Below are 538,601 nucleotides of genomic sequence, written 5' to 3' on the forward strand. Positions count from 1 at the left end.
ACAAATTCAGTCCCATTATCAGTAACTAAAGTAATTACTTTACTTTTCATTTTTCTCTCAGCAAACCTTAGCTAGTTAAAGAAATGTTGGAATGTTTCTGTTTTGTTTTTCATGAGATAGCAGAAACCGTACCTTGAGCAATGGTCCATAATACTCAAAACATAACAGGCACTTCTCAAACTGGGTTTCTTAGGACCAATTATGTCAGCAAACACAACCTCTAAAGGTTCTTTGGTCTTAAACCCATTCAGTCTGTTTGCTGGAGTAACCTTGCTTTTCTCCTGGCTACAGGCATTACAGTTTAAGTACTTACTACAGGGTTTTAATTTTACTCCTTCTGACAATTCAACAGTTTGTTTCAACATTTTGAAATTAATGTGCCCCAGACGTCTATGCAGTAAATGTATATATTCATCATGTGGCTTAATATTGTTATAAACCGAGTTAGCCATCTGCAACTGGTCATCATGTATAACATATAAATCATTCTCTAAAGTAGCAGTAACACTTTTACCCTCTTTCTCTATTATACAGTTATCTCCCCTAAAGGTTACTACATAACCAATATTAAGGTTACTACATAACCAATATTACTGATAAAAAATTAAATTTCAGTTTAGGTACATATAACATAGATAAATGCTCATTTATACATGAACAATATGCAGTACCTTCACCAGACTCTTTCATCTTCCATCCGTTTGCCAATTATACATGTTTCTTACTCATAGACATCTTTATAAACCTTTTTCTATCTTTAGTAATGCATTGTGATGCTCCACTATCAACAACCCACAAATCATGGTTTACAGTTGAATTGCTAGACATAGTTAAACTAAAATTCTTCTTAGCCTTCTGGTGATTACCAGAATTCTGTCGTTTTTCCCTTCTTACAGAATTTAGCTATATGTCCCCTAGCCCCACAAGAAAAACATTTCCTAACAGTATAGGCAGTTGAACACAAATCCTCTTCTTGTGGTTGTTCCTTCCTCAGTTGGTCCCTATCCAGCTGTCTTCTTGCCTCTTCTAACAATCTTCTGGTTATGTCAGTCAATGTCAGTTCATCTCTGGTCAGGACTTCTAGTGAAGATATGTAATCATCATAACTCTCATCCAATGAGAAAAGAATGACGTAAACTTGATGCAGCTCTGAAAATATCAGTTCCTTTTCATGTAGCTCTTGAAAAGTTCTTTTCATGAAGTTCAAATGAGCTAACATATCTCCACCTTTCAGAAGATGTGCTCTAAATAGTTTACGTGTCAGATGTATGTGTGCACCTACACTGTCACGAACATAAATCCTCTTCAAATTCTCCCAACACCTAGCAGCAGACTCTTCTCCACAAATATGGACTAGCTGCCGGTCACTCAGTGTTAGTCCAATTATACAAAGAGCTCGTACGTTGTTCCGTTTAAAGTCAGCTAGCTTTTTGGCATCATCCTCATCATCTGGATCCCAAGCATTTACATCTGGTGGATCTTGAACTGCATTCCATAACCCTTCTTTACACAGAAGTAGACTGCACTTCATAGACCAGGAAACATAGTTTGTTCCATCCAACCGGGTTATCAGTGATAGACTTGTTGACGGGTCTTGTGCCATCTTTACCAGGACAGTAACCCACAATTAAACAGTAAACAGCTTTCTGTGTACGGTAATGTGTATTCACACTAACTCTAGGTTATCTGAGCCTGGTATGGCCTGGGCCCATAACCAGTGTTGAGTTAATTTCCTGTTAGGAGAATGAGTGCACACAGGGAGATGTAGTGAGAGTGGTGAGAAATAACACACAACCAGCACACAGATACACTGTATAGTAAAATGTAGGTTTTAGTTCCAGTAAATGGTTAACGAAGTCCAACAAACAGTCCAAGTCATACACAGTTAAGGCAGTCAGTATTCAGTCCAGGGATAATCCAAATAGCAAGAAGCAAGAAGACGGCTGGATAGGGACCAACTGAGGAAGGAACAACCACAAGAAAAGGATATATCTTCAACTGCCTATACTGTTAGGAAATGTTTTTCTTGTGGGGCTAGAGGACATATAGCTAAATTCTGTAAGAAGGAAAAACAACAGAATACTAGTAAACACCAGAAGGCTAAGAAGAATGTTAGTTTAGCTATGTCTAGCAATTCAACTTTAAACCATGATTTGTGGGTTGTTGATAGTGGAGTATCACAATGCATTACTAAAGATAGAAAAAGGTTTATAAAGATGTCTATGAGTAAGAAACATGTATCATTGGCAAATGGATGGAAGATTAACGCATCAGGTGAAGGTACTGCATATTGTTCTTGTATAAATGAACATTTAACTATGTTATATGTACCTAAACTGAAATTTAGTTTGCTATCAGCAAGGGCTGTTAGTTAATCTTGGTTATGTAGTAACCTTTAGGGGAGATAACTGTATAATAGAGAAAGAGGGTAAAAGGGTTATTCTACATTAGAGCATGATTTATATGTGATACATGATGACCAGTTGCAGGTGGCTAACTCAGTTTATAACAATGTTAAGCCACATGATGAATGTATACATTTACTGCATAGATGTCTAGGGCACATTAATTTCAAAATGCTCAAACAAACTGTTGAATTGTCAGAGGGAGTAAAATTGAAACCCTGTGGCAAGTATTTACACTGTAATGCTTGTAGTCAAGAGAAGAGTAAGGTTACTCCAGCAAACAGACTGAATGGGTTTAAGACTAAAGAACCTTTAGAGGTTGTGTTTGCTGACATAATTGGTCCTAAGAAACCAAGTTTAGGAGGTGCCTGCTGTATTTTGAGTATTTTGGACCATTACTCAAGGTACGGTTTCTGCTATCTCATGAAAAACAAAACAGAAACATTCCAACATTTCTTTAACTGGCTAAGGTTTGCTGAGAGAAAAATGAAAAGTAAAGTAATTACTTTAGTTACTGATAATGGGACTGAGTTTGTTAACAAAAGATTCCAAACTATGTTGAAATTGGCTGGTGTTGAGCATAAACAGACCACAACGTAACTCGTTTGTAGAACGAAGAGGGCAAACATTACAAGCCATGGCTCGCACTATGTTATCTGATTCAGGTTTACCTGAAACACTGTGGGGTGAGGCCATAATGTGTAGTAATCATGTTTTGAACAATGTAGTTAACACAACAACTGGTGAATTGCCATTCACTCTTTGGCAAGGCAGAAAACCAAATTTAAGTTACCTACACACATTCAAAGCTCCAGCATGGGTGAATATTCCCTCACAAATAAGACTGAAAGGGCAACATAGAGCTAAGAAGTTATTTTTTGTGGGTAATGAGGCCAACCATAGATCGTTTAGATTCTGGGATCAAGGCACAGCTCATGTTTATTGTAGTGCTAGTGCAAAATTTCTCGAGCATGTTGGGTGGAATAAACTGGAACAGGCATCCAGCAATGATATTATTATTGACACTGAAATAGTCCCTAAAGATAAAATCAGTAAACCCCAAATAACCATTAAAGAGGAAGCACAGGAGGAAGTAGGAGAAGTAGGCACAGGAGGAGATAGAAGAACAGGAGCAGGTGGAACAGGTGAGTCCACCAGTTAGCTCTGTATTACCTAGACGTTCAACCCGAGTAACACGACCACCTGATAGATATCAGGCTAGTGTTGTATGCCAAGTGAATACAGTTCCAAGTAATTATAGTGAACTAAAACTGTATCCTACTAAGGATCAGGCTGCTTGGCAGAAAGCAATGGATAAGGAACTAGAATCATTAAAAAGACTGGAGGTATATGAAAACGTTAAGTTACCACCAGGTAAACATGCCATAGGATGTAAATGGACATATAAACTGAAGACAGGTGTAGATGGGACTGTTACCCATAAAGCCAGGTTAGTAGCACAAGGGTTCAATCAGACAGCAAATGACTATGATGAGGTGTTTGCACCTAGTCTGAAGGCTACTACATTAAGAGCGGCATTAGTGTGGGCAGCTAAGAAGAAATACATTGTAAATCATTTGGATGTAGAGACGGCATATCTGCATGCATCGTTGCCACACACTATATATTTAAAGAAAGCTTTAGGTCTCAAAAGTGATAATACAACTGATTATTGGAAATTGAAAAAGAGTCTTTATGGTTTGAAGCAATCAGGATATGAGTGGAACCAATGTATAGTTAAAGAATGAAATAAAATAGGTTTTGTAGCTGGCATGGCTGATCCATGTTTGTTTAAAAAAGAAAGTAATGGTGGAGTTTAATTATTGCTATTATTTACTGATGACATAGCATTAATCACCAAAACTGAACAAGAAGCTACTAAAATAATGTCACTGTTAGAGAAGAAATTTAAGCTAAAGCAGTTAGGAGAAATCAAACAATATCTTGGTTTAAAGATAGATAGAACTAGAGGAGGATACAAGATCTCACAGGCAGATAAAATTAACCAATTACTAAAAAGTTTTAAAATGGAACTTTGTAAGCCGGCTAAAACACCAATGAGCCAGGAGTTTAGCAATAGTGATGTTCAAATCCTATTTTTGATAAGAACATTTATCAGTCCTTGATTGGTAGTTTATTGTATCTCAGTAATTGGTCAAGGCCAGATATCGCATACAGTGTTAACCAATTAGCGAGATTTAATGCTGAGCCAACTGAAGGGCACTGGCAAGCTGCTAAACATGTGTTAAGATATCTGAAACAAACAATGCACTATGCATTGTATTTGGAGCCAAAAGATGAACTGAATTTAACTGCATATGCTGGTGCAAGTTTTGCTACAAAGATAAATACACAAAAATCTACATCGAGTACTGCTGTATTATTGGGAAAGGCATTGTTTGGATGGAGATCTATTAGAGAGAAACATCTAAGTTTGTCAACAATGGAGGCTGAATTCTCATGCTTATCTTTATTATGTACAGATTAAATTTTGTATAAGCAATTAATTGATATGGGAATTAATGTAACAGATTCTATTGTTGTTTATGAAGATAACCAATCATCAGTACTGATGGCTTCCAATATTGCTGTTAAAACAAGAACAAAACACACAGATTTAAGATATTTAAATGAGAGACAATGTGTCCAAAGTAAGATGATTAAGCTGGAATACTGTATGTCAGAAAACAATACAGCAGATCATTTTACAAAGGCCCAGGGCTCTATAAAGCATAAGGCTACCTGTGAGGATTATGGAATTAGAATGTAAGGTTGTATATATTGTCCTACCCAAAAGGGGAGAATGTTAGGAATGTAAGTCACCTAACAGCTGTTTGGGTTGGAAATTTTTTAACCAGGATAGACATTTTAATACTGTATCTTTAAGAAAATGCAAAATTGGGGATTTCCGGTTTGTCGGCTTTGCGAGCGGTAGGGATTCGCGAAGCTGCACGATCCCTGCCGCGCTAGCCGCTTTTGGGGCTCCGATCCAAAAGGGTGCGGAGCAAGGCTGCCCTGCAGGGGCAGCTGAAGGTAGGGGGGATCCGGAAAAGGGTTTGGGGGTGTTGCAGACCCCCTCCCTGGCCGGCAGAACCTCCTTTTACCAAGATGGCATAGCGGCGGTCCGTAATGGCCGCCACAAAGAAGCCGGCAGCTGGGCAAGTATGCGCAGGAGGAAGAGGAGAAAGTTTTTAAAAGTGAAAGTCTTCTTGGTCGATCCAGGACTCTGAGATATATTTAATTTAATTCCTGGAAGTGATGGCTTTTTGGATGATTCTTTCCACAAGAGAAAGTAAGCGGCAATTCTGAGGTGCTGAAAGGAAAGTTTACTCTCCCTCCCGACGGAATTAACAAACGGATATTGAGAAACCTGTGTTTTTTTTTCAGGTAAAACTAGCTTTATGGGATAAGTCAGAAGGGAGAGGACAAAAAATATATTTATCTGGCTGGATTTTGTTGGAGGAGATGCCTTAAGGATTTGGAGACAGAAATAAAATTTTAATAAGGCTTCAAAACACAGATTTGGATTTTCTTTTTTCCTTTGTCTGATACTACCCCTGGAAGAGAAAGTGGGAATTTTGGCTTGGCTTGGATTGATTGAGGATTGTGGACTTTGGGATTGTCTTACTTTTCTTTTGGAATATTTTGGTTGGAGTAAGAAGAAAGAGGGAAAAAAGAAAAGAAAAGATTTATAATGGCTTTCTCCCTTGAGGAACTGAGGGATGAATATGAGCAAACAAAAGCAGCCTGTAAAGATGGTATGGAAAAAGCTTTTCTATTTTTAGAAATGGCGCTGGTTAACTATGAACAGACAATGCGACAGATGGAACAACAACAAGATGAAGACGAAGACACCATCTTTAATGAATCCCAAAATTTACCTAAGGAAGAAGGAAGGAAGAAAGCGAGGAAAATGAAGGACTTAAGATCTAAAAAAACATTTAAGAAAGAGAAAAATATGATGCAAAATAAATACAATGATAGCAAACAAGACAAAAAGGGAATACAACAGAGAAGGGATGCCAGCAAGACAGAGGTTAGAAGAAGGGGGGGTAGGAAGATCGGGTGGGGGAAGAAAGAAAGGGGAAAGGCGGAGAAAAGCCACAAAGTTTTAAAATTGGATGGGAAAAGAGGAATCTTTTTCAGGGATAAAGGGTAAAGTATAAATTTTCTTAAAAAAGATTTTGCAAGGTACATAAGACGGTATTGTAATATTTGTATTAGAAATAGAAAATTAGAATGGCTTAAGAGTTAATAAGAAATTAAAATGTTGAAATGTTTAATAATGATTGATTTTTAAAATGTAATAAAATATTGAAGGGAAAGGCAATGAGTGTTATAAGATTTATTATTTAGATTTATTATTTAACTACGTATTTAGGAGGATACTATGTATTTAAACATTTCCGATTTATTACTCTGTTTTTATTGTTATTAAAAGTAAAAATTAATAGATAGAATGTACCAAGCAGAATCAGATTGGTTATTAGGTGTCATTTTAAATGTTAATCTAATATTTAGGGAGAGGATAGAAAGGCATCATACTCTGATTAGAGATTTCAGGAGAAATTCTTTTTTTTTTTTCATTATAAGGAATGAGATAGAGTGATAATAAAGGATGGGCAAAAGATACAAATATAATGATTTAAATTAAGATGGATTGAATAGGATAGAATTGTGAAGAGTGAAATGTGTGGAGAAGTATATATAGAAGATATAGAATGGTAAATAAAATAGGTAATGATCTGTAAGATGATAAGGTGAAACCTTTTAGAAACACAGAAAGAGAATGATGATAATCAAGTCAGAAAGAAATAGAGGACAAGAGATGTTTTTATGTTCATTTAGAAATGGTTTAAAATAGAATTGTATTGTATAAGATAAGGTTTTATCTGACTTGTAAAATTTATAATGGAAAAAGGTTCAAATATGTAATGGTTGATGATGATTTGTTTGTTTTTGAAATTAATAAAACTTGTTTAAAAAAAAAAGAAAATGCAAAATTGTAATTGGGTGTGGTTTCTCAAACGGCCATAAGATGGAGCCAGAAACCTGGGTTGTCTTAAGTCTGTCTCAGAAGAAGTCTCAGTGAGTCTCTCTTTCTCCTGTTGGAGAATATTGCCGTTCCTTCTAATTGACTGCTATTCCTAGATTTGATGTAAGTCTGATACTGAACTGTTTTTGACACTGGAATTTGTTATTGGATTATCCCTGGACTAAAAACTGACTGATCATACCTGTGAATGACTTTGGACTGCCTATTTTGAACTTTGCTTAAACTTTCTGGCAGTAAAAACCTACATTTACTGTACAGTGTATCTGTGTGCTGTGTGTGTACTATTCAAACACTACTCTCAAATACGTCTCCCTGTACGCACTCATTCTCCTTACGGGGAATTACCTCAACAGCATGGGAGGCTGTAGGGAAGGCAGACAAATGGGCTGGGCTGTGGGCTCTGCATGGGAGGCCACAGGGAAGGCAGGCAAGCTGGTTAGGCCATGGGAGCCATGTGGCAGGCTGCAGGAAAGGCAGGCAAGAGGGCTGAGCTGCTGGCATCACATGGACGTCATGGGAAAGGCAGGCAAGTGGGCTAGGCCATGAAGGCTGTGTGGGAGGCAGCTGGGTGAGAAGCAAAGGAAGGCTCATCAGGCATAGTTCAGCTGGCCGCGTGGTCGAGGCAAGCAAGGGAACCAGAGAGCAGCAGCAGCTATGTTATGGGCGTGACTCTGAGCACCAGCCAAGATGGTGAGGTGAGATAAGAAGTGACTGGGAGGAGTGGGGCGTGGCAGAACAGGGATGGGTGGGGCCATCCACTGGTGAGATCGCAAAAAGTTAACAACCAATTCATCTGAATTGGTCTGAACCAGCTGAATCCCACTTCTGTGTCTATCTGAGTAGAATGTACATTGATTTTTCTCTGAGTTCACTTTTCTTCATATGTCTTCAAATGATAATTCTTCTGTCATTTTAAAGAAAATCCTAGGTAGAGTTTTTTGTGCCTTTTTACCTATTTTCCTACTTCTATAGTCCAATTTTCATCCACAATTGTATTTAAATCTCCTAGTACACAAATATTTTCATAGTCCATTTCAATTATTTTGGTATGGAGTTTTTTGTAAAATTCTGGTTTGTTGTTTGGTGCATATATTGTTATCAGCAGTATTTGTTTTTGATTTATTATTACCTCCACCATCAATATTCTCCCTTCTATAATATCTTTTTTTAAAGAAGTTTTCACTAATATATCTATCCCTTAAAAGGTATTTACTTCCTAGGAAGTAAAAAAAATATGGTAGCATTTGGCATTTGAGTTTAATGTTTTGAGTTTTTTAATTAAGCAAAATAAATAAAAAAAATCCATTATTTTTTTTTGGACATTAACTTTCACAAACTAGAGGGTTTACAGTGATTATTTAAGATGCTACAATATGCAATGTTGTTTATTTAATGTATCTGATCTTTAGAATAAGAAGCTACCATGGAATTATTCTAGACCATTGTATAGGTGAATGGAATGGGCTCCCCCAAACCTGTTGGGTCCTTGGGATACTCTGAGCTTGGTTGCTTTTCCTGCAGATGTTTCATTATCAAGTTAGATAAATGTTGTTGGAAGAAATATCCACCTGATTCAGTTCCAAGCTAGGAGAAAGACACTGGAAACTTGGAGGCTGATTGGAAAGATGGTTTAATGATGAAGCAGAAATACATGGATGGTTCTGAGCAGCTGACCACATGGAGTTGAGAGTGAGGGGTTTTTATACCTTCTCTTGGGTTTTGCACTTGAACTTCCTGTTCCTGTGCAAGAACATGTATTATATTGGCTGTTGTCAGACTCCCATGGGGCCATGTACAAATCCTAGCAGTTGCCTAAGCTAAGTTTGGTTGAAGTTTCTGAGGGTGATGCAATGAAGGGGCGTTGGGCAATTCCTATTGTGATTGAGAGCTAATCCTACCTTTATTGGACCTTGGGTGAGGGTATTTGCTTATGAATAGAACTAGCTATCTCTTTATCTCTTAAATGTTGACATTTGCTGAGGGCTATTAAGAAAGGTGGGGGCTGCTTTCCAAGAGCATTGTTAAGTTCTGGTGAAGAATGGAGATAAGGCCAGAGTAATTTCCAACAGCTCTTTATTCAATACTGCCTGTGAGGCAGCTGAGCTCCCTGGCTGACACAGCTCCTTTTTATATGAAACTGATCAGCCAAACAACTAATCAGGAGAGAGTATTTTCCCACTCAAATGGAGGACCAGAATGAGAACTTCAACTGACAACTATACACTATATACAATACATAACATCCTCCCCACCAAGACAGAACATTATGGTGATCAAAATAACAATTTAACATATGTAGTCTTTTTGGTAGGCAGGGCATTGATGTGTCCATCCCGACCTACGAGGTTCTGTCTCCAGACAAGTAGCTTCAGAGCCTTAACTAGGTGGCGTGTCTGATGCTGCTTCAGGTGCAGCTTGTGGCAGCAGCAAGGTCTCGGTCATCTAACATAAGAGGAACCAAGTCAGCAGGCATCTGTGACTCACCATAGTCCCTTGTCGGTACCATTGTTTGTGGTGGCTGAGAATGACCACAGCTGGCTGGTTGAGTCTGCAGGGACCTCTGAGGAGTAGTCTGGGTGCAGCCGGTCAAAGTAAATCTGCAGGCAGCGACCCATTAGGAGTTCGGGTGGACTCCTGTTGGTAGTTCAGCTTGTGTAATGTGCTGGACCAGAAGGTACTTGGCTATCCATGTTTGCCAGTCCTCCGGGCCCAACCTTGCCAGTGCTTCCTTTTCTGATCAGACCATCCGCTCAGCCTGTCCGTTGCTAGCAGTATAAAATGGTGCAATTAGGCCTGATGAATGCCATGACTCACTAGGAGCAGCTCAAACTGGCTTGATGTGAGCTGTGGCCCGTTGTCTGAAATGAGGACATCTGGCAGTCTGTGGATTGCAAACAGCCTTTTAAAGGCCTTGATCATGGCATCGATGTCATGAGTACCACCATTTTGAGTAGGCATCCACAACCACCCTAAAAGTCTGTCCATGTAAAGTCAATATGCATCTTTGACCAAGGTGTCCTGGGTGCTTCCCACTTGTGTGCTGGAGAGAATGGCGGGGGTGGGCTGGCCTTGACTCTTGGCAAGGCTGACAAGTTGTGATCCAATCAGCAATGGGCTTGTCTAAGTTGGGCCACCAGACATAACTACAGACAAGTGCCTTCATCTGCACAATGCCTGGGTGGCCTACATGAAGAGCTTCCAAAACTGGCCGTTGCAGCCTCTGGGATACCATCACATGATTCCCCCAGAGTAGCCAGCCCCATTGAGCAGACAGCTCTTGTTGCCAGAAGGAACTCTGTGCTGACTGGCCCTTTCACCCACCCGCTCCACACTCAGTTGAACACTTGGGCAATGACATGGTCCTTTGTGGAGTGTTCAGCAATCTCTGACGCCAGACAGCAGGTCTTCAATTAATAAAACAGATGGTGCTGGAGCCAGATCCTCCACAACAGTTGGGAGCAGGTATCAGCTGAGGGCATCAGCATGGCTAGGTGTCTTACCTGGCTGATGCAGGAGGAAGTAGCTGTATACAGCTAGGAACGCAGTCCAGTGCAACATGCCTGGGGACAAAACTTGTTGCGTTTGGCAGTCCGTGACATGCAGGCCCAGTAGTGGCTTGTGATCAGTCACAAGGTCAAATGGTTTGCCATAGAGGTATTCATGGAAGCGTTTGACTCCTGCAACCGCAGCCAAAACTGGCTGTAGTTTTGTTTAGCCAATGACAAGGTCCGTGAGAAGAAAGCAACCGGGGCCTCTCTTCCATCTGGGAATCAGTGGCTTAAAATGGCACTGACGCCAAATGGAGAGGTGTTGTAGGTGAGAACCAAGGGAAGATTCTCGTTGTACTGCACCAGGACTCTGTTTGAAGATAGTTAGCTTCCTGACAGTAGAGAAGGCAGCAGCTTCTTTCGACCCCAGGACCAAGACATCTTCTTGTCGAGCAAGTGATGGAGAGGCTCAGCTACGGAAGCTTTGTGTGGCAAGAAGATGCTGTAGAAATTTAGGAGTCCCAAGAATGCCTGGAGTTCAGTCTTTGTTCTTGGGTGTGAGAGCTTCCTGGATGGCTTGGACCTTTGCCTGTGCAGGGTGTAACCCAGAGGCATCAATAAAGTAGCCTAAGGAACTCTACCTGTGGAACTTGCTTGGTGATCACGTGACCAGCTGGGCATGGCCAACTCAACACCACTTCTTTGGCCTAATGACTTTAAGTATTAAAAAAGATATACCAAAACAAAAGGTGGTTTATTATTTTATGTCTTTAATGCTTAAATAATAAAAAGATACACAAAACTAGATTTTGTTACAACAAAGTTTTAAAATATTAATCAAAAACGATTACATAATATTTTACAAAAAACAACGAAACTGTTAAAGTATTGCCAAATTGCTTTTTTATTGACGTCCTCACTTGCAGTTTTCTTTTGTTTTACATGAGCATCATAAACTGTATGATGTGCCCGTAACCATTTCTTTACTATAGGAACAGGGTCTGCATTCTTGCAGAGGTAAGCCAATTAGATTGATTGTCAGCAGATTTGTTATATTGGAAACTATTAGGTGACTTCTGCCCTCTGAACATATTATGTCATCTGTGAAAAATGTTCACCTTTCCGCCTCTGCTGAGCTGACTGCAATAGTCCTAACAATATCTCTAGCCTTTTTAATGCTGCAAGGAATTGTATATTTTTCTGAACCTTTTAATACATTTTCTATGAAATCACAATAATCATTAATATCGATTTCATAATTGAAAATTTCACCAAATGCAACCAATTGTTCTTCAGCTGCTCTCCATGGAACCATCACTTCTTCAATGTTCCAATAATCTGGCTCCAAATAATTTAGAAATTTTAATTTATTAGTGTCTTTAAATTGGCAGCCTGTTTTTAAATGTTTGCAATCCATCAATCTTTTCTTCAAATTAGTTACAATGCTTTCTATAAGTCTTTCACGAGGAAGTCCCACAAATCGATGATTTTATATTTTTATATTTATATTTTTAAAGGTTTCTGAAGTAATTAATCCATCAACCTTTTTTCATATGCACCCTTTTCCTTTATAAGGATTTCAAATGATTTAATTGATCTTACCACAAGTTTTTCAGCTTTTATAATATCTATGTTTCTTGCTTGCAATGCATTAGAAAGAAGAGATATTTCAGTTAGGACATCAGTCATCAAGGCCAAATCTGTGAGAAAATATGTGTTTTCAAGACGGGCAGCCATATTTTTTATTTGAACAGAAAAACTGATGCAGCACTGGATAAGCACGCCATACAGCTAGGGTTGATCTTAAACTACAGGCAGCCCATCTTGGTCCAAAAACTCTACCACTTTTTATAATTTCAATCTCGAGTTGTTCGGAAATTTTGTTAAGTTCAATTAGGTTCTTATTCGATTGATGGAAAATAGAATATATTTTATCCATAAAGATTTGAAAATTATTTACTTGCTTAATTTCCCTAATAGAATCATCTAAAACAAGTTGCAGATGATGGTTTAAGCAGTGCCACATTATAATGTTTGGAAAGTCTTTGGCTATCCTAGTGCTTACCCCAGATTTTCTCCCAAGCACAATACTGGCATCATGAGAGCAAAATCCAATTAAATATTTCTCTAGATCAGGGGTGGGCAAACTACGGCCCACGGGCCACATCCAGCCCGTTGGTCTGTCCAATGCGGCCCGCCCCTGAAAAAAAATTGCTGCCATTGGTCTGTCCAATCTGGCCCGCCCCTGAAAAAAATCGCTGGGCATGGCGCATTGCCCTGTGCCGCATGGCCCCCAAAGCTGTAAAACAGTGCGGAGTGATCTAGGGGTAGGAAAGAAAAGAAATTTGCAAAGGCCTCGGCTGGGAGTTCGAAATCACCTTCGAGTGCGACCTCTCCGAAGGGGAGTCCCCGCCGATCCCCCTTTTTTTTCCAGGGCTTCCAGGCTTAAACTTTGCAAAAGCAAAGCTTGCAGGCTGGAGCGTCTTCCCGCCGAGGAGCGGGAAGGGTTCCACCCGGTGGGCGGGGCGGGCTGCTTGGAGCCACCTAAAGCTAGGCCACTGCTGGTGGAGCCTTGCCCTGCCTTGGTGCCCCGTTTCCCGGCTCGGCGGTCCTGCTCGGGTGGCACTTTAAAAGCCTGCTCCCAGCACCCGAGCAACTTCCCAGCAACTTTCCGCTTCGTTTTAACTCGCGGGCGCTCATGCCTGGCCCCGAATCGCGCGGCAGAGGGGAAGCCTGGTGGGCGGGCAGGCTGCTTGGAGGCGACCCGGCGGTGCTCCGGCAGCAGCAACAGGCAGTTTCGTCCGGGCTCCGCTCAGGTGTCCGGCTGGGGTTGTCAGGAGTTGCTACCGCCGGCGCAGCTCCAGTCCCGCGTTGCCTTGGGAAGGAAAAGGCAAAACCAGGAGCCGCTGAGCCTGAGCCTCCGGTGCCGCTGCTCCTGTTGCAAAGCACCGCCACGGCTCTTCCTTTTTGCCTTTCCCTTCCCGAGGCAACGCGGGACTGGAGCCGCGCGGAGCCGCGCCGGCGGTAGCAACTCCTGACTCAGGGGGCCTCCGAGGGGAGGGGAGCCTCCGAGGGGAGGGGAAGGAGGAGAAGAGGGGGGGAAGGGGGGGCGATTCCCAAAAAATCTTGTGCTGACCCGGCCCGTCTGTCAAATTTTAAAAGTCAATGCGGCCCCCGAGCCAAAAAGTTTGCCCACCCCTGCTCTAGATAGTTCTTATTAAACCCAACTTTATTCAGACTTTCCATAACTGAACAACATAATGTCTCTGCATCTTGTTTTTCCAATTCTACTAGTTCAAGGAAAATTGTTGGTGAGAAAACTGGAACCTCAACTTTTAAGTACAGTATAAGAACTGGTTTGGAAGATATCGTTGAGGCTTCATCAACGATTAAACAGATTTTGTGAGTTTTTTCAATAATTTTGCTAAATAAATGTTTCCTAATATCTTTTGCAATGAAATCTACTATTGCAACTGCAGTTTTGCATGAATGCAACACTATTCCCAAATCTAAATCATTTTTAATTTGCAATTCAATCAGATCTTCTATATATGAAAATGGTCTTGCACATTTGTGCCAGACTGTACACTGTAGTAAACACTCTACATGTACTACCCAAATATTTCTGAGTTATCTTATCCTTTGCTTATCACATCCTGCTCACATTGCTTCAACTTCTCTGTACAAATGAGAAATGTTCCGAGAGGGTGGAGCTGGCGTCGCGGTGGTTGGACGGGCAATCGGACGGGCGATCTTGATCCTCCAAGATCACATCGATATCTCAGCTGCTGGTCGGTCCCCACGGACCTAAACCATCCTGTAGAGACAGTGATTGACAAGGGCATGTCCTGTTGATCCCAGGGACATTGCAAAGTCCCTGGTTGATCCAGGGAAAGCCCTTTTTGTCGGTGGTGGAGAGGCAGTCTTCCAAGCTGCTGAAGCTGAAACAGCTCTGGAATGGAAGAGATTGGAAGAAAGTGTGTCAGTTTGGTGAGATGAACTTTTACTTATTATTTCTTGGAGAGAACACCCTGAAAAAATTAAAGTGGACTAAAAATGAAGAGGAAAGAGTTTAAGTGGCATGATTAATTGTCAAAGTGAACATTTTTTTTCTTTTTTCCCCTTTTTATTGGAATTTTGAATTTGGAAAAGCTGTTTAACTTTAAGCTGGACTGGTATTTTTTAATCTTTTTATTTCTGTTTGTATTTCTTTCTCCTTTTTTAACAATCCTTTTGAAAATTCTTTTTTGATTAAGACTCTTCTGCTTGATTTAAGATTTATTTTTCTCCCTTTAAAAAAAGGGGGGGAGGAGATTTTACTTTTTTTTCCTTTTAGTTCCTGGCTGTAGATTGAGAGGAGGAAGTGAAAGTGAAGGAAAGTAAGTAGCACTGCCGCCCAGAGGCTTGGATACATTGTTTCTTTTTTCTTTCACTAGTTTGTTAAAATCAAGGACTCTGAGCTGTGTATTGGAAAAGATAGAGATGACCATGGCAGTTTGTTTATTCAGGTGCTCATTTCTGAACAGAAAGCGGGAGTCTGGAGTTGAAGTTGAAAGAAAGAAGATTGAAGTGACCTTGAAAAACTCTGAGCTGATTTATCAAAGAGCCTTGGATATTTGGCGGCAAAGGCTTGTTTTATATTAGAATTGCTTTTTACCTTTTGCCTCATTTTCTACCCCCCCTCCCACTAGTTGGGCTTTTCTTTCTCTTTAATTGGATTTTGACTTTTTAAACCAGGAACCAGAATGTAAATCTTTTATTTTTGTTTTCTTTTTGTTTATTAAGAGGAACATATAGAATATTTCTCTTTCTCTTTTTCCCCTTTTTATCATTGATTTTTTACTTTTTACATTTACCATTGTAACTAATTGGATTAAGGTATACAAGTGCCTGAATACTTTCTTTTTCCTTTTTTCCTTTGGAGTGGCAACTGTTTGCCTTTGTCTCCCCCCCCCCTTTTTTTCTTTTCCCTCTTTTTTCTTTTTTTCTCTCTTTCTTTACAGATAAGCATTATAAGATGAGTAGAAAGACAACAGCTCCAGCTTCTTCGATACCAATCCCCTCACCATCTGGAGGACCACAATCTATACAGACAATATTACAACAGGAAAAAGAGAAAAAGAAGGAAGTGACATTACAGATGATTACGCAAGGAATCCAGAAGATTGAGCAAAAAATAGAAAAGACAAATGAGAAAGTGGAAAATATTCAACAGATGATGATGAAATATGAAGACAGATTTTAAAAAATTGAAGGAGAAGATATACAAAGAGATAAGAAAATTGGAGACATTGATATTCGATTGATTGATGTCGAGAAGGGCAGATGTGAACCATTAGGATGGGAAATAGAGAAATCAGAATTTTATCTAGGATTTCAAAATATAGAAGAAGGAAAAGGTGAAAACCTTGCTGAAATAATAGCAGAAATATTGGCAGAAGCACTGGAAATAACCAAAGAAAAGATGATGGATGGGATGGATGAAGTGTTTCTGTCTATACAAGATATGCAACAAGGAATAGACTACCAAGAGAAGTTCACATTAGATTTACTAAGAAGATTATTAAGACACAGATACTCCAGGTGGTGAGAGAGAAAACACTAAAATATAAAGACAAAGAAATTGTGGTGCTGAAACAGATACCAAGAAGAGTAAGAGAGATGACAAGAGAATATTTATTCTTGACTAAAGAGTTATTTAAAAGAGGAGTAAACTACAGATGGTTGATGCCAGAAGGCCTCTTGTTCACTTGGTAGGAACAAAGACATAGAATTGACACAGTTGAAAAAGCTGAGCTATTCTACTTAGAATACTTTAGAGGAAAGGAGGAAGAAGAAAGGAAGAGACACTGATTGAATTTCAAGAGGAGTGTATAGCAGTAATTGAAAAAGAAAAAGAAGGTGCAGTAGGCGGTGAACCCAGAGAACAAAGAGAATTGAGATCTACTAGAGCAATAAAACCCTCTTATAAAGCTTAACATGTATGAAAGAAAATTGATTTTGATTAACATAAATGGACTTAATTTGGCTACTAAAAGAAGGAAAGTATTTCACAAATTAGAAAAATTAAAATTTGACATAGTCTGCTTACAAGAGGTACATATTAAAAAACAACATGAATATATACTAAAACAAGGAAAACTAGGGAAATTATTTACATCGCTGGCACAATCCAAAAAAAGAGGTGTGGTATTATATGTTAAAGAAACAATTTTGGCAGAACTAACCTACACAGATGATGTTGGAAGGATTCTGATTCTGGAAATAATGGATAACAGCATTAAAACACTTCTAATTGCAATTTATGCCCCGAATGATAAACAAGAAGAATTCTACAAAAAATTACACACAAAAATAATTGAATTGAACTATGTTAATATTTGTATGATGGGAGATTTTAATGGAATAATTAATGACCGGTTGGATTATAAAACACAGAAAACAACAAAGAAAGTTAGAAGGATACTACCAAAATCCTTCCTTCGAATAATAGAAGAATTTAACTTAAAAGATGCATGGAGAGAGAGAAATGGGGAAATTAAGTAATATACTTTTTATTCAAACAGGCATACATCCTGGTCTAGAATAGATATGATATGGATGTCAGCAGAATTATTGACTAATGTATAACAGATTGAAATAGGAACAAGCACTTGGGCAGATCATAATCCAGTGTCAGTTATTTGGAAAGGATACAAGAGGAGATCTAGATGGACTTTAAATAATATGATATTAAAAGAAAAAGACTTTAAACAGAAAGTAGAGAAAGAACTTGTTTTCTTCTTCAAAGAAAATAGAAAAGAGGATACATCTTTACAGAATCTCTGGTACATGATGAAGGCCTACACAAGAGGCTTGATAATACTAGGAGAAGAAACATAAAAGAGAAAAAGACATTTAAGACATTAGAGGATGACTATAAAAGATTGGAAAAAGACTTACAGAAGTCCCCACAAAAAAGATATTAAAAATAAAATGGATATAATTAAACATAAAATGGGACTAATGGAAAAAGAATTAGCACAAAAAATTTAAAATGCCAAACAGCATGGCAAGAAGCAAGAAGGATTAGTCAATTAATAAATAAAGGACAGGTTTGCTATGGAAATGAGAAGAAAAAAATTATACAAGACTATTATGGAAAACTGTACTTTCAAGGAGAAAAAATTAAGCAATATCTACAGAAAGCGAACCTACCTCAGATACCTAAAAATATTGAAACAATGTTAGAAGGAAATATAACAATGATGGAATTAACAGAAGCCTTAAAAAAACAGAATGACGGAAAGCACCAGGTCCAGATGGTTTGCCAGCGGAATTATATATATATATATATATATATATATATATATATATATATATATATATATATATATATATATATATATATATATATATATATATACACACACACATATATATATTATTTTTAAAGCAAACAAACACAAACAAAACATAAAAAACACAAAACCATCTTCCAGTTAAATACGTACAGTGTGTCAGTCGGTTACAAATCTTTTGTGCTATCCTTTCATAGTCCTCTTACAATTTGTATAGATTCTCACATTATCAGTCCAACATATATTTATACATTATCAGTTATTAATCATTCATTTGACTAAACTATTATTCCATCAGTTTATACAAAATATTCTAAATTTTATATGAATTTATATTATGCATTCATCCAATGGTTATGTATTTTTATATTATATTCTATATCATTCTACTAGTCTTATATTATGAAATTTCCTAATATATTTCATTACCATGTCTTATTGTCTAACCATTGATAAAATAAATCCCATATCTCAAAATACATTTCTTTTTTTCTTTTTTTTTTGATAAAAGTTTTATTGATTTTAACAACAAACAAAAACACATAAAACATAACATAAAAACATCATCATTCTTCATAAATTTACAGACAGTGTATCGGTTGGTTTACCACTCCTTTTTGTGCATCCATTTCATAGTCATCATAATAATTATGTTACATAATAACTCATATTATCAATCAACAATTATATATCCATTAGGCATTAGAAGGACATGATTTATTATTGGGTTGGCATGCTTTTTTATGGTATAAGGGAACTAAATCACAGGGTTACTTTAGAAGGCATTACATATGGGAATCGTTATGGTTGAATTGGGAGAAAATTAAGAAACAATGTTATTTGAAAATCCCAGTTTGGTTATCAACTATTGAAGCTTTTTCTTATCCTATAACCTATAAGAAGGAACAAACAGTTAGATATGGGGAATTACTAGATGAAAAGGGCGAACTTAAAACGATGCAAAATTTAGAAGAACAAGGCATAAAGATGAATTGGTTTTCATATGCGCAAATACATTCAAGGTATCTTAAAGATTCTAAAATGGAAGGGTTTTATGATAAATTGACTGATTTAGATAGGATTTTGACAGGTACTGATGAAAAAGTGATCAAAATATTATATAATTATTTGTTGGAAATTAAATTAGAGGAAGAACAAGTTAAAGAAACAATGATTGCTTGGGGGAAGAATTTTGGATATGGGATTGATTTAGAGAAATGGCAAAAATTGTGGTCTCAAAATTATAAAATGACAATGTCAACAGCATATAAAGAAAATTTGTATAAGATGTTTTATAGGTGGCACTTTCCCCCGACAAGAATTGCAAGAATGTTCAAGAACAAATCTGAAAAATGCTGGAAATGTCATCAGATTCCTGGCTCATATTACCATATGTGGTGGACTTGTGAGGAGGCCAGGAAATACTGGATTAGAATTCGCATATGGTTGGAAAAAATGACAAAAATTGGAAGAGTGAGAAAATACCATTAGAGGAAGAAATTATTAAGAAAATACTGGAATGTGCTGAAATGAGTAGATTGACATTTGAAATTAGAGAACAAGAAGATAAACAATTTTATGAAGTTTGGGATCTTTTGTACCAATGATTAGATAATACAATATAATAATAGAATATTTAGAAACCTAGGAAATAACGAATATACATTTTTTTTGGTTTTGATAACATCTTTAGAATGTTTTATTAAGATAGACTTGGTATGATTTTACGATCTGTTATAAAATAAATTAACTAAATTATAGTTATCTCGCTTAAGTATGAATTAGTAAAATTATAGTCAAATGCCAGCGGAATTTTACAAGACTTTTCAGGAAATATTGAATCTTCATCTTTTAGAAGTTATGAATGAAATTATGTTGAAGCAAAGAATACCAAAAAAAAAAAAAAATGGTGAGAAGCATACATTACACTTATACCGAAGGAATGTACAGACCTACAGCAAGTTAAAAATTACAGACCTATATCTCTATTGAACTCAGACTATAAAATATTTGCTTCTATTTTGGCAGAAAGACTAAAAAGATACTTAAATAATTTTATTCATACTGATCAAAATGGATTTCTGCCAAAGAGACAAATCAAAGACAATGTGAGAATTATTTTGGATACTCTGGAATATTATGAAGCACACACTGAGAAGCAAATGGCCTTGATGTTTCTAGTTGTACAAAAAGCCTTTGACAATGTGAGTTGGCGATTTATTTTACTGCAATTTGTACAAATGGGCTTTGGTAAAAATTTTATCCAAGCCATTGAAACAATATACCATGAACAAACTGCAAAGGTGATGGAGAATGGAGAATTAACAGAATCTATAGATATAAGAAAAGGGACAAGGCAAAGCTGTCCATTGTTGCCTCTGCTGTTTGTGTTAACATTGGAAGTGTTGAACAGGAATATTAGAGAAGAAAGAGAAATAAAAGGAATGAAAATTAAAAAGGAGGACTATAAATTGCAAGCTTTTGCAGACAACCTGGTATTTATATTAGAAGACCCATTGGAAACAGCACCCAAATTAATAGAAAAAAATAGAAGAATATGGAAAAGTAGCAGGTTTGAGAATAAATAAAGACAAAACAAGGATATTAACAAAGAATATGTTAGCAAGACAAAAGAAAGAGTTGGAAGAAATTTTAAAAATACAGGTCACGAACAAGGTTAAATATTTAGCGATGCATATTACAACAGGATGTAGTACACTGAAGGAAGATAACTATGTTAAACTCAAACAGCAGATTGCAACAGATTTGATAAAATGGGAAAAACTGCAACTATCATTGATTGGGAGAATATCTACAATTAAGATGAATACATCGGATAAATGCTGGTAATGTCATCAGATACCTGGTTCATATTACCATATGTGGTGGACATGTTCGGACGCAAAGAAATATTGGACTAAAATCCACACATGGTTGGAAAAAATGATAAAACAACATATAGACTTTAAACCAGAGATCTTTTTATTGGGAGTCATACCGGACATATACAATAAAGAATTGAAATATTTGATTGTAAATGTTTTAATAGCCGCTAAAATTGTATTTGCGAAGAACTGGAAAAATGACAAAATACCTATGCAGGAGAAAGTTATTTAAAAAATATGGACTGTGCTGAAATGAGTAAACTGACATTTGAAATTAGAGAAGAAGAAGAAGAAGACAAGCAATTTTATATGATATGGGATTTGTTTTATCAATGGTTGGATAAAAAGACATGGTAAGGTAACAGAATAGATAATTTTGTTATAGAAGTTTAATAGACTGATACACAATATAATGTAGACATATATAACCATTGGATGACAGCATAATATAATATTGATGGAATAAATAGCAGGATAATTAATAATTGATAAATAGATAAGCATATGTTAGTTTGACAATGTAAGACTGATATAAATTGTGAACAATGATTATGAAAGTATCGCACAAAAGATTCTAAACCAACTGACACACTGTATGTACAAAATGGAAGATGGTTTTTTTTTTTTTTAATGTATTGTCTGTGTATGTTTGTCTTAAAATAATTTTTTTTTATAAAAAAACAAAAAAAAAACAAAAAAAAAAACAAATGAGAAATGTTCCTTCAATTTTTTTCTGAGAGAAGCTTGCTGTACTTCTTTACTCTTTCCAGGTGGTGCAATTTGGAAATTCTTCCATTCCTTTGCTGCATGGACACTTTTTTCTTTGGTCGCAATTTCAAATCTTCTGCAATGCTTGCAACCTAACTTTTTCTGGGAAACTTCCAGTCCATCATATATTTCCATCATATTAATTTTTAATAATTTTTAGTATAGGTTTTGTTTTTATTAATCATAAAAACAGTAGAGATACTGAAAACATGAATAAATACATAAAATGATTTTTTGTTACACTATTGTTATTGTTACATATTGACACTTACGTTTTATAAACAGAAGTATCAACATGTAACAATAATAGTAAAATAATTTTTATTTATGTATTTGTTTTTTTAGTATCTAGCCAGCTACGCCGGGGTCCTCCTAGGTCGGGACTAGTCTTCTTGGAGCTTGCTGCAGTGAGGATAGCTGGGTGGCCAGCCCGAGAGTCGGCATGACCGGGGCTAGTGGCGGCAGTGGCAGAAGAAGGTAAGCTTGCTGCTTTTGCCTCCTCACTCACCAATCGGTGGTGGAAGGCCAGGCAGCAACAATGGTGCGGTGGGTCATGGGCGGGAGAAGATGGTGGCTGAGCAAAGATGGTGTCCAGCCAAAGATAGCAGCTGCCGGCTGGGCGAGGCAGGTAACAAGGGCAGCTGGGTGGCCCAGGACTCAAACAGGGTTGGTGGCGGCAGTGGCAGGAGGAGGTAGGTGACTGGCAGGCTTGCTGCTTGCCTCCTCACTCACCAATGGGTGGTGGAAGGCCAGGCAGCAACAATGGTGGGCTGCAGGCAGAGGTCGGTGAGGGTGGCTTGGCAGTCCGAGAGTCATCAATGGGACTCAACTGGGGCTGGTGGTGGCAGCAGGTAGGTGACCGGGTTTTGCTTGGAGTTCTCACTCACCGATCAGCGTCTTTAGTAACGGCAGCCAGGGGAAGCAGGCAGGCCTAGGGAGGCAGGCTGGGTGTAGCATGCAGGCCGGGCAAGGCAGGCCTGGGACGCAGGCCAGGCAAAGCAGTCCGGGCAAGGCAGGCAGGCCTGGGGAGGCAGTCTGGGCAAGGCAGTCTGGGTGGGTAAGGCTGGGCGGGTGAGGGCGGCTAGTGGAGGTGGTGACTGGGGCTTGTCCTCACTCACCCAGATCAGGCAGGATGGCAGAAGGCAGGCAGTGATGGCTGGCTGGCTGGCTGGCTGCTGCTGCTGCTGCTGCTGGAAATGATGGCGGCAGGAGGGAAAATGTGGGAAGCGTAGCGCACATGCACTATAAGTAGTGACTGGGCATGGCAGGGTGGGGTAGGTGGGGGGAGAATGCTGTCAGCAATTGTCGTGCATGCGCATAATGTCGCGCATGCGCAATAATGACTGACTGGGTAGGGAATGGAGGAGCAGGCGGAGATGGGCAGGGCCAGCTAGGGGCCTGTTTCATCAGTTGTCTGAACTACCAGGAACAGTAACAACCAGTTCTACCAAACTGGTGGTCCCCGGCCCACTGGTTGGCAACCACTGTTTTAGCAGATGGGTGGGTGCTAACATTCTACAATACCATCAGTGCAAGGCAGACTGGTTCATATTGTTCCTTGCCCTATCAGTCTTGGTTGAAACATGATGTCTTCCTTGATAGCTTATTCATTGTTTCTTCCCTGACAAAGACTTATGTGTACCAACAAGGAACCTGCAAAAATATATTAACAATAAAGCTTGGTTCACAGCTAAGCTTAAGCAGCTACATCGTTCCAAAGAGGAAGCCTACAGAAAAGGTGACAGAATGCTATACAATCAGGCCAAAAACATATTAACAAGAGAGATCAGAGCAGCAAAAAGAAGCTACTCTGAAAAATTAAGGAATCAGTTCTCAACAAATGAACCAGTAAACATGTGGAAAACTCTTAAAAACATCACTGGCTACAGCAAACCTCCTTCCTAGGCAGAAAGAAATCAACAACTAGCAGATGACCTGAATGTGTTTTACTGCAGGTTTGAAAGGAAACTACAGCCATCTATCTCCACAACCCCCATCTCCAATACAACAACAACAGCCAAGCCTCCTACAACTGGCCCCAACCCATTGGGTTCACAACTTCTGGTGATCCCTGAAAAAGAAGTGCAAGATCTATTTCACAGATAAAAGCCAGGAAAAGCACCAGGGCCAGAGAAGATAACTCCTTCTTGCTTAAGTCTGTGCTGACCAATTGGCCCCTATCTTCACCCAAATCTTCAATAAATCACTAGAAATGTGCTATGTTTCTTCCTGCTTCAAACATTCTACCATCATCCCAGTGCCAAAGAAGCCCTCCATCAAGGAACTGAATGACTACAGACCAATTGCTACAGACCAGAACATTGGTAGTTATGAAAATCTTTGAAAGGCTAGGGCTGCCCCACCTGAAAACCATCACAGATCCGCTGTTAGATCTCATGCAGTTTGCATACCGAGCAAATAGATCGACAGATGATTCTGTTAATATAGCTCTGTATTACATCCTACAACATCTTGAATCTCCAAATACCTATGCAAGGGTCCTCTTGGTAGACTTCAGTTCAGCATTCAATACCATCATTCCAGACATTCTTCTAACTAAATTAAACCAACTAGCGGTACCTGAACACACTTGTAATTGGATCATATGCTTCCTAACAGACAGGAAGCAGCAGGTGAAGCTAGGCAGAATCATATCAGATACCTGTACAATTAAGCACAGCCTCCCCCAAGGCTGTGTGCTTTCTCTACTTCTCTTCTCCCTATATACCAATGATTGCATCTCAAATGATCCATCTGTTAAAATACTGAAGTTTGCAGATGACACAACAGTGATTGGTCTCATTCGAGACAATGATGAATCCGCAAACAGACAGGAGGTTGTACAACTTGCCTTGTGGTGTAACCGGAACAATCTGGAACTGAATACACTCAAAACCTTAGAAATGGTGGTAGACTTTACAAGAAACCCTCCCATACTACCACCTCTTACAATACTAGACAACACAGTATCAACAGTAGAGACCTTCAAATGTCTATCATATCACATGACCTAAATGGACACCTAACATCAAAAACGTCATCAAAAAAGCACAACAAAGAATGTTCTTTTTGTGCCAACTCAGAAAGCTCAAACTGCCCAAGGAGCTGCTAATACAGTTCTACAGAGGAATTACTGAGTCTATCATTTGCACCTCTATAACTGTCTGGTTTGGTTCTGCAACTCAACAGGACAGACTCAGACTTCAGAGGATAATTAGGACTGCAGAAAAACAATTACTACCAACCTGCCTTCAATCAAGGACCTGTATACTGCACGAGTCAAAAAGAGGGCTGTGAAAATATTTACAGACCCCTCACATCCTAGACATAAACTGTTTCAACTCTTACCCTCAAAACAATGCTATAGAGCACTGCACACCAGAACAACTAGACACAAGAAGAGTTTTGTCCCAAAAGCTGAACAAATAACTCTGCTAAACAAATAATTCCCTCAACACTGTTCAACTATTACAAAGTCTGCATTACTATTACTGTTAATCTTCTCATCACTCCTTATCACCCATCCCCTCCCATATGACTGTAACTTTGTTGCTTGTATCCTTACGATTTATATTGACTGTTTTCTAGTCTGATTTGATTGCTTATTGTACTCTATATGACTATTATTAAGTGTTGTACCTGATGATTCTTGACTCTTGATGAATATATTTTTTCTTTAATGTACACTGAGAGCATATGCACCAAGACAAATTCCTTGTGTGTCCAATCTCACTTGGCCAATAAAGAATTCTATCTAATGGCTATCTGTCTATGTGTGTGGATTTTGGAAATAGGAACGAATTTTGGATGGAGGAGGCAATGGCGTTCGTTTGGTAAAAGCAAGATTTTACAGAAAATATTACAAATGAAAGACGCAGGAATGAGGGGACGTAATTATACAAAGGGAGATAATTTATTTTATTTATTTATTTGATTTGTCAATCGCTTACAAGACAACAGGTATAAGTATAAACATAGTTATGAATACATGAGATTGATACATATAAGAAAAATAAAAAGAAACAATAGGACAAGGATGGTAGGCATGGTTGGTGCGCTTATGCCCGCCCCCTACAGGCCTCTTAGAAAAGGGGTGAGGTCAATAGTAGACAGTCTAAGGTTAAAGTTGTTGGGGTTTGGGGAAGAAACCACAGAGTCAGGTAAAGTATTCCAAACATTGACCACTCTGTTGCTGAAGTCGTATTTTCTGCAATCAAGTTTGGTGCAGTTAACCTTGAGTTTGTATCTATTGTGTGCTCTTGTATTGTTATGGTTGAAGCTGAAGTATTCATTTACAGGTAGGACATTGCAATGTATGATTTTATATACTATATTTAGATTGGACTGAAGGCAGCATAGTTCTAGATTTTCTAGGTCTAGAGTTTCAAGTCTGGTGGCCTAAGGCAGTGGTCCCCAACCTTTTTGTACCAGGGACCAGTTTCACGTAGAAACACTTTTTCAAGGACCGGGGGAGAGGAGTCTGAGTTTGGTGGTTTGCTTGCAAACCACGTTTCATTACCTGACTAGGTAACATCTGATGTTGTTACCTAGTCGGGTAATAAAACGTCTGCCAGCAAACCACCAAGTTCAGGGAGCGCCAATGCCTCCTCATTGCAACCCTGAGCGACAGATATTCTCTTCTATTGGGACATTTAAAACGGAGGGTTTCAGCTGCAGATTCAGGAACTGTGCCTGGCTGAGGAGCGCCTTCAAAACTGAGCGCTGGGCGGCGGCGGCCCACGGCTGTCTCTGCGGCTCAGGACAAGTCCCTGCAGGACGGCTGAGAAGCCCCGCCTCTCGGCCCTGCCTCCCTCAGCCCCATCCCTCAGGTGTCTCCCTCCCTCCCACAGCCTCATCCCTCAGGTGTCTGCTTCGTTCCTCTCTCAGTCGCTCTCTCGCTCCTCCACCAGCCCAGGAAGAAACTGCTTCAAAGAAGCCGGCAGGGTGGCTTTTCCTGTCGGCGCAGCTCTTCCGAGCGCCCGTTCACCCCACCCGCCGCCCACGGTTCAATCCAGTGCTCCGTTCTGCCTGCCTGCCTGCCTGCCTTCCTTTCTGGTTGTTTCGGAGCAGCTTCGGCTGAGTAAAAGAGGCGAATAGTTATTATTCTCAGCCAAAGCTGCTCTGAAACAACCAGAAACGAAGGCAGGCGGGCAGAACGGAGCACTGGATTGAACCTGGATTGATTGGTGGCGGGGTGGGGGTGAATGGGCGCTTCGGGGGAGCTGCGCCGACAGGAAAAGCCACCCTGCCAGCTTCTTTGAAGCAGCTTCTTCCTGGGCTGATGGAGAAGCGAGAGAGCGACTGAGAGAGGAATGAGGCGGGAGGAAACCGAAGCCAGAGAGTAGGACAGGCTTTGGTTGCTTCCTCCCTCCCCTTCTTTCATTTGTGTCCTTGATCCCTGATCCCAGCAGCATTCACCGAAGGCGAAGAAAGCCGCCATTTTTATTTTATTTTTTATTTTTATTTTCTTTGCGGCCCGGTGCAAAGTGATCCACGGACCCGGACCGGTCTGCGGTCCGGTGGTTGGGGACCCCCGGCCTAAGGTATTCTGCAATGAGTAGAGGAGCGGAGAATTCTTCTTGTGAAATATTTCTGGACTTTCTCAACTGTGTTAATATCAGATACATGATATGGGTTCCAGACTGATGAGCTGTACTCAAGTATAGGTCTAGCAAATGTTTTGTATGCTCTAGTTAGTAGTGTGATATCACCAGAGAAAAAGCTACGTAAGATTAGGTTAACAACTCTTAATGACTTTTTGGCTATGTAGTTACAATGGGCTCTAGCACTTAGCTCATTAGAGATGAGTACTCCAAGATCCTTGACAGAGTTTGGATCCTCAACAAGGTCTTGACTATTCAGCCTGTATTGTATTTTCTGATTTTTTTGGCCAATATGTAAGGCAGAGCATTTATTTGTTGAGATTTGAAGTTGCCATTTGTTTGACCATTCTGATACATAGTCAAGGTCTTTTTGAAGGATAGCAGTATTGTCTGTGGTGTTGAATAGCTTTACATCATCAGCCAAGAGAATGCAGTTGCTCTTAATATGATCACAGAGATCATTTATGTAAAGTATATAGAGAGTTGGTCCTAGAACACTGCCTTGCATGACACCACTGTTGACAGGTACAGGATTTGATAGGGTGTTCCCTATTCTGACAATTTGTTGCCTGTTTGACAGGAATGCATTTATCCAGTTATGCAGGTGTCCAGAGATGCCATAAGATTTTAGTTTTAGGAGTAGCTTGTCACGTACCACTGAATCAAAGGCTTTACAGAAGTCTATGTAAATAGCATCAATTGCTTTGCCCTGATCAAGTTGTGTAGTCCATATGTTTTTGCAGTGTAGGAGTTGCAGATTACAGGATAATTTTTTTCTGAAACCAAATTGTTTGTTAGAGAGTAGGTTGTTTGTCTCTAAGTGGAGGATAATGGATTGGTTAATAATTGATTCCATGACTTTACAGGTGATGCAACATAAAGATATTGGTTTGTAATTTTCAACCAACTGCCAAGCATCTGAATTCTGATCACATGATGCTTCAAAGATGTGAAAAACAGTCATAAGTTATATTTTTCAGTGCCGTTGTAACTTCGGTCACTAAATGAACTATTGTAAGTCAAGGACTATCATCAGCGAAGAGAACACAGTTGCTCTTAATATGATCACAAAGGTCATTTATGTAGAGTATGAAGAGAGTTGGTCCTAGAACACTGCCTTGGGGGACACCACTGTTGACAGTGTTGAAAGGTGTCAAAATGCCTTTCTTTCGAGGATTCGATTTTCCCGCTGGGAGAGCTCCGGCGCAAGGATACGGACAACTGCTTGAAAGCTGGATCTTTTTATTTTTCAGGAAGGCGGGGGACAGCGAGAAGTCTGCGTTCCTGGGCTAGCTAACTTCTTATGGTAAGTCCCTGGTTTTTTATACCCTTTTCTCGCTTTGTAAGTTGATTTTGTGTGAATGTTTGTATTTGTGCTTAATGTTTCAAATCCTGTTTGAGTTTGTCTTTATTCCCGCCGGAGGGCAAACTCCGCAGAGTGCGGAAGGCAAACTCTGCGGTGTGGCCAGATTGTATTATTGGTTTTCTGTAATCTCTTTTAGCTTTAAGATAGTTTTTCATATTTGTTCTGTGGCAATCTCCTGTCTGTCCCTTTTGTAATTTATATTATGTGTCTTTTGTCTGTTTGTTTTGCTTATTTGGTATGTCCTGTGTTTGTAAGGGTTTTCTGAATTATCTTTTGTTTCCTTTTTTTATTTGTCTAGTTTTCTTAATTACTTAGGCTTTTGTGTATAGGGATTCTTTAATACCTTTTATTTGATTTCTTTTCCTATGCAAGTTTGTTTTATGGCTGGCTTGATGTTCCCTTTGGGCTTTTCCTGTTTTTGTGACACTATTGTCTTCATGAAGTTCCCTTTCCACAATCCTTCATATATTTTTTTAGAGGGCGATCTCTGATTGAGTGTCTGGGTATACTTGGTATTCATGATCTATCTGGATCATCATCATGGCCGCCTGTCTCCCCTTCGATTTTCTCTTCTGAGAGGGGATACAGGCCTTTAGGCAGCTAAGGCAGGGTGGTATGCATCGACAGAGGCAACACATGAGGGCTTCAAAGACACAAATGGTGACTGTGGTTGTTATAAGGATGTTGAGCCAATGGAAATCTGGTATCCATGAGAAAAGCCATGAAAAGTCTAGGAATGATTGCTCCTGACCAATATTCTGAGATAGCTCTTTCAGGTGGTGGATGTCCCTCCCTACGAGTTCTGAGGTTTCGTCCAGATTGAAGCAACACATCCCTTGGAATGTTTCGCAGCCATAATTATGCTTCAAGAGAAGGAAGTCTATTGCTGCCCTATTCTCCAAGGTGGCTTCTCTGACCTCCCTCAGTTCTCTGTTAAGGGTATCCAGGGCATGGGAGATCGAATTCAAGCTTTTTTTTTTTGCCAGGGTACATGCTAGTCTATTCAAATTTTTAGAATTTCGCACTGCCAATCCAGGTACCCCTACCAGGGATATTGCCAATGAGACATATTCTGTTTTGGTGGGAAGGGAGACTTTGGAGTCACAGTCTGAGTCTAGGGTTTGGAAGGCTCTCCTGTGCCGTCTCTGTAAGGATGGCATAAGCATGATTAACCTTCCCAAGGTGCAAGGGCCATTGGTGGCATTTGCAGGAAGGTATGAGTAGGCTTTTAAGCCACAAAGGAAAAAAACCACCCTGGTGGGAGCTTCAGGTAACTATATGAGAATGATATGGTCTCTGTGTAGTTGCATTTTAGTTCTGTGTTGCTAAGACTAGTGCATTCTGTGACCCTAGGTGTGCTGCATCCAGTGACATTAAAGCATTTCTCAGAGGTGGTTACTGCAGCGATGTGTAGGGTGTACATGTGTGGTCCTTGATTTTTGTAGAGTGGCCCCAGCTAAAAAATCTTTCGTAGGAGTCAGGAAGGTTTCTAAATGTGGTGTAGTTAATGATGTTATGTGGCCTAGTTGCTACTCCCATTAGGCATGTGGTTAAGATGTCCTTGACTGATTTCCCTCCTGCTAAGCAAAAGTTAGTGGTGTTGAGTATTTCTCTTGCTAAATATTCCCATATGTTTCCTTTCTCTGGGATAAGCTTTGGTTCCAGGAACGCAATTGCTTGTGTTATGATACAATTGTTACAGATAATAATACATAGTATATATTGCATTTCATGTTCCCCATTGCTAGATTCCTTTTCTTCCCTTCCTCCCCCCCCCTTTTTAAATAGCAATGTAAAAAAATGTAAAAGGTCAAATATCAAAAATTATGAGAAAGGTATGGTTAAAGTCCTTTTTGTTAAAAAAATACGATGAAAAAAGGTTAAAAAAAGAGAAAAAAATGGAGAAGGTGAAAGAAAAAATAAAAAAAATAGTTTATAAATCAGCACCTGGGAGTCCAGTTTTGTGTAATGCAGCGGTTGCACTTGGTTCCTCACAGTGGTGTGGTTCAACGGTATTGAAGAATGCTGCAAGCGTCCATTGATCTGTGTCCCGATCTTTCTTGAGTTTGATGGGTGGGATTGATTGTGGTGGAGTTTGGCTATGGTCTATGACTGCTGGCTTTGCATGTGTCCAATGTATCCAAGAGTCTCGTTCTGCAACCTTTATGGTGGTGTGTGTAGTCAGTAAGACTTGGTAGGGTCCTTTCCACTTGGGTTGTAGAGGGGAGGTTCTGGTGAAGAACTTGATCCACACCCAATCTCCTGGCTCATATGGATGCAGGGCTTCTTCCAGGGGTAAAGTCTGTGTCAGCGCACTCTGGGTCCTGAGGGTCTGTAGTCTCTTTTGCAGGGCTGTAAGATAAGAAGAGAGAACCCTATCCTCCCTATCTAAGCAAAGGGAATGAGGATCTAGGCCTTGTAGGGTATGGGGTGTGTGTGACCAAAAAGGATCTCAAAGGGGGAAATACCTATATCTTGTCTTGGTCCGGTTCTGATATAAAAGAGGGCAATTGGGAGCACTTGTGGCCAGGAGAGGTGTGTCTCCTGACAGAGTTTGCCCAGTAGGGTCTTCATCTCTTTGTTTGCTCTCTCCATGGCTCCTTTAAGTAGTCCCACTTCTGATGCATCCCAGCCCTATAAGGAGGGTGGCAGGCTTTTTAAATCTTCATGAAGCTCTGTGTTGCTGGTTATCAGCATGATTGTCTTGTGTGTGCCTTTTCCTGGGATTTCCAATTGCAGCCCGTTTGCCACATGTTATGGTAGCTCCCATTTTACATAGGAGATCCCTTCCTAGTAGAGACAGTGGGGACTGGGGGCAAATAGTAAATGCATGGTCTACTGTGAAAGGTCCTAGTTCTACTAATACGTTGTGGGTAAATTTTACAGGGATTATTTCCCCCCACCACTCCCATTATGCTATCCCGAGCCCCTTCAACCACTGAAGCTTTATATGGTGGTTCAGTAATTAATGAGGAGGTGGCTCCAGTATCAACTAAGCAATTGTATTTCTTTCCTCCTATAAGAATGGTGACAATGGGTTCCCCTTCTGGGCCATTTTCTAGGGGGATAGCCAGCCCGTTAAAGGTAACCATGAATTCAGTGCTTTCATTGTCATGTTCTAGTCAGGAAAGGGGTAAATCATGTTCTCTTCTTTGCTCCCATTGATATCTATTATTATTTATTGGAGGAAAGGGAGCGCTGGGTGGTGCCTGGTGACTGAAACTTTGTTGCTCAGTGTAATGGACTGGATTATTGGCTGGCCTCATGTTCCTAGGTGGTGGGTGATATTGGTTGCGGGAGGGGTGTTGCCTACATTGCCTGCTGAAATGACCTTCCTGTCCGCACCTATAACAATGCTGACATTTGCCTTACGACCATCCTGCTTTATCGCAATGCCAGCATTTCTTTGAATTATAGGGGGTTTTACCTGGCGTTTGTCTGGCATCATGTTTCATTACAGCAAACATTTTTAAAGTCTTCCTGTCTTTCTATTCGTCTCTTTCTATCTTTCTCTTCCTCTTTCAGCTTGTCTCTTTGATCATAGACAAAGTTAGAGATCCTGCGCAACTCTGCTATGTCTAAGGTTGGCCAGTTAGAGACGAAGCGGTGGAAATGTTGTTTGATATCCATAGTAGACTGGTCCACGAAGGCTGAAGCTAAAATCCTTTGGTCCTTCAGGCAGCTAAGGTCTAGGTGGGCATATGCCCACCTAAGGTCTAGGTGGGCATATGCTGCTTCTGACAGGCGGACCCAAAAGGCATCAGGGTTTTCCTTTTCCCTTTGTGTTGTTTTTTGAAATTCGGACCAGTTTAAAGGGTTTTTTTCCCTATTTCCTCTAGTGCTTCTACTAAGTTATCTTTTACTCTAGTGTATTCGTCCCAATGATTGGTATCATTATAGTCCCAGTCAGGGCGATGTACTGGCCATGTGATGCAGGCTGGGGCTGCCTGTCCAGGGATAGTTGGTAGTTTGGCTATTTGGTCTGTTTTTTCAAACAGTTTTTAATAGTTCGTCTTTCGTTAGAAAGACTTGTAACAGCTGAGTCATGTCACCCCAGGATGGATTATGGCTGTCTATGATAGATTTCAGGGTTTTAATAACTGTTTGAGGATCAGCTCTGAAAGCTGGGGTATCCTTTTTCCAGATGACTAGGTCAGAGGCAGAGAAGGGAGTGTGGGTAAAAACATATTCTAGTTGTCCCCTATTTCTGCCTGGCACTGGCTTGCTTAAAAGGGGAGCCATAATCCGTGCCTCAGTATTCCCTTCCCTGAAATGGGTTTCAGGCTTTTCCTTATTATTTTTTCCCCCTCGGTTAGGTCTTTGGTCCTAGCCATTTCAGCCCAGCAGTACCAATAGGGTATTTGGCTGGGCTTAATGCGTGTTCTAAGTGCTTTCAGGGTTTTATAATCTAAAGTACCGCTATCAGGCCAAATTTGTCTACCCGTGTCATCTCGCAATAAAGCCCACTTTTTGCAAATCCTTTTCACTTCTTTTTTTATTCATTCCAGTTAGGACAGGCACTTGCCTTTTGTCCCAAGCCTCAAGTAATTTATCCAAGGGGGTCTCTTCCATTGCCCTCGAGCTACAACTTTCCATATTCCCTACCTGATGTGGGGATTACTTTGGTTTAGCCGGGCTACCACCATCAGTTTTCAGACAAAAAAGGTCTGGAAAGGACTCCGGTTTCCCTACACACGGAGTACGGGCCCCTTTCTCTTAGGGAAACTCCACCGTCAGTTTTAAGACCCCCCCCCTAAAAACAGGGATCTTGGAGGACCATCTGCCCCCTAGCAGCACCGGCACGGGCCCCTTCCAACACTCAGCCGTCAGTTTTCAGATCTCCCTTAAAGGTGGGGATCTGGAAGGACCTTTGCTGCTTTTTTTAGGCAAACTATTTCCAATTTTGTTTGCCAGCAGCCGGTACGGGCCCCTTCTAAATGCACACGGCTTTGCTTGAGGGATGCACCGGGACTATTTTTTCTGCTTTCTATTTATTTCCCAACACCAGTTCCTTTCTCAGCCCACTCGGTTTTTCTTACATCCTTCAGAAGGACTCACACTCTGTGATCACCCCTTGCGTTCCCAAATCCAGCCGGTCACGGCTCGTGTTTGAGCTAGCAGCTGGCTGGGGTGCGGCTGGCAATCACGGAGGAGGTGAGGTCTCGCTGTTTCCGCAGAGAAAACCCACAATCACACACCTGGTACACTCACGCTTCCACTCCCCTCACTAGTAAGATTATAAATTTGAAGCGGTACTCACCTGCTTTCAAGCAGCTGTTGAGCAGAAAAGCCCAAGGACTCCCTTTACTACCCTTATGCCTTCCGGGCTGGGTCCGTGGATGTTGTCCCTGGACAAAGAAGGTCCATGCCGGCTGGGTTTGGATCCGCGGGCCCGGTCCGGTGGCAGGGTTGGCTGGAAAACCTTCATGGTCGCCAATTGTTGTAAGGCTGTCAAAATGCCTTTCTTCTGAGGATTCGATTTTTCCGCTGGGAGAGCTCTGGTGCAAGGATTCAGACAACTGCTTGAAAGCTGGATCTTTTTATTTTTCAGGAAGGCGAGAGATAGCAAGAAGTCTGCGTTTCTGGGCTAGCTACCTTTGTATGGTAAGTCCCTGATTTTTATACCTTTTTCTCATTTTGTGTGTGTGTGCTTGTGTTTGTATTTCTTAATGTTTTAAATCCTGTCAGGGGTTGTCTTCATTTCCGCTGGAGGGTAAACTCCGTGGGGTGCAGAAGGCAAACTTTGTGGGGTGGTTTGATTGGATTATCGGTTTTGTCCTAATCCTTTTTTTTTTTGCTTAATGGTTTCTTATATTTGTTTTGTGGCAATCTCCTGTCTGTCTCCTTTGCAATATATTTTGTGTCTTTTGTCTGTTTGTTTTGCTGATTTGGCATGTCTTGTGTTTGTAAGGGTTTTCTTTTCTTGTTTCCTTAGTTTTCTTAATTATTTGGGCTTTTGTCTAAGGAGCTTCTTTAATACCTTTTATTTGATTTCTTTTCCTATGCAAGTTTGTTTTATGGCTGGCTTGATGTTCCCTTTGGGCTTTTCCTGCTTGGGTGACACCACTGTCCTTGTGAAGTTTCCTTTCCACACTCCTATAAGAATGGTGACAATGGGTTCCCCTTGAGGGCCGTTGTTTTTTTTTTTTTTTTAGGGGAATAGCCAGCCCATTAAAGGTAGCCATGAATTCAGTGTCTACACTACTGTCTTCTGAAGTTCCCTTTCCACAACAGGTACAGAATTTAATAGGACACTCCCAATTTTGACCATTTGTTGTCTGATTGACAGGAATGCTTCTATCCAGTTATGTAGGTGTCCAGAGATATCATAAGATTCTAGTTTTAGTAGTAGTTTGTCGTGTAATCTTACAATGGTTTCGTGACAGCTTGAAGTAAATCTGTGTATCTCGATCTAATATGCTCACTTCTGCTTGTTCAGAATCTAGACTTACCTAACTGCACTACTAGCCATAATTATCTACATTCTACAGGCATGTATTTGAACGTGCACGACGGCGCCTCCCCTCTCTCGAGTCATGTTTATGGAGTTTATTTATTAACTTAAGAAGCCCGGCTCCTCATACGTTTAAACTGGGCCTCGAGCCTTAGATATTCCTACGTGGTGGACAAGGAGGCCAAGGGGAGGATGGTGCTTTATTATGGTGCCCACCACTTACGCTCTATGCAGCCTTACGAGTACTCTATGGTAGAGCTGGGTTTCGTTGCTAATGGCAGGAGATTTGTTTACTTCCGGGCTCGGGGCAGCTTGTTGGGTCCATCTACCAGCCTGGCACCGCCTCCTCCCACCTCCTGTCCGTCATGGGGGAGTCCGAGCAGCAGGTACCCGGTGAGTACTCACTTCGGGAAGTTTAGCTGATTGGTGCCGGCAGCCCCTTTTCGCTTCTGGCGCCGTCTCAGGGCTTTGCCGAGCGAGGCGGTGCGGGTGCCCCGTTGCTTCTAATCTCTTTTCCGCTCTCGTTGTTCCTCTGCTTGCTGCTTGAGGCTCAACCCTATTGTAATGGGACCTCGTTTCCTCGGAAGGCGTCCTTGAAGGTTTTAGTCCGTGAGCCCGCCGCTGCAAAGTATGGAGGCGGGGTGTATTTCAGTCATGGCTTTTGCCTTCTTACAATATGGGAGTCTTCTGAGTATCTCCTTTTTCAGCTTGTGGAGTAAAAGCATAAAGTTTGGTCTGCATTCTGCCTCAAATAACCTTAATTTTCATAGGTTGCCGACTTTGCGGCATATATAACTGAACTGATGAAGGAGGCTTGAGGTTTCAGGTTTCTAGTTAGGATTCTTGTACGGCAATTTGATTTGCTTCTTTCTAAAAACCTGGGGAGAGCTAAAGTTCTAGCATAAGGCCTTTCATGACTGTTGAAATCTTTAACTCTGCTGACATTGAACTACAGAATACACACAGTATGTGCTTTGTAATATATGTGTTGAAAATAATGTAGAAAAACGTGAATATAATAGGATGTTCTGTTGCCTTTTTCTTCTTTTTTGAATAATTATTTTGGTGTACTCGGGAAATTTTGGGGAGTTGCTGTACTTCATAGTGTGAGCACAGCATCCTCTGGTTATGTTTCCTATTGCACCCTTATTAATTAATGAACCAGTAGATTTTTGTGCTGCCAATAGAAGCTGTATAAGATGGTAGAGAGAATGCATCTCTGTAAAAGACTAAGGAAAAGCAATCCACTAGGTTCAGTGCTGTTTGGCTTATTGCAACTTTAATGATCAGTTATATTGTATTTTCATCCTACTTGTATTCTGAATGTAAAGGAGAAACATATATCAACCAGCCAGTATTTTATGTGATACTATTTGTTAGTTATTGGGATGTAAGTAGTAGTTAATTATGGAATAAATGTCTGTATCTATATGGGCAAAATTAAGACTTTGAAAAAGAAAGGTATACATTGCCACTATTTTGACGTTAGGTGGCAAAATTAGTTGTTAGTAGAATTATATAAAATTAATTTCAGACTAATATTTATGTGTTTTCTTTTTAGAATCAGGTGCTATATTCACATTTGGGAAAAGCAAATTTGCAGAAAATGTGCCTAGCAAGTTTTGGTTTAAAAATGATAAGCCTTTATACATATCATGTGGAGATGAACATACATCGGTTGTTACAGGTTAGTGTAACAAGATTTTAGAACCATGTGTTTCAATGTTCTGATTTTTTAAGTGAAGATTGTATTGATAGTAATATTATATGAAAATTAACATTTTCAGAAATGGACACTTTTATTGTAAAATGAACTAGATAAAATAGGCTTTCCTAATCATCAAGCCCAGTTCTAAAGTTAACCTTGACTAGCCAAATTGTATTAGCCAAAAAAGCTAAAACAATCCTTGGTTGTATAAACAGAGGCACAGAATCAAGATCATGTGAAGTATTAGTGCTGCTTTATAAAGCCTTAGAAAGGCCACACTTAGAATACTGCATCCAGTTTTGGTCACCGTATTACAAAAAAAGATGTTAAGTCTTTGGAAAAGTGCAGAGAAGAGCAACTAAAGTGATTTAAAAGGTCTGGAGACTAAAACCTATGAAAAACAGCTGCAGGATTTGGGTTTGGCTAGTCTAGAGAAAAGAAGGACTAGCGGGGACATGATAGCAGGATTCCAGTATTTCAGAAGCAGTCAGAAAGAGGAGGGGTCAATTTATTTTCCAAAGCAGCAGAGGGCAGGACAAGAAACAGTGGATGGAAACTAATCAAGGATAGAAGCAACCTGGAATTAATGAGAAACTTCCTAATAATGAGGACAATTAACCAGTGGAACAGCTTGCCTTCAGAAGTTGTGGGTGCTTCATTACTGGAGGTTTTTAAGAAGAGACTGGACAGTCATTTGTAATTGTAAATAGGATCCAGAAAATACTCTTGTCCATATATCAGTTTATATGTCATAGGAATATAATTTAAAAGAATAACAAGAATTTTGTATTTACAACAAGAAAACAAGGTCCATTCTTATTTTTATTAAACATTTTGTTAAATAATTTTAAACTTAATAATCACTCGCATCAACTATTTTAGTATAAAATAGTATAATTTAAGCTAACTCAGTATAGTCCTCAATTTATAGCTATTCGTTTAGTGACTTGAAAGTTACAACCCCACTGAAAAAAGTGACATGACCATTTTTCAAAGAACCATTGCAGTATCCTATGGTCATGTGATCGGAATTTGGATGCTTGGCAACTTGCTCATATTTATGACAGTTGCAACATCCCTGGATTACATGATCATCTTTTGTGACCTTATGACAAGCAAAATCAATGTGGAAGCCAGATTCCTTTAACAAACTTGTTACTAACAATTGCAGTGATTCACTTAACTACTGTGGCAAGAATGGTCATAAAATGGGGCCAAACTCACTTAATAACTGTTGCTTAGGAACAGAAATTTTGGGTTCAATTGTCATAATTCAAGTACAATCTATTCTATATTATCACATGCTACCTGATAAATCTCTATATAAATAGGTTTATAAAACATAAACAATTGTAAAATGTTAATAATGCACAGTAAAGAATCTAGTAAGATTCTTTGAAGAATATAAGAATATTTTGCACTAAAGCCCAAAGGAGATCTAAAAGCACTTTCTTTCCTACAGTGGACTTCAACATAATTCCCAAGAGTAATACTTAGAAATCATATCATCTGCATTTCATTTTTGATACCATTTTGTTAAGAATTTTAATTATAATAGTAAAATCTAACACATTTAAACTTATAGAAAAGAAAAAGAATAAAAAGTGCAAGGAAAAAGAAGAAACTGAGAATATAATAGAGAAAAAGAACAGATAAAGAAGAGTCTTCCCATCTTTATCCAATCTTCATCAAAACAAGTACGAACACATTTAGTGACTGTTCACCCACTCTAAGACGTTACAATTTTCCATTGCATATCCTATCCTTTATTTTTAAACAACACCATAAAGCATTATCTTTTCAGTCCTGAAGCCAGCAGAAAGGATTGTCAGAAATAACAATATCTTTTGCTTTAACCTTGATCAAATAAGCCAATTAACTATTCCTTCCTTTTATTTCTAGCAGTCTTAATCTTTAGTTCATTAAAATACTATCATAGGATTTTATTTCTTTTCTTGGTTGTCCCATTCCATAGGGTTCTTCAAGACTTTAAGAAGCCTCTTTTGTAAACTTTTGTAAAAATTCTTTTGTAAAAATTCTCCAGGTCACTTTGTTGATTTATCATTTGTATTTCTCTTTTAAATTTTAAAACATCAACCAATTTCTCATGTAAATCCAGTGAAATCCTTTTCCAAATCATTCTCTTGACCTATCAAAATACTCCCTTTTGGATTGCAAGGAGCCCCTGCCCTATTTATGCAACTAATTAACGAGGTGCTACATGAACATTTGTACAAAGGGGTCTTAGTTTATCTTGTTGACATTTTAATTTACACCGAAACAAAAGAAGAGTACATAAAATTAGTCTGAGCAGTTCTCATGAAACTCCAAGCCGCCAAACTAAATTCAAAACTCTCTAAATGAGAGTTCCATCAAGACAAAATTGACTCCCTGGGATACAGAATATCCCATGAGGGAATAGAGATGAACCCACAAAAAGTAAATGCTGTTATCGATTGGGGGCCGCCCCAAACCTGTAAACAACTACAAAGTTTCTGGGTTTTGCAAACAGTTCATTCCAGCTTTTGTGAATATCACCCTCCCCATTACGAGCTTGTTAGAAATGAAAATGGGGGGGAACCAAAGCCAAGGCAACCCCTTAATTGACGGTTGAATGCCAAGTGGCATTTGAAAAACTTAAAAAACTATTCTGTCAAATCCTAAAACAGACCCAGAGCAACCATTTGTCATCCAAGCTGATGCCAGTGACTTAGCAGTAGGAGCAGCCCTACTCCAAAGGAATGAACATGGACAATTGCAACCATGTGCTTATACTTCCAAGAAATTTACAGAAATCGAGCAAAGATGGACCATATCAGTGGTGGGATTCAATTTTTTTTACTACTGGTTCTGTGGGCGTGGCTTGGTGCTCATATGACCGGGTGGTGTGGCTTGGTGGTCATGTGACTGGGTGTGCTTGGTGGTCATGTGACTGGGTGGGCATGGCCAACTCTGTCACTCACATCAAGGGGTGCCTCACCTGGCCCCTCCCCTCCCAGCCATTCCTTGTCACTCAGCCTCAACTTATCTATCGTTCTGTAAAAATGTTGTTCACCTTTTTTGACTTTATTATCTGCATACTATAGATGTACTTTCATGGACCACTGAAAGGAGGAAATGGCTCACATACTTTACCCAAGAGTGTGATAGGCAACAGGCTTTTAAGGGGCTGTCACAAAGAAAGGGGGACAATGTATTTTCCAAAGAAGCAGAATGCAAACAAGAAGCAATGGGTGGAAACTGAACAGAGAGAAGCAACCTAAAACTAAGGAGAAACTTCCTGACAGTTCAATTTAATTCCTGACAATTAACCAGTGGAACTGCTTGTCTCCAGAAGTTCTGGGTGCTCAATCACTAGAAGTTTTTAAAAAAAGACTGGACAGCCATTTCTCTGAAATGGTATAGGGTTCACCCCAAGGTCCTTTCTAAGTGTTATTCTGTTATTCTGACACCTTTCCCAGGATCTCAACTCAGAGTTTGGCATCCTCAGTTTTCTTGCCTGAAATGGGGGTTGGACTAGAAGACCTCAAAAGTCCCTTTCAATTCTTGTTAAACACATGTGTATTTTATGCTCTGGACTATTGACATTGAATGCATGTAAATCCTGAAAAATATGTGGTAGCCCTGGGCAAAAGAAAGGCAGAAAATTCACTCTAGGTGTAGGGACAGGGTAAAATATTAACACATGATAAATAATGGAACAATTAAAAATAATAGCACAGAGTTCTCTCTCTCTCTCTCTCTCTCTCTTCCTATTTTTTTCTTTTTCTCCCTCTTTCTCCCTCTTTCTCCCTCTTTCTTTCTTTTTCTTTCTCTTTCTCTTTCTCTTTCTCTTTCTCTTTCTCTTTCTCTCTCTCTCTTCTCTCTTCTCTCTCTCTCATATATACACACACACACACACACGGAGCACTTTTGTAGCTTAACAGACATGCATTTTGAAGCAGCTTCTTTAAATTTCTCCAAGACTGGAGTGGATTCCCCCACCCCCTCTGTCAGACTGCACTCCTTCTCACTCCAGGCACTTTAACTAATAAGGGGAAAGCGATACTTGCAGCATCCATGCCTTTCTTTCCCCCCAGGGAGAAAGAGGATGTGGGGAACAGAAAGGTAGGAGAGCGATCGGGGCAAGTGAGCGACCAGGAGACCAGGTTGGGAGTGTGGCCAGCCAGGGGTCACCACCGGTTCGGTGACCCACGCCAAATAACCGCTACCGGTTCACCCAAATAGTTGCAAACTGGTTGAATACCACCTCTGGGCCATATGGAAGAAAGAGGCATATGCAGTGTGATGGGCCCTCCCCACATGGGGGCAAAATCCCCTTCGAAGTCTGGACTGATCATAAAAATTTAGAAGCCCTGAAAACATGGAAACTCTCCCCCAAACACGTATGTTGGGCGCAATATTTTAAATGATATAATTTCACTCTCAAGTATCTCCCAGGAGGGTAAAACTTCTTGGCCAATGCCCTGTCCAGGAAACCCCAGTACAACAGCAAAAAGACTGAAATTATTAAACCCATACTCCAACCAATCCAATTAGCCGCCAAAGTAATCACCTGAGCACAAGGAAAAAAAGAACCACTTGCAGACAACACAATGGCTTCAAAATTTAAGGATGCACTACTTAAGGATGACTGGTTTCAAGCTCAGAAAAATATTTGCTTACTTAAAGATGGTCTAGCCTGGGTAGAGAACAAACTTTACATCACTGCCAGCCAGAAACTGGACCTCATGAAATGATGCCACGACTCCAAAATAGCTGGGAATTTTGGATTTGTAAAAACACTGCACCTCATCAAAAGACAATTCTGGTGGCCATCCTTTAAAAAAGACATTGAGAGCTAGGTTGCTAGCTGCCCCACCTGCGCAGCTGCAAAAAATGACAAGGAAAATCCCCAGGACTTCTACAGACTGTAGCAGAACCTTCAGCACCCTGAAGAGAGATTTCTATGGATTTTATAGTGGAGCTGCCTGAAAGTGCAGGAAACACAGTCATTTGGGTTGTAATGGACCTTTTTTCAAAACAGGTCCATTTTATACCCGGCCAGAAGATCCCAACAGCCAAGGCATAAGCAAAAATGTTTTTAGTACAAATTTATCGCCTCCATGGAGCTCCCCAATGGATTATCTCAGACGGGGTGTACAATTCACTTCCAAATTTTTGTGGTTTTTTTTTTTAAATCTATTAGGCTCCACCCAGGGGTTTCCTCTTCATATCACCTCCAGACAAATGGGGTGACATAGAGAACCAATGGGATATTAGAACAATTGGACTGACCTTTTGCTGAGGTAGTTTACAATAACTTGGTACACAGTAGCATTGGTTTCACCTCATTCCAGGTAGCCACAGGACACGAATTTAACCCCATGCCAGAGCTACCCACCAAGGAACCTGACATCCCCTCCCTTAAGGAGTGGATGAACAATCTACAAACCACTTAGCTAGTGGTCAGACTAGCCCTACAAGAGGCTAGAGCAGCTTTTAAAGCTCAAACTGACAACGTAGTGAACCCAACCGTTCAAGGTTGGGGACTGCATATATTTATCTACAAAGTTCCTACAATCATTACAACCTTCTAAGAAACTGGGACCAAAATTCATTGGCCCATTTCCCATCTCCAGAATCATCAACCCTGTCACTGTAGAACTCCTACTCCCTAAGACACTTAGACAGGTTCATCCAGTATTTCACTGCAGCCTACTCAAAGCAGAAATCACTTCAAAGATCAGACCACCTTTTCCCACATCTCCAACCACCTTTATGATGGAAGGGAAACAACATTTTGAAATTAAAGATATCCTTGACTCACCCACTCACCATGGCTCCACACAATACTTAGTAGCATGGAAACATCTACCCTCCTCCCAAAACAAATGGGTAGCCAAAAAACATGTAAAAAAACCCATTGTAAAAAACAATGTTTATGGAAATTCCACCTGAAATACACTCGCAAACCATCCTAATTCTTAATGTAATATATGCTTTATGTCTTCCAGGTGGATTTTCCATTTTTTTGAGGAGGGCAGTATGTCAGATCTGTGTATCTGCTATTCTTTGATGGAAGAAAGGGTGGTTTGGATTTGATACATTTAATTCTTTTCCTCTCTATGTATCCTAAATATCCTATTTCTTACATTGTCTTTTGTATAACCTTTAACACGATTTATAAACGTTGCCTGGCACCCCAGATGCTTGGAAAATTCTCACCTCTTGGGGAGATGCAAGGGAAGAAGAGGGGTGGATTGCAGCACCAGAAGATAGTTCTGGGAAACTTTCCTTATCTGCTTTCTCAGAGTTACTGGTATAATAATATCTTCTCACCTGTGGATTAGTGAAATCCACACCGGATTGTTGGGAGGGGTCTCTAATTCCCTTTATCCTAGTTGCATGCCCTGAGGGATCTCAGATCCTGCTTTGAATTTTGATTTGCTTTTACCTGCCTTCAGTAAAAACATTCCTTTTGAAATACAAAGTTTTCAAGAGTCTATACTTATTTTTTGAAGAGCGGAGAGGCCGGTCTTTACGCTCTATACATTTTTTAAAATATGAATGTACATATTTTCAGAATGATTTACTCATTTATTCTACGAACACTTATTTTTCTATGTATATTTGCAAATTAATATTTGTATTCTAAGACCAAAAATAATGAAATGTACACAGTGCATAGAAATAGAAAAAAGATGTTTATTTAAGCACAACCTTTGATAGTGATATATATAACATTTTGCAGACGTAGTCTTTATTACATGGTTATTATGTCTCTTTCTACAGTTGTGTCTAATAAATTGGAAAATATTGGGTATATCTTAACACAAATGCATTGGCAATCACTTATTTTCTTTAATATCTGTATTCTTCAGAAAATGGTAAACTATACATGTTTGGAAGCAACAACTGGGGACAACTAGGCCTTGGAACAAAGAATACTGTCAGGAAGCCAACTTGTGTGAAAGGTTTGTCTTTAACTTATGTGTCAGGTTTTAGAATAGATGTGATCTTTCTAGTTTTCCAACATAACAAATACTTTTAGATATCATATGACATTAAGACTTCAAGTCTCCCTATTTAGTATTGTTTTTAGGAATTCTGTGTAGTTATGGAGAAATAGGTTGTGCTGTATTCAGTAATTTGCAGGTAAATGTTTAGAGGATTGCAGTTTTACTAAATTATTTTTATGATTCGGACTTCAATAGAAAATCCAGCTTACTCATGATGTGCTATGAAATGCTGGGATAAATAATGATTGGAAAATTAATCTCCAATAAATTTGGACACTTAGCAGATTTCAACAACAATTCATTTTATAATTATTAAAACAAAAATAATAATAATAACCTTTTGTGTCCTTAATCCATAGTTCTAAAACCTGAAAAAGTGAAACTAGTTGCTTGTGGGAGAAATCATACTTTGATCTATACAGGTATGTAAATTATTTGTTTATATGCCAAAGAAGAAGTTTTCCTGTAGCAGCTTTCTGCTTCGGTGGACAGTAACTCAATAATAATAATATTAATAATATTAATAATATTAATAATATTAATATTAATAATAATATTAATAATAATAATAATAATAATAATAATAATAATAATAATAATAATAATAATATAAATAATAAATAATAATAATATAATTTCAAAATACATTGCATGAGATTATAAAGCTGTTTTATATTGAATCTAATGGTCCATCTGTCTGGTAGCAACTTCTTGATATAGTACTTTATATGCCGGCGTATAAGACGACCCGGCGTATAAGACGACCCCCCAAACATTTCCACTCAAAATATAGTTTGTTATATACTCGCCCCTCTTCCGCACGCCTTCCACTTTTGCACTTTTTTTTTTTTTTGAGGCACTTTTGTCTACCGTGGAAGCGAATCCCGTGAAGCTGAAAGGAGCAGCCAGCCTTCTCCCAGCTCCCAAGGAAACGAGGCTCGCACCGCCCGGGCTCCGCTGAGGTATCCGGCTGGGGCTGTCAGGAGTTGTTACCGCTGGCGCGGCTCGCGCAGCTCCAGTCCCGCGTGCCTCGGGAAGGGAAAGGCAAAAAGGAAGAGCCGCGGCGGCGCTTTGCAATGGCAGCAGCGGCTCCTGGTTTTGCCTTTCCCTTCCCGAGGCAACGCGGACTGGCAGCGCGAGCCGCGCCAGCGGTAACAACTCCTGACAGCCCCAGCCGGATACCTCAGCGGAGCTCGGCGGTGCGAGCCTCGCTTCCTTGGGAGCTGGGAGAAGGCTGGCTGCTCCTTTCGGCTTCACGGGATTCGCTTCCACGGTGCGCAAAAGTGCCTCAGCCGCGGCAGCCGCAGTGCTTCCCAATTACTATTTGCCGGCGTATAAGACGACTCGGCATATAAGACGACCCCCCCAATTGGAGGCATCTTTTTCAGGGCAAAAAAGTCATCTTATACGCCGGCAAATACGGTATATATTGGACTTAGGCAGAGGCATTCTTTGATAACAGCATCAAAAACCTGGAATTTCCATCCAAGAGAAGCTTGTCTTACCTCTATTCTAATATCCTTGTTAAGATAATAAAAGCCTTCATGTTGAGAGAGTTTTCTGAACTGTATATGAATTTGGCCACTTTTTTCTTATAATTATATTGTAAGACTATTATTTTGTTCTACAAAATTATGATTTATCAGAATGTTAGTTACCCGAAGAAAAAACAGATTATGACCTTAATTTGATAAACTGAGGCCTTTCTCAGCCTTACATCAATGGGAAACTGGGCCTGAATGTGGGCTTTATACAAGCAATAGCTGCTAATAACTATGCAATGAGCTATATTTGGAAGAGAAATGGTGATTTGGACTGTGTGTGGGTGTAAAGTTGCTTCTTGAACAAATTGCCAACAAATGCATGCCTATGCAGATTCCAAATAATCTTTTCTCCCAGTAATCCAATTTATTGCAGTCCTTAATTTCTGTAATTAAATAATGGGCCATAAAAGTCACTGAATCATTTGCCAAGTACATTTTGCCCAGATTTTTTTTAGGATTTGATAATGAATGAATTTTTAATAGGATTTTGCTTGCAGTAACCAACATGTGAATCAAAATATAAATAATTTGCTGGAGATTTAGGAATTCAGTTTATTCTTTTAAAAAAAAGTTATATGTCCAAATTGTAGGTTTTCATCTTCCTGAAAAATGGAACTCATTTTTAACAGAAGCATTCCTAATCAATGCTTTTAATAAAGACAAATTTGAGAAATTTGAAAGTTTTAAGCAGTTTGTAAAATCAATATTTCTGAATATTATAGAATTATTATGTACCATGTTCAATTTGGCATTTGATATAAATTTATGAGATTGAGAGAATCAAGTTGCACATGAGAAAGATATTTTCTGGTCAATTAATTTCATGGCCATCATTAACATTCATAGATTAATATTTGAACACATTTATGGATAATTAAGTGTAGTTTTAATTTTAATGCTAATTAGCTCTAAATACTAATAAGCTGTTACATCTCTGACATATTTTCATACATTGTAACTTAAATGAAGTATTTGTACCTTCAATTTATACCCTAAGTACTGATACATAGGTGGAAATAAAAGTCCATGTGTCATTTTATAGAATTGCAACTTGTATTTATGATGCAAAAATATGAATAAAATGTCCACAAGGATATGAAATGCATGTTTTAAAATAGTCATCTTCAATTGGAAAGGAAAGGAGAGTGAAGAAGGGCATATACCATATTTTTCGCACTATCAGGCACACAGGAACATAAGACGCACCTAGGTTTAGAGGAGGAAAATAAGAAAAAAAATACTCTGAACCAAATGGTGTAGTAATATATTTAATAAAATATAGCAGAGTAATATTTCAGCTATGTAAAGTCAACAGCGGTATTAAGAACCATCATCACTGTCATTAACAAATGAGGAGAGTCTTTAAGGTTCAAGCACTCTTCTAATTTTCTGGAAACCCCAAGAACTCATCATCGCTAGTGTCAGAATTTAGGAAGCTCAGTTGCTTACACTCACTGATATCACTTTCTTCGCTATCTTAGTATATGATACTATCCTTCCTTTCACCCATCTCCTCCACTTATGACTGTATGACTGTAACCTTGTTGCTTGTATCCTAACAATTTTTACTGTTTCCTAGTATGATTAGATTGCTTATTGTATCCTTTGACTATTATTAAGTGTTATACTTTATGATTGTTGACTCTTGATGAATGTATCTTTTCTTTTATGTACACTGAGAGCATATGCACCAAGACAAATTCCTTGTGTGTCCAATCACACTTGGCCAATAAAGAATAAAGTATTCTATCTTCAGTTCCATCTAAGGCATTGCTAATGTCACATTTTTTGAATGACTGTGCAACAATTTTGTCCTTCACTGAGTGCATGATGTTTTAACCCAGTGGTTCCCAAACTTTTTCAGTCCACCATCCCCTTGGTGCTACAAACTCATCCTCAGTGCCCCCCACCCAGGGTTGGGATTCAAAATTCTTAACTGGTTCTGTGAGCTGGCCTAATTTGTGGGCGTGGCTTGGTGGTCAAGTGACTGGGTGAACGTGGCTTGCTGGGTGGGTGTGTTTTGGTGATCACGTGACTGGATGGGCGTGGTTTGGTGGTCATGTGACTGGGTGGGCATGGCTAGGTGGCCATGTGACTGGCAAACCAAATACGTATAAGTGGTCCTCACTTAATGGCCAGTTGCTTAGTAACTGTTCTAATTTATGACTGACCTCCCCAGAGCTTCTTGACCTATTTTTGGAGTTTTGACAGCCATGCACGCGCGCGCACACACACACACACACACTCCCTTCTAACCCTGCTGAAGCAGGTGGTCAGATTAGATATCTCATTCATTTTCCCCTCCCTCCCTCTCTCTCTCTCTCTTTCTTTCTTTTTTCTTTCTTTCTTTCTTTCTTTCTTTCTTTCTTTCTTTCTTTCTTTCTTTCTTTCTTTCTTTCTTTCTTTCTTTCTTTCTTTCTCATTGCCTCTCTCTTTCTCTCTCTTTCTCTCTTTTCCTCTTTCTCTCCCTCCCTACCTCCATATCCCATTCACTTTCTCCTCTTTCCTTCTTTCTTTCTTTCTTTCTTTCTTTCTTTCTTTCTTTCTTTCTTTCTTTCTTTCTTTCTTTCTTTCTTTCTTTCTCATTCCCTCTCTTTCTCTCTCTTCTCTCTCTCTCTTTCTTTCTGTCCCTTCCTTCCATTGCCCCTCTTTCTTTGTCTATCCCTTTTCTTCCTTTCTCTTCCTTTCTCTCTTCCTTTTTCTTTCTTTACTTTCTTATCTGTTCTTTCTCTCTTCTCTCTTTCTCTCTCTCTCTCTTTCCCTCTCTCTTTCCCCGTCTCTCTCTTTTCTCTCTTTTCTTCTTTCTCTCTTTCCCTCTCTCTCTTTTCCTCTCTCTCTATCCCTTCCTTAACCTATGCACCTATTTTCTGCCCAGGCAGGTGTGGCCTAATCTGTCAAAGGCCTGGGCTAATCCTGCATCACCCCGTTTCCCCTTTCAGAGGCCCCGGCCCTTAATCTCCTCATTTCCTCCCCCACAACCACCTCTTTGGTTGTCCCACGGCCATGACTTTACTTTCTTCCCGTGGCTGGCTGCCAGGGAACGCAAGCCAGGGCTGAGCCATTGTTGTCACTGGGCTCCCCGCCAGCCCACATCGCCCTTGTCGCGAATGCCTGCAGCAGCCATGTGTTTTTTTCGGTGCGGCTGGACTGCAGCCGCACCGAAAAAAACATGCAGGATCTGGAGTTTTTTTTGCAGAGAAAATTACCAACCTCCGGCTTTGCTCTGCTTCTCCAATGTGCTGCTGTGGCCGCATTCTAGGCACCGGCCCCACAGGTCCACCCCATTGAGCCCACTGCACCAGAGTGACTTGCCCAAGCAAGTCTGAGCGGAGTGGTGCAGCAGTTAATGGGGTGAGTGTGCATGGCTGGTGCCTAGAACACAGTGGTGGTGGTGCATTGGAGAAGCAGAGCAAAGCTGGAGGTCAGTAATTTTCACTGCAAACAAACTCCAGATGCCACGTGTTTTTTCTAGTACGGCTGGACTCCAGCTGCACCAAAAAAAACACGACGTCTGGATGCTTTATGCAGAAAAAATTACTGACCTCCGGCTTTGCTTGCTCGGCTTCTCCAGTGCGCCACTGTGGCTGTCAGCGATTGTTGTGCATGTGCGCGATGTTGTGCATGCGCAATAAGGACTGACTGGGCAGGGAACGGAGGAGCAGGGCCAGCCAGGGGCCCATTTTACCAGTTCTCCAAACTACTGGGAACGGCAATGAACCAGTAGAATCTCACCCCTGAATTGCGCCCTGTGAGGGGCCCACCTCCAGTGCCCCCCTGCCACCTCTTAGCAACCCCTGCCAGCCCCCTTGCCTCTTAGTGCCCCCCTAAGGCATCCTACCGCCCCCCAGGGGGCAGTACCACCCACTTTGGGAACTACTGTTTTAACCTATTCACAAACTTGAGTGATAGTGGGCCGTTTCATTCGTCCAGTAGGTGTCAGATTATGATTATCAACAGCCATCCATTTGTTCCACTCTTCTCCATAAAGACTTTAAATGGTTTGTTGATGGAAACATCAAGAGGTTGCAACTGGCTGGTAAGACCCCCAGGAATTACAGCTAGATGAGTCCTCACTTCTTTAAATCTCTTTTTTGTAGTTTTACTAATATGTGCTCTAAACTGGTTGAGCACTAATAAAGCAGTTTTTTCAGAAGTCCTCCAGGATGTTGGACCACACTTTTTCAACCCATACTCTCATTCCATTTTCGTCCATCCATCCTTTCTCATGAACATGCACAACAACTCCTTGTGGAATCTCTTATTTTGGAAAGGTTTTCCTTTTGAAAATTTACATCAGTGGCAATTGGGTGCCATCTGCACAGTAGGACAACACACCATGTAATATGTTTTCTCATGTCCTGAGATTTTCACGGTTATGGTTTTGGCACCTTTCAGATCAACAGTCAACAGTCTTATTAGATGGCACTGTCATGCCCTTGTTGGAGTCTGATTCTGAGGGGGAGATTGAGCAGCTGACAGGGAGTGGGAGTGTGGCTCCGGTGGCTGTAGAAGAAATGGGGGAAGGGCACAGTCGAGCTGGGCATTCAGAGGAAGATCCAGGGCAACCCCTCTTCATCCTAGGCCACGCAGGGAGGAACGGAGAAGGGAGCAATGTGGCTTATGGGAGAGAAAAAGGCCCTGATCCCTTTCATTAGTTGCAGCTGGGAGAACAGGATATAAGAAGGGTGTTTGCCCACGGCACCATCTGGAAGCAAAGCGTGCATTATTTTTGTAAAGGCTTATCTGGGTTTTGGCGTCCTCCCAACTCAGTGTGCTTCGTTATCTTTTGAAAGTCTGCAATTTATTATCCTGGCCTGTCGTGTTAATTACTCTAGCATGGTTTATATTGGTTTTTTTTATTTCTAATTTATCTGTTCTTTGGGCTCGGACTGCATTTCTTCCATTTATAGACTGTTTTTGGAAGAGTTTGATCTCCAGCCGAGGATAACTGGACATTGGGGGCCAAGTTAGAGGTATTAAAGGGAGTTTACCTATTTTTGTGACTTTGTTGCTTTTGTGCCATGCCCCGGGTCATCACAGGCACATCAAAGGTTAGCGGGACTTCATCCATATTCCCAATCTGGCTAATTTCAAAATCATTTTTCTACCTAGATTAAATTACAAATTATGAAAAGACAGAATCTTAGATTCATATTCTTTTGGCATTTTTTGTGCAATTTTGGTGCGCATAGCAAGGCCACATCTCATAAATCTGTAGTTCCGCGATGGTGATCAAGTAAAATCCTGAATGCCTTTCTCTACAGTAATGCATTTGGCTTCATATATTATTTTTGTAGAAACTGAGAAGGCATTATTACGGTGATGTGTGATCCATTCTTTCATATCCATCTCTTAACTGTGGCCACTTTGCAGCATGCCCATGAAAAATGTGCTTACTTTTACTTTTTACAGCTTTTCTTTTACTTTTTACAGCTGATCTACCTGTTTCCTCCACTCTCATCATTTTTTCAGTTGGAGGTGGCCCAAAATATCTTTCTGCTGCTCTGTTTTCATGTTCCTCAGCATATTTTACTATTACCAGTTTAAAATAAATTTTATATGCTTGTCTTTTCTGCTTTGACATCCTTATATTAGGAGGTACCCTAATATATTTCTGCAAGAAAATACCATATAGTAGTGAAAGAACTGTCAGTAATGTGCCCTTTATTGTTATGAGAGCACCGTAGCTGAGAACATCAAGGAATGATACACTATTATAGAGGATCTGCTGCAGACATAGTGTTATGCTGCTTGGTGGCAAAGGCTCCAGCATTCCCTGGCTGAGACAGCAATGCAGAGGTGGGATTCAGACACTTCGGCTGTTATTAATTTTGTGTGCAGTTCGGAGAACCAGCTGATCCCACCTGAGTGAGGCTGCCCTCCTGGGCGCGCTCTATGTCTGCCTGCATGAGTTCATCAAGCAGTTCATCGAGGATGCCCTGCTGCTACCCACCACAAACCCCAGCCCACAAAAGAGAATATAATGCTCATCCGGCCCTCAAAGAAATCCAGTTTGACACCCCTGCTGTATACAATGATTGGTATAATATTTGTAAGCAAAGTGTCCTATAATTAGAAACATGTAATATTATTAATATAGGATATAGAATTGCAATGAAATTAAAATGAAATCAAAATTTTAAACATTACTCTTCATGAATTAGGTAACTCTATTTTTTTTAAAAACCTTCATTGTCATGCAAAAAAATAGAGTGTATTTTAGGGCAGGGATCCCCAACCTCCGGGCCGTGGACCGGTCCCGGTCCGTGGAGCGCTCTGTACCGGGCCACAAAGAAAAAAAAATGAAAAAAAAATGGCGGCTTTCTTCGCCTTCGGTGAATGCTGCTGGGATCAGGGATCAAGGACACAAATGAAAGAAGGGGAGGGATGAAGCAACCAAAGCCTGTCCTGCTCTCCGGCTCAGCGGCTTCGGTTTCCTCCCGCCTCGTTCCTCTCTCAGTCGCTCTCTCGCTCCTCCACCAGCCCAGGAAGAAACTGCTTCAAAGAAGCCGGGGTGGGGGGGTGGCTTTTCCTGTCGCCGCAGCTCCTCCGAGTGCCCGTTCACCCCACCGCCCGCCCGCGCGTCAATCCAGTGCTCCGTTCTGCCTGCCTGCCTGCCTTCGTTTCTGGTTGATTCGGAGAAGCTTTGGCTGATAAAAAGAGGCGAATAGTTATTATTCTCAGCCGAGCTGCTCCCAAACAACCAGAAACCAAGGCAGGCAGGCAGGCAGGCAGAACGGAGCACTGGATTGAACCGCGGGCGGGCGGGTGGGGTGGGGGTGAACGGGCGCTTCGGAGGAGGTGCGGCAACAGGAAAAGCCACACACACACCCCCGGCTTCTTTGAAGCAGTTTCTTCCTGGGCTGGATATTAGAGGTCCATCGTAGCTCTGAATGATCCCTAAACAAGGACTACAGGAGCTTCCTAGGGAAAACACACTGACTAAATGCTCCTCATTCAATTCCTGTTTTCACCAAACAGAGATAAGAGAAACATCTGCATGAAATTTTGTAGATACACAGCTGGGCAAGACCTAGAACTAGAGAGACTGCAGTCAGGTGTCTAATGCTAGTTGTAGGGTAAACATAAAGGTTTGGGAATGGAAAATAGAATCTCCCCCCCCCCCCCCCGCCGGTCCTTGAAAAAGTGTTTATGCTTGAAACTGGTCCCTGGTACAAAAAAGGTTGGGGACCACTGTTTTAGGGTACAGACTTTTTATGACCCTTAAAATGAAATAAGGCAATAAGTGAAGCCTAAGCCATGCTTTACCACATCCACCAGGGAAAAAAAGATGAAAAGCAGTCTCTGGTATGAATAATAGATGATGACAGGAAAGAAATTCTTTCATTTCTCTAAGTTTGTTGTTAGTATAGTGAACTGAGCCAGAGGGAGGGCCATATAATCTTTAAAAATCTTAGCCCTGAATTCTTAGGCTAATCATAGCTAACCCTAACTCCTATATACCTCATTTCTGATTTTAGATAACATATATTCATAGTCATATTTACTTTATTTCATGTATATACATGAAACAATTATTTATTGAATCCTAATGTTTTAAGCTTTTTAAAATTCCAAACATATTCCCTTTCCCCACCTCCCAATTGGGAATGAAGGAAATGCAATGAATGAAATCACTTCTGTTTTAAAAATCTAGGTTCCAGACATGAGAAAAGTCTTTTAACTGATGCATGATCCAGAGGAATAATAGGCTCCCATTTTGAATGGGTTCAATGGTTAGACAGTCACTTTATAATTCTTAGCCTTTAGACAGCCTTTTTCTGGAATATTTTTATTTGGGTTTTGAACTGAGTTGAGGGCTGAGCCTGTGGCTTAAATGTTCCCTTCTGATTCTGTGATCCTAGTTTGCATAATCGAATTCCATTATGTAGTCAGTAATTCTTTAAAAAGAGTTAAACTTTAGACTTCTGTAGGTAATCATGAAACAGTTGTGATTAGTCTTAAAGACAACATGAGACTGGGTAATATGTTCTTTATTTGAATTGTTTTTTCCTGGTGCTTCAAGTGAAGTGTGCTTATTTTGGTTGTGATTTTTTTCTGCACAGAGAAAGGAAACCTGTATGCCACTGGGGGTAACAGTGAAGGACAACTGGGATTAGGAGGCACAGAAGAAAGAAGTGCATTTCATCTAGTTAATTATTTTACCAGTCAGCACAAGATCAAACAGTTAGCAGCTGGATCCTACACATCAGCGGCATTAACTGGTGAGCCCTGTAGTGACTTATATGAAAGTTATGCTGAAGAAGAAGTTAGTTGAAAGTTTAAGTACTTTCCATTAGGTCTTTATGGAAACCAAACATCAAAAATATTTAGTCTATCAAAGAACTTCCCTCCCCCCCGTCCCGTCCCCCAAAATAGGGTGTGAAATGTAGACAGTAAGTGCAGAACGTAGCATTTTATAAGCTTCCTTAAACTTATAAAGTCCTTAAAAGGGCTACTGTTAGATGATATTGATAAGCCTATAACTTGAATTTGAGCACTAAAACATAAACAATGACCAAATAAAGAAGTTCCAAAAAAATGTAATTTGGATAAGCAAACAATTCATTTTCCTCCCAGCTTGGACAGAAGTGAGACCATTGCAGGTTATCAAGGGCATATTGTAGTGGAGTCTAAAGCATCCTTATAGTTTTGTAAGTAATGTCCATAAATACATAGAAACATAGAAAACTGACAGCAGAAAAAGACCTAATGGTCTATTGTGTCTGCACTTTGAGTTTTTTCCCTTGTTTTTCCTTTGTTGTTAATTTGTTTTAATTTTTTGTTGGATGATGGAAGCATATTTAAACTCAGTTACTGATGATTGACCCACTACTTCTGCTGGAAATTGGTTCTAAGCTTCCACTACTCTTTTTAGGAAACAACACTTTATAATATTACTTTTGAACCTCCTGTCAGTTTGAAGTTATGCCCCCATGTTATTGAAAATACTGACTTCTAGAACTTATTCAAACCCTTAACATATTTAAAGGCTTTAATCATCCTCTCCCCACTTTCCCTTCTGTCCTCCAGGCCAGTGGTTCCCAACCTTTCCAGCTTTGCAGATCGGCGGGGGGTGGGGGGAGAAGATGGCTCCACATGAGCACCGGGTGAGTGCACTCACACATGCAGCTCCATTTGCAGCTTGTGTAAGTGGAGCTGCGGCATGCACTTACCCTCTGCTTGCATGGTCTGGTTCCAAACAGCCCATAGCCTGGTCCTTAGCCGTGACCAAGGGGTTGGAGACCCCTGCTCCAGGCTGTACATATTCAGTTCCTCCAGTCTCTCCTGATACATTTTGTCCCTCAAATCTTACACCATTTTTGTTGCCCATCTCTGGACTTATCAAAATCTTTTTTTAAGTGAATCTCCAGAACTGACAAGAGAAATCTAAATGGGGTTTGACTTAAGTCCTTTATAGTGGGATTCAAACTTTCTTCTTCCTGCTGGTGAATCCTTTTAGTGATACATCCCAGAATTTTGTTTGCCTTCACAGCTGCCTGGACACACTATTTACTTATTTTGCAGTTATTGCAATTAGCACATCTAAATATTTTTCTTCTGTGGTTCTGTGTGACACTATCCCCAATATAGTGCTGTATATGCACTCTGCCATAATATAGAAGATGTCACTGAATTATGCATGTGAAGCAACAATGTTAGCACAATTTGTGTATGCTAACAGAGTTATCTCTGCTTTAAGTGTTGACCTGGCTTTTAACATGCAAATAATAATAATCCCAAACTCATTAAAAAAAAAATTCCAACCTGAATGAACTCTTTTTCCAGATACACATAGAGTAGTATGAGTATGTTCATACTACTATGTAGTATATGGTAGGATATCCACATGATTATAAGTACTTAATGTAGTGACCACCCCAGTGTCTAATTATAAGATAAATGCTTCTAAACATTGTATCTTTTTTCGTAAAATTCATTTAAGTTTTGACTGATGTAAGAGAGAAATGATTTCAGAGAGGGAAAACTCACAATTTGTAATTATATTTCAAATGTAAATCACCGACTATGAGATAATACATAAACTGGGAACTTTTATTGTTTCTTAACCTTTTCTCTCCTTCTATATTACAAGTCTCTTCTCTGGTCTCCATAGCTTTAAACCTCATTTCCTTAGCTTCTTTAAATAATTTGGAGGTTTTTTTTTACAACAATCTTTTTTATTTTTAAGAGGATGGACAACTTTTTATGTGGGGAGACAACTCTGAAGGCCAAATAGGCTTGGGTAATGAAGCTAATGCATGTGTTCCTCATCAAGTGGATGTTGGGAAACCTGTTTTCTGGATCTCTTGTGGATATTATCATTCTGCCTTAATAACATGTAAGTATAAAATTACTTATGTATGTTCAAAGTTCAATACTGTGGCTTAAAATTCTGTATTTGTCATGTTATATGGTGCTGATCAAGTGGTATATATCAATCACTTTTAGAGCAGTCTTAAATGGGCTAAGAGGGTGGAGTAAAACTGATAATCTTCTACCATTTACAAAGTCCTAATAGTTTGTGACAGTCAAGACCAAAAAGCAGTCTTTTTTGCATCTCTGCTACCTAGATTTTTTTTTCAATATCCTCTCTAGTTTCACAGATAGTGGATTATTAATGCAAACTCTAGAGCAGGGGTCCCCAACCACCGGTCCGCGGACCAATACTGGTCCGTGGAACAAGTCCTACCGGGCCGATGGTTTGCTGGGCGCCGCCATCTTTTTTTGATGAAAAAGTTCTTCCGGTGAGCTTTTCCGGGTAGAAGCTCACCGGAAGCACTTTTTCATCAAAAGATGGCGGCGCTTAGATCGAGCTTTTCCGGTAGAAAGCCATTTCTACCTGGAAAAGCTCACCGAGCTTGCCGCTTATCTTTTGATGAAAAAGTGCTTCCGGTGAGGTCACTGGAAGCACTTTTTCATCAAAAGATGGCGGCGCCCAGCTAATGCCGGTACCGGGCCGCGCCATAAAAAAGGTTGGGGATACCGGGCCGCGGCATAAGAAAGGTTGGGGATCACTGCTCTAGAGGATAATATGACATTTGATTTTGACCTTATTCTACATTCCCACCCCACCCCTCAATGATATTCTGCTTCAGAATTTGACAGTAGCTGTTAGAAGAATCACATTCACAGTTTCCGGCTTCCGGTTTGAGCTTCTTCGGTGACAGACTGAAACCTCGTCTCTGCGAGGCTTCGATCCGTGCTCGCCACTGGAGCTCCCCAAGCCGGCTGGTTTCGGGGCTAAGCCACCCCATAGAGGTGGTGAAGAAGGGGCAGACTGCCTGCAGGGTTGAGGAGAGCCACATCTCTCCTCCCCAGCTGGCCATTACTCCCTTTCCTGAAGGTGGTTGTAGCGATGGCCAGAAATGGCCACCTCAAAGAAGAACTTGACTGGAAAAGAATGTGCAGGAGAAAGATAAGAAGAGAAAGTTTTGGTTGACCGGGTCAAACAGCAAAAGCAACAAATAAGGTACCCTAGAATTTAAATTTAATAACATTGTTCCCAAAGAAGATTTTGAAGCTGCGAAGGAGAGAGAGAAGGGAAAGGATTAGGTTTTATTTTCTTCCCTTCCTTATACTGACAGCTAAGAGACTTAAGCAAGAAATTGAAAAAAATCCACTTTGACATTAATAGGCATCTAAGCTGAAAATAAAAGTCAAAGGGATAATAAAGATTTCTGGATATTTAAAAGTTTTTAAAAGCAGGAAAGGAGGAAAAAAAAGAATAAAAGGGCAGGATCTGGAAAAATGGAGGAGACTGCCTGGAACTAAGGAATGGAACTGTAACTAAAAGAAACTTACAGTGAAATTTCAACAAGATTCCTCAAAGATACACCTTAATTGAAACTTGGTAACAAAATAATAGAACTCCAGGAAGAGAAAGTGGAAAAAAGAAGCAGAAAGAAACAGCCTTGGATTATTTGGATTACTTGGTGATTTTTGGTTTTTGCATCTGGATGACTAAAATTAACCGGGTGGTTGTTTAAAAGTCTTTAAAATGGTATCACTCTTAGAAGAACTGAAAATGGAACTTAAAAAATGGAAAGAAGATGCACAAGAAGGGAGAGGTTCTTTTGGCTTTGTATTTCAGTTCTTAGAAATGGAGATCTGGAACTATGAGAAACAACAAGAAACGCTTGCAGAACAAGAAGATCGGGAGAAAGACAAAGCCATCTTTAATGATCAAATAATTTTAAGTGGGGGGAAAAAAGAAAAGGGGGGAAAGAGTGTGAAAGGTTTAAGACTAGAAAAAACAACCAAAAAGAAGAAGAATAATTTGAAAGATAAGTATAATATTAGAAAGCAACAGAAGAGGAGATTACAGATGAGAGAGTTAGAAGTAGAGAGACGAGGGGGTAAAAAGGGGAGGGAGAAGAAGAGAGGGAAGAAAGAAAGGAAAAGAAGTTGTAAAAGTCTTTATCGAAGAACCAATAGACAGGGGACTAAAATTGATGAGTGAATTAGAGAAATTTGGAGCAGTAGCAGGACTCAAAATAAATAGGAAAAAAACCAAATTAATGACTAAAAATTTAACAGAAAAACAGAAAATAGAATTAGAAGAAACAATGCATATACAAGTGACAAAGAAAGTGAAATATTTAGGAATTTGGCTAACACCACACTGTAAGACACTTTAAGAAAATAATTATGATAAATTGATACATCAGGTAAAGAAAGATTTAGAATCATGGGGTAAACTTCAAATATCACTACTAGGTCGGATCGCCACCATTAAAATGAACATTCTCCCCAAATTTTTGTACCTATTCCAAACGATCCCAATTAAATTACACAAAAAGTTTTTTGAAGAACTCAATAGAATAACCATTAAATTTATTTGGCAAGGGAAAAAACCCAGAATAAATGTAAAAACAATGCAGGATATGAAGAGCAGGGGAGGGTTAGCATTTCCAAACTGGGAGTTATACCATATGGCCACCTCGTTAGTTTGGCTGAAGGATTGGGTGAACTTAACCAACAAAAGAATATTATTCCTAGAAGGCCACGATTTACAAAGGGGGTGGCATGCTTTTTTATGGGATGTAGGGAAAACCAGTCAAAAATATTTCCATAGACATTTAATTAGAGACGCACTATTAACAAATTGGAGGAAAATACAGAAAAAACATTACACAAAAGTACCAATATGGATTTCAACAATGGAGGCGATGATTCACCCAAACAATCTGGAGATTACTAAAATGATTAAATACAAAGACTTATTGGACCCACAAGGAAATTTGAAACCGAGGCAGGAACTTCAGGAGCAAGGACAAAAAATTGATCAATGGGTTTACCTTCAGATTCAAAGTAGATACAAACAAGACAAGAAAGAATTTGGAATTAACAATAAACTTCAACAATTAGATAAAATTTTATTAGGATCAGATAAAAAAACATAACAAAATTTTATAATTATTTATTAGAAACAGAATTAGAAGAAGAAATCGTAAAAGGAAATATGATCGATTGGAGTAGGAACGTAGGACGCAGCATTACATTAGCGGAATGGGAGAAAGTTTGGGGCAGAAATAATAAGATCACCAAATCGGTAGCATACAAGGAAAATCTTTATAAAATGTTGTATAGATGGCACCACCCCCCTTCGAGGTTAGCGAAGATGCACCCTAACATGAGTCCGTATTGCTGGAAGTGTAGGAAAAAAGAAGGAACCTTTTTCCATATGTGGTGGTCTTGTACAGAAACCCAAAATTACTGGAAGAAAATCAAAACTTGGTTGGAAGAAATTACAAAAGAGCAAATCGAATACAAACCAGAGTCCTTCCTGTTAGGGATTTTTGATAAACAAATTTCCAAAAAAGCTAAATACATAACAATACACATCCTAACAGCAGCCAGATTAGCCTTCGCTCAACATTGGAAACAACATCAAATTCCATCAGATGAAATGATTATCGAAAAAATTTCAAAATGTGCAGAAATGGATAAACTGACTTTGGCGCTAAAAAACAAAGACACTTCACTATATTATGATAGCTGGAATTGTTGGTATAATTGGATTGATCAAAGATAAATTATATATCATAAGGCATAAAAGAAAAGTATTAATCTATAATAATGATATAGCGATATATGTAAAGAACATGTATATGACATAAATCAAGGTTATGAAAAAAGATCTTGCAAACTAAAAATAAGAATGCTTTTAACTTTCCTTTTTTTTCTCTTTTTTCTCTAAATTTTCCTTTCTTTTCTTTTCTTCTTTTCTTTTCTTTCGTTTATTTGTGTATGTATTGTTGGTTGGTTTTAATTGTAAAAACTAATAAACTATATTTAAAAAAAAAAGAAGTTGTAAAAGACAGAAACAAGAAATGGAGAAACAGGGAATAGATATAAGGATTGTACCCATAAGCTTGTTTAGAGATAATGGGTGAAAATTTAATTGCAAAAGGGATTCTGCAAAGGTACATAAGATAGCATTGTTATATTATAAACAGAAATAATTTTAGAAAATATGATTAAAATGATGGATAAAATATTTACTGTAATGTAATTGAATGTTTGGTAATAAATAAATGAATTAAAATGATTGAGAGAATTAAATGGGAACATTTTTAATTATTAGTAATGATTTATAAAATTATAAGTGAGAAATATGGAAAAAAAAGAATTAACTATGGAAAGTTTATAAGTGTTCCCAAGGAAGTATGATATTTAATTGAAAAGAAATGTTAAAGATGTTAAGATTTTAATGAATATTAATGATAGAATTGAATTGGAATGGAATGTGTGCTTTATTTACATATATATATATATATATATATATATATATAATTTTTTCTTTTTAAGAATATAGTGTGTATTTTAAGAATGTACCAAGCAGAATTCGATTGGAAGTTATGTATTATATTGAATACTATAATCTTAAAAGTATACATTGAAGCTTAAATAAGAGTTTGAATGGATAAAATTAAAAGATATAAAGGTGTCATACTCCAATTGGTAACTACAGGGAAAAATTTGTTTAATAAGAAAAGATAATATGAAATTGAAACAGGACAGACAAAAGTATAAATATAATGATTTGATTGAGATGAGATAATTAAAATAAAGTTGAGAAAATTAAAAGGGGAAAAACTATGTAGAAAATATAAAACAGTAATAAGATATGGAATAGAATATAAAAATGAGCATGAAATTGAGTTTGGTGTTTGTATGAAGAAGTGATAACCTGGGACCATGCTATTTTCAAAAAAGATATTTTATTTGTATTTTGTTTTTGTGAAAACCCAAATAAAACTTTCAAAAAAAAAAGAATCACATTCACAGTTTCCAGGTATTTCCATATAGTGTCATGGCTTCTTTCTGTTGGTAAATTTCTGTCTGTTGATCTCCCTAATGAAGAAATTCTTCTTGATCTCTCCAGAAAGCGTCTGTGATGCTTAGCATTACATGGTTTATTTTTTAAAAAGTCAAAGTTAGCATAGCTGAAAAAGCTTCTTGCATGAGAAGAGAAACGTCTTCAAAGAAAAACCAGAAAAACCAGTTGCCTCTTGAAAAAAGCACCTTTGAGACAATCATGACCTGGATGACTGAGAATCTCCACAGACATTTAAGTTAGCATAGTTCAGAAGAAACAAGTATAACAAAGAAAGTCTGCATAAAGTATTCCACAAATGAATATATTTTCTCCTTGTGTCATGAATCTTAATGTTCCCACTTTGTTTCCTACAGGTGATGGAGAACTTTATACTTTTGGGGAGTCTGACAATGGGAAACTAGGTTTGTCACTTGAACAACTGAAAAACAATAGAGTCCCACAGCTTGTTTCTGGAATTCCAAGAAGAGTTAATAAGGTTGCCTGTGGAGGAGGACATACAGTAGCACTGGCAGGTATATATGCTTCAGTACTTTTCTGTTGCTTTCTAGTATATAATTGGTGGTCAGTCACCACTCTGAACAAATTATGATACAAGTAGTCTTCAACTTATAATCACAATTGGGACTGGAATTTTCATTGCTAAGTAAGGTGGCTGTTAAGTGATTTGTGCTCAATTTTACATCTTTTTTTGCCATAGTTAAATGAATCACTGTGGTTGTTAAGTGAATCATATGGTTGTTAAGTGACTCCAGCTTCCTCTTTGCTTGTCAGATGGGAAGGTTGCAAAGTTATTTATTTTTCACCTTTTAAACCACCCATCTCCCTCACAGAGAGATTCTGACTGTGTATAATAAATGGTGATCATGTGATCCCAGGACTGCAACTGTCATAACTATATGCTGGTTGCAGAGCGCCCAACTTTTCAGGTGACCATGGGGGAATGCTGTGACAGTTGTGGGTGCAAGGACAGGTTGTAAGTCACTTTTTCAATGCCATTGTAATTTTGAACAGTCATTAAACAAATGATTGTAAGGTAGGGACTATCTGTACTTGCATATCTCTTAACACATTTTAAGCTGAACATCAAAGAGAGACTTTTAAATGGGAAGGGTAAGACTTGATTCTCCAGGTGTTGTTGTTGGACTGCAAATTCCATCATACCTCATAAGAGTTGTATTGATTAAAACAGATGAGAATTAGAGCAACAACATGTGAAGATCTAAAATTATCTACCCCTGCTTTAGGTGCTATAGATACTTTCTTCACTTAACCATCACAATCAGTTCCTAGAAGTGAAATCATGACGGAGGGAGGGAGAGAGAGTGAGAGGTACCCCTTTTTTCACTGCCTGATAGGGTGTATAGATTGCTTAAATAATCTCTTTCTGAGTGTTCTCCACAGCTCAGTGCTTCCCTAAAAAGTGCTAACTCAAAGTTACAATGCCTGAGTTTTGTGGCCTTAATTATTATTAGTAGCACCCTCTGACCACCTCTGCTGATGTCTTAAACTGACCAGAGCTTAATCAGTTTCATCCTGAAGACTTTTGCTGCTGTAGTATAGATAGTCCTTGACTTACAACAGTCCATTTGGTGACAATTCAAAGTTACAAAGGCACTGAAATGTCACTTATGACCAGTGGTGGGATTCAAATAATTTAAAAATCAGTTCTCTGCCCTAATGACTGGCTAGGTAGGCATGGCTGGGGGGGCATGTGACTGGATGGGCATGACCAGCTTGATATCACGTCAAGGGGCGCTTCCCCTTGCCCCTCCCCTCCCCCAGCCACTCCTTGCCCAACCTTTCCTCTCCTGGCCTTTGAAATAAGCACAACAGGTACTTCGCCACTCTTTGGGCTCTTCCCCCTCAGCCTTAATTAGGGATGAGGATGGCAAGAATTGCGACCAGACTCCTGGCAGCAATACCCCCTTCTGCTTGACAGAGTCCAGGCATCTTCCTTCTCACTTCTGCTGGAAGCCTCTCATAAGAGAAAGGCCAAGGTTGAAGCCTAGAAAACCTACAAGGCACTTTGCTGCCCCACCTGCCGCTGTGAGGAAAGAGGTCTCTGAGCAGCCCATGCAAAGTGGCCCAGCACCAAAGCTCTTCCTGCTTACCCCTTGGGCTACTGTTTATATCCAAACCCTCTGCGGTTCTTTACTATGAATCCGGAACCCAGTTGCCTTTTCCCAAGGTGAGGCACTCCCACACTCCACCCTGACTGGGTGGGTGGATGGTGGACAGCCAGCCAGTGGAGGGACGATGCAGGTACCACAGCCTCACAGCCCCTTACTGCCTCTCACCTGCTGGCAGCCATGGCAGGCAAGATCCAACAGCTGTGGAGAGTCCGAGCAGGGGTGAGATGCGGGCTGGGAGAGGGTGCTGAATGGCAGCAGGTCAGCCCTAGCTCGCCTTCCTCTCTGCCACCAGCTCTGAGAGGAAGGGAAGGACAAGTGGGGATTGGGGGTCACAGCCAGCCGGGAAAGCTGAACCGCTGCCCAGAGCTGCTGATGGGGTAGGCGAGGTGGAGGCTGCACGGTCTGCCTGGCTTGAAGTTTCCAGTCTTTTTTTGTAAATCTGCACAAAAGAGGGAGGGGAGCAAGCCCCCCACCTGGTCCCTTTGTTGGACATGGAGTCCTCGCCGACCAACTTGCCTGCCAGCCTCTCTGGGGCCAGTGCTAGGCTCGCTGGCTCACGAGGCGGCAGCGGTTGGGATCGGCACTTGAGGGATGCAGCCAGGCCTGGATGTGGCAGCTGCCCTCGCCTGGGTGCTCCAAAGTGCAGAAAGTGGTGGGAGGTGGCAGAAGGTCCCCGCCAGTGGCAGAGAAGAGACATTGGGACTTGCAAAACTGCAGTTCTCCCCTCATCACTCCAGCTTGGATTTCACTTCATGTGATCAGCTTTTGTGACATTCTGACAAGCAAAGTCACTGGGAAAGCCGGTGTATTACTGTAATACCTGTATTACTAACATAAAAGCTGCAATGATTCACTTAACAACTGTGGCAAGAAAGGTTGTAAAATGGGACAAAACTCCCTTAACAAATGTTATGTATAACTCCTTGAGTTATTTTTAAAAATAATAAGAGGCAGAATAAAAGGAATCTGGAAAATAAATTGGTTGTAAATGTATTCATTAGTCAGATTTTTTTTTTGAAAACTTGCCATTATATTTGCAAATATTCACAAAACAATAGCTGCTAAACAAGGAGTTGCTATACAAATAGAAAATGACAGTTGTGACTAGAATATTACTTTCATGTGCATTTTTCAGGAGGAGAGGTCTTTACCTTTGGCCTAGGCCAATATGGGCAACTTGGACTTGGCACATTTATCTTTGAAACTTCTGAACCAAAGATGGTAGATCATCTGGGAAAGCAAAAAATATGTAACATTGCAAGTGGAGAAAACCACACAGCTTTAATAACAGGTACCTGTAATGTTAACTCTGATGCTACATTTTCAGTGTATCTAAGTGTTTTATGATATTAAAGGTCAATAGATCTTCATAGTCCTAAATAGATTTCAAAGCAATTCGTTAATTGTTAAGTTAAACAATTTTAAAAAATGGTGATTAAGTTCACATGTAATTGTTAATCAATGGGTTTGTATTGGGATTAATTGCATTGGAATTAATCAGTGTTAAAACTGCTTTCTCATGTTCAGATTTTCCCATATGTTTCGTTATACTGAAAATCACAAATTGGCATTAAATGTGAATATGGCAAATTATGATTTCTCTCCAAATCAGAAATGGAGGGTGTACATATGATAATCATATTATTGCTAAAATGTATTAACTTTTATTGAAAATGAAAACAGAGGATGAACAAGGTAAAGACTGTATGAAAGATAAGCAAAAAATATTGGATATAATATATCAATGGGGAAATATGTGGAAGAAAGAGTTGAATTTCATGTCGAATTATACTATTAAAAAGAATTTTAAAAAAATGATACATCACTTATATTTGACAACATAATTTTTTTCAAACATATATAATGGAATTTCAAATATTTGTTGGAACTGTAATCAATTTGAAGGTATTTTTTTGGCTTTGGTGGACATGCAAGAAAACTAGAAAATATTGGTACCAAACATGTAGCTTAATTCAGAAGATCTTAATGGCAACTCTAAACCTACCATAGAAATACAGCCTGAATCTATTAGGGCTTGGAAAGTCCCCTTATTCCCTGTTATTGGGGCTGTAGGTCATATTGGGAAGACAAAAGGGGGAATCGGTCCACTCACTATTTGGTCATTTTCCCCCTTGTCTTCGCTGTCATAAGAATCCGGCAACTGGTTATCATTGTCTGGAGTTCCTCCCATTTCAGCTTGATGGAGAGGGACCTCTGCAGCCTGAAGGGCCTTCTGGGATAAATTTACAATTGGAACCAGAGATTTTTCTTTAGTGATTAATGGACAAATTGAAAAATCTCATTAAACTTCATTTTTATATATGATAACAGTGGTGATATTCCTACATGCACAAAGGTGGAAGGTCTTACTTACATTGGAAGAATGTTAAAACAAATAGAATTGGTGGAGATGGCAAAACTGACAACTTTGATTAAACAACAGAGTTTTTGTTTCTACTTGCAAGCTACCTTTGGACTTTTTGCAAAAAACTAAGAGAAATTAAAATTTGATTTTGGGATTTAATGACTAGAGTTATATGGGATTATAGAAGTAATGTAGACCATTGTTAATTTTAGAGCAAGAATTGGATATATTTTTTATCTATATCTGTACCCAAGAAAATCGGAAGCCATTCTTTTTCTTTTTTCCTTCTTTTCTTTGCACTTTTATCTTACTTTTTGTCTGATTCTTTTTTTTGTACTTTCTTTTTTTCCCCATGTTTACATTTTATTTATGTTTTTGAGATTTAATAAAATCATATTTTTTAAAAAAATGGGAGGCAACAATTTATAACAGGCCTACTTGTGCATATGTGCAGTCTTGTTATTGGATCTTTAAAATTTCAGTGGCCCTGATTCTATACACCTAATGAAAAGCTTATTTTACATGTTGAAATTCTAAAGTATAAAATTGCTGCTAGAATAACAGTTTTGTCTTCAGGCTGAGGTATTAACATGTTTCTTTATACTTAGAGAATGGTCTTATGTATACTTTTGGTGATGGACGGCATGGCAAATTAGGACTTGGGAAAGAAAAGTACACTAATCAGTTTGTACCTACATTATGTTCTAATTTTTTGAGGTTTACTGTCCATTTGGTAAGTCTTCATTATTTAAGTTTGCAATAAGTATTGTCTGGCATTTAAAACATCTGAAACTAGTATGTTTCATTTATTTTTTAAATTTTAGATGTGTTCTAAAGTCATTAAATATTATTACTATAATTAATATTATTATTCATCACTCCACCTTTACATTTTAGCCTACATTTTATTTACATTAGCAAAAAATTGATTTAATGTTATCCAAATAAAAGACACATTATAGTGTGCAATGATAATAAGAAAAAGAAGAAACAAAATGGCATGAGAAATATTTCATTTCCATACAAACTTTTCATTCAGTTAGATTATTTGAAAAATATTTTCAAAGTATTATGAAAGAATGAGATATTTCCCAATATTTTCCTTTAGTCAAGGGTGTCAAACACAATTTCATTGAGGGCCGCATCAGGGTTGTGGTTGACCTTGGAGGGCCAGGTGGGCATGGGCATGGTAGGTGTGGCCGTGGTGAATGTCGATGTCACTCGTGGGGGGACAACTGTGATGTACTGGGTGGGGCTGGGGAGAAACTTCCTTCCTTTCTTTCCCTTTTCCCTTTTCTTCTTTTTCCTTCCCTCTCCTTTCTTTTTTCTTCCCCTTTTTCCCTCTTTTTCATTCCTTCCCCTATTTCCTTCTTTTTCTTTTCTCTTTCCCTTTCTCCTTTCCTGTCCCTTCTTGGATGCTCAAATACAAAAAGGGAAACATTTCTCAATGCTTCCTTGCCTTGTGATCAAATACCACTTTTGCTAGTAGTTTGTGGCCACTTAAAAGACTGAGAACAAACCAGGCTCAGTTTATCCCATGCATGCATTTAGTGGGGGTGTCCACAGACAACAATACAGCAAAACTGTCAAAATGATGGCTGTGATAGTTGATCAGGGCTCCTGTCATGCCCCTAGTGGACACCCCATTTCTGGGGTGGAAATGGACCTGGAAAAAATACAATTGTTGCAGGCGTGGGAACCTCCACAGTGGGTTAAGGATGTGCAACGACTGTTGCGGTTTGTGAACTACTACTGCACATTTATTCCCCACTTTGCTGCCTTGACTGCTCCCCTTTCTAATCTGCTCAAGAAGGGGGAGAAGTTCCGTTGGGGTGCTGAGGAGCAGGCAGCTTTCGAGGCATTGAAAGTCGCCTTTGATTCCGAGCCTATCCTCAAACACCCTGATCCAGGCCAGCCATTTGTGGTGGAAACAGATGCTTCCGATGTGGCTGTTGGTGCAGTGCTCCTCCAGGCCTATGCTCCCGCAGGCACCTTGTTCCTGTGCGCTTATTATTCCCGGAAGTTGTCAGCTCCAGAGCGCAAGTATACGATTTGGGACAAGGAGCTATTGGCGGTTAAGGTCGCTTTTGAGACATGGCGGCACCACCTGGAAGGGGCTCGTCACCAAATTGAGGTTCGGACGGATCATCGCAATTTGGAACACCTTTGTACAGCTCGGACATTGAACCAGCGTCAGGTGAGATGGTCCTTATTCTTTGCTCGATTTGATTTCCCGGTGACATGTTCCGAGTGGAGGGAATCAACGTGCCGACGCCCTATCTCGGAAGCCCGAGTATACCCGAAGGGAGGATAAAATCTTGCCCCGGACAGTGATTCCATTGGAGCGGTTTGCGGCCACCGAGGAACCTGTGGACCTCCGAGTGAGGATTCAGGAGGCGCAGTGGCAGGACCCATTTGTGGCAGCTCGACGTCGAGAATTGGATGAGAATGGGAGACGAGACTCCTTGGGCGTATACTGGGGACCTGTTGCGGTTCCATGATCGCATTTACGTGCCTGGAGGTCCTCTTTGTGGCCTTATCCTACGTCAATGTCATGATAGTCCGGCGGCAGGACACTTTGGGGTGTTCAAAACACTGCACCTCATCTCTAGGACATTTTGGTGGCTGAGACTTAAACATGATGTGTCGGGATATGTGGCGTCCTGTGGGATTTGTCACCAAGCCAAGTATGCTCCTGGTGCGCCCCCTCGTCTCTTGCAGCCCTTGCCCACGCCAGAATGACCGTGGGGGGCAGTTTCATTGGATTTCATCGTTGAGTTACCACCATCGAATGGTGCCATAACCATTTTGGTAGTGGTGGATATGTTGACTAAAATGGCCCACTTTATTCTGTGTGCGGGTCTTCCATCGGCCAAGATAACGGCTCAATTGTTTATCTCCCATGTTTTCTGGTTGCATGGGTTAGACAATTGGGTGAAAGTGCTGCCGGTGGCATAATTCACTGAAAACAATGCTCAACATGCATCCACCCGTGTGTCCCCTTTCTTTGCTAACTATGGGTTTCATCCACGACTTTTCCCTTTAGCCCTGTCTGATTCCCCAGTTCCGGCAGTTGGATAAGTTCTTGCAGGAGTTAAAAGCCGTGCACCACATGGTCCATGATCAACTAGAGAGAGCCAAGGAAGACTATAAATGGTTTGCAGACTGACATTATCGTGATGTTCCGCCTTTAACGGTAGGCAATCGGGTTTGGCTCTCTACTCGATACTTACCAATGACGCGACCATCGAAAAACTCGATCACTGTTACTTGGGACCTTTTCTGGTTGAGACAGTGATCAATCCTCTGGCTTATCGTCTCTCCCTGCCACGGACCATGCGTATCCATCCTGTTTTTTCATCGTTCCCTGTTAGTCCCTGCCTCGGCCGACAGTCCGCATAGACCGGCTCCATCACAGCCGGCCCCAGTAGCCCCTCTGGGAGAGGAGGAGTACGAAGTGGATAGCATGCAAGATTCACACCAGTTGCGGGACCGATTTCAGTATTTGGTGGCATGGAAAGTTTATGGACCAGAGGACTTCACTTGGGTCGATGCCACTGATGTTCATGCTCCTCATTTGGTCCAGGACTTTCACGCTCGGTTTCCTCAATGTCCTCATCCGCCTGGTCCTGAGGGAGGGGCCCTCTGGGGGGGATAGTGTCATGCCCCTGGTGGAGTCTGACTCTGAGGAAGAGGAGGAACAGCCAACAGGGAGTGGGAGTGTGCCTCCAGAGGTGGTGGAGGAGGCTGGGGAAGAGCAGAGGCCGGCTGAGCAGTCAGAGGAGGATCCAGGCCCATCCCCTATCCATCCTAGGTCACGCAGGGAGGAGAGGATCAGGGAAAAGCGAGGTCTACTCAAAAGGAGATTACCATGATCCTCCTCGTGGCTTGCAGCTGGGAGCTATGTATATAAGTTTGTAACTGCGCAGTCAGAATTGCTGGAGTCAAAGTTTAGTGTTTACTTTGAAAGAGGTTTATCTTTGCTGGTGTTCTTCCCATGGACTCTCCTCGGTTATTTTCCTGGAGTTTATGATTAGTTATCTTGGCTTGCTTCGTAACTCTCGTCAGTGTGGTTTGTTTTGGTTTTCTTTAAAGTCACTTTTGTGACTTTAAACTGTGCCTAATAAAACAGTGAAGTTAAGTTGAAGGCCTTACCAGACTTTAATGTATGTTTTGGGGTTTGGGTTATTTTAAGAGACTACGAGTCATCACAGCTCCTCTGTTTTTTATGTGAAACAGCTTTAGCATTTAGGAACAGAGGTAAGTTAGTTGCTTTTCTATTAATACATAATTCTTAAAAGGACTCTCCTGTAGGGATCCTGCATGGCCAAAAAGGAGTTCCAACCTTTTTAGCACAAGGGACTGGTTTCATGGAAGACAGTTTTTTCATGGACCAGTGTGTATGTGTGTGAGAGAGAGAGGGAGAGAGAGTTTGACTGAGACAAGTGTACACTTTGGGAAAGAGGCACAGACAGAAGTGGTAAATTGAATAGTGGGTGGGCCACGCACAAACTAAAATAACTGTGGGATTCTTACTTAAGGCCTGCCACTAGATGATTTTACTGCAGAGAAAAATCAGAATAAACACACAGAGAGGACTTCACTGGGAAGGGCTTTCTTTTTCTTCAGGGAAAAGCAGAATATAAAGATATGGAAAAACCTTCACAAGAAGAGGCTTTTTTGTTCTGCTCTGGAAGAAAATTAGAAGACACAGATAAATCTTCACTGGAAGAGGCTCTTTGCTTCTGCTCCAGAAGAAACCTCCAATCAAAGACCCAGTGAAGCAGAAAGAAGGTGAAAGAGAGGGAGGGGAGAGAGTGAGAGTGAAGGATATATATATGTCCTCCCCTACATAAGAGGTACTACAGACAAAATCAGTAAGATACTACACAGGCATCACGTCAAGACTGCCTTCAAAACAGACAGAAATATAGCAGCCATCCTAAGAAACCCCAAAGATAAAATTGACCTGGAAAACCAAGCCATAGAGATTGAAAAAAGACCTGAAAGCATGAATAGAAGAGATGACTCCACCAGACTGTGAATTATCTGGAAGCCTGCACTCTCAAACAAAAAAATCTCCACACCACAAGCCAGGCAAACACCTGGGCACAAACAGACCCCTCCTGATACTTCCAGCTCAAACACACCCCAACCAGGCACCCAGATGAAACCTAGCTTTCTAATAAATGATAGCCGTCCATTTACTCGGAGCCAAGCTGCACTAAAAGCCTCCAATACAGGAAACACAATTTTGCCAGCCAATCAAGACAAAAAAAGCTACAAAACAGACAGAAGATATTAGAAACACCAATCAAGCAGAACACAGGAAACTCCAAGACCAATAAACACAGACCAAGACTCCCAACCAATCAGGATGAAGAAAAAACGATTCTAACACAGCAGTAGGCTAGCACCAAATTTAAAACAGAAATGGCTATGAAAGCCTGACTCAAAGACGAACACAATACACAAGCCTGATGATGGCAGATGAGATTCTTCTGAAATGTTGCTACAACTTTAAAATCACAACTATAATGACATGGGAAAATACCCGAACAAAGCTGAATATACATATACATACATACATACATGCATACATACATACATACATATATTCGTAGATTTTCACGGGTACAGGTATGCAGGTCTTGGCATGTTCGGGTCTTTTCCCGTGTAAGATTGAGAGTATCTAGGCAACGTTTCGATGAAGTCTCATTCATCATCTTCAGGCTTGTGTCTTCGGCTCTGTGCTTCTCAGAGTAATGTGAGCTTGCAGCTGCTTCTTCCTTTTAACTGCTAGTGGGGGTGTGACTTGATTGGGTGGGGGCTTGGATGCGTTCTGATTGGGTGGGGGTGTGTTCTCATTGGTTGGGGGTTTGGCTGTGTTCTGATTGGTTGGGGGGGTTGGCCGTGTTCTGATTGGCTGGAGGTGTGTTCTGTTCAGGTGGGGGCTTGGTTGTGCTCAGGTTAGTCTTTGTTGCTGGGGGATTTGAGCTGGTGAGCTGTGATCCTGCTGTATGGCTTCGCGTTCGTGGTCGTGCCGCATCTTCATGGTGGGTGTCAGTTCGCTTCGTGTATGGCTCAGAGGGGTTTGAAGTAGTGATGCAGCTGCAGTGCAGCTTCTGGTCCATGGTCGTGTCTCATCTTCTGTGTGGGTGTGAGGCTGCTTTCTACATGGAAGTGTGGTGGTAGTATCTTGTGTGGCCCGCGGGGGTGTGGGTCTGGTGTCATTCTTCATGTTAGGTACTCGTCTGTTCGTGAGGGCGGGTTTCCAAATGGCTGGTAGGCGGGAGGTGTCATCTCGTTTATTCATGCTGTGTGGGCATTTTTCTATCTCTATGGCTTCTCTGATTATTCTGTTGTTGAAGTGTTCGGTTTTGGCGATAGTTCTGGTATTTTTAAAGTCAATCTCATGTCCTGTGGCTTTGAGGTGTTGGACCAGGGAAGAGGTCGGTTCTTCTTTTTTGATTGAGTTCTTATGTTCTTCAATGCGTGCACTTATTCTTCTGTTAGTTTGTCCTATGTATGTGGTGGGGCAGGCGGTGCAAGGGATTTCGTATACTCCTTGGTTTTCTAACTTGATTTTGTCTTTAGGGTTTCTTAGGATGGTGGATATTTTTCTGTTTGTGCAGAATGCTGTTTTAATGTTGTGTTTTTGGAGGATCTTGCTGATTTTGTCTGTAGTGCCTTTTATATATGGGAGGATTGCCATTCTCTTCTTCTCTGCCTTGGATTTTGGTTGGGGTTTCTTTTTGGATTAGGTGGGTAATCTTCTTTCTTTGGAATCCATTGGCTGTTAGTACATTAGTGAGAGTGTGTAGTTCGGTTTTTAGGTGTTGTTCGTCGGCTAAGCATTTTGTTCTGGAGATGAGTGTCTTGGCTACGGAATTGATCTGTGCTGGGTGGTGGTGTGAGAGTGTGTGTAGATAGCGGTTTGTATGTGTTTTCTTCTGGTAGATGGTGTGTCCTAGGGAGCCATTGGATTTTTTGTATACCAAGACATCTAGGAAGGGAAGTTGATTGTTAGCTTCTGTTTCCATGGTGAATTGTATTTTGGGGTGTAGGCTGTTGAGGTGTGTGAGGAAGTTGTTCAGTTTTTCTTTCCCATGTGGCCAGATTATGAAGGTGTCATCTACGTATCTGAGCCAGAGTTTGGGTTTGTGATCATATTTTTCTAGAGCTTGTGTTTCAAAGTGTTCCATGTAGAGGTTTGCGATGACAGGTGAGAGGGGTGATCCCATGGGTGCTCCTTCTATTTGTATTTTTGTCCGTTGTAGGTGAAGTATGTATTGGATAGGCAGTGGTTGGTCAGATCTAGGATGTGCTTGGGGGGGTTGTATTTGTTTTGGATGGCTGTCAAGGCTTCTTTTATTGGCACTTGGGGTGAAGAGGGATATGACATTGAAGCTCACTAGTAGGTCGCTGGGTTGTAAGTTTTGTTTCTTTATGATCTCGATGAACTGGAATGAGTTTCTTACGTGTGAGTTGATGGATTCTGCATAGGGCTGTAGTTGTTTGGCGAGAAATTTGGCTAGGTTTTGTAGAGGTGAGGCTATGGAGCTGACTATTGGTCTAAGTGGGGTTCCTTCTTTGTGTATCTTGGGGAGACCATAAAGCTTAGGGCAGTGGTCCCCAACCTTTTTTGTACCAGGGACCAGTTTCACGCAGAAACACTTTTTCAAGGACCGGGGGGGGGGGAAAGGAGTCCGAGTTTGGTGGTTTGCTTGCAGACAGTTCATTACCTGACTAGATAACATCTGATGTTGTTACCTAGTCGGGTAATAAAACATCTGCCAGCAAACCACCAAGTCAGGGAGTGCCAATGCCTCCTCATTGCAACCCTGAGCGACAGATATTCTCTTCTATTGGGACATTTAAAACGGAGGGTTTCAGCTGCAGATTCAGCAACTGCGCCGGGCTGAGGAGCGCCTTCAAAACTGAGCGCTGGGCAGTGGCGGCCCACGGCTCAGGACAAGTCCCTGCAGGACGGCTGAGAAGCCCCGCCTCTCGGCCCTGCCTCCCTCAGCCTCATCCCTCAGGTGTCTGCCTCGTTCCTCTCTCAGTTGCTCTCTTGCTCCTCCACCAGCCCAGGAAGAAACTGCTTCAAAGAAGCCGGCAGGGTGGCTTTTCCTGTCGGCGCAGCTCCTCCGAAGCGCCCGTTCACCCCCACCCAGCCCCCCGCGGTTCAATCCAGTGCTCCGTTCTGCCTGCCTGCCTTCGTTTCTGGTGATTTCGGAGCGCAGCTCCTCCGAAGCGCCCGTTCACCCCCACCCCGCCGCCCGCGGTTCAATCCAGCACTCCGTTCTGCCTGCCTGCCTTCGTTTCTGGTGGTTTCGGAGCAGCTTCGGCTGAGAATAATAACTATTCGCCTCTTTTTCTCAGAAGCTGCTCGTTCAAACCGCCAGAAACGAAGGCAGGCAGGCAGAACGGAGCACTGGATTGAACTGCTGCGGCTGGGTGGGGGTGAGCGGGCGCTCGAGGAGCTGCACCGACAGGAAAAAGCTACCCTGCCGGCTTCTTTGAAGCAGTTTCTTCCTGGGCTGGTGGAGGAGCGAGAGAGCGACTGAGAGAGGAACGAGGCGGGAGGAAACCGAAGCCACTGAGCCAGAGAGTAGGACAGGCTTTGGTTGCTTCCTCCCTCCCCTTCTTTCATTTGTGTCCTTGATTCCTGATCCCAGCAGCATTCACCGAAGGTGAAGAAAGCTGCCATTTTTATTTTATTTTTTATTTTTATTTTCTTTGCGGCCCGGTACAAAATGATCCATGGACCGGTACCGGTCCGCAGCCCGGTGGTTGAGCACCCCTGGCTTAGGGCATCTGGATGATTTCTCTCTGGGTATGATTCTTTGCTGGATTTCTTCACTGATGGGGGAGGCTTTTATTTTGGATCTGGTGTTTTTTTCTAGGTAGGTGGTGGGGTCTGTCTTTAGGGGTTTGTATGTGGCGTTTTGGAGTAGGTTGGTTAACTTGGTTTGGTAGTCAGATGTGTTCATAACCACTGTCGCGTTGCCTTTGTCTGCTGGTAGGATTATTATGCTGGTGTCTTCTTTCAGGTTACGTAGTGCAGTTTGTTCTTCTTTGGATAAGTTGCTTTTGGGTGGTTTGCTAGTGCAGAGGATGTTGGTGATTTCGAGTCTGATTCTATTAGCATCATCAGGGTTGGTTTTGGTCAGGCTGGTTTCAACTCCGCATATGATGGTTTCTGTGGGCATGTGTTTGGGAGCGACAGCAAAGTTGAATCCTAACATGAGTACCTAACATGAAGAATGACACCAGACCCACACCCACGAGGGCCACACAAGATACTACCACCACACTTCCACGTAGAAAGCAGCCTCACACCCACACAAAAGATGAGATACAATCATGGACCAGAAGCTGCACTGCAGCTGCATCACTACCCGCTTCAAACCCCTCCGAGCCATACATGAAGCGAACTGACACCCACCATGAAGATGCGACACGACCACGAACGCGAAGCCATACAGCAGCATCACAGCTCACCAGCTCAAATCCCCCAGCAACGAAGACTAACCTGAGCACAACCAAGCCTCCACCTGAACAGAACACACCTCCAGCCAATCAGAACATGGCCAACCCCCCAACCAATCAGAACACAGCCAAACCCCCAACCAATGAGAACACACTCCCACCCAATGAGAACACAGCCAAGCCCCCACCCAATCAAGTCACCCCCCCCACTAGCAGTTAAAAGGAAGAAGCAGCTGCAAGCTCATATTACTCTGAGAAGCACAAAGCCTGAAGATGATGAATGAGACTTCATCGAAACGTCGCCTAGATACTTCCAATTTTAGGCGGGAGAAAACCCGAATAACCAAAGATCCACATACAAATACCCGCGAGAACCTCAGAAAATTATATATATATATATATATATATATATATATATATATATATATATATATATATATATATATATATATAATTATACACACACGCACACACACACATTTAATTATAACAAAAACATAAATACTTAATGATAACAAAATAAAACGTTCTGGGCTGCACCTTCCAAAGAGATAGAAGAGCCTTTCAGATGCCAGGTGGAGGATTGAGAGAGCTCACATTTGCAGCCGAGGAAAAGCTGGGGGAGGTGGCTCTTCCAGCCTCACCTGGAGACAGGCAAGGAAAGGTGTCCCTGGGGGCACTTCACTCGCTTTTTTTTTAAGCATTTCACTGCCAAACCCAGGCACAGCCAGTGATTATTTGGAGGAGGGGGAGGGGGGAGAGAGAAAGCATCTCTCGCATTACCAAGGGAGGAAAGGAGGTGAAATAAAACTCACTCTTTCTCCGAGACCTACAAAACACCAATCTATCCCGTTCCAGGAGATCTTAAAAACCACCAAATGCAGTTCCTGCGCCTCCCGGCTCAGGTTCCTGAGATGCACGCTTCCACACACACGGCAGCGGCAACAACAGTCCTCTCTCCCAGCACCTGCTGTCAGCTTTCCCCATTAGTTCTCTAGCTTTGAATTGCTCCTGGCTCTCTCTCTTTCCTCCCCCTCCCACACCCACGTGCAGGCAGGAAAGTAAAGGGAGATGGAGCCATTTGCAGCTCTCCGCTTTTCCAGCCCTCATTGCCTCTCCCAACATCAAAGCCTCGGAAACACAGGTAAAGCCCTGAGTTGCTTGTTTCTCCATTACTGCTGCCGCCTCCTCCTCCAGCACCTCCTTCTCTGGGTAGGGTGATTCTTAACTAACCAAGCATGCTAAGGCAACTCAGGACGCTACTGCTGTGGCGGCTTTGCCTGCATCTCCGAGGCTTTGATGTTGGGAGAGGCAGTGAGGGCTGGAAAAGTAGAGAACTGCACATGGCTCCATCTCCCTTTCCTTGCCTGCCTGCATGTGCAGGGGAGGTGGAAGGAAAGAGAGGCAGGAGCAATTCAAAGCTAGAGAACTAATGGGAAGAGCTAACAGTGGGCGCTGGGGGTGGGGATTGTTGTTGCCGCCACCGCCACTGTGTATGGGAGCTGGTTGGTGTGTGCATCTCAGGGACCTGACTCCGGGGTCCCTCGAAGACCCAGGAGGTGAGAGAACTGCGCAGCCCAGATTAATTGCTTTTCGGGGCCATTTCTTCTGCGGCCCACCAAAATTTTTCCATGGCCCACCAATTGGCGACCGCTGATTTACAGTATTAATCCCCCTCAATGCATTATGCCAGTTAATCTCTTCTTAACTATTAAACAATATTTTTATTAAATATTTTCCTATATATATTACATTGTCAAGTGTGTATATAGATACAGTGAGAATTATTTTAATTTTCTCTTAAGTCACTGTTTCTTAAAACATTGACAGCAGTTAGAGGGGACAGTTAAGAAGTAGGAACATGTTAGGTAAAAGCGACAGTAGAGTATATTAAGAAGCTTAGGATTCAAGTCTGCAGTTTTTGCTATATTTCCTGGTGATTTTTCTTCAGCTAAAGATAAATTAAAGATTTGCAGAAAATGATCCTGGTGAAAATGAACATTAAACAAAATAATAGGGTTTTTCCATCAAGAAATCAGCTTGATTTAAAAATCAATAAATCAAACATTATATGATAATGTAGTTTTTCCTATTTAATTTTGTTTGGTATATCATCTTGGCTCAAAATTCTGTGGAAAAAATATTTTTAAAATAAAGTTTATTAAATTTTCATCTTTAAAAAACAAATTCTATATACATTTTTGCAGTTATTTGTGACATTAGTTATACCATTTTTCTATAGTTACACACACACACACACACACATATGTATGTGTATGTATGTATATATATATATATGTATATGTATATATGTATATATAAATATATATATATAAATACATTATTTAAAATTACACTTTAAAGCTTCTACTTTTGCATTATATTTTCTTTCTATTTTCTTTTTTTTAAATACTTTATTAAACAAATTTATACAAATACAATAAAACCAAACATTCCGCTTATCGCAATGTAAGCAAAACAGTGTTCACTCAATCTGACATCTCTCAAATTATATAGAATAATCAATCACACTTATTACATTAATATATAACACAAAGTTTCATCTAATTATCATATCTTTTTATTTGACTTTGTTTTATTCCTTTCATGTCTACCTTCCAACCAACTGTACCAAGAATTCCAGATCTCATAGTACTCTGACTCCTCTTTGTTTTTAAGTTCCATTGACAACCTGTCCATTTCTGCACATTCCAAAGTTTTCTTTATAATCATGAAATTGAAGGGAATATTTTCACATTTCCAATTTTGGGCAAAGGCAAGCCTTGCTGCTGTTAATATATGGAGTATAATATATAATAATTAATAAGTATAATATATAATAATCCTTTACTTTAAAGTCCAAGAATCTATATTATTATATATTCTATATTGTAATCATTAGTCTTAACTGTATTATTTACTTTATTTAGAGTTAAGTAAATAATACATAGTTAAGACTAATGAATACAATATAGAAGATATAATAATATAGATTCTTGGACTTTAAAGTAAAGGATTATTATATATTATACTTATTAATTATTATATATTATACTCCATATATTAACAGCAGCAAGGCTTGCCTTTGCCCAAAATTGGAAATGTGAAAATATTATTTAATTATATATCGGTAATTGATTTATACTAAGTACTTTATCCCAATGATATAGTCAATATCCTAATTATCTACAATAGCCAATATAATTACAGTACAATTAGTACCAAAAATCAGTAAGTCAATAATATTAATATTAATATATATATATATATATATATATATATATATATATATATATATATATATATATATTATATATTATAATATATATATTATATAAAGACAAAATCGAGTTAGAAAACCAAGGAGTATACGAAATCCCTTGCACCGCCTACCCCACCACATACATCAGACAAACTAACAGAAGAATAAGTGCACGCATTGAAGAACATAAGAACTCAATCAAAAAAGAAGAACCGACCTCTTCCCTGGTCCGACACCTCAAAGCCACAGAACATGAGATTGACTTTAAAAATACCAGAACCATCGCCAAAACCGAACACTTCAACAACAGAATAATCAGAGAAGCCATAGAGATAGAAAAACGCCCACACAGCATGAATAAACGAGATGACACCTCCCGCCTACCAGCCATTTGGAAACCCGCCCTCATGAACAGACGAGTGCCTATCATGAAGAATGACACCAGACCCACACCCACGAGGGCCACACAAGATGCTACCACCACACTTCCATGTAGAAAGCAGCCTCACACCCACACAGAAGATGAGACACGGACCAGAAGCCGCACTGCAGCTGCATCACTACCCACTTCAAACCCCTCCGAGCCATACATGAAGCGAACTGACACCCACCATGAAAATGCGGCACGACCACGAACGCGAAGCCAAAGAGCAGGATCACAGCTCACCAGCTCAAATCCCCCAGCAACGAAGACTAACCTGAGCACAACCAAGCCCCCACCTGAACAGAATACACCTCCAGCCAATCAGAACTCGGCCAACCCCCCAACCAATCAGAACACAGCCAAACCCCCAACCAATCAGAACACACCCCCACTCAATCAGAACGCAGCCAAGCCCCCACCCAATCGTCACACCCCCACTAGCAGTTAAAAGGAAGAAGCAGCTGCAAGCTCACATTACTCTGAGAAGCACAGAGCCGAAGACACAAGCCTGAAGATGATGAATGAGACTTCATCGAAACGTTGCCTAGATACTTCCAATCTTATGCGGGAGAAAACCCGAATAACCAAAGATCCACATACAAATACCCGCGAGAACCCCAGAAAACAAATATATGTATATATGTTTGTATGTATGTATGTATGTATGTATATGTTTTCTTAAGTTTTCGCGGGTACTTACATGTATGGTATTCAGCTTTGTTCCAGATGCCCCAAACTATACAGCTTCCCAAAAATACACAAAGAAGGCATACCTCTCAGACCCATAGTCAGCTCCAGAGGAGCACCACTACAAAACCTAGCTAAACACTTAGCAAAACAGCTACAGCCCCATGCTGAAACAGCAGCTTCACATGTACAAAACTCATACCACTTCTAAAAGATCTACACGTGGAGCAAGAAGATCTGCTTGTAAGTTTCGACGTGGTTTCACTATTCACTCAAGTCCCGATAAAAGAGACCCTTGAAATCATAAAAAATAAATACCAACCAGCTAAACACCTCATGGAACTAACAGAACACTGCTTAACCAACACATATTTCATATACAAAGGACAAAGATACAAACAAATAGAAGTAGCCCCCATGGGATGACCACTGTCACCTGTCCTTGCAAACCTGTTCATGGAAGAATTCGAATCCAGAGCCCTGGCCAATGCCATCCACAAACCCAAACTATGGTTAAGATACATCGATGACACATTCGTGATTTGGCCCCATAGAAAAGAAAACCTAAACAACTTCCTAACACACCTAAACAGCACACACCCCAAAATCAAGTTCACCATGGAAACGGAAACAAACAAACAACTACCATTCCTAGATGTACTAATCTACAAAAAAACAGATGGCACACTAGGACATACCATATACCAGAAGAAAACACACACCAACCGCTACCTCAACGTCCAATCCCACCACCACCCAGCACAGATAAACTCCGTGGCTAAAACACTAATTGCTAGAACCAAACGCCTGGCAGACAAGACACACATTAAGACTGAACTATGCACCCTGACCAAAGTATTGACAGCCAACGGCTTCCACAAAAGCAAAATCACCGGCTTGATCCACAAAAACACACTGAGACATAATAGAGACCCAGAAGATGAACAGACCTGTGGAACAGCTGTCCTGCCCTACATAAGAGGCACTACAGACAAAATTAGTAAGATACTACACAGACACCACATCAAGACTGCCTTCAAAACAGACAGAAAAATAGCAGCCATCCTCAGAAACCCCAAAGATAAAATTGACCTGGAAAACCAAGGCATATATGAAGTCCCCTGTGCATCATGCCCGGCCACATACACTGGACAGACCAATAGAAGAATAAGTACCCGCCTGGATGAACACAAAAATGCAGTCAAAAAGCTGGAACACACTTCCTCACTAGTCCAACACATGGAAGCCACAGGTCATAGCATCAACTTCAATGGCACCAAAACCCTAGCCACTATAGAAAACCCCAGCCACAGAGTCATCAGAGAAGCCATAGAGATTGAAAAAGACCAGAAAGCATGAACAGAAGAGATGATTCCACCAGACTGTCAATCATTTGGAAGCCTGCACTCACAAACAAAAAATCTCCACACCACAAGCCAGGCAAACACCTGGGCACAAACAGATCCCCCTGATACCTCCAGCTCAAACACACCCCAACCAGGCACCCAGATGAAACCTAGCTTCCTAACTAATGATAGCTGTCCATTTACCCGGAGCCAAGCTGCACTAAAGGCCTCCAATAAAGTAACACAATGTTGCCAGCCAATCAAGATACAAAAAGAGCCAAAAAAAACCAGACAGAAGATATTAGAAACACCAATCAAGCAGAACACAGCAAACTCCAAGACCAATAAACACAGACCAAGACTCTCAACCAATCAGGATGAAGAAAAAACCATTCTGGCACAGCAATAGGCTGCCCCAAATTCAAATCTGAAACCACTGTAAAAGCCTGACTCACAGATGAACACTATACCAAAGCCTGATGATGGCAGATGAGATTCTGCCGAAACGTCGCTACAACTTTAAAAGCACAACTACAATGACGTGGGAAAATACCCAAGCAAAGCTGAATGCCATACATATCTATCTCTATCTCTATCTCTATCTCTATCTCTATCTCTATCTCTATCTATCTATCTATCTATCTATCTATCTATCTATCTATCTATCTATCTATCTATATATGTATATACCGTATATATATACAGTATGTATATACATTAAGAATATATGTATCAAACAGAGAAAGAAGAACTGGCGCAAAAAATTAGAAGTGCTAAACAGAACTATTTTGAGGATGCAAACAGGCCAGGTAGATGGTTAGCATACAAACTGAGAAAAGAGAAAGAATCAAGGAGAATACCACAGTTAATGGATGAACAGGGTCTAGTCTGTCATGGTAATAAGGAGAAAAAGAGAATTATTCGAGATTTTTATGCAATTATATAAGCAGGAGGATTTTGATGAGGGAAAATTAAACAGTATTTACAAAATGCCAACCTACCCAAGATATCTGATGAAACTGGGAAAATGTTGGAAAATCCTATAACAATGATGGAATTAACTGAAGCACTTAATAGACAGAATAACGGGAAAGCACCAGGACCAGATGGTTTCCGGCAGAATTTTATAAAACATTACAAGAATCACTGAGCATTTCAATGTTAGAAATTATGAATGAAGTTATGATAAATAAGAAAATACCTAAAACATGGTCAGAAGCTTATATTACGCTTATTCCAAAAGAAGGGACTGACCCATCACAAATTAAGAATTATAGACCTATTTCTTTATTGAATGCAGATTATAAAATCTTTGCTTCAATTTTGGCAGAAAGGCTTAAAAATACTTAAATAATTTTATTCATTCTGATCAGAATGGATTTCTACCAAAGAGACAAATTAAAGACAACATGAGAGTAATTTTGGACACTTTGGAATATTATGAGGCACACCCTGAAAAGCAAATGGCTTTGATATTTTTAGATGCTCAAAAGGCATTTGATAACGTGAATTGGAGATTTATGTTATTATTATTGGAACAGATGGGTTTTGCTAGAAAATTTATTCAAGCAATAGAAGCTATATATTATAAGCAAACAGCAAAGTGATGATAGATGGAGAATTTACAGACTCTATCAATATTAAAAAGGCACAAGACAAGGATGTCCACTATCCCCTTTGTTATTTGTATTGACTTTGGAAGTATTAAATAGAAATATTAGAGAGGATACAAATATAAAAGGAATGAAAGTTAAAAAGGAGGAATTTAAATTGCAAGCCTTTGCGGACGATTTGGTCTTTATTCTGGAAGATCCTCTAGAGACAGCTTTAAAACTACTGGAAAAGATAGAGACGTATGGTGAGATGGCTGGCTTGAAAATAAATAAAGACAAAACAAAGATTCTGACAAAAATATGTTATTAAGGCAAAGAGAAGAGTTGGCAGACTTATTGAAAATTCAAGTTACGAATAAAGTTAAATACTTGGGGATAATTTTGACGTCAAGATGTACTACACTGAAAGAGAATAATTATATTAAACTTAAACAGCAGATAGCATCTGACTTGAAAAAATGGGGAAATCTACAATTATCTTTGATAGGTAGAATCTCAACAATTAAAATGAATATTTTACCCAGAATTTTATATTTGTTTCAAACAATACCAATTAGGCTTGGTAAAGACTATTTTGATGAATTAAATGAAATGGTGTTGAAGTATATATGACAGGGTAAGAAAGCGAGAATAAAACTAGAGCTTTTACAGGATGCTAGAATTGGAGGAGGATTTGGCCTTCCTAGTTGGGAGTTGTATTATCAAGCTGCAAATTTAATGTGGGTTAAAGAATGGATAACGTTAAGAAAGTCTAGATTACTGGCACTGGAAGGACATGATTTATTATTGGGTTGGCATGCTTTTTATGGTATAAGGGAACTAAATCGCAGGGTTATTTCAGAAGGCACTATATACGGGAATCGTTATGGTTGAATTGGGAGAAAATTAAGAAACAATGTTATTTGAAAATTCCAGTTTGGTTATCAACTATTGAAGCTTTTTCCTATCCCATAATTTATAAGAAGGAACAAACAGTTAGATATGGGGAAATACTGGATGAAAAGGGTGAACTTAAAACGATGCAAAAGCTAGAAGAACAAGATATAAAGATGAATTGGTTTTCATATGCGCAAATACACTCAAGGTATCTTAAAGATTCTAAAACAGAAGGATTCTATGATAAATTGACTGATTTAGATGGGATTTTGACAGGTGCTGATGAAAAAGTGATTAAAAAACTATATAGTTATTTGTTGGAAATTAAATTAGAGGAAGAACAAGTCAAAGAAACAATGATTGTTTGGGGAAGAACTTTGGATATGGGATTGATTTAGAAAAATGGCAAAAATTGTGGTCTCAAAATTATAAAATGACAATGTCAGTAGCATATAAAGAAAATTTGTATAAGATGTTTTACAGGTGGCATTTTCCCCGACAAGAATAGCAAGAATGTTCAAGAATAAATCCGAAAAGTGTTGGAAATGTCATCAGATCCCTGGCTCATATTACCATATGTGGTGGACTTGCGAGGAGGCCAGGAAATACTGGACTAGAATTCGCATATGGTTGGAAGAAATGACAAAAAAACATATAGATTTGAAACCAGAGATTTTTCTATTGGGAATCTTACCTGATACATTTAATAAAAACTTAAAGTATTTGATTGTAAATGTGTTAACAGCGGCTAGGATTGTATTTGCTAGAAATTGGAAGAGTGAGAAAATACCATTAGAGGAAGAAATTATTAAGAAAATATTGGAATGTGCTGAAATGAGTAGATTGACATTTGAAATTAGAGAACAAGAAGATAAACAATTCTATGAAGTTTGGGATCTTTTTTATCAATGGTTAGATAAAACAATATAATAATAGAATATATATATATTTTGGTTTTGATAATATTTTTAGAATATTATATTAAGATAGATTTGGTATGATTTTACGATTTGTTATAAATTAACTAAATTATAGTTATCTCGCTTAAGCATGAATTAGTTAAATTATAGTCAAATGATTGTTTAATAAGGATATTAGGATATATAATTATTGATTGATAATATGAGCTATTATGTAATATAATTATTATGATGACTATGAAATAGATGCACAAAAAGAAGTGATAAACCAACCGATACACTGTCTGTAAATTTATGAAGAATGATGATGTTCTTATGTTATGTTTTGTGTTTTATGTGTTTTTATTTGTTGTTAAAATCAATAAAACTTTTTTAAAAAAAAAAAAAAAAAGAATATATGTATGTATGTATGTATGTATGTATGTATGTATGTATAAATAATTTGTGGTTTGTAATGAATAAGTATAGAGAATACCAGTTAATTAGTAATTAATATCTATAAGTAAATATAATATAATTTATAAACTTTATGGAATTATAATAAATAATATCAGCACAGTTTCCGATAATAGGTAATAACCTTGTTCCCAATCTTATTGTAATTAATCTAATTAATTCAATAATATAAGTTTATAAGTTCATATAGAAAAAAGATAAAGCAAAAAATAATTATCAATTTATCAATCAATATATATCATACATTGTAAATATCAATTTTACAATACCTCTTATTTCTTTTTACCCTGTAGTTGTATAGTCAGATCTTACACAATTATTCTTTCTTTTCAAAGTTTTTATATTTATTCTTTTAATTTGAGAAGCCCAAATGTCCTTAGAAAAATTTGAAGCACTTAATGTTCTTTATACTTTTACCATCAGCTCTTCTTGTTACAAACTGTCCTCTACCTTCTAATATGTACAGTCACTGCACAGTCACTATACTAGCCGAATTTCTTTAACTCTCCTTTAGCACTTTTTGTCCATTCTCTTTATAAATCGTCTCCTTTCGATCTGTTTAAACAGGCCTCGCCAGTCTCCTCAAAATAGTCAGTCAAATAATCAAATTGTTTATCTTAGGTAGTTTTAAAGTAATTCCAAGCTCAAGCTTAGTCTCTAGTCACTTCTCTCACTCTGGCAGACATTCGCTGTGGTTGGTCGTCAATCTTCCACTCCCACCACAAGATCACCAAATTCCCCTCACCGGAAACTCATTTGTCAGCCGCTCTCTCCAGGTCGTTTAATCTCTGAGGATTAGTTTTCTCTCTCCGTCAATTCTCACTGTTTGCCTCTGTTGCCTCACTCTTTATTTCCTTCACCATTTCTTGGGCTGTCACGCCTCCAGATCCGACCGTAGGGCTGGTCTCTTCCATGCCATTTTCAAGGGGTTTCTCTTATAGGAACAGGGGATCGTGCCTCCACCTGCTACACCCGGAGCTTCCCCTCTCTATCACAGACCTCTCCAGGGTCTTCTGTCGCTTCATCGGGCATCCGGATATGGAAAAATTGGACATTCAGAGTGGAGCCGCCATTCCTATGTCTGAGACATCATGACGTCACCCCGGAAGTCTATTTTCTTTCTATTTTCTAACCAGACATACCATTTTTCTCAGACCATATAGAATTCTTTATCCTCCCTCTCCCGCAATTCCATTGTGAATTTGTTCATTTCTGTGCAATCCATTACTTTTTTTATAATCATATTGTCTGTGGGTGTACTATCTAATTTCCAAATTTGAGCATATAATATCCTAGCCACTGTTAAGATATGTATCATTAGGCATTCATTCTCTTTTGTATTCTCTTTCATTTGGTTATCCCTAATAAAAATATTTCAGGTTGAGGTACTATCTTTAGACTTGTTATTTCCTGTAGCCAGAAAAAATATTTTTGGTAATTTTGCATTATGTGTTTTTGAGATATTAAAAAGTCTGAATTATTAGATTATTATTTAATAATAATCTAAACTCAGGAAAATATTTTCTGTTCAGGGTTATCTACCTGCATGTACCACTTCTAATAATACAGTCTACTATGTTCATATTATAGGCTGCTTGTGGTGGCTGTCATATGCTGGTTTTTGCCACCCCAAGGCCTAAAATATCTGATAACATTCATGAGCTAGAAGAAAATGAGCACAGTTTATCAGTTAAAGTCACTGAAATGGGAGGAGATGCAGACACCTTTCAGCAAACATTTTCAGCACGTGTGCGACGGAGAGAGAAGGTACACTATAACTGTTCCAAGCTGCCTATTAAAAATTCTGTTTGAAAAAGATTTAAAAGTTTAAGAGATTTCTTTAATTTTTGGAACTTTTTTCTTGAAATGTTTTATCTTCATGATGAATTTTTTATTGTAATTTTTGGAATTGGAGGAAAGAATAAGTCTGTAATACTTTCAAGGAATGTATATAAAATATGAGATAGGAAACCATAATTGAAATTAATGAAAGGAAGTGGGATATTTATTTGTTTATTAAATTTATATGCTACCCATCTCTCTGATAGGGCAGTCCTGGGCAGTATAAAAGTAAATCAATGACTTTCAAATGATTTTCTTTTTGTCTTTCTCTAAATAAATAAAGGTTACATTATTTCTAATTTATAAGTTTGAATTTGTACTCCAGCATACTATGAACTTGTTAAGTTAAGGTTTAATTAAGTAAATTAATTCTGGCTCAGATAATTTAAAATTTTCAACCAAAATTCTAAGAGAATTAAATAGTTTTGATTCACAGAGCCTGTTCCAAAATCTGAAATGTGGATAGTATCTTTAATTTAATATATTCTGTATATTATTCTTTAAAAATCTAATATAAATGCTGATTTGCTTTCTTCTAACTCTTTCAGAAGGAAAAATCGCCAGAACAATGCAGTCGATTGGTGCGAATGCTTCCCCCATTGGGGAAAACTTCCTTAAAACTTGCATCAAGTGACATCAGCAGTACTCTTCCGCTTGGCAGAACTGATAGTAATAAAGAATCTGAATCTATTATGGATCATGAAACAGGTAAACTATGTTTTGTTTACATGTACTCCTTGGCTTACAACCTTTCGTTCAAAATTACAACAGCCCTGAAAAAAATGACTTATGACTGTTTTTCACACTTATGAGACAGGGGTGGGATTCAAAAATTCCACCAACCGGTTCTCTGCTCGGTTGCTGGGTGGGCGTGGCCATGGTGGGTGTAGCCTATCAGAACTTTCGGGAGGGCCATTTTTCATCTTTCCCAGAGTCTGGAGGCTTCCCTTGGGCCTCTGGGAGAGCGAAAGTGGCCTCCCCTGGGCTCCGGAGGGCCTCCAAAAGTCAGAAACAGGCCCATTTCTGGACTTCCAGAACTTCCAGTTCGGCCCATATTTTGCCCTCCAGAGCCTCCGTGCAGAACCTGCACTTACCTGCATCCAAAATGGGCTGCGTGGGGATTCCTGGGAGGGGTGGGAGAGGTCAGCTGGTCGGTTCAACTACCAGTTCGGTGAACCAGATATAAATTTAACATCCAGTTCAGCTGAACAGGGCTGAACTGATTGAATCCCACCCCTGCTTATGACCATTGCAGCTTCCCCATGGTCACGTGATCCAAACTTAAGATGCTTCGAAATGGCATGTATTTATGATAGTTGCAATGTCCCATAGTCATGTGATCATGTTCTATGACCCTCTGACAGGCAAAGACAATGAAGAAGCCAGATTCACTTAACAACTGTATTACTAATTTAACAACTGCACTAATTCATTTAATAACTCTGGCAAGAAAAGTTGTCAAATAAAACAGAACTGACTTATGAACTAATGTGTCAGATTCTTTGTGGGACAACCTCTACCAAAGCATCATTAGGTCAGAAAGAATGAGCACTTCAAGTCACCATATTGACATCTGGTGCGACCTTGGAGGCATTCCTTCTCCATAGCTTCCCCTGGCCCTTAGAACTGGAGGGCCCCTATTCTTATGACATTCTTGAAGACCAGGGAGACCTGATTCCCCAGGTTAAGATGGGAGTGAGTCTAGCAAATGTGTCTAGCGAGAGAATATCGATCTCGGATTTATATTGTTTGCATGATAGTAGTAATTTCTACTACCACATCAAAGTTTATGAAAGTAAGTTTCATTGTATTTTATTTTTGTATTTGTCTCTCTTCATTTGCGTATTGAGACAAAAAGTTTCTCCCATTATATTAACTTTAAGAGGGCAAACTATTTTTCTCCCCAAAGAGTCAAAGTGTATTATATATTTTGTTTTAAAGGAGATAAGAAAGAGAAGAACAGTGATACAGAGGACAACTCAACAGACAATGATTCAGATGAAAATGAAGAAAGAACCCTTGGTGATACTACAGATGTCCTAAATATGGTAATATATTTAATAGTGAATGGTTGAAGAGGTCTGCAGGAAAACCTGGAGATACACAAAATAGGAAAATGTATTATTTGAATTGTAACAGAACCATTGTCTGCCAGATTTTCTGTCTAACTATACTGGGTTAACTACAGTTCAACAGAAAAGAAAAACAACCAGAATGCTTTAACAGTTCCAAATACTGAATAACACAAAACCTGACCAAAGTAATTTAAAATTAAATTTAAAATTAATTTAATTTTTTTAAATAAATAAAAAATTAGGATCTGGCACATGTGACACCGATAGATATTCTTACAAATTGAAAATAGAAGGCATTGTAATGCTTCATTAGGTGTGCCTACTTTTCCAGGAAAAAAGTATAAAGCTGGAGTGGAAAAATAATCAGAAATGGGATTTCTGTAGGAGTTCAGGCAAGTAACAGGTTTACCACTTACCGTATTTATCGGCGTATAACACGCACTTTTTCCCCCCTGAAAATAGGGGGCAAATGATGTATGCGTGTTATACGCCGATATAATGTTAAGAAGCCTTCGGTGAATGCTGCTGGGATCGGGGATCAAGGACACAAATGAAAGAAGGGGAGGGAGGAAGCAACCGAAGCCTGTCCTTCTCTCTGGGTCAGCTCTCTCAGTCGCTCTCTCGCTCCTCCACCAGCACAGGAAGAAACTGCTTCAAAGAAGCGGGGGCTTTTCCTGTCGCCGCAGCTTCCCTGAAGCGCCCGTTTCTCCCCACCCCCATCCCGTCCGCCCGCCCGCCCGCCCGCAGTGCTCCGTTCTGCCTGCCTGCCTGCCTTCGTTAATGGTTGAATCGGAACAGCTTCGGCTGAGTAAAAGAGGCGAATAGTTATTATTCTCAGCCGAAGCTGCTCCCAAACAACCAGAAACTAAGGCAGGCAGGCAGAATTTGTTTTAATTTTTTTTCCTGAAATTTCCCTCTTAAAATGAAGATGCGTGTTATACGCCTGTGCGTGTTATACGCCGATAAATACGGTAATTCAAAAGACTTCGTAACTGATTGTGCCTGATAATTATAGTTACAAAATTCAAGATATGTACATCTGAACTAAAAATATAGCTGGTATCTGACCTAGATTGGTAACAATGTTTATTTTATACCGGAAAAATATTTTTAAAAAGAGATGTGAAAATTTACTGCTTAAAATTCAGAATTTTCTTAGATAAGATTTTGTTAAAAATGTATTTCAGGAACTAAGTACATTTAATATTTAGAACTAGGAAAGCAATGAGTGATATACCTTTCAAAGCTACAGAAAAATTAGGCCTTGTTTGAGAGGCATAGACTACTCATATTTTCCAGTTTTAATAATAATTTATTAAATTTATATGCAGGGGTAGGGGAATTGTAGATATGTGAGGTTACATAATAAATTTAAAAAATTATCCTGGTTTCCAATCACTCTTAGAAAAATTATATTTTGTGGAGGTAAACCAATCAGTCAAAATAACCAGGACTGAACTAAAACAAAAATAGTCTGGCATTTAGTGGAACTTTTACCTGCATTTCTCTAATTCTATTTATTTTCTGATTGTTCAGAAACTGATCTCAGATGTTCCAGTAAAAAAGCAGTTTTCGTGTCTGAAAACATTAATTGCTTGTTTTTATTACTACTGAGATAAAAAAAAAATTCAGACCCATGTTAAAAATGTTTTTCAGACCCATGTGATGAGACTAAATCCAAATGACCAATTGGTAGAATTAGCACCAGTTCAAAAACAAAAGGTATTGTTGAATTGTTTATATAATTCATGTTGTTTACTTTTCATGCTTTTTTTACCAGTAATGAAACCTGGGGAACTACTGGCCTGCAGGTTGAATGCACTCTCAAAAGTTTTAACAACTTGCCCATGACATTTCAGGTGCAATCCATCTTTCCCATGATCCCTCTCTCCATCTTGCCTTTCTCCATCTTTCCCATCTTTTATCAAGTGTTCAGGAGAAAGGTAGAGAGTGATGGTTTCCCATCTTCTTTGACAAATAAGAGAACTAATCCATTCTTCCCTGTGTGCAAAAAATGCTTTAAATGACTATCTTTTTCCTCCCTGTATGTGTAAGCAATATTTTTATCCATATGATGGATTTACAGGAGATAGGATTTCAGCAGAGGGATCCTACCAACCCCAAAGTTGTGTTCCTTGATTACACAGGTTTGAAATGAATAATTGTTATACAAAACAAATTATGCACAATTTTGAGTGGCCTCAGAATATTTTTTCTGCATTAAAACCTTCAGATTATGTAAATCTTTATTTTCAAAAAGCAGTTTGAACCACCTGCCTAATCAGTTGAAATGTTAAAAACAGTTCTTTTTTGGAAAATGTATATTATAGGACATGATAGTATATTTTTTAATTTTTTCCTGCTTACCAGAAATTACAATAATAATTTAAGATTATATAACTTGGCAATAATGTGAGAAAACAAATATTGCGATATTCCTTTGCATTGTTTTATCAGCTGAAAATTACTTTCTTGCTTACCCTCAACCAAGAGGTTAACACAAGTCAGTTGCTAGAAGAGATAGAATGCGATTTGCATGCATTTACGGAAAAAAACCTCAAGTCAGAGAACCCTGATACGTCAATGAAAGGGTTTACATGCTATGTCTCCAGTTAGTACTGTTAAAACTTTAAATGGCCTTGTTCTCAAAAGTATTATTTTACTTAGTTTCATAATGGAAAGTACCTTTGTATAGGGCAGAGGATGGGGAGAAGAGTATACACACTAATAACTTTTTAATGTATCTTAACTCCTAAATCCTAGATCAGTGTCGTAATCTAATTGATTATCTTACAAACATGGAATTCTCCCACTATTGGAAGCCACCTTGCTGAATTTACATGCTTTACATTCAATAAAAATATTTGCATTCTTTACATGCAATAAAATAAAGTTCTTTTGTGCAGAAACTGTATATATGCATGCTAGAGCAATGCAGCTGACAAATAAGACAAGTATATTTTAAAACTGAAAATCAGAATTGGCAATTGTATCATGTTAATGTAAATGTAATCTGAAAAATAAGCAAGCAGATTGGAATGTTTTATAATCCTGAATTTTACAACTATTTTGTAGATTAATGAAAACTATTTAAAGAAGTGTGGAACATACTTACAAGTAGTTCTCCAGTTTTGACTGTTTGTTTTAACAGCTATTACAAATTATGATTAAAAAGTGCTTCACAGCCCATAAAGTACTTCTGGCTATCATAAAATATCATATATATACCCACACAAACACACATCCTGCAGACAGGAAAGGTTGCAAGCTGCTGCTACCTGCTATGGAAAATGAGGCTCCATGCTGGCAAGCAGTTCTGAAGGCAAAAGGGCTACTACCAAGGGGACTTCCATACTTCCACTGTTAGGTTGCAGAAACAGAAGTCAAATCCTAAAGACCTGAGCTCCATTTTGACAGCCCTTCAAAGGAGTTCTCCACATAAGAAGGGAGATAAACTTCTGCAGTGGGCTGTAGGGAGAGAGCTAGGATCTTCAGTATCTGAATGGTTTCTCCACCCTGCAGGAGTTTGTTTCTCCTCTGTGCATGGAAGAGATCTGGTGGACTGCCTACCAAAACAATTCTCTTCCATCCATGGAGGGGAGACGAACTCTAGCAGGGGTGAGAAATGGAACTCATGTCCTGAACATCCCAGCTGGCAGCCCACCAGAGCAATTTCCTTCTGTGTACGGATGAGAGCTGAGCTTAGCAGGCAACTGTTTTAACTCCATTTAATGACTCAGAAGTTCAAGTGTGCCAGTTTGCAGTCATTCATGAAGCAGTCAGGTGGGCGACTTGTTTAACAACCATTTTGCTCAACAGCTGAGCTTCCAGTCCCAATTTTGGTTATTAATTGAGGACCATCTGTAATATGACATGAGGATTATAATGATAAAACTAAAGGTATTTGGTGAAAATATATTTCTGTTTGCACAAAAGCACTTATCTTGCCTCCAGGACAGGTCAAATGCTTCATTCCATTATAATTTCTATAACTTGATTTACCCTGTTATGTTGATTCTGTTAACATGCAAAAGCCTATTATTGTATAAAACATAGAAACCTGAAGCAGAGAAAAGAGTGTAAGGGTGTCTAAAGTGGTTCGTGCTTTTTTAGATGTTAGTGTTACTGTTTTAATTTTTTGCTTTTGCTATATTTAAGTCTGTTCTTCATTCTTTTATTGTCTGCAATTTTCATCTTCTGGTGCCTTTTTATTTGCCCTTACTTTGTTCTTAATTCTCTTCTTTTTTTTCTTTTTTTCTTGCTTCTCACATGGATTAGAAGAAAAGTAAGAATATGAAACTGAAAATTTATGGTAAGGGTGGGTTGAAAAAATCCGATCGTACCCAGTTTCAGGACAGCTTAGAGTCTGGAAAATCATCTTCTCATTTGGAGTCTTTGGCTTCAAAAAGTTTTGAAAAAGATTCCTGTACTAAAAAAAATAGCTACAATGCTTTTGTGCAGAAAGTTAAGCCTTATAAAAAGTGTTCAGGAAATAAATCTGAAGAGCTTTCTATTATTGCATTAAATTATGATACTCAACAAACTGTAAAAGAAGCATTTAAAGTGACAAAAAAGAAAAATATTGACAAAATAAATTCTGGGCCAACTCAGCAAGAAGTGCTGTGCAGCCATTCTAGTAACGATCAGCTGGAAAAACAACATGAAGATCATCAGAAAAATAAAGTAGAAGCTAAACCTGATCAATATATTATGCAAGGTAATAACAATAGTGAAAAACAAAAAGAATATAATCACAAAGAAAGAATTACAGAACAATTAGTAGTAAGAATGCCATCTTTCTTAAGTCAGGAAATGATAAAGAAGTCAGCAATGTATATTTTTGAGATAAACCAATTTAATTTTGAAAATGTGACAACTACTGAAACACGTATAGAAGACAGAAATAATAAATGGGAAAGCAATCAAGCTGATTATAAAGAAAAGAGAAATTTAAATGTTAACAATATGCAAAATGAAAAGAAAAATATGGATGATACATCAGAGAAGGATACCCCGGAAGAAAATCCAGAAAATGACCAAGGCAATAAAGAAGATGAAGTAAGTGTGGAAGAGACTGAAAGAAAAGATGGCGCACAAGAAAAAGACAGTGACAGCGAAGAAAAATCTGAAGAACAGGAAGTTGAAAATGAAGCAGGTGAATGCATGGTGGATGTTATGATAGACATCAAATGTGATGAAGGAGAAAGCGAAAATGATGAATTACAACCTGAAACAGAAAATGAGCAGAATCTGGAGGAAGAGGATAACTTTCAGATAAGACAAAAGAAAGATGACTCAGATAATAAACTGCAAGAGTTAGAGGAAAGAGACATATATGAGCCAGAAAAGGGGAAAAAACCTAACATCAAGAATGACCAAATTAAGGACAAAATGAAAAAAATAGAGAAGGAAAAGGATAATGAAGATGTGGAAGATGAGAAAGAAAATAGAAAAGAGGGAGAAGTAGAAAAGGACAATCAGCAAAATTATGAGGAATTTGAAGATGGAGAGGAAAGTGGTGAAACTATGGTGATGAAGAACAGCACAAAGGAAGAGGAACTTGAAGAACAGGATCAGGAAGAGACTGAAAGAGAGGAAGAAGGACAAGAAAAGCAAGAGGGAGAAATTGAAAGAGAAGTAGATGAAGGAAGTGTGGGATGCGGAGAAGAGAAAGAAGATGAGGAAGAGGGAGACAATGAAGTAGGAAATGACCCAAAAATTTACGAAGGGAAAGAAGAACAAAGTGAGAAGGAGGGGGAGGAGGAGGAGAAAGAAGAAGAAGAAGAGGAGAAAGAAGAGGAAAAAGAAGGTGAGGAGGAGGAGAAAGAAGAAGAGAAGGAGGAGAAAGAAGAAGAGGACAAGAATGAGGAGTTGGAGGACAAAGAGGAGGAGGAGGAGGAAGAGAAAAAAGAGGAGGAGGAAGAAGAAGAGGAGGAGGAGGAAGAAGAGGACGAGAATGAGGAGTTGGAAGACAAAGAAGAGGAGGAGGAGGAAAAAGAAGAGGAGAAAGAAATTGTTGAGTGTGGAAAGGAAGAAAAAGTAGGCAAAAGCCCCAAAGATCAAAAACATAAAGAAAATAATAAAAGGAAAAATCAAAATACAAGCAGCAAAATAAAAAACATTAAAGAAAAAAGACCACTGAAACAAGCCGTGAATGGATTTCAAAACATACACGAGTTTTGGAACAATGTTTTACCACATTACTTGACGCTAAAGTAATCCTGGAGACTAGAAATAATTTTTCAGAAAGCTATAGTATAATGTCTGTATACAATACCTGCTTTAATGAGTGTGTGTGTTCACTGTGTGACACACCCACAGACACCCACAGTGTGTGTGTGTGTGTGTGTGTGTGTGTGTGTGTGTGTGTGTGTGTGTGTGTGTATATATATATATATATATATATATATATATATATATATATATATATATATAAAATTGATTAAAAAAAAACCCTCATCCCTTGAATCTACTCTTAAACATCTAAAATGTGAGTTTCTTTCCATCTATGTAGGATAAATCTCACCAAATGTCCTTGGTCATTAGAACGAGAATTCTTCATAAAATATAACATTCCCTATTTTGAAGTATAATTCCATATCATATTAATTAATTTTTAAACCTGACCTGTCATATATATTAACATGTCTAGAATAAACTTGTAAATTATGGCTTCCTACCTCCATTTCATCATAAAATAGATGATGTAGTGCAGTTAGTTAGTAACCGGTCTATATAGAACCAGATCCCTTGGTGCTCTTTCTAATGTGTCCTCGCTGTATAATTCCCTGAAACATTTGACCAACTACATTCATTGCCACAATGCCCTAAACGCAGCCTTCCCAAGTTGATGCCTCCAAATGTTTTAGACTCAGCAGTGTGAGGAACAAGACTTGCACAGGAGTAGCATAAATATTGCTAGTTAATCTACATAATTCACATCCAATTCTAATTCAATATACTCTTGATTGATGGGAGTTGTTTTAGTAACCAAATACACTGGAGAGCACCAAGTTGAGGGTATCCTTCAGAGTTGGGTTACCATTTAATATTATTTAGACACCTTTTATATTTGCATTCAGTAAACATATAGATTGTTAAAAATCAGTGTAAAATAATCCAAATAATACACGATTATTAGAAAATAGAACAGCATAGTCAATGTACATGATGTGCCTTATGGCAATTATGATATGCTTTAATAATTGTTATTATATGCATACATGGCTGTAATGAATTTCATTTTGGTTTTACCCGAGAATTTATAATAAAAAAAAGTCTGCTAAGGATTTAACTGTCAACCTGCAAAATGACTTCAGCTGAAGCCATGCTTACCTCTGCTTCATTTCTTGGTTACCATTCAAGGGGCACAAGGGAGAGCATGGGGGAGGGGGACTCAGGAATGTTGTGCCTTAACTGGCTAGCCATAATATTTACCGGCCAGTGTGTGAACCAAGGTCATTTCAACGGACACTTGTTGGAGTTGAGCGGGAACCTGCATCTGGACTGATTGGCCTGAGAGACAAAGGGGTGGGGGTGGGGATGTCTCATTCTTTTAACTATCCCTCAGTGCAGGAATAATTTAGAGTTAGCTTCACCTTTCTAAGTGTCGATATGATGTACTCAATAAAGGATATCTTGAACCTGAACAAAGTGTCAGAATCCTGACTTCCTGGAGTTCATTACTTGGAACGATGACATCAAGCTAGCTCTGTTCAATCTACCAAAATTCACCTGGGACCCTTAAGACCCGGCCAACCACCCGATATTGACCGTGAAGGTTGGAAAACCACAGGGGGTGATGACAGAAGGCATCTCGAGGGGAGCTGAGACTGGTGAACCTGAGGTGATCCCAGTGATGGCGTTGGTGACCATGCTAGCGACAGGGGAAGCCCAGCAGCTGGACATCCACCCAAAAATTCTGGTGGAGCTGACGCACCGGCAGCCTGCAGTGAGCCGGTGGGACTGAGAGCCCTCATCTGACAAGCTGAAGGATGGTGGCAATGGCCTTTGAAACCAAAGCCCCAGCGGTGTGACAGCTGATTTAATGTATCTGAAAGAGTGTCATGTAGACAACCTTTACATAATGTAGGATAAGAAACAATAGATTTAAATTATAAGAAAGTAAATTTTAGTTAGGCATCAAGAAAAACTCTGTAACAGCAAACACTGTTTGGCAAAGGAATGGGGTGGGAATGGATCTTCTCTTTCAATTAAGGTATTTAAACGGAGTCTGGAGAGTCATCTGTTGGTCATGATGCAGTAATGGAATCCTGTTCTGGGCAGTGGTTAAAAGATAATTTCCATAGTTCTTTCCAAACTTTGCGTTCTGTGATTCTAAACAATAAAGCTACACTACAAGTTGCCCTTAACTTATAACTGTTTATTTAACAATGGCTTTGAATTAACAACAGCCTATGAAAAAGTCTGTTATGGCCTGAATTCGAATGTATGACTTCCACCTTCTTCCTGTGGTCACATGACCACAATTTGGACACTTAATAGCCAGCTCCTATTTATAACCATTTGCAGCACCCATTGTCATGTGATCATGATTTGCCATTGGTTAAGCTAGCTTTGCACTTATGACTTAATTATGACCATGGTGACTTGACTTATGATTGTGGTAAAAATGGTTGGACATACTTTGTGAGCTTACTGGATTTTTTATTGTGTAGCACATGGGAACATTAGAAATGATATGGTAGCTTTGTAGCTGTTTATCCTACTCATGTGGAAAGAGAGTGAGACCCTACTTTTTATAGATATCTACCTTCCACTGGATAATCTGATACTAAAAATAAAAGGATCAGAAGTCAGAAAATACAGTAGGTAGAAGACTAGATTGTTTTCCCTCCCTTGCATTGTACATACTATGCAATCAGAAAAGACATAAAATGTACAGGTAGATTGCACAAGTATACTTTGGGCTATTATTGAAATGGCACTTTCATTTTTGCATATACTCAGTTTCAAATTGAGGCTATGTTTTAATAAATGCGTCAATTTACCAATACAAATGTTATTTTATAAAATACAGCTTTGGCAATTATGAGTTTACGTGGCCAAACTGCTACTAAGGTAAGTCACTTTATGATACATTACTTCAGTAACTTATAAATTGCTGGGTATTTTTAAATAATTGGAAGAGGTCCAAACAAAGTAATATATCTGTATTTCAGTCTTATGAATATTGGATTATAAACTGAAATTACTGTAAACCAAACAAGTTGTATCTCTCTTTTGTTTTTATTAGTATTCTTAGAAAATGTTCAGTTTACTATATCTTAATGTAATTAGAAGTATTTCCAAGTCATACGCCATTTTATGTTTATAGTTTTTCTATCTTTGTAATATAGAGTTTTGCATAGATTGCAGCACTTTTTGCATTATAGTTGATGATGTCATAAAAATATCAATAGGAAACAGACAGCAACACAAACAAAAATTCTTACTTTAAGATCAGAGGTTGATTGTTTCTAATAATTTGGCACATGAACTGAATAGATATAAAAGATACAATAGCAGTAATACACTTACATTAATAAGCCATTGCAATGGGGTCCAATGACACATAGCAGGTCCTGTAAGGACTGCCATAAATCAAAGGGCCCCGAGCTGATCTCCAACCCTATCCTTTATACTTTTCTTCTAACCACATACACACTTCACAACTTCACTGTCACTTTCCTTAAACACCTATGTACATTACTTTCAGTTCCTCATTTCCAACAGTTTCATTCTTCCTGTTTTAAACTTATCCATCCAAGTTCATAGTTTGCAAAAATATGTTTTCACAGTTAGCAACAGCTCAGCAGGATTACAAATAGTTCTGGTATATTTTGAAACCTTCCTGGCTGAAAACTTTGGTTCATGTCTCTTTCTTCTGGGGCCTGCTATCATCCATAGGCTTATTGAATCTAATAGATCAATAAGCTATATCTTTGATTCTCACAATCGTCACTTCTTGTTCATAAGAACAACACAAAATGAAACATACAAAGCAATATCTGCACATAAGCTACGTTATCTCAATTATGGAAGTAAGTGAAATAAACCAAAATCCTTCATTTGAGATGAAGGAGGACACCTACATTGATTAAAAGGAATTTTAGCAAGGCAAATATATAAAGGGGATAGACAGGCTGAACCATTTGAATGGTGGGACATGCAACCCTAAATACAGCATGGTACTGAAGAGGAGGAATGCAGCAATGGTCTAGACTGCAGGCTGTTTCTTGCAGTCATCACTGGGCTGCCATGAAGCTGGTCTTTTGTAACTTGATGCTGGCGTGGATTTGGGTGAAGTTTGCATGGAGAGCGGGAGCAGAGGTTACTAGCACTTGTCTCCCTGTTGGGCAAAGCTTCAGTCCTTGCCTTGTAGCACTCAGGTGACCTGAGCTGAGTGGCTTCCTTGTCTGGGGCTGGTACCTTCTTACAGTGCAAAGCATGCACCCAGGAGGCTAGATGTTGACAGCAGTATTGGTGGTCAAGATGATCTGGAATGGAATGGACCCTTCCAACGAGGAGCCAGGCAATTCCTTCATTGAAATACCTTCACCAGTCCCAATTGCCAGGTGGCAACGTGTGGCAAGGATGTAGAGTCTCTTTGGGGAGTGCAGCGGCAACCTGTGAATGACACATCTTTAAGGTTGTGACAAAGACATGGCAATAGTCTAACATGATACTGTCCAAGGCTTGTATGTCAGCCAGGTTCACCACAGATGGAGGAGACCCGAGGGTACAGGTAGAGCAAAAATGTTTAGCCAGAACATGAAATCCAGGAGCAAACCGTTTTTATGTTTAGCAGAAGACACTCCCTCCTGGCCAACATGGGCAGGGCCATGTTGGAGACGAACAAGATAGGACAAAAGAGAGCCTGTGCAAATAGGGTGGCTGTCTAGATGATGCCACACCCCTGTAGAATCAACAGTACAGTCAGAGTTGCACCATACATGGTGTTCAGAGGCAGGAGCAGAGGCCTGTGCATCTGTGAGATGACCAAGAGAAGCAGGAACAGAAGATGGACGAGGCATTTCACAACAGCAACTTGAGAGGGCAGGTGCAGTGCATCCAACAGATCTTTAACATACTCAGCATTCTTTATTGGAGATCCTTGATTTAATTTTCATCCAGGTCCTGCATTTGATAAACACTCTCCACCTTTCCCATCAACCTCATTGCATGTACACCATATGCCACTATCCTCTATGCCTATTTTATCCTGATTAAATGCACTTTTTCATGGAACAGAAGCATAATAGCATCTGGAACAGAGGACACTGATATTATTTGGTTTAGGCACTCCTTAACATTACTTATAATGGTGTTAAATCATTTCTGCCCAAATCTCCAAACCAAGGATGTAATACAGTCAGTGGAAAGGCAATAGCAATTGTTTTTCAAGGAAAAGAAATGAGAAAAGTTCTATGGGCGTGAGAGAAATTCATGGTAAAATGCAGTGATTTACTGACAAGAGAAATAGAGACAGCTATTTTGTTGTTGTGAAGTGAAAAGCCAAGGTAAAGTTATAATTGGGGGAGGGAAAGAAATCAGGAAAGAAATCAGATTAAAGATTACATTGCTAAATTGTTCCTCCCTCATCACTGAACACGCCTAAAAAATTACAAATTACATAATGAATTCTATAATCCAAATGGGTAAAAAGATTGCATCATTTCTTTATGCATGTCCCCCCCACCCTTTTTTTAAAAAAAGCCCAGATTCCTTTAGTCATAATTTACACAGTTTAAATTTGCAACTGCTGTTTTTTCCCTAACTTTATCCAAACACACACACACACAAGACTTCCTCTTTGAATGGAGTCACATTCACAGTAAAGTCTATTAGTATAGCTCACAATGATAGTGGGCTCACAGCTTACAAATAAACTAGAAAGCAATTAAATTTTTTCATGTCTACAGATTTTACACTGAAAGATCCAAAAGTTGGGCAAAAGTTTACATGGTGACCAAATCATAGATATAACCATCCTAGACCGAGAGCCATCACAAAGCAAGAACATCCAACAGAAAATGAGATGGGGAGGGGAGATGAGAAAAGGGCAACACACATTAACTATATGAATAATAAATGTAATTCTAGACAACAGGCCAATGGAAAAAGGCCTTATCTACGAAAAAGTGGTCTGGCTCAGATGCTTGTGATTACATTGATGCTCAGCATCTCCTTCATACACTGATCACACTCTGCTTGCACCCTAATGGCAACACATTGATGCAAACAAACTTGATCTCATTGTATTTCTATTAGTATTTGCTTGCCGATCTAAGGGCAGGTACTTTACATTGGGTTTCCTTTCTTTTTCTGGTTTTTTTTCTTCCTCCCCTAAGACAGCCCAGGGAACCAGCCATCTCAGGGAAATGGAAGGGAATTGAACCCTGCCAACATAGGCAGTCCTTATGTTATGGAAAAGATCAATTCCTTCCCAAAGAAAAATTAAGGAGAAAGACATGCTACCTTGGCAAGAGAGCCAACCCTTATCTACGGGAAAGGTAGCAGGCATAGGAAATAAAACAATGCACCCTTTCAGCAAACAAGCTGACTCTTATCTACAGGAAAAAGGGGCGACATGGCAGGAAGTAATTAAGTTGGGATATAGACACATATAAAAGCAAACTAAAAGACACTAATAATAATTTGATAGCAAGTAAGGACAGAAAAAAGAAAAAAAAAGTCAGGTAAAGAAAAATCATAGTGCCAAAGGAAAAAGCACCCAGGATTAAAAATAGCAATTCTGACAAAAGAAGGAATGGAAAACTCAATCCTAGCAGCAAGGTTAAGCTTCCTCCAATTAACTTAGGCAGTATCATAAAGAATACTAAATGACAATAAGGAAGAGAAAAATAAGCCAACATAACAAATTGAGCATAGTGTAAAGACGTAAACAATTTGAAATAAAGAAGTCAATAGATGATAGATGAGAAGGCAAAAAGAACTCTGACAGAGGCATGCTCCAGTTACATTGAGGCATAACCTTTATCAAGAGAAAAGTTGAAGCAGTAACAAAATAATCAAGAGGCATATGTTCAGAAATCTCATCACAGGAGCCATTAAAAACAAAAAAACAAAGCATGATCAGTGTGACAATCACAAAACCTACACATGACCACCTAGGGGAAAAAAGGCAGGGTGAATAATAACCCACCCAGCCCATACAATAAGGCTGTGGGAAAGATCTGGTCAAAGGGATTCAAGAAACACTTCACAATATCAATGCAAACACATGTATACAGTGTCTAAAAAAAACCAACAAAAAGGCAGTGATAGTAGCAACATCAGGAAAAAACATACAATCACAGAAAATAGACATATCAATTAAATGCATAAAATATCAAAAAAAGATTAAACTTTACCACAAATTGTCAATGAAGGGGAAGCATGAAATAGAAAGGCAAAGTATAGTAAAACACACTGGGGCACGACCCCAACCACAACTACCAATACAAGGAAGGGATCAGCTCCCAGGAGGATAAGCTCCTCCCAGGGTCCCAGCCACAGGACCAGCCCTGACTGTTTTGCCCGAAGAGGCATGACAGGTAATGGAGAAAGAAAGAGAAACCTGTCTTTAAAGCAAGTCTGGTTGTGACCCTTCCCTTGCAGCCACATTGTGAGACAGGCTTTAACTAGCTAACTAAACCACAGCAACTTTCCTAACTAACTACTCTATTTCCCCAAAGAGGAACTTCCAGCTTACCACTGATCGAAAGTAGATTGTGGGTACTCAGAAGGAGTGAGCTGGTTATCTGGATGTCAAAAGCCAGGAAGTTGTAAAAATCCCAGATGGACACCAGATCTCTTCCAGCAACCGTCCTTCCCAGCCAACGCACCTGTCAGGCTACAGAACTTTTTCCCATTCAATTAACAAGAATGAACTTCTGAACACCAAACGTATTGAAAGGAATCCTTTATTGAGATGAGACAATTCATGTAGGAGTTCAAAGCAGTGTCTGAGGTCCCTCAGGCATAAAGGGATAGATAAGGGAGTTTAGAAACCCCTCCCCTTATCTCGATTTGTATTTGGTGAAACAAAAGCCAGTATGTTAATTCCCCCCTCCATCCCTTCTGTAGAAACGATCTTTTTCACAGTTTCCCAGGGCACACCTAATTTCCCCCCACCCCCTTTTTAGAATGAACTTTTCCAGAGATTCCCAGGACACATCTCACTGGAATTTTTATGATCTTCTCATCTCCTGGCTGTGCCCCTCAGAGGTGATAGGTTCCGGTCATCTGCCTTTTTTCCCTCCATTGTATCATGTATGGGTTATACAAATTCGATATAAGATTAAATATATTCAGGTTACATCAAGAAAGGATTTCTTTATTAGTCTCCCACCCCCCTTTCCTTCTTCCACTGAAGAAATGACAGATACACGGATCTGACATCCTGCCCTCCTTAAAAAACAGATAGGTCTACCTGGGAAAAACAAAAAATCATGCATTATATTTGCAATTCAGGATGGTTTATCAGGGTATTTTAGGTGGAACTTTCGTAGTAATGTGGGTGCTTTTACGTGTCGTTTGGCTACCCACTCATTTTCTGAGGAACGAAGGTGTTTCCAAGCTACTAAATATTGTGGTGTGTGAATCAAGGATATCTTTAATTTCAAAATGTTGTTCCCCATGTTCCATGATGGGGGTTGGAGGTGTGTGTGGGGGTGTCTGAGGTTTGAAGTGATCGCTGGTTTGAGCAAGCTACAGTGAAATACTGGAAGAATCTGTGTAAGTGTTTTTGGAAGTCGAAGCTCTACTGTCACGGGGTTAATAATTTTGGAGATGGGAAAAGGGCCAATGAATTTTGGTGCTAATTTCTTAGAGGGTTGTAATGATTTTAAGAATTTTGTGGACAAATGTACACGGTCCCCAATCTTGAAAGGTTTAGGTTCGCAACGTTTTTTGTCTGCTTGAGTTTTGAAAACTGCTCTAGCTTCCTGTAAAGATAATCTTACCACTGGCCACATGGCTTGTAAGTTATCCATCCACTCCTTAAGGGAGGGGATTTCAGGATCTTTGGTGGGTAGTTCCGGCATGGGGTTGAATTCTTGGCCCGTGGCTACCTGGAATGGGGTGAACCCCGTGCTACTATGGACTGAGTTATTGTATGCTACCTCTGCAAACAGAAGAAGGTCAGTCCAATTATCCTGTTGGTGACTAATAAAACATCTTAAATATTGTTCTAATATGCTATTCACTCTCTCCGTTGAGCCATCCATTTCAGGGTGACTTGATGATGACAACCCTTGGGTGGAGCCTAATAGGTTTAAAAACGCTCACCAAAATTTGGATGTGAACTGAACACCCCATCTGAGATAATCCGTTGGTGAGCTCCATGAAGGCGATAAATGTGTATTAGGAACATCTTTGTCAATGCCTTGGCAGTTGGAATCTTTTGGCATGGAATAAAGTGAACCTGTTTGGAAAAAAGAGCAGTTACAACCCAAATGACAGTATTTCCAGCACTTTGGGGTTTTCTGGACAGTGCATCTGCTAAGAAGTTCTTTCCCCCAGGAAAATATTTGAGAGTGAAATTAAATTGTTTAAAGTATTGAGCCCACCTTGCTTGTTTTTCAGAGAGTTTCCGTGGATTTCTCAGGGCTTCCAGATTTTTGTGATCAGTCCATACTTCAAAGGGAATTTGGTTTCTTTCCAGGAAATGTCTCTATGTGAGCATTGCCCACCGCACAGCATATGCCTCTTTCTCCCATACAGCCCATCTTTGCTCAGTTTCCATCAGTTTCTTAAATGTATAAGCGCATGGTTGTAATTGTCCACTTCCATTCTTTTGGAGGAGGACTGCTCCAACTGCAACATCACTAGCGTCTGCTTGGATGACAAAAGGTTGTTTGGGATCTGGGTGCTTAAGGACCGGTTCTGCTGAGAATAGACGTTTGAGTTTCTCAAATGCCGCTTGGCATTCCATTGTCCAGATAAGGAGTTGCCTTGGTTTGGGTCCCCCTCCCCTCATTTTTAGCAAGTTCATGATAGGGAGGGCGATGTTTGCAAAAGCTGGAATGAATTGGCGATAAAAGTTCGCAAACCCCAGGAAGCTTTGCAGTTGCTTGCGTGTATGAGGTGGGTCCCAGTCCATGACTGCTTTTACTTTCTGTACTTTCCATCTCTATTCCCTTGTGGGATATTCTATACCCCAAGTAGTCAATTTTTTCTTGGTGAAATTCGCATTTAGAGAGTTTTGCATATAGTTTAGCATCTAAGAGTTTTGTGAGGACTGCACAGAGTAGCTTGATGTGTTTTTCCATCATTTCCGTGTAGATTAAAATATCATCAAGATACACTAGAACCCCTTTATATAAAAATTCATGAAGGGTTTCATTGATCAATTGCATAAACATGGCAGGCGCTCCTTGCAGTCCAAAGGGGAGCACTTTAAATTGGTAGCATCCCAATGGTGTGTTAAAAGCTGTCTTCCACTCATCCCCTTCTCCTTTATTCCCCCCTTCCTTTATTCTTATGCGGTAATATGCTTCTCGTAGGTCTAACTTTTAAAACATTTTTCCTTTCGAGTGGTAGACTAACATGTCCTTCATGAGGGGGAGTGGATACATATTCTCTATGCAAATTGTGTTTAATTTTTGGTAATTCACTCACAGACGCATGGAGCCATCTTTCTTTTCGCGGAATAACACTGGGGCAGCTATTTTTGGTCGGGCGGGTTCGATGAAACCCCCTTTTTAAATTTTTGTCAATAAATGCTCTGAGTTCTTTTAGTTCTCTGGGAGACATGCAGTACATGTGTGGTTTTGGGAATTTAGCCCCTGGTAGAATTTCAATAGCGCAGTCTGTGGCTCGATGGGGTGGGAGTTCATCACAAGCTTCCTTGCTAAATACTTGGGCCAGATCCTGGTACTCATTGGAGATGTTAATGGGCTCAACCGACTGTCCAGTCATGGCTGACTCTCTGTTCTCTGTTCCTTTCTTTATGCTTTTCTCTGAGCTATTTCCAAATACTATGTCTCTCTGGAATTGTACGGTTCCTCTCCTCCAATTTATTTTTGGATTCCATTTCTGCAGCCATGTGAGACCTAGGACTAGCGGCTCTTCCATTCCTGGGGCTACAATGAATGTGAGCATCTCACTATGGTTCCCTAATCTTATTTTCAATGGTTCTGTGGTAAACCTAGCTGGCTCCCCCCCCCCCCACCGCTATAGTTCCATCTAATTGGCAGAAAGCGATGGGATTTTCCATTTCTTTCAGTTGGATCCCCAATTTTTCTGCAAGGGAGGGATTTATTAGGCATCGGGTGCATCCCGAATCCAGCAACGCTGGAACTTCCTCCCCCTTCCCTCGGCTGGGGATAAACACTTAGGGGTACAGTGATTGGTTCAATTGGGTTGCTTACCAGCGGGTCGTCTTCCGGATCGCTTTTGGACTGGCTCAGGTCCCCTTGGAGCATTGGCGATTCTTCCTCTGGATTGGGGGGGATCGGAATCCCACAGCTACTCAGTGTCTCAGGCCAGTCTCCTTTCCTTGAGGGCTGGATGTTCCAGGTTTCCCCCCTGATGGGTGGTCTGGCTTTCTGGCAGGGGTTTTTGAACGGCATTCTGCTGCGTGGTGTCCCTCCTTTTCATACTTAAAGCACCCAGAAGTTCTTGGAGTCATGGTGGTTTAGGGTTTGAAAATTTCCCGTTTCCCCAGGGATGGGGATCTTTTACAAAACTTGCCACTGCAGTACCGGTTACGAGTCATGTCTATCTCTGCCTCCTCTGCTATGATGTACCATTCATGCAGGAGTTTGGGGGCCCCACGGGCCAGGCAGGCAGCATATAGGTCGTCATTTAGTCCATCTTTGAACCAATAGACTAGGATATCCTCTGGCCAGTCAACTCGGCCAGCCAGGTCACGAAATTCCTCGGTATATTCAGCTACCGGGCGACGGCCTTGCTTTACAACTCTGATGCGGTCTCAGGCTTTTCTATCGGCGAGAGGGTCTTTGAAGTGGTGGCATAGGGCCGGCATGAAGCGGACGAGGTTCCTTAATTCTGGAGCGTTGACATTGTGGAGCGTCACCATCCATCTGGCTACTGCCCCTTTAAGGGCCAGGGTGACGATTCGTACTCGGGATCCCTGGGTTTGGAAATTCTGCCCATATTCTTGCATGTAGGTGAGGACTGGTGCCAGGAAAAATCCCAGTTTCTGGGGGTCCCCATCGAATTTTACTCCCAGGGTTGGGACCTTCTTCTGCAATTGTATGTCTCTGGGTTGGCCAGGGTTAATCCCCTGTTTTGGGGCGTTTAGGGGTCGGGTACCTGGTATGGCTGCTGGTTCTTCAGCTTGTCCTGCTGCCCGATCATTCTCAGCTGAATCCGGGGTGGCGGCTTGGGTTCTCTCATTTTCTGGTTCCCTCGCTCTCCTGCGTTGGCATCCTGGTGCATTCCTCACCTCAGGGTTCTCCAGGGCTTCCTTCATGAGGTGATGTATGTACCATCTCAGTCGGTCATCGGCCAGTGGCTCCTCACCCCATCCTTCCTGATCCAATAGGGCCTCCAGCTCCAATTTCCATATGGGTTTACGATTGCCCCGGGTGAGGGTTACTTCCCTGGTTCTTCTGTCCCAGCTGTCTCTCTTTCCGACACCTACAGACCACTGGGGCTTTGTGGAGGTTTTGTAGGCAGCTTCGCTATCTTTGATGGGGTGCACCGAGTCAGTATCTGGCTGGGTAACTCGATGTTTCTCCCCAGCATTCGGCTTCCCCTTGGTCCTTGCTGTACTCAGACATTTTCCTTTTTTGCAGGGTCCCCTCGGTAGAGTGAAGGTTTTTTTTTTTTTTTAATTCCTCTCCGGGCTGATCTCTATTGTAGACACTGCTTTATGTCAGGCTACAGAACTTTTTCCCATTCAATTAACAAGAATAAACTTCTGAACACCAAATGTATCAAAAGGAATCCTTTATTGAGATGAAACAATTCATGTAGGAGTTCAAAGCAGCGTCTGAGGTCCCTCAGGCATACAGGGATAGATAAGGGAGTTTAGAAACCCCACCCCTTATCTCAATGTGTATTTGGTGAAACAAAAGCCAGTATGTTAATTCCCCCCTCCACCCCTTCTGTAGAAACGATCTTTTTCACAGTTTCCCAGGGCATACCTAATTTCCCCCCACCCCCTTTTTAAAACAAACTTTTCCAGAGATTTCCAGGACACATCTCACTGTGGAATTTTTATGATCTTTTCATCTCCTGGCTGTGCCTCTCAGAGGTGATAGGTTCCGGCCATCTGGCTTTTTCCCTTCCATTGTATCATGTGTGGGTTATACAAATTCGATATAAGATTAAATATATTCAGGTTACATCAAGAAAGGATTTCTTTATCAGTCTCCCCCCTGCCTTTTCTTCTTCCAGTGAAGAAATGACAGATACACGGATGATTTGGCCACAGTGATTTATTCCTCCATTTTCTCAATGTTTTGTAAGAATTGCTAATAATAAAATAGCAAAGAAAGCTCTAATCTGTATTCAAACTAGGGTCTCTTCTGCATAAAATAAATCATTACATCTTCAAATAACTTTTGAATTTCAGCTGATGCATAAGGCATAGTATGAGCAATCAGTAGGCCTCAAATTTTTGTTTGTTAGTACAGTAAATAAAAGTGAAACTATTACATTTAAGATACTATCATATTAGTATTCATGTCTATTTAAATTACCCTTCTGTTTGTTATAATAATATATTATCTTGCCTTTTGTCATTTGGCAAAATGGAAATCAAATCAAGTAAATTGAATAAGATTTCATACAAATCACCTGTTGTGAGGAACAGAAAACTATCCTGAGATGTTGAAAATGTTTGAATGGGCAGGAGAGATTTTGAGTTTATGCTTGAATTAAAGAAATGTTCTAGGGAAGATCATTACCTGCATCATTAATGGATCAACTTGAGATGTTTGCTGTGGGAAAAATTGAGACTTCTCTCCAGTTGCTGGCATGCCAGCAGGTAACTAAGTTCCTCTCATCCAAGAATGTGAAGTATGTATATTTTCCCACATCCTTCTTTTATCTTTTATCAAATATTCTATCCTCTCCTTTTTGGAAAAAAAATCTAATTCAGTATAATTTGATTTAAATTGTTCAATAACAAAAGGGAAATTGAAATAGTTGATTAGTTTAGGTACTCATTCTTATGTATATAATGAGCATTTTTCTAATTTTCCAGGACTATGGAATCTGGAAATATAACTAAAATTTGAGAAGATTATAAAAAAAAACTAAAAAGAGGCCTTTTACAATTAATTGAGGACAAAGATTTGATGCTTACCAGGAGTGGGGATGTGTGAAGATACAACGTCCATTGACTTAGAACTTTTGATTGATAATTGTTATTTTGTCATTCTCTAGCAGATAAACAACTGGGATAATTTTTCTTTGTATAATAGAAATTGCAATTGAGCTGCACTTGTTTTGCAACAGTTACTTATCAATTAAAATATTTCTTCAGTTAATTAATGTCATTGTCTTTAGTAAAATACTGGAAAAAAATGACACAATAACTGATTTGGGAAAATAGGTGTATTCAGAAGTAGAATCAATCTTATTGGCAAGTTTATAAAAGATTGGAAAAATGCCATATAATAATTGTATATATCAAACACCACTATTTTAGTTTACTCAGTGTAAAATAAACTGTTTAAATAATTAATACAGCATTTAATCTCAGTAAAACACAAATTTTAAATCAACATAATATCAACATTCTATTTCCAATTAAATCCATGGTATTTTCTACTGCTCCTGCTTTGGACTTATTTTCTACAGAACTGTTATGAATACAAGACAGTTTTATTAATATAAAGTTTGTTGGACTTTTTATAATTTTAAGATTTCTCTTCATAGAGAAGTCTTTAAAACTATTTCAATAAGTTTGTTCAGACTGAAGTCATATCATATCATATACAGTATTGGTAATTGAAAGTATTTATTATTTATTTATTTATTTAATTGAAAGTATTTATTATTTATTTATTTATTTATTTGATTTATATTGCCACCTATTCGCCCATGGCAACACGAGGCGGCTTACACAATGTAAAATCATATTTAAAACAAAAAATAAAAACAAAAACAATAAGAACTAACAAAAAGAATCAAATAAATTGGTAAAGTACAATAGAACAAAATTTGGGAAAACAAAAAACAAAACAAAAAAAACAAAAAACAAAAACCAACTCTCACCCCCCACCCCGACGACAGCGGATCACACTAGCCATCTGATGGGTTCCATCCCTTTCTGGGTTTCCCGGGCCCGCTGGCAAAACCAGGTCTTCAGTGCCTTTCGGAATAGTATTAATGAGGGGGCTATTCTAATCTCTGGGGGAGTGATGTTCCAGAGAGATGGAGCCACCACAGAGAAGGCCCTTCTTCTAGGTCCCACCAGGTGTATCTCCCTCAGGGGTGGGACCCGCAGCATTCCCTGCCTCCTCGCTCTAATGGGTCGGGTAGATGTCACTGGCAAGAGATGTTTCCTCAGATAACCCGGACCCAAGCCATGAAGGGCTTTAAAGGTGACAACCAGAACCTTGAATTGCACACAGAAGCAAATTGTCAACCAATGCAGCTCCTGCAGGAGAGGTGATACATGTGCACACTGGGGTCTGCATAAAACCATGTGGGCTGCTGCATTTTGCACAAACTGGAGCTTCCGGATGCTCTTCAAGGGCAGCCCCATGTAGAGCACATTGCAATAATCAAGACAGGAAGTCACCAGGGCATGAGTGACTGTGAGTAGGGACTGCAGATCCAGGAAAGGGCGTAACTGGTACACAACTCGCAGTTGCGCAAAGGCCCTCTTGGCCATGACCACCACCTGCTTTTCGAACAGGATTTGTGAGTCCAGGAAAATGCCTAGATTATGTACAGGGTCTGTTTGGGGTAGTGCCACCCCATCCAAGACTAAAGGTGGTAATTCTCCCTGAACCAATGAACCCCAGACCCAGAGCCACTCGGTCTTGCAAGGGTTTAGTTTCAACCCATTGCTCCGCATCCAGCCCCTAACAGCCTCCAGGCACTGCGAGAGGGAGGACACAGCAACACTCAACTCACCACGGGCCAAGACATACAGCTGAGTATCATCAGCATATTGGTGATACCTCAGTCCATGGTGATGGATGATCTCACCCAGCAGCTTCATATAAATGTTGAACAGGAGCGGAGAGAGTACCGAGCCCTGCAGAACCCCGTAAGGCAGTGGGCAAGAGGGTTGGATCTCTCCCCTCCTATCAACACTGACTGAGAGCGGCCGCAGAGGAAGGAAGTGAACCAAGACAGCACAAGGCCTCCCACTCCCATCCTCCAAAGCCCCCCAGGAGAATCCCATGATCAACGGTATCAAAAGCCTCTGAGAGGTCAAGTGGAGCAAGGATGGATGCACTACCCCCATCCCACTCCCACCAGAGATCAACTAAAAGTGCAACCAATGTTGTTTCTGTCCCAAATCCAGGCCTGAATCCTGACTGGTGGGGGTCAAGATAATTCGTTTCATCCTGAAACCTCTGGAGCTGCTGCGCGACCACCTTCTCAACAACCTTCCCCAAAAAGGGAAGATTGGAGACAGGTCGGAAATTATCCAACCAGGTGGAGTCCAGTGATGGCTTCTTAAGAAGAGGGCTGACCACAGCCTCCTTAAAGTGCTGGGGCATCGTCTCCTCCTGTAGAGAAGCATTAATCACTGCCAGAGTCCACCCGCCTGTCACGTCCTGGGAAGCTTTCACAAGCCAAGAGGAACATGGGTCTAAAATGCAGGTGCTCGAGCGCATACTCCCTAGGATCCTGTCTACTTCCTCAGAAGCAACAGGGTCAAACCGTTCCCAGATAACAGGGCAAGAACCTGCCTCAGAAGCTTCCAATATAATTATGATTATAGTTCCCACTAAGTTTTGTGTGAAATTAGTTTAATTGAATTATCCTTCTCCCTGTCCCCTCCCTCCCTCCTTCCCTTGCCCTCTTCCTTCTTCCACTTCTTCTCCCCTGGCCCACCTTGCAGCCCTTGCTTATTTTTCCACCATTAGTCACCTCGTTCTCATGGTGAAACTTCAGTAAATGAGGAGAAGAGTGCTTTTGTTTATCAACTGATTTATTGCAGGACCTGATGCTGATAACACAGAGAAATGTTGAGTAGCCCAAGAACCTCATTCCTAGTCCAGCAACTTAACCACTATATCATGCCAGCTTCCAAATAAGTTTAATTTATGATTTGCATAATTTAAAAATAGAATGTTTAAATATTTACTGTATTTTCAACATTTTAATGAAGTTGCAAAATGAGATACTTAGAAGGAATTTACATTCTGTGCCAGAATTAATTTACTTTCTTTGAAGTCATTGGTTTTGCCAGCTTTCAGTTCAACTGTTCAGAATTTCACAGAATTTCTTTATAAACAAAACTGTTCTGGTCTTTAAATATCTTTAAATCACAACATGTAAATTACATTATTTGACCTGCAATATTGCAATGCAACTATATTGACAGAAAGTTTTGTTCTTTTTGATGTATACCTAATGTCTATCTTAAAAACATTACAGTTTCAACAGTCATCTGATGAGGAAGATAGAAGTGATAGTTATAATACCGAAGAACAAGTAGAACAAGAACAAAAAGGGAAACATCAAGAAAAACAATTTAATACTGCTCAGGTTCCTAAAGAGGAAAAGAGCAATACATATTTTGAGAATGGAGAAAATAATCATATGGCTGTAGAAACCATAGAGGTAAACTCTTCATTTTTAGTTAAGTTTTTGGAAAATGAAATGCTATCTATCTCATTACACACTGTAATGTTTGTTACATTGTCAAATTGCCAATCTTCCCCGTCTTTTTTTTTTGGGGGGGAGAGAAATGAAGCTCTTATCTCTTTCTAAAAATTCTTTAAATGGCAAAATTCTATTTTGCAGTGTCTGGCCAATGTGAAATTTTGATGTGGAGATAAGAAGCTTTGATTCATAAACTTAGCAATAAAATGTCTGTCTTCTTATCAAAGGATCAAAATATGTCTGATGAGGAAGCAACTTGTATTAGCAGTGATGATGACAATGAAAAAGTCCATGATGAAAACAAAGATTGTGAAAAAGAAGAGAAAGAACCAGATGCAGCAGAATATTATGAAGATCAAGCTCTTAATGAAGAGGAACTAAGCAGTCTATTATGTGAAAATGAAGAAAAGAATCTTATAAATATGGAAACAACAGAGGTAAATATTTTGTTCATTTTCAGTACTGAATTTTTTTGGAATTATAACAGCTACTTCTTGGAGGAATAATATAGATCACAGTGCAAGATATTTTTATCCTTTTACTACATGAGAAGATTCATTATTCAAAAGTTGTAATTTGTCTTTAAACAAAATTGCTAATTCTTATTTCTAAATCTTCTCACTGTAATTATTTACTTAGTTGCCTATATTTGAACTTCTATAAACTTCATCATGAATCCAATTCTTAAGGATTTCTTATCTACAGTCTTATGGGCTTCTATGAATGAATTTGTTCTCTTTTTCTCTTCCCCCTTTTATAGGTAGGCTTAAATTTCCAACATTGTATAAATTACTAGGGTTAGCTATCCCCACTTTTGACAGTTTGATTATGGAGACACTCTTCAACCTGAGTTCTAGCCATCCTTCAGCCAATGTTTAGCCTAGATTTTACAGGATATGATTTTCAATAAATTTAGCATAAATGTTTATGAAAAGGAGCATGCAACTGTTGTGATAATATTAAAAGTGGTAAGAGTGTAGTGTAAAATGATATAACTGAAAAAATGCTAAAATACATATTTGACTTCCTCATAGAGTACTGTGCAATTTGCTTAATGTGTAAAAATTGTATCTTTGTCTGAAGGTTGAAAGAATGCTGTTATTATTTTCATTTACAAAGGAATAGGTAGCTAAAGTGAATGTACCCAAGAAGTAGTTAATTATGTCTGTACCTTAACAGATATCTGTGTGAAAGTTAAAAAATGTTATAATTGGCAAAACTAGCAAGTGCAATGCAGCTTTAAACTGAGTAGGGAATAGTGTGATGGATGTGTTTATGTACTTATATATAATTAAAAAATAAGTTTACAAATTCTTGAAGGTGTTTTGCTTGTTTCTTTCTTTTAGAAAGATAAACCTATTCCAGATAATAGCCCAGTTAAACAAGGTAAGAAATAATTCAGTTTTCTCTTTTAAACTTTTAAACTGTTCAAAGGAGATTGTTTATAGAAGCATTCTGCTCAAAATGTCGGTTTCTAGAAAATATTCATAGCTCTTCCCAGGTTGATAATGGTTATGTCAGCCTCTTCTGTGAAGCTTTCTGCTGTTCCAATTTAATAGCACAGCTTTCACCATTTTCTGATACACTCACAGCAATTGCACTCAGATGAGAAAGTTTGATGTCTACTGTTAAATAGTTCAGGAAAGGCTATTTGTAGTATTTGTTCTGTATTCTGTACAGTGGTAGATTTGTCTTCTGTACAGATGCAGATAGATAAATTCCACAAAACATCCATAACAAAATACTTTTATTGGTTCATCAGGTATCCTCATAACTCACATTTGTGACAAAGTTCTTCATTAATGACCAATCCTTTGCGTATCTGTCTTGTAGGTAAAAAGATGATTATCTGCTATCCTTTTTCTCTCATCTCGTAGCGGTAGAAATAGAACAGTTACCATGAATCCGTGAGTTCAGCCAAGAGTGAGGAAACCTCCTCCAACCCATCGAGGGTCAATTTAGTGACCAATCAGGATTACAGATGTGGTCACGTGATATAGACTTCATTTCCCAGGATACCTTAACTACATTTACCATGATGCATTCGCTTAAGGGGACAGCTCACAACTGCTACCTAACTATCCAATTCCCATACACTGGCTGGACAGCACACTCCCCGCCTGGAATTGTAAATTCCACTATTAAAATAAGAAGAGAGAAAAAAATAACTATAAACTAAGATAAGCAGTAGACAGTAATACTATCTGTATAGCAGATAACTATATAACCAAGATAAACAGTAAGCTATATAACTAAGAGAAACAGTGAACATTAATAAAGCATCAAACAAAGCAAAGCATGCAAAGCTTGAGGTTCAATCTTCAAGTTCAGCCTCTTGGTGCAAGTCTGCTGGTCACCTCTGGCGGCCTTTTAGGGTTGACAGGTACTCTTGGTGTCAATGATGAAAGTCTGGTGGTCTCTTCTGGCAGCCTTTTAGGGTTGGAACAGTACTCTTGCTTCCACGGTGTCGAAGGGCATTGGGAAGCTGTTGGAAAGGGTGTTGCGGAGGCATATGCCCGTGTAAAGCGTCTTAGTGGATGTCTGGTGGTTGCTGGTGGCTGTTTAGGGTGTTCTAGCGAAAGTATACTGATCCCCAGCGGCCTTTTAGTCTGGAACGTCATTCTTGTTTTTGATGGTGCTAAAGGGCGTTGGAAGGCTGTTGGAATGGATGGTGCTAAGGCATTTGCCTGGGTTGAGGCCTGCACCCGATCGACACTGACAATTCCTGAGATTCCCCAACCCAGGTCTGTCTTGAAGGCAAAGGATGAGTATCTCGGGCCTCTGACTACTTCATTTTGCGCTAAGGCATCAGGGACATCGAATCCCAGCAAGAGCAAAATCTTGGCTTCAGGATCAAGGGCGGGAAACAGATGAGCCATATTTTTCAGGTGAGGTATGCTGCTAGCTACCTCTGGTGTTGCAATGTGGCTGCGGTCATCTGGTATCCCGTTCCATTCCAGCACAGACGGCAGTAGAAACTGGGAACTTCCATCTAATGACTCTATACAGAGTCCAGTAGCTTCTCTCCCCACTGTGCATCTCGGTGTGGTGCACGTCAATATCTTGAAGTGCACTTCCTCTTTCTGAACATCAAAGAGGTCGAAGAATTCGGACTCGGCTAGTGAGCGATCGCTCTGAGGGTCCAGTATTACATACATCTTCACTGCTTCTTCTGGGTGTCCATCTGGGTAGACTTTGGCTAAGCAGATCTGACGGCATGCGTGAGGGGCTGGTGTGCCATTGCACACTTTTGTGCAATTGACACTCACCACTGACTCTGGGTGTGCTTCTGTAGCACGTTGAGGCTCCTTGTTCAAAGGAGGGCTATGAGATGTCTGCAGTGGTGGATCGGCGGCTGGATGAAGTGCGGTCGGTGCTGGTTACTATTGCATAAGTAGCAATGCACCTTGGCTGTGCAGTACTTGGACGGGTGTCTGGATTTGCAACACTTGTAGCAGTATTGGTACTCCCTTATCAACTCCTTTTGTTGGGTCAGTGATTTCGCTGCAAACCCAGTGCACCTGTTCAGCAAGTGACAAGTGTAGTGCATAGGACAAAACTGGTTTCTCTTTGGAGTAGGAGATCTAAATTGGGTTGGATGGGATGAGTTAGCTGAGGAGTGTGCCTCTGTCTTATGGACAGCCATGAAGGGACTTTCCTTTGCAGTGTGCATAGGGCCTGTGTATGGTCGCTGTTGTATCATTTTTCATTGGGAGGACTAACAGCTCTGAGTGCGTGGGCCCAGGAGGAGTTGCACACTATTGCCTGGTGGGCCAGAAATTCTTTGAGAATGGTAAAGGGTATAAAGTTGTGGCGACCCTTGGCCATGGAGGCATCGGACATCTGGAGCCATTGTTCAATTAGCACCTGCGGGAGTTTTCGAACGATCTTGTTTTGCATGTCGCCTTGGTCAAGACAAGCAAGTCCCGGTAACTTGGGATCCCGTTGTGCCGCTTTCAGTTGTATGAGTATATTAGAGAGTTCCATGATCAGGTGAGGCTTGCCGATAGGAATTTTAGGAAATCTGTGTAGGCTATCCAGGAGCATTGTACATCTGAGGCAGCACCGTATAGATTGTCGAGTCTTTGCCATGACAACCGTAGGGCAGCGTCTGGGTTGTCTATGTGGGAGGCATAAAGTGCCTTTGTATCTCTGGCAGACTGTGGCCCTAGCCACGCCATCAAGTGTACAAGTACTTCATCGGATTTCAGGCGTGCAGCCTGAATGGGGTGCAGGAAAACTTTCTTCCATAGGAGATATTCGCCGCCTGGCTTGTTAGAGAATTTGTATACACCGTTAGCAGCCAAATCTAGCTTTCCTCTGCTTACTGCCCACACTCTCCAGTAGTCAGCATCGTCTGTAGAGTTGCGTTGAGACATTGACATAGAGGGGTCTTCCCTTGGATTCTTGTAGGGTAGGTTCGAGTTGTATGTCAACGATGGGTTGTAGCCTTCCTCCCAGTGCTTACGGAGGATATCGTTCTGCCATTCCAGAGGCGATGGTGGAGCTTCACGCTGCTGTGTAGGCTGGCCATGGTTATCTTGTTCCTGTGAGTTCGGGTAGTGTGGAGGTTGTGGCTGGAATGGTACTGCTTGTGGATTGAGTGTGGCAAGTGTCATTGGTGGCATGTCTACTTGTGGAGAAGTCGTCATGATTACTGGTGGGCTAATTTGCTCACCTGGCAGGCCATGAGACGTTGGAGTAGGGTTGCTGGTGCTGGGAAGAGAATCTCGGACCTTAGTACATACAACATCAGTTGGGGAAGATTTGCTGTTGGTGGGAAGTGAATCTCGTACTTTAGGTCGTACATCAGTTGCGTAAATGACATGTAGAGTCTGTGGGTGAGATTCATCCCTGTGCTTCCCTGGTTGTAGGAGACTGCTAGGCAACTGAGGCGGTTCCATCTGCTTGTTTTGTAACAAGTGCTGCTCATTCACGTAGGCTATACAAGGGGGCACTAGAGGTTGCGTAGCGAAGTCTGAAGACTTGAGGGCTAAACACAGAAATATGCCTGTTAGTGTTGCTTGCTCCACAAGGTGGCAGTAGAGGTTGCATAGCAAAGTCAGAAGACTTGAGGGCTAAATGCAGAAGTATGCATAGCGAAGTCTGATGACTTGAGGGCTAAACGCAGAAATATGCCTGTTAGTGTCGCTTGCTCCACAAGATGGCAGTAGAGGTTGTGTAGCGAAGTCAGAAGACTTGAGGGCTAAACGCAGAAATATGTGTAGCGAGTCTGAAGACTTGGAGGCTAAACGCAGAAATATGCCTGGAAGACGCTGTTGCAACGCCTATGTTAGGTTGCAGCTAATCTTGGAACCTTGAATTAAATTGATTAAATTGTCCACAATAGTTGCAAAAAGGGATTATCATTGCAAGTACGTATTGGAAAACTCTGCGAAATTTCTCCTTGACCACCAGATGGTGCTGTGGGCTGCTTTGCTTGAGTCTGTGGGGGGGGGTGAACCCCAGAGGAATTTATTGTTTTCTTGCTGGAAGAAAAACCAATCAATTGAATACAACACTCCAAAGGTTTGCTTGCAGTGTTATATGTTTTTTTTTATTGTTTAATAAAGATAGGGGAACATGAAGAAATTTAAATGTTTTGAGCAGAAAGAGAAATTGTTCCTTTTTAAAACATTGCTTGGATTAGCCTTGTGTCTTGGGATGGGGGAAATGGGCTTCTTTGCTTTGAAGATGGTCTGTCAGTAATGAATTATGATCCCCAATAAAATGGCCAGAGTAGTTGTAAAAATAGCTGGAGAGGCTTCTCTTATTGCCTCTGAGCTGGAAAAATGCAAAGTCTTTCAGCTGGAATGAGCAGGGCAAAGTTAGTTTTCCTTTCTAGAAATGCCAGCAAGATTTCTGAAACTTTCTCATTGTGTTTGGAAAGGGTTTGTAATTGGATGAATACAGGGATGGATGAGAGATACTTGGCCCCTCCCTTTGTTTCACAAATTGGTTCTTTCTGAGTTAGGAGTTGTAATTTGAGACACAGCACTTCTTTCACTGAAGAGAAAAGGGGGGTGAATTTGCCCCTTCCTGCAACTACGATGTGTCTTTATCAGGTTGTAAATTGGCTGGAGAGGGTCTATTTTATGGCTTTGTCTCCCATCCAGATGAGCAGAGCAGAATCAGCTTTTGTTTCCATTTAAGAATACAAACAAGATTTCTCAAACTTTCCTACTGCGTTTGTAAAGGGTTTTAAGACAAAGTTTGGTTTCTGGCTCTCCTTGTCATACAAATTGAGTCTTTGTGATAGCAGGAAGACAAATTGAGCAGAGAAGGGGGGGGGGCGAGTTACTGGTTTTCAACTCTGCGGTTCAGAAAGAGTTCTCTTTGTTTCTAGCATGTAGGGGAATTCCAGCCCCTCCCACCATCCAAACAGCATGTAAAGGGTTCCGTTGCTGAGAGAGAGAGAGAGAGAGAGAATGAGAAAATGCAGGCTTAGATTAACATTGCATATTCACTCCTGGCTTCAATATTACTTTGCTTTATCACAAATCCAAATTAACTGTCTTTATACTGATGGGCTTCAGGACTTCAAATTAACCAACTTTTTACTGTTCTGTATTCTGTACAGTGGTAGATTTGTCTTCTGTACAGATGCAGATAGATAAACTCCACAAAACATCCATAACAAAGTACTTTTATTGGTTCATCAGGTATCCTCATAACTCACATTTGTGACGAAATTCTTCTTTAATGACCAATCCTTTGCATATCTGTCTTGTAGGTAAAAAGATGATTATCTGCTATCCTTTTTCTCTCATCTCGTAGCGGTAGAAATAGAACAGTTACCACGAGTCTGTGAGTTCAGCCAAGAGTGAGGAAACCTCCTCCAACCCATCGAGGGTCAATTTAGTGACCAATCAGGATTACAGATGTGGTCACGTGATATGGACTAAATTTCCCAGGATACCTTAACTACATTTACCATGATGCATTCCCTTAAGGGGATAGCTCACAATTGCTACCTAACTATCCATTTCCCAGACACTGGCTGGATAGCACAGTATTCTTCCTTTTTTGTAGGTATTCCCTGTCATCTGTTGCTTCTAAGCTTTTAAGCAAATATTTGACATGCCTGCTCAATATAAAACCCATATAAAACTCCTTGGCCATAAGCTAATTATACATTATACTAATATACATAATATATATATATATATATATAATATAATGGACATAATAAGATGTCCAAGTGAAAAGCAAATCAAAACTAATAAACTAAAATCTGTTAAATAAAATAAAAATTCTTGAGCTTGGATATACAATTTGGGCTTTACTAAATACCTAATTAGCTAAATAGTTCACCATTTGAAAATTGTGACTGAAGCAACTTGAACATATTTTAAAATGGTGGCTGATTTATTGTATTATTTTTAGCATGTGAAAATGCTGAGATTCATACAGAGAATAATTTTTCTCAAGCAACTACAGACAATCAAGACAGAACATCTGGAAGACTGCTAGATAAAGCAAAAAGGGTAAAACTAAAATATCATTTGCAACAATATCAAAAAGAAAAAATATTCCATATTTGACATGCATATCTAGAGCAGTATAATGGCCTACGTGTCCCATTTCATTTATATTTTTCATATAATTAAATGCTTTTGGGGTTATGATCTAGATTTATATTAATTTCAGTAGATTTTTGCTAATTGTTTAGTATGCTCATTTGTATTTGAGCACAGTGTTCTTAAATATGGTTGGTTACTCTCCTTGCTATTTTTAATGAACCTAGAATCATTTCAGGTAATGCAGAAATAAAATCCATTTAAGGTGTTAACTATAGGACCTAGAATGCTCCAATTAGGTCCAGCACTGTCACTTCATTAGCATCACTATGTTAACTGCTACTTCTTAGAGTTTCAACTGAAATGCCTGCAAAAATGAAACCAAATGACTTCTGTGTGAGGACCCTGATAATGTAGGGTCCTAAGTGATGAAGAAGCTAATGTACATTCAAGTAGATACATGAGATCTATAAACGAATACAGCAATGGCCTTAAAGAAAATAGCTATCAGTGATTAATAAAACATGATTTTATCCTGAGAAAACAGGAAAGCATAAGAAGAAAATTCAAGATTGAATCATCTAAACCAGGGGTGTCAAACTCAATTTCATTGAGGGCCGCATCAGGGTTGTGTTTGACCTTGGGGAGCCAGGATAGGCATGGCCAGGGTGGGCATGACCACTTTGACGTCCCTCATGTCGGGGGCATCTGTGGTGGCCCAAGTGCTCTGCCAGTGAAAACAGGCTCACAAACTCCATTTTTAGCCACGATGGCCTCCTGCCACCCTCTGCCAGCAAAAACAGAGCTCAGGTGAGCCACGCGCAGCCTGCTTCCCTCTGCCAGCGAAAATAGCTCATAGCACGCACGCCTCCAAGCTCCATTTTGCTGGCAGTGGCACCATGGGCCAGTCCACTGTTTCCAGGACGGTTCACGGGCCATACCTAAGCATCCCATGGGCCAGATCTGGTCTGCGGGCCTTGAGTTTGACACTCCTGATCTAGACCCTCTTTGGCATAATAGGGAAGCAAAGAAAAATTACTGTGCTACTTTTGCAATACTATTTATTTTAAATTGCACGGGTTGGAAGAGCTATATATTTAAGTTAGAATGTTCTCCTCTGATTTTTGCTTCCATCAGCAGAAGCATAAAGGTTAATTTTACCCAAATATTTTACCCTAGTTTTTTTTTATAATGTTCTGATTATCCAATAAATACATTGACATTGAAATATGCAGTTTCCATAATACAATATGACAAATGTATGCTGTGTTCATGCATGTTTGAAAAAAAATAAATGAACAATATGACCTGGTTATATCATATGAATTTCTAAGATACTTGGGCATTTCACAAACTTTTACAAAGTGTTCAAGATTTCCATAGCCAAATTATTTCCTAACTTGGGCATTTTGAATGGAAGGAAATTAAGAATTTAACCAAATTAGAAAACAATTAATAATTTAAGAGTTGAAAGAGCTACAAGAAAAAGCAAAATGAAAGCAAAGTAAGCTGCTGTGACATAATTCTGTTTATGTTAGCAAAATACTTTGCACTCTATTTGAATGTTGTAAACAAAATATGTTACCAATTATAATGTGGTTGCATAACAGTTTGTTATAATAATTCATTGGGAACTTTAGTCATTTATCCTACATCTGCTGGCTTTAGTAGTTAAATGGGTAAAATCTGAAATATAGTGCAAGTTTATTTGGAAATAAATCCTTGGAATTCAATGGAATGTTCTTTAGAATATATGATCCAATTTGCAGATATGATATATTCTTAATTCATACTATTTCAAAATAATATGGATAAAGTCTTCAGGCTGCCTTTTTAACTATTTTATATAGTGTTTATGTTATTCATTTGTTCAGGATTGTTTATTATTATATGCTTTGTTGATTTCTTTTTGTGTTTTAGTTTTCTTTTTTTAAAAGAAGGTCTATGAAGCAGAAAAATGCACATAGTTGGGATGAAAGAAAATTGGAAAACCTACCTCAAAGTGAACAGGATACAGGAAATCAAGCCAGTGTATCTGCTGAAACAAGTAAAGATGAAAACCAGAACCATACTCAGAAAAATCAAAGGGGATCACCATCAATATATCAAAACAGAAAGTCCTCCTCTACATGTATAATTCTATAGTAATGAAAGTATAAGGCTTGTATATATGTGAGGTCTTACAAGCAGATATTGCAGTTTATACATGGAAATAATGGCATCTATGTAATGATTACATTTTTTTTGTAAAATTTAGCATTTGGGGACTGATCTACATTAACTTGGACCAACTTCCAATATTTATTTGTATTCATAATTTTACCATTGCAAAAAATGGGAAATACAGTCTTATTGATTTGTTGTGGCCTTAACTTTCAGTGATTTTAATAAAATATATTTTTGTACATCAGAAGTTGGAATAAAGACTGTGGCTTTTTTTCGTAAAATGGTACATGTGTATATTGTATTTACTCTTTTGGTTAGAAATAGGCAGAGGAATAACTAATGAAAGTGTTTATTCTTTGTAGTCTTACCTTTAGAAGGAAATGTTTGCAAACAATAAAACCTTAAGATAATTTAGCATATTCTTACTAAAATATTGGATAATAAAGTAATGTGTAAGTAATGGTCCAATGAACGTATTTCAACTCTTGAAATCATATTAACATGATGGAGCTCTGTTCCATCATGAATTACTGTACAAAGACACTGGTTTAGTTGTCTCTGTAATCTGGAAATTTAAAACAGAATACTGGTACATGCCTTTAAAGGCAATAGTCAAAAGCACAGGATTCCCTTATCATACAGTCTTAGTGAATGAATGATGACTGGTTCCAAAGGGATAGGACAACCCTCTTCTTCACCTCAACTAGCCTGCAAAGGCAAATAAATTGGATCTGTCTGTAGAGATTCTCAGCCATCCAGGTCATAACTGTCTCAAAGGTGATTATTTAAAGGCAACTGGACTTTTTTATGGTGGATTGACATTTGAAATGAGACACAGAGAACTGTCTCTGAGAAAATGCCAACCCTGAGAGAACTCAGGTAGCAGTATTTATTGAGAAAAAACACAAGCAAAATACAGTATGCATATTCAGAAAACAATGACCTCAACAGGAGATTACTTCACCAGCATGAGAACACACAATCTTGGAAAGTCCCAGATGTTACCTTGCTAGGATGAGATCATACAGCCACAGAAAGTCTCATGGGAAAGTTTGGAAAGTCCCATGAGAAAGCACAACTGTGTACCTTGAACTTTCACCCATTTTCCTGTCCTTCTAAACTGGCAGAATCAAAACAGGATGAGGCACTCTGAGCAAAGATACTCCTACCCCCACCAAGAATGCCCACATCTCCCTAGACTTACTGCTAGTATTCAAAGGCCTTACAGAAAATGATAAAATGATTAATAAAATATATTACCACATTCCCTCCTTTTTTATTTATTCAAAGATAGGGGGTGTTTTAGTGGCATAGTACACAGTTCCCTCATGACCTGATCCCACACGCCGGAAGACTGAGGTACACATTTGTAATAGATTAGGAATACATTGAATAAAACAACATAATAAGATACATATAGCAATAATAATAACAACCCCTTGCAATAAGGAGCGAAACCATGATCCATCAGGAAGCCAGGACCACAGACTGTCCCAGAATGATGCATTAAACCCATCGGCTCCAGATTGATGCTGAGCAATACGATCTTCCATGTCCTGAACAGTCTTTGTAATGTTTGGCTCATAATTATGTATAAAAACACAACAATGTGAATGAATTAAAGCACAAACTCCTCCTTGGGCAGCTAACATAATATCTAAAGCATATCGATTTTGCAAAGTAACTGTACGAATTTCAGACATTTCTACATTAATCATCTTAATATTCTTTATAGTATCATTAAACATAGCAACAGTAAAATTATTTAAAATATGAATATCCCTATAGTTCATAGCAATTCCCAAAGGCGGGATGAGACCTCGAGAAATTTGTGTCCATAGATTACCTCCCATGGTTAGACCCGAATCCAATTCCCGACGATTTCGGATCCGAACATCAGGAGGTAATGTATCTAACTTATAGATAACCGGAATGACAAACCCCAAAGTACATGTCCCTGACCAATTTGCAGGGATTTGTCGATATGCCCACAGTCCGCATAAAAACCAAAACCCTTCCAGCTGTACATAACCTTGTTGACTTGCCGCTTGCATCAGCTGTTTCATGTCTAGATATTGATACTGGCCAAATGCGTCAGACTCATTTTTCCCATTTATCCAAGTTATATTGTTCTCTGAACCATTTGTCCACTTAATAGTGTAATTGCAGACACTATGATTCCCCAAGAATTGCGAGTTTGTAATGTTTTGGAAACATAAATGTGCTGGAGACTGCAGTGCAGTCTTCACCTTGACCGTGAAGTTCATGGCATATGAAATGTTATGCTTTCCGGTCTGCAAAGTAGACCGATTAAATGGAACTCCATGTAGAGTCAGTCCTTCTCCCACTCTCCCAGGAAGGTGCATACACAACCAACAATTGGTGATGTTCAAGTTTTTTGGCAGTTGTGCGCAAATCTTTAATGTAATTATTATCTGTCCACAAATCATCGCCCAAATCTCCGGCACGCTGAACATGCTGTCGCTGCTCTCTCCGCACCCGAGCAGCCCAGGACAGATTAGGCAGAATCAGCAGGATCAGGAACCACAGATGCGCCATCCTGCTGTTCCGAAACTTCCTTCACAGGTGCCTGCGAATGATCAGGCCGAACGCACCGACCAGGAACCCAACGAATTTGACCAAGATGTTCAACTGCTGCATAACCACGTCCCCACGTTATCAGCTCAGCAGGAACCCATGCCGGATCCGGAAGGAACCGCACCAACACCCGAGGTCTCACCGCATCTGTAGAAGGAGAAGAAAAATGCCTGCTGGCCGCGCCGAGGGGTTACCAGACAAATTTAAAAAATTTAAAGTATACAAAGCTAGATTTAATTGATCTTGAATCGCCGGAAGCCCCAGGAGCTTCCCTCCTTTTTTATTTAATTTCACCAACATGGTCTTGAGCGTGGCATTTGAGCAACAAAACACACATTCACACGCTGCTCCAAACATCCTTGTAACAGCAAAAGCAATCTTAAAATATCAGGTGATATTCCAGGAGACAAATAAGAACCTGCTACAAAGGGTAACAAATTATACACATACAATGAATCCACTATTAAATTAAAATCCTGATTGTGAAAATTTTGAAAAGCCAAAACTACAGCAGCAAGTTCTGCCTGCTGGGCAGACTTCTGCTCTGAAGTCACTTTTGTATGCCAAATTCCAGATTTATCTTTCCAAACACAAGCACCAAAAACTTTCCCTCCATCAGTAAAAACTGTAGGAGCATCTGATATGCCCAATGGTATCCTTTCTTACATTTTGGGCACACTGATTTAGGACCGAACACCCTGTCCCATTGATCTCTTATTTTGCTGACTTTGACCCCCTCCAGGAGCCCGACATTGTGCTTTAAAATGTCCAGGCTTCCCACAATTGAAACAATTCCCCTTTTGAGCATGTCCTGTTTGTAAAGCCAGAGCTAAAGTTTCCATGTTAAAAGACTGACTCCCTACCTTTCTACATGCATTAATCAAATCCGCGATTTCTCGCTCTCCACTTGCTACAAGTGGATTTAAAATCTTTTTGCAATCTGTGTTAGCTTGTTCTACTGCTAACTTAAAAAGCAACTCTTTCTGGGCGAATTGATTATCAATTTGTCTTTCAATAGCCAATTTCAGTCTGCTAATGAAATTTTCATAGGGTTCATTGTTCCCTTGTTTGATGTTAGTAAAGGTCTTCTCACCACCTTCGCCGTCAGGGAGAGACCCTATGGCTTGAAAAATTATTTGTGGGAGAAGAATGAACCCTTCCTCAGGCATACCATCTCTCTGTTGTTCCACTGTTGTAAAATTACCAGCTCCATAAAGCTGATCTGGGGTAACATTTGCTGTTCCCCTCTGGACTGCCAGCTGTCTCCATTTCTGATCTAACACCAAATATTGAGCTGGAGTTAAAATCATATTTAACAGAGCTTTCCAGTCAGCTGGAATCATTTTATTTCCATAACCAACTGCTTCTAACAATGCCTGAGTATATGGCGATCTAACACCATATTCTTTTGCTGCTTGCTTAACTTCCCTCAAAATCCTGAGCTGTAAAGGCTTCCACTCCCGCTGCGGATTTAATGCAGCATCCATGACAATTTCCACTGGATTAAGTTGAACTTCTACTCCAAACTCCACCAAATCATCTCCTGATAGTTCCCCTCTATTCTTTGCTTCTTGAATAGCTGCAGTAACTGCATCCACCTGAACCCTTAAAGGTAAACTCTTATCCTCTGACAAAGTATTTCTAGTGCCAGACAGTTCCCCAGATTTATCTGGAGGTGCCGTCGGCGGCAACAAACGTACCGCATGGTAAAGCGGCAAACCTTCTTCGGGGGGTGCTAGGAGCGGTTGTTCATAAGTAGCTAACGCATCCATAATCACCCTCCAGGTTAACAAAATTGAAGAAGGGGCACGAGGTTCCTCGTGCAAAAATTTCCCTATCTTTTTCCAGGACTCCACTTTAATACTACCTCCCTCCGGATATGACTTAATATTTTCCAAACATACTGTAGTAAGTCCTCAATTTCTTTCTTTCCTACAGCACAACCCCTACTGCCAATTCCAAATCCAAAACTATTCCCAATGATCCCTCTCAATTCCCTGATGTGCTCTTTCTGAGCCTTCAAGAGATCTCCCCCCATACTCACGAAAAGAATCTATCTTCGTCCAGCGAAGAAGATGAGGGCCCAGTCGACGTCCGCGACGATGAGTATAGGATGCGGGAAACGTATAGCCTTCCAAGCTATCACGTCGGGGTCACCATTTATGGTGGATTGACATTTGAAATGAGACACAGAGAACTGTCTCTGAGAAAATGCCAACCCTGAGAGAACTCAGGTAGCAGTATTTATTGAGAAAAAACACAAGCAAAATACAGTATGCATATTCAGAAAACAATGACCTCAACAGGAGATTACTTCACCAGCATGAGAACACACAATCTTGGAAAGTCCCAGATGTTACCTTGCTAGGATGAGATCATACAGCCACAGAAAGTCTCATGGGAAAGTTTGGAAAGTCCCATGAGAAAGCACAACTGTGTACCTTGAACTTTCACCCATTTTCCTGTTCCTTCTAAACTGGCAGAATCAAAACAGGATGAGGCACTCTGAGCAAAGATACTCCTACCCCCACCAAGAATGCCCACATCTCCCTAGACTTACTGCTAGTATTCAAAGGCCTTACAGAAAATGATAAAATGATTAATAAAATATATTACCACACTTTTTTTCCTTGATAAATAAGAAAATGTTTTGCTTTTCATTCAAGAAGTTTCATCAGTTCTTGAAGTAAAATATTATCTTTCCAGTCGTCCCGTTTCCCCCCCGTCCCCCCAATCCTGGCAGAACTAATCCTTCCATTGTCCCTACTATCCTGGCAGAATTGGTGAAGCTTCTTGGATGGGAAGTTTTTTTCAATGAAAAAACAATCCAGTTGCCTTTTTAAAAAAGCACCTTTGAGAGAACTGGATCTGATTTTTCTCCCTTGGGTTATCTAATCAATGCCCTCTTTTTCACAATAGTTACTTAGATACTCTGGAGGTTAAAAGTATGCTTCCAGTGTTGTTCCCCAGTAAAGGTGCCAGAGAGAAGCAAACTGAAAGGTTGTTCTTATGAACATTTTAGATGTGCTCTGTTCTTTACAGCCACAGCTCTGGAATGTGCACCTTACTGGAAGGACAATAGAGAGAAATTTAAAAATAAACATTCTGCAGTGGTCCCAAGCCCGTCAAAGCAGACAGAGCTAAAAAGAAAACTACAGAAGGGAAAATTAGAGAGAGAAGGGTATTAAAAAAAGGATGAGAAAAAGGGGAAGATTGAAAGGGAAAGAACTTATGAGGGACAAAAACAGGAAATAAAGAAAAAGGGGAAACGTACTAGGATTAAAGGTATTTGCTCAGCTAGAAAACACAGAGACAATGGTTAAGTTAAAAGTGAGGATTCTGCAAAGGTACAAAAGCAGGCATGATATTCTTCCGATTAAAATCGGAATTCCGATTTTTTTGGGAATCCCCCCCCCTTTCCCCCCACCCCTTCTTCTCCTCCTTCCCCTCCCCTCGGAGGCCCCGAGTCAGGAGTTGCTGGCGCGGCTCCGCGCAGCTCCAGTCCCACGTTGCCTCAGGAAGGGAAAGGCAAAAGGAAGAGCCGCGGCGGCGCTTTGCAACGGCAGCAGCGGCTCCTGGTTTTGCCTTTCCCTTCCCGAGGCAACGCGGGACTGGGCCGCGTGAGCTGCGCCGGCGGTAGCAACTCCTGACAGCCCCAGCCAGATACCTGAGCAGAGCCCGGGCGGTGCGAGCGGAGGCCGCTGAGCGGCAGGAAAAGGGAGCTGGGCCAGCCACAGACCAGCCTCCGTGCAACACGCGCCGCCCGGCCCTGGCGAGGAAAGCAGCGGGCGCTCCCGGGCGCACGGCGGGGGTCTCTTTTGGCCGGCCCCGATTTTTTTTTCAGAGCAGAATATCATGCCTGAAAAGATAGTGTTGTGACAGTAGAATACTGTAATGAGTTAGAAATGAAATAAGTAAATCTATGAGATAAAACTATTGTTATGTAATGGTATGTTTATAATTAATGCAATAATAAAGAAGAGAGGGAAACATTGTAATTGTTTCTAAAGATTGATAAAATATTGAAAAGAAATGTGAAAGATTTATAAGGAAATTTATACCAGTTATTAGAATGAATTTGAATAATTATTTTGCTTATTAATAGTAAATAATTTATAAGATAAAACTGTATGACTATCCAATGGTATGCTTATTAACAGTTAAGTAATAATGAAGAAGGGAGGAAACATTTCAGTTGTTCTCAAAGATTAATAGATATTGAAAAGAAACATGAAAGATTTACAAGGTTCATACCAGTACTAGAATGATTTTGAATAACTATTTTGTTTACTAATGTTTATTTATATATATATATATATATATATATATATATATATATATATATATATATATATATATATATATATATATATATATATATATATATATATATATATATATATATATTTTTTTTGCTGTTTTTAGAATTTTTCTTTTTACATTTTCAAGAGGAAGTACCAAGCAGAGTCTGAATGATGAGATTTACATGATATAAAATAGATATTAGAAATTTGAATGTTATAATTTTAGAATGCACAAATTCAATGTTTAATGAGATTTCATATGATAACAAGATTTAAAGGTGTTGCACTTCGATTGGCAATCATAGGGGGAATTTTGCTTCTTAAGAATGTTAGAAGAGAACATATGAAATTGTAAACAAGACAGACGAAAGTATAAGTACAATGAATAAAAAGATATAGAAATTTAGGTAAAAGAAATACAATTGAATAAGAAGAAAAGGAGATAACCATAAAAGAAAATTAAGAGAAGTAAAGGGAGAAATAGTGAGAAGTTGGAAAAAGAGTAATAAGATATGAAGTTGAATACATAAGATGAATATGCATATGAAATTGTGTCTGTATGGAAATGTGATAACCCGGAACCATGCTGTACTCAAATAAGATGTTTTATTTGTTTTGTTAAAACTCAATAAAACTTTATTTAAAAAAAAAAAAAAAAAAAGCAGACAGAGCTGGAGTTTGCAGTCTCTGTTGTGTGACCAGGCTGTAACCTTGGAAGGCTGGAAGAGTTGCCGCGGGAGGAGCCCCGAGGCAGACTGCTCAGGCTGCTTTGGGTAGGGGCAGAAGAAGCTTCAGTTTCCTATCAACTTCATGGAGGTCTCCAGCTTTTTCTAAACATTTCTTCTACAACCCCTCTTCGGAAATTAGAGTCAGCAAAAGAAAGGAGAAAAAAGTGTATTTGGAACTGCGTGGTGAAGATTTTATTAAACTTTTGTGTGAGATCATAAAAACACCGACACTCAACGTGCGAACAGGCGCTACCCCCCCCTCCCGGGACAACGACCTGGAAGCGAGTTGCTTGTACCCTCGGAAGGCACCGACGGCGTCTCTCTTCAATCTCCCTGCAACTATCCTGGGGTGTTGAGGGAGCGAAAAGGGACGATTCAGTGCGCTTCGCCGGCGGGAAGAGGACGCAGGGGTGGAGTTTCCACAGAGCGCCCCAAGGTTTGCTTGGCGAATGGTTCTGTTCCTCCCCCGCCCTACCGCTCCCGCCTTTCACTTCGGCAAGCCTTGGAGCAGCGGGGACCCAACTTCTCGACCGCCGAGGATCATGGCGGAGACTTCGGTATGCTTGGCAGTTCTGCTGGTGGTGGGCTCGCGCTTCAGCCTCACGTACCAAGGTAGGAGTGTGCTTGGGGACTGCAGGGTAGGAGAGGAGGCTCCCGCGATTCGACAAGGAGCTCTCGAGACGGCGAAATAGTTACCCGCGCTTCGACCGCGGCCAGTTCTGGAATGTGGAAGCTTGCTTGGAATTGTGTGGCGTCTGCTCGGAAAAAAAATGCACCCATCGTGGGATTGTCACATTCTAGCATTGGGACTATCTGATATTTCCGGAGTGAAAGAAGGCATCATTCGTGCTTGGAAGCGTTCTAAATGCCTGGAAGGAATTTCTATAAATACAAATGCTGCTGGTCAACTATCGAGCCAAATTGGCATTAGCTCAACGCGAGCATTGCAAGCGCTGGCTCTTGTCAGTGGTCAGTACGACTGGGATGCCAGACCTGCTAAACCATATGCAAATACAGTTGGCCAACAAGGCTCTTGTTCGATGAATGAGACATAGGTTAGGTACCTTTTCTCCAGCGGCATTCACATCTCTGCCTATAAGAGACACAGTGTTAAAATATTGACACTCAGGAATAGAATAGAATTATTTTTGGCCAAGTGTGATTGGACACAGAAGGAATTTGTCTTGGTGCAAATGCTACATTAAAGAAAAGATACATTCGTCAAGAATCATAAGGGACAACACTTAATAATAGTCATAGGGTACAATAAGCAATCAAATCATACTAGGAAACAGTCAATATAAATTGTAAGGATACAAGTGACAAAGTTACAGTCATACAATCACAAATGGGAGGGGATGGGCGATAAGGAGTGATGAGAAGATTAATAATAGTAATGCAGACTTTGTAAATAGTTGGACAGTGTTGAGGGAATTATTTGTTTACAAGAGTGATGGTGTTTGGGAAAAACTGTCCTTGTGTCTATTGTTCTGGTGTGCAGTGCTCTATAGCATCATTTTGAGGGAAGGAGTTGAAACAGTTTATGTCAGGGATGTGAGGGGTCTGTAAATATTTTCACAGGCCTCTTTTTGACTCATGTCAAAAAGGTCTTCAAATTAAAGGCAGGTTGTAATTGTTTTTTCTGCAGTCCGAATTACTCTCTGGAGTCTGTGTCTGTCTTGTTAGGTTGCAGAACCAAACCAGACAGTTATAGAGGTGCAGATGACAGACTCAATAATTCCTCTGTAGAACTGTATCAGCAGCTCCTTGGGCAGCTTGAGCTTTCTGAGTTGGCACAGAAAGAGCATTCTTTGTTGTGCTTTTTTGATGACGTTTTTGTTTCTGTCCATTTTAGGTCGTGATATGATAGAACCTAGAAATTTGAAGGTCTCTACTGTTGATACTGTGTTGTCTAGTATTGTAAGAGGTAGTAATATGGGAGGGTTTCTCAAGTCTACCACCATTTCTACTGCATTGAGGCAGTACTTGCTGCAAAAGGGGCCCAAACCAAGTACTGAGTACATATGCATGCTTATACTTTTCAGAGGTCCGATATTGTTCTATGTACAATCCTTGTTTTATTGATTGCATGTAATCTAATTTTCTGAGGTTGTGGATTTGGGGTTTTCATGAACTATAAACCATAATCATCTCAATTATGACAAATCACGGCCTGAACTATCTTTCTTTGCATGTAATGGGTCTATCTCATATATCAGTTTCACCTTTTAAGTTGCATTACTGAAATAAATGAACTTTTGCACGATATACTAATTTTTTGAGTTTCACCTGTATGTATGCCGCTACTTCTACAATACAGGCAATAAAAATAAATTTCCCTCCCACCAGACAGAAGTCCAAGGTGTTTAGAACTTGCTGTGCTAACACTCCCAAATGCCATTCCTCCATAATCCATTTAACTAATCAGTTACAATATGAATGAAGCAAAGAAAGAAAACTTTACAATGAATTTCTACCCTTCCCCATAGTATTTCCAGCTGTCTTCTGGGGATTGAAAAGAGTCTTTAGTCTCTACTTGTCCTTCTCCAGGTCATCTCTTTCATGTCTGTTGGGTGGCATTAGGCTTGACTTGGTGGTAAGGTTGGTCAGTCAGGCTTGGAAAGTCTGCTCCAGTCTGGTTGCTGTAATGACTTTCTTATGGATGGATGGATCCAAACCCAATTTCCTGGCTCAAATGGATGGAAAGTCTCCTCTGGAGGCAACATCTGCACCAGTGTGCTCTGCTTCCACAGGGTGCAGAGTCATCTATGCAGGGCTGAAATACATGAGAACAGGGGTGGGTGATCCTCCCAGGAAAGACATTGTTGGTGGATTAGAGATGGGGAGGTGGAGTGGGGGAGGATAGATAGTTTGCAGGCAGAATTTGAGGGGGGAAACCATCAGTACTACAGTTATTGAAGTCAACAAAATGGGCACACTATAGATGAGAAAAATAAGCTGGATTCACGTGCTTCAGTAAAAAGATGGACAGATAAAATCCCACATACAGTAAATGCCAGAATGAAACTTTTTCTGTAAATGAATTTAAAACATTCTCTCATAACCTTGGGCTGTTCTTAAAGGTACAGAGACAGAAGGAAAAATTTAATACAGTTTTCTCTCCACCCTATTCTGCTGGCCAGATAAAATAGGGTGAAGGCATTTTCTTTCATTACTTTTAACTTTTTTTTTCCCTAGCAATTTAAAAATCTTGTCTTTTTTGGATTAGAGGCATTTAACAGTTGCAATTACTTCGAGGGCACACAAAGACACAAAGACAAGGAAAAGAAAAAAGAAAAGGAAAACACAGCTCTCAGGTTTACACATAAATCTCAGTTAAATTAGGGAAGGCATAAATCTTAAATGTATCGTATGGTTGCATGGAAGACAGAGTGGAAGAGAGAGAAAAACAAACAAACAAAAGCTCCAACATTCCTATTTATATATTTCCCTTTTTTTAAAAAGTACCTTTATTTAACCAAATTGGTTTTCCAACTTTGTCCCTAAGCAAAGCCCCAATTCTTTACATAATTTCCTTGCTCATATCTTCTTCTTAGCAGCCAGGACAGGCATCTGCCATTCATCCCAGCCTAAGCAAGTCTCTTAGTGGGGAGCCTGGTTTGACCCTCGAACTTTGTGGGCCAACCAGCTTGCCTGCCTTCACTGCCATGGCTGCATCCCATGCAACGCTTTCCCCGCAGCCCAGCTGAGCAGCCCTGATCTGCCTCTGTGAGCCTTAATAAATAACCTCACATTCTAATTACTTTCAGAAATTGCCTGTTGAGGATTTTAAAGCTATTAAAGCTGACAAGTGTGGAAAGGGAACTTCACGAAGACAGTAGTGTCACAAAAACAGGAAAAGCCCAAGGGGAACATCAGGTCAGCCATAAAATAAACTTACATAGGAAAAGGAATCAAATAAAAAGTATTAAAGAATCCCTATAGACAAAAGACTAAGTAATTAAGAAAACTAGACAAATAAGAAAAGGAAACAAAAAGATAATTTAGAAAACCCTTACAAACACAGGACATACCAAATAAGCAAAACAAACAGACAAAAGACACAAAAAATATAAATTACAAAAGAGACAGACAGGAGATTGCCACAAAACAAATATGAAAAAAACCATTATAAAGCTAAAAGAGATTAGGAAAAACCGATAATACAATCTAACCACCTCGCGGAGTTTGCCTTCCGCACCCCGCGGAGTTTGCCCTCCGGCGGGAATAAAGACAAACTCAAACAGGATTTGAAACATTAAGCACAAATACAAACATTCACACGAAATCAACTCACAAAGGGAGAAAAGGGTATAAAAACCAGGGACTTACTATAAGAAGCCAGCCAGCCCAGGAATGCAGACTTCTCGCTGTCCCCCGCCTTCCTGAAAAATAAAAAGACCCAGCTTTCAAGCAGTTGTCCGTATCCTTGCGCCGGAGCTCTCCCAGCGGGAAAATAAATCCTCAGAAGAAAGGCATTTTGACACCTTTCAACACAAGTATGACAGGTTTGAAGAGTCTTCAATGGGTGAATTTATCTTCAACTCTGAACAAATTAATTAAAAGCTTAAGAACCTAAAGAATTTGAAATAAACAACAAAAAGCTAAATAGGTTTTTGGTCTAAAAAGGTTATAATCTCTCTCTCTCTCTCTCTCTCTCTCCCTCTCCCTCTCCCTCTCCCTCTCCCTTCCTCCCTCCCCCTCCCCTTCCCCTTCCCCCTCTTTCTTTTCCTTTAGGTACAAGATAACCAAACTAATTTCTAATGCAAACTTTCTTTAGTTAATTAACTGGAAAGATACTACTAGACGTTGGAAATTAACAAAAACTTTATAGTTCATATACATTGCTTCATTTTCCCCCCAACACCTCATTCATTGTACAATTGATCTGGGTATGGTTCAGTCCTTGTGGGATGATGGATGGTTAAGCATGAGTTGGCATTTGCCTGTCTGTCTCCTCTCTAACTTACCACAAAGGGCAACTTTTCTGAAAACTGGGACAAGCTGGCAATTCTAAGAAGATGTCTATCCATCTTTATGCAGTTGATGCCACAGTTTTGATGAGAAATGGACTTCAATCCTTATGTCAGAATCTAGTCTGAAATCTTCCTTCCTTCCTTCCTTCCTTCCTTCCTTCCTTCCTTCCTCCCTCCCTCCCTCCCTCCCTCCCTCTACATTATTTTGCACATAAACACCTTATCTTGTTTTTGTTCCATACTGTGCCATATCTGTATTTTCTTGTTTATATATTACAGTACAAGATTTATTTCAACATTGTTTTCTAGTTTATGAATATTGAATAAATAAATGAAACATTAAGATTGTTTGAATATTCATGTGTTTTACTTGCAAACAAATAGAAAAACATTTAAATCAAATACTTTTAAAAGGAAAAAGTTGGAAAAGAAATACCAGATTTTATTTTTACATTTTATTTATAGCATGTTGTCATAACTGAAAACACATGTTGAGGTTTACACTCAATTGACTTACAAAGACCTCACATGGATTTAAATAAACAACAACAGAAACTTACTTTAGTATTTTTAATCTTCATAAATATATGAAAATGTTTTATCTGCTGTTGGCATTATGTTGTGCAGTCTTTCACAATACCACATTTTTCATCCAAGACCCAGACTTTTCATTGGCTTTTTAATTGTCCCAATTAAAGTAATTTGGAATACATTCTCTATGCTTTTTAGTTTTAGGAGCTAAGGTCTTAGTTATTAGTTGAGAATCTGATTTAGGACTATAGAAAAGATAGTTTAGCATTCAGTGGCATATTGAATAACGGTTAATAAGCTTTCTTTTAAAATATCTTTGCACTTTTAAATAGGCAGTAGATATCTGAGCCAAGTTATGGAGCAGCTCTAGAAGTACCATAATTTGAAGATTTTTTTTTTTTAAAATTTAATTTTATTTTTAATACAAACAATCCAGTGTGTTGTCTGGGTACAAATATCTTGTGCAATAACAATTAAAGTTTCCAGCCATTATCATTTACATTAGTATTCTCTACTCTTAACTTATTACTGATATACATAATATATCTAATTATTATAACAATCCTCATCTTGGCGGGGGTGGGTGGGTGGGAAGCAAGAATTAATTTTAAAATGTTACAGGATACAAGAACTAGAGGAGGTTTTGGACTACCAAATTGGAAACTAAATTTTCCCATTTCGCCAAATCTAGCACTATCTGCTACTTGAGTTTAATATAGTTATTCTTTTAATGTACTACATCTTGCTGTCAAATGTATCCCCAAGTACTGGATCTTATTCGTGACCTGGATTTTCAAAACATCCGCCAGTTCTTCCTTTTGTCTTGATAACATATTCTTTGTCAAAATCTTTATTTTGTCTTTATTTATTTTCAAACCAGCCACCTTCCCATATACCTCTATCTTTTGTATCAATTTTAATGCTGTTTCTAGTGGGTCTTCTAAGATGAAAACCAGATCATCTGCAAATGCTTGCAATTTAAATTCTTCTTTTTTAATTTTCATCCCTTTTATGTCCTTTTCTTCTCTAATATTTCTGTTTAGCACTTCCAAGGTTAACAAAAACAACAAAGGTGACAGTGGGCACCCTTGTCTTGTTCCTTTTCTTATATCAATAGAGTCCGCTAATTCTCCCTCTATCATTACCTTTGCTGTTTGTTTATGATATATAGCTTCTATTGCTTGGATGAATTTTTTACCAAAACCCATCTGTTCCAGCTGTAATAACATGAATCGCCAATTCACATTGTCAAATGCCTTCTGTGCATCTAAGAACATCAAAGCCATTTGTTTTTCAGGGTGTGCCTCGTAGTATTCCAAAGTGTCCAAAATTACTCTCATATTGTCTTTAATTTGTCTCTTTGGCAGAAATCCATTTTGGTCAGAGTGAATAAAATTATTTTGGTATTTTTTAAGTCTTTCTGCCAATACTGAACCAAAAATTTTATAATCTGCATTTAGTAGGGAAATAGGTCTGTAATTCTTTATTTGTAATGGGTCGGCCTCCTCTTTTGGGATAAGTGTAATATAAGCTTCTCCTCAGAGCTGCTCAGAGCATCCAGTAGTGGGAGGTGCTTCAGTCTCTGCATTCATAGGCTCTGCTTGAATTGAGGAACACTCCTCCTCCTCCTCCACGTGACTCCTCCATAGCGTTCCCCAGTTTATGCTCAGCCTCGTGCAAGACAGGCAGTGCATTGACAAGCTCCTTGGTCGAATCAGGAATTCTCTACTCAGTTTCAAATTCGTTCTTTTACAGGTTGTATTTGTTCTCTCTTTCTCTTAGCCCTGCGCAATTGTTAATCCGGACTTCTATTTACCCCAGGGAAGTGCTTTTTGTGCCCCCAGAGGGTGGCACAGGGGAGGCTATCAGTGCATTCGCACTACCTCCCATAGCCAAGACTCTTTACCCTGCCATTTCTCCTTTGCCGCTTCATTTCGCTCCGTTTTCTTTGCCAGCGGCTTGATTTTCCTTTGTTGAATCGTTCCGTTTATCCCCCCCCCCCGCCGAACGCCATTTTAGCAGGGAAGAGCCCATCTCTTCCTCCCTGCCCCTCTCGCTGTTTAAAGCCTTAGTTTTGTCCTTGGAGGGAGCAAATCCACTGCTGAGAAGCCCGAAAATCCCTCGCATCGTAGGCGGCCGCCATATTTGAGACGCCACAAGGCACTGGAAAAAGAGATTGACAGACGCACCAGAGAGTCACTTGCAGGGCCTCCGGTTCTCCCACTTTCTACTCCCTCTACCTCTGCTCACCCCCTCCTCCTCTAGATTGTTCCTCCTTATCCAGGCGCAGCTCGCCCTCACAGGGTCAACAGGCTCCGGTTCCTGGAACACCAGCTAGACGGGCACCTGAAGCCACCTTCACCCCTACAGCCACTGGCCTACGCCAAGAGGACTCACTCATAGACAAGGTTCCAGAGAAAGTGAGATCCTGGATGGAGTTGGCTATCCACCAAGGGATCATGGAAGGACTCCAGCAGATAACCAGGCCCGGTCTCTACCTGATGGCCCCTGACCACGAATCTCAATCTGTCAGATCCTTGCCCAGATTGGAACAACCCCATGGTCAGGTACACTTGAAGAGGGACATCCCCCTTACAGAACGGGAGGAGGAGGAGGAGGAAGGGGGTCTGGATCAATTCAGGGAAGATGAAGATTTCGATTTGGGGACTATGCAGTACAGCGAGCCCCTATCGGAGGCGGAGCCATTGGAAGGGGAGATGTCCGAGGACGAGGGTCTCACCCCCGATCAGCCTGCCTTCGTGGGTTTATTCAAGCCACACTTATATAAGTCCCTACTATTCAAGGCCAAGAATATCTCAGGACTAAATACGCAGTCACCCTCTGACCCCTCTCCTGCAGTCCCGGAGGGACCAGATGACTCTATCTTTAAACAGCCCGTGGTGGAGGCCGAGGTCATCCCAACCCCACCCATTTTCTCTGATCTGGTGTCAAAACAGCTGGCCTCTGCAGGGGCGCCTCCAGCCCCGTCTGGCCATGATAAGAGATTTTTCAATTTAGACCCAGAATTCTCTAAACTACTGAGTACCCCTGAGGTTGACGAGCCCATAGTGGGCCTAGCCTCCTCCTCAACCCCGAGTGACGCACTGGAGGCCCTGAAACCAGAGGACAAGCGGGCCGAGCTGGCCTTGCGCCGGGCACACCAATCTGATGCCTGAGCCATTAGATCGGCTACAGCTGCATCTTTCTTTACAAGGTCATCGATTCGATGGCTCCGCCAGCTCAAACAACACATCCCTGCATCCAATGTCAGGGCACATCAGGATATTGCCAAGCTCACGGCTGCAGCAGAGTTCTCGGCCGACGCCACTTACCATTCAGTCAAATTCTCCTCCAGAGCAATCACATCACATGTCACAGCCCGTCGTCTGCTCTGGCTAAGACATTGGCAGGCAGACGTTAAGAACAAGGTCAAATTGGCTTCCGCTCCCATTGCCGGAGGCAAATTATTCGGCCCGGCTCTAGACCCCTTACTGATTGAGAGCCGGAGTAAGAAAAAATTTCTCCCCTCCCTCATGTGGAGATCAGAATCCAGAACCTCACAGCCCTTTCGGAGGGGGTCCTTTCGGCCCTTCTACCAGACTCCTTTCGCACCCAGGTACCAAAGACCCCCATCCTTTAGGTCGGCCCAACCCCAGGATCGTGCCGATTTGGGTGACAGGAACAGAAGGGGCGGCAGTTACAAAAGGCCCTTTCGGGGTTCAGGAAGCAGACCCTTCAGGCGCCCAAGATAGGTCACGTCACTCCCTTCCCATTGGCGGGCATCTTAAATTTTTTGCCAGCCAATGGGACTCCTCTACCTCTGACGTCTGGGTCAGAGACACCATTAGATTCGGTCTTGCCCTTGAGTTTCACCACCACCACCCCGACTTCTTTATGGCATCCCCTCTTTCCAGAAACCACACCAAGCGTAATCTAATGGATTCCGCTATCCAGCATCTCCTTGACATAAAAGACATTCAACCCGTCCCGATCGCACAACGGAGGACGGGGCTTTTACTCTCACCTGTTTGTGGTCCCAAAACATTCGGGGGGGTGGGTGGAGAGTGATATTAGATTTAAAAAGACTCAATCACTACCTGATCCACCGCAAATTTAAGATGCATACGTTACAATCCATTCTCCTGGGAACCAGACAAGGGGACTGGCTCACGTCCATAGATTTGTCAGAGGCATACTTACACATCGCAATTCGGCCTTCCCATTACAAATTCCTAAGATTTTGCTATAATAAGCATCACTTTCAATATGTGGCCCTTCCCTTTGGATTGGCTTCTGCCCCCAGGTAAAGGTCCTCGCAGCGCCAGCGGCCCACCTCAGGAACCTCCCTGTGCGTCTTCATTGCTATCTGGACGACATTCTTATCCTGTCCCCCTCTAAACATCAAGCAGAGTGGGACACCCGAATTACCCTAGCTGCTCTCCAAGAGCATGGGTTTCTTATAAACTGGAAAAAGAGCCAATTATCTCCATCTACCCGTATAACCCACCTGGGGACGGTGATTGACAAGGTGAAAGGGATGGTTTTTCTATCCTCGGAAAGACTACTCAGTATCCAAAAATCCGTTAGAGAGATCAGGCGATCTAAAAGGGTGTCTCTACTAGATTTGTCAAAGTTACTAGGAAAATTGGTGTCATGCATTTCTATTATTCCCTGGGCCCGTTTACACACCAGATCCCTACAGTGGTTCCTGCTTCCGTACCAGAGATCCGGCAGAAGCAACTCAAAACACATAGTCAGGGTACCCCCAAGGGTCCTCATGTCCCTCCTCTGGTGGGCCAAACCGGCTATCAACAAAGGCCCCAAGGAGCCCCAAAGGCTCACTCTCACCACAGACGCCAGTCTATTCGAATGGGGCGCTCACGTTCAATCACTCACATCCCAGGGCAGATGGTCAGCAACAGAGCAATTATGCAGCATAAACTGGCTGGAACTTCACGCTGTACACCTGGCACTTCGCAGCTTCCTCCCCCAGGTACGCGGATGACACATTCTGGTCTTAACAGACAATGTGACGGCCAAAGCACACATAAACAGGCAAGGGGGCACACAATCAATACGATTAATGAGGGAGGCCGAGCGCCTCTGCCGTTGGGCGGAGATCAATCTCCTTTCCATCAGGGTGGAATATATTTCAGGGGTATCAAATACCCAAGCAGACTGGTTAAGCAGGGCCACCATAGACCAGTCAGAGTGGCGCCTCCACCCATCACTGTTCAGGGAGGCAGCAACAATCTTTGGGCAACCGGTAGTGGACCTTTTTGCATCCCCTCTCAATGCTCAGCTCCCGAGATTCTTCTCAAGGTACCCATCCCAAGGGGCGGAGAATCACAACGCGTTACGCTGCCCCTGGCCCACAGGGCTCCTGTACGCATTCCCCCCCACTAGCACTAGTGCCCAGGGTTATCCAGAAGTTGCTACACGAGAAAGCGGAGCTACTTCTGGTGACCCCTTACTGGCCCAGACGGCCGTGGTTTGCGGACCTTTGCAACCTCTCAGTAGCCCCTCCCTGGAGGATCCCGCCAGACAGAATCTCACTGCATCCGGATCCTCAATGGCTCCAATTAGCCATCTGGAGGTTGAGCGGGACCGCTTGAAGAGAGAAAATTTCTTTAGCCAGGTCATTGACACTATTTTAGCTGCCAGACGACCCTCAACCATTCGAATTTACAACGCCACATGGTCCATTTTCTGTAAATGGTGCCACAAGTCCCAAATTAATCCACTCTCTCCTTCTGTGGCTCAAATCTTGGACTTCCTTCAGGAGGGGCTCAGTAAAGGGCTATCCCCTAATACCTTGAAACGACAGGTTGCAGCATTAACAACTGTTATTTCCTGTGAAGGTGTAGGCTCCCTTTCCCATCACCCCTGTATTCGGGCCTTTCTTAGAGGAGCCACTAATTTATACCCCCCAACTGTACACCGGTACCCAACTTGGGACCTTAACAAAGTTCTTATTTCGCTCACTAAACACCCCTTCGAACCCTTAAGGGAGTCAACCCTTCAGTTTTTGACACTCAAGGTAGTATTTCTTGTAGCCATTACGTCCGCCCGTCAGATATCGGAAATCGCAGCCTTGTCCATTAGAAAGGACCTTTGCATATTTCATGCTGATAGGGTGGTTCTCCGACCCGACCCCACCTTTTTGCCCAAAGTCAATTCGGCCTTCCACAGAGCACAGGAACTCATCCTTCCAAACTTTTGTCCCAGGCCCTCGCGGGAAAGGGAAAGACAATGGCACAAACTTGATGTGAGATGCGCTTTGCGAATTTACATCAAGCGCACACAGCCCTTTAGGAAATCGGAGGCCTTATTCCTTTCCTTTCAGCCCAAGACACTGGGTCACAAAGTGTCACCGTCCACAATAGGCCATTGGATCAGAGCAGCAATAATTAGGTCATACCTGTCACAAGCCCTGCAAGTGCCCAGTGGTATAACGGCTCATTCCACCAGGAGTGCGGCTACTTCGGCAGCTTGGGCCACTCAGGCACCAATAACCGAAATCTGCCGGGCGACGACCTGGGCATTCCCGTCACCTTTTATCAGACACTATAAAATTGATGTGCTTGCCTCGGCGGAGGCCTCCTTTGGTAGACGGGTCCTACAGCGGTTTCTCAGAGACCTCGAGGAGATTCCGGACCAGACGGAGTCCCTCCCGTAGGACAGGCCAAGCTTTGGTATGTCCCACTACTGGATGCTCTGAGCAGCTCTGAGGAGAAAGGGCGTTGGTTCTTACCTGATACGCCCGTTCTCTTTGAGCTGCGAAGAGCATCCAGCCCCACCCAAATTTCACCATCTGGTTGGGGTCCTGTTTCGGCCAATGAACCATTAAGTAGTTAGGATGAGAACACGGTTTTTTTCCTCTCGTCTTCGCAAAACTGGGGAACACTATGGAGGAGTCACGTGGAGGAGGAGGAGCATTCCTCAATTCAAGCTCAGCCTATGAATGGAGAGACTGAAGCACCTCCCACTACTGGATGCTCTTCACAGCTCAAAGAGAACGGGCATATCAGGTAAGAACCAACGCCCTTTCTGACAATGATTTAGGTATATTCTTCTTTAACATAACTTCATTCATAACTTCTAGCAATGGAAAATTCAACGATTCTTGTAGTGTTTTATAAAATTCTGCCGGAAGTCTGCCTTTCCATTGTTTTGCTTTTTAAATGCTTCAGTTAACTCCATCATCATTATATTACTTTCTAACCTTATTTCAATCTCTTTAGGTATCTGGGGTAGGTTAGCATTCTGTAAGTACTGTGTAACTCTTTCATCATCAATATTCTCTTGTGTATATAGTTTCCCGTAATAGTCTCGTATAATTTCCTTCTTCTCTTTACTTCCATAGCAAACTTGGCCTTGGTCATCTATTAATTGCAATATTTTCCTTGATTCTTTCTCCTTTCTCAGTTTATATGCTAACCATCTACCTGGTTTATTTGCATATTCAAAATAGTTCTGTTTCGTGCCTCTGATTTACTGTGCTAATTCTTCTTTTTCCATTAATCCCATTTTATGTTTAATTATATCCATTTTTAATTTAATGTCCTTGTTTTGTGGCATTTTCTGTAATTCTTTTTCAAGTCCTTTATACTCATCCTCTAATGTCTTAGAGGCTAGTCCTTTCGTGATATTTCTTTTCCTTGTATAGTCTATTATCAAGCCTCTGGCATATGCCTTTATTGTATCCCATACATTCTGCGTTGATGTGTCTTCTTTTTTATTTTCTTTAAAGAAAAAAGCCAGTTCTTTCTCCATCCACTGTATGAAGTCATTTTCTTTTAATATAGTATTGTTTAACGTCCATCTAGATCTTCTTTTTCCTTTCCATTTAATTGTCATTGGATTATGATCTGCCCCTAATACTTGTTTCAATATTTATTTCTTGCATATTGGCTAACAATTCTGTTGACATCCATATCATATCTATTCTGGACCATGGTTCTATTCAACCATGTTTGAATAAGAAAGTGTATTGTTTAGTCTTAGCATTTCTTTCTCTCCATGCATCTTTTAGGTTTATTTCATCTGTCATTTTAAAAAAGGATTGAGGAAGAGTCTTTCTGTTTTGCTTTGTTGTTTTCTGTGTTGTATAGTCCAATTTATTATCTACAATTCCATTGAAGTCTCCCTTCATAACGATAGTATAGTCCAGTTCAATTATTTTCATATGTAGTTTTCTATAAAATTCTTCTTGATTGTCATTCGGGGCATAGATTGCAATCAGGAGTGTTTTCATATTATTGTCCATTATTTCCACCATTAGTAATCTTCCATCTTCATCGGTATAGATCAATTTCGCTGGGATAATATCTTTAATGGATAAAACCACTCCTCTTTTCTTGCATTGTGTCAAAGAAGTAAATATTTTCCCTAATTTTGGCTGTGTCAGCAATTGTTCATGTTGCTTTTTAATTTGTACTTTTTGTAGGCAGATTATATCTTGTAGGCAGATTATATGTATTTCTTGTAGGCAGATTATATCAAATTTTAATTTCTCTAATTTATGGAAAGTTTTCCTTCTTTTAGCAGCTGAATTAAGTCCGTTTATGTTAATTGTAATCAGCTTTTTCTCTTCCATGTTTATACGTTATAATTAGGTTTAGCAGCTCTTTTAGATCTTGGTCACGTTATTCCTTAACTTCCACCTTTCCGACTACTGCACCTTCTTCTTTTTCAGTTGCTATTTGGCAATCCTCTTGGAATTCAATTAGTGACATTTCTTTTTCTGTCTCCTCCTCTCTCCCTCCAAAGTATTCAATATAAAACAATTCAGCTTTCTCAATTGAGTCAATTCTGTGTCTCTGTTCTTGCCACGTGAACATTAAACCTTCTGGAATCAGCCATCTATAATTCACCTCTTTTTAAAGTAGGATTTTAGTCAGGAATCGGTATTCTCTTCTCATTTCTCTCACTCTTTTAGGCACTTGTTTCAGGACGACAATCTCCTTTTCTTTATATTCAATGTTTTCTCTCTTGCCACCTGTAATATTTGTGTTTTAATGGCTTTCTTTGTAAATCTGATGTGAACTTCTCTTGGTAAGCTATTTCTCATTGCATATCTTGTGAAGACTCGAAAAACCTAGTCTATTCCATCCATCATCTTCTCTTTGGTTATTTCCAGAACTTCAGCCAAGATTTCTATCATTATCTCAGCTAGGTTTTGTCCCTTTTCATCCTCTATGTTTTGAAATCTAAGATAAAATTCTGATCTGTCCATCTCCCATCTCAGCATCCCACTTTTATCTTGTTCAACCACTGTTAATCTGTAATCAATATCTCCAATCTTCTTATGTCTTTGTTTATCTTCTTCAGTTTTTTTGAATTTCTCATCATACTTCATCATCATTTATTGAGTATTCTACATCTTTTCATCAGTTTTTTCTATTCGCCTTTCAATATTCTCTGTTCTTGCTTGTATACTTCGAATTCCTTGCATTATCATCTGCAATGTCACCTTTTCCTGTTCTTTTTCTTGCTGTAACATCGTCTCTATTGAGCGCTGTCCTCCAGATGGTGAAGAGGAAGAAGTAGGAATTGAAGAACCAGCCGCTGTTAATTTCCTGCTCATTTCGGACAATTCAAAATCTTCAGGTTCTTCTAAACCTTAATCCACTCATGAAATAGCCAATTGTAAATCCAAGTAAAAATAGTGGGAAAAGAAGCAAGATAGAAAAAAAAAAGATTTCTTCAGATTCTTGTATACCTTAATCCAATCAATTAGTTAAATTGCAGTAAAAGCTCAAAAAAGGAAGAGAAAAAAAAAACCCATAAACAGAGAGAGGAAAAAATTGTTAACTCTTGTAGAAGGCAGAAAAATAAAAAGTAAAAAAGTTTTTAAAAAAGGAATTTCTTCAGGTTCTTCAACACCTTAATCCAATTAGAAAGTCTCAGGTATGAAAAGGTGTTGTGACTGAAAGGATCGATCCTGCTGTGAGTTTTGATTCTGATGACTCTGAGGATGAAAGGCTGGAGCCTGCTGAGAATTTGGAGTCTGAATTGTTAGAAGACACAGATGTGAGCCAGGGGGATGAGAGGTTATCACACAGACATTCTTCACCTGAACCCTCGACCTCATTCATGCCTGCAATTGAGCCACAAAATGAGTCAGAAGAGTCGAGCGAAGAAGCTGACAGATCGTGGCTTGATGCCAGAACAAGAAGGAGGCTGAAAGGTCAAGCTGTGGGGAGACATCAGGCCAGACGTTGATTTAGGGAGATTGACACGCCCATCTAGGTGGTTTACGGAGGCAAACTCAGTTAGAAGGGAGGGCGAGTCAGTAATTAGCATGTTGCCTCAAAGTGTATAAAAGAACACAGCTGTGTGGGGGAAGATTGTCAGGAACAAAGTGACTGATTACGTGTAGAGGTTTTCAGCAGAGGCTCGGAGCTTTGAGAATTTGTGCCAGGACTGTTTTGATAAACAGGGCGTGTAGAATATAATCTTGTAGAACTCCTTTCTGTTGGATTTAAGTTTTGGAACGGCTGCTTTTGGTTTTGTGTTGTTTGAACTCTGAAGGGGGAGCCATAACATTTTTGTTCCTGACCACAAACAAACCATCTTTGAAGCAAGATGGATTCAAATCAACTGCAGCGTTTGGTAGAGCAACAACAAGAACAAATAACTCAGCTTTTGCAAAGTAATGTGACACTTCAAAATCAGGTAACACAATTGCTGAATTATGTTTCCAGCTTACCAAGCACTGCTGCTGCTTCCCCTGCCCCTCCTGTGAGGAAAAGCCCGGTATCCATGCCAGAGAAATTTTCTGGGCAAATGGACAGGTTCCCGGCATTTATGGGTCAATGCCAATTGTTTATCTCTCTGAGACCTGAAGACTTTCCAACCGACCGGGCTAAAGTAGGCTTTATGATTAGTTTATTAACTGGGCAGGCTGCCAATTGGGCTACTCCCTTGTTAGTTCAAGATAGCCCGTTATTGAACAATTTCCAGGGTTTCCTCCAACAAATGAGGGTGATGTTTGAGGATCCCATTAAGGTACAAACTGTGGACAGACGGCTAATGGATATTAAGCAGGGGAAAAGTTCACTACAGGAATACGTGGCAGAATTTCGTTTGTTCTGCATGGACTCTAACTGGAACGAACCGGCTCATATGGCTGCATTCCAGGAAGGCTTGTCTGATGCCATCAAGGATGAGCTAGTCCATGCAGAGCGAGCTTTAACTTTGGATGCATTGATAGTTCAGTGCTTATGTATTGAAGCTCGTTTACAACAACGTGGGAGCAAACGGCCCGTTGTGGAATCACCTGTGTTTTCTCACGCACGCATCCCGCCACCGAGAGTTTTCCAACCCACGGTTCAGGCTGAGGAGCCGATGGAGATAGGCGCACTCCACCCTCGCTTAACGGCACGAGAACGTTTGAGAAGGTTCCAGAAAGGCTTGTGCCTTTACTGCGGGGATCCGGGACATTTTGCAAATTCCTGCACTCGGAGAGGGATTCGCAGACCTGTGCCCGAAACCACGCCTGGCCCGTCGGGAAACGGGGTAGGCCCGACCTTCGGGGAAACCCTAGGTCGGGCACGTTCTACAACCTCACCCCAAATTGCCGAAGTAAATCCTGGCCCTCCTCGGCATTTACTTTTGGACACTCGTATATTTCTGCAGTCCCAGAAGTAGGGAATTCCTGCCGTTGCCCTGGTGGATTCAGGGGCTACAATCAGCTTTATGGACTGTGCTTTTGTTGAACATTTTGGAATTCCTTTGATTCCTGTGAATCCCCCCATTAAGGTGGAAACTGTAGATGGGCGAGAACTCAAGTCGGGACCCATTCGCTTAGCAACTCAGCCAGTGCGTATGGTCATTGGGGATCATGAGGAGGCGATCAGTTTTTATGTCACCTCGAACCTCCATCTCCCTTTGGTGCTCGGAGTATCCTGGCTACGTTTGCACGATCCGTTGGTGGCTTGGGCGCAGAACGCCATTTCGTTTCCAAGCCTACAATGTGTGGACCACCTGAGGCATGTCTGCGCCGGCCAAGATATCGCCGCTCCTGCTGTCTCCATTCCTTCAGAGCTGTCGGATTCTTCCGATGTTTTCAGCGAACAAGAGGCAGACCGATTACCGCCACATCGTACCTATGATTGTCCTGCGGACCTGATACCGGGTGCTCCATTGCCCAAGGGGAGGTTATATTCTATGTCGGAGCCCGAGTTGGTTGCACTCCGAGAGTTCTTAGATAAAAACTTAGCTCGGGGATTTATTCGACCCTCCTCGTCCCCTCTTTCGGCTCCCGTTCTTTTTGTTAAGAAGAAGTCGGGAGAACTTCGTCTCTGTTGTGACTATCGACGCCTGAACTCTATCACCGTGAGGAATAGCTATCCCTTGCCGCTCATTCCGGAATTGATGGAGCGGTTGCGGGAGGCTACTATCTTCACTAAACTAGACCTGCGTGGGGCCTACAACCTGGTTCGGATACGCAAAGGGGACGAGTGGAAGACAGCGTTTGGCACTCGATATGGTCATTTCGAGTACACCGTCATGCCATTTGGTCTGACCAAGGCTCCTGCTGTATTCCAGCACCTAATGAACGATATTTTCCGGGACATGCTGGATAGGTTTGTTGTGGTGTATTTGGACGACATTTTAATTTACTCCCGGTCCAGAGATCACCAGCTTCAGCAGGTTCATCAAGTGCTTCAGCGTCTTCGGGAGCATAAACTCTACGCAAAACTGGAGAAGTGTTTCTTTTTTCAGTCGTCGATAGAGTTTTTAGGGCACATCATTTCTCCCGAGGGCATTGCTATGGACCCTAAAAAGGTTGAAGCATTATGTAGTTGGGAAGCCCCTCGTCGAGTCAAGGACGTAAAACGTCTGTTGGGATTCGCCAACTACTATCGGACTTTTATCCCGGACTTTGCTAAAGTAATGGACCCCATAACTCAGCTTCTCCGTAAGAAGGTCCTGTTTGTGTGGGGCCCCCCCGCAACAACAGGCTTTTGACATTTTAAAGAAAGCGTTTGTAGCTGAGCCGATATTGAGGCATCCTGATCCGAATCGTCCATTTGTGGTCGAGACCGATGCCTCTAATGTCGCTATCGGAGCGGTACTGTTATGAGCTTCGAAAGATGGCGCGCCCCTTTTCCCATGCGCATACTATTCTAGGAAGCTCACAGCTTCAGAGCGCACCTACACCATCTGGGAAAAGGAGTTGTTGGCCATTAAGGCTGCCTTTGAGACCCGGAGACATCATTTAGAGGGGGCTCGGCACAAGGTAGAGGTTCGGACGGATCATCGAAACTTGGAACATTTGACCACAGCTAAGAAATTGAACCAACGCCAGATTCGGTGGTCGTTGTTTTTTGCCAGGTTCAATTTCTCCGTTACTTATGTTCCAAGTGGACAGAATCGGAGAGCCGACGCGTTGTCTCAGAAGCCCGAGTATATCGGTCCTGAGGATCCTCTTCCTCTACGAACTGTGTTACCAACAGAATCCTTGGCCGTACTGCAAGATCCTGTAGACTTGCGGGCTCGCATACGAGAGGCGCAACGATTAGACCCGTGGACGCAGCAGAGAAAGGAAGAAGTTGGACCTGATTCCCCATGGTCCTTTGAAGAGGGTTTGTTACGACATCGAGACTTGTTGTATGTACCCAACAGGACACTTAGAGCCCTCATCATGACACAATGTCATGACAATCCAGCTGCTGGTCATTTTGGTTTTCACAAAACCCTGCACTTGGTCACCCGGACTTTTTGGTGGCCTCGGGTTCGACACGATGTGTCTTCTTATGTCGCTTCTTGTATACAGTGTCGACAAGCGAAAGCGGCATCGGGTGCGCCTCCTGGACTTCTTCAACCACTGCCGACTCCGAGTATACCATGGGGAGCGATCTCCATGGACTTTCTAACGCACTTACCCCTTTCGTCGGGTTGTACGACAGTGCTAGTGGTGGTTGACATGCTCACTAAGATGGCCCATTTCATCCAGTGTAGAAGATTACCCTCAGCTCATGTTACTGCCCGGCTTTTCATACAACACGTATTCCGTTTACATGGCTTATCGGATAGAGTTGTTTCGGATCGCGGTGTTCAGTTCACCGCTCAATTCTGGAAAAGCCTAATGAACGCTCTACGAGTACAAGTATGTTTAGCATCGGCACATCATCCGGAAACCGATGGCGGGACTGAGAAGGTCATTGGCATCCTCGCCCAATACCTCAGATGTTTTGTCAATCAACGACAAAATGACTGGGTGACCTATCTTCCATTGGCAGAGTTTGCCTTTAATAATTCTTGGCACACCTCCACCTACATGACACCTTTTTATGCCAATGTGGGTTATCATCCGAGGTTTTTCCCCCATCCATCGCGGATTCTCCAGTTCCGGAGGCATGAGATTTTTTGTCGGAGTTATATGCAGTGCATCAATTAATTTCCAGACAATTAGAACGAGCGAAAGCTGATTATAAGCGTTTTGCCGATCGTTCGCGTCGGGCGACGCCTCCATTGGCTGTGGGAGACAAGGTGTGGTTGTCAACGAAACATCTTCGAGTCGATCGTCCGATTAGGAAATTGGATCATCGTTTTATTGGTCCCTTCCCTATCAAGGCAGTTATTAACCCGGTGACTTATCGACTTACTTTACCGCGCTCCATGCGCATTCACCCTGTTTTTCATTGCTCCCTGTTAATACCTGACACTCCATCGTGTAATCTTCGTTCTCCAGAAGATGCCGGTTCTCCATCCAGGCTCAGCACTGAACCTATTACGGATACTACAGTGATCGGAATTTATGATTCCAGATGGTTAAAGGGACGATTCCAGTACTTTGTGGGAAAACTGGACAATGAAACAGAAATTCACTCTTGGCAGGATGTATCCAAGGTGCATGCCCCAGATCTTATTCGTACATATCACGCACAATTTCCGTCAAAACCACATCCTGATTGTCAGACTCGGGGGAAGGGCCCTGCGGTGAGGGATAGTGTTGTGACTGAAAGGATCGATCCTGCTGTGAGTTTTGATTCTGATGACTCTGAGGATGAAAGGCTGGAGCCTGCTGAGAATTTGGAGTCTGAATTGTTAGAAGACACAGATGTGAGCCAGGGGGATGAGAGGTTATCACACAGACATTCTTCGCCTGAACCCTCGACCTCATTCATGCCTGCAATTGAGCCACAAAATGAGTCAGAAGAGTCGAGCGAAGAAGCTGACAGATCGTGGCTTGATGCCAGAACAAGAAGGAGGCTGAAAGGTCAAGCTGTGGGGAGACATCAGGCCAGACGTTGATTTAGGGAGATTGACACGCTCATCTAGGTGGTTTACGGAGGCAAACTCAGTTAGAAGGGAGGGCGAGTCAGTAATTAGCACGTTGCCTCAAAGTGTATAAAAGAACACAGCTGTGTGGGGGAAGATTGTCAGGAACAAAGTGACTGATTACATGTAGAGGTTTTCAGCAGAGGCTCGGAGCTTTGAGAATTTGTGCCAGGACTGTTTTGATAAACAGGGCGTGTGGAATATAATCTTGTAGAACTCCTTTCTATTGGATTTAAGTTTTGGAACGGCTGCTTTTGGTTTTGTGTTGTTTGAACTCTGAAGGGGGAGCCATAACAAAAAGGTATAAAAAAAAAGGAAGCCACAGAAAAAACCCAATATGGAGGGTAGATAAAAGATGTAGGAGAGGGAGAGGGAGAAAAAGAAAAAGCCTACTCCCTTAAAAAAAAAAAGGAAAACATTAATAAAAGGCTTTTCCTTTAAAATAAAATGCAAAAATAAAAATTAGGCTCCAAAAGCAAAAAGAAAGACAAAAGCAGGTTCCAAGAGTCCAGAGATCCAAATAACTATTACAAATAATAAGATGATAAGGAGTGGGTGTGAGGAATAGCCCAATTTAAAAAAGAGAAAATGAACGCACTGCACCTATTTAGTTATCCAAGGCTTTCGTTAATTTTTATAGCTCTCTTGTCTAGAATCTTATCAACTTTTTTCTGTATACTTCAACACCAGACTCCAGCTACTGATAGAAGCCCAGAAGAGCACCTGCAATAACACTCTCCCATGCTCTTCCCTCTATCTTATCAGACAGGCTCAACGTCCTTGAAAAGAAGTCTGAATTCTTTCTCAGCTTTGTCTGGTTGAAAGAGAAAAAAAGAGAAACAATATTTCTAAGCCTCTAGTTGGCAGTGTTACAAAGTTTCCTCCGTTTTCACTTTCCCCCTCCTTTTCCAAACAAATTATTATAAAAAAGTTAATTAAAATGTAAAAAGGGTTTCAAAAAAAAGAAAGGCTAAAAGGGGATCTCTAGCCTAAAATATTGTAAAGACAAAAAGGAGAAGAAACAAAAAGGAAAAATAAGATAGAATAAAAGACCAGTCCAGTTCAAAGTAAAAGATCGTATAGAAAGAGTCCAGCACAAAAAAAGAAAAAATTAATTTGACTTCCCGTTTGAAATTGCCGCTTAATTACTTCTGTCTGAGATTTTACAGATTCTTTCTTTTCCTTAGGGTGTCCTTTGAAATCTTAAAATAAAGAAAAACTTCTTAACAAACCGGCACACTTTCTCTTTCTATCCTCTTCCGTTTTGGAGCTGTCCCAACTTCAGCAACTTTAATGGCTGCCTCTTTGCCACTGGCAAAAAGAGCTTCTCCTGGATCTACCTGGGATCGACAGGACGCGCTCTTTACCTTCACCGTCTCTTCGGGATGGTTTAGATCTGTTTGGACTGTCCAGGAGCAAAGATATTGGCAGCGATCTCAGACCTCCAAGATCGCATGCCGTATCGTTGAGACGCCAGCTCTGCCCCTGGTCTATAGTTTTTTTTTATCCATTGCAAGTTTGAGTCTTCTTTTGGTAATATATGCTTCCATCCAAGAATTTGGTACTTTCGCCTCTAACATTTGTTGATTGGATATTTCCAACATTGAATTGCTTAAAGAGTTTTGTAAATTTTGCATAATTCTACTGGTAACCTGTCCAGACCTGGTATTTTGCCATTCTTTTGTCTTTTAATTGCTTCTGTTAATTCCATCATTGTTATTCTTTCTTCTAATGCTACTTTAACTGTGTCTAGTACTGTAGGTAATTTTGCTTTTTCTAGATATTGTTTTATTTTAACTTCTGAGATTGTCTCTTGTTCATATAGTTTTTCATAATAATTTTGAATTATTTTCTTTTTGTCATCATTCCAATAATAAAGAGTCCCATTGTCATCGATTTGCTGATAGATCAATTTCTTTTCTTTTTCCTTTTTCAGTCTATATGCTAACCATCTTCCAGGCTTATTTGCATTTTCAAAAAAGTTTTGTTTAGCTCCTTTTATCTTTTGTGCTAGTTCTTCTTTATTTATTAAGCTCAACTTATGTTTTTTAAGTCCATTTGATTATTTATGTTCTTTTTGTGTGTGTGTTTTTGTAATTTCATATCTAACTTCTTGTATTCCTCTTCCAATTTCTTTTGAGTTTGTCTCTTCTTTTTATTTCTCTTTCCCATATATGTTATTGTTAATCCTCTAATATACACTGTTATGTATTGTAAATAATTGTTAGTTGAAAGTTTTATAATGGTTAGCTGTGGGAGTGGGAAATGCTCTCTCCTGATTGACTGTTGGCTGATTAGTTCCCATAAAAGGACATATGTCAGTCATGGAGTTTTAAGTTGCCACACAGGTAGTATTTGAGTAAAGAACTGTAGAATTTTACTCTGGCATCATCTCCATTCTTCGCCCAGAACTTAACGTACGCCTTTGCTGTATCCCATACATTTTGTAAGGAAGTTTCTTCTTTTCTATTTAAAGGTTAATTCAGTTTGGTATATGCTTGGGATGCAGTATTGCATTTCATGGCAGTCCATTGATTATTCACAAATGGTTGTAAATGTACATTTATAAATGTTATAAATAAATAAATAAGCATTGCTGGTGGAGATACTGTATTTAGTATCATAACATCTTTCTGATATGGTAAGTTGTATGCCATGCATTTTTGAGTTTTGTTTATCAGAATGACTGATATAGAAATGTTTCAGATGATATGATTGAGCTCTCTGTCATACAAAAGACTGCCATTTTATAATGCTTATCCCATTCTTGCAGATTTGGGTTGTTTCCTGATATTCTTTGTCATATTGTTTGTAGTTGGACCTTATTTTTCAGAATCTCCTGAATTGCCTCCATCCCTATCACACACACCCCCCAAAGATTTCTATCCATGGAATCTTTCTTACTTTTTCCCTTAGCTTTTTGAAACCAGCTTATTTGAAAACTAGAACACTAATCCCCGACTGCCTTCAATTCTTTCTGCCTGAAGTATGTTGAATTCCAGGATGCCACAGTCACTGTCTCCCAAAGTTCCTATAAGTTCCTCCAGTGAACAAGCTTTCCTGTACTTTCATTCTCAATCTTTTGGACAATGAAGTTATCTGCTAGGCATATGAGTGCCAGTGCTCCCTGCAGAGTTTGATTCACAATTGATGTAGTTGAAATTTCCCATTATCAAGGAAATCTATTGAATGCAAAATAAATTATGTCACAGAAACAGTGAGTTTTGAAGACTGTTCTGACATAGCATATGACTTATTTGCAGCCTGCAGCAATTCTCCTCAAAATGAATTTGTTTCTTCTTTGCTTCACATAAACAATTACACCTGCATGAACTGCAAATAACTTTTAGCATATGGCTTGGAGGCTGAGCATCTGTGCTCAGATTTCTTCTGGTTGTTTTGTATGTCATGAATTAAGTGGATTAAAGGTTTGAGCACATATTTTTTTAATAAATGCTTTAAAAGAAATAAAAATAGAATGCATCACTTTGGTACCTATTTGCAAGCAGATGTCCCAAGGACCAGCTCTTCCATTTCTATGAAGGGCATTCTGGAGGAGGCCTACAACGTGTGTGAAACAGTGCTGAGATTTTGCAGAGGCAGAAAGGCAGATGTCGACATTATTTATTGTGAATGCTTCAAGAGTAGGGCAAATTCCTTGCCTTTCCAGACCTTTGCATACCACAAAGCTTTAAAGGGCTGTTTTATTTAAAATACCGTATTTGCCGGCGTATAAGACGACTGGGCGTATAAGACGAGCCCCCAACATTTCCACTCAAAATATAGTTTTTGTTATATACTCGCAGTATAAGACGACCCCCCACTTGGAGGCATGCTTTTCAAGGCAAAAAAGTCGTCTCATACGCCGGCAAATACGGTAAGTTGTAACACTTGGGGTATTCTGGATATAATTCTTGATTGACACCCCCAACCCCTTTCCCCCAAACTTACAAAGCCACCAAAATGCTTTAGAGAGGCAGCTTCGCCTTTCTCAGGCTGGCACTCAATTCCTCTCCCTTTCTTTGTGACAGCCCCCACGTGCGTGCCATTGGGACTCCAAGGGTGGGGGATGGACAGCTGCCAACTCTCTCTCTCTCTCTCTCTGTGTGTGTGTGTGTGTGTGTGTGGTGTGGAGGGTAATTCCGGCTATCTCTGGCCTCCGCCGGTTTTAAAGTCGCTTGGCCGGTTCCCAAGTGCAAGCCGCGCTGGCCGGGAGACGCGGCGCCGGGTGGAAGCTCGGTGCAGGGGAGGCAGATCTTTCTCTCTTAAGCGGGAGGGGAGGAGGGGACAAGAGGAGGGACGGGACGGGACAGGGGCGGGAGGAGGGCGCCGCCTTCTTCCACCGCCCACCGGACCCTTTTCTTCCCAAGGGGACCCTGGAAAGCAGCTCGGGAGCCGGGTGGCCCTGCCCAGCGGGGTCCCATCAGGAACTTCCTGAGGACACCCCCCGCCCCAAGCACAGCCCTCCCAGTCTTTCAAAGAGGGAGGGAGAAGCGGGAGGAGCAAATTGCCGCCCCGCCCGCTGCCCAGAAGGAGGGGCGCCACAGTCCACCACCACCACCTTCTCCCCCCACTCCCGGGCCATTACGTGGCTCGGGGCTGGCTGGGCGAGCGGCCCGCCAGAGACCCTCCCGCTCCACCCCCACCCCACCTCCAGATTGGCCTCCAGCGCCCGAGCCGGGCGGAGGGTGGGTGGGTGGGTGGGAGGAGGAGGAGGAAGAGAGACTTCGGCTGGGCTTGAAGGGGCTTCGCAAGTTGCGGAGCTCCGCCCCCGTCGCTCTTGCACCGAGTGACAATGTATTTACCGGCGTATAAGACGACCCCCCCACTTGGAGGCATGTTTTTTAGGGCAAAAAAGTCGTCTTATACGCCGGCAAATACGGTAAATGCTTTCAGGCTAGCTGTGTTGACATGAAATGTGATTTCCTTAATAGTGTCTAAAAAAGTATGCCCTGCTGATGAACCCAGCCTTATGAATTACTAAATTGGAAATAAGGACAATGTATTGGATACAGTCCTTTTGTGTCCTATTGAATAGTTTTATTTTATATACAAGTGCATTTTTCTTGTTATAAATGTGTATATAAATATATAGGTATCCAGTGTCTTCATAGATATAGTTATTAACTATATATTAAAAGATATAAATAGATATAGTACTGTTACAAGGTGCATAGTTTAATTTGAGGAGTCAAAGTGATGGGCATGGGTTGTTAAAAGTACTTCCATGGGAATTATACTTTGAATGAAGACAGTATGATAGGATGGTTCATGCTTTGTGAATGATTTTAAAAAATGCTTTGTAATTTATATTAACATGTCTATCCTTCATTAAAGTGAATTTCCATACTAATCTGGAAAAAAAGATGTGGATTTGTTCATAAATTAACTCATTAATGCAGTTGCAGTGTTAGTATTACTTTAATGTGCACAATGCATTTCACTGCTTCTTAATGTGCATGCCGTGGTTAAATAAGTTAAGAAATACCATACTTGAGTCAAATCATTTGCAAAGGTATAATCTTCATATAGATTATACCTGTGCTGCTACTTTATCTGTCGTTGTTGATCACTCAATTCCCAGGCTCAGTGATTTGGATTTTGTAGAGTAAGCCTTCATATGCTAGGAGAGTGGAAAAGGAAAGTGCATTAATACCATAAAAATGGTACAGGTCTCTGCTTTTAGATTGTCCAATACCATTGAAAAGCAGCTATGTTATCTTGATAAGAAAACAAATCTCACCTGTGCACCAAGCCATTATTGAAAACTACATGCTCATTAACACACATCAATTTTTTCTCAGTTTTATTGTAGATTTTAGTAGTTTGGTTTCCCTCGTTACTGCCCATGTTAGGAATAGATAATAATAATAAATGAAAAGATGGTGATCTCACTTGTAAGCTAAAAATGATGTTGATGTATTAAATGTATATATTTTAATACATAACTCAAGAGCACTCTTCAATTTAGATACATAATATCATGCTATGTTCAAACATGTTTCTCTTACAGAATCTACTGATTTATCTGCTGAGAAACCTGGAAGCTCCCAGGAGCCATTCAGTTCATTTTCAATTTTCTATTAACCCAGCCATAAGAAGTAATTGTCAGCGTTCCAGCAATCCTCCATTCCAATCAGTAACTCCGAGACAAACATATCTCAAAAGTACCTTTATTGGGATAGTAACTGGCACATCTGTGGAATCCTGAATCTGAAAGTTTCCAGGCTTCCCACAATTTCCCAAACTACAAATCCATCCCCACTTGGCCATCATCACATCACATGGCCCAATCACGATCCGTCCAAAAGTAAGATCCTCATTTCATCCTGCGCCATACTCAATGACATTGAACTAACAAAAGAATTTTATTTTGTCTACTTAGCTACTCAGTTGAATCCACTCCTCCCACTTTCTCAAGCTTGTAGCAGCATGGAAGCATTGAATATCAATATGGCTTCCAAAGCTGACAGTAATTGGAATTTGAACAAAGCTTTTCTTTTCTTATCCCCCATTCTCCCAGGCCACAAGAATAAGGGAACTATTGTCTTACTGTTCCCTGCTACTGTATTAGTCCTTCTACTATATCTATTACTTCTCCCTTTGTATCTATTACTATATACTACCCAATAAATATAAACTGTACGATATGAATTTATCACACATATATTATGTATTTGCAATAAACATCATTTTGTATGTAATATACAATTTTACAATTACATTGTAAATATATTATGTATTGTATATATTTTGCAAGTATTAATTTGTATTTTATAATATAAATAAAAACTATAATTATTTTATAATATACTGTATAAAACAGTATATAATATATTCTACCCAATATACTTATTATTATGCCCTACTACTATGACTTACGTACTGCTCCCAACTTTGCAGAAGTACATACATACACAGGGACTTTTACTTCAACAAGAAAATATTTACATTACTTTTAATAATACTGAGGCACTGAGACAGTATTTTAACAAAACAATTTTTTTAACATTCCTTCCATTTTGTTGAGATTTTCATTTATTTAAGCATTAAGAAATTGCTTGATTGGTTTTTTTTGGGGGGGGGGCAGGAGAGAGAGGTAGGCACTGCCACTTCATCTGGTTTGCAAAATCATATTATAGATGTGCCATGCAATTATTTTAGCCTGACGTCTAGGCACCTGTACAATTTTTTTTTTTAAAACTGTGTTGCTCTTTCCTGGATATTTTTTGGGGGGTGGGCTGCAAATCTATTGACAGGGTCAGGCTTGACTTTCTTTTTTTTTTTTTAATAAAAATTTTATTTGGGCTTTCACAAAACATAATACAAGTAAAATTTCTTTTTTTGAGAATAGCATGGTCCCGAGTTATCACTTCTCCATACAGACACAAATTCAATTTCATATTCATCTTTGTGTTCTATTCCATATCTTATTACTATTTTAACATCTTGTTAAAGTTTCACTGTTAATTCCTTTCACTTCCAGGTGGTCTCCTCCATTTTTCCAGATCCCACCCTTTTGTTTTTTTTCTTCTTTTAAAAGTTTTTGAGAATCCAGAAATCTTTATTATCCCTTTGACATTTTATTTTCAGCTTAAATATCTGTTAATATCAAAGTGGATTTTTGCCGATTTCTTGCTTAAATCTCTTAGTTGTCAATATCAGGAAGAAAAGAAAAAAAATCAAATCCTTTCCCTTCCCTCTCTCATTTGCCGCTTCAAAGTCTTCTTTGGGACCAATGCTATTCTTTATAATTCAAATTCCAGGGTACCTTATATTGTTGCTTTTTCAGTTCGACCCAGTCAGCCAAAACTTTCTCTTATCTTCCTCCTGCAATTCTTTTCTGTCGAGTTCTTCTTTGAGGTGGCCATTTCTGACCACCGCTGCAACCGCCTTCGGGAAAGGGAGTAATGGCCAGCTGGGGAGGAGAGATGCGACTCTCCTCGACCCTGATGGCAGTCTCCCCCATCTTCACCACCTCTACGGGGTGGCTTAGCCCCGAAACCGGACAACTCAGGGCACTCCAGCGGCAAGCACATATCAAAACCACCCACGATCATGGATTTCAGTCTGTCACCGAAGAAAGCTTGACTTTCTTAAAGGGTGAGGATTGTTTTAAGCTTTTTACACTGCTTTACTGGTTCCTGGCACTGTCCTTTGGGGGTGTACTGTCTGGTTTTTCTCTCCTCTGTGCAACAGGTGCTTTAGATTTTGAGAGCCCTCCAACCTGTTTTTTTCCCAAAGGAGTGCTGCTATATGAAGCACCTGTCCATTTATTCCTTTGGTTCCCAGACAGTCCAACAGAAGAGGGCTTTTCCTGCCTGTTGAATACAATGGTCCTCATCATGAGGAAAAAGGCTTTGGAGCATCCACCCACTTTCTGGAGAGCTTAAATGAACTCTCTGCTAAGGGGTTTCACTTTATCAGCAAGAGTTGGCTGCTGATAGTTATCATTGCATTTTAACTATTTTAATTCTTCAAGGTGCTCTGGCACCATGCCTGATTTGTTAACTTTAGGTTGCAGGTATTGCTGATGAAAAGGAAGGTATTCAGACAGAACGGTTTAGGTTTCCATGATGGCTGTGATTGTCATTTTTTTTAAAAAAAAATTTATTGGTTTTTAAGACAAGCATAGACAAACAAAACATAAAAACATCAAGCCATCTTCCATATATATACATACAGTGTGTAGGTTGGTTTACAAATTGTTTTGTGCTTCCATTTCATAGTCTTCAATTAAAATTACATTGTATATATTCTCATATTTTCAATCAAATATTAAATACATTAATATCATTGTTAATCAATCATTTGACTATACTTTTATTCATTCATGTTTTACGAAATAATCCATATTTTACTTAATTTGTTTTATGACAGTTCATATTATCATCTCAAATCTATCCTAGAATCATTTTGTAGATATAATAAGAAAACAATACATCTTTATATATTTATTATTTTCTAAGAATCTACATAATTCATTACCATGTTTTATTGTCTAACCATTGATAGAATAGATCCCAAATTTTATAAAATTGTTTATCATCTTGTTCTCTGATTTCAAATGTCAATCTACTCATTTCAGCACATTCCAATATTTTCTTAATGATTTCCTCCTGTAATGGTATTTTCTCATTTTTCCAGTTTTTGGCAAATACAATCCTAGCCGCTGTTAATACATTTACAATCAGGTATTTCAATTCTTTACCATATATTTCAGGTAAAATTCCCAATAAGAGTATCTCTGGTTTCAAGTCTATATGCTTTTTTGTCATTTTTTCCAACCACGTGTGGATTTTAGTCCAATATTTTTTGGCATCCACACAAGTCCACCACATATGAAGAACCTGAAGAACTTTTCTTTTCTCTTCTGTAGTTTTTTATTTTCTATTTTTCTGCCTTTTCCAGGATTTAACAATTTTTTCTTTTTGTGTGTGTGTTTATGGTCTTTTCTTCCATTTTTGAGTTTTTACTGCTATCTAACCAATTGATTGGATTAAGGGATACAAGAACCTGAAGAATTTTTTATTATTATTATTATTGTTATTATTTGGCTTCTTTTCCCCCCACTATTTTTACTTGGAATTACAATTGATTATTTCACAAGTGGATTAAGGGATACAAGAACCTGAAGATTTTGAATTGTCTGAAATGAGCAGGAAACTAACAGCCCCTGGTTCCTCAACTTCTACTTCTTCCTCTTCACCATCTGGAGGACAACGCTCAATACAGATGATGTTATAGCAAGAAAAAGAACAGGAAAAAGTGATGCTGCAGATGATTATGCAAGGAATTCAAAATATACAAATAAGAACAGAGAATATTGAAAATAGAACAGAGAACATTGAACAAAGAACAGGAAAAACTGATGAAAAGGTGGAGAACATTCAACAAATGATGATGAAGTATGATGAGAGATTCCAAAAAATTGAAGAAGAAGATAAACAAAGAGATAAGAAGATTGGAGATATTGATAGCAGATTAACTGTGGTTGAACAAGATAAAAGTGGGATGTTGAGATGGGAGATGGACAGATCAGAATTTTATCTCAGATTCCAAAACATAGAGGAAGAAAAGGGACAAAACCTAGCTGAGATAATAATAGAAATTTTGGCTGAAGCTCTGGAAATAACTAAAGAGAAGATGATGGATGGAATAGATGAGGTTTTTTGAGTCTTCACAAGATATGCAATGAGAAATAGCTTACCAAGAGAAGTTCACATCAGATTTACAAAGAAAGCCATTAAAATGCAAATATTGCAAGTGGCAAGAGAGAAAACATTGAAATATAAAGACAAGGAGATTGTGGTCCTGAAACAAGTACCCAGAAGAGTGAGAGAGATGAGAAGAGAATACCAATTTCTGACTAAAATCCTACTTAAAAAAGAGGTGAATTATAGATGGCTGATTCCAGGAGGTTTAATGTTCACATGGCAAAAACAGAGACACAGAATTGACTCAATTGAGAAAGCTGAATTATTTTATACAGAATATTTTGGAGGGAAAGAGGAGGAGGCAGAAAAAGAAATGTCACTAATTGAATTCCAAGAGGACTGCCAAATAGCGACTGAAAAAGAAGAAGGTGCAGTAGGCAGAAAGGTGGAAGTCAAAGAACAACGTGAACCAAGATCTACGAAAGCTGATAAACCTAACTACAAAATATAACCATGGAAAAGAAAAAACTGATTACAATTAACATAAATGGACTTAACTCAGCTGTTAAAAGAAGGAAAACTTTCCATAAATTAGAGAAATTAAAATTTGATATAATCTGCCTACAAGAAGTACATATTAAAAAGCAACATGAACAATTGCTGATACAGCCAAAATTAGGGAAAATATTTACTTCTTTGACACAATGCAAGAAAAGAGGAGTGGTTTTATACATTAAAGATATTATCCCAGCGAAATTGATCTATACCGATGACAATAGAAGATTACTAATGGTGGAAATAATGGACAATAACATGAAAACACTCCTGATTGCAATCTATGCCCCGAATGACAATCAAGAAGAATTTTATAGAAAATTATATATGAAAATAAATGAACTGGAATATGCTAATATAGTTATGATGGGAGACTTTAATGGAATTGTAGATAATAAATTGGACTATACAGCACAGAAAACAACAAAGCAAAACAGAAAGACTCTCCCTAAATCTTTTTTTTTAATGATAGATGAAATAAATTTAAAAGATACATGGAGAGAAAGAAATGCTAAGACTAAACAATACACCTTCTATTCAAACAGACATTTATCATGGTCCAGAATAGATATGATATGGATGTCAACAGAATTGTTAGGTAATATTCAAGAAATAAATATTGAAACAAGTATTTGGGCAGATCACAATCCAATGACAATTAAATGTAAAGGACAAAGAAGAAGATCTAGATGGACATTAAATAATACTATATTAAAGGAAAAAGACTTCATACAGTGGATGGAGAAAGAATTGGCTTTCTTCTTTAGAGAAAACAAAAAAGAAGATACATCAATGCAGAACGTATGGGATACAATGAAGGCATATGCCAGAGGCTTGATAATATCACGAAAAGACTAGCCTCTAAGACATTAGAGGATGAGTATAAAGGACTTGAAAAAGAATTACAGAAAATGCCACAGAAGAAGGACGTTAAGTTAAAAATGGATATAATTAAACATAAAATGCGACTAATGGAAAAAGAACTAGCACAGTAAATCAGAAGCATGAAACTATTTTGAATATGCAAATAAACCAGGTAGATGGTTAGCATATAAATTGAGAAAGGAGAAAGAATCAAGGAAAATATTGCAATTAATAGATGACCAAGGCCAAGTTTGCTATGGTAGTAAAGAGAAGAAGGAAATTATATGAAACTATTATGGGAAACTATACACACAAGAGAATATTGATGAGGAAAGAGTTAAACCCTACTTACAGAATGCTAATCTACCCCAGATACCTAAAGAGATTGAAACAATGTTAGAAAGCAATGTAACGATGATGGAGTTAACTGAACCACTTAAGAAGCAAAACAATGGAAAGGCACCAGGCCCAGATGGACTTCCGGCAGAATTTTATAAAACACTACAAGAATCGTTGAACCTTCCATTGCTAGAAGTTATGAATGAAGTTATGTTAAAGAAGAAGATACCCAAATCATGGTCAGAAGCTTATATTACACTTGTCCCAAAAGAGGAGGCCGATCCATTACAAATCAAGACCTATAGACCTATTTCCTTACTAAACACAGATTATAAAATTTTTGCTTCAATATTGGCAGAAAGACTTAAAAAATACTTAAACAATTTTATCCATCCTGATCAAAATGGATTTCTGCCAAAGAGACAAAGACAATATGAGAGTAATCTTGGACACTTTGGAGTACTACGAGGCACACCCTGAAAAACAAATGGCTTTGATATTTTTAGATGCACAGAAGGCATTTGATAATGTGAATTGGCGATTCATGTTATTACAGCTGGAACATATGGCCTTTGGTAAAAAATTTATTCAAGCAATAGAAGCTATATACTATAAGCAAACGGCAAAGGTAATGATAGAGGGAGAACTGACAGACTCTATTGATATAAGAAAAGGAACAAGGCAAGGGTGCCCACTATCACCTTTTTTGTTAAACAGAAATATTAGAGAAGAAAAGGATATAAAAGGGATGAAAATTAAAAAGGAAGAATTTAAGTTGCAAGCATTCGCAGATGATCTGGTTTTCATTTTAGAAGATCCACTAGAAACAGCATCAAAATTGATAGAAAAGATAGAGGTATATGGAAAGGTGGCTGGTTTGAAAATAAATAAAGATAAAACAAAGATCTTGACAAAGAATATGCTATCAAGACAAAAGGAAGAACTGGCGGATGTATTGAAAATTCAGGTCACGAATAAGATCAAGTACTTGGGGATACATTTGACAGCAAGATTTAGTACACTAAAAGAGAATAATTATATCAAACTTAAGCAGCAGATAGCGCTAGATTTGGCGAAATGGGAAAATTTACAACTATCATTAATAGGGAGAATATCAACAATCAAGATGAATATACTACCCAGAATTTTATATTTGTTCCAAACAATTCCAGTTAGGCTTGGATAAGATTATTTTGAAGATTTAAATAAAGTTGTGTTGAAATATATATGGCAAGGTAAGAAAGCGAAAATAAAGTTAAAACTTTTGCAAGATGCCAGAATAAGAGGAGGATTTGGTTTGCCTAATTGGGAGTTGTATTACCAAGCTACAAATTTGATGTGGGTTAAGGAATGGATAACATTAAGAAATGCTAGATTGTTGACATTAGAAGGATATGATCTGTTGTTGGGGTGGAATGCTTTTTTATGGTATAAAGCAGTGGTCCCCAACCTTTTTTGTGCCAGGGACCAGTTTCACTCAGAAACACTTTTTCAAGGACCGGGGTGTGTGTGTGTCCGAGTTTGGTGGTTTGCTTGCAGACGTTTCATTATCTGACTAGGTAACATCTGATGTTGTTACCTAGTCGGGTAATAAAACGTCTGCCAGCAAACCACCAAGTTCAGGGAACGCCAATGCCTCCTCATTGCAACCCTGAGCGACAGATAGTCCCTGCAGGACGGCTGAGAAGCCTCGCCTCTCGGCCCTGCCTTCATCAGCCCCATCCCTCAGGTGTCTCCCTCCCTCCCTCAGCCTCATCCCTCAGGTGTCTGCCTCGTTCCTCTCTCAGTCGCTCTCTCACTCCTCCACCAGCCCAGGAAGAAACTGCTTCAAAGAAGCCGGCAGGGTGGCTTTTCCTGTCGGCGCAGCTTCCCCAAAGCGCCCGTTCACCCCCACCCCGCCGCCCACGGTTCAATCCTCCGTTCTGCCTGCCTGCCTTCGTTTCTGGTGGTTTCGGAGCGCAGCTTCTCCGAAGCGCCCGTTCACCCCCGCCCCGCCCCGCCCCGCCGCCCGCGGTTCAATCCAGTGTTCCGTTCTGCCTGCCTGCCTTCGTTTCTGGTGGTTTCGGATCCTCCGAGCGCCCGTTCACCCCCGCCCGCCGCCTGCGGTTCAATCCAGTGCTCCGTTCTGCCTGCCTGCCTGCCTGCCTTGGTTTCTGGTAGTTTCGGAGCAGCTTCGGCTGAGAAAAAGAGGCGAATAGTTATTATTCTCAGCCGAAGCTGCTCCGAAACTACCAGAAACGAAGGCAGGCAGTCAGGCAGAACGGAGCACTGGATTGAACCTGGATTGATTGGCGGCGGGGTGGGGGTGAAACGGGCGCTTCGGAGGAACTGCGCCGACAGGAAAAGCCACCCCCGGCTTCTTTGAAGCAGTTTCTTCCTGGGCTGGTGGAGGAGCGAGAGAGCGACTGAGAGAGGAATGAGGCGGGAGGAAACCGAAGCCACTGAGCCAGAGAGCAGGACAGGCTTCAGTTGCTTCCTCCCTCCCCTTCTCTCATTTGTGTCCTTGATCCCCGATCCCAGCAACATTCACCGAAGGCGAAGAAAGCCGCCATTTTTTTTAATTTTTTTTCCTTTGCGGCCCGGTACAGAGTGCTCCACGGACCGGTCCCGGTCCGCGGCCCGGTGGTTGGGGACCCCTGGTATAAACGAACTAAAACACAGGGGTATTTTAGAAGACATTATATACGGGAGTCTCTGTGGTTAAACTGGGAGAAGACTAAAAGGCAATGTTATTTGAAAATTCCAGTCTGGCTATCGACTATTGAAGCATTTTCTTATCCTATAATATATAAAAAGGAACAAATATGGTGAAATATTGAATGAAAAGTGAACTTAAATCTATGCAAAAATTAGAGGAACAAGATATAAAGATGAATTGGTTTTCATATGCGCAAATACATTCAAGGTATGACAAAGATTCTAAAACAGAAGATTTCTATGATAAACTGACTGACTTAGATAAGATTTTGACAGGTACTGATGAAAAGGTGATTAAAAAATTTTATGGATATTTATTAGAAATTAAAGTAGAAGAAGAACAAGTTAAAGAAACTATGATTGCTGGGGGGAAGAATTTTGGATATGGGATTGATCTAGAGAAATGGCAAAAATTGTGGTCTCAAAATTATAAAATGACAATGTCAACAGCATATAAAGAAAATTTGTATAAGATGATTTACAGGTGGCATCCCCCCCCCCCGAAAAGAATAGCAAGAATGTTCAAGAACAAATCTGAAAAATGTTGGAAATGTCATCAGATACCTGGCTGTGATTGTCATTGATCTTCAGTGTGTATACCCCCATTTCTAATCTAATGATTGGTATTTAGGGCAGCTTTTTGCAAGCAAAGAAGCTTTTTGTATTTTTATACTGGTAATTCTTGACTTACAATAGTTCATTTAGTGACCATTCAAAGTTACAATGGCACTGAAAAAAGTGACTTATGACCGTTTCTCCTGAGAGCCGTTCGGATCATCCAGAGAGTGGGAGGTGCTTCAGTCTACGTCGTTGATGGCTGAGCTCAATCACTGAGGAACGCTCCGCCCTCCATCACGTGGCTCTCTTGCGTTCCCCAGTTTGCGCTCAGCCGTCGTCAAGTTAGGCTGTGCATTTCTCACTCCTTGACCGATCCAAGACTGCTCTCAGGTTTGAATCTATTTATAGAAAAAAACAAGTTATTCTCCTGAGAGCTGTTCGGATCATCCAGAGAGTGGGAGGTGCTTCAGTCTACGTCGTTGATGGCTGAGCTCAATCACTGAGGAACGCTCCGCCCTCCATCACGTGGCTCTCTTGCGTTCCCCAGTTTGCGCTCAGCCATCGTCAAGTTAGGCTGTGCATTTCTCACTCCTTGGCCGATCCAAGACTGCTCTCAGGTTTGAATCTATTTATAGAAAAAAACAAGTTATTTTCCTTAGCCTTCTGGCGCAGGACTGGGGATTTAAGGGGAGCGCGTTTCTTTCGCCCCCAGGGGTTGTAGAACGGGCGACTTTCGCGCTCGGCGCTAATTTCCCCAATTTGATCTCTTGCCTGCCGTTTCTCTCGCTGCGCTTGCAGCAGCTTTACTGATCGCACTGATAAGTGCTGCTGGTATTCCCCCACCGCAACGCCGCCGCCCTAAGAAGGGGCGAAAACTTACTGCTTGGCTTCCTCGGCCTCTTTAAGGCCGGAGAAGTAAAAAACTTCATTGCCCTGAGCAGCCCGGGACTTTAGAAACGTGGGCGATCGCCTCTAGGCGCCCCCACGTGGCGGGCGCCATCTTTAAAAATAAATAAATAAATAAAGTGATTGAGGCCTCATAGCGCTGCGAAGTAACCGGCCCTAGCACAGGCCTCTCAGCCTGTAGGGCCTTTGCTAATTGGTACAATTTAGTAATTGTTGGCTTCCCGCAGCACGCTCAGGGCAAGTGATTGCAGCCTATCCCTCCCAGTTGTTGCCTGGGAGCTCCAGCTGCCAGAGGCCTCTCTTCCAGCCTCAGGCGTTTAATTCGGATAATTGGCAATCTTTCATTAATAGAGTAATAATAATAATATTAATAATTACAATAATAATTATAATAATAATAATATTAATAATAATAATCATATATTACTAATAATAATATTAGAACAAGAATATTAACAATAGTTCTAATTCTAATAGACATTGGAATATCTGCCTGTATGCAGGTCTAGATATTTCCTCATATATAGGTTTATATTTATACTCACATATAGATAGACCTGAGTGAGTTTATTCCTGTAATTTTTTTCTTATTGATATTGTACCTTAGCATTCCAAGTCTCATTGGATTGTTATCCTGCTTGTGCAGATAAGTATTAAGAATTATTTCAACATCTATATTACAGAATTTATACATCTAAATTCCAAAAGGGGGTGTGGGCCAGCTGAAAGGACACCCGACCTTTGTTGTAGGTCGAACCCTTGGCGAGCCAACCGCCTTTAACTGTATTACTGTCCTTTCTTGTACAATGGCAGATGACATTCCCACCAAAGGCCCTTCTTTGAAGGCCAAATCCAAATCCTACCACCTGCGCAAACAGGCTAAGGAAACTCCTAAGGAAACACCTAAAGAGACCTCTAAGGCTTCTCAGAGAGACGCCCTATGACGTCACAGGGCTCTCGAGAGGGAATTTGACAGGCGGTCCAGAGAGACACAACCGGTACTTCCAGCACCCTCCGCTCCTTCTACCTCCAGACACCCCCCTCCTCCAGATTGTTTTTCCGTCTCCAGGTGCAGCCCATCCCAGGGACACCAGGCTCCCGGCCCATCAACCAGACAACCTCCTGAAGCTACTTTCACGCCCACGGCCGCTGGTCTTCGCCAGGAGGAGGCCCCCTCATCCGAGATCCCTGCGCACATACAGGCATTGATGGAACGGGCCATTCGCCAGGGGATAGCAGAGGGCCTTCAACAGATGTCCAGGTCTACTCCCCCCTCACTGGCGCCCGAACACGACCCACCATCAATGAGGTCCTCGCCTAGATCGGACCCTACTCGTGGTCAGGTACCTTCTCAAGGGGGCAGTCCTCTCCCAGAAAGGGACCCGGAGGAGGATATAGAGTATCTAGACCAATTTGGGGGAAGAGGAAATGGAATGGGGTCTATGCAACAAGAGGAGCCCCTATCGGAGGTAGATCCTATGGAGGGGGACATGTCCGAGGATGAGGGTCTCACCCCGGACCAACCCACTGTTGCGGGCCTGTTCAAGCCCCACATGTTTAAATCCCTTTTATTCAAAGCCAGGAACATCTCTGGCCTGTCGGTGCAAACCTCCTCAGCTCTCCCCTCCCCGGCAGAAGGTCAGGAGGACGCCATCTTTAGTCAACCCGTGGTGGAGGCGGAGGTAATCCCGGCTCCACCCCTATTTCATGACCTGGTCTCAAATCAACTGAATTCTACTAGGGCCCCTCCCGCCCCATCCAGCCTGGACAGGAGGTTCTTTAACCTCGAGTCGAGTTTCTGTGACTTACTCAACACCCCCGAGGTGGATGAGCCCATTGTTGGGTTGGCCTCCTCGTCCTCCCCAGTGACCCCCTAGAGGCTCTGAAACCCGAGGACAAGAGGTCCGAGCTCGCCCTACGTAGAGCTCACCAAGCGGACTCCTGGGCCATTAGATCAGCCACTGCGGCTTCTTTCTTCACCAGATCCTCGATCCGGTGGCTTCGGCAACTGAAGCAACATGTTCCCCCCTCCAACACAAGGGCTCACCAGGACATAGCAAAATTGACGGCCGCAGCGGAATTTTCTGCTGACGCCACCTTCCATGCGGTCAAGTTCTCCGCCCGGGCAATAACGTCCCATGTCACTGCTCGCCGCCTGCTCTGGCTTAAACACTGGCAGGCGGACGTTAAAAACAAAGTTAAGCTGGCTACTGCCCCCATAAAAGGGGACAAACTATTTGGCACGGCTCTGGACCCTTGCTATCTGAAACCCGGAGCAAGAGAAAATTTCTCCCTCCTCTGTTTCAGAGGTCAGAGTCTAGAGGCCCCCAGCCATTTCGGAGAGGCTCCTCCCGCCCTTTCTACCAGTCTCCCTTCCCGCCAAGGTACTCGAGACCCCCTCCTCCCGACCGTTCCAGCCCCAGGATCGAACCGATCCGGCCGATAGGAACAGGAGGGGCAGCGGCTACAGGCGCCCTTTCAGGGGCTCAGGAGGGAGGCCCTTCCGGCGTAGATAGATCCCGTCCCTCCCCTCCCATCGGCGGACGCCTCAAGCACTTTGCCGACCGATGGGACTCTTCCACCTCTGATACCTGGGTCCGTGATACCATCAGACTCGGCCTCACGCTCGAATTCAAGAGCGCCCCCCTGACTTCTTTCTGGCGTCCCCCCCCTCAAGGGACCCCATCAAACGCAACCTAATGGATTCAGCAATCCATCATCTTCTCCAAATACAGGCCATTCAACCCGTCCCACCCTCCCAGCGGGGCAGGGGTTCTACTCCCACCTTTTTGTAGTCCCCAAATCCTCCGGAGGATGGAGGGCCATCTTGGACCTTAAATGCCTTAACCGTTATCTGGTCTATCGCAGGTTCAAGATGCACACCCTGCAGTCCATCCTCCTCAGCATCCGCCAAGGGGACTGGCTATCCTCCATAGACCTCTCCGAGGCCTACCTCCACATTCCAATCCGACCCTCCCATTTCAAATTCCTCAGGTTCTGCTACAACCACCGCCACTTCCAATATGTCGCCCTTCCCTTTGGGCTAGCCTCTGCCCCGAGGACCTTCACTAAGGTCCTCGCGGCCCTGGCGGCTCATCTCAGGAATCTCCCGGTCCGCCTCCATTGCTACCTGGATGACATCCTCATCCTCTCTCCCTCCAGACCCCAAGCAGAGAGGGACATCAGGGTTACTATCTCGGCCCTCCAAGACCATGGTTTCCTAGTTAATTGGCAAAAGAGCCAACTATCCCCATCTACAAGGATCTCCCACTTGGGGGCTGTCATTGACTCAGTGCAGGGTAAGGTGTTCCTCTCCCGAGAGATTCCTTAGTATCCAGGAAGCCGTCAGGCATATCAGACGCTCCAGGAAGGTTACAATTTTAGAATTGTCCAAATTACTGGGTAAAGTGGTTTCTTGTATCTCCATTGTTCCATGGGCCCGTTTACACGCTAGACCCTTACAATGGTTCCTGCTCCCATTCCAGCGGACCGGCAGAAGCAACTCAAAGGCCACAGTCAAGGTACCTCCAAAAGTCCTTACATCTCTCCTCTGGTGGACCAGCCCCACCATCAACAAGGGTCACTTCATCAAGGAGCCCCACCGCCTCACCCTTACCACAGATGCCAGCCTGTCCGGATGGGGCGCTCACATCCTCTCGCTCTCAACTCAGGGCACATGGTCTCAGGTAGAACGGGGGTGCAGTATAAACTGGCTGGAGCTCCACGCCATCTTCCTGGCCCTGCGCAGTTTCCTCCCCCAAGTACGCGGGCGGCATGTGTTAGGGTTTGGGAATTAACCCCTAGCAGAGTATTGCAGCAGTAGTCAAGCCAGGCAGCCAAAGGAGAGCGGAAGGGCCCCAGAGTATACACACACTGAACACAAACACTGTTTGTAGTTTAAATAGTTTTTAATCCAGTTAGAGTTTAAGCATTGTCATTCAGTCCATTAAGTCATTCACAGTATTTCCATCCAATAAGACTCACTAGTATAGTCCAAGTTAAGAGTCCTTGCAATATCTTTATCAGCCGATAAAGATATCTTCTCCTCCTCCGGTTTCACTCTCCAGAGAAACAAACGCTGGATATTCAGCAAACAGTAGCAAACAATAACAGTTCAGTCACAGGCACTCACAGTCAGTAATCTCAGTTAGTCGCAGCAAGACACAGTTACAGTAGCACACAGTTACAGCCAGACACAGACAGTAAGCTTTCCAGCTTCTAATGCTTCCTTATATTGTAACTTCTAACCGCACCCTTAATCGGCTAATTGCCTGCTGCATTTTGCTTAAAGTGATAAGCACTTAAACCATGATATCTAAGTTTTATATATTTATTCACCCAAACCATATTTGGTATCAATGTTATACCTAACATACTCCCCTTTTGGGTGAAATAAATATATAATACCTTTACAATCTTATCCCATATTTTTCACAACTCTCCTGGTGCTTTCTGGCACCTTGGGCTTTAGTAAAATTATCAGCTAAATTGTCCTCCGACATACAGTACTCTAGCTGAATCATCTTACTTCTTACAGATTGTCTCACGTTTAGGTATCTTAGATCTGTATGCTTGCTCCTTGTTTTTACTCCAATATTTGTGGCCATTTGAATTGCTGCCTGATTATCTTCATGTATAATTATAGGATAATCTACAGTTATACCTATATCAATTAACATTTGTTTATACATTATTAATTCTGTACATAACAATGATAAACAGGAGAATTCTGCCTCCATAGTAGACAAACTTATATGCTGTTGTCTTATTGACTTCCAGCCTATTAATGTATTACCCAGCATTATGGCTGTTCCTGAAGTCGACTTTCTAGTGTCTCTTTCTGATGCAAAGCTAGCATCTGCATAAGCACTCAAAATTAAATCACCCTTTGGTTCTAAATACAATGAATAATTCATTGTCTTTTTAAGATATCTTAATATCCTCTTAGCTGCATTCCAGTGTCTTTCACATGGTGCAGAATTGAATCTAGCCAACTGATTCACACAGTACGATATATCTGGTCTAGACCAATTACTAATATAACTCAAACTACCAATTAAAGATTGATAAATCACCTTATCAAACTCAGGGCTTTGTACATCAGTGTTGCTAAACTCCTGACTCATTGGAGTCTTAGCCGGCTTACAAAGCTCCATCTTGTAATCTTTTAGCAATTTGCTTATCTTATCTTCCTGAGATATCTTAAAACCTTTCCGTGTTTTCTTTATATTCAAACCGAGATACTTCTTTATCTCCCCTAATTGCTTGATCTTTATTCTCTTTCCTAATGATGCTATTATTTTATTTGCTTCATCATTAGTTTCAGTTATCAAAGCAATGTCATCTGTGAATAGTAATAATAATGATACTTTCCCATTTGTCTCCCTCTTAAACAGACATGGATCGGCTAAACCAGCTTTAAATCCTATATTGTCTAGTTCCTTTACAATATACTGGTTCCATTCATAGCCTGATTGTTTAAGACCATAGAGGCTTTTCTTTAACAACCAACAATCATTATTATCCTTATTTTCACTTTTAATACCATCAGGTTTTTTCATATAAATAATATGTTTTAATGGGGCGTGCAAGTAAGCAGTTTCCACATCTAGATGGTTAACTATATAGTTATTACTAGCTGCCCACACTAAAGCTGCCCTCAAGGTTGCTGCCTTAAGACTAGGTGCAAACACCTCATCATAGTCATTAGCATTCTGCCTAAAACCTTGGGCTACTAACCTTGCCTTATGGATAAAATTACCATCTTTATCTATTTTTACCTTAAATATCCATTTGCAGCCAATGGATTTCTTTCCTACAGGTAATTTGGCATTCTCATACACCTTCATATCATTTAATGAATTCAGTTCCTTATTCATTGCTGCATACCATTTTTCTTTTTCCTTATTAGGATACTTTTTAATTTCTTCTACAGAATTAGGAACTTGATTAATCTGGCACACTGTGTTAGCCTGGTACCTATCAGGCGGTCTAGATATACGTGTAGTTCTTCTGGGAATTACAGGGCTTACAGGAGGACTTTGTCGAACTACTACCTGTTCATCTTCCTCATCCTGTTCAGCTATTGAATCTGTTTCTTCCTTTATGGGCACTATTTCATCCTGTATTTGTCTCTTTACTTTATTTTTAAAGTTACAGGGATAACTAATGGGATTTCTATAGGATTCAATAATTACATCTTTATTGGCATCCTGTTCTAATTTCTCCCATCCTTCATGTTCTAGAAATTGGGCACTAGCACTACATAACACTTTAGATGTGCCTTTCTCCCAAAATCTATATGCCCTATGGTTTGCCTGATAACCAACGAAGAAAAATCTTTTAGCTCTATGTTGCCCTTTTTTTCTGAGTTGTGCAGGAATATGCACCCATGCTGGTGCACCAAATGTGTGCAGGTAACTTAGATCAGGTTTCCTGCCATGCCATCTGGTAAATGGTATTTCACCTGTTGTTGTATTAACAACGTTGTTCAATATGTTATTAGCACACATTGTAGCCTCCCCCCACAAAGAATCAGGTAACCCAGAATCATTTAACATTGTTCTAACCATTGCCTGTAGTGTTTGGCCTCTTCTTTCAATAAAAGCGTTATGTTCTGGCCTGTATGGAGCAGACTTCTTATGCTCTATTCCAGCTACTTTAAGTCTGTTCTGGAATTTGTTATTAATAAATTCCGTGCCATTATCTGTCACCAGGGTTATCAGTTGTCGTTTAGACTTTCTTTCAGCAAACCTAAGCCAATTGAAAAAATGTTGATATGTTTCAGTTTTGCTTTTCATTAAATAGCAAAACCCATATCTAGAATAATGGTCCATAATGCTCAGTATATATCTAGCACCCCCCATACTGGGTTTCTTTGGACCTATTATGTCTGCAAATACTACTTCTAAAGGTTCTTTTGTTTTGAAACCATTTAGCCTATTTTGCAGGCAATACCTTGCTCTTATCTTCACAGCAAACATTACAACGCAAATATTTATCACAAGGTTTTAACCTTATTCCTTCAGATAACTCAACTGTACGTTTTAGCATTTTAAAATTTACATGCCCCAAACGCCTATGCAATAAATGGATACATTCATCATGAGGCTTTATATTATTAAATACAGTTTGAGCCTCCCCTTTCTTACTATTATCTAATTCATATAATGTTCCATTTAAAGCTGCAGTTACCCTTTTGTTATCTTTTTCAATTATGCAATTATTATCCTTAAAAGTAATTACATAACCTAATTTATCTAATACCCTTACTGAAAGCAAATTAAACTTTAGTTGCGGTACATACAACATTTTTATATCCTGGTTTATGTACGGACAACGTGCAAAACCTTGACCTTTCGCTTTCAGTTTCCAGCCATTGGCAAGAGATATATGTTGAGAGCTTGTAGACATTTTTATAAATTTTGTCTTATCTCTTGTGATGCAGTGGGATGCGCCACTGTCAACCACCCATAAATTATTCTTCACTTCAGAGTTGCTAAATGTGGCTAGTTCAAATGCTTTCTTTGGCTTTTTTACATTCTGGCTTTTTCTCTTTTTGCAGAACCTTGCCAAATGTCCTCTGCCTCCACAATTAAAACACTTTTTAATTGTGTATGCCGTTGAAGATAAATTCTCTTCTTCCAGGTGCTGTACTTTGCTTTGCTGGTTTCTTACAAGCTTTGAAGATAATTTCTCTTCTTTCTTATCTTCTCTCAGCTCGTCACGCTCACGCCTTCTTCTGGCTTCTTCTAGTAGCCTGCCTGTAATCTCGGTTAATGAGAGTCTTTCTTTTGGCAATACCTCTAACGAAGTCACATAGTCATCATAGCTTTGATCTAATGAAGATAATATTATGTAGACTTGTTGCAGTTCATTAAATATAAGCTCTTTTTCTTGCAAATCTTGAAAAATGCTCTTCATACAGTTTAAATGAACTAACATATCTCCATTCCTCTGAAGATGCGTTCGAAAAAGCTTCCGTGTAAGATTTATATGTGCTCCTACACTGTCCCGAACATAAATCTTCCTGAGGTTCTCCCAGCAGTTTGCAGCATTTTCTTCTCCACCGAATATGGACAAGCTGCTGATCACAGAGAGTCAGTCCTATGATGCATAAAGCCTGCTCATTCTTCAGTTTAAAGTCTTGTAACTTTTCTTTATCATCATCATTAGCAGGATCCCAGCTACTCACATCTGGTGGGTTTGCTATAATGTCCCACAAACCTTCTCTGCGTAGAAGTAAACTACATTTCATTGACCATGAAACATAGTTTGTTCCATCCAGCCTGGATATCATGGACAGTTGTGACAAATTTACTTGTGCCATTACTCTTCAGATATTTTGACTATTTTAAACTAATTAAAACAGTTTGTTTTTACAGTAATGTGCAACTCACACCAACTCTCTCTGCTATATCCTGGTTAGTTAGACTATGCTGCTGGGCCCATAACCAATGTTAGGGTTTGGGAATTAACCCCTAGCAGAGTATTGCAGCAGTAGTCAAGCCAGGCAGCCAAAGGAGAGCGGAAGGGCCCCAGAGTATACACACACTGAACACAAACACTGTTTGTAGTTTAAATAGTTTTTAATCCAGTTAGAGTTTAAGCATTGTCATTCAGTCCATTAAGTCATTCACAGTATTTCCATCCAATAAGACTCACTAGTATAGTCCAAGTTAAGAGTCCTTGCAATATCTTTATCAGCCGATAAAGATATCTTCTCCTCCTCCGGTTTCACTCTCCAGAGAAACAAACGCTGGATATTCAGCAAACAGTAGCAAACAATAACAGTTCAGTCACAGGCACTCACAGTCAGTAATCTCAGTTAGTCGCAGCAAGACACAGTTACAGTAGCACACAGTTACAGCCAGACACAGACAGTAAGCTTTCAGCTTCTAATGCTTCCTTATATTGTAACTTCTAACCGCACCCTTAATCGGCTAATTGCCTGCTGCATTTTGCTTAAAGTGATAAGCACTTAAACCATGATATCTAAGTTTTATATATTTATTCACCCAAACCATATTTGGTATCAATGTTATACCTAACAGCATGTCCTCATACTCACGGACAACGTCACCGCCAAGGCTCACGTCAACCGTCAGGGGGGCACACAGTCCATCCGCTTGATGAGGGAGGCCGAACGCCTCTGCCGTTGGGCAGAGCGCAATCTCCTCTCCCTCAGAGCCGAACACATCTCAGGGGACTCAAACACCCAAGCGGATTGGCTAAGCAGGGCCACGGTGGACCAGTCCGAATGGCGCATCCACCCGTCACTATTCAGGGAAGCGACCAGAATGTTCGGTCTCCCGTTAGTAGACCTCTTCGCCTCTCCACTCAACACGCAACTCCCCAGGTTTTTCTCCAGGTACCCCTCCCACGGGGCCGAGAATCACGACGCCCTCCGTTGCCCCTGGCCCACAGGGCTCCTCTATGCCTTCCCGCCTCTAGCCCTGGTTCCCAGAGTTCTCCAGAAGCTCATCTCCGAGAGGGCAGAGCTGATTCTAGTAGCACCCTTCTGGCCCAGGCGCCCCTGGTTTGCGGACCTCCGCAACTTATCGGTGGCCCCTCCCTGGAGAATCCCCCCGACCAGGATATCCCTCTCCCAGGGGCCCCTTCAACACCCAGACCCTCAGTGGCTCCAGTTAGCCGTTTGGAGGTTGAGCGGGAACGCTTAAGGAAAGAACGGTTTTCCGACCAAGTTATTGAGACCATTTTAGCCGCCAGGCGGCCTTCAACAACCCGCATATACAACGCCACTTGGAAGGGATTCTGCGAGTGGTGTCATGGTCTCCAGATCAACCTGCTGTCACCTTCCATAGCTCAGGTCTTGGAGTTCCTCCAAGAGGGCCCGAGGAAAGGGCTTTCCCCCAACACCCTAAGGCGTCAGGTCGCGCTATCCACAGTCATTGACTGTGATAACCTGGGTTCCCTTTCCCACCACCCCCGTATTCGGGCATTCCTCAGGGGGGCCACCAACCTGTGTCCCCCATCCATACACCGATACCCTACCTGGGACCTTAACAAGGTCCTGGTGTCTCTGACTAAGCAACCCTTTGAGCCTCTCAGGGAAGCCTCTCTCCAATTCCTCACATTCAAAGTGGTATTCCTGGTAGCTATTACTTTGGCCCGCCGCATATCGGAGTTAGCAGCCTTGTCGGTAAGGAAGGACCTTTGCATATTTCATGCCGATAGGGTGGTCCTCCGACCGGACCCTACCTTCCTGCCCAAGGTTAACTCGACCTTTCACAGGGCTCAAGAACTCATACTCCCGAACTTCTGTCCCAATCCCTCACGGGAAAGGGAGAAGCTTTGGCACTCACTGGATGTAAGACGGGCCCTACGCATTTACATTAAGCGTACCCAACCCTTCCGGAGGTCAGAATCTCTCTTCCTTTCCTTCCAGCCCAAATCCTTAGGCCACAAAGTGTCCCCGTCAACCATCGGCCGCTGGATTAGGGCTACCATTTCCAAGGCTTATTTGTCCCAGGCACTGCCGGTACCCAGGGGATCACAGCACACTCCACCAGAAGTGCAGCCAACTCGGCGGCTTGGGCCACCCAGGCTCCAATTTCTGATATTTGTCGGGCAGCCACTTGGGCATCCCCTCTCCTTTCATTAGACACTATAAGATTGACACCTTTGCCTCGGCGGAGGCTTCGTTTGGTAGGCGAGTCCTCCAGCGAGTCTTCAGGGAACCTCGGAGATTGCAGGACCAGACGGGGTCCCTCCCGTAGGACAGCCAAGCTTTGGTATGTCCCACTCTCTGGATGATCCGAACGGCTCTCAGGAGAATGGGCGTTGGTTCTTACCTGACACGCCATTTCTCTGGAGCCGTGAGGATCATCCACCCCACCCTTTAATTGCCGTCTGGTGGGGCCTTGTTTCGCCAATGACCTATTTAGCATAGGGAGAGCAGAGCAACGTCCTTCTCTTCACCTTCGTCTTCACGCAAACTGGGGAACGCAAGAGAGCCACGTGATGGAGGGCGGAGCGTTCCTCAGTGATTGAGCTCAGCCATCAACGACGTAGACTGAAGCACCTCCCACTCTCTGGATGATCCTCACGGCTCCAGAGAAATGGCGTGTCAGGTAAGAACCAACGCCCATTTTCCTTAGCCTTCTGGCGCAGGACTGGGGATTTAAGGGGAGCGTGTTTCTTTCGCCCCCAGGGGGGTTGTAGAACGGGCGACTTTCGCGCTTCGCCGCTAATCCCCCCCCCCCCCAATTTGATCTCTTGCCTGCCGTTTCTCTTGCTGCGCTTGCAGCAGCTTTACTGATCGCACTGATAAGTGCTGCTGGTATTCTCCCCCACCGCAAACGCCGCTCGCCCTAAGAAGGGGCGAAAACTTACTGCTTGGCTTCCTCGGCCTCTTTTAAGGCCGGAGAAGTAAAAAACTTCATTGCCCTGAGCAGTCCGGGACTTTAGAAACGTGGGCGATCGCCTCTAGGGCGCCCCCACGTGGCGGGCGCCATCTTTAAAAAAATAAAATAAAAAGATTGAGGCCTCATAGCGCTGCAAAGTAACCGGCCCTAGCACAGGCCTCTCAGCCTGTAGGGCCTTTGCTAATTGGTACAATTTAGTAATTGTTGGCTTCCCGCAGCACGCTCAGGGCAAGTGATTGCAGCCTATCCCTCCCGGTTGTTGCCTGGGAGCTCCAGCTGCCAGAGGCCTCTCTTCCAGCCTCAGGCGTTTAATTCGGATAATTGGCAATCTCTCATTAATAGAGTAATAATAATAATATTAATAATTACAATAATAATAATTATAATAATAATCATATTAATAATAATCATATATTACTAATAATAATATTAGAACAAGAATATTAACAATAGTTCTAATTCTAATAGACATTGGAATATCTGCCTGTATGCAGGTCTAGATATTTCCTCATATATAGGTTTATATTTATACTCACATATAGATAGACCTGAGTGAGTTTATTCCTGTAATTTTTTTTCTTATTGATATTGTACCTTAGCATTCCAAGTCTCATTGGATTGTTATCCTGCTTGTGCAGATAAGTATTAAGAATTATTTCAACATCTATATTACAGAATTTATACATCTAAATTCCAAAAGGGGGTGTGGGCCAGCTGAAAGGACACCCGACCTTTGTTGTAGGTCGAACCCTTGGCGAGCCAACCGCCTTTAACTGTATTACTGTCCTTTCTTGTACAATGGCAGATGACATTCCCACCAAAGGCCCTTCTTTGAAGGCCAAATCCAAATCCTACCACCTGCGCAAACAGGCTAAGGAAACTCCTAAGGAAACACCTAAAGAGACCTCTAAGGCTTCTCAGAGAGACGCCCTATGACGTCACAGGGCTCTCGAGAGGGAATTTGACAGGCGGTCCAGAGAGACACAACCGGTACTTCCAGCACCCTCCGCTCCTTCTACCTCCAGACACCCCCCCCTCCTCCAGATTGTTTTTCCGTCTCCAGGCGCAGCCCATCCCAGGGACACCAGGCTCCCGGCCCATCAACCAGACAACCTCCTGAAGCTACTTTCACGCCCATGGCCGCTGGTCTTCGCCAGGAGGAGGCCCCCTCATCCGAGATCCCTGCGCACATACAGGCATTGATGGAACGGGCCATTCGCCAGGGGATAGCAGAGGGCCTTCAACAGATGTCCAGGTCTACTCCCCCCTCACTGGCGCCCGAACACGACCCACCATCAATGAGGTCCTCGCCTAGATCGGACCCTACTCGTGGTCAGGTACCTTCTCAAGGGGGCAGTCCTCTCCCAGAAAGGGACCCAGAGGAGGATATAGAGTATCTAGACCAATTTGGGGGGGAAGAGGAAATGGAATGGGGGTCTATGCAACAAGAGGAGCCCCTATCGGAGGTAGATCCTATGGAGGGGGACATGTCCGAGGATGAGGGTCTCACCCCGGACCAACCCACTGTTGCGGGCCTGTTCAAGCCCCACATGTTTAAATCCCTTTTATTCAAAGCCAGGAACATCTCTGGCCTGTCGGTGCAAACCTCCTCAGCTCTCCCCTCCCGGCAGAAGGTCAGGAGGACGCCATCTTTAGTCAACCCGTGGTGGAGGCGGAGGTAATCCCGGCTCCACCCCTATTTCATGACCTGGTCTCAAATCAACTGAATTCTACTAGGGCCCCTCCCACCCCATCCAGCCTGGACAGGAGGTTCTTTAACCTCGAGTCGAGTTTCTGTGACTTACTCAACACCCCCGAGGTGGATGAGCCCATTGTTGGGTTGGCCTCCTCGTCCTCCCCCAGTGACCCCCTAGAGGCTCTGAAACCCGAGGACAAGAGGTCCGAGCTCGCCCTACGTAGAGCTCACCAAGCGGACTCCTGGGCCATTAGATCAGCCACTGCGGCTTCTTTCTTCACCAGATCCTCGATCCGGTGGCTTCGGCAACTGAAGCAACATGTTCCCCCCTCCAACACAAGGGCTCACCAGGACATAGCAAAATTGACGGCCGCGGCGGAATTTTCCGCTGACGCCACCTTCCATGCGGTCAAGTTCTCCGCCCGGGCAATAACGTCCCATGTCACTGCTCGCCGCCTGCTCTGGCTTAAACACTGGCAGGCGGACATTAAAAACAAAGTTAAGCTGGCTACTGCCCCCATAAAAGGGGACAAACTATTTGGCACGGCTCTGGACCCCTTGCTATCTGAAACCCGGAGCAAGAGAAAATTTCTCCCTCCTCTGTTTCGGAGGTCAGAGTCTAGAGGCCCCCAGCCATTTCGGAGAGGCTCCTCCCGCCCTTTCTACCAGTCTCCCTTCCCGCCAAGGTACTCGAGACCCCCCCTCCTCCCGACCGTTCCAGCCCCAGGATCGAACCGATCCGGCCGATAGGAACAGGAGGGGCAGCGGCTACAGGCGCCCTTTCAGGGGCTCAGGAGGGAGGCCCTTCCGGCGTAGATAGATCCCGTCCCTCCCCTCCCATCGGCGGACGCCTCAAGCACTTTGCCGACCGATGGGACTCTTCCACCTCTGATACCTGGGTCCGTGATACCATCAGACTCGGCCTCACGCTCGAATTCAAGAGCGCCCCCCCTGACTTCTTTCTGGCGTCCCCCCCTCAAGGGACCCCATCAAACGCAACCTAATGGATTCAGCAATCCATCATCTTCTCCAAATACAGGCCATTCAACCCGTCCCACCCTCCCAGCGGGGGCAGGGGTTCTACTCCCACCTTTTTGTAGTCCCCAAATCCTCCGGAGGATGGAGGGCCATCTTGGACCTTAAACGCCTTAACCGTTATCTGGTCTATCGCAGGTTCAAGATGCACACCCTGCAGTCCATCCTCCTCAGCATCCGCCAAGGGGACTGGCTATCCTCCATAGACCTCTCCGAGGCCTACCTCCACATTCCAATCCGACCCTCCCATTTCAAATTCCTCAGGTTCTGCTACAACCACCGCCACTTCCAATATGTCGCCCTTCCCTTTGGGCTAGCCTCTGCCCCGAGGACCTTCACTAAGGTCCTCGCGGCCCTGGCAGCTCATCTCAGGAATCTCCCGGTCCGCCTCCATTGCTACCTGGATGACATCCTCATCCTCTCTCCCTCCAGACCCCAAGTAGAGAGGGACATCAGGGTTACTATCTCGGCCCTCCAAGACCATGGTTTCCTAGTTAATTGGCAAAAGAGCCAACTATCCCCATCTACAAGGATCTCCCACTTGGGGGCTGTCATTGACTCAGTGCAGGGTAAGGTGTTCCTCTCCCCCGAGAGATTCCTTAGTATCCAGGAAGCCGTCAGGCATATCAGACGCTCCAGGAAGGTTACAATTTTAGAATTGTCCAAATTACTGGGTAAAGTGGTTTCTTGTATCTCCATTGTTCCATGGGCCCGTTTACACGCTAGACCCCTACAATGGTTCCTGCTCCCATTCCAGCGGACCGGCAGAAGCAACTCAAAGGCCACAGTCAAGGTACCTCCAAGAGTCCTTACATCTCTCCTCTGGTGGACCAGCCCCACCATCAACAAGGGTCACTTCATCAAGGAGCCCCACCGCCTCACCCTTACCACAGATGCCAGCCTGTCCGGATGGGGCGCTCACATCCTCTCGCTCTCAACTCAGGGCACATGGTCTCAGGTAGAACGGGGGTGCAGTATAAACTGGCTGGAGCTCCACGCCATCTTCCTGGCCCTGCGCAGTTTCCTCCCCCAAGTACGCGGGCGGCATGTCCTCATACTCACGGACAACGTCACCGCCAAGGCTCACGTCAACCGTCAGGGGGGCACACAGTCCATCCGCTTGATGAGGGAGGCCGAACGCCTCTGCCGTTGGGCAGAGCGCAATCTCCTCTCCCTCAGAGCCGAACACATCTCAGGGGACTCAAACACCCAAGCGGATTGGCTAAGCAGGACCACGGTGGACCAGTCCGAATGGCGCATCCACCCGTCACTATTCAGGGAAGCGACCAGAATGTTCGGTCTCCCGTTAGTAGACCTCTTCGCCTCCCCACTCAACACGCAACTCCCCAGGTTTTTCTCCAGGTACCCCTCCCACGGGGCCGAGAATCACGACGCCCTCCGTTGCCCCTGGCCCACAGGGCTCCTCTATGCCTTCCCGCCTCTAGCCCTGGTTCCCAGAGTTCTCCAGAAGCTCATCTCCGAGAGGGCAGAGCTGATTCTAGTAGCACCCTTCTGGCCCAGGCGCCCCTGGTTTGCGGACCTCCGCAACTTATCGGTGGCCCCTCCCTGGAGAATCCCCCCGACCAGGATATCCCTCTCCCAGGGGCCCCTTCAACACCCAGACCCTCAGTGGCTCCAGTTAGCCGTTTGGAGGTTGAGCGGGAACGCTTAAGGAAAGAACGGTTTTCCGACCAAGTTATTGAGACCATTTTAGCCGCCAGGCGGCCTTCAACAACCCGCATATACAACGCCACTTGGAAGGGATTCTGCGAGTGGTGTCATGGTCTCCAGATCAACCCGCTGTCACCTTCCATAGCTCAGGTCTTGGAGTTCCTCCAAGAGGGCCTGAGGAAAGGGCTTTCCCCCAACACCCTAAGGCGTCAGGTCGCAGCGCTATCCACAGTCATTGACTGTGATAACCTGGGTTCCCTTTCCCACCACCCCCGTATTCGGGCATTCCTCAGGGGGGCCACCAACCTGTGTCCCCCATCCATACACCGATACCCTACCTGGGACCTTAACAAGGTCCTGGTGTCTCTGACTAAGCAACCCTTTGAGCCTCTCAGGGAAGCCTCTCTCCAATTCCTCACATTCAAAGTGGTATTCCTGGTAGCTATTACTTCGCCCGCCGCATATCGGAGTTAGCAGCCTTGTCGGTAAGGAAGGACCTTTGCATATTTCATGCCGATAGGGTGGTCCTCCGACCGGACCCTACCTTCCTGCCCAAGGTTAACTCGACCTTTCACAGGGCTCAAGAACTCATACTCCCGAACTTCTGTCCCAATCCCTCACGGGAAAGGGAGAAGCTTTGGCACTCACTGCACATAAGACGGGCCCTACGCATTTACATTAAGCGTACCCAACCCTTCCGGAGGTCAGAATCTCTCTTCCTTTCCTTCCAGCCCAAATCCTTAGGCCACAAAGTGTCCCCGTCAACCATCGGCCGCTGGATTAGGGCTACCATTTCCAAGGCTTATTTGTCCCAGGCACTGCCGGTACCCAGGGGGATCACAGCACACTCCACCAGAAGTGCAGCCACCTCGGCGGCTTGGGCCACCCAGGCTCCAATTTCTGATATTTGTCGGGCAGCCACTTGGGCATCCCCCTCTCCTTTCATTAGACACTATAAGATTGACACCTTTGCCTCGGCGGAGGCTTCGTTTGGTAGGCGAGTCCTCCAGCGAGTCTTCAGGGAACCTCGGAGATTGCAGGACCAGACGGAGTCCCTCCCGTAGGACAGCCAAGCTTTGGTATGTCCCACTCTCTGGATGATCCGAACGGCTCTCAGGAGAATGGGCGTTGGTTCTTACCTGACACGCCATTTCTCTGGAGCCGTGAGGATCATCCAGCCCCACCCTTTAATTGCCGTCTGGTGGGGCCTTGTTTCGGCCAATGACCTATTTAGCATAGGGAGAGCAGAGCAACGTCCTTCTCTTTACCTTCGTCTTCACGCAAACTGGGGAACGCAAGAGAGCCACGTGATGGAGGGCGGAGCGTTCCTCAGTGATTGAGCTCAGCCATCAACGACATAGACTGAAGCACCTCCCACTCTCTGGATGATCCTCACGGCTCCAGAGAAATGGCGTGTCAGGTAAGAACCAACGCCCATTTTCACACTTACAACTGTTGCAGAATCCCCACAATCATGAGAGGCTGGGTGAGACAAAGCACCCCTCAACGTGAGTAATATTGAATTGGCCACGCCCGCTCAGTCACATGACCACCCAGCAATGCTTATCCAGCCAGTCATTAGGGCAGATGGTTAAATTATTTGAATCCCACCACCGGCAGTAACTCTTAAAAGCAAGTTTTTGCACAAGAAATTCCCCACATCCATATTTGTCAACCAAAATATTTGTCCCCACATCAAGATTTTTCAACCAGGCTATTTGTCCTTGTCAAGCAAGGGATTACATCTTTTAAAATGTATAGCACAGATCTGCTCTTTAGGGATTTATTTGCCTGGGCTAATCTATCAAGGATGTACATCTTGAATAGTGGGCATGGGAACTATGACTGTGTACTTGCCAAATAATGGAAGGAATTATTTTAACAGATGAAGACACAAAGTGAAATCTCATATTCCATTACCTTGTACTGAGTACCTATATTAAAAAATACTATATACAGGTTTAATGAGATATGGCAATATATTCTATATTCATTTTCCATTCAGGTCAGTAATTTATTATTTATTTTATTTTATACTGTTAATGCTTTGATTGGCTGGAATAGCTTCAGGTGTATGTAATCATAACTTTATCTTCATAACTAAGTCTTGTACATATAAATGAATGTAGAGTGATAGTTACATCTGCATGACATCTGCAATTGTTAGGATGGCAGATGTATATCTTTGTATCTTTAAAATGTCTTATAATGAAACCTTAAAGATATTGATTTGTGATGTAAGACTACAGCTGCATGAATTTTAGCTGTTTCTGATTTAAAATTGAGAACAATTTAATTATCAATTTTGACATCATAAATCAATAGTTTTATGTGTTTCACTCTAAACAGACATTGCTATACATGGAAGCTTATGCAATTTGCCTGGGTGTTTGTTACATGGTAAATCTTCCTTTGCTTACCTTTGCAAGAACTTAACAGATACATTTAAAATGCATTATATTTTCCTTCTTGCTGCATTGTTTTTTCTCTTTTGTGTTGTAGGATCAGGATATTCACCAATAGAAGATGATGAAGATGTGTATGCACACAATACATATAAAGGTGAATGCTTTGGTTATATACTAATGAGGATCATCTCTTGCCAAGGGAGCTTTTTTCTTTTCCTGCTTGGCGCATGAAAACTTAGGTCTGCACCAGCCAATTTTTGTACAATTTGCTTTATGATATGTTGTGAACAGGTTATTCAAATGTCATAGTAATTTCATAGGTCCATCAGAATTTTAATTTTTGCCCTACATCATTGTTACTTAGTTTTAATCCATATTTCTCCACTATTGTCTGCTTTTCAACTTTTGCAAGCATTATGGACTTCTTAAGGGAGCTGAGTCTTGCATAGGTGGAACTAAAATAAGGTTATTTGAACCTGCTCATTAGTACTATAAAGGAACATTCTGCTATGAATTTTCTACATTCCAGTTGTTTATTTTCCAGTCTATACATGATATCTTCAAGAATCTTCTCCATGACCAAAGTTGAGAATCACTACAGAGTGTCATATGAATAATGTGCTCAGTAATCTAAGGTTTACAACAATGAAGCCTGTTCATACATGGATACAAAAGTTTCTAGTGAGTTAAAAATGAAGAAAATCTAATTGTATAAAGCATAGCACTGTACGTTCATTTCTGTAAATATATTCACAGTTTTGAAGTTGAGTGCCCAGGCCTTTTTTTTTAATACTTAATATGATAACTCCTCATTTTTACTATATTACCATTGAATTGGTAAACCATGTGGACTACTTGACCTACATTAAGTGATACAATAGCATTGGCATTATCTATCAGCATATCAGACTCACAAATTAGAACATAGTTTATACACTAGAGTGCACCATTTAATTATTTATGCTCTTGCACCAGCAACATTGGCAAAAATATATCCAAACATGAGTCCAGAATGCATAAACGGGGTACCTTCTTTCATATGTGGTGGTCATGCCCTGAAGCAAAAAAATATTGGACAAAAATAAGGAACTGGTTGCAGGAAATTATTGGTCTCCAAATTAAGCTTAAACCTGAATTGTTTCTATTAGGAATAATTAGAGGAGAATTTAATAAAGAAACGAAACACATCATTGTACATATTCTGACTGCGGCAAGAATTTGCTTACGCACAGAGTTGGAAACTAAATAGTAACCCTTCTGAAAGTATAATAATAAAGTGTTGGATTGTGCAGAAATGGTTAAACTCACATTGGAACTGCAAGATAGAGAAGATATGAAATATACGATCTGGGATAAGTGGTATAACAGGTTAGACAGTAGAAATAAAAATTAATGTATTTATGTATGTTGACCTAAATGGAAATGTCGATGTCACCATGTTGCAAAGATTGTATATGAGTTTTTAAATGCAGAAAAGTACAATAAAAATAATATTTAATAATTATTTATGCTCTTATCTCCATCAAATTCTAATGTGACTGATGCAATCATTTATATATTTTGCAGAGCTTCCTATACTCCATCTAAGACTGTCATCTGATGCAGAAATGAGTAGTAATATTTTTCTTCTTATCTTAAAAACTTGAATCTTGCTATTATTTTGTAAACTTTCAATTGTCTTTTTAAAAAGACTTTCACTTTATAGGAATCTTTGCTCTACATCCAAAACCTAAATTGTCAATAGAAGGATTGAGCTCTCTTTCCAATGATCATGAAAGAAGAGAAGACATCCTTGAGGCTCAGCCTTTAGGTAGAGAAATAGTTGGTTAAGCCAGAAAAGAGCAGGATGCGTTGCTCACAAGCCAAATAAATGGAAGATACTTTGGGTAAGGAATTTTCTTAACAGCAATATCAGTGAACATATCTAGAAAGCTTAGTGCCCTCTAATTCCAATTATATTAGCTGGGCCTGAAGGAAGCTAAAAGCCAAAATATTTATATTCCATACCTCTTTATTAACCCATGTACAGGTGATGACATCAATGATTAATTGGATTTATGTGCTCTTTTCCCACCTCACTTAAGGCAGCATAACTCCCCCCTTCCACTTTTATCCCACCTTCAAAGATAAATAGATTGAGATAAACTAAAATGAGAGATGGCAAGTAGTCCAAAGTGATCCAGTCACATTCTATGACTGTTGGTGGATCTGAATCAGTCAGACATTTAATGAAAAAAAAACCGGTTAAGATGATGAAACTTAAATTACGGATATGGCACTGTCTTGCTTTCTGTTAGGTACACATTTTCTGTGACAGTCCTAATATGGAATTTGCTCAGTGGTGGGATTGAAATTTTTTTACTACTGGTTCTGTGGGCATGGCTATGTGGTCATGTGACTGGGTGGGCGTGGCTAGGTGCAAGGTCATAAGTGCGACTGGTCATAAGTGCGAGGATCGGTCATAATTCACTTTTTTCAGCCCTCTGAATACTCCCTATGTATAGGGAAATAAAACTCATCTAGTCCTTGACTCATGACCAAAACTGAGCCCAAAATTTTTGTTACTAAAGTGAGACATTTGTTCAAAGTGAGTTTTGCCCCTAGGTTTTACAACCTATCTTGTCACCGTAGTGAAGTGAAGGACCACAGTTGTGAAATGAGTTACACGGTTGCTAAGAATGCTGCGATGGTCATAAATATGAGGACCTGTCATAAATGTGAGGACCGGTCATAAGTGCGAGGACCAGTCATAATTCACTTTTTTTAGCCCTCTGAATAGTCCCGATGAAGTCGGGTTGTGTCCAGCCGGATGTTCTGAAACACCCCAAAACAACAGCTGAACTTTATTTGGGAAGAGAAAAAATATCTGAATTTTAGCTATTTTAAAATAATCCAGGCAGCTTTTCTTCCCCGGATCAATTTCCACCTGTCAAGTGGACTCTGTCTGAAGGGGTGGATCATGGGGGTGGGTGGGAGAGGCCCAGCTGTCCTGACATCAGGTCAGCCTGTATAGGCTTCAGTTTCCTCCCCTTTCCTTATTTTAACAGATTAACAAACGGACCTTGTAGGTCACCTACTCCAAACCCCACCCCGCCTAACCCTACACCATTTCTGACCGATGACAGTCCAATCTCTTCTTGAAAGCCTCCAGTGAGGAAGCTCCCACAACTTCTGAAGGCAACTTCTGTTCTATGCGTTGATTGGTCTCGCTGTCAGAGCATGGGGGAGGGGGTGTCACACAGTCCCTGGACAGACCAACTTACCAAAAATTAAGTGAGTGGTGAAGACTGGAAAGCGAAGAAAGAGCCTTCTGAATAGGGCTCGGAGCAGAGATCAGTAATATTCAGTTACTTTTAAGAGTGTCTGACACTATAGTTAGCATTTAAAAGATGTTATGGAAGAGGAACAAGTTTCACCAGACAAGACAGACTGAGCTGAAGGTGGATTTGACAATGACAGTCTGTAAAAAAGTTGTTACACTGTATATATAAAAGAATGGCTGATATTTTCATAATTACAATTCATTAATTGAAAAATAAATACTTAAAAGGGAAATACAATTAACAAACCAAGGGAATTTGTTATTTTGTGCCAGTATTGCTCTAAACGCCACAGCAGCATGGGGAGAAGGGGAAGCAACGGTGGCAGAAGGTCTCCTGATATGAAGTGCCCCACCAACGTCAAAGTCAACGCAGGCAGCACCATATCCGGGTATGCAACAAAAGTACTTCCTAATGGCAAGACCCCCCACCATCCCCCCCCCATTTTGCATGTTTAATATAGGCCTTAATTTGGGGGGAGGGGCTTAATTTGATTTTTTGCCGATAAAACGTGCTGGGCCTTCCTATTGGTGGAGGCCGTATTGTTGGAAAAACACGGTAGTATTGAACTACCATTCCTAGATGTACTAATCTACAAAAAAACAGATGGCACACTAGGACACACCATATACCAGAAGAAAACACACACCAACCGCTACCTCAACGCCCAATCCCACCACCACCCAGCACAGATAAACTCTGTTGCAAAACATTAATTGCCAGAACCAAACGGCTGGCAGAGAAGACACACATAAAAGACTGAACTATGCACCCTGACTAAAGTATTGACAGCCAACAGCTTCCACAAAAGCAAAATCACAGGCCTGATCCACAAAAACACACTGAGACATAATGGAGACCTAGAAGATGAACAGACCTATGGAACAGCTGTCCTGCCCTACATAAGAGATACTACAGACAAAATCAGTAAGATACTACACAGGCATCACATCAAGACTGCCTTCAAAACAGGCAGAAATATAGCAGCCATCCTAAGAAACCCCAAAGATAAAATTGACCTGGAAAACCAAGGCATATATGAAGTCCCCTGCGCATCATGCCCTGCCACATACATTGGACAGACCAATAGAAGAATAAGTACCCATCTGGATTTCCGGTCTGCATCGGAGCAGGCAGGAATCCGCGACTGCGCGGTTTCTGCCTGTGTTCACTGCCTGAGTGCCCCGAGCCATTTGGCTTCGGGGCTAAGCCACCTCCGTAGAAGGTGGTGAAGACAGGGGGGGGTCTGGCAGGTTCGAGAGATATCGCACCTCTCTTCCCTAGCCAGCGAAACCCCCTTTTCCAAAGGCAGCTGAGCGGCAGTCAGCACTGGCCACCACATAGAAGAGCTCAGCCGGAAAAAGAAAGTGCAGGAGGAGCTGTAAAGAACTGAAAGTGATCTTTGCTGACCGGGACAAGTAACAGTGAAAGTACCCTGGAATTTGATACTTGCTAAAGAAACATCGTTTCCAGAATGTGTCAAGCAGCGAATGTAAATTAAAGGAAAAGCTTTTTTTTTCTTCTTTTCACTCTCCTTCCGAACGTGACAGCGATTGAACCTTAAGAGAAATCGGAAAACCCGCATTGGAGGTATGGATTTCTGAACATTTAAAGGAAAATTATTGCTGTAAGTGGGAAGGGAGAGGAAAAAAAATTGGAGCAGAATTTGAAAAGGAGGAGATTGCCTAGAATTTTAAAGAGCTTTGAATATTAATACGGCTTCTAAAAGATATATTCTAATTGGAACTCTTTGATCAAACAACAACCCCAGAAAGAGAAATGGAAGAAGGAAAAAAGTATTAAAAGAAATAGTTTATTTGGATTCTTTGGTGACTTTGGAACTTTTGGGAATTATTCTTGATTGAAAACACTTGGGTGGTTGTTTTGGAAAAAAAAATTCTCTTCACGATGGCATCGCTTGTGGATGAACTAAAAATTGAATATCAAAAATATAAAAAAGAAGAACAAGATGGGAAAGATACTTTGGGCACTCTTTTTCAATTTCTAGAAATGGCGGTATGCACTTATGAAAAATTGACTGCGCAGCAGGACGACTGGGACAAAGAAGAAGCCATCTTTGATGAACAAATGGTTCTATTTGGGGAGGAGGAGAAAGAGGAAAAGAAAAAGGGGATTCTAAGGCTTGAAAAAACAACCAAAAAAGAGAAAAATGAGGTGAAAGGTGGATACAAGGTTAGAAAACAACAGAAAGGGGGAAAGCAGAAGAAAAGGGAGGAGGAGAGACAAAGGGGTAAAAAGGGCAAGGAGAAGAATAAGCAAGAGAGAAAAGAGGGGATGAGAAGCCTCAATGGTGGGAAGCAAGATTTAAAGAAACAAAACTCATTTAGAGACAATGGGTAAATTTAATTGAAAAAAGGGATTCTGTAAGGTACATAAGATTGTGTTTTTATATGTGTATTTAGAATAAAATGCTTAAGATATAAATGAGTATTAATATGTATGATTAGTTTCTTAATGGCATTGATAGTGGTCTTATATGCTTTTTCTTTGTTATTGTTGTGTTTTTTCCTTTTTCATAAAATTCAATGTGTAATTTTAGAATGTACTAAACAGAATCCCAATATAAGTTAAGTGTTATATTAAGTATTATTAAGCTAGGGGAAAGAGTTAAAGGCGTCATACTCCAATCAGTGTACAGGAGAAGTTTGTTTAAAGAGAAAAGATGAATGGATAGCTGGAAATAGAACAGACAAAGAATGATAAGTATTATGAATTGAACTGAGATGAGATAAATAAAATAAAACTAAGAAATAAAAGAGGGAAGAAGCTATATAGAAAATTGAAAATGGTAATAAGATATGGAATGGTATATAAAGTGAATATGATTTTTGAATTTGTGTCTGTGCGAAGAGTTTTAACCCGGGATCAAGCAACTTTCAGAAAAGATGTTTTATTTTTTATGTTCTATGTTTTGTTTGTTTGTGTATTGTTTTTGAAAAGCAATAAAATTTTAATTAGCAAGAAATATAATTTGGATAATAGAATGAAAAGGAGAAGTTGGGATAAGATACGAAGCTGAACAGATAACGTAAATATATATATTATAATTTGGAATTATTTTGTATGTTCTATTAGTTTTTTCAGAAAAGATCTTTTATGTTATTATGCCTTGTTTGTTTGTGTATTGTTTTGTAAAACTAATAAAATTTGTTTTTGTTTTTTTTAAAAAGAAGAATAAGTACCCACCTGGATGAACACAAAAATGCAGTAAAAAAGCTGGAACACACTTCCTCCCTAGTCCAACACATGAAAGCCACAGGTCATAGCATCGACTTCAATGGCACCAAAACCCTAGCCACTATGGAAAACCCCAGCTACAGAATTATTAGAGAAGCCATAGAGATTGAAAAAAGACCTGAAAGCATGAATAGAAGAGACTGTCCAGACTGTCAATTATCTGGAAGCCTGCACTCACAAACAAAAAAATCTCCACACCACAAGCCAAGCTAACACCTGGGCACAAACAGCCCCCCCCATACCTCCAGCTCAAACACACCCCAACCAGGCACCCAGATGAAACCTAGCTTCCTAATAAATGATAGCCATCCATTTACTCAAAGCCAAGCCGCACTAAAAGCAGGAAACACAATGTTGCCAGCCAATGAAGACAAAAAAAACCCACTACAAAACAGACAGAAGATATTAGAAACACCAATCAAGCAGAACACAGCAAACTCCAAGACCAATGGACACAGACCAAGACTCCCAACCAATCAGGGTGAAGAAAAAACCATTCTAACACAGCAGTAGGCTAGCACCAAATTTAAAACAGAAATGGCTGTGAAAGCCTGACTCACAGACGAACGCAATACAGAAGCCTGATGATGGCAGATGAGATTCTGCCAGAACGTTGCTACAACTTTAAAAGCACAACTATAATGACGTGGGAAAATACCCGAACAAAGCCGAATACCATACATGTACCCGCGAAAACGTAAGAAAACAAATATATATATATATACATACATACATACACACACACACACACACACACACACACACATACATATACATATACATATACATATATGTAGGTCTAGATGTGTTCGGGTCTTTTCCCATGTAAGATTAAGACTATCTTGGTGACGTTTTGGTGAGGTCCCACTCGCCATCCTCAGGCTGGTGCTTTCGGCTTCGTGTCAGTGCAAACAGTGTGTGATCGGACATGCCATGTCTCTATAAATACTGGTGGGGGGGCTGGTGTGCTGGGCTGATTGGCTGGGCTGCTGCCTCTTGATTGGTTGATGGAGATGATGTTGGTATAATGGGCTGTGTGATGGCCTTGTGAGTTTTGTTGTGGAGATATCCTGGATCTTGTGCTTTAATCTCCTGGGTTGTTTGTGTTTTGATCTCTTTTCCATTAGCCTCCTGTGTTGTAATGGCTTGGGTAATGGGTTGTGTGGTGACCTTGTGAGTTTTATTGCTGTGGTATCCTTGGTCTTGTGCTGTGATTTCCTGGGTCGTTTGCTGTGTTGCAACTTCTTGAGTTCTTGTGTAATTTCCTGAGTTTTCTGATGTGATATCCTGAGCAGGTGGCTGTGATGTAGCATTCTGGGTTTTGGTCTGACTTCAAGTTTGTGGTCTGGGTCTGTGTTCTTGGCATGTGTCAGGTTGTTTGGTTTTGGGGTCGGGGGGGTGCGACAGCTGGCGAAGCAGCCGTGGTCTGGTTTCTGGATGGTGGTTGTCCTTCATTTATAGGATGGGTTTGGGCCTGGGTCTGATGAGAGGGATTGGCGGTGGTGTCCCGTGTTGTTTTGGGTCTGGTGCTGGTTTTCGTGGTTGGGACTCGTTTGTTGGTGAGGGCATTGTTCCAGATGTCTGGTAGGCGGGAGGTATCATCCCGTTTATTCATGTTATGGGGGTGTTTCTCTATTTCCCTGATTATTCTCTTGCTGGAGTGTTCAGTTTTGGATATTAATTTGGTTCCTTCAAAATTAATTTCATGTCCTGTGGCTTTAAGGTGCTGGAAGAAGGAGGAAGTATTTTCTTCTTTTCTGACTGCGTTTTTGTGTTCTGTGACGCGTGCATTTATTCTGTTGGCTTGTCCAATGTATGTGGCTGGGCAATTGTTGCATGGTATTTCATAAACTCCTTGGTTTTCTAGCTGGATCTTGTCTTTGGGGTTTCTTAGGATGTTGGCTATTTTCCTAAGAAACCCTATACAGAAGCCTGATGATGGCAGATGAGATTCTGCCGAAACGTTGCTACAACTTTAAAAGCACAACTATAATGACGTGGGAAAATACCCAAACAAAGCTGAATACCATACATATAAATACCCTCGAAAACTTAAGAAAACACACACACACACACATACATATATATATTCGCACAAGGATCAATTGTATAGAGGGTTTAAGATAAGGCTGAAAATAAGGTCCCACAAACTGTTGAGGACGAAAGTGTTTTTAACTGTTTTCTGATCTTTTTTTCATTTTTTGTTCTCTCTTTCACATTTATGTATGTGTTATTTGTCTGTTTTAATTGTAAAATTAATAAAGTTTATTCTTTTAAAAATGCCCAACTGCCCAGATACTATACAAGGTTTTTCTCCCAGGGTGCGGAAGGCACTAATGCCTTGCGTTGCAGCTGGCCTTTGGGGCTCCTCTATGTCTTTTCGCCATTGCCATTCATGCCAGCTGTGATTCATAAGCTCCTGTTGGAACTGGCCAAGATTATATTGGTGGCTCCCTATGGGCCCCATAGGCATTGGTTTGCCGACTTGATGGGCCTTTCAGTGAAACCCCCTTGGAGTATTCCGGAGGAAGATGTCCCTCTTCTCCAGGGGTCCTTGTATCACCCGGAGCCCCAGTGGTTGCAACTGGCAGTGTGGAGATTGTGTGGGGCATCTTAAATAGTGCCCACCTTTCCAACAAGGTTATCCTAATGATTCAGGCTCCTGGTGCCTGTCAACAATTCACATTTATGAAGCTACTTGGCAACCTTTTTCAGGTTGGTGTGCCAAGTCCAACATCTTACCTTGACAAGCTTCGGTGGCTGCAGTCTTGAAATTTTTACGGGCGGGTCTGGACAAAGGTCTTTCTCCCTATACCCTCCGATGGTAGGTGGCAGCCATTTCGTCGGTCTTGTCGTGTTGGAAACTGGAAACTTTGGCTCAGCATCCTACGGTTCATAGGTTCCTCAGGGGGACTTCCAACTTTGCCCTCCTATGGTTCATAGGTACCACTCCTGGGACCTGCCCAAAGTATTACAGTCCCTCACCAGGTCTCTGTTTGAGTCACTTTGACAAGCCAGTCTTCATCTACTTACTCAGAGGGTAGTTTTCCTGGTGGCAATCACCTCTGCGAGGGGGGTCTCGGAATTGGTTGCACTCTCGGGTCGTCCTGACCTCTGCATTTTCCATCCTCATCAGGTGGTTTTAAGATTGGATCCAGTCTTCATTCCGAAGGTCAACACATCTTTTCACAGAGCTCAGGAGCTGGTGCTTCCAGATTTCTGTCCTCATCTGGTACATGAGCTGGAAAAGACTTGGCACACTCTGGATGGGCGCAGAGTTTTAAAGCTTTACATTAAATGTGTGGCTGTCTTCAGATGGACAGAGTCTTTGTTTCTCCTGAGAGCCGTTCGGATCATCCAGTGTGTGGGAGGTGCTTCAGTCTGCGTCGTTGTAGGCTGAGCTTAATTACTGAGGAACGCTCCGCCCTCTGTCACGTGGCTCCCTTGCGTTCCCCAGTTTGCGCTCAGCCTACGTGAGATTAGGCTGTGTAATTCACTCTCTCTGGCCGATTCAAGCTCTTAGCTTTTCAGGTTTGATTTCTTGATTTCAAAGGGACAATCCTTCCTTCCTTAGCCTGCTTCGTATAGGGGATACAAGGGGAGCACGTTTTTTTCGCCCCCTGGGAGGTTGTAGAACAGGCGGCTTTCGCGCTTCGGCGCCAATCCCCCCCCCAATTCGGACATTTCCCTGCCGTTCTTCTAGCTGCGATCGCAGCGGCTTGTTTAAATGCGCCAGATAGCGCTGCTGGCATTCCCCCCCCACCGCTAACGCTGCTTACAGCAAGTAGGGGAACAGCTTTAACTACCTTCTCTCGGTATTCTAGGTGCCAGAGAGGTCCCTACTCGGCCCTGAGCAGCCCGTAATTACAGGAGCGTGGGCGGCCGCCAATTTGGGCACCGCCACGTGTCGGGCGCCATTTTTGAGGCCTCGTTGTGCTGCGAAGTGTGCTGAGCCAGAGGCCTCGTTGTGCTGCTTTTACATACAGGCCCTCAGCCAGAGGACCGGTTGATTAATCTGTGAATTTGGGCAATATTGTTGGCCTTCCGCAGCAGGCTCAGGGCAGAATTTAGCAGCCTATCCCTCCCGGTTGTTGCCTGGGAGCTCCAGCTGCCAGAGGCCTCATTACAGCCTCAGGCGTTCTAATTCGAAACATTGATGTTAGTTAGCAGAAGAATCATATAACAATAATAATTATAATATTATTTTAATAATATTAATATTAATAATAATAATATTAATATTAGTAATAATATTACTATTGATTCACAGCTGTATAACTGCATCTTTGCAGGTCTAGATTCATATATATATATATATTATATATATATATATATATATATATATATATATATATATATATATATATATATATATATATATATATATATATATACACACACACACACATATATAGACTTATTGTGAATTCCTACATAGCATTCTTCATCTTATCGATATTGACTCTTAACATCCCTGCACCTATTGGATTCCAACCTAGGGTGCATAGAACCTTAATAATTATACCAACTGCTATATTATAGAATTTATACATCTAAATTCCAAAGGGGGGGTGTGGACCAGCTGAAAGGACACCCGGCCTTTGTTGTATGTCGAACCCTTGGCGAGCCAACCGCCCTTAAAATTGTATTGCAGTCCTTTCTCTAATGGCAGACGACAACTCTAACAAGCGCCCTTCTTTGAAGGCCAAATCTAAATCCTATCACCTGCGCAAACAGGCTAAGGAAGCACCTAAGGAAGCCCCCAAGGAGACCTCCAAGGCTTCTCAGAGACGCCCTACGATGTCATAGGGCTCTAGAGAAGGAATTTGACAGGCGATCTAGAGAGGCACAACCGGTTCTTCCAACCCTCCTGCCCTCAGCTCCTTCTACCTCCAGACACCCCACCCTCCCCCAGTTTGTTCTTCCCTCTCCAGGCACAGCCCATCCCAGGGACAACAGGTTCCCGGTCCATCGACCAGATGGACTCCTGAAGCTACATTTACGCCCACGGCCGCTGGCCTGCGCCCGGAGGAGGCTGTCACATCAGAGATTCCTGCACACGTGCAGGCATGGATGGAACGGGCCATTCGCCAGGGGATAGCAGAGGGCCTTCAGCAGAGGTCCAGGTCCGGTCCCCCCTCATTGGCTCCCGAACACGATCCGCCATCTGTCAGGTCCTCACCCAGATCGGATCTCTTTCATGGTCAGGTACCTTTACAGGGGGGCAGCCCTCTTCCAGAAAGAGATCTGGAGGAGGCCATGGAAGATCAGTTTGGGGTGGAGGAGGAATTGGAATGGGGGTCTATGCACCAAGAGGAGCTCCTATTGGAGGTAGACCCTATGGAGGGGGATATGTCCGAGGACGAGGGCCTTACCCCGGACCAACCCACAGTTACGGGACTGTTCAAACCACACATGTTCAAGTCGCTGTTATTCAAAGCCAGGAATATTTCTGGCCTGTCCGTGCAGCCCTCCTTGACTCTCTCCTCCCCGGCAGAAGACCAGGAGGATGCCATTTTTAGACAGCCCATGGTGGAGGCGGAGGTAATCCCGGCCCCACCCTTATTTCACGACCTAGTCTCTAACCAGCTGAATTCCACGAGGGCCCCCCCCGCCCCATCCAGCCTGGACAAGAGGTTCTTCAACCTCGAGTGAAGCTTCTGCGACTTACTTATCACCCCCGAGGTAGATGACCCCATCGTTGGCCTGGCCTCTTCGTCGTCCCCCAGTGATCCTCTAGAGGCCCTAAAACCCGAGGACAAGAGGTCTGAGCTCGCCCTCCGTAGGGCTCATCAAGCGGATACCTGGGCCATTAGATCGGCCACTGCCGCCTCCTTCTTCACCAGATCTTCTATCCGGTGGCTTCGTCAACTGAAGCAGCACGTCTCCCCCTCCAACACTAGGGCTCACCAAGACATAGCAAAATTGATGGCCGCGGCAGAGTTCTCCGCCGACGCCACCTACCATGCGGTCAAGTTTTCCGCACGAGCAATAACATCCCACGTCACAGCTCACCGCCTGCTCTGGCTCAAGCACTGGCAGGCGGACATAAAAAACAAGGTTAAGCTGGCCATGGCCCCCATAAAGGGGGACCAACTATTTGATACTGCTCTGGACCCCTTGCTCTCTGAAACCCGAAGCAAGAAAAAATTTCTCCCTCCTCTCTTTCGGAGGTCAGAATCTAGAGCCCCTCAGCCATTTCAGAGAGGCTCCTCCCGTCCCTTCTACCAGTCTCCCTTCCCGCCCAGGTACCCTAGGCCCCCCTCCTTCCGGCCATTCCAGCCCCAGGGCCGAACCGATCCGGGCGACAGGAACAGGAGGGGCAGCGGCTACAGGCGCCCCTTCAGGGGTTCAGGAGGGAAGCCCTTCAGGCGTAGATAGATCCCGTCCCTCCCTTCCCATCGGCGGCCGCCTTAGGCACTTCGCCGACCGATGGGACTCCTCCACTTCTGATGCCTGGGTCCGTGATACCGTCAGACTTGGTCTCGCGCTTGAGTTCCTGCGCGCCCCTCCTGACTTCTTCATGGCATCCCCCCCCTCAAGGGACCCCTCCAAACGCAACCTAATGGATTCAGCAATCCGTCATCTCCTCACCATACGGGCCATTCAACCCGTCCCACCATCCCAGCGAGGACAGGGGTTCTATTCCCACCTCTTCATGGTCCCTAAATCCTCTGGTGGATGGAGGGCCATTCTGGACCTGAAACACCTTAACCGTTATTTGGTTTATCGCAGGTTCAAGATGCACACCCTACAGTCCATCCTACTCAGCATCCGACAGGGGGATTGGCTATCCTCCATAGACCTTTCCGAGGCATACCTTCACATCCCTATCCGGCCCTCCCATTTCAAATTCCTCAGGTTCTGCTACAACCATCGCCACTTCCAATATGTGGCCCTTCCCTTTGGGCTGGCCTCGGCCCCGAGAACCTTCACCAAGGTCCTCGCGGCCCTGGCGGCTCATCTCAGGAACCTCCCGGTCCGCCTCCATTGTTACCTGGATGACATCCTCATCCTCTCTCCCTCCAAAACCCACGCAGAGAGGGATATTAGAGCTACTCTCTCGGCCCTCCAAGACCATGGCTTCCTAGTTAATTGGCAAAAGAGCCAACTGTCACCATCTACACGGATCACCCACTTGGGGGGCGTCATTGACTCAGTTCAGGGTAAAGTTTTCCTTTCCTCAGAGAGATTCCTTAGCATCCAGGAAGCCATCAAACATATCAGGCGATCAAGGAAGGTAACAATTTTAGAATTGTCTAAATTACTGGGTAAAATGGTCTCTTGTATTTCCATTGTTCCATGGGCCCGTTTGCACACTAGATCCCTACAGTGGTTCCTGCTCCCGTTCCAGCGGACCGGCAGAAGCAATTCAAAGGCCTCAGGCGCCCTTGGTTTGCGGACCTCCGCAACTTGTCGGTGGCCCCTCCCTGGAAAATTCCCTCCAACAGGATATCCCTCTCCCAGGGGCCCCTCCAACACCCGGACCCTCAGTGGCTCCAGTTAGCCGTTTGGAGGTTGAGCGGGAACGCTTAAAAAACGAACACTTCTCTGACCAGGTTATTACTACCATTTTAGCTGCCAGGCGGCCTTCAACAACCCGTATATACGACACCACTTGGAATAGCTTCTGCAAGTGGTGCCATAGTCTCCAGGTCAACCCGCTTTCACCTTCCATCGTTCAAGTCTTGGAGTTCCTCCAAGAGGGCTTGAGGAAAGGTCTTTCTCCAAACACCTTACGGCGTCAGGTCGCAGCTCTCTCAACAGTCATTACCTGTGATAATCTGGGTTTTCTCTCCCACCACCCTCGTATTCGGGCATTCCTCAGAGGAGCCACCAACTTGTGTCCCCCAACCATACATCGATATCCTACCTGGGATCTTAATAAGGTCCTGGTGTCCCTCACTAAACACCCCTTTGAGACCCTCAGGGAAGCCTCACTCCAATTCTTAACGTTCAAAGTCGTGTTCCTGGTGGCTATTACTTCGGCCCGCCGAATATCAGAGCTTACAGCCTTGTCGGTAAGGAAGGACCTTTGCATCTTCCATGCCGACCGGGTGGTCCTCCGACTGGATCCCACCTTCCTGCCCAAGGTCAACTCGGCCTTCCATAGGGCCCAGGAACTCACACTCCCGAACTTCTGCCCCAATCCCTCATGGGAAAGGGAGCAGCTTTGGCACACCCTGGACGTTAGGCGGGCCCTACGCGTTTACATTAAACATACCCAGCCCTTCCGGAGATCAGAATCCTTATTTCTTTCCTTCCAGCCCAAATCACTAGGCCATAAGGTGTCCCTGTCAACCATCGGCCGCTGGATTAGGGCTACTATTGCCAAGGCCTATTCGTCCCAGGCTCTGCTGGTACCCAGGGAGATCACAGCGCACTCCACCAGAAGTGCAGCCACCTCGGCAGCTTGGGCCACTCAGGCTCCAATTTCCGATATTTGTAGGGCAGCCACTTGGGCGTCCCCATCTCCTTTCATTAGATCATTAGATATAGGATAGACACGTTTGCCTCGGCGGAGGCTTCGTTTGGTAGACGAGTCCTTCAGCAAGTCTTTAGGGAACCTCAGAGGTTGCAGGGCCAGACGGAGTCCCCCCCGTAGGACAGCCAAGCTTTGGTATGTTCCACACACTGGATGATCCGAACGGCTCTCAGGAGAATGGGCGTTGGTTCTTACCTGACACGCCATTTCTCTGGAGCCGTGAGGATCATCCAGCCCCACCCTTTAGATTTACCGTCTGGTGGGACCTTGTTTCGGCCACTGAACTCTTTAGCATAGGAGGATGAGAGAACGACCTTTCTTCACTCTCGTCTTCGCGCAAACTGGGGAACGCAAGGGAGCCACGTGACAGAGGGTGGAGCGTTCCTCAGTAATTAAGCTCAGCCTACAACGACGCAGACTGAAGCACCTCCCACACACTGGATGATCCTCACGGCTCCAGAGAAATGGCGTGTCAGGTAAGAACCAACGCCCATTTTGTTCTTTCCAGTCTTCCTCATTGGGGGGGGGGGGGGGCAAGGTCACTCCATCTATGGTGAGCAGATGGATCAAAGCATGTATAGCTAGGGCCTACTCCAGTGGGGATCTGCTAGTTCCAAGGGGCATTATGGCCCATTCCACCCATAGTGTGGCTACAACTGCAGCATGGGCTACACAGGTGTCAGTGGAGGAGATCTGTAGGGTGGCTACATGGACCTCACCTTCGCCTTTCATCTGTCATTGTCGTCTGGTTGCCTTTGCATCAGCAGATGCGGCATTTGGTAGACGGGTCCTCCAACAGATCGTTTCGGAACATGCCAGTCAGGACCAGTCTTAACCCTCCCGAGGACAACCCTGCTTTGGTATGTCCCATCCTGACCTGTCAATGCCTTACAAGGGAAAATAGGCATTGTTTACCTGAACACCACTTTTTCTTGTAGGTGAGACAGGTCAGCCCCACCCTTAGACTCGTTCCCTTCTTGGGACCTTGGGGAGCCTCTACTGACTTCTTGTTCTTTTTCCTTCATTAGAGGCAACCCAGTCTATTGCACAGTCTTTGCATAAACTAGGGAGGAGTCACCCGGAGTGGGCGGAGCTAGGCTAATAAGCCTTTTGCACAGACTTAGTCCTAAGCAGACAAGGAAGAGTACTACCCATTCTGACCTGTCTCACCTACAAGGAAAAGTGGTGTTCAGGTAAACAACGCCCATTCTGTGGGCATGGTCTAATTTGTGGGTGTGGCTTGGTGGTCATGTGACAGGTGGTCATGGCTAGGTGGCCATGTGACTGGCAAACCAAATATAAGTGGTCCTCACTTAATGGCCAGTTGCTTAGCAAGTGTTCTAATTTATGACTGACCTCTCCAGAGCTACTTGACCTGTTTTTGGTGTTTTGACAGCCATGCTCACACACACACACACACACACACACACACACACACACACACACACACACACACACACACACACACTTATGACCAATTGCAACATCCCACATGGTCTTGTGACTGAGATTTAGTGTTTTTTGCCAGTTTCCAACAATTCCGTTTGGTTTCCAGTTAAAAATGCCCATTGGGGAAAATGGAATTGTTTAACAACCACAGTGTTCACTTAATGACCATGGTGTTTACCTAACCCAGGGTCATTGCAGACCTTAAACACTCAAAGAGCCATTTTTCTATTTTCTTTTAAACAGGTATCTCTCTCTCTGTATCTCTTCCTTTTTTTCTCATCTCTCTCTTTCATCTTTTTCTCTCTCAACTCTCTCTTTTTCTTTCTTTCTCTCTTTCTCATCTCTCTTTCTCTCATCTATAAGTGCTAAGATTGGAAGCTGTTTTTTATAATCCTATTTCTTTGCAGTTTTTTTCATACACATTAGTGCATATGTATCCAATACTCTTTCTTCCTTTCCTCTATGTATTCAAAATGGACAATGATTAGTGTGTATATAGCATGTGTATATGTGTGTTATGTATGGGTATGGGTATGTATATATATATTTTACTTTTAATGTGTTCCAGTGTACCCTAACCCTAACCCTAACCCATTCCTCCCCACACCCTATTTTGTGTTGGCTTCCCAGTCAAGTAGTTACCAGGTCTGATCCTGTTTAGCTTTCTAAAATCAGCCTACTGAAATAAATACCAAACTAAACTGCCAATAATTTACCTACCATCACTATCTTGCACCTGATTTCAGTGTAAACAGCCAATCTGCAGTATTACTAAATTTTGCTAGGCATCTGCTCCATGTTATTCTCTCTTCCTTGATAATCTAGTCTTAGCTAGGCAAAACATATTACACATTTGGAGTCACTGGCGAAAGCAGCTCAGTGCAGAGAAGTCAGGTGTCTCCCCATATTCCTCTGCGAGCAGCCTCATCCCCTCCTCCTCATTTGTGAAGCATTCTAAGTTTAAAGGTTCTGTAAGAGCCTGCTCGTGGAGAAAGAAATATGGGGAGATGCACAACTTTTCTCCACGCCAAGAGGGCTGCTCTCTCTCTCTCTCTCTCTTAACTCCACTCTTGGTGTGGAGAAAAGTCGGTGGGAGCAGCAGTTGAGGCGGTCAGTCTCCCCGCCTGGAGCTCATGATCACCATACTTGTAGGGGGTGGGGATGCAGTGGCAGCAAGGCGGCAATAGCAATGGTGGCAAGGAAGGCAATGGTGATTCTGGTGGCATCGGGGCTTCTGGGACCAGTTCCCCCCTGCCACCCATCAGCTGTTCCTGCGGCCACACACGTGGTGCATCAGGGCTTCCAGGCTCTGCTCCCCGCAGCCACTGTCAGCTGTCCCGGACTTGATCAAGGGGTACCTTGCTGAAGCTCTCTCACTCTTCCAGCTAGAACAGCAGGGGAGAGAAGTAGCCGCTGACCCGTCCGGAGCTGACACAACCCTCTCCACATGTTCTGCTGCTGCTGTCAGGATTCCAGCAATCGCTTTAATTAAATCATGATTCTCGAGCCAAACTTCAAAAAACTTCAAAGGATATATTAGAGGCAACATACTGGCTCTGCCCTGTATGAAGCCAACTTTGGCATATGTAATTTACAGTCACCTGTGATCCTGTTTACCCCCTCCCCCCCAGGTGTCTCATAAACCAAATTCTCCAAATGAGCACATTCACGGGCTGGGTGTCATCATTCATGTTCTCCATATTCGCAGGCAAAAACTCTGGTATTTTAATTGCAATCTTTTAAAGGTATGTACTTTCACTTTGCTGCACTGCTCTTCCAGATTTCTTTCCTTCCCCCCTTTTTAATGACAACTACTAAAACAGGCATGGGAATATTTTATGAGTTGACATTCGGCTCCTCTCACTTCTTGAAGGTGACCTGTATAAAGCAAAAACAAATTGAGTGCAGATATAGAATTTAGGGTTGCGAACCCCCAGTAGGCTTGGTTGGATTTTCTCAATGGAATCTTGCTCTAAGGCGATCGACCTGGACGTTCCTACTCTTTACCCAAGATGCCTCTGATAATGGGTAGCCCTCCCACTTGATTAAGTATTGGAATTGTCTCCTGTGCCACCTCGAATCAAGGATTCGCTGCATCTCATAATGGGTTTGGCCTCCTATGACCACGGGGACTGGGGGCTCATGAGGTAGGGGCCTCAGAGTTGATCCGACCACAGGTTTTAAGAGGCTACTGTCAGCTATGGAATTCATCGCTGCCACAATGGAGAAAATGGGAGGGGGTGATGTTAATTGAGTAGCTCTTAGTGGACAAAATATTTTATGTTGATAGTTCAAGGTTACAGAGTATGGCACAGCAAGAATTAGAACTTACTTTGGGATTGGTGCATGTGATGTAGTGATGAGGGAGTAGGGGATGGTTTGTAGGTTGGGACTTTGTGGAGAAGCCGGGAAGATTTAGTTCTGGATTTCCACAGTAAGTGCCAGATGCTGTTCTAATAAAAGTACTTTGGGATGACGAGTTACAGACAGGAATGGATTTTCTGACACAAATAACACTAATCTGGAAACATAACTTTCAGCTCTCCCAAGAGGGGAGCTATCAGGGGTTGCTGAACCCCAGGATTTATTCCATCAATGGAGCGATCTGAAGCATCAGCCAACACGGGAGGTGAGACAGAAGGGCATTGGGAGGGCTCACTGGAAGATTAATTGGATCCCCCAGCCCCTCTTTGGAGGAGTTAAGGCATGCGGAAGAGAGACAAGATTTAGGAGCCCGGCCCGAAGGAACAGATTCCTGGGGAAGTTGTCAGACGGGACCAGAGAAAAAGCTGCTGGAGAATCCATTCCCTCCAACCCTTTGCAAAGGAGGCAGATGGGAGGTGTGGAGCTCCAATTACATCGGAAGGCCAACAGGATCGAATTTCAAGGGAGAGATGAGAGACGCAGACTACAACAGGTATGTTGCAACCTCCAAGTCCTCCCCCCCCACACCCAGAAAGAAATTTACCCCCTGAAGAAAGTATCCCTCCAGGCTGGGGATTTTATCCTGGTCAAGGGTGGATCCAGTACCAGTGGATGCCAGCCCCAGCAATGCCCTGACCCCAGAGAGCATCATTGATCCCTTCCCAACAAAGGGATCTGTACAGGCAGCAGGAGGCAGCCAACCTCCTTTCCTCATGCAGGAAATAAGGCAACAATCATGGCAAGCTCCTCCTTCATGGCAAGCTCCTGATCAGCCCCCACTCAGAGCAACCCTGCAGAGGCCCTTTTTCCAGAGAGACCCAACCCAGCCAGGCCTTGGAAGACCCTTCCAAAGTGGATACATGCCTCGTTAGGCCCTTTTCATTCCAGCTCAGCCTGTGGTTTCCAGGGCGATACCACCCCCCAGACCAGACCAGATGCAATTCAAGGCCAATTTTGACAGACGCCATGAACATTTTGCTTATTTCCTCACTTGAATCTTGTCTCACATAGACTAATTTGGAGACCAATATGCAACCGAACATGATCTGATTATTGCAATAACAGATAGAATGAATGAGGGGGATGCTTCTGGCTGGGTGGTCCAACTGCACTACGAACAGGCACCAGAGCTATAGGATAGCCATGCTTTTATTTATTTGCTGAGATTCTGTTTTGAAAATCCAGACAGGGTGGCAGAAAATGAGGACAAATTAATGGAGATGAAACAGGGCAAACAACCCTAATTAGACTTTTTATGGGACTTTAGAAGAGTCGCAAGCCACCTTATGGACTGGCCTGAAAAAATCATCTTGCACTATTTTAAAAATGCCATTAACCCAGAAGTAAAAAAGGCTTGCAACGTTAGGTATATCACTGCCCTCAAATTAGACCATGACATCAACAAAGAAGACCCCTACTTGAAGGCCCTCCTAGGAGAGCTGTGGCCAGACAACTGCAGACCAGACCTGCTGAAGCTGCTCTCACCCGACTCACCAGAATGATAAAGTGTTATTGTTGTGGCCAGAATGGTAATAGAACAGCCAACTGTCTGGCCCCTGCACCTGTTCCACAAACTCCACAAAGTCTAATACAGCCACCAGGGGTCAAAAAATTCAGGGGAAGTCTCCCAACACTAGCCACTTTGCTAGACAACACCATAGAAGATCCTCTCCATGCAGAAGGGAGCAATGAACTTCCAACCCAACACACCCTCCCCAGAGAAGCCAGTGATGAAGAAGACCCTAGGGTGAGTGCACCCATCACACCTTTTACTGTAAAAGTGAAGTTAGTAGTGCCTGACACAGGGGAGGCAGGGGAGTTAGAAGCTGTCATACATACCGGATGCTCTAGATGCCTTATTGGGTTCCCCATCGTTGAACAATTGAGCATAAAGACAAAACCCCTTAAATGCCCAATCAGATTTGAGCAGGTGGTTGGGACATTAAGTGTGGGGATCCCAGCCACCCAAATGACAGAGTTAATCAAACTGGAGATGGGTGCTCACCGCAAACTCATAAGATTTATAGTAGCTCCAAGAATGTCAGAATCTGTTATATTAGGACTTGCTAGGCTAGATAAATGGGCCCCTACCATCAAGTGGGAGGACGGATACAGAAAAATCATAATTGGGTTGGGCCCGTTGCCCCCTTCCTCTCACTAAGAAACTACTGTCTAACATGAGTCCAGAGCCTGAAGTGACAGCCACCGCATCAGACCTTCTTCCAGATACCCCCCAAGTACCCAGACAATACAAAGAGTTGGCTGAGGCATTCAGTTAAGAGGAATGTAATGTTTTACCTCCCCATCGAGCCACTGATTGTGGCCATAGAGCTAGAACCCAGGACAAAACTGCCAAAACCAAAAATGTATTCCATGACACCAGCTGAAATGACTGAATTAAGGAAATACATTGATAACAATTTGGACAGAGGTTTCATTGAACCTGCCAAATCTAGGTGGGCCGCCCCAGTGCTGTTCAAAGAAAAGAAAGATGGCAGCTTGAGATTATGTGTTGATTTTCGGGGCATAAATGCCATGTGCATCAAAAACATGTACCCTCTATGCCTCATGAAAGACTTATTGAACCACCTATCAAAAGGCAAGGTCTTCACCAAACTAGATCTGAGAGAAGCTTACTACCGAGTTTGCATAAAAGAGGGAGATGAATGGAAAACTACCTTCAACTGCCATTTGCGTAGTTTCCAATTCCAAGTCATGACCTTCGGCCTCCAAGGGGTCCCTGCAGTATTTATGCAACTTGTTAGGAATGTAAGTCACCTAACAGCTATTTGGGTTGGACAATATATAAACCAGGATAGACATTTTAATACTGTCTCTTTAAGAGAATCCTAAAAGTGTAATTGGATGTGGTTCCTCAAACAGCCATAAGATGGAGCCAGAAACTTGGGTTGTCTTAGTCTTAGTCTCAGAAGAGAGTGTGAGTGAGTCTCTGTTTTCCTTCTGTTGGAGAATATTGCCGTTCCTCATGATTGACTACTATTTTGGATTTGATGTAAGTCTGATACTGAACTGTTTTTGACACTGGACTTTGTTATTGGATTATCCCTGGACTAAAAACTGACTGATCATACCTGTGAATGACTTTGGACTGCCTATTTTGAACTTGGCTTAAACTTTCTGGAAGTAAAAACCTACATTTACTGTACAGTGTATCTGTGTGCTATGTGTGTATTATTCCAACACTTCTCTCACTACGTCTCCCTGTATGCGCTCATTCTCCTAACGGGGAATTACCTCAACACAACTTATCAATGAAGTGTTACATCCGCAGTTGTACCAGGGGGTCCTTGTCTACCTGGATTACATCAGCAAAACTATCGAGGAACACATCAAATTGGTCAGACAAGTGCTGAAAAAACTTTTAGTTGCCAAGTTATATGTAAAACTATCAAAATGCGAATTCCACAAAGAGTCACTGGATTACCTAGGCTACCGAATATCCAACCAGAGAATTGAGATGGACCCTGGTAAAGTGAAAGCCGTGCTGGACTGGCAACCCCCCAAAACGCAAAAGCAACTTCAGAGTTTTTTGGGTTTTGCCAATTTTTATAGACAATTCATTCCTTCTTTTGCTGAGGTTGCCCTTCCTCTGACAGAGTTATTAAAAACAGGCCCTTCCCCCACCAAACCGAAGGCCAGTCAACCCTTTGCTTGGACCATGGACTGTCAGAAAGCTTTTGAAACCTTAAAACACCTCTTTGAAGCTGAGCCCATTCTCCAGCACCCAGACCCGACCAGACCTTTTATAGTCCAAGCTGATGCAAGTGATGCGGCGGTCGCAGCCATTCTTCTCCAAAGAGACTCTCAGAACTGACTAATGCCTTGTGTCCAAAAAGCTGACAGACACAGAGAAGATGGGCGGTCTGGGAGAAGGAAGCATTTGCAGTATGATGGGCTTTATTGACTTGGAGGCATTTCCTAGAAGGGGTGAAGAAGCCGTTTGTGGTCTGGACTGATCACAAAAACCTCGAGGCTCTAAAGACGCCTTGGAAGCTATCGCCAAAACAAGTCTGCTTGGCTCAATATTTCAAGCAGTTCAACTTCAACATGAAATATATGCCCAGAGGGAAAAACATATTGGTGGACGCCCTGTCAAGGAAACCCCAATTTGACAGTTGCCTAGAGGAAGTAGTGCAGACTATGATATCAGAAGCTCAATCGGCAGGCCAAGTAACCACTCAAGGCCAAGCCAACTGCAACCCCAGACGCCTGGAAGACAAACTGACAACTGAGTTGAAAGCAGCCCTATTGACCGATCCCTGGTTCCTGGAACATCAAACCGAATTGACAATGAATGAGGGACTGGCTTGGAAGGGGACTAAACTGTATGTACCTGCAAATCTAAGACTAATGGTACTAAAGCGTAGCCACAACTCACGATTGGGAGACACTTCGTGTTCTTAAAAACTCTACATTTAGTCAGAAGATAGTTTTGGTGGCCAAAAATGAAATCTGACGTCGAGGACTATGTGAAACGATGCTCAATTTGTGCCATGATGAAACACAGAACTGGGAAACCCCCTGGCCTCCTTCAACAAGTAGCCGAACCAACACAACCGTGGGAAGAAATTGCAATGGACTTTATTTGCCTGAGAGTAAATAATCCATCCATTTGGACTGTTATTGACTTATTCTCTAAGCAGACCCACTTTACAGCCTGTAAAGGACTTCCATCTGCAAAAAAGCTTGCAAAACTGTTCGTGAAACATATCTATAGGTTACACAGAGTACCTCTTCGAATAATATCAGGTAGAGGGGTACAATTTACCGCTAAGTTCTGGAGGGAGTTTTTAAAGTCTATTGGGTCGTCCCAAGGGTTATCCTCAGCATTCCATCCAGCCTGCAACGGAGCAGCAGAAAGGGCTAACACCATGGTGGAACAATACATTAGATGCTATGTAAATTATCAACAGGAAAGCTAGGCAGAGATATTACCATTTGCAGAGGTTGCTTATAATAATGCAGTACATAGCAGCACAGGGTTGACTCCATTCCAAATCAACACTGGTATGGAATTTGTCCCTATGCCAGAATTACCTAGAGAACCACCTACATCCATGTCTGTAACAGAATGGATGAACTCATTAAAAAAAGGTTGGGAGGATACGAAAAAAGCTTTGACTGAAGCTGCAAAGGATTAAAAAAACCAGGTGGACAAACATAGATCTCTCCAACCACCATTTAAAGTAGGAGACAAAGTATATTTGTCAACCAAATATCTTAGATTGAAACTTCCTAGTAAGAAGTTGGGGAGTTCCGGTGGTGAGGTCACAGCGGAGCAGAGCAGGAGAGTGATCTCTGCAATCCTGTATCCGAATTTTCATGCTTGGAAGCTCTCAGAGGCATCATGAAGCTTGGAAAGACACACGAGTTAGAAGGGGGAACCAAGGAGCAGAGTGGAGGAAAGCAACCTCCCACTGCAATGAGGGGAAGCCCTTTGAATCCAGTGCGAAAGAAACCCGGCATCTATGGTGGGTCTGAAGCTGTGACAGCCAGCTGCGATCAGGAAGCAGGGAAGTGGATCAACACAAGACATCAGAAGGAGAACGGCAGACTGGGACAGTTTTTGAGAGGTGAGAGAGCCCTGTGAAGAACTTTGACAAAGGGAGCCTCCAGAGAGAGTGAATACAGCGGCTAATTGGCGGGGGATAGAAGAGCGAAAGGGAGAGGAGGAAACAACAGTTTAAGAGATGAGAGAGAGTACCGCAGAAGAAAAGATCGAGACTCTGTGAATAAAAATTCAAAATTTCTACAATTTGGATTGATTACTGGTAGAGCAGAAAAGAGACAGAGAGAACAATTGGAACTTTAATGGAGAACTATAGTTGAACGGAGAATGGAACCATTTTGATAGAAAGCTGTAACTGTGCAATTTGAGAGTGAAAGTGACTAAGTAGTTAAAGAGGACTGAGGAAACAGGAAATGAGGAAAGTAATGTAACAGTGTGCAGAAGAAAGGGAAAAGAAGAAGAAAGAAGAAAGCTGAATAATTTCTAAGTATTAAATTCAAAAGTGTATATTGAAAAAAAAATCTAAAGCAATATATATATATATATCTGATTGCTTGCAAGAAGAATTAATTTATTCTATTTCATAGATTGCTACATTCTTTATAACTGTTATACCCTATATATTCTTTATATTTTTCCACAATTTGATACCTTGGATAACAACTAATTAATCAATTGATGTACAACTAATTAATGGCTATATATTGATTCATAGACTTAATTGAACTATAAGAAAGTTATAAGATATAGTATATAAGAAAAGAAAACAATCAAACACATATTTATCTATATTTATTGAATTATATATGTTTACTATATAAGCTATTATATTTAGAACTATACTTAATTTATTAAAAGGATTAAATAAGATTAGAAAATTAAGAGGATTACAGATTATCATAGATTATAAACAATAACGATACTTAGTTTTACATTGTTGTATAAGTACATGCATATATATATATATATATATATATATATATATATATATATATATATATATATATATATATATATATATATATATATATATATATGCGCATAAAATTAAGGAGAGACATTATTAAATATATTAGACCTTGTAATGATAAACTGAAGGGATTAGAATAAGATAAAAGAGATAAACATAGAAAACGCAGAAGGGAGTTGATACAACGGATGATAATATTGAAAGACTTTCTTAAGAAAATAGGTAGATTTGGGAAGCCTAAGATGTCCACCACGACAACTACCGCTAAGATTGGGAAGAAAACAACATCCAACCTAACATCAACAATAACATCACCAGCAGGACAACGTTCCATAGAGGGCATTCTGAATCCTGAGAAGGCGAGTCAGGTATCAAATATGCAAACAATTCAAATGGCATTAATAACAATACAAGAAATGATGGTGAGAAACCACGCAGACTATAAAACTGAAATGGGGGAAATGAAAGGTAAAATATTGAAACTAGACAAGAAGATAAGTACAATCCATCAAACAGTAGTAAAGACGGAACATAAAATGAAAGCAGTGGAGGCAAAGGTCGAACAAATAGAATCAATAGAACAGAAATTAAAGGGAGAGAACAGGAAATTAGAAGAGGCAATTGCATATTTGGAGATGGAAAAGGCTGATTTCTTCCTCAGATTTCAGAATGCAACAGAAGAAAAGGGGGAGGACTTGACCAAATTAATGGCAGATCTCATAGCAGAAGCATTACAAAAAGAGGGCCAAGAGGTTCGAAGGGAAATCGACAAGGTATATAGAATATATACCAACTATACAAGACGTTTTAGACTTCCAAGAGAGGTTCATATATGATTCTCAAAGAAACAACTGAGAGATAAGATATACAAAGTGACAAGAGACGAACCGTTGATATTTAAGGGAAATTGTAATGTTGAAACAAATTCCAAGAAGAATAAGGGAACATAGAAAGAAATACTGATTCTTGGCCGCCCAACTGAATAAGAATAACATCCTGTTCAAACGGCTCATCCCAGAGGAAATGTTAATATCATGGCAGGATAAAAAATTTAAAATAGTATAGAAAAAGCAAGGGAATTCTTTGAACTATATGTGGTATCAGGAGAAGACCAGAACAGCAAAGAGGAAGTGGAAAGTAGGAGCCAAGAAGAAGATTGGATGGAGGAAAGAGAAATAGAACAAGAGGAAAGAGAGCAGGAAAAAGTGGAAAGAGAAGGCGTAAGAACGAGACACCAAACGAGAGCAAATAAACTTCAACAAGAAACAACTACAGAGTAAGATGGTGGAAGAAATCAAATTGATTTCCATTAACATCAACGGTTTAAATTCCATTAACATCAACGGTTTAAATTCACAAATTAAGAGGAAAAAAACAATAACTAAACTACAGAAACTGAACTTAGATATTATATGCCTTCAAGAAACACATATCCAGAAACATCAAAGTAAACTGTTAGAAGCACCAGAGTTGGGAGATTTATACGTATCTCTAGCCCAACAAAAAAGAGGGGGATAGCAATATATATTAGGAAACATTTACAAGCAAAACAGGTATATGCAGACAAGGAGGGTATGATTTTGATGTTAGAAGTTTATATAAATTATAAGAAAATGTTATTGACAGTGATATATGTGCCGAATGAGAAACAAGAAAAATTTTATACCAAACTATACAGAAAATTAGTAGAACAGGAATATGAGAACATATGCCTGCTAGGTGATTTCAATGCAATAGCAAATTTAGGAAAAGACTACAATAACAAAAATCTAGCGAAAAAAAAGGAAAAGGAAAACATTACCAAAAGCATTTTATGAAATGGCAGAAGAATTAGGATTAAAAGATATATGGAGAGAAAGAAATCCAGACCAAAAAACAGTATACTTACTATTCAGTACCACACGCATCATGGTCAAGATTGGATATGTTATGGACAAATGGGGAAATGGAACGTAATATAAAAGAAATAGAAATTGAATCTAACACATGGGCGGATCATAATCCCATTAAAATATTTTGGAAAGGATTGAAAAAAAACCAAGATGGATGCTAAACAAGGAGATCCTAAAAGAAAACAAATGTGTCAAGATGATGGAAAAAGAATTGGAGTTCTTTCTGAAGGAAAACAAAAAAACAACAAACATCAATTCCAAACCTATGGGACACAACTAACGCATACATCAGGGGCCCAGCAATTTCATATAATACACTTAGATATAAGGGGGAAAAAGGAGAACAATTTAAACTACTAGATACTCTTAAGGAGTTAGAAAAATCACTAGAAAAAACACCACATAATAAGACAGCAAATACAGAGAGGATAATGATTAGACATAAATTGAACATGTTAGCCTAAGATGAATGGTTACAGGGCATGAAAAAGATAAAACAGAATTATTTTGAACATGCGAATAAGCCGGGAAGGTGGCTAGCCTATAGACTTAAGAAAGAAAAAGAAAAAAGAGCAATCCAACAATTGAAGGACGCTGATGGTACACTACAACATCAAACTGAAAAGAAAAAACATTGTTAAAAGTTTTTTTGAGGAATTATATAGTAGGGAAGACGTACCAGAGGGAAATATCCAACATTACTTAGAGGGAAAAGGGTTACCTGTGATCCCGGAAGAGGATAAAGAAGAGATAAACAGGGAAATAACATTAAGAGAACTGCAAGAGGCAATCCTGAATCAAAAATACAATAAGACACCTGGACCAGATGGTCTCCCTGGGGAACTGTATAAAACGCTCCAAGGAAAATTAGAAATGCAATTATTAGAACTCTATAATGAGGTACTGACGACAGCAAAATTACCTAAGTCATGGGGGAGACATATATAACATTGATCCCAAAAGAAGATTCGGACCATCAATTAATTCAAAATTACAAGCCCATATCCCTTTTAAATGTTGATTATAAAATATTTATGTCCATAATGGCAGAAAGATTGAAAAAAACCCTTAATCAGATCATTCATAGCGACCAAAACGGATTCTTACTGAACAGACAAATTAAAAGTAATACTGGAATGGTATTGAATATAATAGAATATTATGAAGCAAACCCAGGAAAACAATTGGCAATGGTCTTCCTCAATGCGCAAAAGGCATTTGACAATGTTAATTGGCAGTTCATAATACAATTAAAAAGCATGCAATTTGGCAATAAATTTATTAAATTGATTTTGACAATTTATACGACACAGACGGCCAATGTAATAATGAATGGTGACAGAACGGAAACATTTAAGATCAACAAGGGAGTAAGGCAGGGATGCCCACTGTCACCCCTTCTCTTTATTCTTACCCCAGAAAACTTATTGGAAAACGTTAGGAAAAATGTAGAAATCAAAGGGGCTTTAATTAAAAAGGAGCATTATAAGGTACAGGCATTTGCCGATGATATAGTATTTTTTCTGGAAGATCCAGAGAATACGGGAGTAAATTAATAAAGGAAATAGAGAAATTTGGCAAGGTCGCTGGCCTTAAGATTAATAAAAACCAAAGAAAATTATTGACTAAAAATTTAAAAGATAAGCAAAAAAAAGAATTAAAGGGAAAATTGGGAATGCAAAGTGTGAAAAAAGTAAAAAATTTTGGCATTTGGTTAACAGCAAGATGCTCTTCAATTTAAAAAGATAACTATGACAAATTAATAATACAAATCAAAAAAGAATTGGAAATATGGGGGAAATTACAGCTATCACTACTGGGGAAAATTGCAGCAATTAAAATGTCTACCCTACCAAAAATACTATATCTTTTTCAAACTGTACCAATAACATTGGATAAAACCTTTTTTAGAGAATTAGATCGAATAATAAGTAAATTTGTTTGGGATGGGAAAAAAGCTAGGATAAAAATGAAATTGTTACAGGACAAAAGAGAAAGGAGTGGCTTTGGACTCCCTGTCCAAAAGGCGACTGGTGGTGGCGGCAAAAGGCAAGTGGTGGTGGGGGGCAAGGTGACCAGTGGCAGTGGCAAAACACAAGTGGGTGGGTAGGCAACCGGCAGCACAGGTAGGCGACCAGGGCTTGCTTGCAGAGCCTCACTGATCACAAAGGCAGGAAGCAATGGCAGGTGGGCAAAGATGGTGGCTGGGTGGCCTGGGAGTCGGGACTCAACTGGGGCTGGCAGCAGTGGCAGATAGGTGACCAGGGCTTGCAGAGCTTCACTCACCCAGTGTCAGCATTCCAACAAACCTCCATTCCAACCAATAACTCCAAAGATGGACATCTATCAAAAGTTCCTTTTATTTGGATAGTAACTGGCACACCTGTGGAATCCTGAATCTGATGTTCCGGGTTTCCTTTGCAATAAGTAAAAACTACAAATCCATCCCCTATACCCATCACCACATCATATGGCCCAATTACCATCCATCGCAAAGTAAGACTTCCTTTCACAATGCGCAACATGACCTGACCTTGAATCAGAAAAAGAATTTTATTATGTCTAACTAGATATACTCCAATGAATTCTCCCTCCCATTTTCCCAGGCTCAATTGTGGCACCGTGGGAGCATCATCTCTATATGGCTTCCAAAGCTGACACCCAGGGAGATCAGATCAGGCAGGACTGCAGTGGAAGGCAGACAGCAATGGCGGGTGGGCAAAAGCAGGCTGCAGGCAGCAATGTCACACATGCGTGATAAGCACTGACTGGGAGAGGAAGGGCATGAGGAGGGGGCGGGACCAGCCAGTGGTGTGGTTTGACAGTTCTCCAAACTGCACAGAATCTTAACAACCGGTTCTGCTGAACCTGCCTGAACCAGTAGAATTCCACCCCTGTTTATAAGCAATCATAATGCAAAATTCTCATTTCCACCCCATTCCAGAGCAACCACCATTCTCTCACTAACCTGCTTTCCAACTCCTGTGTGCAGAGCAACTAAAGAAGACCATGTGACTACCAGTTTAAAAAAAGGTTCAGAGACCTTCAAAAAAAGAAGTTCTTCCAAAAAAGAAGTCCTTCCAAAAAAGAAGTTACAGCTTCTTTTTTGGAAGGTCTGACTGACCTTTTTTAAACTGGTAGCCACATGGTCTTCTTTTGTTGCCCTGCACAGAGGAGAAGAATGGGAACTGGAAAGCAGGTTAGTGAGAGATTGGTGGGTGCTCTGGAATACCTCCATGCAGGGCAACAAAAGAAGACCATGTGACTACCAGTTTAAAAAAGGTTCAGTCAGACTTCCAACTTCTGAGGGGAAAAAAGATCTCCCAAAGTTGTACGGTCTGATTGAAATGATTGATTAGTCTCCCAGCTGATTGGGGCTGCTGTTCCATTGCCACCTCCCGGCTCCCCACCATGCAGTCTAGTAGGCTTCCTTCCAGCCCCTTGGGAGCAAGAACAAGATCAGGAGTGACTGGGCGGGGAGGGGCAACGCCAGCCAGAATTTTTACTACCAGTTCACTTGAACCGGCCCGTCCTGGCTGAATCCCATTGCTGAATTTTCTGCCTCATAGTCCCATGTAACCCCTATCCTTTGCAGACAACACTTAAACCATTCTTTTCTATGGGACTTTTAAGCATAGTTTTCCTTATGCTTATCTTTGTTTTTAAAATATTTATTTTTATTGTGGATGTTACCCAGAGTCCAAAGATTGCTATAAAAAAGCAAGGTTGGTTTAGTATATGGTTAGTGCTAATTAATAAATATGGTTTAGTATCCTAAGTCTCCATAATACCTTGGTAGTCAATTTATTCATCTTTAGTATGTCAGAATCTAATGATGTTGAAAAAGACTTCAGAAACTGTCTACTTATTTTTTAAGTTTTATTTGTTTTATTAGTATAATATATAAACATTTCATTTCAATTGAACAGTGTGTTGTATGGGTACAATTATTTTTAGGCAATCATGCTTCCGGTTTGCGAGGCTTCGGCAGCGGCAGGGATTTGCGATCCAGCGCGATCCCTGCCGAGCTCACTGCCAAGGTTCCCCCGATCCGTTTGGATCTGGGGGATATAGCTGCCCTGCAGGGGCAGCTGAAGACAGGGGAATCTGGAAAAGGGGTAGGGGGTGTCGCAGACCCCCTCCCCAGCCAGCAAAACCCCCTTTTCCCGAGGCGGAGGAGCGGCGGTCAGCAATGGCCGCCATGAAGAAACCTGCAAACGGATAAGATTGTGCAGGAGGAAGAAAATCGGGGAAATCGTGAGAGTTGTTTCTGGACCGGGATAAAGTTGCCAAGGGATAAGAAAGTTTCCTGGGGCTTTAAAATTGCTACGGAGAAATTGCTACATTGTTTCCAGAGAGAGTTACAAGCGGCGCACAGAATTCTAAAAGGGAAAGTTTTTTTTTTTCCCCTTCACTCTCCTTCCTAACGTGACAGCGGATGGAATAACAAGAGAAATCTGAAAATCTAGGTAATTAAATACTGAAGAGATAAGGATTTCTGAATGATTTTTTTTAAAAAAGACTTTAAAAAAATTTTTTTTTGCTGTGAGTGGGAAGGGAGAGGGAAAAATTGGATTAGAGTTTGAAAATAAGGAGAAGACTGCCTGGATTTTTAAAGAGCTATAAATACTAACAAGGCTTCTGAAAGATATATATTAAATGGAACTTTGTGATCAAACTCCAATCCCAGAAAGAGAAAGTGAAGGAGAAAGTGCTTAAAAGAATTAACCTACTTGGATTGCTTGGTGATTTTACCACTTTTGAGAATTATCTCTGATTAAAAGCACTTGGGTGGTTGCTTGGGAAAACCTTTTCTCTTTATAATGGCATTACTTGTGGACAGATTGAAACTTTTATATCAAAAATATGAAAAAGAAAAGCAAGAAGGGAAGGATGCTGTTGACATAGTTTACATTTCTATCCCATGCACTCTCACCGAACTGGTAGTAACACCGGTTGAATCCCACCCCTGCCATAGTCCTAAATTCTCTTCAAAAAGGTTGTTTACTTTTTTAATTGTAATCCACAGAGGCCCGCCAAACCCCAGAATTATACCAAACAAACTATAATCACCAAAAAGGAGAGCAGAAGAATAATAGTCTTCAGTTGCTTTATAAATAATTTCTGTTCTTTTCCAGTTTCACTTACTCAGTTTATAAAGTCCATATCCAAACAGAGAGCTATAGTGCTTAAAATTTACACTGTTTCTACTCTCTTTTTCTGCAATTTTCTCTGTAAACAGTCTCCAAGTGCAGCCATTGTCTTGCAACAATGTTCTTTCAATAAACCGCCCAAGGTCATTCAACACTTTCCCTTTCTTTCCTGGATTTTCACTATATTGGTTTTTTTCCCAGCCAGTAGGAATCACTATTGCACTATTTCTCTTCTGCTTCTCTCCTTTAATTTCTTTTAGCTTAAGCCAAATCTTTCCCTTTTTTAGGGTTCCAGAGTCCAAATTCGTATTCCCAAAAAAAGTTTTAGTTCAGTAAAACTCCAATCAATAATTCCCTTAGTTTGGCCAGTCCAGTTTTTTTCTTTTAACTTTATTTCTCTCGAATATTTCAAAAAGTTCAAATTGTTTATCCAGATCTATTTTTAACTTTGTGCTTGTTTGCCACTATTCTTAGGGGATGGCAGATAAACAAATTCACCCCTTCTTTTACAGTCCTACTGTTACTCAGGCCAGTTTTAAAAGGGGGAAATTCTCACCCAGCTGCCACACTGTTCCTCCTCAATCTTCACTCATTCTTCTCCAGTCGGGCTGTCCAAAACTTAGAGCTGTCTTTTTCTTCCTTTTTTTTAAATAAAAGTTTTATTTAAGTTTTCACAAAACATACAAATACAAATAAGATATCTTTTTTTGAGAACAGCGTGACCCCAGGTTATCACTTCTCCATACAGACATAAACTCAATACATATTTATCTTATATATTCTAATCCATATCTTATAACTATTTTTGCAATTTTTTCAATAGCTTTTCCCTTTCTCTACTTCCTATAGCCTTTTTTAAAATTATCTCATTCCTTTCTTAATTCAATTACATATCTTTTCCTAATTTTTAAAATCTTTCTAATCAATGTTTTTATACTTTTGTCTGTCCTGTTTACAATTTCATATTATCTTTTCTCATAAAACAAATTTTCCCTGTAATTGCTAGACTGGAGTGTAACACCTTTGTGTCTTTTTTCAAATCTTCTTTAAAAATTTAATTTACACCTTTACAGTTATAACATTCATTTTTTAACCTCTATTTTATAACACATACCTATTTTCAATCAAATTCTGCTTGGTACATTCTCTTAAAAATACACACTAATTTCTTAAAAGAAAAAAATATATATGTATATATATCTGTGTATATAACAATAGTAAATGGAATAATTATTCTATTCAAGTACAGCTCTGCCATTAATATTAATAACAATCTTTTACATTTCTATTTCTTTTAACAAACATTACCTAGTAATATCAGTTGTCTTTCTTTAATCATCTATATTTCATATTTTACTTATTACTGTCTTTAAATAAAAAAAATAGTTATTAACAGTAGTCAATAAAATTATTATTCTTATTCAAATTCATCTTGTCAACTGATAAAAATCTTCCATGTTTCTTTTCAGTTTTTGTTAACTTTCTTTTTAAATCATTAAGAGCCTTATTCTCTTTACAAATATTCCATTACACATCAATACAAATTTTTCCTATCACTTTAATCATCTAAACATATTTTCTAACCCTTTTCTATTTCTAATATAACAATGCTATCCCATGCACCCTTGCAGAATCCTCTCCTTAAGTTAAATTTTAACCATTGTCTCTGTGTCTTTTAAATAGGTTTATACGTTTAATTCTTGTACGCTTTTCCTGTACCTTTATATCTTGTTTCTGTCCTTTGTAGCTTCTTTTCCTTTCCCTCTTCCCTCTCTTCTTCTCCCTCCCCTTTTTATTCCCTTATCTATCTGATTCTCCCTTCTGCTTCTTCCTGATATTATGATTCTTTTTCAAATTACTCTTTTTTGTTGTTGTTGCTTCAATGCTTAAGTTTTTAACTCGCTTTCCCCCCTTTCCCTTTTTTACCCCGCTTAAAGTTGCTTGGTCATTAAAGATGGCTTCTTCTTTATTCCACCCTTGTTCTACCAGCATTTCATAGTTCAAAATCTCCATTTCTAAAAATTGAAATATGAAGCCAAAAGATCCTCTTCTCTCTTGTGCTTCTTCTTTTTGTTCTTTAAGTCTCATTTTTAACTCTTCAAGGAGTGATGCCATTTTAAAAAAATTTAAACAACCCCAATTTATTTTATTTTGTTTCATTAGGATCTGTTGAGGTAATTCCCCATTAGGAGAATGAGCGCATACAGGGAGACGTATTGAGAGAAGTGTTTGAATAATACACACACAGCACACAGATACACTGTACAGTAAATGTAGGTTTTTACTTCCAGAAAGGTTTAAGCAAAGTTTAAAACAACCAGTCCAGAGTCATTCACAGTAAGATCAGTCAGTTTTTAGTCCAGTATCAAAAATAGTTCAGTAACAGACTTATATTAAATCCAAAATGGCAGTCAATTAAGAGGAAACAGCAATATTCTCCAACAGAAGGAAACAGAGACTCACTGAGACTTCTTCTGAGATTAAGACTAAACAACCCAGGTTTCTGGCTCCATCTTATGGCCATGTGAGAAACCACACCCAATTGCAGTTTTTGTAATCTCTTAAAGACGTAGTACTAAAATGTCTATCCTGGTTTATATATTTCCAACCCAAATAGCTGTTAGGTGAATTACATTCCTAACAGGATCCACCATCCAAAATTCCAATAATCCAAAACTGTTCATCCAATAATCCAAAACTGTTTCTTGCTTCTTTTCTCACTTTCTCTTTCCAGGGGCTTTATTGTCTTGTAACAAAGTTTCAGCTACAATGTATCTTTTGCAAGCCTTGTTAAAATTCCACTTTCGATTTTTTAAAGTTCCAGGTGGTCTCCTCCATTTTCCAGATTCCACCCTCGTTTCCTTTTTCCCTCCTTTGCTTTCTTTCTTTTTTCTTAAGAAAATTTTTAAATTATCCAAGAATCTTTATCCCTTTGACACTTTATTTTCAGCTAGACATAGCCTATTAATGTCAGTGGATTAGTATCAATTTCTTATTCAAATCTCTTCTTCTTAACGTTCCAAGTCAATTAAAACTGTCAATGTGAGAGGAAGAAAAGCCAATTCTGTTTCTTTTCCCTTTTTCGCTGCTTAAGATCTTTTTTAGGAATAGTATTAGTCTTTAAAGTTCAGGCTCTCCTCAACCCAGCTGACAGCTCCCCCTTCTTCACCACCTCTACAGGGTTGCTTCAGCCCTGAATCCGGGCGGCTCGGGCCGCTCCAGCGGCGAGCACGGATCAAAACCGTGCACGATCGCGATTTCAGTCGGTCACCGAAGATACCCAAACCGGAAGTCAGGGTTGTCTTTTTCTTCCTGACAGATTTGAGAGCTTTCTTCTAGATCAAACAAGGAGTTAGCAATCTCCTTGTGATCTACGGAGGGTCCTCTCTTTTTCACCACTGCTGCAGGGTGTCTTAGGTCTGTCAGGACCCTCTGGCAGAAGGAATTTGGTGAGCCTCCATAGAGCCCTATCAGTGGTGGTATTCAATTTTTTTTACTACCAGTTCTGTGGGCGTGGTTTTGGTGGGTCTGGCGTGGCTTGGTGGGCATGGCAGGAAAAGGGTACTGTAAAATCCCCATTTCCACCCTACTCAAGGGGAAGAATACTGTAAAATCCCCATTCCCTCCCCACTACACTAACCTGCTTTCCAGCTCCGTTCTTCTGTGCAGGGCAACAAAAGAAGACCCAGCCAATCAGCTGGCATTCCAATCAGCTGGGACTCAGAAGGCAGTGAATTAGATGGGGGCAGGGACAACCAGAGGTGGTATTTACCGGTTCTCTAAACTACTCAAAATTTCCTCGACCGGTTGTCCAGAACTTGTCAGAACTGGCTGAATACCACCTCTGTGCCCTATGGACAGTACACACCATATATCATAGTGATGTCAGCTCCACCTCTCTGAAACCAGCTACTTATTGAAGATATGAATTCTGATTGTGAGTAGGATGAGAACTGATAGGGAATAAATATGAAGAGTAGATTTCTTGTTTCTTCTCCTTTCTCCTTTTTTGAAATATTCTAAGTACATTCTTAGAAGTACATAAGAAATTATTGTAGGTTTGAGAGAAAACTACTGCCACCCATCTCCACAATCCTCATCTCAGACACACCAACAACAGCCAAGCCTCCTATAACCTACCCTCTCCCATTGGGCCTACCACCACAGAGAATGAAGTGCAAGGTCTATTTCACAGACAAAAGCCAGGAAAAGCACCAGGCCCAGACAAGATAACTCCTTCTTGCTTAAAAGCTTGTGTTTACCAATTGGCCCCCATCTTCACCCACATCTTTAATAAGAGATGTGCTATGTTCTTTCTTGCTTCAAATGCTCTACTATCATCCCAGTGCTGAAGAAACCCTTCATCAGGGAACTGAATGACTTCAGACTGGTTCCTCTAACATCTGTAGTTATGAAGACCTTTGAAAGGCTAGTGCTGGCCCACCTAGAAACCATCATGGATCTGCTGTCAGACCAGAGGTGGTATTCAACCAGTTCACACCTACTTGGGTGAACCAGTAGCAGTTATTTGGCATGGGTTGCCGAACCAGTGGCGACCCCTGGCTGGCCACGCCCCCAACTCGGTCACCCGGTCGCTCACTTGCGATTGCTCTCCTAGCTTTCTGTTCCCCATGTCCTCTTTCTCCCTGGGGGAAAGGAAGAAAGGCATGGACGCTGCAAGTATCGCTTTCCCTGTGTAAGTTAAAGTGTCTGGAGTGAGAAAGAATGCAGTCTGACAGAGGGGGTGGGGGTGAATCGAGCCTTGGAGCACTTTTGCAACACAAAAGAAATGCATTTTAGAAGCAGCAGATCCTTTAAAAACTTATCCAATGATTCCCTATGGACGCTGCAAGTATCGCTTTCCCCGTGTGAGTTAAAGTGTCTGGAGTGAGAAGGAGTGCGGTCTGACAGAGGGGGTGGGGGAATCCATTCCAGCCTTGGAGAAGTTTAAAGAAGCTGCTTCCAAAATGCTTGTCTGTTAAGTGCTGTGTGTGTGTGTGTGTGTGTGTGTGTGTGTGTGTGTGTGTGTGTGTGTGTAAGAGAGAGAGAGAGAGAGAAAGAGAAAGAAGAAGAGGAAGGGAGAAAAAGAAAGAAAAAAATAGGAAGAGAGAGAGAGAGAAAACTCTGTGCTATTTTTAATTGTTCCATTATTTATCATTTTACACTGTCCTTACACCTAGGGTGATATTTCTGCCTTTCTTTTGTTCAGGGCTACCACATATTTTTCAGGGTTTACATGCATTCAATGTCAATAGTCCAGAGCATAAAATACACACGTGTTTAACAAAAGTTGAAAAGGGACCTTGGAGGTCTTCTAGTCCAACCCCCAGCTCAGGCAAGAAAACTGAGGATGCCAAACTCTGAGTAGAAATCCTGGGAAAAGTGTCAGAATAATACGTTTCTCCTTAGTTTTAGGTTGCTTCTCTCTGTTCAGTTTCTTTTAAAAAAAAAAAAAAAACAAGTTTTATTTTCAAGACAAACAATACATAGATACACATAAAACAAAACATAAAAGCATAAAAAATCTCTTATCTGAAAGTTGATTAGTCCCGGGGTTAAAACTCTTGGTACAGACACAAATTCAAATTCATATTCATTTTACATACCATTTCATATCTTATTAACATTTTCAGTTTTCTATATGTCTTCTCCTCTCCTTTAAATTTTCTCAATTTTATTTTATTTTATTTATCTCCTCTAAATTCATATCATAATATTTATTATTCTTTGTCTGTTCTATTCCTTTATTTTCCTTCTTTAAAAAAAAAGAAAAAACTTCTCCTGCACACTATATGGAGTATGATGCCTTTATCTCTTTCCCCTACATTTATAATACTTAATATAAAACATATAACATATATTGGGATTCTGTCTGGTACATTCTAAAATTATACTATATTATCAAAAATAATACAAATCTATTCATTAGTATTAATATTCATTCATATCTTAAACATTTAAATCATTACTTTTCAATTAAATCACATACTTTTATGGGAGCCCTATTTTCCATATTATATATTATATCCCTCATCATATATTATAACTCATTATTTCATTAAAAAGTACCTTCTTCTTCTACTTCAATTCTCATTTCACAAAAAATTTCGCTAGTATACCATATTCTAATCATTAATATTAACAATCATTTATATCTTAAACATTTTATCCATTTCAATTAAATATCATGCCTTTGTGGGAACACTTATGCTTTTCAAAGATTATTACCCCCCTCCACATCACAATCTTGAATTATGTTTCGTTACAGTACTCCCTTTTCTTAACCAAAAATTTCACTAATTTATGTTAAATATTTTATCACATTTTAGGTTACATATTGTTTCTAATTTTCTATGTTTACTTCTAAATATAAGTATAAAAAATGCAGTCTTATGTACCTTTCTAGAATCCCTTTAACCATAAAGCTTATCCATTATCTCTAAAAAAAATTTGCTTCTTAACATCTTGCTCCCCACCATTAGGACTTCTCATCCCTTCCTTTCTTTCTTGTTCCTTCTTCTCCTTATCCTCTTTAACCCCTTGTCTCTCCACCTCCCTTTTATTCTGCTTTCCCCCTTTCTGTTGTTTCTTAACATAATATCCCCTTTTCACCTTCTCTTTTTGGGCTATTTTTCCAGATCTTAAAGACCTTTTTCCCTTTCTCTCTTGCTTTTTCTCTTCTCCAGTCAAAGTAATTTGTTCATCAAAGATGGCATCTCCTTCTTCTTTGTCCCCATCATCCTCATTCTGCTTCACATAAATATAAACCGCCATTTCCAAGTATTGAAAAATAGTGTCAAGACCATCTTCCCCTCCTTGTTTTTCTCTTTCAAATTTTTGATATATAAGTTCCAATTCATCCATAGATAATGCCATTGTGTATAGAAAAAGTTTTTCCAAACAACCACCCAGATGATTTAATCAGAAGTAATTTCCAAAGGTTCCAAAGTCACCAAGCAATCCAAACAGACTATTTCTTTTAGATACCTTCTTCTTCTTCACTTTCTCTTTCTGGGGTTAAAGTAATCACAAATCCTTTTCAAATATATTTTTGGAAGTTTTTAAACTCTTTGTAATTCTAGGCAATCTTCTCCTTATTTTCAAATTTTGCTCTAATTCTTTTTCACTCTCCCTTCCCACTCACAGCCAAAAAGGTTTTTGTTTTTTTCCGCTGTCACTTTAGGAAGGAGAGTAGAACAAAGAAAAAACTTTCCCCTTTAGAATATTCGCAGCTTAAAACTCTCACAGGGAACAATATATACTTAGCAGCCTTCAAGATTCCAGGTCATTTTCTCCCGTCTTGTCCCGGTTAGAATCAACTTTCACTTTTCTTTCAGCTTCCTCCCTCCTGCACCTGCTTGTCCGGCTGCAGCTTTCTTCGTGGCGGCCATTGCTGACCGCCGTTCCTCCGCCTCGGGAAAAGGGGGTTTAGCCGGCTGGGGAGGGGGTTGCGACACCCCCAAACCCCTTGCCGGATCCCCCTGTCTTCAGCTGCCTCTGCGGGGCAGCTATATCCCCCAGATCCAAATGGATCGGGGGAACCTTGACGGTGAACGCAGCAGGGATCGCGCGGTCGCGAATCCCTGCCGCCGCCGAAAGGTTGCAAACCGGAAGTCCTCTCTGTTCAGTTTCCATCCATTGCTTCTTGTTTGCATTCTGCTTCTTTTGAAAATACATTGTTCCCCTTTCTTTGTGGCAGCCCCTTAAAAGCCTGTTGCCTATCACACTCTTGAGTAAAGCATGTGAGCCATTTCCTCCTTTCATTGGTCCATGAAAGTACATCTATAGTATGTAGATAATAAAGTCAAAAAAGGTGAACATTTTTACAGAACTATAGATAAGTTGAGGCTGGGTGACAAGGAATGGCGGGAAGGGAGAGGCCAGGTGAGGCACCCCTTGATATGAGTGACATTGAGTTTGCTACGCCCACCCAGTCACATGTCCACCAAGCTATGCCCACCCAGTCACATGATCACCAAGCCACACCCACCCAGTCACATGACCACCAAGCCATTCCCACCAAATAAGCCATGCCCACAGAACCAGTAGTAAAATTTTTTGAATTCCACCACTGTATTAGACCCTAACAGCTGCCTACTGAGCAACTAGATCAACAGATGATGCTGTTAATATGACTCTGCACTACATCCTACAACATCTTGAAACTCCTAAGCAAGGGTCCTCTTTGTAGACTTCAGCTCTGCATTCAAACCCATCATTCTTCTAACTAAACCAAATCAGCCAACTCTACCTGACCACACTTGTAAATGGATCACAAGCTTCCTAACTGACAAGACACAGCAGGTGAAGCTAGGCAAAATCGCATCAGATACCTGTACAATTAGCACAGGAACCCCGCCAGGGCTGTATGCTCTCTCCACTTCTCACTATATACCAGCTCTGGAGCTGCATGTGGCTCTTTCACCCCTCTGCTGCGGCTCCCTGTCACTCAAAATATGTGTCACAACTGCTGGCACACAATTTATTGAGTTTTTTGAGCTCCGGTAGGCCAACTATGGATAAATCCAAGAAAAAAAAAGTTTCAGAAGAAAACAGATTCAACTACATTTGCCAGTTTTGTGGCTGCTCAGGAAACACGGGAAGGGTTTTGTGGTTCCCAGTGTTTTCTCTTCTATGGGAAATGAGTTCAAATGGCTCTTTGAGTGTTTAAGGTTGCCAACCCCTGCTATATACCAATGACTGCACCTCAAAAGATCTCTCTGTTAAAGTACTGAAGTTTGCAGATGATACAATAGTGATTGGTCTCATTCAAGACAAGGATGAATCTGCACACAGATAGAAGGTTGAACAACTAACCTTGTGATGCAACACAGAACAATCTTGAACTAAATACTCTCAAAACCATAAAAATTGTGGTAGATTTTAGGAGAAACCCTCCTATACTACCATCTCTTACAATACTAAACAACACAATATCAACAGTAGAGACCTTCAAGTTTATAGGTTCTATCATATCTCAAGACTTAAAATAGAACTTCTGGTTGATGTTGCAGCATGAACAGCTGGAAAATAGCAGGCTCTGCCAAGCTGGTAACCGCTGTTGGGAGCCCCTTGGAGGTCATAGCCGCCTTGGAGGGATGGTGAAGGAAGGAGAGGTCCTTCACTGATCACAAGGAAACTGCAATTTCCTTGTTAGGTCTGAAGCAAGCTCTACCCAAATGACAGCAGGAACGACGGCCATTTTCTTTGGCTGTCACAAAGCTGAGACAACTGGGACCACAAGATTTGTGCTGGAGTGGTGTATGGACAGAGCATTTAAACTGGGTGAGATATTTACCAACTGTTACTCTAAAGATTGGAAGTAACAACAAGAATATTAAGGATAACTCCTAAGTTTAAGATAGTGGTGGATTGACACATGAAGAAAAAAAACTGAGAACAAAGAGGCGAAAGAAGCCTAAGACAAGCTAATAAAATACAGAAAGCGTGGAAAATTTGAAAAGCAATCTCCAGGAGAATTTATCTGGTTTATTTGTATTTTTAAACCCCCGTGGGATTTAATCGGAAAATCAGCTGTTTTTGACAGACTATTTAATGTTGGATTTGGGTTAAGAGCCATCTACTGGAGGAAGAGAAGTACTACAGCACTATAGCTGCAGCATATTAGAGAAAATTATTTCAATACACACAAAGCCTAATACACAGAATAGAAGCAACAACATCTGGAGGACGGCCTGACCTTGACACTTCTGTTGATGACTTGGATAATTTGGAAACATTTACTGAGCCTTTTTTTTTCTTTTTGCCCTTTGGAAGATTTAAATACTCTCAAAACCATAAGAAGATTTAAATAATCTCAAAACCATAACCATGGTTATTGGATTATGGATTTGAAAGATTGGAGGAATCTAGTGGTTTAATTTGGACTTGGACTATTGGATTTGGACTTGGACCTAGATTTTTAATGTTATTTAACAGAACATCCTACAAGACAAAAGTAGAAAAGTGCTAGAAGAAAAGAGAAAAGAAGGACAGCTAAATAAGACTTGAAAATTTGGACAATTGGGAAATATATAATTGGGGAAATATAACAAGGGGCTTTACAAAATGAATTTATAAGAGACAATAGAGCTATATAAAGAATATTGTTTATGTTAAAAGGTATGTGTGAATCTTTAAAAGGTAATAAGGAGACAAGGGGATTGCTTAAAGATAAAGAAATGAATGTAGCAGTTACTCAACAATTGGGGGGGAAGAGGAACAGGATATTCAAGAAATAAGTGAGAAGTTAGAAAAAGCAGTGGAAGGGGAAAAGCAAAATGAGACGCAAGCAGTTAAAAATAAAGAGGAAAAAGGAAAAGTTTATAAGAGAGAGAAAAGAGACACAGAGAGAGAAATGAGAAAATGAGAAATAAGAAAATGATGGAGAGAGAGAATGAAAGAAAGAAAAAAGAAAGAAAAGAAAAGAGGAAAAAGAAAGAGGGAGAAGAAAAAGAGAAAAATAGAAATGAGAGGGATGGGGACCCATTTCCCCCAGAAAACACCAGGAATCATAAAACCTAGGTAGGCATGGCTGTGGGTCGTGTGACTGGGTAGGAGTGACATTGAGTTGGCCATGCCAACCCAGGTTTTGTGGCTCCCCGTGTTTTGTTTTCTGTGGGAAACGGGTCCAAATTGCTTTCCTTGTGCATTTGGAAGGCATCCCAGTGAAGAAAACTATAATATACAAGCCTTCTGACTCTGTCTTCTGTATAATAATCTTCCTCTTTATTAGTTTATAATATAAAATACAAAAATACAAAAACAAATAATAGGAAAAATAGGGGAGGGAAAAGGGAAGATAAAAGTGTAGAGAAAGGGGGAAAAAGAAAGAAAATGCATTGATTTCCGACTTTCTTTGATGCAGTAAAATATGAAGTAACATCAAACCTCAACTTTTTACTTTTACATAATATGTAATATAAACTAGCAATTTCTATAACAACAGATCTATCTAATCAGTAAAACCAAAATCAGAGTTTCATTTTTTGCACCTCAAGCACTAAGTCCAGATGTGATTTCCAAGTAGAAACAAAAGTAGTTGTGTTTTTTCTTTTATCAAAGCAGTCAATTTAGCCATCTCTGCTAATTCCATCATATTTTGCAACCATTCATCCATTGTAGGGATTAAAATGTCTTTCCATTTTTGTGCATAAAATAATCCTGCTGCCATCAACATACATAATGTTAAAGTTCCATTTTTTTTCTAAGTCTTTTTCCATTAAACCCAAAAGAAAAGTTTCTGGTTTTATCTTTAAATTCACTTTAAGAATCTTTTGTATTAGAATACGAGTCCTACTCCGATACTTCTTTGCTTTATCACATGTCCACCATAAATGATAAAAAGTCCCTTCTTTAACTTTGCATTTCCAACATTCATTTGAAATAGCTCTATACATTCTTTTTTTTATATAAAAAGTTTTTTATTTATTTTAACAACAAACATAAAACATCAAATAAAACCATCTTTCTATTGTATAGTGTGTTGGTTGGTACATATCTTTTGTGCACGATATCAACAGTCTTTCCTTTCTAAATTTAAATTTAAATTCGTTTTATATAGATCAACTATGCATATTACATATTACATATTACATATTACTCATTAGACTTCAATTATAAATTCATGTCATCCTTTTTGAGCAAATCTCAACTTTTACAAAACCTAGTTCATAATAGCATCCATTTCATTGTAATCAGTTTTTACATTGTCTTATCTTTATTATTATATTTATATTATATTTTATTTCCCTATTTTCTTATCTAGCCATTGATAAAATAAATTGCAATGTTTTTAATATTCTTTATCTTCTTGCTGTCTAATTGCTAATGTCAATTTACTCATTTCTGCACATTCTATTATTTTCTTAATCACCTCCTCTTCTATTGGAATTTTTTCACTTTTCCAATTTTTGGCAAATATAATTCTAGCTGCTGTTAAAACATTTATAATCAGATATATCAATTCTCTACTGTATCCATCAGGTAAGATACCCAATAAAAATATCTCTGGTTTCAAGTCTATATGCTGGTTTTTTTTCATTTTTTCCAGCCATGTATGAATTTTAGTCCAGTATCTCTTGGCTTCCACACACGTCCACCACATGTGATAGTATGATCCAGGTATCTGATGACACTTCCAACATTTCTCTGATTTGTTCTTAAACATCCTTGTTATTCTTGCCGGGGGGTAGATGCCACCTGTAAAACATACAATTTCTCTTTATATGTTGTTGACATTGTTATTTTATAGTTTTGAAACCATAATTTCTGCCATCTTTCTAAATCTATCCCATATCCAAAAATTTTCCCACAAGCAATCATTGTTTCTTTTACTTGTTATTCTTCTAATTTTACTCCAATATCATATAATTTTTTAATCACCTTCTCATCAGTACCTGTCAAAATTCCATCTCATTCAGTAAGTTCATTACAAAATCCTTCTGTCCTACAATCTTTATCTGAATGTATTTGCACATATGAATACCAATTCATCTCTATTTCTTGTTCCTCTAGTTCTTGCTTAGATTTGAGTTCATCCTCTTCATTTAATATTTCACCATATTTTACTGTATGTTCCATTTTATAAACAATTGGATATGCAAATGCTTCTATAGTTGACAAAAGACTGGTATTTTCATGTAATGTTGTTTCCTTATTTTCTCCCATATTAATAATAAAGCATCCCAAATATGTCTCCTAAAATACCCAAGTGTTTTACTTTCCTTATACCATAAAAAGGTGTGCCATCCCAATAATAGGTTATGACCTAATGTTAACAATCTATTATTCCTTAAGACTATCCATTCTTTCACCCACATCAGTGTTGCTGCCTGGTAATATAATTCCCAATTGGGTAAACCAAAACCTCCTTTTATTCTGATATCGTGTAACAATTTTAATTTGATTCTTGCCTTCTTTCCCTGCCATATTAGTATTATTCAGTATTATTTTATTTAAATCCTCAAAATATTCTTTCCCTAGTTTAATTGGAATTGTCTGAAACAAATATAAAATCCTTGGTAATATATTCATCTTGATTGTAGATATTCTCCCTATTAGAGATAGTTGTAGATTTTTCCATTTGTTTCAAGTCTGTTGTTTGAGTTTATAATAATTACATTCTTTGAGTGTTCTACATCTGTATTCCTAAATATTTAACTTTATTTGTGATCTGGATATTCGATCTCTCTTTTAATTCTTCCCTTTGTTTTTCCACCATATTCTTGACCAAAATCTTAGTTTTGTCTTTATTTATTTTCAAACCTGCCACCTGTCCATATTCTTCAATCTTTTCTATCAATTTAAGTGCTGTTTTTAATGGTTCCTCTAATATAAAAACCAGATCATCTGCAAACGTTTGTAACTTGTATTCCTCTTTTTTATTTTCATTCCCTTTATTTCACTATCATCTCTAATATTTCTATTTAAAACCTCTAAAGTCAAAACAAACAGCAGAGGCAACAGCGGGCATCCTTGCCTAGTTCCTTTTTTAATATTAATATTATCTGTTAAATCTCCATTTATCATTACTTTGGCAGATTGCTTATAGTATATTGCCTCTATAGCTTTAGTAAATTTTTCACCAAAACCCATTTGTTCCATTTGTAATATCATAAACTACCAATTTACATTATCAAAGGCTTTTTGCGCATCTAAAAATACCAAGGCCATTTGCTTCTCAGGATGCGTTTCATAATATTCCAAAGTATTCAAAATTATTTTCATATTGTCTTTGATTTGCCTCTTTGGCAGAAATCCATTTTGATCAGCATGTATAAAATTGTTCAAATATCTCTTAAGTCTTTCTGCCATTATTGAGGTGAATATTTTATAATCCGAGTTCAGCAGGGAAATGTATCTATAATTTTTAATTTTTGTAGATCAGTGTCCTCTTTTGGTATGAGGGTAATATAAGCCTCTGTCCATGAGTTGGGTATTTTAGTTTTTGACAAGACTTCATTCATCACTTCAAGTGTTAGGATACTTAAAGATTCCTGTAGAGTCTTGTAAAATTCCACTTGTAGCCCATCTGGGCCCCAGAGCCTTTCCGGTATTTTGTCTCTTTAATGCCTCAGTTAATTCCATCATTGTTATTTTCCCTTCTAACATTATTTTAATGTCCTCAGGTATATGGGGTAGCTCCGCTCTTTGCAAGTATTTTTTAAGTTTTTCTTCATCAATATTCTCTTGGTTGTATAATTTTTCATAATATTTCTGTACTATCTTTTTCTTTTCATCATTTCCATTACAAATCTTTCCTTGATCGTCTATTAATTACATTATCTTTTTCATTTCTCTCTCTTTTTCAATTTATATGCAAACCATCTGCCTGGTTTATTTGCATTTTCAAAGAAATTCTGTTTGGCATTCCTAATTTTTTGAGCTAACTCTTCTTTTTCCATCAACCCCATTTTGTGTTTAACTATGTCCATTTCCTTTTTAATATCCTTTTTTTGTGGATATCTTTGTAAGTCCTTTTCAAGTTACTTGTACTCTTCCTTTAACATCTGTTGCATTCGTATTTTTTATATTTATTTTTCTCATATAATCTATTATCAGTCCTCTAGCATAGGCCTTCATGGTATCCCATAAGTTTTGTAGTGAGGGACTTCTGGTTTGAAGGGCTTCGGCGACAGACAGGAATCCACGATCGTGCGCGGTTTCTGCCTGGGCTCACCGCTGGAGCGTCCCGAGCCGGCTGGTTTCGGGGCTAAGCCACCCCGTAGAGGTGGTGAAGAGGGGGGAGACCACCAACAGGGTCAAGGAGAGCCGCATCTCTCCTCCTCAGCTGGCCATTACTCCCTTTCCTGAAGGCAGTAGGAGCGGTGGTCAGAAATGGCCACCTCAAAGAAGAACTCAACCGGAAAAGAACGTGCAGGAGGAAGATAAGAAGTGAAAGTTTTGGCTGACCAGATTAAGTTGAAAAAGCAATAACTAAGGTACCATGGAATTTAAATTTTACAAGAAATAACATTGCTCCCAAAGAAGAGTCGGAAGCAGCGAAAGAAAGTGAAAAGGGAAAGAAAGTGAAAAGGCTTTTTTTTTCTTCTCTCTCCTTCCTTACATTGACAACTAAGAATAAGAAATTGGAAAAATCCGCTTTGGCATCAATAGGCAATTAAGCTGAAAATATAACTAAATGCCAAAGGGACAATAAAGATTTCTGGACATTAAAAACTTTTTCTTCTATAAGCAGGAAGGGAGAGAAAAAGAATAAGGGCAGGATCTGGAAGAGGGAGGAGACTGCCTGGACTTTAAAAGAATCTAAAGTAAAATTTCAATAAGATTTGTAAAAGATACATTTTAACTGAAACTTTGCAACTAAATAGTAACCCCAGGAAGAGAAAGTGGGGGGGGGGAGAAAGAGCAAAAAGAAACAGCTTGATTACTTGGTGACTTTTGGATTTTTAGTTATTAAATTTGAATGACTAAAATCAATCGGGTGGTTGTTTAAAAATTTCTACAATGGCATCACTTTTGGATGAATTGAAAATGGAACAAAAAGTACAAAGAAGATGCACAAGAAGGGAAGGGTTCTTTTGGCTTCGTTTTTCAATTCTTAGAAATGGAGATTTGGAACTATGAGAAACAACAAGAAAAGACTGCAAAACAAGAAGACTGGGTCAAAGAAGAAGCCATCTTTAATGAACAAGTAACTCTATGTGGGGAAGAAAAAGGAAAGGGGGGAAAGAGGATGGAGAATTTAAGACTTAAAAAAACAACCAAAGAAAAGAAAAATAATTCAAAAAATAAGTATAATACTGAAAAGCAACAGAAAAGTGGAATACAGAAGAGGGAAATAGAGGTAGAGAGACAAAGGGGTAAAAAGGGGAGAGAGAAGAAGAGAGGGAAGAAGGGAAGGAAAAGAAGTTACAAAGGTCCAGAGCAAGATATAAAGAAACAGGACCTATTTAGAGATAATGGGTGAAAATCTAACTGAAAGGGGGATTCTGTAAAGGTACATGAGATTGTGTATACTTGTAATAGAAATAACTTTAGAAAATTGGAAACAACATATGATTAGAATGAGGGATAGAATGGTTAGTGTAATTTAGTGAAATGTTTGTGAATAAAGTAAATGAAATAAAATAAATGAGAAAATTGAATTAGGAAGGAATGGGAACATTTTAATTAGTCAATGTTTTATAAAATATAAGTGAAGAGGGGGGGAATTGACTATGGAAAGTTTATAATTGTTCCCATAGAAGTATGATATTCAATTGAAAAGTAACGTGAAAAATGTTAAGACTTTAATGAATATTAATATTAATGATAGAATTGAATTGGAACGGAATGGTTGTTTTAATTATATACATTTAGAATTTTTTCTTTTTTTCTTAAGAATACTGTGTGTAGTTTAAGAATGTACCAAGCAGAATCCGAATGGAAGTGATGTATTATATTGAGTGTTATAACTTTAGGGGAAAGATATAAAGGTGTCATACTCCAATCAGTAACTACAGGAGAAATTTTGTTTAATGAGAAAAGATAAGACAATTGAAACAGGGCAGACAAAATATATAAATATAATGGTTTGAATTGAGATGAAATAATTAAAATAAAATTGAGGAAATTAAAAGAGGGGAGAAGCCATGTAGAAAATGTAAAATAGTAATAAGATATGGAATAGAATATAAAAATGAGCATGAACCTGAATTTGTGTCTGTACGAAGAAATGTAACCCGGGATTATGCTGCTTTCAAAAAAGATGTTTTAATTGTATTTCTTTTCTTTTTGTGAAAACTCAAATAAAATTTACCAAAAAAAAAAAAGTTTTGTAGTGAGGTGTCCTCGTTATTTTCTTTGAAGAAAAAAGCCAATTGTTTTTTCATCTTTTGTGTAAATTCTTTTTCTTTCAAAATTGTGTTATTCAAAGTCCATCTAGATCTTTTCCTTTGTCCTTGGCACTTAATCCATACTGGTTTATGGTCCACCCAAGTACTTGTTTCAATATTAACTTCTTGTATATTAGAGATTAATTCCGTTGACATCCAAATCATATTCTTGACCATGATGAGTGTCTATTAGAGTAAAAAGTATATTGTCTATTCTTTGCATTTCTTTCTCTCCAAACATCTTCAATGCTTAATTCCTCTACCATTTTGAAGAAGGATTTTGTTTGTTAGCTTTCTGTGTCCAATTTTGTGTCTACTATCCCATTAAAATCTCCCATAAGACATATTTATATTCCAGTTCTATAATTTTCTTATGCTATTTTTTATAAAATTCTTCTTGTTTACCACTGGGAACATATATTGCTACTAAAAGTATCTTTACGTTGTTATCAATTATTTTCACCATGAATATTCTTCCTTCTTCATCTATAAAAATAAATTCAGCTTTAATCATGTTATTAATGTATAGAGCAACTCCCGCCCCCCCTTTTTTTGTGCCAATGAAGTATATAAATTCCCAACTTTTAGGATGTTTCAATACCTGGGCATGTTGTTTTTTATGTGAACTTCTTGGAAGAAGATTATGTCTAATTTTAATTTTTCTAATTTATGAAATATTTTCCTCCTTTTGGTGGCCGAATTCAATCCATTTATTGTAATCAATTTCTTTTCTTCCATTATTTATATGTTATATGTAGGGTTTATAGCTCTTGTAGATCTTTGCTCCCTTGCTTCTTTGAGCTCCACCCTTCCACCTACATCTCCTTCTTCACATATTGTTTCTTCTTGTATTGCTTTATATCTTGCTTCGGCCATCTCCTTTTGAATTTTGACTGTTTCCTCCTCTCGTAGTTTCTCATCTTCTTTTCCTCTGAAATATTCTCCATAAAATAATTCTGCTTTCTATATTGAGTCTAATCTTTGCTCTTGCCAAGTGAATATGAGGCCTTCGGGAAACAGCCATCTATAGTTCATTCCCTTCTTAATTAGAATTTTTGTCAGGAATTGATACTCTCTTCTCATTTCTCTCACTTTTCTTGGTACTTGTTTTAGGACTGTAACATCCTTGCCTTTATATTTCAATGGTTCATCTCTTGCACTTTGTAATATTTGTGTTTTGATTGCTTTCTTAGTAAATCTTACATGGGCTTCTCTAGGTAGTTTATTTCTCATTGCATATCTTGTAAAGACTATTCCATCCATCATTTTCTCTTTGGATATCTTCAAAGCATCTGCCAGTATTTCTATCATTATTTCAGCAAGGTTTTCTCTCTTCTCTTCTATGTTTTGAAATCTGAGATAAAAATCTGCCCTATCCATCTCCCAGCCCAATCACGTTCACAACTGTCAATCTGCTGTCAATTTTGCCAATTTTCATGTCTCTCGGTCACCTTTTTCTTCTATTTTTTGAAATCTTTCCTCATTCTTCATCATTGTTTATTGTATATTCTGTATTTTCTCATCTGTTTTCTCTGTTCTGTCTTCTATTCTTCTATTGCTTGCATTATCATTTGTAGTGTGACCTTCTCTTTTTCCTTCTCTCTCTCTTTCTCCTGTTGCAACATCGTGTATATTGATTGCTGGCCACCAAGTGGGGTGGAGGAGGAGAGTATTGATGAGCTTGTGGCAGTTGCCTTCCTCATTTTAGGTTAAGTACAAGTCTAGTCAGCAGAAAAAAAAGAAAAAGAAAAACAGCTTGCAAAAATATGCAATCTTCAGGTTCTTCTTTACCTTAATCCAGTTAAAAAGAGAGAAATATATAAAAATAAAAATTAAAAATAAAAATTATCTAAGAGAAAAAGATCAAGTCCGTAGAGGAACCCAAAAAAACAAGAAAAAGAATACAAAAGTAATCCAGCAGTGATATTAAAAAGGGAATTAAAAAATAAACCAAGGTAAAGTAGAAAGAAGAAAAAATATTGTATTCCAGCAATGAAATCGAGGCCTAATTAAAACAACAACAACAAAAAAACCCAGAAGGATCAGGCTAGTCGCAGCTATCAGCAGAAAAAGAAAAAAATAAAATTTTGCAGTTTGAAAGTTCTTTCACAGAGTAAACCACTGCCACCATATAATGTCCAAGGCTCACTATAAAATTTTAGATAGGTTTCAGCAAGGCAAAATTCAAGGTCACCCTAAGCTCTTTCCTTTCAAATCCAGTCTCCAGCTGTTGAGATTGTTTTGCATAAACCTGCAGAAACATTTCTTCAGTGCTCAGCTCTCTATCTTCTGAAAGTGTAAATAGTTTGGCTGGAAAGTTTCCCTCAAAGTTCATTCCTTTATTTCCTTTATTTATTTGTGTTTTTTTTTTGGAACTTAAATTCTCCATTTTCTTTTCCTTTTTACCCTTTTCTTTCTCATTTAAAATCATATATCCATTAAAAATGGCTTCTTCTTCATCATCCCAGCCTTCTTGTTGTTGCATTTCCTGATAAGTAGAAATCGCCATTTCTAAGAAGCAAAAAATAGATCCAAAGGAGCCCTTGCCTTCTTCTTCCTCTTCTTTTAACTTTTCAAATTGCATTTTCAGTTCTTCAACAGATACGATTGTGGAAAATTTTTTAAACAATCCAAATGTTTTCTTAGTCTTTCAAAAGATAGTTCACAAAAGCCCCAAAGTCATCAAGCAATCAAAGTCAGCACAATCGGCACAGTCTGTTTCATTTAGCACTTTCTTCTACTTTCTCTTCCTGGGGTAGAATTCAATTACACAATTCCAAGGTATTTTTTGGAAGTTTTATTGCAATTTAATCTCTGATTTTATAAAACTCCAAGCAATCTCCTTCAACAAATCTTGGTATAAATCATTTACCTCTCTTCCTTCCCACTTAAAGCAAAAAGATTTAAATTTTTAAATGTCAGTGTTTAGAAATCTAATGTCCCCTTGGCTTTAATTTTCAAAGTTAGTACCTTCTGCTGCCAAAGCGGGTATTTCCGATTTCCATCTGCTGTCTCCGTAGGGAAGGAAAGTGAGGAGAGAAAAAAAGCTTTCACTTTCAACCGCAGCTTTACAAACTTCTGGGAAGCAATGTATCATCTAAAGAGCCAGTATTCAGATGTTGATTGTCATCCCGGTTCAGCCAAAAGCTTTCACTTTCTTCACTTCCTCCTGCACAAAACTTGTCCGGCTGAGAGGTTCTTTGTGGTGGCCATTGCTGACCGCCGCTCCACCACCTTTGGAAAAGGGAGTTAAGCCAGCTGGGGAAAGGGGTTACGATATCCCCAGACCCCTGCCCGGATCTCCCCTCTCTTCAGTTATCCCTACAGGATAACTATAGCCTCCCAATCCAATTGGATCGAAGGCACTCCGGCAGCGAGCGCAGCAGGAATCGTGCACAAACGTGAATTCCTGCCACCTCCGAAGCCTGACAAACTGGAGGATCACAGGCAGGGGAGATACCTTGATCACATCAATAATCTTGATGTAACCTCTGTCTCCTTTCCCGTCTTTGCTGTGGATGTATTCATAGAAGGTTTGGCCATGTGAACCTTTTTTTCATTCTTTTTCCTGAAGTATTGTTTAAACTAGATTGCCTCGAAGACACGCACCCGCGGCTCGCTTTCCTGGCTCTGCCCAGCCCACACGGCTCTGGCGCGGTCCTGGCGGGATGAGCGGAGGGTCCAGCAGGGAGGCGCTCACTGCCTTGGTGAGAGCTCTGCTGCCGGGAAGGAGGACCCGCCTGTCAGCTGCGCTGGACACACCAGGTGAAGCTCTTCGCGCTCTGCCCGGCGCCAGGCAGGGATGGCGGCTGGACACTTCTCCCGAGGTGGGCCAATCCTGCGCTGCGGCCCCAGGAGATTCGCCTCCCCACGTGGGGTTGGGCTGCCCTCTCGGGCAGGGGAGGCTTTGTTGTAGTAGGGTGTCGTTTTTAAAATAATTCACTTTACCTTCGAAGGCAAAGGGAAGGCGGCGACAGGAGCGCCTGAAGCCAAGTGTCTCCTCAGGGCTCCGGTTGCAGGGAGGAGCCCTGACTGGCCGCACGTGGCTGCGCCAAACGCCGCAGCAGCAAGGGAGAAGGGAAAGCAACGGTGGTAGAAGGTCTCCCGAACATCCAAGCTGTCGCCGACCGCTCACCCGAGGATGCAAGGGGGGGGAATTAAGTCACCCCCAAAAAGACGGCCTAGACGTTTTTTCGGGGGTCAAAAAAAATAAGGCCCAGCCTTATTTTGTGAGAAACACGGGAGGGTAATATAGATACTGATAACTCTTATTAAAAATCAATGGGGGAAAATATGCTGTGGAATCCAAGTGAAAAGATGTAATGATTATTATTGTAACTTCTTAAAAATAATGGTTTATTGGGAATTAAGATGAGGGAATAAAGGTATATTTTAATCATTGAGGTGTCACACTCAAAACAGTAAAAGGGGGGAAACCTATACTTGTTTTTTTTTTAGTGTTAAAATTTGTATTAATCTAGAATTTATAAAAAGAATGTGTAATGGAAAGGGAATATGACAGACTAAAGAACCAACTAAATTAATAAGTATAGACTATTAAAAGCAAGGAGAGACATTGGTAACTTTTTAAATTATTGTTATTATTAGGCAAACACATATTGTTTATCTTTATTTTTAAAATAAATATTAAAGGATTATATTTGAAATAATTGAAATGAAACAAAAAGATGTTTCGATTGAGATTAATGAAAGAGGCTCGAATTAATGTGTTTGTTTCTCTCCTTACTGAAAATTTGGAATGGAAAAGGTAATAATAGAACTAAGTATGCATGTATGAATGTATAATTGCTGTCATATTTATAGGTAAAGGTGTTGACCCGGAAACATGTTGTCCACTAAAAAGAGATTTTTGTTTTTAAGGTGAAAAACTGAATAAAGTTTGTTAAAAAAAAATTAAGTGTGCCAGCCATTAATCAAATGAGTCTTGTCTTAAACAAATTCCTAAGCTTTTGAGAATGGGTTAAATATTAGGGGAAATGGAATCAACTGGTATCACAGTTAAACAAATTAATACTCTAATTTGGTTTAAAAGAAATTAAAGTTTTTTTTTCTTTTTGAAGAACAGAGTGGGACTGAGTGGCACACATGGGAGATGGAAATATTTTATGTAAAATAAAACGGGGTCGTGTTATACTTGTCTGTTTATTTCATACATCATATTCTCAGGTAAATAAGTATAGGATAGCAAGAAACATATACAATATTTTATCCATTTTGGTGCAAATTCAATCCACATTCTTTTTGAAAGAGAAAAAAAATATTTGTTGTAACTGGCCAGTTGGTGGCAGACTTATAACAGGAAATTAAGGTGGCAGTCCTTACATCAGTACAAATTGCTGATTTTAATAGTTCAGTGTTTGTATAATTTTTATATAATAATTCCTGGAACATACAGAGAAAGTCACAATTTTCAATTCTGTAATGTTGGAGAGTGAGGTCTTTTGATTATATAGTTTGTTTTCCTGTGTAACTTTATAGTCTTGTTTTTTCCCCCACATGAGCTGCATAATTAGTTTTAATTCTACTGTTCTTATTTCCTTTGTTGGTTTTTGTCCTGTGGTTTCTCTTTCTAGAGACACCGTGGTGCTCTCCTATCAAGGTAAAATATGGTTATGCAAATTGCAGAAGTCCTCAGGAAAGGTATTACAGAAATGTCTTGGGCACCACATGTGATATTCATTGTCAGAAAGGTTATGAACTGCATGGTCCTCAGCATCTTATTTGCCAGTCAAACAAACGCTGGTCTGGGAAAGTTTTCTGCAAACGTAAGTGGCTCATTTTTTCCTGAAGATTTGTTTTGAAGTTCTTTGCTTCTGATCCTGTTGCTCTTGGCCATATATAATTGAATTTTAGTGGGGCTTTTACTAGTTACTGTTTTAGCATAATAAAAATTAGTTATGGAATTCTTTGCTCATACAGAAGAAACTTTTAGCAGTGGAGGTTTTTCTATGCTGGTTAAAAAGCTGAAAGTTTTATACAACAGAATACTTTTTTTAGTCTTCCTATATATTCCAAAGGGAAGAAATTATGTGGGTTTTGTTTTAAATTGCATTGGCAATATTTGTTGTAATTAATTTCATTTATGTCTCTATATGGTTATATAGGCTGCTTTAAATATATGCACATGTAGCTTTAAGGATTTATTTTAAGTGTAATTAATGTAACTTTTATAAAAAAATTATACTGTCATTTTTAAGCTTTCCATGGGAAAGGAGTTGCAAGAAATACATAGCAATAAATATAAACATCAGTACTAAAAAGACAAAGGAAAATATTTCAGACTTCAATAAGAAAAATAAAAGACATTTTTTCCCCTTGCAGTGCTTTTGTAGATTTGGTGTTTGGTCCTGTTTCTTTTTGTTTCTGACCATCCATGCTGTACTTGTGTAAAAGCAAGGCAGCAGTAAAATTATTTCCTGTTCAGAGCTCAGTTTCTTTATGCAAAATCACCAACGTTTTGCTTCTACATGTTGCAAATATAGAAATATTTCATTTCCACAGAGAATTACAAAGGATGCCTTTCAGAACTCTCAGTATATATCTGCCCCCATGCTCCAATTTAATCCAGATTTGCTCTAGATATAGTCAAGCACAAATAAACAACCTTCAGGAGTGCCATGCTATGAGTTAAGGTAAATAGATCCACTCTGAGAAAAGAGGTGATTGTTTGGAAAGTTTAGCAATTTTCTCCACCTGAGGAATTGGGAATAAGTTGTAGTTGAAAGTTGTTCTCCTATTGAATTTTAAAGGATTATTCTCTAATGCAGTGCCATTATGAAATTCAACCCAATTCATCCTTTGCTTAGCAACCAATCAAACTTTGTCTCACACTATGAGGAATAAGGCCCTTCAACTTTCCAGTAAGAATTGGAGGAATACAGTAGATTCTGGAAGGATCTATGGCCACAAATTTACTTCACCTCAATTATTCTATAATACAGATTCCTTTATAAGAAATGCACCTGCCTTTGTGGACTGGACATGATAGAAAATGCTACCCATGTTTTATTCTCTATAGAAATTATTACATCAAAAACTGTATATCACAACCTTTCTGTTGCATCATCCAGCCAATCAGACTACTTCTATGTCTCTGTACTGCTTTCATACAAAAATGATTTTTTTTCTCATGATATTGTAAAATACAGTGCAGTATAACGTAGAGCCTGATAGGAAGTAACAAACATGTCTTCAGTAATTAATGTTGATTTTCTCTTACAGAAAAACGCTGCCCAACACTTTCTATGCCACCTAATGGAGGATTCAAGTGTGTTGATGGTGCATACTTTAATTCTAGGTGTGAGTATTATTGCTCACCGGGATATCAGTTAAAAGGAGATAGAGTAGTACAATGTATGGATAGTAAAGCTTGGAGCGGAAGACCAGCTTCTTGTGTTGGTAAGTTGAAAATCATAATGATACATTTGGAGAGTAGTAAGAGATATACTGACCTCCCCAGAGCTACTTGACCTGTTTTTGGAGTTTTGACAGCCATGCACACACACACACACACTCCCTTCTAACCCTGCTATTCTATGATTCTGTAAGGATCTTCTGCTGGAGCAGGGGGTTGGACTAGAAGATTACCTCCGAGATCCCTTTTAGCCCTAGATTGCTGTGCTGTTTCAAAGAGTCTTCTGCAGCCAGGGTTTGTGTCCTTCTGTCAGGCTACAGAACTTTTCCCATTCACTCAATTAGAATGAACTTCTGAAAACGTATCCAAACGTATCACAAAGGAATTCTTTATTGAGATGAGACAATTCCTATAGGAGTTCAAAGCAGCGTCTGAGGTCTCTCAGGCATACAGGGATACATAAGGGAGTTTAGAACCCCTCCCCTTATCTCGATGTGTATTTGGTGAAACAAAAGCCAGGATGTTAATTCCTCCCCACCCCTCTTGTAAGGAACGATCTTTTCACAGTTTCCCAGGGCATCCCTAATTTCCCCCCACCCCCTTTTTAGAACGAACTATTCAAGAGATTCCCAAAGTACAATCTCACTGTGGAATTTTTATGACCTTCTCATCTCCTGGTTGTGCCTCTCAGAGGTGATAGTTCTGGCCATCTGGCTTTTCTCCCTCCATCATATCATGTGTGGGTTATACAAATTTGATGTAAGATTAAATATATTCAGGTTACATCAAGAAAGGATTTCTTTATCAGCCTCCCCCCCCCCTTTCTTCTTCCACTGAAGAAATGACAGATACACAGATCTGACACCTTCCTTCCTCTCCTTTCTTTTTTCTCTCCCTCCCTTCCTCCCTCCCTCCATGTATCTATCCATCAATCTATCCATATAACTCATTGACTTTTTCCTCCCTTTCTTTCTCTTTCTTTCTGTCCCTTCCAGAAACTTGCTTAATATATGTTCAAATCAGTGTTCAGCCCTGAAACTTAATGAAGTCAGCCAAATCCTGATTTCTAAACCCAGCTGGCATAAGGATAAAATTGATCGAGGATGGCACAGAATCATACAAGCCATAATAAGTTCTTTAGAAGGAAGGTCAGAATTAAAAAAAACAGATAGGCAATCATCATGTATAGATGTTATTTCTGAGACTCCTGTTAACATCAAGCATACATGATTTCAACAATTTTGCAATGGGTTTGGTATTGGATCTGGAAAGCTATTAGCAACCTAACATTGCTGCATGTGGCTTATTTACATATAAACCATACATTCCTGCCTTTTGCAAATTTGGGTTGTGTTCATCTAGTAACTGTTTCAATGTAATTAAACTGAACAGAACATTCTGGTCAGGCAAGAAGAATTTACAGATCTAGGAGAGCCTTGAGATATAATTCCTATAGTAACGCAGGATCGTTATATTAATGTAACTGAAATTTATAAAAAAATATAAAGTCCTATGTTTTATTATTTAGTGAGGGGATCCTTAGAATTATATAGCTGAAACACTGAAAATTCCAGAAACTGGAATATTTCATTTTTATTAATTTTATTCTTACTAGGCATTGCCTTATTTACAGTAACTGCCCGTTCTTTGGGCAGCACATTATAAAAGGTTGCCCTATCCATTTTTTATCAGCAAAAAAAGTTCTTAACCAGTGTGAATATTTGTAGTTATGTGCAGAATCACAAGCTTCAATTTACTGATGATTAATTAATTTGCCTTAAGGAGGAAGCTAATGTTACAATGCAAAGTTTTTTAAAAAAAGAACAGTAGTATTCATTGAGTCTAATAGATGTATATATTCATTTTTGACATAAGTAATGTATAAACCAGTTTGATTTGTACAAATAAGAACATGAAGCTATATACAGGCATGGGATTCAAATATCCCAGCAACTGGTTCGGTGCCCAGTTGCTGGATGGTCATTGGTGGGTGTGGCCTACCAGAACTTTTGGGAGGGCCGTTTTTTGCCTTCCCAAGGGTCCAGAGGCTTCCCTCGGGCCTCTGGGAGGGTAAAAATGGCCTCCCACGGGCTCTGGAGGCTCTCCGGAAACAAGCCCATTTCTGGACTTCCGGAAGGCGTGTTTTTCCCCCTCCCAGAGCCTCTGCATGGACCCTGCACTTACGTGCATCGAAAATGGGCCACGTGGAGACTCCTAGGAGGGGAAGGGAGGGGTGGGTGTGACCAGCCGGTTGGTTCAAATACTGGCTGGCAAACCAGATGCAAATTTAACATCTGGTTCGCCTGAATCAGTCTGAATCGGTAGAATCCCACCACTGGCTATATAGCTTCAGGCTATATATACTTTACTGGGAACACAGAGCCTTTCAGCAAAAATGGATACCCAGTATAAAGTTTCATATAGTTTCAATATACATTTCAATCCAAATGCAAGCAAAATATTTAAAAGTCTGCAAATGGAACTTTAAAGCTTTAGTCTCCTAGTCTTCTGCCATCTATTTTAATTTGAATAATTCCACTTTCTTCAAAATTAATACCAGATTTTTGAAATTTGGTGCAAATTTTACTAAACTTTTAGTTTTTAGTTTGGTTTTTACTGGCCTGCTAGTAATGATTGTCTACAAATAAATCAAGTTTAATTGAAATACATCATGAATGATAAAAATGAAAAAAAGTATTTTAAAAAAGTAGGGGTGTCAATTATAATGCAGTAAAAAACTGAAGACTGTTGAATAGAACAGTGCTTTGAATAGAAAAAGCACTTATTTTTACAAAATTAGAAAAATTTTGAACAGCACAGGTAACTAAAATTAAGAGTAGGCAATAAATCACTTTGTGTGAAACATTTTATTTCTTTGCATAGATGGTGTTATAAATAGTTCGCTAGTATTTTAGATATTTTATTGGTATCATTTTAATATTCAACAGTTTAATTTTAACTGTCCCGGTAGCAGTTTGTGAGTTAATGTTATTACTATTGTTTAAAAATGTTCTGTGTTGTAACACGAGCTTAAAACAAATCATTATGTTTGTCTGTGTTTTAATTTACAGATATGGAACCTCCAAGAATTCAGTGTCCAAGTGTAAAGGAGAAAATAGCAGAACCCAATAAATTAACATCTAGGGTATTCTGGGATATTCCAGAGGGACGGGATACTGCTGATGGCATTTTGACAGAGTGGGTAAAGATGTAAAAAGTAAATTGAACAATAGTGACAGTTTATAAATGTAAAAGCTGCAGATGAAAAACACTTTTTAAGTTTATATACTTTTAATTTAATACATAATGCTCTACAAGTTAGTATGAATTGAGAAGTTTACAGCATTTTAGTTCCTAGTCCTTTCTTTCAAACATGCAATCCAAATAATTTTATAGAAGTAATTGACAAGTAACAAGATACAAGATCAACTTTTATATAGCTAGTGCAGATTTTATATCCATATACAGTGTTGCAGGATCCAATCTAGGTCAGTCACCAGGACCAGAGGTTTTATCTTCTGAGCTTTCAGATTCGTGCTGGAGCCCATCTTCAGGAAACTTCTCTCTTGCAGAGTGTGTGCTGTTCTGTGTGTGGTATTTATAGTGCCTGTTGTAACTGGCTTTTTTAGATGTTGATTGGGGTGTGTTGGGTTGGCTTTTATGGCATCAGCTATTATTTGCTTGTGCTGCCCAGCCCTCGCCTTTTTAAGTACTTGATAGGCTGGTGGAAAATCATCGCTCCTGTTGCCTGTTTCACTGCCCTGGCTGTTTTTGTGCCTGCTCGTCCAACAATCTTAGTAGCTGCAAAATTGAACGTGTCCTTGTTCATTGCAGTGTGAGGCTACCAGTGACGCTATAGTATTATTGTTGTTGCATATCAGTAGATGGTGTTTTAAAAAGTCAGATTCTCAGAAGTTCCAGATAAGTATAATATTAACAATTTAGTCCATATTTTCTAAAATATATGCTGCAAGAATGAGACATTGCTGTCTTTTTAAAAGTTAACATTACTTTATTTCATTTTTAGTGTTGTTTTGAAAGGACTTCCACCAGGCTCATATTTTTCAGAAGGAGATCACAAAATTCAATATACTGTGTATGACAGAGCTGGGAATAAGAAAACTTGCAAATTTTTGGTCAAAGTCAGAGGTAAGATCTCTTTCCAGCTAAAAACAAGCACAGTCATTGAACCCAAACCACATTCACATGTTATTCAGAGATGTAGACTAGCTTCTTGAATGTACCCATCACGGCCAATATTCAGAGTTACAGTTCCAATATATCTGGAAGGTATTACACTGGTACAGGCTGATGTGGACAACACAAAATAAATAGGAGCCAGCTTTTTCAAAAACATTGAAGATAATAAGTTGATGCATTTTGTATGACTGAACTACTACACCATAATCTCTATTGCATATAGTGCTGGGATTTACTGTTGGGATTTACTCTTGAGGATAGCAAATGTTCTCTCAGATTTAGATAATTATACCCAGTGGTTGGATTCAGCGGGTTCACAGTGGTTCACGTGAACCGGTAGCTAACTTCTTCTGCAGTTCAGTGAACTAGCTGATCTTATCATTGGCTGCCCCTGCCCCTACCCCTCTCCTCCCAGCCACTCCTTGCCTGGATGGCTTTTAGCCTAGGTTTGTCTGGCTGTTGGGGGGAAAATGGATGGGGGTCTGGAGAAGGTAAGGCCAATGGTGGAGGAGGAAGATCCACCCCAGGCCCACCATATTTGGTCAAAGGGGGCGGGTGGGTGGGGGTGGGCTGGCTGGTGGACGGGTGATGTGACAAAGTAGCATTTTGGTCCCTGGCCACCTTCAGCCTGCGGGGCTCACACTGCTCTGCTCACTGCGGTTGCTCGTGAAGGTAAAGCCAACAGTGGGGGACGGAGGCCTGCTCCGGGCTTGCTATGCTCAGTCGAAGAGCACAGGCTGGCAGGTGAGCCAGCTGGTGTGTGAGGATCAGCTGGCAGAGGGGCAATGTGGGTGGTGCAGCCTTGTGGTCCATGGATGCCCCCACCTGCCAGCAGCAGCGGCAGGCAAGGCACATCCTCCTCAGACCCCCATCTTTCCCCCCCCAACAGCCAGATAAACCTACGTGAAAAGCCAGTCCTCTCTGCTTCTTTCACCTCCATGGGTTTAGGCAGATGGTTGGGAGGCTGGAGTGGGGAAAAGCCTGAGTGCACGGAGATTCAGGCCTGGCTGCATTCCCCAAGTGGCAATCCCAGCCCCTGCCACCCCTGCCAATGCCTTGCAAGCCAGCCAGCCTAGCCTGAGCACACCAGGTGCTCTTGGGTAGTCTCCTGGGGACCACGCATGAAGGGATGATCGACCCTGGCCTCAGAGAGGCAGTGAGGCAAGACCGGTTGGTGAGGACTCCATGTCCAACAAAGATGCCGGGTGGGGGGCTTCCTCCTCTCCCTCTTCTGTGCAGATTTTCAAAGAAAGGGCTGGAAACTTCAAGCCAGGTGCACTTCACAGCCCTCACCTCCCCCGATCCCGCTGGCAGTTGTGGACAGCAGTTCGGCTTTCCCAGCTGGCCTCAACCCCCAATTTCAGCCTGCCCTTTCCTTCCTCCTGTAGTTAATGGCAGTGAAAAAGGCAAGCTAGGGCTAAACCACTGCCGCTCAGCCCTCTCCCCAAGTCTGCATCTCACCCCCATGGCTGCCAATGGGCGGTGGGCAGCAAGTGACCATGAGGCTACATCACCCACATTGTCCCTCCACCAGCTGGCTCTTCCTGCCTGGCCAAGGTGGAATATGGGAGTGCCTGCCCTCCCAGACACTATCTGAGGGAGAAGAGTCCCAAACAGTGCTGGGCGAGGAGTGGTTAGGGGAGGGGTGAGGTGAGGTGCCCCTTGGCAAGAGTGACGTCAAGTTGACCATGCCCACCCAGTCACATGCCCACCCCAGCCAAACCCACCCAGTCAGTCATTAGGGCAGAGAACTGGTTATTAAATAATTTTAATCCCACTACTGATTATACCATCATCTATGTTCATGTAATTATATAAAGGATGAAATTGCTGATTAGACGTGAGCATTGCATTCAATTTATTAATGTGATACATTGCGCTTAGGAAATAAAACAATCCAATTCAGTTTGTAGTTGAAATTCCCATCATAGCAAACAGGTATAATAAATGGCATTATTCTGGCTTTAGGATCATTGGGAGTTCAGCTTTATAAATGATAGTGCTGTATAAAAACAGGATTGTTACCCAGATAGTCTTATTATTATCCCATGAATTAATAGATATTAATCATGTACTACTTATTAATTAGTTAACTAGAAATAAATACATCTTTCAAGAAGTACTAGATTTTCATTTTGATGTACCGGAATGATGATGAATACTGAATTTTGTTATTTTGTTAAAGTTAGACGCTGTGGAAAATTGAATGCCCCAGACAATGGCTACATAAAATGTTCTGGTGATGGAGATAATTATGGTGCAACTTGTGACTTTTCCTGCATTGGTGGGTATGAATTGCAGGGAAGTCCAGCAAGAGTTTGCCAGTATAATTTAGGCTGGTCAGGAACAGAGCCAACCTGTACACGTACGTGAGTAATGAATAAATCCTGTAAGAGAGAAGAATATAGCTCAGGATTATATGCATTATTTGAAACACAGCTTAACCTAATACCCCTTCAAGTTTCTTCAAGTTTTTTTTGTTAACATAACTTACATGTAGATTAAGTGGACAATATTTTGCCAATAAGCAATAAAAAAAATGTTTATTTCATTTTGTAAATAGACTGACAAAATGGCAGTCAACATAATAGCATTGCTTTTTATCTTTGTATCATTGTTATTAAAGCCAAGAAAGTTCTCTCTTTTTCCGTACATCTTCAGTGTTAGAGATATATGGAAATTTATGGAAAAAGCTATAACTATACTTAGCTTTCTATTTCTTTCCTAAAGTTTTCTCCCATTATAATTTTCAATTCTTTTATAAACCTAAAAAACAAATGATGCTGTAGTGTTCAGAATTGGAATGAAGAGCTTTGTGGAACAAAGTAAAGTAAAGTAAATTTGGATTATGAAAATCCATGGATGTTCTCTAACTTTGAATATTTCTCTCTATCCAATTCTTATTCTGTGGATTTCTTGGTCTTTTTGGATAAATATTGATAAAAGCCATATAATAAAGTTAGAAGGAGAGATGAAGGGAGGGTTAGATTGAGATTTTATTTCTATCTCTTGTTTATTTTTTATTTCTATTTCTAATACTGGGAACTCAAAGGGGAAAAGGTCTTCCAAAGAATGTATAATTGCTCACATAGCACTTGTTTGCAGTTGTTTAAATTAAATGAGTCTTCTCCTGGGGTGGTTGTCAGCTGTGCTTCCATTCAAAATCCAAGAAAGAAAATCTTAGTCTCTATTAAAATAGAGAAAAGTACTTTTACTGAAATTGAAGTGATAGCAACAAAGGAAAGCAAGTTCTGAGGAAAATAGGTGCGGAAATTACATATTGAAAGTTATTCCAAGGCAACCAGCAAGAGTCAAGCAGCAAAAGATGTCAGGAAAACTTCTTGGAGGCTGACAGTTGTGCTGCTAAGCAATCCAGGAAAAAAAAAGATCCAGGTGCTTTAGGAAATTGATGGCTGATGCTGCTTGAGCAAACTCTAATTTTCCAAAGCACCTTTCTCCTTTCAAATGCAAAGCTCTACATCACCAATTTAAAAATAACTTCAAATGTTACAGATTAATTGGGTTGTGTTGTGGTCTGGATTTGAAGTGGGGGGAAGGGTTTGGAGCCCATTTCTGGCACTCTTATAGGATCTGTTGAAACTGTATACAAAAGGCTGATCTTTCTCCAGGAGCTGGAAAAACTTTTTAAACTTTGGCATTAGCTAAGACTTTTTCTCTCTCCTTTTCTATGTGATTTGTTGTTTATTTTCAAGTTTCTATATGAACATGGTAGCATGATTTTTTTTGTATATCTCTCAGCTATGAATATTAATATTGGTGTGAGGACAGCAGCAGCTCTTCTAGATCAGTTTTATGAAAAACGGAGGTTGCTTATTATATCCACTCCTACTGCATCCAATTACTTTTACAGAATGCAGCTGGGAATATTGCAGGTAAAGAAAAGTTTATTATACTTAAGTGAAATTTTATTTCTACTCCCAAATAAATATAGATGGACAGTGTCTTTAAAGTGTTGCTCCTTTATTGAATACACATTATGATAATCTGGATCCACATACTCACAAAGGGCTGAGTGAATGAAATGAGTTCCAGTTCCACATACTCACAAAGGGCTGTGTGAATGAGTTCCAGTTCTTGTTAAACAAAAGGTGATTCTCATAATTTCCCTTTAAATTCACTACTCACTCTGTTCTAAGAAAGTCTTTAATCCATTCTAGATTGGATGGAACAGGAGCAAAGGTGAATCTGCAAAATTGCTTCCTCTTCTGACCCATTGCTGCAGTAATTCAGCTTCGAGGAGAATGGTCTTGATACAATTTGGAGTTATGCTTATTTTTTCCTCTTCAAAATGAGTCTAAAATTTTTGGCAAGCATATAGGAACAATCGCTTTAATTCAGGAACCTTTCAACCTTGACTTAGTCCATTCCACTTAAAGGCTGCTTTCCTGCTCCCTCCCCACAAATAAATAAATGGTTCATATACAGAATGAAATGGGACTCCTTGTTTTGGATACATGACCTAATGGTTCCAGGAAAAAAATCAGAGAGTCTTAAAAGTGTATGTGATTAAACAGAATTTGCGTGTGAAAGTGAAATTTAATGTGTAACCACTCCTTTTTTTGACAAGCTTTCAGAAGTGAATAGTTTCTTTTTTAAAATTTTATTTATATATTTTCTCTTCGTATACAATAAGTGCATAGTGAACAGCGTACTGTCTTGAGTCAGTTTACATAACAACATTAAACTCCTAATTTCTACCTCTATTTTACAACCATTGTTAAAACAAGTCCCAAGTTTGAAAATATTCTGTGTCTTCTTTTTCTTTTATCTTTAATGTTAGTCTGTCCATTTCTGCACAATCTAATCTTTTTAAATTATTTCTTCTGTGGATGTTTCCTCATTTTTCCAGTGTTGCACAAATACAATTGTTGCTGCTGTCAAAACATGTAATATTAAATATACATTCCCTTTATCATATTTCTTTGGTAATATGCCTAACAAAAAGAAATCTGGTTTATAATCTATATGCTGCTTTAACATTTTTTCTAACCACGTATGCATTTTCGTCCATATTTTTTTTTGCCTTTGGACATGTCCACCACATGTGATAATATGTACCCAGAGTTTACAGTTGGACGAAAATGTAACATTTGATTACATTTCCAACATTTAGCAGACATGTTTTTCAACATTTTGGCTAATATAGCCAGCGGTAAGTGCCACCTATAAAACATTTTGTATAAGTTTTCCTTATATGTAGTTGCCATCATTAATTTATAGTTTCTTTCCCAGAGCTTTTGCCAATCATCTAATTCTATGGTATATCCAAAGTTTTTTGCCCATACTATCATTGCCTCTTTTGCCTATTCATCTTCCATTTTTAGGCTTAATAAAAAATTATATAATTTCTTAATTAACTTTTCATCCACCATTAACATTGATTAAATGTTGTTTGCTCTTTATAAAAACCATAAGTCTTAACATCTTTCTCATATCTCACTTGCATTTGCATTTGTGGCTATCACAATAAATCAACACCGTTTCTGTAATTCTTGTTTAATTTTTAGTTTCCCTTTAGCATTTAATATATTTTTATATGTTAAAATTTTCTCCAGGTTTACTAGATTTGGGTGAACAAATGCTTCCATTGTTGAAAGCCATCCTGGTATTTTTATATAAATTTTTGCTTTCACCTTTTCCCATACTAAAAATAGAGCATTCCTTACATAATGTCTTTGGAAGTAGCTATTACTTTTGTTCTTATCATACCATAAAAAAGTGTGCCATCCTAACTGGAGTTCATGACCTTCTACAGTAATCTTCTATGTGTGAGAGTTATCCATTCTTTCACCCATGTTAATACGCATGCTTGGTAATATAGTTCCCAATCTGGTAGCCCAAATCTACCATTGTTTTTGGATTCTTGCAACATTTTCAATCTTATTCTAGCTTTCTTTCCTTGCCAAATAAATTTCAAAATTGTTGTATTTAGCTCATCAAAATATTTTTTTCTCTATTTTTATAGGAATTGTTTGAAACAAAAAAAGTAGTTTTGGTAGAATATCCATTTTTATAGTCACTATTCTTCCTACCATTGATAATTGCAAATTTTATCCATTCCTCCAAAATTATTTCATGTAGTAGCCTTATATAGTTATCTTCTTTTATTGTTGCACATCTTGCTGTTAAATATATTCCCAAGTATTTAATTTTCTTGACTATCTGAAGGTCTGTCTTTTTTATTAGTTCATTTTTTTGTTTGCCTGTAAGATTTTTAACTATTTTTTTCTTTGTTTACTTTCAATCCTGCTACTTCCCCATTCTCTTCTATTCTTGTCATTAATTCGGGACCAGTTTCCAATGGTTCTTCTAGGATGAATATCAAATAATCCACAAATACTTGTAATTTATATTTTTCTTTTTTTATTCCTATATCTTTTAATTCTACATCTTGTCTAATATTCTTGTTTAACACTTCCAGTGTTAATATAAATAGCAATGGGGATATGGACATCCTTGTCTTGTGCCTTGGCTATTACTTTTGCTGTTTGTCTGTAGTATATTGTCTTAATCATGTTTATAAATTTCTCTCCAAAGTCCATACAATCTAGCTGTTTCATCATAAATTGCCAATTTACATGCTTTCTGCATGTCTAAAAAGATCAACATTTGTTTTTCTGAATGTGTTTCATAATATTCCAGTGTATCTAAAATAAATCTTACATTGTTTTTTATTTGTCTTTTTGGTAGGAATCAATTTTGGTTTGGATGAATAAATTCATTAAAACTATTTTAGGTCTCTTTGCCATTATTGATGCAAATATTTTGTAATCTGCAATTAGTAATGATATTGGCCTATAGTTTTTTACTTGTGTCAAATCTGTTTCTTCTTTTAGAATTAAGATAATATTTGCTCTGTCCAAATATTTGGTATTTAGGCCTCTAGCAGTACCTCATTATAAACCTCTAGCATTGACAGGCTTAAGGTATCTTGTAGATGTTTATATATTTCTGCTGGTAATACAACTGGTCCTGGAGTTTTATTATTTTTGCCTCTTTGTCACCTCTGTCAGCTCCATCATCATTATTTTTCATTTAACATATCTTTGATGTTCTCATTTAACATATTTTTGATGTTCTTTGGTAGTTTAGCTCTTTCCAAGTATTATATCATCATTTCTTCCTAATTTTTTTCTTTATCATATAATTTTTCATAAAATTCTTGAATTATTTTCTTTTTAATCTCATTTTCCTCTTCACATCTTTTCACATCAGTTTCTTCTCTTTTTCCTTTTTCAGATAATAAATCTTCCCGATTTATTAGCATTTTCCAAGAAGTTTTGTTTTGCTCTTTTAATTTGTTGCACCAATCCTTCCTTTTCTATTAAGTTCAGTATATGTTTTATTATTTCCATTCAATTTTTTAAAATTTTCTTTTGTGGATGTCTTTGTAATTCCAATTCAAGTTTTTTAAATTCTTCCCTTAATGTCATTTGATGTTGTTTTTCTTTCTTATTCTTTTTTTGCAATTTAAGTTATAGCTAATCCCCTAATGTGTGCTTTAGCTGTGTCCCATACATTTTGCAGTGATGTCTCTTCTTTTTTATTTTCTTTGAAGAAAAATTCCATTTCCTTTGCTGTTGCTTGTATAAATTCTTTATCTTTTAATATAGATTGATTCAGTGTCCATCTCAACTTTTTCTTTTCTCCTTTCCAGTTTACGTTTATCAGATTGTCGTCAGCCCAGTATTGGTTTCTATCTCAATTTCTTGCAAATTGGTTCTTAATTCAGGTGACATCCATATCATATCAATTCTGAACCATGATTTATGTTTATTTGAATAGAATGTGTATTGATTTTTTTTCAGGTTCATTTCTCTCCACATATCCTGTATACAAGTTTCTTCTATCATTTTAAAAAATGCCTTGGGAAGTATTTTTCTTTCCTTTTTCCCTGTCTTACTACTCCTATAGTCTAATTTTGCATCTACAATTGCATTAAAGTCTCCTACAATACACATATTTTGATACTCCATTTCTAATATCTTTTTATGCAACTTTTGGTAAAATTCTTCTTGCTTATTATTTAGTGCGAATATTGCTATCAAAAGTATCTGTTTTTGGTTCATCACTATTTCCACCATTTAAAATCCTTCCTTCTTCATCTGCATATATTTGTTTGGAGCTTATTGTTTCCTTAATGTATAGAGGTACATTAAGAATTATCCCTCTTTTGCTGCGCTGATGAAAAATATAATTTCCCAATTTTAGGCCATTTCAATAGATTACTGTGTTCTTTTTTATATGAGTTTCTTGCAAGCAAATTATATCTATTTTTAACTTTTGTAATTGTGCAAAAAATCCTTTTTATGGGGGAATTCAATCCATTTATATTTATTGTCCATATTTCATTTTCCCTCTCCATCTCCTTTACTTATATATAGGTTTAATTCTAGTTGTCCTTGTCTGTCTCTGTTCTTTTGCCCTTGCTCCTTCTTGTTCTGTCTTTTCTGTTTCACCTTCTTCTCATATATTTCTCTCTTCTACTGTTGCTTCCTCCTTTCCTTTATCTTCCAGTTCTTCTCTTGTTTCTTTTCTCTCAGTTGCAGCAATGTAGTTATCTATCGAATCTAGCCTATATTTTTTGTCATCCCAATTAACTGTTCCCTTTGGGATCAGCCATCTGAAATTAACTTCTCTTTTAATTAATGGTCAAGAATTGATATTGTTTCCATATATCTCTAATCCTCCTAGGAATCAGTTTCAGAACTGTGGTTTCTTTCCCTCTATATTTGTAAAACCATATAATAACATACAAATACCATGTTTCCCTGAAAATAAAAACCTGTCTTATATTTTTTGCCACCAAAAAAGGCACCAGGTCTTATTTTCGGGGGATGTTATCCACTGACTAACCTCACTTGCGCGTATCGCCCCCGGCCTCCTTTTCCCTGACAGAGGCCTTCAGGAACTTCTTCTGTAGTCGGCAAGGCTTTCCTGAAGGTCTCTGCAGCAGATGACAGAGCTCTGGATTGATCCAGAACTTTGTTATCAGCTACAGAGGCCTTCAGGAAAGCCTTGCCAGCCTTGCTGGCTGCAGAAGAAATGGGCCAGGTGCAAGGCCTGGCTACAACTGTCCAAAGATAAGTGGTAGGGCAGCTCCACCACCCAATCCCCACCCTAGCTTAATTTTTACTCATGCACTCTGGAGTGGGATCTTAATTAGGGCTTATTTTGGGGGGTAGGATGTGTACACACGTGTAAAAATCAAGCTAGGACTTACTTTCAGGGTAGGTCGTATTTTTGGGAAACAGGGTACCTTGTTATACTGAATATATCATTCAGTTAGACCAGGGGTCTGCAACCTTAAACACTCAAAGAGCCATTTGGACCCTTTCCCACAGAAAACAAAACACTGGGAGCTACAAAACCTGAGTGGGTGTGGCCAACTCAATGTCACTTGCTCCCACTCAGTCACATGACTCCCCAGCCATGGCTTCCCAAGTTTTGTGGTTCCCGGTGTTTTCTTTTCTGTGAGAAATGGGTCTCTTTCACTCTGTCTTTCTCTCTTTTTCTCTCTCTGTCTCTTTCTCTCTCTCATCTCTCTATCTCTTTCTTTCTGTATCTCTCTCTCTCTTTCTGTCATATCTCTATCTCTTTCTCCTCTCCCTCTCCCTCTCTCTGTCTCTCAACTCTCTTTTTCTCTCTCATCTCTCTTTTTCTATCTCTCCATCTCCCTCCCTCTCCCTCTCCCCCGCCCTCTCTCTCATCTCTTTCTCTCTCATCTCACTTTCTCTCATCTCTTTCTCTCTCATCGATAACTCTATGTGTGTGTGTGTTTTTTCTTAAGTTTTTGTGGGTATTTATATGTTTATTCAGCTTTGTTCGGGTATTTTCCCACATCATTATAGTTGTGCTTTTAAAGTTGTAGCGACGTTTTGGCAGAATCTCATCTGCCATCATCAGGCTTGTGTATTGGGTTCATCTGTGACAGACAAACAACAGACATTAATCATTAATCAGTTTAGCCCTTGCACATGTAATAGGCCCTTCCAACGCCTCCCACCCATAATTAACCCTGTTGTTGTTCAGTCATGTTAGTCAAAGGAGGGTCATCTCTTGTTGTTTTGTCTCTTGCCAGACCCAGCCTGGAATGCTAATCTCTAAGAAGTGATGTTAACCTGCCTGCTATTGCAATTTGTTGCTTTGCTTGTGACCTTGTGGTCAGCCCGGCTCATTCTTCATTATTCCTGTCCATTATAACTTAGGGCAGCTCTGCCGGGCTCCTCTGTATTTGAACAGGCCTGACTGTGCCTTCATAGGATGAATCCACATGCCCAGGTATAGGGGGGTGTCATCGATCTCTGCTCCCTGATGGAAAGTGGCAAGAGAGGAAACAAGAGATAACCCTCTGTTAGGGATAACATTGTTTACCTAACTTAGTTTGGGTAAAATAATATATAAACTATGTTAGTGAGTTTAAGTGTATGTATCACTTTAAACTGTAAACCAAGTAAAAATACGGTGCGGTTGTAAAATCACCATAAGAGGGAGCAAGAGAGCTCACTGTTTCCCTGGCTTATACTGGAATGCTGACAATGATGAATTGATGGTGATAACTGCGTGTTTGCTGAGAGAAGAAAAGGGGTTTGATTTTCTTCATATCTCTGACTGCAAAAGAGATATATCACTGGACTGATTGATTGTAAGTTTAATGAACTCTCTTCGACACTGGACTTTGCAAACTGAATAACCCCCGGACTGACTGAACTTAGTGTATGACATATGGACTGTTTGACTATGCTATAACTCTTGCTGGAATAAAAACTATTTAACTTGCACAGTGTATCTGTCTTACTGAGTGTAAGCTACTACAACGTTTTGTTCTCACATATCTGCCTGCTTGCTAGACTGCCGTTGCATGTTCTGCTAGGGTGTATATCCCTAACACCCTCCTTTGACTATCATGACTGAAGTAAAACAACATGGTTAATTACGGGTGGGAGGCAGTTGGAAGGGCCTATCACGCGTGCAAGGGCTAAATTGATTAATGATATATAAAGGCATAGATCTTTGTAATGGTAGCTTAATACTCTGACAATGTCAGCAGAGGCTGACAAAAGCTTAGTAAGTACAATTTTTAGTTCCGGAGATGGCAGGATGTCTGCTTCTTCTTTTACACACACACATATATATGTAAATCTTCCTCTCTCTGTGTCTTCTCTCTGTCTCATCTATCCATCCATTCATCTATCTCTCCATCCATCTATCTGTGCTCTTCTGCCTAGCTTCATGGGTCATGTGAATCCAACCACTTGGGCTGTGGAGGGGGAGTGGAGGCCGGCAGGCAAAGTCAAGCGTTGGAAATCACACAAAATAAGGCAACTCTAACATGGATCCTGTTGGGGAGACACCTCCCTTCCCTCTCCCTCTCTCCCCCCCATGGTGGGGGGGTGGGAGGCCCAAGGACAGCTCTCTCCTTGGAGGTGGCCAGCAAGAAAACATGGTGCTCCGGCTGGGAGGTGTGGGCGTGGAGCCCCACTACTGGCCAGTGAAAGCAAACCAGTCTGGGTGCGCACTTTCCCCACTGCTGCCATGATGGCACTGGCTGATCTCTATATGCAGGGGTCTGCTTGCTCAGTCCTGGGAAGGCTCCAGCTACCAGCACCACTGCGTTCCCCGCCAGGTGATGTGGCAGCACAGTGCCTCCTGGAGGGGCAGGTGGCAACGGCAAGAAGTGGGTAGAGGCCAGTGGGCAGGCGCCCCCCACCTGCAGGGTGGGAACATAAAAGGCAGAGGAAATCCATGCCTTTACTCCCAATCTGGAATATGGAGCAAGTCTCCATTCCCCGCAGTCGCCTTTACCTTCTCAGACCATGCAAGCAATGACTGGGAAGGGAGGGTGAGGGTCGGAGCCAGCCAGTGGTAGTATCACATGACAGGGAGCTGCAGTGGAGGGATGAAAGAGCCGCATGTGGCTCCAAAGTTGCAGGTTGCTGACACCCGAGTTAGACCCTGGAAGTCAGAAGTGAATAGCTTCTTAAGTGTTAAACTATTTCACAATTAAACATGTTTAATAAAATTAGTCTCTATCCATTAATGTTGCTCTCGTCCAATTATATTTGTAGAGAGTAATAAAGATAATTTAGATGGAAATAGGCAAGAACTAAAAAAAAGGACTAAAGTATTTTTAGTCCAAAGCAACAAGATAACATTTGGGAGTGATTGAGGCAGGTGCATCACTAATTCACTAGAATATAAGACAAGGGAGAGGGTACAACACAATCAGGCTTACAAGATTGTAATTATAGCCAACATCCATAAAATAGTTTTAGACTTCCTGATGTGGTTTACTCAGTGTGACTGATAGATTTTGAGGTGACTAGGACATAAATGATTGTCTGAAGGGCTTCTTATTAATGGCAATTAGGTAGGTTTGTGCAAAGGCCTTCCTGACCTCAGCTACCACCTGCTCTTTGAGCAGAGTTGTGAATCCAGGATGATCCCCGATTGTGGTTCAGTCTTGAACAGAGACTTGCAATTTCATCTAAGACCAAAGATGAAAACTACTCCGATGCAGGAGGCTCAAATAACCATAGCCATTTGGTTTTGCCACAATTCAGCCTAAGCCTGAACCCAAACCTCAGCCTATCCAGACCCAAACCTCAAAACATTGCATCAGAACATTGCAATCAATACCTGGAAGGCCCAGGATCAAGATGTTTGGTTTGATATCATCATCTGTATCATGACACTGAACCCCAAGTGGCCTCCCCAGTTGTTTCATGTAGAGGTTTAATAGGCAGAGTGACAATGTTGAGTCCTCAGGTATTTTACAAGTGAGGGGCAATGAACCAACCACAGAGGAAGGAGAACCATTGCAACAGTGCCCTTCCAAAATTTTGCAACAGTCCAGAAAGATACCATGGTTAATTTATGAAAAAATCACTAGAATATCAAGGACTACAAGAATGGTTGCACCTGTCAGCTTTGAAATTCAGCTGCCACATTTTATTTGAAGGGGGTTGGAGGAGTTGAAAAGTTCCAGGTTATTCTGTATGTCGTATTAAGAAATTCCAGTTGCAGTTAATTGGTTCTTGTGATTTATGAAGTGTAGAAGTGGGAGGAGAGAAGGTGGATTCTGTGTAATGCGCGAAAATAATTTCACTTTGGGAAATTGCTTTAGACATACCAGATCTGTTTCTAAATAAATCAGTTGGAGAGAAAATGTCTCGGAGTGATTGATGTCATGGATACTTTCTGGATGCCTTACATTTATTTCCCAAAGTCGACTTTTTGAAGGGGCTTGGCTGATACCCCGGAGTTCTTTTCCCAGAGATGGAGAAAGATCAACAACCAGCCAAAGTTGGACATGTGCAGGGGGAGTGTGGGGAGGCCCTCCCTCCGGAGCATTAACTGGATCTGCCAGCCCTTGTTTGGAGGAGATGATGGATGCTTTCAGAATGGCAGTAGAAGAAAGATTTGGGAGCTATACCGAAGCATTTCAACTCAAGAAGTTGTTATAACCCAGATGTAACCCAGCTGTCTGAAGAGAAATCTTTCTCTAGCCCCAGGCATATTGCTATTTTGTCAGATTGGAGGGAAGAGAGACAATTGGGGTCGGAATTCTCTCAAGAAGACACCCCCAAGATTTATCCTGGAAGTCCATCAAGGGCAGTTTTACATCAACAGTTCCAGAATTTAAAGGTGACAGGCTTGGTCTCACAGTCTGTTTGGACAGGTGGAAGTTTGAGATCACCCATATTCACTTACGCAAGTATCGTGAGGGACGAGGAGATTATACAGATGCCAGTTGGAGGAAGCCAGAAAGAAGCATCAACTGACAGAGGTGTGTTGCAGCCTCCGAGGCAATCCCCTCATTTTCCAGAAGAAATTTTGCCCCCTGCAGAGAGTATCCCTCCAGTGTGGGGATTTTATCCAGGCCGGGGTGGATTCAATGCCAATGGCACCAACACAGCCCTGGTCTAAAGGGGGGTTGCCCAGACAGCAGACACTTCCCCTCCACCTGACCAGGGAACCAGGCCACACCCATCTTCCTCCTGGCAACTACAAATACAGCCCCAACCGGCAGCAAGGCCACAGGGACCCCTATTCCAGAGAAGCACCACCCAGCCAGGATTCAGGGGGCCTACCCACCCTACATACGCCACCTGGCCTGTTCCTTTCATTCCAGTACAACCTGCAGGGGCCTGGCATGTGCCACTTCAGCAACCATGACCCAGGCTGGACCAAATACCCTTTAAGGCCGTATTTGATGGCCACCATGAACATTTCAATTGCTTCCTCACTTGAATCCAATCCCATATAGAACAATTTGGAGATCAATACGCCACAGAGCGTGATTTGGTTATGGCCATAACAAATGGGATGAATGAAGGGGATGCTTCAGACTGGGTGGCCCAACTACACAATGAACAAGCCCCCGAATTACACAATGTAACTGGATTTATTCAATTATTAAGACTCAGATTTGAAAACCCAGACAGGGTAGCAGAGAATGAAGAGAAGTTAATGGAAATGAGGCAAGGCAAGTGACCCTTGTCAGAATTTATTTGGGACTTTAGAAGGGTCGCAAGCCACCTCATGGATTGGCCTGAAAGAATGACTTTACACTATTTTAAAAACGCCATTGATCCAGAAGTAAAGAAGGCCTGTGAAATTAGGGGAATCCCAGATACCTTACAATCATGGTATGCTGCCTCCCTCAGCTTAGATCGTAGCATCAACCCACACAGGAAACCCCTTCCGGCAGCCCTGCCTAAGAGAACTGTGGCTAGAAGACCGCCGACTGAACCAGCCAAAATTGCTTGTACCCAACCCACCAGGGTGCTGAAATGTTACCGGTGTGGCCAAGCCGGCCATAGAGCAGCAGACTGTCTGGCCCCTGCTCCTGTACCACAAGCACCGCAGCCGGAGTCTAATCCAGCTGTTAGAGGTTGGAAGAATCAAGAAAGATCTCCGGCCAGGGGTGGGTTCACCAAACAGCTGGGAAAGCCCCCTCTGCGCAGATGGGAGCAAAGGACCACCAGATTGCCACCATGTCCCCAAGAACCTGACCTGCGAAGATGACCCAATGGTGAGTGATCCCATCATACCTTTTACAGTCAAGGTCAAGTTAGTGGTACCAAACACGGGGGAGGCCAGGGAGTTAGAAGCTGTCATCGATACTGGGTGTTCTAGATGTCTTATTGGACTCCCCATAGTTGAACAATTAGGCATAAAGACTAAACCGCTAAAACACCCAATCAGATTTGAGCAAGTGGATGGAACCTTAATTGGGGGGAGCAGCCACTCAAATGACAGACTTGATCAAGATGGAATTAGAGCCCCATCGCAAACTCGTACGCTTCATAGTGGCCCCCAAGATGTCAGAATCAATCATACTGAGACTTGCTTGGCTAGACAAATGGGCCCCGATGATCAAATGGGAGGATGGATTCAGAAAAATCCTCATTTGATGGGTCCATTGCCCCCTCTTCCACCCACTACAAAGCCACCGGTCAGCTTGAACCCAGAGCCTGAGCCAGCATCCATGGCATCCCACCTTCTCCTAGATAACCCCCCAGGTATCTGACCAATGCAAAGACTTGGCTGAAGCATTCAGTGAAGAAGAATGTAATGTTTTACCTCCTCATCGAGCCACTGATTGCTCCATAGAATTAGAGCCCAGGGCGAAATTACCAAAACTAAAGATGTATTCCATGACGCCTGCTGAAATGACTGAATTAAAGAAATACATTGACAGCAATTTGGAACAAGGGTTTATTGAGCCTGCCAAATCAAGATTAGCTGCTCCCGTGTTGTTCAAGGAGAAGAAAGATTGAGATTTCAAGGTTGAGATTGTGTGTTGACTTTTGAGGCGTGAAAGCCATATGCGTCAAAAACATATATCCTCTCCCCCTTATGAAGGACTTATTGAACCACCTGTCGAAGGGCAAGGTATTCACCAAGCTAGATCTCAGGGAAGCTTACTACCAGGTCCGCATCAAAGAGATGAGTGGAAAACTACTTTTAACTACCCTCTGGGTAGCTTCCAATTCAAAGTCATGCCTTTCAGACTTCAGGGAGCTCCTGCAGTGTTTATACAGCTCACCAATGAGGTGCTACACCCGCACCTTTACTGGGGGGGTCCTCGTGTACCTGAATGACATCCTTATCTTCAGTCAAACCATGGAAGAACATGATCAATTGGTCCAACAAGTTCTAAAAAATCTTCTAGTCGCCAAATTATATGTGAAACTCTCAAAATGCGAATTTCACGAAGAGTCGCTGGACTACTTAGGCTACAGAATATCCAACCTGGGGATTGAAATGGACCCCAGAAAGGTGAAAGCAGTCCTGGACTGGCAACCCCCCAGAACCTGAAAACAACTTCAAAGTTTCTTGGGGTTTTCCAACTTCTATAGACAATTAATTCCGTCCTTTGCTGAAGTTGCCCTCCCATTGACAAAGCTGTTAAAAACAGGCCTGTCACCCACCAAACCGAAGCCGAGTCAACCCCTGGCTTGGACTATGAACTGTCAGAAAGCTTTTGAAACCTTAAAACGCCTCTTGGCAGCTGAGCCCATCCTCCAGCACCCAGACGCAACCAAGCCTTTTATTGTCCAAAAAGATGCAAATGATGTAGCAGTGACAGCCATTTTGCTGCAAAAAGACTCTCAAGGCCAACTGAAATCTTGTGCTTAAGTGTCCAAAAAGCTGACAGACACAGAGCGAAAGTGGGCAGTCTGGGAGAAAGAAGCATTCGCTGTATTTTTTGACTTGGAGGCATTTATTGCCGCTTTATTGACTTGGAGGCATTTTCTAGAAGGGGCGCCAGAGACACTTCGAGACTCTAAAGACCCCTAGGAGATTATCGCCCAAACAAGTCTGCTGGGCCCAATATTTCAAGTGATTCAACTTCAGCATTAAATATATCCCCAGAGGGAAAAATGTACTGGCGGATGCTCTGTCCAGAAAACCTCAGTTTGACAGCCATCGAGAGGAAATAGTACAAGCCTTAATTTCAGAAGCTCAATCGGCAGGCCAAGTGACCACTCGAGCCCAAGCCAACTGCAACCCCAAACACCTGGAAGATAAGCTGACTACAGAATTGAAAACGGCCCTATTGGCTCCTTGGTTCCTGGACCATCAAACCGAGTTGACAATGAATGATGGACTAGCTTGGAAAGGGACTAAGCTTTATGTACCCACAACCCTAAGACTACTGGTACTAAAGCGTAGCCACGACTCCCAGCTGGGAGGCCACTTCAGATTCCTAAAAACCCTACATTTACTGAGAAGACAGTTCTGGTGGCCAAAAATGAAGCTTGATGTCGAGGACTATGTAAAAAGTTGCTCAATTTGTGCCGCAATGAAACACAGAACTGGAAAAACCCCTGGCCTCCTGCAACAAGTTGCTGAACCAACCCAACCTTGGGAAGAAATTGCAATGGACTTTATTGTGAAGGGACTATAATTTGGACTATAATTGACTTATTCTCTAAACAGGCCCATTTTATAGCCTGCAAAGGACTTCCATCTGCGAAAAAACTTGCAAAGCGGTTCGTGAAACACATCTATAGACTACATGGAGTACCTCATAGAATAATATCAGACAGAGGGGTACAATTTACCGCAAAATTTTGGAGGGAATTTCTGAAATCCATTGGTTCCTCTCAAGAGTTATCCTCAGCTTTCCATCCTGCTTGTAACGGAGCAGCGGAGAGGGCTAACGCCATGATTGAACAATACATTAGATGCTATGTAAATTATCAACAAGAAAATTGGGCTGAGTTATTACCTTTTGCAGAGGTTGCTTACAATAATGCAGTACATGGCAGCACGGGATTGACTCCATTCCAAATCAACACTGGAATGGATTTTGTCCTGATGCCAGAGTTACCTGCCTCATCCATGTCCCTAACAGAATGGATGAACTCATTAAAGAAAGGATGGGAAGATACAAAAAAAGCTTTGACTGAAGCTGCAAAAAATTATAAAAAACAGGCGGATAAACATAGATCTTGACATTTCAGTTCTACTTTATGAAAAAAAATCTGCTTTGCATAACAGATTCAGTGAACTCCAGCATGGGCATTTGTTGACCCCAGTTGCTGTCTATCCCACTTTGTAATCAAGCTTTCTGAACATGATCTACCTGGGATGAGATTGTTATGAGGACTTAATAGCTCTGAATAAAGATTCCATCCTAGATCAGTTTACCTAGGTAAAAAAAAATCCCACGAACTCCCTTCATGATTTGTTGCTATAGTTGTAAAAAGAAACTGGTTTTTTTTAATGATAACCTTAAAGACCTAAAAAGTTTAATTAGCTATCAGGCTTCAACACTGCCATTATTTAAGAGTTACAGTAGCCATACACATTTATCTATTTTGGGGACTTCCCATTGGGCTTATCACTATTCCTTGAGTGTATATCAGATGCATAAGCTACATGCATCTTTGTTGAAAATTAAATGCACGCATACCTTTGAGGAGTAACCAGGCAGCCTTAGGCCAGGCTGACTGTAACCTAGGGCTTTAGTAGAAATTGTTGGTTTGTCCACATGTATTGCTGTTATTCTCAGTACTGGATGGGATTTTGCATTTCCCCCTTAGGTTCAAGCCATTCAGCTGTTATTCATAGTTCAAGAACTTTTCCTGCTTTTGCATATAACATCCAGCACTTGCTTGATCTTGTAGCAGTCACAACTAGCATATTTCTATTCAAAACCTCAAATTTTCCAGGCACCTCATCAGCCCCTATTTTACTGTCTTGATCTTCTGTACATGCCAAGTGAACAAGTACTCCATCATGATTCAAATGTTGTCACCCAGTGATATGGAGGATTCGCATAAATTCTGCTCAAACATGGAAATATAAATTTTACAGTAGCAAGAAAAGCTTCCACAAGTCAGTTTTATGCAAAGCAGTAAAAATGTGTTATTTGACATTTGCAGAATCCAATCAATTAAATGCGGGGTCAATTTTGTTGCAAGCTGTCTTCTTTCTTATGTCGTTATAGTTTTAAAGCTTAGTTGTTATAACACTTCACCTGCCTGTGGATGCTTTTCATCTATTTTTTTATTATTCAACAATGAAACATTTCCTCAAAGTATTTTGAACTTTCTTTCTTTTTATTTTTGTGCTTGTTTTTTGTTGTCAATTTTGTTAATCGTTACCTCACTGCTGACCAAATTATTTGAACAATTGGAAATGTTGTACTTCTAGTTGCTATTTACTTTTTAATCATCTCTCTCTCTCTCTCTCCCCCTCCCTCCCCCTCTCCCCCTCCCTCCCCCTCTCCCCCCTCTCTCTCTGCCTATTTCTGTAGATTTGTACAATACCTCCCCTTATAATGTTTAGCAAGGTGGTTAAGATAGCTTTTTTTTAAATACAGTGTTAAGACTATTAAGAATTAAGCCCATCACTTACTAGTGAGCTTGTTAGTCAGTCATTAGTGTGATGCACAATGATCATAAAGAAAGATAAGGAAGTTACTTATTTGTAATTGATATCCCACAAATGGTTATTTATGCATCCAAACTCTCTTACCTCCTGCAAATTTTGGTAGTAAATATTCCTAATCATCAAGGACTGCTGGGACACTCTTGGGAACTGAGAGTAGCAATGAGAGCCCCACCCAAGACAATCCACAGTAGAGATGTGCTTCTTACTTATGCCTTGTTTCTTACAAACTAAACAAATCATGCTGTCTTATGTGGAAACCTAGGCAAATAGCAGTGTGGGATTAACCATTGGCCAACAGGCTGAATAATTGATTGGCCACACCCACACAGTCACATGACCACCCAGCCATACCCACACAGTCACATGACCACCTAGCCACACCCACAGAACCAGTTTAAAAATTTGAATCCTACCACTGGTTGCACCATCCCACTCTTGGCTCAGGCACCAAAAAAATAAGGTATCATTGCCATCAATTGGTTGGTCATATAAAGTTTTGCAAGCCAAATACAACAGTCCCACATTAAAGATTATCACAAACACATTGTATAGATGCTTTTCATAATTAAACCAGTTGATTATCTTCCTACACAGCCAGCACAATGTGGTTTAGATCTCCGGCATGTTACAGTGATTGAATTGGTTGGGGTTTATCCAGCACAACTGGGAAGAATAGGATTAAGACTGATGTCTCCTGCCTTGGCTGTACAACTCAGGTAAATTATATAGGCTCTAATTGTAAGGAAAAATTTCCTCTGGCTGTTTGTCTTTAATGTCTTGATTAGATTTTTAGAGCAGGCCTTTATGGAATGAGATTTTTTTATACAAGAGGAGTCCTAAATAGAACATCTTGTTTAAACTTGATAAATAAATAAAATAAAATGTAATGATCCCCATGTTATATTAAAATTAACATGTTCTTTAAAATATATTTGATGCTTCATTAATTTGTGATAAATTGTTACCGTATTTGCCGGCGTATAAGACGACTTTTTTGCCCTGAAAAACATGCCTCCAATTGGGGGGGTCGTCTTATACGCGGGTCATCTTATACGCCGGCAAATAGTAATTGGGAAGCACTGCGGCTGCCCGTGGCTGAGGCACTTTTGCGCACCGTGGAAGCGAATCCCGTGAAGCCGAAAGGGCAGCCAGCCTTCTCCCAGCTCCCAAGGAAACGAGGCTCACACCGCCCAAGCTCCGCTGAGGTATCCGGCTGGGGCTGTCAGGAGTTGTTACCGCTGGCGCGGCTCCGCGCAGCTCCAGTCCCGCATTGCCACGGGAAGGGAAAGGCAAAACCAGGAGCCGCTGCTGCCATTGCAAAGCGCCACCGCGGCTCTTCCTTTTGCCTTTCCTTCCCGAGCAACAGGACTGGAGCCGCGAGCTGCGCCAGCGGTAACTCCTGACAGCCCCAGCTGGATACCTCAGCGGAGCTCGGCGGCGAGCCTCATTTCCTTGGGAGCTGGGGAAGGCTGGCTGCTCCTTCGGCTTCATGGGATTCGTTTCCGTGCACAAAAGTGCCTCAAAAAAAAAAATGCAAAGTGGAAGGCGTGCGGAAGAGGGGCGAGTATATAACAAACTATATTTTGAGTGGAAATGTTGGGGGGTTGTCTTATACGCCGGGTCACCTTATACGCCGGCATATACGGTAATTCTCTTCATTGCACAGAGACTGGTTGCATGCTGAACTGCGCATAAGCATTTATCTCTCTTCCCTGCATTGCCAAGTAACTGTGTGAAATATAAAATGGTCTTAAGTTTGGGGTTCCCCCCCCACAATATTTAGTGCTGTAAATTGTTCACCTGATTGAATTTATTTTAGTTAAATGTCATATTTCAAGGTCATAATTTGAAAATTCTAACATTAAATCATAATGAAAATTCCTAATGAAAAGCAAACAGCTTCCTTAAACTGTAAAACATAATCATTTTTCCTATTTAATAGTACGGAGTTATATTTCAGCATAAGGGCAACACCAACTTGTTTTTTAAAATGTTCTTTGGCCTTTAGTTATAGAAGTATACAGCTATCCTGGTCATGCATACCAGTTAGAGTACCAGAGGTGTGGAGTACCTATGCAATGAAATGTTTCTAAAGCAAGAATAAAATGAGCATGCTTACTGTCTAAAGACAAGATGGAACTTTGTTATATTCATTGGAATTTTGAATGTTCTAGATATGCAAGGTATTTATTGCAGTACTAAGTACTTTAAATTTATCTCTCTGTTGGAGATTTTGGCCACAGCAATATGTGGTCAAAATGCAGTGTGAGGACTGGATTATCTTTGCTTGATATTTAACAATTATACTGGAAACAGGATTATTTTCCTTTTCAGATGTTGACTATTTATTGTATACTCTAAGGCAGTGGTCACCAGCCGGTGGGCCGCAGCCCACTGGTGGGCCATGAGAAAATTTTGGTGGGCTGCAGAGGAATCTCACCCCCAGAGCACCCCCCCCCAAAGCAATTAATCCAGGCTGCACAGAAACACAAGGCTGCGCCGTCCACATGGCCCGCGGGAACCCTCCGTGCCCACTCATTCCTTACCCGGCAAACTTGCCTGCTAAAATTGCTATTTTTCCTTTTTTCAACCATCATCTGTTCTGCTGTGCCTGGAGATTTAGATTAGCTAGGAAGCAGGAAATTGTTGGATTTCTTGCTTTCTAGCTAGTCTTTAGATCTTCGGCTCTGCTTTTAAGCACAGCCAAACCTTGCTTAGGGCTAAAGGTTCTATTATTCAGTGGAGATTCAAGGCAAGCAAATTTGAGAGACTGAGCTAGCCAATGGCAGATAGATAGATCACTGAATGATTCTGTGAGCAACTCAATCTGCCTGCCTGCTTTGCCTGATTTTGGGTAAAAGTTGCTTTTTTAAATAAAAAATTCAATATTTACATACATGGTGTGTTGTGAGTTAATTTTGTGAGTTTGCTTGCTAGCAAATTTTATGAGTTTGCTTGCAAGCAAATTTTATGTGACAGACTGAGCTAGCCAATGGCAGATAGATAGATTTCTGAATGAATCTGTGTTTCTGTGAGCAACTCAATCTGCCTGCCTGCTTTGCCTGATTTTGGGTAAAAGTTGCTCTTTTATAAAAAAAATCAATATTTATATAAATATTCATATTTACATACAAGCCATGCCCAGCCAGTCACATGACCACCAAGCCACACCCACAAATTAGGTCATGCCAGAACCAGTTAGTGGTCCCTGGGATTTAAAATGATCAGTTTTGTGGTCCCTGAGGTCCAAAAGGTTGGCAATCCCTGCTCTAAGGAAAAGGGAATATTACTGTACATAGGAATGAAGATCAATTTCACTCATACATTGACTGGAGAAGCAGCTTCAGGAAGCTTATTTAGTCAGTCTAATGGTCAGCTCTGTTGATGATTGTTTTGGGTATAAAAGATGAATAATCTATTGAGGCCTCTTGCTGAATCCTTCATATCCACCCCCCTCCTTTTGCAATTCCTTTAGTTGCCCTTGGTTTCTCGCTGAAGCAACCAAGGGCAACTAAAGGAATTGCAAAAGGAGGGGGGTGGATATGAAGGAGTGTTCCTTTTTCCTGTCCTACCCCTTTCTTTGCTTTTCTTACATCACGGGTATCAAACTCAATTTCATTGAGAGCCTGAGGTCAACCCTGGTTGACCTCAGGGGACTGGGGTAGGTGTGATCAGCTCAACATCACTCATGTTGGGGGTGCCTGTGGTGGCCTGAGCACTCTGCCAGTGAAAATGGAACTTGGGAGGGTCATTTGCAGCCCTCGCAAGCTCCATTTTTTACTGTGATGGCCTCCTGCAACCCTCTGCCAGTGAAAACGAAGCTTGCAAGGACTGTGTGCAGCCCTCACAAGCTACATTATTTTTTACTGTGATGGCCTCACACTCTGCAAGCGAAAACTGAGCTTGTGACCTCTGTTTTCGGGTGTGACGGCCTCCTGCAACCCTCTGCCAGCAAAAACAGAGTTTGCAAGAGCCGCACATGGCCTTGTGAGCTCCGTTTTTGCTGGCAGAGGCATCACAGGCCAGTCCTTCACTGTTTCCAGGGTGGTTCTGTGGGCCAGATCTAAGCACCCCACTGGCCGGCTCTGGCTCCCAGGCCTTGAGTTTGACATCACTGTCTTACATGTTTAGTTTATAAGCTGCAGACAGGGTTTGATACATGCTGCTTTGGGATACTTTTGTCTAGAAACAGATGTTCTTGAACATGAGCAAGATCAGGAGTGCAAGGTAACTGCTTAGTGAAAGAGAAAGGAAGTTGTTAACCAACTTGTTTCTTTTCATACCCTCAGGTTGTTACTTCGTATCCCTCACTATAACTTTTACATGGTAGTAGTTGATAAACATGGTGTGGACAAAGAACGATCTCCTTTTCCAGCAACCTCTGCTGAGCTCTTTGCGCTCATTGACACTTTCCCTTTGAGAAAAGAAGAAATGAAATTGCAAACTGAAATTGGCCGGTCTTGTCCCTGATTTTAGACTATAGATGTTCAGTATTTTCGCTGGCTAAATTTTTCTGGTACTACACAAAGCATGAGATTATGAAAGTCACTGCTGTACAGAACCTTTTTCTTTTATGTATGTATGTATGTATGTATGTATGTATGTATGTATGTATGTATGTATGTATGTAAGTAAGTATGTATGTATATGTTTAGGCTATGGATGTGGCAAAACTTTTCAATTAACCTACAGTATAATTGATGCCTCTTTGTCTTGTCAAAGATTTATTTTCTGCTATGAAAGGTTCTTTTTTATTATTATTTTTTATTATACATTTTCCTTTATTATACATCATGTTTCCATTTCTGCAACAACAATGTACTGTCTATATCAAGTCTCTTTTGAATATACATATTATACACCATGATTATAACCATTGTTCTCATAGTTATACAATATACTCTCTTTTGAATATAGATAATATTATATACCCTAATTATAACCATTATTCTCATAATTATACAATATAATCCTCACCTCAAATGGCTCTATACACTTTAATCTATAGTCAAGTGTGGTCTAGTGGTAATATTGCTTGTAGTGTTATGTTTATATCTATCTATCTATCTATCTATCTATCTATCTATCTATCTATCTATCTATCTATCTATCTACCTACCTACCTATATTATTTACTTCTATTTTGGTGATCATCTTTAATTATAAAATTATTAACTTCTCCTTCTGTTTTCTAACCATTTATACAGTAAATCCTATGTTAAATAATACTCTGTTTCCTCTTTATCCTTAATTTTCATCGTTAACCTGTTCGTTTCAGCAGTCTAGTATTTTCTTTATTACCTTTTCATCTATACGTATACTTTTATTTTTCCAGTTTTGTGCGTAAGTAATTCTCACTGCCGTTATTACATGTAACATTAAATATATAATTCTTTTGTTCTATTTCCCTGATAGTATACCTAGTATAAACAATTCTGGTTTTAAATCTGTTTGTTGTACTGTCATTTCTTCTAACCACCTTTTTATCTTTACCCAATATTTTTTTTGCCATTGGACAAGTCCACCACATGTGGTAATAGGACCCCGGTATCTGTTCACATTTCCAGCACTCTGGCAATATGTTTTGGAACATTTTTGCATTCTTGCTGGTGGCAAATGCCATTTATAGAACATTTTGTAAAGGTTTTCTTTGTATGCGGTTGACATTGTTAGTTTGTAATTTCTTTCCCACAGTTTTTGCCAATTGTCTAGTTCTAAGTTATATCCAAAATTTTGGGCCCATACTATCATGATTTCTTTTATATGTTTTTCTTCCATTTTAACATTCAATAAGTAATGATAAATTTTCTTTATTAATTTGTCATCTGTCCCTAGATATATCTGATCTAATTCTAGCAGTTCCTTATAAAATCCATATATTTCTGTATCTTTCTCATTTGTATTTGAATATGTGACCACCAAGCCAGGTCGATTCCCTAATTTTTTGGTTCCTGTTAAGTCCCCTTTTTCATTTAGGATATCTTTGTACCTTACGATTTTTTTCAGTTCTAGAACATTAGGATATATTAGCTCTTCCATCATGGATAGCCAGACCAGTATTTTCATGTCATGATTCTGTTTAATGTTTTCCCATACTGACAGCAGAGCATTCCTTTGGAAGTATCTGTGTATTTTACTTTTCCCTTATCATACAAATGCATGCCACCCCAATTGTAAATCGTGGCCTCTGTGAAAGGTTCTTGTAATGATATTGAATTGTTTTGGTTAACCCTTCAGAATATTAGTTCCCATGTAAATGTTTTGTTTTCTTTCACAGATCTTTTATTAATAAAACATTTTTGCATTTTACAGATTTTGTATTTATATTAACACTGTGTTACAAAGCTGTTTGTTTTGAATTCAGCAAAAGGGCTCCAGAGTAAGATTAAAGGAGTCTCACTGATTTCAGTCAAATAGGGATACATAATTGTTAGGCAGCTCACAAAATGTTCTCTTCTTCTGGCTATATGGCCTCATTGGGATACAGGCAGTCCTCAACTTACAACCACTCATTCATAAAAATTACAATGGTACTGAACAAAGAGACTGTCAACTTGCGAAGTATCCCGGACCTGCTCTCAAGTTGCCATAAGCAAGGGGGATGGGAAAGCAAACTTCGCAGATGCATCAAGGAGCTGGCATCTCAGTCAAAACAAAGCAAATTCCAACTGATAAGCCTAGGTTGTCTCCACGGAAACCCACAGTGGCTGGAGGGAGTGACTTTTATAACCCGCAAAATTGCTTTGTTGGGGAATGTGACTGATGACACATTCAGGGGGGAAGGGGGGAACAGGGTCAAAGGCAAAGCGTGCATTAACTGAGGTCAGAGTTGACTCCACCTGGTCTGTGCCAACATGAAGCTCCTAATAAATAACTGGATTTCTTTTGAAGCTTGGCTTGAGGCTCATGATTTAATTAGGGCATCTGTCAGCGAGCCAACTCTCTCAAAACTAATAAAAACGATCAGGATTCCTGAACCCTGGACTCTCCATCCATTCCCCGACACCTGGGGTGCATGGAGAGAAACTCAAGCTACCATGGTAGAGAGTGCACTATCCAAAGAGAACCTGCTCCAGGTGACCCCGAGTGGGGTAGAATTTGCCCCAGGAATTCCAGGAACCAACAGCCCAACCAGAGCCAAATTGCAGCCCTCCCTGGACATCAAAACTGAGATGCCCATCGCAGCAATTTAAACAAGAAAAGATAAGTATTGGTGGAAAAAAAATCCCTAAAACGGTTGAGGTTGAACTTCCCCACCCCAGAGCCCAGGGCTGGGGGAAACCCCTGAGTGAGCTGGGAAGACTGGAATGGATGATATACTAGGAACTCTGTTGGAACTCTTGGGGGGATTCTTAGAACAGCTGAAGGAGAAATTTGAACAAACCACCCTTTGGGATGAGGGGCTGTCATGCAGCCCAAAAGAGAGGGGGGTTACAACAGAGCCCTTTGAAGCAAGGAAAAGCAAATGGGAATGCAGCCCCCCCCCTTCTCAGAGGAAGAATGAGCCTGAAGCTGCTGCCATTGGTTCCTCTGTGTAAGAGGCAAGCTACCCAAGGGGGACGGCCCCTACCCTCCCTCTGAACCACAGCCAAGAGAAACCACCAAACACACCAAGCACAGGAACACAGGGCCCAACATGGCGAGGGAAGAGCAGGGCTGAACGAACCACCATGATTCAGGGGAAATTTGATGGGAACTAAAATCAACTGTCTCTGTTCGTTGACTCTGCTAGAGTCCACCTAGACTGCTATGGCCATCCCTAACCCATTGCACAGAGCCATGGTAAATACCATCGCCAGGAGGCTAGAGAGAGAAGCAAAGGAATGGCTAGTGGCCCTCCATAAGAAGAGCCTCCCAACTGCAAGACATCAACAATTTCATTCAAGAGCTAGAAGCCAGATTTGAGGAGGTGGAGGAGGATCCGTACATGGAGGATGAGCTCAGAAACCTAAAGCAGAGGGGGCAATCCAATAAGGAACACATCTGTGAATTCAGAAGAGTCGTTGGGAAGCTACACTACACCCTTTGCCAAAACAACGATTAGTTCACTTTTTCAGAACAAGCCTGGACAAGCAAATTACCCAAGTAACCGCCTATCGGGACATTTCAAACCGACTCTCTGAGTGGTTCAGAGTGACCATAAAGTTGACTGGATTGCACACAAATGGCATGCGGAAGCAACTGGATACCAAGGAGAGAGGCCAACCAGACCGGAGACCATCCGGCTGACGAGATCACAGTAGCACAGCCAGCCCTAAAATCAACTCTCCCATGAAGCCAATTGAAATGCTCTAGATGCGGAGGGATGGGGCACATCCCATCCCATCTGTATGTGCAACCCCAACTCCGAAACCCAAGCCAGAGGCATCATCCAAGGTACAATCGAACGAGGCCCCAGGAGTACCACCGACACATCCTGAAAAGCCCTCCAGGCCATAGAGGTCCCTCTTATTTCAGGGGGGTTGAACAGGGGGGAACTCTAGCTAACGACAACCAATTGCTGGATCCTTATGTATGTAAGCCAAGTATATAAGCAATCTTTGAGCAGGGTATAAAATGCACCTCCTTGGAAAACAAGTCCGTAATCACCTAAATGCCTGTATTTCCTCCACTCTCAGGCAGTTCAATAATGAAGTCCTGGATATTTTTTTCTATGGAGCATTAGGCCTAGCAATGTTCTGGAGCAGTTCAGCTGGTCTCTTTGCAAAAGCCTCTTTGCAAAAGCACACACAGGACAACTAGCAACGTAGGCTTCTATGTACTTTTTAAAGAAGGCCACCAGAACTGCCGTTTAACTAAGTGTAATGTTTTCACGAACACAAAATGTCCAGCGACTTTCGAATCATGAGCCTGTTGCAAAACAGTACTTCTAAGACTAGGGGACATATAACTTTGTGCCCACCCACACCAGGCCATCACAAATAGTACACTCGTTTGAGTGGGACAAAAAACAGTCATCCATTTTCAACACCCATTTTTCAACATCCTGTTCAGTTAAATCAGTAGGAAGATCAACGTTCCCCTTCTCCTGGGCTCTGGTGACCACTGGGTAGCCAATTGCTTGGAGGGGGCAACTGGGCGGATCACTTCTGGCCGAGTGCTATTATACTGGGGTAATCTAGATAAAGCGTCTGCCATAAAGTTCTTTCCTCCAGGAAGGTATTACAACAAGAAATTAAAACAATTAAAATGTTGCACCCAATGAATTTGCTTAGGTGACAATTTTCAGGGGGTCTTTAAAGCCTCTAGGTTTTTGTTATCTGTCCACACCTCAAATGGGTGTTTTGCCCCTTCTAGGAAATGTCTCCAAGTTAGTAAGGCCCATCAGACTGCAAGTGCTTCTTCATCTCCATTTCCTTTCAGTTTCAGTTAGTTTCCAGGAGGTGTAGGCACATGGTTGTAAAGCCCCAGTAGCATTGGTTTGTGGTAAAACCACTTCCACAGCAACATCACTGGCATCGGCCTGGACCACGAAGGGGGCATCCATGTTGGGATGTTTAAGAACAGGTTCAGCTGCAAACAACCATTTCAATTTCTCAAAGGCTGCTTGGCACTCCATGGTATACTTTGCTTTGGTTTAACTTCTCCTTTTGTCTTTAGAAGATTAATAATGGGTAACACAATTTTTGCAAAGGCAGGGATAAATTGTTGACAGAAATTAGCAAAACCCAGAAAACTTTGCAGCTGCTTTCTGGTGCATGGGGGATCCCATTCCATGACTGCTTGAACCTTCTCCAAGTCAATTTCTGTGCCCTCATGTGATATGCAGTAACCCAAATAGTCAATTTTTTTCTGGTGAAATTCACACTTTCATAATTTGGCATACAGTTTAGCTGACCTGAGTTTTTTCAGGACTGATTGCACCAACTTTATATGCTCCTCCATATTTCTGTGTAAATAAGAATATCAAATCATATTAAAAAAAAAAACCTTGTAAAGATATTCATGTAGCACCTCATTTATCAGTTGCATAAACACTGCAAGGGCTCCTTATAATCCAAATGGGAGAATTTTAAACTGGAAAGAACCCAAAGAGCAATTGAATGTGGTTTTCCATTCATCTCCTTCCTTAATTCGAATTCTGTAGTAAGCTTCTCTCAAATCCAGCTTAGTGAAAATCTAGATGAGCCAACATGTCCTTCATTAAGGGGAGTGGATAAACATTTTCTACACACACTGCATTCAGATTTTTGTAGGCAACCCAGAGATGATAAGAACCATCTTTTTTTTTTAATGGAATAACACCGGAGCAGCCACTTGTGGTCTAGCCGGTTAGATGAAATCCAGTTTTAGGTTTTTATCGATAAAAGTTCGCAATTCTTCTAGCTCTCACGGGGTCAAGTAGAGTTTTGGCTTAGGGAGTTTCACCCCAGGGAGGATCTCTATGTTGGAGTTGGTGGGGCGATGGGGTGGAAGCACATCCAAAGCCTTCTTGCTGAATACCTCCCTGAGGTCTCAATATTCCTTTGGGATTTTCTCCTCCCCAGCTATGTGTTCGCTTGCCACTGATGCCAGCTCCCTTGTGGTCTTGGCTATTACTGAGGTACTTCCTCCCCCCTTCTGTGACTAGGTGGAATGGATGCTCCATCACAAATTCAGCCGGGCCTCCCCCAGCTACTGATCCATCCAATTGGTAAAAGGCTATGGGTGCTTTCAATGTCCTTAGTCTCTCAGCCCTAGTTTATCCACCACCTCTGGGCTAATTAACACCTTATACACCCAGAGTCCAAAAGGGCTAACATCTTCCCCTGAGCGCCAGACAAAGGCACCCTTAACTCCACTGGAATGGTCATGGGGCCCACTTGTCAACTTACCAGGGCCATTGTTGGAGTCTGTTTCACTCTCCCCTGGGGTAGTCAGAATTCCCAACTCCTCCTGTTTTTGGAGGAGCGAACTCAACGACTTCCATGCCCTTCAGGGCCATTTCGCGATGTTTGGCTGGTGGCTTTTTCACCTTCCCTCCAGCAGGTGTTGATTTGAAGCCCAGTTTGGTGAGGCAATCAGCAGCTCGATGCCCCTCCTTCCCACATCTGAAACAAGCCGTGGATGTGGTTTTTGCAGCTGGTCTGCTTCTAGTAGCTAGGGGCCTCTCTCGGGGTAGAAGGTGGAGACTTGTTCCAGTTATGGCCCCCATGGTGCCAGTTCTGGCCAGGTCAATCTCCACATCTCCTGCCTACATACCAGTGCTGAAGATCTTGAGGGGCCCCTTGGGAGATACAGCTTTGGTAGACCTCCTCATTAAGCCCATCTTTGTAGGATTCCATCAGAGCCTCTTGGGACTGTTAGGGATAACATTGTTTACCCTAACTGGTTTGGGTAAAAAATAATAAATATGGTATCATGGTTTGTTAGTTAAAGTGTGTGTAACTTTAACAGCAAGAATGTAATTAAGGGTGTGGTTGTAAAAGCACTATATAAGAAGCGAGGCCATTGCAGCTCTCTCTCTCTGGCTTACTGATCCCTAATTACTGGATGGATTGATGACTGCGTTCTTGCCAAAGAAGGAGTGTTGATATTTTCTCAACGGAGAGAAAATAAAGATTGGACTGATTTATTGTAAGTGAACTGACATTGGCTATTCAACACGGACTTTGCAAATAGAGTATCCCCGACAAGACTTGACTGAAATTGATATATGACTAATGGACCGTTATATTTGACTATGCTATAATTCTTAAATGGAATAAACTATATTTTTGATAGCACAAGCGTATCTGTATTTTTACCGCGTGTTAACTAGAAAACTTATCTCACACATTTACCTGTCTTCCTATCTGACTTCGCTGCACATTCTGTTTAGTTTGTTTTCCTTAACACCCGTTGGGGAATCCAGGCTTAACACTGGTTATGGGCCCAGAGAGACTGCAAAGTCAGTTTAACTAGGATAAAAACAGGTTTATGTAAAAAGTGAGATTTTTGTGTTACACGTTACAGTAAACAGACAGCTGTGTTTTATCAATTATAGTTTTATATCCATATAGTGAAACATGGCACAAGTCAGTCTACAAAGTTTGTCCCTTATATCCAAGCTGGATGGAACAAACTATGTTTCATGGTCTATGAAATGTAGTCTACGAAGAGAAGGTCTGTGGAAAATAATTGAAAACCCACCTAACGTAGAAGAATGGGATCCTGAAGATGAGGAAGATAGTCAAAAGATAGAAGAATTTAAACAGAAAAATGAACAAGCACTTTGCATCATAGGACTAACATTAACTGATCAGCAACTTGTTCATATACGCGGAGAGCAAACAGCTGTTGGGTGTTGGCAAAAACTGAGGAGGATTTATGTCCGAGATAACGTTGGTGCTCACATAAATCTAACACGGAAGCTTTTCCGCACGTATCTCCAAAAGAATGGTGATATGCTGAGTCATTTGAATACTATGAAAAGCATTTTCCAAGAACTTCATGAGAAGGAGTTAATTTTCTCTGAGCTACACTAGGTCTACATAATTCTATCTTCATTAGACGCACGTTTTGATGACTACGTACCGTATATACTCGAGTATAAGTCGACCCGCACCTAATTTTACACAAAAAAACTGGGAAAACTTATTGACTCGAGTATAAGCTGAGGGTGGGAAATGCAGCAGCTACTGGTAAATTTCAAAAATAAAAATAATTAATTTGGGAAACGATCTCACTATCTCACGTCGCCTCGGGAAGGGAAAGGCAAAGCGCTTTTGCCTTTCCCTTCCCGGCTGGGGCTGTTGGGAGTCGCCGCCGCCTGCCTTTCCCTTCCCGGCTGGGGCTGTTGGGAGTCGCCGCCGCCTGCCTTTTCCTTCCCGGCTGGGGCTGTTGGGAGTCGCCGCCGCCTGCCTTTCCCTTCCTGGCTGGGGCTGTTGGGAGTCGCCGCCGCCTGCCTTTCCCTTCCCGGCTGGGGCTGTTGGGAGTCGCCGCCGCCTGCCTTTCCCTTCCCGGCTGGGGCTGTTGGGAGTCGCCGCCGCCTGCCTTTCCCTTCCCGTCTGGGGCTGTTGGGAGTCGCTGCCGCCGGCGCGGCCCCAGTCCCGCCGCCTCGGGAAGGGAAAGGCAAGCGCTTTGCCTTTCCCTTCCCGGCTGGGGCTGTTGGGAGTCGCTGCCGCCGGAGCGGCCCCAGTCCCGCGTCGCCTCGGGAAGGGAAAGGCCACGGCTTGGAAGGCCGCCGCTGGAGCGAAGCTGCGCGCAGCCGCTGCGCTAGCATCGGATCGGGCGCGCCGGACGGTTCCGACCGAGCCCCGAGCATCGTCTTTGGCGCCCGCCCAGCGCCGCGGGCTCCCTGTACCGGGAGAAGGGGAAGACACCCCGGGCGGGGCAGGGAGAGGAGCTTCTCCGCCCACCTCTCTTTCCGCGCCCACCGGTGTCCCGGCAGGATGACCCCCGCCCGCAGTCGCCGCCGCTTGAAAGAGACGGGCCGGGGTGGGTAGAAAGGCGCCGGCCGCCCTTGGAGGAGAAGGTCCTGCGTTCGCCTGTCTGCCCGCGGATGTCAGCAGAGCTTTGCCGCTGCTTCGTCCGGGGTCTCTGGGCAAACACGTCCACCTGAGCGGGGCTTGTCGCCTCCGCACGCATACGAGCGCTGCCCTCGGATTCCCTGTCCGGTTGCCCCCTTTTGAGGGCGATGGCAGTAAACTGTTCCCGTAGCAGCGGCTGCTCCTCTTTCCCGGCTGGGCTGGTGAACGAGGCTTCGCAGAGTTAAGACTGTATGGACTGTATGAATTCAATCTGGATTGGGATTAAAATGATTCTAGATTTACTAAACCCCAGTTACTTCTTCCTGGCATGTCCCCTTGTTGGAGCCAACAGTGGTTTATGGTTCACTAAACCTTGGGGTACTTAGTGGGGTGTTCTGCTGAACTGTGACTGAAGCAGGCCAGTTACTTCTGCCCGGAGCACCAAGGAAAGTATCAGGATGCGGCCCAGGACCTGCATTTCAGAGGGCTCCCCTGGCTCTGATTAAAAAGCCAGATCTGAGCTGTGTTCAGACCAGCCTTTGCACCCTCGCCCTCTCTTTGGTGGGAACTACTGGGTTCTCCGAAGAGGGGTGGGGGCTGTTTTTGGCTCTGAATGTTATCACAACTTCACGTGGGTTCTGTCCTCCTTCAGGGCGGTCTGAATCAACCCGCCAGGCCAGAGTTGTAATTTGTTGCCTGGCTTCCCTGCAATCACAACTACCCCACTACTCCAGGGTCAGATGGAGCAGAGACCTCATCAGGCTGGCCTCTCTCCCCCCCCTTCTCAAGAGCCTGGAAGCTCTTCATGTCCTTCATGTGCAGCCTGGAAGAATGAATGACTTCCAAAGCTCTGGACTCCATCAGGCCCCTGTCAGGCGCAAGTCCCAAATGGGGGTCAGGGTGTCCCTTCTCGGGAGGGGCGTGAGATTGCACAAGAAGCAGGAAAGAATCCCAGAACAGCTCCTGCGTAGTCACGTGTTCCCTTTTCCCCCACCCTGGTGCTCCTCTCAGGTTTGCTAAAAACAAAACCACCCGGGTGACCCTCCTGCCTTTTGGAGGGCACAGGCGCCGGCAGAGTCCAGAGGGGAGCGCGGCGACCGTCCGGCTGGCAGGTGGGACTGCGAGCATTTGGGGGGACTTGGCTGCCTCAGGACCTGCATCCCCTGCTCTCCTCGAGGGAAGCGCGTCTTTCGCTCTGTGGTGGAGGAACCAGCCAGCAAGGCAACCAGGGGCGCCTCAGGCGTATCAGCGAGAGGGATGAATTCACGGCTTCGGAAGGTCGGACCGGAGCCTCCTCCCCCAGCCCCTCCGGGCAGAGGGGCCGGCCTCCCGGGACCAGCCGCTCTGGCGGAGAGAATTGCTGAGCTGAAGGTGCCCTGCGAAGCCTCGTTCACCAGCCCAGCCGGGAAAGAGGAGCAGCCGCTGCTACGGGAACAGTTTACTGCCATCGCCCTCAAAGGGGGCAACCGGACAGGGAATCCGAGGCAGCGCTCGTTGCGTGCCGGAGCGACAAGCCCGCTCGGGTGGGCGTGTTTGCCCAGAGACCCCGGACGAAGCAGCGGCAAAGCTCCGCTGACATCCGCGGGCAGACAGGCGACGCGGGACCTTCTCCTCCAAGGGCGCCCGGCGCCTTTCTACCCACCCGGCCCGTCTCTTTCAAGCGGCGGCGACTGCGGGCGGGGTCGTCCTGCGGGGACACCGGTGGGCGCGGAAAGAGGGCCGGGCGGGAGAAGCTCCTCTCCCTGCCCCGCCCTGGGGGTGTCTTCCCCTTCTCCCGGTATAGGGAGCTCCGCGGCGTTGGGCGGGCGCCAAAGCACGCTCGGGGCTTGGTCGGAACCGTCCGGCACGCCCGATCCGATGCTAGCGCAGCGGCTGCACGCAGCTTCACTCCAGCGGTGGCCTTCCAAGCCGTGGCCTTTCCCTTCCCGAGGTGACGCGGGACTGGGGCGCGCCAGCGGCAGCGACTCCCAACAGCACCAGCCAGGAAGGGAAAAGCAAAAGCGCTTTGCCTTTCCCTTCCCGAGGCAGCGGGACTGGGGCCGCTCCGGCGGCAGCGATTCCCAACAGCCCCAGCCGGGAAGGGAAAGGCAAAAGCGCTTTGCCTTTCCCTTCCCGAGGCGGTGGGACTGGGGCGCGCCGGCGGCAGCGACTCCCAACAGCCCCAGCCGGGAAGGGAAGGCAAAAAGCGCTTTGCCTTTCCCTTCCCGAAGCAGCGATTCCCAACAGCCCCAGCCGGGAAGGGAAGGCAAAAGCGCTTTGCCTTTCCCTTCCCGAGGTAGCGGGACTGGGGCGCGCTGGCGGCAGCGACTCCCAACAGCCCCAGCCGGGAAGGGAAAGGCAGGCGGCAGCGACTCCCAACAGCCCCAGCCGGGAAGGGAAAGGCAAAAAGTGCTTTGCCTTTCCCTTCCCGAGGCGGCGGGACTGGGGCCGCTCCGGCGGCAGCGACTCCACACCATATATTTTTTTCAGAGGGGAATCTGACTCGAGTATAAGCCGAGGGGGATTTTTTCAGCACAAAAAATGGGCTGAAAAACTCGGCTTATACTCGAGTATATACGGTAACTTCCCTTGAAATATTGCCTAAAGAAAGCCTAACTTTAACTGATATCACTGGCAGATTGATTGAAGAGGCCAGAAGAAGGCTTGAAAGAGATCAGTTAAGGAGGGAGCAACCTCAAAAGGAAAATAATGAATCTCCTACAGCATACGCAATTAAAAAGTGTTTTAATTGTGGAAGGAGAGGACATTTGGCAAGATTTTGTAAGAAACCAAAGCGCCAGAATGCAAGCCAGAATGCTGGAAGCCATCAAAGAAGAAATAAGAATTATGAGTTAGCAATGTATAGTAATGGAGTTGTAAAAAATAATTTATGGGTGGTTGACAGTGGTGCGTCCCACTGTATTACAAATGATAACAAAAAATTTGTAAAAATGTCCATGAGTTCACAGCAAACGGATGGAAATTGAAGGCAAAAGGTGAAGGTATAGCTCATTGTTCTAGTATAAATGAGAACATAAAAATGTTATATGTACCTCAACTTATTTTAATTTGCTTTCTGTTAGAATGTTGGTTAGATTAGGATACATAGTTACCTTTAGGGGAGATACTTGTTTAATTGAAAAAGAAGGTAAGAAAATTACTGCATCTTTAAGAGGTGACTTATATGTGTTAAATGATAATGGTTTAGAGGTGGCTAACACAGTTTATGATAATAAGAAACCTCATGATGAATGTATTCACTTGTTACACCGAAGGCTAGGTCATTTAAATTTTAAAATGATTAAGAGAACTGTTCAACTATCTAAAGGAATAAGTTTGAAACTTAAGTATAAGTATTTGCAATGTTCTGCTTGTAATCAAAACAAAAGCAAAGTTATACCGGCAAATAGAGTTGATGGATTTACTACCAAAGAGCCTTTAGAGGTAGTATTTGCTGATATAATAGGTCCTAAAAAACCAAGTGTAGGTGGTGCTAGATACATATTAAGCATAATGGACCACTATTCTAGGTATGGTTTCTGTTTTCTAATGAAGAGAAAATCTGAAACGTATACAAATTTCTTTAATTGGTTAAAATTTGCAGAGAGGAAAACTAAAAAGAAATTAGTAACTCTTATAACAGATAATGGTGCGGAATTTACAAATAATAAATTCCAGAATAGACTTAGAATGGCAGGTATCCAACATAAAAAGTCTGCACCATATAGGCCTCAGCATAATGCATTTATAGAGAGACGAGGCCAAAAACTGCAATCAATGGGAAGGACAATGTTATCTGATTCTGGATTACCTGACAATTTGTGGGGAGAAGCTATAATGTGTGGGAATCACATATTAAACAATGTTGTTAATTCAACAACAGGTGAATTACCATTCATTCTGTGGCATGGTAGGAAACCTGATTTGAGTTATATTCACACATTTGGTGCACCAGCATGGGTGCATATCCCTACACAACTCAGGCACAAAGGACAACATAGAGCAAAAAGATTAGTTTTTGTTGGATATCAAGCAAACCATAGATCTTATAGATTCTGGGAACCAGGTATATCTAGAGTATACTGCAGTGCTAGTGCACAATTCCTAGAACATATAGGATGGAATAGATTAGAGCAAGATTCAGATAATGATGTTATTATAGAACACTACAAGAGGCAGAAAGAAAAGACAAGTTATAAGAAAAGTCCAATTAAAGAAGAAGTCCATGAAGAGCAAATAGAATCAGATCAAGAGGAAATAATTGATCAAGAAGAGATAGATAGTCAAGAACAGGAAATAAAGGAAAGTCCACCTGTAAGTCCTGTTATACCTAGACGCACAATGCGGATAACTAAACCACCTGATAGATATCAGGCAAGTATTGTTTGCCAAGTAAATAAAGTCCCTACTAGCATAGATGAACTTAAGATGTATCCTGCTAAGGATCAGGAGAATTGGCAAAAGGCAATGGAAAAAGAGTTAAATTCTTTAAAGGAAATGAAGGTTTATGAAGAAACCAAATTACCTCCAGGAGAAAAATCCATTGGGTGCAAATGGATATTTAAAGTAAAGACTGGAAATAATGGGAAAGTAACTTATAAAGGCTAGGTTAGTAGCACAAGGATTTAACCAAAATGTATTTGATTATGATGAAGTATTTGCACCAAATCTTAAGGCTACAACTTTAAGAGCCGCTTTAGTATGGGCAGCTAAGAATAATTATATAGTTAACCATTTAGACGTAGAAACTGCATATCTGCATGCACCATTGCAGCATACAATATATTTGAAAAAACCAATTAGTATAAATGATAATAAAGTAAATAGCAATGATTGTTGGAAACTCAAGAAGAGTTTATATGCATTGAAACAATCTGGCTATGAATGGAACCAATATATTGTGAAAGAATTAAACAATATAGGGTTTAAATCTGGTTTAGCAGATCCATGTATGTTTAAAAGAGAAAATAATGGAACGGTGTCATTATTGTTATTATTTACAGATGATATTGCTTTGATTACTAAGACCAATAATGAAGCTACTGAGATTATTTCATTATTAGCCAAAAGGATAAAATTAAAGCATTTAGGTGAAATTAAAAAGTATCTAGGATTGACAATTAACAAAACCACAAAAGGATTTAAGATATCTCAAGAGGATAAAATTTGCCAATTAATTAAATTGTATAAAATGGAACTTTGTAAGCCTGCAAAGACTCCAATGAGTCAGGAAATTTGCAAAATTGATGCTCAAAGTCCCAAATTTGATAAGACCATATATCAATCTTTGATTGGTAGCTTATCATATATAAGCAATTGGTCTAGGCCAGATATAGCTTATAGTGTTAATCAGCTGGCACGATTTAATAATGATCCACATCAATGTCATTGGCAAGCATTAAAGAGAATTTTAAGATATCTTAAAGGAACAATGCATCATGCATTGTATCTAGAGCCAAAAGGTGATTTGAATCTTAGTGCCTATGCAGATGCAAGTTTTGCAACTGACATAAACACTAGAAAATCAACATCTGGGATGGTTATATTATTTGGTAAGACTTTAATAGGGTGGAGGTCAATCAGACAACAGCAATATTAGCTTGTCAACAATGGAAGCAGAATTTTCATGTCTGTCATTACTATGCACTGACTTAATTCTGTACAAACAGTTATTATTAGACATGGGTATAACTGTTAAAGATTTCATTATTGTGTACGAAGACAACCAGGCAGCTATACAATTAGCTACTAATATTGCTGTAAAGCATACTGATTTAAGATACTTAAATGTTAGAGAATCTGTAAAAAATGGTCTAATTAAACTTGAGTACTGCATGACGGAAGAAAATATTGCAGACCAGTTTACAAAAGCTCAAGGTGTTGTAAAATTTAAAGAGAGTTGTAACAATTATGATTTAAAGGTGTAAATAGTTATATTATTGTAATATTATTATTATTACCCAAAAGGGGAGAATGTTAGGGATAACATTGTTTACCCTAACTGGTTTGGGTAAAAAATAATAAATATGGTATCATGGTTTGTTAGTTAAAGTGTGTGTAACTTTAACAGCAAGAATGTAATTAAGGGTGTGGTTGTAAAATCACTATATAAGAAGCGAGGCCATTGCAGCTCTCTCTCTCTGGCTTACTGATCCCTAATTACTGGATGGATTGATGACTGCGTTCTTGCCGAAGGAGTGTTGATATTTTCTCAATGGAGAGAAAATAAAGATTGGACTGATTTATTGTAAGTGAACTGACATTGGCTATTCAACACGGACTTTGCAAATAGAGTATCCCCGACAAGACTTGACTAAAATTGATATATGACTAATGGACCGTTATATTTGACTATGCTATAATTCTTAAATGGAATAAACTATATTTTTGATAGCACAAGCGTATCTGTATTTTTACCGCATGTTAACTAGAAAACTTATCTCACACATTTACCTGTCTTCCTATCTGACTTCGCTGCACATTCTGTTTAGTTTGTTTTCCTTAACACCCGTTGGGGAATCCAGGCTTAACAGGGACCACCCACGCATGTGGTACGCCAACTCATGAAACTCCTGGGTATTTACAACCACCGATCTTCGCCCCTGGTTTATGGTTCTCATCCTGATCCTTCCTTTACATTCAGCAAGGGGGTCTTCAAAACGGGCTCATAGGGTCGTCATAAACATGTCATAATCCTTCCACTGGAGGGCATCATCATTGTGAAGGGTGACCATCCAATCAGCCACAATCCCTTCCAGGGCCCTGGTAGCACACCTCACTTTGGCTGCTTCTGAAGCAATGCCCTCTCCATATTCCTGCATGTGATTCCAAACTTAGGCTAAGAAAAATCCCTGAGCTTTTGGATCTCCTCTGTATTTTACTTCCAGTGAAGGAACTTTTGGAATTCAGTGCCTCCGGGGAACTACTCCTCCCACTGGGGGGGAGAGGGGGGGGCTGGGCTATAGCAGCCGCTTGAATTCCTGCACTTCTGTATTAGCAAAGGCTTCTGTCCCCCCTGCCGCTTCCCCAGCCTCTTCACACGCAGGCAAAGCATACCTTTCCTGAGCTCTCCAATTCTCAAGAGCTTTGTGTAGGAGATGCAGGGCCTGAGTCAACAGGAGGTCTTTTCAGCCTCCTGCCAAGCAGTCTCTCCATGCAGGCATCTGGCAGCAGTTACTCCAGAGGGAAGCTCCTCAGGAATCTCCATTCGTCCTATGCCTAACAACCATTTGGCTTGGACTGGCTTCTCCTCAATTTGCAATTCTGACAGCCATTCAGTTTCCTCCTCTCCCTCCTCCCTCGATCCAGCAGCACCCAAGTCTTCCTGATCAGTGCCTTGGTTAGACATTCTTTGCTCAGCCCCCATGGTAGAATTTATATCTGGGTTGGCTGATAAAGCAAATCTTGCTTAATGTCAGATGTGCCTCTATTCAAAACCCAAGAAAGAAATCCCCCAACTCCATGTTTGTAGAGAAAAGGTACTTTTACTGAGTTAGAAGTGATAGCAATGAAAGAAAAGCAAGACCTGAGGCAATAGGCATGAAAATTACATATTGAAAGTTATCTCAAGTTCCCTCCCCTAAGGACCCAGACTGGACATCCAATCTCCAGTGTGTATGGTGTCATGTGGGGTACATCTTCAGGTGTTTTTCTCCCCATCTGGTATGCTGAGATGGTTGACCTTGGCTGGGCATAAACAAGTCCATGCAGTTGCACAGTGAGCATGAGAGTATCCCCCCACATTTGGTTCACACAGAAATCATCTTCACTCTCCAGCAAATTTCCCTCCAATGCCAAACTTCCCCCTCCCCTTTTCTATGGCAGCCGACAGCAAGCAAGCATCGTGGAGGCTGATGTTATATTATTATGACATGCAACATACAACTTGGCTTTATTTACCAAAATGGTACCGCTGACGGCAGCCTTTGTGAAATGCTCTGATAGTTTTTCTGGTTTTTTTATCATTCTCTGTGATCCTCTACAGATTTCATACTCAAGAGACCAACTACTAAGCATCAAGTAATGTTTCTTTGATGGGTAACTTTCTGTGACTTCTCTTCCCCCCCACATCTTTATAAATGCAGAAGAGATTCTAACATAGGAAGAAGCAACTTCCTCTGAACAATGGATAAACAAAAACACATGAAGGCGAAGAAGACATTGGAGGCAAAGAAGGGATAAGTGAGCAGGAATTTTGAATAGACTTAAGGAAAAGTGGGATAAAAACCCCTCTCCCTTCACTCTTTTTAACTAATTTATGTTCACTCACTAAGAAGATGGATGAAACACTTCTTTTAAATAGATGCAATTCTAATTTTTACAACTCAACAGCTCTCTGCTTCACTGAAATGAGTCAATTGATGATAGTAGCTTGGCTAAATGAGTCAATTGAAGATAGTAGCTTGCATATCCCAGGATTTCAAATATATAGAGCAGACAGAATTGCAGAAACATCTGGTAAAAAGAAGGGACGAGGCTTATGTTTATATATAATAACAGCCACTGGTCCAGAGATATAACTATACTAAAGAAATTCTGTGATGTGGACTTCAAGACATTAATTATCAATTGCAAACCATTCTATTCTCCACGAGAGTTCTCCTCATTTCTCCTAATCGCTGTGTATGTTTCTTCACAAGCTTGTATAAACAATGCATTACAAACTCTAGCTGACCAGATTATGTGGGTCAGATTCATTTCAAATTATTTTAGGATATTTTAATAAAGCAAACTTAAGGAAAGAGCTACCAAAATATTTTCAGCATGTCAATTGTCTCACTAGAGGCAAGAATACTTTAGACCACTGCTATACAACATTAAAAGATGCTTATCAGTCTTTACCATGAGCAGCTGTGAAACACTCTAATCATTGTATAATTCATCTTGTACCTGCTTACAAACAAAGACTTAAAAGCATGAAATCAACAATTAAATCAGTGAAGACTTGGACTGAGGAGGCAAAGCTAAAGCTACAAGCTTGCCTTGGCCGCACTAGTTGGAATGTGTTTGAAGATACCTCTGCAGACTTGGATGAACTCACAGATACTGTAACATCATATGTCAGTTTTTGTGAAGACCTATGTGTGCCAACCAGAAACCTGATAATATATAGTAACAATAAACTTGGTTCACAGCTGAACTTTTAAGCAGCTACGTCATACCAAAGAGGAAGCCTACAGGAAAGGCGATAGAATACTGTACAATCATGCCAGAAACATATTAACAAAGAAGATCAGAGCAGTGAGAAGAAGCTACTCTGAAAGGTGAAGGAATCAGTTCTCAACCAGCAAACATGTGGAAAACTCTTTAAAATATCAGTGGTTACAGCAAACCTCCTCCCCATGTTGAAGGAAATCAACAACTGGCAAATGACCTGAATGTGTTTTGCTGTAGGTTTGAGAGAAAACTACTGCCACCCATCTGCACAATTCCCATCTCAAGACACCTCAATAACAGCCAAGCCTCCTACAACATACCCATCCCATTGGACCCATCACCTCTGGTAATTACAGAGAATGGGGTGCAAGGTTTATTTCATAGACAAAAGCCAGGAAAAGCACCAGGCCCAGATAAGATAACTCCTTCTTGCTTAAAAGCTTGTGTTTACCAATTGGCCCCCATCTTCACCCACATCTTTAATAAATCACTTGATATGTGCTATGTTCCTTCTTGCTTCAAATGCTCTACTATCATCCCAGTGCTGAAGAAACCCTTCATCAGGGAACTGAATGATTTCAGACTGGTTCCTCTAACATCTGTAGTTATGAAGACCTTTGAAAGGCTAGTGCTGGCCCACCAGAAAACCAACACGGATCAGCTGTTAGACCCTAACAGCTGCCTACTGAGCAACTAGATCAACAGATGATGCTGTTAATATGACTCTGCACTACATCCTACAACATCTTGAAACTCCTTAGACCTATGCAAGGGTCCTTTTTGTAGACTTCAGCTCTGCATTCAATACCATCATTCTTCTAACTAAACTAAATCAGCTAGCTCTACCTGACCACACTTGTAAATGGATCACAAGCTTCCTAACTGACAAGAAACAGCAGGTGAAGCTAGGCAAAATCACATCAGATACCTGTACAATTAGCACAGGAGCCCCCCAGGGCTGTGTGCTCTCTCCACTTCTCTTCTCACTATATACCAGCTCTGGAGCTGCATGTGGCTCTTTCATCCCTCTGCTGCAGCTCCCTGTCATTCAAAATATGTGTCACAACCGCTGGCATGCAATTTATTGAGCTTTTTGAGCTCTGGTAGGCCAACTATGGATAAATCCAAGGAAAGAAAAGTTTCAGAAGAAAACAGAACATTTAATTCAACTACATATGCTAGTTTTGTGGCCACTCAGGAAGCACGAGAAGGGTTTTGTGGTTCCCAGTGTTTTCTCTTCTGTGGGAAATGGTCTCAAATGGCTCTTTGAGTGTTTAAGGTTGCCAACCCCTGCTGTATACCAATGATTGCATCTCAAAAAATCCCTTTGATAAAGTACTGAAGTTTGCAGATGATACAATAGTGATTGGTCTCATTTGAGACAACAATGAATCTGCATACAGACGGGAGGTTGAACAACTAGCCTTGTGGTGCAACCAGAACAATCTTGAACTAAATACACTCAAAACCATAGAAATGGTGGTAGGTTTTAGGAGAAACCATCTGATGGTAAGGGGCACCCAGAGGTTGAGGATAGCTAGAGGACCCAAACCCCTCCCGCACCAGAAATTGGAAGCATCCCATGCAGGAAACCCCCCCAAAGGCCCCTCCAGAACTATTGGCAGCTACCTCTGACAAAACCGCAGAGGTCGAACAGATCCCCCCCAAATATCAGAACCTTGCAGTTCAGCGAGGCCAAGTGTGATTGGAAGGAAGGAAGGAAGGAAGGAAGGAAGGAAGGAAGGAAAGGAAGGAAGGAAGGAAGGAAGGAAGGAAGGAAGGAAGGAAGGAAGGAAGGAAGGAAGGAAGGAAGGAAGAAAGAAAGAAAGAAAGAAAGAAAGAAAGAAAGAAAGAAAGAAAGAAAGAAAGAAAGAAAGAAAGAAAGAAAGAAAAGAAAGACAAAGAAAGAGGAAGAAATAAATAAGAAATAGAAAGGAAGGGAGAGAGACTGTGTGGTTTGTGTGAGTGAGAGAGAGAGACAAGAAAAGAAAGCAAGAAAGAAAGAGAAATAAGAAGAAAGAAAAGAAAAAGAAATAGGAAGTGTGAGAGAAAACTGCTATTATTTTTAATTGTTCCATTATTTATCATATATTAACATTTTACACTGTCCCTACTCCTAGAGTGATTTTACTGCCTTTCTTTTGCCCAGGGCTACCACATATTTTTCAAGGTTTACATACATTCACTGTCCATAGTCCAGACTCCAGAGCATAAATACACTTGTGTTTAACAGAGTTGAAAGGGACTTTGGAGATCTTCTAATCCAACCCTCGGCTCAGGCAGGAAAACAGAGGATGCCAAATTCTGAGGTCCTGGGAAAGGTGTCAGAATAACAGAATAACACTTAGAAGGGACTTTGGGGGAAACCTCAAGAGAAATGGCTGTCCAGTCTTTTCTTAAAAACCTCCAGTGTTGGAGCACCCAGAACTTCTAATGGCAAGCAGTTCCACTGGTTAATTGTTCTGTCAGGAAGTTTCTCCTTAGTCTTAGTTTGCTTCTCTCTTTGTTCAGTTTCCATCCATTGCTTCGTTTGCCTTCTGGTGCTTTGGAAAATACATTGCCCCCCCTTTCTGGCAGCCCCTTAAAAGCCTGTTGCCTATCACACTCTTGAGCAAAGCATGTGAACCATTTTCTCCTTTCAGTGGTCCATGAAAGTACATCTATAGTATGTAGATAATAAAGTCAAAAAAGGTGAACATTTTTACAGAACTATAAATAAGTTGAGGCTGGGTGTGACAAAGAATGGCTGGGAGGGGAGGGGCTAGGCAAGGTACCCCTTGACGTGTGTGACATTGAGTTGGCCACGCCCACCCAGTCACATAACCACAGGGGTGGGATTCTACCAGTTCACACCTATTCGCTAGAACGGGTTGTTAACATTCTAAGCAGTTCGGAGAAGAGGTTGTTATAAGAAATTACTGGCCTAATCCTGTAAGGAAGGCAGGAAGGAAACATTCAAGTGTTGCTTACAGAAACTGCCTCTCCGTTAACCCTTTTTACATTCTTGGCACGACTAGACTTCCCATCTCAGGAACATCTCTGGAGTTTTTCCCCTCCTTGGCTGGTACTTTGCTTGTGTGGCGTGACCATTCAAAGTTACAATGGCACTGAAAAAAGTGACTTATATGACCATTTTTCACACTTACGACTGTTGCAGCATCCCCACAGTCATGAGAGGCCAGGCGAGGAGATGCGTGCCTCGATGTGAGTGATATTGAGTTGGCCACGCCCAGCCAATAAGATGACCACCAAGCCATGTCCACCCAGTCACAACCAAGCCATGCCACCAAGACATGCCCACAGAACCAGTTGTTAAAAAAATTGAATCCCACCCCTGCATCACCAAGCCATGCCCATCCAATCGTGACCACCAAGCTACACCCATCCAGCAAGCCACATCTACAAATTAAGCCATGCCCACAGAACCAGTTAAGAAATTTGAATCTCACACCTGGGCTATCGTCTTGGATGTTAGCTATTCCTGCCAGCTCAGTATCAGCTGCAAATTTGGTAAGTTTTGGCAGGAAAAATTAAAGTTGCTTCTTTCAATCACACAGATAAAATTGTATGCATATTGATTTATAATTACACTTAAACTTAATTTTTTAATCTAGTTTACTGGATTAAATCTAGATAATCTAATCATGTCTAATGATAAACCAACATTCAGTTTTGTTTTCCATTAACTACTGCGTCTTGCAATTTTATTGTAGTTTTAACATTAGAATATTAAAAAAACAGCTTTCTACAAAACTTTTGAGCCTTTTATTGAAGAATTAATATATTCACTGGAATTAAAAATTTATAAATTCTTAACCACTGATACAGATAATTAATCTGTCTTCCTTCTTAAATTTTCATTCCCAGTTATACAGCACTATAGTTAAATAGCTTTTTAAGATATGAAAAATGTGAAAACAAAATCCATACCTTCTCCATTTTGGCATTTTAGTTCCAGTGAATTATATTTTTAAGACTGCTTTTAAAATTAATATATAATGAGATTGGTAATATGTTCAGATCTGATTAGTGGGATGCTAAATGCCTACTTGTGAATTAGTAAATAGAGATGCATCTGTATATTAGTAAATCTCCATCAAATTGAGATGCATCTAGTTTATTAAAAAATTAATAGACAATTAGATCTAAAATTCTAATATTCTAATCTGGATGAAGCAATTAAAACTATACAATATTTGAAGATGATATGACTAAGAATATTAGATACTTTTAGGCTACGATTCTGGAGAAAGTTATTCTTTTTTGTACGAAATGAGGTGCTTGGCTAAATACTCTATAATTAGGGTTATTATGAGTAATGTCCCATATAGAGAAAATAGAGTAGACTTACTCGTAAACACAATACCATTTTGTGGAACACATATGAAAAGTGCCTTTTTGGTTTTGGTTATTAAGATGTGTCTTAGCCATCAGAATTTTTTCAGTTAAAGTATCTTGACCATGAATTAAAATATACATGAATTTTAAACTGCACACAAAACAAGATTTTACTATAGCTACACAGAACAATAACCAAACTTTCCATAATTCATGTATCTCAGTATATAAATAAAAGAAGTGCAATACAAAACAAACATAGCTGGAAAAAGACTGTTTAGTGTGTATTTCATAAGTATTATTTAGTCATTTATTATAGGATTTCTTCAAAACTGCAAAACATCAAGCAATTTTTCTTCATATGGAACTTATGACTATTGCTTTATAAAAAGAAAAATAATATTGTAAAAACATATTTACTATCCCTTATCTTTTATACATCTTAAAACGTAATGAGATTCAGGAACTTGTGGATAATGGCAGAGTTATAAATGAAGCTTATTAGTTAAGAAAATATTCAGTCTGTTCTGATATTTATTTGTGGATGTAGTAAGTGCTGAAATTTACTTTCATGAAAACATGTTGATGCAATCAGCAACAGGATTCTTTATTTTGATTTAATGCTTATTATCTGAGAACTTCCATCCAAAAGACTTCAGCTTCATTGAATACATTCAAACTATTAAGGGAATATTGGTGTTTCATGAAACATAATTTAAAGATTATATACACTGTTCATACCCTACATAAATATTTCCAAATGACATAATTATAATAGAAATAAATAATATAAAAAACCATCTGCTTTAACACAAAATAAAATATTTTGTTGGTAAAAAAACAAAAGCTTTCTTCTACATCAGGGGTCCCCAACCGCCGGTCCGCGGACCGGTACCGGGCCGCGGAACAAGCCTTACCGGGCCGCTGGTTGCTGGGCGCCGCCATCTTTTTTTGGTAAAAAAAGCAATTTTTCGTCAAAAAAGATGGCGGCGCCAGCTCTTCGGGTGAGCTTTTCCGGGTAGAAAGCCATTTCTACCTGAAAAAGCTCACCAGAAGCACTAGCGCCGCATTTTTTTGACGAAAAAATCACTTCCGGTGATGTCACCGGAAGTGATTTTCGTCAAAAAAGATGGCGGCGCCCAGCTGACGCCGAACCGGGCCGCGGCGCCCAGCTGACGCCAGAACCGGGCAGCGGCGTCGAAAAGGTTGGGGATCCCTGTTCTACATCACCAATACTATTTGACAAATGTTAGCAGAATCGAATTCTGCAGGATAATAGGTAAAACATGCAGTGTGTGTAATTTATTGCTACAACTGAATTATATTAATGAATTTGTTTAAAAATTGAAAAATAAACAGTCCCTGATTTATTTAGAAGTTGTATTTAGAAGCAGGATGTATGGCAATTACTCCATATTCTTCAAGATAGCTAGTCTGAAGACAGTAACCCAGTAGGCAGTTGGTTCAAATTAAATATTGTCTTATGGCAAAATGTAGGCCTGGCTCTGGAGATTCTGCATTTGAGAGATGGAAGGAGGTCCCACCACTTTTCCTATGTGCTCTCTCTTGCACTTCTTGTCTTGCTCTCATCATTGCCTTTCTCCAAGGCAAGCAAACTTGAAAGATCTGTACACTGTGTGCCTTAAGCAGAATGAAACAGTACTGGGAAAAAGAAGGCAGAAGATGAGGATTTCTATTCAGTATGCCCAGTGGTGGGATTCAATTTTTTTTACTACCGGTTCTCTGGGTGTGGCTTGGTGGGCGTGGCAGGGGAAGGAAAATCTCCAGTCAGAGGTGATATTTTCTGGTTCTCAGAACTACTCAAAATTTCCGCTACCGGTTCTCCAGAACTGATCAGAACCTGCTGAGTACCACCTCTGAGTATGCCCCACATCTACTCTTTGAAACCACTGTCCTCAGTCAGGTAAAATGACTAACATTCTATGGGTGGTTTAGAAGATCTGCTGTTAAATCCTCAGCTTTTATTTCATTGTTATAAAATGGATGTACATATCAAAAGAGCAGAGGACATGTAAGTTGGTTGCAAAGTGAAAGATCATAGCTTTCATTTAATTTTTTCCTCAGCATTTCTGTGTATTTGCTTTAAAGTCCATTTAAAGTGTGCTGCAGCTGCTGAAAAAGCCAAAGCAGTTCTAGGCTGCATTAACAGAGGCAGTGGTGGGATTCAGCCGGTTCAGGCAAACCGGTGGTTAAAATTCTGGCTGGCCCCTGCCCCGCCCTACCCACCCCGCCCAGTCACTCCACATCCTATCTGCTCGCCCACATAGCTGCTGCTGTTCTCCATCTGGCTCCCTAGCTTGCCTCGACCACACGGTCTCTGAGGAAGAAAGAAAAAGAGAGAGAAATTTGAGAGAAAGAGAGAGGGAGAAAGAAAGACACACACAAAATACCTGTTTAAAAGAAAATAGAAACATGGCTCTTTGAGTGTTTAAGGTTGCAGATCCCTGGGTTAGGCAAACATCATAGTCATTAAGTGAACCTTGTGGTCATTAAGTGAACACTGTGGTTGTTAAACAAGTCCATTTTCCCCAATGGGCATTTTTAACTGGAAACCAGAAGGAATTGTTGGAAACTGGCAAAAAACAGAAAACCTCAGTCACATAACTGTGTGATGTTGTAACTGGTCATGTGTGTGTGTGTGTGTGTGTGTGTGTGTGTGTGTGTGTGTGTGGCTGTCAAAACTCCCAAAACAAACGTGGCTTGTCTACAGACACTAACAGGGTTGCTGCCTTTAGGCCGTCATCCGTGATCTGGTTAGCCCGAAGATAGTTGTCTACTTGGGAGACGTATGAACTCCACTGTTCCGGGTAAGTAATGTTGAACTCATTGAGGCTTCCCACTATAGCCATTTTGAGAAGGGCCTTGTAGTGCCTGTCCTACTGCGGGTGGAGCTGGGTTGTACTTAGGAGTCCTGGGGACGGATCCCTCAGGTGCGTTTGTGCCTCCAGTGTGTCTTACTGGCAGGCAGGGTGGGGAGCATGGTCCCACCAGGATTTTTTACCTGGTCTGACAACCAGTAATTTCAGCATGTCTTCAGTGTGTCTTACTGGTGGTGTGTGTGTGTGAGGACTAATCCTGCCAGGGCTTCGTCACCCAGCCTATCACCCAGTGACTTCAGTCTCTTGGTTAGCAGCAGCTCTCTCCCCTGCAGCATCCCATCTTTGTCGCCACTATTGTGTAGTGGGCTTTAGTAGGCAAGAACCAGACCAGCATAGCTGCAACAGCATTTATTGACTCAAAACTGGAACTGAGGAACTGCAGGCAGAAGCCTGTGATTTATACTCCAGGCCCACAGGGCCTTAACCAGTCATAGAACTAGAACAAGCCTGCCCAAATATAAATGTTCTAAATTTTCCTCCAAAACAGTTGCAGCTAACAGTTAGGGTCATCTAAAGGTTAGTTTCACTTTAACAGTTAACACAACTATATACATTCAATACATAACAAAGACATTTACACAAAACTCTAGGTGATAACATAGCAAATCATGCAACCCCCCTCTCCTTTCCTGTATACTTGGCTGGACATTTTTATAGAGGTTGCTTAGTGTATGCTGAATTAGAGTGAGCTTCAATGACTTTTCATTCATTTATCAATCACTGATATTGTTTTCTGAGAAAACATTTTGAAATAATAAAGAAAAATCTTTGAGCCGTATTTTGTAAAGGGTATTATATTATACAATCTAACAACTCAGTAAATCTTGTTTTGGAAATGACTTTACTGATTTTGTCTAGGTAAATTAATATAAGAGCTACAGCATGGATTTAGGAAAGTGCTGAATGCATTCATAATCCATTTCAGAAAATTTAAATTCAGAGTAAAAGTAAACTTCCTTATGTTTACATGTGCAAATCATGACAGGAGACCAGTCTCCATTGCATCTTATTACCAGGGATGGGAATCTACCTGGTCGGACTGGTTCTATAGAACCGGTTATGATTCTGCCCAGTTCGGAGAACTGGCAAATCATGCCACTGGCTGGCCCTGCCACACCCACTCACTCCTTACCTGGCATGCGCGCCATCCAACTTGCCTGGGTTGGGTAAGTTGCTATTTTTCCATTTTTTCCCCTGTTCTGCTGTGCCGGGAGATTTAGATTAGCTAGAAAGCAGGAAATTGTTGGATTTCTTGCTTTCCAGCTAATCTAAAAGCAGAACTGAACCCTCCTTAGGACTGAAGTTTCTATTTTTCAGAGCAGACTCAGGTAGTAGATTGCAGAATGGTAGATCTCTGAGTAAATCTGTGATTCTGTGAGCAACTCAATCTGCCTGTCTGCTTTGCCTGATTTTGGGTAAAAGTTACTCTTTTTTAAAGAAAAAAATTAATATTTACATAAATATTTACAATATTTATATACAAGCCACGCCTACCCAGTCAAATGACCACCAAGCCACATCCACAAATTAGGCCATGCCCACAGAACCAGTTGTTAAGAAATTTGAATCCCACCCCTGCTTATTACAATTTAAAATTACACTACTGTAGTATCAGTCTTATGCAAACCATACTCCTCAGAGTCTGTGTTTCCCCATGCTGGATCTCAGCATTAATACACCTTCTACAGAATCTCCAGGACAATCAATCATTCTTTGCCAAAGAAGGCGCTCTTCTCCTTGAGAATCCATCCAGTCAACTTCTTTGCCATTGCTTATACCTGGAATATTGCAAAGCACGTTGGTCAGCTGATATTTGTTTTTTACATCAGAGGTTCATAACACATGATACTCCAGATTCACCAGAAATACAGCAACTCTTATCAAACTGTCATCTTCATTTCTACCATTGGTACAGTGTAAAATTTACAGTTTCATTTAAAATGAGCAATGAGCAATTTAGACTGGAACAAAAGCAACACAATTTAAAGATTTAATATCTTAATATTATGTTACAAACTGGAAGTTGTTGCCCTTAAAAAATAATTCCCAGACAATTCTTACAAGAATAGTGGAATGGAGAATGAAATTCCTTGAAAAATAAATCGAAAAGCCTATTTGACTCTGCCATCTTATTTTTGTATTAATTATAGGACAAGAACTCAGCAATCCTTTTTATTAGGAATTCTAATCAGATTTATTTGCTTCTTGTATTATTTTACTATTTATTTATTCTTTTTAGCTTTGCCTTTGAGGCAAGTATCAGAATGGGTTATCATAAATATTTTTAATTCAAAGACAGACAACTTTTTCTGGGTCAGCAAATGAGTGGGGATTTATTGATATATTTATCATTAGATTTCTATCCTGTCTTTCATTCACAATCTCAAGGTAACATATATTATAGCTTTCACTTATTTTCCTCCACAGCAGAGTTGGGCTGAGAATAAGTGAGTGGTCCAAATTCAACCTCCATGACCAAGCAGGGTCTAAAATCTGAGTCTTCTCCCTCCTAATCCAGCACCTTAAGCATGGAGGAGTGCATTTAAATTCCCAAAAACCCTGTATTTCCATTTCCCACATTTTTTCAATATATTTTCAAGAAGATGTGGAAAGATGAGCCAAAGGCTGCAAGAAAAAGAGCTAAACAAGTACTGATATCCATTTCTAAATATATTCTAAATATTTCAATTTTACTTCCTTTCAATTCCATTCTATCAAAGGGTAGATCTATCCACACCTACCACTTCCAATACTCAAACGAACACCACCCAGGAAAATGTTGCTGGTGAGAGGCTCCTTGTCCCAAACAGTGAGTTCTACACAGACATTGTATATATCTCTAGGGTTCAAGCCACTAAAACTGAATATATGATTCCAGTGGGGATTCACACTCTTTTTTATTACATGGGTTTTATGCTTTGAAGATTTGTTGTCAGGAAGCAAGTATCTAAGAGAGAAAAGGAAGGGAAAAAAATAAGAATATGGAGGTTTGTTATGAATGTCATAATTATAATTGAGAAGATACTAATTAAAGTATGAATCCAACCCATTTTTAAAATGTGGCCACTGGCACATCACTCAACAGCTATGTGTAATCTACAGTCCTTTCCTCAAAGGAATAAACCACAAAAAAGATTTATAATAAGAGTTGGCCACTGCAAGATTCATTGAGCCCTTTTTATTTGAAAATTTTTAACTTTCTTAAAACAAAACTCTGACATGGAACAATATTGTGATTTATAAATAATACATAGATAAGATAAGAAGAACTTTGTTGTCATTGTACAAGTACAACAAAACTGTGGATGCACCCCAGCAACTGTTCGCTATACAATAAAGCCAGAGCACTTAAAGATAAAGATAAGAAAAGTAGAGTACCCGCGTCTCCATTTGCAATTAGAGAGTATAATATCGACGAATATACACAAAATATACATCCAAAACTGACTATGAAGCTTTGCCGAGTGTAATACACAAGAGATGAATTGTGCTGTAATACCGTGTTTCTCCAACAATACAGCCCCCCCAATAGGAAGACCGAGCATGTTTTCTAGGCATAAAATGAAATTAAGCCCCTCCCCCCAAATTTAGGCCTAGTTTAAAACATGCGAAATTGTGTGGGGAAGGCGGGGGGAACTTGCCATTAGGAGTGCTCCGCGGGCAGCTACGCCTCACCATCAGCTCCCCCACCCGAGAGCGTCTGAAACGCTTCCATGGTTCCCGCCACTGCTGCCGCTGTTATTGGAGACGGCGCTGGCGAGAGAGGGACAGCTGCAGCTCGGCCTGGGTGCTTGGGATGCAGGAACGGGTTGCGCACCAGGACTTTTGCAAACTTGCAGAGCTCAAGGCTGGAGCACCAAGGGTAGCAGCAGCAGAGACGCTCGCTCGGCTCTTCTCACGCCCACCCAGCCGCTCGGGATTAAACCAAAATGCAGCGTGCGGTGCTACCAGGTACCTCAAAATCTTTTTTTCCTGTTGTTACAGGGACGGGGGAAAAGCGGGAGCGACTCAGACGCTGTTGTTGAAGACAGCGCTGGTGTGCGGGGGGGGGGGGGAGAAATTAATTCATCCCCGAAAAGACGTCCTAGCTGTTTTTTCGGGCCTCAAAAAAAAATAAGGCCCAGCCTTATTTTGTGAGAAATATTTGTTATTATACATCTGAATGGGGTATTGCGATTTCACATCTTTTCACATCTTAATACGGTAGTGACTTTGTATTTATTTGCGGTTTGGATGGCCCAGGGAAAGAAACTATTTGTTAGTCTAGTGGTGTGGGATTTTATTGACCTAAAGCGCCGTCCAGATGACAGCAGGTCAAAAAGATAATTGCCAGGGTGTGAGGGGTCTTCTATGATGGCCTTGATTCTGCTTTTGCAGCGGGACCTGGCTAAGTCTTCCAGGGAGAGCAGAGGGCATCCAATGATCTTTTGAGCTGTGTTTATCACCCTCTGTACAGTTTTCCTGTCCTCAGCTGAGGAGCCTGCATACCACACACCCAGACAGAGTGCTCTCCACAGAGGCTTTATAGAAAGCCAGCAACAGCTTCTTATCCAGATTATTTTTTCCTGAGAACCCGCAGGAAGGGCAGCCACTGCTGAGCCTTCTTCACTATGGCCTTAGTATTAGGGGACCAGGAGATATCAGCTGAAAGATGGATGCCAAGGAATCTGATCGTAGGGACAGTTTCCACTCATTCTCTGTTGATGATGAGTGGGACGTGGTCCTGTCCATGTTTCCTGAAGTCCATAATCAGTTCTTTGGTTTTATGGACATTCAGTGACAGATTGTTCTGTGAACACCAGACAGACAGGTTCTCTACTTCTGCCCTATATGCCGTTTCATCCTCTCTGGAGATGAGACCAATCACAGTTGTGTCATCCACAAACTTTATGATGGTGTTTGTTGCGTGGCTTGGTGAGTAGTCAAAGGTGTACAAGGCATATAGCAGGGGGCTCAAGACACAACCCTGGGGAGAACCAGTACTGAGTGTAATAGTGGAAAGGTGGGGGCCAAGTCTAACAGACTGGTCTTTTTGTCAAAAAGTTCTTAATCCAGGAGCACGTGGGGGTGGGGACCTGCAGATTATACAGTTTGGTTACTAGTATATCTGGGATTCCTATTGGGGGGGCTGTATTGTTGGAAAAACACGGTATTACAGCACAATCCATCTCTTGTGCATTACACTCGGCAAAGCTTCATAGTCAGTTTTGGATGTATATTTTGTGTATATTCGTCGATATTATACTCTCTAATTGCAAATGGAGACGCGGGTACTCTACTTTTCTTATCTTTATCTTTAAGTGCTCTGGCTTTATTGTATAGCGAACAGTTGCTGGGGTGCATCCACAGTTTTGTTGTACTTGTACAATGACAACAAAGTTCTTCTTATCTTATCTATGTATTATTTATAAATCACAATATTGTTCCATGTCAGAGTTTTGTTTTAAGAAAGTTAAAAATTTTCAAATAAAAAGGGCTCAATGAATCTCCAAAAGAACTCTCAGAACTGACTGATGCCTTGCCTTATGTGTCCAAAAAGCTGACAGACACAGAGTGAAAATGGGCGGTCTGGGAGAAAGAAGCATTTGCAGTACGATTGGCTTTGTTGACTTGGAGATATTTCCTAGAAGGGGTGAAGGAGCTGTTTGAGGTGTGGACTGATCACAAGAACCTCAAGGCTCTAAAGACACCTCGGAAGCTATCACCTAAATAAGTCTGCTGGGCTCAATATTTCAAGCAGTTCAACTTCAGCATGAAATATATCCCCGGAGGGAAAAACATATTGGCGGATGCCCTGTCAAGGAAACCCCAATTTGACAGTCGCCGAGAGGAAGTAGTGCAGACTATGATATCAGAAGCTCAATCGGCAAGCCAAGTAACCACTTGAGGCTAAGCCAACTGCAACCCCAGATGCCTGGAAGGCAAACTGACAACTGAGTTGAAAACAGCCCTACTGACCAATCCCTGGGTTCTGGAGCATCAAACTGAATTGACAATGAATGAGGGACTGGCTTGGAAAGGGACTAAACTTTATGTACCCGTAAATCTAAGACAAATGGTACTAAAGCGTAGCCACGACTCGCAGTTGGGGGGACACTTCGGTTTCTTAAAAACCCTACATTTAATCAGAAGATAGTTCTGGTGGCCAAAAATGAAACCTGACGTCAAGGACTATGTGAAAAGCTGCTCAATTTGTGCCATGATGAAACACAGAACTGAGAAACCCCCTGGCCTCCTCCAACAAGTAGCTGAATCAACACAGCCGTGGGAAGAAATCGCAATGGACTTTATCGTAGAATTACCTGATAGTGGAGGCACTACAATCATTTGGACTGTTATTGACTTATTCTCTAAGCAGGTCCACTTTACAGTCTGTAAAAGACTTCCATCTGCAAAAAAATGCTTGCAAAACTGTTTGTGAAGCATATCTATAGGCTACACAGAGTACCTTGTAGAATAATCTCAGACAGAGGGGTATAGTTTACTGCTAAGTTCTGGAGGGAGTTTTAAGGTCTATTGGGTCATTACAAAGGATATCAAAAAGCAGGCGGACAAACATAGATCCCTCCAACCACTGTTTACAGTAGGAGACAAAGTATATTTGTCAACAAAATATCTTAGATTGAAACTTCCTAGTAAAAAGTTGGGGCCTAAATTCTTAGGTCCATTTCCGATATCAAAAATAATCAATCCAGTCACAGTCCAATTCAGTCTTCCCCGGTTATTGGGAAAAATACATCCAGTGTTTCATAGTAGTTTATTAAAACCAGCTTATCAATGATAAGACCAATACCAACCGCACCCCCTAAACCTTTAATCGTACAGGGTGAGACACATTATGAGATCAAGAAAATCCTCGATTCTAGATTACACCAAGGACGATTATGATTCTTGGCATTGTGGAAGGGTTACCCTGGATCGGATGCTACTTGGGTTAAAAGTTGCAATGTACATGCAGATAGGTTGATTAACAAATTCCATGAGGAATTCCCCAACAAACCGAAGGATCCTTTTGGAGGGGGGAGAGGGGGTTAAGGATATCGCATTAACTTCTGGTTGTGTTTTGTTTCTTTTTCTTATAGGAGCTGAAGTTCTCAAGGGGGGATGCCTGTCAGCTATGGAATCCTTATTAATCGCTGCCACATAGCTTGAGAAAGTGGGTGATATTAATTGAGTAGCTCTTAGTAGACAAAATATAATTCTTTTGATAGTTCAAGGTCAAAGAGTGTGGCGGAGAAAGAATTGGAATTTACTTTGGGATTGGTTCATGTGATGTGATGATGAGTAAAAAGGGGATGGTTTGTAGGTTGGGACACTGTGGGAAGTCCAGGAAACATTTAGTTTCGGAATTCCACAGATGTGCCAGGTGCTATTCTAATAAAAGTACTTTTGAGATTATGCTTGTCTTGGAGTTACTGACAGGAATGGATGTTCCCTGGAACTCTGACATTGCCTTTGTGCCACGCCCTGGGTCCTCCCCCCCTTATTTAGTATCATAATTTTGAACAGCATCAATGGTCATAATGCAAGGACTACCTGTAATCAATACAGGAATACTAAATGTCTACTACCATACATAGCCAAAGACAGAATGGAGGAAATCACCCTTTCACAAATGTATCTGAAGTGCCTCCTGATTTCACTGCCATTAAATTCTTGGCTTCCTTGATGACAATTTCCAACATGCCTCCTGATGGTGCTTGTGAGGTTGACTTCTTTTCTTTCTTTGAACTCTTCTTTCCTTTAGAAGAAGGAAAACAAGAATGGAGAAATATATGACTATATGAAGCTTCCATATTTTGCACTGTATCCTATCCTAAGGTTAAAAATCAATACAAATCAAACCATGCCTCTTAACCAAGCACAAATATCTCTGTACTAATAAGAGGCAACATTTTACACTATGCAACCTTATCTACATTATTTGTCCCTCAATGATTTCAAATAATTTTTAAAAATGCAGCTTTTCAGAAACACATATGCTCATTAAAAAATCTGTTCACTTAACATACCCCAGGCCAATACAATGAAATTTAAGTGTATACAAATGTTTTGAAGAAAAAAATAGCTTTTGTAATTTCTAATATGGACAGAAACCATGAAAAGGAGTTGTTCAAAATCTCTGCACAGACCACACAAAAGCCTGGATCTTGAGGTCTTGAGGGTTATATGACATAACATGAGCGCTAGTTCTTGCATGAGTATCTAGAATGGATTTATGCTCCAAACCAGATGCAACTTCAACATATATTTATGGCCCAAGATCAATCACAATAAAAGACCAGTATCTAATAACTATAAAAGGAAAATTTTAAATTACAAATACTGTAAATCAAAAAACAATTAGCAGCTTATAGTTAATAGCATGAAGCATTTCTAACAGCTATGGGCTATTGATGAAATTTTGCAACCTTCTTAGAGGTTTTTGAAGAATGGTTACTTAGGAGAAGGATAATGGCCTCCTGGTCACAATAGCAATTAGAGTTATTAATAGTTGGACCTATTGAGAACCCAGATTGCTGGGGCAATATGCTGACTCTGTAAACCACTTAGAGAGGGCTGTAAAGTACTGTGAAGCGGTATATAAGTAAGTGCTATTGCTATTAAACTTGAAATACAATTTTTGGTTAGGAAAGTGATGCTTTTCATTTTCTACAACATTCTGTTTATTATATTTTAACAATGGATGGATGTCATAAAAATAATAAAAAGCAAAAAAGGTCCAAAATAAATCCTATCTCACAAAGTGTTTATTTAAAAATTGGTCAACACATCCTCAGATCACTAACTTATCATTTTTTTTCTCCTTCCATTAAACCATGTCTGAAAAGTAGATTGCCTATGAATCTCAGAAACCTTCTCTCTGTTTCTCAAGCCTTTGCTGAATTTGGATGGTACAGCTGACCTACTTATCAGTTGTTCTCAAGACTCAGTCCTGAAACTTGGTCACCCTAAGATAAGCAGACACATGGGAATTTTGAGTAGAAATAATTGGCAGGCTTTTGCAGAATTTTGCATATAGTGAAAATCTCAAATTTGTTACCCAACAAGATGACATTATAAGAAAATGCTGTTTAATAGGCAGCTAATGAATTTACAGCTAGCAAATCCTGCCCTTGCTTCCAAAAGATGTGTTGAAGATGAATAATATAGAAAGATGAAATGATTTGTGGTTTCAAATTCTTTTGGAAAGTAGTAAACCAATTTGAACAGCAACAAATGCAATATTTTGCAGCACTGGATTTTTGTTCCTAAGCTCATGAATTAAAACAATTCAAGGGAAACATTGCTGGATGCATCAAAAGGATTCTTTTTTTTACCTTGAATCTCTCCCAGGGGAAGTGTTAGGTTCCTCTCAGGTGGGGTGTACCGTAAAGCAACTATTATTTCTCCTTTGTACTGCAGCCCAATTTCAGTGGCAATCTCCATCTAAAACAAGAAAGTAAAATAGAAGTAAGTCTTGTTTATTAATATTCTATTCACCTTCACTTTTAGAATATGTTGCACATTATTTTGCGGTATACATAGGCACAGCAAATTAAAAGAGAAGTATACCAATGAAAATGAGCTTCAAATGACCAAACCTCTACTTCCTACACTCTGTGAGTTTCCAGCAAGGAAGTAGGTAGGTTTTTTTTATTTCTTTAAAATTGTCATAAAATTGAGTTCAAGCCACTCACAGTAAAGTTTTCCAATAGTTCTTTTATTCTTGTGTTATTCAAACAAAGAACAAGGCAAGCGTGCAATTAAGCTTAAATATAAAGTCCCTTTATATTTGTACTTGTCTAATTTCAAAGTTATCTTACTACAATAAGCTATGCTCAACAAGGCTATTCAGATTACTATGCCCAACAAGGCTATTCAAATAATTGTGGCCAACAAGGCTACTCAAGTTGCTGTAAGTATTGCTACCCAACTAGGCATTCACAAAATACTCACATACACTCTCAACACAGGTGATCAGATGGTATTAAGAATGGGCTGGGAAGGACTTCCGGTTTGTCGGCTTCACGAGCGGCAGGGATTTGCAAAGCTGCGCGATCCCTGCTGCGCTAGCCGCTTTTGGTGCTCCGATCCGGACGGGTCCGGAGCTAGGCTGCCCTGCAGGGGCAGCTGAAGATAGGGGGGATCCGGAGAGGGGTTTGGGGGTGTTGCAGACCCCCTCCCCGGCCGGCAGAACCCCCTTTTCCCAAGACGGTGCAGCGGCGGTCCACAATGGCCGCCACAAAGAAGCTGGCAGCTGGGTAAGAATGTGCAGGAGGAAGTGGAGAAAGTTTTTGAAAAGAGAAAGTTTTTCTTGGTTCCCAGGACTCTAAGACATATTTAACAAAATTCCTGAAAATTATGACTTTCTGAATGATACCTTCTAAAAGAGAAAAAAAGCGGCAGTTTGGTGGTGCTGAAAGGAAAGTTTACTCTCCTTCCCTACGGAATTAATAAGCTGATATTAAGAAACCTATTTTTTTTAGGTAAAAACTGGATTTAAGTGATGAGTGGGAAGGGAGAGGACTAAAAAAAAAATATTCGTATGCTAAGACTTTGTTAGGAGATGCCTTAAGGATTTGAAGACTGAAATATATTGCAATAAGACTTTAAGAAACAGATTTGGACTTTCTTTTTTTCTGATTGATACTACCTCAGGAGGAGAAAGTGAGAACTCTGCCTTGGTTTGGACTGATTGATAACTTTGGGACTGTTTTATTTTTTTTGGAATATTCTGGTTGTTGTAAGAAGAAAGAAGGGGAAAAGAAAAGAAAAGATTTATAATGCCTTTTTCTGTTGAGGAACTGAGAAAAGAATATGAGCAAGCAAAAAAAAAAAAGGTAAAGATGGTGTGAAAGAAGCCTTCCTTTTTTTAGAAATGGCGCTTATTAACTATCAACAAACATTACAACAGATGAAGACAGCAGAAGAAGAAGAAGCCATTTTTAATGAATCTCAGAATTCGACCAAGAAAGAAGGAAGAGGGAAAGGAAGAGAAATAAAGGACTTAAGATTTAAAACAACATTTAAGAAAGGGAAAAATAAGGTGAAAATCAATATAATGATAGAAAACAAAAGGGAAAAGGAACACGACAGAGAAGGGAAGCCAGTAAGGCAGAGGCTAGAAGAAGGGGGGGTAGAAAGGTTTGTTGGGAGAAGAAAGGAAGGGAAAAGGTGGAGAAAAGCTACAAAGTTTTGAAACTAGACGGGAAAAAAAGAATCTTTTTTAGGGATAAAGGGTAAAGTATAATTTTTTCAAAAAAGATTTTGCAAGGTACATAAGATGATATTGTAGCATTGTATTAGAAATAGAAAACTTAAATGGTTTAAGAGTTGATAAGAGATTAAAGTGTTGAAATGTTTAATAATGATTGGTTTTAAAATTTAATAATATGAGGGTAGGCTTAGAATATTGAGTTTTAATTAAAGAGTTTAATAAGATTATGGTATTGATGTTATTATAAAATTTTTATTATAGTATTTGTTTTTTGGACAAGGCAATGGGAATGTTATAAGATGCAATATTTAGATCTATTGTTTAACTATGTATTTAATTATTTTGGATAATAATCTGTAGTTTCTTCCCCAAACCCCAAAAACTTTAACCTTAGACTGTCTACTATTGACCTCACCCCTTTCCTAAGAGGCCTGTAGGGAGCGTGCATAAGCGCACCAACGTGCCTACCGTCCCTGTCCTATTGTTTCTCTTATTCTTTTATTTTTCTTATATGTACCCATTTCATGTATTCACAACTATGTATACATTTATACTTATTATCTTGTAAACAATTGGCAAATCAAATAAATAAAATAAATAAATAAATAAATAAATAAATGTACTATTTAGATAGAACGTACCAAGCAGAATCGGATTGGGTATTGGGTGTTATTTTAAATGTTAATTTGATTAATTTAGGGGGGAGATAGAAAGGCATCATACTCTGATTAGTGATTTCAGGAGAAACTCTTTTTTTTTTTATAAGGAACGAGAAAAAGGGACAATAAAGAATGGACAAAAGATACAAATATAATGACTCAAATTAAGATGATTAATTAAGATAGAATTAAGAAGAGTGAAATGTGTGGAGAAGTTAATATAGAAGATTCAGAATGGTAAATAAAATAAGTAATGACATGTAAGATGAGCATGAATATAACCGAAGTCCATGAAGAGAGATACCTGGGGCTAAGTTACTTTCCAAAAAGATTTTTTTTATGTGTTGTGTGTTGTGTGTATATGTTTTTTTGGGGGGAGAATTAATAAAACCTTGCAGAAATATAGAATGAGAATAATGGTAACTAAGTCAGAAAGAAATAGATGAAATAATAATAATGAAATTGAATAAGAGTAAAGAGAAGTAAAGAGAAATTGGATAAGAGGTTTTTGTATGTTTATATGGAAATGGTTTAAAACAGAATTATAGTGTATAAAATAAGGTTTTATCTGACTTGTTAAATTTATAATGGAAAAAGGTTTAAGCATGTAATGGTTAATGATGATTTGTGTGTTTTTGAAAAATCAATAAAACTTGTTTAAAAAAAAAAAAGAAGAATGGGCTGGGAAGCAGACTCAGAGCGTCTCCTGCTATAACAAGAGTCCTCTCAAACTTCAGGGTCTGGTTTCATTCCAGTCTTCTCTTTATATCCAACTTGTTTATTCAAAATCCATGTGTATGGTACATCTTGTCCAGTGGTGGGATTCAGCCAGTTTGAGCTGGTTCGGGCGAATTGGTAGTGATAATTCTGATTGGCCCCGCCCTCCCCACCCACCCCCATTACTCCTCATCTTGTCTGCTTGCCCGGCATAGCTCCTGCTGCTCTCCGTCTGGCTCCCTGGCTTGTCTCGACCACATGGTCTCTGAGGGCCAGCCAGCTTGCCTGCCTTAGGCTCTCTCCATGCAGCCCAGCTGAGCTGCCCTGATCTGCCTGGCAGCCTGGGTGAGCCTGCAAGCAGCAAGGCTCAAATCCCAGCCTAGCTGCCTCCCATGTGGCCCAGAAAGCTTGCCTTCCTTCTGTGGCTGAATCCCACGCAGAGCTGTCTGCGTGGCCCAGCTAAAGCTGCTCTGATCTGCCTGGGTGAACAGCAAGGCCTGAATCTCAGCCTAGTTACCTCCCATGTTGCTCCACAGTCCCCAAGGCCCAGTGCACTTGCCTGCCTTCCCCGCTGCCTTCCCTGTGGTCCCCAAGTTTGAGAGAAGGGCCAATACAAACACCCCATTTCCTGCCTCCATTGGGCTGTCTGCGCCACGCTGGATCAGGATAGGAAATGCTGCAGCTGACCATTGGCCAATTTTCTTCCAGCGCTCGTTCAGGGAATCCTGGGAGCAGCAGCATATTGCAAGCTTTTCATGCCAAGCATCCAGGACTGGAAAATGCAGGGCTGGAGCGGAAGAGCAGCTCTTTTTAACAAGCTCCAAACTGTTGCTGCTGGTGCAAGCCTGGGTTCCCCACATGAGGACTGGAAGTCCAGTACTCCTTAACTGTCCAGTCAGCCTGTGCTGCCCTCTCGCTCCAGGCACTGACTCCATGTGCTCAATTCCCCAAAATTTTAAAGAGGTAGAGCTGCAGGGAGGCAAGATGCACTCATTTCTGTTTCCCTCTATAAGTGGCCTTGGAAAAGCCTGCTTCACAATTGCATGCCTGAAGCCAGAGCCAGGCTTGGAGCAGCAGCAATGGTTCACAGCTTGTTAAGGAGGGCTGCTCCTCCACCCCAGCCATGCATGTTCCAGTCCGGGCTGCTTGGAGTTAAAAGCATGCAATATGCTGCTGCTCCCGAGATTCCCTGAATGAGCACTGGAAAAAAAGGAGTCTGATTGTGAGGGCTCAGGGCAGGCTTTTTCACGCCTTCTGGAATGGCAGCAGCACGCTCCCATCATCCCAGAAACACTAGAAAGACTCGGCAGCTTCATATTGTGCTACTTGGCTGCCTCAGGAGTGAGAGGTAATAAAGAGACCAGGCGGCAGGCCAAAGCATCGTTAGCTTTGCTGTCCCATCTCCACTCTTGCAAAATGAAATGAAATGTCTTTTTTCTCTTGCCATGTGGACCTTTCAATCTGCAGTGGCTCCCTAAATGAGAAAGCTGTCTGCAAGACGAGGAGAGCCAAGAAAAGGCAGCAAAGGAGAGCAAAGCAAGTGAGTGAACCTTTGCTTGCCAGCTTTATATCCCCTTGTTCCTGAGGTAGCCCTCTGGAACAGCAGCAGCAACACATCTAGAGGTCACAGAAAGTAAATTTAAGAATAACAGACTGTAAAGATTATTTTGACTACAGGTTGTTTAGAAGAGAAAGAAGATAGAGAGTGAGTACTGGAAATAGGTACTGCTCTCATATATTTTGTAAACAATCAGAAAGTTGAACAGGATAAGAAAAAAGAAAGAACACTGTGACCTTGGACAATATATATGTTTTGGACTTTGGACTTTTGGCTTGCTGGATGTTACACTGAGACTTTGGTTTATTTTGTGACATAAATTTATAAACCACAGCTGGTACTATTCCACTCTTTTTTTTTCTGCTGGTGTATGATTTGGGCCTTCTTTTGTTCCAGTTCTTCAGCTTGGCTTAATTTTGGAATACTGATTACTTTTTTCTTTTTCCTTCTTCCATTATTTTTTTCATCAATTATTTGGCTAATAAGTGGATATAAGTTGACATTTTTGATTTTTTTAATTATTTTTCTCTTTTCTCTCTTGTTTTTTTCCCTCTTCTACTTAGAAGTGGATGGATTTGCACTTCTCTTTTGGATTTCTTTTTTTTTACATTAGATTTTTTTGGATTTTATACATTTCTACCCTATCTTTTTTCTGGATTTATAGTTCTCCTGTTTTTGGATCTTTTATCTCCATCTTTTTTGGATAAAATTGGATTAAGGTATAGAAGAACCTGAAGATTCTATTATTCACTTCTATTTTTCTTGGACTTTTGTGAGTGGATTATAATTAATTAGATATGAGAAAGAAAACTGGTACTGGATCATCGATTCCTACCTCCTCCTTCCTGAGCCCAGCTGGTCAATGATCCATCACAACAAGAGAAAGAAAGGGGAAAAAGAAGGTTCAATGCAAGAAATAAAGTTAATGTTCTAAGCAATACAAGACCAAGGAAAGCATACAGATGATAGAATTGGAAAGATGGAAGAAAAGATGGAAGAAAATATACAACAAATGATAACGACATATGGAGAAAAAATACAGAAGATGGAAGAAAGAGGTGATAAAACATAAGAAAGTAGGAGAAATAGATAACAGACTGACTATGGTTGAACATGAAAAAGGGAAAGATTCAATACTCTGGGAGATGGATAAGGCTGATTTCTATTTAAGATTTCAAAATATTGAGGAAGAAAAAGGAGAAAACCTTGTAGAAATTATAACAGAAATTTTGGCAGGAGCTTTGGAGATAACTAAAGAAAAAATGATGGATGGAATGGATGAAATATATCGAATATATACTAGATATGTGATGAGAAATAAATTACCTAGAGAAGTACACGTGAGATTTACCAAGAAAACAATGAGAACAGAGATACTACAGAAAGCAAGAGATGACCCATTGAAGTATAAGGGAAAGGAGTTCACAGCTCTGAAACAAAACCAAGGAAAGTGAGAGAGCTAAGAAGAGAATATTAATTCCTGACAAAGACTTTGAGAAAGAAGTGAATTACAGATGGTTGATTCCTGAAGGCTTGATGTTTATTTGGCAAGAACAAAGATATAGAATAGACTCAGTTGAGAGAGCAGAATTATTTTACAATGAATATTTTAGAGGAGCAGAAGATGAGAGAGCAAGAGAAGAGGAACTTAAAATACGAGCAGAGATGATAAAGGAAATGGAGAAGGAAAAAGGAGAGGAGAGAGGACAGGAAGAGGGAGCAGTAGGTGGCAAAATGGCAATCAAAGAACCAAGATAACAAAGAACAACAAGAGCAATAAATCCTACATATAAAGTATAAATAATGGAAGAGGAAAAGAAACTAATCTCTATAAATATAAACAGACTAAATTCAGCTATCAAAAGGAAAAAGATATTCCATAAATTAGAAAAATTAAAGATGGACACAATTTCTTCGCAAGAAGTACATATTAAAAAACAGTATGCACATTTGTTGAATTGTCCTAGAATTGGTAATTTATACACATCATTGGCACAACAAAATGAAAAAGGAGTTGTTTTATATATTAAAAATACAATCAAAGCCAAGCTAATTTATACAGATGAAGAAGGAAGAATATCGATGGTTGAAATAACAGATGCTCAAAGGTACTTTTAATTGCAATATATGGACCAAATAATAAGCAAGATGAGTTTTAAAAGAAATTACACAATAAAATAATTGAATAATAAAATAAAATAATAAAATAAAATAAAATAACATGATAAAATATGTATTCTTGGAGACTTTAATGCGATTGTAGATGCAGAACTGGACTACAGAAAATAAATAAGAAAAATAGAAGAACATTACCAAAATCGTTCCTTAAGATGGTAGAAGAGTTGAGTATTAAAGATATATAGAGAGGATTGAATGGTAAAAATAGACAATTTACATTTTATTCAAACAGACCCCTATCATGGTTAAGAATAGATATGATTTTGATGTCAAAAGACTTAATTTCTAACATACACGAAGTAACTATTGATATAAGCACTTGGGCTGACCACAACCCAATAAGGGTTAAATGGAAGGGACAGAGGAAAAGATCAAGATGGACTCTGAACAATTTGATTTTGAAAGAAAAAGAATTCATTAATAATATAGAAAAAGAATTGGCTTTCTTCTTTAAAGAAAATAAACCAGAGGCAACCTCATTACAAAATGTATGGGACACTATGAAGGCATATACTAGAGGTGTGATTATAACCTATACAAGAAGAAGGAACACTAAAAAGAGACAAATGCAACAGACACTAGAAGAAGACTATAAGAAACTGGAGAAGGAGCTACAACGATACCCACAACACAAAAACATTAAAAGCCAAATGGATATAATTAAACATAAAATAGGATTAATGGAAAAAGAAGAATTGGTGCAAAAGATTAGAGGAGCTAAACAGAACTTTTTTGAAAATGCAAACAAGCCAGGTAGATGGCTAGCATATAAATTGAAAAGAGAAAAAGAATGAAAAAGAATACCACAACTAACAGATGAAAATGGCACGCTATGTTATGGAAATGTAGAGAAGAAAAAAATAGTGCAGAGATACTATGAGAAATTATATGATCAAGAGACAATATCAGAAAAGAAAGTTCAGCAATATTTACGAGAGGCAAAATTATCGAAAATACCTGATGAAGTAAATGTTAGATGAGAAAATAACAATGATGGAATTGATAGAAGCAATCAACAGACAAAACACTGGAAAAGCTCCCAGCCCGGATGGGCTACCAGCTGAATTTTATAAGACAACACAGGAATCAATCTCTATTACAATGTTTGAAGTACTGAATGAGATCATGACAAAAAAATTATAATCCAATATCCCTGCTAAACACTGACTATAAAATATTTGCCTCAATAATGGCAGAAAGACTTAAAAGATATTTAAATCATTTTATACACTCAGACCAAAATGGATTTCTGCCTAAGAGACAAAAAATAATATGAGGATAATATTGAATACACTGGAATATTATGAAACTCATCCAGAGAAACAAATGGCATTGGTTTTTTTAGATGCATAGAAAGCTTTTGACAATGTGAATTGGCAATTGATGTTGACACAATTGGAGAAGATGGGTTTTGGAGACAGATTTACCAAAGCAAGATGATATATAATAAGCAAATAACAAGAGTAATGATAAATGGAAAATTGACAGAAAATATTAATATTCAAAAAGGAACTAAACAAGGCTGCCCGTTATCTCCACTGTTGTTTGTATTGACTCTGGAAGCAGTGAATAGAAATATTAGGAAAAATGAAGAAATAAAGGGAATGAAAATAAAAAAGGAAGAGTATAAATTACAAGCTTTGCAGATGATTTGTTTTTTATACTGGAAGAACCATTGGAAACAGGTCCTAAGCTGATTGGAGAAATAGAGGAATTTGGCGACGTTGCAGGACTGAAAATAAACAAGGAAAAAACAAAAATCTTGGTGAAAAATATGACAGAAAAACTAAAGAAAAGATTAATGGACAAATTAAATATTCAAATCACAAAAAAGTGAAATACTTAGGGATACAAATGACAGCCAGATGTGGAACACTTAAAGAGGACAATTATGATAGATTGCAACAACAGATTGTAATAGATATGGAAAAATGAAAAAAATTACAGCTATCTTTAACAGGTAGAATAGTGACAATTAAAATGAACATATTTCCAAAAATATTATATTTATTCCAGATGATTCCAATAAGACTGAAAAAAATATTTTGAAGACAAATAAAATGATGTTGAAATTTATCTGGCCAGGGAAAAAGACAAGAATTAAGACAATTGCAGGATGCAAGAGTGAGAGGGGTTTTTTGGACTACCCAATTGGGAATTATATTATCAGGCAGTAACATTGATGTGGATGAAAGAATGGATTGTACTGAAAAATGTCAGATTGTTAACATTGGAAGGGCATGATTTACAATTGGGGTGGCACGCATTCTTATGGTATAAAGAAAGTAGGGCACATGGATACATTAGGAGATATGTCAAGGATGCTTTGTTGACAGTATGGGAGAAAATAAGGGAATACTATTATATGAAAATACCAGTCTGGTTGTCAATAATAGAGGCATTTACATATCCACAGGTTTTCAAAAGGGAACACATTATTAGACATGAGGAAATTTTAAATGAAAAGGGTGAACTCCAAACAAAGCAAGAACTAATGTTACAAGGGATAAATATAAGTTGGTATTCATATTTGCAAACACATACAAGGTATGAAAAAGATATTAAGATGGCTGGGTTTTACAAGGAACTGACTGAATTAGATAAAATCTTAACAGGCACTGAAGAGAAGTTAATTAAAAAACTGTATTATTATTTATTAGGAATGAATCTAGAGGAAGAGCAAGTAAAAAAAACAATGATCATGTGGGGGAAAAACTTTGGATATGGGATAGATTTGGACAAGTGGCACACACTATGGACTAGAAACTATAAATTAACTATGTCAATGGCCTATAAAGAGAACTTGTATAAGATGTTTTACAGGTGGCACTTACCCCCAACGAGAATTGATAAGATGTTCAAAGATAAATCGGCAAAGTGTTAGAAATGTCATCAGATACCTGGATCATACTACCATATGTGGTGGACATGCATTGATGCTAAAAAATATTGGACTAGAATATACATGTGGTTGCAAAAAATGATAAAACAACGTATAGACTTAAAACCAGAGACACTTTTATTGGGAATTTTGTCTGAAGGTTTCAATAAAGAGATAATGTACTTGATTAGTAATGTATTAACAGCAGCTAGAATTGTATTTGCACAAAATTGGAAAAATGAGAAAATTTCAACGGAAGAGGAAACAATTAAGAAAATAATGGAATGTGCAAAAATGAGTAGATTGACAATGGCAATTAGAAAACAGGAAGAAAAAGATTATTATAAAATTTGGAATTCTATGAATGGATAGACAGAAGAATAAGAAGTTGAAACATGTAATAATAGTATAATGTTGTTAGTGTTTTTGGGATAAACCCCTAGCAGAGTATGCAGCAGCAGTCAAGCCAGGCAGCCAAATGAGAGAGGAAGGGTTTTAGAGTATACACACACTGAACACAAACACTGTTTGTAGTTTAAATAGTTTTTAATCCAGTTAGAGTTTAAGCATTGTCAATCAGTCCGTATGTCATTCACAATATATCCATTCAGTAAGACTCACTAACTCAGTCCAGATAATAATCCTTACTATATCTTTATCAGCCGATAAAGATATCTTCTCCTCCTCCGATGCCTTTCTCCAGAGGATAACGCTGGATATTCAGTAGAACGATCAAACAGTAGACAGTCGCAGTAAAACAATAATAAACAGTTGTATCCAGCAGTAAACAGCAAACGGTAAACAGTAAAACAGTAGGCAGTAAGACAATAGGCAGTAAGCAGCAGGCTTTCTCCTGCTTCCTCTTATTGCAGTTTCTAACCGCACCCTTAATTGGCTAATTACATGCAGTGTGGTGCTTAAAGTTACAAACACTTAAACTATGATACCTTAGTTTATATATTTATCCACCCAAACTTTGTTGGGTATCAATGTTATACCTAACATTCTCCCCTTTTGGGTGATATAAATATATAATACCTTTACAATCTAACCCCATAGTTTTCACAACACTCCTGGTGCTTCCTGGCACCTTGGGCTTTTGTAAAATTATCAGCTACATTGTCCTCCGACATGCAGTACTCCAGCTGTATCATTTTACTTCTCACAGATTGTCTAACGTTTAGGTACCTTAAATCTGTATGCTTGCTCCTAGTTTTGACTGCAATATTTGTGGCCATTTGAATTGCTGCCTGATTATCTTCATGTATAATTATAGGATAATTCACAGTTATGCCTATATCATTCATCATTTGCTTATACATAATCAATTCTGTACATAATAGCGATAAACAGGAGAATTCTGCCTCCATAGTTGACAAACTTATATGCTGTTGTCTTATTGACTTCCAACCTATTAATGTCTTACCCAGCATTATGGCTGTTCCTGAAGTCGACTTTCTTGTGTCTCTTTCTGATGCAAAACTAGCATCAGCATAAGCACTCAGAATGAGATCACCTTTTGGCTCTAGATACAATGAATAATTCATTGTCTTTTTAAGATATCTTAATATTCTTTTAGCTGCAATCCAGTGTCTTTCACTTGGTGCAGAATTGAAACGAGCTAACTGATTCACACTGTACGAAATGTCTGGTCTAGACCAGTTGCTAATATAAGACAAACTACCAATTAATGATTGATAAATTACCTTATCAAACTCCGGGCTTTGTGCATCAGTGTTGCTAAACTCCTGACTCATTGGAGTCTTAGCTGGCTTACAAAGCTCCATTTTATAATCTATTAGCAATTTGCATATCTTATCTTCCTGAGATATCTTAAAACCCTTCTGTGTTTTCTGTATATTTAAACCGAGATATTTTTTTATCTCCCCTAATTGCTTAATCTTTATTTTCTTTTCTAATGATGCTATTATTTTATTGGCCTCATCATTAGTTTCAGTAATCAATGCAATATCATCAGTGAACAACAATAATAATGATATTTTCCCATTTGTCTCCCTTTTAAATAGACATGGATCGGCTAACCCAGCTCTGAATCCTATATTGTTTAGTTCCTTTACAATATACTGGTTCCATTCATAGCCTAATTGTTTAAGACCATAGAGGCTTTTTTTTAACAACCAACAATCATTATTATCTATTATTTCACTTTTAATTCCAACAGGTTTTTTCATATATATATAGTGTGTCTTAATGGGGCGTGCAAGTAAGCGGTTTCCACATCTAGGTGGTTAATTATATTTTTTTGCTAGCTGCCCACACTAAAGCTGCCCTCAAGGTTGCTGCCTTAAGACTAGGTGCAAACACCTCATCATAGTCATTGGCATTCTGTCTAAAACCTTGGGCTACTAATCGTGCCTTATGGATTATATTTCCATCTTTATCAGATTTTACCTTAAAGATCCATTTGCAGCCAATGGACTTCATATCTACAGGTAATCTCGCATTCTCATATACTTTCATATTCTTTAATGAGTTCAGTTCCTTATTCATTGCTGCATACCAACTTTCCTTATCCTTAGTAGGATACATTTTTATTTCATCTACAGTACATGGAACTCTATTAATCTGGCACACTGTGTTAGCCTGGTACCTATCAGGCGGTCTAGATATTCGTGTAGTTCTTCTGGGAATTACAGGGCTTGCAGGAGGACTTTTTGAATTACTACCTGTTCATCTTCCTCATCCTGCGCAGCTATTGGATCTATTTCTTCCTTTATGGGTTCTATTTCTTCCTGTATTTCTCTCTTTACTTTATTCTTAAAGTTACAGGGATAACTAATGGGATTTCTATAGGATTCAATAATTACTTCTTTATTGGTATCCTGTTCTAACTTCTCCCATCCTACGTGCTCTAGAAATTGGGCACTAGCACTACATAACACCTTAGATGTGCCTTTCTCCCAAAATCTATATGCCCTACGGTTTGCCTGGTAACCAACGAAGAAAAATCGTTTAGCTCTGTGTTGCCCTTTATGCCTGAGTTGTTTAGGGATATGCACCCATGCTGGTGCACCAAATGTGTGCAGGTAACTTAGGTCAGGTTTCCTGCCATGCCACTTGGTGAATGGTATTTCACCTGTCGTTGTGTTAACAACGTTGTTCAATATGTTATTAGCACACATTGTAGCCTCCCCCCACAAAGAATCAGGTAATCCAGAATCAGTTAACATTGTTCTAACCATTGCCTGTAGTGTTTGGCCTCTTCTCTCTATGAATGCGTTGTGTTGTGGCCTGTATGGTGCAGACTTTTTGTGCTCTATTCCAGCTACCTTTAGTCTGTTCTGGAATTTGTTGTTAACAAATTCCGTACCATTATCTGTCACCAGGGTTATCAGTTGCCGTTTAGTCTTTCTTTCTGCAAATTTAAGCCAGTTGAAAAAAATGTTGATATGTTTCAGTTTTGCTCTTCATTAAGTAGCAAAACCCATATCTAGAATAGTGGTCCATAATGCTCAGTATATATCGAGCACCCCCCATACTGGGTTTCTTTGGACCTATGATGTCTGCAAATATCACTTCTAAAGGTTCTTTAGTTTTGAAACCATTTAACCTATTTGCAGGCAATACTTTGCTCTTATCTTCACAGCAAACATTACAACGCAAATATTTATCACAAGGTTTTAACCTTATTCCATCAGATAACTCTACTGTACGTTTTAGCATTTTAAAATTTACATGCCCCAAACGCCTATGCAATAAATGGATACATTCATTATGAGGCTTTATATTGTTAAATACAGTCTGTGCCTCCCCTTTCTTACTATCATCTAAGACGTATAATGTTCCATTTAAAGCTGCAGTTACCCTTTTTTTATCCTTCTCAATTATGCAATTATTATTTTTAAATGTAATTACATAACCTAGTTTGACTAATCCCCTTATAGAAAGCAAGTTGAACTTTAGTTGCGGTACATACAACATTTTTATATCCTGATTTATGCACGGACAATGTGCGGTACCTTCTCCTTTCGCTTTCAGGTTCAAGCCATTAGCAAGTGATATATGTTGAGAGCTTGTAGACATTTTTACAAATTTTGTCTTATCTCTCGTGATGCAGTGGGATGCACCACTGTTCACCACCCATAAATCATTCTTCACATCACAGTTGCTAAACATGGTTAGTTCAAAGGCTTTCTTGGGCTTTTTTACATTCTGGCTTTTTCCCTTTTTGCAAAAACTTGCCAAATGTCCTCTTCCTCCACAATTAAAACACTTTTTAATTGTGTATGCCGTCGAAGATAAATTCTCTTCTTCCGGGTGCTTTCCTTTAATAAGCTGGTTTCTATCAAGCTTTGAAGATAATTTCTCTTCTTTCTTAGATTTATCTTCTCTCAGCTGGTCACGTTCACACCTTCTTCTGGCTTCTTCTAGTAGCCTGCCTGTAATCTCGGTTAATGAGAGGCTATCCTTAGGCAATACTTCCAACGAAGTCACATAGTCATCATAGCTTTGATCTAATGAAGATAATATAATGTATACTTGTTGCAGCTCATTAAAGATAAGCTCTTTTTCTTGTAATTCTTGAAAAATGCTCTTCATACAGTTTAAATGAGCTAACATATCTCCATTCCTTTGAAGATGTGTTCGAAACAGCTTCCGTGTAAGATTTATATGCGCTCCCACACTGTCCCGAACATATATCTTCCTGATGTTCTCCCAGCAGTTTGCAGCATTTTCTTCTCCACGAATATGGACAAGCTGCTGGTCACAGAGAGTCAGTCCTATGATGCATAAAGCCTGCTCATTTTTCCGTTTATAGTCTTGTAACTTTTTGTTATCCTCTTCATTATCAGGATCCCAGCTACTCACATCTGGTGGGTTTGTTATTATGTCCCACAAACCTTCTTTACGTAGAAGTAAACTACATTTCATTGACCATGAAACATAGTTTGTTCCATCCAGTCTGGATATAAGGGACAGATGTGGTAGATTTACTTGTGCCATTACTCTTCAGATATATGACTATTTTAAACTAATAAAAACAGTTTGTTTTTACAGTAATGTGCAACTCACACCAACTCTCACTGCTATATTCTGGTTAGTTAGACTGTGCTTCTGGGCCCATAACCATTGTTAGTGTTTTGGGGATAAACCCCTAGCAGAGTATGCAGCAGCAGTCAAGCCAGGCAGCCAAATGAGAGAGGAAGGGTTTTAGAGTATACACACACTGAACACAAACACTGTTTGTAGTTTAAATAGTTTTTAATCCAGTTAGAGTTTAAGCATTGTCAATCAGTCCGTATGTCATTCACAATATATCCATTCAGTAAGACTCACTAACTCAGTCCAGATAATAGTCCTTACTATATCTTTATCAGCCGATAAAGATATCTTCTCCTCCTCCGATGCCTTTCTCCAGAGGATAACGCTGGATATTCAGTAGAACGATCAAACAGTAGACAGTCGCAGTAAAACAGTAATAAACAGTTGTATCCAGCAGTAAACAGCAAACGGTAAACAGTAAAACAGTAGGCAGTAAGACAATAGGCAGTAAGCAGCAGGCTTTCTCCTGCTTCCTCTTATTGCAGTTTCTAACCGCACCCTTAATTGGCTAATTACATGCAGTGTGGTGCTTAAAGTTACAAACACTTAAACTATGATACCTTAGTTTATATATTTATCCACCCAAACCTTGTTGGGTATCAATGTTATACCTAACAAATGTATCATAATTGATTGAGTTAGATTGAGTAAGAGAATGAATACCATTTAGGTAAGGATGAAATATATTTTTGAAAGACAATAATTACAGTGTTAATGATAATACAATAATTGACAAATGTGATATAAAATATTGATTAGCACAGTTATAAATATAAACAAGTAAGAAATGTATGATAATATTACTATGTGCACAAGATATATGTACCCAACCGACACACTGCTGAACAGAAAGATGGATTTATTTGTTTGTTTTTGTTATAAAAATGAAAAAAAATTCAAAAAAAGGAGGTTTTTAATTGCAGAAGCGAAGTGACATTCAGCAGTTTGTTTCTGGCTCAGCTGAACATCAAAGCTATTGTGGCTGGAGAGCGGAGCTGGCGTCACGATGATACGGCATGCGATCTTGGAGGTCTGAGATTGCTGCCGATATCTTTGCTCCTGGACGGTCCTATCAGATCCAAACCGTCCCGAAGAGACGGTGAAAGTGAAGAGCGCATCCTGTCGATCCCAGGGATACCGCAAAGTCCCTGGTAGATCCAGAAGCTCTTCTTGCCAGCGGCAAAGAGGCAGCCATTAAAGCTGCTGAAGTTGGGACAGCTCCGAAACAGAAGAGAACAGAAAGAGAGAGTGTGCCGGTTTGGTGAGAACTTTTTTTTTTTATTTTAAGATCTGAAAGGACACCCTAAGGAAAAGAAAGAATCTGTAAAAGTTTTGACAGAAGTGATTAAGTGGCGATTTTAAACAGGAATGTCAAAGTAATGTTTTGTTTTGTTTTTCTCATTGCTAGATTTTCTATATATGATCTTGTATTTTGAAACTGGACTGGTTTTTTCGTTTATATCTATTTTTTTCTTCTCCTTTTTGATTTTGTAATATTTTAGGCTAGAGACTCCCTTTAGTTATTTCATTTTTTTTAAAATCTTTTCTTTTTTTATTAATTCTTATTATATCCTGCTCAGAAAAGGAGGGGGAAAGTGAGAGCAAAGAAACTTTGTAACACTGCCAACTAGAGGCTTGAAAATATTCTATTTCCCTGTGACCAGACAAAGCTGACAAAGAAAGAACTGAGACTCTTTTTCAAGGACATTGCTATTTGATAAGATAGAGGGAAGAGCATGGGACTCTTGCAGGTACTCTTCTGGGTTTCTATCAACAGCTGGAGTCTGGTGTTGAAACATAGGGGGGGAAAAGGTGATAAGTTTTTGGAGAAGAGAGTTATAATAAGATAATCAAATTGGATAATCAAACAAAGTGCAGTGCGCCCCTTTTACTTTTCCTAAGTTGTGCTATCCCTCCTCACCAGCTTTATTGTATTTTTTTAAATCATTTTTTTTTTGTAATAACTATGGGTTTTTTGGCTTTGTTGGAGCTTGTCTTTGTTTTTCTTTCTTTCTTTCTTTTTTTTTTTTTGGAAGTCCAATCTCTACGTTTGCTTTTTATTTTAAAGGGAAAGCCTTAAAAGCCTTTTTTTTCCCTTTCCTGGTATTTTTGTTTTTTCATCTACCTTTCTGGTTTATTTTTATGCACTTTTTTCTATTTGAGATCTTTCAACTGGATTAAGGTGTTGAAGAACCTGAAGAATTTTTCTTTTTCCTTTTCTTTTCTTAAGTCTTTTTCTTTGTCTAACTATTGATTGGATTAAGGTATACAAGAACCTGAAGAAATTTTGTCCTCCCTTTTTTCCCTTTTTTTCTTATTATTATTGGGCTTCTTTTTTCTACTATTTTTATTTTGAACTATAATTGGTTACTTCACAATTGGATTAAGGTTTAGAAGAACCTGAAGATTTTGAATTGCTTAAAATGAGTAGGAAATTTATAGCTCCTGGTTCTTCAACTTCTACTTCTTCCTCTCCACCACCTGGAGGACAACATTCAATACAGACAATGTTAAAGCAAGAAAAAGAACAAGAAAAAGTGACTCTGCAGATGATTATGCAAGGAATTCAAAATATTCAAGCAAGATCAGAGAATATTGAAAAGAGAATAGAGAACATTGAACAAAGAGCAGAGAACATTGAACAAAGAACAGGGAAAACCAATGAAAAAGTGGAGAACATCCAACAAATGATGTTGAAGTGAAATTATGTCAAACGATGAGAGATTGATGAGAGATTCCAAAAAATTGAAGAAGATAAACAAAGAGACAAGAAGATTGGAGATATTGATAATAGATTAATGGTGGTTGAACAAGATAAAAGTGGTATGTTGAGATGGGAGATGGATAGATCAGAATTCTATCTTAGATTCCAAAACATAGAGGAAGAAAAGGGACAAAACCTAGCTGAGATAATGATAGAAATACTGGCTGAAGCTTTGGAAATAACTCAAGAAAAGATGATGGATGGAATAGATGAGGTTTATCGAGTTTTCACAAGATATGCGATGAGAAATAGCTTACCAAGAGAAGTTCACATTAGATTTACAAAGAAAGCCATTAAAACGCAAATATTGCAAGTGGCAAAAGAGAAAACATTGAAATACAAAGACAAGGAGATTGTGGTCTTGAAACAAATATCCAGAAGAGTGAGAGAGATGAGAAGAGAATACCGATTCCTGACTAAAATGCTACTTAAAAAAGAAGTGAATTATAGATGGCTGATTCCAGAAGGTTTAATGTTCACATGGCAAGAACAGAGACATAGAATTGACTCAATTGAGAAAGCAGAATTATTTTATAAAGAATTTTTTGGAAGGAAAGAGGAAGAGGCAGAAAAAGAGATCTCACTAATTGAATTCCAAGAGGACTGCCAAATGGCGACTGAAAAAGAAGAAGGCGCAGTAGGTGGAAAGGTGGAAGCCAAAGAACGTGAACTAAGATCTAAGAGAGCTGTTAAACTTAACTATAAAATATAACCATGGAAGAGAAAAAATTGATTACAATTAATATAAATGGACTTAACTCAGTCGTTAAAAGAAGGAAAACCTTTCATAAATTAGATAAATTAAAATTTGATATAATTTGTCTACAAGAAGTACATATTAAAAAACAACATGAACAATTGTTGGCACAGCCAAAATTAGGGAAAATATTTACTTCCTTGACCCAATGTAAGAAAAGAGGAGTGGTTTTATATATTAAAGAGACCACCCCAACAAAATTGATCTATCCCGATGATGATGGAAGAATACTAATGGTGGAAATAATGCACAATAATACGAAAACACTCCTGATTGCAATTTATGCTCCGAATGATAAACAAGAAGAATTCTACAAAAAATTACATATGAAAATAATTGAACTGGACTATGCTAATATAGTTATGATGGGAGATTTTAATGGAATTGTAGACAATAAATTGGACTATACAGCACAGAAAACAGTAAAGCAAAACAGAAACACTCTCCCTAAATCTTTTTTTAAAATGGTAGATGAAATAAACTTAAAAGATACATGGAGAGAAAGAAATGCTAAAACTAAACAATACACCTTCTATTCAAATAGACACTTATGGTCCAGAATAGATATGATATGGATGTCAACAGAATTAATAACTAACATTCAAGAAATAAATATTGAAACAAGTACTTGGGCAGATCACAATCCAATGACAATTAAATGGAAAGGACAAAAAAGAAGATCTAGATGGACGTTAAATAATACTATTTTAAAGGAAAAAGACTTCACGCAGTGGATGGAGAAAGAATTGGCTTTTTTCTTTACAGAAAACAAAAAAGAAGATACATCAATTCAGAATGTATGGGATACAATGAAGGCATATGTTAGAGGCTTGATAATATATACAAGGAAAAGGAATACTATGAAAAGACTAGCCTCTAAGGCCCTAGGGGATGAGCATAAAAGACTTGAAAAAGAGCCACAGAAAATGCCACAGAAAAAGGACATCAAGCTAAAAATGGATATAATTAAACACAAAATGGGTCAAATAGAAAAAGAAGAATTAGCACAGAAAATTAGAGGTGCTAAACAGAACTACTTTGAAGACGCAAACAAACCAGGTAGATGGTTAACATACAAATTGAGAAAGGAGAAAGAATCAAGGAAAATATTGCAATTAATAGATGACCAAGGCCAAGTTTGCCATGGTAGCAAAGAGAAGAAGGAAATCATTCGAGACTTCTATGGGAAATTATATATGCAAGAGAATATTGATGACGAAAGAGTTAAGCAGTACTTACAGAATGCTAATTTACCCAAGATACCTAAAGAGACTGAAAAAATGTTAGAAAGCAATATAACGATGATGGAGCTAACTGAAGCACTCAAGAAGCAAAATAATGGAAAGGCACCAGGTCCAGATGGACTTCCGGCAGAATTTTATAAAACATTACAAGAATCGTTGAATCTTCCATTGCTAGAAGTTATGAATGAAGTTATGTTAAAGAAGAAGATACCTAAATCATGGTCAGAAGCCTATATTACACTTATTCCAAAAGAGGAGGCCGGCCCATTACAAATTAAGAACTATAGACCCATTTCTCTACTAAATGCAGATTATAAAATCTTTGCTTCAATATTGGCAGAAAGACTTAAAAATATTTAAATAATTTTATCCATCCTGATCAAAATGGATTTCTGCCAAAGAGACAAATCAAAGACAATATGAGAGTAATCTTGGATACTTTGGAATACTACGAGGCACATCCTGAAAAACAAATGGCTCTGATATTTTTAGATGCACAGAAGGCATTTGATAATGTGAATTGGCGTTTCATGTTATTACTGTTGGAATAGATGGGTTTTGCTAGAAAATTTATTCAAGCAATAGAAGCTATATACTATAAGCCAGGGGTCAGGGAACTTTTTTACCTTTTACCCCCCAAAAAATTTATAAACGCCGACGTTACCCCCTTGATTTGAAAGGAAGGAAATCATACACTATTTGAATTCAAAATGTTATTGGATGTATTTAAAATTACTTTGAAAGCTTCAACGGGGGGGAGAAAGAGTCCGAGTTTGGTGGTTTGCTTGCAGACGTTTCATTATCTGACTAGGTAACATCTGATGTTGTTACCTAGTCGGGTAATAAAATGTCTGCCAGCAAACCACCAAGTTCAGGGAACGCCAATGCCTCCTCATTGCAACCCTGAGCGACAGATAGTCCCTGCAGGACTGCTGAGAAGCCTCGCCTCTCGGCCCTGCCTTCATCAGCCCCATCCCTCAGGTGTCTCCCTCCCTCCCTCAGCCTCATCCCTCAGGTGTCTCCCTCCCTCCCTCAGCCCCATCCCTCAGGTGTCTCCCTCCCTCCCTCAGCCCCATCCCTCAGGTGTCTCCCTCCCTCCCTCAGCCTCATCCCTCAGGTGTCTGTCTCCCTCCCTCAGCCCCATCCCTCAGGTGTCTGTCTCCCTCCCTCAGCCCCATCCCTCAGGTGTCTCCCTCCTTCCCTCAGCCCCATCCCTCAGGTGTCTCCCTCCCTCCCTCAGCCCCATCCCTCAGGTGTCTCCCTCCTTCCCTCAGCCCCATCCCTCAGGTGTCTCCCTCCCTCCCTCAGCCCCATCCTCAGGTGTCTGCCTCGTTCCTCTCTCAGTCGCTCTCTCACTCCTCACCAGCCCAGGAAGAAACTGCTTCAAAGAAGCCGGCAGGGTGGCTTTTCCTGTCGGCGCAGCTTCCCCAAAGCGCCCGTTCACCCCCGCCCCGCCCCGCCCCGCCGCCCGCGGTTCAATCCAGTGCTCCGTTCTGCCTGCCTGCCTTCGTTTCTGGTAGTTTCGGAGCAGCTTCGGCTGAGAAAAAGAGGCGAATAGTTATTATTCTCAGCCGAAGCTGCTCCGAAACTACCAGAAACGAAGGCAGGCAGGCAGGCAGAATTGATTGGATTGATTGGCGGCGGGGTGGGGGTAAAAACGGGCGCTTCGGAGGAGCTGCGCCGACAGGAAAAGCCCCCCCCCGGCTTCTTTGAAGCAGTTTCTTCCTGGGCTGGTGGAGGAGCGAGAGAGCGACTGAGAGAGGAATGAGGCGGGAGGAAACCGAAGCTGCTGAGCCAGAGAGCAGGACAGGCTTCCGTTGCTTCCTCCCTCCCCTTCTCTCATTTGTGTCCTTGATTCCCGATCCCAGCAGCATTCACCGAAGGCGAACAGAATGTCGGAAATAAAATGCCTGGGGGTAATGAGAACGGTCGTGTCCTCATTACCCCCAGGATTTTCAGTTTTACCCCATTTGGGGTAATTTACCCCTGTTCCCCGACCACTGCTATAAGCAAACAGCAAAGGTAATGATAGAGGGAGAACTGACAGACTCTATTAATATAAGAAAAGGAACAAGACAAGGGTGCCCACTATCACCTTTGTTGTTTGTGTTAACTTTGGAAGTGTTAAACAGAACTATTAGAGATGAAAAGAATATAAAAGGAATGAAAATCAAAAAGGAAGAATTTAAGCTGCAAGCATTTGCGGATGATCTGGTTTTCATCTTAGAAGACCCTTTAGAAACAGCATCAAAATTGATAGAAAAGATAGAGACATATGGAAAGGTGGCTGGTTTGAAAATAAATAAAGATAAGACAAAGATCTTGACAAAGAATATGCTATTAAGACAAAAGGAAGAACTGGCAGATCTATTGAAAATTCAGGTCAAGTACTTGGGGATATATTTGACAGCAAGATGTAGTACATTAAAAGAGAATAATTATATTAAACTTAAACAGCAGATAGCGCTAGATTTGGCGAAATGGAAAAACTTACAACTGTCACTAATAGGGAGAATTTCAACAATCAACATGAATATATTACCCAGAATATTTGTTTCAAACAATTCCAATCAGGCTTGGGAAAGACTACTTTGAAGATTTAAATAAAATTGTGTTGAAATATATATGGCAAGGTAAGAAAGCGAGAATAAAGTTAAAACTTTTGCAAGATGCTAGAATTAGAGGAGGATTTGGTTTGCCTAATTGGGAGTTGTACTACCAAGCTACAAATTTGATGTGGGTTAAGGAATGGATAACACTAAGAAATACTAGATTATTGACATTAGAGACATGATTTGTTGTTGGGGTGGCATGCTTTTTTTATGGTACAAAGGAACTAAAACACAGGGGTATTTTAGAAGACATTATATACGGGAGTCTCTGTGGTTAAACTGGGAAAAGATTGAAAGACAATGTTATTTGAAAATTCCAGTCTGGTTATCGACTATTGAAGCATTTTCATATCCTATAATATACAAAAAGGAACAAACAGTTAGATATGGTGAAATATTGAATGAAAAGGGTGAACTTAAATCTATGCAAAAACTAGAGGAACAAGGTATAAAGATGAATTGGTTCTCATATGCGCAAATACATTCAAGGTATGATAAAGATTCTAAAACAGAAGGTTTCTATGATAAACTGACTGACTTAGATAAGATTTTGACAGGTACTGATGAAAAGGTGATTAAAAAATTGTATGGATATTTATTAGAAATTAAAGTAGAAGAAGAACAAGTTAAAGAAACTATGATTGCTTGGGGGAAGAATTTTGGATATGGGATTGATTTAGAGAAATGGCAAAAATTGTGGTCTCAAAATTATAAAATGACAATGTCAACAGCATATAAAGAAAATTTGTATAAGATGTTTTATAGGTGGCATTTCCCCCCGGCAAGAATAGCAAGAATGTTCAAGAATAAATCCGAAAAATGTTGGAAATGTCATCAGACACCTGGCGCATATTACCATATGTGGTGGACTTGTGCGGATGCTAAAAAATACTGGACTAAAATCCACATGTGGTTGGAAAAATTGACAAAAAAACATATAGACTTGAAGCCAGAGATATTTTTATTGGGAATTTTACCTGAAATATATGTAAAGACTTGAAATACCTGATTGTAAATGTATTAACAGCGGCTAGGATTGTATTTGCTAAAAACTGGAAAAATGAGAAAATACCATCACAGGAGGAAATCATTAAGAAAATATTGGAAACAGTCCAGTTTGCAGCGCTTCGGAGGCAGGCAGGAATCCACGATCGTGCATGGTTTCTGCCTGCGCTCGCTGCTGGAGTGCCCCGAGCCAGCCGGCTTCGGGGCTAAGCCACCCCATAGAGGTGGTGAAGACAGGGGAGACCTGGCAGGGTCGAGGGGAGCTGCACCTCTCCTCCTCAGGTGGCTAAACTCCCTTTTCTGAAGGCGGTAAGAGTGGCGGTCAGAAATGGCCCCCTCAAAGAAGCACCCAGCCAGAAAAGAAAGTGCAGGAGGAAGTTAAGAAGTGAAAGTTTTTGGCTGACCGGGACAAAAAGCAACAACTAAGGTACCCTGGAATTTAAATTTTGCAAAAGATACATCGCTCCCAAAGAAGAGTTGGAAGCAGCGAACGAAAGTGAAAAGGGAAACTTTTTTTTTCTTCACTCTCCTTCCTCGCGCTGATAACGAGAAGATCTGAATAAAGAAATCGGAAAAATCCACTTTGGCACTAACAGGTAATTAAACTGGAAATTTAATTAAATGCCAAAGGGACAATAAAGATTTCTGAATATTAAAAATCCTTTTTTTGTTATAAGTGGGAAGGGAGAGGAAAAGAATAAGAGCAGGACTTGGAAGGAGGAGACTGCTTGAAATTTAAAAGAGCTTAAAGTCAAATCTTAATAAGACTTCTAAAGGATACATTTTAACTAGAATTTTGCAACTAAATAGTAACCCCAAGAAGAGAAAGTGAAGAAAGTGTTAAAAGAAACAGCTTGTGTGTATTTGGATTGTTTGGTGACTTTGGGACTTTGGGAAATCATATTTGAATGACTAAAAATAATTGGCTGATTGTTTAAAAAAAGAAAAGAAAAACATTCTACAATGGCATCACTTCTGGATGGACTGAATGAACTGAAACTGAAAATCGAATTTAAAAAATATAAAGAAGAGGAACAAGAAGGGAAGGGCTCTTTTGGCTCTACTTTTCAATTCTTAGAAATGGCGATCGGTGTTTACAAGAAACAGTAAGAAAGGTATGCACAACAAGAAGATTGGGATAAAGAAGAAGCCATTTTTAATGAACAAGTAATTCTATCTGGGGAAGAAAGGGGAAAGGGGGGAAAGAGAATGGAGAATTTAAGACCTAAAAAAACAGCCAAAAAAGGGAAAAATAATGTGAAAAGGGGATATAATGTTGGAAAGCAACAGAAAAGGGGAATACAGAAGAGGGAAATGGAGGTGGAGAGACAGGGGGGTAAAAAGGGGAGAGAGAAGATGAAGAAAGGGAAGAGAAGTTACAAAGGTTTGGAGCAAGATGTAAAGAAACAGGATTTATTCAGAGATAATGGGTGAAAATTTAACTGAAAAAGGGATTCTGTAAAGGTACATAAGATTGTATTGTTATATTTGTAATAGAAATAATGTTAGAAAATTGGAAACAACATATGATTAAAAAGTGGAATAAAATAGTCTGTGTAATTTAGCGAAACTTTTGTGAACAAAATAAATGAAATGAAATAAATGAGAGAATTAAATTAGGAAGGAATGGGAACATTTTAACTACTCAACGTTTTATAAAATATAAGTGAAGTGGGAGGGAAGTAATTATGGAAAGTTTATAAGTGTTCCCATAGAAGTATGATACTTATTTGAAAAGTAATGTGTAAAATGTTCAAGATTTAAATGAATATTAATGTTAATGATAGAATTGAATTGGTATGGATTGTTGTTTTAATTATGTTATATATTTATAATTTTTTCTCTTTTTAAAATACATTGTATAGTTTTAGAATGTACCAAGCAGAATCCGAATGTATTACATTAAATGTTATAATTTTAGGGGAAAGATATAAAGGCGTCATACTCCAATTAGTGATCACAGGAGAAATTTTGCTTAATGAGAAAAGATAATAGACAGCTGAAACAGGACAGACAAAGAATATAAGCATGATGATTTGAATTGAGATGAAATAAATAAAATAAAATTAAGAAAGTTGAAAGAGGGGAGAAGTTATATAGAAAATGTAGAATGATAATAAGATATGGAATGGAATATAAAAATGAGCATGAACTTGAATTTGTGTCTGCACGAAGAGATGTAACCCGGGACCAGACTGCTTTCAAAAAAGATGTTTTATGTTTTTATGTTCTATGTTTTGTTTGTTTATGTTTGTTTTTAAAAACCAATAAAATTTTCAAAAAGAAAAAAGAAAATATTGGAATGTGTTGAAATGAGTAGATTGACATTTGAAATTAGAGAACAAGAGGATAAACAATTTTATAAAATTTGGGATCTTTTCTATCAATGGTTAGACAATAAAGTACAGTAATGAAATATGTAGACTTTTAGAAAATAATAAATATATAAAGATGTACTTCTTTCTTATTATATCTACAAAATGATTTTAGGATAGATTTGGGATGATAATATGAACTGTTATAAAATAAACTAAGTAAATTATGGTTATCTTGTAAAACATGAATGAATAAAAGTATAGTCAAATTATTGATTAATAATGATACTAAGGTATTTAATTTTTGATTGACAATATGAGATTATATGTAATGTAACTGTAATTGAAGACTATGAAATGGAAGCACAAAACAATTTGTAAACCAACCGGCACACTGTATGTACACCTATGGAAGATAGCTTGATGTTTTTATGTTTTGTTTGTTTATGTTTGTTTTTAAAAACCAATACAATTTTTAAAAAAAGCTATTGTGGCTAAATGACTTTCGTCCTATTTCGGATCTTAAATGTGGGGGTTGCCCAGGGGTGGGACTCAAATTTTGTAACAACTGGTTCTATGAGCGTGACTAAGTGGGCATTTCTAGGTGGGCATGGTCATGTGACTGGGTGGGTATGGCCATCTCTTTTTTTGCCAGCAACCCCCCATTTTTTGGGCCTTCTGGGCCTCAGGGAAGCCTCCTGGGGGGGCATTTTTGCTCCCAGAAGGCTCCCCTGGGGCTTAGGAAGAAAAAAACAAAGCATGGTGGGGGACACAGCTCCCCACCATGCTCTGTTTTGGGGCTTTCTGGGCCTCGGGGAAGTGTTTTTGCTCCCAGAAGGCTCTACTGCGGCTGAAGAAGGAAAAAAAGGAAGGGGGAGGAGGAACTGTGCCCCCTCTATTTTTTGCGTTTCTGGGCCTCAGGGAAGCCTCCTGGGCAAAGCAGTAAGTAAGCAAGGGGAATCCCGGCACAGCTGATAGGAACATAGGAATAGCTGATCATCGGGAGGGAGAAAAAATAAATACCTTAAGGCAGGGGTGGGCAAACTTTTTGGCTCGGGGCCGCATTGACTTTTAAAATTTGACAGACGGGCCGGGTCAGCACAAGATTTTTTGGGAATCGCCCCCACCCTTCCCCCTTCTCCTCCTTCCCTCCCTCGGAGGCCCCTGAGTCAGGAGTTGCTACCGCCGGCGCGGCTCAGCGCGCTCCAGTCCGCGTTGCCTCAGGAAGGAAAGGCAAAAGGAAGAGCCGCAGCGGCGCTTTGCAACGGCAGCAGCGGCTCCTGGTTTTGCCTTTCCTTCCCGAGGCAACGCAGGACTGGAGCCGCGTGGAGCTGCACCAGCGGTAGCAACTCCTGACAGCCCCAGCCGGATACCTGAGCGGAGCCCGGGCGGTGCGAGCGGAGGCCGCTGAGCGGCAGGAAAAGGGAGCTGGGTAAGCCACAGACCAGCCTCCGTGCAACACGCCGCCGCCCGGCCCCGGCGAGGGAAAGCAGCGGGCACTCCCCGGGCGCGCGGCAGGGGGTCTCTTTTGGCCGGCCCCGATTTTTTTTCAGAGCGGAATATCATGCCTGGCGCCCGCGAGTTAAAACCAAGCCGAAAGTTGCTGGGAAGTTGCTCGGGTGCTGGGAGCAGGCTTTTAAAGTGCCACCCGAGCAGGACCGCCGAGCCGGGAAACGGGGACCAAGGCAGGGCAAAGCTCCACCAGCAGCGGCCTAGCTTTAGGTGGCTCCAAGCAGCCCGCCCCGCCCGCCGGGTGGAACCCTTCCCGCTCCTCGGCGGGAAGACGCTCCAGCCTGCAAGCTTTGCCTTTGCAAAGTTTAAGCCTGGAAGCCCCGGAAAAAAAGGGGGGATCGGCGGGGACTCACCTTCGGAGAGGTCGCACTCGAAGGTGATTTCGAACTCCCAGCCGAGGCCTTTGCAAATTTCTTTTCTTTCCTACCCCTAGATCGCTCCGCACTGTTTTGCAGCTTTGGGGGCCACGCGGCACAGGGCAATACGCCACACCCAGCGATTTTTTTTCAGGGGCGGGCCAGATTGGACAGACCAATGGCAGTGATTTTTTTTCAGGGGCGGGCCGCATTGGACAGACCAACGGGCCGGATGTGGCCCCCGGGCCGTAGTTTGCCCACCCCTGCCTTAAGGAGTGATTGGGCAGGGAAGAACATAGTCAGTGATGTTATGCATGCATGATAAGGACTGACTGGCAGGAAGGGGAGGGGAGGGGCAAGCCAGGGGCACGATTTTTCGGTTCTCTGAACTATGCAGAATCGTAACAACCAGTTCTATAGAACCGGTCCGAACCAGTGGAATCCCACCCCTGGTGCTGCCTATTCTGATTCTGTTGTGTTTTGTTAGCTGCCAAATCTTGCCATGGAGAGATTTTGAAATATCCTGTCCTGAATGGGTCCTCTCCCAATCTGTTTGCCTGCTTGTGAATAGAGCCGAAAGTCCAGCTTCCACTTTCTATAGGCTCATTATCTCTAAAGGTTGGTAGCTGTTTTCTTGTTACAAAGTTTCCATTAGGCAGCTTGCCAGAATGTGGAATAAGCCTCAGACAGGTTTCTTTGTTAGCAGCTTGATTTTTCTTGCTTTTCTGGGAGCTTTTTCTTATGATTAATATTTTATTTGGGGAAATAAAAGGGGGCGGGGTCCCCCTAGCAGTCAGCATGGGTTTGTTAAAAACAGATCATGCCAAACCAATCTTATTTCATTCTTCAACATAGTGACTAAATTAGTAGACCAGCGAAATACTGTGGACATAATATACTTAGATTTCAGCAAGGCATTCAACAAAGTAGACCACAACCTACTTCTTGGTAAGCTAGAAAAAAGTGGAACAGGTAGCAGATCTATCACTATCTAGCAGATTTGCAACTGGCTGACAAACCGTACTCAACGAGTAGTCCTTAATGGGTCTAAGTCTACATGGAGGAAAGTAAGCAGTGGGGTGCCACAAGGTTCTGTCTTAGGCCCAGTACTCTTCAATATCTTCATTAACAACTTCATTAATGACTTAGATGAGGGAATAGAAGGGGAACTTATTGAATTTGCAGATGATACTAAGCCGGCAGGAATACCTAACACCCAAGAAGATAGGCTCAAGATCCAGATGGATCTTGACAGACTCAAACACTGGGCCCTATCTAACAAAATGAAATTCAATGTAGAGAAAAGTAAAGCCGTATACTTAGGCAAGAACAATCAACAGTACACATATAGACTGGGTGAAACCAGGTTTAATAACAGTAACTGTGAGAGGGATCTTGGAGTCTTAGTGGACAACCAGCTAAATATGAGCCAGCAGTGTGCAGCAGCAGCCAAAAAAGACAGTGGTGGGATTCTGCCAGTTCTTACTAGTTCCGGCAAACTGGTAGTGATAATTATTGTTGGCCCCACCTTGCCCAGTCACTCCTCATCTTGTCTCCTCACCCAGCATAGCTGCTGCTGCTCTCCATCTCGCTCCCTGGCTAGCCTCAACCACATGGTCTCTGAGGGCCAGTCAAATTGCCTGCCTTTGGCTGCATCCCATGTGGCGCTCTCCATGCTGCCCTCATCTGCCTGGAAGCCTGGATGAGCCTGCAAGCAGCAAGGCCTGAATCTCGGCCTAGCTGCCTCCCACATGGGCAAGAAAGCTTGCCTTCTATCTGTGGCTGAATCCCACTCAGTGCTCTCTGCTCGGCCCAGCTAAAGCTGCCCTGATCTGCCTGGGTGAATGACTGCTAGCAGCAAGGCCCGAATCCTTTCCTCACTCACCACCACCCAGATGCCCTCGCTTTCCCCAAATTCCCCCAAGCTTTCCTTTGCCTACCTGATTTCAAGTTCCATAGCGTTTCTCACCATCATGTGCAGGAAAACAAAAGTTTCCCTTTACAAAAGTTCTATCAATTCCAACTTCTCACAAAAGAAAAAGGTCTCGTGAAGTTGAAATTGAATTTTTTTTAGCCCCACACAAACTTTCATTTCCCTGCACACAATGGTGAGAATGCGATGGAGCTGGACATCAGATAGGCAAAGAAATCCTTGGGAGAAGTGAGGGCATCGGGGCAGTGATGGATGGGGAAAGCTCTGTAGTGCGGGGCTGCAATTGTCAAATGGGCAACAGAATGGCTAGCATGAGGTAAGGATGGAGGAGGCCAGCCTGCTTTCCTTCTCTCCTCCCTGCTCCCCCCCCCTTGTACTGGCTGCTCCATTTCCCATTTCTATATTGCAGCACAGCACCCAGGAATCCACTTTGGTAATTTGCCTAGCCAAACTAACCCTGCAGTCTCCTCTACATACATTGGGCTCAGCAGCAGCTTCAATCGGGTTGCTCCCTTGGCAGCGAACAAAACAGCCCCATCGCACTGTGCCTCCTCCTGCCTCTAAGTGCGCTCAGCTGCTTTTAAAATCCAGCACTGCTTTTCTGGCTGCTGAGCCCAAGCAGCTGATCAAAGAGTGCTGGGTTTCAAATACCAAGGAAATGGAAAGCAACTTTTCAAAGCAAAGGAGGTGGAGGAAACTGCAGGATTAAAGTTAAAAGACATCTCATGATTAAAATTGCCACCAACTTTCCTAAAGCGATTTGAAACAAGCTTGAGGGTGGGGTTGCAATGAAGTTTCTAAAGTGCGCAGGCTCTCACCTACAAACTGCATTCCTCTCCAGGCTCAGCAGAGCCAATTTGGCTCGTCTGCACAAGCTCACATCATTCTCCCTGGTGTTCTGCTGTGTCTTTTTAGCATGCAAAAGGGCTTTTTGCCGTGGTGATGGGGTGTGCCCATAAAGGAGAATGGCTGAAGTGGAAGAGTGGTTTCTTCCTTCAGATTTAGTGATGTAAGAAATAAGGAATTCAAAAATAAAATGGTATATAAGATACTTAAATCAGTAGAAAAACATACCTCTGTTTCATCTGCTTTTGATATTTTGATATAATCATTGATATACATTATTATTATGCCTTTGTATATTTTATATATTGTTATGTTTAAGGGAAAGGGGGGTTGTTATAGTCTTTTTGAAAAATGGTAGTATATGTTGTTGAGCTTTTAAAACTGTATCTTCAGAAGCTAGAAAGAGGGCCTGATAAGGGGATGCTACATTCCTTAATGCTAAGGAAACATGCCACGTAGGCAGAAAACTTTATAAGTTAATGCCAAACTAAGAGGTATGGAGGGGTATGGATGAGAAAATAATGGAAGGAGATAATTTCCCTTGGAGACATCCTAGGATTAGCTGCAACATCTGAGGGCATATCCAATGAGTTTGAAGTTGGGAGGGAATGAGTCTCAAGAAGGAGGGAACTTGAGTGTTGAGATGAAACTGTATGTAAAGTATGTTTTGGAATTCAAAGGTGTGGCTTTTGGTTTGAACCTACTTGTTGAGGTTTGGATCTAAAAGAAACTCCCAAAACCTAAACTGTACTTGATGACACCTCGGGAGCTAGAGGAGCTGCGGTCATTTATCGATAAAAATCTTGAACAAGGTTTCATCCAACCTGCTAGGCCTCGGTTAGCAGCCCCAGTATTGTTCCGCGAGAAGTATTGTTCCACTTTGTTTGTGTGTTGACTATAGAAATTTAAATGCTATTTCGGTGGAGAACATTACCTCCTCCCCTTAATGAAGGACATGTTGGTCCACCTAGCCAAAGGGAAAATTTTTACGAAACTCGATTTGAGAGAAGGTTACTACCGAGTTCGAATCAAGGAGGGAGATGAATGGAAAGCTGCTTTTAATTGCCCCATGGGATGTTTCCAATTCAACATTCTCCCATTTGGTCTACAGGGGGCCCCTGCTGTATTCATGCAAATGATAAATGAGGTTTTGCATGAACATTTATACAAAGATCTACTGGTTTATCTTGGTGATATTCTTATCTACACTGAGACTCTCAATGAACATGTGAAACTAGTGCGATCAGTTTTGAAAAAACTTTGAGCTGCTGAACTGTACACAAAGTTATCCAAGTGTGAATTTCACCAAGAGAAAATTGACTGTTTGGGCTATCGCATATCACATAATGGTATAGAAATGGATCCAGGGAAAGCTCACGCTGTCTTGGAATGGGCCCCTCCCCGCACTAGGAAGCAATTGCAAAGTTTCCTGGGATTTGACTATTTTTACCATCAGTTTATCCCAGTTTTTACAAAGATTGCACTGCCTATTACAAATCTCCTAAAAACCAAGGGGAAGGTGAAACTGAAGCCCAGTCGACTGCTAGAGTGGTCCATGGAGTGTCAAGCTGCTTTTGAGAAGCTGAAACGACTTTTTGCAGCTGAGCCAGTGCTAAAGCACCCAGACATGGACGCCCCTTATGTAATCCAAGCCGATGCGAGTGATGTAGCGGTGGGGGCAGTGCTACTACAAGCAAATGAGACAGGGACTCTGCAACCGTGAATATACACTTCCCTTAAAGTAACTGAGACAGAAAGAAGATGGGACATTTGGGAAAAAGAAGCTTTTGCAGTTCGTTGGGCTCTATTAACTTGGAGGGATTTTTTAGAGGGGACAAAACACCCCTTTGAGGTGTGGATAGATTATAAGAATTTAGAGGCTCTAAAAACACCTCGAAAGCTATCACCTAAGCAAGTTTGCTGGGCACAATACTTCAAACGGTTTAATTTTTCATTGAAGTACATTCCAGGGGGGGAAAACTTCATGGCGGATGCACTGTCTAGGCTGCCTCTATATAGTAGTGCCCGTCCAGAAATGATCCGCCCTATTGTCCCAACTGGACAGTTAGCAGCTCCAATAGTTACTAGAGCCCAGAAAAAAGGGGAAGGTAATTTATCTAATCATTTATCTGCACAGTTAAAAGAAGCTCTGAAACTTGATGATTGGTTCCTGGCTCACTCAAATAACTGTACGGTTAGAGATTGATTGGCATGGGCGGGGGCTAAATTATACGTGCCAGCAAAGTTGAGAAACCCAGTATTACAACAAGCTCACAATTCCAAAGCTGCTGGACATTTTGGGTTCGTAAAAACCCTACACTTGGTTAAAAGGCAATTTTGATGACCTAATTTTAAAAAGGACATTGAAACTTATGTGGCTAATTGTCCTATCTGTGCCTCAGCCAAATGGCTGCCTGGTAAGCCAGACCGACTGCTCCATGGAAAGAAATTTCTATGGATTTTATAGCGGAATTACCTGAAAGCGGGGGAAATACAGTTATTTGGGTGGTAACGGATTTGTTTTCCAAACAGGTACATTTCATACTTGTGCAAAAATCCCATCTGCAAAAACTTTGGCTAAACTGTTTATTTTACATATCTACAGGTTGCATGGGATTCCTGAACAGATAATACCAGATAGGGGTCCAATTCACTTCGAACTTTTGGAAGGAGTTCCTGAAGTTGTTGGGCTCTGCCCAGGGCTTAAGCTCTGCCCACCACCCACAAACCAATGGGGCTTGTGAGAGAACTAACTGGGTATTGAAACAATATCTTAGATGCTATATTAATTATCAACAAGATGATTGGGCTGACTTATTGCCATTTGCTGAGGTGGCATATAACAATTTGGTTTATAGTAGCACTGGTTTTACCCCATTTAAAGTTGCTTCGGGACAAGACTTTGTACCCATACCCAAGCTTCCACTCAGTTCTTGAGTGAATGGATAACCCAACTCCAGCTTACCTGGCCTACCTTACCCATAAAGCATTGGATGATGCTCATCAAGCTCATAAGAAATTTGCAGATAAAAAGAGAGCTCCACAGAAACAATATCAAGTTGGGGACAATTTTTCTTGTCCACTAGATATTTGCAAACCACACAAAAGTCTGAAAAGCTGGGGCCTAAATATGTTTTTAATTAAATTTAAATTAAATTTGAAAACTAAATATGTTTTCAATTAAATTTAATTTTCCAATTAAATGAATTGTGAATCCCGTGGCAGTCCAACTGCAATTAACAAAAACCCTTAGAAGGATTCTGTCTTTCATGTCAGTTTGTTGAAACCTAAACATACCTTCGACCTGAGACCGGCTCAGGTTGATCCCCCCATTCCTCTTCTGATTGAGGGTGAACAACATTTTGAAATTAAAGAAATTTTGGATTCTAGGATACAAAGAGGTTGACTCCAGTATTTAGTCGTCTGGAAACACTTTCCTCCTTCCCAGTCGGAATGGGTGAATGAGAGGTATGTTTGAGCCCCTAGGCTTGTACAGGCATTTCGTGCTAAATATCCTGACAAACCTTAAAATATTGTAATATTGTGTAACATGTATATTATCCTTTTGTCTTGTACACTCTTTCTTTTATAGGGCTAACGCCTCTTTTGCAGGAGGGCTAAATGTCAGCCTTCAAGATTTCTTTCCTTTGCTTTGCATCTTTCGGCTGTCATAAGTAACAGGGGTAGGAGGGGTGAAATAGTTATGGGAAGCGTGCTGGAGGTTGAGAGAATAAACTGTATAAGTTGGGGGGGGGAGTTTCTTGTTTATGCTTCTTTCCTATGCTATGCACAGGTGCAACTCTTTATCAAAATAGGCCAAGGTCAATGGACAGATGCCTGCATCAGTACCTGACTATGCCCACATGACATTATACACAACTTTAATTGGATGGACAGTTTGAACTATTGTGGGTGAGATAGTTGCCATCACTTTGTATATATGATTTTCGCACTCAATTCCTCATTCAGAATTCCTTTGATGCTACCACTTGATTTCCAGTAAAAGATATCTTTTCTCTAATTAATGGGGTCTAAGTGTTTCTTTCTTGGATTTTGAATGGAGCACCAGCTGACAGCAGCTGTAATGAAAATATGAGAAAGAGCCCACCCCCTGCTAATAATAATAATATGAGGGGGGAAGATAAATTTCCTCTGGTTAGACCAAATTGGGATAACAACAATCAAGCCTATAGAACTAATATGGAAGGAAGATTTGAGAAATATAATTGTTAGGGGAATAAAAGAGGCAGTACCAAAAGCACAGAATATGAGCAAGGCTATGAATTTAGAACAGGAAAAAGAGGAATCCCCAGCAGCTTTCTTACAAAGGCTTAAGGATACGATGAAGAAATACTCTGGCATGGACCTGGATGATGCTACAAATACACAACTAGTCCGAGTTCAGTTTGTAACAAAGGCATGGCCGGATATTTCAAAGAAATTACAAAAATTAGATGGATTGGCTGGGAAATCGCTGGACGAACTTCTCAAAGAAGCCCAGAAGGTTTATGTACAGCAAAATAATGAGAAAACTAAACAAAAGGGTAGAATGATGGTGGCAACAGTCAGAGAAGTTATAAAACAAGAAGGACCTCCAAAACCCTCACCCCATGAAAGATTTGAACGAGGAAAAAATGAAGGAATGTGAGGATGGAGCCAAACTAAAAGGTGTAATGGTACGGGCAGGGAGGACAGAGTGAGGAGATGTTTGGATGTGGCCAGCCAAGACATTTCAAGAAAGACTGCCCAATCCAAAGAAGGGAGACACAAGTGTATAATATGATGGCAGAGGATGAAAATCAATAGTAGGGGTGTCAGGGGTGATTCCTTTTTGGGTCTCATGGAAAGCCCTTGATAAATTTAGTAGTGGGACCTAAAGAAGAGGAAGTTGTGTTTTTAATTGACACTGGAGCAGCGAGAACTTCAATATCAGTATTAGTTGCAGAAATGAAATTAAGTGGACAAAATATGAGAGTATCTGGAGTAAAAGGAGAAGGATTTGAAGTACCCAAATTAATGCCCCTCCAACTGGGAATAAAAGGACAAAATAAAAAGATAGAGATAGAAATGTTATATATATCAGAAGCAGGCATGAACTTGCTGGGAAGAGATTCCCTAGCAGATCTACAATTGAGATTTGAATTTGGACCAGAAGGGATGATTCCTATGAGGGTTTTGACCTCAGAAGAAGAAAAGATTGACCCAACTGTTTGGGTGAAGGAAGGGAATTGTGGGGGACTACAAGTAAGTCCACTTAAAAAAATAACACTCAAAAATCCCAACGAAGTGGTTAGACAAAAGCAATACTCAATTTCTATGGAAGGGAAGAAGGGGTTGCAATCAGTAATTGATGGTTTGTAAAAAGATGGCTTAATAGAACCCTCAATGTCCCCTTATAACACTCCCATTTTACCAATAAAGAAACCTGATGGCTCCTTCAGGATGGTTCAGGATCTGAGAATTCTTAACCGGATTGTAAAAACTAGACATCCTGTGGTCCCTAATGTCTATACATTAATGGGGTGTATTCCAACAAAGCATAGGTAGTTCAGTGTTGTAGATTTGAAGGCCTGTCCCTTAGATATAGAATCAAAGTCCATGTTTGCATTTGAATGGGAAAACCCATATACAGGAGGAAGCAACAATATCAGTGAACAGTGTTACCTCAAGGATTCACAGAATCCCCAAATTTATTTGGACAGTTATTAGAACTAGTCCTGCAAGAGCTAGATTTACCTAGGGGAACTCACTGTGGATGACTTACTGGTTTCAGGGAAAAAGAAATCTGAAACTTCAAGTGCCACTAATGTATTATTAAATTTCTTGGCCCAAAAAGACCTGCGAGTATCCACATCCAAATTACAATATGTTGAAAGAGAGGTAAAATTTCTAGGACACTTAATCAGTGAAGGGAGTAGGAAGATTACTCCAGACATAATAGTAGGGGCCGTGTCCCAACCCTTACTCCAAAACAAGCAAGAACTCAGGAAATTTTATTTTATTTTTTATTTTTTTTACAAATTTTATTAATTTTCAAAGACAATACACAGACAAATAAAACATAAAAACATAAAACATCTTTTCTGAAAGCTGCTTGATCCCGGGTTACATCTCTTCATACAGACACAAATTCAAATTCATATTCATTTTATATACCATTCCATATCTTATTACCATTTTCCATTTTCTATATAGCTTCTCACCTCTTTTAACTTTCTTAGTTTTATTTTATTTATCTCATCTCAGTTCAGATCATTATGCTTATTATTCTTTGTCTGTTCTGTTTCCAGCTATCTATTTATCTTTTCTCTTTAAACAAAATTTCTCCTGTACACTAATTGGAGTGTGACGCCTTTAACTCTTTCCCATAAATTTATAACACTTAGTATAGTACATAACTTCCATTGGCATTCTGTTTAGTACATTCTAAAGTTACACATTATATTTTTAAAAAAGAAAAATCTATAAATATGTAATATAATTAAAACAACTATCCATGCCAATTCAAATCTATCATTAATATTAATATTCATTTAAATCTTAAACATTTTACACATTACTTTTCAATTGAATATCATACTTTTATGGGAACACTTATACTTTCCATAGTTATTTCCCCCCCACTTCACATCACTTATATTTTAAATCATTGTATCATTAAAATGTTCCCATTTCCTCCTACTTCAATTCTCTCATTTATTTCATTGCCTTCCTTTTATTCACAAAAATTTCACTAAGTTACACTGAATATTTTATCCCATTTTTTGATCACACGTTGTTTCCAATTTTCTAACATTATTTCTAAGTACAGATATAACAATACAATCTTAGGTACCTTTGCAGAATCCCTTTTTCAATTAAATTTTACCCATTATCTCTAAATGAATCTTGTTTCTTTACATCATGCTCCACACCATTGAAGCTTCTCATCCCTTCCTTCCTCCCTTGTTGCTTCTTCTCCCTGCCCTTTTTACGCCCTTGTCTCTCCACCTCCCTTTTCTTCTTCTGCATTCCCCCTTTCTGTTGTTTTCTAACATTATATCCACTTTTCACCTTGTTTTTCTCTTTTTTGGTTGTTTTTTTAAATCTTAAAGTCCCCTTTTTCTTTTCCTCCTTCTCCCTTTCTTCCCCAAATAAAGTTACTTGTTCATCAAAGATGGCTTCTTCTTTATCCCAATCATCTTGTTGCACTGTCAGTTTCTCATAGGTGCAAATCACCATTTCTAAGAATTGAAAAAGAGTGCCAAGAGAGTCTTTCCCTTCTTGTTCTTCTTCTTTGTATTTTTTGAATTCAATTTTCAATTCATCCACAAGTGATGCCATTGTAGAAAGAATTTTTTTTCCAAAACAACCACCCAAGTGTTTTTAGTCCTTCAAAGATAATTTCCAAAAGTCCCAAAGTCACCAAACAATCCAAATAAGCTGTTTCTTTTAGCACTTTCTTCTTTCTTCACTTTCTCTTTCTGGGGTTACTGTTTAGTTGCAAAGTTCCAGTTAAAATGTATCTTTTAGAAGTCTTGTTGGTATTTAATGATTCTTTAAAATTCTAGGCAATCTCCTCCTTACTTCCAAATCCTGCTCCAATTCTTTTCCTCTCCCTTCCCACTTACAGCAAAAAAAATTTTTAAAATGTTCAGAAATCCTTATTATCCCTTTAGCATTTAATTATCCAGTTTACCTATTGATGCCAAAGCGGGTTTTTCCGATTTCTCATGCATTTCTGTTCACTGTCAATGTTAGGAAGGAAAAAAAAAGAACTTTCCCTTTTAACTTCCATTCGTCGCTTGTAAATCTCTGGGAACGATGTATCTTTCACAAATTTTAAGTTCCAGGATACCTTCATTATTGCTTTGTCCCGGCAGTAAAAAAACTTTAACTTCTTCTTAACTCCTCCTGCACTTTCTTTTCCGGCTGAGCGCTTCTTTGTGGCGGCCATTTCTGACCGCCACTCTACCGCCTTCGGAAAAGGGGGTTTAGCTGGCTAGGGAAGAGAGGTGTGATTTCTCTCCACCCTGCCAGATCCCCCCTGTCTTCACCACCTTCTACGGAGGTGGCTAGCCCTGAAGCCAGATGGCTCAGGGCACTCCAGCGGCGAGCGCAGGCAGAAACCATGCATGATCTCAGATTCCTGCCTGCCCCGAAGTGCTGCAAACCGGAACTCCCCTAGAACTCAGGAAATTTTAGAGGAGGACAGGATGTCATATCCGTGTATCTGCCATTCTTCAATGGAAGAAGGGTGGGGGGAGCTGGTACAAGTAATTATTTTTGATGTAACCTGAATATATTAAATCCTATATTGATTCTGTATAACTTGCATATGATATACAACTGGAGGAGTGGAGCCAGATATCCAGAAACTTGTCACCTCTTGAAGAGATAACAAGATGAGAAGGAACCATTAAAATTCCAGTTCTGGAAGACACTTCTGGGAACTCTGCTAAGATACGTTCCCAGAGAAGGGGAAGGGGGAATTAACATGTTGGTTCTTTGTTTGACTAAATCCACATCTGAATAAGGGGAGTGATTTTAACTTCCTTTATCTATGACTGTATGCCTGGGGATATCAGACTCTGCTTTGCCTAGTGTTGAGATAAAATCCCTTTCAATAAAGGATTCCTTTTGAAACACCTGGTCTTCAGAAGTTCATTCTTTTCGATTGAAGGGGAAAAGTCCAATCCTTACAGCTTAATAACAAGGTCAGCCAATGAGAGCTGAATTGAGGGCTGAAACTTAAAGAGAGAATCTGAGCATGGTTTATCTCTGTTCTGTGCTCTAAAGTGAAAGAGAAACTAACTTGCTTGCTTGCCTGCTGAATTAAAGTGAAACTGATGTCTGTTTCTGAGCTGAAGTTGAGTTGCTGTTTTGCTCTGAACCTGTAACATGTCTGCTTCTATTTGCGTTTGCTCCATGTTGGAGAAATCTACAACTGATATTGTAAAATTTACTTTATGTGTTTATAAAGAAGTTAAATGAAGTCTCAGCCATCTGTGTTTACTTTTCTGGCACTGAATTTACACTGCAATACTCTGAATATATTTGATGCATGCCAAGCTATAAATTTAAATATATGGCCAAAAGGAACCTGTGGAGGATTGGAATGGGAAAAGAAATATAAACATAATGATAAATATTTTTGTGTTCCTTTAGGGAGTTGTGGAAGTTCTATTTATAATCACTGTGAGATATGGCGATGTGTACAGCGGGCTACTTTTGAGATTGAGCAGTGGTCTGGCTGGAGGGAGTAAAGGAAAATGCCCAAGTTGAATTGGGAATTACTACTAGTGATTGTCAAGTGAGACATTGTAATTCCCTTAACTTTACTATTTTAGAACCTAGAATGTGGACAATGGGACATGAAAATGGAAGGTTTGGTATGGCTATTGATGGAGAAGGAGGAGATCCTGGAACAGTATTATTTGTAAAGAGAAGTATCCAACGATCTGCAAGTCAAACACATTCCCTTTCTCACTCCTTCTATGAGAAAATGATAGAGGGAGATGAACTAATGGCAGAGATAGCGGATGCTAATAAAGTATGTTTATGGAACTGGCAGAAACTGTAGCGGGAACTTTGAATATAACAAATTGTTTCATTTGTGGATGAACTCGAGTAGGAGGAAGGTGGCCTTGGAAAACTAATGAGGTAGATTTAAGCAATTCAAGCTGGAATTGGGATTTTAACTTTACAGAAACAAGGTTAGGGTCATGGATATTGGAAAATGAAATAATGGGAAGAGTTATGTTTTGGGAGAATGAGGAAAGGTAGGTGAAATGGTGTAACAGATAACAGATAATCAGAGTTGGAAGGGACCTTGTAGGTCAGCCCAAGCGGGAGACCCTACACCATTTCTGCCAAATGGCAGTCCAATACAGGCTGAATAGTCAAGACCTTGTTGATGATCCAAACTCTGTCAAGAATCTTCGAGTACTCATCTCTAATGACCTAAGTGCTAGAGCCCACTGTAACTACATAGCCAAAAAGGTGTTAAGAGTTGTTAACCTAATCTTACATAGCTTTTCTCTGGTAATATTACACTGATAACTAGAGCATACAAAACATTTGCTAGACCAATACTCGAATACAGCTCATCAGTCTGGAACCCACATTACGTATCTGATATTAACACAGTTGAGAAAGTCCAGAAATATTTCACAAGAAGAGTTCTCCACTCCTCTACTTGTTGCAGAATACCTTATGCCACCAGACTTGAAATTCTAGACCTAGATAACCTAGTACTACGCCGCCTTCGGTCCAATCTAAGTATAGTATATAAAATCATACATTGCAATATCCTTCCTGTCAATGAATACTTCAGCTTCAACCATAACAACACAAGAGAAAACAATAGATACAAACTCAAGGTTAATCGCACCAAACTTGATTGCAGGAAATACGACTTCAGCAACAGAGTGGTCAATGTCTGGAATACTCTACCTGACTCTGTGGTTTCTTCCCCAAACCCCAAAAACTTTAACCATACACTGTCTACTATTGACCTCACCCCTTTCCTAAGAGGTCTGTAGGGGGTGTGCATAAGCGCACCAACATGCCTACTGTCCCTGTCCTATTGTTTCTTTTATTTTTATTTTTTATTTTTCTTATATGTATCCATGTATTCATAACTATGTTTTTACTTATACCTATTATTTTGTAAGCAATTGACAAAAATAAATAAATAAATAAATAAAAAATCTCTTCTTGAAAGTCTCAAGTGATGAAGCTCCCACAACTTCCGAAGGCAAGCTGTTCCATTGGTTGATTGTTCTCACTGTCAGAAAGTTTCTCCTTATTTCCTGGATAAATCTCTCCTTGTTCAGTTTCCATCCATTATTCATTGTCTGGCCTACAGGCACTTTAGAAAATAGCTTGACCCCTTCCTCTCTCTGGCAGCCCCTCAAATATTGGAACACTGCTATCATGTCTCCCCAGTCCTTCTCTTCACTAGACTAGCCATGCCCAGTTCCTGTAACTGTTCTTTCATATGTTGTAGTCTCCAGTCCCCTAATCATCCTGGTTGCTTTTCTCGGTACTTTTTCTAGAGTCTCAACATCTTTTTTATATTGTGGTGACCAAAACTGGATGCAGTACTCTAGGTGTGGTCTTACTAAGGCTTTATAGAGTGGTATTAGTATCTCACTTGATGTCGATTGTATCCCTCTATTAATGTAATTTAGGATTGCATTAGCTTTTTTGGTGGCGGCTGCACACTGCTGGCTCATATTTAGCTGGTTATCCACTAAAACTCCAAGATCCCTCTCACAGTTACTGCTGTTGAGCCTGGTTTCACCCAGTCTGTATGTGTACTTTTGGTTTTTCTTGCCTAAGTGTATGACTTTACTTTTCTCTACGTTGAATTTAATTTTGTTAGATATGGCCCAGTGTTCTAGTCTGTCAAGATCCATCTGTATTTTGAGCCTATCTTCTTGGGTGTTAGCTATTCCTGCCAGCTTAGTATCATCTGCAAATTTGGTAAGTTCCCCTTCTATTCCCTCATCTAAGTCATTAATGAAGATATTGGAGTATACTGGGCCTAAGATAGAACCTTGTGGCACCCCACTGCTTACTTCCCTCCATGTAGACTTAGACCCATTAAGGACTACTCGTTGAGTATGGTTTGTCAGCCAATTGCAAGTCCATCTAGTGGTGGTGCTATCTATTCCACTTTTTTCTAGCTTACCAAGAAGTAGGTTGTGGTCTACTTTGTCGAATGCCTTGCTGAAATCTAAATATATTATGTCTGCAGTATTTCGCTGGTCTACTAATTTAGTCACTATGTTGAAGAATGAAATAAGTTTGGCATGGTTTGGCATGATCTGTTTTTACAAACCCGTTCTGACTGTTAATTATTACTAGATGTTGGCAGATCTGTTTTTTATTATCTTTTCCAGTATCTCCCCATAGGGACTACTCAGAGGGCTGAAAAAAGTGAATTATGATCGGTCCTTGCACTTATGACTGGTCCTTGCACTTATGACTGGTCCTTGTATTTTACATTTTATGACCTGATAAGTCACATGGTCATTAAGTGAATCCGGCTTCCCCGTGGACTTCGTTGGTTAGGTTGCAAAAGGGGATTGCGTGACTCTGGGACACTGAGACCATCATAAGTAAGATTCAGTTGCCAAGCATCCGAGTTTGGATACCTGACCATGGGGATGCTGCGACGGTCATTAAGTGTGAAAAACAGTAATAAGTCCCTTTTTCCAGTGCCATTGAAACTTGAATGGTCGCTAAGTCAGTCACACAATTATTAAGTGAATCTGACTTCCCCGAATCTCCGTTGTAAGCAAGACAGCTGTTCAGTGAGCTTTCGCCCACTTTATGACCTTTTTTCCACAGCTGTTAAGTGGATCATTGTTTAAGTCTTTCAGACGATGGTTAAGCGAAGCTGGCTCTCCAGAGACTTTGCTTGTCAGACGGTTGCAAAAAGGAGATCACATCACAAGACCCCAGGGCCCTGCGACTGTCATAAATGAGAGTCAGTTGCTATGCATCTTTGTACACCATCAAATTGGAAAACAGTACAGGTAATCTTCAACTTACGATTGTATCATATAGTGACCGTTCAAAGTTGCAATGCCACTGTTGACAATTTTTCACACTTATGACCATTGCACCATTCCAATGGTCATGTGATTTACAGTTGGATGCACAGCAACTGATTTACATTTATGACAGTCCCTATCAGATCCATGTATCTGTCATTTCTTCAATGGAAGAAGAAAAGGGGAGGGGAGACTGATAAAGAAATCCTTCTTGATGTAACCTGAATATATTTAATCTTATATCGAATTTGTATAGGTACACATGATACAATGGAGAGATGAAACCCAGATGGCCAGAACCTATCACCTCTGTGAGAGACAGCCAGAAGATGAAGAGACCATAACAATTCCACAGTGAGATGTGTCCTGGGAAACTCTGAAAAAGATCATTCTAAAAAGGGAGTGGGGGGAATTAGGTATGCCCGGGGAAACTCTGAAAAAGATCGTTCTAAAAAGGAGGTGTGGGGGGGAATTAACATGTTGGCTCTTGGATTCTGAATACACATCAGAATAAGGGGAGGGGTTTTAAAGTCCCTTATCTATCTCTGCATGCTTGAGAGACCTTAGACGCTGCTTTTGACCCCTGCATGAATTGTCTCATCTCAATAAAGGATTCCTTTTTGATACATCTTTAGAAGTTCATTCTAGTTGATTGAAAGGGAAAAGTTCTGTAGCCTGACATAAAGCAGCATCTGCAATAGAGGTCAGCCCGGAGAGGATTTTTTTTAAAAAAAAACCTTCACTCTACCGAGGGGACCCTGCAAAAAAAGTAAAATGTCTGAGTACAGCAAGGACCAAGGGGAAGCCGAATGCTGGGGAGAAACGTTGGGAGTTACCCAGCCAGATACTGACTCGGTGCACCCCATCGAAGATAGCGAAGCTGCCTACAAAATCTCCACAAAGCCCCAGTGGTCTATAGGCATAGGAAAGAGAGACAGCTGGGACGGAAGAACCAGGGGATTAACCCTCACCTGGGGTAATTGTAAACCCGGGTGGAAATTGGAGCTGGAGGCCCTATCGGATCAGGAGCCACTGGCTGACAACCGACTGAGATGGTACATAAATTGCCACGTGAGGGAAGCCCTGCAGAACCTTGAAGTGAGGGATGCACCAGGACGCCAACGCAGGAGAGCGAGGGAACCAGAAAATGAGAGAACCCGAGCCACCACCCGGATTCAGCTGAGAATGATTGGGCAGTGGGACAAGCTGAAGAACCAGCATCCATACCAGGTACCCAAACCCTAAATGCCCCAGAACAGAGGATTAACCCTGGCCAACCCAGAGACATACAACTGCAGAGGAAGGTCCCACCCTGGGAGTAAAATTCAATGGGGACCCCCAGAAACTGGGATTTTTCCTGGCGCAAGTCCTCACGTACATGAAGAATATGGGAAGAATTTCCCAACCCAGGGATCCCGAGTACGAGTCGTCACCCTGGCTCTTGAAGGGGCAGCAGCCAGATGGATGGTGACGCTCCACAACATCAATGCCCCAGAATTAAGGAACCTCAACTGCGCCACCACTTCGAAGACCCTCTCGCCAATAGAAAAGCCCGAGACCGCATCAGAGTCGTAAAGCAAGGCCGTCACCCAGTAGCTGAATACACCGAGGAATTTCGTGACCTGGCTGGCCAAGTCGACTGGCCAGAGGATATCCTAGTCTGTTGGTTCAAAGATGGACTAAATGACGACCTATACGCTGCCTGCCTGGCCCGTGAGGCCCCAAACCTCCTGCATGAATGGTACATGATGGCAGAGGAGGCAGAGATAGACATGACTCGTAACCGGTACTGCAGTGGCAAGTCTTGGAAAAGATCCCCACCCCAGGGGAAACAGGAAGTTTTCAAACCCCAAACCACCATGACTCCAAGAACGTCTGGTTGCTTTAAGTGTGGAAAGGAGAGACACTGCGCAGCAGAATGCCATTCGAAAACCTCTGCCAGAAAGCCAGACCACCCATCGGGGGGAAACCTGGAACATCCAGCCCTCAAGGAAAGGAGACTGGCCTGAGAGGCTCAGTAGCTGTGGGATTCCGATCCCCCCCAACCCAGAGGAAGAATCGCCAATGCTCCAAGGGGACCTGAGCCAGTCTGAAAGCGATCTGGAAGACGACCCGCTGGTAAACAACCCAATTGAACCAATCAATCTACCCCTAAGACTGTTTATCCCCAGCCGAGGGAAGGGGGAGAAAGTTGCAGTGTTGCTAAATTCAGGATGCACCTGACACCTAATAAATCCCTCCCTTGCAGAGAAATTGGGGATCCAACTGAAAGAAATGGAAAATCCCATCGCTTTCTGCCAATTAGATGGAACTATAGCGGGGGGGGGGGGGCAGCTAGGTTTACCACAGAACCATTGAAAATAAGACTAGGGAACCATAGTGAGATGCTCACATTCACTGTAGCCCCAGGAAAGGAAGAGCTGCTAGTCCTAGGTCTCACATGGCTGCGGAAATGGAATCCAAAAATAAATTGGAGGAGAGGAACCGTACAATTCCAGAGAGATGTAGTATTTGCAAATAGTTGAGAGGAAAGGATAAAGAAAGGAACAGAGAACAGAGAGTCAGCCATGACCGGACAGTCGATTGAACCCATTAACATCTCCAATGAGTACCAGGATCTGGCTCAAGTATTCAGCGAGGAAGCTTGTGATGAACTCCCACCCCATCGCGCCACAGGCTGCACTATCGAAATCCTACCAGGGGCTAAACTCCCAAAACCATAAATGTACTGCATGTCTCCCAAAGAACTAAAAGAACTCAGAGCATTTATCAATAAAAATTTAAAAAGGGGTTTCATCGAACCCACCCGACCAAAAATAGCTGCCCCAGTATTATTCCACAAAAAGAAAGATGGCTCCGTATGCTTGTGTGTTAATGACAAAAATTTAAACACAATTTGCATAGAGAATATGTAGCCACTCCACCTCATGAAGGACCTGTTAGCCCACCTCTCGAAAGGAATTTTTTTTTCAAAGTTAGACCTATGAGAGGCATATTACTGCATAAGAATAAAGGAAGGGAATGAGTGGAAGACAGCTTTTAACACACCATTGGGATGCTACCAATTTAAAGTGCTCCCCTTTGGACTGCAAGGACCACCTGCCGTGTTTATGCAATTGATCAATGAAACCCTTCATGAATTTTTATATAAAGGAGTTCTGGTGTATTTTGATGATATTTTAATCTACACGGAAATGATGGAAGAACACATCAAGCTACTCCGTGCAGTCCTCACAAAACTCTTAGATGCTAAACTATATGCAAAACTCTCTAAATGCGAATTCCACCAAGAAAAAATTGACTACTTGGGGTATAGAATATCCCACGAGGAAATAGAGATGGACCCACAGAAAGTAAAAGCAGTCATGGACTGGGACCCACCTCATACACGCAAGCAACTGCAAAGCTTCCTGGGGTTTGCGAACTTTTATCGCCAGTTCATTCCAGCTTTTGCAAACATTGCCCTCCCTATGACAAACTTCCTAAAAATGAATGGGGGGGGGGAGAAACCCAAACCAAGGCAACCCCTTATCTGGACAATGGAATGCCAAGCGGCATTCGAAAAACTCAAATGTCTATTCTCAGCAGAACCAGTCCTTAAGTACCCAGATCCCGAACAACCTTTTGTCATCCAAGCAGATGCTAGTGATGTTGCAGTTGGAGCAGTCCTCCTCCAAAAGAATGGAAATGGACAATTATAGCCATGCACTTATACATCTAAAAAACTGATGGAAACCGAGCAAAGATGCCATATGGGAGAAAGAGGTATATGCTGTATGGTGGGCAATGCTCACATGGAGACATTTCCTGGAAAGAAACCAAATCCCCTTTGAAGTGTGGACTGATCACAAAAATCTGGAAGCCCTGAGAAATCCATGGAAACTCTCCAAAAAACAAGCAAGGTGGGCTCAATATTTTGAATGGTTTAATTTCACTCTCAAATATTTTCCTGGGAGAAAGAACTTCTTAGCAGATGCACTGTCCAGAAAACCCCAATACAACAGCAAAAAGATTGAGGTTATAAAACCAATGATCCAACCAACCCAACTAAGCAGACAAAGTTATCACCTGGGCACAAGAGAAAAGAAAATCATCACTGACTGAAGACACAATGACGTCAATATTTAAGGAGGCACTACTTAAGGATGACTGGCTCCAGGCTAACAAAAACATTTGTTTAATCAAAGATAGACTGGACTGGGTAGAAAACAAACTTTATGTCCCTGCAAGCCAGAGAATGGACCTCATGAAACACTGTCACGACTCCAAAATAGCGGGATACTTTGGGTTTGTAAAAACCTTGCACCTCATCAAAAGACAATTTTGGTGGTCGTCTCTCAAAAAGGACATTGAAAACTATGTTGTGAGCTGCCCCACCTGTGTTGCCGCAAAGAGAAGACAAGAAAAATCTCCTGGACCTTTACAAGCAGTAGCAGACTCTTCTGCACCCTGGGAAGAGATCTCTATGGACTTTATAGTGGAGCTTACCGAAAGTGCTGGAAATACTGTCATTTGGGTTGTAACTGATCTTTTTTCCAAACAGGTTCACTTTATTCCATGCCAAATGATCCCAACTGCCAAGGCATTGGCAAAGATGTTTCTAATACACATTTATCACCTTCATGGAGCTCCCCAGCGGATTATCTCAGATAGGCGTGTTCAGTTCACATCCAAATTTTGGCGGGTGTTTTTAAACCTATTAGGCTTCACTCAGGGGTTATCGTCATCAAATCATCCCCAGACAAATGGGTTTTTTGAACGTTCGAACAGCGTATTAGAACAATATTTAAGATGTTTTATTAATTACCAACAGGACAATTGGACTGACCTTCTTCCTTTTGCAGAAGTAGCTGTTAGGAATAACATGGTTACCTAACTTAGTTTGGGTAAAATAATATATATAAACTATGTTAGTGAGTTTAAGTGTGTGTATCACTTTAACTGTAAAACATGTATTTTGGGTGCGGTTGTAAAATCACCATAAGAGGGAGCAGGAGAGATCACTGTTTGCTGGCTTTTACTGGATTGCTGACAATGATGGATTGACGGTGATAACTGCGTGTTTTCCCTGCTATTGCTGAACAAAGTGCACAATTCCTAGAACATGTAGGATGGGAAAAACTGGAACAAGATTCAAGTAAGGAAGTAATTATAGAAACCTACAAAAGACCAAATCAGTAATAAGAAGAGTGCAATTAAAGAGGAAGTACATGAAGAGCATATAGGACCAGAACAGGAAGAAATACCAGAAGAGGAAGAAATAGATAACCAGGAACAGGTAGTACATGAAAGTCCACCTGTAAGCCCTGTAATACCTAGACATTTTACACGTGTAACCAGACCACCTGATAGGTATCAAGCAAGTGTAGTTTGCCAAGTTAGTAAAGTTCCAACTACTGTTGAAGAACTTAGGATGTATCCTGCAAAGGAACAGGAAAATTGGCATAAGGCAATGGAGAAGGAACTAAATTCATTAAAGGAAATGAAAGTTTATGAAAATGCCAAATTACCTCCAGAAAAGTCCATTGGCTGCAAATGAATATTTAAATTAAAAACAGGTAAAAATGGGACTGTTACCCATAAGGCTAGGTTGGTAGCTCAAGGATTTAATCAAACTGCATATGATTATGATGAAGTATTTGCACCGAGTCTAAAAGCAACAACCTTGAGAGCAGCTTTAGTGTGGGCAGCTAAGAAGAATTATATTATAAATCACTTAGATGTAGAAACTGCCTATCTGCATGCACCATTGCAGCACACTATATATTTAAAGAAACCTAGAGGAATTAAGGATGGTAAAAATAATAATGACTGTTGGAAACTTAAAAAGAGTCTCTATGGATTAAAACAATCTGGTTATGAATGGAACCAATATATTGTTAAGGAGTTAAACAATATAGGGTTTAAAGCAGATTTAGCTGATCCATGTTTATTTAAGAGAGAGACTAATGGAACAGTATCATTATTATTGTTGTTTACAGATGAAATTGCTTTAATTACAAAGACTAATAATGAAGCTACTGAAATAATATCATTATTAGGTAAGAGGATAAAATTAAAGCAATTAGGAGAGATAAGACAGTATTTAGGATTGACAATAAACAAAACCAAGAGTGGCTTTAAGATATCTCAAGAGGATAAAATTTACCAATTGCTAAAAATGTATAAAATGGAACTTTGTAAGCCGGCTAAAACTCCAATGAGTCAGGAATTTTGCCGAACTGATGCTCAAAGTTCAAAATTCGATAAGACTATTTATCAGTCATTAATTGGTAGTTTATCGTATATTAGCAATTGGTCAAGGCCAGACATTGCATATGGCGTTAATCAATTGGCAAGATTCAACGCTGAACCCACTGAACGTCACTGGCAAGCGCTAAAGCGTATATTAAGGTATCTTAAAAAGACAATGCACTATGCATTGTATTTGGAGCCAAAAGATAATTTGATTTTAAGTGCATATGCTGATGCAAGTTTTGCAACAGACATAAACACTAGGAAATCAACTTCAGGTACGGCTATACTATTAGGTAAAGCACTGATTGGTTGGAGATCAATAAGACAGCAACACATAAGTATGTCCACAATGGAAGCAGAATTTTCATGTCTATCTTTATTATGCACTGATTTAATTCTGCATAAACAGTTGTTATTAGATATGGGAATAACTGTTAATGATGCCATTGTAGTGTATGAGGACAATCAAGCAGCCATACAGTTGGCTACAAATATTGCTGTAAAAACGAGATCTAAGCATACAGATCTTAGATATTTGAATGTAAGGCAATCTGTAAAAAATGGTTTAATAAGACTGGAATATTGCATGACTGAAGAAAACATTGCTGATGGATTTACAAAAGCCCAAGGTTCAGTCAAATACAAAGAAAATTGTGACAACTATGGATTAAAGTTGTAAATAGATATATATGTTATTATATTACCCAAAAGGGGAGAATGTTAGGAATAACATGGTTACCTAACTTAGTTTGGGTAAAATAATATATATAAACTATGTTAGTGAGTTTAAGTGTGTGTATCACTTTAACTGTAAAACATGTATTTTGGGTGCAGTTGTAAAATTACCATAAGAGGGAGCAAGAGAGATCAGTTTGCTGGCTTTTACTGGATTGCTGACAATGATGGATTGATGGTGATAACTGCGTGTTTTCCCTGCTATTCCTGAACGAAGAAAAGAGGTTTGATTTTCTTCATATCTCTACTGCAAAAAGAGATATATTACTGGACTGATTATTTGTAAGTTTACTGACCTCTTTTTCGACACTGGACTTTGCTAATGGATAATCCCCGGACGGACTGAAATAAGTGTATGATATATGGACTGTTTGACTATGTTAATAACTCTTACTGGAATAAAAACTATTTAACTGGCACAGTGTATCTGATTTACTGAGTGTAAACTACAACAACGTTTATCTCACATATCTGCCTGCCTGCCTGACTACCGTTGCACATTCTGCTAGGGTGTATATCCCTAACAGTAGCATACAATAACTCAGTCCATAGCAGCACGGGGTTCACCCCATTCCAGGTAGCTACAGGCCAAGAATTCAACGCCATGCTGGAACTACCCACCAAAGAACCTGAAATCCCCTCCCTTAAGGTGTGAATAAATAACTTGCATGCCACGTGGCCAATGGTAAGATTAGCATTACAGGAAGCTAGAGCAGCTTTTAAAGTTCAAGCGGACAAAAAACACTGCGATCCTAAACCTTTCAAGATTGGGGACCGTATATATTTGTCCACAAAATTCTTAAAATCATTACAAACCTCTAAGAAACTAGGGCCAAAATTCATTGGCCCATTCCCCATCTCCAAAATTATTAACCCTGTGACAGGAGAGCTTCTAAAAAGGGGGTCGGGGGGGGGGAATTAACATGTTGGCTCTTTGTTTTACTAAATAAGGGGAGGGGTTTTAAACTTCCTTATCTATCTCTGCATGCCTGAGAGATCTTAGACGCTGCATTTGACCCCTACATGAATTGTCTCATCTCAATAAAGGATTTCTTTTTGATACATTTTGATACGTCTTCAGAAGTTCATTCTAGTTGATTGAATGGGAAAAGTTCTGTAGCCTGACAGTCCCATCATAAGGTACACCCCATGGAATTACATGACCACCTAACACCCAGTCACATGACCACCTAGCCATACCCACAGTCACATTACCATCCAGCCCTGCCCACTTTCAGCCTTCAAGAATCTTTTCTTTCACTGTCTTTCCAGTTGCCATAGTAACAGGGGGGAGGAGACATTGTACACATCACAGATTGGATGGACTGTTTGAATTATTGTGGGTGGGAATGCTGCCATGACTTTGTAAATGTGATTTCCACGCCTAAACTCTCAGATCTCAAATTCTTTTGATGCTACAACTTGATTTCCAGTAAAAGCTCTTTTCTTTATAACAATGGAGTCTAAGAGTGTTTTCCTTGGATTTTGAATGGAGCACTATCTGACATTATTTGAGATCTCAGTTTTACCAGCCCACCCGGAGAATTAACATTCTATCTTCTGAGGGGGTCTGAAAAACAATGTCTAACTCAGCTAGTGACCAAGAAGATTTGGGAGTTGCTGGAAGGACAACCTCCCTGCTCCTTGATGCTGCAGAGGAGGCCAAGCTGCTGGCAGGTCTGCACCTCAAAGAGAAACTGGTGGGCCAACCCAAATAGTCCTTGGGAGTTGGATAGAAAGAACCGGAGGAACCCCCTCCCCCCCAGGGTGATGACTACCAGACACTGTCGGGGAGAAGAGGCTTGGCAGGAGCAACAGAAGAGGAATCTTCTGCTAGCACAAGCCTTAAATCTCTTAAATGAAGCTGTGGGAGGAAGCCAACCCATTGAAAGGTATAAATTGCTGATTCTGGGAGAGAGTAGGGGGAGGCAGCAGTGAAGAATCTGGGAGACAGTAGGGGGAGGCAGCAGCACTGGGAGCCCATCCATCCATCCCCATAAATCAACATGGGCCAGTTCAAGCGGCAGCTGCCACCCAAGGGCCCCCAGCGGAGGGAGCAGTTCCAAGAAGGTGTCGAATTCCGAAGATGCCTCTGTTGGAAGTAAAGTATGGGGGGATCCCAAAGAATTAGGTTTGTTCCTAGCCCAAGTTTGGAACCATATGGAAGATTATGGTGATGGTTTTTCATCAGAAGCAGCTAAAGTGAGATGTGTCACCAGGGCTTTAGAAGGAACTGCTGCAAAGTGAATGGTGACATTACATAATGATAATGCCCCTCAATTGATGAACTATAACCTGTTCATGGCAACATTACGTGCCAGATTTGAGGATCCACTGGCTGAACATAAGGCTAGGATTAGAATGAAAACCATAAATCGGTGGGGAGGTCTGTGGCCGAATACACCCAGGAATTTAGAGAACTGGCATGCCCTATTTGAGGCTGGACCCAAGGAGCCCTGATAGAAGTGTTCAAAGATGGGCTGAATGAAGATGTTTATCAAAGCTGCATCTCCAGAAAAGACCCGAGTGATCTGCAACTCTGGTACATGTTAGCAGTGGAGGTGGAAATCGATCTGACCCAAAACAGATGCAGGGGTGGCCTCGGTTGGAGCAAGCTCTCTACCACCAACCCTTGACAGCCTCAAAAGGGAGGATTGACAGTGAAACCCCAAACCACAGCATGCTTCTAATGTGGGAAGGAAGGTCACCGGGCTGCAGATTGCCATGCTAAGTTGGAGCCAAAGGGGGTGTTGGCGGGAGGAAAAAAAGTGGAAAAAACCACAGCCAATCCACGCAAAACTGCACTGAAAATGGAGGAGGTTGTAGAATTCGCCCCTCCAAAGGGAGAGGAGCTGAGAACTCCAACCTCTTCTGGCGAGAGTGAATCTGACTCTGATGACGATCCTCTGGTAAGTCCAAAGAGGGGCCCCATGACTATCCCAGTGAAATTAAGGGTACTTGCTTCTGGAACCCAAGGGAAAGTGTTGGTCTTGCTAGACTCTGGGTGCACTAGATATGTCATCAGCTCAGAAGTCATAGAGAAGTTGAGATTAAGACTAACTTTAAAAACTCCCATAGCGTTTTGCCAACTAGATGGATCAGTAGCTGAGGGTGGCCCTGCGCACTTCATAATGGAACCAGTGGAAATGACGATGGGGAGACATCAAGAGACTTTGTGTTTTATTGTTGACCCTGGGATGAAACACCCCTCCCTTACTAATAGCTCTGGCTCCGGAAGTGGAATCCCCAAGTGGATTGGAGGAAGGGGTCATTGCGCATACGCACTGACCAACCACTGGAAGGGGAGGAGCTGTCTCAAATGAAATCACAGAATTCCACAGAGTTGGCATCCATGGGTAGCGAAAGCATGGTGGGGGAGGAAAAAAATATCTGAAGAATATTAGGACTTAAAAGAGGTTTTTAATGAAAAGGCACCAGATGAGCTCCCCCCTCATCGCCCAACAGATTGCAGTATCGAGATTCTGCCGGGGGTGAAGCTCCCTAAGCTTAAATTGTATTCGATGACACCGTGAGAGCTAGAAGAACTGCTGTTGTTTGTCAATAAGAACCTTGAACGAGGTTTCATACAACCTGCTAGGCCTCGAGTGGTGGCCCCAGTGTTAGTCCGAGAAAAGAAAGATGGCTCTGTTAGTTTGTGTTGATTATCAAAATTTAAATGGGATTTGCGTAGAGAATGTGTACTTACTTCCCTTAATGAAGGAGATGTTGGCTCACCTGGCCAAAGGGAAAATTTTCATTAAATTTGATTTGAGAGAAGCTTACTACCGAGTTCAAATTAAGGAGAGGCATTAATGGAAAATGGCCTTCAATTGCCCTTTGGGATGTTTTCAATTCAACATTCTCCCATTTGGCCTGCAGGGGGCTCCTGCTGTATTCATGCAACTGATAAATGAGGTTCTGCATGAACATTTGTACAAATGGGTGCTGGTTTATCTTCATGATATACTTATCTACAAATAAACTTTTGAGGAGCACATGAAATTAGTAATGTCAGCCTTCAAGATTTTCTTCCTTTGCTTTGCATCTTTTGGCTGTCATAAATAATGGGGGGAGGAGGGGGGACATGGTTATGGGAAGCGAGCTGGAGGTGTTACAAAACAGAACTGTATAAGTTGGGGGGGGAGATTCTTGCTTAGGCGTCTATCCTATGCTATGCACAGCCGCAACTCTTTATCAAAATATGTCAAGGCTGGACCCAAGGACAGAGGCCTCATCACCACCTGGAGTTGCCCACACAACTTTTAATTGGATGAGCCAATTGAACTATTGGGGGTTGGGAACGTTGCCATCACTTTGTATATGTGATTTACGTGCTCATTTTCTCAGATTCAGAATTCTTTTGTTGCTACCACTTGACTTCCAGTAAAAGATATCTTTTCTCTAATTAATGGAGTTTAAGTATTTCTTTCTTGGATTTTGAATGGAGAACCATCTGACAAGTATGGTCAGTTTTGAAAAAATTTCGAGCAGGCGAACTATACGCAAAATTGTCCGTGTGGAATTTCATCAAGAGAAGATTGACTATTTAGGTTACCGCATATCACACGATGGCATAGAAATGGACCTGGAGAAAGTCCGGGCCATTTTGGAATGGGCTTCTCCTCGCAAAGCAATTGCAAAGTTTTCTGGGATTTGCTAATTTTTACCGTCAGTTTATTCCAGCATTTTCAAAGATTGCACTGCCTATTACAAACCTCCTAAAGACGAAGGGAGAGTTGAAACCACAACCTGTTGGAGTGGTCCATGGAATGCCAAGCGGATTTTGAAAAGCTAAAATGACTCTCTGCGCCGAACCGGTCCTAAAACACCCAGAGATGGACGCCCCTTTCGTGATCCAAGCCGATGTAAGTGAGGCAGTGGGGGCAGTGCTACTGCAAGCAAACAAGACTGGAACTTTGAAACCTTGTGCTTACCCCTCCTGTAAACTAACTGAGAAAGAAAGAAGATGGGCTATTTGGGAAAAGGAAGCTTTTGTTGTCCATTGGGCTTTATTAACCTGGAGGCATTTTCTTGAGGGGCAAAACACCCCTTTGAGGTGTGGACGGATCATAAAAACTTGGAGTATCTAAAAACACCTCAAAAATTGTCACCTAAGCAAGTCCGCTGAGCACAATACTTTACATGGTTTAATGAAGGGGGGGGGGAATTTTATGGCGGATGCGTTATCTAGGTTACCCTAATATAAAAGTATCTGGCCAGAAATGATCCGTCCTATTGTCCTGACTAGGCATTTGGTGGTTCCAATGGTTACTAGAGCCCAGTAAAAGGGAGATGTCAATCTTTCCAAGGACTTGACCTCACAGTTAAAGGAAGCTCTAAAACTAGATGATTGGTTCCTGACCCACTCAAATGACTGTATGATTAGAGATGGTCTGGCATGGGTGGGGGCCAAATTATATGTACCAGCTAACCTGAGAAGGCCCATTTTAAAGCAAGCCCACGATTCAAAACCTGCTGGACATTTCAGATTCGTGAAAACCTTACATTTGGTCAAACGGCAATTCTGGTGGCACTATCTGACACCCACCCAGTCACATGACCCAGCCACACCCACCCAGTCACATGACCACCCAGCCATGCCCACAGAACTGTAAAAAAGTTTGAATCCCACCTCTGATCTTGCCCCAACCACATCAGGAATTTTCCACCCTCACTGTTTGTTTCAAGACTCCCATTGCTTTCCTTATGCCCCCTAATACCCCTGATACCACCAACAATAAATTAGTCATACATGCACCCAGAATCTCTCATTGGTAACATACATGTTACTGTACATAAATTCCAGCAATGTGAATTTCCTAGGAAGTTCATGAAAAAGGCTAACTATGGTTGTATAACAGAAGTTCATAAAAAGTTCATATTATATACATTTTATATGTAGGCCTTCTATATTCATAGCTAATATTTGTGATATATCCATAACATATTACATAAAATATATAACAAAACGCCCAATTCTTAGATGTTTCTGTCTCTCTCTTAAGACAGCTTCAACCATCTCAAAGCTTCTTCCAATCTGTCCAGCACATGCCATCTGTTTGTCTACTAGCTGAAGGTAGAGAATAAAAGTAACCAACTTTCCCCCTACAACATGTGGGTGCTTCTAAGACAGGCTTTCTTCGTTAGGTGGCCTTAGGAATGCTAGTTTAATTTAATAAAGAGTTTAGATCAGAGGTCTCATTCTCGCGGCCCGCGGGCCAATTGCGGCCCGCAGGATGATATCCTGTGGCCCCCACCGTGATATGAAAGTATAATATTAGTGTATAATATAAATATAAAGTATAATATAAAGTATAATATTATGCGGCCCAGCCTCACCCAGACTCTGCCTCCAGCGGCCCCCAGGTAAATTGTGTTTGAGACCCCTGGTTTAGATCATTGTAAAAGTGGGAACTTTCCTGCAAAACCACTGCTAGTTCTTTAATAAGGATAGGAATGGGAACTAATGGGTCTGTGATACTCAGCATTGTTCTGTTATTTACATAATTGATAGTATACCTTTTCACTACTATTCTCACTTAACTCTAAGCTGTATGCAGACTTCAATAATATCAGGATGGCTTTGCTGTTCCTCTGTTTTTCTATCAAATTTATCACATTAACGTATTTTCAAAATCAACAAAACAAGATAAATCAGAAATAACTCAAGCATTAGGGTGGGGAGGAAAACAAGAAAAGGAACAAAGATGAATATATATTAGAACAATTAAATTTACAATGATATCAAGTTTTTTAAAAATGCAGCCACAACCACATGGAGCCACATATGTTTGGAGAAGACCAGATGTTTCAAGAAACAGATGTAACTCATATAACTAACTATGGCATTTATCTGGCTTGAGTGGCCAAAATTCTTCATGAATCTAGGTGCTAAAAATTGTTAGGATTGTTGTGACAAATCACAAAGTAATTCTGAAAGTTAAGAATATTTTTTTTAAATTTTTGTACTATCTTGTAAATCAAAGATGGGCAATAAATTGCCTTCCATTTCCTCTTAATCTCAGCCAGCATGAGTAATGATGAGTAATTAGTGCAATTTTCCTTTCACAATATCTGGAGGAGAGTGATAAGTGAGTTAGAGGTCATCCCTCAAAATAGATATACTTTTCTTGCCATGTAAATGCCTTTGTCAACAGTAGCAGACTAAAATATGTGTTACAGGAATAATCCATTCCTTTTGAACTACAGAAGCACAGAAGGTAAAAAGAACAGATTTCACATATTAGATTGCAAATGGAATGATAAAACTTGCAATTTGTTGGACAGGAACAACCGATCTGTTCAAGCTACAGGAAAACATTGGCATCTGTAGTTTGAGAGCCACTTGCAATACAGCCTTTGTGGGACATAACAATACTTCCTCAGTAGTTTTATTGTTGTGATGGCTTTAATTTCAAAATTCAAAGAACACTATATACAGTGGAGCCATCTTTCAGCTAAGTTGCTTTCAACTTCACAAAGCAAATGAAGTGATTCCTCCCCACCCCCGCCCTATTCATACAGCTTGCTGTTTACAAACAAAATGCTGTCTAGTGCAAAAAAAAAAAGGCTAGATTGTTGTCAATTCACTTTGTTCCATGAATTCCAACTTCTTCATAAATTTGCATGCCACTTCTCTAAACCAACAGGACCTTCTCACCTTGGGCTGAAGCATGAACCATTCATCAATTTGATTTTCAAAGTTCCAGGAGTCCAAGGGAATCTCTACTTCTCCCAGAAAGCTGTTATGCCCAAATCTGTCATAATGCCAGACAGAAAGTTGCAGAGTCCGAGTCTCAAGCTGCGTGTGGCTAATGACATACTGTTGAGTGAGGATAGAAAAGAAGCATATTTTTAAGGAAAATATTTTTAGGAACCAGCAAATGAGAGTATGGAACTTCTAAGTATATCCAAAGGTATTAACAGATAATAAATGATGCAATATTTTCCCTTCCTACTAGTGCAATTCAAATTATGAAGGGGAAATGCATAAAATATAATTATTCTCCAGAAAACTTGTTTACACGTCTTAAACTATAGTCCTTCCATCTCCTCCTATATGCACATTGATTTTACTCATTAAAATAGATATTACTCATTAAGATAAACATTACTCATAATTAAAATAGAAAGAAAATGAACTGGTGATACTAGATTCTCCAAAAATGATAGAAGTATTTTTATTAAGAAAGTTGTTCTTTAAATTCCACAAGCAAATTTCACATTTTTTTCTCTTTCTTGAATCATATAATTGAAAAACCTTTAAAAAAAAACAAAGTAAATAAATAAATGAGGAGTCCTTCGTGCTCTCTGAGCTCAAGAACTCTTCATTTCAACCCTGAGCTACAAATATTCTCCTTTAAATAAATAAATGGGAAGTAAATGCCCAGGAAGTGCATGAGAGTGCCAACTTAGTCTACATTAGGCAAGGTCCTCAAACAAATTATAAAGGAACATGTCTGTGAGCACTTGGATTTGCATACTGCAATTAGCAGGAGCCAGTGTGGTTTTGTTGCAAAGAAATTGCGCCAATGAACCATGTTTCCTTCTTCAATAATAGAACTGCAGCTCAGTAGATCTGGAATGTTCTCAGGTTGTCAGCAAAGACTTTGACATGATACATATTTTTCTTAATAAAGAGACCATCCACAGTTTTTTTTGGAATTGGATGACACAAACATTTAAAATAAATAAATAATGGAAAATATGGAGTAGAAGATACTACTATTAGATTGTCTGAACAATCTCATTTCATCTTGGAGAAAAGTATCAAGTGAAATACCACAGTGATTATTTTTCACCATATGCAATTCAAATTGTTTATCAGTGACTGAGATGATGGAACTGGATGACATAGGATTTTGTGGATGATACAAATACGGAAGGGTAGATTTTGATGAAACAATAAATTCAAAAATATCTATGCAAAGAGGACTTTGCATAGCCACATAACACATGGATGGGTGATATCGAGGAAGTTCAGGGTTGAAGACTAGAATGGGAAGTTGAAAACATCCCTGAGGAAAGTAGGAGCAAATCAAGCACAACCCAAAAACTAGTTGGACATGTCCAGAGAGTCATCAGAAACACAGCTCAACTCAAGGACATATTTACCATGAAGGTACTATGAAGCATATAATAATTTAAACCAGCCAGCTAGCCAGCCATTAATTTCTTATTTTGACCATAAAGAAAATATTAATAAATATAGTATTGTCCCAGTTCCTACCTTACCTTAAGCATTTCATTGAATTCTGGATCAGTGCTATTAGTTTTGATTTTTGTCTTTCTTTTGCTCTGGCGAGACTTGTCTGGCAGAAGATATGCTTTGACATAACTGCAGAATAAATAATAGATGATTTATCAATTTTGCTAAAAGTTACAACATTGGTATACAAACATGTAGATGTCCAAATACAGAAAATTATTATGTATAACACTGTCAAAATTAAATCAGAGACATCAAAAAGGTTATACTTTAGCTTTATTTGCTCTCTCATGTGTTGTCATACATCATATGTTTTTTGTTTATTTTATGTAGCAAGAGATATATTGGAAATATATACAATTCAAATAAATATATATTTGTGGGTAGATTATATATATAATGGCTGGAACCAGAAGTGGTATTCACCAGGTTTTGACTAGTTCTGGAGAACTCGTAGCGGAAATTTTGAGCAGTTCAGAGAACAGGCAAATACCACTGTTGACTGGCACCACCCCCATTTATTCTCTGCCTCCCGAGTCCCAGTTGATCAGCTGGGTCTTCGTTTGTTGCCCTGCACAGGAAAATGGAGCTGGAAAGCAGGTTAGTGGGATGGGGAGGGAATGGGATTTAGCAGTAACCTTTTCCCAGGAGTGGGGAAGGAATGGGATTTTACAGTATCCGTCCCCTGGAGTGGGGTGGGAATGGAGATTTTACAGTATCCTTCCCCTGCCACGCCCACCAAGCCATGCTCACAGAACCAGTAGTAAAAAGAATTTGAATCCCACCACTGGCGGGATTAGGACTTGTGGGAAATTCCTGCCTTACTATTCAGCCTTTTATTCCTTATTCTCATTCCTTCCTACCATTTGTACCTACTTAGGCAGGTACAAGAGGCTTCAGTGTACCCAGAATTACTTTCACTTATAGAAAACAAGGAAGGAAGGAAACAAGAACACCACAAAATATTGCTATGAATTTTTCTTTCATTCTCCAGTCTTAGTGCACTGAGAGAAATCTTTTATTGAAGAGCCTTCTATTATTTGCAAGAGAATATGGAAGAAAAGCTAAAATACTCTCATTTCCCCCATCATTCACTTTTTGGGGCAGGAGAAGACAGAAAAATTCAGCTTCTTCCTTAAATTGATTGTTTTTACAGTTATAATTGTAGAGAAAAACAAAGGAAGAAAACAATTGCTCCACTCTGGTTCTTTTTTATTGTTACTGAATCACACTACACATGCCAGAACAAAATTGTAGAGAATTATGGTCAGTTTGTCAGAGTATATTCATGAACTGGAATAGAGCATGGTAACAAGGTCAGCCAATGAATAGGCATAGCAACTAAGTCAGCCAATGAGGACTGATTGGAAATTGAAACTGGAAGTACCCTAGGCGTGGCTCTATATTAAGCTCTGCAGCTCTGAAGCTATGTTAAGTTCTAAGTCTGTTTATTGAAATGAAACTGCTTCTCTCCTCTGCTGTATATCTTGTTTGCCTGCTGAACTAAAGTGAAACTGATGTCTGTTTCTGAGCACCTGAATTTCTGCTGAAGCTCTGGACTTGTAACATGTCTACTTATGTTTGAGTTTGCTCTATGTTGGAGAAATCTACAACTGGTTTGTAAAATTTACTTCATGTATTTATAAAGAAGTTAAATGAAGCCTCAGCTATCTGTGTTTATTTTTCTGGAGCTAAATTTACGCTGCAAAACTCTGAAAACAGTTGACAATCAGAACTTAAATTTGCATTTTCTAATTGGAAAGTCTTTAGGATAAGAAAAGAGGAGGATACTAGCACAAGGCATTTAGTGGTAAACATGGGTTTTTCATTTCACCAAAATTAAGTCTCTTCTCCCAGGTAGTGTAGCACTGAAGTTATCAAACTGGAAAAATATTCATATCAGTTCACCATCTCCAGATTGACTGATTTATTATTAAACTTTTATGCGGCCCATCTCACTGAGCCAATTCTAGATTCTAGATTTCACCAACTGAAGCAACTGCTTCAGCAACTGCTTCTCAAAGTTTTCAAGGATTAAAAAATGATATAGCTCTTATCTCGTTTAAAGTAAACTTCAATAAGAACATGGGAGAAAGTCACATGTCTTTCACTTTTTGCAAACTCCAAACCAAATGTGAGTGTATGATATTGTACTGTACTAAATGGTAGATCTGTGGAAGACAAATCTAACTAGCAAACATAACTAGAATAGTAAATAAATAGAAGGTTAGTAAAAAAAAAAAAAAGAGAAAGATTTGCTTACGGATCTGTTCTTTGTTTCTTTTCATCAGCAATGGCCAAGTTCTTGCATTTTTTTACAAGTATGTTAAGACCTCCTGTTTTATAGTTGTAGCTGATTTGCAGACAAATTTCACCACTAACATTCACGTTTCCATAGTCCCCAGTTTCACTGTAAACACTCATCATACTGTTAATGCTGGTCTGAAAAAGAGAGGGTGACAAAATTGGTTGATGGCAAAATTCAATCTCAATATCCCATTGAAGAAACATACCTATTTTATTTTACTTGTTCAAATAGCTCAAAGTTGTCTTACTCAGTTCTCATGTACATGCACATCTGTAAAATTAAGCTCAGAGATTATCCTAAACTCATCTGGTAAACCCTTGAATGGAGACTTCAGCACCTAGTTTAATATTTTAACTCCAAAATAATTTACTTATGTTTTTCACAGATAATCAGAGTTGGAAGGGACCTTGTAGGTCATCTAGTACAACCCTCCGCCTAAGCAGGAGCCTCTCCCACAACTTCTGAAGGCAAGCTGTTCCATTGGTTGATTGTTCTCACTGTCAGAAAGTTTCTCCTTGTTCCCAGGTTAAATCTCTCCTTGTTCAGTTTCCATCCATTATTCCTTATCTGGCCTACAGGTGCTTTAGAAAATAGCTTGACCCCTTCCTCTCTCTGGCAGCCCCTCAAATATTGGAACACTGCTATCATGTCTCCCCGATCCTTCTCTTCACTAGACTAGCCATGCCCAGTTCCTGTAACCATTCTTTCATATGTTTTTGTCTCAAGTCCCCTAATCATCCTGGTTGCTCTTCTCTGCACTTTTTCTAGAGCCTCAACATCTTTTTTATAGTGTAGTGACCAAAACTGGATGCAGTACTCTAGGTGTGGTTTTATGAAGGATTTATAGAGTAGTATTAGTACCTCACCTGATCTTGATTATATCCCTCTATTAATGCAACTTAGGATTGCATTAACTTTTTTCAGGGGTGGGATTCAAATTTTTTTACTACTGGTTCTTTGGGCTAGGTGGTCATGTGACTGGGTGGGTGTGGGTAGATGGTCATGTAACTGGGTGGGGGTGGCCAACTCGACATACAGTCCCTGGCCCCACCTTCTTAACATACCTAAAACAGCTCTAATTGTACCGCAAATCTCTCTTCAATGGCCACTGTCATCACCATGAAATCTGCAATGCCTCATTTAACTCACACTTATGATCGATCCTTGCATTTATGCTTGTTGCAGCATTCTTAACAACCATGTCATTAATTTCGCAACTGTGTTGCTTCACTTTACCATGGTGACAAGATAGGTTGTAAAACGTAAAATGTGAGGACCAATCATAAGTGCAAGGACCAGTCATAAGTGCAAGGACCGGTCATAATTCACTTTTTTCAGCCCTCTGAGTAGTCCCTATGCACATAGGGACTATGGGGATTACTCAGAGGGCTGAAAAAAGTGAATTATGACCGGTCCTTGCACTTACAACCGGTCCTCAAATTTATGCCCATTGCAGCATCCTCACGCTCACATGCTCAAAATTTGGCTGTTTGGCAATTGGCATGTATTTATCACCCTTGCACTGTCCTGGGGTCGTGTGATTGCCATTTGTGACTGTCCCAGCAGGCTTTCGACAAGGGGGTGAGGGGGCTTTGATCAGGATTCCTTTGGCCTAAATTTATGCATGAGCCTTTCCCCAGAAAAGGCCATATTTTTTTAAAGAATTGCAGACAAATGCATTCCTGTCCACCATAACAAAGCACAGTCTTATAATTACACTTATAATTTTTCTGCTTTTTCAAGACAGGGAGACGCACTTCTAAACAAAGCATTGACTGCAGATAGCTCTCTTTTTCACATTGCAGGAAATTTCAGAAATGGCTCAGTGAGTTAACAACTAACTGGCTAATTTTGGGTCAGTCATTCCTTCTCTCAGCCCAGCCTATCTCACAGGACTGTGGTGGGGAAAATAGGAGGAGAAGGAGGGATATTTGGAATGTTTGCTGCTTTGAATTGATAAAAATAATGATGGAATATAAATAAAGAAATACATGATTTTTCTGTATTGTCGCTATCAGTTCGCCCAAACCGGTCAGAACTGGCAGAATCCCAGCTTTTGTGGCTGCTGCTGCGCACTGCTTGCTCATATTTAGCTGGTTGTCCACTAAGACTCCAAGATCCCTCTCACAGTTTCACTCAGTCTATATGTGTACTTTTGGATTTTCTTGCCTAAGTATACGACTTTACTTTTCTCTACACAGAATTTCATTTTGTTAGATATGGCCCAATGTTCTAATCTGTCAAGGTCCATCTGGATCTTGAGCCTATTTTCTTGGGTGTAAGCTATTCCTGCCAGCTTAGTATCATCTGCAAATTTGGTAAGTTCCCCTTCTATTCCCTCATCTAAGTCATCAACATTGAAGATTACTGGGCCTAAACAGAACCTTGTGGCACCTGACTGCTTACTTCCCACCATGTAGACTTAGACCAATTAAGGACTACTCATTGAGTACGGTTTGTCAGCTAGTTGCGAATCCATCTGGTGGTGGTGCTATCTATCCCACTTTTTTCTAGCTTACCAAGAAGTAGGCTGTGGTCTACTTTGTTGAATGTCTTGCTGAAATCTGTATATTATGTCCACAGTATTTTGCTGGTCTACTAATTTAGTCTATGTTGAAGAATGAAATAAAATTGGTTTGGCATGATCTGTTTTTAACAAACCCGTGCTGACTGCTAGTTATTACTTTACTTGTTTCTAGATGTTGGCAGATCTGGTTTTCTTTATTATTGTCTTTTCCAGTATCTTCCCGGGTATTGATGTTAGGCTGATTGGTCTATAGTTTCCTGGGTCTGTTTTTTTTCCCTTTTTTGAAGATGGGAACCACATCAGCTCTTTTCCAGTCCTCCGGTAGTTTCCTGGTGCTCCACGATTTTTGAAAGATGTGGTGTAGTGGTTCTGAGATGACCTATGCCAGCTTCTTTAAAATTCTGGGATGTAATCCATCAGGTCCTGGTGATTTGTATTCATTAAGATCAGACAGGTGTTCTCTGACTAATTTTTTGCTTATTTTAACTTTTATTTCTAGTCTGTCTTTTAGAATTATGTTTTTGGTAGGTTGGGCTATAGTTTCTTTTTGCCTGAAGACTGATGCAAAGAATGAGTTAAGCAGCTCTGCTTTCTCTCTGTTGTTTGTTACTTCCTTGCTGTCTTCTCTCTTTAGTGGACCAACTGTTTCCTTGATTTCTTTCTTGTTATTTATATGGTGGAAGACACTTTATTATCTTTGACAAGTCTTTGTTCATTCTGAGCCTTTGCTTTCCTGACTTCATCTTTGTAGATTCTGGCTATCTGCTGATAATCTGCATTAGTTGTATGTCACTCTTTCCATTTTTTGTACTTGTCCTTTTTTTCTTTCAATTGTTCAGAGAGATCTTTGTGGAGCCATGCTCGCTTCTTCTTGGATTTCTTGTTTTTCTTTCTCAGTGGTATTGTGCTGGTCTGAGCTTCTATGATTGTACTTTTCAGAGTTTCCCAAGATTCCTGAGTTGTTGTCCCCTTTAAGATTTTCATCCAAGGAATCTTTCCCAAGTTCTCTCTGAGTTTATTAAAATCAGCTCCTTTAAAATCTGAGTCTGATGTCATTATGTTCTATTGCTTGTGTTTGTGTTATATTGAATTCTAGTATGACATAGTCTCTCTCACCCAAGGTTCCTGCAGTTTCAACTCCCTCTATCACTTTATCCCTGTTTGTAAGAATTAAGTTCAGTATAGCTGTCCCTCTAGTTCCATCCTCTACTTTTGAACAACAAAGTTGCCAGCTATGTTGGTTAGGAACCTATTTGATTTCTCTTTTTCCAATTGATATCAGAGTAATTGAAGTCCCCCATTACTATTGTAGTGTGTTTCTTACATATGTTTGTTAGTTGGTTGGCCAAACAAACATCTATTTTTTCTGCTTGATTGGGTGGCCGATAATATACACCTATGGCTATGTCATTCTTTTTTTCCCTTTTATATGAACCTATATGCATTCTAGGTGGTTTTAATCTTTGGTTTCATGCATTTCTGTACCAATATAGTGGTCCTTTACATACAGTGCAAATCTATCTCCTCTTTTATGGGGTTTTTAAAAACAGTTTATATCCTTCTAATAGTGTGTTCCAGTCATGGGTTGCATCCCACCAAGTTTCTGTTATTCCAACTATATCATATCTACCTTCATGTATTAATAGATCAAGTTTACCCTGTTTGTTCCCCAGACTTTGTGCATTTGTGTATAGGCACTTGAGATCTTTATGTTTGACTCTGGGTATGCTTCCTATGTCTCCTATTTGGTGTTTGAGTTTGTTTTCCTTCCCATCCCTCTTTACTTCATTATTTGACTTGCTTTCTAGGGGTTTTTGCTTGGAATTAGGTCCTGGAGATCCTAAGATTGGTCACCCTCCCACCTCAATTTTAGTTTAAAGCCCTCCTGATTAGTTGAGCCAGTCATTTTCCAAAAACATTCTTCCCAGTCTTTGTGAGGTGCAAGCCATCCCTTGTCAGAAGCCCATCATGGAGACAGTACACACCATGGTCCAGGAATCCAAAGTTTTTTTGATGACACTAACCCTTTAAGCCAGTGGTTCACTTCTAGTATTTTCTGTTCTCTTACCAGATGTTGTCCTTTCATTGGCAGTATGGATGAAAAAGCTACTTGTGCATCTAAGTCCTTGACTTTCTTGCCTAGCTGCTCATAATCACTCAATATTGTTTTCAAGTCCTTTTTTGTGTCATTTGTGCCTAGTAGGAAAGGGTAGTATGATTCTATGTTATCCTCCATTCAAATAATCTGAATGGATAGAAAAATTACTTCTCCATATATAGCCATGTAATGTAGGTACTGATGAGTCAATATGAAATCCTTGCATCTACCTCTGTTCATCTTTTGGCTGTATTGTTCAAATTATTAAAAGGGATTAATTGTTTTAAATTTCTCCATATTTAAAAAGATTCTATTACAAAATAGCAATTCTCACTTTTAAGGATATGATGCTGTTATTGTTAGCCAGTGACTTAATGGAGGAATTATTATCAATTAATAAATATTTATTTTTGCTATTTATATATGTAGAAATGAAACAGGAACAGAGATGAGCTCTTGCATGTGTCAGAAAAGTGAGAGAACTTACAGTATCACCATCTGCTTCTGGAACATTTAAATAGTTCCATTTCCTCTCAGAATTTGAAGGAGAATTCTTTATGAGGGAGGCAAAAGGCAGAGGAAAGAAGAACATTATGTAGTACCAATAGGTGAAAATGGATAAAGAAAAGACACGTAGAAATACAACAACCAACCATTGTATGGAAAAAAGTGATCAGTAAATAACTCACATTTACAGACATAGACATACGAGAAATTATGTTATCTCTCCAATGATGAATTTAACCTTAGGCTGAGCACTCATTTTCGTTTTGTAATATTATAGAAATATTTGGATAAAAACATTTTGTTATCACAAGGCAGATGTCTATCTGCCTACATACAAGCACTTTGTAGTTAATGTATTTTAATCAATCATTTTAATCAATCATTTAAAATCCCTTAGAATACAAGATACTTAAATGCCATAATTACTATAGCAATTAAACTACCTGCTAGTTGCCAACAAATAATTTACTTGCAAAGCATCAAGTGAAATTATCCACAGTTTGATGTAACAGTTAAGGTACTTGACTGGAAGGCGGGGAATTGAATTTTAGTCTTCAGAAGCATGAAAACTAGTTATGTGACTTCGGACTGGACTTTCTCAATCTAACCAACTTCATAGGTGGCTATTGTGAGGGAAAGAGGAAGCAGGAGAACTATATACACTGCTTTGAGTTTTACAAAATAAAGGAGATATATTTATCTAATAATAATGAGAATGACCATAATAGTGCTACCTTAAATGTTAAACTATTATTTGCTTTAATATGTGAAGTGTACAATCTTCTTTCTAGCACAAAATGAAAATAATGATTGGGTCCTGCTTTCATCACCTTGATGAACTAATGCCTTCCTGAAATATTGGACTAATTCTTCAATAACATAACTGAAACATCTTGTAATCCCCGTCAGCTTTGGAAGCCATACTGAGACCAGATGCTCCCACACTGCCACATTTTGAGCCTAGGAAAATAGGAGGGAGGAATTTCTTGGAGTACATGTAGTTAGACATAATAACATTATTTTTCTAATTCAAGGTCATGTTAGTTTGCGCATAAGAGAGGGGAAGTCTCAAGTTGGGACAGATGGTAATTGGGGCATGTGATGTAATGATGGGTCCACGGGTTGGATTTGTAGTTTTTATTTATTGCAAGGAAGCCCAGAATGTTCAGATTCGGGATTCCCTAGTCGTGCCATCGAATTAGAATCTGGGGCAAACTGCCCAAACCAAAAAGGTATTCCATGACACCAGCCGAGATGACTGAGTTGAGGAAATACATTGATACCAATTTAGCCAGAGGCTTCATTGAACCAGCAAAATCTACGTTGGCAGCCCCAGTACTATTTAAAGAAAAGAAAGATGGCGACTTGAGATTATGTCTTGACTTTAGGGGCATCAATGGTGTATGCATAAAAAACAAGGTATCTCCTCCCCCAATGAAGGACTTGCTAAATCACCTGTCTAAAGGCAAAATCTTTACCAAGCTAGATCTGAGAGAGGTCTACTACTGAGTCCACATAAAGGAGAGAGACGAGTGGAAAACAGCCTTCAACTGCCTTCTGGGAAGTTTCCAGTTCTGAGTCATGCCTTTCGGACTCCAAGCCCCCACCCCGCTGTATTTATGCAACTAGTCAAAGAAGTGTTACATACACATCTGTTCAAGGGGGTCCTTGTGTACTTGGGCAACATTCTTATATTCAGTGAAACCATAGAAGAACATGTCAAATTAGTCAGGCAAGTACTGAAAAAACTTTTAGCCACCAAATTATATGCAAATCTGTCAAAATACGAATTCCATAAAAGTCTTTGGACTACCTGAGCTACCGAGTGTCAAATCAGGGGATTGAAATAGACCCTGGAAAGGTGAAGGCAGTGCTAGACTGGCAGCCACCAAAACATGCATACAACTTCAAAGCTTCCTGGGTTTTGCAAATTTTTATAGACAATTCATCCCTTCATTTGCTGAGGTCACCTTCTCTTTAACAGAGTTACTAAAAACTGGGCTTTCCCCGACCAAACCAAAACCCAATCAACCTCTCACTTGGACAATGAATCAGAAATCTTTTGAGACATTAAAATGCCTTTTTGCCACGGAGCCTATCCTCCAGCATCTGGACCCGACCAAACCTTTTGTAGTCCAAGCCAATGCCAGTGGTGTGGCTGTCACGGCGATTCTACTTCAAAAGAATTCTCAAGACCAGCTGATGCCTTGAGCTTATGTGTCAAAAAAGTTGACAGACACAGAGCATAGGTGGGCAGTTTGGGAAAAAGAGGCATTTGCTGTGTGATGGGCATTACTACCTTGGAGGCATTTCCTGGAAGGAGTAAAGGAGGCTTTCAAGGTGTGAACTGATCATAAAAACCTCGAGGCTCTGAAGATCCCTCGGAAGCTTTCTCCTAAACAAGTCGATACTTCAAGAGATTCAACTTTAACATGAAAATATATTACTTGTTTAGGAGAAAGATTCCGAGGGTTTTTTCCAAGGGGGGGAAACGTATTGGCAGATTCCTTGTCGAGAAAACCCCAATTTGACAGTCGTCGGTAGTAGTGCAAATTATGATATCAGAAGCCCAACCTGTCGGCCAAGCAACCACTAGAGTCCAAGCCAAACACAGCCCTAGATTTCTAGAGGACAAACTGACAACCAATTTGAAAGCAGCACTTTTACCTCTAGCAGAAGCAACTGAGGAATATAAACATAGGCAGACAAACATAGATGTCTCCAACCACCTTTTAAAGTAGGGGACAAAGTGTTTTTGTCAACTAAATATCTTAAGTTGAAACTTCCTAGTAGAAAGTTGGGACCAAAATTACTGAGTCCATTCCCTATATCGAAAGTAATCAATGCAGTGACTGTCCAACTTAGTCTCCCTCGGCTGTTAGGAAAAATACACCCAGTATTCCATAGTAGCTGGTTGAAGCCTGCTATTGGTTCCAATCTACGGCCTGTACCAGCAGCTCCCCCCAAACCTCTGGTAGTACAGGGTGAAACACATTCTGAGATAAAGAAAATTCTTGATTCTAGATTACACTGAGAACGATTACAATATTTAGTGCTATGGAAAGGCTACCCTTTGTCAGAAGCTACTTGGGTGAAAAGTTGGGATATACATGATTAGACAATTTCATGAACAATTCCCTGACAAGCCAAAGGGTGCCCTTGACCCTTGGCCAAAGGGTCCCCTTGGAGAGGGGGTTAAGGGCAATGTGTTAACACCTTGTGTTTTGTTTATTGTATTTTTCAGGACGTGATTTTTTTCAAGGGGCGATGCCTGTCAGCTTTGAAAGCCATACTGAGACCAGATGCTCCCACACTGCCACATTTTAAGCCTGGGAAAATGGGAGGGGGGAATTTCTTGGAGTATATGTAGTTAGACATAATAACATTCTTTTTCTAATTCAAGGTCATGTTAGTTTGCACGTAAGTGAGGGGAAGTCTCAAGTTGGGATGGATGGTGATTGGGGCATGTGATGTGATGATGGGTGCAGGTGATTTGTAGTTTTTACTTATTGCAAGGGAGCCCGGAACTTTCAGATTCAGGATTCCCCAGTTGTTACTATCCAAATAAAAAAAGAACTTTTGAGAAGATGTCTGTCTCGGAGTTATTTGTTGGAGTGGAGGTTTTCTGGAATGCTGACACCCCAGTTATAAATAAAGAAGCAAAAAGTAGTTACAGTATATTTGTAACTATTGGCTGTATCCTTGCATCCATCAAACTAAGTGCAGTAAGCATAATAGTTGTATCAGCTGCCCTGGTTCCTCTAAGCTGCCAACATTCTATGTTTGTTAGAAGCTAGCAAAACCTACAATCATTCATGCTTTTGTTGAACAAAAATTAAAGTCTCTAAAATCTACATAATGGCAATGGAATTTAATCTACTCTAAAACAAAAGACCTGAAGCTAAAAATCAGCTGTGAATGAAACACAACAGAATCAAATAGGTATATGGTCCAAGTATCAAAAATAATTTGCTGTAGGAAAAAACAGTACAAGAAAGTCATGCATATGTATTTAATGGGTACTTACTGTGGAAAATCCACTTGCCAAATTACTTTGCCTTTTTGAAAAGCCAGAGGCTATAATGTCATCCATATCCTCTTCTGCTTCATTCAGGTAGTTCTAACAGAAAAGCAAAGCATATATCCACAGTTAAGGAATAAAATGATATTTTATTAGGAAGAAATGAGTGGAGGACTAAACACTGTTGCTTTTTAAATAAAACCATTTACCTTAGCTTCAGTATCTCATCCTGTTTCACTTTTTGTCTTCAATAGCAATTTAGTGTCTGAAATATCTTCAGTTATTATGAACATCTAGCCTGCCATACTTAACAATAACAACTGAAACTCTACCTTACAAATTATACTAAAAAGGTTTCATTACACAGAGTTATTCAAACTGTGTCCAGGGGTGGTATTCTACCGGTTCACACCAGTTTGGTTATTACCATTCCCGGTAGTCCGGAGAACTGGTAAAACAGGCCCCTGGCTGGCCCTGCCCCTCTCTGCCCGCTCCTCCATTCCCTGCCCAGTAAGTCCTTATTGCACATGCGCAACGTCGCGTGCATGCGCGACAATTGCTGACAGCATTCTCCCCCTGCCCACCCTGCCCAGTCACTCCTTATAGCACATGTGTGCTACATTGCTTCCCACATTTTCCCGCCCGCCGCCATAGCTTCCAACAGCAGCAGCCATCCAGCCATCGCTACCTACCTTCCACCTTCTGATCTCCCTAGGTCAGTGAGGCTCTGCAAACCCCGGTCGCCTACATGCTGCTGCTGCCGCCAGCCCCAGTTGAGTCCTGACTCCTGGGCCGGCCTAAGCCACCACCGCTGTGCCACCGCCACCATGGTCACCCTTGCTGCCACCACTGCCACAAGCCCTGGTTGAGTCCTGACTAGGTTGTCACTGCCATGCTGCCGCTGCCCTCAATGCTCGTGTCTAGCAAGCTTCCCCCACCCCACTTGCCTGGCTTGTTGGTAGCCGAGAGGAAGGCAAGCCAGGGCTGACCCGTCACCGCTTGGGTCTCGCCTGGATTCTCCACAGCTGTTGGGCCTTGCCTGCTAGGGGCGGATGGGGGAGACCAGGGAGCATGAAGCTCACACATCGCCCCTTGCCTGCTGCCCCTTCCCTCTGCTGCCTGCTGGCCTGTGCGCTTTGGCTGAATGCGGGCCGCCACTGTGAGAATGATGCAAGTCAAGCCTCATGAGAGCGGATCTTCCAGCCCATGGAGCTTGCATAGCGGTGGCCCGCACTTGGCTAAAACACTCGGCCCGAGGGAGGGGTGGCTGGCAGAGGGGCGATGTGGGCGGCATAAGCCTCGTGCTTCCTGGTTGCCTCCCGCATTCCTCCAGCAGCCGTTAGCCCCAGTAGCTGTGGAGAATCCAAGCAGGGGATGAGATGCAGGCTGGCTGGGAGCCGAGTGGCGACGGCTCTGCCCTGGCTGGCTCACCTATCCCTCTGCCACCAGCCGCAGGAGGAAGGTAAGTTTTGCAGCCTAGTCCAAAGCTACTGGAGGGATGGGCCCTTGAAGTTTCCAGCTCTTTCCTTTCCCCAAAACAGGGAGGGGAAGGAGTCCTGCCCGCAGCTCCTTTGTTTGACCTGAAACCTTGCCTGCCAGCTTTTCCGGGCAACGCGGGACCGGGTGTGAATGGACAATCGCACCCAGTCCCTGGGACTCTGGGAGACTGGCCAGGAAGTAAGTTAACGAGCATGTTGGAAGGGTGTGTGTGTGTGTGTGTGTGTTTCAGGTGGGTCTCCCAGATTTAGAGGGAGGGAGGGAAGGAGAAAGGGGAGAGGGGGGGGAAGACAGAGAAAGAGAGAGAGGGAGAGAAAGAGAGAGAAAGAGAGAAAGAGAAAGAGAGAGAGAGAGAGGGAAGAGAGGGAAAGAGAGAGAAACAGAGGGAAAGAGAGAGAAAGAGGGAAACAGAGAGAAAGAGAGGGAAAGAGAGAGGGGAGAGAGAGAAAGAGGGAAGAGAAAGAGGGAGAGGGAGAGAAAGGGAAAGAGAAGGAAGAGACAAGAAAGAAAAGGAAAAAAAAGGGAAAGAGGAAGGAAGAAAAATGATAGACAGAGAAAGAGGGGGTGGAAGGAAGGGACAGAAAGAAAGAAAGAAAGAAAGAAAGAAAGAAAGAAAGAAAGAAAGAAAGAAAGAAAGAAAGAAAGAAAGAAAGAAAGAAAGAAAGAAAGAAAGAAAGAAAGAAAGAAAGAAAGAAAGAAAGAAAGAAAGAAAGAAAGAAAGAAAGAGATGGAGGGAGGAGAAACTGAATGAGATATAGGGATAGGTAGATAAGGGAGGAGAGAGAAAAGGAAGAAGGGAGGGAGGGAGGGAGGGAGAGAGAGAGAGAATAAAGGAGAGGAAGGAAGGACACAAACCTGGCTTCAGAAGAATCTTTAAAATAGCACAGCAATCTAGGGCTGGCCTGGAAGGGATCTCGGAGGTCATCTTCTAGTCCAAACCCCTGCTCCAGCAGGAGATCCTTACAGAATCATAGAATAGCAGGGTTAGAAGGGAGTCTGTTTTTGTGTGTGTGTGTGTGTGTGTGTGTGTGTGTGTGTGAGCGTGTGTGTGCATGGCTGTCAAAACTTCAAAAACAGGTCAAGTAGCTCTGGGGAGGTCAGTCATAAATTAGAACACTTGCTAAGCAACCAGCCATTAAGCGAGGACCACTTGTATTTGATTTGCCAGTCACATGGCCACCCGGCCACACCCACCCAGTCACACGATCACCAAGCCATGCCTACCATCATGTGACCACGAAACCATGCCCACCCAGTCATGTGACCACCAAGCCACACCCACAAATTAAGCCACGCCCACAGAACCAGTTGTTAAAAATTTGAATCCCACCCCTGACTGTCCCATAGTGTGGCTGATCCTTTCATAAACCAAGCTGAAACTCTGCAAAGATGGAAAAGTGAAGAGAAATGCTACTTTCTGTCTGCAAAAACTGAAAGCCCACACAACTGCTCTTGTGGTTGTTAGACATGGAGCAGCTGCCAGTGATTGAGTTCCATTCTGTATTAAAATTCTGTATTAAACTGTGTTCTGTTAGGCAGCTGCTAACTGCCACTTCAAAAGATAAAGCAGGTGTTGACAGTTGTGCTTGGCTGAGATATCTGGTTGGGCCAAGGGCTGAAGTTTGAGAGATTTCAGCAGAATCAGACTATGTCATCCTGCTTTATTCTGCATCTAAATTAAATGAGGAAATGCAATCTTCCTTGTAATTGGATGTTCAGGGCCACTCATGATATTTCAGTCTAACTGTTATACAAAGTTCTTGCAAGAGTACATTTGTAGTTATCTTCATTTATACCCACTACATTTTTATTATTTTTATTATATATGTACTTTTGATATAAATTGTGACATATATATAAAATTACTGGAATTAGCCAAATGAGAAATTTATTATTACTGATAAAACAAAAAAGAGTCAAAATACTCTAATTTGTAAGCTTTGTATCTTTCCAGCTCACCACATCATGGTCCAGTGCTCCAGGTACAGATTTACTTCTTAAGCTTAAAGTATCATTTCCTTCTGAAAAGGATCCACTGAGATCTCTCTCTGATCTACTGCGATCTGCAAAATATAAAGCCATGTATTAGCAATCTATATAGAAGATATTGTACCAAAGGTGCTTTATCAAGAGATAACTGGACTTTCTTGTTTTTCTTTGAAGACCGTTTTGCTTCTCATCCAAGAAAATTCTTCAGCTCTGACTGGATAGTGGGGAATGGAAGGATTTCCCCCATCATCCAGTCAGAACTTCTTGGATGAAAAGTGAAACATCTTCATAGAAAAACCAGTTGCCTCTTGAAAAATTACCTTTGAGACAACGTGATTGGATGACTGAGAATCTCCATAGACAGAAGATATTGTAGTATCTTTTAATTTATTTGTATGTGATGGACTATTTATGTATTTTTCCACAATGTTTCGTTTTTATCCATCAATTTCATCTTTACCTGAAACCTATCGAAAAGATAAAATTCAAGAACAAAAATAAATAAATTACAGGAAGAAATTCAATGGTGATTTCCTTTTTTTCAGTCTTTGGAAAATCAAACAGGTAGAAGGACAATGTATTTTATGCAAGCTGAGTCTCTAATACTTCTATCTAGTCTATTGTTAGTAAGTGAACCAACTGTAAAGGCCTATCTTTCATCCAATTGTTATGCACATAAATGTGTTGAATAAAATTTAGGAAAAAATGATCAGCAAAAGCTAAAATTTACAGATGTTTATACAAAAACCACCTCACCTTTGTTTTAAGAATAATTATGACAGACACTGATTTAAGATATTTCTTCATTAAAGGGGAAGAACCACAGTTCTACAATAAAGTGTGCATTTTTATGCAGAAGGTCCCACACAGCCCTCTTCATATTCAATTATAAAAGAATCAGGCATCAGATGATCTATCAAATAAACAATACTGCACTAGGATCCAGATCAGAATTACAAAAAGTATAACTGGTCATTATCCTTTGATGGTTTCTGCAATCACAACATAGTAGGTAAGCCAAAAATATGGTCTTTCTGTCTCTTTCTTTTTCGCAGTAAAGTTTGCAGGAATATTTCACTCCTGTGACTACCTGACAAAAAAATCCCATGTAAACTCCCTACCTGACCTCATCCAAATTGCATCTGTCAATATAATCCTAAATTGAAGTTCTGCATCTCTGATCTGGACTGACAAAAATTGCCTGACCTGGTAGAAGGCTAATTCTTAGCAATTCTAACAAACAAACAAACAAACATTCCCCAGGGGGAAAAAATATGGGAGGGAAAAACAAGCTAAACAATGAAGGAGATAGTAATAGCAATTCAAAAGTACATCACAGTATCAGTAACTGAAAGCTCACCAGATGTAAAAGATGTCCTAGAAATTGCCACAGAAGGTGTTCTAGAACTCTTCCTACAATGCCTTTTTGATAAATCTGCAGGGATACTTTCACTGATAGGCATAACAATGTTGTTTTTTAATTCAGAATCCTGCTCACATAAAACAACATATTTCATGTGTCACACATATAAGAAAACTAACATATGAAAACACACTAGTTACAGTCTAAGAAGTAAACCCCCACCCAAGTTCAAGCCAATAATTTTTCATTATTTGTTCAAACATGATTATTACCTGGAATTTACTTTAAGCATGATTTGTTGAACATAAGAAATAAACCAGAATCAATCTTAGGAACATATACAAATATATTAAGACTAGCAAGCTAATCTCAATTTGCTTTCTCCACTATGTCTTTGTCCAAAACTGAAAAGACTGGAGCAAAACAAATAATCCCAGATTCTAGATTTGCCACTAGGAAGCAATTATTTCTCAAACCAATCCATTTTTGCACCAGTCAACTTACCCTGCTGTAGTCAATAGTCATGCTGCATGCACTCAGTGCTGGTGACCTTGGGTAGAGTAGAGTAGAAGCATTGCTTTGGCTTTCAACATTTTTCATATTGCCAGTTATGTCTCCAAGAAGATGGCTATCTAAGGGAAAGGTGTTCCCCCTGGAGAAATTGCACTAAATTAACCTTCTAATTTATGTTGATACAGCATAAATAAAAAAGGAGAAACTACATATCAAAAACTGATGGATTTCCGGCTGTGCTTCTGGAACCATCGGAGGTGAGGACTGCAAGCACTGCAGCCCCACTCTGAGCTCTCCCCGTCAGAGGGCTCCGACAAGAGCCATAGCCACCCTGTAGGGGTGGTGAAGTAAAGGGGGGCACCTTGCAGGTTGAGGAGAGCAGCATCTCTCTCCCTGACTTGGAAAACCTCCCTCATCCAAAGACAAGGAACAGCAGCAGTCAACATGGCTGCCATGAAGCTGGGGACAGCCAGAACACCTAAGATAGTGCAGGAACGAAGAGAACAGTGAACAGAGATTGTTGCTGGGTGAGATGCAATTTTTAATTTTTAAAAATTACCCCAAGAAAGTAAACAATCCTAGAAAAGAGACACTAAAATATAACTGTTTAAGCAGTGGAAGAAAATATTTTTAAAGAGATTTATGCTGAAAAGTAAGTTGAGTGTGCCATCTATTGATGAAAGAAAAAGTGACTCCTTGAAATTTACAGAGGAGGAAATACTTGATATTGGGTGGCTGTGATTTTTAACTGTTTATTGCCTTATGCTTACCAGAGGCAGAAATAAGAAATACATTTTATAAAAGAGATGCTGGGAAGCTAAAATAAAAGAGTAGACTTAAAGAACTTGGAAAATACCTTGGATTATCAGAGTATTGAGTAAATGCTGGAATTGGCTCATTTAAACAATTGACCTTGTTTTGAAAAAAAATGGAGATTGAGTGAAACAAATACCTGCTGGAAAAAAGGCAGTATGGAAATTTGAGACGAGAGCCCCATTTACTAACAATTGGAAAATAAACCATACTTCTATGATTTTGGACTCTCTGAACCCGATTGAGGCATGATTGTTTATTCTACTTTCATCACTATTATGATTGGAGTTGAAGGAACAGCAATGGAAATGAGAGGATTTCTTACTGAGATGACCTTCTTGCTTCAAAATATTATGAACTTAATCGATAGTATGGACCAGAAAATGGAAAACATTTTGCAAAGAGCAAGGAATAAAGATGAACTGTCCATGAACTGGTGGAAGCAACAGAAAGATTGGATGAAATGGAAATTCAAGCCAGCAAATGGAACATGAACAGAGAAAAAATATGGATCAGAAAATTCATCAAAGGAAGCAACAGCTCAACAAAGAGGAAGACCAGATAAATGGTAAGCAAAAGGAGTGGAAAGAACAGATGGATTGGCCACATCAACAAATAAACCAAGGACTGGAGCAAAAAATAGAATTGACAAATCAGCTGACAAAGGAAGAAAGATAGAAGAAAATAAAACAGACAAATCGACAATTGGAGAGACAGGAAGACACCTTTGATAAGGAGATTGAGACACAGGCAGACATCTGGGAGAATTGGTAGTACAAGACTGCACTGGGAGAAATGTTTAGATTGAACAAAAAAGATAGAGGTGAAGATAGAAAAAAGGTTAGAAGTGGGGGTGGTGAATTAAAAAATGGATAAGAATTGAAGCACTAAAGAAGATAAGAGATGATGGATAGAAAAAAAATGCCCTTTAAATATTAAAGTAGCCCGATTGTAAGCTGAAGGAGGCAGAAATAAAATTAGATAGGGGAAATATTAGAACATAAGTTTTTATAGATTGAATAAAAATAATACAAAGATTAGAAGTTTACAGAAGTTGGGCATTTTTCTTTTATGTATGTTTAAATAACATAATGAGGATTACATAAATGTGATAAATGTGATAGAGATTAACAATGTTAGTGTGAATTGGATCAATATGAGTGATACCTAGTCAAATTTGTTCATATATAATAGAGAAATGTTTAGATTGAACAAGAAAGATATAGATGAAGATAAAAACAAAGATGAGGAGTTAGGCATTTTTTGTTTATGTTTGAACAATATAAGGAGGATTACTTAAATTTGATAATGTGATAGGTTACTAATACTGTTATTGTGAATTGGATTAATATGAATGATACCCAGAACCAACTCGTTCAAAATATACAATATGGATTGTATATTTTTAAAAAAAATATAATAAATTTTTTTAAAAAAGAAATGATGTTCCATCAGTAATACAAATCTCAGGCAAATACTTTAGTAGTATAAGGACATTTTAATATTCCACCACCTGGATAGCAGTCCTAATACCATTTTGCTGATCTACTTATATCTAAAATAAAAGAGAACAAGCTCATTAAAATTTGCAATCTAGCATCTTACATATGTTTCAAAGTGCAGTATCCATGGTTAGGCAAAAAATAAAAATTAAATTAAATTGAAATAAATAAAAACAAGTTTCTAAAGTCACATAATTGACACTTGTAAAAAATCTTGGGAGTTCTGGGTGACTTTCTGGGAGTGCCTTAGTATGGTGGTGATCAGGGATTGGGAAAGTTACAAAACCATTCTAATTTTTAGCTTTTAAACTTAGCTATTCAGTGGGTTCTAATAGGTAATTTTGTCAGGGAATTGTCTAGGATCAGTTGAATACCTACCTTCTACTTTAGCAAGAAGTTACTGCCTTCAAAAGTTTTAAAATACAAATCAATTTAATTGCTTCTTGAGAGAAGACGATATATATTTACAAAAAGCTTAATTAAAGAAGATGCTTCATAATGTTTATTGGTTTCTTCAATCAGGAAGGTATTCAACATTCTTTATTGATTTCTTCTTGCCCAACATTTTATATTCATTTTCACTACTCTGTCAGTGATGCAAATGGACCTAAACTATGGCAATGCCATTACATTTTTCCATTTCTCCCATATAAACATCTAGCATTTATTATAGCTGATTAACAGACTTTGGATATAATCCATTATGTAGTAGTTTAGTATGTGGGCTAAGTTGTTCTGACACTGCTTGTGGAATTGCCCGCAACAGTCACATTCCAAAGAATCCGAAACCTTAGTCATATGCTATTTAGCTGCTCCAAATACCTCTATCTGTCTTTTCACCAGGAGGACAAATGTCCCAATGTGCCCAATTTAGTCAAACAAATGATTCACAACTTGATCTGCTTTACAGTTCATGCCCAGTTTGGATTCTTGTGACATTTCACAGAAATTTGTCCACTGTTCTTTTACTCAATAATTAACACAGGCCTGTATATTAATATGATTCTATACTTGGATTTTGTAAGCTGATACTTTAAAAATATCATTTTCATTGCACAGGAAACTAATGTAATAGAAAGAGAATGATACCTTTGCTTTATGTTTATTTATTTATTACATTTATTTCCCACCCAGCTCAACCACACAAGGTGATTCTGCTTGCAGCTTTCAATGTTAAAAAGAACAAAACAATGCAACAAAATATATACAATAAGAGTAAAACACTATAAAATGTAAAAGTTTTTTCATCTTAAACAGGGGTGGGCTGATGAGGGTTCGTTTCTCCAAATCCCACTCCTGGCTGGCCCCACCCAGCCCTCCCAGGAGTCCCCATGCGGCCGGTTTTCGATGCAGGGCACACACGGAGGCTCAGGGAGGGTGAAAAATGGACCTCCCAGAAGTTCAGAAAGCCCAGAAATGGGCCTGTTTCCAGCTTCCAGAGAGCCTCCGGAGCTCGGGGAGGCCGTTTTCGCCTTCCCGGAGACTCGAGGAAAGCGTCCGGAATGCAGGGAAAGCAAAAATCCCCCCCGCCATAGTGCAGGAGGCTGACTAGGCCATGCCCACCATGGCCACACCCACCCAGCAACCAAACAGAAAACCCTTTGCTAAAAATTTTGAAGCCCACACCTGATCTTAACTGATATTTTTAACTAAAATGTCATTTTATTCTCTAAATCTTTCTCTTTATGGTACAAAAAATGTTGGGATTGCACATTTGTGTGGCCACCCTGTTCTTTTATATTTTGATTAGCTATTATGAAAAACAGAATAGTTAGTGTTGTGATTCTTTCCAACATTGAAAAACTGTAAGAGAAATAGCTAAAGTAGTGATACAATCTGGCAACTCATTTTTACCTTTCCCCTACCTGTTTTCTGACTTGCCTTTTACAAGTATGTTAGATATGTAGATAAAAGGAAATGTTGAATTTATTAATGAGTTGCCTCCCTTATTTCCTTGCCTTTGGCTTATGGACTATAATACATTACAGGCAGGGGTGGGATTCAACTGGTGTTACTACCAGTTCAGTGATTACATTTTGCGCACACTGTGTGCGCGTGTACTACACCTTCAGCTGTGCCTCCTGGACAGCTGATAAGTGCTGTGCGCGGGTGCACAACGTTTGAAAAACCACTTTTTTACTGCTTTTTCAACCTCAGTTGTGCTGCGCAAAAGTTGAAAAGCAGGAAATCAAGGTCAGGTAACAGCCCGGGAGGGTGGGTGGGCCAAACAGCAGCAGACACAGAACCGGTTCTGTGTCTGCTGCTCTTCAGAGCTACCGATTCTATAGAGCCAGGCAAAACCGGTAGCATCCCATCCCTGATTACAGGTTATATCCAATGGCCACACTCCGCATGTGAAATGGAATTTTCAGAGTTGTTGTTGTTTTTTTACTAATGTCTGAAGTACCACTGAAATCTACTCTGTAAAGAGGAGGAAAATTCTCAAAAGGCCTTGGACTGCATGTGAGAAGATAAAGGGATTAAATGACTGGAATTCTGCATATGTAGCTCACCAGAAATCTAGTGATGTAAGCAGAAAATTCTTCTAATTCTATGCTCTAAAGCAGGGGGGTCAAACATTGAGGGCCACATCAAGGTTGTGTTTGACCTCAGGGGGCCAGGGTGGGAGTGGCCAGTGTGGGCATGGCCAGCTCAACGCCACTCGTGTCAGGGCACCTGTGTTGGCCCAAGTGCTCTGCCAGCGAAAATGGCTCCCGAGCTCTATTTTCGACTGCGATAGCTCCTGCAACCTCTGCCAGCAAAAACGGAGCTCGGGAGGGTGCGGCCCTCCCAAACTCCATTTTTTCTGACAGAAACACTGTGGGCCAGTCCTTCGTTGTTTCCAGGGTGGCCCTGTGGGCCAGATCTAAGCACCTCATGGGCCGCATCCAGCCCACAGGCCTTGTTTGACACCCCTGCTCTAAAGTCTTAAACTGACATAAGAGACTTTGTTACATAAAACCAAATTAATGTTACTTTGAGATTTTTATTTCTTTTATGATGATTATACTGTGAACTTCTGCATTTGGATTTCCCTACTTTAATTTCCTCTTGATTACTGTATGTTTTTAATTTTAACAAAATTTACAATAATTGTATTAATTCTAAACAACAGATGAAACATTAATGTTACTATTTTATCTTACTGGCTGGCACTGTGATCACATTGTACATCAGAGTCTGTGCTAATGCTTTTACCATCTTCTGCTTTCATATTTCCAGCTTCTTTAGTAACTGCCTTAAGAACCTTTCTGTTGAACATAGATATAAATATAAACAATATGGTGGTAAAGCAAAATGCAGTACTATTATTTATATATTTCTTTGCTTGTTCTTAAATCAATAATGATCTATACACTTTTGTAGCCTTTCCCAGTCTGATGTCCTCCAAAATAATTAGATTAAAAATCCCACTGAATTTCTGATCAGTACTAAGTTGGAGATTATATACATTATATTTTTTTCTGTATAGTATAAATGCTTTACTCAAACTCTTAATATAATATTGAGTGAAAGATCATAAGTGCACAAAATATCCCAAGATCCATTTTCTTTACAGCTTCTTAAAGTATCTATATTTCTGCTCTCATAGTTAATTTTTCTTGCTATCTATGATTTCAAGATTTAATTGCAGTTATCTCAGTATAAGTAAGACCATTATTGCCAACATGGAAGAATAAGATTAATATTTTCCAAAGTCAATATTTTTTCCAGAGTCAACTTCAAAACTTGTGTATCAGCCAATTGGAAGAAACTATTTGTAAACTGAAGAGTTTATATGAGAAAAGTGAGAAATACTAGATGAGAAAAAGTGTTTATGTTACTGAAATCCCTTTTTAAGTAAAATTTTACTTTCAATCATGTAAATAAAATTAAGATGGCTATAATTTTTTATGGAAAAGTTTTAAATGCTTATAACTGAACCATACTTAAGATTTTGTAACAATTTTTCATTCATAATAAAAAAATACTTTGTATTTTGGAAATATAGGGATATTTTACCATTTGATGAAAGGATACTTTACCCTATTTTCCTGGGCCTAGTGAGAACTAATTTTGTCCCACTTGTAAATGAAGTGAATATATTTTGCTTTGGTGTATCCTCTAAGGTTTTTGGAGAATGATCTTTGGATCTGCCTTCCAAGAATTCAGGGGAAGAATCTTAAAATGAAAGAAACATATTATGTTAACAAAATGCCTACAAGCTGAAGAAAAATATTAAGTCAGTTATTTCACAAATGTTATATATTCACTGAATAAGCTGGGACCACTGAAGGTAAGAACATTCACAATTCGATATGTTTTTATTAGGTACAGAGATAGGTATATACCATGTTTCTGTTTTATATATGCTGCAATACTTTGACCAACTAACATAAATGAGGGGGTGCTGGTGGGATAATTGCAAGAAAAGAGAGCTATAGAGTTTAGGTACTGATCTATTCCCCATAAAATCCTTTCACCTATACACCTATTGTCTATCAATAGAAGGACAGAAAGAAGCAGAGAGTAGGTAGGAATATATAATAGGATATATTTTTTCATAATATTAATCCCAAGCTATTTAAGCTTTAAACATTATTAACAAGTATGTTGTGCTGGACTCAAAAGTTTATCAGAAATCAAAGAGCAGTTAAGCAAATTTCATGTAACGCAGGAAGAATATAATTATTGATAAATATCTATTTTTGGTACCAATAGCTCTAATGCAGCCCTACTCAATCTGATGCCTTCCAGATACATTAGAATTACACCTTGCAGAATCCCCAGCCAATTCCAGTTGGGAATTATAGTCCAACACATCTTCAACACATCAGATTGGGTAAGGATACTGCAATGTATATAAGAAACTATATTGTATGGATAACCTTATAAAGTATACTGTCTTTGGTGAAATTTTCCTGTGTAAATGACATCAAGTGTCTTACCATGCAATATAGAAAATTAGCTTATTCTATATTAAGCCTGACTATATAATTTGCTTTGACTGGCAACAGTTTTCCAAAATGTCATAAATACCTTCCCAGGTCTACATTTGCAATGTTATACAGCATTTGGCTTGAAGCATCTTATTTTTACCAATAAACTGATGGGATAAGAGACTAGCATTCATTGTAGTGTATTGTACTGATAATATATTTAGAACTCTCTCAATTAATTATGTTGCAATAAACAGTTTGGGGCAGCTGTGGTCCTCCAAAGTTGCTCAACTATTCTCCCCATATACAATTTCCCACTGCCATACAAGCTGGAGCTGTTGGGAGCCTGTAGCTCAGCAAATCCCCCATATGTTTATTTGGAAGTACATACTTTGCTTTCCTGTTTTTTACCTGGAGCTTTGCAAAGAATAGACTGCCGAACAATATCAGTTCCAAGGAGCTTGGACTGCTTGAAGCGTTTTGCTCTCTCTTCAAAGAACCATTCACCTGTTACTACCCTAAGCTGCCTGTATTAAAAAAGAAAACAGTGAAGTCACTGTAACCATTAGTTGCCATTAACAGAATAACAGAGTTTGAAGGGACTTTGGAAGTCTCCTAGACCTAGTCCAGCCCCCTGCTCAAACAGGAGATCCTATACCATTTCAGAGAAGTTACTGTCTAGTCTCTTCTTAAAAGCCTCTAGTGATGGAGCACCCACAACTTCTGAAGCCAAGCCTGGTTAATTGTTCTCACTGTTAGGATAGCCACTTAGTCCTCTGGTTATCTCACCCATTTGTAAGTATTGTTTTAGAAATTACTAAAACAAAAAAAATTCCAATTTTTCAAAACAATACACCAAAAATGTGTGCCAACCATTACACTAAGCTACAATGTTTCAAGAGGTCATTAATACCTGTTAATTATATGCAAATTATATGCAATTAAAACTTAGAATAAATAAAGGAAAAGATGTAGAAGAGTAGGCGGAGTTGGGGGCTGACTTAAACATGTTGTCATTTTCTAGTCTTTATACTGCTACCAAAGATCCAAGTCTAGTCCCCCCCCCCTGAATTCCTTTGATCCTTTTTAGTACTGACTGCTAGTTGACTAGATTCTTGTTTATTGGCTTCAATAAATCTTCTGTGCTGCAACTTAACATATGGTCCTCATCCTTTGCACTTGACAAAGATTGAAAGCTTAACACTTTAGTTCTTTATTCTAACAATATTTCATCCAATGATTCCCCTCTGCTAGGCTTCCAAAAAGTATAATCCTTAAGATTGGAAAGAGATCAACATAAATATAAATATAAAAAAAAGTTTAGCTCTACATCTTTAACCTAACAGCCTCATGCTCATACCAAGAAAATTTTTGCTGAATGTTTATGGAGATTCTCAGTCATTCAAGTCATGGTTGTCCCAAAGGTGCTTTTTTTTTTTTTCAAGAGGCAACTGGACTTTCTGGTTTTTCTTTGAAAACATTTCACTTCTCATCCAAGAAGCTTCTTCAGCTCTGACTGGATGGTGGGGAATGGAAGGATTTATACTCCTTGCAAATAGCTAGTCATTTGCATTCTTTTACCAGGTAGTTAAGGATACCTGGAGGATTATCTGTGTCCATCAGGGTCACTTGAGTGGTTCAAATTGGTTTGGAGCCTTTTTGGAACTATTGAAACACAATCTTTCAACAGTTCCAGAAGGATCCACACCCATTTGCAAACTAATGAGTTATTTAAGCTAAATTAAGATGAAGTGGTTAATCAAATTTGTGATTGCAAGGGGTCCTGTTAGTCTGAACAAGTAGCCAAATAAATTCATTAAAATTAAACTGTTCCATTCAGGATTCTTGTAAAACTCATCATACAATGTTATTAAAAGATTCTTATGAAGCTGGAAATTATTCTCTGAGTAGAAGTGGGAAATCCGCCCCCAAAATGATTGCTGCAAATCAGCTAATGAATGGGTGACATTTTTTTCTTTTAAAACCTTCCCTCCCTCCCATGCACCAGGCTGTAAAAGAAAGGAGATCTTTCCAGAGAGATCTGATTCCTTGCAGTGAGTTTTTGGAATTAGACCAAGAATCACAAGTGACCCAAGAAAATAAAAAGCAGTGAGTTGTGGTCAGAGTCATCATGTTGACTTTATCAGCCTCTGGTAGATGACTACCCTGAAATAATCAATTGGCCACTCTTGATTTAAGAAGGATCCTTCCAAGAAAACACTATAGGGAGATTAATATTTGTGACTATGCTTACTATAAAGCATGTAATATATATTCCTGAATAATGACTAATCAATCCAAGCCTACTCTCATGTATTTTTATGGAACAAGGAAACTCTCTAATATTTATTTATTAAGTTTATTTAGTAAATAGGGAGAGACGTGTGAAAAGCCAGCATTTCAATTTGTTTGCATACAAAGTAAAAATAAAACCTTAAGCTGTTTATTTGTAGCAATAAACAAAGCAGACTTAATAAAGATCTCAATCTAGAAACCTTTTATAGCTGTAGGATAAAAATATCCAGAATCATTGTGATATTTAAACTTTGGTATTACCTTCACTTAACCTGCTATTGCTTATACTAAATGGAGGGAGTTTATTTGACTAAGCTAGCATTTTAGGACTGTGCAAAACCTCTGAAAGGGACACTTCACCTTCTGTTAATTCCTGAAATGTTTCTTCCTCAAAACAATGAAGCAGCTGCTTTGGAAAGTATCCCTAATTCTCTGCATGTGCATGAAGAAACATTTATTTGGAAGTGCCCTGTACATGTATGGATGTACACCTGTAAGGGCATACTTGGAAGAAGTCACAAGAGCTTTTCCAAGGATACAGATTCTTTCCCACTTCAAAGACAGATGCCTCGTTTGCATTGACAGTTATTGCTTCGCAAAATTGAACTGGATACAACCCAACTGCGTACAAAACAGGGAGCAGGGGGTGAATGCAGTTTAAATGTAGTCCTCCATATATGACCACATAAGGGCCTGAAATCTTGGTCACTGAATGAGGAGCCACTTGAATGCTTCATTTAATGTCCACAATCCCATCTCTCCAGTTGCAGCTTTAAGGGACTGTGTGGGTTCTTAAGCCTGGATCTTCTGAGCCTTCCAGCAGGGAGGGGCAATGCTGGTGAATGCCAGCATTCTGAAAAGCTCAGAAAGTTGGCATTCATTGGCGTTTTTTCCAGATTTGAGGTCTGTTCCTGCAGTATAAGGGAGAATTTCTCCTCCCTGCAGGGAATCTCTTTTGTGTGTATGTTATAAGTGAGACTTGATCTTTGATAATGTGCTCTACTAATTCTTTTGTCATTCTCTTCATGTTCTGTTAAAAATATTTAAAAGTGTTTCCATTATTTTATATTAAAATATACAATAATACTAATAATACATAGATAACATCAAAACATAATTTTATTTCTGCACACTCCAGACTTTCCGAAGCTTTTTATTCTAGAGATCAACCATTCACATGTCATCTAAATTCACTAAGAATGCATGACATGCTTTGCTTTTCCTTTGACCTTTTTCCTGGTGCCGGGAGCCATTATGCTATTGTACAAGGTATTCTTACAGATAACCAAATATTCTCAGTATTACCACTGCAGTCTGTAAGAGGTTCTGAGTCATCACGCCCACAACAATTCTTGAGTCCTTAAAGCAAGGTAATGTTTATTAGCAACTCACTGGACATTTTTCACTTCAGTGCCCTGTTAACAAGGAAAAGGCTGACCTCAGATGAATGTCTTGGTTCAACAAATTAAGCCTCAAATGTCTTTACTCTTCCTATCATTCCTACCTATTATTGATAATTATATTTTTTGACAAAAGTAAGAGATCAGGAAAATGAATCTGGTATTAGAAAACAAGACTTACGCAATTTTATCACACACTGTGCACTTCCAATTGCCATCAGTTCCTAAAACATGACATTTGTTACAAACTCTCCGGCCACATATTTGGCAGTGGTCACCTCTGTCAAAAATTAAGCCCAAATTTTTCTGACAGCAAGTGCAAACCCTGCTGTTATCTTGCTGGTGATGCCGTCCACCTTTACGTTTCACTTCCAATAACTGATTCTTTAGTTTTCTAGAAAAGAAAAGAAAAATCCAGAAGGTTCACAAAAATACCTTGAAATATATGAATTTCATTAATAGCCAAAGGGTTTATGCAAGACATAATTTGAAAACAGCATCAAAAACTGATGTGCACCGAATATTTTCAACCCTTTGCTCCCAGAGAGCATAAAATATTATGTAGGGTAATTTTCTACAGAGCAGCCTTGCAATCAAAAGGAAAGACACTCAAATCTCAATACAGAATCCATCTAGCTTGCAGGTCTTCTGAGAAATGAAATGGGTGTTGGTATAATTACCTGAGAACACCCTTTCTATCTATGCTGCAAGAGAGTCCAGGAATGGGTTAAGGTCCTCCTTCTGATGTCATCAAGCTGAATCTGCCACTATAAAAACGCCAGCCCCTGGCTGGCTCGCCCATCTTTTAGGCGAAGATACTTGACAGACATAACGTATCTCTGGAAGATAAAGAAGAAATTAACATACCCCCTTCCCCAACCATCATGACCAGACGTACAGGGTGGGGCTGGACTCTCTTGCATTGTAGATAGAAAGGGCATCCTCAGGTAATTATACCAACGCCCATTCTGATCAACATTGTGACGAGAATCCAGGAATGGGACATACCAAAGCCTTCATGTCCATGGGAAGGCCCATGGCTGGTCAGTCACTCTGACTGTGGAACCACCTGCTGAAGTATCCTCCATCCAAACGATGCCTGGGCTGAAGCAAAGGAGTCCAGAGCGGTAGTGCTGTATAAACGGCGATGGTGAAGCCACCACCGGAGCATCTACTGACGGCATGACCAGGGCTCTGGCCAGGGATGGTCCCACATTGTAGAATCATCTGTCATGAGCAGACGGGCGAGGTCCCGCCCCTGGGGAGGTGCATTGTTCCTTTACTAAATCAAGAAAGAGAAGGGGGAGGGGAGAACCTCCGCCTGCACCACTGGCTTGGAAAACAAGGAATCAGAGTGGGCAGAAGTGGATGCTTGTGGTTCAGGAGCCACCTCCTCAGGACTGAGTTGCGCAGTGACCAAGGCCTTGTGTAACAAGGGCTTCAATAATGAAAGTTTAAACACTCCCGCAATGGGGGGCTGATCAATTCTGAGGTCCTCCTCCTCAGACATATTGGGATCTATAAGTTCCCCTTCCTCCTCTTCCGAGTGACCAGAATGGCTATGGTCAGAGGATTTGGAATAAGTATCCTCCTCTTCCTCCCTCCACTCCGAGTGGGTGGGCTGAGAGAAGAAGCGATGTCTAGGCACACCCTTTTGATATTGGGGGGACCCCTTGTGGAAGCCCATGGGTTACCAAGGCTGGGCCCCCTCCTTGAGGGTGAAGGAAATGTTTGAATCCTTCTGTTAGGCCCTGTCTAATAGCTACCATGACTATTTCCCTGAGATCTTCAGGCCTAGGCCTGAATCCACCCTGAACCCCTTGACCACCCGGGAAGGAAGGGCCAGGTCCCCATGTAGCCTGTGTAAAGGAAGGCCTGACCTGCTTAAATCCTGGGATTCTTCCTCCACTCTCTCAGGGGACCATGCTAACATGTGACTGGAAGCAGATTCCCCTCGCTTAGAAGGAATCTCAGGGCTAATATGCACCTCCCCAGAGTGAGCGTCTTGATTGATCTGGGCTTGCATTTGTGCTAACCTTTTTTCAAACTGTTTTTCAAGATCAACATGCCTTCTCTTCTTAGCCCTAAGCTCAGCTTTTGAAGACTTTCAGGGAGCTAGGGCTTTGGCTTTGATCTTTGCAGCAAATTCTCTGCTGGTATTTTACTTTTCAAACCTTCTCTTAACTCTGTTAAAGCAATCCTTCCAGAGACTAGCTCTTAGACAAGAAACTGAGCCAAAAGATGGGCAGGCCAGCCAGGGCCATTTTATAGTGGCAGACTCAGCTTGATGACATCAGAAGGAGGACCTTAACCCATTCCTGGACTCTCGTCGCAGCGTCGATGAGAATGCTGGTATACCCCCAGACTGGTAGTGAGGAGACCCACATTCTAGTTCATGATCAACCATGGAAATTTCTTGAGTCACTTTGGTCCACTCTCTCAGCCCAACATATCTGTTGTGCAGGAAGACAAGAGTGGGGAATTCCATATATGCTAGTTGAGATCCTAAGTTAAAGTTGGGATGTGTTTGTGCTGTCAATTCAGTGTCAACTGCTGGTACTAATGCATTTTCTTGGCATTTTCAGAAGTGGTTTGCCATTGCATTCTTCAATGGAGTGTGAGAGACTACAGGTGGTCCTCAACTTATGACCACAATTGAGCCCAAAATTTTTGTTGCTAAGTGAAACATTTAAGTAAATTTTGTCCTATTTTATGAACTTTCTTGCTACACTTGTTAAGTGAATCACTGCAGTTGTTAAATTAGTAACACGGTTGTTAAGTGAATCTGGCTTCCCCATTGACTTTGCTGGTAAGAAGGTCACAAAAGGTGATGACATGACCCTGGGACAGTGCAACCATCATAAATATGAGTCAGTTGCCAAGTGTGAATTTTGATCACATGATCATGGGATGCTGCAACAGACGTAAGTGTGAAAAACAGTTTTAAGTCACTTTTTTTAGTGCAATTGTAACTTTGAATGGTCACTAAATAAACTGTTGTAAGTCTAGGACTACCTATAATTGGCCCAAGTCACTTGGCTTTTTTCCCCCCTAAGGCAAAAGTAAAACTCTTGTTCTCCTGGTCTCTAGCCTTGTGCCATAACTGGCTCTTATAAGTAAGATATGTTGTCCAAATGAAAGAGCAGGTCATGACTGATGATAATTTCAGTCCAGACTATTTGTTCTGTTATGGATACTATAAAATATTATGTCCATTATAAATCAAGCTCTGCTCAAAAGTAGTTATGGAGTAGCAAATGGAGGAAGCAAATGGATGTGAGATGTGAAATTATACATGGCTGGGACATGTATCATAATTTATCATAATGTATCATAATTTGATTACCTTATTAGCAAGAGACAAAGCTTTGTTCAATTTAGGTCAATAATCCAAGTGTGATATATTAACATTTCACTGCATTAGTGAAGCTCACTCCTCAAACCCACAATACAGTTTTAGCCAAGCAGCCTGATATTCTGTCTCCACAAGGCAATTATGCAGATTCTGCAGAGATGCAGTTGCTAAGCGTATATACAGCAATTATACAGCCCACAAAACACTTGTACAGTATTGTTAGATCACAGGAATGAGACTCTTGGAGCCAACGTAGTAACCAGTTTCCTTTATTTCTGTTTAGATCTGAAATGCAGAAGAAACCGCAGCAGCCCTTTTACAGTCAGGCTGCTCGCGGCTGTGGCCAGTGATGGCTAGTAGAATTTCCCGCCGCCATGGACCAACCAATCACAGGTAAGTATGCTAATACATAACACCCCTCCCCACTTGGTCCAGTCCACCCAATCCTGTCTTCGCCTACTGTACATAATCACACAGGTAGGCGGGGCTTCTATGGGTGCAACTGGACCTGCGCAGCTCAGTCGCAGTTTGGTCTCCGGATTGTTTGGGTAGATCTGTTGTTCCTCCCGTCCTTCTCCTTGGAACCTCCTGGAAGGTTGAGTTGCCTATGCTGCTCCCACCAGGGGCCGCTTTCCTGCTGTCTTTCTGGACCTGTTCCTGCCTCCCTATGCTACCTTCTTCTGCAGTTTCAGGTACGTGCCTGCGCTCTCCGACTGGGGCTACTCTTATTAGTGGGGGTTGTGTGTTTTTAGTTGTCAGGGTTTGTTCTATCAGTGTTCTTGTTCATGGAGGGTCTCCCCCTCCCTCTCTACTTGTGTTGTATCTGTTTGAGGGGTCTCCCCCCTCTTCCCTGGTTGTGTTATGTCTGTGTGAGGGGTCTCCCCCCTCCCCTATGGTTATGTTTTGCCTGTGTGAAGGGTCTCCCCCTTCCTCTCCGGTTGTGTTTTGTTTGTGCGAGGGGTCTCCCCCTCTTCCGTGATCCTGTCTGTGTCACCCCTCGTTGCTCTCGTTCTGAGCTGGTCTATGTGTCTCTTCCAGCTCCTGCCATCTGTCGTATCTACCCTGTAAGAACAGGTCCTGGTTATTTGGGTCACTTTTGCCGGTATCCACAAGGGTTCCCCTGTAAGATTTTTTTGCAGATACTAGGTCCCCTGTTTGGAATGTACAGCATTTACTGGAGGAGTCTACCGGTCTTTCTGGGTTATATGTGGGGTGTAGTCTGTCTTGGGATGACCTCAGTTTCCTCCCCATTAGTAATTTGGCTGGGCTTTTATTCATTGTGGCAATGCGTGTTATATGCTGTATGCTTAGTAGTTTGTGTATCTTTTCTTGTGTGTCCCCGGGCCCTAGCTTTTCTACGGTTTCCTTAGTATAATGTACCATGCGTTCCACCCGTCAGTTCGTCGACGGGTGTCCTGGTGCTGTTTGTGCATGCCTTATCCCATTTTGTACTAAAAATCCTTCGAATTGTGTTGCCGTGAATGTAGCCCATTGTCGGATACAATTAAATCCAGCAACCCATGTGCTGCCAAAAGCCTCTTGAGCTGTCTAATGATGGCTTCTGCCATGGTGAATTGTATGATCCTTACCTCTAGCCATTTGGAGTAAGCATCTACGACTATTAAAAATGTATATCCTTTGGTTGGGCCTGCAAAGTCAATGTGTAATCTTGACCATGGTCCCCTTGGCGTTTCCCATTCGTGTTTTGGTGCTGTGGGGTGTGCCAGCTTAGATTCCTGGCAGTGTTTACAAGTTGCCACCCAGTCTCCTATTTCCTTGTTCATCCCTGGCCACCATACATAACTCCTTGCTAGGGATTTCATTTTTACAATACCCAGGTGTCCCTCACATAGCATTTCTATATGCTTTCCTTTAAAACTTCAGGTATTACCACCCGATCCCCCATAGTACGCACCCCTTAAGTATTGAGAGTTCTGTTTATCTGTTCTGGAACGGTTTGACGTTCTCAGTGGTCTCAGTCTCTGGCCAACCTTTTCCTACCCAATTTAGTATTTACGCCAGGGTTTTGTCTCTAGTCGTTTCTCTTGTGATCTCAGCTGCTGTTATTGGTAGGTTTTCTAGTGTCTCTATTTGGAGGGTATATGTGGTTGGTGCTGGGTCTTCTTCTATGTCTGGTAGGGGGCAACGGCTGAGCGCGTCTGCATGATTTATGTCCTTTCCGGGTCAGTATATTAAGTTGTAGTTGTATGCAGCTAAGAATTCCGACCACCTTGTCACCCAGGGTGACACTATGTTTGGTGTAGCTTTGTTTCCTGCAATGATGCCCAGGAGTGGCTTGTGATTCGTGACTAGGGTGACGTTCCTCCCATAGATATAATCATGGAAATGCTTGATTCCGGTGACAGTGGACAACACCTCTTTGTCTAGTTGGCTGTAGTTCCGCTCCGGTTTTGACAGAGTTTTTGAGTAGAATGCTATGGGTGCTTCTTTCCCGTCAGGTAATACGTGGCTGAGGATAGTGCCGATGCCGAAAGGGGATGCATCGCAGGTTAGGATTATTGGAAGTGTTTCGCTGTATTGGATTAGTATGCAGTCTGATGTGATCAGGTTTTTTATTCCCTGGAATGCCATTTCTTCCCATTGCCCCCAGGACCAGGCTGCTTTCTTATCAAGCAACCTGTGTAGTGGTTCTGAATAATTTCTTTCTGTGGTAGAAATATGTTATAAAAGTTAATAAGTCCTAAGAAAGCTTGCAGATCAGTCTTATTCATGGGTCTGGGGGCTTCCTTGATTGCTCTGACCTTTCTCTCTGTGGGGTGAATTCCTTCACTGTCTATTAGATATCCTATTAGATATCCTAAAAATTCAACCCTGCTGGTGGTTAATTGGCACTTCTCCCTTTTCACTTTTAGCCCCGCTTCCTTGAATTTATTAGAACTTCCCTCAGGTGGTCATGTAATTGTCTTTTGTCCTTCGCTGATACAAGGACATCATCAAAATATGGCACCACCTCTTTAATCCCTTGCAGTAAATGTTTCATTAAGCTCTGGAATGCCCCTGGGGCTACGCTGATCCCAAATTGTAATCTGTTGCATTTGAATGCCCCCCCCTGTGCATTACGATCATCTGGGCTTCTGCTGTCTCAGGGTCTACTAGTAATTGTTGGTAGGCCTGTGCAAGGTCTAGTTTTGCAAAGATTTCCCCCCTCCCAATAAATGCTGTACCACTGGGACAGGGTATGCACTTTGTTGGAGCACGTGGTTAAGGGTTGCCTTGTAGTCTCCGCAGATTCACACAGACCCGTCTGGTTTTACTGGCATGACAATCAGGATTTCCCACTTTGCATGGTCAGTGGGTTCTAGGACCCCTTGTGCAATGAGTTTATCTAATTGTTCATCGATCTTAGGTTTGAGCACGAAGGGAATCTGCCTCGCTTTTAACCTTATAGGGGCTATGGTTGGATTTAGGTTAAAGGAAATTGGGGACCCCAAGTTCCAGGTGGCCACCTTGAGCGTCTGGCAGTCCTCTGTTCCCCGCTTGCGATTTTTCACACGGATCGGGTAGTCTCCGTGTGCGTCAGACCCGGACGCGGCCGCCATAGCTTTCTCACACGCTGCTTCATTAGGCGAGAACCCCAACTCCTCACCTACCATAGCAGAAATGGGAGCCACCACACACAGATCGACTACATCATCGTACGACGAAGAGCTGCTAAAAACATGCTCAACGCCAAGGTGTACCCGTACGAATCGAGCAGTCAGCACAGGCCGCTGATGGCGAAGATCAGGATCAGCAAGCCCAAGACCAAGATTGATAAAAAGAATGCAGACCAGCCACGAATCAAGTGGTGGAACCAGAAGAAGATGGCGGGACCCCTCATCAAACCGGAGCAGTTCCTGCAGATGGTCGACGGGCCACAGGAAGCGTGGTCCATGCTGAAGAGCACTGTTCACACTGCCGGCTGCCAACAGCTTGGTTGTACCAAGCCAGGACGGAGACGCATCGAACGAGATACATGGCTCTGGACACCGGAAGTACAAGATGCCGTGCACCTGAAGAAACAGCTCTACAAGGCCTTTCTTCAGGACAAGACCAGCGAGAAGCTCTGTGAGTACAAGGCGGCCAAAAAGGCAGCCAAGAAAGCAGTAGCGACAGCCAGAAGCTCCCACTACGACGACATCTACGAGAAGCTGAACACGCGAGAAGGCGAGAATGAGATCTACCGCCTAGCCAAAAGCAGGCACAGGAAGACCCTGGACATTGACCAGCTTCATGGAATCAACGACGAAAGGGGAAATTTGATTGTCAACCCCAGAGACGCTGCCGAGAGGTGGCGGCAATACTTCGAGAAGATCTCCACCGAGGAGTTCCCACACCCACGAACCCCGCGAGGTGACCCCGTCGAAGGCCCAGTCTCAGGCATTCACGCCAGCGAGGTCACCGATGCCATCAAGGCCATGAAAAACGGTAAGGCAACAGGACCAGACGACATCCCTGCCGACTTCTGGAAAAAGGCACTACCGGGCTCGGCATTGTGGCTGTGCGAGCTGTTCAACAACATCGTCTCCACGGGAAAAGTGCCACACGACTGGTACCGCAGCACCACTGTTCCGATCTGGAAGGGAAAGGGCAGCCCAGCGGACTGCTCCAACTACAGACCGGTCAGGTTACTGTCACACACTATGAAGATCTTCGAACGCGTCCTCGATAAGTGCATTCGGGACATCGTCGACATCAGCGTCAACCAGGCCGGATTCATCAAGAACTGCGGCACCACCGATGCCATTTTCGGTGTGCGGATGCTGATGGAGGCTCACAGAGAGAAGAAAATCCCGCTCCACACCACCTTCTTGGACTTGGAAAAGGCCTTCGATCGAGTCCCGCACGATCTCATCTGGTACGCACTGCGAGATCACGGCGTGCCCGAGCTGCTCGTACAATGGGCCCAACTCCTATACAGATGTCACAAAAGCCGTGTAAAAGCGGCAGCTGGGATATCAGAGGAGTTCAATATCACCGTCGGCGTACACCAGGGCTCTGCTCTCTCACCACTGCTGTTCATTCTGGTGATGGACACAATTACACATGACCTGTACACGCCCGCCCCATGGACGCTGCTCTACGCCGATGATGTGTTCCTGGCCAACCTGTGCAAGGCTGAACTCGAGCACCTAGTCCAACAGTGGCACGACCGCCTCGAGCAGTTCGGGCTCCGGTTGAACCTAAAGAAGTCCGAATACCTGACCACTGACAACGAAACGACAGGCTCCATCCACGTGAACGGGCAGGAGCTACCGCGCGCCTCCACCTTCAAGTACCTGGGAACTACTCTTGGGGAAGAAGGCTTACTACAAACTGAGGTGGCAGCCAGGATCAACGCAGCGTGGGGCAAATGGAAGTCCGTCACGGGCGTCCTCTGTGACAAGAAGATGCCGATGCGCCTGAAGGCGAAAATCTATAACTCTGTGGTGCGCCCCATGGCCATATACGGCGCAGAGTGCTGGCCGACGACCAAAGAAGTCGAAAGCAGACTCCAGACAATGGAGATGCGAATGCTCCGATGGTCGGTAGGCCTCACCCTACTCGATCGCATCAGGAACGAAGAAGTGCGTAGACGGTTCAACGTCGTGCCCATCCCCACGGTCATGAGGCAGTCCCGGCTACGATGGTTCGGCCATGTGAGTCGCGCCAAGGAAGAATCCATCATTAAATCTGCGATGAAGGTGACTGTCGGAGGAGCGAGACCGCGTGGTAGACCTAAGCAACGCTGGATGGACACGATCAAGGCCGACCTAGAGATCGCGAAGGCAGACCCGACATATGTGGCAGACAGAAAGGCGTGGAAGCAATACTCAAGGACATTAGCGCCAGAGCGCGAGACAAACGCTGAAGAAAAAGAAGAAGAAGAAGGGGACCCCAAGTACTTGCCCAGCTCTCCATCAAATACGTCTCAGAATTCTTCCATCAGGGTCTCCTCCCAATCCATCTCGGTGATGCTATTTATTCCTGTGACTTCGATTCCCAACGGTTCAAACCATTCGAGTCCCAATAGACTGGGTCGGTTCCGGTCTACTAAGGTCAGTGGCAGGACTCTGGTGTATTTTTTGAATGCCACTCTGAACTGTCCAGTGCCCACTACAGGAATTTTGTTTCCCTGGTAGTCTTTCAACGTCAGCATTTGTCTTTTAAGTTTATGTCTGGTATCAGTCTTTTTATGGTATCCCAGGATACCATTGATAAGTATGAGCCAGAGTCCACTTCCATCTGGCAAGGCTGGCCTCTATGGTAACCTAGACATGTACCTTCCGAGCATTTGTCGTGTTTGAGTGTCCGATGGTCACCGTCTGGTGTGTTTCATCTCCCCCATTGGTGGCCTCTTTTCCTCGCCTGTTTCTGGTGGCTTGGTTCCAATGGCTTCCTGTTTGTTTCTCCCAGTCTCGGGGGTGTGTGTTCTGTCTTTGTCTGGGGGACGTAACTATGCTCAGCAGACCCATGCAGTGTGTCCCCGCCATTCACAACATTGGCATATTGCGTCTAGGAAACGGCATCTGAATGTGGATGGTTCCCCTCGCAGCTGGCACAGCAGAATTCTTTTCTTTTTCCATTTCAGCCCCTTATGTCTCATTCTGAGCAGAGCTGATTTACCCCCTCATCTTCCTCTTCGTCTTCCGATTCAGACTTGATGTCCTCGTGGTGGGTGGTGGTGATGTTTTTTGATGAGTCCGGTGGTGCTTTATTCATTTTCTGCATGGCGGTTGCCAATTTCTGGGTTGCTTCTGCTGCAGTAGCCTCTTCTATTGCTTCTTTGAGTGTTATCTTGGGCTTCATTAGTAGTATGCCTTGCAGCGTTAGGTCTCTCAGTCCCAAGACTGCTCGATCTCTCATAGCCTCATCCATGTTGAGGAATTCGCACGCTCCGGCAATGTCCCTCAGGATTGCGATGAAATCGCTGATGCTCTCGCCTTCTTTTTGGTCTCGCCAGTAGAATTCGTGTCGTTTGATGAGGCAGGATACGGTCGGCGTGTAGTGAGACCTCAGGATCCTCTCTAGGTCTGGCCAGGCCATTGTCTTCATGTCGGTTGGCGCCGATAACGCTTTGGCCATTTTGAATATGGCAGGACTGCAGTGTGTAAGGAAGACGGCTCTCTTCCTGTGTTCTGGAATGTTCATGAGGTCATTCCCTTCGAGGAACATGAGGAATTGATCGACATACAATTCCCAATCTTCGGTTGTTGGATCAAACGGTGTGGGTGGCGTGTTTGTTCCAGCCATCTCATCTCAATATGTCGCCAGCGTTCCTCGGTCGCCACATGCTCGCTGGTTCCCCTTGTCTCAGGATCCCACCCTCGTTGCCAGTGTTAGATCGCGGGAATGAGATTCTTGGAGCCAGCGTAGTAACCAGTCTTCTTTATTTCTGCTTAGAACTGAACTGCAGAAGAAACCACGGCAGCCCTTTTACAGTCAGGCTGCTCACGGCTGTTTCCCGCCGCCTTGGACCAACCAATCACAGGTAAGTATGCTAATACATAACAAGTATAATATGCATTTTCTCCAGAGAAGGAAGATTCAGAAGATTAAACCTATTATGAGCTATACGTAATACCATATACCATACTTGCTGCAAAAGGATAAGCAAACCTTCAGAAGAAAAATGCTAAAATACCCATTTTATTTTTTTACACCATCTCTTTCAAGTCAATACTGCTTTTTCATTCTAATCCAGTTCTGACATAGTAGTTTGGCAGTTGCTACAAAAGTAATATTTGTCCTCTAGCATTTGTACTGGCACTGATAAGGCACTCTAAATCACACATACATCCCTTGTTGAGGCCCACTTTACAAATACAACATTAATACTTCATTAATACAGCAACAAGAAACTGTATTACTATTATTTTTCTAGCTAGTAGCTAGCAGCTTTCATAACAAACCAAAATGGCACCAGAATGATGATAGATCTGATGACTTTATCATGCAAATGCCACCAATACTCTGTTGTATTCCAACTTTTGACAATAGTTGTAGTATTTACATGATAACATTCCTATGCAAATTTTCTTATTTCTCCCCACTTCCAGCCCTATGCAGATCCTTATCCTAAGGGGCAGAACAGATACATTGTGCAAGTGAGCATGGATAATCTGAGGGAAGAGCAGATGTCCTAAAGAATATGATTTTTAAGCAATAGCCCATCGTCAATACATTTTTCCACATTCCAATACACAGTGGTTCTCAACCTTTTCTTCATCACAGACCCCCCCCCCCTTTAAATACCCTTTGAGGCCACATACCATGACCACAGACCCCCAAGATCTAATTCAAGATTTAAATCATAACATTTCTTCAAGCCTTCACAAACTCCCTGTGAGAACATCATGGCTTCCCAGTGCTCCACAGATCCATAGGTTGAGAACCATTGCAACACAACATAATTCAGAAGTGAATGGCAAACTGGAAATCTCAAATAAAATAAAAATGCTCCCTTGTCTCTCATACCCCTTTTGACTCTCATAAGCTACAAGTATATGTAAATTGCAGGCAAAATTACAGTTCAATAAAATGAAGATCTCAGGAGGGATTGAAGTTCACCAGTGTAAAGTCTGGATTAATAATAATAATTTATCCAGTGTAAAGTCTGGATTAATAACTCATGAATATCCAATGAATTAATGGCTACAATTTTAATTCAGTCAATATCCTAACATCCTAATATGGAACAGATTCTGGTATTCCCAAGGAGAACTATGCCTCACCATTGCTCAGTTAGACCATTAATCCACATGTGATATGGTGACTATCAGCAACTCCCTGGGATTGCAAACAAGACACTTTCTCAGGCCAATATGAAGATGTCAGAGGCTGCAATTTGACTTTTAATCTGTAAAACACAAATGCTACCACTTAGCAATGATTATGCCCTGAATCAAATTATTTGATTAACTGATGTCATTAGTCTGGAGCTGCTGCTGCAAACCTCTGCTCAAATATGCTTCTCCTTTATTCTTCATTATGCAGCATAATATATTAAATAAAAGATAGGCAGCTCTTCTGACTCTTCAGCTCTATTTTCTGCAAAAAATACTACTTTCTTTATCAAACTGAAGTGCAACCAGGGCAAATCCAGTGGTGGTATTCAGAAGGTTATGACCAGTTCTGGAGAACTGGTCAGACAGACAGACAGAAAGAAAGAAAAAGTAAGTAAGTGTGTGTATGTGTTTTATGCCTGGCCAGGATGAAAGATGAGAACTTTGATCTTCTATTTTGTGTGAGAAGAGTGTGATTACTTTCTTTCTGTCAAAGACCTAAGGGATGTAGTTTGTATTAACTGCTGGGTAGCATGTTCAAGGTAATGCAAATCTCATACTGTCTTTGAAACTATCTGAGTAGGAAAGGTGGGAGGTTCTTCTGTTCCTTTTAACCATTTTTTTTCTGCTTATCATTTCTGTCTGAGAAGGGAGGGGCACAGTGGCATCCTATCTCTTCTTTCCTTCACAAAAAAAAGTACTGCAAGACAGAACAATGAGCAATAGCTGGAAATTAATCAGGGAAAAAACAAATCTAGAACTAAGGAAGATTATCCTGATTGTGAGACTAATTAATCAATGGGATGATTGTCTCTAGAAGCTGTGGGTGCTTCATCACTGGAGGTTTTAAAGAGAAAATTGAACAACAATTTTTCAGAAGGGGATTGGACCAAAAGATCTTTGTCCCATTCAATTCTTATTCTGTTTTTGGTATGTGTGTATGAGTGTGTGTAAAATTTCGGTGTTTTCCTTTGCATTTTAGTTTGGATTTATCCTAAATAATGCATTCTTGTCAAATGAATGAAATTTTATTTACAGCATGTATTTTTGAAACTCCTTGCTACTGCAAAGAGATGATTAATTGCTATATACTCTGTGTGCTCAATTTGTTTTCCTTTCCTTTGAAGTCAAGGACTGGGATGGAAACCTTTATAGAGAACCAATTTGATCTCATGTTTACGGTCTCAAGCTACAAAGCTGGAGAACTGTGAATTCAAATCCTGCTTTGGCCATGGGGTTGGGTAATTTTGGACTAGATTTTCTCCCCCTTAGCCCTAGGAGGAAGGCATTGGGAAACCATATTTGTATCTGTTGTCAAAGAAAAGCTGTTGGCCTCACCTAACCAGTTGTTTGCAACATGCTTTCTCTAATTTTTCAGGAAAATGTTATGGCAATTTTCCTTCTGTTTTCTGCTTTGAAGGCTGTTCTAGTCCCCAGGCCTGAGGAGAGGGAGATGCAGCTGGTACATTGTTCCAGGGCCCACGGAGCTCAAATGGGGCCCATGAAGGGGAATTTAAAAAAATTTTTTTTACAAAACCAAATTTTTAAAAAGAAAAACAGCAGGACAGTGTGTTAACTTGGACGCCCCCAGGCAGGGGTGGCTCAGAGCAAAACACTCCAAAGCTGGATCAAATCAACTCATCAGAGGCCAAATGGCAAGGAAGGAAGGTGTGTCCTTCCCATGCAACAGCGGCAGCAATGATCGCCCCCCTCTCCACCTCCTCTACTCTTTCTCCCCTTCTCCCCATTCATTCTCCTCACTCTGTCCTGAATTTCCACTTCTCACCCTGTCGAAATCCTTCATGCCAAAAGAAAGGAGGTGCCACTGTTAGCTTAGTTGGGAGGATCTGTGCGCACCAGTCATGCCAAAGGGTAACTGGCAAGAGGTGGCTTTAAAACGCAGGAGGATAAACTGGAGGAGGAAAGGGCAGGCGGGCAAGGGAAGCATCACTTTTCTTTCTTTTGTATAGACTAGAGTGAATCATTCTTCTCACAGTCAGGAAAAAAAAATCTACTTGTGGGCTGCACGGACTCCAAAGCCGCTTCTCTGTACTTTCTTCACCCACCCACTTCCACTTCCTGATCTGCTTCGCTGCCCTGGCAGGCCACCCCCAATTTTTAAAATGAGCCTCTCGGATGGTTAGGAGTTACATCGTTTCAGGGAATAACGCATAGGGTTATACCATAAAGTGGTGGGGAGGGGGAGGGGAGATGTTTTATGAGGGTCATGTTAACTTACTGTGTAGGCGAGGTGGCCCATATTAGTTCCATCACTTAATAATCCTCTTGGCTGCCCTGCTAGTCCCCTAAGATCAAACGTTTTGTATGGGCAAAGGGGAAGGCAATCTTTTGTCTTCCTAGCTATCCTCATTTTCTTGCTATGCTGCCCCCAAGAGTGATTTGTATATTATCTACCTGAGACAACAGGCATTGCAGACATGGCTCACCGCTGGTCAGCGAAGACTGTGTGCTTTATCTCTTAAAATCCTGAATGTGTCAAGTTTATTGAGTTGCATTTTTCCCTTTAACATGGCATCTAATCAGGGTGAAAGGGGGGAGGAGAAAGTAACATTTGACAATCTTTGATAGAGCCTCCATGGACAAGTATAGTCTAACACAGGACAAATGATTTTTTTTCTTTCTTCAATCTGTTAAAGGTGGAATTTGGTTATTACACCTGAGAATATAAAGAGCCAAACTGAAGCCATTTTGTGTTCTCAGTCTGAACTTTTAAAAGCTCAGAACAGTTATGAAAAGTGTTTTTGCTAGACAATTATACCAGATTGCAAAACTAGGTACTTTGCTTAAGTTAGAGATGTGTTCCAGGGCACTTTGACATTATATAGTCACATTAAGAGAAATTAATGACCCTATTATAATCTTCTGGTATTTGAATTACAGAAAATCTGGAGATAAATCTGAATAAAGAATGTCGATAATCTTCCAATGTCAAGTGGGGGGATTTTTGTGGAAAGACCCACAACTTTCCTATAGGATTCTATGTATTTTTGATTTGGAAAACAAGATGTGTTATAACTGTTTATATAACTATTTTTGGGTATAAATATGAGGTTTTTACTGGAAGAATCCTATAGGAAAGTTGTGGGTCTTTCCACAAAAATCCCCCAGTATGTGTTAAAGGTTGATCGATACTGCAGTATCTGCTTCAATAAAAGCCAGTTACGTGTTTCAGAATATAAAGTCTGTTATTTCATTTCTGCTCTCACTTATCACAAATCTTTAGCTGTGGAAGCAATCCAGAAAATGATGAATACATTCTCATTTAGTTTCCCAACTTTGTAGGACCTTATTCTGGGTATTATAAAGAATTTGGAAAGTATTGACTTCCAGTTTGTTCCTCGTCGGAGTCGGTGCAAATCCGTGATCGTGCACAGTTTTGCTCGAGCTCACTTGCTGGAGGGTCCTGATCGGGACCGCAGCCACCCTGGTGGCATGGTGAAGAAGGGGGAAGGGTTGAGGGGAGCCGCAACTCCCCTCCCTAACAGGAAAATCCCTCCCAAAGGCAAGCTGCAGCTGTGGTCCCAAAATGGCCACCACAAAGACAAAGAACACTCCGGGAAACTAAGTTTTGTGCTGGAGAGAGAAGTAGCGAGCAGAGTATGAATCAGGCAAAGGACATCGCTTTTGAGGTACCCCGGTATCAAATTAAAGGGCTATTTTGGAGGAAAGTGTGTGGAAGCGGCAACCAGAGAAACTGAGAAAGAAATTGGTGTTTAAATTTGGATTTGATTATTCTATTGGACTAATTTGGAGGAGAAATTTAAAGGAAAATACATTAACAAAACAAAGGATTAAAAATTAAACTGGACATGTATTGAACTGTGGGCACTTAGGGCATAACTAAATGCTGGAATTGAGTGTGTTGAAAAGAATAGCTAATGATTGAAATTAGCGAACTTAATAAAAATATTATATTCAATAAAGAAAGTTAAAAGAAAAAGACTCAAGCGCGCCACCTGATGGTGCAGGAAAACTTTAGTCCGTTTTAAAATGAGTGTCTGGTCTTTTTGAGAGTTTGGATCTTGGAACTTGAAAGAAAATAAAAGGAACTTTATTATTGTCATAGAACTACCTGATAATTTGGGAAACAGTTGAGAGGTCAATTAGAAGATTTGGAATAAAGACTCAAAGAGTATGAATTGTTGAAAATAAACTCAAAAGGTATTGGCTGAAATAAGATACTGGACTCTGGAATTGAATATATCTATCAAAGAAGAGGATTTCAAATATTAAGGAAGAGGAAAGAAAAAGAAAAAGGGAGAAGATATAATGGAGGAGCTACTTGTTGATATAAGACTTGATTCACAAGCTATATGAGATATGCAAGATACAAGGGACATGATAAAAATCAAACTTGAAATGTGTAATTATGTATTACAGAAATTAGAAATGGTGACTCAGCATACACAAGAACACAATAAACCAGAGGGGGAGAAGTTCTATAAAGAAGAAGCCAACTTAGAAGAACAAAATGAACAACAATTATTTAAGCAGGGAGGAAAAGGAATTAGAATTAAAAATTTGTGGTCTGATGGGATGATAAAAGGGAGAATGGTTTGGAAAATGGTTAAAGAGAAGGGAAAAGCAGAAGAAGGACATGCAAAGGAAAAATCAAAAGAGGGAGACAGAAAAGTTTAATAACTGGAATGAGAAAAGGAGGGGAATAAGAATGGGGGGAAAGGGAATTAAGAGAAAGGACCAAAAAATAAAGAGGAACAGGAAACAAACAAGAATGAAAAGAAGGTACATTGTTCAAAGAGAGATAATGGGTGAAAAAAAAGGGATTAGGAAGGGGATTCTGCAAGGTAATATGTTGGGATGTATAATAATATATTGAAAATAATATTTTGTAATATATAGATGATTCATAGAGAAAATATAATCCGGAATCTGAGAAATATATATATATATATATATATATATATATATATATATATATATATATATATATATATATATATATATATATATATATATATATATATATATATATATATATATATATATATATATATATATATATATATATTATATATATATATATTCTATGTCTCACCTATATTCACAAGTGAGAATACAGAGTTCCACAGTTCAAAATATTCAAACAAAACAAAACCAGACTAAAAAAGGGTTAACAGTACTATATTCCAGTCCTTGGCAGACTTCCGGGAATCTGTCTGGTAATTCAGAATGTCCATAAATTACAAAGGCCGCTCCACACGTATCCTTTCGACACATCAAACACTTTGCTTCCAAGCACAAAGTTTGAGAATCAGCACGCTTCCTTAAATCACCTGGATGGGCGTGTCAGTCTCTCTAATCAATGTCTGGCTTGACGCCTCCCTTCAGATTGACGTTTCAGTCTTCTCCTAGTTCTAGCGTCAAGCCACGATCTGTCAGTTTCCCCACTCGAAGCCTCTGACTCATTTTGTGGATCAGTTGCTGGCATGAGCGAAGTCGAAGGTTCTGGGGAGGATTGTCTCTGCGACAATCTCTCATCCTCCTGGCTCACATCTGTGTCCTCTAATAATTCAGACTCCACATTCACAGCAGGCTCCAGCCTTCCATCTTCAGAGTCATCAGAGTCAAAACTCCCAGCAGGATCGATCCTTCCAGTCACAACATATATTTGTGTTTTATACTAGATAGGGAGCTTAATATTAAGGAAGAATGAAGGTGGTTAGCTCGAATTATTAACTAGAGGGGACAATTATATTTACAGATAAGGATTGATAAAATGACAAATGTGACAGGAAAAAAATAATAATATGAGAAATGATAATAGAAAGGAGATGAGAATTTTAGATAACATTGTAAAATAAGATATGAGAATATACTAAGAAAAATGGAAGGAGATATATTACGACTTGGAATTGAATAAATGAACATAGAATTGATGAGAATTTTAGATAATATTGTAAAATAAGATATGAGAACATGAATTAGGATTGGATAAGATAAGCTTAATATTTAATAATGACAAGGATGATGCAATATGAAATTAAACTAATAAGATGAATAGGTAACAATGGTCATGTTTGTATTGAGATGTGAAACCTGGAACCACACTGCTTGCCAAATGAGAATTTTTCATTTAAAAAAAATAAAATAAAAACAGGGAGAAAATTGAATTTATTAGGTATGTTTAATTGATACGGTGGTAGGCATTTGGAGAGAGTAAGGTTGAAAATAAATATTGAAGAAGTATGAATTAATATGAATATAATGCAATGAGAGATGTATGATATATTGATGCCACACTGTTAATGTATTGTTGTTATATGTAGATTGAAATAAAAAAAAATTTTGAAAAAAAATAATTTGGAAAGTATTAAATGTTTTTGCTTAATATTTAATATTTTAAATATTAAGTAATGGTGGGTCCCATTCTTGCTTTTGTCTATTAAGTGATTGCATATAGTCCTATCATTGTATGGGAGCATATTTGATAGTTATGCTGAAGTGCTAATCTCTCCTAATCGCTCTAAGAAGAGAGGACAATTCTGCCTAGCAGCTTTTTCTTACATTGCATGATTATATACCAGTGGTGGCAAACCTTTTTCGGCTCCCGTGCCGATAATTGCACATGCGCTCATGCGCTCACGTGCCAGCACCCAGAAGTCAATGCGTGCTGGGGCCCCACACACCCCCTGTGCTTGAGCATGCATTTCCCCTTGCTGCACGCCTGTGTGCACAATTCCCCTTGCCATGCGCCTGCGATCACCCTCCACATGCACCATGCACCTGCGCATGTGTGCGCAATCCCCCTCATGCACCATCCATTTGCACATGTGCGCATGATCCCTCTGTGCACTGCGTGTCTCTGTGCATGCATGCATGACTCCCCAGTGCATGCTGTGCATCTCTGTGCATGCGCATGTATCTCCCACACACACCCCATCCCCCGCGCATGCGTGCCAGATACCTGACAATCAGCTGTCAGGCGGCGTGCGCACATGTGCAGTGGGGCTCTTCCAGGCGAGCTCTCGTGTGCCGGGGGAAATGGCTCTGCGTGCCACTTCCGGCATGCATGGCATAGGTTCGCCATCATGACTATATACTTACACCTATCAAGATTCAAGAGCCAACCTTGGCTAGTTATGTTCAACTATGTTTGGATTCCCCCCCCCCAAACTTAATATTGTGAATTAATCTGTCTGGACTTTGACATTGAATCATTTAAAGGTATTTTATCAACAAGATCATAGGAGTATGTGCAATCATGGCAAAATGAAGCTGGACACTTCGGGTTCTGGTGCTGTGGCTTGCACTCACTGTGCCTTTCACTTCTCTGGCACCTATGGCAAAAGGCCAGGTGTCTTATCAGATTCCAAGACTGGAAACAGCCCAAATCAGTAATGGCATTTATGACTTTTTAAAAAGTTTTTTTAACAGCTGCTTCGTCACCTGTCTGACCACAGGTCATTCAAACAAGGGAAGCTGCGCATCTCACCTAGTCTATCCAAAGGGGAGAAAGTTTGCATATCCCAGGAGTGGAAGGAGGAACTTATTTTCCTGCTGGTGGACATAATTGAGAGCTATAGCAACAGAACAGAAAATGCTCGATAACAACAACATGGAACCTGAGTGGAAATAGTAATAGATGTGTGGTGAGTGCTAATAGAATCCTGGCTTCCTGGGACTAATAACTAGTGATTGTCTTTTGATTCAGTAGATTTTGATAGGAACCTGTGCAGAGAAACTCCAACCACTTTGGGAAGAGTTTTTCCACATGACTGAAAACTGTACAACAATGAACTTGGTTACACTTTTCCTGCTGATCACTACAGATGCTGCAAAGATGATCATCATTTCAGCTACAAGATTGGCATCACTGGACTGCCATATGACTGATTGACTTTGTCCTAAGACTAATGCTATATTAGCTTAACAGAACATTGGGATGGTGAACATTTGGGTATTGGTTTGTAGGTATATAATTATTTGTATGCTTTCATTTATTATGTGTATTTCTTGTTCAGGTTCCATGTATTTGAAATGTATTTATAGACTACCTACCTATAAACCCATCCAGGGAATGCTTGTGGAAGACTGGGTGCAGCAGTTACTGTGGGGATAGTAACTTATGAGGATAACTGACCTTGTATTTACATTTTCTTTCTACAAAAGGATTTCTTGCTCCATAATGCAGAGGAACTGCATAGCATGGAATATGCTAAACAAGATGGCCAATATTAGGTCAACTGTTGACTTTGAAGGCTATTTTTTCCTCTCTCTTAAAATGTTCTCTACCTTGCTGTACATTTAGAGCTAGCAGATTTCTGGGTATGTATACCACCAATGGAGGGCATTCCTTTTTATTGGGATTTTTAAACTCTTCATATTTTTTCTAGATGCATCTTATTTCTTAGTCTCTAGGATAATACAGGATGATCTATACTTCCTGCATATATCGCATATCCCTCCACACAATTCTCACTTTCACTCAGAATATGACATACTGAATTTGGACTTCTAATGTCTCTGCTGCGTTGACACACCACAATACTTTCTTCATTTTTTAAAAAGAAATTTACTCCTTCCTGGCTATCTGTCTTGACCAGGGGTGGGATTCAAATTTCTTAACAACCAGTTCTGTGGCCATGGCCTAATATGTGGGTGTGGCTGGGTAGTCATGTGACTGGAGTGGGCATGGCTAGGTGGTCATGTGACTGGGGTGGGTGTGGCCAGGTGGCCATGTGACTGGCAAAACAAATATAAGTGGTCCTCGCTTAATGGCCAGTTGCTTTGTAAATGTTCTAATTTACGACTGACCTCCCCAGAGCTACTTGACCTGTTTTTGGTATTTTGACAACGATAGACATGCACATGCACACACACTTATGACCAGTTACAACATCCCACACAGTCTTGTAACTGAGATTTTCTATATTTTTGCCAGTTTCCAAGGCCTGGGGAGCCCTGAGCGGGCAGGGAGAGCTACGGCAAGGCCCACGGAGAGCAGGGTAAGGCCTGGGGAGATACGGAGAGCCTGGGGAGGGCAGAGCAAGGCCCGGCGAGCTACCAGGAGGCTCAGGAGGGCAGGGCGAGGTCCAGCAAGCTACAGGGAGGCCTGGGGAGGACAGGGTGAGGCCTGGGGAGCTGTGGGGTGGCCTACAGAGGGGAGGCCGAGGCCTGGTGAGCTACAGGGAGGCCCAGGAGGGCAAGGCAAGGTCCAGCGAGCTACGGGAGGCCTGGGGAGGGCAGAGCAAGGCCCGGGAGCTACAGGGAGGCCCAGGAGGGCAGGGCAAGGTCCGGCGAGCTACAGGAGGCCTGCGGAGGGGAGGGCGAGGCCTGGTGAGCTACGGGAGGCTCATGGAGGGCAGGGCGAGGCCTGGTGAGGTATGGGGAGGCCCATGGAGAGCAGGGCAAGGCCCGGGAGCTACAAGGAGGCCTGCGGAGGGCAGGGCCAGGCCCGGTGAGGTACGGGGAGGTCTACGGAGGGCAAGGCGAGGCCTGGGGAGCTACAGGGAGGCCCAGGGAGGGCACAATGTTGCACATGCGTGAGAGGGACTGACTGAGCAGGGAGCAGAAGCGGGCGGAGGGGGCAGGGCCAGCCAGAGGCCCAATTTACCGGTTCTCCAAACTCCCGGGAACTGTAACAACCAGTTCTACACACACACACACACACACACACACACCCTTCTAACCCTGCTGGAGCAGCGAGTTGGACTAGAAGATGACCGAGATCCCTTCCAGGCCAGTCCTAGATTGCTGTGCTGCTTCAAAGAGTCTTCTGAACACAGGATTTGTGTCCTTCCTTCCTCTCCTTTTTTTCCTCTCTCCCTCCCTCCCTCAATGTATTTATCTATCCATCCATATATCTCATTCACTTTCTTCTCTCTCCCTCTTCCTCTCTTTCCCTTTCTCCCTCTCTCCCCTTCTTCCTCTTTCCCTCTTTTTCTTTTTCCCTCTTTTCCCCTTCTCTCTCCCCCTTTCTTTTCCCTCTCTCTCCCTTTCCTTTTCCATCTCTCCCTCTCTCTCTCGTTTTCCCTCTTTCTCTCTCTCTTCCCCCTCTCCCCCTTTCTCTTCCCCTTTCTCTCTCCCCTCTCCTCTTCCTCTTTCCCTTTCTCTCTCTTTCCCTCTTTCCCCCTATCTCTCTCCCCCTCCCCCTTTTCCTCTCTTTCCCTCTCTCATTTCCTTTTTCTCTCTTCCCCTCCCTTTTCCTCTCTCTCTGTCTCTCTGTCTCTCCTTCCCCCATATCTCTCTGTATGTGTCTCTCTCTGCCCCTCTCCCTATCTTCCCCTCTCTCCCCCCACTCTGTCTGTGTGTGTTTGTGTTTCTCTCTCTCTTTCTCTCTCTCCTCCACTCTTGGCACAGAAAAGTCAGTGGGAGCAGCAGTTGAGGTGGTTGGTCACCCATCCCAGGGCTCACACTCACCATACCTGCAGCGGGTGGGGGATGCAGCAGCAGCGAGGTGGCAATGGCGATTCTGGAGGCATCAGGGCTTCCGGGACCAGTTCATCCATCCCCTGCCATCCATGCGGCCGCACACATGGTGTATCGGGGCTTCCAGGCTCTGCTCCCCGCAGCCACCGCCAGCTGTCCCAGACTTGATTGGCGCATTGCTGACACGAGCCTCTTCACGTGTTCTTTCCTGCTGCTGTTTTTGGGAGAGCAAAAGTTTCCAAAACAGTGGGAAGCTTCCGAATTCCCCCCCCCATCAGATACGGCTCATGGGCAAGCAGAGAGAAGCAGGATACAACCTGGCTTGTTTCTCTGCCTGTCCTGGAGCCGTTTCTAATGGGAGGGGGGACTTGGAAGCTTTCTGCTGTACTGGAAAACTCTTGCCTTCCATCAACAGCAGCAGGAAGGAACATGTGGAGGCTCATGGAGGCTCGAGTCAGGTTAGTGGCTGCTTCTATTCTATCACCTACTGCCTATCACCTGCTGCTGCTTTTGGGAGAGCAAAAGTTTCCCAAAACAGCGGAAAGCTTCTGAATCCCCCCCCCATCGGAAACTGTTCCTGGGCAAGCAGAGAGAAGCAGGATTCAACCTGGCTTGCTTCTCTGCTTGCCCTGGAGCCATTTCTAATGGGAGGGGTGAACTTGGAAGCTTTCCGCTGTGCAGCAGCAGGTGAGAGAAGCAGCCGCTGACCTGGCCAGATCCTATACAAGCTTCTCCACATTTTCCTCAGCAGAAGGCAAGTGGTAGGGGAAAGGCGACCGGCAGCGGCAGCAAAAGGCAAGTGGGAGGGGGAAGGCGACTGGCGGTGGTGGCAAAAGGCAAGTGAGGGGGAAGGTGACCGACAGTGGCAGCAAAAGGCAAGTGGGGGGAAGGTGACTGGCAGTGGCGGCAAAAGGCAAGTGGGGGGAAGGCAACCGGTGGTGGCAACAAAAGGCAAGTGGGAGGGGGACGGCAACTGGGGCTCACCCAGGGAGATCAGTAAAGGCAGGGCCGCAGCAGAAGGCAGGCAGCAATGGCTGGCCTGGTAGGCACGCAAGAGCAGGCAGCAGTGTTGTGCATGCGTGCAATGTCGCACATGCGTGATAAGAACTGACAGGCAGGCAGCGGAGAAGCGAGCGGAGAAGTAGGCAGAGAGGGGCGGGACCAGCCAGAGACCCGATTTACTGGTTCTCCAAACTACCGGGAACTGTAACAACCAGTTCTATAGAACCAGGCCAAACCGGTAGAATACCACCCCTGGTCTTGACCTAATTGACCATTTTTTGATGTTTGTTATTTTGATTGATATATTAGGGATTTTGTTTTCTTTCTTTTTCCTCAGGGTGCCTGCCCAATTCAATGTGTTTTTGTGCACTGGTTTCTACCAGGCTTCTATTCCCTTTTCCCTGAATTGATTCTTCTACGCATTTGGTTCCTAATCCTGTTGGTCAAAACTTCTTTTTTTGGTGATGCTGAAAGGGCATCTTTTATTTTCCCTTTAGCATTAAAGGGGGATTATGAGGGGCAATTAACATGGGTTTTGTTATTTGTTAACTAACAGAATTACCTTGTATTTTAATTTGATTTATTTTCTCTTTTTAAAAATTATGTTCAGATTAATTAGCTTTTAACATTCCTAAACTGATAAACAAGCTGGAGACTAGCTCCAGATAAGAAAAGTTTGTTAGCACAACCTGAGGTCTGGTTTATCTCTTTTGTGAACTCTAAACAACCTTTTTCTTTACAATTACAACCCTTCTGACGTCGGACCTCATATTAAATAAATATGTGTGGTATTATGGGATACAAATCTGTAACATATTTGACTACCATGTAACTGGTTTTCTATGCAAAGGGAAAATTACCTTTATTCTGTCCAATGAACTTTCCTCTTGCATTTTCTTTGTTGTGTTAACTATAAAAAGGAGGGAAACATGGGGCTCAAAGTTCTCTCTCCCTTTTACAAAGAGAACCCCACTTTATCAGGATACCCTAATAAACTGCTTTTAAATGATCTTCTGACTCAGTTGCTTATTGGGAAGATAAGATAAGATAAGAGCCAGATTTGGCTTTCACATGGAGAATAAAAACTGTGTTTGTTGAAAAGTTTAATTAATAGAATTTTAAAAAGTAAAAATCTAAGAACATAGGTAAATTTTCAGGGTGCCCAATTATGCACTTTGCCTTCTTTCCTTTGAAATCAGTGGATCTGATACTTAAGAGAGAGACATTTTCATTTATTTAAGCTAATATTGTAGTTTAATATAAAATTGCTTGGACTACAAAAGACAATTTTAATTCAAATATTATGAACAACGTACATATGATGCAAATAATGCATTTTACAGCTGTATTAATCCAATAAATCTGGTATAATTACAGTATCAATATACTACTGTAGGAAGTTAGTGCCCACCCCTCTCCTAGAATAATGAAATATCCTAGGAAATATTAAAAGGCAGAATATTTCCACTAAAAGAGAAGTAGAAACTCAGAGAGGCAGGAACTCACCCCCACCTTTGCTAATGGGGCCACTAAGGCCTGGGCCAGAGTATTCTACATAACGAAGGCCTCTACCCATCTTACCACCTGGCCTGGGAAGATTGCATCAGCCAGCACTCAGGTGAAGCCATGTGGTCCAGACAAAGCCTACAAAGTTAGCTAAGACAACCTGCCCCTGGGAGTCAGACAGCCAATGGGATACATTTCTTACACAGGAACAGGAATCACTAAGGTGGGGCCCAACAGAGGGTATAAAACTAAGGGTCTCTCAGCATCTTGCCCCTTCTTTTCCTTCACCTAATATCTTGAGGCATGTGATCATCCTTTTCCCTTTGGAGATCCAAGCCTTTCCATCATTAAACCACCTTTCCAAACAGCCTCCATGTTTTCAGTGTCTTTTTCCCCACTTGAAACTGAACCCAGAAGGAAATTTATCCAACACTACTACCATTTGCAAGAAAGACATTAACCTATATACTGTATGTATCTCCTACCCTAGGCTAGGAATATAACCAATTATTTTCACTACTTTATAACATATTCAAGGTGCATATAGTACGTATATCTTGTTAGGACTGGCTTAACCAACTTTAGAAACACATGTCAAATCCAGCAGTTCAAACTTGATGGCCTCAAATCCTACAACTCCCAGAATATCAAACTAGGAAACATGAAAACTTTAGTCTCCATTTTACTGTAGACATCAAATTGAAGAAAACCAAGCCAAACTAAAGATTTCACTGCATGTAATAATGATGAAAACAGGGTATCATAAAAATTCCTTTTATCTTTAGACATGAAATTCAAATATTCAAATATTATATTCAATTTCTTTCTGAATTTTCATATGATCCTTTAGTATAACATAAGGCATTTTATGGAATTACAATAGAAAAAAATTAACAATTGCTAAGAATGGCAACACTCAGATTTAAACAATAAAATAGCAGTTAAAAACAGAAACCCAAATTCTGAACAGTTTTATATAAGTAACCTATACAGAGAGTTTTGCAAAGAGAATACTATACCAGAAAGTCTGTAGAGATTCTCTGTCATCCAGGTCATGGTTGTCCCAAAGGTGCTTTTTCAGGAGGAAACTGGACTTTCTTGTTCATTCATTGAACACCCTTTGAATGGTGTGAGAATAGGAATGGATTTCCTGAGAAAAAAATTATAGACTACAGGAACCAGGAGCACTATTAGGGTACACAGATAAACCTCCAAGTACTTCAACTATCAACTCCCCATTGCCTCTTCGACATCAGCTGGCGCCGCCGTGCGATGGCCGCCATCTTTAGCGCACAAATGACCAGCACGAGGCTGCGCATGTGAGCTGCACCAGACGCTTAAAAAGATGGCGGCGCCAGCACCAAATCCTCCGCGGACCACCCTGCTCCCAGCTGTCTGCAAGGAATATAATCCTTCCATTCCCCACTATCCTGTCAGAGCTGAAGAAGCTTCTTGGACGAGAAGTGAAACATCTTCAAAGAAAAACCAAGAAAGTCCAATTGCTTCCTGAAAAAGCAGCTTTGGGACTATACCAGAATTTTTTTCTTTTTTGGGGATTTACAAAAGAAGCTTGTTAAACTTTTTAGGATTTCTGTATGATGAAATAAAGAAGAAATGAAGAGAAATCAAATTCTACAACAGTATTTGAAGGAACTAAAGATTAAGACTTAGAAGTAAAAGGAAGAAATATAAATTTGATTTATTTGATCAAGGTTAAAACAAGATACATATAACCTTTGGCAACGTTTTAAAGACTATTCTGCTGACATTAAAACTGAAAATATGTCATGGATTTGTTTTAAGGTTTTACTATTACAATCAAAATTCTTAAAATATATATAGGTACACCCAACAACCCTGAAGACTCCTCTGTTACTGGAGAATCACTGCCTGCATTCTGCTCTACTTGTTCAATCTTCTCTTTGTCACTGACTCTTGTCTTTGTAGAAAGCAAAGTGCATCTAAGCTCAGAGACCTACATGAACTAACAGCTAATAAAGAACAACCAGTAAACTTCTTAGATACACAATGATCTTTAGGATTTGAGTGATATTTCTTAACTTAACATTTAACATAGCTTAACATTTCTCCCTCTATGGAGGCTGTTATGTGTGAAAATTACATATTGTGAGTTACACCTGAGAAAATGAAGAATGGAAGGGAATCCATGTTTATCCGATATTTGAATATGTGTGAGATACTGGGTTATCCTGACCCAGCAGAACTTGTTAATGATCCATTGTGTTACAAAAATATTAAGATGGACATACCAGGAAGACAAGGCCATGAGAATGAGGTAGTTTATCAGAGATGGTGGTTTGGGTGGAGCTAGAATGGAAATTTACCAAGGAAAGCTCCTAAAATCACTGAACAGGAATAACAGGAAGAATTATGTAATTCTCTCTATGTGATATCCTATAAAAAGCAATAACCATTTTGGGTGTGGTGTCTTCATCTCCTAATGTTAGGATGATGAGGTCCTATCCTGATATTTGCAAATTTTCTGAATAAAGCTTTTTATGGTTCTTTGGTTGTTGAGTCTATTTTTTGGCATTCTTATTTCCTCTTCTATGCTCTGCAAAAGATTTGATTTTTAGCCAATTTTCTATTCTTATCTATCTTGCTTAGGGCCAGGATAAACAGAAGTACAAGTATTGTACAAAAATTTAATAATAGTACATAGTTTGAATACTAACCATTTTTTTTTTTGAATTGTCAACATCAGTTTCACTCATGTCTTACTAATGCTTATTGTGCACCAGCAGCTTCATTTGTGCCATTTGGGTTTTAGACTGAAGCACACTATTTAAACTTAACACACTATTTGTGTTAAAGGAAGGCAAGTGCAAAATTCTTTTCTTACTATGTACAAAAAAAGAAAAAGTGCCAAGATAAGTTAATAGCCTAAACTGTTTTTAAATGTACATATAAATTAACTACTGTGCTTTCTATAAAACATTTAAGAATAAAGAAATAAGGTAGCCCAAACAATAGATTAATAATTAATATGAAATGCATTTCCTGAGATAGATAGTGGGAAATACAATACACAATATTAGTTAGAATTAACAATAAAAGAATTGTAAAAGAACCTGTGAACATAAGCATATTACTATATATCAGCAAAACCAGAAGATATAACCATAGTTCATTCAATAATTTCAACAGAATATGAAAGGTTTGTGCTACAGTACTGTATAATTAGTGTGTGTGTGTGTGTGTGTGTGTGTGTGTGTGTAACATCGTTCTAAAATAATGTTAGTACTATGCACACCAATTACTTTGGACAACGTATCGATTTCTGTGAAACCATGCAGGACTCTATTGTGCCATGTGCACATATGTTTTATATCAACAATTTGTAATTAGTCTCCAGTTATCACAAATAATAATCTTTTTAAAAAGTTTATTTTTCTAAAGGATTAATCAGACTGTTGGAGGCCAAAGCTGTGCACATGAAAAAGGAGCAAAACAGAACATTTATAACTATTGCTACTAACATTGATAACAGTCACACATTTCCAAACCAAGTTTTAATATTTGGTATTTTAAATAGTATAGATACTTTTTAAAGATTACCTGATTCGTTTATCTTCCATTTTTTTCAAGTATTCATCTCTTTTTAATACTCCCAATATTGTTTCTTTTTCATGCTCTAATAAAAATGATAGATTGATGATTTCTGCATTATTAGACATGTTCCTTCAATTATTATATTCTTTAATATATGTGTTTTCTGGTGACAATAAGTTGCAGAGTTTAAGACCACTGGAAACATCCAAGTGCTAGAGTTTCTTGTCAGGAGCTAATTAATATGTTTCAGATCAAGATATTTTGGTAATTTTAGTGATTTGAATGTTCACTGGAACTTTTGCTTGAATTCCTGAACATGCTGTAAACTTATTTCATAGATTATCCTTAAGTTAATAATTGCCCTGCGTCGTTTTACCTGAAATAAAAACAACAAAATTAAAATTAAATATGCATTTATTTGTTTCTTAAATGATTTAATGTTTCAGTAATTTCAAGATAATAACAAATGCTCATCTGTTTATACAACTGGAATATTTAATTAATAGAAATAACAATTGAACTTGAAGGATAATTAAAAATAATAGCAATGACATTCAAAATTAAACAGACACCATTCATAACTCACACTGCCCCTTCCTCAAAAGCAATTTCCAGCTTAATGACTAAAGTTCTGTTAAATACATTTTTTTCTTGCTGAAAACATTGCATAAAAAGAACTATCCTGAATCTAACCATGCCTGAGAGCGACCAACAAGAAAATTTCCCTTGACTTCCGGCTGACATTGCGGCAGGATTGCTCATGGAGAACGGATGTCAGATCCATGTATCTGCCACTCTTCAATGGAAGAAGGGGGGAGTTGGTACAAGTAATCCTTTTTATGTAACCTGAATATCTTAAGTCTTGTATTGAATCTGTATAACTTGCACATAATATACAACTGGAGACTGGAGCCAAGATGCCACAAAAAGTAAAAGCTGTCATTGATTGGGAGCCGCCCCATACTCTTGCTATCTTGGAGAGATAGCAAGAGGCCATAAAAATTCCAGTTCCAAAAGAAACTTCTTGGGAAACTTTTCTCAACTACGTTCCCAGAAAGGGGGGGGGGGAATTAATATGTTGCTGCTTTATATTGACGAAATCTGCATCTGAATAAGGGGAGGGGTTCTAACTCTCTTTATCCATGCTGCATACCTGGAGGCACATTAGACCCTGCTTTGACTAGTACCTGGATAACTTCCATTTCAATAAAGAATTCCTTTTGAAATATCCAGCTTTCAGAAGTTCATTCTTATCGTTTGAAGGGGAGAGAGTCTGGACCTCACAGCAGAGCATTTATCGATAAAAATCTAAAAAGGGGTTTCATTGAACCTACCCGACCAAAAATAGCAGCCCCAGTATTATTTCATGAAAAGAAAGATGGCTCTCTACGCCTCTGTGTGGATTTTCGTACCCTGAACACCATATTCGTGGAGAATATGTACCCATTCCCCCTCATGAAGGACATGCTAGCTCATCTCTCTAAAGGAATTTTTTTTTCTAAGTTAGATCTACAAGAGGCATACTACCGCATCAGAATAAGGGAGGGGAATGAGTAGAAGACTGTGTTTAACACCCCACTGAGATGCTACCAATTTAAAGTGCTCCCTTTCGGATTACAAGGAGCACCTGCCATATTTATACAACTAATTAATGAGGTTCTCCATGAATTTTTGTACAAAGGGGTTCTAGTTTATCTCAATGACATTTTAATCTATACTGAAACAAATGAAGACCACATAAAGTTACTCCGAGCAGTTCTCACAAAACTCCAAAAGGCCAAACTATATGCAAAACTCTCTAAATGTGAGTTCCATCAAAAAAAAAAAATTGACTACCTGGGATATAGAATATCCCACAAGGGAATAGAGATGGACCCACAAAAAGTAAAAGCTGTCATTGATTGGGAGCCGCCCCATACTCGCAAACAACTGCAAAGCTTTTTGGGTTTTGCAAACTTTTACTTTCAGTTCATTCCAGCTTTTCGCCCTCCCCATCACAAGCTTGTTAAAAATGAAAGGGGGAAGAAGCTGAAGCCAAGGCAACCCCTTACCTGGACGATGGAATGCCAAGCGGCATTCGAAAAACTTAAATAGCTATTCTCAACAGAACCAATCCTGAAACACCCAGACGCTGAACAACCATTTGTCATCCAAGCAGATGCTAGCGATGTAGCATCCATATATCTGCCATTCTTCAAAGGAAGAAGGGGGGGAGTTGGTACAAGTAATCCTTTTTTATGTAATCTGAATATCTTAAGTCTTGTACTAAATCTGTATAACTTGCACATGATATACAACTGGGGGCTGGAGCCCAGATGCCTGGAAACTTGTCACCTCTTGGAGAGATAGCAAGAGGAGAAAGGGCCATAAGAATTCCAGCTCCGAATTGTTCCGGTTTGTCGGCTTCGGAGGCGGTGGGGTTTCGCGATCTCTGCGATCCCGCCACGCTAGCCGCGCTTGGTTCCTCCGACCCAGACAGGTCCGGAGGATAAGGTTGCCCCGTAGAGGCAACCGAAGATAGGGAGGATCCGGACAAGGGGTTGGGGTATTCGCAGACCCCTTCCCCACCCGGCACAACCTCCTTTTCTCAAGTCGGTCCAGCGGCGGTCAGCAATGGCCGCCACAAAGAAGTCAGCAACCGGATAAGATCGTGCTGGAGGAAGAAGGAGAAATTTTTGAAGCTAAAGTTATTTTGGCTGAACTGGGATTAGAGGATATATTTAACACCCTGAAATCTGAGATTTGGTTTTTTGTTTGAAAGATACTTTGTTTCCAGAAGAGATTGGCAAGCGGTGAGTGAAAGTGTTTCAAGTGAAAGTTTACTCTCCTTCCACATGGAATTAACGAATGAATGCTGAAAATACTACTATTCTATAAAAGGTAAAAATCTAAAGCTTCTGGTTATAAATGGGAAGGGAGAGGACAAAAGGAAAATTTATACTAAGATTCTGTTGAAGGAGATGCCTGGAAGTTTTTAGAGATTGGAAGTTACTGCAATAAGAACTTAAAATACAGACTGGCTTTCTTTTTCTCCCTTTGCAACTGATTTTAACCCAGGAAGAAGGGAAGAACTTTGTGCTTTGTTTGGATTGTTTGGTGACTTTGGGACTTGCTTTAAGCTTGGAAATATCTTTGGCTGTTTTAAGAAAAAGAAGAGGATTTACAATGATTTTATCTGCTGATGAACTGAGAGAGGAATATGGCAAAATAAAGAAAGATGATGCGGGCAAATTTTTTGCTTTTTAGAAATGGCGCTTGCTACTTATCAGCAAATACAACAATTGATGGAAGAAGATGAAGAAGAAGAAGCCATCTTTAATGAACCCATAGAGGTGCTTAAGAAAGAAAGAAGAAAGAAAGGGGGGAAAAGGATATAAGACTTAAAAATATTTAAGAAAGAAGAAAATAAGATGCAAAATCAATATGAGGTTAGAAAGCAAAAGGGAAGAGAAATACAACAGAGAGGGGAAGTTAAGGGGGTAAAAAGACCAGATGGGATAAGACAGGGAGGAAGAAGGGGGAAAAAGGCCACGAGGGCATTAAACAAGATGTGAAAAAGAAATGGTTTTTAGGGATAAAGGGTAATATAATTTGGTTTTAAAAGGATTCTGCAAGGTACATATGATAGTATTGTAGTATTTGTATTAAAAATAAAAAATTATAACTTTATAAGATCTGAGTAAAGACTAAAATATTAAAAGTTTAATAATGGTAGAATTTAAGATTTAATAAAATAAGGTTTAAAATATTTAGTTTAAATGTAGAGCTTAATTGATTATTGCGTGGATGTTAGTATGAATATATTATTGTGATACTTGCTTTTGAAATAGATAATTGAAATGTTATGAGATTTAATGTTTGATGATATATTTAATTATGTTATGGATTCACTATTTTTTTCTTTTTTCTTTTGTAAGTAGTATGTACTAAGCAGAATCAAATAGGGAATTTGGAGTTACCTTAAATGTTAATTTAGAGGTGCAATGGAAAGGCATCATACTTTGATTTGTGATTTCAGGAGAAATTTTTTTATTTTACTATGGGGAATGAAATATATAGATAATTGGAAAATAATGGACAAAGGATAGAAATATAATGATTTAAATTAAGTTAATAAACAAAATAGAATTAAGAAGAGAGGAAAGCGGGAGAAGCTACAAAGAAATTACAGAATGGTAATTAAGATAGGTAATGGCATATAAGATGAATATGAATTTAATTGAAGTCCATACAAAGAGTGGTAATCCGGGGCCAAGCTACTTTTTTGAAAAATAAGTTTTACTTTATGTGTTTTGTGTGTTTCTGTTTATGTGAGAGCTGGTAAAACCTTGGAGGAAAGCGGGAGGAGAATAATTGTAAACAAGACAGAGGGAAATATGAATATGATGATTAAATTTAATGAGAAGAAATATTAAAATCACATTGTATAAAATATTGTATTATCTGCCTTGTAAAAATTCACAAGGGAAAGAGGTTTAATGTGTATAAGGTTTATATTTTGTTTGTCTTTAAAAGCTAATAAAAACTTGTTTTTTTAAAAAAAAAAAAGAATTCCAGCTCCGAAAGAAACTTCCTGGGAAATTTTTCTCAACTATGTTCCCAGAAAAGGGGGGGAAATTAACATGTTGCTTCTTTATATTGACGAAATCCACATCAGACTAAGAGGAGAGGTTCTAACTCTCTTTATCTATGCTGCATACCCGGAGGCACATTAGACTCTGCTTTGACTAGTACCTGGATAACTTCCGTTTCAATAAAGAATTCCTTTTGAAATATCCAGTTCATTCTTATCGTTTGAAGGGGAGAGAGTCTGGTCCTCACAGCAGGTTTTCATGCTCCTGTGCCGAGTTCTGGTGGGCTCCAAAAGAAGTCAAAGCCACCCTGTAGGGCGGCAAAAGCAAAGAGGAGTGTCCTGTGAGGTCTAGAGAGTTGCAACTCCCTTGCTTGACCCAGGGTTTTCTTTTCTCTCTCAGCCACAACGAGAAGAGGCAGCTAAAGATGGCTGCCATGAAACTGGGACAGCCAAGGAACAGCTAAGACTAGTGTTGGAGCGGAGTTAGTGAACAATGTTTGGAGCTGGTGAGAGGATTCCTTTTTACTCAAAGCCTAACCCCAAAAGGAAAAATCCAGGACAATGACTTTCTCAGAACTACTTGTTAAAGTGGTGAGTGAACATTTTGAAAAAAATACTAGATTGGAAAGAAAAGACCAAGGGAAGAAAAAACCTTTTAAAAATACAGAAAATTGGATTTTTAAATTGAGAAGGCGTTGTTTTGGGAAGGCATTTTAAAATGCTGGAGCTATTTACTTTAAAAGTTAACCCTGTTTTAATGAATTGAATTAAAATCAAATTGGATTGAAACTGGTTGCTTTCATAATAACATTGAAATTTTAGCTGAGAGTGCCACCTGCTGATGAAAGGAAATACAGCATATATTTACAAGTTTGGCAAGAATTTTGATATGGAATAAACAATATTTATCTGGAGGACTGTGAAGATATTTACTGAGTTATATGAATGTACCCTATGACTACCAGAGATTTAAATGTAAGAACAAGGAAATGTCTAATTAAAGTGACCCCTGAATGTCATGATACATAATTGAATTCATAAAGGGGATTTAAAGAGATTCTGAACAACTTTCTGGACTACTTAAAGGGAACTGAAGGATTAACTATGGGACATAAGGAATTATGATCAGTGTATTTTTTGAAGAGCCATTTTATCTTGAATATATGGTTCCTGGACTACTGGATAAGAGCGGGACCTATTAAAAGATGCTCCATCAGGGGGAAGTGAGTGGAATTTTGGATACTTTGATATATCAAAGTATAAAGGACATTACAATAAGAAACCACAAGGAGATTAAGAAAATAATGCATGGCATAGAGGGAAAGCTGGAAAATATAATACAAGAGACAATGAGTAAAGATCAAGACACCCAGGAAAGGAAGGAGCCAACAGAAAGAATGGAGGAAAAAATAGAACAGATGAACCAGCAAATAAAAGAAGAAGGAGACAACAATAAAACAGACTAACAAAATAAAACAAGGGCAAAATACTTTAAGAGATTTAAAAAGAGACCTGGAGATGCAGGAGGATATTTTTGAAAGGGGAGACAGGGACATGGGTAGATACTTTGAAAGCTAGACAGTGGAAGAGGGTAGAGATGGGAGAAATATTTGTATTGAATAGTCAGGATGTGGATGCAGACAGAAACAAAGATCTGAGAGAGGAATATGGGAGGCAACTCAAAAAATGAATAAGAACTAAAATAATGCACGCAAGAGATGATGGTTAGAAAGGAAATGTCTTTTAATATAAGGGCAGCATGATTAAAAGCTAGAATAGAGATAGAAATAAGAAAATGGGGAAATATTAGTATATACACTTTTATATAATAAAATAAAATCAATATGGTGGGAAAATTAGAGATTGAATGGTGTTATCATGTATGTTTAAATAATATTGGAATAATATATTGAAATAATTAAATAATGAAATAGCATAACTTAACATAAATATGTGTATTAATATTAGAACTACATTAGCTTGATGAATGTAATGAATATGATTAATATTACTATTATTTTTGTATTAAAATGAAAGTGAATAAGAATTAAAATATTGGGACTTCCAGGATGGTGATGTCACGGTGGTATGGACATAGGAGTGGAGCTCTGCTCTGAATGTCCGAATTTGCATGCTTGGAAGCTTGAAGAGGTGACAAAGGATATTGAGAGGTCTGTGATATAGAGGGGAAGGTCTGAGGGCAGCGGGGGGGGGGTCGTGATCACCTGCTGCAGTAAGCGGAAACACCTTGAAAACTGGCATGGAAGAGATTGGTCTTATGGCCAGGTCCAGAGGCATAACAGCCTGAACAAATGGAGAAAGAAGTGAAAGAGGGAATCAGTATGTTGTGGTGGTGAAAATTGACAAAGAGAGGTACTGAAATCTCAGAAATTTAACATCCTATAAATTGGTGAACAAGTGAGTCTCCGGGGAAGGAAGAATTGACGATTCAATGGTGGGAGCGGAAGATAAAGAACAAGCTATTAACTTTGTTATTGACGGTCAGAGAGGAAGGCGTGACTGGAGTTGAAAGACCAGAGTGGGTATCAGCTAGAATATAACAAAAAACTGACTATTTAGCACTTGAATTGGATAACTGTTTTCTTTTGTGTGCTGTGAACGAGGTTTGGAGGGAGATTTCTAAAGACTATTTTAGAGTGATAGAGAAGAAGAAAGAAGCAAGAAAGACAGGAGACCAGAATAGTGACTGTGCAGTGACTGTGCAGAATAGAAAGAAGACATTTTGACTGAAGGAGATCTAACTGTGAATCTATAGAGAATATTAAATATCTTAATTATTCTTAAATAGTAGACATAAATATATCAAATAAGAAGGTAAAAGGTATTGTAATTGATGGTATAATTAATTAATTAACCAATTAACTATAACTAAGAAGAGAGATATATCTGTATTATTTTATATTTATTCTTCTTTTTCTTTTTTTCTCTGCTTTATGAATTTGAAGCTCTCCATAACTAATGAGATTGTATATTGGATATTGACAAGGTGTAACTGACAAACATTATTATTTAATATTTAAGATTATAAATTGTTGGATTGTGTCAATACTGAGAAAATTTGATATTAGTATTAGTATTAATTATTAATTATAGATAATAACAATTAATTAATAATAGATTAATATTTTTACAATATTTATTAATAACAATTTATTAACTACAAATTACAATATATGTTAGAATATATCTATTTATTGTATTACTAAATTTATTATATCTACTTTATTAAGTTATATAATTAACCAGTTATCTATTATCATTTAGAAGTGTATAGAGGGTATTACAATATAGAAATATCTTACAGGAGAATAGAATTTATACTACATGCTATTTGTGAATACTAGACAATAGTTATAAGACAAGTGTCCAGAAAAGTTAGAGATATATGGTATTTTGGAGCCAGCTATATACAATTTTGAAGATGACATCCACAACAACAATCATTAAGACAGGAAAGAAGACAACATCAATGGTGGCTTCCCCTTCTGGACAAAGGTCGACAGAGAATATGTTAAGAAGTGAGAAATCAGGATCCACTTCAAATTTACAGAATGTAAAGACAACTTTGAACATGCTCCAAGAAATGATGATGAAGACACAGAAATCGATATCAAGAAGCTATGAAGAAATAAAAAGCAAAATGGGAGAGGTGAAAGGAAATATACGTAAATTAGATGACAAGATAGGAAATATACAGGAAGTGATGATGATCAGGAATGAACAGAAAATAAAAATGGTGGAAGCTAGGACAGATCAAATTGAAAAGAAGCTTGAAACAACAGAACAAACCCTACTGATGGTAAACAGAAATCTTGAAGAGGCAATATAGTGCATCTCAAAATGGAAAAATAAGCATTCTTCTTGAGATTTCAAAATGTAATGGAAAGTAAAGAAGAGGATCTTCCTAACCTCATGGCAGAATTGCTGGTAAAGGTGCTACAGAAAACCAAACAAGAATTGAAGAACGATATGGATATATAGAATACCAATTATGCACGGAGACACAAACTACCACAGGAGGTACATGTAAGATTTACAAGAAAAACAACTAGAGATGAAGTATATCTAAGAACAAGAGATGAGCCGTTAACTTACAAAGGAAAAGAAATAGTGACATTAAAACAGGTTCTCAGAAGGGTAAGAGAGCAAAGAAGAAATTATAACATTCTTTCATCACAACTAATTAAAAATAGAATACTATTTAGGTGGCTGTTACCAGAAGGAATGCTCATTTCATGGCAAGAAAAAAAATTCCTTATTGATACACTCGACAAAGCACAGGAATTTTATGATCATTATTTAGTATCTGATGAAGAACAGGACAGTAGAGAAGACTTAGAGAGCAAAAGCCAAGAGGAACAACAACAGGAAGAAAAAGAATGTGATCAGGAAGTGAAAGAAAGGGTGGAAATGGATCATCAAGAAGAAGAAAGGATAAGGATGAGATCGCAAAGATAAGCAAGGGTAAAGAGAAGAATAAAAACTCTATATAAAAAACAATATGGAACAGGAAATTAATTTGATATCAATTAACACAAATGGACTGAACTCTGGTTAAAAGAAGAAAAATGTTAGCAAGACTGCAAAAGCAGAATATGGACATTACTTGTTTACAAGAGGTGCACATTAAAAAACAATATAGAAACATTTTTAAATCACCTAAGCTAGGATGTGATGATCCAGGGTGGGATACAAAATAAACACAGTCACAAAAAACAGGTGAAGCCCCTTTTATTCCTTCACTTTGCTTCCAAGCTCCAAATATCCTTGACTGGAGACAAAAACAAAGCAGTTACAAGAAGGAGGAAATGCCATTTAAATTATAAAGAGTAAAAAACAACACAAACCAGGCAAGATAAGGGCTGGAAGACGTCCACAGATATCGGAACACACACTGGGAAGGACGCCAAACTCAGAGAGGAAAAAAAAACTAGAGATGTTTCGAACTTCCGGTTTGTCGGCTTCGGCAGCGGCAGGGATTCGCGATCCTGCGCGATCCCTGTTGTGCTAGCCGTCTTGGTGCCTCCAATCCGGACGGGTATGGAGGCTAAGGTTGCCCGTAGAGGCAGCCGAAGATAGGAGGGATCCGGACAGGGGTTGGGGTTTTCGCAGACCCCTTCCCCACCCGGCTTAACCCTCTTTTCTCAAGGCGGTGGAGCGGCGGTCAGCAATGGCCGCCACAAAGAAGCTGACAGCTGGATAAGATCATGCTGGAGGAAGAAGGAGAAAGTTCTGAAGCGAAAGTTTTTTGGCTGAACTGGGACTATAAGATACAAGTAATATCCTGAAAATCCTGATTTTTTGAAAGATACTTTGTTTCCAGAAGAGATTTACAAGCGGCGAGTGAAAGTGCTTAAAGAGAAAGTTTACTCTCCTTCCACATGGATTTAACAAATGGATATTGAAAATCCTGCTATTTTACAGAAGGTAAAAATTTAAAGCTTTCTGTTATAAGTGGGAAGGGAGAGGACAAAAGGAAAGTTTTTATTAAGATTTTGTTGGAGGAGATGCCTGGAAGATTTTGAGATTGGAAGTTAATTGCAATAAGACTTTAAAATACAGATTGGGGTTTTTTCCCCCCTTGCCAATTGATATTACCCCAGAAAGAAAAAGTGTGAAGAACTTTGTGCTCTGTTTGGATTGTTTGATGACTTTGGGATTTGGGGGAATTGTTTCAAGCTTTGAATTATCTTGGTTGTTTTAAGAAGAAGAAGAGAAAAAAGAAGAAGAAAAGGTTTATAATGGCTTTATCTGTTGATGAACTGAGAGAGGAATATGGTAAAATAAAAAAAGAAGGTAAAGACGGTGTGAGAGAAATTTTTCGCTTTTTAGAAATGGCGCTTGCCACTTATCAACAAACACAACAATTAATAGAGGAAGAAGAAGAAGAAGAAGAAGAAGAAGAAGAAGAAGAAGAAGAAGAAGAAGAAGAAGAAGAAGAAGAAGAAGAAGAAGAAGAAGAAGAAGAAGAAGAAGAAGAAGAAGAAGAAGAAGAAGAAGAAGAAGAAGAAGAAGAAGAAGAAGAAGAAGAAGAAGAAGCCATCTTTAACGAGTCTACAAAGTTAATTTAGGGGAGCGATGGAAAGGCATCATACTTCGATTAGTGATTTCAGGAGAAATCTTTTTTTTCTAATATGAATGAGATAAATGGATAATTGGAAAAAAATGGACAAAAGATACAAATATAATGATTTAAATTAAGATGAAATAAATAAAATAGAATTAAGAAGAGTGGAAAGTGGGGAGAAGTTATAATGAAGATATAGAAGGGTAAATAAGATAGGTAATGGCATATAAGTTGAACATGAATTTAATTGAAGTCCATACAAAGAGAGGTAATCCGGGGCCAAGATACTTTTTAAAAAGAAGTTTTATGTTTTTGTGTGTGTATGTTTGATTAAGATTTAATAAAACCTTGGGAGAAAGCGAGAAGAATAATTGTAAACAAGGCAGAGGGAAATATGAATATGATGAGTATAAAATGGATAAATATAGAAGAAATGTAATTGAATAAGAGCAAAGAGAAATAATGAGAAATCTGTTAAAAAATATTTAAGTGGAAATGGGATATATTAGAATTATATTGTATAAAACAATGTTTTATCTGCCTTGTAAAAATTTATAATGGAAAGAGGTTTAATGTCTTTAATGTCTAATGATGCTTTGTTTGTCTTTAAAATTAATAAAATTTGTTTTAAAAAAAACAAACAAAAAAAAACTAGAGATGTTTCCACACTTTGTTTCCAGCACTCGCTCGTACGCATGTCTGTCCTCTTATCCAGTTGTCACAGCTGCAGCCCATGAAGAGGATCAAGGCCCTCTCCTCCCCAGTAGACCATGTCTCTTCCTTATCCTCCCTGTGTGCCCTAGGATGGAGAGAGGATGGGCCTGGGTCCTCCTCTGACTGCCCAGCTGGCCTCTGCCCTTCCCCAGCCTCCTCCACAACCTCCGGAGCCACACTTCCACTCACTGTCGGCTGTTCCTCCTCTCCCTCAGAGTCAATCTCCACGGGGGCATGACATAGGAAAATTGCACCTTGCCTTGTCACATAAAACAAGTTATATATATTCTCACCTTATCAATCTAGCTTGTGCTTATGTAATATCAATTATTAAACATTCATTTGACTAAACTATTTTTCCATCATTTTATATGAGATATTCTAATTTTCATTATGATTTAATCTTATACATTCATCCAATGGTTATATATTTTGTATTGTATTCTATATCAATCTATTAACTTGTAAGGCTTGTAAGGTTTACTAATCTATTTCTTTACCATGTATTTTAATCTAACCATTGATAAAATAAATCCCATATCATTGTTTATTCCCTTGTTCTCTAATTTCAAATGTCAATTTACTCATTTCGTCACAGTCCATGATTTTCTTAATAATTTCCTCCTGCATAGGTATTTTTTCATTTTTCCAATTCTTAGCCAATACAATTCTAGCCGCTGTTAAAACATTTACAATCAAATATTTCAATTCTTTACAATATATTTCCGGTACAATTCCCAATAAAAATATCTCAGGTTTAAAGTCTATGTGTTGTTTTGACATTTTTTCCAACCATGTGTGGATTATAATCCAATATCTTTTTGCATCCAAGCATGTCCACCACATATGGTAATATGAACCAGGTATCTGATAACATTTCCAACATTTATCCAATTTATTCTTGAACATCCTCACAATTCTCGTCAGGGGTAAGTGCCACCTGTGAAACTTCTTATACAAATTTTATTTATATGCAGTTGACATTGTCATTTTATAATTTTGAGACCACATTTTTTGCCATTTATCTAAGTCAATCCCATATACAAAAAATTTTCCCCACGCAATTGTTTCTTTTACTTGTTCTTCCTCTAATTTAAACTCTAGCAAATGTCCATAAAGTTTTTTGATTACTTTTTCATCAGTACCTGTCAAAATTTTATCTAAATCAGTCAACTTGTCATAGATACCTTCTGTTTCAACATCTTTATCAAATCTAGATTGTATTTGCAAATATGAAAACCAATTCATTTTTACACCTTGTTCTTCCAACGCTTGCATAGATTTAAGTTCACCCTTTTCATTCAGTATCTCACCATATCTAACTGTTTGTTCCTTTTTATATATTATTGGATAGGAAAAAGCTTCAATAGTATATAACCATAGTGCAAATTTTAAATAATATTGCTTTTTTATCTTCTCCCAGTTTAGAAACAATGCTTCTCGAGTATAATGTCTTCTAAAATACCCCCGCGTTTTAGTTCCCTCATACCAGAGGAAGGCATGCCACCCTAACAGCAAGTCATATCCTTCTAAATTCAAAAGTCTAGTATTCCTTAATGTTATCCACTCCTTTACCCACATCAGACTTGTCGCTTGGTAGTATAATTCCCAATTGGGCAAAGCAAATCCTCCTCTTATTCTTACATCTTGTAACAATTTAAGTTTTATTCTCTCTTTCTTCCCCTGCCAAATGTATTTTAGCACTATTTTGTTTAAATCTTCAAAAAATTCTTTCCCTAATCTGATTGGAATTGTCTGGAATAAGTATAAGATTCTGGGCAATACATTCATCTTAATTGTAGATATTCTCCCAATCAGTGATAATTGTAAATTTTCCCATTTTATCAAATCTGTCGCAATCTGTTGTTTAAGTTTGAGATAATTGTCCTCCTTAAGTGTGCTACATCTTGGTGTTATATGTATCCCTAAATACTTAACCTTATTTGTGACCTGGATCCCCAAAACTTCCTCCAATTCTTTCTTTCATCTTACTAACATGTTCTTTGCTAAAATCTTTGTTTTATCTTTATTTATTTTCAAACCTGCTGCTTTCCCATACTCTTTTTCAAGTCTTTTATACTCATCCTCTAAGGCCTTAGAGGCTAATCTTTTCATAGTATTCCTTTTCCTTGTATAGTCTATTATCAAGCCTCTAACACAGAGGTGGGCAACTATGGCCCTTTTATGAATTGTGGACTTCAACTCCCAAAATTCCTGAGCTAGCATGGCTTGCTCAGGAATTCTGGGAGTTGGTCCATAATTCATAAAAGGGCCATAGTTGCCCACCCCTGCTCTAACATATGCCTTCTTTGTATCCCATACATTCTGAATTGATGTATCTTCTTTTTTGTTTTCTCTAAAGAAAAAAGGCAATTCTTACTCCATCCACTGTGTGAAGTCTTCTTCCTTTAAAATAGTATTATTTAACGTCCATCTAGATCTTCTTTTTTGTCCTTTCCATTTAATTGTCATTGGATTGTGATCTGTCCAAGTACTTGTTTCGATATTTATTTCTTGAATATTAATTATTAATTCTGTTGACATCCGTATCATATCTATTCTGGACCATGATAAGTGTCTATTTGAATAGAAGGTGTATTGTTTAGTTTTAGCATTTCTTTCTCTCCATGTATCTTTTAAGTTTATTTCATCTACCATTTTAAAAAAAAGATTTAGGGAGAGTCTTTCTGTTTTGCTTTATTGTTTTCTGTGCTGTATAGTCCAATTTATTGTCTACAATTCCATTAAAATTTCCCATCATAACTATATTAGCATAGTCCAGTTCAATTATTTTCATATGTAATTTTTTATAGAATTCTTCTTGTTTGTCATTCGGGGCATAGATTGCAATCAGGAGTGTTTTCGTATTATTGTCCATTATTTCCACCATTAGTATTCTTCCATCATCATCGGTATAAATCAATTTTGCTGGGATGGTCTCTTTAATATATAAAACCACTCCTCTTTTCTTACATTGTGTCAAGGAAGTAAATATTTTCCCTAATTTTGGCTGTACCAACAAGTGTTCATATTGTTTTTTAATATGTACTTCTTGTAGACAAATTATATCAAATTTTAATTTCTCTAATTTGTGAAAGGTTTTCCTTCTTTTAACGGCTGAGTTAAGTCCATTTATATTAATTGTAATTAATTTTTTATCTTCCATGTTTATATTTTATAGTTAGGTTTAGCAACTCTCATAGATCTTAGTTCACGTTGTTCTTTGGCTTCCACCTTTCCACCTTTCCACCTACTGCACCTTCTTCTTTTTCAGTCGCCATTTGGTAGTCTTCTTGAAATTCAATTAGTGAGATCTCTTTTTCTGCCTCTTCCTCTTTCCCTCCAAAAAATTCTGTATGAAATAATTCCGCTTTCTCAATTAAGTCAATTCTATGTCTCTGTTCTTGCCATGTGAACATTAAACCTTCTGGAATCAGCCATTTATAATTCACCTCTTTTTAAAGTAGCATTTTAGTCAGGAATCGGTATTCTCTTCTCTTCTCATCTCTCTCACTCTTCTGGGTATTTGTTTCAAGACCACAATCTCCTTGTCTTTATACTTCAATGTTTTCTCTTTTGCCACTTCCAATATTTGTGTTTTAATGGCTTTCTTTATAAATCTAATGTGAACTTCTCTTGGTAAGCTATTTCTCATCGCATATCTTGTGAAAACTCGATAAACCTCATCTATTCCATCCATCATCTTCTCTTGAGTTATTTCCAAAGCTTCAGCCAGTATTTCTATCATTATCTCAGCTAAGTTTTGTCCTTTTTCTTCCTCTACGTTTTGGAATCTAAGATAGAATTCTGATCTATCCATCTCCCATCTCAACATCCCACTTTTATCTTGTTCAACCACCGTTAATCTATTATCAATATCTCCAATCTTCTTATCTCTTTGTGTATCTTCTTCTTCAATTTTTCTTCAATCTTTGGGTATCTGAGGCAAATTTGCTTCCTGTAAGTATTGTTGAATTCTTTCTTCCTGAACATTCTCTTGATGGTACAGTTTTCCATAATAATCTTGAATAATTTTTTTCTTCTCCGCATTTCTATAGCATACATGTCCTTGTTCATTTATCAATTAATTTATCCTTCTCAAGTCTCTTTCCTTTCTCAGTTTATACGCTAACCATCTGCCTGGTTTGTTTGCATCTTCAAAATAGTTCTGCTTAGCATTTTTAATTTTTTGTGCTATTTCTTCTTTTTCCATTAGCCCCATTTTATGTCCATTTTAATTTTAATGTGCTTTTTTGTGGAAATTTCTGTAGTTCTTTTTCCAACTTCTTGTAGTCATCTTCCAATATTTTAAAAGTTTATTTCTGTTTTATATTTCTTTTCCTTGTATAGTCCATTATCAAACCTCTTGTATAAGCCTTCATCGTGTCCCAGAGGTTCTGTAATGATGTATCCTCTTTTATGTTTTCTTTAAAGAAAAAAGTCAATTCTCTCAATTTTCTGTTTAAAGTCTTTTTCCTTTAATATCGTATTATTTAAAGTCCATCTAGATCTCCTTTTTTGTGCTTTCCATACAAGTGTCATTGGATTGTGATCTGCCCAGGTACTTGCTTCTATTTCAATGTCTTGTATGTTAGAAAGCAATTCTGTTGACATCCATATCATATCTATTCTAGACCGTGATGCATGTCTATTTGAATAAAAGATATATTGTTTATTTTCCACATTTCTCTCTCTCCATGCATCTTTTAAGTTTATCTCATCTACCATTTGAAAGAAGGATTTTGGAAATGTCTTTCTAGCTTTCTTTGCTGTTTTTTGTGTTTTATAATCCAATTTGTCATTTATTATTCCATTAAAATCTCCCATCAGACAGATATTAGCATAGTCCAGTTCAATTATTTTCTTATGTAATTTCCTGTAAAAATCTTCTTGGTTATCATTTGGAGCATAAATTGCTATTAAAAGTATCTTTAGGTTATTGTCCATTATCTCCACCATCAAAATCCTTCCATCATCATCTGTATATATTTGTTCCACAAGGATTGTATCTCCGATGTATAACACCACTCCTCTTTTTACACTGTGTCAACGCTTTAAATAATTTCCCTAATTTTTGTTGTTTCAATATATAATCATGTTGTTTTTAATATGTACTTTTTGTAGACAGATTATATCAAATTTTAATTTCTCTAACTTATGAAATGTTTTTCTTCTTTTAGTAGCTGAATTAAGTCCATTTATATTCATTGTAATCAGTTTTCTCTCATCCATTTTAGACTTTATAAGACAGATTTGTTGCTCTAGTAGATCTTGGTTCTCGTTGCTTTCTGGGTACACCCCCTATGGCTCCTTCTTCTTTTTCAATTACTGCTATATATTCCTCTTGAAATTCAATTAACAACTCTTCTTTTCTTGTATCTTCCTCCCTTCCTCTGAAATATTCCAGATAGAATAACTCAGCTTTTTCAACTGTATCAATTCTGTGTCTTTGTTCCTGCCAGGTAAACATGAGACCTTCTGGTGTCAGCCATCTGTAATTTATTCCTCTCTTAAGTAACTCTTTGGTCAAGAATAAATATTCTCTTCTTATCTCTCTCACTCTTCTCGGTACCTGTTTCAGTACCACTATTTCTTTATCTTTGTACTTTAGTATTTTTTCTCTTGCCGCCTGCAGTATTTGTGATTTAATTATTTTCTTCGTAAATCTGATATGAACTTCTCTTGGCAGTTTATTTCTCATTGCATACCTTGTATAGACATGAAAAACCTCATCCATTCCATCCATCATCTTCTCTTTAGTTACCTCTAATGCTTCTGCCAGGATTTCTGTCATCATTTCAGCAAGGTTTTCACCCTTTTCTTCTTCTATATTTTGAAATCTAAGATATAATTCTGATCTATCAATTTCCCATCCCAATGATTGCAGAGATCTGCCCTTGTCTCTTTCCACTTCACTCAATCGGGTATCCATATCTCCAATCTTCTTATCTCTTTGTACATCTTGTTCTTCAATTTTCTTGATTCTGTCCTCGTATTGCATCATCATCTGTTGAATATTTTCTATTTTTTCATTCATTTTTTCCGTTCTTTGCTCAATATTCTCCATTCTCTTTTCAATATTATCTGTTTTTACTTGTATCTTTTGAATTCCTTGCATAATCATCTGCAGTGTCACTTCTTTCTCCTTCTCTTGTTGTAACATCACCTGTATTGATCTTTGTCCTCCAGATGGTGAGAGGAAGAAGTTGGGATTGAAGAAGCTGAGGCTGGTATCTTTCTGCTTATCTTAGAATACTTAATAGGAAAATTGAGAAGAAAAAGCAAGAGCAGCCAACTGCCACTCCAATAAAAAGGAAGAATTCAAATTATAGAAATAACATTAAACCAAAAGAAAATACTACTAATAGCAATTTTTGCACCAAATACAAATCAGACAGAATTTTACAATAAGTTACACCGGATAATAGTAGAATCGGAACAGACCAATGTAAGTCTTATTGGAGATTTTAATGCAGTAGTGGACATAGAAAAAAATTACACAAGCAGTAAATGAAATAAGAAAAAAAAAACACTGCCAACCACTTTCCATAAAATGACAAAGAAACTAAATTTAAAAGATATGTGGAGAGAATTAAACATGCATGAGAGACAATATACATTTTTCTCGAACCCACCTAATTCCTGGTCTAAGATATATATGGTGTGGATGGACCCAGAAGTAGGAAAAGATATTGAAGAAATTGAAATAATGCCAAATTCCTGGGCAGATCATAACTCTTTGAAATTAAAGTGAAAAGGGAGAAAAAAAGGGGGAAGATGGACCTTAAATCAGGGAATGGTAAAGGATAAAAGTTATGTACAAATGTTGGGAAAAGAATTAAAATTATTCCTCAAAGATAATGCAAACGACCAAGCAACAATAGAAAATTTATGGGATACAACTAAAGCCTATATCCGAGGTCTAACTATAGCTTATGGCACAAGAAAAAACAAAGATAGGATAAAACAACAGATAGAACTACAGAAAAAACAAAGAATTGGAATCTGAAATGCAAGATGATCCCCAAAATGAGGAAATTAAAAAAAGAGAGAGAAGTGGTTAAACATAAAATAAATTTATCTCTACAAGAAGAAATGGTACAAAATCTTAGAACTGCAAAACAAAATTATTTTAACATACCAATAAGCCAGGAAGGTGGTAAGAGCATAAATTTAAAAAAAAGGAGAAGGAAAAAGTTAATACTAACATTACAAAATGAAAATGGGACTCCATACCATATAATAGAACAAAAGAAAATTATTGCCCAAAACTACTTTAAAATGCTATATAGTCAAGATGACACACCGGAAGAAAAGATTATAAAATAGTTGACCAAGAGGAACTTACCTATAATTCCAGAACTTACAAAGGAAATGTTAAATGCTAATATTACGATATCAGAGATGAAAGCCGCAATCAAGAGGCAAAAAAGTAATAAAACACCCAGACCAGACAGAATTCCAGCCGAAATATATAAAGAAATCCAAACCCCTTTAGAACAAATAATTTGGACTTATACAGTATAATGAAAGAATAGAGCAAGCAAAACTTCCCAACTCATGGACAGAGGTATATTGCACTTATTCCAAAAGAGAATTCAGATGCCCAACTGATCAAAAAATATAGGCCAATTTCATTATTAAATGTTGATTATATTCGGTACAATAATCACAGAGAGAGTAAAAAAAAATCTTAAATATACATTCAGATCAAAATGGATTTGTATCAAAAAGACATTTAAGAAACAATACAAGAATGATAATGGACATATTAGAATATTAAGAAGTACACCCAGATAAAGAAATTTATGGACGCACAAAAAACATTTGATAATTTGAATTGGAAATTTTTCACTAATCAATTAAGTATGATGAATTTTGGAGAAAATTTTATAGGGATGATCAAAGCAATAAATACTACCCAAACGGCAAAGATAATATTGAATCGTCACTATTGTATATCTTAGCAGCAGAGATACTATTAACATAAATTAGGCAAAATCAGGAAATTAAAGGACTGAGAATCAAAAAAGAATATAAAACACAAGCCTTTGAAGATGACATGGTGTTTATCATAGAAGATACTCTCTATACAGGAAATATATTACTACAAGAAATAGAGAAATATGGTACAGTTGCTGGATTGAAGATAAATAAAGATAAAACAAAGATATTAACTAAAAATTTCACTAAAACAGGAGTTGGAAGGAAAATTAGAGATACAGATGACAAATAAGATGAAATATCTTGGGGTTTGGTTAATAGCAAAATGTTCATCTATAAAAGGAGATAATTATGATAAATTATTAATACAAATACCAAAAGATTTGGACAATTGGGGGAAACTACAACTGTCATTGATATGAAGAATTGCTATGATAAAAATGATTATTCTGCCCAAATTATTATTCCTTTTTCAAGCAATTCCAATAAAATTAGGGGGGGAAAGTTTTTTGAAGAACTAAATAAGACAATGACAAAGTTTATTTGGCAAGGGGAAAAGGCCCGAATAAAATTGAAACTTTTGCAGGATAGCAGAAACAAGGGAGGTTTTGGACTCCCAGATTGGGAGCTCTATTATCAGGCCTCAGTCTTAACATGGATTAAGGATTGGGTAAATCTAAAAAATAAATGAATATTAACAATAGAGGGGCAGGATCTGCAGATTGGTTGGCATGCATTTATATGGGAAGGGAAAAATACATTCCATTCATACTTCCAGAGGCACAAAGTTAGAGACACTTTATTATCTGTATGGGAGAGAATCAAGAAGCAATGGTGTATCCCAATGTCCTTGATTTAAATAAAATAGTGAGATATAAAGAATTATTGGATGAACAGGGAAAATTGAAAACTAATCAAGAGCTGAAAGAACAAGGGATAAAAATAGACTGGTGGCCCTATTTACATATTCAAACAAAATATAAGAAAGATATAGAAGAATCTGGAATATATAAAGATCAGCAGGAATTAGATAAAATATTACAAAGGTCAGATGAAAAAACGATTACCAAAATATATAATTATCTCCTAAAATACCGAATGGAAGAGGAAGTGGTAAAAGAGACCATGATAATTTGGGTGAAAAATTTTGGTTACAGCATTAATTTGGAAGATTGGGAAAAATTATGGGAAATAAACTATAAACTAACTCTATCAGCAGCATACAAAGATAATTTATATAAAATGTTTTACCACTGGCATTTACCCCCAGCAAGATTGGCTAAGATGTTCCCTATTAGACCAGCAAATTGTTGGAAATGTAATTATAAACAGGAAACCTATTTCCATATGTGGTGGACGCCCTCAAGCTAAAAATTATTGGTTTAAAATTAGGAAATGGCTGGAGAAAATTACAAAATAGAAAACAATTGAGACCAGAGACATTCCTATTGGGGATATTAAGAGATAAAATAAGTAAAAAACTCCAATATATTATATTACATATAATAACTGCAGCAAGAATAGCCTTTGCCCAGAATTGGAAGTGACAGCATTCCCTCCAATATTATGATAATAAAAATGGTTTTAGAGTGTGCAGAAATGGATAGGCTTTCAATGGAAATGAAGGAGAGAGAAGAGACAGAGTACTCCGAAATTTGGAATTTATGGTATAATTGGCTGTAAGTTAGACACAAAATAGAGAGACGAAATGAAAGGTTATGGTGTGATGAAATAATTTGGTACAAATAGGCATAAATATATATACTTACATATAAATATGTAAATAACTACATGAACATATGAAAATATGACATAAATCAAATGTAAAATAATTGTAATAATATTTACTAATATTCTATATACTTAAGAATATGTCAAAGTGAGTGAACACTACTACAAATATGCTGCAATGAATGGAAATATGTTTTTAATTGTTTTTAATTGTAGAATTTGTTTAATAAAGTTTTTTTATATTAAAAAAAAATTAAAGTATTAATGTGGATAAGAGATAAAGAGGGGGTAACCTTGATATTAATATGTATTATTATTGTCTTATATAAATAAGGCTTGAATAAGATAGTATAATACCTGAATAAAATTTTAGCCTAAACAAATTTATATCTTGGTAACAATGTTAAGAATCATTGCACAATATATAAAACCTAAAAGAGTTAATTGTGATTAATGATATACTAACATTGTTGATTTATTATTGAAAGACTAAACCCTACCCCTCTCCACACATCAAAGGTTTTAAAGAGGATAATTTAAGTAAGAATGATAGTAAATAAATAATAAGAATCCAAACAATGGATGGGAAATTTGAAGTTTTTCAGCAACAGATTACCAAGAATGAACAGAAATTGCTAGAGGTTGAAAAAAGAATGGACAAAGAAGAAAAGAGGCTAGAAGAGATAAATGAAAAACTGACCACAGCCAAAAAAGAATTGGAGATGACAGTGATTTTCCTCGAAGCAGCCCAATACCTCCATTTCCAAAACATTATAGAAGAGAAAGGAGAAGACCTTCCAGACAAGATGGCAGAGTTATTAGCGGGAGCCCTTGAGACAGAAAAAGAGGTATTGATTTCAGAGATGGATGGAATCTAGAGGGTCCAAACGAATTATGGAAGAAGATACAACCTTCCCAAAGAAGTTCATGTGAAATTCATTAAAAAATCAATTAGAGATGAGATCCTACATAGAACCTGAGACTAACAACTGGAATATAGAGGGAAGCAAATAATAGTACTGAAACAGATACCTAAAAGGATGTGAGACCTGAGGAGAAATTATCACTTCTTGACAATGAGGCTGAACAGAAATAAGGTAAACTTCCAATGGCTGACACCAGAAGGCATCATGGTAATATGGCAAGACAAGAGACACAGATTAGATACAGTGGAGAAAATGGAAGAATTTTATAAACAACATTGCAACACTGAAGAAGACTCAGGAGATCAAGAAGAAGAAAGCGACATAACGGAAGGAAGAGACACAGGATGAGTGACTGAAGAAAGAAAGACCACAGGTCCTGGAGAAAGTCAAGAGAGGAGGAGAAAGAGAGACTAGATTACCATGGAAGAAAAATTGAGGAACCAAAGGAAATTAGAACAGCCAGAAGCACCAAAACAAGACACAAGTAAGAAAATGGGAGAAGAATGTAGGATTTTGTCAACAAATATTAACGGACTAAACTCACCAATAAAATGACAAAAAATCTTTAATAAACTTAAAAAACTAAAGTAAGATATAATTGCGCTTCAAAAAGTTCATATAAAAGATAACCAAAAACACTGCCTAGAGCAACTATATGTATCATTGGACCAGCAAAAAAAGAGAGGAGTGGCTCTATATAATAAAAAACAAGATTGCTGCAAAGCAAATTTACAATGACAAAGAAGGGAGAATTTTGGTAGTTGAGGTCAAATTAAACCAAAAAAGTATAATAAGTGTTGAAATCTATGCGCCAAATGGAGCCCAAGAGCTCTTCTACAAAAACTTACATAATGTAATTAGCGATATTGAATGCGACGGGTTCTGTATTATTGGAGACTTTAATGCTATTATAGATAGAACACAAGATCATAAATATAATGATACAAGAAAAGGAAATAAAAGAACCCTTCCAAAAACATTCCTGATATAACTAAGGACCTAAATTTAAATGATGTCTGGAGAAAAAGAAACCAAGAGGAAAATGGGCGTTGGTTCTTACCTGATACGCCTCTTCTCGTGGAACTGCGTAGAGCATCCAGAGAGTGGGAGGTGCTCCAGTCTTCATTTCTCACAGGCTGAGTTATAATTAGGGAACGCTCCTCCTTCCTCCACGTGACACCTCCTTGCGTTTCCCAGTTTCGCGAAGACGAGAGGACAAAAACACCCTCTAATCTTAACTATAGTACAAACTCAACTATATACAATAACGTCATTGGCCGAAACAGGATTCCCCACCACAGGACCAAAAAGGGTGGGGCTGGATGCTCTACGCAGTTCCACGAGAAGAGGCGTATCAGGTAAGAACCAATGCCCATTCTCCGTAGAACTGCTGCGAGCATCCAGAGAATGGGACATACCAAAGCATGTGTGTCCTACGGGCGGGACTCCATCTGGATTGGAATCTCCTGGGTATCTCTCGCCACCTGCTGCAGGACTCGCCTGCCAAAGGATGCCTCAGCTGAAGCATAGGTATCAATCTTATAGTGGCGTATGAAAGGTGACGGGGAAGCCCAGGTGGCAGCCCAGCAAATGTCAAGAATGGAAGCCTGAGTGGCCCAGGCAACTGATGTAGCAGCACTCCTGGTAGAGTGAGCGGTTATTCCACTAGGGACCGGAAGAGCCTGAACCAAATAGGCCTTGGATATGGTGGCTGTAATCCAACGGCCCACTGTGGACGGGGATACCTTACAACCTAACGCCTTTGGCTAAAAGGACAGAAACAGAGACTCCGATTTCCTGATGGACCGTGTGCGATAGATGTAAATACGCAACGCTCTACGAACATCGAGGGTGTGCCACTGTCTTTCCCTTTCATGCAAAGGCTTTGGACAGAAATTAGGAGGACCAACTCCTGTGCCCTGTGGAATGCTGAATTGATTTTTGGTAGAAAGGAAGGGTCTGGTCTCAAAACCACCCGATCAGGATGAAAAATACACAGATCTTTTCTCACGGATAGAGCTGCAATTTCAGATATCCTTCTAGCTGAGGTTATTGCCACCAGAAAAACTACTTTAAAGGTAAGAAATTGAAGTGTTGCCTCTCTGAGAGGCTCAAATGGAGGCTTAGTCAAGGCCAAGAGAACCTTGTTAAGGTCCCATGTCGGGTATCTGTGCACCACTGGAGGACGCAAGTTGGAAGCCCCTTTAAGAAAGGCCTTAATCCGAGGGTGGTGGGAAAGAGGACCGAATGAGCCGCCAGCCACCACCGTTGAGAGAGCTGCGACCTGCCTTCTCAAGGTATTGGGTGATAAGCCCCCATCTAGGCCGTCTTGCAGAAAGGCCAGGATCTGGGCAATGGAAGGAGAACGTGGATCGACGAATGATTTGTGACACCACTTACAAAAACTGTTCCAGGTTGCATCATAGATACGAGTAGTAGAAGGTCTCCTGGCAGCCAAAATGGTATTAATGACCTGGGCCGACAAGCCCTCCTCAATTAGTCTTTCCCGCTCAACCTCCAAACGGCTAACTGAAGCCATTGCGGCTCTGGATGAAGGAGTGGGCCTTGTGACAGAGAGATCTGCTCTGGTGGAATCCTCCACGGCGGGGCTATCGACAGATTGCGCAGGTCCGCAAACCACGGTCTCCTGGGCCAATACGGAGCCACCAATAGGACCTCTGCTCTCTCGAATATTAGTTTCCGAATCACCCTGGGAATCAACGGAAATGGAGGGAAGGCGTACAGCAGCCCGGGAGGCCACGGGCAACGCAGGGCATTGTGGTCCTCCGCACCATTGGAGGGATAACGGGAAAAGAACCGTGGTGTTTGCGCGTTGAGTGGCGAAGCAAAGAGGTCTACCAAAGGCTGGCCGAACCTGGCTGCTGCCTCCTGAACAGGCGTGGGTGTAGACGCCACTCTGCTTGGTCCAGCGTGGCCCTGCTGAGCCAGTCTGCTTGGACGTTGGAGATTCCGGAGATGTGCTCTGCTCTGATGGACAGCAGGTGTGCTTCTGCCCACCGAACAGTCGCTCGGCCTCCCTCATGAGGAGAATGGAGTGGGTACCCCTTGACGATTGATGTGGGCTTTGGTCGTAGTGTTGTCCGTAAGGACCAGGACATGGCGCCCTCTCACCTGAGGAATGAAAGCTCGGAGGGCCAAGTACACTGCGCGAAGCTCTAACCAGTTGATGTTTCGGTTTTGCTCCGCAGGAGACCAAACTCCCTGGGCCGATAGCGATTGCAGGTGAGCCCCCATCCGGAAAGACTTGCGTCCATCGTGAGAGTGATCCTTTGAGGCTCCTTGAACAGATGTCCTGAGTTGACAGATGGACGAGTCCACCAAAGGAGAGAGGCGAGGACCCTTGGAGGTACTTTCACCACCAGGCCTGATGTGCTCCTTCCTGAACGCTGGTATGGTAGGAGGAACCACTGCAAGGATCTGGAATGCAAGCGAGCCCAAGGGATAATAGAGATGCAAGAAACCAGCTTTCCCAGCAGCTTGGATAGACTGAGCAAAGATGCCTTCCCCGTTTGCCGGATAGCCCTGATAGCTGCGTGGATACTCATGAGCCTCTCCTGAGAGAGAAAAACTTTCCCTTCCACAGAATCAATCACAGCCCCCAGGTGGGCTATACGCGTGGAAGGACTAAGCTGACTTTTCTCCCAATTGACTAAAAAACCGTGGGCCTGGAGAACCGAGAGGGTAGTGTTAGTATCACTCTCGGCCTGATGTCGGGAAGGGGATGCGACAAGGATACCGTCAAGATAGCAATGGATATGCTAGAGCCGCCAACACCTTAGTGAAGGATCTCGGGGCCGAGACGAGACCAAAGGGGAGAGCCACATACTGAAAATGCTGATTGTTATAGCAAAATCTCAGATATTTAGAATACGAGGGATGGATGGGAATATGGAGATAAGCCTCAGAGAGGTCGACAGACGTAAGCCAATCTCTTTCTCTGATGCTTTGCAAAATAGACTGTAAAGTCTGCATTTTGAACTTATGGTGAATAACAAAGCGATTGAGTCTCTTAAGGTCTAAAATGGGTCTCCAACCGCCGGAATGCTTAGGCACCAAGAATAGAAGGGAGTAGAAACCCCTTCCTCGTTGTGGTTGGTACAGGTTGGATGGCCTTAATATCAGACAGATGTTTGATTGCGGAGACCATGAGGGCCCGCTTAGTAGGATCCCTGGAAATGGGTGAAATCCTGAAATGTTCAGGCGGGGAAGTACGAAACTGTAGGACCAGGCCAAAATGCATGGAGCTTCTGACCCAAGCGTCTGAAGTGGATTCCTCCCACTGGTCGGCAAAATGCCTGAGGCGGCTGCCTATGGGATAAAGACCTGTAATCCTATCTAGGTCGGCGGACGCCTGCCCCCAGCCCCCTAAAGGGCCTTCTGTAGCTGCCCCTCTTCTGCTTCTGTCTCCCGAATCACTCCGGTCCTGGTAGGATGACCGGAATGACGGGAACCCTGAAACCTAGGGGTGAATGATGGCTGGAAGGGGGAACGAAAGGAGCCCCTCCGAAAGGGCTGGGATCCCCTAGATTCCTGTCTACGAAAAAGCGAGGGCAAGAACTTTTTCTTGTTCCGAGTTTCCAGCAGTAAAGGTTCAAGCGCGGGCCCGAACAGTTTTCCCTTTGAGACAGGGGCTGAAGCTAACTTGGACTTATTTTTTATGTCAGCTTGCCAGTGCCGAAGCCAAAGTAATCTCCTGGCAGTTACATGGGAAGAGATGGCTTGGGATGAAAACTTAACAGAGTGAAAGGTGGCGTCGGCTGCAAATTCTGCCGCCGCCGTGATTTTTGCAATATCCTGATGGGCCCTGGTGTTATCTGGGGGATATGCTGCTTCAGCTGTCTAAGCCACCTAATGGAAGACCGGGTGAAGAAGGAGGCGGCAGTGGCTGACCGAATGGCCCAAGCATCAGATTGGTGCGCTCGTCGGAGCGCCATCTCTGCTCGCTTGTCCTCCGGCTTCAACGCTTCCAGTGCATCGGTAGGGTTGGAGGAAGAGGCTAGTCTTACAATTGGGTCATCTACCTCCGGGTATCCAACATAGCGGAGAAATCCGGTCAAGATTAAATAACCTCTTGTCCTGACTAGAGGGGGGGGGGAAGGGGCCACCAAAGCCAACTGTCTGGCAACCAAATCTGAAAAGATCGGGGGTCGGAATAGTGTCGGCCTCTACCACCGGCTGCCTGAACATTAGGTCATCTGGATCCTCTGGGTTCGATGGAGGAGGGTCAGAGGGAGACTGGGAAGTCAGACCTGAAGCGTTTTTGCTTTGAAAAGTAAAGACTTAAATAAATGAGGTTTAAAAGACCAACAGTAGGAGATTGTTCAGGAAGAATGCCCTCATCTTCTGACATCTCCCCTTCCATAGGCTCTGTCTCAAAAAAGGCTCGGAATACTGTAAGGACCCTCTATCAGAGCCTTCGTCCTCCTCGAAGGGCTCAAAGCCCGCTGCCTCCTCCTCGCGGGTGTCCTCCCCCTCTGGGAATGGGGCATCCATATGGGAAGGTACCTGACTATGCTAAGACGCTGGTCCGGAGAGAGACCTTCCGGATAAGGAGCCAACCTCGGGAGTCCTTTCACGGTTGTCCGGTCTGGACAGCTGTTGCATTCCTTCGGCTATCCCTTGACGGATGGCAGACTGCATCCATTCCTTAACACTATCCGGGATGATGACTGCAACAGGATCTTCAGGGCGAAGGCCCGCAGCGGTTGGCGTGAAGGTCGCCTCAGGCGCACGGGTGGGCTGGCGGCCCTGGGTGTTACCGCACATGGAGGGGGAAGATTGACTTGGCAGAGGGGGGGGGTGGCGGAGGTAGAAGGTAAGGCAGGTGTAACAGAATGTGATTCTCTAGCCCGTTTGCTAAACTCTTTCTCTAGGGCCTTATGGCGTCTTAATGTGTCTCTTTGAGCGGTACTGGAAGAGTCCTTGTCCCTTTTGCGAAGGTAGTGCGTTTTAGATTTGGCCTTCAAAGAAGAGCCAGTAGGATTAGCCTCTGCCATGCTAACAAACAAATAATTGTCAATAAGAAAGGCGGTTGGCATGCCCAGGAGTTCGGCCTACAATGCAAGCCGGTTTTCCCAAGGTTGGGTCACGTCCCCCTTTTGGAATAAATTTTTTTTTATTCTCTTAATTCTAATTCTTAACTTATTTAACTATTTATTAATTACTAGAATTATTCTTATTAATCAAATTCAAAAATATTTTTTTTTAATAAAGGAAGAAAAATCTATCTAAAGCTATTAACTATATAAACAAAAATTATTTACTATTTCTTAAGTTGTGGGCTAGGCCCAAAGGAAAATGAGGCCAATTAAACTTTAGCAGCAAAAAAGGGCCTTCTCAAACCTAAAACCCAAATAAATCAAATGAACGCTGAGGCCAAACTATGAAAATATATATAGTGAACAAATAGGCCTCCTAGGCAGCCCCCCAACAACAATGGGGAGTACGTGCCAGCGCCTCTGAAAGAGTTGCGGGCAAGGAAAGAAGCCAACAATAAAATTAAGAAAAGCAACAGGGCACGGAGCCACAGTACTCTCTAAAAGTAAAAAAATTGGTCCACGCGGCCTGACGGTCCCGCTAAGGGCCTGCAAAGACCACGCAGCTCAACGAAAAGAAAAACTAAAATTCGTTTTATTCTTTTTTTAAAAGAACCAAAATGGCGCCGGCCACGAGGCGTGCGAAAAATGGCCGCCCGGCACCGAGCGCACGTTTCAGAGGCGCACCAGCCCTAATCAGAAACCAAGAAATCCCAAATCACAAATAAAGGGCTGGGAGAGTAAGCGTTGCTTCCTCTAAGGCGTTCTGGGGGGAAGACGCAATCAGCGCGCTAAAAATAGCACAGGCAATTCAAGCGGCTGAGCCCAGCACGCTTGAAACGGCAGTGGAAAAGGGGGAGGAGGGGTGGGGGCGAAAGGCTCCGTTCCCTTATCTCCCTCCTGAGAGCGAAAAAGCTCTTGAACTAAATTTAGAGCAAATACCAAGGCACAGGGACAAGGAGAAAATAGTATTAATCAAACCTGACACAGCGAAAACGAAATAAACCTGAAACGGCCAAGGAACAGTAAATTAGCAGCCTGTATTTCTCGAAGGCTGAGCAAAACTGGGAAATGCAAGGAGGTGTCACGTGGAGGAAGGAGGAGCGTTCCCTAATTATAACTCAGCCTGTGAGAAATGAAGACTGGAGCACCTCCCACTCTCTGGATGCTCGCAGCAGTTCTACGGAGAATTGCTATACATACTACTCCAGCCATCATAAAGCATCGTCTAGAACAGTGGTCGCCAATCAGTGAGCTGGGGACCACTGGTGGTCCTGAAGAAACTTTTGGTGGTCCACAGAGAAATGTCACCCCCAAAGCACCCCACAAAGCAATTAATCCAGGCTGCGTGGGAACACAAGGCTTGCATCGCTTACACTGCGAACAACACGAGGTAGTGAGGAGAAGGGGGAAAGGGCGGCGGAGGGGAACTTACCCTACTCATCCCAAACACCTTGCCTGGCCACCGGGCTGCTTCTTTCCACTTCTTTCTTCTTCTGCCTTTGGCTGCATGCAAGGAAAGCAGCAAAGGTCTTTCTTTCTCTCCCCCAAACTCCACCAGAAATGAGTCTTTGGGACCTTGCAAGGCATCCTGCTCCAAGAGGCTGCGCCAGCAAAGACTCATTTCTGGCAGAATTTGGGGGAGATAATAGAATATAGTTGAAATTAATTATGAGGATTGTTGTAATGAGATTAATATCAGTTTTTATGATGAATTGAATAGATTAATTTTTCTTTTTGAAATTATAAATGTTTTTGATGTAATTGAAGGGGAAAGTACCATGTGGAATCTGACTTAAAAGGTATATATGTTATGTAGGGAGATTATTCTTATTAATCTTTAAAGTGATAATTAAAAAGTTAAATGATTACTGGGATTTAAAGGGGAACTAATTAAATGATATATAAGGTATATGGGGTGACACTCTAATTGGTAACTGTGGATGAAACATTTTGAAATGTTTGAATTGAGATAAATTTTTTGAAATGATGAATTAAGAATTTGCGATGAAATTGCAAACCTGACAGGTAAAAGTACAAAGTACAACAAATATGAAGATATGAGAATTATTTAAAGTTAAAAGAAATAGGTTAAGAAATGAATTGAAAATTTATAAAATAAGCCAAAGGAAAGTATTTGAGAAAAATAATAGAAAATATGTAAAGTAATGGTAAGATATGAAACTAAATATGAAAGATGAATATGTAATCAAAGTTATGTTTGTATGGAAATGTGAAAACCTGGAATTATGCTGTTCACTAAAAAAAGATGTTTTTAAAATGTGGAAAACTGAAATAAAACTTTTTATAAAAAAAAGCTAAGGAGAAAAAAAGAAAGACAACAGATCAATAAACTACAGGATGAAGAGGGAAAGATATACTATGATGAAAATACCAAGAAGGAAATTGCCCAGAGGTTCTATTAAAAACTCTACATGTAAAATGTAGTATACTCAGAAGAAATCATCATATCATATTTAAGAAAAGCAGACTTACCAAGAGTTCCAGAGGAAATAAAATCAATGTTTAATGAGAAAATTAGAATATCAGAAATGATCAAAGCAATTGATAAACAAAAGAATAATAAAGCATCTGGTATTGACGGGCTACCAGCAGAGCTATACAAAGAACAACAAAACATTTGAGCCAACATTTATTGGAAGTTTTTAATGCAGTTTTATTAGAGGTAAAAATAATCCTGGACAGAAGCTAACATCGTATTGATTCAAAAAGAGGATACAGACCAGACTCAGATCCAAAATTATAGACCAATATCTCTCCTGAACGCAGACTATAAGATCTTAACAACAATTATGGCTGAGAGACTTAAAATCTACCTAAACGAATTCATTCATAGCGACCAAAATGGCTTCTTGCTGAAATCAATATAAGGATAATTTTGAATACCCTTGAATTTTATGAAGCACGTAGCGAATGACAAATAGCATTACTATTCCTCGACACCCAGAAGGCTTTTAATAATGTTAACTGGCCATTTCTATTATTGCAATTAAAATATATAGATAACAGCAAAAAAATTAAATAGAGAAGCAATAAATAGAGAAGCAATAAATAATTTCAATATACAGAAGGGCACGAGACAAGGCTATCCTCTCTCACCATTATACTTACATTGAAAGCTTTAGCAAGGACAATTCAGCAAGAACATCAGATAAAAGAATTAGAAATTAAAAAAGAAATATTTAAATTACAAGCATTTGCTGATGACTTAATGTTCACTATGGAAGATCCTGAACTGGGCTGAAATTAATAGAAAAGCTCAAGGAGTATGGAGAGGTAGATGGTCTGAAAATAAACAAAGGCAAAATGAAAATTATAGCCAAGTACATGACTAATAAACAAAAAGAAAACCTAGCCAAAAACTTAGATATTCAAATAGCTCAAAAAATAAAATATCCAGGAATCATTATTTCGGCATGCTGTTCAACTATCAAAGAAGACAATTATGGGAAACTACTGAAACAAATAAAAGAAGACCTAAAAAGCTGGAATAACCTAAGGCTGTCACTAATAGGAAGAATATCAGCAATTAAAATGGATATACTACCTAAAGTTTTGTTCCTATTCCAAAACATCCCGATCAAACTAGATAAAAAATTCTTGAGAGAACTGAATAAATTGACACTAAATTTTGTTTGGCAGGGAAAGAGACCTAGGATTAAATTGAAACATCTTCAAAATATAAAAGAAAGAGGGGGATTTGGCTTTCCAGAATGGGAAATACTACCAGGCAGCAGCTCTGACCTGGATTAAGCATTGGATTAACCTAAGCAATAAAAGACTTTTATTTTTAGAAGGACATGACCTACAAAAGGGCTGGCACGCATATTTGTGGCCTGGTAGAAACATGACCCACCAATATACTTTCTAAGGCATAAAATCCAACAAGCATTAATTTTGATTTGGAACAAAATAAAACTCCAAAACTATATGGGAGTACCAGGTTGGCTATCATCATTAGAAGCAATAATATATCCAAATTTATACAACCAGTCAAAAGTCATCACACATAAAGATGTTATAACCGAGGATGGTCAACTAAAACAGAGACAAGAATTAAAACAGCAAGGAATAACTTTGGAATGGTGGGAATATCTTCAAATACAGTCTAGATACGAAAAAGATAAAAGGGAATGGGGAATTAACCAACAAGACATAGCACTAGATAAAATACTAATAGGCCCAGAGAATAAACAAATAATGAACATTTATAGATATTTACTTGACTATAAAATGTATGAAGAACAAGTTAATGATACGATGGTGATCTGGGCTAGAAATTTTGGACATAATTTAAATTTGGACCAATGGCAACAATTCTGGGAGCGAAACAAAAAGATTACATTAGCTACATCATACAAAGAAAATCTGTATAAGATGTTTTATAAGTGGCACCTCCAGCCAGCTAGGTTAGCCAAGATGTATAGCAATCAACCACCCAACTGTTGGAAATACTTGAAAGAAAGGGGTACTTACTACCATGTATGGTGGTCCTGCCAAAAAATTCAGGAGTTTTGGTACAAAATCTGGTTATGGTTAGAAGAAATGATGGGGTTAAAAATTAGATATATACCAGAGATGTTTCTATTAGGAATAATGGAAGAGAACTTCAATAAAGCTGATACCTATTTAATCATACACGTAATCACAGCGGCTAGAATAGCATTCGTCCAAAATTGGAAAGCAAATGAAATACCTAGTGAAGATGTTATAATTGATAAGATATTACAATGTGCCATAATGGACAGATTGACACTAGAATTGAAGGAACAAGATAAATTAGAATATTATAAAGTATGGAATAAATTTTACTATATTGGAGAGATATGAAAGGGAGTTCACAATTATTTCCAATTATTAACTTTTTCTCCCTCCCTCTTTTGATTTTTCTTTTGAACTTCACTTTTCAGCTTTTTCCCTCTCCTTTTTTCCATTTTCCAAACCATTTTCCCTTTTATTATCACACCAGACCACACATTTTTAATTTTAATTCCTTTCCCCCCCCTGCTTAAGTAATTGTTGATCCCTTTGTTCTTCAAAGCTGGCTTCTTCTTTGTTAAACTCCTCCTCCTCCTCTGATTTGCATTCTTCTTCTACACGCTGGGTCACCATTTCTAATTTCTGTAATATGTAATTACACATTTCAAATCTACTTTTCATTTCCCTTATGTCTTGCAAGTCCGCTCTCATTTCAACAAATAATTCCTCCATTGTATCTTCTCCTTTTTTCTTTTCCTCTTCCCTAATTGATGTATTCAGTCCCAAAGTCCAGTATATTATTTCAGCCAGTATCTTTTAAGTTTATTTTCAACAATCAATGTCCTTAAATCTTTGTTCCAAATTTTCAAGTGGCCCTTTCCCAACTGTTTCCCACACTCACTGGGTGGTTCTATGTCATTATTTTCAAATATCTTCTCATTTGTAGCATTCTAATGTCACTTTCCAGGGTTTTTGTTTTTTATAAAGGAGTTTCTTTTACTTTAAGTTCCAAACTCCAATTTCTTGGAAAGACCAAACACTTAAAAAAAAAAAAAACACTGAAGTTTTCCTGTACCATCAGGTGGCGATCTTGAGCCTTTTTCACTGTCCACTCCTTCCTTTAACTTTCTTTGCTGAAAATAAGTACCTTTATTAAATTCACTAATTTCAATCATTAGCTATTATTTTTTTCCATTTCCACACACTCAATTTCAGCATTTAGTTATGCCTTTTAAGTGTCCATAGTCCAACAGTTATCCAGTTTAATTTCTAAACCTTTGTTGTGTTCAAATATTTTCCTTTAAATTTTCTCTTCCAAATTAATCCAATACAGTAATTCAAGCCAATTTTATAAAATCCAATTTCCTTCTTTCTCTCATTGATCGCAGTTTCCACACACTTTCCTCCAATATAGTCCTTTATTTTTAATACTGGGGTACCTCAAAATCCCTGCATTTTGCCTGGTTCACAATCCGCTTGCTACTTCTCCTCTCCAGCACAAACTTAGTTTCCCGGGCTGTTATTCGTCTTCATGGTGGCCATTTTAAGACCACCACTACTGCTTGCCTTTGGAAGGGGTTTTTCCTGTCAGGGAGTGGAGTTGCAGCTCCCCTCAACCCTCCAGCCAATTCCCCCTTTCTTCACCACCCCTCCAGGAGAAATGAAGAGGAATAAGAATGGGTAAAAGGGGAATTAAAAGAAAGGACCAAAAAATAAAGAGAAACAGGAAGCAAACCAGGATGAAAATTAACATTGTTAAAAGAACGAGACACAATGGGTGAAATTTTTTTTAAAAAGAGGATAGGAAAGAGATTCCGCAAGGTAATAAGGTGTGATATAAATGATTAAGTATAGAAAATAGATAAGTATGTAACTGATGTGATTTTTTTCTTTTAGTTTCTTTATTTTTTTCTTTCTTTTCTGTTATTAAAGAATTATTGCTATACTAGACATGGAATTTAATGGAATAAATATGGATTTTGGAATTTATAATAAAAATATCATATGATGATAATTAACGATTTTGTAATGTATAGATGATCTGTAAGGTGATGGAGAAAATGTAATGCGGAATCTGACAAAAAAAAGTAGATATATATCTGTGTTATATAGTAATTAGGGAGATGGTATCAAGGTAGATTGAAGGTGGCTGGCTCGAATTAATAATCAGAGAGGACAATTTTGAATTAATGAACTAAGGATTGATAAAATTGCAAATATGACAGATAAAGGTAATTTGGGAAATGAATATAGAAATGAGATGAGAATTTTAAATAGCATTGTAAAATAAGATATGAGAATACTCAAATAAATAAAATAAGTTATAATATGAATTGGAATTGGATAAGTTTAATACTTAATACTAATAAGATTAATGTGATATGAAATTGAACAAACAAAATGAATAGGTAATTATGGTCATGTTTGTACTGTATTGGAACCTGGAACCATACTGCTTGCCAAATGAAATTTTTTTTTAATTTTAAAAAAAATTGAGGAGGAAATTGAATAATGAAATTATTAGGTATGTCTAACTGATATGGTGGTTGGTATTAGGAGAGAGTATTGAAATGTTGAAAATGAGCAAGGAAGGATTTTGACTTAATATGAATGTGGATATTAAGAGATTATTAAGCTTGCTTATACTAAAATGTATGATATATTGATGCCACACAGTTAATGTATTGTTGTGTATGTGTAGATTGAAATAAAAAAGAAAGGGAGTTCACAAAATTTGAAATAAGAACTCAAGATGAAATAGGGAAGAGGTGAGACACCTATTTGAAAAATAAGGGGGGAAAAGCTCAAGTGTGTGTGTGTGTGTGTGTATATACATTCTTTTGAAAATTTCTAAGTGCAAAATATTTTGAAAGAAATGAATGTCAAAGTTGACCACCATGTTCACTGTTTTTTAATGTTTATATTTAATAAAATTTATTTTTTAAAAAAGAATTAAAGTATTGTGAATAAAAGATGAGGGGTAAAAAGGATTTTTTTTACATATAATGGTGGCATGATTAAAAATTAGAATGGAGAAACAAGAGAGAGGGGGGATTATTAATATACACATTTTTATATAATGAGATAAAAGCAATAATTAGAGGGAAGATTAGAAATTGAATAATGGTATTATCAAGTATGTTTAAACAATATTTCTCACAATATCCCTCACTTTTCAAAATACTCTTTTCCACATCAGATTATCTGACAATGCTGGAATGAAGAAAAAGGGCTTTCTCAAAAAGGGAAAATGCAGACTTTAGTTGGTTGATTCACTATCATGTAGGCTTTTTTTAGGTCATGATTAGCACTATGAATTTTATCAGAAAACTGATGGGCTGGCTGCTAAAATAAAGCAAACTCATGGCAGACACTTGAAAGTAAATCAGGAGTTGAAGCCCACAAGTCTTAAAGTTGCCAAGTTTGAAGACTTCTGACTTAAACCTTAGTACAACATCCAGATATTTAAAGCCATTAAACATCTTGGATTAACCTTGAAACTTTTTGCATACTTGTACTTAAACAGAAAGAATTTTGTTTTAACACATAGGGCTTCAATTCCAAAGCTACTTTTTATGAAAACCGAGTCAAGAAAAGGAGATTGGAAACAAAGCAAAGGTTAATCTCATTCTTTCTAACCCTTTCTAAATGGCAAGTAGAAGTGAGCCTTTCTACTTGCCATTTTATTACCAAGAATTAACCACCATCTTCAAATTAAACAGCTGCCTTCCAACAGCAACAAAAAAACAGGTTTGCACAGGGGTGGGTTACTACCAATTCACGCCGGTTCTATAGAACCAGTTGTTAACGTCACCGGTAGTTCTAAGAACCGGTAAAACCGACCCCTACTTGGCCCCGCCTCTCTCTGCCGCTCCTACGGGCCAAAAACGATTTTTATTACTGTACATGCGCGAAAATCCCTTCCTCATTCTCCCCCGCCCGCCCCTCCCTTCGCTGCCCCAGCCCCTGCCCCTATCCACCGCTCCAAAGTAAAAAAAACCTGGGTTTGTTTTTCTTTAAACAGGATTTTTTTACTGCGCACATTCAAAGATCCCTTCCTCATTCTCCCCCGCCTGCCTCACCCCACCCCTATTTATAGCACATGTGCGCTAACTACAAAAATTTTCCTGCTCAGCGCCATCACTCACACCAGCAGCAGCAGCAGTAGCCAAACCAGCCAGCCGCCAAGCCAGCCAACCATCACTGCCTGCCTTCTGCCACCCTGCTGAGTGAGGGCAAGCGGCAGCTCCAGTTGCCACCACTGCTAATCGTCCTTGGCCGGCCTGCCTACCTTACCTTAAAAAAGACGCGAGCCTCGGCCGCCGCCGCCACCACTAGCCGTCCTTGCCCGCCCTGACTGCCTATCCCGCTGGCCTCCAAAGACACGGATCGGTAAGTGTGACCTCCAACCCGGTTGCCTACCTACCGCCACCAGTCCTGGTCGATTGCCAACTCTCGGGACCCCCACCGCCCTTGCTGACACTCCCTGCCTCGCCCGCCCCATCTTCCCTCACCCGTGGCCCTCCATTGTTGCTGCCTTGCCTTCCCATCACAAATTGGTAGTAAGGAGGCAAAGCAGCAGCTCCTGCTGGCCTGGTCCCCTGCCTTCTCTTGCCGCCACTGCCACTGCCAGCTGACTCCCAGGCTGGGCACCGCTGCCTCACCCATATGGTGGCTGCCATCTTGGCTAGGCTGCCGGTGCCGGACCGCCACCTTCCCTCGCCCGCTGCGGCCCAAGGGTTGCTGCCTTGCCTTCCCACCACCGATTGGTAGTGAGGAGGCAAAGCAGCAAATCCTGCTGGGCCGGTCCCCTACCTCCTCCTGCAGCCTCCACCGCCAGCCCGGTCAAGAGCCAACTCTTGCGCCGGCCATCCTCACTGCAGCAAGCTAGAAGACTGAGGAGGACCCTGGCATAGTTGGCTAGCCAACTTGCCTGTCTCATTTTTGGTAAGTTGCTTTTTTATATTTATGTATATATATATTTTTACTATCTGTTTTTGTTTTTATTAATCATAAAAACAAAACAGATACTAAAGAAATAAATAAACACATAAATAAAAATTATTTTACTATTCATCTTGATGTTTCTCCTTTGCTTAAAGAAACATCAAGATGAATGGTAAAATATTTTTTATTTATGTGTTTATTTATTTCTTTAGTATCTGTTTTGTTTTTATGATTAATAAAAACAAAAACAGATAGTAAACAAATAAATACATAAATAAAGAAAAGCAACTTACCAAAAGGGAGACAGGAAACTTCTTGTTACATTGATGTTATACATTGTATGTTTATGTTTCTGCTTAAATCAATATATAGCAACATCAATGTAACAAGAAGTTGCATGCATACATAAATGGAATTTTTTTAAAATAAAAGTGTTTTATTTTTTTAAACATAAACAAAACAAACATAAACATAAACCATCTTCAGTTATATAGTGTGTTGGTTGGTACAAATCACTTGTGCACAATCTCTGCACTCTTTCCCTTCCAATTTGCATTAATCCTCATATCATACATCCACTATATATATTTATATTATTATTATTAATTACTTACTAGACTACTAATATTACATCATTTTATGCGAGCAAATCACCATTTTTACTTAATCTACTTCATAATGTTCATTTCATCATCACCAATCTATTCTGTAACAATATATCCTTACTTTACCTTACCTCTGTAATTCTATTATACTTATAAAGTATTATAAAATATTTCATAAATGAAAAAGCAAAGCAGAAACAAATATCAATAAGTACAGCAGTGTAACAGAAAAATTATTTAAATTTCTTTGTATTGACTTATTTCTAATTTTGTTAATTATATCAACATGTTTATAATTATCAACCTTCTGTATTTAATTCATACATAGCAATGATCATTCTCCACCTAACTTCTACCTCTTACCTCTATCCATTTCTGCACATTGTAATTTTATTAAGTTATTAAGAAATTTTAATCCCACCCCTGGGTTTGCAAACTGCCTGAATAGTACTAACAGCACATAAATTTGTATGTTAAATATAGAACCACAAAGTGTAAGAGGGGAAATATTTGTGAGAAATATTTACTTTTTTTTGCTTGTCAAATATTGGCCCTAAAGGTTGTGACAGCAATAGAAATAATGAAGCAGCAGCTAGGCAAACTGCTGAATAGTCTGAATTGTGCTTTGGAAATTGTGTAATGTATGCTCTGAAATTGAGCAAATGAATGAGACCTAAAAGGTAAGCTGTTCTCTACAAAACGCACTCTGAACTAAGCCTGGCATGAAAAAGCAGAGCAACTTACTAGTTTTGAAGAGGAGGATACGGAATAAAGAAAGATTGGCTCCAACAGTTTTAGGAGACTGCATAGTTTTGCTTACCTAGAACATTCCCAAGGCAGTAATCAATACTATATTAGCTCCAAATGTTCTTTTGGCTAAACACTGAATCCAGGCATACTGGATGGCTGGATGCTCCCAGGAGGTTGCAGTAAGGCCTCCTAGGCCCAAAACAGGGCCTAGCAAGCCTCCCTGGAGCCTCCTGAGAGCAAAAGCAGAGTGGGGAGGGCGCCGCCGGACCCCCCCACATGCCATTTTTGCTCCCAGGAGGCTATCTTACACTTACCTGGGAACCAGATGGACCTCGTGGGGACTCCTGGAAGGGGAGGGGCAGGGTGGGAAGGGCCAGATGTTTTTCAGAACTACCGGTTCACCGAACTGGATGTAAAATTAACAACCGGTTCTAATAGAATCCCACCCCTGGTGCAAACCTTGTAATAATTCTGGGTAGTTAGAAAGCTGATAAAAGTAACAAAGAGTTAGGCATCTTGCAGACCTCAGGTAGAAGTTAGGAATGGAGAAGGCCTGGAGCAAATAGAATGTGTAGCATGCGGAGCATTCGTTAGCCAAGGCTTAGGAATAGGGACAGCTAGAGACCAACAGAACAAATTGTAGCATTATTACTAAAATGGTTATTAGATTATATTTCTTATTATCCCATCTTGTTCCACTTTTTCCTTTAGTGAAAATGTATAAAGCTTTCTTAATCCTTTGTTTTTGGTTCTTGGCATTTTGGCCAGGACCTTTTCATTGGAGTACTCCAGTGGTGGGATTCAATTTTTTTTACTACCGGTTCTGTGGGTGTGCCTTGGTGGGCGTGGCAAGGGAAGAATACTGCAAAATCTCCAATCAGAGGTGGTATTTGCTGGTTCTCCGAACTACTCAAAATTTCTGCTACCGGTTCTCCAGAACTGGTCATAATCTGCTGAATACCACCTCTGGAGTACTCCAATAAAAAGCAATCAAAACCTGCACCTCGTATCTGACATCCTTCATTGGCCTCAGCACCAGGCTCAGACCTGAACTGAGGACAAGAAAACAAAATAGCTAGGGAAGTTATTTCAACAATTGCATGTCTGACTGCAGCATTCTGGACCTGCTGAAGAGAATCTAGATTTCTCATTTCCACAAACAGACTCAGTTGGAACTTTGTTTTGCACTACAGGGTGGATTTTGTTTGAGTCTATGTAATTCAAGTATTATCTGGGAAGATGAAACCACAGATGTTGTATATCCACAATACTGAATCCATAGTTCATGGGCTGTCTCTTTCAGTACCATGTACAAGTTAAGTATTAGAGGAGAAAATGTACAGCTAAAGGATTTTGGATGAATGGGAATCTCCTAGCACTACCTTTTGAAATTATTTCTGCAATCTAACAAAAGCCATTAAGAAGTCAAATAGAACAAAGAGAACTATGTTTCCTTTGTCTAGTTCTATGAAATTATTCAACTAGTCTTTCTCCCATATAAACCTTTAAAGCCAGTTTAAAATAGCCTGGGTAATTGATGTCATCCACTTTCCTGGAATACTATAGAGCTATAATACTCTGCTATACACTTCAAGATCTTGCCAAATATTATAATAATGATTTCTGTTAAAAATGTAATAATTTAGAGTACAACATTTCCCCCTATGTTTGTATAGATAAAAAAAGCATTCTGTATCACAAAGACACGTTCATTATTTGCCATTGAGTGTGTTCTCCCCAGCCAGCAAGGGTCAAGCATGATATAATACAACTCACCTCTGAAAAGAAACTGTCCAGGGGTGGGATTCAAATTTCTTAACAACCAGTCTGTGGGCGTGGCTTAATTTGTGGGTGTGGCTTGGTGGTCATGTGACTGGCTGGGCATGGCTTGGTCACGTGACTGGCTGGGCATGGCTTGGTGGTCACTTGACTAGGTGAGCGTGACTAACTCTAAGTCATTTGCGTGGGTGTTGCCTGTATGGGCCAGGAGGAAAGAAAGATTCAACCTCTGTGCATGAATTAGTGTGGAACTACTTTATCACCACCAGACATAAACTTTTGGTCTTTTTTTAAATTCCATCTGTCTTCTGACACATTGTTAGATTCCAAAGTGATTTTCCTTTTCAGAAATTCTCCTGTGAGTCTCACCCTCAAATACTTTGTGGACTTCATCTACTCAGACACAGATGAGTCTTTAATAGTGCAAAAACTACCCAAATCATTTTAGGATATCTAATCACTCTTTTCTGGATTATATTCAATAGCCATAAGAACCAAATCTATTCTAACCAATGTAGTACTTCTAACACTGCCATCATCTCTATAACCATACATGTATGGTTATATGTATGTATGTGTGTATGAGAGAGGGGGAGGGAGGTAGGTTAGTTTTTTAAAAAGCTCAGAGGAGGGAAAAAGATAAAGTTGTGCCAAAGAAATCCCAGGGCGGAGGCAAGGAAAGAAAAAGAAACCCTGCTCTGAAAAGGAAGTACCCTCCCAAGAAAACAAAGGAGTCAAAACCTTATTTACTCATACTTTAAAAAAAATTAATTTAACAGACATTAAAAAGCAATTTCAGTTTTACTTTCCCAGGTTCAAGTCTCTTTGCTTAACATATGTGACATATTTATACCCCTCTATGTTTTTAAGCACTAGGAATTCTCTATTTAATTAGATTTAAGAAAAGCACTTACATTAAGTTAGTGGCAATTTTCTATATCTCACAGGCAATGAATTAGTGTGGAACTACTTTATCACCACCAGACACAAACTTTTCGTCTTTTTTAAAATTCCATCTGTCTTCTGATACATTGTTAGATTCCAAAGTGGTTTTCCTTTTCAGAAATTCTCCTGTGAGTCTCACCCTCAAATACTTTGTGTACTTCATCTACTCAGACACATATGAGCCTTTAATAGTACAAAAACTATTTTAGGATATCTAATTACTCTTTTCTGGATTATATTCAATAGCCATTCAATACACTGCCTCTACAAACCACCGGTACTCAACTGTTCACAGTACAAGAGTATGATGTGAAGCAGGTGCTTAGAGTAGTGAATGTGAAAAAGGCTGCTGGCCCTGATGGGATACCTGGGAAGGTACTCAAAGCATGTGCTGACCAGCTCACAGGTGTGTTTACAAAAATGTTTAACCTTTCTCTTACACAAGCCATTGTTCCATCTTGTCTCAAAACTTCCATTATTATTCCAGTTCCCAAAAAGCCCTCTCCTGATACTTTAAATGACTATAGACCAGTAGCTCTCACACCCATAATTATGAAGTGTTTTGAAAGACTGGTCTTAAAATATATACAGGATTGCCTCCCATCAAACCTTGACCCATACCAGTTTGCCTATCGGAATAACAGATCCACAGAGGATGCTATTGCCACGGCTCTCCACGTTGCACTGAAACATCTGGAGCACAGTGGGAGCTATGTAAGGATGCTTTTCATTGATTACAGCTCAGCTTTTAATACCATCATACCAGATATACTGATTAAGAAGTTGCTAGAAATGGGCCTCTCTTCTCACATCTGCTGTTGGATAAAGGACTTTCTTACTAACAGACCCCAAACTGTTAGGATTGGCAGCTATTTTTCCTCCACTCTTGCTCTCAGCACTGGCTCTCCACAGGGTTGTGTGCTGAGCCCCCTTTTGTATTCACTCTACACCTACGACTGCACTCCCTCTTGTCCCAGTAACTCTATAATAAAATTTGCAGATGACACCACGTTGGTGGGACTCATATCAGGAGAAGACGAGATGGCCTATAGGTCAGAGGTTCTCAGACTGGTCTTGTGGTGCAAGAGTCATAACCTCACCCTGAACATCAAAAAGACCAAAGAATTGATTGTAGACTTCAGAAGATGCAAAGCAGAGCCTCTCCCACTATATATCAATGGAGACTGCGTGGAAAGAGTTTACAGTTTTAAATTTTTAGGAACTCATATTTCTGACAACCTTACTTGGTCAGTCCACACTATGGCCACTGCAAACTTCCACTGCATGGAAGTTACGGAGGTGGCTCCCCCACCCAAGAAGTGGCTGAACCGCTGAAACGCTTCCATGGTTCCCACCGCTGCTGCCGCTGTTATTGGAGATGGCGCTGGTGAGAGAGGGGCCTGGGCACTTGGAATGCAGGAACGGGCTGCGCACCGGGACTTTTGCAAACTTGCAGAGCCTGAGGCTGGAGCACCAAGGGTAGCAGCAGCAGAGACACTCGCTCGGCTCTTCTCACGCCCACCCAGCCACTCGGGATTAAACCAAAACGCAGCACGCGGTGCTCCCAGGTACCTCAAAATGTTTTTTTCCTGTTGTTACGGGGACGGGGGGGAAAGCAGGAGCGACTCAGACGCTGTTGTTGGAGACGGCGCTGGCGAGAGAGGCACCAGCACCAGTGGGAACTGTGAAAGCTACGGAGGCCTGAGAAGCGGCTGAAATGCTGCCGGACATCCACGATGACGACGCCCGCCTGCTGACCCGGGTAAAGGAGGGGTAAGGGACCCCTCCGTGCTCCCCCATGATTGGCTGTTAGGAGCGGCTGATGGTGAGGCGTAGCTGCCCAAGGGGCACTCCTAATGGCAAGTTCCCCCCCCAATTTCACATGTTTTAAACTAGGCCTAAATTTGGGGGGGTGGCTTAATTTCATTTTATGCCTAGAAAACATGCTGGATCTTCCTATGGGGGGGCATATTGTTGGAGAAACACGGTATGTATATAGTGGCATTTTTAAACTATCTAACTTACTATATGTTTTAGATAGGTTTTAGACTAGGTTTTTAATTATTTTTTTAATTATTTTAATTTTTAAATACTCTGTAGTGTGATTGTGATGTGGTGTTTGGGACACTGTGCTGGAGTAGCTTTCAAATTTCATTGTATTTGTAGAATGCAATGACAATAAAACTATTCTATTCTATTCTATTCACCAGAACCAAATCTATACTAACCAATGTAGTATTTCTAGTACTGCCATCATCTCTATAACCATACATCTGCTTTCCAGAATTTTGTCATATTTCATCTTGTATTGATAAAGACTGTCTTCTTATTATCAAAGCAGAGGAAGATATCTAGTACAGTAAGTGTTTAAATTATTCAGAGATGCAGGGATACATGAAGAGCTAATGAAACAGAGCAAGGTTATCCCAAAACCTATTTTGTATTTTGAACAAATTAATCCCAAAAATGGAAGGTATCTTTAGGAGGGTCTCCTGATCTTAGCCTTCAGACTGTCTCATATTGAGATAGTTCTTCAGATAGCCTTGAAATCATTTAAAGTTTAACATCTTACATTGTTTTTGACAATCACTGTAAAGTTTATAACACGTCTAGTAATTTAACTGCTGTATTTTAGTTAAATTTCTGGAGATTCAAATGCAGTACTGCATATAACACATTGCATGGTCAGTCAATATGTAATTAAGGAATAGGTGACTCCTACTAAATCTTCTAGCTTAGAAGTAGTTGCCACTAGGTGTAATTGTGCAGTTGCACTCTTTTCCAGCACTGTCACTTAAGAATCCAAATATTATTGAAAAGTAAGAAGTATTTCCAGATCATTCAAAGGGATTATATAATATATATTCATCTAGAATAGAGAATATCCCAATCCCTGATCATCATACTTATTGATCAGTTCATTTCTGCTTCAGCATTTTCTTCATTAAAATCAGAGGTCGTCAGCTAAGTCACAGGTCTCCAAACTTGGCAAGTTTAAGACTTGTGGACTTCAACTCCCAGAATTCCTGAGCTAATATGACTGGAGAAGGAATTCTGGGAGTTGAAGTCCAAAGTCTTAAAGCTGTCAAGTTTGAAGACCCTTGCCCTAAATCATGTCACTCACTAGATCAGGCTTGAGTTGGAGGCTGGGGTGGGTGCAAATGTACAGTGACCCAGAGGGTTGCAGCTGTCCCCCCACTTGCAGGTTGCATTGCCAAGCGGGCTTCCCCTCCCGCCTCACCAGCTGCCCATGGGTGTCATCAGCAATCTGGCTGGTGAGCTTGATCATCCTGCTGACAGCAAAGAAAAAGTGCAGCAACACATGGAAGGTGGAGAAGAGCAGTGCCATCATCACCTGTTTCTCCCGCCTTTCCAGCTCGTTGGCAGCCAGCCGGAGAAGGTGGAACCAGGTGGGAGAAAGGCTGGGAAAGCGAAAGCCACCCCAGAAGAAGCAAGCAGGTTCAGCCTCCCCCCACTTGCCTGCTAACTATCCAAGCAACCCTGGGCATTTTAATGAGACATATGAGAGCACTCCCGTGCATATGCAGAGAGCTGCAGGGTGATGGCCTGGCTCTGAAAGAGATATCAGAGTTGGTGTGCTTTTCCTGCTTCTGTTGCAGCTGTCTTGGGCAAGGTGAGTTTGGCGGCGATAGAACGAAACGTCTTCCAGCTCTTCAATATTGAGTTTAACAGGCATGATATTCCCCTCAGAAAAAATCGGGCCGCCAAAGAAATTGCCCGCCCGCCCGCGCGCTGCGCGTGCCGCGCGCTCCCGACCACCCTCACACCGACCGCCTCGCACCGCGCGCCCAGCGCGCCGCCGCTCGCCTGCTCCTCGCACCGACCGCCCGCCCGCCCCTCGCACCGACCGCCGCCGCGCTCGCCGCTCGCCTCGCACCGACCGCCCGACCGCCTGCACCGACCGCCACAGGCGTCTGCGTTCCGCCCACCCGCCGCTCGCACCGACCGCCCGACCGCCGCTCGCACCGACCGCCTCGCGCGCCCGCCCGCCCACCCTCCCCTCGCACTGACCGCCGCGCGCGCCGCCTCGCCCGCCCGCCGCTCGCCTCGGGCGATTCCGAAAAATCGGAATTCTGATTTTAATCGGAAAAATATCATGCCTGTTTAAGAGTGCCCCATGGAAGAAGCCAAGAAGCTGGAGAGCAAGGCGTGTCCCTCCGCAAGGAATGTGAAGGGAGGCAGATACTGCGCCTCTGAGGAAAAGAGGAGGCAAAGCCCTGGCTGCCATCTGGGAGGGGACCATGGAAGGACATGTCACATGCCCATCGCCCTCACAGTCGTTACTTTTGCTCTCGGCTTCTCGGCTTCTTCCATGGGGCACTCTTAAATTCAATCATGAAAAGCTTGCAAGTTCCCCTCCCATCGAGAAATGGGCTCTGGCCGGCGGCAGAGAAGCAGCCAGGTTGCTCTGTTTCTGTCTGCCACCAGAGCCCTTTTCCCAATGGGAGGGGGACTTGCAAGCTTTTTGCTGTGCCGGAAAAGACTGTCTCACTCTCCCAGCTGTAAGGAACAGTGGAGAGACTCGTGTCGGCTCTGGCCAGGTCAGCGGCTGCTTCTCTCACCTGCTCTTGCTGGAAGAGTGAGAGAATCTTTCCCGGCCCAGCAAAAAGTTTGCAAGTCCTTCGGGAAACGGCTCCTGTGCAGCATTAAGAAACAGGATTCAACCAGGCTGCTTCTCTCCTGCCCAGGAGCCGTTTCCCGACGGGAGACGGACTTGCAAGCTTTTTGCTGTGCCAGCCGGAGTAGCAGGTGAGAGAAGCTGACTTGGCCTGAGCCAACACAAGTCTCTCCACGTGTTCCAAGGTGGAAGGCAAGTGGTGGGGGAGGAAAGACGAATGGGGATTGCAGAGCCTCACTCACCCAGGGAGATCAGATCAGACAGGGCCGTAGCGAAAGGCAGGCAGCAATGGCTGGCCTGGCAGGCAGGCAAAAGCAGGCTGCAGGCATGTCACGCATGCGCGTGATGTTGCACATGTGCAACAGGGACTGATTGGGAATGGAGTGGAGAAACGGGCGGAGGGGCGGTGCCAGTCAGAGGCCCAATTTACCAGTTCTTCAAACTATGGAAAATCATAACAAGTACGACCGAACTGGTCCGAACCGGTAGAATCCCATCCCTAAACCTGTCCATATTTTCATACTACATACATTGTAAGTTATCTATTTTAGATGGACAAGAAATGTGCATCCAATGAATCTATAGGATCAGTCTGACTTGAACTGGATTCCCAAAATTAGCATTACAGGTAGTCGGGTTATGACCACAATTGAACCCAAAATTTGTGTTGCTAAGAGTTTTGCCCCATTTTATGACTTTTCTTGCCACAGTTCTTAAGCGAATCACTGCATTAAGTTAGTAACATGGTTGTTAAGTAAATCTGGCTTCCCCATTGATTTTGCTCATCAGAAAGTGCAAAAGCTGTACATCTGATATTGCAATTGTCCTAAATATGAACCAGTTGCCAAGCATCTGAATTTTGATCATGTGACCATGAGGATGCTGCAACGTAAGTGCGAAAAACAGTCATAAGTTACTTTTTTCAGTACTGTTGTGACTTTAAATGTCACTAAATGAACTGTTCTAAGTCGATGACTATCTGTATTTAAATTTTAAAGGCCACAAGACTCAAGATTTGATCTGACAAAAGATAGAAAAGCATCCAAACTTCTGCAATTTATTGTGGGCTTGTGCATGTGTGTGGGTTGGCACTATTGGATGAAACTAGTAGGCATGGTAGATCTTTCCAAAGAAAGTAATTTTGCAGAATTTCAACCTTTTTGTAATACTTTTTCATAACTTTCATAAGTGGGGTAGGGAGAGGAGACAGTATACTTATGGGGAGATGCTAAGGTGTCCTAGCTTTATTTCTCTGCACAGCGCCTTGTTGTCCTTCCTTCATTGGAAGGGGGCATACTCCACAGAGAGACAAAGCAACTTACGACTTTTCCTGCTGGAAAGTCGTAAGAAAGTTCCCTCCCTTTCTTGTTGACTTTCTGAAGAAGCCAGCAGGGAAGATCACAAATGGTGATCACATGATATAAGTAGCAATCCATCATAAGGCAATCCATCATAAGTGCAAACAAATTGCCAAGAGCCTAGATTGCAATTAGGTAACCCTGGGGCTGGTGCCACAATCTTAAGTTTGAGCATCTGCCATAAGTCCTTTCATTTAACATCTTTGTAATTTTGAACAGTCACTGAACAAATAGTCATAAGTCAAGGACCACTTCTATTTTATTCCTGAACAGACTAATAGCAATACTTTCATCAAATACAGCATTGATTTTTCAGAAACAGAATGGGACTGAATACCAGTCATTTCTGATCAAATTTAAGTAATAAGGAAGGTAGACCAACAAGCTTTGAGTAAATCCTTATATCTGACAACTGACACTAAGATTTCCCTTATTTTGTTCCTAAAGATCTATCAAAAGCAGCACAGTGAATTAGCATCCCAAGTATAATAGCATACACTTCAGTCTGATCTGTTGAGATTATAAAAGTACGTTAAGCAAAGAAAAAAGTATTATTCAATTACATCATTCTAGAATAAACCTTTGATGATTTTACAGTGAAATGATTTTTTATGCTATAGTTCAAATGGAAATCACAGCAATTTATAACTTGGGAACATCCCAGTTTTATTCATTGTTCCAACAGGAAGTTAAAGTAGCAGCTTTATGTTAAACAAATGGTCTACTCAAACCTCATTTCTTACTCTTTATGTTCCATGATAGCTTGAAAAAGAGCAATATACAATTACAGGAGTCTATGAATGTATATGCTTTTAAATTAGAATAATTGTGCAAATGGCATTCTGATTAATCAAGCCTTACCATATCCAGGACATAATAGCTGAAATGTTCCTTGTAAGCAACTTTACAGGGTACTGATACTGGTTACTCTATCCATTAACCTGAAAAACCAGCTGTTCTTCTATCAGGAAGCGATTTGCACAAAACACACACCCAGTAGCATGATGCAATATTTATCACCAGTAGACAATTATCAAAGTACAAGGAAATACCTGCAGCACTAACCCTATTAATTTCCAAAGGAAGAAGGAAATTTTGTCTTCCATTGTAAAAAACTAAAATGAGTATGTGAAATGTCAGCCTTTTAAGAATAATTATTGACTATCATTTCTAATCACATAAGATGATCTTATGCCTATCTCTGTGAAAGGATAAATAACTAACCACCAATCAATCACAAATTTCCTACTTCCTCCTAGGATCCAATATATACTGTACATATTGTGAGCAGAATTGCTAAGAGTATAAGGTTTAAGAAACAGATTCATCATACCAAGTTAGAGCACGATCTCTTCTTCTACTATTTCTCATATTAATTAGCATTGTTTTCCCGTTGGCATCTTAAATTCTGGGTATTATAATCTGGGTATTATAATCCAATATACCCAGAGAGCAACAGATCAGAAAAAAAGGCTAATTTTATTATTGCAGTTGTTGCACAGTCAGCCAGAGTCAGTGAGTAGGCATAGTAACAGACCAACCAATAGGAGCTGACCTGGAAAGTGAAACTAGAAGTTCTCTCTCTGTTTTACTTGCTGGCATGCTGCTGAAGTTAAGTTACTTGCAACATGTTTACTTCTGTCTGAGTTTGCTCCATGTTGGAGAAATCTACAACTGGTTTGTAAAATTTACTTATTATGTTTATAAAGACATTAAATGAAGCATCAGCCACCTGTGTTTATTTTTCTGGCACTGAGTTAATGCTGCAAAACTCTGAACAACTTCCCAGTTGCCCCAGCCCGCGGAGCCATCCTATACTTCCAATGTAGCCAGCAGGGCCATAGGGCAGACGAATGCTTGGCACTCACTCCCCCACCAAGAGGGGGACCACCTGCTCCCGCTGAGCCAAAAAACTGCAATGAAAGGCAAGAGAGAGGTTGAGCACAGTATACTAGGCCATAGAGTTCTCCTTCTATGATGACCCAGGGCATGGCATGAAAGCAGTGCAGCCAGAGAACAGGTCTAACTCCACTTTATTGTTCCAACTTTGCCCCCAAACATCCCCACGTCCTGGAACAAAGCTCTCTCAGACACTTTTAGCAGCCTCTGGCTGCGAGTGGTCCAGTAAGCAAGGTTTAACCAAACAGTAACCAGGGCCAGCAGTCCAATAATCCAGGTTTAGCCAAGCAGTAACCAGGGCCAGCGGTCCAGCAAAGCAGGCAAACTGGGCAAGCCTCATAAGACAGAGCACAGTAATTTCCAGGCGTTGACAAGTGCACACAAAGCTCCACAGATTCAATGCTTGTTCCCAACAAATGCCCCACCCATCAGCACCTCCTTACATCTCAGTCTCCAGATGTGCCTTGTGAAGGGGGTGGGGCACTCTCTCCCTTGTAACCAGCTCAGTCTGCATTGGTCTCACCTTCACTCTTCTCTGCGTGCTCTAGGATCAGGAGGGAATGGTCCTTGTTCTTCGCCTGAACTCTGTCTCTCCGGCTTCTTCCTGTCTGCAAGATGTTCTAATCTTGAAAAGCCTTGCCCGGACTGACTCTGCCCTTCCCCAGTTTCCTCCAAGTCCAATGGAGTAGCCAGCTCAATATCTGTCAGCTCTTGTTGCAGCTCATCTTCCCCCGCAGATTCAAACTCCGATGGGGGCATGACACCTTCCTTCATAGTGAGGGAACTATGAGGGGGACCAGTACCTGGCCCCTTATGAGAGCAAAGATGAGGGAGAGAGTGACCCAATGGTAAGTGAAGCCATCCTCCCCTTCTCTGCCCTACTGAGGATCATAGCACCCAAGTCGGGAGCCCAGGGAGAATTGAAGGCACTCATAGACACGGGCTGCACCTGATCCTTAATGAACCTGTCCACGGTGCTAAAACTAGGAATATGATGAGGATGCTGCCCAGTCCATGAGGTTTGAGCAGGTGGATGGATCCCTAATAGGACACTCCCCCCCAATGCACCTGACTGAGCCCATGTGATTAGAGATAGGTGAGCACCGGGAGATCATCCAGTTCACAATAGCACTGAAAATGAAGGAGGCAGTGATCCTGGGGATATCCTGGCTCGAAAAGTGGGGCCCAACCTGAACAGAAAAGAGAGAAGAAGATGAGCATAAGGAGGGGGAAAGTACAATAAAACTTATTTAAAAAGGAGGGTATTCCTCTACTTTCCCCATCGGAGACTCAAGGGAAAGGCTGAATGGCAAAGTGAGAAGGCGGAGGAGGCGAGCAGCTGACAGCAGCCTCAGAGCAGCAGCCAGAGGCCCAGCTCATCCCCCAAGAGTATCAGGATCTGAGGGGAGTGTTCAGCAAAGAGGAATGTGACGTCCTACCCCCTTACCACTCTACTGACTGCATGATAGAGATCCTGCCAGGGGCGAAACTCCCCAAGCCGAAGATTTATTCTATGACTCCAAAACAGTTGGAGGAGCTGAGAAACTACATTTATAAGAACCTGACCAGGGGGTTCAGCCAGCCAGCCAAGTCCCGGGTAGCAGCCCCCATACTGTTCAAGGAGCAGAAGGCCAGGTCACTGAGGCTATGCATGGATTTTAGGGTGATCAATGGGGTATGCGTGGAGAACATGCAATCCCTCCCCCTAATAAAGGACATGTTGGGCCATTTGGCCAGAGGGAAGATTTTCATCAGGCTAGACCTGAGGGAGGCATGCTACCAAGTAAGAATCAAGGAGGGCGACATGGAAGACTGCTTTTAATTGCCTGCTGGGGAGCTTCCAGTTGAAAGTGATGCCATTTGGCCTCCAAGGAGCCACTGCCGTGTTTATACAGCTAACAAGGTAGTGCATGAACACCTGTACAGAATCCCCTCCTTTTTAAATAAGTTTTATTGTACTTTCTCCCTCCTTATGCTCATCTTCTTCTCTTTTCTGTTCAGGCTAGTGTACCTGAACAATATTCTCATCTTCTCCCAAACAATGGAAGAGCATGTGAAGTTAGTGCACCAGGTGCTCAAGAAGCTTCTAGCAGCAAATCTATATGCTAAGCTGTCTTAGTATGAATTCCACAAGACCCACCTAGACTACCTGGACTACCAAGTGTCAAGTGAAGGTGTGGAGATGGACCTGGGAAACATAAAAGCCATACTCGAATGGCAGACCTCCTGAGCTGCAGAGTTTTTTGGGATTCACAAATTTCTATAGGCAGTTTATCCCTTCATTTGCCAAGAACACTACCTCTCACTGAGCTGCTAAAGATAGGAAAGGGGGAGGGAAGCCGTGCCTTAGCCAGACTCTAAAGTGGATGATGGATTCCAACCACTGCACCACAATTCCTCAGGCCACTCCAGAAGGCATTGATTTAAGGACTAATGTATCACTTTAATGCTATATAGCCATGATGGCAAACCTACGGCACATGTGTCACTCAGAGCCCTCTGTGGGCATGCCAGTCATTGCCCCAGCCCAGCTTCACTATGCATGCGCGTGCGCCACCTGCCGGCCAGCTGGTCTTCATGTCTCTGCCGCGCATACGCAGGGGTGGGATGGGGTCTTCCCTGATTTCCACAGTTTCCCCCCACACCAGCACACCCTACCTTTCCCCCACAGCACCTCTTAGCTTTCTCCTGCATTCCTACCTCCGGTACCTTCCCCAATCTCCACAGTTTCTCTCCTCTGCATGTCTAGCATTCTCCTGCATTTGTGCCTCCTGTGCCTTCCCCGATCTCCGCAGGTTCCACCCTCTGAAGGTGCCTCTCCATGGCAGGAATGCAGGACGTAGGGTGTGCTGGGGGAACCTGTGGAGATTGAGGAAGGCATGGGTGGCAGAAATGCAGGAGAAAGCTAGGGTGTGCTGGGGGGAACTGCAGAGATTGGGGAAGGCACCCGAGGCAGAAATGCAGGAGAAAGGTAGGGCGCCGGGGAGGGGAACGACCTGCAGAGATTGGGGAAGCCATGGGAGGCAGAATTGCAGGAGAAAGCTAGGACGTGCTAGGGGGAGAAAGGTAGGGCATCCTGGAGGGGGAACTGCAGAGATTGGGGAAGGCACAGGAGGCAGAACTGCAGGAGAAAGCTAGGGGGAAGAAACTGCAGAAATCGTGAGGTCCCCCTGCACCCCATTTTGGGTCTGAAAAGCCTCCACCAATCTGGAAGCCAAAACGGGACCTGGGGGTGGGGCCCCATCCAACAGGACCTCATGTGGCTGCTGGAGCAACAGGCCAGGCAATGTGTTGGTGCCATTGCCATGAGGTGAGACAGGTGTTGAAGCATGGATGTCTTGGCTGCAGGGATCCTGAAATAAGCTGGTACAGGGCTGTGGGGCAGCTCCAACCCCCCCACCTCACCTCACCTCATGGCCATGGCACCAACACATCACTTAGCCTCCTGCTGTGTTGCAGCCATACGAGCAAACAGAAAAAGTGGGCTGATGGCCACGTGAAGTCCTGTGGAGAGGTTACCGGAGCTGCTGCCATGAGGTAAGGCAGGTGATGGAGTGTGGGTGGCCTGGCTGCAGGGGCTATAAGGTGTGGGGCATGTGGGGTAGCTCCACCCCCCACCTCATCTTGTGGCAGTGGCACCACGAGCAACCAGCTACACAGGTGCTTAAGTAGGGCTTATTTGGGGGGGATTATTATTTTGGGGGGTAGGGCTTATTTTGGGGGGTAGAGCTTATATTGGGTGCCCACACAATGTGGTAGGGCTTACTTTTTAGGATAGCTCTTATTTTGGGGAACATATGGTATCACCTATACATAAAACAAGGGAACAGGCATGCTGTGATGACTTTATTTCTTCTGTTCCCAGAACATTGTCTCATATTATAGCTAGCTCTTGAGTAAGATCTTACGTTGTCCTCACAGCAGCAGCACTGGTGCATCGCATGGCTTCCTACCCTGCTGTGAGCAAGCAGAAGTGGGGCTCCCTTAAAGTACATGGGGGGGGGGGAAATAATTATTTTGGAGCCCAAAAGAAAATAAGACCAAGTCTTATTTTCAAAGAAACATAGTAGTTGTGTATTAAATTTACAATTATCCAAGTGTTCTACTTTATCACATTCAGGCTGATTAGTGCATAATTAGAGGAATGTGTCAGCATTCCATTTAAACTCTCCATGCAATTCAAAACTCCAAGGCAAAGTCCATCAAATTAAGAATTTATTAGAGAAGTGATATTGGCACATGTGGGGAAAACCTGAACCTGAATTCCTGCTTTCCCCCCCTTGCCCACTAAAACTCACATCCTGCCCCAGTCACATTAGCCAATCCACCTCAATTCTCAACTACCACCAATTCCAGTCACTCCCTTCCAAATGCCAGCAACTTGTCCTTGATCTCTGGTGAAAGAATGTTGTTGTGGTTATATTCCCTTCAGTGCTCTCCCATTCTCACAGCTCACCCATCCCCCACTGTGGCAGCCCTAAATCTGAATCAAGATGGATCTGGGGCTGACAGCCTGCCTCCCCTCAAGTGTTGATAATATCCTGAAATGAGGCAAGTGACAGGAGGTTAGGAATCGAAACCAACTAACCACCCCTTCCCCATCCAGGGGGCCCCTTTGGCTTATCGGAAATTTTTTTTGTGAAACTGCTTTACCAACCTATCTTCTTTTACATCCCAACTCTTCACCCAGGTGGCATCAGACAAAGGGTACCCCCTTCCAATGGATTAGGTATTGTAATCAAACCCTATGTAATCTAGAGTCTAAGATTTTCTTTACCTCATAATGCTTCTCACTCTAGATTACTATTGGCTTGGAGCGGGCTGATCTCATGGTCTCAATTGTGAGCTAACAGCCAGTTTCAATAAACTAATATGGAATACTGGGTGCACTTTCCCTAGCAAGCAAGGGAGACTTAGTTGAACGGTTACCAGATTTATCACTTTCATTACTGGGAATGGTCCTAGGAATTTTGGACCTAGTTTCTTTCTAGACAACTTTAAGATATTAAGTGGACAAGTAGACCCAATCTCACACTTTAAAGGGGGCTTGCGGGGATCAGTGCTTGTCCGCCCGCCACTTGTATTTTTTAGCTGCTTGGGCGAGGGCATGCTTGATATTGTCCCACCCGTTTTAATGAGTTCATCCACTTGGCTAGGGACATTGAGGTTGGAGACTCTCTAGGTAGCTCAGGCATAGGTACAAAGTCCATTCTGCTGATGACTTGGAAAGGGGTTAAGCCTGTGCTACTGTGGACTGTGTTGTTCTAGGCTACTTCCACAAAAGGTAGCAGATTGGCCCAATTTTCTTGCTGATACTCTACACAGCATCTCAGATACTGTTCCACCATGGTGTTCATCCATTTGTGCTCAGATGAAAAGCTGAGCTCAGCCCCTGAGAGGACCCAATGGACCCTAGGAACTCCCTCCAGAACTTTGAGGTAAACTGGACTCCCTGATCAGAAATAATCTGCCATGGCACTCCATGCAGCCTATAAATCTGTTTGATGAATATTTTTGCTAGTTTCTTACTTGATGGTAATCCAGAGCAAGCAGCGAAATCTGCTTATTTAGAAAACAAATCAGGGGAGCTTCTAGTGACGTCGCATTGTGGCAGTTCAGGAGAAATCTGCTCTGATCTCCTGAGCCGGGATTTTCACCTCTGGACGGCCGTTCGTGGCGATGTCCGGTCCTGGAGGAATTGACAAGGTGAGGAAAAACTCTTGAAGACAGTTTGGGAGGTTGCGATCCCGAAACATTGAAGAGAGCCCGAAGTCCGAGGCGAAAGAAGTCAGCCTGTGTGGCCAGACCTGGAGACGCGACAAACTAGCTAGCAGGAAGAAGCAAAATGGCAGTGGACGAAGGGGTGGTGATTGCATGAGGTCGGAAGCTTTATTTGGATTAGAATTCATTTGGATAACAATTGAGATAGACGATCATTTGAAAGAACAATCAAGTGGACTAAGGAAACCCAGGGTGAAAGGGGGGAGAGTGGGAATCAGCAGCAGCGTTCTAATCTACCACCCCTAATGCTGGGACAATAGTGAAATTAATAATGAAAATAAGAAAATAAGATGAATCTTGACAGAAAATCAGAGTGTGGTGTGAGAGTTGAGAAGTTATTTTCAGAAGGTTCCATTTCCTTTTGATAGCTTGAAACGAATTTGTTATAATCAAGTGAACTGAAAAAAAATGATCTGATAAGAACCTAAATGGAAAGAAGAGTGACTGTGCAATTCTTAAAGATGGCCATTGAGAAATCTAAACTCTGGTAAACCGTTTCATTGTGAATGAAGAGACTTATAAACTTGTAACTGGAAAAATATTGTTTTCAACTACAAGAACGTTGGTATATATTTAATTAGTTTACTGTTATATTATAGATAGAAGGAACATTGTATCAGATAACATATAATTCTTTTTACTGATTTACTTAGTAGCTGATTACTTTAGATTTCCTATTTTTCTTATATAGATACTTTTTGTTGGTACCTTCATAATACACAATTCTTATTTTAAGTATTGAAGTGCCGGTATAATTAAGAGTTATATATTGAAGATAACATATAATAATGTGTTTGGATAAGCCTAATTGATTTTGATAAAAGGAAGGTGGTAATTAATTGTCCTACTTAACCCTTTTCCCAGTGATTTATTGTGATGGAATGAAATTATAGTATTTATTATAACAACACCATAGGTATTTTTCTCTAACATAGATTGCTAAGAGTTAAAAATTGATTAAGTGTATACTGATTGTGATGGAATTTGGTGAGTAGTTAATCAAAGGTTATATTGTCTGATACGTGTTTGTATTGAAAAATAGTGGTTGATATCAATTAGGAAAACTTCAGCATTAATAATTAAGAGACTCTGTTTATTAGAAAATCATAGAATTGATGGTAATTTGGGATAGTATATACAGGATAATAGATGAACAGGCCAAAATTATAAAAGATATGACAAGTATCACCACTACTAAGACAGTGGCACCATCCAGTCCAGCAGTTTCAACCCAACAAACAATTGAAGGAATGTTGGCCCCGAGAAATCAACTACCACAACCAGCGCCCAATCAGTGCAAACCTCCCTATTAGCAATCCAGAATACGATGCTAATGCTACAAGAATCTATGGCCAAACTTCCGGTTTGTCGGCTTCGCAGCGGCAGGGATTCGCGATACTGCGCGATCCCTGCTGCGCTAGCCGCTTTTGGTGCTCCAACCCAGACGGGTCTGGAGCTAAGGCTGCCCTGCAGAGGTGGCTGAAGATAAGGGGATCCGGAGTGAGGTTTGGGGTGTTGCAGACCCCTTCCCAGCCGGCAGAACCCCTTTTCCCAAGACGGTGCAGCGGCGGTCCGTAATGGCCGCCACAAAGAAGCTGGCAGCCGGGTAAGAATGCGCAGGAGGAAGTGGAGAAAGCTTTTGAAAAGAGAAACTTTTTTGGTTCCGGGACTCTGAGATATATTTAACAAAACTTCTGGAAATTATGGTTTTCTGAATGATACCTTCTAGAAGAGAAAATAAGCGGCAATTTGGTGGTGCTGAAAGGAAAGTTTACTCTCCTTCCCTACGGAATTAATAAGTGGATATTAAGAAACTTACTTTTTTAAGGTAAAAACTGGCTTTAAGTGATAAGTGAGAAGGGAGAGGACTAAAAAATATTTGTATGCTAAGACTTTGTTGGAGGAGATGCCTTAAGGATTTGAAGACTGAAATATATTGCAATAAGACTTTAAGAAACAGATTTGGACTTTCTTTTTTCTGATTGATACTACCCCAGGAAGAGAAAGTGAGAACTTTGCCTTGGCTTGGACTGATTGATAACTTTGGGACTGTTTTTTTTTTTTTTGAAATATCTTGGTTGCTGCAAGAAGAAAGAAGGGGAAAAGAAAAGAAAAGATTTATAATGGCTTTTTCTGTTGAGGAACTGAGAAAAGAATATGAGCAAACAAAAAAGATGGTAAAGATGGTTTGAAAGAAGCCTTCCTTTTCTTAGAAATGGCGCTTGCTAACTATCAACAAACATTACAACAGATGAAGACAGCAGAAGAAGAAGAAGGAGAGGAAGAAGCCATTTTTAATGAATTTCAGAACTTAACCAAGAAAGAAGGAAGAGGGAGAGGAAGAGAAATGAAGGACTTAAGATTTAAAAAACACTTAAGAAGGGGAAAAATAAGGTGCAAAATCAATATAATGATAGTAAACAAAAGGAAAAAGGAACACAACAGAGAAGGGAAGCCAGTAAGGCAGAGGCTAGAAGATGGGGGGTAGAAAGGTTTGGTGGGGGAAGAAAGGAAGGAAAAAGGTGGAGAAAAGCCACAAAGTTTTGAAACTAGATGGGAAAAAGGAATCTTTTTAGGGATAAAGGGTAAAGTATAAATTCTTCAAAAAGATTTTGCAAGGTACATAAGATGATATCGTAGCATTATATTAAAAATAGAAAACCAAAATGGTTTAAGAGTTGATAAAAGATCAAAATGTTGAAATGTTTAGTAATGATTGATTTTAAAATTTAATAATATTAAAGGGAAGGTTTAGAATATTGAGTTTTAATTAAAGAGTTTAATAAGATTATGGTATTGATGTTATTATAAAATTTTTATTATAGCATTTGTTTTTGGAAAAGGCAATGGGAATGTTATAAGATTCAATATTTAGATCTACTGCTTAACTATGTATTTAATTATTTTGGATTTACTATTTAGATAGAACGTACCAAGCAGAATCGGATTGGGTATTGGGTGTTATTTTAAATGTCAATTTGATTAATTTAGGGGGAGATAGAAAGGCATCATACTCTGATTAGTGATTTCAGGAGAAATTCTTTTTTTTATTATAAGGAACGAGACAAAGGGACAATAAAGAATGGACAAAAGATACAAATATAATGACTCAAATTATGATGGATTAATTAAGATAGAATTAAGAAGAGTGAAATGTGTGGAGAAGCTAATATAGAAGACTTAGAATGGTAAATAAAATAAGTAATGACATGTAAGATGAGCATGAATATAATTGAAGTCCATGAAGAGAGAGATATCTGTGGCCAAGTTACTTTCCTAAAAGATCTTTTTTTTTTTTTAATGTCTTGTGTGTTGTGTGTTTATGTTTCTGGGAGAATTAATAAAACCTTGCAGAAATATAGAATGAGAATAATGGTAACCAAGTCAGAAAGAAATAGATGAAATAATAATAATGAAATTGAATAACAGTAAAGTGAAGAGAAACTGGATAAGAGGTTTTTGTATGCTTATATGGAAATGGTTTAAAATAGAATTATAGGTTTTATCTGACTTGTTAAATTTATAATGGAAAAAGGTTTAAGTATGTAATGGTTAATGATGATTTGTTTGTTTCTGAAAAATTAATAAAACTTGTTTTTTTTTTTAAAAAAAAGAATCTATGGCCAAAAATCACATTGAAAGTAAAGCAGACCGGGAAGCAATGAAAACTGAGCTGAAATCAGAAATAGGGGAAATGAAAACTGAAATCAGAAACCTGGACGAAAAAATAGGCTTGATCCAGGAATCAACTAAGAAAAATGAAGAAAAAATCAAGATAATTGAACAACAATCCAAACAAAATGAGAAAAGCTAGAACTTATGAACTATAAAATTATGATTCACAACAAGGAAACTGTAGAGGCCTTAATCCACCTTGAGATGGATAGAGCCTCTTATTATTTGAGATTTCAGAATGTACAGAGGAGGACTTAACATCGGTGATGGCTAAACTTCTAGCAGATTTCCTTCAAAGAGATAAAGATGAGATGATAAATGAATTTGATGACTTCTACAGAGTCTATACCAGTTATGCAAGATGACACAGACTCCTCGAGAGGTCCATATCAGATTTGCCAGAAGGAAAGTCAGAGATATTATTTACAAAATTTCAAGATTAGAGACAATAAAATATAAGGATAAAGAAATAATTGTACTGAAACAAATACCAAGAAGAGTCCAAGAACAGAGGAAGGATTATCGATTCCTCACTAATTATTTAAATAAATAAATAAATTCTTTTAGATTGATTACCCCAGAAGGTATTCTGACATCCTGGAATGAAAAAAGAGTGAAAATTGATAACCTAAATAAAGCACAAGAGTTCTTTGAACAGCTGGGTGGATCAGAGGAGGAAACAAGCAGCATAGACAGATTGGAAACGCTAAGTCAAGAAGAAATACAACAAAGAACTAAAGAACGAGAGGAAAACCAAAACAAAGAAGATAGAGGTGAAAGATCCACCCAAGAAGAAACAGGAATCAAAACCAGAAGTCGAACAATAGCCAAAACCAATGAGAGGTAACATCTAAAATAAGAAAGAATGGGGAAAGGATTAACACTGACTTCTATAAATATTAATGGTTTAAACAATCCATCAAAAAGGAAAAAAGTACTTTTGAAACTTGAAAAGCTGAAATTGGATATAATATGTCTTCCAAGAGATTTGTATCAAACCACAAGAACAGAAATACTGTATTTACAAAACAAAAAGTTATGGAAACTGTTAGTGTTTGGGGATAAACCCCTAGCAGAGTATGCAGCAGCAGTCAAGCCAGGCAGCCAAATGAGAGAGGAAGGGTTTTAGAGTATACACACACTGAACACAAACACTGTTTGTAGTTTAAATAGTTTTTAATCCAGTTAGAGTTTAAGCATTGTCAATCAGTCTGTATGTCATTCACAATATATCCATTCAGTAAGACTCACTAACTCAGTCCAGATAATAGTCCTTACTATATCTTTATCAGCCGATAAAGATATCTTCTCCTCCTCCGATGCCTTTCTCCAGAGGATAACGCTGGATATTCAGTAGAACGATCAAACAGTAGACAGTCGCAGTAAAACAGTAATAAACAGTTGTATCCAGCAGTAACAGCAGTAAACAGCAAACAGCAAACGGTAAACAGTAGGCAGTAAGCAGCAAGCTTTCTCCTGCTTCCTCTTATTGCAGTTTCTAACCGCACCCTTAATTGGCTAATTACATGCAGTGTGGTGCTTAAAAGTTACAAACACTTAAACTATGATACCTTAGTTTATATATTTATCCACCCAAACCTTGTTGGGTATCAATGTTATACCTAACATTCTCCCCTTTTGGGTGATATAAATATATAATACCTTTAAAATCTAACCCCATAGTTTTCACAACTCTCCTGGTGCTTCCTGGCACCTTGGGCTTTTAAAATTATCAGCTACATTGTCCTCCGACATGCAGTACTCCAGCTGTATAATTTTACTTCTCACAGATTGTCTAACGTTTAGGTACCTTAAATCTGTATGCTTGCTCCTAGTTTTGACTGCAATATTTGTGGCCATTTGAATTGCTGCCTGATTATCTTCATGTATAATTATAGGATAATTCACAGTTATGCCTATATCATTCATCATTTGCTTATACATAATCAATTCTGTACATAATAGCGATAAACAGGAGAATTCTGCCTCCATAGTTGACAAACTTATATGCTGTTGTCTTATTGACTTCCAACCTATTAATGTCTTACCCAGCATTATGGCTGTTCCTGAAGTCGACTTTCTTGTGTCTCTTTCTGATGCAAAACTAGCATCAGCATAAGCACTCAGAATGAGATCACCTTTTGGCTCTAGATACAATGAATAATTCATTGTCTTTTTAAGATATCTTAATATTCTCTTAGCTGCAATCCAGTGTCTTTCATTCGGTGCACAATTGAAACGAGCTAACTGATTCACACTGTACGATATGTCTGGTCTAGACCAATTGCTAATATAAGACAAACTACCAATTAATGATTGATAAATTACCTTATCAAACCCCGGCTTTGTGCATCAGTGTTGCTAAACTCCTGACTCATTGGAGTCTTAGCCGGCTTACAAAGCTCCATTTTATAATCTATTAGCAATTTGCATATCTTATCTTCCTGAGATATCTTAAAGCCCTTTTGTGTTTTCTGTATATTTAAACCGAGATATTTTTTATCTCCCCTAATTGCTTAATCTTTATTTTCTTTCCTAATGATGCTATTATTTTATTGGCCTCATCATTAGTTTCAGTAATCAATGCAATATCATCAGTGAACAACAATAATAATGATATTTTCCCATTTGTCTCCCTCTTAAATAGACATGGATCGGCTAACCCAGCTCTGAATCCTATATTGTTTAGTTCCTTTACAATATACTGGTTCCATTCATAGCCTGATTGTTTAAGACCATAGAGGCTTTTTTTTAACAACCAACAATCATTATTATCCATTATTTCACTTTTAATTCCAACAGGTTTTTTCATATATATAGTGTGTTTTAATGGGGCGTGCAAGTAAGCGGTTTCCACATCTAGGTGGTTAATTATATATTTTTGCTAGCTGCCCACACTAAAGCTGCCCTCAAGGTTGCTGCCTTAAGACTAGGTGCAAACACCTCATCATAGTCATTGGCATTCTGTCTAAAACCTTGGGCTACTAATCGTGCCTTATGGATTATATTTCCATCTTTATCAGATTTTACCTTAAAAATCCATTTGCAGCCAATGGACTTCATATCTACAGGTAATCTCGCATTCTCATATACTTTCATATTCTTTAATGAGTTCAGTTCCTTATTCATTGCTGCATACCAACTTTCCTTATCCTTAGTAGGATACATTTTTATTTCATCTACAGTACATGGAACTCTATTAATCTGGCACACTGTGTTAGCCTGGTACCTATCAGGCGGTCTAGATATTCGTGTAGTTCTTCTGGGAATTACAGGGCTTGCAGGAGGACTTTTTGAATTACTACCTGTTCATCTTCCTCATCCTGCTCAGCTATTGAATCTATTTCTTCCTTTATGGGCTCTATTTCTTCCTGTATTTCTCTCTTTACTTTATTCTTAAAGTTACAGGGATAACTAATGGGATTTCTATAGGATTCAATAATTACTTCTTTATTGGTATCCTGTTCTAACTTCTCCCATCCTACGTGCTCTAGAAATTGGGCACTAGCACTACATAACACCTTAGATGTGCCTTTCTCCCAAAATCTATATGCCCTATGGTTTGCCTGGTAACCAACGAAGAAAAATCGTTTAGCTCTGTGTTGCCCTTTATGCCTGAGTTGTTTAGGGATATGCACCCATGCTGGTGCACCAAATGTGTGCAGGTAACTTAGGTCAGGTTTCCTGCCGTGCCACATGGTGAATGGTATTTCACCTGTTGTTGTGTTAACAACGTTGTTCAATATGTTATTAGCACACATTGTAGCCTCCCCCACAAAGAATCAGGTAATCCAGAATCAGTTAACATTGTTCTAACCATTGCCTGTAGTGTTTGGCCTCTTCTCTCTATGAATGCGTTGTGTTCTGGCCTGTATGGTGCAGACTTCTTGTGCTCTATTCCAGCTACCTTTAGTCTGTTCTGGAATTTGTTGTTAACAAATTCCGTACCATTATCTGTCACCAGGGTTATCAGTTGCCGTTTAGTCTTTCTTTCTGCAAATTTAAGCCAGTTGAAAAAATGTTTATATGTTTCAGTTTTACTCTTCATTAAGTAGCAAAACCCATATCTAGAATGGTGGTCCATAATGCTCAGTATATATCGAGCACCCCCATACTGGGTTTCTTTGGACCTATGATGTCTGCAAATATCACTTCTAAAGGTTCTTTAGTTTTGAAACCATTTAGCCTATTTGCAGGCAATACTTTGCTCTTATCTTCACAGCAAACATTACAACGCAAATATTTATCACAAGGTTTTAACCTTATTCCATCAGATAACTCTACTGTACGTTTTAGCATTTTAAAATTTACATGCCCCAAACGCCTATGCAATAAATGGATACATTCATTATGAGGCTTTATATTGTTAAATACAGTCTGTGCCTCCCCTTTCTTACTATCATCTAAGACGTATAACGTTCCATTTAAAGCTGCAGTTACCCTTTTTTTATCCTTCTCAATTATGCAATTATTATTTTTAAATGTAATTACATAACCTAGTTTGACTAATACCCTTACAGAAAGCAAGTTGAACTTTAGTTGCGGTACATACAACATTTTTATATCCTGATTTATGCACGGACAATGTGCGGTACCTTCTCCTTTCGCTTTCAGGTTCCAGCCATTAGCAAGTGATATATGTTGAGAGCTTGTAGACATTTTTACAAATTTTGTCTTATCTCTCGTGATGCAGTGGGATGCACCACTGTCCACCACCCATAAATCATTCTTCACATCACAGTTGCTAAACATGGCTAGTTCAAAGGCTTTCTTGGGCTTTTTTACATTCTGGCTTTTTCCCTTTTTGCAGAAACTTGCCAAATGTCCTCTTCCTCCACAATTAAAACACTTTTTAATTGTGTATGCTGTCAAAGATAAATTCTCTTCTTCCGGGTGCTTTACTTTACTAAGCTGGTTTCTATCAAGCTTTGAAGATAATTTCTCTTCTTTCTTAGATTTATCTTCTCTCAGCTGGTCACGTTCACACCTTCTTCTGGCTTCTTCTAGTAGCCTGCCTGTAATCTCAGTTAATGAGAGGCTATCTTTAGGCAAAAAAAAACACGAAGTTACATAGTCATCATAGCTTTCATCTAATGAAGATAATATAATGTATACTTGTTGCAGCTCATTAAAGATAAGCTCTTTTTCTTGTAATTCTTGAAAAATGCTCTTCATACAGTTTAAATGAGCTAACATATCTCCATTCCTTTGAAGATGTGTTCGAAACAGCTTCCATGTAAGATTTATATGTGCTCCTACACTGTCCCGAACATATATCTTCCTGAGGTTCTCCCAGCAGTTTGCAGCATTTTCTTCTCCATGAATATGGACAAGCTGCTGGTCACAGAGAGTCAGTCCTATGATGCATAAAGCCTGCTCATTCTTCCGTTTATAGTCTTGTAACTTTTTGTTATCCTCTTCATCATCAGGATCCCATCTACTCACATCTGGTGGGTTTGTTATAATGTCCCACAAACCTTCTCTATGTAGAAGTAAACTACATTTCATTGACCATGAAACATAGTTTGTTCCATCCAGCCTGGATATCAGGGACAGATGTGGTAGATTTACTTGTGCCATTACTCTTTAGATATATGACTATTTTAAACTAATAAAAACAGTTTGTTTTTACAGTAATGTGCAACTCACACCAACTCTCACTGCTATATGCTGGTTAGTTAGACTGTGCAGCTGGGCCCATAACCATTGTTAGTGTTTGGGGATAAACCCCTAGCAGAGTATGCAGCAGCAGTCAAGCCAGGCAGCCAAATGAGAGAGGAAGGGTTTTAGAGTATACACACACTGAACACAAACACTGTTTGTAGTATAAATAGTTTTTAATCCAGTTAGAGTTTAAGCATTGTCAATCAGTCCGTATATCATTCACAATATATCCATTCAGTAAGACTCACTAACTCAGTCCAGATAATAGTCCTTACTATATCTTTATCAGCCGATAAAGATATCTTCTCCTCCTCCGATGCCTTTCTCCAGAGGATAACGCTGGATATTCAGTAGAACGATCAAACAGTAGACAGTCGCAGTAAAACAGTAATAAACAGTTGTATCCAGCAGTAACAGCAGTAAACAGCAAACAGCAAACGGTAAACAGTAGGCAGTAAGCAGCAAGCTTTCTCCTGCTTCCTCTTATTGCAGTTTCTAACCGCACCCTTAATTGGCTAATTACATGCAGTGTGGTGCTTAAAGTTACAAACACTTAAACTATGATACCTTAGTTTATATATTTATCCACCCAAACCTTGTTGGGTATCAATGTTATACCTAACAGAAACTATACACATCGCTAGCAGAGGGAAAAAAGAGAGTAGTAGTATTATATAACAAAGAACTTGCGTCGCAGCGGTACAGCATGCGATCTTTAAGCTCTAAGATCACTGCTGATATCTCCATTGCAGGACGGTCCCAACGGATCTAAACCGTCCCGTAGAGATGGTGACAGAGGAGGGCACATCCTGTCGATCCCAGGGACATCGCAAAGTCCCTGGTAGATCCAGGAGAAGCCCTTTTTCCTGCGCTGGAGAGTCAGCCATTAAAGCTGCTGAAGCTGGGTCAGCTCCAGAACAGAAGAAAGCTGGAAAGAAAGTGTGTCAGTTTGGTGAGATAATTTTCTACTTATTTTTTTCTGGAGAGAACACCCTAAAAGACTAAAAATTAAATTTAAAGGTGAAGATAAAAGTGCTCAAGCGGCGACATTAAGCACAAATTAAACCTGGAGGTTTTTTTTTCTTTTTATTGGAACTTTGCATTTTGCTAAAACTTTTTAACTTTTAAACTGGACTGGTCTTTCCTTTTTAATTTTTATTTTTTCCCTTCAAAATAACTTTGGAAAAGTTTTTTATTCTCTTGCTTTTTCTTTTTAATAATTTTAGATTCTTTATATTTTTTTATTATTCCTGATTTTAATATTAGAGGGGAAGGGAAAGTAAAGGGAAATAAGTAGCACTGCCATCTGGAGGCTTGGATACATTGTTTTCCTTTCTTTCTTTCTTGTTGATACATTTGCTGTTACATTCAAGGACTCTGTGCTTTTCATTGAAAAGATAGTGGGAAGAGCATGTAGATTGTTTGCAGGTGTTCTTCTGTGGAACTACTGATAGCTGGAGTCTGGATTTGAAATTGAATAAAGAAGATTGAAGTGACTTTGAAAAGAGAACTGGAAATTTTGTTTTTTGATTTAGTAAAGAGCCTCAAACATATAGTGGCGGTGCTTTGCTTGTTGACAGAATTACATTTTCTCTTTCTTTTTTTTTCCCAGTTGGATTTTTATATTTGGACTTGAGTCCTTTCATGCAAGAATAAGACTACTTTTCCACCCTCCTCCCTTTGTTTTACCTCTTTAGCAAGGGGAATATACAGATTTCTGTCTTTTTAAATCTTTTCTTAATTTTTTTCTTTTTTCATCCTTTTTCCATTTTATATTTTTTTTCCTTTTTTCATTTTTTCCTGCATAATTGGAACCAATTGGATTAAGGTATTCAAGTGCCTGAAGATTTTTCCCTTCCCCTTTTTATTTTTATCTTTTGCTTTTATTTTATTATTATTATTATTATTTTATTTAATTATTATTATTATTATTATTATTATTATTATTTTACTGGAGTAGCAATTGGCTGCTCTTGCTTTTTCTTTTCAATTTTTCTATTGTACTTTAAAATGAGCAGAAAAATACCAGCCTCAGCTTCTTCAATCCCGACTTCTTCTTCCTCACCATCTGGAGGACAACAATCAATACAGGTGATGTTACAACAAGAGAAGGAGAAAGAAGTGACACTGCAGATGATTATGTAAGGAATTCAAAAGATACAAGTAAAAACAGATAATATTGAAAAGAGAATGGAGAATATTGAGCAAAGAACGGAAAAGATGGATGAAAAAATAGAAAATATTCAACAGATGATGATGCAATACGAGGACAGAATTAAGAAAATTGAAGAACAAGATGTACAAAGAGATAAGAAGATTGGAGATATGGATACCCGATTGAGTGAAGTGGAAAGAGATAAGGGTAGATCTCTGCAATCATTGGGATGGGAAATTGATAGATCAGAATTCTATCTTAGATTTCAAAATATAGAAGAAGAAAAGGATGAAAACCTTGCTGAAATGATGACAGAAATCCTGGCAGAAGCATTAGAGGTAACTAAAGAGAAGATGATGGATGGAATGGATGAGGTTTTTCGTGTTTATATGCTATGAGAAATAAACTGCCAAGAGAAGTTCATATCAGATTTACTAAGAAAATAATTAAATCACAAATACTGCAGGCAGCAAGAGAAAAAACACTAAAGTACAAAGATAAAGAAATAGTGGTACTGAAACAGGTACCGTGAAGAGTGAGAGAGATAAGAAGAGAATATTTATTCTTGACCAAAGAGTTAAGAGAGGAATAAATTACAGATGGCTGACACCAGAAGGTCTCATGTTTACCTGGCAGGAACAAAGACACAGAATTGATACAGTTGAAAAAGCGGGGTTATTCTATCTGGAATATTTTAGAGGAAGGGAGGAAGATACAAGAAAAGAAGAGTCATTAATTGAATTTCAAGAGGAATGTACAGTAGTAATTGAAAAAGAGGAAGGAGCTGTAAGTGGGGTACCCAGAGAACAATGAGAACCAAGATCTACTAGAGCAACAAATCCTTCTTACAAAGTCTAAACTGGATGAGAAAAAATTGATTACAATTAATATAAATGGGCTTAATTCAGCTATTAAAAGAAGAAAAGTATTTCATAAATTAGAGAAATTAAAATTTGATATAATCTGCCTACAAGTACATATTAAAAAACAACATGATTATATATTGAAACAACAAAAATTAGGTAAATTATTTACAGCGTTGACACATTGTAAAAAGAGAGGAGTGGTGTTATACATGAGAGATACAATCCCTGTGGAACAAATATATACTGATGATGATGGAAGGATTTTGATGGTGGAGATAACGGACAATAATCTAAAGACACTTTTAATTGCAATTTATGCTCCAAATGATAATCAAAAATTTTTTTTACAGGAAATTACATAAGAAAATAATTGAACTGGATTATGCTAATATCTGTCTGATGGGAGATTTTAATGGAATAATAAATAATAAATTGGATTATAAAACACAAAAAACATCAAAGAAAACTAGAAAGACATTGCCAAAATCCTTCTTTCGAATGGTAGATGAGATAAACTTAAAAATGCATGGAGAGAGAGAAATGCGGAAAATAAACAATATACCTTTTATTCAAATAGACATGCATCACGGTCTAGAATAGATATGATATGGATGTCAACATAATTGCTTTCTAACATACAAGACATTGAAATAGAAGCAAGTACCTGGGCAGATCACAATCCAATAACACTTGTATGGAAAGGATAAAAAAGGAGATCTAGATGGACTTTAAATAATACGATATTAAAGGAAAAAACTTTAAACAGAAAATTGAGAGAGAATTGACTTTTTTCTGTAAAGAAAATACAAAAGAGGACACATCATTACAGAACCTCTGGGACACGATGAAGGCTTATACAAGAGGTGTGATAATGGACTATACAAGGAAAAGAAATATAAAACAGAAAAAAATCTTTAAAATATTGGAAGATGACAACAAGACGTTGGAAAAAGAACTACAGAAATTTCCACAAAAGACATTAAAATTAAAATGGACATAACTAAGCATAAAATGGGGCTAATGGAAAAAGAAAAAATAGCACAAAAAATTAGAAATGCTAAGCAGAACTATTTTGAAGATGCAAATAAACCAGGCAGATGGCTAGCATATAAACTGAAAAAGGAAAGAGGTTCGAGAAGAATAAATCAATTGATAAATGAACAAGGACATGTATGCTGTGGAAATGCAGAGAAGAAAAAAATTATTCAAGATTACAATGGAAAACTGTACCATCAAGAGAATGTTCAGGAAGAAAGAATTCAACAATACTTACAGGAAGCAAATTTGCCCCAGATACCCAAAGATATTGAAACAATGTTAGAAAATAATATAACAATGATGGAATTAACAGAAGCTTTAAAAAAGCAAAACATTGGGAAAGCACCAGGTCCGGACGGTTTGCCAATGAAATTTTATAAGACATTCCAGGAAACATTGAATCTTCACTTATTAGAAATTATGAATGAAGTTATGACAAAGAAGAGAATGCCCAAAACATGGTCAGAAGCGTATATAACACTTGTACCGAAGGAAGACACAAACCCACAGCAAGTTGAAAATTACAGACCTATATCACTATTAAATTCAGATTATAAATTTTTTGCTTCAATTCTGGCAGAAAGACTGAAAAGATATTTAAACAATTTTATTCATCCTGATCAAAATGGATTTCTGCCGAAGAGACAGATTAAAGATAATATGAGAATAATTTTACATACACTGGAATACTATGAAGCACATCCTGAAAAACAAATGGCTCTGATGTTTATAGACGCACAAAAAGCCTTCGATAATGTGAATTGGCATTTTATGCTGTTACAGTTGGACCAAATGGGCTTTGGTAAAAAATTTACTCAAGCCATCGAAACGATATATCATAAACAAACTGCAAAGGTTATGATAAATGGAGAGTTAACAGACTTTATAGATATAAGAAAAGGGACCAGACAAGGCTGTCCACTGTCGCCTCTGTTGTTTGTGTTAATACTGGAAGTGCTGAATAGGAACATCAGAGAAGAAAAAGAAATAAAAGGAATGAAAATTAAAAAAGAAGAGTATAAATTACAAGCTTTTGCAGATGACCTGGTATTTATATTAGAGGATCCATTGGAGTCTGCACCTAAACTGATAGAAAAGATAGAAGAGTATGGGAAAGTAGCAGGTTTGAAAATAAATAAAGATCAAACAAAGATTTTAGCAAAGAACATGTTAGTAAGATGAAAGAAAGAATTGGAGGAAGTTTTGGGGATCCAGGTCACAAATAAGGTTAAGTATTTAGGGTGAACATATAACACCAAGATGTAGCACACTTAAGGAGGACAATTATCTCAAACTTAAACAACAGATTGCGACAGATTTGATAAAATGGGAAAATTTACAATTATCACTGATTGGGAGAATATCTACAATTAAGATGAATATATTGTCCAGAATCTTATACTTATTCCAGACAATTCCAATCAGATTAGGGAAAGAATTTTTTGAAGATTTAAACAAAATAGTGCTAAAATACATTTGGCAGAGGAGGAAAGAGAGAATAAAACATAAATTGTTACAAGATGCAAGAATAAGAGGAGGATTTGCTTTGCCCATTTGGGAATTATACTACCAAGCGACAAGCCTGATGTGGGTAAAGGAGTGGATAACATTTTTTTAAAATAAATTTTATTAATTTTACAATTAAAAACAGATCTACAATACATACACAAAAAAACAAGGCCTTGACAAGGCCGAGAAAGGGAAGAAAAAGAGAGATGTAAAAAGGAAGAAAAAGGGGGGAAATAAGAGAGAGAAATGAAAAAGAAACATTTAAAAAAGACAATATCCTTTTTGACAGTCTGTAAGATCTATTCTTCTTAAATTATATCGTATGCGCACATCTTATCGGTATCTATACTTGAATTACCCTCAACTAAGTTTCTCTTATAAACGGTCTATCTCTGAATTAATCAGTTATACCAGGGGTTCCAGTTATTGTAATATATTGAGGACTCTTTGTTTTTTAAGGCTAGCATTAATTTGTCCATTTCTGCGCACTCTAATATTTTCTGGATAACCATCTGTTCTGTGGGTGTGTAAGGTAATTTCCAGCACTGAGCGAACGCTAGCCTGGCCGCAGTTAAAATGTGAATGAAAAGGAGTGGATAACATTAAGGAATACTAGACTTTTGAATTTAGAAGGACATGACTTGCTGTTAGGCTGGCATGCCTTCCTCTGGTATAAGGGAACTAAAACGCAGGGGTATTTTAGAAGACATTATACTCGAGAAGCATTGTTTCTAAACTGGGAGAAGATAAAAAAGCAATATTATTTAAAAATTCCACTATGGTTATCTACTATTGAAGCTTTTTCCTATCCAATAATATATAAAAAGGAACAAACAGTTAGATATGGTGAGATATTGAATGAAAAGGGTGAACTTAAATCTATGCAAGCGTTGGAAGAACAAGGTGTAAAAATGAATTGGTTTTCATATTTGCAAATACAATCTAGATTTGATAAAGATGTTAAAACAGAAGGTATCTATGACAAGTTGACTGATTTAGATAAAATTTTGACAGGTACTGATGAAAAAGTAATCAAAAAACTTTATGGACATTTGCTAATTTAAATTAGAGAAAGAACAAGTAAAAGAAACGATTGCGTGGGGGAATAATTTCGGATATGGGATTGACTTAGATAAATGGCAAAAATTGTGGTCTCAAAATTATAAAATGACAATGTCAACTGCGTATAAAGAAAATTTGTATAAGATGTTTTACAGGTGGCACTTACCCCTGACGAGAATTGCCAGGAGGTTCAAGGATAAATCGGATAAATGTTGGAAATGTCATCAAGTACCTGGTTTATATTACCACATGTGGTGGACATGCTCAGATGCAAAAAGATATTGGACTATAATCCACACATGGTTGGAAAAAATGACAAAACAACACATAGACTATAAACCTGAGATATTTTTATTGGGAATTATACCAGAAATATATCGTAAAGAATTGAAATATTTGATTGTAAATGTTTTAACAGCGGCTAGAATTGTATTTGCTAAGAACTGGAAAAATGAAAAAATACCTATGCAGGAGGAAATTATTAAGAAAATCATGGACTGTGACGAAATGAGTAAATTGACATTTGAAATTAGAGAACAAGAGGATAAACAATTTTATATGATATGGGGTTTATTTTAACAATGGTTAGATAAAAAGACATGGTAAAGAAATAGACTACTAAGCCTTACAATAAAAGTTAATAGATTGATATAGAATACAATATAAAATATACAACCATTGGATGAATGTATAAGATTAAATCATAATGAAAATTAGAATATCTCGTATAAAATGATGGAAAAATAGTCAAATGAATGTTTAATAATTGATATTATATAAGCACAAGCTAGATCGATAAGGTGAGAATTTATATAACTTGTGAGTAATGGTAAAAAAAGGATAGCACAAAAGATTGTAACCAACTGACACACTGTATGGATATAATTGAAAGAGGGCTTTATGTTTTTATGTTTTGTTCGTATGTTTGTTGTAAAAAATAAAAACTTTGTTAAAAAAAAAAGAACTAGCATCCAAACTGATTTATAATGATAAGATTGGAAGAATATTAATTGTAGAGATGGTTATACAAAACAAAAAGATTTTACTAGTAGGGATATACGCCACCAATACAAATCACAATCAGTTCTATAAAACTCTATATGCAAAATTAATAGGCAACCCTATGATCTGCATAATTGGCGACTTTAATGCAATTTCTAACAATAAACAGGATTATGCCAGTACTCAAATATATATATATATAAAAGAAATACATTGCCTAAATGTTTTTTCAATATGGCTGAGGAACTAGATTTAGTAGATGCATGGAGGAAATTGAATCCAGAAGTGACCGTTTACCTTCTACTCCAATCCACATAAATCCTGGTCAAGGTTAGATATGGCATGGATGAATAATGATCTATTCAAGGATATAAAAAAATATAGAAATATTAACCAACACTTGGGCAGATCATAACCCATTGCAAATAACTTGGAAAATCCAAGCTTACAAGAAAGTTAGGTGGACACTTAACCCACAACGATTGAAAGAAAAAGGATACACTCAAAAAATTAAGGAAGAATTAGAGATATTTTTAAAAATTTAATAAAAAACAAGATACCACATTGCAAATTCTTTGGGATATAATGAAGGTGTATCTAAGGGGTATATCGATAGCCTATACAGCCAACAGAAATAAAGAAAAGTGGAAGAAACAAAACCTGTTTATAAAAAGACTAAAAGATTTAGAAGATAGATTAATGAAAGCCCCAGGGGACGAACAAATTAAAAATGACATATTACTTAAACATGAATTGAATCTATTACATAAATAAATTGAAGATTTAATTAAGACAATGCTATACACAAAACAAAATTATTTTGAATACGCAAACAAACCCAGAAGATGGTTAGCATATAAACTGAAAAAAGAAAACCAAAAAAGAATTATATACCAATTGCAAGATAATAATGGGATATTAGAGATGGAATTGGAGAAAAAGAAAACAATTACAAGAGACTATTTCGAGAATTTATATAACCAAGAAGAAATAGATGCAAACAAATTAGAGGAATATTTGAAAGAAAGCACATTACAGCCATTAACGGAAGATAAAAGAGAGATATTAAATAAGGAAATAACTTTAGATGAGTTAAAAGAAGCGATTAAAAGACAAAAAAGTAATAAAACTCCAGGCCTAGATGGGTTGCCAAGTGAATTATACAAAGAGATTGGAGAACCACTAGAAAATTTGTTCCTAGAGATTTGCAATGAGGTACTATTAGAGGCAAGAATCCCGGAATCAAAATGAGTCCAGCAAACGCATATTCATTCATACAATAAACGCCATTGCAAAAACCAATCCCAACCACAAAAAACTTCACTCAAGACCAGACTTATCCATACTGCAAAGAATCCGCTCCTGTGAACTCCACAAGGAACTCAAAAGATGTCTAGACAATGGAAAGAAGGATCTCTACATTGACTACCATGCTGATTGTATCAAAAGTAAGTCACACAACCCACAACTCCACATCCAACCCTACCTCATCCAACCCACCATCACTCAAAACCAGGCACACATGCCTCTAACTACCTCAATTCCAACTACAACTGGCCTTAAATGCAAGCTACTCAATGCAAGAAGCCTTGTGAATAAAATACCTGAATTTCTCCTCTTACTAAATATGGCTAAATTCGACATCATATTTGTCTGTGAAACATGGCTCAATGCATCTCTCCCTGACTCCATTACCACAGTAAGAGACTATCATGCTTACTGATCAGATCGTGAAATCCGTAGAGGAGGTGGTGTTGCTATCTTCTATAAAAAGTCCTTACATCTAAAAAACATCCAAGTTACCCAAGAGCTTGCTCTTCCTGAGACCATCGTCTGTGAACTGTCCTTAAATATCACATTTCGATTCTTACTATGTTACAGAGTCCCTGATTATGACATCAAACATGTAACCAAGCTAAATTCACTACTAACATGGGCAACATCCTGCCCACACACTTTTATCTTTCTTGGTGACTTCAATCTACCTCACATTAACTGGACCCTAAACGAATGTAAAGCTGAACACATACATGCAACCTTCTACAATGCTGTAACAAACCTGGGGCTGGAACAACTAGTAACCAACAATACTAGACTTAACAACTGCCTCGATCTCATCTTCTGCAATAGTTTGAATTCAATTTACAGAATACAAATTAAAGAACCCTTTTCCAACAGTGGCCACGGCATGATTGACTTTTGTCTCAACATACGTCCATACAAAAATCAACACAACGATGTGATCCCCAAGGCAACTATGATCTTATAGACAACGATCTCTCATCCCTTGATTGGCAATTTCTATTCACTGGATGCAATACTGTTGAAGACCATTACAACATATTTTTACTTGAAGTCAAAAGAGTCATCAAACAATATGTACCAATAACAACTCCAAAAACCAGAAAAAACAGATTACCTATAACAACAAGGAAGCTTCAATCCAAAAAGAGATCACTTTGGTGGAAAAACAAATCTGGTCACGTTGCCAGCTTCAAAAGCCAATATGAAAATTTATGCCACCAGATAAAGACTGAATGCACCAATTATCACATTAAACAAGAGGAAAACCTTCTACGCACCAATTCCACCCGTGCTTTCTACAATTTTGTAAACAACAAACTAAGACTCAAGGTCCATCCCACCTCTGAAAGGACCTAATGGTAAAGACTGCAACGATGACACAATTAAAGCCAACCTCTTTAACACATTCTTTGGCTCAGTATTTGTAAACAGCAATGGATCATGCCCAGTATTTCCTAGTTGAACCACAGACAACTACAATGATCTAATACATATCGATTTTACAGTAGACAATGTTGAAAAAGCACTACGCAATCTAAAACCATCTCTATCTATTGGACCGGACGGAATATGTACCTACTTCTTTAAAAAGCTATCCACTGCCATAGCCGAACCTCTAAGCATAATCTTCAAAAAATCTTTCAGGACCAGCTCTTTGCCAAAACTATGGTCACAAGCCACTGTCATCCCCATCTTCAAAAAGGGAGACCCCAGCCTAGTTGAAAATTACAATCTCTTTATGCTGCGTCACCTGTAAAGTCATGGAATCAATTATTAACCAATCCATTATCCTCCACTTAGAGACAAACCACCTACTATCTAATAAACAATTTGGTTTCAGAAAAAAACTATCCTGCAATCTGCAACTCTTACACTGCAAAAACATATGGACTACACAACTTGATCAGGGCAAAGCAATAGACACAATCTACATAGACTTCTGTAAAGCCTTTGATTCAGTGGTACATGACAAACTACTCCTAAAACTAAAATCTTATGGTATCTCTGGACACCTGCATAACTGGATAGAAGCATTCCTGTCAAACAGACAACAAATGGTCAAAATTGGGAGTGTCCTATCAAATTCTGTACCTGTCAACAGTGGTGTCCCCCAAGGCAATGTTCTAGGACCAATTCTCTTCATTCTCTACATAAATGACCTCTGTGATCATATTAAGAGCAATTGCGTTCTCTTCGCTGATGATGTAAACCTATTCAACACCACAGACAATACTGCTATCCTTCAAAAAGACCTCAACTATGTATCAGAATGGTCAAACAAATGGCAACTTCAACTCTCAACAAATAAATGCTCTGTCTTACATATTGGAAAAAAAATCAGAAAATAAAATACAGGCTGAATAGTCAAGACCTTGTTGATGATCCAAACTCTGTCAAGGATCTTGGAGTACTCATCTCTAATGATCTAAGTGCTAGAGCCCACTGTAACTACATAGCCAAAAAGGCATTAAGAGTTGTTAACCTACTCTTACGTAGCTTTTTCTCTGGTAATAATACACTACTAACTAGAGCATACAAAACATTTGCTAGACCAATACTTGAATACAGCTCATCAGTCACATTACGTATCTGATATTAACACAGTTGAGAAAGTCCAGAAATATTTCACAAGAAGAGTTCTCCACTCCTCTACTCGTTGCAGAATACCTTATGCCACCAGACTTGAAATTCTAGACCTAGAAAACCTAGAACTACGCTGCCTTCGGTCCGATCTAAGTATAGTATATAAAATCATACATTGCAATGTCTTACCTGTCAATGAATACTTCAGCTTCAACCATAAAAATACAAGAGCGAACAATAGATACAAACTCAAGGTTAATCGCACCAAACTTGATTGCAGGAAATATGACTTCAGCAACAGAGTGGTCAATGTCTAGAATACTCTACCTGACTCTGTGGTTTCTTCCCCAAACCTCACAAAAATTTTAACCTTAGACTTTCTACTATTGACCTCACCCCTTTCCTAAGACGTCTGTAGGGGGTGTGCATAAGCGCACCAACATGCCTACCGTCCCTGTCCTATTGTTTTTTTTATTTTTTATTTTTCTTATATGTATCCATGTATTCATAACTATGTTTTTACTTATACCTATTATCTTGTAAGCAACTGACAAACCAAATAAATAAATAAAATAAAATAAATAAATCATGGAAGGAGGCCCATATTATATTGATCCCTAAAGAGGGTGCAGATGCCGCCCAGGTAAAAAATTATAGACCAGTATCTCTTTTCAACACAGATTACAAAATTTTTATGAGTGTGATGGCGGAAAGACTGAAGCTAATTCTTAATGAAAGAATTTACCCTGACCAGAATGGATTTCTTTCCATGAGACAGATTAGAAATAATACAAGAAAGATAATTGATATATTAGAATACTATGAAACACACCCAGGATGCCAAGTTGCTTTTGACTTCCTGGATGCACAAAAGGCATTTGACAACCTAAACTGGGAATTTATGAAAAGCCAGATAAACTTGATGAAATTCAGGGATAACTTCGCAAAGATGTTAGATTTGGTTTATTTAACTCAGAAAGCAAGAGTAATGATAAATGGAGAATTTACCAATCCTTTTGAAATAAAAAGGGGTGTCAGACAGGGATGTCCATTGTCGCCTCTGCTTTTTATTACAATATTAGAAACATTACTGGACAGAATTAGAATGAATGAGGAAATTAAAGGTACTAAGATTAAAAGACAATAATATAAATTACAGGCATTTGCTGATGATGTGGTCGTTATTATAGAGGATCCAATAGAGTCAGGACCAACCTTATTAAAAGAAATTGATAAATTCAGTAAACTAGCTGGGTTGAAAATCAGTAAGGAAAAAACCAAAATGTTAGTTAAAAATATAACAAATAATAAACAAAAAGAACTAGAAGAAATAATGGGACTCCAAATTGTCAACAAGATTAAATATTTAAGTATATGGTTAAGACCCAAAACAATAACTTTAAAAAAAGACAATTATGTTAAACTATAGTATTACAACAAATAGGAAGAGATTTGGAAATATGGAGCAAAATGCAGATTTTTTTATTAGACAGAATTGCCACAATTAAAATGAATGTTCTACCCAAATTGCTTTATTTATTCCAAATGATCCCTATATTATTGGATAAATCATTTTTCAAAGAATTGGATAAAATTACTATGAAATTCATTTGGGCAGGCAAGAAGTCAAGAATTAAGAAAATTTATTTACAAGACAATTAAGGGCAGAGGCGGCTTTGGTCTCCCTGCCTGGGAGACCTATTATAAAACAGCAATGTTAATGTGGATAAAGGATTGGATTAAATTGGAAAACAAAAGAATTCTAACATTAGAAGGATATGACTTACAAATCAGGTGGCATGCCTTCTTGTGAAACCCGAGTAGTAAAAGTCACTCATACTTTCAGAGACATACTTTATGCAAATCTTTGATAAAAACCTGGTCTGATATTAGGAAAAACCATTATATTAAAGTTCCGTTATGGTTGTCAACAATGGAGGCAATGTTCCACCCTAATACAATGGACATCAGTAAAAAGCTCAAATATCATCAAATTTTAGACAAAGAAGGAAAGCTCAAATCGACCCAAGAGTTAGAAAACCAAAAAATAATGATTGATCCTTGGTCCTATTTCCAAATAGCAATAAGATATGAGAAAGATTTAAAAGAATTCGGAATAGAATCAAAGAGCACTAAAAAAAAATTTATTATTTTTTTTTTATTGGTTTTACAATTAAAACAAACCAACAACACATACATAAATGAAAGAGAGAAAAAGAAGGGAGAAGAAAATAGAAAGAAAAAATAGAAAACAATTAAAAACATTCTCATCTTCAACAGTTAGTAAGACCTCTTTTTTATCCTTATTTTATGCCATATACACACACCTAATCCTTACATATATCTGTGTATCACTACTATGGATTTATCCTATCCTCTTTTGCCTTTTAGTGTAAAGTCTATCTTTGGTCTATCCATTTTTACCAGCAGTTCCAGCTGTTGTAGTATATTGAAGTGTCTTTATTTTTTAATGCCAGTTAATTTGTCCATTTCTGCACAACTTGAAATTTTTTGAATAATCATCTCCTCTGATTGGACATGAGGCTGCTTCCAACATTGTACAAAAGCCAATCTGGCCGCTGTCAAAATGTATATTATTATATATTTCACTTTTTTTGATATTTGTTTATCAAAGATCCCTAACAGAAAGGACTCTGGTTTGAATTCAATCTGTTCTCTTGTCATTTCTTCCAGCCAATTTCTAATTTTCTGCCAATATTTTTGAGCTTCTGTACAGGACCACCACATATGGAAAAAAGTTCCCTCTTTTTTTTTGCATTTCCAGCAATTCGGACTCATATTGGGGTGCATCTTCGCTAATCTCGAAGGAGGAAGGTGCCATCTATAAAACATTTTATTGGCATTTTCTTTGTATGCTACCAATTTTGTAATTTTATTATTTCTACCCCAGACCCTTTCCCATTCTGTTATGGTGATGCTACGTCCTATATTCCTACTCCAGGCTATCATGTTCCCTTTTACAATTTCTTTTTCTAATTCTACTTCTAATAAATAATTATAAAATTTTGTTATTTTTTTTTGCCCGATCCTAATAAAATTTTATCTAATTGCTGGAGTTTATTGTTAATTCTGAATTCTTTCTTGTCTTGTTTATATCTACTTTGAATTTGAAGATATGCCCACTGATCAATTTTTAGTCCCCGCTCTTGAAGTTCTTGCTGTGATTTCAAATTTCCTTGTGTATCCAATAGGTCCTTATATTTAATCATTTTAGTGATATCCAGATTATTTGGGTGAATCATCGCCTCCATTGTTGAAATCCAAATTGGTATTTTTAAATAGTGTTTTTTCCATATTTTCTTCCAATTAGTTAATAATGAGTCTCTGATTAGGTGTCTGTGGAAATATTTCTGTCTAGTTTTCCCTACATCCCATAAAAAAGCATGCCACCCCCTCTGGAAGTCATGGCCTTCTAAGAATAATATTCTCTTATTGGTTAAATTCACCCATTCCTTCAGAGGCTGCACTATAATACAACTCCCAATTTGGAAGTGCCAGCCCTCCCCTACTCTTCATATCCTGCATTGCCTTTAAATTTATTCTAGGTTTTTTCCCTTGCCAGATAAATTTTACAGTTATTTTATTAAGGTCTTCAAAAAAAAATTGTGTACTTTGATTGGGATCGTCTGAAATATATAGAGAAATTTTGGAAGAATATTCATTTTAATAACATCAATCCTGCCTAATAATGAAAGTTGCAGCTTACCCCATGTTTCTAAATCCTTCTTTACCTGTTGCATCAATTTATCATAATTATTTTCCTTAAGTGTCTTACAATGTGCTGTCAACCATATTCCTAAGTATTTAACTTTCTGTATCACTTGTATTTCCATAACTTCTTCTAGTTCTATTTTCTGTTGTTCTGTTAAATTTTCAGTCATTAATTTTGTTTTCTTCCTATTAATTTTAAGTCTTGCTACTGCTCCAAATTTTTCTAATTCATTCATCAATTTTTGTCCTCTTTCTATTGGTTCCTCAATGAAAAAAATCATATCATCTGCAAATGCTTGCAACTTATATTCTTCTTTCTTAACCTTTAATCCTTTTATGTCTGGGTTCTGTCTAATTTGCATTAGTAATATTTCTAATGATAATATGAAGAGCAGGGGTGAGAGTGGGCAGCCCTGTCTGACTCCTTTTTCTATTTTTATTGGGCGGGTATATTCCCCGTTTATTATAATATTAGCCTGTTGTGTATCATAAATGGTTGTTATAATATTTTCAAATTTGGTGCCTAAATTCATATTATAATTTTTTTGGATTAAAAATTGCCAGTTTAAATTATCAAAGGCCTTCTCTGCATCTAAAAACATAAGTGCAATTTGTTTTTCGGGGTGGGCTTCATAAAATTCTAAGACATCTAGTACTATTCTTAAGTTGTTCCTGATTTGTCTGGTCGGGAGAAATCCATTTTGATCTTCATATATATGCTCATTTAACATTCTTTTTAGACTACTTGCTATAATAGAAGTGAATATTTTGTAATCAGTATTTAACAGTGAAATCGGCCTATAATTATATATATATCAGGGATCCGAATCCTCCTTCGGGATCAGCGAAATCAATGCCCCCCTCCATGAGTCCGGCATCCTGGCTGCCAATAAGACGTCATTGAAAACTTCCACCATAAGAGGTCCTATTTGTTCTGCTATTGCCTTGTACAGCTCCCCTGGAATCCCATCTGGTCCCGGGGATTTATTCTCTATTGCTGATTTCAATTCAAACCAAATAATGTCTTTGTTTAATAATTCTTCCATTTCTTCCCCAATTGCTTTATCCTTCACTTCATCTAAATAGTTTCTTATTCTATCTTCGTTAACGTCTTCCTTTTTATATAACTCTTCAAAATACTTATGGGCAATTTCTTTTTTCTGTTCTATCTCCTATTGTATATTCCCCTTTCCATCTATTAGCTGGTATATCAATCTCTTTTCTTTCCTTTTTTTTAGTCTACATGATAGCCATCTCCCTGGCTTATTAGCATGCTCAAAATAAGTTTGTCTAGTTGTATTCAAATTTATAATCATTCTCTCTTGTTCAATTAAATTCAATTTATGTTTAGTTATTATTATCTGATTTTGCAATTTTGAATCCTTTGGGGTACTCTGTAATTGAGTTTCTAATTCCTTAATTTTTTGTTGTAATTTGTTTTGCTGGCCGTATTTTTCCTTATTCCTCTTGGCATTATAAGAGATTGTTATACCTCTTATTACTGCCTTCATTGTATCCCAAATGTTTTGTTTCGTAGTTGCTCCATTATCATTTTCCTTTAAGAAATAATTTAATTCCTCCTTGAGTTTGTTGGTGTATTCTTTTTCTCTTATTAACTGAGTATTTAACGTCCATCTTTTCTTGGGTTTTTCCCTACCCTTTCATATTATCTGAATTGGATTGTGATCTGCCCATTCATTAGGTAAAATTTCAATCCCTTTTATCTCATTTGCTATTTCCCCATTCATCCATGCCATATCAATTTGTGTCCATATTTGATGAGGATTTGAATAGAATGTAAATTGTTTTTTCTTGGGATGTAATCTTCTCCATATATCAATCAAATTTAACTCCTTCATCATTTCCATACATATCTTGGGAAGCTCTCTTCCCCCCACTTTGTTCTTCCCACCATTACTGTGGTCTTTTTGATAATCAGCAATAGAATTAAAGTTTCCTATGATACAAATATTTTTTTCCAATCCTACTATTTTTCCATAAAGATGCTTTAAAAACTCTTTTTGATCTCCGTTCAGGGTGTAGATTACCACTAAGAGAATTGAGATGGCATTAATCCAGATCTGCAAAACCAGAGTTCTTCCCTCAGAATCTGACCATATTAAATCTGCTTTCAAATCCTCTTTAACATATACTGCAATCCCTTTCTTTTTCCCCATGTCTGCTGGTGCGGTAAATAGCTTCCCTAATTTCGGACATTCTAGGTATTTTTCATCTGTTTTCTTTATATGAGTTTCTTGTAGGCATATTATATCAGCATTTTGTTTGATTAGTTTAGCTATTATCCTTTTCCTTTTTATCATCGAGTTTAAACCATTTATATTAATTGATAGTAGTTTCTTTTCTTCTTCCATTTAATTAATTCTGTTTCGCTCTTTGTGTTGTAATGGTTCCGGTCTCTCCTTGTGCCTGAAGATGTGTCCTACTTTCTTCTCTCTCCTGATGTAGATGAGTATTTCCTTGATTTCCTAAAGTTCCGTCTCTGTTCTTATGATAGCCTTGATCTTCCTGGGAGTTTGTTTCCAGTTCCTCCTTACTGCTCTGGTCTTCCGAACCAATCGCTCATAAAATTCCTGGGCCTTTTCCATGGAGTCTATTTTAATTTTCCTTTCGTTCCAAAAAGCTAACATCCCCTCTGGGATTAGCCATTTAAATACAATTTTTTTCTGATTTAGGTAAGCTGCTAAGAACTTGTAGTCTCGTCTTTGTTCTCTTACTCTTCTTGGTATTTGTTTGAGAATCAAGACTTCTTTACCTTTCTACATGATTGTTTCATTTCTTGACATCCTATATATGATATCCCGGACACTCCTTCTCACAAATCGTATATGTACTTCTTTTGGGCATTTGTGGTGTCTCGCATAATTAGTGCTAATCCTGTAAACTTCATCAAACTCCCTTAAGATGTCATCTTTATCCTTTTCCAATAGTCCAGCTAGTATTCCCGCCATTAGTTGTTCCAGGTCTTCTTCTTTGGATTCCACTATATTTTGGAATCTCAAGTATGTAGCAGCCTTGTCCATCTCTAGGTAGACCAGTGAGTCCTCCATTTCTTTACTCATATTCTTTAATTCTTCATCTACCCTTTCTAATTTCCTTTCGGTTCGTTCAGTCCTTTTCTCTATCTCTTTTATTGTTGCTTCATTTTTCTCCAAGGCCTGCTGTAATAATCCAACTTTGTCCTCTACTTTGGAGATGTCCGCTTTCATTTCTGCTTTTAATTTCCCCATCTCCTCTTTTAGTTCATTGATATCTGCTCTCGTCTCATTATGGTTTTTCATCATTGTTTCTTGCAGCTTCGTCATCGATTCCTGTAAAGTCAGCAAAATTGATTGGATGTTGGCATTTGAAATGTTAGCTTGTTTCTCCACTGGTAATGTTTCTTCTATGGTTTTTTGTGCCATGGGCGAAGCTGTTGCCAACGTAGTTGTTAATGTCGGGGTGACCTTTCTTCCAGTTTTCAGAGCTGTAGTAGTTGTAGAAGTCATTTCTTTTAAGATTTGTTTCTGTTGTTGTACTATATTAATTATATTATCCCAAATTAACATTCAGTGATAGAATCTCTGTATTAGGATTGACCGGTATCTAATTACTTAATCTATCTATCTGCTGGATAGCTGTGCTCTTAACTGGTTACTGGAGTATAAGTACTTATATATAAAAATATTATCACTGTATTATTTTAAATCCAAATTCTAAATCACATATATAATTTTGTAAGGCTTCAATGCTCAGCCTCTATACATAACTTCCACGTAATAGAAAATATATATAAATATTATACCCGAATCCAACTATATTTAAATATTATTAATAAATATATGTATTATATAACCTTATTTTGAATATTCTTAAACACAAACAGTATTACATTCGTCTCCAAGTAGATTAATTGTGGTCACACAATAAATTATAATATTAATACATAAAACCCTATACTTATTAATTAAATAATACTTAATGTTCTTACTATTTTCCCTATATATCTAATCAAAGTATAACTATCACTATTATTAAATCAATTAAATCAATTAATTCAATTATTTAACAATCAGATACAACAATCAATTTTCCTTTCCCCAGTATGCATATTTATAATCATTATAAAGAGAGAATAAAGAAGGAGAGATAGTTCATCATAGCGCCAGATGGTGAGGGAAAAAGAAGAAAAAAAATTGAGCAAATGTATACAGAAAAAGGGGAGTAAAAAAAGGGGGGGAGGAATTTTGAAGTAAGTTTTTAGCTTTCCGTCTCTAAGTTTAAGAGCTTTTCACTCCAAATGCACCGGAAGTGGGGAGGTAAAAAATGCTGAGTAGTGACTGCAATTACACGGTGTCTCCACACATTCGGAAGCTTCCACTTTTACTTTTTGTCTTAGCGTTCCTAAGTTCAATTTTCCTGATTTTCTTCAGATGGAACCACCTCCTCAATTAGATCAGTATACTCCCTAAGGGCTGTTAAGTGGTTTATATCAGTTATATTGTTACGATAACTTCAGGGTTTCTAAGTATCGCCTGTGGCGCCACACTGTCTCTGTTCCGTCAGCTTTGATCTTCTTCCCATCTCCGCTTTAATAAAGTCTATCAGAATAAAAATCAAATGAGATAGTCCAAATCCTCCACAACTTCCAGGCACCTTCTAGACGCTAGTCTCCCAACCTCGTAAACTTTTTACTCGTTATTGTCCTTTCTCTCTCTTCTGTCTGCCAAGTCCTTTCACTTTCACTTGCCTCGCATCTGCTTTTTGGCCGCTTTCTTTTAGGACTCCAGACAGACACTTGTAACAGCCTTATAAAAGTCTATGGCATCCTCCAATCCTCCTCTCCGCCGCTAATTTTCTCTGCCACTCTTCCCCAATGATCTCACAAACTGTCACTCACTCGCTTCTTTACATCGGTGGCAGTCCAGACTTCAGAGCCACCATTGATAGGGGGCTTCTTGCTTGTTGGGCTCTGGAGGGCTCCTCTTCGCTGCAGTGGGGTTGCCTTCCCCACACTGCAACCCAAGTCTCCCCCACGCCGGCACGAATCTCTTCGGGACTCGTGCACCCTCAAAGGATCGTGCCAACCGCAAAAAGAGATTAACTAAAACCACAGACGGGCTTCTGCACCTCTGTTCGTCCTTGCCTTGCCACCGGAAGTTCCCAAAGAGCACTAAATTTGATAAGATACTTTTGGGCCCAGATAAAAATATATCTAAATTATATAATTATCTATTGGAATATGAATTAGCTGAGGAAATTATGAAAGAACCAATGATACCGTGGGCAAGAAATTTCAGCCACAATATAGACTTAGAAGACTGGGAAGAAATCTGGCAGAGAAATCTTTCAATAACTAAATCTGTGTCTTATAAAGAGAATTTATATAAAATGATATATAGATAGCATCTAGCACCCTCCAGATTAGCAAAAATATATCCAGCATCCAATCCAACTTGTTGGAAATGCAAAGGGAATCATGGTACCTACTTCCATCTCTGGTGGACATGCCCAGTGGTCAAAAAGTTTTGGAGTAGAATTAAGACTTGGTTAGAAGAAATTGTCCAGGGTGGATTGGAGTGGGAACCTAAATTGTATCTTCTGGGTATCATTAAGAAAGGTTCTCCTGCCAAAGTAAAATATTTGATTATTCATATCCTAACAGCGGCATGTATTTCACTGGCTCAATTCTGGAAATCGCCTAATATATCACCAATACAATTTATTATTCAAAAAAATTGTGAAAGTGCAGAAATGGCAAAACTCACATTAAAATTAAAAGGAAAAGAGGAGGCAGAATTTTACTCGGTCTGGAATAAGTGGTACGATTGGCTAGAACGTAAAAAAAGCGAAAAGGGGAATCAAGGGGGGAAAACAAATTTATGAAACAGATTATGATACATACAATAACAAAACAGGAATTGTTAATGTTAGTCTTAGACTCCCTCATTCTTTAAACAATCAATAGAAGGAATTCATCGGTAAAAATAAATACCGTGTTTCTCACATAATAAGGCCGGGCCTTATTTTTTTTTTGACCCCCGAAAAACCGGCTAGGCCGTCTTTTCGGGGGTGACTTAATTCCCCCCCCCATTGCATCCTCGGGTGGGTGGACGGCGACAGCTTGGATGTTCGGGAGACCTTCCATCACTGTTGCTTTCCCTTCTCCCTTGCTGCCGTAGCGTTACAGCAACGCCGCGGCGTTTGGCGCAGCCACGTGCAGCCAGTCAGGGCTTCCTCCTGCAACCGAGCCCTGAGGAGACACTGGCTTCAGGCGCTCTGTGGTCGCCTTCCCTTTGCCTTCGAGGTAAGCGAATTATTTTAAAACCTCCGCTCATCCTATCAGGGCCGCGCCGGAGCCATGCGAGCTGGGCAGAGCCGGGAAAGCAAGCCGCTGGTGTTTCCTGGTTCTGCCCAGCCCGTGCGGCTCTGCCGGCCCTGGCGGGATGAGCGGAGGTTTTTAAAATAATTCACTTTACCTTCGAAGGCAAAGGGAAGGCGGCGACAGGAGCACCTGAAGCCAAGTATACCAACAACAAAAGGCAAATCCTCAAGGTGGGCAGGAGGGAGGTGGCTACGTGCCCCGGGCTGCTTCAATGCAAGGTCCTGACTTGCAGCATCCTGCCGTTGCCACCGCGTCCTTTTCACCGCCGCCTCCCTCTCCAACTGCGAAACTCGTGTGCTTCGCCAAACGCTCCGAGCGAGGCAAGCTCTTTCATACATAGAGAGAGAGGGAAAGACGCCGGCGTGCTCCGAGAGGCTGGCTCTTTTCTCTAGCCGAGGCTGACAGGAAGTGCCTCCAGGGTCGTGGCAGAGCCGTGCAGGCTGGGCAGAGCCAGGAAAGCAAGCCGCGGGTGTTTCCTGGTTCTGCCCAGCCCGCACGGCTCTGCCACGGCCCTGGCGGGATGAGCGGAGGGCCCGGCAGGGAGGCACTCGTTGCCTTGGTGACATTTTGGGTGCCACCGCCGCCTCCTCGCCCATCGCAGGTGGTGGTGGCGGCAAGCGGCGGCGCTTCGCTGAGGGAAAAAGAAGACAGCGCAGCCACCTTGCTTGCTTTCCCACCTGCCCGCCCCAGACGGCCTCAGGAGCGGCGGCAGTGGCAGCAGGCGCGCACACTCCTGCCAGGGAAGGGAGGAGAGGCGAGGAAAGAGAAGGGAGTGCGGTAGCAGCAGCTGTCACAGTATTGTCTCATAGCAGGACAAGGCTGGCAAGCTGAGGTGGCCGCACCAGAGAGCGTCGCTGCCGACCCCGTCGTGAGGATAAAGGAGCGGGATAGAGATTCAGTCAGATGTCAGCCTCGGCTAGAGAAAAGAGCCAGCCACTCGGAGCACGCCGGCTTCTTTCCCTCTCTCTCTATGTATGAAAGAGCTCGCCTCGCTCGGAGCGTTTGGCGAAGCACACGAGTTTCGCAGTTGGAGAGGGAGGCGGCGGCGAAAAGGACGCGGTGGCAACGGCAGGATGCTGCAAGTCAGGACCTTGCATTGAAGCAGCCCGGGGGGCACGTAGCCACCTCCCTCCTGCCCACCTTGAGGATTTGCCTTTTGTTGTTGGTATACTTGGCTTCAGGTGCTCCTGTCGCCGCCTTCCCTTTGCCTTCGAAGGTAAAGTGAATTATTTTAAAAACCTCCGCTCATCCCGCCAGGGCTGCGGCAGAGCCGTACTGGCTGGGCAGAACCAGGAAACACCCCCGGCTCGCTTTCCCGGCTCTGCCCAGCTCGCACGGCGCCCATCCCTAATGGGATGAGCAGAGGTTTTTAAAATAATTCACTATACCTTCAAAGGCAAAGGGAAGGCGGCCACAGGAGCGCCTGAAGCCAAGTGTCTCCTCAGGGCTCCGGTTGCAGGGAGGAGCCCTGACTGGCTGCATGTGGCTGCACCAAACGCCGTGGCGTTGCTGTAACGCTATGGCAGCGAGAAGGGAAAGCAACGGTGGCGGAAGGTCTCTCGATATGAAGTGCTCCACCAACGCAGGCAGCACCATATCCGGGCATGCAACAAAGTACTTCCTAACGGCAAGCCCCCCCCCGCCATTCCCCCCCCCATTTCGCATGTTTAATATGGGCCTTAATTTGGGGGGAGGGGCTTAATTTGATTTTATGCCAATAAATCATGCTGGGGCTTCCTATTGGTGGAGGCCGTATTGTTGGAGAAACACGGTAAGTATAATCCAACAACAAACATTAATAACAGAACATTATGCTTGATAGAACATAAATAACAGAGAACCTATAGGAAGCAAGAAATAACTGCCACATAATATAATTTAGGAAATATTAACTCACTGTCAAATGTATTAAAGGAAAGTTAAACTAGTTTTAGCACAGAGATTATTGTGACGTTTGTCTGTCTTTTGAGTTTGTATATTTGTATATTTTAATTTTTTGTATTCAATAAAGTTTGTTTTAAAATTTAAAAAAAAATAGAAAACAAATCAATGTCCAGATGATGGTATTTCCACCACTCTCTGGGAGTTCGACTATAAAGTCCATGGCTAGTCCCAGGGATGGCTGGGATCAGCTACTGTCCCAGGCAGCTTCCCTGGTCGTGTTTTCATGGCAGTGCACATGGAACAGTTTTTTACATAGTCCTCCATGTCTGTCTTCATCTTCAACCATCAAAACTGCCTCCTCACTAAGTGGAGGGTCTTTAGGAATCCAAAGTGACCAGCCAACCAGAAATCATGATCGTGTTGAAGTACTTTCAGCCTCAGGCTGGCAGGAACGTATAACTTAGATCCCTTCCAAGCTAACCAATCTCGTAGTGTTAGGATGTTGGGGTTATCTTTTAGCCACTGGACAGCAGGGAGCTTAGTCTTCATCTCCGCAGTGATCAGGTCTGCCATGCGGTTGTCCCAACTCCTGGCTAGGCTTCGGGTGGTGACTTGAGCAACTGGCTGAAATTGAGGTACAACTGCATGTACTACTTCCTCCTGTCGGCTGTTAAACTGAGGTTTTCTTGACAAAGCATTAGCCAACTTATTCTTCTCACCTGGGACATTCTTCAGTTCAAAGTTGAAGCATTTAAAGTATTGCAGCCAGCAAATTTGCTTAGGGGACAGTTTTCTTGGAGTCTTCAGTGCTTCTAAGTTTTTGTGATCAGTCCAGACTTCTCTTTAAACAATACAAGGGCTGCGACCTGAGATTTTGCTGGCTGGGTGAATCCTCTCACTAAGTTGCCATCAATGTACTTCCTCAATTCATCCATTTCTTTGGGAGTCATTGAGTACATTTTTGGCTTTGGTAGTTTTTCTCCTGGGATGAATTCTATTGTACAGTCAGTGGGTCAGTGTGGAGGAAGTACATTGCACTCGTCTTCACTAAGGCCTCTGGTAAGTCCTGGTATTCTTTGGGTATCCGTGGGCAACTGGGTAGTCCCTCCATCATGGAAGCCACTCCCTTCTTCTGACTGTGATCCCTGGGTCCCAAAGGTGGCTGGCTCTCATTGTTTGTGGGGAGGCAAGGGGCCTATGCCTATCCTTAGCTTACGGTAGCAGTCTTCCCAGGTAATGATTTGCCAAGCCAAGCACAGAATGAGGGCGTCGGTCATTTTTGGGGCGATGACAAATTGTATCAGTTCCCAGTGCCACCCCATCTCCAGGCTTACAAGTTCGGTGACTAAAGTTGCTGGCTCTCCCCCAATAAGTGAACTACTTGTTCAAAACGGATGGGGGCATTTCAGAGTTATTGTTTTTATCTCGAACTTTTGCATGGTCTGGGAGCTGATTGAGCATTGGGTACATTGGCACTGGCCATGTCTATTATGGCCTCCAGCTCCCTATGGGCTTTGGTCCGGGGCATCACTATATGAGACTTTATGGTGAAAGGGCGGATGGCTCCACTTACCACCAGGTCCTCATCGCCACTCCCACCAGAGTCGATACCTCGGGGGCCAGGTAGTTTTTGGAGAGTTGTATTCTACTTGGCTGCAGTTGGTGTCCTCACCTGAGGAATAGGAGATGGTGCGAGATATTCTGAAGCCTCAGTGACCCTGCTGGCCACATCTGAAACACTTGACATCGGGGCTTGCCACGGGCTTTGCTTCTACTGGTGGCTTGCCAGCTGGCCTACGGTCCAATGGCCACTTAGGGGGTTTCTCTTGCGTCAATCTTTGGTGGAGTTGAATTTCCAAGTCCATAGTAATTACCATCTGCTACCAATCTTCAATCCGGTCGGGTACCCCTTGGTAGGCGTAAGCTTGCCTAAGGTCCTGATCCAGGGTTTCCTTAAAATAATGGATGAAGAGTCACTCAGGCCAGCCTCATAATTTTCTGGCCACTCTTCTAAACTCCCACACAAACTCTTTGGGAGGGGTTGACCGTGTTGCTTCAGCCCCTTGATCTCTGCTTTAGCTCCCTCTCAGTTGGCTGTGTCCTTGAATCGAGCCCTTAGAGACTGCACAAACTCATCCCCATCTTCCAACTTAGGGGCTCCTTCATCATGGAGTTGAGCAATCCACTCCGCTGCTTCCCCTTCTCTCATATTATCTGCGATGACCGAGATCATGTCCTGGTCTGACTGGTACTGTGCCCCATATCAATCAATGTGAGCACAGATTCAATTTAGGAAATAGGCCAGTTTGCCCGGGGTGCCATCAAAGGTAGCTAAGAACTGGGGTAGCTGATGGGGGGCAGCTGCAGCTGGCAGGATCGGTGGTGGGACAGGAGCTGGCATTCCTGGTACTGGATCCATCCTTGGCCTGGGTAAAAGGCCCACCAGGGCAGAATCTGGTTGGCAGGCAGCAGTCTGGGAGGCACTAGTGGGGGTTGACAGGCAGGCCTTGGCAAACCTCCCGTTCTTCCCCTGGTCCCTGGTCTTGAGTGGCCCAAAGGTCCGGGGTGTTGTCCTGCTGTGGCGGCCAGCTGCACTGCAGTTCTAACAGAGGGGGTTCAAAGCGGGAGGCTGTGCCTTGGTCCTGCCAGTGCCAAGTGGAATGAAGCAGATGCTCCGCTCTGGACTGCTGTGCTTCCTAACCCCAGAAAGTTGAATGTAGGCTGGGTTAGAATCTAACCAGGTTAGATTGAGTGTGAGGATGTCTAGACTGTTGGCCCCACACTCAGTAGATTGAATTTCTCAAGTAGCCTGGTAAGTGACTGGCTATGTGACGACGGTTGGAGCCTCCATTTCCTGAACTCGCCAGTCTCTAGGGGTCTTGATGGTCTCCACTCGAAGGTTGCCATTTGCTCAGGTTGTCCTGATGCCTCTGGAGGCTCAGGGACCATCATCACTGGCTCTAACTCTACCTGCACAGCTGATCTGGCTGGCGGGGTCTGCCATGGGGTTCGTTCCTTGTGTCTGGTGCCCCTCTGGAGTTCGGCCTATGCTGCCTCGGCTTTGGCCACCACCGCAGCTGATGGGTAGCAGATAGCTCCACAAACATCCTCTGAAGCGAATCCGGTAGCTCCTTCAGGGGTCTCCGTTCCCTGCTCCATCTTCCCTGAGTCTTTATGCCCGTTATATTGGGATGCATCTTGGGGCTCAGGACCCTGGAAAGCGGCACTGCTTTGTGAGAAGCCATTGGGATTTTCTTTAAAAGGAGATTCAAGTTAATGTCAGCATTCCAATTAAACTCTCCATGTGATTCAAAACTCCAAGATAAAGTCCACCAAAGAAAGAATTTATTAGAGAAGTCATGTTGGCACATCTAGGGAAAACCCAAATCTGAATTCCCATGTTTTTCCCCTTCCACACTAAAACTCACACCCTGCCCCATTTTATGACTCCTCAGTCACATTAGCCAATCCACTTCAATTCTCAACTACCACCAATTGCAGTCACTCCCCTCCAAATGATCTCTGGCGAAAGGATGTTGTTGTGGCTATACTCCCTTCAATACTCTCCCGTTCCCACAGCTTCCCCATCCCTCACTGTGGCAGCCCTGAATCTGAATCAAGATGGATCCGGAGCTGACAGGATGTTCTCATAAAACAACTGTGTGGATATATGAGTAATATGAGCCCTAACATGAGGGGGGAAAGAACATAAAAAATAGGTAATAGATCGCAGAGCTGATTCTGAGTTAACTACTCCCATGTTTCTTCTATATGAGCAAATCATTCCTTATTTGCTCCTTTGGGAAAAGTAAAAGTGCTACTACTTGACATTATTTTGTTGAGAGCAAAGCCATCCTTCATTCCTGATGCTGCAGAGCATTCTAACAGAAATTCTATAGAGAAATGCAGGGTGTTAACATTGTGCATATGAATTGGCATATGAATTCTCTACTCTGAATAACAAAAGATACTGCAACTTGCAAGGTTCCCCATCTATATAACCTTCTTTATCATCATAAAACTGAAAACCCTGCAAGGATTATTTCAGAAATTTATAAAGGTTGATATTACCTTCTTGATTATATACTGCAGATGTAACATATCTGTTCAAGTTATCGGAAGCTTACAAATGTTGCCAGATACATACTTCATCACATTAATTACTCAAGTTACCATTACTTCATATTAATCATGTATTTTGAATTATTTATTCATTAGAAGGTGGCCAATACTCCTTCCTCCTATTTTCCCCACAACAACCCTGTGATGTGGATTGGGCTAAGAGACAGTGACTGGCCCAAAGTCACCCAGCCATGCCTAAAGCAGCACTAAAACTCACAAGTTTCCTGGTTTCTGGACTGATGCTGTAACCACTAGACTTCTAATTTATGATACTAATATCTTTTTCCTTTGTCTGCATAAAACATATGCTCGAAGGTCTGCATAAAACAGGCTACTAGATAAGTAGTACCTTATCTAGATAAGCAGACAAAATTTAATATTGTTTCTCAGAAGATTTTGTAAAATATCCAGACTGGATTGAAATCTAAAAATGCACTGTTAGTGTTTGGGGATAAACCCCTAGCAGAGTATGCAGCAGCAGTCAAGCCAGGCAGCCAAATGAGAGAGGAAGGGTTTTAGAGTATACACACACTGAACACAAACACTGTTTGTAGTTTAAATAGTTTTTAATCCAGTTAGAGTTTAAGCATTGTCAATCAGTCCGTATGTCATTCACAATATATCCATTCAGTAAGACTCACTAACTCAGTCCAGGTAACAGTCCTTACTATATCTTTATCAGCCGATAAAGATATCTTCTCCTCCTCCGATGCCTTTCTCCAGATGATAACGCTGGATATTCAGTAGAACGATCAAACAGTAGACAGTCGCAGTAAAACAGTAGTAAACAGTTGTATCCAGCAGTAAACAGTAAACAGCAAACAGTAAAACAGTAGACAGCAGGCAATAGGCAGTAAGCAGCAAGCTTTCTCCTGCTTCCTCTTATTGCAGTTTCTAACCGCACCCTTAATTGGCTAATTACATGCAGTGTGGTGCTTAAAGTTACAAACACTTAAACTATGATACCTTAGTTTATATATTTATCCACCCAAACTTTGTTGGGTATCAATGTTATACCTAACATTCTCCCCTTTTGGGTGATATAAATATATAATACCTTTAAAATCTAACCCCATAGTTTTCACAACTCTCTTGGTGCTTCCTGGCACCTTGGGCTTTTGTAAAATTATCAGCTACATTGTCCTCCGACATGCAGTACTCCAGCTGTATCATTTTACTTCTCACAGATTGTCTAACGTTTAGGTACCTTAAATCTGTATGCTTGCTCCTAGTTTTGACTGCAATATTTGTGGCCATTTGAATTGCTGCCTGATTATCTTCATGTATAATTATAGGATAATTCACAGTTATGCCTATATCATTCATCATTTGCTTATACATAATCAATTCTGTACATAATAGCGATAAACAGGAGAATTCTGCCTCCATAGTTGACAAACTTATATGCTGTTGTCTTATTGACTTCCAACCTATTAATGTCTTACCCAGCATTATGGCTGTTCCTGAAGTCGACTTTCTTGTGTCTCTTTCTGATGCAAAACTAGCATCAGCATAAGCACTCAGAATTAGATCACCTTTTGGCTCTAGATACAATGAATAATTCATTGTCTTTTTAAGATATCTTAATATTCTTTTAGCTGCAATCCAGTGTCTTTCACTTGGTGCAGAATTGAAACGAGCTAACTGATTCACACTGTACGATATGTCTGGTCTAGACCAATTGCTAATATAAGACAAACTACCAATTAATGATTGATAAATTACCTTATCAAATCCCGGGCTTTGTGCATCAGTGTTGCTAAACTCCTGACTCATTGGAGTCTTAGCTGGCTTACAAAGCTCCATTTTATAATCTATTAGCAATTTGCATATCTTATCTTCCTGAGATATCTTAAAGCCCTTCTGTGTTTTCTGTATATTTAAACCGAGATATTTTTTTATCTCCCCTAATTGCTTAATCTTTATTTTATTTTCTAATGATGCTATTATTTTATTGGCCTCATCATTAGTTTCAGTAATCAATGCAATATCATCAGTGAACAATAATAATAATGATATTTTCCCATTTGTCTCCCTCTTAAATAGACATGGATCGGCTAACCCAGCTCTGAATCCTATATTGTTTAGTTCCTTTACAATATACTGGTTCCATTCATAGCCTGATTGTTTAAGACCATAGAGGCTTTTTTTTTAACAACCAACAATCATTATTATCTATTATTTCACTTTTAATTCCAACAGGTTTTTTCATATATATATAGTGTGTCTTAATGGGGCGTGCAAGTAAGCGGTTTCCACATCTAGGTGGTTAATTATATATTTTTTGCTAGCTGCCCACACTAAAGCTGCCCTCAAGGTTGCTGCCTTAAGACTAGGTGCAAACACCTCATCATAGTCATTGGCATTCTGTCTAAAACCTTGGGCTACTAATCGTGCCTTATGGATTATATTTCCATCTTTATCAGATTTTACCTTAAAGATCCATTTGCAGCCAATGGACTTCATATCTACAGGTAATCTCGCATTCTCATATACTTTCATATTCTTTAATGAGTTCAATTCCTTATTCATTGCTGCATACCAACTTTCCTTATCCTTAGTAGGATACATTTTTATTTCATCTACAGTACATGGAACTCTATTAATCTGGCACACTGTGTTAGCCTGGTACCTATCAGGCGGTCTAGATATTCGTGTAGTTCTTCTGGGAATTACAGGGCTTGCAGGAGGACTTTTTTTGAACTACTACCTGTTCATCTTCCTCATCCTGCTCAGCTATTGGATCTATTTCTTCCTTTATGGGCTCTATTTCTTCCTGTATTTCTCTCTTTACTTTATTCTTAAAGTTACAGGGATAACTAATGGGATTTCTATAGGATTCAATAATTACTTCTTTATTGGTATCCTGTTCTAACTTCTCCCATCCTACGTGCTCTAGAAATTGGGCACTAGCACTACATAACACCTTAGATGTGCCTTTCTCCCAAAATCTATATACCCTATGGTTTGCCTGGTAACCAACGAAGAAAAATCGTTTAGCTCTGTGTTGCCCTTTATGCCTGAGTTGTGTAGGGATATGCACCCATGCTGGTGCACCAAATGTGTGCAGGTAACTTAGGTCAGGTTTCCTGCCATGCCACTTGGTGAATGGTATTTCACCTGTCGTTGTGTTAACAACGTTGTTCAATATGTTATTAGCACACATTGTAGCCTCCCCCCACAAAGAATCAGGTAATCCAGAATCAGTTAACATTGTTCTAACTATTGCCTGTAGTGTTTGGCCTCTTCTCTCTATGAATGCGTTGTGTTCTGGCCTGTATGGTGCAGACTTCTTGTGCTCTATTCCAGCTACCTTTAGTCTGTTCTGGAATTTGTTGTTAACAAATTCCGTACCATTATCTGTCACCAGGGTTATCAGTTGCCGTTTAGTCTTTCTTTCTGCAAATTTAAGCCAGTTGAAAAAGTGTTGATATGTTTCAGTTTTGCTCTTCATTAAGTAGCAAAACCCATATCTAGAATAGTGGTCCATAATGCTCAGTATATATCGAGCACCCCCCCATACTGGATTTCTTTGGACCTATGATGTCTGCAAATATCACTTCTAAAGGTTCTTTGGTTTTGAAACCATTTAGCCTATTTGCAGGCAATACTTTGCTCTTATCTTCACAGCAAACATTACAACGCAAATATTTATCACAAGGTTTTAACCTTATTCCATCAGATAACTCTACTGTACGTTTTAGCATTTTAAAATTTACATGCCCCAAACGCCTATGCAATAAATGGATACATTCATTATGAGGCGTTATATTGGTAAATACAGTCTGTGCCTCCCCTTTCTTACTATCATCTAAGACGTATAACGTTCCATTTAAAGCTGCAGTTACCCTTTTTTTATCCTTCTCAATTATGCAATTATTATTTTTAAATGTAATTACATAACCTAGTTTGACTAATACCCTTACAGAAAGCAAGTTGAACTTTAGTTGCGGTACATACAACATTTTTATATCCTGATTTATGCACGGACAATGTGCAGTACCTTCTCCTTTCGCTTTCAGGTTCCAGCCATTAGCAAGTGATATATGTTGAGAGCTTGTAGACATTTTTACAAATTTTGTCTTATCTCTCGTGATGCAGTGGGATGCACCACTGTCCACCACCCATAAATCATTCTTCACATCACAGTTGCTAATCATGGTTAGTTCAAAGGCTTTCTTGGGCTTTTTTACATTCTGGCTTTTTCCCTTTTTGCAAAAACTTGCCAAATGTCCTCTTCCTCCACAATTAAAACACTTTTTAATTGTGTATGCCGTCGAAGATAAATTCTCTTCTTCCGGGTGCTTTCTTTTACTAAGCTGGTTTCTATCAAGCTTTGAAGATAATTTCTCTTCTTAGATTTATCTTCTCTCAGCTGGTCACGTTCACACCTTCTTCTGGCTTCTTCTAGTAGCCTGCCTGTAATCTCGGTTAATGAGAGGCTATCCTTAGGCAATACTTCCAACGAAGTCACATAGTCATCATAGCTTTGATCTAATGAAGATAATATAATGTATACTTGTTGCAGCTCATTAAGGATAAGCTCTTTTTCTTTGTAATTCTTGAAAAATGCTCTTCATACAGTTTAAATGAGCTAACATATCTCCATTCCTTTGAAGATGTGTTCGAAACAGCTTCCGTGTAAGATTTATATGTGCTCCTACACTGTCCCGAACATATATCTTCCTGAGGTTCTCCCAGCAGTTTGCAGCATTTTCTTCTCCACGAATATGGACAAGCTGCTGGTCACAGAGAGTCAGTCCTATGATGCATAAAGCCTGCTCATTCTTCCGTTTATAGTCTTGTAACTTTTGGTTATCCTCTTCATCATCAGGATCCCATCTACTCACATCTGGTGGGTTTGTTATAATGTCCCACAAACCTTCTCTACGTAGAAGTAAACTACATTTCATTGACCATGAAACATAGTTTGTTCCATCCAGTCTGGATATCAAGGACAGATGTGGTAGATTTACTTGTGCCATTACTCTTCAGATATATGACTATTTTAAACTAATAAAAACAGTTTGTTTTTACAGTAATGTGCAACTCACACCAACTCTCACTGCTATATTTTGGTTAGTTAGACTGTGCAGTTGGGCCCATAACCATTTGTTAGTGTTTGGGGATAAACCCCTAGCAGAGTATGCAGCAGCAGTCAAGCCAGGCAGCCAAATGAGAGAGGAAGGGTTTTAGAGTATACACACACTGAACACAAACACTGTTTGTAGTTTAAATAGTTTTTAATCCAGTTAGAGTTTAAGCATTGTCAATCAGTCCGTATGTCATTCACAATATATCCATTCAGTAAGACTCACTAACTCAGTCCAGGTAACAGTCCTTACTATATCTTTATCAGCCGATAAAGATATCTTCTCCTCCTCCGATGCCTTTCTCCAGATGATAACGCTGGATATTCAGTAGAACGATCAAACAGTAGACAGTCGCAGTAAAACAGTAGTAAACAGTTGTATCCAGCAGTAAACAGTAAACGGCAAACAGTAAAACAGTAGACAGCAGGCAATAGGCAGTAAGCAGCAAGCTTTCTCCTGCTTCCTCTTATTGCAGTTTCTAACCGCACCCTTAATTGGCTAATTACATGCAGTGTGGTGCTTAAAGTTACAAACACTTAAACTATGATACCTTAGTTTATATATTTATCCACCCAAACTTTGTTGGGTATCAATGTTATACCTAACATGCACAAACACACATGAATTCAAATTATGGTTGAATAAGATATTATTCACTATAAAAAGTATTTGGTGTAATGGTTAAAGCACCAAGCTAGAACTCATGGGATACCATGAGTTCTAGTTCAGTTGGGTGACGAAGCCAGTTTAATGACCTTGGAGCAAGGAAGCAATGGCAAACTGCTTTCAAAAATAAAAAAAATTGGTATTAAAAATGCTGACCTGAGGGCTAGCAATCCAACATACCGCCCTCAAAACAGCATATTAGTGGGCTATCACTTTTTTTTTCAAAATTTGCTGCATTAATTAGAATTTTGGAATGGGTTTTAAAGATCCAAAGGTAGTTTAAGTCTTCCAGAAATTGAAAGTACTCATTTTACCCCTTATAACCTTCCTTCCAAAATAAAACATGACTTTCTCATTTTTGGACTCTAGCCCTTGACAGGGCATGCACAGTCCACTATTACAAATTCCTCCCTTAAATGAAAAATTACTTAGGCAATTCATAAATTAATGTTATTTGTTGGCTGCCTTCTGAGCATCCTTTCCTGGGATTAGACTACTGAAAATACTGAATCTTTCTTTTAATAAATGCCTACAAAATTGGACTGATAATGCTTTGCAATTCCCTGTTTATACAATAATGTCTGCACCGATACTTTGCAGAAGGCTAAGGAGGCTCCATTCTGAAGTCTCTGGGATTTCAAAGGCAATTTATCAAATAGGTGGTGATCCACTAACACATACTCAAAAGTGAAAAATTCCTTTTGGCATGTCAGTTAATTTTCATACTACACCTACTTTGATCTCACTCTTCATACCTCAAATGCACTTGTTTTCAGAAACAAACCAAAAAGCCTAGCAAGAGTACAGCATTTTTGTTTTATTGCTCAGTAGGAGATTTTTCTTTGTGTTGAGCTTTCAGATTTTATCATTGCAAAAGACTCATTGCACAGTTTACTTTCCAAACTCAGTATGCAGGTGAAAGTATCAAGTAGAGGGAGGGGAGGGAGGGAGAGAGAGAGATAAGTAGCATTGTCAAAAGGAGTGTAATTAATCACGTATTAAACCCTTTTGAAGAGTCAGCCTACAATTCCTACTCCATTGTCTGAACAAAACAGCTACTGAATTCAACAGGATCAGTTTTGGGAAGAAATGGGTATCTTTGCAAATGAATAAAATGTTGATAAAGTGACAGATTGAAACAAGAATTATAGCTGGGTGATGAACATAACCACATTCCATCCTTGTTTCCAAAGTAATCCTAATATTCACCACGGTCGAGAAGCACCAAGGCATCCCTTTTCTGTCTCAAATCAGAACTGCCCTAAGCAAACTTGGTTGCAAAGATGGCGAGAGGGGGAAGTAAACTACTTGTTTTCAGTTGTTCTCAATTGAAGGCAAGCATCTTCACCTTCCCGCACAGAATCACTCCAAGTCTCCTCCTCCCCCTTGCAGAGCACATTCTCCCCTCGCTACTTGGAAGAAATGAAAAAGACAAGTATAAAACGGAAGCGTAGACATCGACCTTCCTGCGTTTCGAGAGGCCAACCGTAAAATTCTTAAAGGGAAACAGCTTGGAGATTACGAAAGGTGCTCACGGGTTACCTGCTTGTTCCAAATCAGCTACCTCACTCTTGTCCTGGACTGGCGAGGCATCGTCAACTTGCACGGTCCGGGCTCGCGAGAGACAAATGGGCGACATTCATAGTCCTCCAATGGTGGGAAACCTCAAGTTAACACACCATGAAGTCAGTCCTCGCTTGCGATGGCTGTTGCGATTGCTACTCCCCTCACGGCGCCGGTTTACCTTTCTGCACCTCTGCGTACTCGCAAAAAAAGCCTTCCCGGGGACCCCCAGTTGAATGTCGGGAGAGTCTTTCAGCTCTAACTAGAAAAAAAGGGGGGAAGGGGGACAAGTTGCCACTGAAAAGAATGGATGCCTGTAAATCAACCTACAGAAAATCTGCCGTCCCAGTCCTGGCGCAGATCTTCTTGTCCTTCTGGAACAAGGACTCAGTAGAGCCTCCTTCTGGCTCCGCTCCGGAAGCGCAGTGAGATGCGAAGTGAGGCGACTCGCAAGGAAAGCCGGTTGCATGCACTCCCCAGAAGGATGACGGATGGAAGTGGGAGAGACTTCAAAGATAATATAAAACAATGACAGAAAAAGAGGACTGGAGTCTAGACTCACAAGCAGCGTCAATAAATAAGTTTGCCCCGTTTCTGCACGTGCAGTATTTACGGAGCAAGGAGGTACTGTTTCAATGGTAATAGAGGAGGTGAGGAGGACTAAAAAATTAGTACTATCTTAATTTGCCACTGTTGATATTAAATGGCTTCAAGGCTGCTATTTAATTGCACTGATTAAAAAAATTCAAATATCACTTCAGATGTCTCATGTGAATAGGCAAACAAATGCATAATGCTCTTGGAACAGGTTGTTTCTGTTTTGGGGATTCATATATTTTGGATCATGTGGTAGAAAGATCCATGTGAAATTGGGGCATTGTTGATGGTCTGATTTACATTTTGTACTATTTTATATTTTTGCTTAATACACTCTAATAAACCATAATTGAGTAGATTCACATCATTTGGTAAATCATATGCCACAGTATGTGCTAACTCCAAATTAAACAAGTCAAGCTCAACTCAGTGGAGGCTTGGCCCAGTTATTTTAAAGGATACAATTATTTGGCTCCTTATTGCTTTGCTGTTTAAAATAAATATAATATCACCCCTGGTGATGCAGAGCTCATCAATTCAATTCAGTGTCTTTTCTACATTTTGTGAGTGTGTTCATAAAACACATTGTATTAAGGATATACTGTATGGACAAGTATGAAATACAGAAGGTTAAATAAAGCATGGTAGTTAATGTATATACATGTGGTTAAGTATTATTATCTAGTTTGGTAATAAAATGTCTAAAAGCTCAGAGAGCACCAAGGAATCCACAGTTCAACCCTGAGCTACAAATATTCTCTTCTATCAATGATATAAGTGTATTAGAAATCTATATATGCTTGCATAATATTTGCATCAGATAAATACAGAACAGCAACTGTTTACACAACCAACTATTAAGTTCTTATGACATCTCTGGATCCCTGCACAAGTGGATAGCCGTGTTCCTGTCAAACAGGCAACATATAGTCAAAATAGTCAAAATAGGGAGGGCCCTATCAAATCCGGCACCAGTTAACAGGTGTGTCCCCCAAGGCAGTGTTTTAGGACCCACACTCTTTCTGCTTTACATCAATGACCTATGCGATCATATTAAAAACAGCTGTGTCCTCTTCACTGATGATGTAAAATTATTTAACACCACTGACAATGCTGCTGCCCTACAAAGCGTCAGAATGGTTGTCTAATTGGCAACTCCAAATTTCAGCTAACAAATGCTCTGTTTTACACATTGGCAATAAAAATCAGAAAACGAAATATAAGTTGGGTGGAAATTATCTCATAGACAACCATCACTCTGTCAAGGACCTGGGAGTACTCATCTCAAATTATCTAAGCCCCAGAGTTCACTGTAACAGCATTGCCAAAAAGGCACTAAGAATTGTTAACCTTATTTTGCAAAGCTGCTTCTCCAGTAACATCGAATTGCTAACTAGGACATATAAAGCCTTTGCCAAACCAATTCTCAAATACAGCTTGTCCGCCTGGAACCCACACTGTATATTGGACATTAACACAATCAAGCGGGTTCAAAGGTATTTCTCGAGAAGACTACTCCCTTTAATCACAACAGTATTCCCTATGCCTCCCCTCCAGGCTTGAAATTTTGGGCTTGGACAATCTTGAACTGCGCCACCTGCAGTCCGATCTAAGCAGAGGTGGTATTCAGCAGGTTCTGACCAGTTCTGGAGAACCGGTAGCAGAAATTTTGAGTAGTTTGGAGAACCAGCAAATACACCTCTGACTGGAAATTTTACAGTATCCTTCTCCTGCCATGCCCACCAAGCCACGCCCACCAGTTCGGTAGTAAAAAAAAAAATTGAATCCCACCACTGGATCTAAGCATCATTCACAAAATTGCTATAACATCGTGCCCGTCAACAACTTCTTCAGGTTCAACCATAATAACACACAGGCAAACAACCAATTCAAACTCATGGAAAACCATTCCAAACTCGGTTGCATACAACTTCAGCAAGAGTGGTCAATGCCTGGAATGCCCTACCCAACTCCATTGTTACAGCCTCAACCCCACACAGTTTCAACCTCAAACTGTCTACCGTGGATCTCACCCCATTACTAAGAGGTCCTTAAAGGGGGCGTGTATAAGCGCACCAGTGTGCCTACTGTCCCTGTCTTACTGTCCCCATTTATCTGTATTTAGTTCCTTTGTTCATATTTATGTTCATGCCTATACTTGTTATCTTGTATATGTTTAACAAATAAATAAAATATAGATGACTCAACATATGACCATAATGGCTAGTGATCCCTGGCATCCTCTGGCTTGACACATATATTCTAAGGACGTTTTCCCTGCACCATCCTTCTGTGGAGAAAATTATATTGACATGCAATCTATTATTGTTACAATTTGTATTCCAATATTACCTATCCATAGGTAAGCTTGAAAAACCATTTTGGATAATGATCTAAAATACCTTTTTCTCATTTCAATTATCCTCAAAACTTTAAGGATCCTTAGATGTTAGAACAACTATAGGCCCTGTAATTTACTCCTTTTAGCAGTTACTAATGGGAGAATCAATATATCTATTTATATGAAGAAGGAAAATCATAGCAAAGTTTCAGAAAAGAAAAGATTAAAAGAAACATGCTGAATGTAATGTGATTGATATGTTTAAAATATAAGCAATAAAGTTTGAAATATATGACTAATAACTTCAATTATATAGGTTACCTGAATGACTTACTTAAATTAACCACATCTTAACCAGGTGGGTTTTGCAAACTCAACCTATGTGGCATTAGGAGATTGGCCTGGAGGCAAGCAACAAATGTTTGCTTGTTACAATTCTGCAACACAAACCCTACCCTTTACATATGTACATATTGGCAGTCCTCAATTTACAACCATTCATTCATCATTCATTCAAAGTTACAATGGCACTGAAAAAAGTAATTTAAGACTGGGATCCTTGCACTTATTCCTGTTGCAGTAATCTTATAATCATGTAATCAGAATTTGTGTGCTTAGCAACTGGACATGTATTTATGACAGTTGCAGCATCCAAAGGTCATGTGATCACCATTTGCAATCCTCTCAGATAATTTCTGACAAGCGAGATCAATAGGGGAAACTGGATTTGCTTAAGGCCTGAGTGACTGCAGTGATTTGATATAACTGTGGCAAAAAGATAGTAAAATCAGGCATGACTCTCCTGTTGGGCTGGGGTGGGTGGGTTGGACTATATGACTTACAAGGTCCCTTCCAACTCTGTTGATCTAAATGCTGTTCTAAATGCCAATGCCGATCACTTAACAACTGCCATGCTTAGTAATGGAAATTTGATCCCAATTGTAGTCATAGGTCGGGACTATCTGTTTAAGATGCAAGTACAAAATGTAAGTGATTGCAAAAGTGATTACATTTTTCTTCATTTTAACTTCATTTTCCTTAGCAATGGTTTCCAGTGCTGTGTGCTATGCAAAATTCCCAACTATTGGATTGAATAAACCAAGTTTAAGAATATTGGAGTCAGCCAAGATTTTTAAATGTAATTTTTTGAATAAGCCATTGCAGCCTGATTTGAACATAACATTAAAGCCAAAATACATGTTATGCTGAAAGCAACTCAGCTGCTTGCTTTCATAAGCCCTAGGGTAGAAATTTTTGATCCAGGCATTCCCCAAGATAGGAATTGTCCTTTTTCAAAATTGCCTTATGTATATGTACAAAAAGCCACATCCTCGATTTAAAATTGGAAACCTGTGCCCATTTATTTTACAGTTAAGTGTCATAAAAATTATTGGACTTCAATCAGAATAAACATATAGAGAATTGGATAATTTATAAATACAGTTAAGTGTTGCTTGTGTATAATACATTCAGCCAGGATTCCGGAGGCTTAGAAGTCTTTTACGTTTCTAAATATTTAAGGCCTCTTTCTTAGTATTGCAAACAAGCAAATCTGGGGATGAGCCAGGCAACACCCAAACGAGCTTCGGAGACGAGAAGCCTTTCAGCCGGCAGAGGGAGTTGCAGTAAGAGGCATCCTGTTGCTCCGGCCTCAGAGGAGGAGAAGGAGGAAGTAGAATTGCTGAGCTAATGCAAGGGCGAGGCTGGGATTTGGGAGGCTTCTGCTGCTACCGTCGCTGCAGCCATGAAGGAGTTTCAGCCCCGTAACGATGAGGTAACACAGTTCTTTCCCACACTGGTCGGCAGGAACCTTGGAAATCCCTCTTCTCTCGGGGTCGACCTTGCTCGATCGTGGACTGAAAGAGTCTCGAGGAACACAAGGCCGGCACTGTCAGTCCCGACGGTGTCGTCTCTGGCCGGGGTGCGAGGCAGGCTTGCCTCACCTCCTTTGGAGGGAGGTGATAGATCTCTCTCTCTATATATATATATATGTGCATATGTGTGTGTGTATATATATGTGTGTGTATGTATGTATGTATATACATAATAGATAGATAGATAGATAGATAGATAGATTATCTATCTATCTATCTATCTATCTATCTATCTATCTATCTATCTATCTGGATAGATTATGAATGAATATATACATACATATACATATACATATACATATACATATACATATACATATACATATACATATACATATACATATACATATACATATACATATACATATACATATATATATACATATATATATATATATATATATATATATATATATATATATACACACACATACATACACACATATACATATACATAAACATATACATATATATTATATATACATATATACACACACATATATATAACACATATATGTATGTATGTATATATAAAACCAATCACAGGCGATGCAGCCAAGTCAGAGCAGTGAGACTTCATACTTTAAATAACAAAATTATAGTCCTGAAGTATCAAGAGGACACACTCTGCATATGTGTGTGTATGCATGTGGTGACTTTTCTTTCAGGGATGGAGAGGATGCATCAGCATTTTAATTTTTCAGCTGTTCATTTTTACAATTGATTTTTATTTTAGTAGCCATTAAAACTCATGCTACAAAAATCAATAAATCAATTCAGCCCTTGCTTATCAATGGAGACCAAGTGGAGCAAGTGGCCAATTTTAAGTTTCTGAGTGTTACTATAAAAGAGGACCTGACCTGGGCTGTTCACATTGCAGCCCTGGTCAAAAGAGCCCAGCAGAGATTATAGTACCTGAGACTTCTCAGAAAACAATAACTGAATGAAAAACTGCTGGTGACCTTCTACTGCTGCACCATAAAGAGTATCTTAATTTACTGCGCCTGTGTATGGTTTGCCAATTGCATAGGGGCAGATAGGACAGCACTCCAGAGGGTTAAAGTCATTGTCCAGAAGAACATTGGTTGCCCTCTCCCCTCTTTGGAAGAGCTTTATAGCTCCCGCTACCTTAAGAAAGTTCAAAACATTCTCAAAGATCCATCTCATCCTGGGCACCCCTTTTTTTAAACTATTACCATCTGGCAGACAGTACAGGATAATAAAAACAAAAACAAATAGGCTGAAAAACAGCTTCTATCCCAGAGCAGTAACTCTATTGAATTCTACTGTATAGTGCAGTGGTGGTGCTGGGTGGGTGGGTGGGGGGTCAATTCAATGTGTGGAGTGTGAAGGATATGTGTTTGTATTTATTTTCATGGTCATAATGTGCACTGAAGATGGTGTTTTATTTTGTTGTACAAGGTGCAATGGCAATAAAGTAAACTAAAATAAACAAACTAAAAAACTAAAACAATAGAATTAATACTTTGTTTAAAGAATACTTAAAGGAATTTCGCTGCTTTCATCGCCTGGAATGGTCATGCTGGTAGAGTCATTGTGCCTCTAGCTGGGTCACAGGAAGTGATTCAAGTGAAGCAATATCTAAATTGACCTCTTAGTTGCCTCTATGTGTCACTCTGCCTTCAACTAACCTCATCACAAAATGGAAAGTTGTACAGTAGCCCATATTCATGACCTCTCCAAGTTTCTTCTTTTATGATTTGCTAGATCATGCTAAAACTTTTTAAAAGCTCAGAAAACTTAAACCTATAGTTGCAATATTCCTTTACAAATAGTAATTGTTTACATATATATTTATTATTTAAAATATTTTAAGACCACCCATATAAACTCTTAAGTATCTGACAATAAATTGACATAACAAAAGACAAAACAATATTTTATTTTTTATTTTGGATAAATTGCTCAGATTTACAGTTAGGTTTCAGGCCAAATGGCATTAGTCTACATTACTCTTGTAAGTGACCAGTGGAATCTGGAGAGAAGAAGCATGGTTCTCCTGATCCTTGTACATCTCTTAGAGTTTGATAAAGGGACCATTGGCTCTATCATGATTCTGCTACTATAATTGATATTTATTTTTATTAAATTTATTTGCTGCCCATCTTCGAAGTTTCTCTGCATTGCATACAGCATAAAATACATAGGTAGTCCTTGACTAAACCATTTGTTTAGCAACCATTTGAAATTACAACGACAATGAAAAAAGTGATTTATGACCATTTTTCACACTTATGACCATTGCAACATCCCCATGGTCATGTGATCAAAATTTGAATGCTTGGCAACTGAGTCATATTTATGACTGTTGCAGTGTCCCAGGGTCATGTGATCCCCTTTTGTAACTTCTGACAAAGTCAATAGGGAAGCCAGATTCACTTAACAATTGTGTTACTGGCTTAACTGCAATGACCCACTTAACAACTGTGGCAAGAAAGGTAAAAAAACTCACTTCTTAGTAACAGAAATGTTGCTCATAAGTTGAGGACTACCTGTAAGTTGGGACAGAGTATTCAAACTCCTGACCACTACATAGTGTTAGAAGAGTGACTGTTTTGTACCATGTTATTTACATGTGTATAGAATTTCTATGAAAGGTAATCTGTTCAGAGTGAGATACCATCCATATACAGATGTTACTATTTATATTCTGGGCTTGATCACAAGACTAGGTGCCATGATGGCCAGAGCTTCAAAGAACAGTCCTGAATCCATGTATTTCCAACACCATTGAAAGTTTGAACAGTCATTGAACAAATGGCTGTAACATGAGGACTGCTTGTACTTTGTTTTAAATGTTGATATATGCCACACTTTTTTGTACTTTGAAGTGCTCTTGAAGATTATTCAGAAACTTTCAGTTATGCAAAATATAATCACCTATATGCTGATGGATGAGAACCTGTGTGGTAATGATGCACCAACAATACAAGGAATGCATTAATCGCCAGTTTGTTTCTACATATAATTCAAGGAGCTGATTATTACCTACAAATCCTACAAGTCTGAGAAACAATACTTATGGATTTTCCTTCCAGAGGAAAATTACCTCTCCCATTGGATCTACCCATGAAATGATGCTCTAGATTCTCCATTCCCAATAAATGGGTGGATTCAGAAAGAGGTTGCCATGGAGAAGAGAGGGTTAGCCTGCTCTCTGAAGTTCCTGGTGGCAGGATAAGAAGCAACGGATGGAAACTAATCAAGGAGAGAAGCAATGTAGAACTAAGGAGAAATTTCCTGACAGCGAGAACAATTAATCAGGAGTGAAGTTACCTCAAGATGTTGTGGGTGCTCCAACACTGGAGGTTTTTCAAGAGATTAGAGAGCCATTTGTCTAAAATGGTATAGGATTTCCTGCTTCAGCAGGGGATTGGACTAGAAGACCTCCAAGGTCCCTTCCAACTGTTATATTGTTTGTTATTCTGTTTAATTATTTTGAATTCTCAGTTGCCCACTACACTTTTTTTTTCAGTTAAAGGGTTAAGAAAAAGGGTTCTGCAAATTGGTATATGTGTATGTGACATCATTCAGAGATGCTGTCATGTCTATTTCATTCTCTGCCCCATAAATACACATATTTGGATTTAGGTATTATACTAAACTGTAATTTGCCTAATAATGATTTATTGAGAAGAGTACAATTGGCTGACTTCATACAATGCACTAAGCCATAAGCTTTTGTTTACAAACCAAATTGCTTATATTTTAGCATATGACCCAATTCAGTGGAAAACACAGCTAGCTTGATTCTGCTGTTCATTTCTATTTTAAAACACTGGATTTTAACATTTCTTTGAAATAAATTTCTTAGATTTGGGACACTTTCTACCATGACATTCTCATCAATCCATTGCATTTTTTTAAACATAACTTTTCCTGTGATTCCCAGACCAGTTGCTACAGATGCAACATTGGTGAATTCTTGTGGCTCATATTAGTGAGTTATTAGCTTTGATGCTTAAGGAGTTGTACTGTATATGGATGCCACAGGCTGCTTTCTGGAGCATCTTTTTCATTGTGGGCCACATTAGCATTGTGGTTGTCCTCAGGGGCCATGGTGGGGGGGCATGGCCAAGATGGGCATGGCTGAACTGGCCTGGCCAGTTCACGTCACTCACGTGGGCCAGGCAGTGTTGGGGAGGGAATCCAGGGGTGTCTGGCATGTGGGATGATGGGCAGGAGGCTTGTCCCACAGGATGAGGTGAGGTGAGGTGACATGGAGTGGGGTGGGGATGCTGTCACCATGAGGCAATGCAGGGGGTGGGACAGCTGGTGCTGGAAACCATTGGCCATTGTGCACTCACCCTTTGCGCACGGGGGGGGGCAATGTTTTCCGGCAGCACCCTCAGCCTGCCAGCCCACTTGATGCGCTTACTCCGTCCTATTGTCTGTTTTTGCTTGCAGGAGAGTAGGTTGCCTCTGGTCATCTCCTCACCCCCTGGTGGATCTTGCCCTCGGCCTATGCATGGAGCATGTTCCCCTCGCACACCCAATGCACCTCCACCAATGTCACTGGCACCGCTCAGCATACCCACCACCACCACCACTCGGCAGACCTGCCCAGCTTGAAGAAGGTACAGCAGCCAGCTAGAAAGCCCGAGTTGAGGTAGTAGAGCATGCCGAGGCTCAGCAGAAAAAAGTCTGCTACCACGAGTGGGGAAAGTCAGATTCCCATTGGCACCATGGCCACCCAGGCCCAGCAGAGACAGGTGGGAGGCATACGATCCTAACCGGGCTTGGGCAGCCATGGGGCCAGTGGGGATCCAGTTTTCCCGCTTGCGGTGGCCGACCTTTGCCTTATGGGCCTGGGTATGCTCTACCACCTCTATTCGGGCTTTTTAGCTAGGCACTTTGCCTCCTTCATGCTGGGCAGGCCTGGTGCTCAGGGCGGCAACAGCAGTGGTCTAATGGACTTATGTGAGCTGTTGCCGACCTTGTTGGTGGCAGCAGCCCACAGTGATGCTGAGGTGCATTGGATGTGCAAGGAGAACATACTCCATGTGTGGGCCAAGGACAAGACCTGCAAGGGGGCTGAGGAGTTGACCAGCAGCGACCTGCTCTCCAAATGCAAGCAAAAACTGACAGAACAGAGTAGGCAGGCTTATAATGTCTGGCAGCAGCTGCCCCACCTCCAACCTCACCTTGTCTCTGCCCACGGTAGTGGCAGTAGCTGAAGGCAGAGGCACAGGGGGAAGGCACGTAGTCCAGTCTGTTGGATGCGCTGGGCAGCTGCCGGCCCATTCCAGCCAAGTGGGATAGAGTAGGCGCGTCTGGTGGTCTGTATCACGTGCCTCTTTCTCCTCTGCTGGCAGTGCCACCAATGCCGCACCTGCTTGGAGGGCCAGCCCAATGGTCACAGTGGGCTGCGGAGCCCCTGCTGCTGGACACCTCCCCCCTACACATGTACACACAAACGTGTGCAGTGTGCAGAGCCACACTGAGGCAATGATGGGGGTAGGGTCAATATGGGAAGCCTCTGTCTGGAGCCTCTGGCAGGTTTTTTTAAAAAAAAACCTGTGGAGCAACAGCGTCCCTTTTTGTCCACCCTCCCCTCCATTGCCTCCGCGCCTGATGCTGAGAGGTTCTGCGGACCACCCCGCAATGCCAGAAGCAGCATGCCACTGCCACCTGCCTGCCGCATCCACCCCAACTGTGACCTAACGCTGGTCACAGTCCAGTCTGGATGGCCACCATCAAGTTGCAAATCAGTGCCCAGTCAGCCTGGGCCAGGCCGAGGTTCCATGGGCCAGTCCTTTACTGTTTCCAGGATGGCCCTGCAACCAGATCTAACCACCTCACAGGCTGGATCCAGCCCATGGGCGTTGAATTTGACACTCCTGCTCTAGATCTAAAGCACTGCACATGCATTATTCTGTAGTATACAAATTTTAGTGTCTGATTTTTCAAGATAAAAGCAGTGAATTAAAGAACCAGCTAAACAGTACATTTGGATCTTTGTGGGTTTTAGTACTATGATACATATTTGTTAAGATATAACAATTTGATTGTAGTAGCAATATGCATGAACTTCATAAATTAATTATATTACCAGAATGAATGAAGATTATGACTATTAACTTTGCATTCGAAGGAGTTGTATTTTTTTTTAATGGCCTGTACGTTTTTGTGTTCTGGAAAGTGATATGCTGTACTGTTTATTTAGTTTAAATTTTTATAAGTTGCAGTACACTCAGATTGGATGAATTTGGGTAAAATATTAATATATATTTATATATTTTAATATATTTACAGATGATCTTTAACACTGAAGAAGCCTACAATATTATTAAAGATGTGAGTTATACATGTTTTGGTAATAAAATGCACTTTGACATGTTTTCTTTGTGTATTAAAAATAGAAATGACAGATGTTTCTGAAAGACTTGATCTATAATCCTATATGCATTTAATTTGGTGTATTATTGAATTTTGGAAATAAGATAGCTATGGTGATAGCCAAACTTTGCATTCATATTTAATTAATAGATGTTTGAGGTTTTTAACATTTTAATATCAAGACAATGCACTGAATTTTAAATGTCTATGTGTGGAACAGGTACATTAGAGGATACACACTAGCAGAAAGTTATTTCTGTCAGTTTTCTGCAGTTTGCTATACTCTCAGACTAAGATATAGTCGGATATGGGTGACTACCTACTAGCTAACAACATAGGAGTGCTTGACTGTGAGGAAAAGTGTCTGGTATCACTCATTTAATTTGCAGAATTATGTGGTAGCTTGGAGATCCTTCTTTGATTGGAAGGAGATTTTGGGTCAGGAGAAGGCTGTTTAGGATCTGAGCCAATTATGTTTAGCATTACATAGCAACAAGTTCTGTTGAATTCTTTGCTGTAGTAACACATGTGCTTAATTGGTTTGTAAACTGTGTTTCTTGTATTGCAATGAAGCCTTTTGTTTCACTAGAAAACTTAATCTGTATCATATGATGTTTACAACTGGGCCAGAGAAATCCAGCACTGTGAAAATAAATAAGATGCTGCTTTTATTTGTTGTATCAATATGTAAACTCAACACAATGAGATATTTTAGAGATGTTGAGATAACACTTGGATTATTGACTGATTGCTTTTGTAATGTCTCATAATTTCTAATCTAGACATTAGAAAAAGTGCCATGGATTTTGAGTTATTTTCCATTCATTATATAAAATATTTACATTTATATTTCTATAAAAGTCTTTTACTTGTTCTTTTAGTATTTTCTTTCCTTTTTCAGTGCATAGAAGGGGTTCTGGGCAAGGCAGATTATAACCATGACAGTGTGAATAAATGGACTACAGCTATAGTAGAACAGTCTCTAGCAAATCTGGTAAAACTGGGAAAAACATATAAATATATTGGTAAGACTCATTGTGAATATATAATACTATTTCTTTGTGAAGTTTGTGAAAACTTAAGACGGTATACTAATAGCTTCTTCTCCTTGAGCAGTTTTCTTCAGCCTGATTTTCTCCAGATGTCCTGAGACTTCAACTCCATAATCAAGAAGATACTAAATTATTAATATTTAATTATTAAATAATTAAAGTGATAGATTAGGATTTAATTCTCACTTACCATCAGGCAGGCACAAATATAAAAGGAGCAGGAAAAATACAAGGAGCCTTGCTAATCTTTTTTGGCCAATATTACCAAATAAAGGGATTACAGGATTGTAAAAAGAGATGGTTATTTTTTTTTATGTTATAGAATAGAATGTTTTAAAGCAGAAGCATGCCCAGATATCTCCAGTGAATATATTTAAATCAGTAATATCCTTTATTTATGCCATATACACACACCTAATCCTTACATATATCTGTGTATCACTACTATGGATTTATCCTCTTTAGCCTTATAGTGTAAAGTCTACCTTTGGTCTATCCATTTGTACCAGCAATTCCAACTGTTGTAGTATTTTAAGGTGTCTTTATTTTTTAATGCCAAAGTTAATTTGTCCATTTCTGCACAACTTGAAATTTTTTGAATGATCATCTCCTCTGATGGAACATGAGGCTGCTTCCAACATTGGGCAAAAGCTAATCTGGCCGCTGTCAAAATGTGTATTATTGTGTATTTCGCTTTTTTGGATATTTGTTTATCAAAGATCCCTAACAAAAAGGGCTCTGGTTTGTATTCGATCTGTTCTCTTGTCATTTCTTCCAGCCAATTTCTAATTTTCTGCCAATATTAAGGATTAAAAAAAAAAAAGAGGTCTTACAAACTGTTGAAGATGAGAATGTTTTTAATTGTTTTCTATTTTTTCTTTCTATTTTCTTCTCCCTTTTTTTCTCTTTCTTTTTTCTTTTTCATTTGTGTATGTGTTGTCGGTTGTTTTAATTGTAAAATCAATAAAATTTATTTATAAAAATAAATAAATAAATAAAATCAGTAATAGAGCTATAGAAAACCAGATTCTTGTGTAGCTGTCTCAAATCTGGTGTTATCTGGTATTATCTAGTTTTGTATTCATTAAGTATTCATAGACATGGTATCATATTTTAGTATGTTTAGATGCTGTGCCTTTTAAGTGCAATAGTGATTATTTTGCAGAAAATTAAATGTACAAAGAAGAATTCTTTACTGAAGGCAAAGTTAGCTAGTTTTCCCCAAAAAAATCTGTACATAGAATTGCTAGAATTGTTAGTGGGGAAAAATTTTAAGGAGAAGAAGAAATGAATCTCAATGATTTAATCTTTCTGAATAAAAAGAACTTAAGAAAACTTCGTAGCATAATTGGTATAATTAATTGTTGGGAAAAAGTGGAAGATTTTCATATATACTTTGCCACTGTAATGATAGAGGTTTTTCTTATAGTTGGGCTTTACCCCAACCCCAATAAAATCTTCATTAGGAAAATCTGCAAGTTTGAATAATTTATCAGTTTATTGCTTTATTAATGAATACTGAATTTTTGCTCTATCCATTAGTGACCTGTGCTGTGATACAGAAGTATGGGGCTGGTCTGCATTCTGCAAGCTCATGTTTTTGGGATACTACAACTGATGGTAAATATCAAGCTGCAGCAAATAAAAGCATCAGTTAAATTATACACTGTAGAAGTATCACTTCAATTTTTAATGAAAGTATACAATGAAAAGTGGACAAAACTGCAAACCATAGGAATCCTATACCAGTTGTAATAAAATTTGACAATTCCCATAGTGTATGTAAATTGTCAGCGATTGAAATTAGGGTTGTTTGGCTAAAACCTGAAACAATGTAATTGGAAGTGACGCCTGTGATCTGTAGTTTTCTGCAATTTTCATTGTTACAAAGATTGGGCTCACGATTATAGTAAGGTAGAGTTTTACCAGGATTTTTACCCAAACACTTTTCGCCTGGATGGAGAAAAGACAGAAACTGGAAGCTTTGTCTGCTTGCAAATGGGGCACTTTGAAATTGAGCGATTCGCTTCATTTCAAAGTGCCCGATTTGCAAGCAGATGAAGCTTCATCTCCCTCTGCACAGCAGAGCTAGTCAGAGGCACGGGGATGAGGCAAGGGATCCCAACAGGCCACCTACTGTCCCACTGTGTTTCGGCTTGTCCACAGCCATGCCGGGGCAGGCACCCATGCAGGGCATCAGGATCACCTTCCTCCCCCCGCCTCTGCCTTCGCCTGCTGCCAGTGCTGCAGCATGAGCCTCCCATGAACCAGGCAGCTGCCCAGCATGTCTGGACCACCTGCCTCCCCCTGCCTCTATCTGCTGCTGGTGCCACTGCACAAGCCTCCCACTAGCCTCCTGTGATCCAGGCAGCAGCACAGCACACCTGGATCACCTGTCTCCTCCTTGCCTCTATGCTCGGATTAACATATCTTCACTGTGCCAAGGGGCTGGCAGACTGCTGCTGCTGCTGGATACCATTGGCCCCCGGGCACTTACCGCCTCTTGTGCTGGCCATGCCCTTCCCCAGCCTCCTGGCTTATTTTTGGGGTAGTGCTTATATTAGGCTCACCCAAAAGAATCGGGTTAGGAGTTATTTTTTGGGTGGGTCTTATTTTGGGGGAAACAGTAGCAAAAGTTTGATTGACAAAATGCGGAAGATCTTAGCTTCTTTTGGTTTTTCTGTATGTCAACTTTCGGCCTGTCCTGAAGTTCACTGGGTTACTGTAAGTATCCATTTTTCCTTGTACCCCAACTTACCCTAACAGGATTGCTGGGTAAAATAGGAATGCATTAATTAGAATGCTTTGATCTGTAAAAGAGGTAGAATCTTAATCTAATAAATGAATAAAGTGCATTACAATAAGGTCATAATATCTTAAATATACGAAATAAGGCTGAAAGAATTCAGAGATATTTTCTAGAAAACAGCACAGTCCAATATAACCATCAAGTAAATGTCTGCTATTCCCTGTGAATGAATATAGGCTATAAAATATTGGGTAGAGATGTTGCCATTTTATGAATTAAAAAGTGCCTGATCATTATTTTTCTTTAAATCCATTACTGGTACTTGCACAGTCAGATGGGAAAACAGAACAATGAACTGTCTGGTCAGTGTCTTTGCTGTGGCCATAATCTTGTAGCAAAGATTAAAGATTGTAAATTGGATAAAATAAATTATCCCAAAGCCTTTTAAATTAGAAACTATCAAATACTCAGAATGTACTGTAAGAATTACTAAATATATATTATTAAGTCTGAGAAAAAGAGGTAGGAAATGTGTTTTTTAAAATGTTTCTGCAAAAATGTTTATATTACACTAAAGCTTTTTTCTGTCAGTTGGGAGACTGCTACATATATGCTGAATTTAAAAGACAAAAATTTGAGTATGCTACAATTGTATGTTTTATGCTTCTGCCCTAAAAAAAGGAAATAATAATAAAGATAATCAAAAACAAAAATATGCTGGATTATCACCAATACTTTGCAAATAGGAAATTAGGATAAATACTCAGAGAATAAATTATGCATAATATACAAGAAGTTGACATATATTTTGCATTGAGTGACAGATCTCAGTGTTTCAGATGAAGGTTTTTAACCTGTTGTCAGAACTCTTTGAAACCTCTTTATTTCTCAAAATAATGATTGATAAGCTTCAACTTGACTACTAAAATCTAGTTTTGTTTATTCCAAGACAAATCTCTGATACTGGCATAGAGAGAACTGAACTGGGTCTCTTGAGAACTGAATGAGTGTCATAGAAAGCCCACCACTGAAGGATTCCATGGTTGTGGTTCAAACTTATATGGAGAAAAGTTTCCACAAAATAGTAGATTTCAAAACCTGTTGTTTTAAAAAGTTATGTTCAAAACTTTTACCGCATACAGTATGCGGTACATTTATAGTAAATGAACAGAAGAAAGATTAAACACATTTTAAGAGGTTTTTTTCATTGTAGAATGCTGAATATCCCCCCCCCAAATCAAAGTATATATTATTCTTTACATGGCATTAATATTTTATAAGAGAATGTAGTTTTTATGCAGGAATTTGCCATGATGAAATTCTTAGGACTTACTTAGAAAATTGAGATAATCTTTTATTAGCCTTTTATTTAGCCTGTGAGGTGATTAGATCTAGCCTATGGGGCCATCCTGGAAACAGTGAAGGACTGGCCCCTGGCACCTTGGCCTGGCCCAGGCTGACCGGGCACTGATCTGCAACCTGGTGGTGGCCATTCGGGCCAGACCACAGCCAGCATTAGATCCACAGCGCCACCTTGGCCCCACCTTCTGGGCGTGCTCATAGGAGGCAGTGAGCGCGCCAGGGCTGGCATCATGGGTGAAAGGAAATTGCTCAGAACGCAGTCCCCAGGGATGCCAGCTCCCCATCACACACAGCCTCCTATGTGCATGCCCAGGGGCGGGGCCAGGGAAGCACCGCAGACCTAATGGTGGCCACAATCCAGTCTGGATGGCCACCATCAGGTTGCAGATCAGTGCCCAGTCAGCCTTGGCCAGGCCAAGGCTCCATGGGCCGGTCCTTTACTGTTTCTAGGACGGCCCTGCGGCCAGATCTAACCACCTTGCAGCTGGATCCGGTCCATGGGCCTTGAGTCTGATAGGGTTCTGATGACTCCCATTTTGTGCTCCAGTGGGTGGTGGGAATCAAAATGTAAATATTGATCTGTGTGAGTGGGTTTTCTGTAAACTTCAACATTAAGGCTTCTGTCTTAATGTGTACCACACAGTCCAGGAAGACTAGTCTATTTTCCTTAACATCTTCCCATGTGTCATGCTCCTGGTGGAGACTGACTCTGAGGGAGAGGAGGAACAGCCGACAGGGAGTGGAAGTGTGGCTCCGGAGGTTGTGGAGGAGGCTGGGGAAGGGCAGAGGCCAGCTGAGCAGTTAGAAGAGGACCCAGGCCCATCCCCTCTCCATCTAGGGCACACAGGGAGGAGAGGATAAGGGAGAGACGTGGTCTCCTCTGGAGGAGAGGGCCTTGATCCTCTTCATGAGCTGCAGGTGTGACAACTGCATAAGTTTGGACCTGCATACTGGCAAACGCTGGAAACAAAGCGTGTTTTGTTTTGTTTTGAGGTTATCGTGGTTGGATCATCACACCATGTGAATTTGATGTATATGTCCATAGTGTTGATATGTTTGGTGATCACTTCCAACATTTCTAATTCCTGTGTTTTGATCTTGAGCCAAGTATCATCCACATACCTATAACAGTGAGTGGGTGGGATTCCTGTGTAGGAGTCTAGGGCTTTGGTTTCTACCTCTTCCATGTAGAGGTTGGCCATATTAATTCCTTTCCTTGGAACACTTTATTGAAGCAAAAGTTGGACTTTGAAGAAACAAGATAGAATATTGGCAAGTTCAAAATTTGGTGTTGGAGAAAGCTCCTGAGAATACAGTGGACAGCCAAAAATGCAAACGAATCATCTAACAAATTATCCGAGGCTTCTTAGTCAAGGCATAAATTTCCAGGCTAAATTATTGTACTTCAGAAACATTCTACAAAGATCTAGCTCTATGAAGAATATAATGGTGGGAAAGATGGAAGGAAAGAGAAGAAGAGGACAACCAGCAGCAAGTTGGATAGATCCAATTACAGTAATAATGTGTACACATCAAGGACAGATCATCATGGAGAAAATCTATGTGATTGCTAAGTGTTGTCATAAACTTGATGGCATATAATCAGTCAATTAACTCTTGATAAGCCAACTTTAGCTTCTGCTAAGCAATGCATATTTTTCTAATTGCATAATATATTCTAGAATTATGCCCCGTATTATCATAAATCTGACTAGTCAATAGTAAATAGTTTCCTGCGTTCTCTTTTTCACTCATTGAAAACAGAAACATCATAATCAGTAATCCTTGGATTGTAAACAGTTATCATGAAGGGAAACCTAGAACATGATACAAAACAGAGGGCAATGCATTCTGTCCTGGAACATATGTCTGATAATGGAACTTTACAGCACTGTTTGGGAATGAGTGATTAATCCTCCCTAAAATTAGAATGGTTCAAGTAATGAGATTTAATTTTAAAATGTTTCTAGCTTGGTAACTATCCAAAGAATGTTGTGGCAAGTTCCATCAAAATAATAATTTAATAATACTATGTTTCTCAGAAAACACGACCCATCCCAATAATAAGCCCAATCCTAATTTTTGGGGAGTGGACCTAATATTACCCCAACCCGAAAATAAGCCCGGGGGAAGGGCATGGCCAGCACGAGTGGCGGCGCAGGCACGGGGGGGCAACTGTCTAGCTGTCGAGAAGGGCGAAAGTCATTCTGTGCTGAAGCAGAGGCATTCTGAGCCTTCAGTGTATCCCAGGATTGCAATGCCGAAGGCTCACAGTGGAGCCGTTTTTGTGAAAGGCTTTTGTCTCATTTAGATTTAAGTTACACTGTTTTTTTGTTTTTGTTTTTTTGAGGTAACTTCTATTTAAAATCATCAAATTTAATTATTTCCTATCGTAAAGAATTAAAATATTGTCATTTAGTGAAGTATTTTCTCATCAATTAGAACTGTTTCCTATTATATCATCCTTTTCTTTCCTTAACTCCCAGCTAGGAAAAAATATGTTCAAAATCATTGACTAGTATTTTATTCAGTTTCACATCAAAAATTATATAAAAATGGATTATGAAGAACAGAAAGAGTACATAAAATACAAATAAAGGGAGGTAAAGCAGAATATGAATTCAGTCAATGGATACTAAGGAAAATAACATTTAAGAAGTCAATAAGTACTGTATTAATAGTTTTAGTAAACTAATGGTCTATTAGCTTATTAAAATACTTTTCAATAAACCAATGATATCCCTGTAGATTTTATGACAAATTGCTAGGTTTTCATACAATTAATAAAACAGGAAATAAATTTGTTCAATCAGTGATTAGAATAAGTATACAATTAAGCAGTATCCAATCAATGATAAAGATTAAAAAAAAACTCAGTTCCTTCAATTTGTTTCTCTGTATCCAGGCACATTAGTTATTCGTCTGCCAATCTTATTGCTGCTATGTGAAATTTGGCAACATTAGCAATATTATACAACATCTAAGGCCATAAGAACGTTTTCATTTTGTCCTGTTAATTGTATCAGTAAAGGAACAATTAGATTTGCTGACTGCCCTGGTAATCAGAGCAGCAAATATTAGATGGTCTCAAGAACATATTTGCTGCAAGGACATGTTCTTTTAAACTTGTGGGCTAAGAGGTAAGATACTAAACTGAGCTCTAAAATGCTCTTTAGTGAGCAGCAGAAACCAGTACAAGTAGATATCTGCTTGATTTCCATCTGGGATATATTATACAAACTAATGTGGACTGGAATACAGCTAATCTCATTCTGATGTTCAGTATTC

At 40.2% G+C, this 538,601-nt stretch overlaps 4 protein-coding genes across 29 annotated transcripts; 3 read left to right on the forward strand and 1 right to left on the reverse strand.

Moving 5' to 3' along the window:
• The first annotated feature begins 35,646 nt into the window (after nucleotides 1-35,646).
• On the forward strand, nucleotides 35,647-122,165 carry RPGR (retinitis pigmentosa GTPase regulator). 8 transcript variants are annotated; one of them, XM_087966835.1, is made up of 18 exons: nucleotides 35,648-35,758; nucleotides 36,927-37,052; nucleotides 43,937-44,029; nucleotides 44,434-44,496; nucleotides 53,685-53,843; nucleotides 55,811-55,960; nucleotides 61,318-61,476; nucleotides 64,232-64,387; nucleotides 66,070-66,194; nucleotides 86,131-86,307; nucleotides 86,931-87,090; nucleotides 88,324-88,430; nucleotides 90,114-90,179; nucleotides 112,005-112,190; nucleotides 112,460-112,669; nucleotides 113,579-113,618; nucleotides 119,619-119,719; nucleotides 121,673-122,165. In XM_087966835.1, the coding sequence occupies exons 1-18, from the start codon at nucleotides 35,731-35,733 to the stop codon at nucleotides 121,895-121,897; spliced, it is 2,331 nt and encodes a 776-aa protein (XP_087822961.1). In that variant the 5' UTR covers nucleotides 35,648-35,730; the 3' UTR covers nucleotides 121,898-122,165. The 8 variants fall into 8 exon arrangements, with proteins under 8 accessions (XP_087822955.1, XP_087822961.1, XP_087822962.1 ...); XM_087966834.1 differs by lacking the exon at nucleotides 35,648-35,758 and adding an exon at nucleotides 36,154-36,330; XM_087966836.1 differs by lacking the exons at nucleotides 53,685-53,843; nucleotides 55,811-55,960.
• Nucleotides 122,166-128,900: 6,735 nt separating this feature from the next.
• On the forward strand, nucleotides 128,901-271,259 carry SRPX (sushi repeat containing protein X-linked). 7 transcript variants are annotated; one of them, XR_015749836.1, is made up of 12 exons: nucleotides 128,903-130,160; nucleotides 184,717-184,776; nucleotides 186,189-186,236; nucleotides 239,536-239,727; nucleotides 241,184-241,360; nucleotides 244,388-244,514; nucleotides 245,344-245,465; nucleotides 247,702-247,881; nucleotides 249,276-249,409; nucleotides 265,545-265,666; nucleotides 269,240-269,573; nucleotides 269,606-271,259. XR_015749836.1 is itself a non-coding variant. In XM_087966853.1 (11 exons), exons 1-11 carry the CDS (start codon nucleotides 129,998-130,000, stop codon nucleotides 269,418-269,420), a joined length of 1,506 nt encoding a protein of 501 aa, XP_087822979.1. In that variant the 5' UTR covers nucleotides 128,903-129,997; the 3' UTR covers nucleotides 269,421-271,259. The 7 variants fall into 7 exon arrangements, 5 of the variants coding, with proteins under 5 accessions (XP_087822983.1, XP_087822979.1, XP_087822980.1 ...); XR_015749837.1 differs by having other exon boundaries at nucleotides 269,240-269,549; XM_087966853.1 differs by having other exon boundaries at nucleotides 269,240-271,259.
• Nucleotides 271,260-293,078: 21,819 nt separating this feature from the next.
• On the reverse strand, nucleotides 293,079-519,409 carry SYTL5 (synaptotagmin like 5). Of its 13 annotated transcripts, none has more exons than XM_087966843.1 (20): nucleotides 518,958-519,403; nucleotides 419,449-419,818; nucleotides 391,013-391,225; nucleotides 387,548-387,663; nucleotides 386,243-386,378; nucleotides 385,364-385,468; nucleotides 380,264-380,380; nucleotides 379,894-380,041; nucleotides 379,387-379,516; nucleotides 377,997-378,100; nucleotides 374,547-374,639; nucleotides 370,500-370,565; nucleotides 365,343-365,521; nucleotides 363,106-363,208; nucleotides 361,532-361,693; nucleotides 304,074-304,182; nucleotides 302,359-302,494; nucleotides 297,495-297,700; nucleotides 296,386-296,531; nucleotides 293,079-293,515 (listed from the first exon to the last, which is right to left on the reverse strand). In XM_087966843.1, exons 2-19 carry the CDS (start codon nucleotides 419,565-419,567, stop codon nucleotides 296,389-296,391), a joined length of 2,385 nt encoding a protein of 794 aa, XP_087822969.1. In that variant the 5' UTR covers nucleotides 419,568-419,818; nucleotides 518,958-519,403; the 3' UTR covers nucleotides 293,079-293,515; nucleotides 296,386-296,388. The 13 variants fall into 13 exon arrangements, with proteins under 13 accessions (XP_087822969.1, XP_087822966.1, XP_087822968.1 ...); XM_087966840.1 differs by lacking the exon at nucleotides 293,079-293,515 and adding an exon at nucleotides 293,816-294,191 and having other exon boundaries at nucleotides 518,958-519,402; XM_087966842.1 differs by lacking the exon at nucleotides 293,079-293,515 and adding an exon at nucleotides 293,816-294,191 and having other exon boundaries at nucleotides 519,309-519,360.
• A 4,251-nt stretch (nucleotides 519,410-523,660) lies between these two features.
• DYNLT3 (dynein light chain Tctex-type 3) lies at nucleotides 523,661-534,346 on the forward strand. The gene is made up of 5 exons (XM_087967707.1): nucleotides 523,661-523,690; nucleotides 530,067-530,108; nucleotides 531,052-531,175; nucleotides 532,745-532,826; nucleotides 534,274-534,346. The coding sequence occupies exons 1-5, from the start codon at nucleotides 523,661-523,663 to the stop codon at nucleotides 534,344-534,346; spliced, it is 351 nt and encodes a 116-aa protein (XP_087823833.1).
• Nucleotides 534,347-538,601: the final 4,255 nt, after the last annotated feature.

Source organism: Notechis scutatus, chromosome 5 (assembly GCF_049901735.1).
Source record: "Notechis scutatus isolate UNSWTSFEM ecotype Mainland chromosome 5, rNotScu1.2, whole genome shotgun sequence".
NCBI lineage: Eukaryota > Metazoa > Chordata > Lepidosauria > Squamata > Elapidae > Notechis > Notechis scutatus.

Coding starts and splice junctions, on each gene's coding strand:
- SYTL5 (XM_087966843.1), bottom strand. CDS start 419,567: ATGTCTAATAATGCAGAAATCATCAATCTATCATTTTTATTAGAGCAT. Junction 304,183..361,531: donor GGTTCATGCTTCAGCCCAAG/GTGAGAAGGTCC, acceptor TTCTTGTTTTAG/ATGGAGATTGCCACTGAAAT. Junction 296,532..297,494: donor TCGTTTGAGTATTGGAAGTG/GTAGGTGTGGAT, acceptor GCAATATTCCAG/GTATAAGCAATGGCAAAGAA.
- DYNLT3 (XM_087967707.1), top strand. CDS start 523,661: ATGAAGGAGTTTCAGCCCCGTAACGATGAG. Junction 523,691..530,066: donor TTCAGCCCCGTAACGATGAG/GTAACACAGTTC, acceptor ATATATTTACAG/ATGATCTTTAACACTGAAGA. Junction 530,109..531,051: donor CCTACAATATTATTAAAGAT/GTGAGTTATACA, acceptor TTCCTTTTTCAG/TGCATAGAAGGGGTTCTGGG.
- SRPX (XM_087966853.1), top strand. CDS start 129,998: ATGGTTCTGTTCCTCCCCCGCCCTACCGCTCCCGCCTTTCACTTCGGC. Junction 184,777..186,188: donor TGCACACAATACATATAAAG/GTGAATGCTTTG, acceptor TATATTTTGCAG/AGCTTCCTATACTCCATCTA. Junction 186,237..239,535: donor ATCTGATGCAGAAATGAGTA/GTAATATTTTTC, acceptor TTCTCTTTCTAG/AGACACCGTGGTGCTCTCCT.
- RPGR (XM_087966828.1), top strand. CDS start 36,279: ATGACTGTTGAAATCTTTAACTCTGCTGACATTGAACTACAGAATACA. Junction 44,030..44,433: donor GAAGCCAACTTGTGTGAAAG/GTTTGTCTTTAA, acceptor CTTAATCCATAG/TTCTAAAACCTGAAAAAGTG. Junction 66,195..86,130: donor TGAGGTTTACTGTCCATTTG/GTAAGTCTTCAT, acceptor TTCATATTATAG/GCTGCTTGTGGTGGCTGTCA.